Below are 511,300 nucleotides of genomic sequence, written 5' to 3'. Positions count from 1 at the left end.
TGTATCACCTGAGATGCTCACGAGGGAGGAGCAGAAACAGCGAAAGAGAATGCCCCAGTATGTCAAATAAGCAACAAATAAAAATGTGATGATGTTAAACTGGTTCAACTCGAAAAACAAAATATTCTAAACGCATTCCCGAATTCGCTACCTATAATGATCGGTCGCCGTGTATACTGAACTATATATAATTGGATAATATTCCTAATGAACCAAAATGGCGGTATCTTTCTCCCTTATTCCTATACGCAGTTTGCTCGTTGGCTCGCCTACTTTACGAAAACACTGACCGGAAACAAAGGAAGACACTTCTACATTATGAAAACCTGCGTTATGGATTCTCAATCTGACAATTACATTTTTGACATATTTGGCATGAGTGCATTTGAAATCCTCTATAGTTCCATGACTTAAAGGGAGTGAAGACTCGCGCACAATGAATCGTCTGATGCCGGTAATCTGACCTACATTCGAATGAGGTGTAACAGAAGTTTTATACACCACCATCGATCTCTGAAAATACACACACAGCTTGCTAACGTCGGTAATTAGACACTAGTGTACAGTCAATAAATGCAGCTACGGTCAATACCCACAACACAGTGTACATAGCAGCGGTGGACATCTCAGCAGGGAGTTGTTATGGAACTCCCTGATCTCAGGTCCAGATAAAAGATAACAAAGTATCACGTTTCATTACTGTCTGCATTTTGTAGCGACAAGTAGAAAACTTCACTTGCAAGCAACGGAAAGTTAACTTTTACAGAGGGCGGCACGCGGTTTGGGGCGAGTCTTCAATGCCTTTAATACATTATCCTACATGAGCGGGTTATCTGTGTCAATATGTCCATTGTATAAAACACTGCCAATATTGCCATTGGCAATTTACTCAGCTTTTTTATGGCAACAGGTAAATAAGATTATCTTACAAAATCAGTTTACAAAATGGTGCAGACCTAAATGATAAATAAGATATGCCTTAATGTCAAGGTTATAAATCATGTTATGGTTAAAGGTATAGCACTTTACTTATAACCTGCAGCCAAAATATGACCCGATTCTTTGCGTCAGAAGTGATTGATTTTCTTCAACTATTTGCGTCGCAATTGCCATTTTTGATTTAAAAATTTCTTTCAGCTACAATATGTTTTTTGGATGCATATCTTATGAGTTAGATACTGAGTTCCTCTTGAACGGTGCATATGATGCAATTTTAGGGAGGAATAAGGCGACACCTCTCCACATTCCCCTATCCGCGTCCCTTTATTAAAAAATAAATTTACATTTGCATGATGATAATTCCTAGAACTGACGTTAGCAGCTTGCATTTCATTGAACTTTCATCACCATACGAAGGAGTCTTTTGAAACCATGGCAAAGGTGCATATATCTATTCCATCGTTTTATCCATGTTATTTTCAGCCGTGCTACGTTTGGACAAATATAGTTTGTTTGACCTTCTCTGCCTGCGGGATTTGGTTTGATGTATAGGTTACATTGTCTGCCCACGGTGACACGCATTACAAGTCCCAGGTTACCAGTATACCAAGACAACCAAAATATAGAGTTTAAGTAATAGACTTCCAAATAACATGCGCTGTATACAAAACATGGTCGCGAAATGAGTCTTTCATAAATAATATCAAAAATATAAAAAATTGTTGTCTCTTGTTTGTGAATTTGGGATATGTATTTTCCTATCTGTTCTTAAAATGACTTTGTTCATTCAACTGTTCAACAAAATACCAGAAAATGGACAAACTAGAAGTGACTAGACTCCGATATACGTCATAATCGTCCATCAGACATTAGAGTCTGACCTTCAGATAATTAGTACGAGTACAGCAGCTTCAAGTATGAGTGCAAGTTTAATTCCACATTGTACTTATTAAGTACCAGTACAAGGCTCTTAACACGAACTAAGCGAGTACTTCAGTCGTGTACTCGTAGGCTAAGTATGAGTAACAGTAAAGCTACAAGTCGTGAGCGAGTACAGTCGCTACAAGTCTAACTGAGAAGAGAATGATTCTTGCATCAGACTGACTCTAGGTCGGGCGCAACTACTGGGGCAGGGGGTCGTTAATATCTGTCTAAACCCTCCGCCGAAATAATGGCTAGATTTGTTATTGTGGGGTAGTGGATGAGAAACTTTATAGGTTCTGCCTGCTCAATATGTACAACAACAAAAAAACATTACCCCTCCCCCGTTCTCCTGTAAACAAAGAAGTCTAGCTACGCCCCTGCTCTAGGTAAAGGTATTTAGATGGCGGTCCCACCGTCCGACTAGGAATGACAACAACATTAACTAACGAAGATTGCTACAACATGCCAACCAAGACGATAGGGAAGTTTGTAAGCTAAGTCTAGCTTCCTAATCCGCTCGTATACAAATATCGAGTCTTCACTCAATGTGTTCCTTTAACGTTACCTCTATAGTCTGTGGAGAGTGTATGCACGACCCAAATCATTTCAAGGAGATCTCGTATACATGTATAAGGCATGGTATCTGTATATTGTTAAAAGTGTGAGCCCTTCAGTACTAACCAGTTGAATACTTGTATATTGCTTGCAAGGTGTCGTATCATATACTGGATTAGTTTATGTATGCTCGTGTTTGCTCATACTGTAAGAGAACTTGAAAATTAAAACTACGAATTTTGACATTTTAGTCAAAAGATTGATTTTGTTACGTTGTTCTATTAGTTTGGTGGTTTGTTAATATGGGAAATAAACGACAATCAACATACTTCTTGCTAGCCATTGTTGTAATAGCAACAATTGTTTCCTTAGTTATTGGAATTCTCATTGGACGAAGTTTAAACCGAGATTCGGTGTCTCCTCCATCGAATGATGAAATATATCAAAGATGGAGAGAGGCAGTGGAGGAGGATGAAGATGACGGAAGCTTGACCAAGATGATAATTGACGAGATGAACCCAGAGAATATCAAAGAGAGTTTAAGGTTAGTCAAATTATAAATCGTAAATACTTGATTTGATATCAGAAATAGCATAATGTCATACTAACCTTCGAAAAACATGCCAAAAACACTGACGTCACAACAGAAAGTGGAGTTCATAGTATTTCAAAGCTGAGGAGGGTGGGGGGGGGGGCAAATTCAAAATATCCCCGACGGATTAAGGTAGGGGGTGTGGAGGTCCTCCCTCATGTTAAAATTATTGTAACATATGAATACATATTTAGATTACAATTTAGGACTACATAAGTAGCTCTAACCGTAAGACGGTGCTAATACATCATCAGAAATTCCAAAATCCCCCCTCCCCCCGACTGATTAAGGTAGGGGTCTGAACCTTTATGGGTCACACTCTGAAATGGATAACTTAAAGGAATATTAGGAGACCCCATCCCATTCCCTTACCCCTGACGTGTATCTTTGCTAAATAGTATAGGTCTAATATCAAGCAGTAGTATCTTCATACTTTCATGTACCGCTTCAAAAGGATCCGCCATTTTGAATACTGTTTGATGGCTACGTTGTGTCTAGGAATATCTGCTGATCGTTATGTCGCCTAACCCTATCCCCTCCCCCATCCCCCGCACCCCTTTATTATTTTACTGAGATGACAGATCACTTTCTTTTCGTCATCAGGTATCTCACTTCAAGAGCTCATCTGGGCGGAACAGATGAAGAGAAAGAGAACGCTGAATATGTTAAAGGTCAATGGGATGACCAAGGACTGGATTCCAGCCGGATAGTTAAATATAATATCTTATTATCCTACCCTAGGAAAGATCAACCTAACCATGTAAGTATATACAAAGGATTGGATTCCAGTTGGATAGTTAAATAGAATATCTTATTATCCTACCCTAGGAAAGATCAACCTAACCATGTAAGTATATACAAAGGACTGGATTCCAGTTGAATAGTTAAATAGAATATTATCCTACTACCCAAGGAAGGATCAACCTATAACCATGTCAGTCTATGAGTGTGTTAATGATAGGATTTGAGTTACCAGTAACGCCATGAGTTTAGGTCGTGTGCTCTAAACTATAGCTGAGTTGTATATATATATAAATATATGCACATATATATATATATATATATATATATATATATATATATATATATATATATAAATATATATACATAAATATATATATATATATATATATATATATATCCATCTTTGGCATCGAGAGCCGAGTAAGCCCGTACCTCACCCCATCCCTACCCCTCACCCGGTGCGAGTTTGTCATCGGACATTTTTTTATTTATTTTTATTCAGATATAATTATATTTGTATTTTAGTCAACGAATGTTTTTTTTTTAATTTTGGTGTGATTTGTTTTTCAGGCTTATATTTTATCAGAGGATAACAGCGAACTCTTCAAAACGGCTGTTGAGGAGACTGAACTAGTGCCAGGAGATACACTAGATAACGCGGTGCCACCATTTAATGCATACGCAAAAGCTGGTGTCGTGGAGGTAACGCATACATAATGAAAAACAATGTTAAGGCACCTTCTTTTACGGTAGCCGTGAAGAGACAGACGAGTTGTAGACAGAACGTTAAAATAAGAAATTTATATATAGTTGTCAAGTTAAGCGCAAATTGAAAAAGTTGCGTAATTTTCGTAAAGATGTGATAAAGGTTTATGAGTTATATATTGTAGGTGCGTTTCTCAAGGGATATGTTTGTCTGTCCCTCAAGTAAAACTACAGTAAAATTTTGTCTCAAGAGACGTATAAAGGTCAATTTTACTTGATGAGAGGCAATGCAGAGGATTTTGGTGAGAAATATGTCCAGGCTCAAAATAAGATCATCAAAACTGTATAGGGACTTGTTCTCCAGGAACTAACTAATATTTTTAGTTAACTTTTACTTTGTGCTCCTTATCTTGGACATCCAACCAGTCTCCTCTAACTCTATCATCAGATTTATACCATAATACTATGAGTTATGAGTATCCAGTTGTTTGTTTTCATGCCAACCAAATGCAATTGAAATGGTAATGAGTTGAAAAATTCAGAACAGTGAAAAAAACGTCTTATTTTCAAACTTCAGGGTGATTTAGTGTACGCAAACTACGCACGCGCAACCGATTTTGAACAATTACAAACAGAGCTCGGTGTCAATTGCAGTGGGAAAATTGTAATTGCAAGATATGGCAAAGGATTTCGAGGAGAAAAGGTTTGTATAGCTCCATTTTCGTTTATGTATACAGCCAATTGATTATTTAGTAACGATCACTTTAACATTGCAACCACTTTCGTTGAAGGAGTTATGTAAATAGAAACCTATTTGCGATAGTTATTGCACCGTGATGTCATATGTATAGAATAGATGAATGCATGATCATTACTAATAGCTTTTTTTCTTACTATATTAGGAGAAATTGTTTATCATTTCAATATATATAGAGTTAACAACGATGTTTGATTTATGTATGAATAACTTCTTTCCTTCTTCTTTTCGCCGTTAATTTTGCCTCGCATCGTACCACTTTAGGCCAAGCAAGCTCATCTCTATGGTGCGATTGGACTTATTCTGTACTCAGACCCAGCCGATTACGCAATCTACGGTGTAGACCAGGTATACCCAGACACGGTGTTCCTCCCTAGCACTGGGGTACAACGTGGGAACATTATAACAGAGCAGGGTGACCCTCTGACGCAAGGGTACCCAGCAAAAGGCTAGTTGATATTCCTTGCTTTTTTTTCAATACAAGTACATATTTATCAGAAGTACTGGCGTAATTTGAAGAAACATTCAATATTTAATTCGAAATGTTTTATAGTCAACAAGTTTATTCGACTCAGGGGGCTAACTATAGTAACTTTTTCATCCTGGACGAGAAAATTGAGATGCTTCATTCAGATACTCAATGAATAACAACAATGCGCTAGAATGAGTTAAATCAGATTCAGCTTATGATTATTATGGTAAACAATTTTACAAAAATACGAAAAATAACCTAAAATGAGAATACAGTTATAATCAAACTAAAATAACTATCATAACGTGTTCAAGCATTGAAGTGAATGTTACATCAGCGGGTTAATAACAGGACGAAGTTGATTCGATTCCTTGACACATTATCACATGTAAAAACCAAACTGAAAATCTCTAATTTTAGTCTCTTATCTTGCTATTTAAAAATTAATCGAGATTATAATCAAACTAATTAAGTCTATTGTTATATAATTTGGGTAAAAAATAGCATTGAACAATGTATGTATGTATGTATGTATTTCAGATCCTCCTGCAAGCAGAAACTCGCGAAGAAGCCTCATTGGCTTATCAAAGCCGCAAGCTGACCGAAGTCAGTCTCATACATTCATATTTAACGTCCATGATTATGAACTGTTAATTGCCAACAACTCTGTAACTGGACGACATACATTAATCTGGGAGTGACTCGAACCGGGGACCTTATGATTGTTTAACTTCGCTTAACTTCGCTTAACAATCGCTTAACTTAAACTCAATCCGCTGTTTTAAGCTAAACAACAGAAAAAATCATATAATTGCACCAGGGTTGTATAACTTATATAGTAAACGTAAGCAGCTATTTTTAAGAGTAACATGAAAGCACAATAGTTTTATGGCAAGTATAGAGGGCCCTACGAATAACATTTAAAAAGAATTTTCTTTTCAACATCGTTTTGTTTTTAGATTACATGTTTCGAATATCTGAAGAAGACGCGATTCTACCAAAGATTCCTGTTCAACCAATCAGTTATAAGGATGCTGAAGAATTTATCAAGTAATATTTCCATTTCACATTTTACGTTGATTAGAATTTAAGTATAAAACACAACGTATGTCGTCATATCATCTCAGAGTATTGTAATGTATATATATATCATAGTGAAACCCATTAGCCAGTTCAAGGGTATATTGTAGACATACCCGGATTTAGACTATGCGGGACATAGGCCATACATTCATTTGTAATACTATATACTATCATTAAATTCTAAGTTCTCACATTTGAATCCAGAAGGAGAACTTTCATAATTTTACAAACCAAGGATGCCATTAAGGATCTTCCAGGGTTCGCTGGTGTTGTCTTTTTTTGAACGCTCAGTCAAACCATCATAATAAGTTTTTTCTTCGCGTGTTTACTTACAATGGAGAGGACATACTTGTTATGAGTATACTGGTACGTTATCGCTTTGAGAATGTGTACGCTTAAAATGAGAGAACAACTTGCTTTATTGCCGGATGGATTTTAAGACACCTTTATTCACCCAAGGGGATTTAAAATAGTTAACTTTATTCCTACGATTGATTAAATCACAGCAAGGCTGAAATGTAAACTGGAGAGTGCTTTAGAATTTGCTGTAAGCCGAATCGGCATCTGGATTACACGTAACACCTGTCCAACCAATAGTTAAGAGCTCCTGGTTTAGTCGTATAAGATATTATTAACACTTGTATTATGGAAATAGCTATTTCTCTTGGAATATGATTTCTTACATTTTTCTTTAAATATATTAAACATAGGAACATGATCCGAAATATCTGAAATAACAATGCCAGTACAACATTAAGAGGTTTATTTGTATACAATATTGTTGATTAACGTAGATGACGTTTCGCACACTCTTTCAGATTTATTTATAGTTGGGTAAAACGAAAGGAAGATAATGCATCTACAATAAGTTAGATATTAGAGCAAGAAACATCATTGAACAAATCAATATTGAAGTCACCAGAAAACGATCTTTCTTTCCTTTGCATATAGCGTTCAGACAGCTGCACTAGGAATTACTAAACGACGCCATTTTGTTGTCAGGTGGCCTATAAATTACACCATTGATGACATATTGACATTAGCTTGATTTCCATTTTGAACCTCAGTGAAAATAGTCTCAGCGTCATTATAGAGGTCCATACTGAGATAATCTCTGAGTACACACTTAATGCTACTTTTAATGATGAAATATATCTTCCCAATACATGAAGCCTCGTGTTAATTTTCAGGAAATTTACCTACGCGCGGGGCTCCAAAATTTTGCGGGGCCTATTAAATGCCGTGGTCTACTTTGTCTATGCGATATAACCCAACACTGTTCGTAGAGCAATAAATAGTACTGTGCAGCAACGAAGTGTAGTGTATAATAGAGAATTATAGTGTAATAGCAGTTACTAAATGTGATTTGAATATTATGCTATTGGCAGACATTCATATACTGTATCTTCATAGTTGTACAACGTTTTACTGCATTAGTGGTTGAACATGGCATATTGTAGTTCACTTGGATTTTACCGTGCATTACAGAGCAGTGAAGGTATTTTGATGTATGTGTGTGTACTTGTAATACTCATTTGAAGTGATATGTATGTATATTAGATCCTCCTGCAAGCAGGAACTCGCGAAGAAGCCTAATTGGCTTATCAAAGCCGCAAGCTGACCGAAGTCAGTCTCTCACATTCATATTTAACGTCCATGAGTATGAATTGTTAATTGTCAACAACTCTGTAACTGGACGACATACATTAATCTGGGAGTGACTCGAACTGGGAGTGATATTGTCATGATCATTCGGTTAGTCTTGTTGTAAGGGGACTGGGGTTGAGAGTGGATCAAGTTGTTTGGTATTCGCACCCAGGTTTCTATCTTAAGTGAATTTTCTTCAAAAATATGTGTGTACTTGGTTTTATTATCTTGACCGGTTATTTCATACGTCTTAACCAACTCCCCTTCCTCCCTCTCCCCCTTCTCCACTTCCCCTCCTCTCCCCCACCCCATCCTCCCCTCGCCAAGCAATGACGATCATGTGCTATCTCTGATCAAATAACATATCAATATCGCGTTTTTATAAATCATCAAATCTATCATGACTGAACTAAAATGACATACCAGAAAACTGTTTTCCTAAACTTGCGTAAGTTTTATTTGATTTTATATTCCTTTAACAGGCTAATGGACGGAACCGAAGTTCCAGACGATTGGCAAGGTGCAATCCCAGGTGTAACTTACAAGACCGGGCCAGGTTTGTCTGGTAACAGGTCAGTATGGCTATTATCACTGAACTGATATGCGGTTCAGTGATGATGGCGTTTGGCCCATACATGCTGTATGAAGATCAGTTATGCGTGTGTAAGGATTGAGTAGAACATCATGAAAAATTTACTCCAATAAATATGTCAATGATCGATTAGCTGTGCTGTATACTCTGAATTGGAAAAACATACATAACAAACATATATAACATTTTATTGCGTTGCCAAGTTACGCTGACTTGATATCACGACAAACACTGGCATTGTTGCTGTGTTCAGTATAAAGCTTTGGAAATATTGTCAAAGACAACACACTACCTTTTACTTTTGCAGTAATCCAATGTTACTACAATTCGTTTATTCGGTTTTATTTGTGTACGTTTTCTTTGCCTTGAGTATACGATAACCGTTAAACCTCGCAAGTGGCCTCAGGTCAACGTACGGTAGACAGTACTAAACGCAACACCTCACACAGTTCTATGCCATATAGAGAGAGCTACATCTACATGTATAACATTCAACCAAATCCCTCCATATCTTTGATTTTGCGTTTGTTATCTCCTTCAGGCTGCATATATTTCTTTTCACAATCCACAGAAAGGTAAAACTTGAAGTGAATAACTTCAACGAAATCAGACCAGTACACAACGTTGTGGGGATTATAAAGGGTACCCTGGAACCAGGTAAGGTGAACAGCAAGTTATTGTTCTGCTATAAAAAACGGGATGAAAACAAAATATGAAATCCTGCTTGGGGTCAACCTTTAACCGAATATACATAAACATACGGTATATGCTAAATTTAGGCGATTATTTTATAATTGAAATATTCCATGGTCTTCCTATGCAGAGGTATATTTCATGAAACCGTTCGTCGGGTATTGTAACATGTAAGCTCTGTAGCCGAAGAGACGGGACAGCCAGAACGTATGTAGGGTAATAGTGCATGCGATTGGCGTAATGGTAGCCTACACAGATTCGATATCAAACCGCCAGACTGTTCTCCTTTCAGTGCAAAAAGTCAAAAAGCTGCAGAAGCAAATCTTTGATATATTTTAGCAAGTAGTATTTGTCTTGCTTGGCTTGCATGTCGGAGAGTATGAATGGAAGTACATGTGGTGCGAAAGTTGGTTAAATTTCCGACAACTTTAATTTCCTTTTAGACTTTCAAAGAACAGCGTAGGAAATTTGTTTACCGGTGAGAAAAGAAGCTTTTTTTATAAAATGACGAACAAATGCAGCTCTTAAAGCTAAAATTTCATGTCATGATATGGAAAGTTGAAAGTGGCATGAATGGTTAACTTTTCAGCTTTCATGTGAGTGGTATCGTTTACTCGGCAAACATTTAGTTTGACGATTTATCGTTTTAAAGTCAATAGGAAGGTTATATGGAGTAATACTAATACTAACAAATAGTCTTATATAGCGTAGACTCCAACAAAAGTTGTTCAATGCTACCTTTTAGTGATAAACTAAATTCGCGAAACGTCAGCCTTTTTGCTTTTCTTGGCTTTCAGATCGTTACGTCATCATCGGTAACCATAGAGATGCATGGAATTATGGGGCACTGGATCCCTCAAGTGGGACAGCTGCAATGCTTGAAATCAGCAGAACATTTGCAAAGTTGGTGAAAGAAGGTATAGCCGATCACTATACTTGTTATTACAATACTTCTTATTAAGGATTAAAAAAAATGTTATTCGTCAAGAATCAAACTCCATTAATTAAAATCACAGTATTAACTTTGAAAGGACGTTGTGATAACGTGAACTATCTACGCGGATATGTTTACATCTGTGTGGCGAGTAGTAAATCATGTTAATAGTACAATTAGGGAGTACGCTCTTTGTCGAGCTTAATTAGTAGTTGATTTCTTTCCTACTGTACCATATACACACTAAGTCCTTACTATGTAAGTCTACTGTTTTATATATTTAACTTGCATGGCTTGAAATGAATTGGGATGATCTAGCGTAAGGTGATCATTAGTGCCGCGAGGTGACGTTACGGTACGTGTTTGTTATGACGTCAAATGATTGAACGTGAGGTGACGTGTCTTGTGATGGGATGAGATGACATGACGTTACGTGTATTAAGTGATGGTACGTGATGTGACAAGGATGACGAAAGGTGACGTCACGTGTTTAATTAACGTGAAGTGGCGTGAGAGTCGAGAAAGGACGTATACCTCCCCAGGATAAAATCAATGGGGCTCACCTCCACCCACCCTCCTCCCAACAGGCGGACAGAATACTTTGAAATATTATATACAACGAGTATGTGTTTCAAAATTTTCAAATATAGCACCATTTTGCATCTAAGCACCCTCCTCAAAAGGAAGGAGACACACCACCCCATAGACCCCTCCCTTTGACGCCAACTCAGCCCTCCAGTACAAAATCGTTGGTTGCGTACCTGGTGACGTGTGGTGTCCTGTGGTGACGTAACATGAAGTGATATGAAGTGATGTGGGGTGGCATGGTGTGTGTTGGCGTGAACGTTAACGTGTCATATAACTCTTACCTGGTGGTTTCTCCCCCCTCAAAACTGCAGGACACTGGCGCCCTCGCCGGTCTATTCTCTTCATTAGCTGGGGAGCGGAGGAGTACGGTATAATGGGAGCATATGAATGGATAGAAGTGAGTTTTAATGATCATGTCAGAGTAACCTAAATTGTGACAATTCTTAAGATCGAATGTGTAGATCGTTCGTCGAATGAAACAAATCTGTCTTTCAAAACTGTTCATACTTGGTAAGACAATTAAGAATTTAAACATGTATAACTCCTGGGGTCTTGTAGTCTCTTATTCTCGAACGGTTTAATGTAGACTAATTTCAAAGATGTTCAAATAACATTTATAGTGAAATGGATCACTTCTTATACTGCAAAGTGGGATTTCGACCCTCCAATCATTTCTACCTTACTTGTAACGTTTCCCTTTGCAATCATACAGCAGCAATACTATTTAACACATACGGTACGGAATAAATGTTATCCCTTGCATTAAGTCTATTATTTTCTCCGTAAGGAATTTGCCAAGACTGTTTCGCCAAGGACGATAGCATACCTAAACGTCGACATCGCGGTGTCAGGAAACCACGCTTTTCGAGCTCGTTCCAGTCCAAGTCTTTTTGACATGATTTACGAAGCTACCCAAAAGGTAAACCAAACACACAGTTACAACCACATTAGAAAGTCTAACGTAAATGATCAGCTAGTAGTTTCATGGGTGGGGGAGGGGTGGGGAGGGGTGTGGAATGGGTGGGGGAGGGGAGGGTGGGGTATAGAGTAACTAGCCGATGGTGAAAACTGATATGTCAAACATCACGAGAATAGATTGTTTGAAAAGAATATGAATATGTTATACAGAATCATTCGGTGAAAGACAAAATCATAACAAGCGATTCGCCAAGGATGTTTCATTTCAGTACAATAAGTTTTTCTTTTATAAACAACTTACCCCCGTACGCGGATCCAGGGGTGCACAGCCCCCCCCCCCCCCAAACCATTTTGTCAACCTCTCGCACAAAAGTCAAAAGTAGTTATCTAATTTTAGACCTTTGTTATAGTCGAAATGTGCCTCAGGATGCATCATATGACATATAAAATTCTACCTTTTTATTCCTTCGGGGGATTCTCTCTAAACCCCCTACATAGGAGTCGGATTCAACGGACCCAGGGCCACAAACTTTCCCCTATAAAATCCTGGCCACTGGCCCTAGTTTAATGATGTAACGATATGTATATAAAATACACATGACAATATTCTTTTCCTATAAATCAGAATGCAGATTCACTACTCATGACTAGAATATGTGGATAATGAAAAAAAATATGAGATCAGTCATGCTTGAAATGGAATCTTGATAACATTTCTTATTATGTTTCAGATTCCAGACACACCTGACCACGGTGGTACAGTATTTGATACATGGCTTGCGAGAAACCCTCGTGAAGATGCTGACTTACCTGTGTAAGTATACTTGTCGTTGTATATGTTGTAATACGCTAACATGTTATGAATTATGGCGAGAAATTTGACTTACATAAATAGTATTTTATATCTTCATAGGGTTGTAGTTTCATAGGTATGAAAAGGTTGAAGCGAGTTGGTGGGGGTAACGTGATCCATTACGTCACAATGGCGACCATTCACGATACCAGTTGCTTTTCTCCACGGACCGACGGAAGACATATAGTCAAGTAAAGTGTACAGGTGGTAATGGTTTTGAAGTTTGGGCACAATTTTGAATAGTTTGGGCTAAGAATTGCCCAGTGTAATTCAAATAACTAAATAGGTAATACCTCTCACTTTGTGGACGTCTGGAGGGTCTAGTCTGTCCAAATGGAAACAATATGTCAGTGCGACCTAACTTAACACCAAAAACTCATTTTATTGTCTTTTTAGAGTGTCGACAATACGAACCGGAAGTGACTTTCGACCTTTCATTATGGTGACAGGTATCCCGTCAATTGACATCAGATATGAACGAAATATGGTAAACCGTTCCACTCCACTTATGATCGTGCTTATTTCTCACCCCATACTATCCTATTATGTTCTGTCCTATCCTACCGACCTATACCCTATCCTCAAAAGTATCTAGAACCCAGGTAACTCATCTTATCAATGGGTATAATTATTGTTATGTGATATCGTCTAGCAGCATGTTTAATGGGGGAAAAACTGCGATAACTATTGTAAACAAAATAATGAACCTTTCTTTATATGATTTCGTTTTCATCGAAAATTCCAGAGCCTTGGAACGCCGAGTTACCCTCTCTACCACACAATGTACGAAACCTTTCACTTCGTGTCTGCTGTATTAGACCCTACATTTCAGTATCACCTTGCCTTAGCACGAGTATGGGCCGAACTTGCCCGATCATTGTCCGATGCGCACATCGTACCTATAAACTGTTCGGCTTACGCAGAAAGAATCAAATCAGGCGTGGATCAGCTCAAAGATCTATACGAAGACAAAATGGCAGTTCGTCCAGAGCCAATCACTTTTGGTACGTAAAGTGAGATTGTTAGCAATATTATCCGATTATCGATCTGATCTGATCGATCTTATCACACATAGATTGCCTGTTTTTAGTTGAGGGTGGGGCGTGGTGGGTGTGGCTGGGCTATAGCGATGAGTGGAGGCGGTTGATATGCAAGTCACAGAACAGAGTCAGTCTTATTTGTGTCAGTAATTATCAGACTCACTACGTAAGGGAGTAGAAAGCCAGTAGTTAATTGAACCTGGTATTTCGGCTCTGCTTGATTTAAGGAGTTTGTCAATCCCTATTTGGAACACATTTAAAGCAAGAGGATTTAACGAAGACAAATATATCGTAGTTTCTTTGTAGCTTTTCTATATAGTTCATGTCATTTATTTGAAATGAAAACATGAACGATTTAGTGACTGGTCTTATAGGGCTAATTTGAGAAGCTGTGTGAGAGACAAATATTCCACTTGTTTATATTCTTTTCCTTTCAGCTGCGATAGACGAGCAGCTCCAAAAATTCACAATGGCAGCAGCCGACCTACATAAAAGGATTGAGAACATGGACAAAAGCGAGTAAGAACCTTGACCATTTATTTAAATTCTTGAAACTAAGACGAATTGATCAGCATCTTAACCCAGAGAGGCAACTACAGACGGCCATTGAAATCGGTCGACCATTTATAAGCTCATTTGGGGACAATCTTTGTATTTTAGTAAAGTTTCGTGGAAAACGAGGGGCTTATGCCGATATTGCAAAGTGTGGCATACACAGCTTGGCATTTATTAACAGAGTGTATGGAGTATGGCAAGCAGTTTTAACGTTTACCTCTCTTTTTTACTTAAGTAGAAGTAATTTTACTCAATTAAATACAGCTAACATTAGGTGAAATTAGTTCCCCTGAAGTAAAATTGCATTTTACTAAAGATATATTGTATAAAAAGAGCCGTTCCCTGCACTTAACTTCATTTCCGCTACAGTAACTGTGGTTATAGTGAAACAGATTAGCAGCAAACAACCTACAGTTAAACCCCGATGCTTAACCACACGTGGAAATCTTTTGATTTTACTTCATTGTTCTTCATTTTGTCAGTTCATGTTGCCAAGGTAATGGTTGATAGAATAAGACTAAGTCCTTTTAGAGCTCTACAGAGCGAAATTTGCAAGAGAAACGAAAGCCCATTTTTGTTTTGATTTCTTTTAGTCCGTTTGCAGTTCGTGCTGTCAATGACCAGTTAATGCTGTTAGAGCGGGCTTTCATAGAACCGCAAGGCATGCCGGGAAAACCCTATCACAGGTCAGTAACACCCTAATTGCCTTAACTATGAGCTTTCAATGGTTTCAACTTCGTATTCTTCGTCAGTGCAGTATGGGCCACGTGGTGAGGTTTAACTTATACACTATCTATCTACCGAACCTACTACCAGGCGATTCCATCAAGCATATAATTACTTTTCTCTCTTTTTTGCTTCAATACAATTAAGCATGAGGGTCCTATTAGAGTGAGGATTTCACTAGAATGAGATTTGTAATGGACTGACAACTCATCAAGGGCGTAGGAACCGGGGGCTGGGGGGGGGGCGCAAGCCCCCAGTGAAAAATGTGGAGGGGCGGAAGTATCATTCCGCCCCCCCCCCCGCTTCGCAAGTCAGAAAACCCCTTTTTCATTTCCAAATGAGAAAAAAATCTCATTTGGAGCACCAAATTGCATCTAAGGCCAGGTGAAAATGCAAAATTATATACAAAATGGAGTGGGTGGGTTGAAGTGTGCTATATTGCACCAAATTGCATCTGAGGCCACCTGGAAATGCAAAAAAATTCCAAAGGGGGAATCCCCTCTCCTTAGACCCCTCCCCCAGGCCGGCCATCAGTCTTCAGCCCCCCTCCCCCCACTCAAAAGTACCTTCCTACACCACTGCAACTCATGAACACATCTAAGCATCCATCCAGAAAATAAATGAAAGATGAGAGTGCCCTTCAAATTCTGACTTTCAGACAAATATTTGAGTAGTCAGTAGGTCGCAAGTTGTTCGCCCCTAGTTTGAATGCGTATTCCTGTCATAGGATCCGGTACATAAGATTTGGGACTTGCCTGTGCACTTATTTGAAAGTCACGGACACACTTGACGATATCAAGACGGTTTAACTCAATAATATCACTCACCGAAAACGACTGAGAATAGGTAGATCAGAGCCGGCAATCGCCTCAACTGTGGTATGCTGCACGATATGTGTCTCACATGAGAGCATCAAATGACCGTACCCGGATGAAAGTCTACAACGCGCGCCTGCGCATTTGCAACCCGGAGAAGTTAACACTCAAGTTGTTCCTCCTGTTCATTTCAGGCACGCTGTCTTCTCACCCGCCAACATAAACAAGGCTTACAGGGACGCCTTTGCGGTGATTGCTGATAAAATGCTAGAAGTTGAGAGAGCAGATGATCCTGAACTCGCATGGAAAGAGGTTGAACGCTACATGGCCATAGCTGCCTTTGTATTGGACTCTGCTGCCACCACTCTCATGGAAGTCGACATACTTGCCAAGGACGTTTCTAGCGACGAATCAAGATACAACTCTTGAGCGAATACTTATATAACAGTTAACAATATTTTAATTTCATAAAAATATATAGAGTTACCAGCTTCATTTATTATTCATTTGTTATTATTATTGCCGAGAAATTGGGTAACCAAGTGGGAGGTGAGACTACAGGTTTCTTTACAGGTTCAACCTCAACCCCTTACATCACACTTCCCCTTTCTCGTCTTATACTTTAAAAAGGAAATTCAAGACCTCGTTTCGTTTCTAATGTCTTATATAAGTAGTGTTACTATATTGATGTATACCAACATAGACTTTATATCGACTGAAAGTATCCAAATAACCATGGTGACTAAGATAATAAAATGCTATACTAAAGTGGTCCGGTCACCCACTGTCAAATATTGTAACCAACCTCTTATCGCACTTGCTTGATCACCTGCCCCTTACTGAAACATTTCATTATCAAATTTAGCCCATCTGCAAGTTTGTTCCTTTGAATCTAGAGAGTTACAAAGTACAAGAATGCAGTTTTGACACTTTCAGTAAGTTTTGGCAGGTCAAAGGTAATTATGGATGTGGATAGATTCCCGTTTGCCACTTCCGATAAGTTTGACACAATCAGTGTCATTACCAGTGTTCAGTATTTAATGATCTTCCAGCTGGTTTAGTGTTGTATTTGATCCATGTGCAGTGTATCACTGTATGTTTTCATTGTGTAATGTATCCCAGTATAATGTATCCCTGTGTAATGTATCAGTGTATAATACATTCCATGTGTAATGTATCCATATGTAATGTATCACTGTATAATGCTCTATCATTGTGTAATGTATCAATGTTTATTGTATCACTGTATGCTCTCTCATCGTGTAATGTATCCCTGTGTAATGTATCCCTGTGTAATGTATCAGTGTATAAAACAGTCCATGTGTAATGTATCCATATGTAATGTATCAAACTGTACTACATTGTGTAGCACATCAATGTATAATATATCATTGTGCAATGCATCATTATGTAATCACAACTTAGCATATCTGTCCGATCCAAGATACATGTTAAGTTGAAGACAAACACTACATATTTTTGCATTCTTTAATGTTTCCCATCTCTTCTACTGTAACCATCATCATCTCTTCTACTGTAACCATAAACTCTGTCAGTTTGAAGCACAGAGATTACATGAAAGCCTAACTGCTGTTTGTGTGAATCTACAACCAAGGTGGCTCACACAATTTCCCTAAATTCCATCAGATACTTGTAATTTAATATTTCATGTTTACTTTCAAAAAAATAAAATGCAACTCCCAAAAAGATGACAGACAATCTGTGATATTCCAGACAAGAAGCTGTATTTTATTTCATTCCAGGCACGTAGCCAAAGGGGGGGGGGCAAAGGGGGCAGCCGCCCCCCCCCTTGAGCATATTTAAAAAAAAAAATTAAATGTTTTTATGATATCGCTAGTATTTTCAAAAGAGAAAATGCTAAGAATCAACTAACAAGGCCTAGGAAGTGCCATTTCCAGCGATCTGGGAGGCATTTTCAGCCAAATTTTTTTTGTACGCTTCGCGCCAACCATGGTGGCGCTACACTTAGATAGTTTGCAATGCCGAATCTACAGTTTCGCCCCTCCCTTGGCAAATTCCTGGCTACTCGCCTGTTTCATTCAAACTTCCTTTGAATGCATTGCTGCATGTTATATGGCTTATGTTGCCAGCATAATTAGTTAATAACCAATGAACCATATGGAAACCTTCCATGCTTAGTTCTGCCACATGAAGTTTATATATTACAAGGTACCCATGAACCATCTCATGTTTAAAGACTTCAGTGATATTTTTTTCAGAAATAAATTAATGGTTAAAATTCTTTTCACAACTGATGCAAGGCTAAATACACAGTCAAAGGAACGCTTCTAATCAGCGGATTGTTTTGTAGAAACATTAATAACATTAATTAACGAACGATAGTGCAAAATTTTCACAATGATGTAGATAGACAAACGACACTTTATTTTCATGATTTCAAAGAATGAGTTGTGCAGAGCTTAAAACTTGGATGTATGATGCATTGGCTATGCCTCATCTCTATCGACAAAAATACTGCATCGAGTCCGTCTTTTGTCTCTTCCGGGCTTGCATCTCTCCAAAGAAATTGTTGATATCTTCTGTTTTGACGACCTGTGGTGAAATGTAGCGAAAAAAATGTGTTAGCACGGTGGATACCGATCCCTTTATTTCCACAGACAGGAAAGAGATGAAGGAAGGAATAATGAACACATGATTTGGAGAAAACGCTCGAAGAAAAATGTTCATTTGGAACAAGCAGATGGACAAAGGAGATAAAATGAACAGCAAATTATCCCATGACTTGGAATTTACATATCTGTTCACTTGGTACAGACAATTGACCAAGGGATGAATGGATGAATTAGCAAATGAATGTAGGACTGATGGATGATTGACAGAAGGACAAGTCAGAGATGAATGAACGACTAATGAACACATGACTTGGAATTTACATATCTGTTCACTTGGTACAGACAATTGACCAAGGAATGAATGGATGAATTAGCAAATGAATGTAGGACTGATGGATGATTGACAGAAGGACAAGTCAGAGATGAATGAACGACTAATGAACACATGACTTGGAATTTACATATCTGTTCACTTGGTACAGACAATTGACCAAGGAATGAATGGATGAATTAGCAAATGAATGTAGGACTGATGGATGATTGACAGAAGGACAAGTCAGAGATGAATGAACGACTAATGAACACATGACTTGGAATTTACATATCTGTTCACTTGGTACAGACAATTGACCAAGGGATGAATGGATGAATTAGCAAATGAATGTAGGACTGATGGATGATTGACAGAAGGACAAGTCAGAGATGAATGAACGACTAATGAACACATGACTTGGAATTTACATATCTGTTCACTTGGTACAGACAATTGACCAAGGAATGAATGGATGAATTAGCAAATGAATGTAGGACTGATGGATGATTGACAGAAGGACAAGTCAGAGATAAATGAACAACTAATGAACACATGACTTGGAATTTACATATCTGTTCACTTGGTACAGACAATTGACAAGAGGATGGATGGAAGAATTAGCAAATGAATGTAGGACTGATGGATGATTGACACAAGGACAAGTGAGAGATAAATGAACAACTAATGAACACATGACTTGGAATTTACATATCTGTTCACTTGGTACAGACAATTGACCAAGGAATGAATGGATGAATTAGCAAATGAATGTAGGACTGATGAATGAACGACTTATGAACACTGACTTGGAATTTACATATCTATGGTATACAGGGTATGTTCTTTGACATTCTGCCGCATAGCTTGATTCAAAATAAGTATTTCTTTGGGGCAAACGTGCGCTGTTGTTCAACCTTAATCTACACGATATGTAAGACTCATGTAAGGAGATAAATAGTATTCACCTTTCCCTTGTCAGCAAATGACTGCAGAAAGTCTCTGAGCTCGGTTTTCATGTCATTGTATCCTGTCAATGGTAGAAAAGAATGTATTAAAAACAAAATTACATGTAAGATGAAAAATATATATAAAAAACTTACAAAGTACTCAAAGACCCCCGCCTGTAGTTGGTTCTCAATGGTCATTGTAAACTCTAATGCAGGTGACAATTGGAGATATTAATACACAAGTTGATGGGCTTTATGCATTACACTATGAACTTCACTTTATATCTAGTCTTAATGTTCATCCAATTTATATTAGGACCTGACATTTGAAATAACAACACAAAGTGAAGTCCTTTATAGCCATATGACAATGAAGTCTTATATCTCTGCAACTCAAAGAGTGGGGACCATGACCATTTTAGGGGTCCCTCAATGTCTTTTGGAGGGTTTTTGGGGTCACAAAAAAAAAAGCAGAAAAGAAATGGAGACAACCTTGAAAAAAACTGACTTCAAATGTTGCAAACTGTAACACCATTTTGCAACTAAGCACCCTTTATCAGATAAAAGTTGCTCAAAGGAGGAAGGGGATAAATCTTTCTTACAGCCACAAACTCCACAGCCGGGGGGTCGGGGTGCCAAGATGATGATGAAGCTGAAAATTGGATGTGACCAAGCAAACAACTTTGAATAGCAGGGTCTTATATCACAAACAAACATAAAACTTCCAGTAAATAGTGATGATAATATAAGCATGTCAAGAATACCTTGCAGGACTTCCACCTGCTGTGTCCGGTCAAGATGAGACAGAGCCTGAATTCCTTTCTCGTATTGCGACATACCAGATTGATTCAGCTTGCCTCTCTCTTCGTACGCTAGGACTGTGTCGTCCTCTCTGACCAGGAACTCTACGTGTAACCTCTGGTACATTTCCTGAGAATGGAGAATAATAATTTTAATTAATATTGAACTAATGTCACTTTCTGTTGATTGGATAAGTCTTTAAAAAAAAATAGTTGGCTTTGTAACCTCAATGAATTACAATCACAAACAACACATATGATTAAAAATAACATCAATGCTGTTTCTTATGTTTCTATATTATCTAAAGAAAAAGTTTACACAAACAGATCTGTATCATTTGAACCTTGCAAACAAAGCCTTTTCATTTTATCCTGAAGGTAGAAATAGGCTTAGAATTTCTCAGTACATGCTTCCTCAACAAGAAACATTGTTTTAAGATGTCAAAACAGATTGTCTCATGCCAGTGTACTTTCAAATTTTACACATGAGCAAGTTTGAATTAATCTAATTTCGATTCCTCCCGGCCGACAAAGATCGACGATGATCTACTAGCATTAATCCAACCACGAACCAGATCTCTGACAAACGATAACAAGTTTACTTTCACTTAAAGGATGAGCCTTCACATGTCATCATCTACAAAGGAAAGAATAACTTGAATGTTTCTATACTGTAGCTATTCTGGTTTTCAAGATATTCGGTTTCATGATATGGTGGATCTCTGGAATGTTCCTTTAAGGCTACTTGATAACGATGTCCACTCCTCCTCAGTGCAGGGATAAATGTTTATGGAAATCCACTGTTATATTAATTCCAATTAAAATTAACTGAAATGTAGGACTTTTGGATAGCCATTCATTTGTCAGTGGTTCTTGACAAAATTGTAATGCATTGTAACCATATGTTATTTGAGGCCATCCAAAAGTCTTATTTTCCTTGTGAAGTAATACTATAGTTTGCATCTGATGAAACTGACCTAATCGTCTGTATATTGTGTAAATTGGAAAGATTTGTTGCAAAAACTTCCGGATCAACAGTGATAGCTATGCTCTAAAGAATGTACTTTGAGGTCAAATTTTACAAAATGCATCTGGCAACAGAGAGAGTGAAATCATCATGGTGATTGAGCTGAAATGGCTTCGGTTTTCTTCATCATGCAAAGAGAATATATCCACAATGTACCATAAATAATCTTAAAGCAGAAACAGTTATGGCTTCAATGCTGAGCTCATCAACAGCTTCTCATACATGTTCACATTTCACAAGTAACATTTGTGCAAAGCGTCTGCCATGAATGACATCACAGATAGAGCAAATAATGTATCTCTCAGAGTAACAAAGAGCTTTTTTTTGCAAAACAAAACATGAGTTTACCTTCATATTATAAACAAATTTGGAGTTACCGGCGGGTTTATTGCTTTGGTATTTTGAAGTTAGCAGCGAGATACATATTTTGGTTTTTGATACAAATGTTGAATTGTCTGTCACTAAACTATCCCCTTTAACGCTTTGCAGACTATTTTTTTTTTTTTTTTGTCAGTGAATGCTGATAACATCAAGACATGACCTAAAGACAAATTTAAAACTTACCATGCATGAGTGGCAAGCACATAGCTTAGATCTCCAACTATTCTTCCAAAAGACAGCACCATCCGTTTTCTTCACTGTCCGATTCTTCAGCTGCTCCAGTTGACAAGATGAAGATGATGAAGATTTACCATCTTCTGTTTTATCGGTGGTTTCACCTGAGCTTTGTCTGGATTTTTCTTTCTCCTCGTTGTTCGTTTCTGAAGGCTTTCCATTGGAATCAGAATCCACAACGCTAGAGGGTTTCGTCTACGACAGACGAGGGATAAAACAAACACTTTGATATATCATGAAACACATTATCTCGTGAGGACCACCACTCTGTCTATTAAACATGTAAACAACTATTTAAATAATTCACCTTGTAAAGCATATAACAAAATGCTGTACAGTTACAACCAACATGAAAGATCATCTTTTGATTTACAGATAAGTTTGAAGACACTTGTTGGCACCTTTTCAAGTTTTACTATTCTTACAGGCTATGAGAGTAAACACTTTGCAATGTTTTAAAATCCAATGCAAACAAGTTTGGGTTGTCTTTCCGCTAAATACTGCCAGGTAAACACAGCATGGGATCTATGTTTATTCCTAAAATATACAAATGTTGGCCCAAAGCAGTGTCCTTAGTCATTATCAAAAAATTACATTTTGAATATTTTGAAACAGTCTCTAGACTTTGGACAAACTTATTGGAATTCATAGTGATGAAGCACACAACAAAATCTTCTACTATAAAACCATGTTGAGAATCATTTCTCTGGCTTACGCTTCTACTGAAGGTAAAGTGACCAAGTTATCTCAGATTTTACACTGCTATTGGCTGATTCATATATTGGCGGATACAAACCAGCTCCTCACTGCTGCAGTAGACAAGGTAATGCATGGGGAGGGCATTGGACACTGAAATGTATACCACTTCACTAGCCACATGCATTGTATGTCTGATTTAGTAAAGATGCAAACACATCTCCACAATAATGCTACGGCGACATTAACAGCAACATACATTACCACCAATATGGAATTTACATACACAGCTAGATTTAACTTACATGGGATGAGGATGATGTGTCATCCTTGTGATTGGCATTATCTTTGTCCGCCTCTGGCTTCTCCTCCTTGGAATCTGATTTTACCTCGTCTTTAATTGCAGCAGCATCGGCAGATTTAGAAGATTGGAAGACATCTTGGGAAACACCCTGTTCCTGCATAAACATGAGAATTAATGCATATTCAACAAGGAGGATGGATGGGTGGCATCCCATTTGTCAGCACAAGGTCAACAAATGATGGGAAATATTCCAGTTTCAAGGTTTTGAAACCACATTGCATGTCTTGATGAAGATATAATCAAACTTAATTTGAATAACAGCTCTTTATTTTGTCCTTTAACTTTTATACTTAATTTAATCTTGGCTGTGTCAGCCTATGGCAATTGACATTAAACCTGGAGCAAATCTAAGGTATGTAATAATTGTGTAAAAGTAAGAGGGCCTGACGTTTCAATCCTAGCAGGATCTTCTTCACAGGCTGAATGACAAGTAACAGTAACAGAAGGGACAAATACAAGCACAGAATACAGATAGGTTAATGAACAGGGTGAACACAAAAGAGATAGATGTAAGAGGATTAGCTGACAAGGGGATGGAGAGAATATATAATATGTGAATTCTTTCTCCTCCTGGACCATCATCGCCTTTGAACTAACTATCAATATGTTTGAGAAACTGAGCAAATGTTGCAAATAAAGGAAACGATCAATGAGCTGATGTAACCTATTAAACTGTCAGATTTAAAAAGTAAGATTTAGACGGATCTGTTTTGCAATTACATTAAAATTTAAACTAGAGCACCAATGGTGCAGAAGCTCAAACCTTTTCGAGCTTAAAAATGTAGGGCCCACAAAACTTTATTGCCCACCATATTTCAGGCCATTTTTCAGATTCCACCAATTTTGGGCCCATGAGGGATAACCCCCCCCTCCAATAGCAGAACCCTGGCCACACCACTGGCTATAATTCCTATTTTCCCCCTTTAAATCCTATTTTACCCACTCTCTCAAACAATACCACTGACCTACCCTATTAAACTTTCTCCCCTCTACCAGAGCAGACCTGAAGCACTCCTTGCCAAAATTTTGGCTGGCTGCCTACATACCTCAGGCTCAAAGACTTCTAAGAATCGGCAAGTGCTGATTGGCTATAGGGCTCTCATGCTTACAGTTCAACAGTTAATAACAACTCCCAGTCCTGCTTTAATTCAACTAACAACCTCTGCAGAGCTTAACCACAAATGTAAACAAACACTGCAGAGACTGGGAGACAAATTAAAGGAGCTTTGGCAAAAGGTGAAGGCTCAGATTTTTTTAAACAATGGGGATTAATTGTAATTAATTAACTTTTGACCAAAAATTATAAGGCATCACCTTATTCATACACAATCAAACAATCATCAGTTCAACTTTGAATATGATCCATCAAAATCTTGAGGAGATTGAGATATTTGAAAATATTACAAAGAATGACCCCCGATGACCCTCTAAATGACATTTGACCTCAATTTTCCGAACACCCCTCGTAACTATCATCGAGAGGAACATTGTGACCAAGTTTCATTATAACTGGCCATACACTGTACGAACAGGAGCAATTTGAAAATATAGGGCCACGGCCCGGGCCACAAAAGACCCCTAGTTGATCTTTGATCTCAAATTCATGAACACCCTGAAGGTAAAACTTCCATAGTACTGTCGTGACAAACCCTCAACATTGTAACATGGAATCTGTAGGAGAAGAAGCATTTTGCGTATTTCCACAAAATGGCCCATTACGGCCCACAGGTGACCTTTGACCCCAAATTTCGGACCATCTCTGATGGCCCTATACCTTATGGTCCTTGTGTCCAAGTTTCATGAAATTCCATCAAACACTGTGCGAGTGGGAGCGGTTTTACCAATTGTTGACGGATAGAGTGATAGACGCTGCACTGTAACAATAGCTCACACCAGCATGCTGGTATGAGCTAAAAAAAAATGTGGCTTTTAGAGCAACTGGATTGTTTAATTACTAACATTTTAGGTTAAACATTTCATTAAACATGATGCAACTCGCATCTGATTCAGGAAGCTATGAGAGCCATGTTCTGTATGAATGCCAAGAAATGTATCAAAAGTACCTCTTTTTTCAGTAAATACAAAGCATTACTTTTTTTTGTAACAGAAAAGGGCCCTTTACCATTTTTGTAATCAAGAAGGTCCCTTTTCAGCCTGAGGAATAATGAGACAAATGCTTTCTGTGTACACTACCTTTCAACCTCACTCGAAAAAATAAAAAAAATAAATATGATTATATTATTAGCATAGATTAGCATTTTAGAGCTATTAATAGATAATTTATAGAGTAAAGATATCTCAACATGCACCATTTGATGTAAATTGGATTTTTTCTGGATTAATTACACCCCCTCGACCATCCCATACACAAGGGTCACCTTCAATGACCTGAAGGAAGCACCCTCTAGTCTATGAAATCCTTCTATATGCCTCTGGCCCTTCTATAAAAGTTTAAACATTTATACCTAACTCAGTGAGGGAAATTTTGGATTCCCCCCCCCCCCCCCCGACCCCAATTTTGCAATCCTGTACGCCACTGGATTTTCTAACAATCTTAATCATCTGGGGTAAAACTTATGCATGAAGTAACGAAACAAGTTTGTCCTCAAAGTGAATTTGAACTGCAAGGCAAATGTAACCATCGGCTCTAAGAGCATAAGGACTGCAATCTTAACTTGATGACATTTTAACAAATCTGTTTTCTAATTTACCTTCCCAGCGACTTGGATAACATCAGTTGGTACCGAATCGACATCAATCTCATGTTTGACGTTGCTTTCATCCTTGACTTCTGTAATATCTGGAATATATGAATAAATTTACCACATTCTTTCGAGATAAATGTAACAGTTTCTTTCCGTGTTTAGCATTAAGCATAAAACTGGCTTTCTGAAAAGTAGAAGATCTGCATTATGAACACCAGCTTATTCACACCAAATCCTATGCAACATGTACATGGTTAATACACGAAGCAATATCTATAGTTTCAACGGACAAGCAGAAGTCTGAAGAATACTAGTAACAAGTATCTATTTTCTATTTCTTTTGCTTTTTCGAATAAGTAACACTAAGTTCATCTGCGATGAAAAATGTTTTTAATATCAGTTATCAGTCATCCATATAAAGTAACTTTCGGCTTCATTTAATCAGATATCTATCCTTCGTGGACCAGCGATGACTTGACAGATATTGGCAGATTTGTGAACTCTGTCGTTAGTGCTGGAAATGAAAAGGTCTTCACAGATCGCCCGGGCGTGTTAATTCCAAAGTACATTGGCATTAGACAGATGATCTTCCTTGACATTTGAAAACAACATGTATGATGCATTAATGGAGAAAGATTAGGTTTAATCTGCAGTTTGCTGATAAAACTCACCACAGTAGTCTTTCTCAAATTTATAAATGTCATCTCTGTTGCGGCAATGCCCCCAGATATGGAGCTAAATTAGTCTAGCCTTAGGATAATATTAGGAAGCTACAACAGAGTACTTTACCCAATGTGAATAGGCCTTTCGAAAGACATATTCAAGGTTAAAAAATAGGTCATGTCCATGCCAAAGTAAACATGAATTTTGGGGAATTCTAGGCGACCTTCTCAGGTTCAGCTGATATTGGGTATATTGGATACACCAGTCATATGAAAACATTAAACCTATGTTCACAAAATTTTGATCATTTTTTGGGTTATTCCTAACTTTCATGAATTTTTGAATTTATAATTAGGAAATTGGAATCATAGTTTGGTAGCTGCTTTAAGAGTCTCAATATCAGCAGAAATACATTTCTTGGCGGAAAAGTTAAATATAGAACACGCAATAAAAACTGCTGTGGAACAAATTAGATGATTCACTGACATGTACATCTACTTCCATGATGAAATTAGAACCTTCAGGGCCTTCACTGAAATCTATGTCTATTTTCAGGTTTGAACCTTATTTCATAGTTTTTTCTATGTTCTCTTGTATAAAATTGCAATTTTCGTTTTTTTTCCATATAAGTTTGTCCATTTTTGGTTCCTTTTGTTCTTCCATAGGGGTCTACTTGCACAAGTTCTGCTTTCCTTAGACCTTCTCTGCTTTCTGGTTAGAAAATTAGTTTTATTCTTTCTCCATTTCTAAGCTTACTCTTTGTTTGTATCAAATTAATTGTAATCTTCCTGATCCATGAAAGTAGAATTAAATCCTGAAACTTGAAATTATAAATCACACTCACCGACAGAATGTAGTGTATAAGCCCAGAGAAAGTCATTCTTTGTCATACAGTTTGTGCAAACCATCTCTTGGTACTCATAGTTGGAAGGGAGTTCCTGGATACCAAGATGCTGTAAGGAATTAGTATAAAAAAGAAAATTAACAGAAGCTGGATTGGTAACATTTGAAAACAAAATGAAGTTCCATCAATATACACTGTCAGATTTTGCAAAGTTGGGCCAAAAGTCTCTCCAACTTATGATTTTACCCTTTAATTTTTTGGGTATATTGGGATATTTAAAAAAAACCTTTATGTGATGCAATGTTGCTACGGAGATACACAATCAAGTCACGGTACTCATACCTGTGGGCAGGAGTTAATCAGTTGGATGGGACATCAATATTTAAAGGAATATTTGTGTCCTGTAGCTTGCAGTGAAACAAATTCAAGTGGTGTGTCACCATTCTAGAAGCTAAAAATCTGCTATATTAAAGGTTAAGAAATCGTAGCCGATAATATTGCAGATTTCATGGCATAGTACTAGTTTGTACAAAAAATGCCATCATCACTTTACTGTACCTTTTACCATAGTTTGATATAAAATATTGGGAAGTACAACTTAAAGATTTTGGTAGGTTTGGGAAATGCACATTGGTCTTCCTGCTGCAGACTCGCTAGGGGCCTACTATCTTTGCATTAACGGTTGGGGGTGGTGCCACCCGATGGTAGGCAAATACGACACAAAATGCAGATCGACAACAAAAACAACAACAAAGATTAGTGCTTTACTCTGTTTGATTATAAGCTATGTCTTGTAGGCTACCAATCTTGCAATGAAACAGACATGAAGGATTGTAAATATCTCTTTAAATGAATACAGCTCTAGAAAGAAGAAAGTGTAATTAAAGGAATTAGTCTCACTAAGTTTAATCATACCTAGCCTACTTACTTACCCTGCCATGAAACCAGTCCTCACAGATTACGCACTGAATCATTTCATCATCGACCTTTTAAAGATCAGAAGAAAGGACGAACATTACATGACTCACGAAGCAGAGAACATTTAAAGTGTTAAGCTGCACCAAAATAAAGAATTACCTTCCAAAATGTTATCAAGAACATCATAAGCAGTGCATTGAAACGATATAGACCTGTGTTGTTGAGTTAAAACCAGTGACAAGTTAAAATAGGATATACTACTTAAGCAAACATATCCTGAACACTGGCTGTTCTAAATTTTCTGTGACCCCTCTCGTCTTCTGAGGGAGTTGTAAATCTTTGGTCGATTCGAATCTATTGAGAGAGGTATGGTTTGAGAATAAATGAGTAAGGGTTAACCCAATTTCTACAGACAACTGCCAGGAAAAGGGGGGAAGGGGTAGGTATGAAGATGGGATGGGGGAAAGGGGGCGATAATTGAGAGAAAAACTTACATTGTCTTCTGGGTCTGGGTACGGCCTCTTGCAGGAACAGTAGAGTCCATTGAAATTTTGATTGTACTTGTTCTCCTCATTCAGGGGATCTTTATCCTGCAAAAAAAGTTCAATTACACCCGATAAAAATTGATACATTTCTGACACAAAAATATCAGAGACAATATGAAAAGATATTTCTGAATTCCAGATAAAAATAAAGCTACAGGGTTGATTCTGCTGCTAAGTTGATTCTTCAGCATTTAAAGGTTTTAGAATCCTGCCAAAACCATATTGGTACCATCTATTTTCTTATTGATCCAAATAACACATACACGCACAGGTAAATAATTTTAGTGTTTAATTATATGCATTGTAGTTTGAGGGCTTCACATATTGTCTCTTAGTAAAATACTATGTGTTCCTGTGTAAAAAGACTACTATACATCTTTTGAGTTGTATAGCAATGTAATAATCTTGCATAGTATATTGTGATGCGATACCAGATAAGTTATTCCCTAAGGCATCTGATAAACCAACAAAGGCAGGAGTTATTACAACAAATCGCAACCTCTTTGGCTGTCCATTTTTAAGTCTGTGTTTACTGTAAATATATGCTGGAAGCAATCCAAACACTTTCTGTACCCCTCTAACCATTGTTACACTCTACTATACCTACAAAGAGCAAATCTTGTCCTCGTATGTTTTGATCAAGTCAATCAAATTGGCTAAACAATTCTCCATCTTTAATTGGAGTGTGTCTATGCTCAAGCAGGCTCTGGTTTTGAAGTCTTATCTCCAAAGAGTAGAGTAGTGCACAGTAGTGAGTCAGTTGGCAATGGTCGTCTTTACCAATTTCCGATATCATGAGCCGCATATCTACTTTCCCAGTGTGGCTGGAACTTGGTACCCAGCAAATGTTTAAAACACTTTAACAATTAAACCTGCTTGACCAAAAGACCTGCTGTCATCCTGTGTAGATTCAACTTAATATACAGCCTATGCCAGAAGCTGAAAATGAATCCGATTGAACTACATGAAAACATCTTTTGAAAGATATCGTTGAAGAGTTGACACATCCCAGTCTTGAATCCTAGGAAGCCACGGTAATCACTGAATCCAAACGGTTTGGAGTTGCCAAAGCCCCAAATCTAGTAACAAATATGATGTTTCATCATCTTGTATGTTCGTCACAACTGACTTTGACTCAACCTACCGCAGCAGACTTGCCTCTCAAAGTTGTGAAACTGACATTCGTTCACTAAGACCAGAGGTCACTGTGGGGAGGGGGGGATGTGGGGGAAGGGGTGAGTTTCAAAATGGTTCCCAGGTCACACAGTAGAGAGCGCAGTATTTAGAAAGGTAACAGGTAAGTGAGGCAGGGAAGACAATGATACTAATGACAACATGATTGACTATTCACGACATGACTTACGGATACTAGTTTACATGTCAGGTCTGCAAACTTGCTGTTTCCACAGTCACACTTGAAGTTCCTGCAATCCAATAGACAGAGAAGCAGTAGTGCACCTTACGAATGGACAGATTTTCATGAAATTTTCAAACTTAACTTAGAAAAAACTTTATGTATCTCATGAGAGCCATAGACAATGTTGAGAGGAGTATGAAAAGATAAACGAAATAGACTCTCAAAGTTTGTCAAAGATAAAATGAAACATTGTACAATATTTTCTGTACATTAAATGTGTCGGAGTGAAGGACGTTCAACTTAAAACACTGGAGATGACTGAAGATTACAAATGAAAGGTAATAAGTTTCAAATTTAAAAAAAAAACTAAAACACAAGTTATGCACGTTGTGTTCGATGTGTTGGTCGGCTTTACAATTCACTAAAACATGAAACAAGACCCTATTGAACCATTTGACTATTTCACGCTTTGTGCATAGTCTTTATTTGAATTTGATATATTCCACGTACAGTATTGTTTTGCTGTTTTTTCTCTCGGCACAACTTGTAGGCTTCTTTCACGATTTCAGTCCGTGCAAGAAGATCAAATGAACTTTGTTTACTTTTCATTCCCTCTATGTCAGCGGTAGAAACAGGGACGTAGCCAGGGGGGGAGCAGGGGGAGCGACCGCTCCCCCCCTTTCAGTGTCGATTTTTTTTTTTTTAAACTGTCGTTTTTTTAGCATGGTATTTTGTCAGTGCTCTTTTGGTCTTGAATACTCGTCAGCTCCGTTAACTCGATTGTAATCGTAGTAACATTCACGCCTACTGATTCAACTACTTACTTAGTTTGGCAGATGCAATTAGCTAAATTTAGCTTATAGCCAATTACAAGCCTACAGTTGGCCACTGCATAATAAAATACATATTGCCTACCTAACCGCACTCTATGGAATGTCACGAACTGTATGCACAACAACGTCGACAATGTTCGTTCAATGAGTCGTCCTAAGTTGTTGCACGAACAGCATGTTATGAAGCTAAGCTAGCAATCGTACGTGATACGCACTTCCTATAAATAATTATTACACTGCTAATACACTGCGATAACGATATTTGTTTTTAGGCCACTGCATATCTGGCTGTATTACAAAATATGAAAGTTTATTTTGTCCATCAGTTAAGTTCGTCAAATGTATTAAAGTCCAGACATTGGACAATAAACAAGAATCATCCTACTGGAAAACTTGTAAAAGAGCACTATGTTTGTCTTTCTGATATATTATGTAAAAGAACATGTAAAAGAATTTAAACAGGAAACAAAATCTGCTGATACTGATATCATATGATCATGGCGTAGCCAGTATGTAGCACGATAATTTCATTCAACACTCTACCCGCCGAAAAAGACTATAGGATCCGATCTTGTCAGTTTTTTAACATGTAGTTAAGAACCCGTTTACGCAGATAATATTTCAGTTGAGAAAACACTTGAAAAATTTGCATCAGATGGCAATCGTCGGATAGCTCTCGCCTTCTCTTATTAGGCTAACTTAAACATTTACTAGCTACAGTTGTATCAAAGACATTTCTGGACTATCTTTGTATCTACAAGTATCAGAAGTTGAAAAGTAAGACTACTCTGTACATGTACCTTCAAGGGCGGCGGAACCGGGGGGGCACAGGGGGCAAGTGCCCCCCCACTTTTCCTCAGGTTAAAAATGTGCCCTTTTTCTACATAAAACTTGTACTCTTGATCACCTTATTAGGTCAGCGATATTTCAGTAAGAGATCTAATGCTAATTTAGAACTATCAGGGGCGTAGCCAGTGTGTAGCACTGTAGGCCCGGGCGTACACTTTTTTTGGCCAAGTTATCTTTTTTATTAAAACACCCATAATTCAAATCCATAAGCTTGCTGGACGAGTTTAAGAGTCTAGACAGGAAAAACTATTGAAATGAACGTAGCAAGATTATGGCTAAATAAGGTGACCTATTCTTCTGTCATCTAGGCTGTCATTCATATCGCGTGCCGTTTCATTCAATACTCTACCCGCCGAAAAAGACTAGGATACGATCTTGTCAGTTTTTTAACATCTACTTAAGAACCCGTTTACGCAGATAAAATTTCAGTTGAGAACATTCCACAGTCAAATAAACCTATCGTTGATTAACAGACTTTATATGTATAGAGCTGCAGCACTTTGTTGCCTGTTGTTGTCACGATCGGCGTTACAAGTTCCAAAACAGCCTTTTCGATAAACATTTACTAGCTACAGTTGTATCAAAGACAAATACTGGCTATGGTTGTATCAAAGACATTTCTGGCCTATCTTTGTATCTACAAGTATCAGAAGTTGAAAAGTAAGACTACTAAGACGGGGGGGGGGGGGGGAGGGGGCGTTGATGGAGTGATGTGTATACGCAAATAAGATAATACAATAAGATTTATAAAGGGTACTAAATATCAGGCTGCATCAGTCCAATCGAATTTCTGCAAAGTGCCCTTTGACGTCGGTGCCCCCCCCCCAGATTAAAAGTGCTTCCGCCGCCCTTGTGTATGTACCTTGCTAATTTTAATACATTATGTATTATTGAATTACGTACTATTTTAACTCGTTTGTTTTTTGGGTTTGAAAGTGATATTGAATGAGGTGTCTCAAGTTAGCAAGAGGCCAGGGAACCAGAATGAACACTAGGGAAGGGCCGTTTCCAGCCATCTGGGGGGTTTGTAAAACCAAAAATTTTCTTGTACGCTCCGCGCCAACCGATGGTGGCGCTCCGCTTAGATAGTCGTGCCTACAACTTTGAAAATCCATATCCATCGCAAAAGTGCTCCCCCCCTTTCAAATTCCTGGCTACGTCGCTGGGTAGAAACAATATCCACCATTAAGCCGCAGTACCACAGTTCAGAAAACTAATTTTTTTGTTATCGTTACTGAACATTTCACTGCATTTGAGTGCAAAGTGTCTTTGGCTTGGACTAATTTTTTTACCTCAGCTATTTTGTTATTGAAAGTACTGTAGCTAATCTCCATTTTTGGAACGGTAAGGGTCTTATGCTTTCTTTAAAGTACGTACTCGTGATCAAGCAGAGCACAATTAGATCCACACGCTGCAATAAAGATGTAAATGTACACATATCGAATATTCATGATCTCAATTTGCATAAATGTAATCAAGGAAGAGCAGAGTTGAGAGACTAATATCAAAATTAGGGAAACAACACCTGCTGAGTATTAGCATATGAAAGAGAGATAACAAGAAGATGAAAATAAAAATACAGTGAAATTGGGAATCTTAATATGAGAGAAACTAGATGAAATAAGATGATTTAGGCATTGGTTAAAGTTACATCTACTGTACAATACTGTACAGACTACTGCACGTTGGTCTTGGCTATTTTTAAGCTGGAAGAAATGTTTTGCGAACATGTAATGTTGTATGTAAATGAAACATGTGCAACTTCGGTCTGCAAATAGAAACTAGGTTAGTTCATCACCTGCTGGTTGTAAATGAATGTGAGCATAAGTCTAAGGAGGGTTGTAAGTTCCATTTACATTACAAGGTAGTAGTTTACTTGTGTGATTAGATTTTCTCAGAGGTGACTAATACTTGTGGAAATGTGGGAAGCGATTTGAGGGAAGGGAGAAGGATTGAAAGATTGTAATAGTATATCACAATGCTCAGTGACCATCATTATGACTGGAATTACAATGGGGAAGAAGAGAACAGGAGGTCAAGAAAGGAGGGCAGGAAGGGTTTCTGTTATGTCTTTTCTGGGGAAGGGGAGACAAAGGAGGGGGAAGGAAAGATACAGGAGGGGAAGGAAAAGAAACAGGGGGGAAGGGACACAAAGATTGGGGGAAGAGGTCACAAAGGAGGGGAAAACAGGAGGGGAAGGGACAAAGCAGTAAGAGAAGGATAAACAACACAAAAAGGGAAGGAGAGCAACAGGAGGGGAGAGGGTAACTGTGGGGATGGGATGAAACAGTAGGAATAATGGAAACAACACAAACGAGGAAGGGGTGGAAGGAAGGGGTGGAAGGAAGGGGTGGAAGGAATGGGAGGGAAGGGGAGAGTAAGGGAAGGAGGACAAGGCAAACCTGAAGGAGAACATGTCAAAGTTAAAGGAGCAAAGGGCAGAATTAAGGGGAAAACACTCAAAACAGTGCAAACCTAAAAGAGGACAAAGCAACCTTGAAAGCAATGAAGGGAAATATTCAAATAACTTGATGCCAAAAAAATTGCTCTGAATATTTTCATAAATCTTACAATATTGGAGTTCCCCCTCTAAATCACTGTCAGAATTCAATTTACTCTTTGTGCGGCCATTCTATAGGATATGCAATCCACTTTAAATAACAGCACCATGATAAGCTATTCGTGTTTGATATGTATGTCTATGAGTAATGGTTTACCTTTTAGTGTACAGCTCATACATCTCATGTCCGTCGTGGCAAGCATAGCTACAGGCCAGGCAGATGCCTGCCAGGGTCCCCTCTGATGATGATGTGCATGTGTTACAAGCATACAAAGCCTGCCTATCTTGATAGCCCTACAGTAACAAAACAGGCAAAAGAATATATATTAGCCTAAAGGTCAATAATAAATCAGCATTTAAACAGCCACTGATAGCAAATCATCATATCACATCTACAGTGAAAGGATAGGAAAATATCATAGATGCTAATGAAATATGAAAACTACAGAATTATAGTTCTAACACTAAATCAGACAGCCACTGATAGCAGCTCACCATATTATCTGTTCTCTACAGTGAAAAGATAGGAAAATATCATAGATGCTAATGAAATATGAAAACTACAGAATTATAGTTCTAACACTAAATCAGACAGCCACTGATAGCAGCTCACCATATTATCTGTTCTCTACAGTGAAAAGATAGGAAAACATCATAGATGCTAATGAAATATGAAAACTACAGAATTATAGTTCTAACACTGAATCGGACAGCCACTGATACAGTAGCAGATCACCATATTATCTCTACAGTGAAAAGATAGGAAAATAGCATAGATACTCATGAAATATGAAAACTACAGAATTATAGTTCTAACACTGATTCAGGCAGCATAAAACTCTCTCTGGGATCATTCTTAACAATGCCTTTACCTGTTTTATAATGTTTAAAGTGTGAATGTTAAATTTTAAATTAATTAAAATTTCATGTACAGGTACCTAATGAAAGTTAATGAACTAGAAAGCAGCATAGCAATTGCTTATGGGAAACATATACAGACATTCTCGAAATGTAGGGTTGCACAAGAAACAGCAAGGCCTGGAAATACAATCTTGTTAACAATTAGCCAAAGGTGGACCAAAAACAGGATATAATGGGACATGATCATACAAACTTTAATTTTTAATTTACTTGGGATTTTTCTTTAACCTAAAATGTAACTTATGGGAAGATAATTTAAACCGTCCTTCTATTACATTGTGATAGGTAAGACCTCATGTACTGTAACTAGATGAAAATTTGCACCTCAAAACTTTTGAATTTATAACAATATAAAAAGGTATAACCCACAACTTTTGTTAAAAGGATTTTTTGGTTGATTGCTTAGCAAAGTTTGCTTTTAACATTTTTTTGAAACTTTTGGACAAAAACCACATACTTGAGTAGAATTTTTTAGCGCAAGTTATGAAATTTTGTGATATTTGGAAATTATTGATCTGGCAACAGTAGACTGGATGATGTCATCAGGGCACTTCAGCTGAAAATGTCTTTGTTTTTCTTTACTTTGTAACATTTTATCCACAGAAAAAAAAAACGTTTCTACAAACCGGAGGCAAAACTGCAGTGTGGTTTTGATGATGCTACATGAATAATCTTATATGTATGTGACACACTAGACTGTAGGGTATAACCAGGATGAACTATGTACTTTACTCTAAGTAGTACAGCAAGAAGCAATTGAGATATGACAAACAATATTCACATTGGGAGCTGATGACCGAGCTGGAAAATGTTCTTGTATTCAGCATACTGATTGATCTCTACCAAAGACAACAGCCTTCTTCTACACAATGTGGTACACCTACAAGCCGTACATTAAGCAGGCGCCGGACGATTTTTACCCCCTGGTCCCCAAGATTTAGCATCTGGTTTGCCTCTAAAACATCTAACTAGGCGACAATTAATTTCGTAAACACACCTGGTCATTTCCCCAACGTTACTACATCCAAACCTGAAGTTTTTATTTGGCACTGAATCTCTACCATTGCCAAATACGACGGAAAACTTAAATCAAGGGCAGCAATGATAAAATACCGATGATTCACAATGATATCGTCCATTCATTTAGCAATGTTGTATGAATATCAGAACAACATTCATTACACATCTTTGTGCACAGGCATGTATGCAGCGATGTATATAGCAGCTGCAAAAATTATTGACACACTTAAGTCAATGGAGATTTGGTCCAGACTTCTGATTCCTATCTACAGATGCCCTTAAGCTAATTTCCAAATTTTGCAAATAGCCTCTCCGATTCTTACGAGGCAAAACGCATGTTATCTAATAGGCTGGAAGGTGGGAGATACAGTAGATTATAAAACAAGTATTTACAAGGTTTTCACAATTTGACTACTAGTGACCCCAAATGACCTTTGTGACCTCCAGCAAGAAATATAGAGATCTTAAACTCAACATTTCACAGCTACATACTAAATATGAGATTGGTCCAAGATTCCCTTCTTGAGATATCATGTTTACAAGGTGTACACAATTTGACCCCTGCAGACCCCAAATGACCTTTGACCTCCCCAAAACAATATGCTTTTTCTACTCAATTGTGGTACTCCTACACACCAAAAATAGATAGTTCCAAGCTTACCTTCTTGAGATATCCTGTTTACAAGCAAGGCTTCACACACACACACAATCATCCCCCTGCATGACTAAAAAGGTTATGAATATCATCAGAACCAAAAAAGATACATTTTAAAGAAATTTTTAAGTACACACAACTTTGACAGCTTGAAAACAAGCAAAAACTTTAATACATGAGTTATTTTATAAATTTTGTTTGAATTCATACTGTACACTATGGTATCTCAAGTACTGTACGTTTGAGTATTGTGTAGACCAAGCTACTGTACAGAGTGTTTACATTTTTTTATTACAACATATTGTTAACATCATGATTAATAATTTAAACTTGCACAAGCCTTGGCTACATTGCAACAGTACTAAAACTAACATATATTTAGTCACTTTGTGATATAAGTAACGTACCTTGGTTAAGGTGACCTGGATACTTTTTCCAGGAAATCTGGGAATATAGTGTTGTCCAGGCTTGTAGCCAGTATATATGTTTTGTTTTTCTTTTTGTGCATGCTGGAGAAGAGGAGGTCACTAATGTTGCCCGTTCCAGGAGAACATTAGGTTTGGAAAGGAGGATAATTACATGCCAATGGTGCTATAATTTCTATAATTTTTAACTACATTTGTGTTGTACAAGCTTTCATTTTTGTAGCATTTGTTATTAAATGTAAGCAATTCTGAAGAAAGTCTGAGAGATTAGGAAGAGGCCCAGCCCCCTCCCCTCCCCCCCCTGGCAATGGCACTGATGATGACCATATCCATGGTTATTAACAACACTGTGTGCATTAAAAGGGATGGTGGAATATTGAAAGCCTCTTTGTGTTTTGGCAGTTTTACTGTTTCAGGGATGATGAAAAATCACATCTCATCCAGAAACAAGTATTATGTCCAAGACTTTCTTTGGTAGCTGCAAGTCTCATAATTTATCACTACCAACTAAGTGCAAAACGATGTTTTCCATGTGGACTACAGCCTACGAAATTGTGCGAAAATTTGGGTTGCCTGTTACCAGTGTTCGACTTATGGCCAAAAAATTGCATAGCAACAAATTTCGACAATTGCTATACAAAATTTTTGTTGCATAGCAGTTCCCCAATATTGAATAGCAGTTTTGAAATTACCACAAAACGGACCAAATGTTGGCGATCAATGTATTAACTAGAAAATGTTTGTTTATTATTATTATTTATACTAGTGTTGCTACGATATTCGTTTTCAATATCGGTATCGGCCGATATTTGCAATATCGGCAGCATATCGGTATCGGTAAAATTTTGCCTAATTGCCGATAACAGCAAACCGATATTGAACTTTTCTTTTTAACAGCAGAGCTACCTGTACTTATTTATACTTGCAATGATTTGTTAATCTGCCCAAGACGATCCATTTCTTTAGCGTCAGTTAAACTCAGATTCATTTACGATTAATATCCATGGAAACCTGACTCTCCTTAACATCTAAAAACACCTCTACGGCGCGCGAATATAACCAATGACCTTCGTGAACTTTGGCCTACACACAGCATTAGTGCAGCATATATACACTGTACTAACCATTCATTTCCTCAAAGGCCTCCGTGAAAACCTTGAACATGATGCATACAGTAAGTGCACAGTTCAGCAGTGTTGGAAAACCTTGTTCAATTTCCCGCGAACACACTGCCGATTTCCCGCCGGTGTTCGCCTGCCTAGCACGCGTAACGTGCGAGCATAAAGGCGTGGTGTCCAGGGGCCCGTCTTAGGGCTATGGTGGGGTCATGGGGTAGAACCCCTCGTGGGGATCCTGGGGGAGAAAGCCCCCGAAAATTGTTGTCATTTTTTGCGATGTCTGGCGATGAAAAAATTCACAGTTGAGGATGCAAAATACTGATAACTTTTTTTATTTAAATTGTCACGATGAAAATTAAATTGTCACTGATGAAAATTTTAAAATGACAAGTTAAAGTAGCTATATTATGTTATAAAATGAAAAGAGATTTAATCTGTCTTTCAATCTTTAAAAAGTGCAACTTACAAAACTTCTGATATTATGAAACAAACAACGTTCAGCAAAGCCCCGTTTCTAGACTGCCTAACAATGAATAGCGTGCACTATGCGTACATTTTTACAACTGCAGTGTTTAACCCTATACCCAACTACTGTACCAGGGTACATGTGCTGCGAATTTGCCCAGGTACCTTCCCAACAACTGTGAGCTCATCCCCTGTGTAACACCTGTTTGTTAACATTTTTTGGCACGTTGCCAGGGAACCTTTTAGTTACGTGAGATCCGTAACCGCCGAGGTGGTTAGGCTATTCGCTTTACACTGAACTATGGTAGGATATTATTTTTTCAGGTTTTTTTTCGCTATACGGTCAAGTGAATAAGTTGTACATTGCGTATAAACTCAATAAATTATAACTTCTACATTGTGATCGACAGTTCGTAAGTTAAGGTTTGAGTGTTTGCTCCCAAATCTGACTAGGAATTTGTATCGCACAAATCGGCACAATGTGCGATGCTGATTTGGAACGTCTCGCAAGTTTGTCGTTTTGGATCGCATTTTGCGATGCGATACCGGAAAAATCGAACACTGCCTGTTACATTTAAGCTTGCTTCACAGCCTGCAGTCAAGCTCTTCTATGAACGGATGGCCAAACAGGTAAAGTTGTGATTGACAGTTTCACAAATTCTGGGATTCCAGAGACGGTTTTAATTTCAGGTACCTTTTCAGGGACACTAGTCATCTGGGTCCGTTCATGGAATCTGGGGACTGTTCCCAGAAATCTGGTAATGGTGTGTCTGGTCACCGGCATGGTTACACTATTAGGTAATGGCCTAGGCTACTATTTATAAAATTACAGGGCTCGCATGAACTTGAAGTGAGGCGTAGACCAGTCCTAACTACTAGCCAAGTGCTAAACTGGTAGTTACAGTATTACTAGTAGGCCTACAGTAGTCTACTTTGGAATCCATAACGTTGGGCTGGCCTAAGTTCTATACCGTTGTGTATGTGCAACATCTGTCATCGCTGTCACCAAGAACAGCTTTAGCTTCCTCTTCCAGTTCTTCATTTTCTTCTAACACATCCACCATGGACAGCGTACCGCCTCCGTCGCTACTCGATGGCTCCTGCATTATCGTTTATAAAACGCTTACTCTTAGCGAAGACTAATGAGTAACACACTATACTAGTATTATTAAAAAGAATTCATATACTACTAGCCTAACGTTAGGCCCCTAGGTATTTCACAACGATATGTTGTAAGGTTCGTGCGCTTGTGTTTGTTGTGTTGGCGCGATTTGCTTTTCGCAGACGTCAAAACCGCCAGGTAGTATGGAACTGTTATTCCACCAATAATCTTTATTTCTACTCTAATAGCAATGTAAGGAAGCTGTAGGTTTATTTGTCTCATTTGTCTCATTTGTCATCAAACAGACAGGAAAAGATACCAATGATTGAATAAAAGGTACAGTTTGTTTTATACAGTTTCTAATGAGAAGATGACAATCGTCCACTACGTAACCGTGGAGATGTTTTTTTTTCTTCTATTGTCAGTTGCTGTAAATGTCAACCCATGTTTTTTCCAGAGTTCTGACCCTGATGTAATTTATCGGAAACTTAAATATTGCTCCGTGTTCAGTTTGAAGGTCAATAGAGAAATCTTGAACACGATCGCAGTGATAATAGGCCTATATGATACAAGTTAAAGCTACACTTTGCGCTGTGGACTTGCTGTAAACTGAAAGTACCAAGCTGGATTGGTAAAGTAAATATTTTGCTCAATTTTCCAATAAAACACGTATTCTACACGCCATTAGTCTGACTTGTAAAGATTCATTTGAAACCTCGTAACTGAGTTGAGTATCTAGATTTTCCAATTTATTTGAAACACCGGGAATCATTTATCACCTGCCAAAACAAAAGCAAGAATACATGGGGGGGGGGGGGGGGACGACCTTTCCAAGAATTAACAAAATCCTCACTTGTCCCCCGTATGTTTGTTAAAGATATGACAGTGGTCAGTCGAATGTCTTCATTATTACCTTAGTACTAAGCGGTAACGTTAAAAAATACACCGAACCACTTACTTTTGAATTCTTTTGATATCTTACGGTTCTTTTCCATATTTTTATTGGCTTTCTGAACTTTTTTATAATCTGCTTTTCATTATTCTCTACTTCTGTTTGTATATGTTATTTTTCATTTTTTTGTTGTGTTCTTTGTTTGTAAATTTTATGTTTTAGCTCAGAAGTGAAAAACATTCTTTGAGATGCAGTGATTGATTTGGATTCTAAATGAACTTGCAACTTAACCATGAAACTCAAAACCTAAAAGATGGTAACGTTTATGGACGGGTTGATAATTTTGCTCCATGATAGATAGAGCAAACCTCACCAGACAATTCACGGTTATGTTCACGGAGGTTTTTTAGTCTGATCCATGGCTAGTAACATGGTTATACCTTGGACCTTAGAATTGATCAATGCAACTTGTTGTACCTTTAAAGGATTGGTTCAGTTGTCAAACATGTTTATGTTATATGAAAGAGGACAATAAAAGAAACACAATGGTCATGAAATCTCACAAAATATTTTGGGGAAAAAACAAAGACTTTTCAGGAATGTGAGGATGTGACATCACAGCTAGTCAGATTTCAGCAGTTTCTACACAATCTGATAAAACTTTACACTTGAAAATATATTTAACCGAAAAAAGATATTTGAACAGTTTTTTCACCATTGTGTTTCTTTTATTGTCCTCTTTCATATAACATAAACATGTATGACAACTGAACCAATCCTTTAATATCCTTACAAGGACCGAACCTAACATTCACATGCACTAACTCAATTTATGATGTTGAAGGAGTAGTGCTATTCAAACCATTATCAGCCTCTTAATTTGATTTATGCTTCGCTTCACTGCTACCGTTAAAATGACTATTTTTCTTTCCTTTTTTCAAAGGAAGTTAGAAATCGTTCTACTGGCGAGACAGAGTTTTATTTGTTCGTCTAAGACAAGAACAAAAACCGATGTTTATCGTATTTAATTCAGTTGGTACTTGGCTATTGGCACCACTTCAGTAATAGACCTATTGTATATGAATCGAACAGAAATTAATTCAAATGTTTTCAAGGCTAATTCCTTTTTGATGCTTAAATGAATCGATGAAGTATTGCTTATACTCAATATAATAATAAAAACAATCCACTCAAGAACTAAAAACGGATTGAGTTTGGATGGCTCGGCCATAAACGAGAATATATTTGAAGGTTATTATTAAAATTAAAAGCATCAGACATCTCAAGTAATATTTGAAAACTATTCTTAATTAGTTTTTTTGTTTATGTGAAAATTCATCTACCGTACATTATCCAACACGAGTTTCTTCGGAATATATAAATATATGATCGAAATACTTCCGACGCCACTTTCAAGTAAGAACTAAATTTAAGTTATCATAGCTTTGTTCATGATCCGGGAAGAAGGCTTTCACACATGTCACCCACATACATCTACGAGTGTTAGCTCAGTGGTTAACGCCGGTGACTTTCAATCATAAGGTCCCGAGTTCGAGTCAATCCAAGATTAATGTATGTCGTCCAGTTTCATGAGTTGTTGACAATTGACAATTTATAATCATTGACGTTAAATATGAATCTAAGAGACTGACTTCGGTCAGCTTGCGGCTTTGATAAGCCAATGAGGCTTCTTCGCGAGTTCCTGCTTACAGGAGGATCTAAAATACATCAGGCGCGGCGGAACGGGAAAATTATTGGGGGGGCTAAAATGTGGAAACTATCTAAGCGGAGCGCCACCATCAGTTGGCGCGGAGCGTACAAGAAAATTTTGGGTTTTTCAAACCCCCATAGTTGGCCGGAAACGGCACTTCCCGAGTGTTTTATGCTGCGAATACCTAGCCCTAAAATATGGGTCTCAAGCCTGCAATTTCTCAAATTGCACGTAAAAATCTGTAAAAACATGGTAATTTGTATATTCGATGGTGTTTTAAGAGAGTAGCTATTACTCGTAGTGTGCTCGCAAAGACGTTTTTGAGTGTAGTAAATTACTACTTGCAATTAAATGCAATAATTAAATAAATGTTATAAGAAAAAACTGAAAGCATTTCTTAATGTCAACAAATGGGTAATTCCAAACCATGTGCAGTTGCCAACAAATTTCTATGAACCACTGTCACGAATGCATGTACCCTAAACAGTACAGGTGAAATGCTAATATTGTGTTTTTGTTATCACACTTAAGGCACTTTAGAAGGATAAACCCTACGAAAGATACATCTCCAATTAGAAGAAAATGTCCCTGAAGGATATATCCATGGGAAATGTGCTACCATTAGAAGGATATATCCTTCAGGGGATGTTGGAGAACTGGCTGAAATGAGGCAAGTCATTGGCCTAAGACGAAGTTGTGTTGCGCTTACCGGTACTCACACTCACTGCTTCCACTTTTCACGGGGCGTGAAGACGCGGTTGGGGTTACAATGTGGTCTATAGCCAGGGGATGGGCCGAGGGTCCCCCAGCATTTACTAAAATTATTACACCTATAATAGTATATCGGACAGATCGACAAGTATGCATTGAAAAATGGGCAGATGCACGTTTCGGAGCCTTGGTAAATATTGGGGGGGGGGGGGCTTATCATGCATTTGCCCCCTCAACTTTTTCATTGGGGGCTGAGCCCCCCCAAGCCCCCCTGGTTCCGCCGCCACTGAAATACATACATACACAACTTTTCGAATTGTTATATTATTGATAATTATAAGTTTTAATCTTGGTGTGTCTTTTTGATATCAGAGCTTGTATAAAACAGAGAAAAAAAATTCAGTTAATTTAATGACGGGCTTCAGGTGGATGGGATGATGGTGGGGGGGGGGTCGGTTGCGTGACGGTCTTGTGCACATTCGGGTTGCAAATCTTATTTAGAACAGTTGTATATACCCTAGCATGTAGCTGTGCTGAACCTTGGATATGTGTTTTAACGGCATGGACATGTGTGATGACTTCAAACACGGATCCTTGAACAACAAAGTTCTCAAATCCACTTCCCAAAAACAAAAGGTTTTCTGAATGATATATGCATTCTATATAGTTGCCCACCAGAAATCAGCAATTTTTCATATTTGTGTGCAGTTGTTTGGGCAATATGAATAATCCTATCTATTTTGTGTTCACAAAATGACAAATGACCTTCATGACTTATTGCTATTAAATTTTATCATACTAAAGGTTTGCCACAAATCTTCAAAGTTTATTCCCAGGTACAGTGCTATGACCGTGTCAGTGAGAGAAATCATAAATCATTTGAACATTAATGATCATTATTTGACTCTCTGTATAATAGAATTCAATGGCCGGACCTTTGACCTTTAAGACACAGACCTAGCATTATTCCAGTATATACATATGCAAAATATGTATGGTGTTTCACTGCATGTGCATATATTGTACCGTATAAACAATACCGTCAGTAGGTTGGTTGACAATATATGTGCTCGAAATGGCTTGTTTTTCCCCATTTTTCATATTAAGGACCAATCTAGAATCATCTTCGCCATTTATAATTATCTCCCCGCAGTCTACAGCAAACAGTACAAACTTAATTGAGAGCATTTTATGATCTCCTCATCCAATTTACGACATAGGTCTACAACATTAAATAAAACGAAAAAGAAATCTTCTCGAAAACAATAAGATCAATATAAATCCTGCATAAAACCTTCCAACCAGTGAAAACTAAAACTAAAATGAGAAAACTTCAAATTGCCAGCTTTTGTTTTCGGTTTTGGTTTCAACGGTTCTTTCAGATCTTAATGAAATGTTCATTATATCTTCATCACCGACGAGTCCTGAGTTGAAGTTGGTTCGTTGGTTGCGTTTATATATATAACTCATCCCGTTAATAGACTGATCCACGGTATATCTTGTAGAGTTATAAATTTAGACCACTTTAGGCCTTCAGAGAGCAGAGTAAAAGAATTGATCTGAATTAACATCATTAGCCGATTATGCCTATAGCATATCTACAGGAGACGTAGCTAAATTCTAGCCGATTTTGTATGCTTGATTATGGGTATCGGGATGTACACGATCGTTATTGTCATTAACAGGCAAGTCGGGCTAAATGTAGCCTACGGAATTCAATAATTTTTCACGAGCTCTACTTTCGGAGTAATTTTTTTTAGAATTTCACGGAACATTTGGACTATATCTATAGTAGAGTATATCTTTGTGATAATTCAAAATTGTTTTGTTATTTTATGCTAAGTTACAAAACGAATAACTTGCAGTTTTAACCATGGGCGGAGAAACAGGGGGGTTGGGATTTTTAACCCCCCACTTTTTGAAGGGGGGGGGGGTTGGCCCACACAATCAACCCCCCCCCCCCCCAGTTTTTGCCAGTAATGTTCTGTTATAGCCTATGTTATGTGCTCCAAATGGCATAATAAATCAAATTATTAAATTTGAAATTGTTAAAGTCATTTCAACCTTTTACCTGATACATCAACAATTAACAAAACCGAGTTAGAATTGACCCACACATTATTTCTAGCCCCTTTCCCCCACCTTGCGCATTGGAACTTGTAGCTCATAGCGCTAACTTCACCCCACAACAGACATACACAAAATAACGTTTTGTTGCTGTTGAATAGATTTGGAACTGTATACATACACTTGCCAACTTCAACGAGGTGTTTTTAAGTACATGTACGTAGGCAATATGAGTGTCGAAATCTGTCGCTAGGCTAGCGCGCTTTGGCACTATCAATGCGAGGTCGATTTCGCCGCACGTGCCTTACGTCCTACACAGCACCGTTTGGTAAAAATGTACTCTTATTGTTTTTAGGCATGAATTGATAATTACATTGGTTGTGTTGTAGGGGACTACCTTAGGAGTTAGGACTATTTTGGCAAAGTTTGGAGTATGTGATGACTGTAGATTGAAATAACTGCCTGTTGCTAACTTGCTATGGCCACAAGCCCACACAATTTCGCGGAACTGTAACTTGTTGACAGTTTTCGTATAAAGTCAACGTAAATATTTACGATTTGGGCACTTCTGTTTTTAATCGTCAGTGAGTCATACTTACGAAAGGAAACTCTACAAATGCAAGTATGTTGGCCTATAATCATGGTCAAACTTGTTCGTGGGTCATAAAGAGTGAAATTCCAAACAAAAATAAAGAAAAAGAATGATCAAAACATGATCGATTCAAAAGCCTATAGCGTTACGGTTTATGTTTGTTAATTGGTTTAAGTTTAATTTGTTTTAAGTTTGTTTAGACCACACGGCACGATAGTCATGCATAACTGACGTCACACTTCGGTAGGCCTACTCTATAAAAACGCAGCGTGTAGAAAATTAATGACTCATTCGGTTTCTGTACACTGCAAATTCAGTCTTTTGACACCAGAATGTAACACACGCAATCTGGTGCAAGGGCGGCGGAACCGGGGGGGGCACAGGGGGCACGTGCCCCCCCACTTTTCCTCAGGGTTAAAAATGTGCCCTTTTTCTACATAAAAATTGAGGTGTCTCAAGTTAGCAAGAGGCCAGGGAACCAGAATGAACACTCGGGAAGGGCCGCTTCCGGCCATCTGAGGGGTTTGTAAAACCAAAATTTTTCTTGTACGCTCCGCGCCAACTGATGGTGGCGCTCCGCTCAGATAGTCGTACATACAACTTTGCAAATGCTGGCTACGCCCCTGACTTTTAATGAATATATGTGGGTCAAACTCAAAGCTATTTCGAATGGAAACAATTTGTTAAGATATTAACAAGAAATAAACTCTAATTCGGAAGATTCCTACATTAGCAACTAGCATGATTTCACCTCATTTGTCTCAATAGAAAACTTGTTCCCTGTTTCCCAATTTGCACATTGGATATTGCAGTGCTAGTATAGTAGTGCTAGTATTTTCCTTCAGGGGGGGGGGGGGATGGAGTGATGTGTATACGCAAATAAGATAATACAATAAGAGATATAAAGGGTACTAAAGGGTACTAAATATCAGGCTACATCAGTCCAATCGAATTTCTGCAAAGTGCCCTTTGATGTCGGTGCCCCCCCAGATTAAAAGTGCTTCCGCCGCCCTTGATCTGGTGTTCAAATAATTTTGAACTGACTTGTGTTAAGATTCTGAACACTTTTCTCCCTAAAGTTTTGAACGTGCACAAGAAAAAGCTGGATGCAGTGGACATTATTCAACTAGCTCGGGAATTTGCAGGAAGGTCGCAAACAAGAAAGATTGCTTTTTCTTCACCCAGTCACCACTTCTCACGGGCATGGGCGGCGATCATGGATCAGCCAACACAAAGATGTTTCGATTTCTTAAATTTTGAGCGCTTCTGGGAGCAAGGAATTGGTAAACTGAGGAATAAATGGCGATCATAAAAAATTGCCTGAAATTGTTATCAATTTTAGGGGTGTTGCTTACTGCCATAAGGCACGGGAAGTGCCGTTTCCTGCAATCTGAGGGGTGTGCCAGACGAAAAATGTTCTTGTACGCTGCGCGCCAACCTGTGGTGGCGCTCCGCTTAGATAGTCATCACCTGCTCACGGCCCCCCCCCCCCCAAATTTATTTTCGCACGACGCCCCTGCCTGTGATATGGTTAGTGTAGAACTATTATGCTGTAACTGACTGAGAGTATCAAGGACAGCTAATAAAACAACATACGGTGCTCCAGAATATTTTGCACCCACGCGGGAAAACTGCATTGAAATGAATTTTACTGTATCCTATATGTTGCACTGGTAGAGCGCATGCGATTCAGAAAATCCATGGTGACCGTTTATTTACAAGTTGAGAATACAACATGAAGAAACGAAAATTCTTGCTTTTCATTATAGTAACACATCAGTGACAGAACATGAGATTTCAATTTTCAAAGTATGAAATGGTTAAATGCAGCTTTTCCAGGCCTGGGCAGTGCAGTGCCATTTACTGCAATCTGGGAGGCAATATTTGCCAAAAGATTCTTGTGCACTTCGCGCCATCTTATGGTGGCGCTCCACTTAGATAGTGAGCCAGCAGTTATGACTTTTTATTTCATCAATGGCCTGCAACCCCCCCCCCCCCCCACTTCTGACAAGAAATCTCCGCCACTGGTTTTAACTGTATCCTAACAGTTCATTAATTTCTCGAGAATAGATCCCCTGTATATACAGATTTGATACAAATCCAATATCATTATAGGATTGCAATAATGTTAAGGTGATATATACGTTAGTTATCTGCTGTGTTCGAGGGAAGAAACGTGTTTCAGCCATTCAGATAGAACTTCGTTAGAACTGGTTAGTAATTCCTAACAGTTGGACTATAATTTTATGTTGCACGCGTATATTGTTTAACTCCTACTTTTTCACTTTTTTTTATAATAAATGTACATTTGATGCATTTCTTGAACTTTTCGATACTGTTTCAAATTCGAAGCCGTGATAAACGAAGATGTGATTCCTCCTTCGTGTGTAACATGTGAAAAAGAGAATCAAATATACCGTAGCCTACTACAACAGTGGCTGTTTCAACGGATACTCCACATGTAGACACACGAACAGACGAGGGGACAATATTGTCTCGGTATAAAGTTCTACCGCATTCCGGTGACTAGAAGAGGACTAGAAGTGAAATAGACAGGAAATATAGACAGGTAAAATTTAGATTTTCACCTGGCAACTGGTAGCCTACTGTGGTATATACAAATATATACAAATAAACACGGCCATGGTGCACGACGTATATACATTTGAGTTACAGCGAATTGGATGCTTATCACGTGGAACATTTATATCTATATACCGCCATCTTTTTCAATCGTATATAGTAACCCAAGTAAAAAATTAAGGATAGTTTCTAACCGTATGACAAAATGTCACCAAAAATACAAGTCCTTCAGGCATGGCTTCAGGTACACATACAGTATCATGATAACACTGTCCTCTTCTTCTACTTTAATATATATATATAATATATAATATAATATATGTATATTGTTATGATGTCTCTCCTATATTGAAACAAGAGCTACTATAGACATATATGTTAATTAAAATAATATTGAAAATATGACATTATCGAGCCACCTGTGCTAGTGTGCTGTATTTCGTCTTATGTTTCTCTTTATCAAGTTGATTACAATGTTTATTTTCTGTAATGAAATTGTGTGTAGGAATGTTGAATTAAGCATACTGAGGCTCTTAACATGACCTACTCATGGCAGGACATTCGGGTGTCAAACATATCGACATATTACCTTGAAAATATGAAAAAGAAAAACATGAGAAACAAGAGAAAAAAAACAAGAGAAAGTTAGACTTTTTCAGATCCTTGTGGTACGATGACACAGGTTTACAAAATGGCAACTCCCAGATATGGCTTTTAAGCTATGATATCACCCAAACGGAATATGATGTTTCTTAGTTGTTTGACGGAGTTGTTCTTCACAATGATGTAACCTAAAGATACTTGTTGGAATTTTGTCCCCTTTATTTGCAAACTTATTTATCCAAAATCAGAAATGTAAAGGCCCGGTCACACTACAGCGATATTTTATCGGAATACGGTCCGATTTTTCCGATTGTAGGCCGAAGAGTGAGGTTTGTGGTAGTGAATGTAATGAATGCAGTGGAATATTCGAATACCTACTCCAAATCTGAGGGGTTCTGGAACGGACTACATTCTGAAGTGACGTCACATCGAAAAACGATAAAAATCGGAAGAGTAATCGGATAGCTATCCGATAAAAGGAAACGGAGTCAATGTCAAAAGTTAGGAGAGGGCTATTCCACATCGGAATGGCTCAACAGATAGCAAATCAGGTCCTTTATCACTGTGGCTAGAAGATCCGAACGAAAACCTGGCTGTTTCGATTCCTCCGGGAAAATCGGGTAGTATTCCGATAAAAAATCGGTATAGTGTGACCGGGCCTTAAGACCTACTTCTACTGTAGAAAATGTTTACTAACTCTTTTACGTTGCATAACAAACACCTCTTGTGACTTAAAAGGAAAGTACCTTATTAACCGCAACACCCCCCATCCCCCGCCACCCCCCCCCCCCCCCCAAAAAAAAGAGTTATAAAGGCAGTCTCCTCTCTAAATATCTTATTTTATAGTCTATTTAGGTTAAGCGTATAACATTTTATAGTTTACTAGATTATTGTAACAATGTAAACGACCACAGAGGATACATTTACGAGCGTGAACGTGACTTTCCATCCGGATGTAGAGAAAATTAAAGAGACAATTCGTTTGGTTAAACTAAAAACAGAAAGGAAAAGATAAAAACAAACCTTTCTTTGCAGTCCCTCCGTTTTTAAAAAGATCGTATCATACCCCATTTCACTCATTTCATGTCTTAACTGTAATCTATCTTCTTTCTCCACAAATTGAACAAATGTCGAACATTTACAGGATTCAGTTGTTACTCTTTGTAAATTGTCATAGATCGTTAAACACGGATAATTGTCGATAACATAGATCTTTTAAACTGGTTCTAACATATTCTATACTTATACGTTCCTCTCAAAAGTGCAAGATTGCTTTGCCTCGTTATAGCCTACAGACAGACACAGAGATAACATTTCACTGAGGAAGATGAGTACAGTCTTTTTGTAAGATTCGAATGAGGTTTTCTTGGTATGGATCTATTTCTCGCATGTGATGGAAGGTGAAGTGGAAAGGCAGAGGAGGACTAGTGATACAGATGGTATGTGTTCAAGGAGAAGCGTTTACAAACCGAGGTCAGCATTTGTGACCCCCCTCCCTCCCTACCCTTCGTTACATCTAGAAAGAACATACAATCACTTATATGCCGTAAACAGTTTGTGCCTGATAAATTAATTCCGACGTCACAGAAGTTGCAGACCCTCCGCCATTAGGCTAAAGAAATTGGTATTTATCTTATAGAGAGATATTTTAAGTATACAAAGGAACAGAAAAGAATATCAGAAATATAGTTATCCATTATTCACAGAAACTCTATAATATAGAACATATTATCAGTGTCAGTAAGAGTGAGGGGTTAACGTTGAATGAACTGGGAGAGGGAGAGGGAGAGGGAGGGGAGGGGGAGGGGTCCGTGGATAAAGTTTTAAACAGAACAAATAAATACCACAGTAAGGATGAATCGCTCTCGAACCGAACGCGACATCAGTACTATATATAAAAAATATTACAGCGATGTCACGGCTGTTCTAATCTTGTATGATTTACATTGGGCTACAAGCACAGGCGTGTTGTTTGGTATATGTTCTCAAACTTAGCCCGGCCCTCCACAGGATATCTCATTAATGGGAAAAAGTACCAGATAAGCTAAGCAACCCTACATTAAAACATAAGGATCCTATATATTATTATTTTTACGCCGTTATTTATATAGCGCATAATCCACAAGTTCTATGCGCTTTGACAACTATACCTGCATCCACGATTGGTCTCCCCAGTTCCCTCCCCTCTCCTTCCTCTACAACACCCCCCCCCCCCCGCCCTCTCCATCCGACCAATGTTAACTGTATGGTATTTGGTTTAAATCGTGGTTTTGATGTAACTTAAGGGCATACAAAGGTCTTCCAGGCTTATGGAATATGCATGTAAAGCTATTCGTCATATATATCATATCGGATATTATGAACGCTATTATGATTACGATTGATCATAGTTAGACAACCTATAGTAAGTGATTGATGAATAATGATTGATGTAATCAATGTTCCACTATGACAACTGTGCAGCCTCGATATATATGCATTAATAAATGTACATGCTCACATCATGCAATGTCAAATCAAACTAAATATTTCATTATTCCTTTAACATGAAAGGAGGAATAGCCCTTGTGACACGAATTCATGTGCGTTTCAACTAGTTCCGGATTTACACTTGGTGAGACCCAGGGGGTGGGGGGGGGCTTTTAAAATATTATGTGTACTATATATATATATATATATATATATATATATATATATATATATACAGGCGCGTATCCAGGATTTTCAAACCCGGGGGGCGCGAATTACTATCTAAGCGGAGCGCCACCATCGGTTGGCGCGCAGCGTACAAGAAAGTTTCTTATTTTGATACCCCCCAGATCACCGGAGACGGCACCTCTCGGGCTTGAAATAACCAACCAGATGTACAATTTTTGCCTGAGAACCAAGTATTTCCTAATAGTTTTTTTTTCCATCCATAACCTTTTTGAAGATTGTCAACCCGGCACACATCACGTTCGACCTGATCGCATCTCCTGTGGGTCTTTGCTTTTGAAGGTGATTCTACGTCGCGGCCCACAATACCCGTCAGCCCCACTTTTCAAGGTTTTAAGCCCCATATTTGTTCAGAATTTGAAAATTCACATTTCTCGTGAATAAACTCAGTTCAAAACATACCCATAATGTTGTACAAAATTTCATCTATGGACAACCAATATAGAAAAACTTCCATCAACCCTAACAGACCGGTCAAAATTGCACGAGTAGAGGGAAGTGTGATGCAGAATGTTGGTCAGAAATTTTCGAAACTTCAGACACAGTTAATTTATTGGTGTACAAATATTAAAACCTCTTATAACGGCTATTATAAAACTTGGTTGAAGGAAATGAAAAAATAGCAGATATTTCCGAAACCGAACACTACACACATAGGCGTAGGAGGCGCGGCGGCAGTGGCGGAGCTAGGGGTATTGGTCAGGAGGGGCGAGAATGGTCTGTAGGGGCGCTTTCGACACTATCTAAGCGGAGCGCCACCACTGGTTGGCGCGTAGCGTACAGAAAATTTTTGAGTAAAGATACTCCCTAGATCGCCGGAAATGACCCTTTCTGGGCCTGGCTAATTTGCAGATAAACGAAGAATAAGGTGTCATCGCCAAATTACACCAACAAAATGTGACAAATGTCAATAAGTAGATAAGGGCGCAATAAAAAAGTCAATAATCTAGAATAAGTAAAAAGTGGTAAAGAGCTGAAAAAGGCGCCAGCAGTCCATTTGAGTCCGTCAGGGGGGCATCCGCCCCCATAACCGTATGGACGCTCCGCCACTGCGCGGCGGGGGTGCAGCCCCTAATTCGCCATTACTAATGTAAAAGAGAGTTTTGACATAATTGGACCTCCGTGCTTTTTATACATCTACATGAGACATGTCGTTGTTTACATTAGCATCCCGCGGTATACTGCGCAATTTTAACGGAACGTACGGTACATGATGGCATGCGATGTAATAACCGAGGCTTGCTTATATGATATTGACATTAACACGTTGAGCGCGCGCGAAAATTTTTGGTTATTTTTTCAGGCAAGTCGGACAGTTTTGAGGCTTTTCATCCTGGAACGCCATTTTCATGCTCACTGATATGATGTGATATCTGCTGTTTGCGTTACAAATTCAAACAGGCGCGTAGCGAGGAATTTGTAAAGGGAGGGGCGAAGCCTGTAGGCAAATTATCTAAGCGTAGCGCCACCATAAGTTGGCGCGAAGCGTACAAGAAAATTTTGGCCGAAAATGCCTCCCAGATCGCTGGAAATGGCACTACCCAGGACCATTTGTTAGCGCGAAGCGTACACGCAAATTTTGGCCAAAAATTTCTCCCAGATCGCTGGAAATGACACTTCCCAGGCCTTGTAAGTTGCATCTAAGCACTTTCTATTTTGAAATTACTTAGCGATATCATTTAAAAAAATGCTGAATGGGGGGGGGGGGGCGGGCGGTCGCCCCCATCCCAAAAATCGTCATGTTCCCCGACGACGCTGTCGAGTTCGAGACCAGCCACAGTTGGTTTCATAGCACAATTCTACACACGCGTTATGATAGACCATATATAGTATATATATAGATCATTAGTGAGAGAGGAAAATGGAAACGTCAAAAAATGGAGTTGTCGGTGTAAGGAGTAGGGTGAGTCACACATTTACGAAATCATTGATCCGTCACTGGCTACCCTTCAGCGCTGTAATGATGTCACTGTTCCTCTTTCTCTTCCCGATGTCTTCGCGCTTTTCTTTTACTCCCTCCTTTTTTCCTTTTTCTCTCTTTCTTCATTTTCATTTCCCTTCCTTCCTCTCCTCCTCCTCTTTTTCCCCCTTTTTTCTTTTCTCTCCTCTTTTTCCTACCCGGGGGGCGCGCGCCCCCAACGCCCCCCCTGGATACGCACCTGATATATATATATATATATATATATATATATATATATATATATATATATATATATATATATAAATATATATATATATATATATATATATATATATATATATATATATATATAAATATATATATATATATATGAAAATAAATGAAAATCGTAATGAGTTGGAACAGTGAAAAAAACTTTCAGCCTCCACCGGGATTCGAACCACGGGCCTCCCGCTCTGTACGCGGACACCCTAACCACTAGGCTATGGACGCTGATTGTATGTCCAGAGGTTCGAAACCGGTAAGGAAGATCGTAATTCCACTGTAGGCGTTTGTCTCCTATATCGAACAATACTAGTTCTGTTTTTGGTGACATATTTTGCCCTATACTCTAGAGATCAAACATGATGCTATCCAACTCGAAAATCATTTGTGAACAAATACGTTATATATATATATATATATATATATATATATATATATATATATATATATATTATCTGGAACTAACAAATTTCGAGGCCCATGCGGCTTGTGAGGCCCTCAGCTGTAGCATGCCTACATCGGCATTCGTTTCAACATTACTCGAATGTCAAAAAAAAGAGCATAAGGATAAAATCTTGCTCTGCCCTGCCCAGCTTCTCCGTCATCATTCATTTGAAATGAAACGTGACTAGCCAAGCTACTGACCTATATTGTTGTAGGATATATATATATATAGTTGGTATATCATATCTAATCGATATTTTCAAATGCTAGCTGAAAGAGATGCTTTCAGTGCCAATGAACCCACGATATGATGGGATAAGAGGAGTTAAGTATCCTCCTCCGCCGCTGCCTCTCATAATTCCATTCTAGTATACAATAGACATGTAGATACAAAGTATGTTTAATGACCATGTTCGCAATTTTATTATTTTACAGGTTTGATTAACATACATTAAAATAAATAACAGTAATGTATTTGGATTGGCTGTCTGGGTGTTGATAAATTCAAATATGTTATTCCGAGATAACCATCTTATGGAGTCTAAGCAAATCTTGTAAATAAACTGTTATTGAAACTATGACAAATAATTAGAAGGAAAACAGTTACAAGAAAGCTAGCTTTAAAACTCCCACGGCGTAGACAAACGACTATCAATGTACACTAGTGTATATTATATGCACATGCAATTAAGTGAAGGGCAGATATTCTATGGACCGTATCCTCTACCGTACATCCGTACGCTCACCATTTCTATTCGAGTTGAAATGAAAAGGGGCTAACCGCTTGAATCATTTGTCAGTGAAACTGATAACACGCTTAATAACACTCAACGTAAAGATTACTAATTAGTTTAGCTCACGGTGGCTCCAGTATCCACTCGAAGCTACTACCGGCAAGGGGAAAAGTAAATATTCTGGACTCTTTTTATGGACATGATGCAGTTATTCGGTGGTTAGTTGCTTTCAGACAAAACGTCGGATATGGAGCCTTAGATAGGACTCCCCTGGATGAACCTTAAGTTTGCTGATTCGTTCATGATGGTTATATCTTATTTTTTCTAGAAGTTTCATCAGACAGATTATCATCCGCTACCCCAAGAACTGCTATTAAGTCACTTCATTCTTCGTCTTGTTGGAGAAAGGTTAAAAAAGAAGGAAAAGGTGAAAAAGAAAGGAAGAAAAAAAGAAACTGACGATTTCTGATGTTGTCAACCATTACTTGAAATCTGAGTCGGTTATTTCTCCGCTCTTTGAGCTATTTTACTCTTGCCCTCCGTCTCGAGAAAATGAGCAGTTTTACTTCATCAGGATTCCGATCATCCAAGGGCGGAGAGGATATTTCAAATCATCTTTAAAGCTACAGTCAATTACCCCGTTTATACTCCTGAATGCGTACGAAGAACTGAATACAGATTTGGGTATCGCCTGATTTCTGTTATGAAGTCGTGAGCAACATTACTTCTAGTTGAGAAGGAGTTTCGTAACGAGAGTAAGAGGTATCAATTTCTCTCTGCTTTTATTTCTTGCGATGTTTTAGATCGAGAAGAAAAAAAGGTCCTTCCATCGATTTCTGGTTTTACTAACAAGGAGATTCAAAATCAGAGGATTGTATTTTAGACATGTCCTTCCATGTGAACTGAGTTGTGGTTAATTCAAGTAACACAATTACAATATTTGCCGGTAAGAAGAAGGCCGGAAAATTCTTCAAGCGAAACTGGCATTTTTGATTACTTGGTTTTGATTCATTCCTCTACCTGTCTACTCTTCTGTCTAGTTTTTGGATTCCCTCGCTTAAAACTTATTACAAGACAGCTGAGTAAATCGAGTTTTCAAGTATGTTTTCTGGACGTTCGTTGATCGTCTTTTTGCTGGTGTGGCAGACGACGCTAGCGGATTGGTTCGTACATACCGTACCGCCAGAAATCAAGCAAACTACCACGGTTACCATGACAACATCCCGCGATGCAACGATAGAAGGGACCCACAGATTGACAGGTTGCGAAGATAACGGGTGCGTGTGCAAGGAAACCGACAGGATGGTCGAATGTAGAGGATCAATCTTTCCATCTTTGAAAAACATCAATTTACCAACAAACACAGAAATATTGTGAGTATTAAACCTTCATTTATTAAACAGGAGCCATGTGCCCAACCGTCATGTTTAACTTGCATTTAAATCCGGCCGGTTCCTCCCCGCCCCCCCCCCCCACGTTCCACCCCTCTCACAGCATCGCAGAATAAATATAACAACAATGCAATAACTGTAGGAAACTTGCCGTGTCAAAAAGTAAACAGAAGAAAGACCCAAAAAAGGGGGTGGGGGGGGGGGGGAGATAGAACAGTCTGCAGAGTTGTTGTACATTTAAGACTTGTTCAAGTCTTTCATTCGTAAACATAAACGAATATGAGAAAAGTAATATTTATCTTCTAAAATAAAAAAATAAAAATAAAATGCTTATAATTGGCTGATTTGGAGAAGTTTTTCACAACCTTAATTATGAGGAGGGCTTTTGGTTAAGATTTACGTTAAAAGGCCTTTTATATCTTTTAATTCTTAATAAAGGTGCCGGGGGGGGGGGGGGTGATATTGATGGGGTTTTCTTAAATTTATTTTTTATATTTAATGTCAAGCTATAGTTTAACCGATAATTATTCCCCCCCCCCCCCCCCCATTGAAAGTTATCGCATAAACTGATTTTTCAGTCTAGTAAATTATTACGTTAGGACTAAGGAGCGGGTTGTATACGTATGAGTATACGACAACTAAAAAAAACATATACTTTCATGTGACTAAGTTCAGAGAACAGAATGATGTAATTGGGAGATGGAGATGGATGGAGGCAAATTACAGTGAAGGGCCTCACACATATATCGAATAACACTTTACATGTTAATTATCACTTCATACGTCAATGTTTTTATACCATTGCAAAATAATCACGCATGTTAACTTGTCAATATTGAAGCTTTAATAGTTTTTCCTTATTGTAATTACTCAAACGGCTAAAAATTTAGTCTAAACGTCGGGAATTAGCATGCAACCACTTCAGGTATAAAATAAACATGTACCTTCGCAAAGGGAATTTTAAATGTAGAAATATAGTTAAAGAAAAAAAAGGTATTTATTATCTGTAAATTGCTTCCATTTGAAATACAATTTTCGTCTGAGAGACTAATATCTAAAAGTGACCTAACACTAATTGACATCCTAAATTTCAATATCGCTAAGTGAAATTTTTCATTTGTGCAATCAACAAATTAATTATATGTATAGGCTTGATAATTTCCAATTTTCAGTCGACTTCATGTCATGATTGGCCTCGAAAGAAACACTGATCATATTTAATTTCTTAACTTTATATTTTAAAGCACCGAGGATGCATGCGTAAATAAAGTTGACGCACAGCAAAAGATGTGAGAAACAAAGTTATACCTCCCTCTCCCACCCCACCCCGCCCCCTTCAATATGGAAAATACACCACGACGGAATTCCTTTCCGTTATGTTTTTAAATAGATACCTTCAATATATAATCTCATCATGTTAAAATTCATTCCTTCAAAATTGTTTTAGGCGTTAAATTATGCACGAGGACACTGGGATATAGGTGAGATTCGCAACTCGATTAAAAGTGAGCGTTCGTTAAATTTGTTTGAGTTGTATCCCCCCCCCCCCCCTCTCCCTCTCTCACACATACGCCTCTGTCTAACTAAGAAATATCTATAAGGTCCTAAATAAACTGATTTTTTAAAACATATTATACCGGTGGATGAAGCTAATTGCTTCGCAAACTTGCTGGAAATGTTCCACAATTGAGGTCGCAACCAAATCCTCATAGCATTTTTATTTCGCGAATATATTAATTTGTAGTATAAATAATTTGATATTTTGTAAACGCATTTGACAGCAGCAGAGTGCGTGATGTCATCTGGGCAACTGAGCTAAAACAAAAAATAAAAAATCTTTGTTTTTCTCTATCATATTTCAACAATTCATCCACGTGAAAAAATTAAATAAGTTCTACCAAGGAATTGCATTTCGATGAAATTCTAACGACAGAGACCATAATAACAGCTCTGTTAACATTCCAAATGTATCAGGTTCCAAGATTAAATCAACAACAATATTAATAATTATCTAAGTATGAATGTCTACCCAGATAACATCACTGATCACCAAATATGTGATATAACTTCCTGGACCATTGAATGTTTAGCCAGTCAAAATAGGTATCATTAATTCAAATCAACTATACCTTGAGCCAGGGACAAGATATTGGGGCACTGTCCCTGGAACCGATTCTGTAGCCTCTCGGGGTCTTCCCTCAGAAGAAACCAAACATTCTGAGGTATATGTATAGGCTATAAATAAGTTGTATATAGAGATAAACACAAGGTTGTGCTTTTGTGAGGATGAAATGGATGGGGAATGGAGGGTGTAACACAACCCCTCCCCCCTCCCGAATCCACACCTGAACGAGACCGGGCTTTTAATAAAGATATAGTGTGGAATAATCGTTTAATCCAAGATATAAAATGTTATGTCTCAGAAATTTTATATAAGGTTTGTTTCTTCTGTCATTTCAAACAAACTTTGACGTCGATAGTTCGTGATTTCAATTTTATAGATATAAATATTCAGAGATAACTTTCATGAGACTCCATAGACCGCTTTCACAACCTTCATGATATTGTCATTGTTATAACAAAACTGATATTAAAAGCATTTAAAGACATAATCCTCCTGATCCATGCGTCTGGTTTCACTTCAAGGACTATATTTTCATTTGTTCCATTTGTCTCTATGATCCATTTGCGATCAAACTTTTGGATATTTTGTGGTTAACTACGTTTTCTTATAACAGAGCATAAACGGCGTATGAAGTACTAACCACGAAAATTAAACCATACAGCTTATTATGAAAGGCGTACATAAGTTGAACATTGGGCGATCATTGACATATTGAGAATATTGCAATATCTGTAAAATCTTCATTATAAACCATTGATATGCTGTTGCGGTGGGTTTTTTTTAGTTTTTTTTTTAACGATCAAACCTTGACGGAAGCAGACCTAATCCCGCTAACGAAAAAATGTGTAATAAATCATGAATAATAAAATAAAACGTAAGGTATAAAAAATTGGTCAAAAATCATGTTCTAGCATTCCACAGATTAAATTATTTATTTTTGGTCACGTTTTATGTTGTAGCTTAGAGCACATTATATAACATTGAACTAAGTGTATTTCAGTAACACGAAAACAGCATTGATTAATTACTGGGCTCTCCTCTGTGATCATTATTCAATTCCCACTTGTCGTAAACGTAAGCCCAAAGGTATATACATAGAAGGCAAGATCGAGACTACTTTTATGTTTCACAATATTATATATATATATATATATATATATATATATATATATATATATATATATATATATATATATATATATATATATATATATTAATATATAGTTAGTCATCTACTGACATTGCAATTTCTCTTAATTCGTTCATTATATTTATCATTTACATTTTGAAAAGCCATTACGGGACCACTTGATATAGTAAAGGACCTGTGGAACGGGTTAAACGTTGCGTAATAAACTGTTCGTTTGTAAAATGCCTTGTATATTGGTTTCTGAATTTACTTTTGCCCGTAGCATTGATATATATACATATATATATATATATATATATATATATATATATATATATATATATATATATATATATATATATATATATATATATATATATATATATATATATATATATATATATATATATATATATATATATATATATATATATATATATACTTACGATAATGTAGTGGATGAGAGAGGGTAGGGAAGGAGTGATACGAAAATGGCTAAAAAAAAACTGTCAGGTCATGCAAACGTAACCATAAAAGAGCGTCCACGTTTTACTGTTGTCCTGACTAAGTTGTTTGTCTTGTGGATGCGTGATTCAAAGGGAAGGGGTAGGGGAGGGGGTTGCTTGAATTAATATAGGGACAACTGAAACGAGAGAAACAAAACCTTCCTTTGACCGGTTCGACGAACGATGTGTTTCATTACTACAAATATCTTTCGCAAGATTTCGCCATGCGTAACATAAGCTCTATAGTAAACACGCATCAAAGCTGTACGGTCGCATACATAATAATAACTTGGTACTTATAGGGCGCGAAATCAGAGCGGCGCACAAGGGCAAAGGACACACACCAAAGAAATCTAAGAATCGGGAAAAGCTTGACGGAAGAGATTTGTCTTCAAATTGCTTTTAAAATGAGAAAACTTAGGAGTTTTACGAAGGCTATTTGGAAGTGAATACCAAAGTTGGGGAGACATGCATATTGCGGATTATTTGAAGGTAACTTCTGACTTATTTTAGCTTGCAGAAATTATTTCATACTACTCGATATAGGCGAGATCGTTTTCATGCTTAAAACACACAAACAACCCACATGGAGAGGGGGGGGGGGGGTCGGGGTGGATGAGAAACAATGCAATTATATTAAGCTATAAATATCTAAATAGGCCTATCACAGTTAATGAGAGATGAACGGAAATATAGCGTCTAACAGTAGATATGATGATAAAATTCTGAAAAGCCTTTAGGTAATATTTAAAATAGACTTTAATATACCTACGTGCCGTTTAATTCAGACCTTGTGATCATTATTTGATTACAGTTCAAAACAAAATTTGATACAGTTATAGGAAGGTTCTGTTCCTAGACAATTGGTCATATCTATAATATCTCCCTTCTTCTCTTCAATTAACTTGAATTCTAACACTTGATCTTAGATTTCATCTTATACATTCTATTTATGAATATTTCGACACTCTTCTCTTTATGGAGGGGAAGTCGTTACGGTAACTGTTCTAACCGCGATATGAAAGTGATGATATATATATATATATATATATATATATATATATATATATATGTATATATGTATATATATATATATATATATATATATATATATATATATATATATATATATATATATATATATATATATATATATATATATATATATATATATATATGCGTGTGGGTATAGGGCGTTGACACCTGTACGCCTCTGCAACCCATTCCCTGTATATAGAGAGCTTTCACCTTGTGTTTTTGCATGCAATTTGATTTAAATTGCCTCCACAGGGCATTTTTTTCGCTTCAGCTCACATTAGAATCCGTGTCTCGATTAATCAACTCTTTTTACTCTAGGAGGTGTTTTTGCCACAATGAAGAATAATGTAATTTTCATGTAATAATGTCATATAACGTTTTGCTCTTGTTATTGTTGCAATAACACAACTTTCATATTACCATAACTTACGTAGGCTACATTCTTGGGAATGTCCAATGAATTTTGACTTTATATCGTCTACGCTATCGACTGTATATGATTCCAATTGTAGTGAGGATCGGTGTTTTACCCATGCACCTCTTAAATATATAGATTATGGACGGTGAGTTCCTTGTGTCCGTATTTGTCCTGGAGTTTGAAGCATACGACGGTCTTTAGTGTACAATTGTGTCAGAAGGTGTAAATTGCCAGGACTGATCTAACTACTTGATGCATTTAAGAAACAATGTATAAGAAAAATAGAGAGATGAATAAAATGACATAATGAAAGGCAGAGGGAATGAACGAAATTAATAATGAACTTATAAAAACACATTAACGAATAAACGAATGGACGAAAGACTGAATGAATGGATATATAAGCCCAAACTCCAACGCTAAACGATCGAGTTACAAGGGGTAAGCTAATGAACATATTTGCATAAACCTCATCTCAGCCTTAAAGCTCTGCAGCTAACTACTATATAAAATCTCCTTACGATGAAAATAGACCCAAGACCTCCAGACAACAAAAGTATAATTGCTTTCAATCATACTTAACCAGGGTCCTGACAATTTCGGATTCATTAAATAATTTTATTGTCTTATAGCTGCTTATTTTGCAACGGTCCTGAAGATTTCCATTGATTTTTATCTTACGTCATAAGTATCAGAAAAGTCATGTTTCTGTAATTAAAATGAGAAGAAGTTATTTCTCTATATGTTGAACGTGGTTTACACACATACCGACATACCGACATACCGACATACCGGCATACAGGCTCGGTTGAAGTGCCGAATGTACCTTTTTCTTTTTGATGCGAAAGAAAAAGGTACCGTATTTTTTTTTTTTTTTTTTTTTGCCCGATGCGTCAAAAAAGCCGTTGGTGTCACGGGCTCCAGTATAGGACAGACTAGATCACTGAGCCGGTATAGAAATGAATGTCCGAGTCCTTACTTAAAAGGAATGCTTCTGTAAAAGCATATAATTTCTGTTTTACATTAGCGTCACTCACTTGATCTGATTAGTTACGGCTCTTATTTTTATTTTATTTTTTACAAAAAAGGACAACCCATCAATAGGCCTCGAATAATCCGACAGCCCTGCAGATGCATGTATAGGTGTTACCTAACGTGCTGATAAGCGCTGAGTGTGAAAGTTGCTATTGAAAACAAGTAATAAAAACAACTACTAGAAGAAAATTATAAGTAAGAACCGTTCATTTGCGTTCCGGCACGGAGCAGTTTTTAATATAATTATACAGAGAATGAAGCGAGGGAACATGGTTGGACTTGCAAACTGGGTGCTACAATTTTAGAAATAAGACGCTTCAAATCAGTTTGTTCAGCATCACAGTTTTTTTTTTTTTTTTAAGTTTCTCACGATCAACTACCCCCGGAGAGGAAATATTGTTGGTACTGTTGGATTTTCGCTATAATCTATTTGTTTTTTCCACAACAGATATACGTCTATAGACTAGTATACCCGCGTGAAATTTGTTATGGGTACACATAATATCCTGGATTAATTTGCATATACAAATCGGGCTGATACCGTTATTGGCATCAACTGTTAAGGGTTAATAACCAGCTAATGGAATGAGAGAAGAAAAAGTCTCAACGATTCCTGCGTAACATGTACAAACGCCGTAAATTTAATAATAATGTAATACAACACAGCTAAGCTACTACTGTTTCAGCACATAATTACTTGTACAGTATGACTCGAAGCGCCATCTTTTCTGTTCTTCAAGCAGTTCTGATGATAGGGATATTGTAACTCTATACTTCCATAACAGTACTTCAAATGACACTTTATAGACATACAGGATAGATGTGGAAATTATAACACTCATTAAAGCCACCTTAATGGTTTTCCTATTGCTATAAATATCCCCTGTATGACCAATTGTTTCCACCAGCTGGAACAATGGTTCATTCCTTTGAATCCTGTTTATATGTAACACTTAACTATACACTTGTAACCGGGTTCCTAATAATAAAGAATGTGCGTTGATACTAGAAACGACTGCAAGGAAGATCACCGGAAACTGTTTATACTGCAAGGAACGCGATAAGTTTGTCTAAAAGGCGGCAACTGGTTCCATACGATTAGTCGTAATTCCACAAGCGTATTTCGTATCAAAGTATTCCACACTGCAGATCATTAATAATGTTCATAACAGTCTATAGAGTTACAAGTCAAAATTTATTTATTTATTTATCTGTTCTTTTGTAGTTACTGATAGCCATGCTGTTTGGTTGTCGTTAAGGAATAAAACCACTTCATTAAACATGTGACCTTTTAAGAATGGATTTCCAGGTGTATTGTCCACCCTGGAAATACTTGAGATGAGGGTAACAGAGGGAAGAAAAGTAAGGGGCAAAACTAGGACACGTGTCTTTATTGATGTTGGTTTTCCATTTCCCCCCCCCCCCCCCTCCTGAGCTAGTAAAATCACTGCAATGGCGTGAAGTTGTTAAATATTTGAGGAAAAATCAAATATGCTCGATTCTTTGGCCGATTGGATAAAGGTGGTGCATGGTATTTGAAGCAATGAGGCCTAAAAATCGGGAGGTTCGGGTTTCGATCCCGGCCGGGTCATAGTAAGGTGGGTTTTCATCCAAAAGCAATCTAGGGTTTTCCCATCTGAAATGACTTTCTAAATTGGAAAGATTCCAAATGCGAGTTAAAACTTTGAATATGAATGCCACCCTACGTGCAAGTTGTAATCCATAATTCCTTGCGTTCTTCACCCACATACGTGGGAGCATCGTAAAAACTAACTGCCTGATTATAGTCAGCGTAAATTATTGTACGAACGTGCCAGTTTTTGTATGAGACGTAGGCCCTATATGATATAAGTGAATATATTGAACGGTATAAGTCGACACTGGAAGGTGGGTGGGGGCTGGGGAGGGGGGTGAGGTTGATACGCCGCCCGTTAAGCTCTTCCATTTTTAGTGTAATTTTTTGTAGTTTTTCATTCACAATCACCTCATTCAATGTAAGTTGGAAGTAAACTTTCAATTACCGTCATAATGTTAAATATAATTGTGGGAAGTAATACTACCGAACGCCGATTGGGTCATAACCAGATGAATTACGCCCAAGTAAAGTAATTGCGGTAAAAACGAAAAGAATAACGTAAAGAGGATTACGATGCAAGGAATGAACGACTGAACCATCTCACCAGAATATCACTTTGGGGAGGGGGAGGGGTGAAAGAATGCGAATGAACGATTATCAACAGACAGGTCTGTTGAGAGGGGTATGGGGGAAGTCGTGGAGGGACCGCATACCCCGGGGTCAATTAGGCAAGCCGGGTTAATAAGGGGTTAATCAACGGTCTAGCGTGCGTTACTCACAGGATTAATGCACGATCGGGGGATAATGCAAGCGATGCACGAGGGCGGAGCGAAGCGGAGCCCGAGTGCATCCAGCGATAACATTAACACCCGGAGTGCATTAATCCTGTGAGTAACGCACGTTACTCACAGGACCGTTGATTAACCCCGTTCATTCATACACTACCATTTGGGTGGGGGAAAATCATAAAACAAAACATTTTTGGTTACATATAACCAAAGATTTATTAAAGTGATGCCCCGTAATTTTACCGTGCGTTACTCACAGGATTAACCACGGTCAGCTGACCTGAATGGACGAATAGGATTTAGGAATCTTTACTAAGTATGAATGAACATGGGATAAAGAATGTTGTGGGTATTCTTGTTTTCATCATATATGAAGACATGAAGCAAGTAACAGCCGGACCCCACGGTGACATAAATGTCCCCGTTGCAGCCGGTATCTGACTCTCGACGCCTATGTCTGCAGATGCGAGAAATAACAGAATTACACAGTCCTGCTTATATGCTCAGCCTATTTTACTACAATGTATGCGTGTAATATTAAACGCTATACGTCTTGTGCGAGACATTGCATGGTACAATCGTCCATAGTTAAAACATTCATCGTATAACTAGAATTTCACGAACTCAAAATGCTAGAAAGGCTCGAATCGGTAAAATCCTTTCTTTTTTTTCTTTCTTTGTCCCTAGAGAGTTAACGATTGATAAAAAGAATTGTTGCACAGAAAATTGTATACTCTTCGACATTCTTCCTTCTTTTTATATTAGTTCGTAGACTGGAAACTCTATAGTTTGAAGTTAGTAAGTAAAATGAAGATTGCATTCACAGATAGGTGACATACACATTACGAAATCAAGCTGATCGTTCAATTCAGGCAAGGCAACTTGCTATCCAATCATCTCAGCAGATGTTGTAAGCAACAATTTGCGAGAATTTATTGGTAGACTACAAAGAAGGTGTGAAGGGGTACTTAAGGGTCTTCAATGGGTTGCTGGTCCGTTCCGAACCTTTGTTCCGAAAACTTCGTGTGTTAATGTCACGTGATTTTGAAGTTGTCTCAAATCGATCAGAGTCCGCAGTCTGCAAATAAAAGGCGAAGACCGTTAATTGTGTTATTCCTAGAAAGGTCAGTCGAGAGACCACCTCAATTAGTGATACTAATTTGACTCGTAACATCTACCACACGGTCTGAAAGTCTCGATGTAAGGGGACTGGGGGCTGTGCGAGTGGAACAATTTGTTGTTGTTTTTTTCTTACAATATGCAAGTAGTGTCTGCATGTTTGTCATCACTGTACAACAGTATAACTCGTAATCCTTCCCATACATGACGTCAGCGAGCCGTCATATATATATATATATATATATATATATATATAGTTTTATATATTTAAAGTTAAAGTTGAAAACGCACAAATGGTGCTCAGATTATCGACTTTTGATATTACAACAAATTGTCCTGGGAGGTTTAACGAAACGGTTACGTCCTTATGATGTTTTTGTGTGACTGCAGTATCAATGTTGTTGCCAGTTTACTGACAAGTTAATGGTAATGATCGTGTAAACTTATTGTAAACTCCGTGTGCTCAGAGCCATCCCGTACGGCAGTCATGATGTCAACAATATATCCAGCGTTTATGTCGAGTACCAAGAAGCATCTTGTGAGGCCTCGAGATGGGGTAAAATTGGGATGTTTTTGGAAGGAGATAGGAGAAAAGAAACGTGAAATAATAGCTCAGAAGGATGAAATGAAACGTTCTAGTTATTTTAAAAGTAGGAGAAACCAAATATTCAGATGCACTGACAAAGGTATAAATAACATATCTGTCAGTTTTTGCATAACCTAACTTAACCAAATGGAAGAGAAATGAAGAAACCGCAGTAGAAGTAGAATAAGGACAAAAAAAGAGGCTATTTCGAGAACCACTTTGACAACAGTTTATTGATATTTTTTATGTAGTGAATTTGATGTTGAACAAAATGTTAGGCATTCTTTGTACCGTTTTCGACGCAGAATGCATGGGATACAGATATCACATGTAAAAGAGTGTTCTTCAGTGTATAAATGCATGGAGTTATGTGAATATGCATATTACAGCATAATGACTGTAGATATACACAATGTATGGATATAGATTCAAATAATCCAAACTTACTTAAATTTAATAAATTAAGGAAGAAAGAATCTATTGATGTTCACAATATGGTGTTGGATACGTTACTAGATGGGATCATGAATGGATCTTACACAGGTAACAATGGACCACACCATAAATATTCATTAAAAAAATTCATCATAAAATCTATAACCTGTAGACGTGCTTCTATTAACTATACGTTATAGCATGGCTCTAATTGTTAGCAAAAATGGTAGTCAATGAACTAGAAGCTTCCAGAAAGCATTGACCTATAGATACCAAAAATAACATGGATATAACCCATATACTCAGATCATTGATCTATACATGTCCATAAATCATTGAGCAGAATACATCCACATGCATGAATCCAGATAACCAAAAGCATGGATGTAGAATATCGATGGTAGTCAATGAACTAGAAGCCTCCAGAAAGCATTGATCTTGATACCAAAATAACATGGATATAGTCCATACACTAATATCATTGATCTATATGACCAGAAATCATTGAGAAGGATATATCCACATGCATGAATCCAGATAACCAAAAGCATGGATATAGACTATCGAAGGTATTCAATGAACTAGAAGCCTCCAGAAAGCATTGATCTAAGTACCAAAATAACATGGATATAGCCCATATACTAATATCATTGATCTATATATGTCCATGAATATCTTTGAGCAGGATATATCCACATGCATGAATCCAGATAACCAAAAGAATGGATGTAGACTATCGATGGTAGGCAATGAACTAGAAGCCTCCAGAAAGCATTGATCTAGATCCCACATCTAGATATCCACAAAAGCATGGATATACAGATATAACCCACGGATATGGATTAGATACCCACCCACACATCAATACTCTGAAATGAACACAAACAAGGATTTTATGCATACAATAAACTGGCGAATCCCCAATGGTTATTGTCGAGAGGCTACGTGCATAGAGAAAGGCTCTCGAGATTCTTGGCCTATATCAAAATACCTTTCAATATAATGTAACTTTGTGAGTATGTGTTCGTTAGGCACGATTGATATGTCCGATTACAGCATATTGAACTATAAGCCCCCTAGCAGGAATCTATAGATGAGTGTGACAGCATCCTACGACACGTATAACAGTCAAACAAAATTGAACAATCTTCACGTATTGTACCCTATAACCTGACAGGTTACTGATGGATATACGCGCAAGGGACGTGCATTATACATGCGGAAGAAGTGGCTATAGGGTCATCAGCACTTGAAAGAAGTGTCCAAAGTAACCTACTTTATCTGAAGTCTCTGGTCGTCAATATTATTCCCAGTCATTGATGAGTGTTAGAATATACGATTTAATGTCTCAGTGTGTTTCATAGTGTGGGTTGATATAAAACGCTTGTTGAAATCTTAGTATGGGTGACCATTATCTTACTTTCTAGCATATTGGGGGCGATATTGACGACCGTCAAAGATTTAAGCCAGGTAGCATATGCGGACCCTGTTACTAGAATGGCTCGATTCGACAGCCTGTGTCTGAGTATCACAGTTGTTTAGAAATGGAAGCAATACATGGGCTATACTACCTGATATTTGACAAAATTCACTTGAGTTGATCGAAACTAGCAGAAAATTCCTCGAAATTGCTAAGCCAAATCCAAAACTCGTAGGTCTGTAATTATCAGGGAGATATGTTGGCCTACTCTAGGCAACATTGGCTCCAAAATAGTATTCATTTTACTTGTTCCGAGGGGGGGGGGGTGGATATTTGACATATAAGTACGGCAGTTGCGTCAATCCGTAGTCACAGGTAGGGGGGCAGAATTTATACATATACAAACATACACGCATACATACACACTCCCATTCACGCACACCTACACACATGTTTATATACATAAACATAATATATGCGTGACTTTGAGCTCACCTAGAATCTGTTACAGATAGATGCTACTGGTATTAAACTAACTTAAATGCTTTCTACCAGCAATGTTTTTTTCTCGATTCCACCTAATTAATTAATTATCACCCAAGCTTGACAAAAACATTCAAAGTCACTCCAAAACACAACGCGAAAAATGTGTTTACAGATAATGCCATAATAACTAAGTGTTGGGAATAATTACGAAAGAAAGCTATCGATGGAGGCTTTGTAGTGTTTACAGAATCATACCCGTCTCTTTCGAGATCCGTCAAAAGGAATCACAAATTATTTCATATTGGTTAGCATCATATCTGATCTCTATAAAGTAAGGCAAAATATGTCACCAAAACAGAACAAGAATTGACGTTCAATCAGCGTCCATGGCCTGGTGATTGCGGTGTTCGCATGTGGGGCGGGAGGCCCGGGTTCGGGTCCCGGTGGGAGGCTGGAGGATATATATATATATATATATATATATATATATATATATATATATATATATATATATATATATATATATATATATATATATATATATATATATATATATATATATATATAACAATTTTGGCCGGTCTGTTAGGGGTTCAAGGAGGTTTTTCTATATAGGTTGTCCATAGATGAATTTTTTTGCAACATAATGGGTATGTTTTGAAGTGAGTTTATTCACGAGAAATGTGAATTTTCAAATTCTGAACAAATAATGGCCTAAAACCTTCAAAAGTGGGGCTGTCGGGTATTGTGGGCCGCGACGTAGAATCACCTACAAAAGCAATGATCCACAGGACATGCGATGAGGTCGAACATGATGTGTGACTGGTGACAACCTTCAAAAAGGTTATGGATGGAAAAAAAACTATTGGGAAATACTTGGTTCTCAGGCAAAAAGTGTACATCTGGTTGGTCATTTTCAAGCCGAAAAGTGTCATTTCCGGTGATCTGGGGGGTATCAAAACCAGAAATTTTCTTAGGCGCCAGCTTTTAAAAACTAATCTGATAACCATTATCAGTGTTGCAACTCAAACTTAAATGAGTTGAAGAGTAGACAGTAAGGAAATTAAATATTCGTAATATCGTAATCTGATATCGAACATTAACCAATCACAAACCAGTGTTTTACTAGGATTTTAAAACGTGCGTCCCAGGAACGCATCTGCTCGAAAATAATTTGAATCCAGCAGATAAAAACTTGCGTCCGCCCATATACCCTGTGTAAACCATCAAGCCAATGAGCTGTTATATATAACCTTAATGTTCTTTTGAAGCAGGTCGAACATTAGTAGATCCCGTTGCTGTCACTTATAGACTAAAAAATATCCATGATCACGTATCATGCAACCCCAACGATATCCATGCTAACCAGCTTTGATTTGAAAAATGTCGTTAATTGCTAAGAGAAGTCTGCGTTTCATGATTACTCTATTTAACAAATTTTCTGATGATTTGATTGGGTGATAGTCAGCTGCAAACATTCTGAGACCTTTCAGTACTCAGATCACACAAACATCGTCTGACAAACATTTGCTGTGTAAAAGCTGCCATCACTGTGTGTTGTATACAATGCGTACGCGATGCTACGTACGTACTGGGTACACTGGTTCGGACATCTGTACATAGACTGTCAGCTTTCAAACCGGACGGGTACCAGCAAAATCAAACCTGGCGCACCGTTTGGTTGAAACGGGCTGGCGAGAATCCTGTCTGCCTTTTAATTATAATTATTTTTCTATGATAGTCCTATGAACGATTTTATTAAAACAAATTATATATTTACCTTCCAGTTTGTTAACTTAAGTTTTGTGCAGACTAAATCCACCCACTTAACTTACTCGATCATGCATCTATCTCCCCTGCCCCCCCCCACCCTCTAAATTCATGTCGGTAGCCCAGTATTTCGTGACTTTGATGTATCACGTTTCGAAATAACTGGTTGCCCCCGGACGTGACAATGGAGGCTGAATACCAGTGATTCAGGCCTTATTATCAATAGCTATCCAGACGGTCCGGGCCGGGCGATCCCAAGCGCACTTTATTGTGCCTACACCATGGCACCCTGTTCGCAAGCAGGCTCACTGCACATACTACATCTTATTTCTACCACACAAATAAGCATTAAAATAAAAATAAAAAGTTTCAAACTCACCATTTACTGTCACTGCTACAGCTATATATACAACAGAATACATACGAACGTGTTGTAGGCCTATCACTCAGACACGGTGTATGCATATTGTTTTTGTTAGATGGAACACGTACCACGTGCTTGTGGCATAGCCAAATGAGCCATTTTGGACAGCGCATGTGGTACAAATCCATAATTCGTGTACAGAAATCACAAATTTCCTGTCGACTGACTGAAATCGCGATCTATACGAATTTTACATCAGGAAAAATAAAAGAGTTGTAACAAATTATGACCTAGTATACGTAAGTGGTTTATAAAGGGGAACAAGTAGGGGGGACATTTGATATTGTGTGCCCCTATCTCAAACACGTCCCCCTGCCCCCCCCCCCCGATTGACGCCCATGTACGTACCCAGGTGGTGTTGGGTAAAACAATTGCTCAACTAGTTTAGAGTTTACTCGTACATATCTCGCTGTATGTCTGTTGTACTCATCTCACACACTGCGTTGCACTTTATAAGTCTTTATAAGAAATATATTTGCTTTTCTTAAATTAAACAGGGAGCAAGTCTGTACTATAATTTATAACGTTACCATTTATCTATTAAAATATTAACATACACACCGACACACACTCACACGCACACGGAATGGCCAACATACATGTATACACATTTATAAACACCCCATGCACATACGTACTTAGCCTTACATGATTCATGTTTTCTCTATGACCTACATTTGTATGACTTTCTTTGACAAACTTACCACCGACGGTTTGCTTATATTTTGTTGCTCTCCTGATAAACAATCTTAAACACGATGCCATCATATCTCAAGTACCTGTTGACTATGCTGAGACATATCTCGGTGACAGGGCCAGAAAGTCACAACTTGTCTAAAAACGCCAAGCATAATGACAAAAGCATGTCATTGGTTCAATTTACCAACTTCACAACTTGTTCCTTTAACTGAGATGAACTGGAATATTTCTTGCTCTTGTTGATACGGACTTCTAATTTTGTTTGTCGCTTTTAATAAAAGTGTTTTTCGTTTTAATTTTTCTTTTGTTTTTCGTATTAAAAATGTTTGTTTTCGTTGTAAACATTTTTGCTTAATTTTTTTTGTGTTTCGTTTTAAAAAAAAAAAATTTTCGTTTCAAAAATTTTTTTTTTCGTTTTTATTATTTTTGGCTAAGTATTTCCTCGGTTTATGTATAATATTTTGTATTGGCATGGCCGTAATATTCTTCCGTAGACGTCAGACCAAGTACCAATAATTTACACAATAAGGAAGTCTTGAGTGGATCTGACATTCAACCATTCAATCGATTTTAATTCCAAATTTTGTACTTTTGAAGTCAAGTTCTTGAGATTGCTCATTACGTAAGGAGCATAACTGCATAAGTACAGTCAGGATAATTTATTTTGATATCAACAAGAAACAAAGTAGAAGAACAAACGAACAGAAGTGAAAACAATCATGCATGGTTAATTATTAGGAATTCGCTCTTAGAAACTTTTTCTTTCTAAACATTCGGTGACGGTGTTGTCCTGTGTTTTAGTAAATTTAAGTAAATTGCAAAGTTGGAAAACGATAAAGTACTTTGAACTTTTTTGACCTTCACGATTCGGATCAGCGAAAAGGTCTTTGCATAATTGCTTCATTTAGCAGGGTCTTCGTCCATCAAAATAAGGTTAAACAGATATCATCTTGCTCGATAAAATGTCATGAATTATTCATGCATTCGAGAGCAACAGATGGTGGATTTGAATGACGCAGAGATTTTACTTTAACCGGATGAGAACAGATGGAACGATAAGACACCAAAACATAGGGAAATGGCGAAGAACACACACACACACCCACATATATATATATATATATATATATATATATATATATATATATATATATATATATATATTTATATTAAAATCAAGTAACTAGAAACACCAATCAATAGCATCAAGTAACTATAGAAACACCAATATATAGCATCAATTAACTATAGAAACACCAATGTATAGCATCAAGTATCTAGAAACACCAATATAGCATCATTCATTTAATTCATCACCAGTGAAGACTAATGAATATGATTTGTTTTAGTCGCAACCTCCCAAAACGTATATCATCGCAAAAGTCGTTGAAACTTTCCGTGTTTTTTTTTTATAGGCATATATCTCTCTATCTGACCTGTGTGTAGTTATTAATGAGGCTAATAGATTTAACTCTATACAATGCTTAAAATTACGTTACCGTATACCCGGTAGAATCTGACACAAACTCTTACCTTTCTCGTTATTATTATTATTGGTATGCTATTCTCGTACACACTGTAATTTATAGCGAACATTGATGTGTTAAAAGAGGAGAGGCTTATATATTGTTTATCAGAAAGGTTAATGTAAAACACCATATAAACACCTTTAACACTTTTCTCCATTTCATCACGTGTCTCGTTATTCGTTAGTTTCTTCTCCAGCTCTTTCGTACATTTTACGTTGTAATTAAACAGAGCCACGACGAGGGGCAATTAAAATGCAGTTAAGATGCTTTTAGCAACTCTCAAGTACAGGTAGGAATGTGTACTTAACATTGCGCTAATGGTACCTTCTTAGTTTACATTAGGGCTTCAATTTATTACCTAAAAATGCATAGAGACGTAAAGTATTGGACCCACACTACACATATGTAGGTTTTAAAAGGTCTTGAGGGTATCGCTATCTTTCATTATTAAGACAGCAGACTTTATACATTTTCAGCCTGGGTGATTACAGTTTATATATAGGGATCTTGTCGATTGTTTAAAGTTTAAGTTTACAGGTGATGGCAGATATCCCGACTTACATAGGGCGCATGCGTGTGCGCATGCGTTTGTGTCCGTAGCATATGGCAGTTATATGAAAGTGCAGTGCAAGCATGTGTTCAGAAATAGAATAATTTGGAAAGGATTTGTTTTTAGTCCATATAAGTGATATCTGATTCCGCACAAGACAAGTAATACGTTGCCATGGCTACAGTCACACATGCGCAAAGAAATATGGAGGTATAGTTACCAATATGTCCCAATCAATGTCGAGTGCGGACTCACTAAAAATCTGTTAACATAATAAGCTAACTATGTCTAGATCAATGGCGAGTGCGGACTTACTGCAAGTATGTTACCAAATCATAAACTTAATATGTCCCAAGCAATGTCGAGTGTGGACACACTGCTAGTCTGTTAACATCATAAGCTATATATGTCTAGATGAATTGCGAGTGCGGACTCACTGCTAGTCTGTTAACATAATAAGCTAAATATGTCTAGATCAATGGCGAGTGCGGACTTACTGCAAGTATGTTACCATCATAAACTTAATATGTCCCAAGCAATGTCGAGTGTGGACACACTGCTAGTCTGTTAACATCATAAGCTATATATGTCTAGATGAATTGCGAGTGCGGACTCACTGCTAGTCTGTTAACATAATAAGCCAAATATGGCTAGGTCTATTGCGAGTGCGGACTTACTGCAATTCTGTTAACATCATAAACTAAATATGTCCCAATCAATGTCGAGTGTTGACTCACTGCAAGTCTGTTAACATGATAAGCTATATATATCAATGGCGAGTGTGGACTTACTGCAAGTATATGTTAACATCATAAACTAAATATGTCCAATTCATGTCGAGTGTGGACTCACTGCATGTCTGTTAACATCATAAGCTAAATATCTGTCTAGATCAATAGCGAATGCGGACTTACTACATGCAGGTCTCTTAACATCATAAGCTATATGCTTAATTCAGCCTATACATAACATTATGTTTATGATAGCAAATGTACCTATTTTAAATACAAGAATCGGGACGCAGATGTTATTACAATTAACCTCGGTTAGCGTATAGTTAACGACAGTTCATTACACTTTTCCGAATGAGGCGAATTGTTACATCTTTAACACGGAGGTCGTTGAGAAGAATCGGAAAAGGTCGCAACGTGTCAGGCCTTTGTTATTCTAACATCAGTTTCATGAAAGATCTACTTTATAATTGATAATAACTAAACAGAGATTAATATCATTCACATCCCTAGCTATACAACCAATGGAAAGAGCAACAGAAATTGTTTCTGCAATTATTTGATATTATGAGATACAATCTCTCTAACGTTTCGTTTACTCATCCAAATATATGTTAGAAGAAGAATTAATTTACTGGTTGTAAAATCCATTTATTGATCATCCCGATTATCTCATATCAAATTAATTGCTCTCTACGACGGCCCACCCTCTCCGCCTCCAATAATAATCATTGCGGGTAGATTGCAAACGTTGAACTGCATATAGGATATATGCATCTAATGCACTACTTAGTTTCCCCCATTCTATGCCCATTTATAAATAATACATAAACATTAAAAACTGAACCCTGGGCACCTACCCTGATTTTATCAATGCAGGGAGTCGTGCGCCAATAGCATTTATAATCATTGAAATTGAAGAATCCGCTAAAAACGTCACTCACTGGATTAATTAGTAGAACTTTAAAGAAAGCGCAATTAACAGACCTCAAAGTTGATCCAGGGATCTTTGATATTTTGAGTGCTGGCTATATACATAAATTAAGCGATTTGTAATCTGTTTGATTAAATTCTGCGTCCAACTGTCAAAACATTCAACATTGAGTTATGTTTCCGATGTAACTACCAATTACATTGAAAGCTTTGCTTTTGAGTCTTTAAAAAAAGAAAAATCCTAAAAAGAAAATTTTAGCCTTTTTGGAAAAATCATCCTATGATAGTCATTTAGTACACCAGTATGTGAATAATTGGCAAAACAATGATTCTTTCGTTATCCTCTTTCTGGTCTATTTTGAAACATTTATAGCCTATAGGATACATGTGACCGAAATCATTCAACTTAATTCATCCATCATTTAATGCACTGAAATCAGTTGAAGGGTCTTTTTTTGTGTCTTTTTCGACAAAAACAAGGTAACATTTTGAAAGAACACGACAAGGAGAAGTGGCTTTATTCTTCGGAGTCAGCGCAAAACCTTTTCTAAAACTGACAGCGCATAATTTTTTGTTTTAATTGAGAAATTATACTTCACATTTTGTAATTAAACAGTTATTGTGTTTTCCTGCATCTGACTTCTCCCGTCACGCAAATACATGAATTTATAGTAGACACTATAGCGGTCCTATGACCTTTAGACCCATCGTATACTTTAGCTTCTCTATTGTAATCCACCAATCTGCAGACTTCCAAACCCCCCCCCCCACCCCACGCCCCACCCCCGCGAATCTATGCTCAGAATGCAATCAAGCTTGGACTATGTACCTAATGTATAGATACATAACCATAGATACATTTTTCGACGTCTGGAAAAATTCCTCGAACCACGGAAAAATTTTCGCGATAGGCCTACACTTTTGTGTCGCCAAACAGTCTGCTGACCGTCCGAGTAAACAGAGTAAGCTGCTTGGGTAATCTGCTTGGGTATAAGTTGTTTGGTTCTGTTGCATCAGATATGGAAATGTGACAGTAATATCTCCTTGACCGAGGGGAGGGGGGGGGGTTGGAATAGACAAGGTAGTTACAACGCCCTGGTAGCAAACAATATGAACCATTAAATTATAGACCCCAAGTTTATGTTTGTTTTGCAACCAGGGAGTTGTAATATTTAGTTTTCTAATAAAAGTTCTCTAAAGTCGACAATTGATCTGTATCGTTATGGGACTTACACTTTATTATTTATTGAATTTCATATACCGCAACCCCAACGAAGTTTTCGGTTGCGCTTTACAACAATATACAAAGAAAGAATAAACCATTCATAAGAAAATAAGATCTCAAATGGCGTAGAAAAATATACTAGATGAATGTATAAAAATATACAATTGTTATGAAAATCAAAAAGAAAAATAGAAAATGCAAAATTTTATATAAAATCTAAAAGAAAATTCAAAAATATGAAATATAATGAATACAAATATCGAAAATTTGAAAAAATGAGTATATAGGCCCTAAGTGATTAGCCAGGAAATAAATATGTTTTGAGTTTTCTTTTAAAAATTGCAAGATTCTCAGATTGTTTGACATGGTTAGGTAATTTATTCCATTGCTCGGCGCCATATACACTTATTGCTCTTGATGCAAAAGTGACCTTCTGTGTTCGTGGAATGATCAGCTTATAAAGAATACTATTTGAACGTAGAGACCTACTTGATTGTGGTGCTAAAGTGAATCTAGATATAAGATATTGAGGAGCAGATTTATCAACAACGCATTTAAAGACCAGCGTTAATATTTTGTGCAGAATTCTTTGTCTGATGAGAAGCCAATGCAACTCCTTTAAAGCTTCAGAAGCACTATCACCCTTTCCTCTTTTCAGAACAAGTTTGGCAGCCATGTTTTGAATTCTCTGAAGTATCATAATAACAACATTTGGTAGATTAGCATAGAGGGAGTTAGCATAATCTAAGTGACTTATCACTTGTCCTAAAACAATAGTATGGCATGCATCCTTGGTTAGTAAGTGTCTAATGTTTCTTACAAGTCGAAGTCATGCCATGGCAGCTCTACATTTGGCAGCAATGTGAGTCTTCAACGTTAAATGAGAGTCCAGATATGCGCCTAAATATTTTAGACAATTTGAACTATTTACGGTAGTGTTATTGATACAAATACTGTCTAAAGCACACTTAGATAATTATTTCTTCGGTCCAACTTGTATATATTCAGTTTTAGTTTCGTTCAGTTTTAGTCTATTTTGGTCCATCCAAACTTTCACATCCCTCATAGTTGCTGAAATTTCATTTCTGACTGTGTTTGCCTCATCGAAGGTTGGTTTATGCGATTGTTTAATTGCATGATCATCCGCATAGCCATGTAATTGGAATGAATCCGGAATGACGTATCGCAATGTGCTTGCATATGCCGAGTACAAAACAGGTCCTAACAGGCTTCCTTGTGGGACACTGAAATCCAGTCTTTTGGAAGATGATAATGACCCATTGATATTTACACAACATCGTCTGTCAGCGAGATAATTTGCAAACCATTCTAAAGACATTTCACCAAGCCCATATTCATTTCCTAGCACCTCCGATAACACTTTGTGGTTTACAGTATCAAACGCAGCCGAAAGGTCCATCAAGCACATTTGTGTCACTTGCTGTTTCTCCATGGCCCATAACAAGTCGTCCAATAAGCTTACAAGAGCAGTCTCACAGCTGAAATTAGCTCGGTATGCAGACTGATATGATGGAAGAGGAGCCGATGACTGAAAGTGCGAATTCAGCTGTCCAAGTACCACTTTTGCGACTACTTTGGAAAGAAAAGGAAATTACTTACTGGTCTGTAGTTTGACAAATGTAAGTCCACGCCATGCTTTTTGATTAATGGTCGAATGATTGCTTTTTTCCATTCATTAGCAAACATACCATTTTCCAGAGAAAAGTTTACAATCTTTGCAAGAGGGCTAATGACCACTCCCAAGACAGCCTTCAAGAGTGGTGTTGGTAAGATGTCAGACTTACAAGTTTTCGATGACATACTGCTTAAAATACTAGCAAGTTCATCTTCTGTCACAATTGTAAAGGCAGTAAGATTTTGCGATATTTCTCTCATGGGCGGCTTGTAAAGTTCATTGTCATGAAGGTCGTTTCTTATACTTGTGATCTTTTGTAGAAAAAAATCAGCAAAACTATTTGCAAGCGTATCATCATCTCGAAAGTCCGATGGCAATGGGTTATTAGCTTCTTGACCGGTGATTCTTTTAACCAGCGAGTAAAGGCGCTTTGTGTCTTTGCCGATTTCCTGAATTGAGTCGCTAATAACATTTTCTTTTGCCAACTTCAGCATGGAAGAATATTTTGATTTTTCGTTTCTAACTTTAGGTATCAATTACACTTTTTTCATTATCTAAAAATCAGCCTAGGAAGGTTCTCCCTTATGTACCTTTGGGAAACGGATTTGGAGACACTGGAACGCCTGATTTTGTTCTGTTCCTTCCTAAATATCTTTTGGACTACAATATCCACAGAGCGTTGTCTTATACAGTTCCTCGAGCAATGTCGCGTTCAGCCTTGAAGTTATGAGACTTTAATGTCAAATAACAGCAGAAGCTTAATCCAACATCAACTTTAAACGTTGCTTAAAATAGAGCTCAAAATGGAGACGAAATTGAGACTGAAAACTGAGAATTTATGAAATTGACTCAATTATAGAAACCATGCGAGAATGCCAATGAAAAAAAAAACCTTTGACTCGCTTTATGGTTTTCCATAGGATTCGCTCCTACCCCCCCCCCCACCTCCCCCGGGCCTAAGAAAGATTCCAACTTTCTCAGATTTGATGTTCTTATCTATCTACATATTGCAGAGATGTATGAGTAATAGATAAATATAATAAATAAACATTTAAGCCTCCACGGAGGCTACACATTGATTTTCCTGATTTAAAAATTTTCGACAAAATCCAATAAGTTTTCAGCCAATTATGTTTTATCTTTGTAAAGTAAACATGAACTATATAAATAAATGCATTCCAACCCGTTTTCAAATTAAGAACGGTCCACATGCTAACCGATTAAGGGAAACATACTGGTTCATTCCATTTTAGTGAATCACGTATCTACGAAGGAAGAACTCCGTGGTAGGATATAACCTAAACTTCAATATTCACATTTACAGTTCTCTTTATTAAAACTTTCGGCTATAAACACGAACACGTATGCAAGTGAACGAGAGCTTCAGAACGCGCACAAAATGTTGCGACTCGCGTGGATTAGTTTCCACTTAATATCCTTCCGCCTGACCAACCGGACCCCTCCCCCACCCCTCCCCTCCCCCAATATGCCATTCAGGACAAACTTGGGCAGCTAACTGTACCTTCTACCTTCCTCGAACTATTTTCTTAACTGAAACAGTTACTCATCTTATTGAACCATCTGTAGGCCTTCTTTCTGAGTACAATTTTTTCCAGTGGGTAGAACCTTAATGTAATATAGTTATGGACATTTCTATAGCAAAATTTTAGCATGGTAATTTTTGCGAGGGGGGGGGGGAGGCACAACAGAATATGGTCTTGATGAATATGCATTTAGATTGCTTCATTCTTTTCTAGTACGAACGTGCTTAAATACGGGTTGTTTATTAGCAGCCTTGCCCTGATTTGAAAATAAAGCGACTGTAAAATTTACCTGCAGACGGAGATATTGACCAAAAACTCCTTTTCTGCATTGATTAAAGGATTGACAGCTTTATGTTACGGTCACCTGGCCTGGTTACAGGCTACAATGTAGTATCTTAGTCTCCCAGTTCCCTGATATACGTGTTTTGAGGAACAAGAATCTATCAACTTAAAGCAAAAATCAGGCTTTCAATCAATCACTATGTAAAAAGGATACAAAACGATGGCAACATCAATCAAGGAAATGTATGCCAATGAAAAAATATTTGCGAAAAAGTTCAAAATTAAAGAAAATTTATTAATTTATATAGAAATTGGCCATTTTATTCTACCCTCAAAATATTGAATAATGAACTGTATTCCCTATATTTAAAAAAAATTTCGTAAATATCTCACAAAAAAACAAAACCTCTTGTGAAATAAGAAAAGACACTGATGTCATTCTCAATTGTTTCATTAGAATTTCTGAATAAATAAGCTGAAAACCCGCCATGCTACTGCAAACTGGGAATAGAATTCTAAATTCCGCTTTAAAGATAAAGGCCGATCTAAAAGAGGTACCTCCCGAGGACTTGTATTATAAGGGGCTGTGTGCAGGGGAGTAAGCTTGATTGTTAGATCATCTTTCTAAATCGATTTGTTCCATTCAGTCTATTTGGTTTCAAACCAGGACTCGAAAATTCAGTAACACATGATCTGTTTACGGCTAACGTTTGAATGATGTAAACACTGTCGTTGTTAAAAGCAGACAGAATTATAAAAGACCTTAGGCTATCAAATTATCGACGACATTTATTAGGTTTTTCTCTTGAGCTATGCATTTTGTTGACGTTGCAATAATCAACAGGATTTGTATGGTTGGGAGGGGGGGGGGAGGTGGGTTGGGGAGGAGGAGGGTGGGCTAAGATATATCGTTGTAGAGGATGGGTACCCTTCAATATATTTTGTGTTTGGATGCAAAATGTTGCTATCAGAGTTTGTATGTTTTTGAACAATGTTGATGAATTTTCAACTGTGCGGGTTAACTTGATCTATACATTACATGTTTATATACTGTACACTGTCTGTCGGTGGAAGGGGAGGGGAGCGGGGGGGGGGGGGGGGAGGCGGGGGGTTGAGGCTAACCACGATTTTTTTTCTGGGGGGGGGAGTATATATGGTTTCGACCCTGAAAATTATATTAAAAGTTACATTTCACAATAATATGAATGAGTATAGACATGTTCTGGTTAGGTCATTAGACTTAGTTACAATGCAATGCGTCAAAATAAGTATTAAAATCACAGCACTGCGTCATCGTCCATTAAGCCTTAAAGGAGCACTCCGGAGGTTTAACTATAAAGTTTAAAGGTGACTACTTTGAAAACCGGAAGAGCTATATAATCATTTCTTGCACTCAACTTATTACAGTATATATGATACTTTACATAACCATTCGGTCTAGTTTTTCATATAGACAGTTAATATTATATTTGAACGTATGGATATTTATTAGGCATATTTGAATACGATTATAAATTATCAACATGCATGAGAGCGAGATAACGTCACCACCTTCATTCAGTATGCTGATAAAACCTTTCAAGGGTTGCTACTTGTTTTTTTGAAGTTGTGTTGGTACTTGATTTCTACTGCAGCTTTTTATAGCTTTCTAGTTAGTATCACGTACAGAGATTTATTATGCATGCAGTGTACATTACAGAGATTAATTGCTTAACGAAACCATCGCTCGGTGTTTTAAAGATTGCTTTGTGAAGAGAGCTTAACGAAACTGTCTTTTCTTTACCATTTACTTCTTTTTTCTTTCTGTTTGCTTTATTGAGATGTATGCTTGGCTATCAATGTATCACTTCGTGGTACTCATTACTAAATGATAATTCATGATGGCTGATGAAAACACAAAACAAATGTGGTGCATAATTAAACGATTTATTGTAACCTTGTATTAATTACTAGGGTGTATCGTCCATGAACACGTGTAACGTATATTACTATATAAACTCTGAACATGTAATCATGTGAATACAATTGTCCTCACGTCTCATTAAAGATATAATGCGGCTCTTATTAAAAAAAAAATTAAAAACACGGAATGTTACAAGAACATGTAATTCTTATGAAAATGGTTAACGAGTGCCTACGAGTATCGAGTAATATAAAAATACATGCATGGGTAACAATTATACTTTTACACCTCCCGATTGCTAAGCCTCATTGCTTCAAACTACCAACATATATAGGCTAGGGCCTATACTATATGTATATACATATATATATTTACTTAAAGAGATAGGAAAGTATTCATCCCTTACTTATTGTTTATGATACTAACCATAAAATAACAATTTGAAATTTGACAGTTGATCTTTGTTTCAGATGAGGCTCCCGAATACTGTTTCCACATCTGAGTTTGCGCAGTTTCGACCACTCATTCATAGAACTAAACTGAACTGTGATCAACAAATTCTAGTTGATGGTTTTAATTTAAATAAAGCATGGCTTCAGAGTTTGTATACCATTTACCAAAATCGATATTAAGTAATCACCACAACGTCATTTGAATGTCTCTAAGGACTTCACTTACTACTGAGATGGAATTTTAAAGAGAGGGTGTACACTATGGGAATGAACTCCACAGTAGACTAATATTGCATGAGTTAGTGAATTGTACTAAAGTCCTTATAAGGTAAGACCTAGTAACAAACCTAGTATATTCCAACATAACGAAGGATCTTAAAGTACTCGGGCTGCTAACGTATGTTTGAAATAATTTAATAAATTAATACATTTTGCATTAATTCTGTAGTGTTTAAAAATAATTTGGGATATTCATTTTTATCGGTTAAAGGTGATATGTACCCTAGACTTTTCTGCTTGGAGAATACCGTTTTGCAGTACGCTCTTTTCGACAGAAGCAAGACGAATGCTTGAAACATTTCTAGGCAACCTTAGAAATCGATTTAATTTTCACCCATGGCATTCTCGATTTTGTTTGAATTCCGACAGTTCCCGCTTGTCTCGTGACGTAAGCGAGCCACATATCGCATTTCAACACAAACATTTACTATGCGCCGTTCACCATAACTAAGGCAATATGAAGTAAAACATTTTTCCGAAACACTTTCCGGGCTCTGGAAGTGATGAAAAAAGAGAACATGGATGCATTGGACTTGTTTGCTATCAAGCCTGAATACACAGTAGAGGAACTGAGACAACGAGACCTATATTTAGCTTGCTAAACAGATCATATCTGTTGCCGACACTGCATCATTTTTGGAGCGCCCTCGTTACATAATAGTCGCCAACCATAGAAATTGATTCTATGTCACCAACACAGTAGGTGTGAAAAAGTAATTTAAAAAAAACCTGGAATTCGGGGAAAGGTAGTTTTGACTATAGTTATTTCACAAAGGGTTTAAGAATAGTGTCTACTATAAGGTTACTTCAAAACCCCAGGGTTTATTTCTCCTTTAATGTTGTTTTTATACAGAAGGAAAGACAAATTCACCGTTCAGGCCCTAGGAGAGGAAGGGGTTGGGGTAAGGGAAATATAGTCCCCGGGCCCGTACTCAATTAGGGGTGACCGGGAAAGTTGGGATGAAAAACAACTGATTTTCATTTTCATAATGTTCATAAATTAGGAGAAATGAAGACTTTCAGAATTGGGTCGGTTACATCTTTTTCCCCAGCGGCCCCGCCGGGTTCTCTGTGCCACTGACCCCGTTACAGTCCATCGTTGTTGATTTCTGGTTCTCAATATGAGTTGTGCAAATTATTGGGAAATACTGGAAAAGGTTGAAGAAGACGCAATGTACCGCACAAAAACCTTGACTAAGGGTCTCTCTGTGGCATAACAATAATTAGCAATGTTTGTAATGCAATTAATCTCACAGAAACAAGTAAAGAATAATATCAACCTGTGTTCCTTTTTTCCTAACTCAATGTTCTATGACCTACTGAGTCAAAGCAAAGTGAAGTAAACAGTCGGTACTAAATTAACGTAGACGCCATGTATACTGTAATAATTTTAGTGTACCTTTCATTCACTGTAAATTCCTTCCCCATTGTTTTTTGTAGGTTATACTCTACAAAATACGCACTACAAGATTAGCATATTCTCCGTTACATGTTTATTGTAATGTGAGCTTATCCTCTCAACATATTTTGACTTCAATATAATAGCGAGTATGCATCGAACAACCTTGTTTTCGCAAGGTAAAAAATTCGAAGTTTCACCTCCTTGTAAACGAAACCCTTTTTGGCATGTGAGTACATGTAGGTCTGTATAAGTGTAGGCCTACATTACAACCTGCAGTGTATTTATTGCTTCAATCCCCTGAGAAAAAGAGAGAAAAAAAAGGTTAGAGACGAAACGAGTTCTGAATACATACGGTCATCAGTGTGTTCAGGGATATAGGACCATTTTAAGGGCCTTGGTCCAAACGTAAATTTTGGGGCCTCAGCTACTGGCAGTGAGGTAACCAAGACAGGTATTCTGCCCATTTTTTAAATCATGTGCGCAGTACGTTTGCACATAGAGCATGCGCAATGGAGTGTATAATGAATATCCCATGCACAGCTGTGGATTGATGTATGAAATTCTTGCTATACCCTGTTATTAGGACAATGAAATATGAAGGACCCAAACAGAATCATTCATGTAAAATATGTCCAGGCCAAACTGGTCTATTGATCATCCGGACCTGTAGGTAATACAGAATTGCTGCTGTTTTGTTCTAAATCCTTTCTTTTCGTATTATTCTTTCAGGTGTTTTTTTTTCTTCAACAAAGGTTATTTTGTTGTAACGGAAGTTTTTCTTCTTTCATTTTCTGTTTTCCTTTTTCTTTTCGTTTTTGTTTTTAAGATTAATTCGAAGGTGAGAACCCTTCCTCTCTTTTACATCAAATCATTTTACTGATTTATGAGACGGTGATTAAGTATTTTACATAGGCCTATAAACATATAAAGCATACGTCATTCTCGTATTATATACCTTATACGAAGTGTACATTCAACTTTATCGTGTGATATACTCTGTTGCTTATAAGAAAGAACTGACAATTGAAGAGTCTGTCTCTTGTACATATGTGTATACTTACTGAAACGTAAAACTCACGTATAACAAAAGACTGTAAGAAATTGCTTAATTCTGTCTGAAATAAAGTTACAAATGTTAAGTTAGTCTAAAACCATAACGGAGAGAATAAGCTGGAGTGATTATTTAAGACAGCTCCCCCACCCCACCTTCCCTCCCCTTCCCTCTCTAAGTAATAATGTGGACCAATAGTCACCTTTCCAAACAAAGAAGTCATTGTTATCTCCCCTCCCCCCCCCCCCTCCCCACTCCATGTAACTATAGGTTCTCGTAAGTAATTGCAAAAATTCTCTTCAGAATATTCATGCTCTACGAAGCGCGGCAGCAGTGTAGTATTTAATATGTCGCTATACTACTATACTCCAGATACTATAATTTATGGACATAACGATAACTTCATATCACGTATTGCAACCAAAGTACTATTTTTAAGTACCTTACCTGTAATAACTCATAGTATTCAAATATGTTTAAAAGCTTCTTACAATGCTTTTGTAACCAAGCATTGTATGGAATAGCAGAAAATTTATGACTCCCAAACTATCGAAAGAGAATAGAGTCTACTTGGACACGGACCGAAAGGAATTTTACTAATGTTGAAATGTATGTATTATATAGGCTTATACGTATATATATTATATATATATATATATGTGGGTGTGGGTTTGTGTGTGTTCTCAATCCACGTTAATTAAAAAACGAAATCTTATGTGGAGTTGTATTATTTGCTCAAAGCTGCGGAAGTTTACCATTCTCTGAAGTAGCATTCTTGAGATTTTCACCAATATATACGTCTATATACAGCGTATAGACATCTAAACCCATTTCCCTATTTTCTCGACAACACCAGCGGCATTCTTGACTTAAATCCATGCCTTTATACGTAACAAGAAATTCCAGCTACAGACTTGTTGTCATTAAACGTAATTTATGCTTACACGAAAACTTGAACGTTGTGTGCATGCAACGGAGCATGCGTAGTACGTCATTTATTTTTTCTAGCAGGTGCGTGTTATGATATATATATATATATATATATATATATATATATATATATATATATATATATATATATATGTATAGTGTATACACCGTTCAGTTACATATCATATGGTGTTTGCACCTGTCGTTAATTGTCGGTTAATTCCATCAGACACGTAACCTCACACGTCCGTCGAAAGACACGTTAAAGATATATTGCTTCTCCTACGGATGCATGTATTATGTGTTCGTCATCCTCCTAAAATTCAAAATGTAAGTTTATTTGACAAAGACAGGAACGGAAAATTTGCCCAATTTATTTTTATTTTTTATACTTATACTCCACAAAGCAAACGCAAATTAATGTTCAGAAACCATGGAAGATATAGAAACTACTGTTACAAATTGCTAATAGCTTCTATACCTGGAGCTGAGAATCATCGGAAAGTCAATTTCCTATAATAGTCGCTCCATAATTAGCAGACGGAAAAAACATGTCTCATTTTCGATAAAACCAGTTTTTTTCTTGAAAATATTGATATCGTCAGATCGGACGTCAGAAAATGTCATCACCAACTTGCTTGTAATGGACTGCGATGAATAAAATATAGGCTCGAGGATTTGAGAAGTAATAGTTTAATACCCCTCTTATCGAAAAAGTCTTTAATGTGATGTTGTCAAATCCAATATCAATCACATCATGCACCATAACCTATAGGAATGACATTTTGTAAAACGAACGATGAACGCATTAGCGCATGTTAAGATTTGATCTGAGTGTAAATATTACTGTAAGGCATGCCATAGACACTTCAAGTATATAGAGTTTTCGAATTGATTTTGACCAGTGTCGTGAGCAATGGCGGACTGGGTGGGGGCTGGGCATTGCCCCCAGTCAGTCGATCGGGCAGGACGCACTGAAGAACGAATCCAACTGGTATGGGGATATACACGCCCTTTTAATCTTCACACAGAAAAATCGAGAGAATTTCTTAGCACAATCTTGCGCTCAGACCTAATTATAAATATTTTTCATAGTCTGTATATGCCGCAGAATGCTCAATTTGACGTCTTAACTTCTGTGTTATGATTCTAGGTGAGGATACCATGACCCCCCCCCCCTACATATGGGAGGCCGCCTCAATGACCGTCAAGTGCTATCTCTCTCCCTCATAAATAGCTTTTATGGTATACTTATATTATGCTAACTAATAGGATAATGGCAGATAACTTATAATGTATATAGACTATATACTCGGTCTACAAGAGAAAGAACAAATATTTTCATTATGCTCTCTAATTTGTATACGGAATTATAAAGAACATTTAAATTATGTTGTCTCCTTTGTAAAGCAAAAAAAAGGAGCAAAAAATGAAGTGTGCTGCATGGACAAGAAGTAGAATAATTGGAGTGGGGAAAATAACTTAATTAAAAATGATAGTAAAGTATGTCTCAATTTGACTAGTTTCTTATCTCAGTTTTAGTGATATTCAGGTAGATTTGTTGACAAGAAAAATTGACGAAACGCAGCAACCCGATTTAAATGCCACCTATAAGCTACCGTATATTATGTACGTAACGCGTGCTTTGACATTTTTACTGTAAAATGGTTGAAGAAAATACCAAACAAAAACCAAGGAGAATCTAAATGTGTTGAATATCTAAAGGCGGCTGGGGCTGCTACATGATTCTCTTAGGAGATTTTAAACTGCTGGGCGTGTATGTTATTAGATCCGTATATCAAACAGGTTTATCCGAGCAGGCCTAGCTGGAGAAGGGGATCCAAGGGGACACACTCGCGGTCTTCGGGTCAATAAGGGGGCGCGGGACTGAATATGGCAATGCAATAAAGAATTCCCATTAATAACAATATACTTAAGGGAAATGGGAGACGTCCAAAAAGAGTGCATGCTAAGGATAAGGGGGGGAGGGGTTGGTGGGGGGTTAGGTGACATAACGTCTCCGGGTAGGCATGGTTCTCGATGCCTCTGTCAACGAGTTCAACCCGGAGAATCATAATTGTAGTGTGAACGTTCTCCCTGATCAAAGGGTTATCTTAGATAGTGTATGCATGAAACGGCAGTTTTTGGTTGGGATTTTTCAAAATTGTCAAAACATTCCATGGCAATGTAGGTCAATAACTTATCGAGTTAAGTTCCTTTCAAATAATTATGTACACGTTGAAAATTGATATATTAACAGGGGAGCAACCAGGTATACTTGTGGGAGGGGGAGGGGGGTAGGGGCGCTTTAACCCCAGAATAAGATCAGTCCTCGTTTCCGACCGGCAGCGACAGAATATTGCAACAACAACAACAACAACAACAACAACAACAATCAGTGTAAAATTGCATCAAGTGTGTGCTGTACAACATTAACAGTTGGAAACTCTTCAACATTGTTTCAACATTTAACATCCAAGCAACCTCCATTTTAAACCAAAATTTCTTAAAGAGGGGGGACGATAAACTACAGAATATCTTAGCCCCCCCCCCGCCCCCCTTCCTCAGTACGTACCAAAAAATGATGCCCTGCGCCCTTTATATTATATATGATTAATGCTAATATATAAAAGACAGGATACTGGGTGAGGCGCAGGGGACGCACCGGTATCAGAACTGTTTTGTCTAGTGAATGTCCTGTATTAATGATGTATGACGAAGGAACTTTAATGAAAACTCTAATGTAATCATTCCAATTATGTTATTTATAATTGGATAATTTCCAATCCTTTCCGGTTGGATGACATAGAATGTGGCAAGTAATATCAGCTTAGACTTTCGACACACAAAATGAAAATACCCTAATAAATACACCGACCCACAAGTTTTTAACCGGAGACAGTCTGTCGTAGAATCGATAAATATCCTCCCGGCTGTGGCATGTGGTAGAATCTCCTATTAGTTTCTACATATCATCTACTATGTATGTTTCAGAAGGACGTGATGCCGGGGGTTATCAGTTATCATTATCTGGCAAATTCATGTTCCCTGCCCTTGGTCACCGTAAATAATTAAGGTAAAATCATATAGTAACACACTTGATAGACTCATTTAAATACATTCCAGCCCGTTTACGCTAATTTAATTAGACTGGATAGCCTTGAGAAAAGGAAATGATCTTGCCATTTAGATTTTTCATGGGGGCGTGGTTTCCATTTCCAAAAAAAAAAGGGGGGAAAGATTTTTCTTGTGAGAAAACAAATTCATTTTCGTTTATTTATTGATATGTATTTTGTTCATGAGAAAAGTAATTAATTCCAATGGTATATTAGACGAATAGAAGAGGTTATGTGCCCCGTGTCTATATGTTCAGATGTGGTGTGATGAAACCTCAGGTTAGAAGTATACAATTGAGCAACTGTGATTACATTTCGATGAAAAATGTTACAGGAAGAAAACATTAATCACAACTGATGCATGGAAGTGATATACACGTGTTGTGATTTCAAAATCACATCATCCAAGAAATCGATAAAACATACTACACGAGAAGAGAATATATGGTGCCCTTTGAAGAGAATTTATGAATTCAATCAAAATATGACAAAACTTGAAACTTGATTCATATTTCCTTCAGGTATTAGTTTTTATCAGAAATGAGTACAAACCACGTTACTGCAATATCTATGGTTAATTGGTTGAAGCAGCAGGGTCCTTTCTCTGTTATGTGACTTCCAGTTTGATTACGATGTCGCATTTCGCGGGCATTGCGTTGTACGCTTTTGCATGTACTGTCGGACATAACATATACCTCTCTTTTCGTAACTTCGTTATGATCATACGGTTACAGATTCGGTGTAAAGGGTCTGGGCTTGAGAGTACTTCAAGTTGTTTGGGTTTAGTGCCCAGGCTATATATTCGACGACGTTCTTATAAAAGTACTATCAGAAGCTTGTATGGATAGGCATGGTGTGGTGTGTATCATCTCACGTGACATGATCCGAGGTGGATTGCAGCTGTGATAAGACGCACTAATGACAAACAGTATTTCAGTCGTTTACCAAGTCTGTAAACGGAACCAAAACATAAATGAGTAGAATTAAAATGTTCACATCTCCTCCCAATATGATACCGTTCTAGATTCAATTTCGTCAATGTGTCAATCGAATTTGGCATCTTTGCTGAAACTCTGAGCCTCCGTGTTCTCCGACTAATAATAGTACTGTGTCCGCTTAGCAGAAACTTTGTAGTGTCTGCTCGGAGTATAGCTTCGCCGTTCATGGACACTGAATTACACTTATACACCCTCCGAAGGCCGTAAGATGTCTTGGGAGAACTTGGTTGCCGTGCCTATAGGCCTGAAAGTTTGAACCCTTTATATGCATGGTCAGCCTATAACATTCAAAGTGCATCGCTTTTGGAAAAGCAAAAATGAAAAAAAAAAATAAGTAACTTAGTTCAGGCCCCACTTATGTGATTCTGAAGATGACTTGTCTGTTTGTTGTGATGTATTATACGATTGAGTTGCAAAAAGAAGTAAAAAACACCTATAAGATGCGATCTCAGGTGCACTGCCGAGAGGCCTATTGCACCTTCGTTAAGCAAGGCATGTGTATAGACCTGTGCACTAACCTGCACGAAGACGTGACTGTCTAAATGGCGTTTCCAAATGTAACTGGGTGTAAAATGCATGATTGGAAATATCGAAATGTTACTATCGTCGTTAATTCACCCAGTCATATACGGGAAAACACCTTATCTGCAGTTTACAGATTGATTACGGTACTTATCCCAATGGGATAGATTGATCAATAATCCAAGACGGTTAGATTCAGCAATATTGTCAATCTAGTTCTAAACTTCACAAACCCGAAAAAAGTGTTCATGGATCCCAAGTCAGTTACAGTAACATTTAACATGAATCATATTTTTGAATCTCAGATACCCCGTTTCGTCGTCACATATCAGGGCCTGGCTGGAGCATAGTTTAAACCGGCTCAGTGGTACCACCGGCAGTGGCAGTGATGTGCGCAACTCCCCCACCCCACTCTCCCCCTTCCGCCCTTTTTCAACCTCAGACAAAATCAACAGTATTTATTAGCAAAAGTTTGCGTTTATATAGGACTACTTGATCTATTGATCTAATTCCAGTTATAGTCTAATTATGCGTCAGAATGCAACATGTGTCGTCAAATCTTTTTAATTTATTTCTTCGGGAGAAGGATCACCAGATCACCCTACATAGGAGTCGGTTTTAGTAACCCTTGGACGCATACCACTCCTTCATAAATCCTTTCTTCTCTTCTGGCCCTTCCATAAAGGTCCATGTCTCTACCATAATCATTCGGGTGTGTGTGTGGGGGGGGGGTAGAATTTGGCCTAACAACCTCTCATATCCTGTACAAGCCCCTGCTAACAGACAACGATTGGGAGCGACTCATTTGGATCTTCGAACGAACCGTTAAGCACCGTTCGCGACCAAGAGGAAATTGATCTTCATTTCGGGCACCTCAACATAGCCGCGACTTTGGCGTCTCGAACCATGACAGAGGAGCACCGGTCCAAGCTCGTATACCTAGTAATGGTAAAGTAGTAGACTAGGCTCAGCTCATTCTGTAGGTGTGACGTCATGCATGGGTGTGCCTTATGGTGCGATGGCGGTGTAGTTCATTATACTTCAAGCGTGATTCATGTACTTCCTATAACTGCACTTAAACACAGCTCCTTGCGTAATGTGTTAAAAGTACATAATTGTATTGACAGGAGAATCAGACGTACTTTATAAGTCTTTAAAAGATACCTTAGTTAGATCAAGAAGCTGCCATTGTGTATATAAACTGTTGTAACAGCCAACACGATGCTACTAAAATACTGTCCATTGTCCATATCCTATTAACAAACATGGATTTAATCCTTGACAAGTGGTCGACTAATGGTAAAGCAAATTCTACTTTGCATTCATCGCTCGGATTGACAAGTGTATTTACAAGGACCAGTCAAACCATTCAACGTTGTTCTTACAAACATTGTCAATTCTCCTCGAAAAATCTGCTCGACTTCTTGACATTATCAGTAAACAAATGCTTGATTATTACTGACGCCGCACAAAGGCAACCTACTAAATAATCCGTTAGTGACTACTGTATCCTCCCTATCCCCCAGAAACAGAATAAAAACCCAAATCAAGGTAGTTTGGTGCACAGCTAACCAATCAGGCAACCTTATTTGCTGTTGAGTGCAAGTAGGGCGACAACCACCTCCCAACTCATCCCGGTAATGCAGAGTTGACTGACAGGTAGGGTGTGGTTGGATGACGCGATTGGTTTAAACCTTGGATAATGAAGTGTGTGCTCTTACTTATTGAAACTCTATTACGATGTAAAATAATTCATTGGCTCACAATGATCACACATGGCTGGTTTTTGTTTTCTTTCTTTTGTAAATTATCATCGGTTTAGCACAAAATCCGCACCCACCACCTACACCCTAAACACAATTTCAAACTATAAATATTTTCGTAATACACTGTTTATATATTTGTAGCTCAAGAACCTGAATCATAGCCTACGTGAGACTGAAAATTAGCGATGCAAACATGGTGACACACTGCCACACAAACAAAACTTTCTCTTGTCAACAAGATAAATACTTATTCGTGTAGCAATTATCATAAACCAAGCCGTGGTTGTTGACTTCGTCGATTATCAAAACTGACCAGTTTTGTAATGAGTTTACGACTCGATAAACTGTTGCATAATTAATCAAGGACACATTACCAAGCTTTGCATAATTGTAGCTATACTAATAAACACACATGTGAGATGGTTATAGTGACACTGTATAATGCATAAAACATGGCTGGACATTGCTATTACCAACTTGCAGTATACTATATTTGTATCAATTCTCAGCATTATCAGCCTTCGAACTCTTTTCGCTAATTATCATACATGTATAGTAGGCCACCCCCCTGTCTGTTATTTTACGATACACAGTATATATCTTTAATATAACCTTTAACAACGATCACGCATGTGTTACATCTATATATTCCTTGTCCAAGGAATTCGTGATACACATTTGAGACAGCGACGTAGCCAGGAATTTGAAAGGGGGGGAGCACTTTTTGCGATTGATATCGATTTTCAAAAATTTAGGCACGACTATCTGAGCGGAGCGCCACCATCGGTTGGCGCGGAGCGTACAAGAAAATTTTTGGTTTTACAAACCCCCCAGATGGCCGGAAACGGCCCTTCCCGAGTGTTCATGCTGGTTCCATGGCCTCTTGCTAACTTGAGACACCTCATTCAATATCACTTTTCAACCAAAAAAACAAACGAGTAAAGATTACATAATTCAATAATACATAATGTATTTAAAATTAGCAAGGTACATGTACAGAGTAGTCTTACTTTTCAACTGCTGATACTTGTAGTTACATATATAGATAGGCCAGAAATGTCTTAGATACAACTATAGCCAGTAATTGTCTTTGATACAACTGTAAATGTTTAAGTTAGCCTAATAAGAGAAGGCGAGAGCTATCCGACGATTGCCAAACTAAGTAAGTAGTTGAATCAGTAGGCGTGAATGTTACTACGATTATAATTGAGTTAACGGAGCTGACGAGTATTCAAGATCAAAAGAGCACTGACAAAATACCATGTTAAAAAAACAACAGTTTTTAAACATTTTTTTTCGACACTGAAAGGGGGGAGCGGTCGCTCCCCCTGCTCCCCCCCTGGCTACGTCCCTGATTTGAGATAACACCTTCGTGATCGTACACGGGCGGTTTCAGTCTCGGTACGAGGTGACTGCATGGGGGTTGAGAGTCCATCAGTCGTTTTATTTTTCGTGCCCAACTGGTTGTCTCACTTAACGTAACACCGTCCTTGCTTGTCGCGTTTCGGTCTTTTGGCTAAGATCATATATATATATATATATATATATATATATATATATATATATATATATATATATATATATATATATATATATATATATATATATATATATATATATATATATATATATATATATATATATATATATATATATATATATATAGAGTAGGTTGGCGTCTATCTTGGCGCAGAGTGCTCTATGTCCATTGGACAGAGCGTAAAGAGTTGTCTGAAGATCGCTATAACGCGTGAAACTCCGAGTAACAACTACTAGTGTTCCACTAGTCTCATCTAGTATCAATATATATATATATATATATATATATATATATATATATATATATATATATATATATATAAAAATATATATATATATATATTTATATATATAAATATATATATATATATATTTATATATATATACATTATCATACATGTATAGTATACATGTATGATAATGGGGGGGGGGGGGGGCGGGGGGACTGGGGTTGAGAGTGGATCAAGTTGTCTGAAGATCGCTATAACGCGTGAAACTCCGAGTAACAACTACTAGTGTTCCACTAGTCTCATCTAGTATCAATATATATATATATATAAAAATATATATATATATTTATATATATATACATTATCATACATGTATAGTATACATGTATGATAATGGGGGGGGGGGCGGGGGGACTGGGGTTGAGAGTGGATCAAGTTGTTCGGTTTTCGTATACCCAGGCCCTATCTTAGGTGACTTATCTTAAAAAGAGCATCAGAGAAGATGTAGGTATAGAGTGAAAAGTTAAGATACTCTTGCTATGACGTCACAATAAATTCAACCGAATTTGCTTAGCTTAATGAGCGCGTGATTAATTAATCTGTTTTATGTATTTGTACAGAACAGCCACTTATGGTCAACTTGAAGAAGAAAACAAGTTCAAAGGTTGAAACTTGCGTTTAGAGTAAATGTACTCAAAACCTTATAGAGAATGCGATTGGAAGGATTACCTTGGTAAAAGCCCCAAATTGTGCTAGCTATATTAAGTTCCCTAAGATATTTAAAAGAGCACGCTGCCGTTTTTCTTCGACCATAAACCACCCATGAAGAGGACCAAAAAGGCAAACAGGTTCACTTTTAAGTAGCAAATGACTTAATGGACGTGCTGAAATGGCTGTTAAAATGTGGGTTTCTTTTGTAGAAGGTTTATAGGGCGAGTATTAGGTTGGGATTCCTTTTACATCGTAGGGACAGTAGTAAAAAAGACTAAATAACAACTTATACATATACATATATATCACACACACATTATTCAATCGCTTGGACAAATATTGTTAGAAAGAGAATCCTTTGAATTAGCCTCAAAGTTCTAAAGTTTAGTAAAATATACAGAAAAGTCGTTCAATGTGTTTGTGACCTGTCCTTATATAAACAATAGGGAGAATTAAATACAGCGTGCACACAGGGTAAATAAACGACTTGATTATAATAGACTGGACGAAAATGTTTGAAATAGTCAAATCCAAAATCGGTTTGAAAGCAGCTTTCTAATCATGGTTAAGCTTTGGCTAAAGCTTCGTCATATCATTACATTCTTGATTCCAAAGTGTGAAAATTCAATCTTTTAGAGTCTCCAATGGTGATCACATTTTAAAAGAGAGAAATTAAACGTTAACGACAAACCAATTGACAGAAATTAAGAATGAAACACAGCAACATCAGCTCATACAGATAATGCAGTAAATATAGTGTTTATATTTAGCATTGATTGTAAATGTCTTAGCCTATACACGTCACCCTCGTTGTTATTTAACGTTATTTAAAATAAGTCAAAAGATTCGGCGATCAATTGTGTTGACTATACTTTCCTGTCAGTTACCTTTCCCTTGACCCTCTTGACCTCCAGCGAGGTGGGGATGGGGGAGGGGGGGGGATTGATCTTCAGGAAGCGATAAGATGTTTTGACGTAAGTTTTCAAGTACGATCTCGTCTGCTCGAACGAGCAGGCTAATTTTAAACTTATCAGTCATATACAATTGATATGCATCAGACAATTCTTATTTTGTCGTTGATATAATCAAAGGTTGGTCTCGGAACGATTCGTGAGCAGAACATGCTTGGCTTCCTTCTGTAGTGGTTAGACTTGTTCCTGCAGTATTATTTACGGTTGGTTCAATTAGAGTGAATAATAATGTAAAAAACAAAACAAACAAATAAGAAATATCATAAATCAAGTATACATTTCACTAATCAGCATAAAGTACATTGACATTTTTAGATAAGAACATATTATATGTCATTTCAAATGAGCAGAGGTTTACAAATAAAGTTAAGAATAAATAAAGATATAAAGACATAAACAATAAATAAACAAATGAATGAATGAATAAATAAATAAACAAGTAAAAGAACGAACGAACGAACCAACTAATGAATGAATGAATGAATGAATAAATAAATTAATGGAAAAAAAATCAAGTTGTGATATTACGTCTTATTTATTGTTGACGCGTAGTTTATGTTCACACACCTCTATAGATATGCCTTGCTTTTCTTTCTAAAATTTTCTGTTAACATCTGGTCCGTAGCCAGAGTTTGGGTAAGGGGACCTAAATACAAAATGGTGCTATCATTTTAACTCCATATTTGCAGGTATATATATGTAGCATAAGTTACATGCTGACAGTGTATACGACTTTGCGGTAGTGTGTTATTAAATGGAAACCATTTGAAAGAAATTCTTATTTTTGGGGGTGGGGGAGGGGGCAGGTTGCATGTCACCCTTATGCTCTCAGTGGTTGATATATCAACTTTCACTGGGCTGACACCTGTACTTCTTAATGAACTGGGCTGTAACCGTATAAACGTCATACCTTAAGTTCATATCATCCATACATTAGTTGAAATTTATAATAAAAAAATATATAATAATAATTATAACGAAAAAGGTACAGAAAGGTGAGGAGAGACAAGAACAAGAAGTAAGTAAATACGTCCTACGAAGATTGATGTTTCCTGAATTACTTATAAGGATTACGGAGCTAACCTGTCAAATGTTATTTGAACTTTTCATCGCTGATGGGACACGGTGCTTGAGTTTTTAAAAAAAAAAAAGGCCACGTGACCAAAACGAAGACTATACGCTTCGGGTTTTGGCGTCTGACAAATCCCTCGACGGTTCTCATACATTTAATTGCTCACTCACTTGGAAGAGCATTCTCTTGACACGGAATTCAAACTGATCGATGTTAGAAATGTTTGATAAATGAGAAAGAGGACTGGTTGGTGAAAGAGTAGACTTTTCAATACTTCTTTAGGCAAAGTCTGTCTGTCCATATATCTGTCTTTATATCAGCGTTACATCTTGTAATACTTACGTGCAGGGAATATTCCTCCCCACTGGTGTTCCCTTTTCCGCTGTTAAGTTACGGGTATTTACAGAGGGAGGGAGTCTCATCTAAAAACAGCGGAAAATACTCAGCTTAGCAATTAAGTAGTCCTAAAAAAAAGTCGAAATGAACGGTATTCGAAAGAGTCTGGTAAAAGAGTACATGTAAATATAGCTGAAATAAAGGCTTGAATAACTGTAGAAAACGTGGCCATGGAATTATTCATTTTGTAGCACTATTTGTTTTCGGTATTACTTCAGCGCAGGCAACGGGTGTGTCGTTCATATCGGTAGAAATTCTATCTTTGTCCAACTTTAACGGTACGGTACTATCCATTATTGGAAAATGTGACAATATTAGACACTGTTACCATATTACTGAAAATACCGTCTCGATAGATTGTTTTTATAATTCTAGTTATAAGGTTGAAGGTCAGCTATCTTTGCCAGACGAATTATTTACTTCTAAATGAAATGTAAACAGTAGTAAGATGTGGGTCTGTGATACTGTCAGGGCAAATACCTCTCAAGAACTTTCAGTTTCTTTTATAATCTGACTTTATTTTTTTTTTTGAACTGTGATACAAGTTGAAATTATTACGTATCTGTAGATAAACTTGTTTGTTGAAGAATGTTACGTTTCTTTGTGGGTATAAAAATAGCTAATTTAGAAATATAAGACAATGACATTTTACGTTCCATTGTGATGTCACTAAATCTATTATTGCCAGAAACGTTGGTAAAACTTCACCAAATTTAAAACAAGTAAACTTAAAATATCTTTCCTTCTTTGAAAATAGGCCTAAAACCCCCAAGTTAAACTATCAGATATATTATGTAGCTAATAGTACGAAGAGAAGAGGATATCAATAGCAATGTTTTTATTTGATCAAACCTTTGCCGACTGAATAGGCCTATCCCTTTAAAATTCATCACGTTTAAAACTTTCATTACGAAAGTGTGAAAACCTATCACCATTAAGGAGTGTCGAATTAATCTTTCTCTTCCGTCATTTACCGTATCGTTTCTGATCAAATTTGTTTCACAATTAAATTGACGCCAGTTTAAATGACAGTCTTTAGCCAATAAACAAAGCCAGTTAATTCATCACAGTTAGACAACGTCCATTAGGTTACCTTCCTAGTGTAATCAGTGAAGTCTTTCATCATTCTTGAACAAGTCGCACGAATGGTAGGCTTAGTATCAATCTGCTTCAATTAAGATAGATCGTATCAGTTTTGCGACATCCTATAGCTAGACTCTCTCTTCCTTCCTTGTTTCTATTTCAAATTAAACTAGTCAAGGGTTGATGGATGACTACTTTATTGACTCCCAGTTTGGACTTTAAATATCTATAGAAGGTGCATGTTTTCTTGTCCACCCACTTCCTCAAAATGAATGGTAAATTTGACATCTCTCAAAGGCTTTTAATTTACTTCTATCCAAGTTTGCAATCAACTCCTTGAAGAACCTTCTTCCTTATACATTGTAACATTTGTTAAGAGCGACTGCCTTCTGCCCGAGTATTTCGTTCCTTAAATATCCTAACAATTAAACAAACAAAAAACGGCTGAAAGCAGTCTAACTCCTTCATTTTCCAAAGAACTAACTTTTGCCTACACTGACTTTGTCATTACAGGATTCTGCTTAGGCTGATTACTGATTGTCTTTGGGCCAATGTTTTGTTCTAGTATCATTATTTTATCAAGTTTATTATTGTTAGTACAGCGTTCTGTTTTTTATTCCAATGCCTATGAACGTGCCTATAGTGCATCATTATAGCGCATTTTGAATCACCAGATAGGTCATTATAAGCGCTAACATAAATGGCAAAGAAACTTTTTAATGGACTCGTGCGTGTTTTCCAGTGTGACAGAAAAATTAATTAAAATTAATTAATCCGTGATGCAAGTTAGATCAGTGAGGTAACTTTCGTAAGGAATCAACAAAATGAAAAACAAAATAAGAAAGTACGGCGTTGTTTGGTAAAAATCGGTAGAATTCTATATAACTGTAATTTTCAAACCTTTGAAATCCATAATTAATTTTATAATGACTATAGTGTAAATTTGGCGCTGTTTTGACACTATCGGTATTGTACCGTTATCGGTGTCCGTTGTAAGTATAATGTCTTATTACTTGAGGGTTCGGATGGAAGTACAACAAATAATTAAGAGCGGTTCTTGCTGGGGGTATCTCTCTTCATTAACCCGTTTTCCAATACAAGAACATATAGGGTTAAATGGCTTACATGTACAGCTATGGCCGCATGCAGTGCATGGTTAAGAGAACGAGGTTAACATGTTATCTTGCTTATATAGTAGTCAGACTAGGTGTATAATGAATATTCATAAAAGGCCTATAATATAACACCAAAGCAAGTTGGGACAATGCTAGCATCACATATACTGTAACACATATATCTGGTATACTACCATGGCAACCTTTGATATATAAATAGATTACGGTATTTTCCCCTTCGAAGTTCTAGGGGAATCCTGATACACACCTGACGATGGTATCACTGTCGAAGTCTCCATGCAAGGGGAACTGGGATTGAGCAAGGATCAGTCGTTCGGTTGTTTGGATTTTCGTGCTTAGGTTCTTTCTTGGGTCTCTTTCCTTAAATAAGCACCGTTGGTAAAGTGTAATGCAAACTATACCGGTGGCCATACGTGACATAGGCCTACCATGAAACGAAAGCATACAGATAAATTATTTCTTTTTCCAAATAACTTACTTGTTAAATCTGCTAACGTATATACAATACGATTTGAGGAACAACAGAACAGACACCATCCACCGACGATCTTATTTTGGAGTTGTGAAAATTTAGAGTTCTGAACCTCCGCTTTTTAGTTTCATAAGAATCAGCGGATTGTCAAACTCAAAGACTTATGATACAACTGGTATAACCTTGGGACCGCGGGACATGATGTAACTATTAAAATTCACTGAACAAAAGGATGCTTACACCTATAGAGATGTATTTAATTGTCTGTAGTTGAGAATTGTAAAACTAACAATGAATACATAATACGGTAAGATAAGTGAAAAAGTGTCCTCTTTCACAAATTGAAGTACATGCCCCTTATTGCTAATGTATCTTATATTCTAATATTAAAAGTGTTATTCCTTGTAAAGGAAAACTAGGCTACCGATATATTCATTGGTAAACAGCTAATATCCTTTGTGCAAAATCCGAGAGCGGCGGAGCTCAGGGCGTAAGTGCATATAGGACAAAGTAATAGGTGCTTCCACCGGCCGCCCGCCCACCCCCCCCCCCCCACCACCATTCGCTGCAAATCTGTAAATATGCCATGAAGAAGTTTTGGCACACGTCCCACTGCCATCGTGCCCTGCAATAGGCCCTGTTACTTAGTCCAGAAAATGGAAATTTGTGATGATACACTGCAAACTGCAAGAATACTAAGCCTGTGACCAAATCCTACACTAATTAATATTATCACCTCAGCCTGGTCTTGCATTTGACGCTTTTTATTTATTCATGTACCTATGTTTGCCTCGATGGAGATTTGATGTACATACTTGTAATGGAAAGGATATACCGTACATGATACAGGATAGATTGTCAACTGCACTTTTAGCTACACCACCATGCAGTATAATTACGTAAAGAAGATTTTTATGCTATCGCTCGAAACAAGTATTGGTGTTTCAGTTTACTTTTTTGGCACTTTTCGTCACCAAACTGTGTACACATTATTAAGAGTCAATAAGTGATCATTTCTTTCCATAAAAACAAAGTTTTCATCAAATGAATCATTCTTTGTTTTATTTTGATTTCTTTCAGGGATATTCAATTGACTGAAATCAGAGAGATTGGAGCGACGGACCTTCAAGTATTCTCCAATCTACGTTCAATGTAAGTATATATTCACATGGACATGATGACGTCATTCCAAATACTGTGATTTCAAAACCCAGTAAGCCCTATAATTCATTCGACTTGTAACTTGCTATACCATACGTCATCCATGATCCCCTACTACCCCCCCCCCCCGCAACACTATTGCTGTCAAATGAAAAGCTGCGTCCACTATATAAAGAAAATATGCAAATACAAGGCAAATCAAAAGAAAACTCATAAGGGTTATAATGCATTGTCACATACGTCGTTTCATATTATCAGTGTCTATCTCGTGGACGGTTTATGATCCGCCGGTGGTTCCCATGCATGGGTTTAGCAGTGATACAACTGGACGTATAAGAGCGGGGGTATAAAGGGGGGGAGGTAGGATGGCATGATATAACTGCCTTTATCTCGCGATGTTTAAATGTATTTATGTATATATATATATATATATATATATATATATATATATATATATATATATATATATATATATATATATATATATATATGAAACTTGACAAGCTCAAAACAAATTATCTTTAAGCACCTTAACTATAAATCACTTTTACTTTCGTTCGGCCAAAACTGCACAAGTGGAAGCATGAATTATGGTAGTAACTATATGCAAGTTCATCAGGCGTGATGTTGATTTTGAATCAGAGATTTGTAAACAGTGCACAGATTGCGTACAATAGGACCTATATGACATGCTCCTCAATAGAAACACCGAGGAGTTCTTTGAGGTTAACATTAAGTTACTAGTCTATATACACAGAAAATATTGAACTTTCAGCTCACTATTTTTCTCCATTTTATTTCTTTCATGTAGATATAAACGTCACATTTCTTTAAAGGTCTCTCACTTTTACTTCAGATATGTTTTTATGCACCATCACTCTGCCCATTCATTTCAGATTTTGCCTCAAGCATTGCAGTTTTTTCGAAGATGATTTTGTTCTATGCCATTTAATTTCACTGTCAGGCATATATTCCACTGGGATGGTCCACGGCTTATACTTGAAACTTAATTCCCAGTTCTAGCTTCCTAAAATTTATTTGGGGCCATGCAGTGAAAATGATCGTAAACGTCGAATATATAGATGTACAGGAGCTTTCTTCCATATAATGCAAATATAAAGTTACAATATCGTGTAAAACAAAATGTTTGTTAGATAAATATACATTCATATGAGTTTTGAATTACTTTTCGGAAAATTTGAGAGTTTTCAAATTGTTTCAAACATTTGAACCTCCTGCAGGTTTTGAGTTTACGACATTACAGTTTCCGTCTTATTTGGTACATTGCCCTTTGTTTGTTACACATTGCAATATGTTGTTATATGTAGCAATATGTTCAACTATTTTGGGCAAATTTTGATAAATTTGTAATGCTAAGGGATACGTAAATGTGCAATAAGATAATTATAGCCTTAACATTATATAGTCTAATGTGATTTGACGAAAAACAACAACAAAAAATCGAAAATAATTGAGTATTTATTATTTTTTTATGTGTTATCTTTAATATATAAAAGCTTCAGTACCATCATTTTAGACTTGAACTAAAACAATACACATTAATAATCAAAATATTAACGTTTTCTGATTAATATAATGTGTCTTCAGATAGAGATAAATATGAGTCTTTTGTAAGCTTTGTTATATAAATATGAAAAGGGCTCATAAGGCCATCGTATTTTAGGCTTGAACTGAATCATTGAACATCGGTGTCCAATAATTAACATTTTAATAATATACATAATGACGATTTCTTATCAGTCTTATCATATCGTTGGTGCAATCCCTAGTTTATATCTTCTAGGGAGAATCACTGACAGAAGTATGTCTAGTTAACTTCAAGTTCACATATAGCATACATAGCCTTGATACAGATGCATATGTAGTCCACTTCTTATTCTCGTTGCATAGTTTGTCCAGCTTTATTTACTTTCAAGTCTGTTTGAGAATATTGGAATTAGGTCGGTTTAACCCCAGATCGAAACGAGTAATCTATACGCCCTATATACTGATTAGCCTGCGTATCCTAACTTTGCTTTTTATTAATCCCTTGAGGTATTACGAAAAGAAGCAAATCCTCGATCAGAAAAGAAGTCTCAAATAACCTCAACACATACACATTGATTTGTTTGTACACATACAGCCCTCTCATTTAGAAACCTTGGTTCTGTGTTTCTTTATTTTTCTTGGCGAGATGGAGAGCGATAGAGAGGCAAGGGAGTATCAATGATCGATTTGAACCTTGGTGTTTTGTAGGTTATGGCGCGAACTTAACTGATATCTGAATAAGTTGAATTCTGATATACCAAAGAATGATTCAACACCCCAACCCCCCCCCCCCCCTCCATAATCTCCTACTACAGAGGGCTGGTTAAGGAGATGCAATTTAAAGCAAAGAAAACGGACAAGGAATATCATCTATAACTAGTTCGTTTCTGCAGATATTTACAGTGGAATGACAACGTTCCTTATACTGGTTTCGAACCTCTGGACATATACAATCAGTGTCCATGGCCGAGTAGTTTAGGGTGTCCTCGTATGAAGCGGGAGGCCTGGGTTCGAATCCCTGTGCAGGCCTAGGTTAGAAGTAATATATATATATATATATATATATATATATTAGTTAATTAGTGGGTGATTTGATTAATTGGACGTTAAAATATTTGGATTTTGAAGAGTTTTCGAGCAAAACTAGATCTTATCAGCGAAAGTGACGAACCGTCTTAGATTCAGAGTGAACAAGCCTGATCCTGCAGGTTAGCAATGTACCAAAAAAAAAAAACATTACAAATTAAATATTAATGCTATTAACGGTAAGGGTAAAGAAGACAAGCAATATTCACAGATTTAAGCTTTCAATAACTACAACGAGGAATTGAAACTGTTTATGGGAGAAGAAGAAGCCAATACGACTTACTGAGTCCCGATTTTTGTAAAATCGGATTATTTTTAATGTGCGTCGGATTATATTAATACGATTCCGTTGTAACTTCAAACGAGTTTCTTTGACTTTACCTCGGAGGGCAGGTCGGACATGTCTGATGTTAAAGCCGAATGGTATCGTGGTTTTTAGATTCAATTCCCAGAAATTGTGTTTTCCTTTTCTATATATATATAATAAATTTAATGTTCTCGTTAGGTTTTTTCTCTTTATTTATAAAAATGAAAGACCTTCCCAAGTAAGTTAATTCGAGACATTGGAGTATGCTACTCCACTGATAATTATTGTTAGACTACAAAAAGATCAAAATTTAATTCATTAATACAGATTGGCAACAGAAAAGAAGAAAGGGCTAGAAGGTATATAAAGATGCACGCAGCGCGCATGTCTCATTCGAGGGCTTATGAGCTTGAAAGATAAAATCAATTTTCGCTTGCAGACAAGTTTTCGGAAAACTAGTTCTGGGTCGTATGTCACGTGATAAAGTAAACCGCATTGTACCTGGTTTGATTACATACCCACCCCCCTATCCCAAGCATTGGATTGCACTGACCACTTATGTAGACTTAACTTTTACAGAATTAAGAATTATAAATATTTTATTTGATCTCCATTGAGTAAATTAACTCTTACAAAATCTAAATAGGTGAAGAAATATTGCACCTGTTCGAATAGAACGCGCGTAATTTTTTTTTTTCTATTAGTACGTGCCTATACATGATACTTTTGTTTACAGCTTGAATTTGTTACGTAAAAAGTATTAATTTCGTTACTATATTTATAAAATGAAAGGAGATATAACATGGACGCCCTCGTAAACGATATTAGTTAAGTTATTCATGCATTATTTAACATTCAACGACATAGGCTTAGTTCTCCACATAGAACGATTTACTACAACAGTCCCATCGTTAGAGAATATTTATAATAAAATGTATCAAAAGTGGAAAATGTTCCATTGTTTAGAGATTCGGAAAATAACAAGAAAAGACAACAAGGTATCATTCCTAACCGTAGCATTTGTTCCGCACATACCGGATTTTATTTACCGTCATCGGATACACTACCATTTTACCAATATTTATTTTATATATTCACAAGGATATTTGTTATGAGCTTTTAAGGGCGCTCTTTTTAAATATAGTTTGTGTATTTGTATAACAAGCAAACGGTACGGTAATTTTCTGTTATTAACAACAAAAGTAATGATAAATAACTTTAAAAAAGTGATATTATGAAACATTTCTGGTCGATGACCAGTGTATGTGTAATTTAAAGAGATTGTAGGATTGTTGCGGGAGAAGATATAGGCTTTCATACAGATGTATTGATCTATAAGTACCATGGAACCAGATATTCCGATTTCCGCTTTGAAAAGAAAACGTGGTATAGGAGAAATGTATGTATGTATATAGATAGATAGTACGGATATATAGATAGATAGCTTAATTAATTGATTTATATTGGAACGTGCATGCATGAGGATAGATTCCGATTGATATTGAAATTAAACTGAAACGGAAGACATCATTTCATCATTTTTCGTGGAAAATATAGCAACTCAGGTTATTGGTATCAAAGTATATTGGGCTTAATTAGACACTATAAGATACATATCGTGTTATTCAAGCTATCAGTCTTGATTAAGAAAGAATATACGGTGATTCTGTACGGTCTGTTGAGTCCTCTTTCAAACTTTTATGGATTGAAATGACACTAAATGACACCAAATGAGTGCCAGTTAAGTTTGGATCTCAAAACGGAAATATAGCCGTCTTCGTAATCAACATTTGTAGCAACTAATCTTCGACTGTTTTATTGTAAGGTATCATTTCTTATTGTTTACTTTACATACAAGACTTCGCTTTAATATTCCAAAGAAATTTTACAAAACTGATGAACACGTATAGCAAATAGAATTCTTAACATATCTGTGAATCTGCAAGATAAAAACAGTAGTGACAAATTTAGAACAAACGATTCCATTTGTAAGTCTGCTTCAGATGCTATTTATAATTTTATTTTTTATCTTTTACACTTGCAGTAAGATCAAAGAAGCCCATAAGCTGGAGAAAATTGAACCAGGAGCGTTTGACAATTTGAGACATTTGGAGCTGGTGTGAGTTACATCAGTATTTTTTTTTTGTTATATCCGTCCGTCCGTCCATACTATTTAATTATCATGTTGTGACACCATTCAGGACGGAATTTCTTATGTTTTCTGTGTTTTCATCTTTGTAAACGTGTTAGGTTCAAATATTATAATAATAAAGAAAACCTCATGGGTTAATTTGGAAGCGGGGAAGGGGGGGGGGAGGGGGAGTGATTGTATGTCGTTTCAAAGTGAGTTGCGGTGTGGTGAAGTAGAAATAGCATGACACATTAAGTTTTTATTTTATTCAACAGGAGCATAACTAATACGTCCAGTCTCTTCGAAATCGAATACGGTGTGTTTGGATACCTGCCAGGATTGAAGAAACTGTAAGTTAGCCAAAGGGAATAAGACATGCTCATTGGTTGGACGTAATAAAATAAGACATGCTCATTGGTTGGACATAATAAAATAAGACATGCTCATTGACTGGACGTAGCAAAATAAGACATGCTCATTGGTTGGACGTAATAAAATAAGACATGCTCATTGGTTGGAAGTAACAAAATAAGAAATGCTCATTGGTTGGACGTAATAAAATAAGACATGCTCATTGGTTGGACGTAATAAAATGTGACATGTTCATTGGTTGGACGTATAACAAAATAGGGAAGGTTCATTGGTCAGAAGTTTCACTGAAATATGTAATCACTGGTTAGGTGTAGGAACAAAACAGAAAAACGTGATAATTGGTCAGAAGTTATGAAAAAAAAATGTACTGGTGGTTAAATTGTACAAAACACATTTGATTAGTAAATTATGTTAAAGAGGACATTTGATTGGTTGAGCAAACCTCGACATGGCTGGTTAAGCGTGGGTACAAAGCAGAAAAGCATGATTATCGGTTACAATGATTATTTTAACAGGTAATATGGGTGGGTTTTTGCCAACCAACTGCTGCGGACATAACAGGTAAATTACCCCCACCCTCCACCCAGTCATTATCACTTAGCACCTACACATTATTATTTCTTGTTCCCATAAGTGTGTAATATAATATAAACGAATACTATAAGGTTGATCTTTTCTCAATATCGTGACTTATTTGAAGGCTCCCCTCCGGCGAGCATCAGAGCAATATACCCCAATATTCCCATACGGTAGTATACTTCATGTAAGAATAAACATTATGTGTCTTACTTTCTGAACTTATATAATTTATTAAGAATGGATTTCCAAGGTATACAATGATGGGTATGTATATTAGAGGCCATTTACAAGGAGACAGGCTTCTCTTCTGCGTCTAGAGTTACACCTTGATTTGATGGTTTCGGAGAACTGCTCTCCAAAGGACCCTAATTCTATGGCAAACTTTTCTCTTCGGCATAAAGACAAAAAATCGAAGATGTTTCTGTCAGCCGGTACGACAAGATTTGTAAAATAAGCAAACTAATGCCCCCCCCCCTCGACTAAATAATACTTACCAAATGTCCTCGAGATGTTTAAGTATCTCACAGAGCAGGGACACTATAATGAACGCTTTTGAAATCGGTTCTATTTTTATCTTGTGACTATGGAAAGGGGTTCATTGGAGTGCTTCGAGTGTTGGTTTAACTGTTACACAACAATCAACTTTCCAAAGTTTGCGTATTGATTGAGACTTTGCTGGAAGCTAAAATTAAGTCTTGATAACGCCAATTTACAAAGTGGCCGATCGTCTTCACCGATACAGATGTAATATGGACAGCCAGGCAGTTTGATTTAGTAAAGCCTAAGTGCGGCATGTCAAACTCTAAGTGTTAAATACAGAAGCAATATAAGCAGGATTCCCCAACCTCTGGTGACGTCTCAAATGTCAACATATGATTTGGAGGAACGACATCTGCGACTCTATGATTATCTCATAGAACATCATTTTCAGAAAATTTATATAATAAACTCCATTTATTATATATATATATATATATATATATAATATATATATATATAATATATCTATATATATATATATATATAATATCATATCATATCATATAATATGATATGATATATAATTAAAGTGTCACCTTAACTTATACATGGATAAATGATTTTTATACCTTTTTGGAGATGTTTTTTGTGGATATTCTAAAACCAAATAGATCGATAGATATAGTTAAAACGTTTGCACCTTTCTGCCATAGAGTGAATATTAACTACTACCTTACACTCACTGAATGCAAATCCGACTTATCCCGCATCAGGTTTGCCACTCAAACGGACACTTAAAATCCGACAATAATCGTCGATTTTACATTTTTTGTAGTATTTTATTTCTATTTTGTCCTTTCGTTTCACGCAGTGAGTTATCTTACGGGGAGCTGAACAAATGTCCAAACTTAACGTCACTACGAACGGAGTCAATCACCCCACCAGATATGTAAGAGATTTATGTTCTTTATAACATTCATTAAAGCGAAACCTGCATTGATTTAATATGTATTGATCAACATTCATTAATGTATATATAGCTGACTCTCCATTTGTTATCATTATTGATCTTGCATTACTGCTCACGTACACTTAAAAATAGCATTATAGGGCGTACATAACAACAATGAATCCCCATAAGACTTGAACGGTAGAATATGTAAAAGGATTTTGCTAATCCGTGCCCATTTGTCTTATTCTAAATATATAGCAGCGTGTATTGTATAATATTCTAAATGAGTATAAAATGGCATTCGTACACCCACCCATATGGTTATCTATACAAACCGAATATATAGATGTGAACTAACTTATTATATATATATATATATATATATATATATATATATATATATATATATATATATATATATATATTTATATATATATATATATATATTTATATATTTATTTATATATATATATATATATATATATATATATATATATATATATATATATATATATATATATATATATATATAAAGCCAGAAAAGACTCATTTTTACAAATTATTTGACGATTACTGCCGTCTTAATTACATTAGCGTTTTCCAAACGACAAAAAAAAGAGGAAAGGTAGAGAGGAAGGGGGGGGGGGGAATAAAAACCGTGTTGATGATACAATTAGTTAAAGGTCACTGAGAGATTCCTTTAACATGTAAAATGTCAGACATTTCAACTGCGAATCACTTCATTAATTAACCGTTTAATCTTCACTTCATATCTTCATTTTCTGCCTCTTGCTCTCCTCAATCACAGCAATTTGGTTCACAACAAAATTTCTTTGGTGACACCGTACCAGTTTACCGGAATGAAAATGCTTCACTTGTGAGTTGACCGTAAATTTGCTAAGGTTTCACAATCATTTGCGCAGGTGCGTGACGTCACTAGAGCTCATACCGTATATCCTATTTATAACGTTTAATTTCACCCATGATCATTAACCTATATGGTATAGTTGTTGATGGTGACTAACTCTTTTCTCCGTTTAGTTCGTTTTAAATAAAATCTCAGTGTTTCATTTACTTTCCTTTGCAAGTCAAGACGGTCGTAGTATTCCTGTAATAACGCGCACATACAAATGCACATACACACACATAATTTATATATATCTATATATGAGATATATATTAGATATATATATCAGATATATATATATATATATATATATATAAATATATATAAATAAATATATATATCAGATATATATATATATATATATATATATATATATATATATATATATATATATAAATAAATATATATATATATATATATATATAGATATGTATATATATATATTTATATATATATATATTTTGTTGTCAAATGAAATGAACTTTATGACAGACAAATTAACTTTAGCTGTGCTAAGTTCCTATTAATATTAGTTTCTTCTGTGGTAGGCTACATGAAGACGTTGCATATAGTTTTTGAATAAAGAATACACCGAGTTTAACCAATGTCTAATTCACATTAGACGCAATCCAACTTATAAAGCAGAGATCAAGTGTCCTGCTTGTGAGCGTTTAATCTTCTAATAATTATGTAATCTTGAAGTTAGTTCTTATGTTAATTTTCCGATTCGATATAGCCATTAACATTCTTCCGTTGTCGGCCATTGTTTCCGATAGGAGCAATGAACAATCGTTATTAATTGGCATTCACTGGAAAGATCAGACTTTCAAATAATTTGTAACGTATATGTAAGTCATGGGATTCAGAATCTAGCAGCATTACAATTTATCAAGATCAACTCGAAAAAGTGCATTTAAGATTTATTTAGTTGATTGTAATAATTACAACAGCTGTTGATTTGCTGCATGCAGTATCTAATATTCTTAACAAGTTTCCCTTGGGAGTGAAGCGGAGGAGGTTGTTTTAACTATAAATATACCAACGCATGCAATTGCTAGCATAACCCTGTCAAGTCACCTCCTTATCCATGCATGCCTGGTCTGCACGCGATATCGAAATAAGGGTTACGTAACAACCAAGTACTTTTTTCTCTTTCTTTTAAGAACGAGATGATGTTGCAAGGAGTGAACTTATAACTTTAACTGTTATTTTAAATTATGGAAAAAAAAACATGTTATTATCTTGCTGATCTATTTTTAACAGGAATCTTGACAACAATCGCCTTGAAAGAATTCCCGATTACGCTTTCGCGAACTCTCAGATTGTCACACTGTAAGTATATGACATCACGCGTTCGGTGGTCATGGTAATAGTGACGTCATGATTTCGGTGCAATACTTGGCGGGAAGACAATCGTCCCTATGGAAAGCCATTTTAACATTTAATCGGGAATTTCGGATATCTCGAAATAATTTCAGATATCTCAAATTAAATTACAGATATCTCCAATTTATTTAAGATATCTACAAATAATTGCAGATATCTTCAAATCAAATTCAGATATCTCGAAATACCAGAGAATTTCAGATATCTGAAATTGAATTCGACATATCTGAAATTGAATTCGAGATATCTTGAATTCAATTCGAGATATCTGAAATTGAAATCGAGATATCTGCAATTCTATTTCAGATATCTCGAATTCAATTTCAGATATCTAAAATTCAATTTCAGATATCTGAAATAGAATTTCAGATATCTCGAATTCAATTTCAGATATCTGAATTAGAATTTCAGATATCTCGAAATCTATTTTAGATATCTCGAATTCAATTTCAGATATCTCGAATTCAATTTCAGATATCTGAATTAGAATTTCAGATATCTCGAAATCTATTTTAGATATCTCGAATTCAATTTCAGATATCTGAAATAAGAAATAATTTCAGATATCTAAAATTCCCGATTAAATGTTAAAATGGCTTTCCATACGTCCCCTTCTAGAGATTCCGATTATTCTGGCAATACCTTTATCGGTATTTATAGGACTATATTACATGGTTTATCAGTCAGACGTTTTTAGCATGGGTGTAGGTGTGGGTGGGGTTTTTTTTGGGGGGGGAGGGGGTGTGTGAGCGGGTATTGCTAGAAACAATTATGAATAATCTGTGTATACAAATGCTATTCAGGAACCATGAATGTGCATGCCGCTTGAAGATTTATAATTTAGTATTATTATTTTCTTGTAATACAATGTCAAAGGTGGATAGGCTTGCCTAATTGAGTCAGTTCAAGACAATAAATATTTTCCCCGTAATCATTATTCTCAGTTTTGCATCCCTTTTGCTAAATTTACTGAGCTAAAAGATCTTGCCTACAACTTGATATAAGCAACGTATCATATACGTTTACTTAGGAACAAATGTACCATCGTCGTGCAACTGCTTAATTTTAAACGTTGAAAATAATTTATGTAGAAACCCTTTTTTGTTGGTGTGTGTTGGGTTGAGTGCATGGGGGGGGGGGGGGGGAGGGTAATTCTGCTAAGACCCCCGTGTGACCGTTGGACTTTCCAACCCTTAACCGAGTATCTTAGATGACGTGTTGCTCATCAAATCTATACACAAATCCACCCCACGACCACCCCTATGATTTTCTATTCAGTAGGAGCTATATTGTGTATTTCTATAGGTTCCTGTGATGAAGCAGTCTCCTCAAACACACATTTATTAATTCATTCTTTCGAAAGGTACACCAAGACTAGGATTCGGATACTTTTGTTTAGGATTAAGTACACCAATCCTCCCCTCCCCCCCCAGCAACCTTCCACCAAAAACAACCCTCACCCCCCCTTCTTAAAAAAAAAACCACAGAGTATGTCATACTTCTTTTTTTTATAGCCATTTTGGATTCACTACGCATGTCGCAGGTACTAATTTAAAACTGATACGCATTTTTTTTGTCTCTCGTTCACAGATCTCTTTCGAAAAATCCCTTGTCATTTCTGGATGATCTTGCTTTCACAGATATTCTTGATATCAAAGAAGTGTGAGTCTTTACCGTCTTTATTTGGTGGTTTAACAGTTTCCTCTGCTTTTCTTGATATCTTTATTATATTTTCATCCTTAAAATTCTTCATACTTATATGAATATCATACAGCATTAAAAAGTATTCAATTATCCCATTACTGCCTTCACTTTTTTGGGACAATTATATTCAGTTCTCATTTGTATAATTTCAGCACGAATTTTGATAAATTGATATTCACGTTGCTTCTAATATAACTATATATTGAACCATTGATACTTCAAAAGCTTCTAAAGTTGATGCAAGGTTATTTGAAGAAAAAAATATCGGAAGTTGCCTCCAAAATCACAGTATAACACTCGCTGAATCTAACGACTCGGCTACTTGTAACTTAAAGTTTCTGTCAATTCACATCAAATTATAGACTTCATAATTTTTCTTTAATATGTCATTTACTGCGGTTATGTCACGAACCCAACGACTGTACAAAGTTAAAATTGTGTCGTAAAAAAAAACAATTTGGTAAGGATCAGTTGAGTAACTGACCATACCATTTTCCGGTCATAACTCAATTGTTAGCGCTTGTTCCTAAATAGAACTACATCTTCATCGAAATACCGCCTTAGATAAATTACATGAGATTAATGCTGACTTGGTTCCTCTCAATCAACGGTTCCTGTATCGATCCTCTTCCCAAGGGGACCCTAACTTTAACTCACCCACGACCCACCTACAATCCACCCACAACCAACCCGCAACCGAGATATCTACTATGCAATCTGTTAACTCGAGCAACATAAAGCTCACTTTAATTCTCTTGTGTTTAATTCTTGTGATAGCAATCAAAAGATTCAAACACCTAACCTTTAGGAGGATTTTGTCGGTTAATGCAGATAAAATCCCGGGAAAGGAAAGGCTTATGTTGTGGTTATCTTACCTTGCTGTGGATGACATTTGCCACCTCAATTTCAGAGCTTTCACTGAGCATTGACTAATGTACTTTTATTGTAATTAAGAAACAACTGGATCATTTTAAGCCTCGTGACAAACAGTACTGGGTTTGGCTTGAATGTGACTTGATCGTAGCATGGACACCAAATCGTAGCAGGCACCGGAAACAATTAGTCATTTGCTTAATTGAATCAAACTAGAAAACAAGACACTAATCGGATACAATTTAATCATTTACGGACAACTTCTCGCTCAAAAAACAAAACAAAAAAAAAAACACACTGCTGATGCAAATATGACGGAACACTCTTTAAAGTCAAAATGTTGGTTTATCCAATTATACTCTAGTCTACTTTATCGACTGCGGTGACAATATATTCGAGGGCGCTATGTGTAAAAGGAATTACGCCAACACCGTTTCACAATGCAAGGCGTATCGAAAGGTCACCATCATTTTTTTGGTGTGTGTAGGTTTTCTTCAGAAGCAAAGTACATTTTTGGAAAAAATGCTTATCGGATCCCCATTTAGGCCCCTATCGAAGGAAATATTTTTACAATATAATGCAAGTTACGATTAATATTAACAAAGCTAAAATAATATTTAAATAGTGATTTCAATATTAATGTTAAAACTAATCTGGACGAGAAACGATGTACACCACATTACGGAAAAGAATTGATATGAACTTTGTTTCAAGCTATTGAGGTACAATGTCATGGGTTATTAACATCAAACAGTACCCGAATTTTTTTTCAAAATGAACACAATAAGCTTCGTTTTAGTGAGTTTTGAGTTTTAAGGGTTAAGTAATGAGTAGAATCAAGTCATGAGCCAGGCCGAGCCACAGGAAAAATCATATCACAGGTCCCCATTTTATTGCTCTTCATACTTCATAAAGCAGGTACTTTATGAAAATGAGAATCCACTATTCTTCATCCGGTATTTTTCTCTGGTCCCTCAAGATTATCCCTGCCCACCTAATTTACCCCTAGTCCCGGGACTGTAAACCCTCTGCCCCCACCTGATCGTCAGGCCTGGTTTAAAAATGCTCTTCGCCATTCTCCAACTTCTTCACTGAGAAGAACGATCGCTTTAGGACCAACTCGCATTGGTATGGTGATTCCTCTCTTTTTACTTTATTTTCAGTTTATCTGTTTATTACCATTATTTTTGTTATAAATTTTCCCCATAGATTACTGAGCGACACCAACATTGTACACCTACCAACGGAAGGTTTGAAGTATATTATCACCCTGGATATTCAAAATACACCTCGACTCACCAAATTTCCTTCCATTTTTCGATTCGAAAGTATCCAAGTAGCAAGGCTGCATTACTTCAGCCATTGTTGCGCTTTCTCCTACAATACTTCAGAAAACTACAAAATGGCTAAGGATTTGAAAATCGGTGACCCTCTCAACGTTACATGCCCGTCGCCGAGCTCGTTACCACCAACGCCAGAGACGGGAACCGATACTAACGGCATCATATTTGACGATCCACGCTATAACGGATATCCTCCGGAAGTTTTCGATCACGACGGTTTCGGAAAATTTCGAGATGAATATGATAATCCATTTAGCCCCGATCGTGGGCCTTACATTGACGCTCCGGCACCGTTCCACCCTAATGACACCTTTGCTGTCCTTACCAATCCCCCTCATCATAAGCCCCCGATCAATCCTGGAGGCTTTTTCGATCAAACTATTGACCCTGCCGTGGATCATAAATTTGTCGGGGGATCCTGCAACGACTTTGTCCCCAAAGACTATTCTAAGGTGATATGTTCCCCCAAGCCTGACTCTTTCAACCCATGTTCTGACGTGATGGGGTACTCATTCTTGCGTGTGGTTGTGTGGTTCATAGCCCTCACTGCATTAGCGGGTAACGGGATCGTTGTATTGGTACTCATCTCACAGAAGAGGAAGATGACAGTCCCGAAATTCCTTATGTGCAATTTGGCTTTTGCAGATCTCTGTATGGGTATCTATCTTTTATTGACCGCTGCAGTCGATCTTCATACCTTGGGAGAGTACATGAACTACACATTCCGCTGGCAATATGGCGCCGGTTGCAAAGTCGCTGGTTTCATCTCCATGTTTTCTAGTGAATTATCCGTGTTCACTTTGACCGTTATCACCATCGAGCGTTGGTACACAATCATTTACGCAATAGATCTCAATAAACGTATACGTTTACGCTTAGCATCACGTATAATGGTGGGAGGTTGGTTATTCTCCATCTTGGTCGCCATGTTGCCGTTAATCGGTATAGGTAACTACGGGACTACAAGCATGTGCTTGCCATTTTATGTCAAAGACAACACGACGAATCCTGGTAACGTTATCTACGTCACGTCTATACTCATGATCAATGCGCTCGCGTTTCTCATCATTTGCGCATGTTACGTTAAAATGTACGTAACGGTTCGAAATCCAAACATGGTAATGAAACGAAAAGATTCAAAAGTTGCCAAAAGAATGGCTATTCTTGTGTTTACCGATTTCGCATGTTGGGCACCTATCGCCATATTTGGGATAGCTGGCGCATTCGGTAGATACTTCTTGACGACGGATCAATCGAAAATATTGATTGTTCTATTTTATCCAATCAATTCTTGCGCTAACCCATTTCTGTATGCTATTTTCACTAAGTCGTTCCGTCGTGATTTATTCATGCTCTTAGCAAAGCATGGCATGTGCGAGAGGCGAGCAATGAAATACCGGCCGACCGTCACCAGCGGTCCTCGGTCCATGTCGCAGATTAACTCCTCAACAATGGTTCGCGATAACATCAAACTCGGCGGATTCCATCGCGACTCTTCGGCGTCGGTTATCACTGGAGTAACCGACTCTCGTGCATCAGTAGTTTCCATGCCAACCTTGAATGGCAGTCCTCATCATACATATCAAAAATCAACCAATCAGAATCCAATTTCAATGTCGCCCTTGGTGACGAATAACGCGCGAAAAAGTGATAACGGTCGGCAAGAAATCCCGGACTCTGAAACAAGCGCAAACGAAAAGTTACTTCCGGTACAGACAGTGGGACACGAAAGCTTGGAACCAGTACCGGAAGAGATTATCGGCGAATCTAAGGAAAATGCCGAGATTAATGAAATTCATGAATATGATACTGTCGAATGCCGGGAAAACAGTAAACTGGTTGAGAACTCACTGGGTTCGCGTGACGCTTCTCCTCAAGAAAGGGCAGAAAAGAGATGGCGGCGAGCAGACAGTGGTATTCATTCTATTCCGAGCCCTTCCGATGAAGATGACGAAGATGAAAACAATTTTACCTTGGAACGCCAAAATAACACAAATTACGAAACAGTATTTTGATCCCGCCGTAGAACACGTTATAATGGCGTTAATTAAATATAGCTCTCATCTCGAACCTGTCTTTAACCTTAATTGCCATTATTATCAACTGCCTGGTATGTAAATATTTTATCAATAAGAAGCATCATATATAAGTATCGTTCCTACTGTTTTTTAAAAATAAAACATTAATGTATACTTATAATATATGTCAGGAATTGCGGATCTAATTCCAAATCTCGATGGAGGAAGAAGATTGACACTGATATTAGTGTTTCGACTAGTTATCATTCAAATGCATATTCATGATTTTCCTCAGTCATTTTAATTTCCAGTGTATAAATCCATACTTATTAAAGCAATTACATAAAATGCATATATATATATATATATATATATATATATATATATATAAAGAATAACGAAACAGTGTGACTGACTTGTGGATAATATTGAAAAATGATACATTCTAAATCTCTTCTAGAAGAAATAGATTAATAAACCAACTCAAATGTAATAGGAGATTTGTAACCAGACATTTCGTAGAGTTACTACCAGAGGGCCCCTGGGACAGTTATGTCACCGGGCCCCATTTTGCATACTTCATGTTACCTTAAGTATATTATGAAAATGAGAATACACTTTATTTTATTTTCCCCATTTTTCCACAGGCACCGCCAAATTCTCTCATTACATTAGCTTCAGTCAGGGCCGATCCTCTCTGACCCTACCCCTCTCCTCAATACGAACTAATAAAAGCAATCGGAGAGGATGATGCAAGAATAACAATAGTAGTGCTAAAAATGAACAGTAGAAAACCCAATGGCATTATTGATAATCGAACCTCCAAAGAGAGTGGCTTAAAAGTCATCATTATTACCAGCTAAATATGCCAGACAGTCACTTAGTGGTTACAAGCACTTCCAACTTCAACAAACATTTTCTTACTGCTATCCGGTTCAGCACGTTCCATCGTAGCCAGGATTTTATGGGGTAGGAGGGGGCGCCAACAATTTAAGGAGGGGACAGAACATGTGGGTTCTGTAACTTGTGAAGTTGAAGCAGTACTAGCTTGTACGGACATGAGGGGGGGGGGGGGGGAGGATCCTGGCCACGTGCGCCCTGTCGAGACACTCGTTATTATCTAATAAAAACTCCCAAAACGTCTGGAATTATTGGAAGAATCAACAGGTAAAGGACGTATACTATTGAAAACTTTTAGCTTGTACTAAATATTGAAGGACATTTTTGATGAACATTACAATCTCCTTAACTGATGTTAAATTATAAACCAAAACTTCTCAACAGGACTCTACGCATTCACCGACAACAAGGGACGGCGAGAGGACCACCTCTCCTCTCTGATATTTATAATTCGAGCTGAAGATAGGATTTTGCTTGATACAGTTATTCCAAACCAATCCACCAGTAAATATTTCCGTTATGTTTCTGTAAATATCTTGGTCAATGTCTTCTTCATCACTTGTTGGTCGCATGTCGTCTTCTGTATAAGGTCCTGTTACGTGTTTTTGACAAAAGGGATCATAAATGTTTATTCATGAGCAACTCTGCATTGGACGTTCGTTTAAGTTATATTTGTATATCTGTTCTGGGCAGGGAGAGGGGAGAGGGAGGGGGGGGTGAGGAGTGTTGTATTATATTTCTTACAATCTCACCTTGAGCAGACTTCTTACAGATTGTCGATGAACAAATATGTATATAGATATACACATATACTATTTAATGAATTCATATATAATGTAGATGTATATATATATAAAGTCAAACTGGTTTTCTATATTGTATGTATTGTAACGTGTATTAAGAGTTTCAAATTCCTTTCAAAGAGTTCCTTTCTCTGAGGTGTATGTATTGAAGAAACTTGTTCTTAAAGCACTGTGTTTGCACTCCTAAATTTCATTTGTTAAATGTTTTGTCATAATTATGTCCATTGTTTCTGAAATGAAAGAAGCTTAATTAAAAGAAAACCGCGAAAGAGTGAGCGTATATTCAGTGGTGTAGCAAGGAACACAAAAGTTCGGTACATCAATAAAAATGAATACCCAAAGGAGAGTCGACATTCATCTAAGCCTGTGGTGGGCAACATACGGCCCGCGGGCCACATGCGGCCCGCTAGTGAGATGTCTCAAGAAAAAGAAAAAATCATTCTACTTTACATCATCTCAAAAAACGAGCTAGCTGCTTAGGCCCAGTCAAATTTCACTCCTTATATCTGGCCCATTCATTCAAAAAGGTTGCCCACCCCTGATCTAAGCCCACACCATTAGGCAGCTTAGGTGAGCAAAACTTCTTCATATATGGCACACTGAGGCTATTTCTGTTTAAGGCAGGAACCAATTGGATATATAGATCAATAAGAAATAGGCCCTAAAGAGAACATTGGGGCCGTTTCATTTACTGTCAGCACGTCTCAAATTAATAACAGTTACTTCGAGTGGCTATGACCAGCGACCGACTTCACCGGATGCGTGGTCCTTTTTTTCGGTACTTACCATCGGGGCCCCGTGTGGCCGCCACACCGGGCTAGCTATGCCACTGTGTTTAATCTACAACCCCTCATTTCACCGTATATGAGTATATATAGACAAGTGAAACATGAGGGAAAATCTGAAAACCGTCGCGGCAGAAGTATGGAGGATATTTCGGCAAGTTGAAGACATGTAACTGTTAGGGTCCATAAGTAAATACTAGGACAAAGAAATCATACAATAATGTATATGTAAATTGTCACATTGCTTGAGAACTCGAAAGCAGCTCCCAAGGGATGCTATATGTATGTAATAATATCATAGATGAATATATTTATATATAAATATATATATATATATATATATATATATATATATATATATATATATATATATATATATATATATATATATATATATATATTCACTCAGAATTATTGTACAGTTTAATGTACCCTTTCACAATGTAAAGTTCATAGAAACAGTTAACTACAATTCCCCCCAATCCGATACCAATGTATATAGACAATCAGCCTAAAATTGGTCTTTTCATTTCAAATAATGAAGTCAAAGTTTCGAATTTAGGCTACATGTGATGAACAGCAAAACACGAAAGGGACTGTTGACGGCCGAACAAAATCATTATACGAGCTCATGTATACCTTTATTTGATGCTATTCCACGAGGTGTTATACGGTTTAGTCTATTGCAAATTTACTAGTATCTATAGTATCACTAAGTAGGCTTCATAAACTTGTTAACCAAATACAACCAGAGTGACCAACCTCCAAGTGGTTACTTGCCGTAGAAAACAAATTAAAGATCATCATCTTGTATGGCTACGCACTAACGTAGGGCCACTTACATCCCAGTATGTACGTTTTCCTAGCTTCAATTTACAGTTATTGTTCTTACAAGCTCTTCAGACTTTTCTTGCTGTTTAATAATAATTATTATAATTAATATTATAATGCGCACAATGCCAATGCCTCTTTGCGCCAACAAACCACAAACATGATCAACGAGAAAAACGACGAGAAAAAACAAGACCAGTGATCAAAAACATAACCAAACAGGTGAGTCTTGAGCATCGTTTTAAAATTGAGAACAGATGTATGGCGGGCCATCAGTCTCAAATCGTTCAAATCGTTTAATTCGACATATCATCGATTTAAACTGGTATATGTCGATATAAATTGACATATACCGATTTATTTTACTTATCATCGATTTAAATTGGTAGGCCTATATGTTGATCTATATCGATTATGCCGAATTAAACTGGTATATGTCGATTTAAATCGATGATATGTCGAATTAAACTGGTATATGTCGATTTAAATCGGTAGAAGTCAATTTAAGCTTCTGGAAACTGGTATAAGTCGAAGGAAATTGGTATATGTCTATTTAAATCGGTATAAGTCGATTTCCCACGATTTGAGACTGAAGGCCCGCCATACAGATGGAGCTTGGCGGATATTCATGGGAAGTTGATTCCACAAATATGGGGCAGCATACTGAAAACACGTACGTTCACCATAAAAAAAAAAAAAAAAAAAAAAAAAAATAGTGCGTGGATTTACTGTAACAGAAAGTAACAATTTATATATATATATATATATATATATATATATATATGCATGAACAAGTTTACCTCTCAAATGAAAGTTGACCGCTACAGAAATCAACTGTTGGTCACTAAGGTCGATTCACATACGAATTATGCACATAATCCAACTTTTTCATATGGTGTAGACTAATCGCTTTTAGCTTGCATTATTTACCTGCATGGTGTTGACCTTTAACCTCTCCCCGCAAACAACAGGGTTCTTGTACTCAGTAAAGTGGATCCACATACTACGTATGAAGTAACTTAAAGCTATACAATTTGGGAGTTATCGTGTGCAAGGGTTTCCCGAATTTGACCTCTGGTGACCTCAAATTACCTTTGACATACAACGAGACCACTAGGCGGCACCTCTGACAGTTGTCAGGATATTTTCTAAGACAAGTCACCCAAAATAGAGATACTTTTTAGGAAAAAGTCGCCCAGGAAAGAACCTGGGCACGAAAACCCGAACGACTGATCTGCTCTCAACCCCAGATCCCCTTGCATCGGGACTGTGACTGTGTGATCATCGTCGGGTGTGCATCACCATTCCCCTCGAAAGGGAACATATACTACACATGATCTTAGCCAAAAAGCCGAGAAGCGAAATAGAGATTTGGCAAGAAAAACTAAGCAACCTGATTGGTTAGCACTTTCACATGGTTTTACCCAATGTAAATATACCTCGCAACGATGAGAAACAATTACTGGGTGCGGTTCGGTTGCTATATATATCCTTCTTAACAAACAAAAGCAAACATTAATTACAAATTTGTTTGGTAACTATCGTATTACACTAATTGTTTCCTAAAATCAACTAAAAATATCCCCCAACGATGGAAAATGCTACAAATCATGAGACAACCTGAGTACTATACAAGGAATGATGACGTCATTAACCTATTTGATAAAGTGATAACAAAATAACATCTATAGGTTAGCATCTGAACTTTTTTATAACAGCTGCAAAACTCAACCACATATCTTTCCTCTCTAATTTAATGTCATTATATGCATAAAGGCCAACGTTTTCAATCGTTTGAAGCATTCTGACGCCACCATCAATATTACCTCTGCAGTTACCTGTGCCTCCACCACCCTCAATATTACCTCTCAGTTAGAAAATAATTTGGAGGTTCGATGGAAAAAATCGCAAGAAAAAGAAATTGAGATAGTTGTCGGGGAAAATCTTGAACATAATTACTTTAAAAGTTTCATAGTATAACTTTCACCATCTTGCAAATTCGCACCCTTAAACATTCTAACCATCTCTCACAGAAGAAGGGAAACATGTAAGACCTCTTCTCCAGGCCACAGGATCCGCTACTGGAGGGTCGCCAAGATAATGAAGATGACAATAAATTTGGGTCACCAAGCAAGAAAATGTAAACGCTTGGGTGTTAGTCCACAATGACACTATTCACTGTCTATGCACGGGTATGGCAGCATTCCACTTCATTGAAATGTCACTTTCAGTCACCTTGCTAAGCTGGTAAATACATATGTAACACCCCTGATACACATGAAGTAACTTCAAGTGTCGTTAGAAGAAGTGAGGTATGTTGAAAATACTTGATATGAAACAAAGCAATAGGTCATATCCTCTTGAACACAAATGAAAAAACATTTTCCTTTGACACACGCCTAGATTTCCTCCCTTGTTTTATCTGAATCAATGATGTTATATAACACAGAATTCTAGAAAAGTATCGTTATTCTGATCTTTTCAACCCAATTACATAACCACAGCAGCATGCACACTTGTCCCCCCCCCCCCTCCCCTCCAATGAAAAAAGTTCATGATCAAACAAAAGAATGGAACCTTCAATAAAGCTGTCTAGCTACCTAACGATTGTTTCTTACTCTCTTCCCCTTCCAACAACCAAAAAACTCTCCCCTTCCAAAAACAACTCTATAGTTATTCTTTTTTTTTTTAAATATAGGCCTATGAATGTAAGCCCTTTGAAGTTTAAATGAACATGTACCGTTTGAATCATAGTGCACATGTAGAATACCTTCTTGCAATTGCTTTCCTCCGGCTCTTTAACGGAGCAGTTGTCGCGGCATAACATTTAAATTCGTCAGACATTAGTTAGCGAAACCAGCCCTCTTTGTTGGTAAAGTTCAAACGGAACAATTATTTTCTGTTGAAGTTAATGCAAATGACACAGGATCATAACAATTAAACCCTTTTTTTCCCATTATCGGGTTTGACTTTTGACTCTGAATAAATCTTTGCTGCTCATAGATTATCCACCGTTAAAGGCATTGAAGACTCGCCCCAAACCGCGTGCCGCGCTCTGAAAAAGTTAACTTTCCGTTGCTTGCAAATGACGTCTTCTTCTTGTCGCTACAAAATGCAGACAGTAATGAAACGATATACCTTGTTATCTTTATCTAGACCTGCGATGTCCACGCTGCTATGTACACTGTTGTGGGTATTGACCGTAGCTGTATGTATTGACTGTACACTAGTGTATAATTACCGACGGTGGCAAGCTGTGTGTGTATTTTCTGGGATCGATGGTGGTGTCTAACACTTCTGTTACACCTCATTCGAACTAGGTCAGATTACCGGCATGAGACGTTTCTTTGTGCGCGAGTCTTCACACCCTTTTAATTATAACATTTTTACCATCAAATATTCCTTCATTTAACATCTGCGCTGAGCCGGTTTACCATTTAGCATTATTACTTGAAAGCAAGAGTTACATTAAACTTTGGGAAAGAAAAATAGTTGTACCGAAACCAGCATTTTATTCTATTTTTTAGAATTCATTTAGTTCAGTTAGCTTCTCTTCATGCATACTCGTTAAACAATTTCGAATCTGATCGGCCCGTTGTCGTCAGCTGATAATGCACGGTAACCTCACCAACGGATTAATATAGGTTACAAAAGTAGTTTCCCTTTCCCAGCTAGCCACCGAAGCTTATTCAAATTAAACGAAACAGATATGGTAGGGCTACAAGCTCTTGGGTGTAATACCCTATTTGCAAAATGATGACCAAAATTCCCGCGAAAGACAGTTGATTAGCAAATATCAGAAAACCGTCGATATTAACACTTTCGTAAGGTCCAGCTGATAGTGATACACCGATGCTTACCGTTACTGCTCGGGAATACAGCTGCAAATGTATTCAAGAAATACACGTTTCAAGGAACAGTAAACATCATTCTCCAAGAGAAGTAAAGTTTCATGTCCTGGTTCACACCTCTATATGTTAAAGCCATTTTATGTTAAAGCCATTTTGTTAAAGCCATTTTGTTAAAGCCATTTTGTTAAAGCCAAATGTTAAAGCCATTTTACCACAAAAGTTAACTGTTTAAGAACTTTGACGAAGTTCTTCACTTATGTTTACGACTCAACAATAGCTATATACCTGAACACAAAGTGTACTACTGTAATAAGTACGTATCCGTAGTGCACGTCAATGACCGTTATGTCAGTCACTACTGTATCGTTGTACCCATTGACATGAACACGTCAGTTCGCGTTGCTATGCCAACTGGAGCTCCTGGTGTAGTAAATGGAGAATTAAAATTAATCCAAATAAATCTAAGCTTGTAATCTATAAGCAGGCGCGTATCCAGGATTTTCTAACCCGGGGGGCGCGAATTACCACCATCAGTCACCACCACCACCACCATCGGTTGGCGCGCAGCGTACAAGAAAATTTCTGGTTTTGATACCCCCCCCCCCCCCCCCAGATCACAGGAAACGGCACTTCTCGGGCTTGAAATGACCAACCAGATGTACACTTTTGGCCTGAGAACCAAGTATTTCCTAATAGTTTTTTTTCCCCATCCATAACCTTTTTGAACCCGGCACACGTCATGTTCGACCTGATCGCATGTCCTGTGGGTCTTTGCTTTTGTAGGTGATTCTACGTCGCGGCCCACAATACCCGTCAGCCCCACTTTTCAAGGTTTTAAGCCCCAAATTTGTTCAGAATTTGAAAATTCACATTTCTCGTGAATAAACTCACTTCAAAACATACCCATAATGTTGTACAAAATTTCATCTATGGACAACCAATATAGAAAAATTACCTTCAACCCCTAACAGACCGGTCAAAATTGCACGAGTAGAGGGAAGTGTGATGCAGAATGTTGGTCAGAAATTTTCGAAAATTCAGACACAGTTAATTTATTGGTGTACAAATATTAAACCTCTTATAACGGCTATTATAAAACTTGGTTGAAGGAAATGAAAAAATAGCAGATATTTCCGAAACCGAGCACTACACACATAGGCGTAGGAGGCGCAGCGGCAGTGGCGGAGCTAGGGGTATTGGTCAGGAGGGGCGAGAATGGTCTGTAGGGGCGCTTTCGACACTATCTAAGCGGAGCGCCACCACTGGTTGGCGCGTAGCGCACAGACAAATTTTGAGTAAAGATACTCCCTAGATCGCCGGAAATGACCCTTTCAGGGCCTGGCTAATTTGCAGATAAACGAAGAATAGGGTGTCATCGCCAAATTACACCAACAAAATGTGAGAAATGTCAATAAGTAGATGAGAGCGCAATAAAAAAGTCAATAATCGCTAATAAGTAAAAAGTGGTAAAGAGCTGAAAAAGGCGCCAGCAGTCCATTTGAGTCCGTCAGGGGCGCATCCGCCTCCTGACCGTATGGACGCTCCGCCACTGCGCGGCGGGGTGCAGCCCCTAATTCGCCATTACTAATGTAAAAGAAACTTTTGACATAATTGGACCTCCATGCTTTTTATATATCTACATGAGACATGTCGTTGTTTACATTAGCATCCCGCGGTATACTGCGCAATTATAACGGACCGTACGGTACATGATGGCATGCGATGTAATAACCGATGCTTGCTTATATGACATTGACATTGACACGTTGAACGCGCGCTAAGCGCGCGAAAATTTTTGGTTATTTTTTCAGGCAAGTCGGACAGTCTTGAGGATTTTCATCCTGGAACGCCATTTTCATGCTCACTGATATGATGTGATATCTGCAGTGGCGTAGCTAGGATTTTTTGAGTGGGGGACCATGGGGGGCTGTTCTTTCTTGTGGGGGGGGGGGGGGGCCGGAGCGCCACTATCTGAGCGGAGCGCCACCTTGGTTGGCGCGGAGCGTACAGAGAAAATTTGAGATTTCAGCACCCCCCAGATCGCAGGAGATGGCACCTGTGAGGCAAAATAGCAACCAAAAAGATGTGCAACTTTGGTGACAGAAATGAAAAAAAGTTTTTTCTCTTTCATGCTGACTGGCCTTGCCAACTCAGCCAGACTTTTAACTTGAGGGAAGTTGGCATCATAGGCATACGGGACCATTTCAGTTTGGGGGGCAGAACTTTTTGTGCCTGATAGTTCCTGTGACACTATCTAAGCGGAGCGCCACCATCGGTTGGCGCGTAGCGTACAAGAAAATTTTTGGCACACAATGCCTCTCAGGTTGCCGGAAACGGCACTTCTGAGGCCTTGCAAGTTGCATCTAAACATTCTTTATTTTATAATCTCACGTTTTAGAAATTTACACTTCCCCCAAAATTTGGTAAATTAGAAGAAGAAAAAATGGTAACATCACTTTGAAGGGGGAAAATGGGACAGTATATTTTTTAAGCTCCTATATTTAGTTACCTTATTTATTATTTTAACACAGTACTCAGCTACCTCCACAAAAACATACATTGTTCAACGACACGTGGGCGGGATAATGTCGCTGTGTCGGGTGAGACTGCAATTTGTCTCACAAAAAAAGTATAAAATATAACAAAGAATATGATAAACCTGTAATTCTAGGCTTGTAGGCACTCCCGCGCCCCCCCCCCCACCATCCATTGAAAAGAAAATTTTTCTTTTATACACTCATGTCGGGGATATCCAGGTCAAGGGCGGCGGAAGCACTTTTAATCTGGGGGGGGGGGGCACCGACATCAAAGGGCACTTTGCAGAAATTCGATTGGAATGATGCAGCCTTATATTCAGTACCCTTTATAACTCTTATTGTATTATCTTATTTGTGTATACATATCACTCCATCAACGCCCCCCCCCCCCCCCTCAAGGAAAATATGCATACTAGCACTGCAATATCCAATGCACAAATTGGGAAACAAGGAACAAGTTTTCTTTTGAGACAAAATGAGGTGAAATCATGCTAGTTGCTAATATAGGAATCTTCCGAATAAGACTTTTTTTCTTGTTAATATCTTAACAAATGTTTTCCATTCGAAAATGTTTTGGGTTTGACTCACAGAAATTCGTTAAAAGTCACGGGCTTAGCCAGGATTTGCAAAGTTGTATGCACGACTCTCTGAGCGGAGCGCCACCATCGGTTGGCGCGGAGCGTACTAGCAAATTTTTGGTTTTACAAACCCCTCAGATGGCCGGAAACGGCCCTTCCCGAGTGTTCATTCTGGTTCCCTGGCCTCTTGCTAACTTGAGGCACCTTAATTTTTATGTAGAAAGAAAGGCACATTTTTAATATATATATATATATATATATATATATATATATATATATATATATATATATATATATATATATTTCCAGAGGACAAGAAATTCGGGCAAAAGTCCTGAAAAATTCGGGCAGCGTTAGAGGAGAAATTTTTTTTTTTCTCCTCTTAGGCTGCCCGAATTTTTCAGGACTTTTGCCCGAATTTCTTGTCCTCTGGAAATTTGGGGCAGTCTGCCCCCTGCCCCCCCGCCTCGTACGCCTATGGTTGGCATCATTTGTCGTTTCAAGGTGTCAAGGCCTTTCTCCCAACTCAAACCCCTGTGGGCTACCAGTAGGTTTGCAGGATATGCCCACATGTGGACTTAAATAGCATTAGAGGAAGGGGATGGAAGACTAACACGCATCGATGTTTCGGTAATGGTCCACATTGGTGGCTCGGTGCTAATTAGGCCATTTATTGGGTTTCTTGAGGCAGCTGTCATCAGAATCTGGGTTTTTGTGCCAATCGATGACCGATTACATGTATTGGTAGATATCGATATCGCGCAGCACAACAAGGTTTGTGGTGTATGGTCGCAATCGTCGCATCGACCATTGCCATGCCATGCTGTGTGACCATTCTCATGATTACTACAGATATTGTATTATTCTTATTCTGCCAGATGCAGACGAAAAAATTGTGTAACTCTATTTCCCAAATTATTGAACAAAAAATATTAGTGAATGGCACTGATGAGTTGTTTTTTAAAAAATTTTTTTTTACCCCATTCTGAGTGGGGGGGGGGCCAGTGGGGGGCCAGCCGATTTCATGGGGGGGGGCCTCGGCCCCCCCAGGCCCCCCGTAGCTACGCCACTGGATATCAACTGTTTGCGTTACAAGTTCGAACAGGCGCGTAGCGAGGAATTTGCCAAGGGAGGGGCGAAGCCTGTAGGCAAATTATCTAAGCGTAGCGCCACCATAGGTTGGCGCGAAGCGTACAAGAAAATTTGGGCCGAAAATGCCTCCCAGATCGCTGGAAATGGCACTACCCAGGACCATTTGTTAGCGCGAAGCGTACAAGCAAATTTTGGCCGAAAATGTCTCCTAGATCGCTGGAAATGACACTTCCCAGGCCTTGTAAGTTGCATCTAAGCACTTTCTATTTTGAAATTACTTAGCGATATCATTTAAAAAAATGCTGAATGGGGGGGGGGCGATCGCCCCCATCCCAAAATGCGTCATGTTCCCCGACGACACGGTCGAGTTCGAGACCAGCCACAGTTGGTTTCATAGCACAATTCTACATACGCGTTATGATAGACCATATATAGTATATATATATATAGATCATTAGTGAGAGAGGAAAATGGAAACGTCAAAAAATGGAGTTGTCGGTGTAAGGGGTAGGGTGAGGCACACTTTTACGAAATCATTGATCCGTCACTGGCTACCCTTCAGCGCTGTAATGATGTCACTGTTCCTCTTTCTCTTCCCGGTGTCTTTGCGTTTTTCTTTTACTCCCTCCTTTTCGCCTTCTTCTCTCTTTCTTCTTTTTCTTTTCCCTTCCTTCCTCTCCTCCTCCTCTTTTCCCCCTCTTTTTCCTTTTTTCTTCTCCTTTTTTCTCTCCTCTTTTACTTACCCGGGGGGGCGCGCGCCCCCAACGCCCCCCCCTGGATACGCACCTGATAAGTAACCTTTTTCCAATGACTCGACCGAGGACTACAGTAGTAATCTTCTTTACGACTGACATCACACCCAGCAAAAAAGTGGTTTACTTAGAAATTACCCCAGACAATAAACTTAATTTTAAGAAACATGTTAACATCGCTATCGGTAAAGCTTGGAGAATCTTAAACCCACTTAAAAGCCTAAATTACCTATCCCCACATATTTTATTACAAACTCATAATTCAAAAATTAAACCAATCATTTCTTATGGCAGTATCTGCCTCCTTAGCTGTAATAAATCCCAAATTTCCAAATTAAACATTATTAATAATAAAGCCCTTAGAATTTTCCTTAATATCCCTAGCTAGGCTATATCGCCACTAGAGAGCATCATTGCGTCATCGAAGCAGCAAACTATTTTCCACTTTTTGAACAGATAATAATTTCAAACAAAAAATCCTTAAAAAACACCCTCCTTCTTGATCCCCTAATCCACGACCTCTTAATTAAATACCTAGTCCATATAATCTACGCTAAAAATAATTTAAACAGTTCCATAGATACTTAAGATTTTTTAAACTGCGAGGAGGCTTCAGCCCTGGCAGGGGGAGGGGGAACCCGGTGGCTAAAGGACTTGTGATTAAATCCCATTGGAATTGTCCTCCAATAGGGAACAGTCCAGGCACCGGGAACAATTTTTTTTATTTTTACTTTCTTCTTAGCATAAGGGTACATCCCGGCAGGGTGGGTTCGCCAGGTCCGGGGCAACCTCCCATTATTTTTCCTAACTAGCTCCTTTCTCTCTTAATTAAACCTTCCAAAGTTTTGTACTGCTCGTCTTCAACCTCATTTGTTACCTTAAATTGCTCGATTGTCTGTTTTTCATCATCCCCCCCCAAAAAAAAAGTTCCAACCAATTTACCTGCAGGAGCCGTTCCTTGCACTGCTCGAACAGGTCTTTCACTCTGACCATGCCAACTGGACGCAGTATTCCCTTCTTGTACAACGTAGTGTTCAATGTATAGCGTTATTATCATAGTTCTTGCTATTTTATATTGCGCATTAAAATTGCTTTGAGACTATTAAAAGCAAAGAAAAAAGTGACACCTCTTCGAGACAATTGTTGGTAATTTTACTTTCAAAGTCTTTATTAAATTGTAACATTCTTAGATGAAAAGTAATGTTTCTTTAGTGCTTTGTATAGTGCACTCACGGGGGTATAACTCTATCGCTGACCTACAGTACGGCGTCGTGCATCCGGATTGAGTTATATCCCCGCTTGTGCTTTATCCTGCGATAAACGGACGGCAGACCGTTGATTAACCCCTAATTAACACCTTCATTCTTCATAATAACATTGTACAGTACGCACATATTGTCTGGTCGGATAAATGTTTTTACATTGCATCATTTTGCTTTCTGGCAATTTGTTTGACTATTTTATTGGCCAAAGCCACTTTTGAATAAACACAAGTCCTCTTCTGCATTATAATTTCTTTCTTTTTCTTTTTATTTCAGGTGATTATCTTTTGTTTTAAACACTTCTTCTTCAAAGCAAATAATTCATTACTAGGTAACCAAAATTTACTCTTTTACAATATGAAATAAATCGGCAAAAAACAAACAAAAAATAAACTTGGAACAATATAAACATTACAATGTTCTAACATTATTCGCTCCTTTTCTTCATCTTTGGTCATATATCAATATGGCAACAAGCTGTCGACCTCAAATTATATACTGCTTTTTCAAAAGTCGAGGGTAACACTTTCCTGTGTATATTTCCATGTGGTACCATACATACCCAATTAACACCATTTTGGACACAGGTGACCCACAAAAATTAATATTTTCAAAGGGGGCAGTACCATCTTCTGTAACTCCACTCTTCCAAGTCCCTCCCCCAGATAGGCAATCCATGCCTCCATGAAGAGATGCCATAAACTCAAACAGTTGTGGTTGCACCCCATAACCACTTGTAATATCTACCAAACTATTTTTGAACCTTGAAGGACATCTTAGAACTTATGGCATACTTCTTCATGGTGTACCTTTATTGGCCAGTCCTCCTCATTTTATATCAACAGTTTGACAAATCATTTAATTTCACATTTCCACTTCTTCATTGGAGAAAACAGAGGGCATGATTGGTTTCATGTATCTTAAATAAACCACCTTTAGATTCATTCAAATTAACAACCAACTTGGTCTCATGTAGGACTAAAATCAACAGGTTCCATATACATTTCCATTGGTATACCATGCATGGCATTAACCATGTCCCTAGAGTGGGGTCATCCAGAAGGGGTGGGGGGAGGGGGGGAGAGTACCTTTTGTGTTTCTACCACTTAGATTTCCTTTCCTTGTCCCATTACAAATGTTTGGAAGTTCAAAGTCTCAACATAAATCTCTACTTTATGGTGCCAAACAACATCCACCATTATTTGTGTCCCTCAATTTCCAGGCAATGCCACTGAATGACAGACAGGCAGTTCCAGCAAAACGTATCTGAAATTTCATGTCGGCATTATGCTGTAAAGTCACCATAAATAACGCATTGCATTTTTAATGTTATGTTTAACACACATAACAATTGAACACATCTAAAAGCATTGTGAACATGATACATTGAGAGTGCAAGGTGCTGTTAACTTACACCATTCAACTGGTAGAATAATTACATGTGTCGTAATATTATCGTAATCTACAAAATTAATTATTACATGATCCTTGGTTTCTATCACTACATTTCTCTGTTTGGTTTCCGTGAATGGCAATCGTACCTTACACCAATGTTTACTGTTAACAAGGCAGTATCATTTTAAGCAATAACTAAATAGAGACACAAAAATGACTAGATATGCCAAATTGCTAAAATGCCAAATATAGTAAATAAAAACAAAAAATAAAACGGATTTTTAATTTTTTTGGCATTTTTGATATATCTATTTATGTGGTATTCATAATGTAGTGATAATCTTTTTATCAAGTTTTCATGTTGACCTTAACTGAGCAATATGTTCTTCACTGAAATTTAGTGCCATTAAGAGATACTTCTTTTTGCCCTAATTTCACAGATCATTCAAGCAGAGGAATGCATATTTCGTTCTTAACTTACACAACAGTAATTCCACTTTTCATCACACACGCTATGTACAAATATTTCACGGAAGTCTATTTCTGATATCAAGGTAACATTTCTAATTTGCTAAACTTAGCCACCAATTTTGTGTAGAGCGTATGTGTAAGGCTACCAAAGATCAGCTAGCATTTTTGAGAATTAGTTGAGACTAGTGGAACACTCAGAGTTTCACGCGATGAGTGATAACGAGCGTTGAGCGAGCTGTCTGATGATCGTTCAACGCGTGAAACTCTGAGTAACAACTACCAGTGTTCCACTAGTTTCAACCTATATATACATAACATAAGTAAAATATAATTTCATTACCATAAGCTATTCACAGGAGCTTCATCACTTACATTCAACCCAAGATATCAATCGCCAAATTGCATGTTGCTTTCTCTGGGAGTAAGTCTCACTTATTAATATTAATGCCAAGTACAAAACACTCATCCAGTGTTTTACATTTGTTTTTAAATACATCTTGCAGTGATAGAACATAAACATGAATTTAATGTTCCAGTAAATGTGATGGAATTGCTGATTTGAGTATTACATTTATTGGCCTACGATGCATCAAAATAGATCCAATAAGGAGCACTAAATACCCAATTATAAATAAAGGTCTATAGTTTTTACCTATGCAAGGCTAAACACACTTATTGAAGCTTGTCCTATGACATTCTTCAACACAAAATATCAATAGATGTTGTTTTTTTCTGTTGGATTTGCAAGTGATACAGCCAAAGGATTTATTTAACACTCCTTGGAATTTGAAGGTTCTCTGAAATAAGATCTCATTGAATATTATTACCCTGGTAATCACAGAGAACCAACATAAACATAACAACAGAGTGTGAGTGTACAACCACAGTTCACATGTGAAATACACATAACCAAGCAAACACCTGGTGCCATGCAATGCTGCCTAAAATAACATTGTATGAAACTTGTACTGTTGGTGTTACAATCAGTGATCTGGCTAAGACATTAATACCAAAACCGGCCCAGTGTTTACCGTATGATCCAAGATTAAGCAGGATCAGAAGATCAAATCTGTTGCCAAGGTGACACATGTGTAGCATGACAACGAGCAGTAGATCTCTTCCAGAGCAATTTAACTTCGAAGTGCTGGAATAACTTCTTCTAGCACATCAAGCTGCCCAGTAATTGGCCACGTGTCGTTACATGGAATGTTTCTTTGGATGTCTGTGTATGGACAGTATCACCAGTCGGCCTCTCCTATTGCTCTGAAGAAAATATTATCCTTCCCCTTAAGGTTCATGATACCTTGCTTCAGCTGGAACTTCCATTTGTTTCTGGTTCTGCTGATCTGTGTATTATAACAAACAATTTGTATTACCAAAACAATTTACATAAATTAAATACAAGATTTTTTTCTTTCTTTTGAAATAATTTGAAAGTGACAAAAGTAACAAGAATGGAAATACATAAACCAAATAACCTTTTAATATGGTTCCAGGACAACCACCTTAGCAACTACATTGCTAAAAGCATTGTTCAAACCTATTGTTTCCTTGAAATAGGTATCCTTTTGCATTTGCTTACCAATTAGCAACTACTCAAAATACTATGGCAACTACTCAAAGTACTATGAAAACTGGTAAAAGCAATATGGCAACTACTAAAAGTACTATGGCAACTACTAAAAGTACTATGGCAACTAATCAAAGCAATATGATAACTACTACAAAACTACTCAAAGTACCGTGGCAACTACCAAAAGTACTTTGGCAACTGGTCAAAGTACTATGGCAAGTACTTAAAGTACTATGAAAACTGGTAAAAGCAATATGGCAACTACTAAAAGTACTATGGCAACTACTAAAAGTACTATGGCAACTAATCAAAGCAATATGGCAACTACTACAAACTACTCAAAATACTATGGCAACTACCAAAAGTACTTTGGCAACTGGTCAAAATACTACGGAAAGTACTCAGAAAACAATGGCAACTACTAAAATACTATGGCAACTACTCAAAATACTATGGCAACTACTAAAAGTACTATGGCAACTACTTAAAGTACTATGAAAACTGGTCAAAGCAATATGGCAACTACTAAAAGTACTATGGTAACTAATCTGGCAACTACTACAAAACTACTCAAGGTACCGTGGCAACTACCAAAAGTACTTTGGCAACTGGTCAAAATACTATGGAAAGTACTCAGAAAAACAATGGCAACTACTAAAATACTATGGCAACTACTAAAAGTACTATGGCAACTACTCAAAGCAATATGGCAACTACTCAAAATACTATGACAACTACTCAAAATACTGTGACAACTATACACATTAATATGGCAACTACTCACTATGACAACTGGTCTAACCAAGACACCTTCCTTGATTTCATTCATCAGATGAATGTTAAGGATACAGTAAGGTTCTACATGATTCTACTAGATGCCAAGCATTTTTCCCACAGACATTTTACACATTACTCTACATTTAAATTTACATTTTCAATTGTTTTGTAACCTTCTCGTTCCTAATTTAAATTAAATCTTAAACGAAAGTCAAGGTAATGAACTGCATAGGCAATTCATCTCTAACGTATACCAAGATTAACAATACAAACAGAACAAAACACACAAAAGATTATGTCCATCTTAATACAGTACCTTGTCGTACTGGCAGACGACAACATTCTCCGCCTCAAATAGTTCTTGTGGATCTTCATCACTTACATCATCATCTGAGTTTAATGGCTCCTGTGAAATAGAACACGATTGTTTGTTAGAAATTCTCACTGGTTGTAGCTCACAGCAGACCAGGTACTACTGTAAGTAAAATTATAACTGCATCATATCTGAAGAAGCTAGTTGCATTTCACCTCTCACCACCAAAATTTTAGCTGCAAATGTCTTCCAGTTCTCTTTATAATGAAAAAATTGTCTCCAAAACAATGTTTTTTTATTTTTTCATGAATTCAGGGTAAATTGACAGCTAAGCATATGATTCAAATAGATGTCATATTTCTTAAAGAATTTTCAATTAAGAGAGCTTAAATTTTTGCAGAGAAGAGTAATAGTCTTCACAGTTAGTTAATAGTAGGTTCTTTGGGTTACATTTTGTTTTCTTGGTTTTTTTTTCTTTCTTGTACTTATTTTACTGGATTTATTACACAGTGAGTTACAATCAGAGATAGTTATGAAGCCTGTCTGCCAACTAACACTAGAGTCTGCCAGAAGGCAAAAAGTTATAAAGGGTCAGATCATCCACTGTTCAATCATCATGGTAGATAAGTAAACTTTGACTCTTGGTAAAGCCTAAAAGAAACTGCAGGTCATCCATGGAACAGACAGTAATCTTTTCCTGAAATTAACCTGGTCACTGGTAGGGCTCGAATATAACGTTTCCCCAACTGGAGCAAAAAATGTTTTCCGATAACCTGAAATTTTGGCAACTCTTGAGCAATTTGTAAGCTGGTCTGGAACTGTTCCTAACAGCCAAATTACCACCAGTATTGACATCTTTCATCATATTTTCAGAAACCCATATCTATATGCTGATACATCACTACATTATTATCTTCTTATTTAACTCCCTCAGATTCTTACAAGTTTACAATGTATGGGTGTAATTCAGAGAAATGCTTTCAAAACAGTCAAACACCTTGTCTGATTTTAACCTCTCCCAGGACTGCTTAGTGATGTTCTGGTGCAAAAGGACTCGGGCACTGGACTATTTCCAGTCACAGTTCCTAGCATGAATCAGAAAGCTAGTTAGCTTTGTGATTCCTTGCTACACAATTTGCTCAAAATTCAAAATACTCTTAACTATCTGACTAATGTAAAGCAAAATAAAATAAAACTGTTAGCAAACTGCTTTTTCACTAGATAGCCTGTGTAATAGAATGTGTAAAAGTGAGTTGGCCTGACGTTTCGATCCTAGCAGGATCTTCTTCAGAGGCTAAATGACAAGTCTAAATGACAACTTGTCATCCAGCCTCTGAAGAAGATCCTGTTAGGATCAAAACATCAGGCCAACTCACTTTTACACATAATGTAAAGCAAGTGAGTTAAATTTGTCCAAGAATTAGTGAAAACCAAAAAGGATTCGTAGAAATCTTCCATGTCATTCCCTCATAAGGATTTCACAGTATAGAATTTTAAACCAAATGTTGCAATATTCCAGTAAGAACAGTCTTCCTGTGTGAAATATAGACATATTATACCAACTTTGAGCAATCAAATCCCTTTAGATAGTTGTTCAGAGTTACACCACATTGTTTATATACTGTGAAATATTTTTGAGAAAGTGGACAAGTTTTCCACCATTTGAGATAACTTGTTGACCCCTTGAGCCAGTTTGGGTCCATTTGAGATAACCTGCTGACCACTTGAAGTTTAGAGGGAGAAACCCTTATAGGACGTTTAAAGTGCACGCTTTAAGCAAGTGTATGAAATCTGAAGCAGATTGAATTACCTGGAAGCCAGGTTTGTTTTGTTGCAGACCTATAGAGCCCCTTCACAGAACTAAACTATGTTCACCAAAAGAAAATCATAGCATTTGAGAATTCACAGATTAATTGTAGAATTATTCTTGTAGTTATCATGTTTAAAAGGTTTTCAGACTTTGATGCCTGTTGAAATCATGTGATCTTTGACCTCTGCCAATTTCAATAGGATTCTTGCACTCACGAATCTGGATCTACATACTAACTATTAAGTTCAAGAAAGATGTACTTCTTGTTTAAAATATTTTCAGACTTTCATTTAAATGTTGACCGCAAATAACCTTGACCTAAACAAATTTGAAAAGGTTTCTTGTACTCCCAGCTGAATCTGCATACCATGTATGAAGTTCAACAAAGATACACTTTTTGAATAATAATGTTCACAAAGTTTTCAAACTTTGACCTCTGTTGACCCAAATGACCATTGAACTTCACAGAAAACATTAGGCTTCTTGTACTCAATAAGATGGCTCCACATACCAAGTATGAAATTAATCCACTATTAAAGGCATTGAAGACTCGCCTCAAACCACATGCCACCCTCTGAAAAAAGTTAACTTTCCGTTGCTTGCAAGTGAAGTTTTCTTCTTGTCGCTACAAAATGCAGACAGTAATGAAACCTGATACCTTGTTATCTTTTATCTAGATCTGAGATGTCCACGCTGCTATGTACACTGTGTTGTGGGTATTGACCGTAGCTGAAGGTATTGACTGTACACTGGTGTCTTATTACCGACAGTAGCAAGCTGTGTGTGTATTTTCTGGGATCGATGGTGGTGTCTAACACTTCTGTTACACCTCACTCGAAACTAGGTCAGATTACCGGCAGCAGACGTATCTTTGTGCGCGAGTCTTCACTCCCTTAACTTCTTGAGTCACCGTGTTTATAAGCAAGCATCACATACATACACACATCCCATCTCTATCGCATAGATTCCTTTTGCCTCCGGCAAGGAATCAAAGAGATGACAATCTGGTCAGATCTGAAGGTCACACTGCAGAATACTGATAAATGTTTGCTTAATGTTGAACCTCACCTCTTCTACAGCATTACTGTATTCATCCTTCTCATTTTCATCTTGGTCATCGTCATCATCATCCCCATCCTCCTCATTGTTCTCTTCTGCATCATCTGAGTCATCGTCCTCATCAGATGTGTCATTGGTACCATCCAACTGTAAAATCTTCTGCAGATGTTAAAATATGATGCAAAATGGATTGCACTATGAATATTCATAAACAAATCGTGGAGTGTTTTCCCCAAAGTAAGTAAGGGGAAGACTGGACTCATTACTATACCGATCTAAAGGTAACTTGAAACATGCTAACATCTGAACACAATTGAAAATCATCTTGTAAAACCTTAGCCCTTATTTGGGATGGGAAAATTGGAACGTCACAAACATACATGTAAAACCATAGTGAAAGTCATTACACAAAATCGAATCAGCAAGTTAGCTGACATGTGGGAATCTATAGTGCAGTTATACTATATAGTTATCTATACCACGCAGAGCCTTCGGTGGTATTCAGGCTTATTCTGAACCGAAATCTTAATCCTACAGCATTATTGTACAGTTTTCTGTTGGTACTTTTCTTATGGACGGCCACATGGAACATTTGTTTACTTCGTAACAGTAGTGACAGCACTATCACACCATGATCCACTCCACTGCAGAGACAGGTAAGGACTGTGTGAATTTCCCGTTTCTATTAGCTAAGGGTTGTCAACCGTTAATACTGTCACTACAGATACTTTGAAGCATCACATGAAAGACTAGTACTACCACACTGGCATTCGTAAAGTACCCAAACTGCCTGCCTATAGACACTGTGACACTATGCTAAATTCACTGTCAGGACCCAATTGCCTTCACACTGTCTGTTAACACAACAAATATATGAATGAAAAGCAGTTCTTTTCGCTTTCTTTTATTTATACATTTACAACCTCACAAATTAATTGCAACTATGGTTGATGGTACCATAATTTCTACTTACACGGGTTGGATCTTGCATTGCTTGTCGGGTTTCTGCTATACTTATCGGTACTGGTTGTCTGGATCCGCCCTGTTGAGGTATTGATGCCATAATCTGCTGCCCGATCTGTTGATTTCCTTGGTTCAGGTGCTGAATGACAAGTGGAACCTGGTATCTCACAGTACCACCTTGTATCCCCTGGACTTGAAATGACTGCCCTCCTGAGGAGGAGAGGCAAAACAACTAGTATAAAATTATGAAATGTTTACAGAAAGAAATTAATCTAAACATGCTGAACAAATCTCTGCTCACTTGTGCTGTAAATTTAGCATGAATCTCTCACAAGTATGGCTATCACAGGATAGTGTCACAGCAAATGTGAGGGCAGGGATAGGTGATGTAACCTTCTGTTATCTCCCCCCCCCCCCTCCACCCCAATAGAAATAGAAAGATGCATAAATGTCTCGATGCCATTGGTGCTCTCCTATACACCAAAGCAAAATCAACAACCTTTAAGTTCAGTACCTTGTAAACCATGAATAATAACATGAAACTAAAGTGTTGTAAAACATGTGCCTCTCAAACCTTGTGAGTTGGTGTAAGTGACCCTATTGTGAGAACCTGCTTAAAACCTCCAGTGATCTAAGACTCATAATAGTGAGTGACTACTGTCAGCATTAAATTGGTTTTGCAGCAAATTTCTGAATTAACAGCATCTCAAGGATGTTGTGCACTATCTTTCAAATAACAGAACACCAGAAAACTATACCTTTGTACATGTGAATGTTTGACTGTAGGTGTTTTGAATACAATTCTTACTAAATAGTATACAGTTGTGAAAGATTTCATATACTGTTTCACTATTGCTTTATTTAGGGGAGGCCAAAGATGAAAAAGAGAGAGTAGGCAGGGGAGGGGAAGGGATGAGTGAGGGCAGGAAAGGGATTGACTGTGGTAATAGTTGTAAATCTGGTAGAATCATTGCATTTCTTAGTATCTATGAGCTTTTCTGTCTGACAGCCTCCTCGCCCTATATAATCTCCTCACCCAAAGACTCTCAGAACCTCTAGCCTAGATCAAATCTTTGACTAACTGCTGTGACATCTCACCTTGTGGTAGTGTAAGAGTTGTAGCAGCTCCTTGAATCTGTAAGACTTGCTGCTGTACTTGCTGTTGTAATGCTAAAGTTGCTGCAGTGGCAGGAGAACTCTATAAACCAACAATTTAAGATTTACTGATATACTTTCTAAAATGATTGCCTCCATAAGTCCATATCCTCACTCAGCTGGTCTGTTTTTTTTTAATCAATGTGATAAATGCTGATATTTCTAGTTTCCTTTAAAAACACAAGAAATGTCTTCAAAGAAGAGGAAAACATCAAAAACATGACATAAGCTAGACATGAAGTAAGAGAGACATTTGATAATTATTCTTGCTAAATTCACCAAAATATGCAAATAATATAGTTTGTCCTAAACCATTTAAAAGAAGGCTTCAGTTTACAACTAGTTTATGAACAGACATATAATTTTCAAATGATGCTTATAAAGTCCCCTTAAGAAACTTTTGAATAAGCATTTACATGAAAACCCAACATTTTCAAGTGAATATGAACATGAAAGAGCCAATCAACAAACACAGGAATACGTCTTTTTAGAACTCACCAAAGTTCCAGAATACTGCGACGGTTGAGTTGGAACTGACTGGAACTTCTTATCATACAGAGGAACTACACGGGGGAAGGTAATTACAAAATAAAATGAATTAGTGTTGAGTCACGCTCCCGTCTTGGTAAGGCTGTTTGGATGAGCATTTCTTGGTAAACAGCATTTCATGGATTTTTACAATTATGTTTTCACTACACGTCAACGATACATTACACCATAACAGGCTTTCTATTTGAGTATACATATGCTTCTCATATACAATCAGGTAGAGAGAGTAAATTGATTCTAGAGTGAATCTGATTGTCAAATGGTACATGGAAATAAGGGTGTTGAAACCCAGCCGACTAACTCAACTCACGTTTTGGAGCTGGTTCTTGATGGCTGTGATGGTGTGTTGAGTGACTAGCCTTGTTGCTACTACTACTACTACTACTGTGGTCTGACCTACTCTCTGCAGAACTTTTTTGACTGGATTGATGCTGGTGAGATTCAGCTGCATTTGGGTCTACAGCATCTGTCTGGAGTAACTTGTTCTCCCACATCTTAGAATTAAGCACAAAAATAAATCAAATTACCATCACAAAATATATAAAATATATATGTACAGTTATTAACACGATAGCAAACCAAAATGGACCCGAAATGGTCACCTACTGTCAGAGCTTGTTAGACAATTCTTTGTAACAAATATCCTTTGTGTATTTTACTTGCACAAGTCTCAGAAAAATGTAAACCATCATTGCCAACAAATGTTTTACTTTGGGTGAATATTTGCTGTTTTACCTTGTTAAGCTTAAAGAGACCTTTCTGATAAGTGAGCAGACTTTCCTCTTATTGTAATTGGACAGGTTTAACAGTATCCAGATACTAAGTTCTAACCAAGAAGACATTACTGTACCTTTTCAAAGTATTTATAGTTTAAAGCTGCTTACGGTGCATAACAGGGTATTGGTTAAAAGTAATAAACATATATATGGATACAAGAATGCCCTGCATGGTAATGGTTGAGCTTGGTGACTTAAATAGTTTGCATATAATACATATACTGTTGCAAAATTAGAAACTATCAGACAGCATAGCGTGATCGATTGCCACTATTGAGTACTGCTGATTTCAGATTCATCTGTTATTTGTTTTAACTATAGAACAGGCATAAACAACAAGCCACTTTAATCTGTGCCACCCGCTCATGTTAATTCTCTTTGTCCAAACCCAATACCACAGACATACTTCATAAAACAAACTTGAAGTTCTTCTCTCAAATTCCCACACCTCAGAGCATCTAGCCTCCTAATGCCCCCTCCCCCCCCCCCCCCATCAATTCTCACATTGTTGTATAATATTCACTTTTATTTCACGCATTAGTTATCTTGTACTGAGATTACATATTCAATATGCCTGCATAATCACTTTTCTGGAAGCATTGCACAGAGATATAGCCTACTTACAATTTTATCACACCTACCTTTTTTCGATTCTGATTGTCAAAGTAATAATATCCAATCATATTCACCATTTAGCGATTAAAACTGACTATTCATAGTTATGTAAATATATCCGTGATTAGCACCTCAACAAACAGTTTGATTGGCTGTTACGAATCGGAAATTTAAGTCACACCTCATATATAAACCATAAGCTATATATGCAAATTCGCCCCTGCTTAGGGTCTCTTGAAAACATGGCCGCGACTCACACAGCTCTCAGTTCGCGTGCAAACCACAGGCCGGTAGACTACACACTAATCATACGTACATAATTTGGTGCAATGTTAGATCCAAAATTGACCGTCGATTGAGGATCTGCATTGTCGATAGCAGCGAAAATCAGAAGAAAAGTTCAAATTTCATCAACCAAATCAATTAATATGTGGATGTTGTACCAAACTTGTCTAGATTTGGTCGAAGTATTACAAGCATATGGCATCGACTTCGTTAGTCCGTAAGTATAGTACATTAGCGTTGCATTTGTTGCGCATTGTCATATATACCCGTCAGGAACTGTACAGCACCTGTGTGCCTTTGTTGCAAACCAGTCGAAGTTAACTACGCTTGTTGCAAATTTTGTAAATGTTCAAATGAGAGTATGCTATATCAAACCTGTTTCAGATCTTGTAGAACCTGTTCATCAACACCTTCATCGATGAATGCCTCTCTGACATTGTTAACAACATCGTCAATTACAGATTTGTACAATTTATACTGAAAATAAAGGAAATATAATATTCGTATTTTGGCCATCTTGCTTCAAAATTTTGACGTTATGTATAACAAATATTTGCATATCACCCATGCCCCAACAGATAATCCAAGAATATGCTGATCAATGCAATGTTGCCTTGGTCATTTTCCTTGCTAAATACTTGTCAGGTTCTCTCTTCATTTTTAATTGTAAATTGGTAATTACGAACGTTACAAATAGTTCAGTGTGACAGTGAAGTGGACCAAATGGATATGGCCATTTAGAATATAACTAAGATGCGTGCTATGCTGTTTGTGAAGTTGTATCCCGTACAGCAAAGTCTCGGTTTACACAAGATTGCCACAAATTCACCATTTGGCGGCAACGTGAACCAAGAAATATTGAACATATTCACCAAGTATTTACTTACCACTGCTTGAGGAGTTGTCATCTTTGAAACATGAAATGAGTCTGCACTTGGACAACTTTTTGACCACGTTATTGATTACTTCGTTGGCTGTTGTCAGCCACCTTCGAAAGAAACGTCTGTCGGTATATATATAGGGCATACCTAAAACAAACCCCCTTTGTTTGGGTTGTTCCATTTGGGGGAGCCTTGCTCTGTTGTAAATTTTAGGCAAATAAACGTAATTTGACTCATATAAATCACAAGTTTGATTGAAGTTACATTTCCTCATCTTTTTTATTTGGTTCAAAAGGTAAATCAAGCTATACTAATTTGGAATTGTTCCCAAAGATTTGTGTGGTCACTCCATTGTGGAAAATAGTGGGTATAGGTAATAGGTGTTCTGTCGACCTGCATCATGCATGAATTACATAAATCATGAAAATAAGCATGTGAAGCTTTTTGGCTGTGTACATAAAAATCAGCAAGACTTTGTTCCCACAGTTTAACAGCTATAGAGATGTGGTATACCTTAATTGTACTAGATCCTGTATATTAGCTCTGTTAGGTTTCAGCCTACCTGCAACTGAAGCAAAATCATCTGGCAAATACTGGCAACTGTTGCAATAGGCGACTGTGAGAATGGGAGAAATGGGATATGATAGAATTACAGGCCACTAGACCGAAGGTCCGCGAGACCGAAGGTCGACGAGACCGAAATTTAAAAAGGTCGGTGCGACCGAAATTTAAAAACGTCCGCGACACCGAAGATCTTCGAGACCAAGGTCTGAAACTATTACTAGGACCCGCGAGACCGAAACTATTACTAGGCCTATATAATAGTGGTGAGACAAATATTACTACCGGTAATATTACGTTGATTAAGCGTGTAATTAAAAAGAATTTACAGCCATTTCTTTTCATAGTGGATACCAGTGACTTGTGCAAGGGGGCTGTGGCTGCTTGCATTGATACTAGGCCTCCACCAGTGGCGTAACAAGAGGGGGTGCAGGGGGGCGAAAGTCCCCGCTCTCAAAAGTCTCGGCCCCCCTGCTACCCCAAATGAAATTTTAGAATACAATATAACTTAATAATTAGATATAGCGATACCCTATTTTAAACAATATTTCCCCCTTGTCAATTAGATCTTTGACACCCTCTGAAGCCCCTCTAATGAAAAAGTCTAGTTACGCCACTGCTCACCCCTCCCCCACCCCCACGTGGGGTATATCACTCAGCCGGGGAAGTCACTAAGTGGGTTCAAGTGATTCAGACTGGGGGAAATGAATCGACAGACAACACTATATTGATTTTATTTTAAGTCGTATAGATCTCGCGGACCATCGGTTCGTGGAAATTCGGTCTCGCAGACCTTCGGTCTTGTGGAATTCTCATTATGATAGGGGTGCCTAGTGGGAGATGGCAGCAGTTTAGTATTGGATGGCTTTGGTATGTACAGTATGTGTAGGGCCATATGTAGGGATTTGGTTTTTCATGGTGAAGCATCCAGACCTCTTGAAAAACCCTGCCATTTGACCAGACTTTTAACGTTACCATGTTTCTAAGTTGTGTTCCAGGATGCAGTGGGTCAAATTTTGGCAATGGCTGAACACCAGCTCGATTCTTTACATTGATGGAATTTTACTTTACGACTGAATCACCTGCAGGCCATGGTCTTTACTATTGGGTACTTTACATTAAAAGTACTATGGGTGCAACTAGCTGCAGCTGACAATGTGTGTCATTGCAAACACAGTTGGGGCACTGATAGCTTGCATATAATGAAAGGTGATCTGGCTTTAACAGAAAAGCTATGAAGCCAGTGCTCACCTATTTGGTGGTATATACAGTAGTTACAATGGAATCTGAACTTTATGTAAACAACTTCTAATGTCTACCAGATCATCACAACTGACTTTGTTTGTCTGAGCAGCAATTTGATCTTTTCAGATTACCAGAGGTAGAGTGAAGGTCAAGCAACCAAAAAAGGGGATTTTTTTAATTTTATGGTGACCTAGATCCACATTGAGCTTAACCTACTGTACTGTAAATTTTACACTATATTCCTCTTTAAGTCCAAATGTTGTGAGTTTGGTGCACAGTGTAGAATTCCCTTAACATATATTGACCAATGCAATAGATAAGCACTGATTTAATAATTTATAAATTAATGACTTAAACTTGATTTGTTCAGTTTGATCGTTATTCAGAGAGCGTTTACAGTACATCATTAAAGATTTGGCAAAGAGCCCCACACCCTTTAACCTGGTTAAAAATAATGTTGACACTAGATCCTGAACTGAGAGTGGTATATAGTAAGTGTGAAGTGTAAATAAGTAAGTGTAGTAAGTAATTATAAACAGGCAATTTGTACTACAAACAATAATTGGTATACATTAGACCTTATACTGTGAAGAAAGCAAGTTGAAAAAGTTGAATGTAACTAATTCTAAAACAGAGAAAATTGCATCTATTAACTAACTGGCCCATTAAGATAAGCATACTGTTTGGCTACTCTGTGAAGGATTGGTTGTAAAAAGTTAGGGGACTCCAACACTCATATACTGCAAAGCAAATGTCTGGCTAAAATATTGTTATTTTTTACTTTCTGAATAAGTTTTAATTTCGTTGTCATGAGACTACAAAGCACAATTGGTAATGGTTTGTCTTTTCTTTTTTCAGAGTTACCAGGGTGATCTCGATACTGCCCTCGAGTTGGACCTGCAGTGAATGACCTGCAATGAATCTGTTAACGTTGCCCCTTGAATACAGCATTTCCTCATGGTCTCTGTCCTTGCATAATACCCAGAGATCATTGGAAATGGATTATTTATGTGTGGCATCATTCATCTGTATCCATGGATACTGGGCTCTGTAAATTGGAGGAAAACAGCTGTGCATAAAGAAAACTGATTGGTCATCTTTATGATGAAACATTTCTTTTCACGCAGAGTATCTGGACGCTTTATCTCAGTGGTTTGTTGCATTAAAGCAGTGCTTTGTGTTAGGTCAATCATTTGACCAATTATAGTGGTCAATTATTTGACCAAACCTGTAGTTGAGTCCAGCCGATCAGAATCTAAGTCACGAGTCCAAAGCAGCCCGAGTCTGAGACAAAAGTGAATCTGGAACACCTGGATTCCAAGTCTTGAGTCCAGGCAATGAACTATGAAAGTTCTTAATCTCAATTCACATATCTTCAGTCAGGATGTCACATGGCCCATCGATCCTCTTCAAAAGGACTCCAATATATGGAAACATTCAGGTGCTGTAAAGTATATCATAAGGGGGTGAGTTAGTGAGATGTAACTCAAAAGTGAATGATTTGGACCCACTTCATAATATTATCAGAGGTGTAGGAGGGTATTTGTGAGTGGGGAGAGGGGGGTACAATGTTGTTAGCTGAGAGTACCGTGTACCGAAAAGGGGCAGAACCCTTTTGGGCTCTGCAGCAATTCAGATGTTTTGTTCCCTTTTAATGATTTTTAAGCCCAAAAATACTTGTAGAGGAATTGATCTGAATTCTTTATTTTTTTGGAATGTTGTGGTGCAGGTCCTGAGGGATATAATTGGAATGATGGGTTTTATTTAGGAGGGGAAGAAGCTTGGGGTTGCTGAAGCCGACTCACATGTAGAGAGTTGTTCCCCCCTCCCCCCAAAATAAATTAAATAAAAAGTTTAGAAATCAATGGTGCAATCTGAGGCATACTGTTCTTAGTCGGTCTATAATATTTTGGGTGAGGATGAATAGGATGTGTACACCAGTAGCAGTGGTCTAATTCATCCCCTGCTGATGTAAAATATACCTGACCCAACCATGTCCCGACTGACCTTGGGAGGTGGGGGCCGTCACCACACCAGTAGTCTAATTCATCCCCAGCTGAATGTAAAATATACCTGACTGAACTATGTCCCCTGACTGACCTTGGGAGATGGGGTCCATTCCAACACTTTTGCACACACCACAGAGCAATAGCCAGTTTCATTACAAAGGGTTCAAGATGCCTCTGTCCAGCATTGACTGAGGTAACCACACGATATTATCAATTTATCATCCCTCATTCTATATTTGTTTCATTTTCTTAATTCTTTCTTTCAAATTATTATGCAGATCCAGAGTTGATTGCTCGAGCAATCAGTGATCCCTCCACCCTGATGTTGGTTCTTCCACCTGAAGGGGAAGGGGATTAGCACCCCCCAAAAAAGAACCCTGTGATGCCGATTGGATTATTCATCTGTGGTTATTGAACCACTCTACTATTTACCTCTGGTAAGGAATTGGGTTGATTGTAATGTCTCATTCATCATGCATGCAGTGCTACATGGAAGTTTTTAGGGCCAATTCATGCTCACGTGCCAATACTTGCTTAAATAATGCTGCCAGTTTTCTTATCACCACTTTCGAGTAAAACAAACGTTTTTTACTAACTTCCCTTTAAACCATCAGGACATTCCAACCTCTATTCCAACCAGAATTAATGGTATCTTCCCTCCAATGAAATCTTGCTTGTAATAAAAAGGAATCTATCTACCTAAACTCTGACTCCTAAATCATTGCAACAATTTAGGGGACATTATTTGCATGGCAGTTTTGAGACTTGATAATTTGTATCATCATAGAGTAATTAAAGCAGTAGTTAGTTTCTGTCTACACTAACAGCCATACATGTTCTGTGACAATGCACCTTACTATTAGTTAGGCTTACTTGTAAATATAGATCGAGGGAAATTGCATTTCCATGAACAAAGTGATACACTTCCTTTGCAGACTTCCTTCACAAAGAATGCTACCTGTTGATATTTCCTAGCAGGGATGAGGATAATTTGTTGGATTGTGTAGCACCTTGATTTAATATTCATGGCAGTTTCCTGTATTTTACCTCAATCAATGATTTAATCATTCTTTGGTATTGTTAAATTAGCTTATAATCCTCCCCGTTGCCACCCTTATTAAACACACACGCACACACACACGAAGAAATCGGTACTTACCACAACTTGTACCATGTTTTATCTATTGTATATCAAGAACAGAAACAGATGATAAATATAGAAAGACTACTGTAGTTAAGCTTTTATACATATATATGTATTTGTTATATTGTCTCTTATAATGAGTTGAAAAGAATGAAAATGCTTATATTAAAGTCATCAATTCTGTTGAGACAGAATGTCATATAATATGTTAACAGTGTCTGATTATAGTAAACCCGAAGAAAGCAAACATTTCATAAATGCTTTTCTAGCAGCTAATAAAAAGAGTTTCCTCAATATATGTTTTTGGTAGTTGATACAAGATTTAAAGCTATAAATATCATTTAAGTTTATTGAAGCTGTCTTTACTGGAATACAGTTAACTTTTACAAATATACATATGTGCATTTATCCTCACGTAAAAGCTTTCGACAGGCAACACATAACCAATGGAATAGTTAATCTCTTTTTTCGTCTGCCAATTTGCACTCAGACCTGTTGAAATTATGTTTTTACTTGACCTGTCGAGTGGGTTTTGACAGGAATTATTCTGTTAAGGGGATGGATAACGGCTCCAACAAAAACATAACAGATGTGTACTCAACAAGAACAAAATCATGAGGAATATCCATTTTCTCATTAATATATGAGGAAGCTTTACACGGTCTTCTTGGGCCTTGCACATAATACACACAGTAAGGCATTTTTAATTCTTGGTAAACAAGCTCTGAAACAGATTTTTTTTCTTTTAAAAGAGAGAAGGAAATAAATGCTCAAGTCAACAGAAATGAAAAAACCACAGACAAAATGGCATTCCTTCTCCAGAAAGAGCAACATCACCAACCAACTCAACACTTAAGTCTAACTTGACATGTTTACTGCAGGGTTTCATTTTACCAAGTGAGATTATTTACATAATTTGTCACATCTGTGAGCATAAGGATGGGTATGATTGGATTTTTTGTTCAATATATTATTTGGCAAACACAGACAGCTGTTCTCATTGCTTTTACTGAAAGCTGCATGTGATCTTTAATGATATTCCTTACCCTATCAAGGGCTTAACAGTTATATCACTTTATATTTACACAGATACCTCCAAGATGCATAATATATGTTTCTATACGGACTTTTTATATTTCATCAAGGTTTGAGATCTATGTTCGCAATGCATTTCTCATACATCAATGCTAAAGGGACATCAATACGATTGAATACTTTAAAATGTGCTATGAAGCATGTTTTTATAAATATTTCAAGCTGCATATGGAGTTCCATTTCAAAAGAATTTACTTCATGGAAGTTCAGTACACTGATAAACTTTGACTGTACTCCTCTGAAAAGCCTAAATATAAAGTGATACTATTCATGGACATACAAACTACTTGATCTTCAAGATTAATATAAAGATACAAATATAGCATTGAACTCTACTTTACTTCAAACTCAATTGGCAGCTCTTAAATTTTCTTTAAAGTTTTTTTAAGTCAGTATGCAGTCGTCTTTGATTCAACCTGACATTGACTTGGCAGGTAGAGGATAAGTATCTCATGATAAAAACTGCAACCTGCTTTGAGATGAATCTGTAATCACGAATGTAATTAACACTGAATTAATTGCCATGTTGTATTTCCAAAGAAGATTCACGCCTGAATCCTGAATAATGATGATAATTGCGAGACAAACACAGGGCAAAAATGCCCTGGAACTTTACCAAATATTTTAAGGAATATTTAGGGGTGCATCTGTCTTGTTGTTATTGTAAAAAAAAAAAGCATCAATTTCTTGTTCCTGTACTCTGTGATTTGCAATTCATGTTTGCCAGATGACATCCAAACAGCTGCTGGACTGCCATTAAGAGGTTGGGGACTGCACATTATGTTCTTCACATTGTGATCTTTCTACACATTAACTAATGTTGCAAACATGGACTAAGTATTACAGTTACACAGACGATCATCTTAGATGAGAGTCTACTAAAACTCACATATGGAGTTAACTGTTCACCATGGGATAATATGTCAAAATGTTGTGACATTATTGCACAGGAAATTGGCTGTTTGGGCTAAACAAACAAATACATTGTTATTTTAGGCTGTGAAGTTAGGTCAATTCCAAGAAATGCAAAGAAAGTGAAAAAAAAACATAGCATCTCGAGACTAATTATTTCATAATTAAAATCTAGCATTTATGAAAAGCAAAACATAAACTGACTTTAATTCCACTTCTTGTGCTAGTATGCATATGGCTGATGTAACTTTGATTAGAACTTTGAAAGCAAAAACTAAAAACATTTTCAACTGCTCCAAATCAATATGTTCTACAGGAATCATATGAAGGTCTTAACTACTTGACCTGTATCGATAAATGGTATTCTATTAGGGAAACATGAGTGGGTAACAGAAATATTACAGGGGAAGAAATTAAAGGGAGCAAGCATCCACCCCTATTTTCTTTTTCCCATCCTTAAACCAAATGATATAAACACTCATGAAAGAATAGTTAAATCCAGAGATGTAGATGTAGTGTAATGACTTGACAATGTTTGCCTCTTATTGCCAAAGGCAAACCTGTTTCTGGTGAGAAATACATTAATAAAAGGGAGAAGAACACAGGAATTCTAACGATATCTCTCTGATATCAAAATAAAATAAAGTTTCTCATTTTCTTTCAGTTTGTAATACCCTGTTAGGATTTCAGATCACTTTAACTTGTACATCCAGTAATAAAACGTAAATCATGAATTTTAATGTAAACATGGTAGTCTCTAATAATGTTAGACTGGGATAAGAGACCATGGACAGATCCAGGCTCTCACTACATCTATCGAGCCCTTTAAAAGCCTAGTCCAAAGAGCCTGGATTGGAGAAAAACGCCACTGTAGATACAGTAACAACTGCAGATTTTTTAATGCTTTTTCACATATCTTACTTCACTCTTGAGGTTAGAGATGTTTCACTGACATGGCTTATGACACATACACCCTGAAAAATATTTCAAGTGATTGGCCCATTAGCATTGCAGGACCCAATAGCTTTGTTGCAGGATAACCTTCATGTAACATGCTACCCAGACAGTTAATTTTACAATGATTATCTGAAACATTTTTTTTTTCATGACCCATAAATCTTTCCCACAATTGCATCTTGCAGGAAAATATTGTGAAGAACAGATTTCCCTGAACCACAAAAACTGTTTAAAAGGAACTTTTCTTTATCTCCAGATGTCTTCTAAATATTGATATTGTGTCACAGTAGACTGCACTACGCAGTTTCGAGAAACAGTGATTTTTTACGACAAACCAAAGTACGAACAATTTTCCGACTTCAATATTGCTAAATCATCTGTATCCTTCATTGACTGCTTCTATACAATGCAATGGCATGAAAACTGTTTTATAAGTTTTTATGTAAACTTCCAAATTATGAATAATTGTGACCAATTTACTTTTACGTACATAAACACTTCATATATCTTTGTTAACTGTAGAAGCCTTCAATTTTATCATGCCTTATTTGGTAATGTCTTTTTCAAATATTTCAAATGTTACATTTCATTACAGGATGGATAAATAACAGGATGTTTCTCTGATCATAATGTTTGCTAGCATTTCCTATAACTGCAGTTCCATTGAATGCTTTTATAAGCATCGTTTGCTAGCATACCGTAAAATTGCAGTTTCATTTTTTTTTAATGCTTCTATAAGCATAATTTCTGTGAGCATTTCCTAAAATAGCATGCTTCTATCAGCATCAGTTTTGCTAGCATTTCCGAAAATAGCGGTTCCATATTGTTGATAATGCTTCTATAGGCATAATTGCTTCCAATCAGTTTTGAAACCATTTTCATTTCTTGCATAATTGCAGCTGTAGCACAAGTAGTATCATGCTGACAACATCTGACATTGTTCGTCTCAACAAATTAATCCCAGAAGATGAAACGAAAATGTCATCAGTATTCCCCGAGCTGGATGTATATCCAACCTGCTCTCAATTTTCAGATGGCACAGTGAATTTCCCTTTACTTCTCATTAACTGGAGACAGCAAGGCACAGTAGGCATAACTTTACAACCATATTATTAAACAGCAAGATAAATTACAAATTCGTAGCAAAATGCTCAGCTCAGAAAATAAATCCTTTTAATATATCTCGCTAAATCTTTTGATTTTTCTTCTTCTTTTTCTAATGCTATCTACAGCAATCAATTATGATAAAAAATAGTAGGAAACTGGGTTTAAAAAGATTCAATGATGGTAGAAGGATCAAGCATGCATGCATTCTTAGAGGAACAGAAATTTTCCAGTGAAAGGTGAAAAAAACTTAAAAATCAAAGTCCAGTCACAGGTCCTGACACTTTATGCTACTGCATTTTTAATTCTTATTGGTTTGCTAAAATGTCAACCATGATTGAACTTCCTAACTTTTGACACAACCAGATTTTGGTTGTGGTCAGTTGTCACGAATAATGTGGACAATCTGGTCGCATGTCACGTACGTTTTTTTTTTTATATGTAAAGACGTCAGGGCTGATAACTTTACCAGTATACTGTAAATGGCGGTTGAGGGAGTGTGCATAAGTTATGAGGAGAAAAGGGAAGTAAGGAAGCAAATTAAATTTTGTGATTCAAACACGGAATCCAACTTAAAGCCAAGGCACCATAAATAACCAAAACAAACAAACCTAAGGCCAGAACAGAGTGAAATATTAATAATCAACGTCATGCATTTTGAAAGCAGCTCAAATTAATAGACAAAATCTTGTTCTTCCTAACAAACAACCGAGAGGCATTCTTGCAATAAATTTGGTGGATAGCAGGAGATGGATTTACAACTTCCTATTCTAAAGCAATACATGAAAAGGAAATGCACCATCATATTAAATAATTAATGTTTATCCATTTTAAAACTTTGCCCAAGGATTATCATAAGGTATGAATACATTTTTGAGTTGGACAGATTTGGTAATATTATTAATAATAACATTCTATATACATGATATTAATATGTTAAAAGGTGGACTCTTAATATTAAACCATAAATTAAATCAAGTTTTGATAATTCTAAGAGTCCAAACATCACATAAAAAAGACCTGTTTTTCATAGTCCAAGAAGTAAGACCATTTTAAATTGGTAATTTACAATTAACCAAATGGTAATTTTACAATGTATATTGTGTAATGTTATTAGAATATATGTTGATCTAAGTTTAGGTTAACTACCCAAACTCTGAGAATTAACCTTACCCTGCTAGCAAACAGAGCAATAGTTGAAAGATACATGAGATCAAATGGCTTTGGAAAATTCATGAAAACCCCAATATCGCAGAGGTTGACCAACATATCACGTCAGGTAGGAGCACTATCTACTGTACCCACCTACCACAATACTGTTGTTCCATTTCAACAAATTGTGGTGAAATCTTTATACTTTTTATCAATTATTTTTGGCCAATTGCAAAGTTTTTGAGACCAGGAAATCAACTCATTGTGGCAAGCAAAGGGAAAATCCACCTTCAGTTCAAAGCCAACATTACTTAATTGACAAATTTCTGTTACCTTTTTTTTTAAACAATTTGACAGGTTTAGTAAATGGTCACATCTTTACTTTGAAGGCATATTATATCCATCTCTTTCCCAGCTGTTTGTAAATTCTATTTCTATCTAACAAATCCTACTTAACAATGACAAAACACAAAACAAGCAAAGACATGAATAAAATATACAATAAAAAATAAAAATAATTATGCACAAAAAAACGACAGCAATTTTAAAGTAAACATAACATCGATTTCACAGTATGAAAATAATGAGCACCATATTTAAATGTGTATATATATAGTTAGCAGTATAATACAGATTAGCACAAACGGTTTGCTGTAATGATTAAACGATGAAGAAAAATTCAAACTCTTCAATCAAACTGACCAATGAAATGGAAGGTTATAAAGTATTACAGTATCTCAGATTTTTCTTAGAAAATTGGATGCAAGGAGATTTGTTATAAGATAATCTTTTGTTTCTGAAGGGTGCAAATTCAGGTTTTGCAGATAATGAATAAAAAATAGTCCTGGAATATTAAACATTTACTGTGATTTGCAGATGAGGAAGTGTAAACTTGCTTAGAACCTTGCTAAGAGTCCTGGATAGAAGGTACAGACTTTTTATCAAAAGAAAAGGGTTTATCCTTCTCTTTTCCTGTTAAATTGACTTCTTGTCAACCCATTCAATCATAGGGGAAAACCCCCAGCAAAGTTTGAAAGTCTTTGTTTGGAAACTGTTTTCTTCTTTTATCATACATTCATTCACATTGTATTAGGGTATTCAGTTTATTTGGAGTACAAACTGCAGTATGCGATACCTTCAAGCCATAGCAACATGCCATATCTTCTATCCAGGTTATGATAAATTATACTTGGAAATACAAGCCAGTTGGAAATTTATTTCATGTTATGTCAGTAGATTAAACAAGCTTCATTAAGGCTATGGAAGATATATTTAGGCGACTAAAGACTGATTTATGACAAAACAGACTGCATAATTTAGATGTGGTTATTAAGCTACATGTGATTTGAAAATGTTGATGTTACTGTATCTACACTGGATATCAGATATTTCAACTACAACAAACTTACATTGAATTGTGAGATATTATAAGTATAACATTTGAAGGTGGGAGATTGAGTTAAATTTTAAAACATTGCACAAAAAGATTTATGAAAATTAAGTTACTCATTTTCATTTCAGCTTCATTATCTGATATAATAAATGTGCAAAAAACTTTAAACCTAGTTTTGGCAAGTTACAATCTTGACTGTGGTCTCCCCCCACAATGTGTAGTTGTAAAATTGTCATTAGTATAAAAATAAACAATGGCACTTGTTTTGCATATTAGTTTAGTAGTGGGATAGACAGGTCTTTTTCAAAATATACAAATAGGTGGGAAGGGGTGGCGGAGGTGGGGAAGAATATTGTCAAGGGTGACATCAACAGGTAACCTTTCCTTGAAATAAATTTTTTAATCATAGGATATAATTAACACACATATTCACAAAAATTGTGACATACTAGAACACTGCATCCATGGCAACAGCATGCCAGTATAACATATCCATGGCAACAGTAATTGTAACAAAATATCCATGGCAATTCCATATTAGGATGACTTTAATTGGTATGTTAAGAATATGCAATCTATTTCATTTGCTAATGACCATCTGTTTCGGTTTGTAATTTGTAATATTTAATATGTACTTTATTAGCAAGAAGATGAAGAGTATTCAGTGAGACAAGTTGAGCTGTTATTCTTTGAATATTTCTCCTAACAGAGAAACCATATTTATAGCATCAAATTCAACGGTTTACATACATAGTGAGCATAAGTGGTGCATGTATCAATAAGTTTTAAGATAGCTAGGGCAGTAACAGTACTACCACCCTTCAAAAAGTGATTCATGACATTTTCACATCAAATTCTTTCCACTTGTTTAATTCTTGGTCCTTAGTCCCTATACTTGAAACAGCCCTGTGATATAGCCTGTGCCTGAAATAGGGCTGTATTCATACTGAACCAGACCATTTTCTTGTTGGGTTTCATGATTTTTGATATTTTATGCTGAGGTTAATCAATAAGAAAGTACTTTTCTACTATGCTCTGCATGTTTGGTAAAGTTAGTACAAACATGTTACTATTAACACAACTGCTGCTATTGTAAGTAATAACATGGTAATGTATTGCCAGCTGGTTGGAGATGTGCTTGTATACTTTTACAGTACATTTGAACTGCATTATTGTTTTGGAGAAAATTTCACTTTCAGAAATATTACATTTATGATATCCTGATTTCATTGGACTTAATCAGAAGGGTGGTGGATCCAGGGGATTATTATAGACAGTGATCTCCCCCACCCCCATCCCTCTGCCAACACTTACCCCTCTCATTACACCATAAAGGACCTGCTAAACATGGTCAAAATTTGTTCTTATATAAATATAACCACTTATCCAATCCCAAATCTGATGACCCTTATATGCAAACAGCATCCTTTAATATTAAGCTCCCCACCCTACATTACGTATGAGTGTTTGATGAAACTGATCAAGTCATGCTCATTGTTGTATACACTGTGGAGCCTGATCCCCAGAGCCGTCTGCGGTCGGTCCCATGACGTACTTGTTCTCCACCTGCACCGTGTACTCATACTGTGCCGAATATCTGACAATCTTCTCAGGAGGTTTCTCCGAATCCACCGCCAGCGACCTGACCGTAGTGTGGGATGCTGTCGTATGCTGGGTTCGGTAATCCACCTTGACTTCCTGCTGGAAGTGAGACGGAATCGCTACCCTGGCTGCAGAATAGTTCTTGCCAGATTTTAAGTCCAGCGTGCACAGGAAGATCTGCGTTGTTGATACAGCTGTTGGGGTAGAAGAACAAGACTTTAACCAGAATACAAAAGTGCATTGTGGTTTCGATGATGTAACATGAGCAGTTTTCTTCATGAATCAGACGTAATGTATAGTGAGGGTGTACATGTTTACAAGGTTTTCACAATTTGACCCCTGGTGAACCCAAATTACCTTTGCCCTCCACCAACAACAATAGACTTTTTGTACTTAATGTGGTACTTCTACATACGAAATACTGACCTTCCCTTCTTGAGATATCGTGTTTACAAGCTGGGCGTCGCAAACGCACTCACATACACACACGCACACACTGCATCATGAATGCAAAGGTTACGATTATCATCTAAACCAAAAATGATTTCACACTAATTTCTTTCAATTCCGTGGCGTTATCTCTCATGTATTGCATCGTCTGTTGTCTTGAAGTATAAATGTCTGCTTTACATGATACTATTCCTGTATTTATGGTCATTTCCTGAAAGAAATGTTGTCATGCTTAATTTGCTGCAACAGCCTGCTAATGGGTCAGTTAATACAATAATTTCTTAGTTGCATTAGGGATTGAAAGTAAAACTATATACTGTAGTAGAGACTATCAGGAAATACCCCAAATAATGAAACTTTCAGATCCGTCTATTGACTAGATGAATTCCTACACACAAAAGGCGATTGATGCAAGTTTGCTGCTGATAAGCTGATGCGATGTGTTCCATAGAGAAGGATATTCTCTGAAGCATGGCACCCTCATGTTTGCAATATTGTACATTAAACTAATCTAATATCTTTGTATACTGTTTGCACCTAACAACATTGTATTGTATGGGCTGAGAGGAATGTTGTTGCCTTTGTACAAATACTGTTATACACTTTATTCTCAATCATCCAAATATAACAAATTAAGACCAGAATCTTAACCTGTAACTTTCCCAAGGAAACTAAGACCTAAAACACGAGTGTCACAAATTCATCCAAATTTCAACTTGGAAATGATTTTACAGGATGGTTCAAACATATTTTAGAACAACAATCGGTTAAGGGCCAGTTCATACTCCAGGAGGAGTACTCCTATAGATACATGCATAAAACTATTGCAGTCTCGGACTATTCTGCTGTGAAACTGATTTACAATTTATAGCTATATCTTTCCCACAATCCTGCTAACATAAATATAGTAGTGAAACCCATTCCAATGCACACAATATCTATACAGGCCTACACAGTTGCATTATGTAATTAGTTCAATGGGCCCCTCGGTTAACTATACGCCTTACTATCACAATCAGGTTGGGAAATGAAACTATTATCATCACATCCTACTTGAGAAGCTATTACTGCCGACCTAGTCGCCTTCATCCCAATGGCTTTATAGACAGGTCTTTGGTGGTAGCAAAGTATGGGAAGATCCGCACATTTGTAACCATCCCTCCTTAAATTGGTCGGCAATAGTTGCTCTCTACCTCTAGGCTGGGAGTTAAGACAGTTCTTAGAACTTCCAAGCGGCCAATCAGATACGTTTATATAGCGCGCTATGTGCCATAAAAGTTTCACAAAATTCAATTTGCTAAATATAAAACGAAACAAGGTAGGATGAAGACGTTTTAATCGTATATGGATTCTGTTTACCTCCATTGCCCATGATACTTGGACTAAGATGTATACGAGTGTAAGAGTTAGTTTGGTTTAGTTTAGTAGAAAAAAAGGGTCAGGAGGGACACTCAAGTCCCCATCAAGGACCCTATAGGAGAGAAACAAGAGCCCAAGGGCACTGTGGTTCCTTGCTTGGATTTTTGATCAAAAGGCACTTTTGAGATCTAAATATGGCGTCGAAAATGTAAGAAGTATAAGGTCACCTACAAGCGGGTCAACAGATATGATAACATTGGTGACCACAGATGACATGACCTTTAATGTTTGAAAATGTTCCACCACCCCATTCACAACTTGTCCCAAATTATCAACCGTGTCACACCTTGGCATTGGGATTTAATTGCATTAAATGTCTAAAAATTAAATTTGAACTTGTATACATAACTTCACACACAAAGGTCACCCGTAGGTCAACCAATTGACATTTTTGATCGGTGAGACCTAAACGGAGCATCAAAACTGTAAAAATTCAAACATGTTTTCTTTGCCCATTTTCTCCCCCCAAATACTAGTTTTTTAACATTAGCTGACCTTTGGTGACCTTGGATCACATGACCGCTAAGTTTGAAAATATTCCCCTATACCATTTGCAACTTGTCCAAAAAAATCAAACTTGTCACACCTTGGCACTGGGAGTTATTGCATGAAATGTCTGAAAATTAACTTTGACCTCCTATAACTTCACACACAAAGCTCATCCAGGGGTCACCTATTGACATTTATGATCAGAAGGTACCTTTAACATCTGAAAATAGCATCGAAACTGTAAAAATCCCCAAAACACGAAAAGGTCACCAGAGGTCAAATTGAGGTCAAGGGTCACCCAGATGTGGGTGGACAATTGGATTACGTAGAAGCAAATCCCAACCCTAACTGACAATTCGTTCTCAAGTTATCGCAAAATTACTAGTTTTTTATCATTAATTGACCTTTGGTGACCTTGGATCACATGACCGTTAAGTTTGAAAATATTACCCTATACCATTTGCAACTACTCCAAAAATATCAACCGTGTCACACCTTGGAACTGGGAGTTATTGCATTAAATGTCTGAAAATTAACTTTGACCTCGTATAACTTCGCACACAAAGGTCACACGGGGGTCAACCCATTGACATTTATGATCAGAAGGTACCTTTAACATCTGAAAATAGCATCGAAACTGTAGAAATCCACAAAACACAAAAAGGTCACCAGAGGTCAAATTGAGGTCAAGGGTCACCCAGATGCGGGTCGACAATTGGATTACATTGAAGCAACTCCCAACCCTAACGGACAATTTGTTCTCAAGTTATCGCAAAAATACTAGTTTTTTGTCATTAATTGGCCTTTGATGACCTCGGATCACATGACCGTTAAGTTTGAAAATATTCCCCTATACCATTTGCAACTTGTCTCAAAATATCAACTGTGTAACACCTTGGCACTGGGAGTTATTACACTAAATGTCTGAAAATTAACTTTGACCTCATATAACTTAACATACAAAGGTCACCATGGGTCAACCCATTGACATTTTTGATTGATGAGACCTAAATAGAGCATCAAACTATACAAATTCAAACATTTTTTTCTTTGCCCATTTTCTACCCCCAAAATACTAGTTTTTTAACATTAATTGACCTTTGATGACCTCGGATCACATGACCGTTAAGTTTGAAAATATTCCCCTATACCATTTGCAACTTGTCTAAAAATATCAACCATGTCACACCTTGGAACTGGGAGTTGTTGCATTAAATGCCTGAAAATTAACTTTGACCTTGTATAACTTCGCACACGAAGGTCACACGGGTGTCAACCAGTTGACATTTTTGATCGGAAGGTACCTTTGATATCCAAATCTAGCATCAAAACCAAACATTTTCTTTTTTGCTCGTTTCCTCCCAAAATAAGCATATTTTTTCTAATGTGACCTTTGACCTTGGTTTCAGATGTAGTTTAATCTCCTGATTCCAAAAAACAAAACGACAAGTCTGTACAACCATTCTAACTCCGACCGAAAAACTTTGACCCCATATAACTTCGCACATAAAGGTCACACGGGGTCAACCTATTGACATTTATGATCAGAAGGTACCTTTGACATCTGAAAATAGCATCAAAACTGTAAAAATCCCCCAAAACACGTAAAGGTCACCAGAGGTCACATTGAGGTCAAGGGTCACCCAGATGCGGGTCGACAATTGGATAACATTGAACTCCCAACCCTAACGGACATTTCGTTCTCAAGTTATCGCAAAATTACTAGTTTTTTATCATTAATTGACCTTTGTTGACCTTCGATCACATTACCGTTATGTTTGGAAACGATCCCTTACCCCATTCACAACTACTCCCAAAATATCAACCATGTCGGACCCTGTCAATGGGAGTTATTGCTGTTTTTAATATATTGGTTTTTGGCATCTAACTGACCTTTGGTAACCTTTGCGGGCACCAAAAACAATAGGGATCTTCCTCTCACTAAGGGCTATCCACCCAACAAGTTTCATCATGATACATCATTTCCTTGTTGAGATATCGTGTACACAAGCCAAGCGTCACATACACACACACACACACACATACATACACACACACACACGCCAAGTTGAATGCATAGGTTCCTTGCTTTGCAAAAAGCAAGGAACCAAAAATCTGAAGACACAAACACTCAGACCCGATTACAATGCTTAAAGTGCTTGTCCAAAGCATTCTTAAACCAATTCACACTACTTGCAAGTACAACTTTTTCAGGCAAACCGTTCCACTCATTCACAACCCTATTAGAGAAAAGAGTTACTGTATGCCAAATATTAATCCTACTTTGTGACTTTTGGAGATTTAGACAATCACCTCTGGTACAACTACAATTAGCAAACATGAAAAAGTCATGAGTGAAGGATAAATTGTCAAAACCATACACAATTTTCAAAACCTGAATCAAGTCACCATGTAACCTCCTAAGCGCCCAAGAGTTGTAGAGGAACAGCAGATTACTGCAGATTGAAAAGAATCAAGCTGACTTCCTGACCTGACTTCCTAATAAGATTTCTTCAGTAGCTATTCCATTAATGATTATAGGAAACATCAATCTATCAAACCATTCTAGTAATCTTTTAACTATATCCTATATGAAAGGATGTAAAGAAATTGACATTTGAACTTGGTGGAAGACGGAATGTAATCAATGCCTGTTAATTCAATCAAAACTATGAAAGTAGGCCATAGATCACATAATGCAGTGGGGCTGTTCCTGTTCAAATTGTCAAGCAGCGTACAGGTGAATATAGGTGAATCCCCTAAACCATAACATCCAATTATAAGATATATATTAATCGGAAGTCATAGAGATTTTATCAGTATGAGCATGGTGGGATATTATCAAAATAAAACTTCCAGACGGGATGTGTTAATAATGTGACTACAATTACTGGCATCAAGACTGTCAATTTGACTGAATCGGAAGGCTTGATTTTAACACATTTAAAGACGGTTTCAGGAAGTTAACAGCAATAGACAACAATATCTGGATCCCATAACTACCAGTCTGTTTACAAGCAAAGAAGCTACTTGCCTCATGCACAAGTGATCTGTGCACTGTGGTAATATGCCACAAAACATGCAATTAATTTGAAAGAGGAATGAAACATTGGAACTCAAGAAGCATTTTATCTGGTACATTTTATGCTTACAGGTATGATGAGCTTCCCCCCCCCTCAACTAAAAAAAATCAAACTAATAACAGTTTGGTTTCATTTTGGAAGATACAAATGTACAAACATCCATTTCAGGAGGATGTTAATAAATCTACTGTGTGATATCATACTACAGTAGCTCAAAGTAGAGGAATCTTTAAATATTTTGTAAACATTTTGTAAACATTTCCAAAGATTAAATGACCAACATATTCACGAACACAATGTCCATATGAGGGTTATGTTAAAATACTTCAACCTGTTTAAAGAGCAACATTTGCCAAGACCACCTGTGCATCATACAAATTTAAAGGAGGCCTCTAAAATTAAGTATTGTATCTCTGTGATGTATCCTCCTTTAGTCTTCTGCAGTCTACCATGAAGAAGACAATGATACATTACGCAGATCTTGCCTATAAGAAAATTTGTCCTAGATATCCCACTTTTTCCTGGGGTACCCTACCCGACCAATGGCTCATTACTTTTTATGGAAAAAGTGGTGTATCTAGGACGGATTTACAAATAGGCAAGATCGGTGTAATGATATGACATCTAAGAGAATCGTATGGTAACATTTAACAAGGCTTCAAACGTATAGTATGTGACCTTTCCTTCCTTCTAGCATAATTATCTGGGGGTATATAATGACACATTTTTTCAAGTTTCCTATATCTAATTGCAGTCTGTTAACAATCATGTCACCTCACTCTTCTGTAAATGTTTTACCTGTGTTCCTCTCCGGGAGTTTCTCAATTCTCCAAACAATGGCACCAAAGGCATGTTCATACTTGGCACTGCCAACAGACACCTCCAACAGGTGAGGTCTGATGCTCCCTGGTGGTAAAGAAAAATCACAAAACTTGACATTTTGATAAGCAGGAACAAATAGATTTCACAAATGCCTGAAATTAGTCCTGCTTTTCCCAAACCCTCCCTTTCTGCCATCCCTGCCCCTTCCCCAGCCCCTGCTCATTTACCAACAGTTCTGATGTGGTTTACAAGTCACATAACTGTATGGATGTTAAGCAGATAATAGTTGGTCATGCAAGAAGGGGAAAAAAAACGTTCTCTTTCATCCCCTGGTCCCCCAAAAATCACAATTTCTGTTCAGTCCCTAATATAATATATATACATAGATATAACCTACATAGATTTGAGAAATTCTTTCCATTCAAGTACTCTCAGCTGGTGCTTGAAATATGAAAAGTTCCCAAGAATACCAGCAGCTATTTGTTTGCCAAGCTATGTGGCATGAATCATATGATAAGAGTGTTGTCTGGTATCAGTTGCAAAGATATGAAAGGAAGAATAACAAATGCCCAAACAAATGGATATCATCATATCTATCATATATTCATAGCATTTTTTCATGCTGTTTTGATTCTTTTCCACTTTTGTTTTTTCAACAACAAAAATGTTCACAAAGCTGACTGAGATTGTACATTAAATGCAGAATATCAATGGTTTGATTATTGTTAGCACGTGAGAAATTACCTATCCTCACACAATGAACACACTCTGGTTTTAAATTACCTTTTGTACAGAATAATGAAATTAGACCTCTAAACTAGATTAATATAATCCTAAATTCTATCCTTTTCTTTAACTTTTTCCCTGAATTAGGTTATAACATCCAAGTTATACCTTTTGATTGTTGACTGACTCACAGAGACCACAGTCTATAATGGGTACAGAAAATAGATATGGCAATAATATCAATATTTAGTAGATGTTAAAGCTGAAATGAAAAAAATATAAAAAGACTCATTCATTTGTGTTTTCCTTGTTTACCTTTTTATTGATTTATTTTTACCTATTTATGTTTTATTGTGAATAACCCCTTCTTCCTACTATAAGTTGGAACAATTTGAGCTGAAACTTCACCTTGTACTGTATACAAAGTTAATGTATAACAAGCCAATAGTTGATAGGTAATTTCATCACAGGCAGGTAATCAATCATTTTTGAGATTTCAAGAATGATTTACTGTATACCAGAATATGTTCATCTAAAATGCAAACATTTGTACTCAAATTGTTCGGTATAAGAAAGTCTACCTTAATTTTCAAGTCTTAACTTTGCTTAACTTTGCTTTTATGATCTCATCTGTATTTTCAATTTGTCCCAAGTGTACTTATCCTCAATTTTATCATTCAGCTTGTTTTTCCTTAAAACATCTTTAAGTTATTTTGGCAATTTATGTTTTTACAGAACAAACTCTCTACAGTACAATCATTTCTAATCATAATTATATAGATACTGTAAATGTTAGCAAAACAATATGACCTGCAAAGTCTTAAACAATATTGAAAACATTGGAAAGAGACTTTCGACTGTACTGTAGATGTAAATTAACAAAGGAACACAGACTTTCAAAAATCACCAATGAACATGAAATTCTTTTGCTAGAATGAAGTTAATCCAAAATACTGTAGTTTCACTTCTCTTTGGTGATAAATCTAATATGTATTGAACTAAGACAAAAGATAGTGCTCCATTACTGACATTACTTAATTACTACATTCATGGGGCTATAGTACTATCATCATTGTACTCATTATTTGAACCCAATGATAATTTCAATATGATCCCTCAATTAGAATGGCATTTGTTCCTCAAAACCGTGATCTATGAATTGTATCATTGATGGATAATGCACATGACAATTAATCGTGTCGATCCTCACCGGATTTAATTATGTGTAATGTCATACATACATACAACACATTAAACTGCCCCTTGTGTGATTACAAACAGTCAATTATTTAATTACAACATAGCACGCTCCAATATTGTTTTATCATAACCGTTCAATCAGGAAATGCTCTGTGATAATTCGTCTATGCCTTGTTAATATTCTATAAGTGTCACTGCAAGTTGTAGAATATCTCAAACTCTTGTACGTGTTAAACATCTCACATTGACTGACAATAAATGTGTTGGTTGACATGGCAAACTATTGTGTGATAAATTTGGTTGCTGTCTACATTAGCATAGAAGCTTGCCTGAGAGTCTGAGACCTTAGATTGCTGCCTGCCATCTCAGGCTAATGTTGCATGACTAATCATATTTTTGCCTGAGATCTTCGGACATTGTCTATCATCTTAGATTCTCACTTGGCATTCCAGACTGTTTACTGACATCTCAAGCTGTTGCATTGAAAAATCTAGCTGTTGCCTGATATCGCAGACCATTTACGTGATAGGTCGGGCTGTTGCCTGGCATCTCAGCCTATTGATAACTATTGAACCACACCAAAAATATGATACCTCCATATCACATGCATCACTCATGTTTGAAACACTTTTCAATGGTCTTTCCATAAATGTATACCAAATACCTGACAAGTTGACCAGGCTTGCAGTTGTTTCAAAGACCCAGAAGAGTGGTCTCAGCTAAAGTGATCGAGCTGTCTTTATACTGTTCTGTAGAATACTATACTATATATACTCTATACTATGCTGTGCTGTGCTATGCTGTATTGTACTATACTTTACTGTACTATATAAGAACTATACTATACTGTACTATATTGTACCATACTTTACTGTTATATATACTATACTTTCTATACACTGTACTGTACTATACTTTACTGTACTATGAGTGAGTACTATGCGATGCTACACTGTACTATACTATACTAAACTATACAATACGTATACTGTACTATACTACACTATACTATACTTTACTGTAATATATACTATATTAAACACTGTACTGTACTGTACTGTACTGTACTGAACTATACTATACTGTACTATGAGTGAGTACTATGTAATGCTACACTGTACTATAATCTACAATAATATACGTATAATATACTGTACATACTATACTTTACTGTAATATATTCTATACGATACTATACACTGTACTTCTGTCGACTCGAGAGAGAGTACTGTACTATACTTTACTGTCCTAAACTATACTACACTTTACTATACTGCACAGTACCTTTCTTGATCTGGTCAGGAGATTTGATGACTCCTTTCACAGACGTGAAGCCCATCCTCTTTCTCCTTCTGAAGTAGCCAATCAGTGACTCCGGAATGGGTATTCTGATCATAAGGTCAAAGCATGTAAAGTGATGGAAATTCTGCTTCGGTCCACGAGCTGAGGAATAAAGAAGAAATTTTGAAACGAAAATCATGAAGAAATTCAAAATAACAGTGAAAATGGATAAAATGTTGTCCAAGTCATCAAATACAGCCTTATACTCAATCCAGAATTAAGATACCCAGAACATGAACGTTCTTTCAAGCAGAGCTGGGTGTTGTCAAGTCCAGCTGAGCCCTGATTCACAGCCACATCTGGGTTCATGTGAACATAGTCCAAAGCCATATATATCTGTAAAGTCCAAGTTTCTGAATTTCCAGAGTAACACATAGAGTCGAGTACTTCAGCTTTGTTGATAAATTATTGTCGTACTGACTTCCATGGCAGGCTAAATGCCAGGCAAAATGATCCCATAACTGATGCTGGTTAAATCTCCAGAAATATCAAAGAAAAGTATTATTTTAGCATTTGGCTTCTAGTATGAAAATCAGGCAAATTAAGCTATGAGAGAAACTGCATGGGAGAGTCCAACAAACATGAGCTGAATGGATGACATACTACTGTATCAGTTTACTACAAAAGAGTATAGCACTAAATCAGAAAGATAACCATCATACATTCCCCTACCATATTTCAATCATCTTTTATCAATCCTTGTAATTTATTTGTAGCAATTACGTTTCATATACGGTCAATAATGCTTTCTTATAATCCACTTTCCATCTCTTTTCAACATCCTTTCATCATCCGGGTTCGTATCATATTAAGATGATTGAAAAACATCACAACTTTTGTTAAAGCTCAATATGGATTTATAAGATTTACATAAATGCTTTTTCCCATTTTTGAATTTCCAATGAAGGCAAAAAGATTCAAACTCGTTTCTATTTCTCCTTTCTCTCTGAGGTTTTTACTAAATACCAGCTAGCCTCACCCTGCGGAGACAACTTGTCAACATACCAAGATGATTCTTTCGACATCAAAATAATGAAATGAACTGTCATCTCTAGGCTCTGCACTATTGGGTGAAAGGATAGAACAATATTTAGATTGTCAATATTGCATACCATATTAAGCCAATGTACTTTACTATACTTGATGGTGAGAGATCCAGTCATAACTGTTTTTGAGGTACATATAGCTAAAGCTAGAAAACTGAATTCTTTCAAGGCAGGATGGAGGAACTATTTCTTATACGTGTGTATAGGAGACCTATGATGACAGTGCATGGCCCTTTTAATTATGACTGTGTTTACTGATACTTTTTGTTACGTAAAAAAATGTTGGAAACTCTATTGGTTGAGTTGTAAGATTCAGTTACCAGTGGGGTGAGTGAGCTAGTGGGGAAAGGGGGAGATCAAATGTAGGACTTACATGGTTTTGGCACCAGTGGTTTTCTCTCAATTTTTTATTGGCATATCTTTGACCTGCGGCAGCTTATACTTCAAGAATTACTGGGATCAAAAAGCTTAAAGTTAACTGTACTGTATGTTACTCAGTGAATAAAAGTAACAGGCATCACTCCACATAGCCCCCTGTCCCACACCCACCTCTTTGAGTGATTTATATTACACATATACATTTTCACACCCAGGTTAGTTTGCTGCTTTTATCCTTCATATGTAAGCGGTATCAGAGTGTAAACCCATCAAAGTTTAAGCAGTTGATTTTATTGAATAAGTCGTCTAGTAAGACCAGCCTCTCACTGGGCTGGTCTAGTTAGACCAGCCTCTCACTCCCGACCACCTCCCCCCCTGCCGAACCCCCCAAAAGTATACACAACTTGTTGTACAGACCATGTGTATTGTTGGAACAAGGTATGCATAATATGTATACATGTACATTGATCTGCTGATCAGGCTTTCATAGCTGAACATATGCCTGTGAACATGAAGAGACCTGTTCATACAGAATTAAATTCTATTCATGCTGGCATAAAAATAACACTGCTGGTTATATTAATGAATATAAAGCAATTAAAGAACCGATTATTTTCTTTTTTTATATTTAATATTAATTTAGCCTATATTTGCATCAGCTACATGTACTTTCATGATTTCAACATAGAGTTAACTTACCTTACTAACATTGTATTAACTACACTGGTAATTATAAAGTCAATCTACTGTACTCTACCCTCATGTCTAAATTTTTTTTTTTTATGGAGACACATGACTCTGACTTTAACCTTGGCTGCTAGGCAATCAAATTGAAAGCCGCCATCAGTTGACAAAAAAAACACTTGTTTCCAACCATTAAGTCTGACAATACATATATTGCTTATTATGTGATACAGGTACCATATATAGTGTGGCGTGGAAGCTGTACAGCTACAAAAGGAGTTTCACATAGCACGGAAAGGCCTAATTGTCAAGGAAACCTTCCTATACCTGGGTGGATTTGCCAATATTTAGTTGACATAAATGACTGCATGATATAACAAACATTTGTATATTTTCCATTGATGTTTAAGAAGATGCACCACCCAGTCATCATGTTTAGCTTCTATGATAGGATATTTTTAGCGCAGGACAACTTCCCCAATCAGCCATAAAAGGTCATAATCTGTTTGTTTTTTTTATACATATTCTATGTCTGAGAACTGCAAGTTTATTAAACCGTGATGCAGTCTGCTACGAAGATCTGAGACCTTTACATTTCCTTTGTTTTTCATTTCAATTTTTCAAAGGAGAAATGTTAACAGCATTGAAACGGAAATCAAAGTCATCATTATAGGTCATGTTAAGACCATCAATATGTTAGAGTCATCACTCGCAAAGCTCATCCCCATGACAGAAAATAACCATTGTAATAAAGAAAGAAAAACATAAACACTTCAAGCACAAGTGGTTCAAGGATATCATAGGAAGACTTGTTTTTGTCTTCAGCATTGTATGTTCACAAAAGAATATGAAATATTTTATGTCTCCCATATGAGAAAGAAAAAGAAAGAAAAAAGGTAATTGTGTCTCCTTTAACTGATATCTCAACCTTTTTTGTTTATTTGTTTCCACTGACAGATCATAAATGTCAAACACCAGATCTAGTATTTATTTGCAGGAATTTCATCAAAGAAATTTGATCTTTCGGTGTAATGAAGAAATAACCCACAAAATTGTGTGTTATTTTGTGTTTTTAAAGAACTGTAGTAAACTTGAAACAAAGACCTTGGCAGTGAGCCAACCTGAACTGTACTACATGAAAAACCTAGATTACCACTAATTGATGATGTGGAAATTTCATTTTTACGCATCATTGCAGTACAGCAAACCTCACGGCTTCACTTATGAAATAACTATATACCTAATAGATAATTAACCAATGACGAAGGAGCGTATGCACGATGGGTTACAGTTACCATGGTGACATCAAAGTCAAGCCCACTTGACGGTAGATATGATCCAAACATGAATGACGTAATTGCATTGCATTGCTTTTTTTCTTTTTCTGTTTTTTTTTTTATATCAGTACACTAGCTGGAAGAACTTTGGTCATTTCATTAATCCAGCGTGCTTTTTGTCTTTATATGCTGTGAGATAAAATAAAATAATTCACTTTGCTTGTTTACTAATCTTTTTGATAGGTAGAATCTATCACCTTTTGATAAGTGTGATGTACAAATTTCATAGAAAAAAATTAAGATGGTACTGTACACAATGCGTGAAATTCCTTTCTTGATATTCTGCGTCTCTTTGTTAATCGCAGTGTAATGTTTATTTTACTTTTATACAATGCCACTGATATGATCTCTTCTTTTGTTAGAACGAAAAAGCAATTGAAGCTTTACATTAAAACATACGTAACCATACTGTAAATTGCAAGAATATTTTCAAAACTCATACTCCCTTTGATAAATTAAACATCATTTATAATGAAAATTGAACAGAAGGCTGACATCACATGGAAAAAGATTTTTTAGAATATAACAGCCCCTGGATTGCATTGTCAAATTATAACAAAAATCATGACTGGAAGCTGTTTAATGGCATTTAATGTTCAGACATGCCAGTTGTGCATGCCCAAGGAAAGAAACCATATGTAGAGTTCTATAAAATATTCATCTCCCATTAAGGCTCCACTGGGAAATATTCAAAGGCACAATATTCAGTACTGGAAGCAATTCATTGTTTAACAAATTTCTAAATTCTATTCCATAAAATCAACAAAACAACAGAGCCTGTCTGCATTATTAAGAGAAACCATTGTGGTCAGTTTTGATTTTCGTGGTAATAGGGAGGCAAATCTAAGAAAATGGCAAAGTGCCAAAAAAAAAAAAAAAAAAAAAGTGGCAGTAAGTTATATTTTATAGGCTGCACATCAGCTAGCTCACATCACGCAATTTTCAATTTTCTCAAACTACGGAAACATTTGTTGCGGCTTACAAAATAGTGCTGCTATGGTTTACCATGAGCTGCTGATCAAGTACATGTATCTATTACTCTCTGCATGTGTATGGCAAGCCATATGGGAAAAACACTGTATAATATATGCTAGTATTAATACGAATATACACGTATTAATGTACATGATCTAGACAACAGCATGATTTAATACGTGTATATATTGGAATCAATACGTGTATATATTCAAATTACTACCTGTTTATATTCAAAAGTTAATCCTCTTATGTATTTGAATCAATACGTATTTATGTTTAAACTAATACGCGGATATACTTAAAGTCTCAATGTGTGTTTGCCAAATTTGAACTGCGACCTTTCCAGCTTACTGCCCTATAAGCTCAGTGAAAATAACACTGTTTTTTTCTATGCAATTTTCATATTAATAATCATTATTTTTATTGAGTTATCTGTCGTTAAACATTTTGAGCTGAATAAAATTCGCCAGATTTTTTAACGAGTCCGTAGGTTCTACAAACTTCAATCATAATTTGCAAGCCCCGCCCAACAGATCATGCGCCAATCAAATCTCTGTGGTTTGTTTATGTCTGTTAGGCATAGGACTTACAGTACTTTCACTTTCATGGCTAGCCTGTGTTAGGTCCATCCTATTGAATAGTATCTTTCTTTTCGGTCTTACCGGTCTTACAACGGAAAGTTAACTTTTTCAGAGGGCGGCACGTGGTTTGGGGCATGTCATCAATGCCTTTAAGCAAACAATTAAGTCCAGTTTAGTAATTGCGAATTCAATAACATACATGTGCACCAGCTATAAATGCTGCCATATTGTAGACTTCTCTTCAAGAGGCAGCAGCAACAATAGTACTGTGGTTCATGTATTGTTGCAAAATAGCAACCACAACGGTATTAGTACCTACTGTGACAGCATGCACAGGCTGCACAGCATTAGCACTAATGTAGCAACTAGTGACAGTGTCACCTTCACTACAGTAGCAGAATTACTGTAGCTAGGCCTAGTGTTGAAAAGCCCCTATATGTAGAAACAATAACACAGACTGTGTAGAGCAGCATACAGTAGGCCTAACAGAGCAACACAGTGTATTGTCATCTCCTGTGTCCGGTACAATATGGCTGACAGTCCATGAAGGGTCAACATATCCTGTTACACGCTAATTACTCGATTTCCCCTTGGTCTAAATAATTAATATATCCTTTGTTTAAGGATCTACAATCCATCTAATTCAAAGATGAATGCTGAAAAAGCCTGCAACCATCATGACTTGAAAATATTGAAAAGTGATTTTATAGAAAATTTTAGTTTCATTTAAGTCGGTGGGTTTTTTTACATTTTTTTCTTCTTCTCGAGTTCTTTCAAACTCATTATACTTCTTTAAGGGAAACACTTAAAAACAGAATAGTAAATGCAGGTATACTTTTTATCTTTATTGGAAATTTTAAATAAATGATCCTTGCATTATAAGTCTATCACAAGTTCACTGAAGCCTAACCAGTACAAAGACTGGTAGATGTTTTACATCAATGAATCACTGCAAAGTATAATTCTATCCTGAAGCAGTAGGATCTCAAATTCTATACTACATATACAACTCACCAATTATTGAGAAGTGATTTTATAGAAAAATTGTTGTTTAATTTAAGTTGGTGCTTTTTTTTTAAACATTGTTTTGTCTTCATTAGTTCTCTTCAAACTCATAAATACTTCTTTAAGGGAATCACTTAAAAACAGAATAGTAAATGCAGGTATACTTATTCTATTGGAAATTGTTGACACAAATAATTTTAAATAAATGATCCTCGCATTATACGTAAAGTATATCACAAGTTCACTGAAGCCTAACCAGTACAAAGACTGATAGATGTTCACATCAATGAATCACTGCAAATTCTATACCACATATATGGCATAAATATACTTCATATTTTGGAAGCAGTCACAATGTACTGCACCTATAGTAGTGGTGTCATGATCTACACTAGTAGACTTCATAACAAATATGGCACAACAACTTCTAGGCTGTGAATGATTGCCAGGCTAAGTTCTGTAGATTCCGAAAAACTTGAAAACAGATCTTTGCTGTATCTATACAGAAAACTTCATATAAAAGCAAAAACGAATGGGACTGAAGTGGATGGCAAAAACTTGTAGGAAATGAGGAAGCTGGCTGCATGGTACTGGACTTCTACATAATGGCTGTTGGGAAAAGAATGGTCGTACTGGATTGAGATCTGGCAAAGCGAGCCAATGGGGATCTTAATGTTGAAGACATTAATTACAATCTTTTGTATTCACTAAGCTATTTACATTAAATTGAAATGCATATGTTAGGGGGAGACAGGTAAGAGAGAGACCCAAGTCAAAGGGAGAGAACAGTGCTAGGGTGCTGAAGACACTTTAGGAGAGGAAAGTGTTAAGAAGTTTACTGGATGCTCTTTAGACATGGCATTAGCGTCAGTGCAATAAGTGTCGTATAAGGAGACAGAGAAGTGAGGGCGACTGAATTATACCGGCAACCAAACAAAATACAACATCATCTCATAATTTACTAAACTTTGTTATCTTTTATCATCAGTTGAACTCACTAGTGGAAGCCATAACATGGTACTGTACGCAAGAACAGTGTACTGTACCATGTTCCAATTGTTGGACCTCAGTTACAGCATCCATCCCTTCAGGGTAAATTTATATATACACTGATGCAATTGTCTAATGCAACCTTCCTCAATGTCTAAGATTTTTTTGTTTTAAGAATTAAAATCTATGCAAAACTAATTTGCAGCATTTTTTTCTCTAAACACCTGGTAAAAAGGTACCGTCGGTTTTGTTGAATCCCAATAAACACAGTGCACTGAGAGCTGTAAATGTCTAATAGAGAAAAGTACATATTAATTTAACTAATTAATGTCGTACTATTTTAAATTGTAAGTTCCAAACCTAAATGCCATATCAGCAGTAATTTATGCAATCTGTCTCTGAGAAAAAAAAAAAAACTACACAAATCAGATTCAAACTCCTAAAGTGTTTACTAATTCCCAAAAGTGTCTGGCATTTTCTAAAAGCTACAGTATGATAAGGTAAATCAATCAAACTGTGAACTTTGTATTTGTGTGATAAAGGTAAATTGGACTTCTGTTTTGAAACATACTGTACAAACAGATCTACTGTATATCAGATAACGGACCAAGGGCTCTGTAGTGTACTCTACTGTACATTGTGGATACATGTACACAATAGAAATGTATTAATTATGGAAGACAAGAAGCTGACAGCAATAGTTCATAACTATGTACAGTATAGCAAAAATGTCTACATAGGATAATGAGCATACTGTACAATATATGTAAAAAGGTCTACATAGGAAAATTAGCATATTGTACAGTGTGTACATATCAAAATGTCTATGTAGGATAATGAGCATACTTTACAGTGTGTATGGCGAAAATGTCAACATACTGTACTGTAGGATAATGATACTGTGCAGTGTGTATGTGAAACTGTCTACATCTAGGATAATGAGCATACTGTACAGTGTGTATACCTGTATGGCAAAAATGTCCACATAGGATAATGAGCACACTGTCCAATACTGTATGTATGGCAAAAATGTCCACATAGGATGAGCATACTGTACACTGTGTACAGTATATACTGTATGTAAAAAATGTCCATATAGGATTATGAGCATACTGTACACAGTGTACAGTATGTATGGCAAAAATGTCCACATATGATAATGAGCATACTGTACAGTGAGTATGTCAAAATGTCTACATAGGATAATGAGCGTACTGTACACTGTGTATGGTAAATATATGTCTTTGTAGAATAATGAACATACTGTACAATATTTCAGTCAAGTTTACACGTAGTAGCACTGCTAGAAAGATCTGACTAGGATTTTTAAAGAAACATCCACAATGATCCTGATGGGCTCCTAATATTCCTAAAGCCAATAACACCAGATCAGAACTTTGGTTATTCTCCACATATATATATATATATATATATATATATAATAACAAAAAAATTAAAACTGTTAAACAAGTATGCTGCATTTAGAGAAAGGCTGGATCTCGAGTGAGATACAATTATTTAATTAGGTAGGTGATTGGAAGTAAAACAGCCAATGTTTGGTTTTTGCAGAGCTTTCGAGCAAAACTAGCTCTTCTTCAGTGCATGATCACCGAAAGTGACAAGGAGTAGCAGGAATTGAAACTATTTTATAGAGAAGAGTGTCAGCATGGTTGTGAAGTCAATGCGACTTACTGATTTCTGCTGAATTGAGCAGAAGTTTTAGAAAATCGGATTATTTTGATCCGTGTCGGATTATTTTAATCCGATTCCGTCGTAATTGCAAAGGTATATATTGTTTTGGTTTATTTGGGACAGCAAATCGTATATCCAGTTGCTTAATAATTTTCTCTATACAAAAATGCCAAAATCTTCTCCAAATCTCCAAAAGATTATTCAAGTTTGGTTATAAATACAGATTTATGATTTCCCAAAGAAATATTAATTGTACTATATCAACGAAACACTCTTAGTCCTAAGAACATCATTTACATGTTTCTTAGGGATGCAAGTTAACTGTGAAGATAAAAAGCTAGCATTCTTATGTCATTAGATTAAGGTCAGATTTGACAGGAGGATGAGGAAGCAGGTCCACCTACAACTAAGAAGGGAAGGAAAGGGAGGGGAAGCTACTGTATGCCTTTCAAATTACTTTCACGAAGATGGTTTTCACATGGAAATGGTTCCACAGACAGCATTTTTACCATCACTAAACATTAATCTGAGACCTGATACCATACCTCCCCCCCCCTTCTCTCCCCCAAACCCAAACTCTTGGCACTATATCCCTGTGAAGTGAATAGAATCCAAAACAAAAAGATGGGGGGGGGGAGCAAGTCTATATTTCAAAAGCTGTGTAAAGCACAATGTGTGTAAAGACAGGAAGAGCAAAGACATAGCTTTTGAATACCTACATCCCTTAGAAACCAATTTTAAGTAATAATAATAATAACCAGTGACAAAGAATGACACTTTTTATGCACGATGCCTCGATCATCAGACCTCTAGAGGCCGTTTGGATAGTTTACAAGTACAGTAACAATGCATACAATACAAAGCCAGGTACATTTTATCATACCCAAATTGACTAAACACTCCCTCACGCTGAAGTTCTTTTGCTTTTGCTTTACCCGTGCAGATAATTTCCATATGGATTAAGTGAACACACTATGTACAGATGTGCAATAGAATGCTAAGTATGCATCATTATCATCAGGTTATGTGTTAAGGGTCACCAACACCTGCTTTTTGTTTGACTAAATATCAAACCCACTTTACGCACATACTTGACTATCTTACACTCCAAAGATTGCACCCTTGGCAGTTAGAGATATACACTAGCATGTCACTTTCCGATGATACCAGAGTACTACTGTGCTATGTACAGTGCAATAGCTTTCTGTACATGTATGTACTGTATTGTAAAGGAATGCAACTTTCAAATGGCTCCAAATCATATAGCCTTGTAATAAGCTAGAAAAATATACTAAAATCTTCAAAGCAGGATGAAACATTAATTCTTCCGACTCGAAGGTGCTTGATCTGTTTGTTAGGTCACCTTAACAATTAAAATATATCAAAGCCCCATTATTCAAACATTTTTTTGCAAGGTGACCTTGGCAACCACCTCCAATAGCAGATGTTGTGGTTTGGGAGAAGGGGTATAGGTGAAGAAGGAGGAGGTATCCCCTTCTCCTTTGAGAAACTTTTTTGGTGATTAAGGGTGCTTACTTACATAATGGTGTTTTATTTTGTAATATTTGAAGTAAGTTTTCCAGATTATTCCACTTTTGCTTCCCAATACTGTTTTTCCAATACTCTAAACATGTTGACAACAATAATCCAAAGGGAAATGCTGGTTACTTGCCTTTAAAACATTACATATGCAGCATAAGAGTAGTTTGCAAGCTGATAACCCTGGCTGAAGTTAATACTGCAGATGGAGAGCAGTATAAATCTAAACAGAGTCAGTGCTTACAGTACATGGTTTGATGACTGGGAATTGACATATAATACCACAACGATGAAAGAAAGATAGAGGGACGTTGTTTGTTGTTGGTAGAACTTATTTTGCAATCTCACTCTAATAAAAAAGAGCTGAATTTGCATAAAGTTGCAACAGTTAACCTGATGAGATCCATTTGATATTTTGACATTCTGACCTCTGCTGACCCCAAATGACCTTTGACGCCCACCCAAAATAATAGATAGATAGATAGAAACTTTATTGTCCATTTCAGAAAACAAAAAACGGAATTATTTCCCGTCGACAGTAAACATAAAACAGTAGTGAATACAAACAAAACCATACAATAAACAAACTATTAGTGAACAACTACGAGAATAAAACTAAATAAGCAGAACCAGAACAGTAACGGAAGCAGCACAGAGAGCTGCAAGTGACAGATCACACACTGTGGCCAGATCGCTTGGCATGCGAGTTAAACAAGTGTATTGCCTTGAGCAGGTAAGAAAGAATTACGGAACCTGGACGTTTTAGTGTGTATGATAACCCCAAATAACCACTGACCTACACCAAGAACAATAAGGTTCTTGTACTCATTATAGGGAAGCCACATGCAAAATATGAGAGCCAGTCAAGTTTCCTATCTGAAGATATTGTGTTTATGTACAAGGGTGTCAAGTATGGATCCCTCGTGACCTTAAATGAACTCAGACCGACATCAAATTGTGCAAAAACTTTACACTACATAAGGCTATCCAATCTTGCATATGAGCTCCTTTGATGTTCAGGTCCTGGAGATACAGCGGTTTTTAGATTTCCACATTTTCTCCTCTGCTGACCCAAATTATGACAGTTGACCTCCACCAAAAATGATGGTGTCTCTGTACAATGATGGGGAATAATGGGGATGCCAAACATGAGAACTGCAGAGGTTCCCCATCTTGAGGTATCGTGTTTACAAGCTAGGGCGTCACATATACACACACAAACACATACATATGCACGCACACATATACCGAATACACGCATACGCACATACATAAGCTAACTTGCCTGCCTACGGCACGCAACCCTCACATGGAATAATGTATATTCACATGATATGAATCATATGATCATGTGCTCACATGATCAGAGATCCATATGATTGATAGTACAGGAAAATGAAGTTAAAATGGAAGCTATTTGTGTGAAACTATGGTGTGATAAAATCATTTCCTTTCTGTTTGTTTTGTTGCAGCATCCTGCACTCATATCCCACAATTAAGAACATTGATAAATTAGGCATTTACACCATAACTAATGTATTCAACCAATCATGAATGACCTGTAAAACAACCAGGTTATGAATATGAAGCTCTCACTATAAAGCAACAAGCAACAGACGGTGTAGCGATAACAAATATATTGATAAAGTGAACTGATCAGTTAAGACTTTTGGAACTTTTTTAAAATAATGTATGGCTAAATTTCTACAGTATGAAAATAGGGTGAGTGTGATACTAGGAAATACCCCTATCACATGGTTTGCACATACCAGGAACTATATTACAACCTACAGTCTATGCCTACATACTGTAAAGCAAGAAGTTGCTGGTAAACGAAAGGTGGCATATAATATACAGGCCTTAATAGTCAGTATTGCATCCTTTGTCACAGCATACTTCAGTGTAACATATAAAGACACTTTAGAATCTGTGATTCAAATGAAAGAAGATTCCCAATTATTCAACCATCCAATGGTAGAAATATTGCAAAATGTGAAAAATGGAGATCAATTTCAGATGAGACATAGCTGTGTCTAAAATTGTTAATACTTTGTTTATTTTGCAAAGAAAAGGTAAACTTTGTCCTGAGCTTAATTTCTATGAAATAATTTACCAAACCTTTGTGATGAAGTGAAAGGATGACATTTTAATGCTGTTTATTCCAGTTATGTTATATGCCATGGAAAATGTTGGGAAAAAACTGTGACTGAATTAACATTGAAAAAGTAATTGTCCTGAATGCTACATTAAGAAGACTGGCTTATATATCTTGCAAGTTAATGTATTGTCAATGAAGGACCCATTGAAGCAGCACCATCAAAATTTAAAATGGTAAGTACTGTTGATTATGAAACAAGACTAATCAAAACTAGATAATAGCCTAGAAGTAGCCAGCTGAAAGATACTTGTTAAAAAAAGTGACATTAGAACAAGAGGAGACAATGGCGACGACTCACCTGGTGCCAACAGATCAACTCTAAACTGGATGTGGACATCCTCCCCAGAGACAGCGGCCTTGACCAGCAGAGGCAACTCTGGACATTCCTTTGGTTTCGTTTCGAAGGACAAAAGCTTAAACCGACAGGCGTCGACGGGGTCGAACCTGATGAATCGAGACTCGACAAATACGTTCTTGTTACAGCACTTATGAAGATCCACCAACTCCATTTTAATCCACACATCTGTCTTATTGGGGATGATGTCCCTTTTGGACACGACCTCAGCACCTTTGACCTGCATGTCGTTCAAACCGATAGCACACTCTGATTTGCCCGACAGAAATGCCAGGCAGTAAATGTCCACGTGAACGGCTTGCTTCAGTAAATCTCCGTTGGGAGACAGAAGGGTGCGGTAGCTGTCCACGACAGTGATGGTAATGGAATCGTTGTGGTAGTGACTCCCTCCGCTCTTGAAGGAGGACAGTTTCATCAGCACCTCGTTCACAGAAAAGATGAAGTTGCGGAAACTCTCGTAGTTCTGGGAACCCACCTTCAGGAGCTGTTCGACAGCCACCACCCTTGTGTGGAATCCCTTGGCAGAGAGTTTCCTCTTCTCCTTGAAGGATGCATACAAAAGTTTGATGGTGTGGATTTTACCCATCGCGTCGTAAGGTTGGAGTTTGAGAGGACTGAATTCGTAGTTACATTGCAGAGCAATCTCTTTGAAGGGATCCCTCTCCTCGCTGTCATTGAAAAATTGAAGTACGCTACCTTCAATGAGTCTCGCATGAACAGATTTCCACTCTCTTGACCCGGCCAATTTCTTTTTATCGGGAAACCTTAACATAAGAGACCACCCCTGTTCCGGATCCTCCAAAAGCCGCGGGTACTCCTGGACAAATCCTGTGGGTGGTGTTTGGCTGGGCCCGCTTTTCACCTCTATACTTGCGGCGGTATCCTGAATCCTCACGGGAGATACTGTTGCAGTCGGAACGACCTTGAGCTGATTGGACCGGGGATCATCTGACATCGAAGGGAATTGATCCTTTGTTTGAGCAGACGGTTCTGCACCGGGAGCGGCAAAATCTGTCTCATCAAACACTGAGTGACTTTGATTAACCGAAGGAGAATATGGTCCAGGTCCAGGTTGATGAACTGTAACATGCTCAACGACACTAAATGGATTACCTGGACTACTCGGGACTTGCACTTTGTGAGGTTCAAAGTTGTCTGTAAATGTTTCCCACAACGGAGACGTACATGATGGCAAAGATGGTATACCGGTGACAAAAGGATTAGCGCTTTGATTAGGTTCAGCCAGATTTTTCTGTAATTGTTGCTGTCGTAGAACATCTTCCCGAAATGGATTTGAAGGGGATGGGGATACTACAGCAATACCCCTTGTGTCAATCCCACCAGATGAGTACAAATTGTGTACATTTCCCACATCCTGGAGTGGCGTGTCAGATGGCAGGGTGTCCATCTGTGACAAGTGTGGTCCCACCCCAAGAAAAATTGTTAATGGTAAAGTTGCCTGCTCACTGAAGCCTGTTTCCATTAGTTTTACATCTGTCGGTAACCTGTGAACAGGGGAAGAGTTTTCTGAACCTGAAGACGAGGGAACAGCTCCGAGAACCTCTCGCTCAAATTTTACCCATGATGCAGCGGTCGGTGAAGAGACACTTCTGGAGTTAGACGTTGAGCTAGAGATCTTTTCTGAGCTGGAGGTGGGTGTAGATGCTGACCCAGCAGCCATGTGACTAACGTGCTGAGTAGAAACAGCTTCTTCTAATGTTTTTAGTTCTGTGCCCGTCTTCGTATCTGCGATTCTGCCTGTACTGGACGACGGTGATACCTCTAGCGGGAAATATTCCTGCGAGCCTGAATAGCTCCCATGAGAGGATATCGCTGATGATGTCATCACTGACTGGCGGTCTGTTTCAGCCAGGCTTCTCTCATCACCTGACATGACATCACCACTGTAGACAGATGAACTACCTGGAAATTGAGCACAGAATGAAAACTGAAGTGTTAGTAAAATTGAAATGTACAGGAAGCACATTCTGAGCCAAAAATACTTTAGAAAACCACACCTTGTACCTACCAATCCTCCCCCACCCCCACCCACCACAACAAAGGGATCCACAGATCTCACTGAAAAACTTTGCCTTAGAACAAACTGTAGTGTTCTTTTCGGTATGGAATTTGCTACTGCCAAGATTTGTTGTGAGTCTATACAAGTAATTCTCAGTGATACTGTAGTTGCCTGCTGCACTTTTACTCGCCCTCATAAATTTGTTTTATTTATATTTTCGGGGACAGGTATATTCAGCACTGTATATAGCAGATACTAGGGCAGGGTTTTATTTATTCACAATAGAGATCAAACTATACTTGTTTTAGCCCCAATTTTAATTCAGAAAGTGGGAGGTGACCCAGAATGCACCAATGGGGAATAACTACAGTAGTGCTTAATATTACTGTGCAATTTCTGCAGGTTGCGATGGGGGCCGGAAAGGGTTTGTCTCAAGTGGAGACAGGGAAGAGAGGAGTGAAGCCAGAGCACTTTGTTCCACCTTGAAACAATGACAGTATAACATTTCATGCATTTCTTTGCCAAACAACATTTGTAAAGGGCTTTGAAGACTCGCCGCAAACCGCGTGCGGCCATCTGAAAAAGTTAACTTTCTGTTGCTTGCAAGTGACGTTTTGTTTGTGTCACTACAAAATGCAAACAGTAATGAAACGTGATACCTTGTTATCTTTAGCTGGACCTGAGATGTCCATGGCTGTATGAATTATACACTGTGCTGTGGGTATTGACCGCAGCTGTGTGTACTGACTGTACACTAGTGTCTTAATACCAACGGTAGCAAGCTGTGTGTGTATTTTCTAGGATCGATGGTGGTGTCTAACACACTTCTGTTACACCTCATTTGAAACTAGGTCAGATTACCGGCATTAGAGGTTTCTTTTTGCGTGAGTCTTCACACCCTTTAATTGCATGTGTAGTTGGAATGACAGTTCTGTGTAATCTCATTTTGCAGACCTTATTTTCATGTGTAAATTGGAACGATAATAATTTCCATTTTCCAAAGGAAAATACCACAGAGAATATTATCGTAAAATGTTTGTAAAATGACTGAAACATTTTACTGCTAGTTCAATGAACATGTACATAACATGTACAAATGCACATTTGTATGAGATGGAACCTACTGTACTGTACGTGTATACTGCACTATACTACTACACAGCCTCAATACAGAATGCAATCAGAGACAAGGACTCCAACCAGGTCCAGCACCAGCACAATTATATCACAGCATTCATGGGGCCCTGTTCCTGTACTCTTCAATTCCCCCCCCCCCATTTGCTCAACCCCCTCCAAACTGTCTCAGCCCCCCTCCATAATTTCACAGGTGCCCAAATTGGTCCCTGCAAGATGTACAGTAGCTCCTGACCCTTCAGTCCCTCTGCTTCTGCTGCCAGGCCTACATGTCATTTTCATGTACTTCTTCCCCTATATTTAGTGTATTCACTGTTCAGCCATCTTCAGTCTACTTGACATGTATACACTGTGTGTACATTTGTGCAGTACAGTACAGGCCTATATATCGCCTTGAGCAACAAACCAGTACTTTTTTTATCAAACCCTCATCCCCACCCTTTCCTGTTGTCAGGCCTGCTTATCATTTTCATATACTTAAATCCTGTAGTGTAATCTGTGAATTCTCTGTTAATATAAAGACATACATGTATCTGTGCATCGGTCACACACTGTATTGCATACTGTACTCCTGCAGGTGCAGCTGTATATATGGCCTGAACTGAACTGCCAAGAGTACCATTAATCATCAATCCTCAACAAACTTTATCACAGGGTTAATAAAATCAAAACTACTTTATGATTCACATCTTTATAGATCTGCAGGTGTCCCATGTACATTATTACCTCTATTCAGTGAATATACATGTACCAACTCCTACACTGTGTTTAATACAGCACTTACAGTACTATCTGGCTTCACATACTGTACAGTGAAAGAGTTTTAAGCTCCTTTTAAGGACATTTTACTATTCAGAGCTGCCCAAGAAAGCTCTCCCTTCTGCACTTTGGAATTGAAATATTTGCTAGAGGAAGCAGCATGTCTATCATCATCAAATTAAACTTTCATACCAGTTCCACATTATAGCTGTGGGGGTTGAAAAACCTACTGACCCTATGATCCCATACCACCCATGGATCATGGTACTACAGAAGGAACACACACTGAAGTACAATAACACTAGAAAAACCCCTGTAGTATTGCTTGGTTACATAAACAAGAAAATCAGAATGGAGAGCTATGAAGTTTGACAATAGAGACCTATTTCTGACTTGGTCTCTGTTGTATTTTAAGCTTGCTTTATAACAGTTTGCAGAAACCTTAATAGCTCAACAATGATTGTTTACATGTTAACTATGTTATTGACATATGCTGTATATCCCTCAATTCAGGAATATGTATTTAATTACATATAGACCAAGATCATAGCTGGTAGCACTGTACAATGGAATATTTTGTCAAAATCATTAAAATGCATTACACTTATTATACTGTTTAAGAGTTACATTTTAGTCAAAGGGAAAAGAAATGTCTGAACCTTTCATATGGTCCCCCTGCTGGGATCGCAATGACCAAAGATAATAATGCAACTTATATGTTCTCATGTTCAAGAGCTGTATACAGTCCATAGAATAAATTGAAATTTCCTACAATGGCCCCAGCGGTTTCTGCTACAGAAGGTTCTGCTGTGTGTTACATTAAAGCTACATGTATCTATTATCCACCAAGCTCTATATTCCAGATGTTGGCACGAGAAGTTGGTCTTCTGCTTTGTGAAACTAGAATATACATTAATTCAGTTATTTTGAGGTTTTCGATTTCAGAGTGGCCAAAAGATTTTAGAAGGTCGCAAACAAATTTGGAAGAAAACAGATATATTTCTGGGAAGAAAGTGGAAAAATCTTTAAGATATAAAATGGTTCCAATATTGCAACATATATATCACCATCTTGCAAAGTCTAAGCACCCTTCCACATAAAAAATTCTCAAAGGTGAGAGGGAAACCCCCATAAACCCCATCTCCAACTCGCAAAGATCGGCCAATAGGGGGGGGGGGGTGGGCGAACACCACAGAAGGCAGTCCCTCTAATCTCATTGACTTAGTAGTCTAAGTCTGCTGGAGGTGACTGTAAAGTGTACATAGCAGAACACCACAGAAGGCAGTTACTCTACTCTCATCAAACTATTATGACCAGGAAGCTGTTATTTATCATGCTATTTATTATGACCAGGGAGCTGCTATTTACCATGTGCAAACAACAATGTCCTTATAAGTTACACTAGTCTGCTACAGTACTCTTCTAAATCTATTCATATACCCTATCTATTCATATTCTGCCAAGTGCACCAAATTATCAGTGTTTGTATTCATAAGTACTTTAACGTGGGTCCTGATCCTTCAATTTAATCCACACCCTCAGTGGATACTTAACCATCTCAGGGTGTGAGGTATAACATCCCTAAAATACTGTTCTTGTTGAAGTAGAAGATCAGTGACCATTAATTGACTTTCTAGCACATTTAGAGGCTAAACTAAAGTTCTCTAAGCTGTCTCCGGTGGTCTTGTTGCCAATAGGCGTGATGAAAGGAGGATCAAAGAGGAGGGGCAGGGGGAGGGGACTACCAACACTGGTAGCTCTTAGTACTGTGACAATGTTGAAGAAACTATCATTGAATATGTCGTAGAATTAGTTTAGATATTTATAATAATAATAATGTTGAGGATCTATAAAGTACAGACATATCCACCGATAACGGTGCTCAAGGCACATCACAATATAACCCTGGTCAATGCTAACCTGTCAAACATACAGACAATCCCTCCACATGGCAGCAGCTAAACAGCGCCCAGCTGACAGTTTTATCTCACAGGTCCCCATTTACACACCTGGGTGAAGAGAGGCAATGGAGATAAAGTACCTTGCCAAAGGACACAATGCAATGATCTGGCCAACACTCGAACCTGCAATCCTTAGATCACAAGTTCACTGCCTTAAAACCACTTGACCATAACGCTCGTTTAAACTGGTTTGTAATTATCTACTGCACACAATATAATAATACAATAATATAACGTGCAGTAGACAGTTGACACACTGTAGGATTATCATATAAACATAATATTAATATCTTTTTTTTTAACTTACTATTTCCTTCCATGGACTCCTTCCTACAGTATCTTTATACCCCTTATTCTCTCCCATGTCACTGCAATATTCCACAATTAAAGTTTGCCAAGTTGCTATAAATTTGTGTCATTTTTTAATTGATTTGACAATGTTCTTTCTGCCTTGGAATTTAACAAATAATCCACCATTCTCAGAGCAGGCCAGTATCCCACAACAATAGTACTTTGCAATGTTTTCCTAATAACCCGTTATAACTTCCTAGTTTGGGAGTGGCTATAATTTCGTTGTGACTCACTAAGTAAATAAACTGTATCCATAGACGTGGATTTGATGATCATCTGGAAAAATGATAGAAGACAGCATCGATTGTCTGGTCAATAAATTCATGTGGCAAAGTACCGCAGAAAACATTCAATTAACGTAGCAGTAAAGTACAGATGAGAATATGACGATAAAGTTGCCCATAAAATTTACCAAACTTGTAACTCAGTTAAACTGCAACTCGACTACTATGTCACATGCGTCTGATATGCAAACCCTCATTTCTGAAAACAGTCTAATACCAAGACAATTAGACTTATAAACAACTGGAGCTTTACATGGAATTGTAATCCAACTGTGAAAGCATACAAGCCCTGCACTCCTGGATTTAATCAATGATAACTGCCAGTATTTCACACTATGCATACTTCATGTAGTAATTACCTTCAATATTTTTGTCATTCTGCACAGTAACTTAAGAGTATGTGTAGACTGTGCAGTTAAGGTATTTCTACTACCTGACAATGGGTATTGTATTGGTGGTAACAGGGGCCAAAGGTGGGGGTGGGGGTGGGGGATGGCAGAGTAGGGGAGACAGTAACTTTTAACACCATCAAGAGGATCATGCTACTTAAGGCAAAGGGCAAAGATTAAAAGTGGATATGTAGGGTGTATGTTAGGGACAACAAAAATTGGGTTGGGACAAAATCAAGTACCCCATTCTGCCTGGATTCCCAGGCAGGTTCTTATTCCCAAAAGCCTCTTAAACAGTTTATAAACACTCTGCTTTGACTGTGGTATGCCAGATGTTATCTCTGAAAATCGGTACTAATTAAAAAGGGACCAGTTTATTGCATTTAATTTTAAAAGCTTACTAAAAGTTTTTAAATCCATATATTGTCCTCAAAATTCCAATCCTCCAAAAAACAAACAGATAAAGAGGCATCACCTCAAATGAAAAAATTGTAAAATGGCTCTGTAAAGGATAATTGGAAAGGCAGTAAAATGCTTCCTGAAGTTTGAACATGGGTGAGTATTATTTAGCCTTCTACCACAACAGTGGGATATATGCAAATGACCTAATAGAATAGTGACATCTGGGTGCAACAGGTTCGACTACTACCAAATAAATTAATTTTGATCTAAAGTACCATATTGAGATGAAAGACTAGAAAAAGGTATGCTACAATAGCTACTAAGCTTCATGGGATTGCAGCGAACAGACATTTTTGAATCCTTCAAATCTCCTGTTGTTGTCCTGGTGTTGAAGTTCATCAGCTGAAAGGTAATTAATATTGCATTGTCCAGTACGCATCACCATGACAACTGTATGACCACAGAGATACAAACCTACTGGATACCTTACAGGTGACAAACCACCAGCAACAGTACATGACCGATTCTGATAACTTTCTCTTTATATACACCAACTCCATAACATGTACAGTAGCTTTCAGGTCAACAAATAGGATTCTAAGTGACTCTACAAGTAAATCACACTTTTACTTGCTGTATATACTCAGCCTATTGACCTTAACAATATAAAGCTACACTACAGTATATATACAATACAGAACTTTGCAAATTACCGTGCAGGGAAACGTTTATCCAGTATTGCAATGCAAACTGCTATGCACAGTGTACAAATCGTAACATAGACTGTGCAAAGATGTACACTGTACATAGCAATTTTGTTTTTTCATATTAAGGACCAGCCCATAGTATTTCATCAGAGAAAGTTCAGAGCGTTTAAAAACTGCTGGATGAAATTTGAACATTAAATTATTCCCTGCCGTAACTTGTAACAAAAACAATTTGTTTAGGCATACTGTAGCTACTGTATCCTTTCCACTTCGCAGAAGAAACTCTGCACTTCTTATTAATACCCAAAATCAGATGAATCTTACAAGTCCAAATCCTTCACTTTCTAAAGAAAAACAAACAAAATTAAGCCAAGAAGCTCATAAAGTAAAATTGTATGGATGAATGCATACTCTATGCTTAATATCTGTGTTTGCAATATCTCAAGATTACACAGTTTAGCATGCACTCTTCACATAGATCTATACTGTTATGCACAAAAACATCAATTTCAGCTCCAAATCATTTTCTGCTGACCAAACAATTTCCTGATCAATCCAGTTTCAATTGTTTGGGCTTGATTACACATCCAACACACACTCAGTACCAGTTGATAAAAGACTTAAAGGAATCAAATGTCCCTCGGGGAATAGTTTAGTGAACTTGAGCTAGATTTTACATATAGAAAGCAATTGTGGCATAAATTTGTCAATTTTGTAATAATTTGTAAACAGTACAAAGTACTAAAGGTTCCAACGTAAAGAAACTGACAGGCATTGTGTCATTGTGTAGCAATCTGAATATCATGTGTTACAGTGTATGTACTATGTTACACTATACACAAGACAAATTAAATTCCTTGCATGATACAATGTGACATGATTCAGTATGATTATTTGTAGGTCTACTGTGTGTTGGCTTTTATGCCAAGCCTTGGCCTACACAGTTACTACTGGTCTACAACTTGCCTAAGATTTTTGTTCTCAACACTGTACTGTACATCTGTTGTATAGTATTTACAAAGTCTGGTGAAAGTGCTAAGGTTGTGAGAAAACGGGTACACAACAAGGAAAGAACAATGCACGGTAAACCTTGACTGTAACTGAGGCATAGAGCATAAATGGATCTAGGTAGTTGACCCACAAGATGGGAACTGCTGTAGTTTGTTTATAATTTTGTGAACACCAGACTTGGAGGACCTTAGGAGAATTGGGTCGAAACTAAGGAGCACAGAGGGCCAAGAGCTGGATCCAGGGACTAAAAGGCATTGAAGCCTCACCCCAAACCGCGTGCGGCCATCTGAAAAAGTTATCTTTCCGTTGCTTGCAAGTGACGTTTTGTTCGTGTTGCTACAAAATGCAGACAATAATGAAACGTGATACCTGGTAATCTTTAGCTGGACCTGAGATGTCCATCGCTGTATCATTTGTACACTGTCCTGTGGGTATTGAGCACAGCTGTATTTACTGACTGTACACTAGTGTCTACTTACCGACGGTAGCAAGCTGTGTGTGTATTTTCTGGGATCGATGGTGGTGTCTAACACTTTTGTTACACCTCATTCAAAACTAGGTCAAATTACCGGCATTAGACGTTTCTTTTTGCGCAAGTCTTCAATGCCTTTTAACTGAATGTTGGTAGTTTGGTATGTAGTGTGTAGAAAGAACAAATGCAATATAGTATGTAGAGGGGAGACCAGTAGACAGGTATTTCAGTGGAAGTATATTCTACAATTTAGCTAAACCCCTCCCAACTTGGAAAGCCTCAAATGTGGGAAACATCCTAGGTTTAAACAATTGCCCAGGAAGGATGAGAGAGCATTCAAATAGATGACATGGGGGAAGAGGAGAGAACTAAAGGAGCAGGGCAAAGATAACACAGAATGCAAACTAATTTATGTAGAATGTCTGAATGGATGCACTGTGCAGCTGTGAGCAGATTTATTTTACCATTTATACCCCCAATAGTGGAATACTGTCAGGGACTATGAAGGGAAGGGAAGGGGTCCATGCCATGCGTATCAATCATTTGTGACAACACTAATGTGACTCAGAGATTTTTTTCTTTCAAACTTTTTTAGTCACTTGAAATACTTAAGGAGTGTTAACGCCGGTTAACGCCAGTGCCTTTCAATTATCAGGTCCCGAGTTGGAGTCACTCCAAGATTAATGTATGTCGTCCAGTTACAGAGTTGTTGACAATTGACAACTCATAATCATGGATGTTTAATATGAATCTAAGAGACTGACTTCGTCCAGCTTGCGGCTTTGATGAACCAATAAGGCTTTTTCGCAAGTTCCTGCTTGCAGGAGGATCTAAAATACATACATACATACAATATCAGTCAATGTAAGATTTAAATTTCTTTGTAGTCCTGCTCAACTAAATAAAAAACAAATTAGAAAGAAAACAGATTAATTCAATATCTTCAATTTTATCCTCTATAATATTATACCTAAAACCTGCAATCTTAATCCGACACATGAAAGTATTTACAGTAATATTCTTAATACTCAGCCGCAAATGGAACACAAAGTTCAACTTTCTGTCTTCACTTACCTGTAAATTCTTGGCTTATCTGGTGTCTCTTTGGCCTTGGGGAATCATCAAATTTAACCCAGTCTATTTTGGAATGAGTAGAAGATGTGTCACTAGCAGTCATCATAGAAGACCCTGGTCTAGCTTCTATTCCAAGAGAGCTATGACTTCTCTTTGTGGAAGGCTTGTCTTCGAACTGTACCCAGTCTGTACTTACTGACTGTGTCTGTGAGAGCACTGAAGCTGAACTTGAGACGGATGATAGAGTTGCTGAGATTTTTGGGCTCTCCCCGTCATTCTTACCTACAGTTACTATAACATCCGGTTCAAAGTTACCCCACAAATCTGAATTGCGTTTCTCCAGTTTGTTCAAATCAGCCCCTCCATCCCTCCTCTGGTGGTCTGCATTCTTAACAGAGGTAATCATCCCCAAAGTTGATGAGAATTGCCCTGCCTCTTCAACCTTGCCATCTTTATCCTCCTTTTTTGGCTTTTCAACTACTTTCTCTTCTATCCTATTGCCTTCCTTATCTGACCTCTGTTCAGACGATTCACCGTTCTCTTTGTCATCATCTCCCTCCATATACTCGGAAGCGATGTCATCTTTTGCATCAAAGAAATCTCCATCACTATCATCAGAACTAGTTCCTTGTGAAAAGAATGTGGTATTCTCTACCAATTCTGGTTCGGTGAGTACAGCCTGCGCAAGATCCTCTTTGTTCCCATATTCCCTTTCCTCATTTGGCGTTTCTGTGGTTTCATCTTCCCGGAGGACATCATCATTTGCATCAGTGTATAATGATGATGGTTTAGAGGCCATTCTAGAAATTAAAGCTCATTTTAACTAATCTGCAAAAGAGAAACAAAACATTAAAAACAAAAATTGATAAGTCAAAGTAAATTATTTCTCTGCTTCATTTATAGTAAGGCCCTGTCTATTTGTGGTTTATGAAGATCTTACCAATATAGAGCTTGTAAGATATGAATATGCAATGTATGCAAATTGAAACAAAAGTTTGTCTGATCATGCATACAATACAAGATCTTGTTGTGCAGGAGTTGCTACATAATATCCAAATCTCCAAAACTACATAAACCTACTTTAAACAGTATATTTTCTACTCTTAAATGGGGTGCAGTGCATTTCACTGCTGTAGTCTTTCATATGCCATCAAAGAATTGAATCACATGTACAGTAGGCACACCCCAATGTTATGCTAATTTAACTTTCATTCAATCTACCAATATTTCACCTCACTCGTACAGTATTTCATTGGCACTGTTTGGTGGCCCATTGAACGCTATTGTTGACGAATTGGTTAGATAGGTATGTAAGCAATGAATACCAGGCTCATTTTCTTGCCTATTCTTGGCTGACTAAACTGACATCATTTCATTTAGTCATGTAAGCTGCCTGCGTAGTTAAAAACCTTAGCCAATGTTGAATGCTAATTCACAAACTTGGTCACCAAACAATAAATTACACATAATTGGCATATACTGTAACTAAAGGCAGGCGCAAATTGCACTGACCCGACTGCAACCCTACGAAAAATCTGTCGGGTCGCAGCAATTTCCGCGAACGTTTGCTCACAACCCAACCAAGATCTGATAGTCGATCCTCTTCATGCATATCCGCATATCAAACATGTTTGATTTTCGTTGTGGCATCAGGGCAGTCGCATCGCAGTTGAGTCAGGCCATGGCAGTTTACGGTTCACGACGCGACTGCAATTCTAATGGATAGCAAATGAGGAAGTGTCAAGAAATCAGGTGCAGTTGCAGAAAGTCAAACTGGTTGATCCCATATAGACTGATGAGCAGGAGATTAAACTGTTGGGTCGTGTCGGGTCGGGCTAGTGTGTGGCTATAACCTACGATCCGACGCTGACGCAACTAGGTGGCCACGACTGTCTCCAACTCATTCCCGATTGGTAGTCGGGTCAAGTCGCATTCGGGTCGAGTCTGTGCAATTTGCGCTGCCAATTACGTGTGCGCATCATGCAGAATTTTTGAAATATTTGTAGGTCTGAAAATTTCCTAACGATAAATCTCTAGTTTATGAAACCAACATGGGATGACTCTTATGGGCTATGACCTTAAGGATATATGTTTGCTGTGGTAGTCAACAAGTTTATGCCGAAAGTCAAAAGTTGACTTACAGGTTTTGACACTTATAGTGTCCAACATTGTTTTCCTGTATATAGCCTAGACTCGAGGCAATGTATACACAACTTTATATATGACTTTTGGTTCTAATGGATGCAAAGCTTACAACTATGTTAGACCAAGTCAGACTGCTGAAACAATGCAATCGGCAGTACCTAACATTTGGTCTAGACCTATTGTGATTTTAACCTAAACGTAAATAACCGAGAAATACAATTTATGTTGCCTATAAGTATTACAAAAGTAGGCTGCAGGCCTAACGTTAGATAGGCATGAGACTATAATACATTCCTAGGCTACCTTAAATTAATTTAAGGTTATCTGATAATTGTCAGCAGGCCCTACCAACTTCAGACTCTTTTAAAGCATAATGGGTGTATCTCAAAATAGATTTAAGCTTACAGCCGCTAGGCCGCAGCTCCTGTGGAATACGAAACTTAAAATAAATATAAGCCTGACATCTGGATCTGTAACGGGTAATTAGTATGAGTATGACTACGAGTAGGTCAAGAAGGGCTAGGTAAACCTTCCTCACATGAAGGTCTTAGTATAGTACGGCCGAAGCTCACTCGGTGAAGGAGTGTCTCACCGGCCTCAAAGAATTTACCTAACCTGTATGCTGTTTGTCACATTCAATGACATTCAAACCCAACATGAAACCGAGGATTCTCACGTCAAGGTTTTCCCTTAGTCTATGTGGCCAGTTGTTCCGTGCTGAACATCTTGAGAAGTACTTTCAGAAGTACGTGAAATCAGTAGCTGTCTCGAAACTAAGTTTAGCCTAAGTTCGCTCTCTAACTTGGATGTTCAACACATGCCTTCATGCCTTGTGCCTCGTATCAGATGTAAACAAACATTTCCGTCAAACCCATAGAAATTGAAGTAGGAAGAATGACGTCAAGCTACATAAACCGAACCCCTCATCAAACTGGTGGCGTTTTGATCTCTCTATATAAAGAGCCGTATATATCTAAATATACGGCTCTGTCTATATAGTAGAGTTTCTTTATAAAGGAACTCTAATATACGGCTCTGACGGCAAGTATAGACACCCTATAACAAGCTCTCTAACTACAGGAAACTACCGGCGCGCAACTCAAACACTCAACACTGTAAATTTGACAAAAGGGCATAAGCAGTATAGGCCTAGCCAGTTATCTGAGTTTTGAGGTAGGCCAAAGCCTAATTAATCAGCCTTGCCAGGTATGTTCTGGATAGTAACTTAATAGGCTATTTGCCTAAATTTACTCAACTATGATTTTAAGGACTAATGATATACACCAACCATGTTTGGACAAAGCCTTTGATAACATCTCATCCTTTGATGACTGTGACTGACGGTAGACATGCATCAAACTTTTTGCACTCTCACTTCATTTGGGTGGAATCTGCTTTCCTGCATAAACTACTTCCTACTTTGCCACATTAACATTAAACTGAAAACTGCATATACAGACTAATATGGAAGTATTACACAAAAGCAGGTGTGGGTTGGTTAGGAGGAGGGAGCGTTGTTTTTTCACGGCATTTTCTAGGGACAACTATGACACTATGCAGGGGCGTATCCAGGATTTTCCAATAGGGGGGGCGCCAGGCATGAATGATCGCCGTCCTGGGGGATGGGTCTAAGGGGAGGGGTGTACAATTTTTGCTTTCAAAGAAGGGCTGAAATGCAAAATGGTGTCATATGCATTGGCGGCGATCCGTACTTCCGAGTGGGGGGGGGGGGGGGGGATATGACCTTGTTGACTATCTAAGCGTAGCGCCACCATGGGTTGGCGCGAAGCGTACAAGAAAATTTTGGGATTAACAAACCCTCTAGATGGCCGGAAACGGCACTTCCCGAGGTTTCCAAGCGGCATATACCCAACTTTAAAATAGGGATGTCATGTCCGAAATATCTCATAATCAGGATCCAAAATACTTTTTTTTTAAATTTCGGGTGTTATTTTGGGAAAATTGCCCCTGTCAATCTTGTTTCAGGCGCAACGTTAGAATGTTCGAGAGCTCTGTTATATTTTTCGATGAAGAAAATGGCCTCATGCAGGCTATTATAGGCCTATACACATGCAATACACAATTACACATAGTTACATTCCTAGGTACCGATTGCTAGGGCATCCAGGTGAAACGTGTATTAAGCATTACCCTGGTTACATGAGATTCTCAGCTGTTCGAGGGAACATGTACGTGTGTAGGCCTACTATAGGGCCTATATGAATACTATGAGGGTGCATATATGTACTATATCAATACCGTGGGCGCAATAATACATTTTGTTGTTATAGGGCCAATGAAGCCTACAGTCAACTATTTTTGCTTTATAAAGACGCTTTATTTGAAAAGATCGCACTGCGTTTATGGTAGGCGAGAAATGAAGCTAAAAAAGAGCCGTACATTAACGAAGATGCATAAATGTAGGCATGAAAATATTCTTATCCCTGGCATTTGGTGGGGGGGGGGGGGATATGGTGCATTACATCCCCTCCACCCATTTTCATGGGGGGATATCCCCCCTCCACCCAGGATCGCCGCCCATGGCCATATGTGATCCATTTTTCGACCTTAATAATAAGCAACATTTCCAGTAAATATGGACACAAAATGCACAATTTAGTATGGCTGGCATGTCATTTAGTGTTTATAGTGATAATACAAACACAATTACCATCTATGTTTCTAAAACTATTATGCCGCCGAACTTCGCCAGAACCTTTTTTTGGCAAACAAAAAATAAAGCATACGGGAGGGGGGGGGGGTTGAGCGATCACCGACATCTCACATAAAGGTCGTCATCAATTTTTTTTTTTTTTTTTTTTTTTTTGCTAAACTTTTTTTTTTTTTGGTGACGGCCAATAGGGGGGCGCGCGCGCCTGTTGCGCCCCCCCTGGATACGCCCCTGCTATGTGGAGCACTGAAATAATACAAGCAAGAAGAGTTTTGCCATCTGCCTCTCAGATAACCGGAAATGACGCTTTCCAGACATTAAAAGTTGCATAGAACACTCCACTTGCTGGAGTAATTAGAGGCCCCCCGCCCCCCCCCCCCCCCCAAAAAAAACTTTTCAAATTGGGTTCTTGAGTCAGAAGTATAGTAATTACCACTCTGGTCGCCATAAAATGTCTCTGTTCTGAAAAGTACACCTACTCTTTCGAAAAATGGGTAAATCAATTCAATTTCAAAGTCCAATGCACAATGTATGTATGAAGACGTACAAATGATCTGGCTTTTTGCCGTATAACGCAAAGCGTCCTTTTCCTATTCCAAGGCTTCATTGCTGAAACACACGGCGATACACTATTTCAGCGTTCTTCCTAGCTCAATTACTATGGTCAAACCAGATAACAAATGTAAAGACGCCCTCAATTTAGCGTCGGCTATCGTGTAGTCTAAAATGAATGTCACCCCTTCGAGGAAAGAAATTAAGAAAATTAAAATTTTAGCATGAAAAAATCCTAGTCCTATCCTCCTCAGAGGGCATTTGAATGATATCTTCAAGATGTTAAGTTATTCACTTGCTTTACATATAACACGACGTTCGATCTAGTTACTTCATTACAAATCTTCGCCCCGGGGCTGCCGGTTATTGATAAAACTTTATGCGACCAAAGTAGAAGGGGTAAGGAGATATTTAGTGACCCTCCCGTTCATGGTTCCACACAATAAAACGTATATGAGTGTGTGGGGAGGGGGGGGGGGAGGGGGAAAACAAATATGCATGGGAATTCTCCTTACCAACCCCTCTCCCCAAGAAAATCGTAACATGTCACCAGTTTGTAAAGTTTGGTTCCCTTGTGACAGCTGTTTGACCAATGTTTATGATTCTTCAGTTGGTATTTGTTTTGTTTTTTAATTGGATATTAAAGATCTTCAGTGTTGCCTCCAAATATGCTGGCAAGCTTGCTCCTTGTTTGAATCAATTACATTGTAATCATTTTGTTTTTTGTTCGTGAAAGTAGAAATACATCTTAAATAATGCAAGCATTTTACTGCCACTGTAAAAGTATATAGTTACCACATTCGAAATTTCATTGTCTATTCTAACAAATCTCAGTGGCTGTGAGTGGTATGGATAATCAGAACCTCCAGGTAAGTGCTTTTGCAAACTTCTAGGCTTCTAGCTTGTTAAAATTGGCGCCGAATATTGACAATCGTTTAATTTTATGGGTAATACAGACGTAACTGAAAATGTTCAAGTAAACTTCTGGAATGCATCGTTGATTATCATTATTTCATTATTATGTGTTTTGAAATGTTTTGTAATTTCGTGAGAGTTATTACTGATTAGAAAATTCAACAAGCGACATTTGACGAAAATATGCAAATGCAAATGTTTTTTTGTATATATCGCTTTGCAAACGACGCCAAATGTAATAGAGGGCGGTATATTATTTTCTGTGGATAACAATTCGCTTGTCTCGTCTCTTACTCTTCATTGCAGTTAATCTCGATACGAGATCTTGTTCCACCAGGGCTAGGCCAGGTTTTTTGTTTGTTTTTTGTACATTAATCGTCACAATATTATCTAATATATTTGTCCATTTGGGGTCACTAGAGGTCAAATTGTGAAAACCTTGTAAACACGATAACTCAAGAAGGGAAGGTTGGACGAATCTCATATTTAGTATGTAGTTGGTATACGTTCAGTACAAGTTTATTGAAGTCAAAGGTCAGTTGGGGTTACCAGACGCCAAATTGTGGAAACCTTGTTTTATAAGCTACCGTATCTCCCCGACCAGCCTATAAGATAACATGTGCGTTACGCCTCATACGAATAGGAGGCTATTGGCAATTGGAAATGAGTTATGGGCATCCGTAGAATCTAAAACTCAAAACTAAAAACTGGAACATATTTGCATGGCTTCAACGTGCTTGGAAGCCTTACTTTGCATGAAAAAAGGTGTACTATTTGTAGTACAGCGGTTCTATTGGACGTTTTTTGCCGTATTTATTTCAGGTTGGATGTAGTTTCGTTGTGATCAGGCAACGTTTATGAAACTTAACAGTTCGTTTATTTAGATTTTTTACTATGACCAATCTCAATTCGAAATAATTTTGTAAAACGGTCTTAGTTTGGCAGTGAGTTCACAAGCTTTTGTGTGGATCGGCTGTTGATCTCAATATGTATAGCTAAGCCTTAAAAATAACGTTCGACTTTCGTCACGTTTGTGATTATGGGACAACTTGAACAAACCTGGCTAGGCCTGTGAGCAATTTTATGTTGTCTAGGCCAGCAACGGTTGGGTAGAATAGGGTTCGTTAACACAACAACGTGAAGAATACCAGTCAGAATACCAATACACTCAGTGGCATAGCCAGGAATCTTTCAGTGGGTCGCTGGGGGGGGGGGGGAGGGGCTTGACCATTTCCTGGGAGGGCGTCTTGTTACTATCTAAGCGGAGCGCCACCATCCCGAAAATTTCAGATTTCAATACCTGCCATATCGCTGGAGATGGCACTTGCCAGGCTGGATAGCAGCCATCTAGTTGCGTGATTTCGGGAGAAAATTACAAATTCGTCACTCAGGAAATCTGCAATAAAGTTCATGCGGCCTTAATTTTTACGGAATATGCTCCCTATTTCCTCAATATTAGGGAACGGGCACCGTCTTTGAAACACCATCTACAACTAAACAACAAATATGTACAGGCTTTGGCTCTAGCTATGAAGTGCCATGACTTCTTGAACTAGTTGTAGGCTCCGGCCGCACCATTATCCGCACACAGCTTATGGTTTCAATCTCAAATTTCGCTCGTCGCGACACACAGACAAGTTGCCGGTCATACCGATGTGAAAACTCTCGGTCACTTTTCATAGAACTGAACTTCTAATATTCGATGATATGAAGCCTGAGATGTGTAAGCCCTAACCAAATAGAGCCACGACACTTAAATGTGTGTGTGTGGGGGGGGGGGGGGACATTTGATAGTGTGTCCCCCACCCATCGAAATGTGGGAGACGTGTCCCCCGCCCCCCCCCCCCCAGGATTGACGCCCATGCTTGTAAGCTGCTCTAAAGTTTCTTCAACATCCCTCTGAAACATTATTAGGGTGATAGACTGATTCTCAGCGATAGTATTGTCTCCTTTCTTGAAAATTTTGCGGTTTTAAGAGCATCAGGGTACGTCCCAGAAGTGAAAACCCGGCCTATGCACTATGTCACGTCCGGTTTTTCAGCAACTATAGCCTACTGCCGGCCCGCGGTCGAAGGGTCGTTCATGAGTGGTCATCATGGAGATTCGAGACCATTCAGACCAATGATATATTTTTCGCACATGTAATTTTTTATCGACACCCAAAATCCCAGTGGGGGGCGACTGGGGGGGGGGACAAGCTTTTCATGGGGGCTGTCGCTCCCCCCCCACGCCCCCCTTGGCTACGCCACTGAATACACTTAAGATGGCAAAACATCTACTTAATTATTTCTAAAGGCATTTTAATACTGGCTATCAGTCATAATTCGCAAAGTATAGAACAATTTAAAGAGTTTTGAGACTAGTTTGCTGATGTTGCTGCTAGGATTTTTGGAAGATAGATGCTCTTACAACCTCAGATTTTCCTGTCGTAAAAGATCGCTTTGATTTAGGCAGTGTAATGGAGTAATAGCGCATCAATCTGCAGCTAAATTAAAAGATAAATAACGGTCAAATATATGAAGTCGCGCTAATCGAGTCGGCGGTTCAAAGTAGCAGTAAGGTATACTGTATAGGCTTAGGACTCGCGCACACCTAGCTTCTGTATATACTGTAGTATATACCTAGTAATATATGAGCCATAATGTAACAAAAGCCAAGCTATCTTCGTAGTTGTTTTTACAGACGTTTTACTTTAAATTGTTTAAGACATTACAGTAGGCCTAGCTGCTTATTTATGTTTCTGCGACATGTTTAATTTGTTCAACACTTACTTTTGATGGAAAAAGTTTAAATTTCATATTGCAAAGAAACATGGCTTTCTAATGCGCAATTACGTATAGCACCATGTATCTGCCTAACTGCCTAAACTTTGTTCAACTATAGAAAGTATTAATGTTGCAGATCTGTACTTTGGAGACTTGAAGAACAATCATAGGCCTAGTGGCGAGTGGAATTTGGCGAGTAGATTTTTAGTCACGGTCGGCAAATAGCGAGTACTTTTAAAAATATTTGTCGAGGCCTGAAAACCTTCAAACATGATTTCTCATGGCAGAAAGCATGGATACTTTTCATACATGGTATATGGATTTGTCATATTGAGTACAAGAATCCTATTGCTTGTGAGGTCAAATATCCTATAGGTCACCAGAGGTCAAACTCTGAAAAACCTTTTACATGATATCTAACGATGGAAACCGTGGATACCTCTAATACTTGGTATGTGGATTCATAACATTGAGTACAAGACCCCTATTGTTTTTGATGGAGGTGTGTATAGCCACGTACAATAGACTGGCCTGTGTTTATCATAGTGTGATTGTAACAGCTAGTTCTGGTTAAACTAGCAAGCAGAAGTCTAGTGCATTGAAGTCATCGAAACCTCAATGCATTTTTCATTCTGGTTATGATATGGGGGTAAGATTCTGATCGAATACCTGTGATTGAGCCAAACAGCTAACAGATATGTCAATTTCAGATATCACAGGTTTCAATTGTTCCTTCACACGTAATGTAAACTACTTGAATAAGTCATCGAGCCGATTATGCACCCAGTTTCTCATATTTTATTTTTGTTACATCATATTCTATCTTCAAGCTATTAAGGAAATAGAAACAAAGAGAAAATAAACGGTTTTAGATTCTATAGTGGTACTATGCCACCACAGAGTTACAAACTGACAGCCGCGAGACACGACTGGAGCAATATCTTTCTCAGTTGTTTGAGAAAGCGTTTTATCACAAAGATCTCTATCATATCATATTTTGGCTGATAAATGTCATCTTTTGGGATTGCGTCTCCTTGAAGCTGTGTCGTGACTTCCATGACGCAGTATTTGTTGGTTGGGTTAACCGGAATTACGTCCAACTAACGACTTTTAAGCAGTGGAGTGATCGCAATTCCTGTTAAAGGAAATAATCTTCTATTTCAAAATCGGAATTCCTAAAGTCGGTTTAGTGTCTGCTATACAACGAAATATCATTACTATGATTGATTTAATTCCATATAATAGTATAGCGCCCTAATTTGAATGAACACAAGAGTTCATGCTGCTGCAACCCCCGTTTGAGATAGACAGGCCTAATCTTCCGACAACAAACTTATTTCAAAGGCAAGACTTGAGTTTGAGTATATTTCCAAAGAAAGAGGAGTAGTACAAAGCCAAGATAAAACAAGGTGGTGGAGGAGGATTAAAAAAGCGTTATCTTGTACGAGCAGTCCCTCTTCAACAAGTTGAACAGTACAGATATACACATAGGCGTAGGAGGCGGAGGAGGGGGGGGGGTCTGGGGGCTGCAGCCCCCCCAATGAAATATTTTGTGAAAATTCGGGCAATATGCTGAGAATTATTCGGGCACCTACTGAAAGAAAAATAAATTGCAATGTGTTTTTCAATGGTTAAACTTATATTATTATTATCATTATTATTGTAACGACTTCCCCAACAATGGTAAAAACACGGCAAATGATTGTATGTTATTGGCATGCGATGTAATAACCGATGCATGCCTATACAATATGTACATTAACATGTTGAACGGGCGCGGAGCGCGCGAAACATGTTGGCTATATTTTTTCGGGCAAGGATATACACAATATTACAATAGAGCAAAAGAACAAAGAAAAAGAACAAATAACAACAAAGGTAATTAACAACTTACAAGCAATAATGATTTACCAACAAACAGAGATAATGAACAACTTACAAGCAATAATGATTTATAAGGTAATCCTTTAACCTTTTTTAAATTAGAAGATACCATTTATAGCCTTTATATTGTTATCTAGTATATATTCCAAAGTTTAACACCACTGTTTATAAAAACTCGATAGGCATTGTTATTGCAAGAAAGATTTGTGCAAAAATCGTGAGATATTCTTGTGTCATAAGAATGGAATTTGTTGTTATAATTGAAAAAAAAAACTATCAAACGTAAGCGGTAAAAGCCCCTTTATATACTTGAACATGAAAACAGCCACCTGTAAATTGTAAATATCAAAAGTATTAAGAATCCTTTGAGAAAAAATCCTTTGAGTGAAGAAAATGGATTATGATTGGTGCACGATAATCAGAATTAGTCAAAATGCGAACGGCTCTTTCTTGTAAAATACTGAAATGATTCAAGTAAGGAGAGTAAGTGTTTCCCCCAAACAATATTACAATAGAATAGTTGCGAATGAATTAGCGAATCATACAAGGATTTAATGATATTAGATGAGACGAAATATCTGATTATATACAATATATCAATTACTCTTGAAATTTTAGAACAAAGAACACCGACATGGTGTTTCGGCAGGTGAGGTTGGAGTCGATATAAATGCCAATGAATTTGGCTTTATTAACTAGTATTTTGTTATATTACAATCAGAGAATAACTCAACTGTGCCAAGTTTACGCTGCAAAGGATGAAATATCATGAAATTGGTTTTAGAAATATTTAATGATTATATGTTGGGTTTTGAACCATAATGAAACCATTTTTAGCTCAGTATTAACTATACGTATCCCGGATATGAGGTCTTTATGTTTATAAAGGATACTAGGGTCGTCTGCAAATAAGGTGACGAAGAGTACAGATGAGCAGTTACAAAAATCAATTATATAAACAAGAAATAACACAGGTCCAAGAATGGAACTTTGCGGTACACTACAATTGATGTTTCGAAAACTGTTAGAATTGTTATTTATACGTACTGTTTGTTTTCTATCGGACAAATAACTATGAAACCAATTAAACGCAAGTCCCAGAATGCCACAATGGTTCAGTTTACTTAGCAAAATTCTGTGATCCACAGTTTCAAATGCTTTGCATAGATCTAAAAAATTACCAAAATTAATTTCTTTATCAATAAAACAATATGTAATATACTTCACAATGTTGCTCACTGCCATGAAGGTGGGAAAGTTTTTGCGAAAGCCAAACTGGTTAGAGGAGAGTATAGTATTCTTATACAGAAAACTTATCAACCTGGCATACATGATACGTTCATGATAGGATCTTTGAGATAGCTGATAAGATGGATTTAGGACGGTAGTTGGAGAGGACAGAAGTATCTCCGGCCTTAAAGACTGGCATAAATCTAGCTTCTTTCATTCTTATTGGGACTATACCGGAAGAAAAAGAAAGATTGCATATATATGTAAGTGGTGTTACTAATTTGGGCAGGCAGCTTGAAGTATTTTAATAGAGATACCGTCCGTTCCTGATGAGGAACTCTTTTTTAGTTGACTTATTATGCTGGTTACTTCGTAGCAGTTGGTTGGAGAAACATACATTGATCAGGATTGCAGGGAACAGGATTACTCAGGAAACCGGAGAAAGGCATCTACATGGGGAACTTAGTAATACTTTTAGAGAAATAATTATTGAAACACTAAGCAACTTCCATATCATCGGTAATTTCGTCTCCTTCTTTGATAATTTTAAAAGCATCTCTACCAGACTCTTTGCTTCTCCCTTTCAATTGCATTAATTACTTTCCAAGTTCCTTACAGATTATGTCTATTTTTATCAAACAGTTTTGCATAATATGACTTTTTACATTGTCGAATTACATTAGTTAGTTTGTTCTTATAAATTTAAGTTTATTGAGAGGAGTACGATTTAGGAGAAAACGTTGATAAAGTTTTCTTTGTAGAGAGACTTAAGAATCCCAATGGTAATCCAAGGATTGTGGGTACTACACTTCTTGGTCTTAAAGACCTTAAGTGGGCAGTTATTTTTTTTAATCAAATAACCCTATTAATAACATCGATGTAGAAAGTTGCAAGCATCATTCACATCTGAAATGGTAAAGAGCTGATGCCAGCTGTACCTTGTTAACTCCTCAATAAAAGTATTAAAGTTTGCCTTACAAGTATTTCTTTTAAAAGTGTAATCTGAGCCATCATTTTGAGCACGCTTCCAGTGAGTCCTTACTGAGCTAAATATTGGAAAATGATCATTGATATCTGACGCAAGAATCCCTGTCATGGTTAGAAAAGAAATATTATCATAGAAAATTTAATCAATTTAAGTAGCGCTAGAATCTGTAATTCTAATAGGTGTGGTGATTAAAGGTATTAAAGAGTTGGAACACATTAATGTTAGAATGATACTTTATTGAAATCACCAAGAAGTACGATTGTACTTTCTAGTCAACTCGTTATAAATTATGAAATGCTGAGCTTGAAAACAAGTTTAAATATGCTTGGACTTGACTTTCGAATAAATAGATTTTGATGACTAATTTTAGTCCTTTCTCGTCGTCGCTTTTTATCCATGATTGCGAAAAGAGCTTCATAGTGTTCCGTCTTGTGGACCCAACGAATGGCATTTCATCTGGATCCCATGAAAAGTCCTACACGGGCTCAATAACTCACTCCCTCATCACCTCCACCCTCCCGACTCGCGCTTGCTAAGTTGGGAGAAATATAAGTTATCAGTGTTTGGCTTGTTCCAACTCCCAGAACACACTCTTGCCCAATGCCCGCCGGGCGCGCGTGCGCCCGTTATGCCCTAACCCATTGTGTATCCTTGCTTTTATCCTTTTTCTACCAATACAATATGGGATGAGAAAATTCTTACTTAAGACAAGAAAAAATGCATGCGAGGATAAACTAATTGTTTATTGAAACTACATACAAAAAATTGAAAGAACGTATTCAGCATTATTGAATGGATAAAAAGATAAATAAATCTTTTTGTTTTAGATTATTCCAAAGCCCAAGAAAATAAGAAAAAAATTGTCCATAGGACGATGTATGGAGTTCAATATATAAGAAACACAGATATCCTTAAATTGTCCATAGATTGTTTATCCATTTTTGCGTATTAAAGATCTAATGTGATATATATTTTTAGTTATTCTGTTTTTGCAGCATGTACAACAAACATAGGTTGTTGACTATTGCTCCAGACTCTATTTCTTGTAACGAAAGTATGAAAATAACTTAAATTCTGATTTCTTATCAAATGGAGAATATGGTTCAACATTTTAACTCATCGTTTTGGTTTTCTGTAATATGTAGCTTCATTTTTGGGCGATATTTACTGATATTTCAGTACACAATATGTATCGCGTGATACAGTCAATTCCGTGTAGATGACTTCCACTTTAAAGTAGAGCAAAATAATTTAAAAAATATCCTTCAAGTTTAATGCAACAGGTCAGGTTTGAATTTTTATGGAAAATGGACTTTGTCCGTTATAATCATTGTTCTCTTTTATCACAACAAGTGCTTAAAATCTTGAGAAAGAATGTTCCTTTGAAACCAGGCAAAACTGTGTCGTCGGTGGAAATTATTCCTCCTACTAGAATCTCTAATACTAAAGGACTACGATTATGCCTTTGTCGTTCACTCCTTTTAAACTGAGAATCATCCGGTACATGTCAAATCACGTGGTCACAATTCAGAGAGGTCAAAATCCACAGTGTCGTAGATTGCTAACCATCACCACAATCACCACAATCATTTGTCCATTATGTACCGGTTATTGTCTAGATCTATAGATGAGGGGATGTCGCGCCTTAAAAACCGACGAATTATATTCCAGCGTGATATAGGCTATGTGGAAGCCATTCACGTTTGTGATTTTACTTGATTTCATTAGGTGGCTCTGTGTTCACGTTTAGATACGGATACGTTGAAGCAGACGGGCCGTGAACATCGGCTGACGTCTTATTTTCATTGCAGGTACTTTGAAGATATGTGCTGGTGTCAGGGTAGTAGGATAACATCTCCATGCTGTTACTGTCTGCAATGCTGTCGTCCGTGCTCTTAGCAGCACTGTGGCTTGGTGAACTAGTTACGAAAGTGGTGGCTAATGTATTGATAATTGTTGTGCTTCCGCTGGTAATGAAAGTTACAAGCTTCGATTCGGCTTCGATAAGCTTTCTCTCCCTGTAACTCGAAAACGCTTTGAATAACGCAGAAATGACGCATATACCTAAGAAAACATATATCGTATACAACAGCACGAATATCCATACCGTGTACGAATATGAGCACCGTGTGCATTCGTCAAGCACTATATCACCGAAGCCGATAGTGGACACCGTGATAAAGAAGAAGTATATCGCATCAAAGTATGAAAATTGTTCGAAGTAAGACAGCAATGTAGCAGGTATTAGTATCAGTGTTGAAGCAATGAGCAGTATTGTTATAAGAGATTGGACTGCAACCCGTGACCATTTGTGTTTAATCGGTCTCCCGAGAAACTTCAACAATTTTGTATACCGTTTTACAAATCCGTCCAAAGACTTTCCAAACACTGACAAGGTAAACGCCATTATAGGTATCCCAACCAATGCATAGGCGACGCAGAACAGCCTCCCTCTACCGCTGCGAGGGACGATGTTTCCATATCCTGAGGAAAGACCAATTAAGATTATGTATATTGCCAGTATACATTGAAATATTACATTGTCCTAAATACCTTGTCGACTAGGTATTACGGGATGTAAGTTTTATCGGTGGGAAAGGGGGGGGGGGCGGGGGTTGGGGTTATGAATGAAGTGTCGTCATAATAGGCAGTGGTGAACATATACTCTCTGGGAGAGCGTAAGAATTATATCCCGGGGGCCACAGTTAAAACTTACTTTATATATTTTTCTATGGCGAGGGGAGGCAACTATACATGCAAGGTTTGCGGTGGGATTTAACGGTCAGGCTCGTCCCTGTGCCTAACCGGAGCCTAACCCGTCCCTCTCCACCCCCATAAATACAACAGGTAAGTTACTACACATACATCAACATATACTAGCTAAAGTTGATTGTACAGTGTATATATGAGCTATCAGATCCCTATCAGTATCCACAAATCACATAGGAATCTAGTAAGCGTTTTGCAACATCTAGATTAGCTTAATTCTTAACAACAGGGGGTGGGGAAGGAGGAGAGGAAGTCTTTACTGTAAAATTTAGGAGCCAAAGGGTCGGTCCCCTATGTGAGGATGTTGGGGTGTCCCAGTACCAGCTAATTGTATATTTTAAATGGCGAGATTAGCGTGCACTCAATAATGTCTCTTGTATGAAATTACTTTCGTAGAAAAATTCAGTATGTTGCAAAAACCCTTTGCGATTGATTAATATTGAATGCTTTCATACTTTGTTGGTTATTTGCTGCACCCGATGTCAAATTAATCAGTTACCGGGACACAAGGTCATTTTCAGATACACGTTCCGCTTACACAATGGGTCATGTGAGAATATGAAGAAGTAAAATGGAAGAAAGAGCCTAAGTAGGAAAATTAGTTTCAGGTCATTTATGTACATAACGGTGCAATAGTTTGCCCAGCTGACTGAATATAAGGGCACTGTAGATAACCGCGGACCAGTGTGCAACCGTTGCTCACTCTATACTGTCAAACTATCATCATACAGCCAAAGACTCACCTATGGTAGTGATGATTGTCAGAGAAAACACGAAAGCTCTGGTCATTGTCCATCTTGTTTCAGTCTCTTCAGTATCTCTATCTATCCAATAAGCTTTCTTCAGAGTTGCGCCTTTCGAGAGATACGTGGTAATGTTGTTAGCAAAGAGCTCAAGATCATACGGATGTATACATGTGTGCGCAAGCATAAAATCGTAGAGTCCTAGGTACAGTTCGTTTTGCGCCTTAGCAGAACTGCCGTTCTCGGTAGCACGGAAAATAAATGCACCAAATACAAGGTAGACTAACAAAAGCAAAAACAGTAAAATCGACCATTGCCAATTTTTAATGTTTAAGAAACTCGATTTTTCCTCTGGAGTATCCATGGCGAAATTACTTACGTATATTAAACTAACTGAATTAAAATTCACTTAGCTCATCACAGGGTATTGAAAGTGACAATATCCCGACGAACATGCTGTACCGACTCGTTGTTGAATAAACCTTTCAAGTACTTATTCGGTTTGAGCATTTCTAATAGTTCAGTCGATTACGCACAGGTATTGCTTACAGTATTGTGAACAGTACGGTTGGGTCTGCGTTATATTTTTGTCTTCGATTTAAAACGAGTAAGTTAGTTCTTCTTCCATTATAGAAAATAAGATGTGGAGAGAGGGAGAGAGAAAGTGCTAACGGATACAATTTGTTAAAAAAATAATTTTGTTTCATTTATCAATTTCGCCAGTTCCACCGTGAGTTCAATGCTGGTAAAATACTCTCGTAATCTATGAATTTATGATCATCGAAGCCTTCCAGTTAGAGGATAAAAAGACAGACCATCGAAGAGTAACATATGTTAGAAGCCAGACCGCCTTCGAGCTATTGTGTCTTTAAACATTCATTATACCTATAACATGAAAAACCAAAATGTAACGGTAAATGACATCACAGTCAGCCTCTCCATGCAGACGATCCAGATAAGATTTTGCGGGCTCTCTATTAGTATAAACGTACAAGTCTACTTGTAGCAAACGAAGATAATTTACGCTTGTCGTTCTTTCTTCTTATCAGGTGATATTCACTCAATATTCAATCACGAGCATCTGCTGGCTTTACTGTAGCTTGTTTGAAATAAATCGCCACCCTGTTTGACAACACACGGACTTTATCAGTCTGTAGGCCTATATTTTTTTTTAGGCAGTAACAGTTACCTCGCTGTCATCAATATGCTTCCTACAAGGCGACCGAGTAGGGATACAGCTGCTCCATAGAAGGCTAGTTAGCTTACCTCCAATATAGAGAAAGCCTTCAACTAAATCCTTGGTTAAGCTCTCGAGATAAAGCACCCAGGTTATACTTTTAGCGAGATATAAAGATGCTGGTACGATATATAGGCTGGAATTAGTTCGGTTAAATTCAACAATCACTCGCATTCAATCACCATGGAAACAGATACTTAACTAAACGCGTTTAAGTAGTTCGACATTGACATTTACCATTTCTCTCTAAACAATTTACTTTATTCCTACCAGTAACTTAAGGACGTTGAGCGATTCAGCCCGCGGAGAGCCGAAATTAAAGACATATCTGTGTGTGGAGACGACAGGGAGTAGGGGGAAGGGGGCCCTAACTTTTTCAAGAATTTTATCCTCTACCCATGAACATCGAGAGACGGATCGGGCATCGGGGCATTATGTTACCAAGCTCATCATTTTGTACTGTTCATATACATCCCATACTATCCCAGTCCCATTTTCCTGGACCCCCAAAATGACATCTGGCTCTGAGGATATAGCCCCGTCTGACCTCCATTTAGTCGGGCGTGCCTCTACCAAAACAAGCTAATTAAGTTTAGAGTGTAAAGGAATGTAAAGGTGGTTCATGTCATACAGAAAACAGAGGAAATTTGAAATCTGGTTAAGAAATTACGTAAGATGCTCTTTTAAACAAAATAACTTATCGATGACGATGACAAATCTTATCAAGTTAGGTCTTGAATAACAGTAAAGATTTTTGAAGAGGAGAAGATGAAGAGGAGGTGTGAATGAGGTAAAGGATGAGGAGAAGAAGATCGAGGAGGGAAACTTCGAGGAAAAACAAGAAGAAGAGTAAGCACAATGACAGTGGTACTGGGCAGGGTGCTGTGCTCGGCAGTTTTCCAGTTGTGTGAAGAAAGCCCTCTAATATTCCCCATTTAATTCACTGAGAGTGGACTTTTCTTAACCGTTTTTGTCTCAGATTTTGTCCCACTGCCCCAAATGTGGTTCCCGTTGACACTAGGATATCTCCAAACCAGAGTAATATCTTTCTCAGTTGTTGGAAGAAGCTTTTTATCACAAAGATCTCTGTCATATCATATTTTGGCAGATAAATGTCATCTTTTGGGATTGTGTCTCATTGAAGCTGTTTCGTGAGTTCCATGACGCAGTTTTGTTTGATTGGGTTAACTGGAATTACGTCCAACCAACGACTTTGATCAGTGAAATTATCGCAATTCCTATGGAATTAAATAATCTTTCATGTCAAAAGTCGGTGTAGTATCTGCTATACAAAGAAATATCAGTACTATGATTGATTAAAGGCCATATCATAGTATAGCGCCCTCACATTTTGACACGAAAATGTCAAAGTCCTATATTTTTGGGATCCATCAAAGAATATTCTCTAGAACATGTATCAACCATTCTGCCAGTTAAAAACTTGATTTTTCAAAGTCCACCGATCACAAGTGCGATATCAAATCAGAATTTAATGAGAAATGGCGGACCCAGAACTAATTGCAGCAACCGAAGTTCAAGTTTTCTAAGAATATCACGAATGATTTGAATTATTGTTTGAAAACAAAGTTTAGTGAGTTGAATTTTTTTTTTTTTTTTTTTGGTAAGTTGGTACTGAAAAAAAAACTGCATTGGGAGTAGCCAATTAACATGTGCATTCAATAGCACAGTGATTTCTTCGTTGCAGAGTTTTTTCGCGGTCCCTTTGACCACGGGCTTCAGTTATTTTCCCTTTTTTTGTGCCAAGTTTTACATCGTCAAAAGGAGCCATTCGAGCTTGAGTTTCTTTTTTGACATTGTGTAAAAAGTTATGTACATATTGTAATGGGAAAGGGGTCGGATCTGGCCGGGTTGGGCCGACTTGCCTATAGTGGTAGGGGAAAGGAAACTTCGTTTAACTTTAATAAAGTTCTATTGGGTAACTATTCATGGTAACTTACGATTTAGCTTCATGAAAAAGCAAGTACTAGGCCTTTTAAGGACGTTCTTGTACTAATAAGTAACATTTCTACACAATTTAAGGGGCTCAATAAGTCAAACAATGAGTCTTATACTATAGGCTGAGTATGAAATACTGATACAGTATATATAGCCTATACCAACAATACAAACAACTTACTGCGTACACATAGAATTTATCATAAAGTACAACTATATCAAACCCTCTTCATTTCTTAATTGAGTATTGCTATATTTTCAATCACTGCTTCCAAAGTGTTAGCCAAACATGATTGCACTTGTGAACTTTACGAAACTGTACCTGTACAGTAACTTAGGCATATGCTAGTCCTTGCCTTTTGCTATTGCCGTAGTGGTAGGTATGTACAGCTAGCCTTGGCTACCTTTATATACAAAAGAACATTTGCAATAAGAATTTAGGACAAGGGCCTGCACAATTATGAAAACAACATGACAGGTTAAAATTACCTCTCCTTTGTCTTTTTTTTTCGAGGAAACTCTTCGTCTTTTGCGATTCAGTGCCTAACGCTAGTACTAGTAGTGAAAGACCTAGTACCCTAGAGCTCGGTCCCGCTTCCTCCAAAGGATCGCCACTTAATCCACTGGAGGTTACCTGTTCCCTCGATCTGATCTTAGGAGTTTTCAATGTTGCCAGGAAGAACTCGTTTCAGTCGACCCGTTAGGCCCATTTGACCCGTTAGGCCCATTTCTTTTTTTCAGTAGAAAGGAGAGATCGTAGTCTCACTAGTCTGCTTCCGTGAAGTGTTCGCTACATACGGAGCTGAACTGGCTTGGCCCAGTGATACCGGACCTGGTGCTCTGCACAAACTTGGTCCATAATCGCCGTGTTTTGTCGTCCTTCGGTTATCGATGAAGGCTAATTGCATGATTATGACATTACTGTACCCCCAACAACACAACGGACCGGCATTTTCGTAAGTCATTGTACAAGATTGTAAAAAACTTGAAAGTTGTAGCGATGCAGCGTATTCTGTGGGGTTTTCAATGAGTGTAAATGTGTCTGTATGTGACGGCATGATCGTCGCGCATCCTGTTTGTGGTTAGCACTTGTGTTCCTAACATGACGTCATCGTTGTGTTGTTAGGAAATCACGTTTTTCAGTGGTTTGCTTCCGGGTGCGAATTTTAAAACTTTAATTACTCATTAGTGCTTGGGGTTTTAAGGGTGATGAGAGCAGTTTTCAAAATAGATTTTATCATAGATTTTGAGGGAATTAATCTCGATTCGTTCGATTCTTCGTGTCATGGCCTCTTTAATGAAAACGTTCATGCTGCTGCTGACCCCGTTTGAGAAAGACAGGCCTAATCTGAGTCGGAAAAAAAACTTTACACAGTTTGCCATTCATTCTTCTCGTTAATAGCCATGTTCTTTACCAGCCTTACTAATTTGAAAGGAAGGACTTCTTGTCAACTCGTAATAAATTATGAAATACCGAGCTTGAAAAATAAGTTTAAATATGCTTGGCCGTTACTTTCGATGAAATAACTAGATTTTTATTACTATGCAGGCAAACTCAATTTTCTTCCTTTTCACAAGAACAAATGCATGCGAGTATAAACTTTTTGTTCATTGAAACTACATACAAACAATTTGAAAAAACGTATTCAGGATTATTGAATTGGTTGAAATGAAACATAAACTTTTTGATTTAGATTACTTGAAAATACCCAAAAATTAGTTGTATATAAGGCACGATGTATGGAGTTCAATATATATGAAACACAGTTATTCTTATAAATGACATGGACTTGTTTATTCATTTTGTCGTATTAGTTCGAAAATTATATACAATTTGAGTTATTCTGTTTATACCGCTTCATGTACAACAAACACTTTTTCTTGTAACGCAAGTAAGAAAATGACTTAAATTCTGATTTCTTATCAAATGGAGAATATGGTTAAACATTTCAACTCATCGTTTTGGTTTTCTGTAATATGTAGCTGTATTTTTGGGCGATATTTACTGATATTTTAGTACACAATATGTATCGCGTGCTACAGTCAATTCATAGATGACTTCTACTTTAAAGTAGAGCAGAATACCTGAAACAAAAATCCTTCAAGTTTAATGCAGCAGGTCGGGTTTGTATTTTAAATCTTCGTCAAATTCGTTTGAATGGAAAATGGATTTTGTTTGTTATAATCATTGTTCTCTTCAGTATCATAACAAGTGCTTATAATCTTGAGAAAGACTGCAGCTTTTGAAACCAGGCAAAACTAGGCCTATAGTCCGACCACAGTTTTGTATAAGCAAGGCATATGTTTATGCAAGTTTACGTTGCATAAGAATCGGAAATGACGTAACTAGTCTCTTTCGTATTCAAATAGCCACGAGTACAAACTGTCATTTGTTGAATTATGAGGAATGGCATTGAACATATTGTTTATTGCAATACCATTTCCAACTATGATGTATGTCACGTGGTTGCATTCCTGATATACCTCCATTCGAATGGATCCTGATATACCTCGTGGTTGCATTCCATACCTAAGGAGTTCTTAGCTCAGTGGTTAACGCCTGTGTCTTCCACTCATTAGGTCCCCAGTTCGAGTCACTCCAAGTATGTCGTCCAGTTACAGAGTTGTTGACATATTGACAATTCATAATCATGAACATTAAATATGAATCTAAGAGACTGACTTCGGTCAGCTTGCGGTTTTGATAAACCAAGGAGGCTTCTTCGCGAGATCATGATCTCATGCTTGTAGGAGGGTCTAAAATACGTACGTACATACATACAATACAATTGGTGCTGAGAAAAATGATAGCATTTCTAGCTTGATATTTCCCCTCTAAGTGATTCTTAAACTGAATTACCAATCCTGAAATGTTAGAAAAGTACGCACTGATCCGAACGGAGTTAAATGGTTCTTTGTCATCCGTGGGAATTATTCCTCCTATTAGAATCTCTTTAACTGAAAGGACTACGATGATGCCTTTGACGTTCACTCCTTTTGAACTGAGAATTATCCGGTACATGTCAAATCACGTGGTCACAATTCAGAGAGGTCAAAATCCAGAGTGTCGTAGATTGCTCACCATCACCACAATCATCACAAGCACTTGTCCATTATGTATTGGTTATTTTCCAGATCTATAGTCGAGGGGTGTCCCGCTTTAAAAACCGACGAATTATATTCCAGCATGATATATGTGGACGCCATTCACGTATATGATTTTAGTTGGTTTCATTAGGTGGCTCTGTGTTCACGTATAGATACGGATACGTTGAAGGAGACGGGCCGTGAACATCGGCTGACGTCTTATTTTCATTACAGGTACTTTGAAGATATATGCTGGTGTCATGGTAGTAGGATAACATCTCCATGCTGTTACTGTCTGCAACGCTGTCGTCCGTGCTCTTAGCAGCACCGTGGCTTGGTGAACTAGTTACGAAAGTGTTGGCTATTGTATTGATAACTGTTGTGCTTCCGCTGGTAATGAAAGTTACAAGCAACGATTCGGCTTCGATAAGCTTTCTCTTCCTGTAACTCGAAAACGCTTTGAATAACGCAGAAATGACACATATGCCTAAGAAAACATATATCGTAAAGAACAGCACGAATACCCAAACCGTGTACGAATATGAGCACCGTGTGCATTCGTCAAGCACTATATCACCGAAGCCGATAGTGGACACCGTGATGAAGAAGAAGTATATCGCATCAAAGTATGACACTTGTTCGAAGTAAGACACCATTGTAGCAGGTATTAGTATCAATGTTGAAGAGATGAGCAGTGTCGTAATAAGAGATTGCACTACAACCCGCGACCATTTGTGTTTAATCGGTCTCCCGAGAAACTTCAACAATTTTGTATACCGTTTTACAAATCCGTCCAAAGACTTTCCAAACACTGACAAGGTAAACGCCATTATAGGTATCCCAACCAATGCGTAGGCGACGCAGAACAACTTCCCGCTACCGCTGCGAGGGACGATGTTTCCATATCCTGTGGAAAGACCAATTAAGATTATATATATATTGCATACACTAATATACTATATTTTCTTATGAACCTTGTCGATAAGGTATCACGGGTTGTCTTATTTATCGATGGGAAAGGGGTAGTTACGGGGTGCCGAGATGAGGAAGCTATACAAGTTTTAGGGTGGGCTTTCACGGCCAGGCTCGTCCGTATGCTTTCCCAACTCTTCCAAAAAATGCACATATATTACTAGATGCATAAACATGTAGAGGCCTAAGTATATTGTACAGTGTATATATATAAGCTCTCAGATCACTATCAGTATCAACAAATCATAGAGGAATCCAGAAAGCGTTTTGCAGCGAATCTCAAACAACTATATAAGCAAGCATGCATGGTGATAAGCAAGAGCAGTACGCATGACCTGAACCATTGACAAGTAAATTGTGTTGGTCATCCTTCTTAAATACGGGGGATGGTGGGGGGGGGGGGTGAGTGGGTGTTGGGAGACGGGGAATAATTTAGTGTGACAATTTAGAAGCCGAGGAGGTCGGTCCCTTATGTAGGTCTAGGAAATTACTGACGTGGACTTATTTGTGGTATTTTTCATAAGTCTATATTTGGTGATCACGTAAATTCAGTATGTTGCAAAAACCCGTTGCGATTGATTAATATTGAATGTTTTCATACTTTGTTGGCTATTTGCTGCACTCGATGTCAATTTCATCAGTTACCGGGACACAGGCTCAATTTCAGATACACGTTCTGCTCACAAAATAGGTCACGTGAGAATAAAAAATAAATATAAGTGCCTAAGTAGAACAGTTAGTTTAATGGTGTCAGGTCATTTATCTACATAGTGGTGCAATAGTTTGCCCAGCTGACGGTAAAATAATCGAATTAGGGCACTGCAGACATACCCCGGGCCAGTGTGCAACCGTTGCTCACTCTGTACTGTCAAACCATCACCATACAGCCAAAGACTCACCTATGGTAGTGATGATTGTCAGAGAAAACACGAAAGCTCTGGTCATTATCCATCTTGTTTCAGTCTCTTCAGTATCTCTATCTATCCAATAACGTTTCTTCAGACTTGCACCTTTCGAGAGATACGAGGTAATGTTGTAAGCAAACATCTGAAGATCGTTCGGATCTGAACAATTATGCGTATGGATAAATTCGAAGATTCCTCGGTAGAGTTCGTCTTTCGCCTCTGAAGAACTGCCCTGCTCGGTAGCACGGAAAATAAAGGCACCAAATACAAGGTAGACTAACAAGAGTAAAAACAATAAAATTGACCATTGCCAATTTTTAATGTTTAAGAATTTCGATTTTTCCTCTGGAGTATCCATGGCGAAATTACTTACGTATCTTAAACTAACTGAATTAAAATTCACTTAGTTCATCACAGGGTATTGAAAGTGACAATATCCCGACGAACATGCTGTACCGACTCGTTGTTGAATAAACCTTTCAAGTACTTATTCGGTTTGAGCATTCCTAATAGATCAGTCGATTACGCATACGTATTGCGTACAGTATTGTGAACAGTACGGTGGGGCCTGCGTTATATTTTTGTCTTCGATTTAGAACGAGTAAGTTAGTTCTTCATCCATTAGAAGATAAGACGGGGAGAGAGAAAGTGCTAACAGATATAATTTTGTTAAAAAAATATATTTTGATTCACTTATCATTTTCGTCAGTTGAACCGTGAGTTCAATGCTGGTAAAGTGCTCTCGTTATCTATGAATTTATGATCATCGAAGTCTTCCAGTTAGAAGTTAAACTTACAGAACATGGAAGAGTTAAATATGTCAGAAGCCATAACGCCTTCGAGCTATTGTGTCTTTAACCATTTATTACCTAAACATGAAAAACCAAAATGTAACGGTAAAAGACATCACAGTCATCCTCTTCGCGCAGACGATCCAGATAAGATTTTGCGGGCTCTCTATTAGTATAAACGCACAGGCCTACTTGTAGCAAACGAAGATAATTTACGCTTGTCATTCCTTCTTCCTATCAGGTGATATTCACTCAATATTCAATCACGAGCATCTGCTAGCTTTACTGTAGCTTGTTTGAAATAAATCGACATCCTGTTTGACAACACACGGACTTTATCAGTCTGTAGGGCCTATAAATTTAAAAATGTCAGACATGTCAGTTACCTCGCTGTCATCAATATGCTTCCTACACGGCGACCGACCATATGGCCCAGCTGCTTTATAGTAGGCTAGCTCACCTCCATTAGAGAGAAATCCTTCAGCTGAATTCTTGGTTAAGCTCTCGAGATAAAGCACCCAGGTTATACTTTTAGCGAGATATAATGATGCTGGTACGATATACAGGCTGGAATTAGTTCGGTTAATGTCAACAATCACTCGCATTCAATCACCATGGAAACAGATACTGAATTACACGTGCTGAAGTAGTTCGTCAGACATTGACCATGTCTCTCTAAACACTTTACTTTCTTCTTACCAGTAACTTTTTATAATGACGTTGCGTGATTCAGCCCGCGGAGAGCCGAAATTGGGATGGAGTGGGGTAATCGAAAGGGAAATTAAAGATATATCTGTGTGTGGAGACGACAGGGAGTATGGGGAAGTGGGCCCTAACTTATTCAAGAATTCATCCTCTACCCATGGACGTCGAGAGACGGATCGGGCGTCGGGGTCAATTATGTTACCAACCCCATCGTTTTGTACAGTTCATACATCCCATACTATCCCAGTCCCATTTTCCCGGACCCCCAAAATGACAACGGGCTCTGAGGATATAGCCCCGTCTGACCTCCATTTAGTCGGGCCTGCCTCTACCAAAACAAGCTAATTAATTTTAGAGTATAAAGGAATGTTAAGGTGGTTCATGTCTTACAGAAAACTTGAACAATGTTGCCGCTGTGTGTGCTTCTAAATGAGGAGCCAGTAGGCGTTTGTTTACCCCCTTCATTTGCACTCGTGCCATAAAGCACCGTGAAACTGGAAGAAATGAAAATAAATTAAGTCAATAATAAATGATACATTACGAAGCAATTATAACAACAACATAGAAACTGGAAGACATAATATCAGCGAGGTGAAATGATACATTAGAGGACACACACAAACAAACACAATATAAATGAACAAAGCAAGCTTACATTCCTGTACAAACAAACATAGATTTATCATGACGAAACCATAACATTACTATTAAAAACTAGCATATATATATATATATATATATATATATATATATATACATAACCTTACAAATCGTTACGGGATCAAGCTTGTCACACATACAATGAAAGAACACCGGGCGGTTGCTGGGTTGTCTGGGGTTTACAGCGTTATTCTGGGGATATATAAATTAGGGGCAAGGGAAGACAGGGGGATGCAGTCATACATGCACAACAAAAACAGAAACAAAAGTGAATACCTGAACCCGTAATAAGCCCACGCGAACACATGCATGCATTCTCGCCACTCCAGAGGAAACTTTGACATATGGTTAAGAAATTACGTAAGATGCTCTTTGAAACAAAATTACTTATCGGTGATGATGACAAATCTCATCAAGTTAGGTTTTGAATAACAGTCAAGATTGTGAAGAGGAGAGGAGGAAGAGGAGTTTTGAATGGGAAAGAGATGAGGAGAAGAAGGTAGAAGGGGGGGGGGCAAGGACAAACAAGAAGAGTAAGCACAATGGCGGGGCAGGGTGCTGTGCACAGCAGTTTTTCAGTTGTGTAAAGAAATCCCTTTAAAATGCCCCATTTAATTGATCCATAATCGGGATCATTTTTCTTTACCATTTCTGTAATAAAAAAAATACCATTTCTGTAATAACAAATAGTGCTCTTTGTTATGTAAACAGCGCTCTTTTGTTGGCAAATGCAATAAAGGTTCGAAGAGACAATTAAATAAGGTTTGTTGCAACGGAGGATCTTATGTGATTTAAACTTTTCAGGTATCTTTGTGGTTTCTGCACCGAAAATCAAAGTCACATGTCCCACTGCCCCAAATTTGGTTCCTTTTGAACCTTTTGTCCAAACCAGAGCAATATCTTTCTCAGTTGTTTGAGGAAGCTGTTTATCACAAAGATGGCTATCATATCATATTTTTCATATTATCTTTTGGATTTGTGTCTCCTTGAAGCTGTGTCGGTGACTTCCATGACGCAGTATTTGTTATGGTTGTGTTAACTGGAATTACGTCCGACCAACGACTTTTGAGGAGTCGGAAATGATCCGCAATTCATGTGAAATGAAATAATCTTTCAGTTCAAAATAGTAACTTCTAAAGTCGGTGTAGTACCTCCATTCCTCCCGTCTCGCGCTTGCTAAGTTGGGAGAAATATAAGTTTTCAGTGTTTGGCTTGTTCAACTCCCAGAACACACTCCGACGCCCTTGCCCAATGCCCTCCGGGCGGGCGTGCGTCCGTAATACCCTTACCCACCATCTACCCATGCTTTTATTTTATTTTCTACCCATACAATATGGGATGAGAAAATTCTTATAATTAGACACGAAAAATGCATGAAAGTATGAACTTATTGTTTATTGAAAATTAACACGAAAAATAGAAAACACGTATTCAGGATTATTGAAATGGTTAAAATGGTTCATAATTCTTTTTGTTTTAGATTACAATAAAAAAAAAAGTTGTATATGAGGCGGTGTATATGGAGTTCAATATATAAGGAACACATTTATTCTTATAAATGATATGGACTTGTTTATTCTTTTTGTCGTATTAGATCGAACATATACAATTTGAGTTATTCTGTTTTTACAGCTATATGTACAACAAACACAGGTTGTTACCTTTCACTTCAAACTCTATTTCTTGTAACGAAAGTAAGAAAATAACTGAATTTCTGATTTCTTATCAAATGGAGAATATGGTTAAACATCTTAACTCATCGTTTGACTTTCTGTAATATATAGCAATAAAGTATCGCGTGATACAGTCAATTCATAGATGACTTCCATTTTAAAGTAGAGCAGAATACCTTAAACAAAATCCTTCAAGTTTATGCAGCAGGTCGGGTTTGTATTTTAAATCTTCGCCAAATTCGTTTAAATGGAAAATGGATTTTGTTTGTGATAATCATTGTTCTCTTTTATCACAACAAGTGCTTAGAATCTTGAAAAAGACTGTTGCTTTTGAAACCAGGCAAATCTGAGCCCATATTCCGACCACAGTTTCGTATAGCGAATGCATCTAGGCAAGTCTACGTTGCATAAGAATCGGAAATGACGTAACTAGTACAATAAGTACTAGTTTGTTATGGTTTTATCATCTCTTTCGTATTCAAATAGCCACGAGTGCAAACTGTCATTTGTTGAATTATGAGGAATGGCATTGAACATATTGTTTATTGCAATACCATTTCCAACTATGATGTATGTCACGTGGTTGCATTCCTGATATACCTCCATTCATGATATACCTCGTGGTTGCATACCATATACCTAAGGAGTGTTAGCTCAGTGGTTAACGCCGGTGCCTTCCACTCATAAGGTCCCCAGTTCGAGTCAATCCAAGTATGTATGTGTGTATGTATGTATGTATGTTAGATCCTCCTGCAAGCAGAAACTCGCGAAGACGCCATCATTGACTTATCAAATCTGCAAGCCGACCGACTCTTAGATACATATTTAACGTCCATGATTATGAATTGTCAATTGTCAACAACTCTGTAACTGGACGACATACATTAATCTTGGAGTGATTCGAACTCGGGATTTTATAATTGAGGACCCCTGATTGAGGACCCATTGCACTTGATATTAGACACAAACTACAAAGTTTCAGACTGGTTGTAGCAAATACGTTAAATATGAATCTAAGAGACTGACTTCGGTCAGCTTGCGGCTTTGATAAGCCAACAAGTGCGTAGGAACCGGGGGGCTGGGGGGCGCCAGCCCCCCCAGTGAAAAATGTGGAGGGGCGGAAGTATCATTCCGCCCCCCCGCTCTGCAAGTCTGAAAACCCCTTTTTCATTTCCAAATGAGAAAAAAATCTCATTTTGAGCACCAAATTGCATCTAAGGCCAGGTGAAAATACAAAATTAAGTTTACAAAATGGAGTGGGTGTTGAAGTGTGCTATATTGCACCAAATTGCATCTGAGGCCACCTGGAAATGCAAAAAAATCCAAAGGGGGAGGGGGACACCCCCTCCCCTTAGACCCCTCCCCCAGGCCGGCCATCAGTCTTCAGCCCCCCCCCCCACTCAAAAGTACCTTCCTACGCCACTGTAAGCCAACATGGCTTCTTCGCGAGTTCCTGCTTGTAGGAGGATCTAAAGTACATACGTACATACAATAGAATTTGTGCTGAGAATAATGATAACATTTCTTACTTGATATTTCCCCTCTAAGTGACTATTAAACTGAGAAACAAATCCTGAAATGTAAGAGAAGTACGTGCTGATCCAAATGGAGTTAAAGGGTTCTTTGTCGTCTGTGGGAATTATTCCTCCTATTCAGGGGCGTCAACTCGATTTGAAACGTGGGGGGGGGGGACGTAATCGATTCGAGTATTCCGGTCGTAAGTACTATCTAAGCGGAGCGCCACCATCGGTTGGCGCGCAGCGTACAAGAAAATTTTTCTTCTTGCAGACCCCTCAGATTGCAGGAAACGGTACTTCCCGTGCATTATGGCAGTAAGCAACACCCCAAAAATTGATAAAAATTTCCGGCAATTTTTTATTCTGGGAAATATTCTCGAAGGAATCATCGCCATTTATTCCTCAGTTTACCAATTCCTCGTCTCCCAGAAGCGCCCAAAATTTAAGATATCGAAACATTTTTGTGTTGGCTGATCCATGATCGCCGCACATGCCCGTGAGAAGTGGTGACTGGGTGAAGAAAAAGCTATGCCGTTTGAAAACATGGGCAGAAAAAGCGAAAGTAGCGAAACCTAAGGTAAAACGCGCGATAACGAAGTGATTATTTACCAGGTTAATTGAGACTGTATCAAACGCGAGCTTAGGACAAACATATTCAAAGGTAATGGCATTACTAATCCCGATATGTCGTCTTTGAGGTGTGTGGAAAATCCACAACGACCATCAAAGAGCAATTGAATATTTAGTCTACTTTTTTTAAATTATGACAAAATTTTATGACACCTTTGACAAAAATTTTTTTTGGGGGAGGGGGCCTGTGCCACCCGGGCCCCAATGAGCACGACGCCACTGACCCCAGGGCCTCAGATATAGGCCTATTGCAGGGGTGGGCAACATTTTGAATGAATGGGCCAGATTTTAAGAGTGAAAGATTGACAGGGCCGCACCTAACCAACGACCTGCTGTTGATTTCAAACCTTTGATTCAGAGGACGTTCAAGCAATAGGTGTGTGTACTTAATCTGTATTCACAATACCATAATGTCAATACAGTCCAGTTGATAATTAATGGTGATAATAGACCAACCTGACAGCATCATTAGTGCAGATAAATTCTAAGCAGCTAGCTCGTTTTTGGTGATGATGCAAAATAGATTGATTTTTTCTTTTTCTTGAGACATCTCACGGGCCGCAAAAAAAATCACTGGTGGCCCGCAGGTTGCCCACCCCTGGTCTATAGGAACGATGTCCCAAAATTTCCCCGGACATATACAGTATAGGCGCAGGAAGCTATCCGCCGCGACTGCATGTGAGTTTCTCGACTTGCCGTCCTGAGAGTCATACCACAAAATGGTGCATTTCCTCATACGCCATTATTAATAATTTAAATAACTAACTAATAAGGCACAGCCCAGATCCGAGTTCGTATAGCGAGCTTAGCGCAAATTTGGCCAAAAGTCGTCAAACGCCAGCATGTTAAACCAGGTTGCTAGGTCTACGAGAATACATTTACATGAAATTTGAAAACAAGGATAGCAAGAACAACCACTTTTATTATGTTTTTAGGACCTCACACATGCGCATGTATCGTCAGACTTAGAACAGGTCCCATGTGAGTGTTGGCTAAAGTGATGAAGGCATGAAACTAAATCAGTGGTTGTTCGTTGGAGTCCTCAAGCAAGTTACCTTAGGTGGATCTGCATCTGGTTATCAGGTGAATTCTGGTCGGAGCGTACTATGTAACCACCATGTACCCAGGGACGTAGCTAAGGCCTGATGATTGGGGAGGGGGGGGGGTGGGTGTAGTGGCTGAAAATCGGTTTTGAAGCCGGACAATTCCGACTGCTGCTTTGTTCCCCCCCACACCCTCGCTCTACTCGTCAACGATACGGTCAGTGTCAGTCAGAAAACCCAATCTTTCGCGACTGCACTTCTGTTACGAACTTGTTGCGATACATTTGTACCCACTGGCACTCATTTCACAAACGTATTGCCCCCCCCCACCCCAACCAAATATTTTTGTGAAATTCGGGCAATATGCTGATAGCTTTTGGGCACCTACTGAAAGAAAGATAATTTGCAATGTGTTTTTCAGTGATTAAACTGATATTATTATTACCCAACAATTCTCACCTATACGGAAGGGTATTAAGACGGAAAATGATTGTATATGCTATTAGCATGAGATGTAAAAACCGATGCATGCGTGTATGATATTCACATTATCATTTGGAATGCGCGCGTAGATAAAATTTTAGTTATATTTTTCGGGCAAGTCGTTACAACCCCCCCCCCCCCCACAAATCAAATTGGGCTCCTACCCCTATGACGGTAGTTCTATTAGGCATTTTTTTGTAGTATTCAAAATCATACGAAGTTTTGTACGGTGGAGCATAAGAATCGCGAGATACAATTTCTCAAAGTGGCCAGGAAAAAGTGGTAAATATGACAGGTTAAAGGTCAATTTTGACCGAGATATTTAAAAAAAATTCAGGTTATGCACAATCACAGGGATAAATGAATAGGCCTAGATAAACTAGAGTGCGACAGTCGGAAATTCCGACTCTCGCACCCAAATTTTCCAACTAGCGTCAGTTTTACCAAGTTTGGGTGAGACACCCCCACACCCCCTCTAACGACGTCCCTGCGAGGTGAATATGGAACACGATCACATGGTTCAGCCTCTGTAGAGTCATGGTGCTCCGTAGCCTTGTCATCAAACGCCTCAGAGCACTAAAAGATATCTCGGCTTCCGTCGAACTGGCGGAGGAGACGAGGAGCAACCGCAAGAGAGCTTCGACTTCACCAAACATAGGCCGTACCGCTGGATTCATCGACTTGAATATTTGTCTATACCCTTCAACCGACGACGAATGGAACTGGCCTCGAAAGAAAGGCAGACTAAGCTTAAGATTGTTGGAGAGCTCAAGGTACCAACTCACGAGATCTGTGTGGAATTCTCCATTCAGCAACATTGAGTGATATTCGATGATATGAATCCTAAGATGTGTAAGCCGTAACCAAATAGAGCCACGACATTACCCTTTTTCCAAATGTGTGTGTGTGTGTGGGGGGGGGACATTTGATATTGTTTCCCCCATCCATCGAAATGTGGGGGGGGGACGTGTCCCCCGTCCCCCCTGGATTGACGCCCATGTTCCTATTAGAATCTCTTTAACTGAAAGGACTACGATGATGCCTTTGACGTTCACTCCTTTTGAACTGAGAATAATCCGGTACATGTCAAATCACGTGGTCACAATTCAGAGAGGTCAAAATCCACAGTGTCGTAGATTGCTCACCATCATCACAATCATCACAATCATTTGTCTAGATCTATAGATGAGGGGTGTCCCTCTTTAAAAACCGACGAATTATATTCCAGCATGATATATGTGGACGCCATTCACGTATATGATTTTAGTTGGTTTCATTAGGTGGCTCTGTGTTCACGTATAGATACGGATACGTTGAAGCAGAAGGGCCGTGAACATCGGCTGACGTCTTATTTTCATTACAGGTACTTTGAAGATATGTGCTGGTGCCATGGCAGTAGGACAACACCTCCACGCTGTTACTATCTGCAACGCTGTCGACCGTGCTCTTAGCAGCACTGTGGCTTGGTGAACTAGTTACGAAAGTGTTGGCTATTGTATTGATAACTGTTGTGCTTCCGCTGTTAATGAAAGTTACAAGCAACGATTCGGCTTCGATAAGCTTTCTCTCCCTGTAACTCGAAAATGCTTTGAATAACGCAGAAATGACACATATGCCTAAGAAAACATATATCGTATACAACAGCACGAATACCCAAACCGTGTACGAATATGAGCACCGTGTGCATTCGTCAAGCGCTATATCACCGAAGCCGATAGTGGACACCGTGATAAAGAAGAAGTATATCGCATCAAAGTATGACACTTGTTCGAAGTAAGACACCAATGTAGCAGGTATTAGTATCAGTGTTGAGGCAATGAGCAGTATTGTTATAAGAGATTGGACTGCAACCCGTGACCATTTGTGTTTAATCGGTCTACCTAGAAACTTCAACAATTTTGTATACCGCTTTACAAATCCGTCCAAAGATTTTCCAAACACTGACAAGGTAAACGCCATTATAGGTATCCCAACCATTGCGTAGGCGACGCAGAACAACCTCCCTCTACCGCTGCGAGGGACGATGTTTCCATATCCTGTGAAAAGACCATTTAAGAGTATATATATATAGTAAGCATTCATTTATAGACTATATTTACCCATAAACCTTGTCGATTAGGTATCACGGGGTGTGTTTTTATCGATGGGAAAGGGTTAGGTAGGTGGTTGCGAGGTGAGGGAGCTATACATGCAAGTTTTAGGGTGGGCTTTCACGACAGGCTCGTCCCTATGCTTACCCATATCTACCCCCCCCCCCACCCAAGAAAAAGGATAGATAAATTACTAGATGCATAAACATAAACATGCTAAAAGTTGATTTTACAGTGTATATATAAGCTCTCAGATCACTATCAGTATCAACCAATCACAGAGGAATCCAGAAAGCGTGTTGCAGCGAATCTCAAACATCTATATAAGCAAGCATGCATCGTGATAAGCAAGAGCAGTACGCATGACCTGAACCATTGACATGTATAATTGTGCTGATCGTCCTTCTTAAACACGGGGAGGGGGGAGAGGGGTGGGGGAGGGGGTGGGTTGTAGACGGGAAATATTTGTTGTGAAAATTTAGGATCCGAGGGGTCGGTCCCTTATGTAGGCCTATGAAATTACTGACGTGGACTAATTTGGCGGTATTTTCATAGGTCTATATTTGATGATCACGTAAATTAAGCATGATGCAAAAACCCGTTGCGATTGATTAATATTGAATGTTTTCATACTTTGTTGGCTATTTGCTGCCCGTGAGAATATAAAAATCAATATAAGTGCCTAAGTAGAACAGTTAGTTTAATAGTGTCAGGTCATTTATCTACATAGTGGTGCAATAGTTTGCCCAGCTGACGGTAAAATAATCGAATTAGGGCACTGCAGACATACCCCGGGCCAGTGTGCAACCGTTGCTCACTCTGTACTGTCAAACCATCATCATACAGCCAAAGACTCACCTATGGTAGTGATGATTGTCAGAGAAAACACGAAAGCTCTGGTCATTGTCCATCTTGTTTCTGTCTCTTCCGTATCTCGATCTATCCAATAACGTTTCTTCAGACTTGCGCCTTTCGAGAGATACGAGGTAATGTTTTGACCAAACATCTGAAGATCGTACAGATTTGAACAATTATGCGTACGTATAAATTCGAAGACTCCTCGGTAGAGCTCCTCTTTCGCCTCTGAAGAACTGCCGTTCTCCGTAGCACGGAAAATAAAGGCACCAAATACAAGGTAAACTAACAAGAGTAAAAACAATAAAATCGACCATTGCCAATTTTTAATGTTTAAGAATTTCGATTTTTCCTCTGGAGTATCCATTGCGAAATTACTTACGTATATTAAAGTAACTAACTAAAATTCACTTAGCTCATCACAGGGTATAATGAAACTGACAATATCCCGACCAACATATGCTATACATACTCATTGTTGAATAAACCTTTCGAGTACTTATTCGGTTTGAGTAATTTGAATTGGTCAGTTGATTACGCATGCGTACTTCGTACAGGAATGTTTCAACAGAACGGTTTTCTCTGCGGTTATATTTCTTCGTGCAAGTTGTGTTAAAAAAATTCAGAGTGCACCTTTTGATTACCATTTTTGTAATGAAAGAAAGTGCTATTTGTTATGTTAATTGCACTCTTTTGTTGAAAATGATATAAAAGTGTAATTAAAACAAGGTCTCTTGAAAAAATTTCAAATACCATAGTGTTTGATACAGAGTGCACGGAGGATCCATTTTGTTTGAAACTTTTATAGTCACATATCCCACCGGCCAAATTGGTCCACCCCCTAATTACCCCCCCCCCCCCTTATTGAATCCACTTCTGGAAGTAGAACTACAAGCAAGGTGGTATTGAAGGGTGAAACATTGAATAACATGCTCAATGAGCAAATGTGGACAAGAAACATTTAAACATGAAAAACAAAACCTAACTGACACGTACAATTCTATCTTTATTTCCCACATTTTTGAAGAGGAAGAAACCAAAACACCACATTTATTATAACAAGTACAATATCATTGCACATCATATCCAGAGAAAATAGGACAAAGGAGACATTTGTGACACAATTCCCCCCCCCCCCCTTCTATCCCAAATGAATCAACAAGGATGATCAAAATGTGCACTGTAACCTCAAAACTTTAAAGTTCCCTTTATGTACAGCTATGAACAATCTTCACGGAAAATATAGATATCTCTTTCTTAATATAAACTTAAACATATTGTTTTCTTTTAAGAACTCTTAATAATTGACATACAAAATTAATAGACGAAACCATATCTAAACAGAAAACACCCAATTAGCTATACTAAGACTTGTTGTAATAGGCTACTGTTGCAGTGTGTATTTTCCATGTATAGGCCATTTATATATCATTAATGCCTATGTGAATGAAAGCTGGTTTAGTAGCATTACGATTACTTCTTAATCTGCGGGTTATCATTCTCATCCATTCAATTAAAAATAAAAGTAATCGGAAAGTATAATCTGCTTCGTTAGTCCACAAAACTCTAGCTGGAATATTGGAGTTGAGCCAAAACTTAAAAGTTTGAAAAAAAAGTTGGTTAGTGAAACAGTCAAATAGTTTTGGGATACAACTATTCTTGTACTTGTAGTAAATCGTGATCAATTGCAACTGACCACGAGGATTTGTATGGTTGGAATGATCATGCAGTTTCCTTCAATAGCTGTAAAGAATAGCTCTGGCTTACCGAGTCACCCTCAATTAAATCAAGTTGAATAAAATAAAATAAATAAACATTAAGGAGGCATATCCGTACATGTGTAATAATAACGTAGCTTGGGCAGAATGACACAATTATAAAATCCAACACTGGCGAAATAAAATCCCATGTTTGTGAATGTTTACAGATACACAGGGAAGTTATGGAGAGATGGTACAGTAGATCATCCAGAAATATTGATTTTACAAGTATCATTTCATTGTTTTAAGTCGCAAATCATTGCCGCACTTAAAAATTCTGTCGGCGAGTCTTTATTCCAATACCTGTATGTATATTAAATCCTCCTGCAAGCAGGAACTCGAGAAGAAGCCATCATTGGCTTATCAAAGCCGCAACGGCTGACCGAAGTCAGTCTCTTAGATTCATATTTGACGTCCATGATTATGAATTGTCAACAAATCTGTAAATGGACGACATATATTAATCATGAAGTGACTCGAACTCGGGATTATATAATTGAGGACCCCTGATTGAGGACCCCTTGCACTTGATATTAGAAACAAACTACAACGTTTCAGACTGGTTGTAGCAAATACTTATACCAAGCCAATAATCTGTCTGAAAGGGAAAAGTGTTCTCGACATTTTCATTTAGATAATCGAGACTACTCTATTATGACTTGGCTGTTTTCTGATACTATGTGTGTTCAGTCACGTGATTGCTTACTGTAGCTGGTAAATTAGTGTTACTATATATATATATATATATATAAAGATATATATATATATAGTTTCATTTCTGTGCAAGGATTGCTCATATTAATATAAACAAATAGATACGAAATATGTAACATTAGAAAGAATATGGATGCTATTAATAAGCAAGATGAAAGGAAACGAATGTTCAGATTCCATTAGCAATCATACTAGAATTCACAATTCTGAATTGATCATCTTTTAACAAGCATTAAATTGACTCCTTTTGCTCTTTTACAATTAGTTGGCTCCACAATTAATGTGATGGAATAACTGTGACAGCACACACCATTTAGGTTGTGACCATGAGTTTTACAATGTCCCAATGATGGGGACATCAACAGGAATGATAGAAAACTTAAATTTACAAGAATGAATGAGTACAGAGTTTTGAGAGGGCAACATATCTATAGATGGAAGATCGACAGGTGAAACCCTGACGAAAAACTCTTTTCTTTTGAGCCAGAAATGGAATTATGCAACCTGGACAAAAACCATATAATGTACAGGAATGCATATGGAATGGTAGTGTGGGAGAGGAGGGGGGGGGGGCGGACATGTAGGGCCAGAAACTGTTATGGAAAGACCAAAAAAAATATGAATTTCCAACAGTAAGCATGGCTAAGATTTCTTTGGTGTAGCCTTCTGAACAAAATGGCAGAGCTTCTGTGCATTTGTTTCTCCCTTGGGCCACACAGAAACTCTGGACCTGCCAGGGTCCCTGCACTCACCAATGGACCCCACATGGGTGGGCTCTGCTGCTTACTAGTGACAGTAAGATAATTGTTTTTTAGACACAAACTAATTAGCCCAAAGTGATAGTGACCAGGAAACAAAGTACAGAGAGAATTGTTTCAACTATATAAATGGAAAAAAGTACTCATTTATCACAAATTTTGTAAATCACAACAGATTTCTTTGCTGACGGAAATAACATCATACTACACGCAGCTACGACGATGTATAAAACTTAAAACTTGTTAAATTTAGAAATATTTATCCAAAAATTAATCATTTCAATATCTACAGAATATAGAACAAAAAAAGGAAATAAATCCACCAAATATTAACAAATTACCTTGGAATGTCGAGGCTTAAAACGACTAACTCGGTTACTATGAAAAACAGATAAATAGAACAAACTGATAAATAATTAACCTAAAAAAGCAAGAAACAAGATGGAGAATAAGTTTCTGCACTACTATCATGGATGTTAACCCCTTTCATGAATGGAGCTCAATGAAATGTCTGAAACATAACCCGTATATGACAAATATTGTCAAGTTTTATTCTCTTTGTGGGTTACAGAAGAAACAGCTTATTACAGAAGTTAGGGGTGGGCATATATTTTATATAAATGGGAAGAAAGAAAACAGTTCTTGAAATATCTTTCCAAAGAAAAAAACGGGAAAAAAATGCATGCTTTCATAATTTTTCATTGTTTCAAAAGAAACTGAAGATACGATGAGTGAAACTTTACTCAATTCAACTTATATAAAAAACTGGACAGAATTTTTTTTCTCTCAAAGGGCCAGCACAAAATATGTTTGTCCTGGCGTCAAACTAACTTGTCAACATTTCTAAGGTGTTTGTGATGATCCGAAAAAAAATCATTGCTTCATGTTATATAAACTATCAATAGGACACATTTAGTACGCATCCCTATATGAGCATATGTGACCATTTTGCAAGCATGATATAATCATTTTCAATACAAAACACATGATTGATGGCCGCATGTCATGTTAGCCCCACAAGCTTGGCGAAAAACTGTCTTACGTGGGGCTACATAGTTGCAACAGGTGGCCTAATAACTCTTATGTTGGTTATTTGGTAATGTGGAGAGGGGTATCCCCTCCCCATTAGACCACTTCCCCAGGATGCATTGTCCCACTTTTCAACCAAAAAGAAATTTTGGTAACCCTACTTTGTGGAATACAACACAAGGCAATTTATCAACTGCTGATATGGATGGATAAGTGTAGTATGGTTAATATAATAAAATGCCATCTCTGTTAATCGGTTCATAGAAAGGAACCCTAAATTACTTTGCTAATCACCATCGTTTTTTGATAGTTCATGAGTTTTACAATCATACAGTAGCCTGATAATCTACAGTATTCCCAAAATGAAATGTACAGAAATAATGACAGCCACTGCAGGCTGTGTAGGCCTCAAGCTTTCGTTGGGGGCAGCAAGACAGATTTAACCCCCTCAATAACTCTCCTGTCTCCCACACTGACCCTTAGGAGTTCTCATATATTAAACGTTGGGCGGGATGTCACTTCGTGAACGATGCAAAGCCTAAACCATTTGCTCCACACCATCATATTCTATGGGCTGTCCTTTGGAGTCGTACAGGAACTTATTGTCAACAGCTACTCCAGAATCACAGCTATCTGGGCTGGATAAGAGTGACAATATCAGCTCATCCCTGTTGTTAGACTCAGTCGAGATTTGTCTTCCGGTGTTAACGTACTCCACCGAACCATTTAATTCTTTCCTCGGGTGGTTATCCTCTTCTACGTCTCCCTCGATGACAGAATCGCTCTCGTCTTTTTCATCGGGACTATCAAATGTCAACCCGGACCGGCTTAAATTCAGCGTGGAAGGTGTTTGCTGTCTGCTAGTTTCGACGACCTTGTCACTATCGTCCAGCATCGGTTCTGCCTCGCTCGCAGAGTCCACTTCGTCGCTCTCTTCGCGGATGTCGTCCAGACAGTGGAAGATGTGCGCTTGGCTTGGGTAAAGGCTCAGGTAAGGTGTGCTCTCCTCCAGCATGGCTTCAAGTTGAAGCCTCAGTTTGGAAAAGTTTGGTCTTTGTTTAGGTGTCTCATGCCAGCAGTCCAGCATCATGGTGTACCTAGCGATCGGGGAAATATAGAGACGATAACACTGACTGGTAACCCTCAAAGTTCAGGTGGTATGTAAGTTCTACACAGTCCCATTCAAACTTAGTATTGGGGTCAGGGGGAGGGGTTTGGTTTATGTGTCACTTTCTCCCTCTACAGCCGATTGACCAATACAGACACAATTGCACATGTCTGGAATGGTCAAGTACCCCTAAAATTGCCCTGTACCATTAGAATTTTAATACTCAAATATGTTGTTATAGCAGTCAAGATGATTAGCCTACTGTAGATTTCTTTGAAATTCTGAAATATGCAGGTATTGGACTTTTAACCCTGAGCATACTTTAAGAGAGACTTGAGCAGGATGATAATGATGAATCATTATGACAAACAAAATAGCCAAATACTTTTGCCCTCTCAAGTAATAATGACTACGATTCACTTCAGCTTTCTCAAGGACTGAGTGGTTTGGAGAGAATACAGAACAATGGATGAGAGGGAAGAAATCCAAATGGATGAGTCCAACTCAGCTCAGGAATTATTACAGATAAAAAAATTATTCAGGAAGGTCTTCATTCCACCCCTACCCCCCCCCCCCCCCCCAGCTTATTCACTCCTCCAAGAAGAAGAATTGTTTTCAGGAAAAATTTGGGCACGTTGTTGGCCTATGTTTACGTGATTGTGTTGTATGATATGTCATGTGTTATCACTGAACGGCCGAAAAGAAAAACTATACAGAAGGAATATGAGAGTACATGGCACCAAACCATCAATAACGTGAGTCTGAAGTACACATTGTAACACATCGGGCAAAACCTATTGCAGCGTGGTTTAAACTGTGTCACACTTAAAGACTTTGAGCTGGCTCCTATGTATCTAACTTGTACAATGAGCTAATGATGAGCACATCTGTATTTTACATATGAAGCTCTGGGCAACTTCCCTAGATATATCTTTACCAACAATGGCTCCATTTCATTACCTATTATGATACAGTCTAGTTAACAACACAAAGGTAAAAATACTATTCTTTGTTATAATGCAAATGTGTAAAGTGTAATGAGAAAGGTACCAAAACAAAGGACAATTTGGGAATATTTTTTACATTGGGCGCTACCAATGACAGTGTTGAGATGACTTAAATAAGGTAATACCAAAAGAAAAAATGAAAAAATGAATGGGAGAAAAAAAGACTGAAGAATGATCCTAGCTTTGCAGGCTTGCAACAACGTTTTACTCTTCTTTTCATGAAAAATCAAACTGACATATATATAGACCTGCCAGCCTGGCAATACAAACTAAACCTATTGTATGCAAATCTGAAAGCAGTGTGCAAACAATGCATCTGTTCATTCTGATTTATTGTTTTATGGTTTCATTTGTTTTATTCTGTTTTAATAGTTTTTATTCCGTTTCATTATTTTTTCATTCAGATTCATGGTTTCAAACTGTCTCATTTCATTTCATACTGCTCCTATAATTGCTTCACTCTGTTTTATCTTATTTTATTGTTTCATTCATTCCATTCTCTCATTCTGTTTCATTGTTGTATTCTCTCTATTTTGTTTCATTATGTTTCTTTACACTTCATTTGTTTCATTTGTTTATCCTATTTCATGGTTTCATTCCATTCCATTTTTTTCATTCTGTTTCACTATTGTATTCTTTTGTGATTGTTTCATTATGTTCCATTGTTTCTGTACATTCCATATGTTTCATTTGATTTATCTTATTTCATTGTTTCATTCCATTCCATTCTTTCATTCTGTTTCATTGTTGTATTCTTTTGTAATTGTCTCATTATGTTCCATTTGTTTTTTTACATTTCATTCATTTTATCTTATTTCATGGTTTCATTCCATTCCATTCTCTCATTCTGTTTCATTGTTACATTCTTTTGTGAATGTTTCATTATGTTCCATTGTTTCTGTACATTTCATATGTTTCATTTGATTTATCTTATTTCATTGTTTCATTCCATTCCATTCCATTCTTTCATTCTGTTTCAGTTTTGTATTCTTTTGTAATTGTCCATTTGTTTTTTTACATTTCATTTCATTCATTTTATCTTATTTCATGGTTTCATTCCATTCCATTCTCTCATTCTGTTTCATTGTTTCATTCTTTTGTGATTGTTTCATTATATTCCATTTGTTTCTGTACATTTCATATGTTTCATTTGATTTATCAGTATTTCATTGTTTCATTCCATTCCATTCCATTCTCTCATTTTGTTTCACTATTGTATTCTTTTGTGAATGTTTCATTATGTTCCATTTGTTTCTGTACATTTCATATGTTTTATTTGCTTTATCTTTTTTCATTGTTTCATTCCATTCCATTCCATTCTTTCATTCTGTTTCATTGCTGTATTCTTTTGTGATTGTTTCATTATGTTCCATTTGTTTCTGTATATTTCATGTTTCATTTGTTTTATCTTATTTCATTGTTTCATTCCATTCCATTCAATTCTCTCATTCTGTTTCATTATTACATTCTTTTATGATTGTTTCATTATGTTCCATTTGTTTCTGTATATTTCATGTTTCATTTGTTTTATCTTATTTCATTGTTTCATTCCATTCCATTCTTTCATTCTGTATCATTGCTGTATTCTTTTGTGATTGTTTCATTATGTTCCATTTGTTTCTGTATATTTCATTTGTTTTATCCTATTTCATGGTTTCATTCCATTTTTTCATTCTGTTTCACTATTGTATTCTTTTGTGATTGTTTCATTATGTTCCATTTGTTTCTGTATATTTCATGTTTCATTTGTTTTATCTTATTTCATTGTTTCATTCCATTCCATTCAATTCTCTCATTCTGTTTCATTATTACATTCTTTTATGATTGTTTCATTATGTTCCATTTGTTTCTGTATATTTCATGTTTCATTTGTTTTATCTTATTTCATTGTTTCATTCCATTCCATTCTTTCATTCTGTTTCATTGCTGTATTCTTTTGTGATTGTTTCATTATGTTCCATTTGTTTCTGTATATTTCATGTTTCATTTGTTTTATCATATTTCATGGTTTCATTCCATTTTTTCATTCTGTTTCACTATTGTATTCTTTTGTGATTGTTTCATTATGTTTCATTTGTTTCTGTACATTTCATGTTCCATTTATTTTATCTTTTTTCATTGTTTCATTCCATTCCATTCTTCCATTCTATTTCATTGTTGTATTCTTTTGTGATTGTTTCATTATGTTTCATTTGTTTCTGTACATTTCATGTTTCATTTATTTTATCTTTTTTCATTGTTGCATTCCATTCCATTCTTCCATTCTGTTTCATTGTTACATTCTTTTGTGATTGTTTCATTATGTTTCATTTGTTTCTGTATATTTCATATGTTTCATTTATTTTATCTTATTTCAGTGTTTCATTCCATTCCATTTCATTCTTCCATTCTATATCATTGTTGTTTGTTTTCTTGTGTTTGTTCCTTTATGCTCCATTTGAATGACAATCTTGTTAACATCAGATTTGGTTATTAACTCACCAATCATCTGGGCACTGTTCAGGCCTCTCCATTCTGAATCCACTACACAGCATCTTTGGTAAATCTCTGTTGACAATACCAGGGTAAGGTTCACCTCCCAAAGTTATTATTTCATAAAGAATGACTCCGAATGACCATCTGATATACAAGAAAACAAGAAACAATAGAAGGTTGAAATGACTCTGTAATCAGATAAATGGGGAAGAAAAATAAAGCTGGTTCCATTCTTGTTAACGTCTTTTGTTTTGAAATTGATATTGTTAATGCTTCTTCTGTGTCCCATCCGGACTACAAAGTTGTCACAGGACAAGACAAACAAGATTATATAGATAGTACATATACTTAATTTATACTTAATTAAATATTTACGTATATTTATATTTACATACAGTGATTAACATACATATCCACATATATCTTTACATATAGTTTTATATATTTACATTAAATATACTTAATTTTCACTGAGCTTGCCCAGCCCTAGTCTTTCAGGGTAAATCAAGTCTCTGAACTATAAACTTACACATCACTTTCTGTTGTGTAAACTCCATCAATAATGGCCTCTATTGACATCCACTTAACTGGTATTCTTGCCCCTTTTTTACCTACGTACTGTCTTTCTTCATAGATATATCTGGTGAGACCAAAGTCAGCTATTTTCAAACTTTTATTATCGGACACCAGAACATTCCTTGCCGCCAAGTCTCTGTGTACATAACCTTTTTGAGATAAGTATTCCTGCAAAAGTAAAATGAAATTTAATGCAAGGTCAGTGAACTTTTACCAGCAACAAACAAAAGTGCCATTACATCAGAATTCAAATTCATCGAGAATGTGACCCTCACAATTGGTTGATATCTCATTAGGACTACCAGGGGTGTCAAATCCTATTCCAGGATTGGACGGACAAACTTATCGATTCAAGCCCTCCATGAATGCCAAGGCACTTGATCAGAAGCCCCCCCCCCACCCCTCCTGTCCTATTATGTCTCTAGGAAATAAGTTGTGTTATTCCAATAATTCCATGAATCCAGTCATTTATTTGTATGAAATATTGTAACAATACTATAACTCGATATTGCACTTTTCTACTTTTTTTCTGTTCTATTTCATATCTCCAGTTACTGTATTTGCATAATGTCATACTAATATCATAAGTAAATGAAAAAAAAATGTATAAAATATATATTAGCTTCATACGACATAAAAGCATAGTGCAAAACATTTTAGGACAAGAAACAAAACCCCCAAAACAGGGAGAATATAATTAAAAACTCACCATGCCCATTGTAATTTGTCTAGCAAATGATAATAAATCTGCAGAGGTCAAAAGGTCATCAATTTCTAAATTCTCCTCTTTCAGTCTTGCTAATATCTGTTGAAAAAGATATGACATGGGTTGTTGCTGAAAAAGGTTCAGTTTGGGAATTTTTTACATTCAACCGGGGAAGACTTACCCCCCCCCCTCACCCACCAGCCCACCCCTCATCAAGCTAAGTATAAATTAGCACAACCATGTGTAGAGCTGCTTAAAGAATTACATAGACCTAATTTAAAAATAAAAATTAGGGCTTGCATTAATCTCATCTTAAGATAATCTTTGGATTAATTTATTCCAGCTGAACCACCAACCATGATAATCTTGAATTGTGGGCTAATTAAGATTTGGTGATTTAATTAAAGACAATTAAGCAGTTTGTCAAACCCTTTATTCGGCAGTCAATACATACATGCATAACACAGTGAGAGAGTGTCAGTGTGTCAAGTCTGTGAAAAGAATTATACCAACAAAATTTACTCCACCATGAAGAAGTGGTTTCTGTAAGCACCAATCATAGAACCCTGAATTCTTCAAAAGAGTGCTCGATAGCTTCTTGACACTTTAAGTAACCTGTTGATTCAGTCCTACAAGATAATTAAACTGATCTAGTGCTAATGGGGTTTACAAACTAGGACTGGTATGGTTGTGCTGTTTTCTACTGAGCAAACAAGCCTGTCAGAACAAGTTCTTATACAAATTCTTACTGCAGAAAATTGAAGTAAGAATCCCTGACCCCCCTCCACCCCCCCCCCCAAAAAAAAACAATCCATCAAAAGTGTCTCTCCAAGATGGTCTGTTTGGAACAAATGTGGTTGTAATAAATTTATTATTATTAACAACCTGCAGCATATTAACTTGTCACAATTTGATTGTAATTACAAAACGATTTATTGTTTTAATTAACATTTTCTTAATTAATTGACAGTGAGTACATAATTAGTTGGTTGCTGCTGGTAATGGGTTTTGTGACCATACATACCCAGCAGTCTTTTGGATGTGATCAAGGCCACCCCATAATAAAGTTTTAATTAGCGGTGCCACAGTTTGTGTAAATGAACACATTTTGAACAGTTAACAGGAAACGTGTAATTTATTAACCAAGGTTTTCCTGCTGAAAAACAAAACAGGTTTTCAAGTAGAAAAAGATTGTTTTTCTTATTCAATGTGATCATTTGCAAAAGCAGCATGAAACAAGCTCTGTATCATTAACTGAAGAAAAGTCAGGACAAATTGTCCAGATATTTGTCTTTTTGTATGGCAGCTGTCTATTATAGCACATATCAATGGGGACTGTACCATGATTTTATAGGGAGTCGCTTTGTCGGATTTTACAGAAAGATGTGTAAAAGTAAGAGTGCCTGACGTTTCGATCCTAGCAGGATCTTCTTCAGAGGCTGAATGACAAGTAACAGTAACAAAAGGGACAAATACATGCACAGAATACAGACAGGTTAATGAGCACAGGTCATTAACCTGTCTGTGTTCTCTTACACAGGCTCTTTAGTAGTTGCTAACAGTTTTGTTTTATTTTTGTACAGTAAGAGACAGAATGAGTTCAAAATATGCATGCTATAAATGATCATACAAGTCTTGTTACTGTCTATATCTTGATGTCGATGTTGGTCGGCTAAATTGCTCAATTCCTGATGCAAGCTGCACTACTGACAGTGAAATTACACTTAAAGGAATAAAGACTGATGGCTGAAGTTTGATTGCTGAAAATAATTGCTGGAAACTGGCATGCATCTTCAAGTCAAAACTACATCCTAGTAGCAATTATGTTTTCTTTCGTTTTAAAAGCCCATCTCTTCCTCGTAGATATTTACCGAGATATAGAAAGAAAATTTAAATACGATTGGCACCGAAAGATTATCTGGTAAAACATCAAAATTATTTACATTTTCATTGAGATTTGTATCTGAAAATAGCTGCTACATAAAACACGATCACAAAAAAAACAACAAGGAATTACCCTAGATCAATACCCTGAAGAGATTTTTCCAGTCTAACCCCCCAACAAATTTGATTTGATCATTTAATCAGTTGTATGTAAAACAGTTATTGCTTGCAGCAATGGATTAACTACAGTAACACTTCAAACGGAAGTTATACAATATGTTTCCCAAATTCATATCTGGACCGTGGTGTGCATTGCGGCTGTTTTAAACGATAAGGATAAAACAGACACACTGGGGTGAATAACTTGCAGGTGGAAAGAAGACCCTGACATACTTAATACCTTCTCAAGTGATCTCACAAACAATTCAGAATATCAAGCCTTGGATGGACTCTGGGGTATGCGACATCAAACCGGTCACAAGAGTAGTATAGGACTGACAATTTAAATGACAGCTTAGGGATTTGTATCAGCTGAACTGAATCGGAATGAATCGGAGCTTGACTCGATCAACTTGAAGGCAGTCGTCAAGTCTAGAAATTATTATAACTGACATTCGCAAAACTACAAGACCAATGAGTGCACAAAACCACCGTTTTCTATTAACTACCGGTGCTTGATTAGGTCACATGCTGAATTGTTTGCAGTGATTGGTTGCATTTGTTGAAACTGGAGCATGCAGCTTTAGTCACGTTTAGTTATATGTGACGAGGCATTCTCCTTTGAAAACTTTTAATAGTTGTATAAATCATTTCTACAGATCACCGTCAATGTGAAAATATTTGTTGTCATTTCATAAATGTGAGAGAAAATTGGCAGGGTTGTCATAGAAAGAGTACCGGAACTTATAAAAGAGTTCCTTTGCATCAGTAACTAAGGCCATGATGATGTCAGTGGAGTTTTTATCAGGGCCTTTTGGCTGAAACCAGAGTAATCAAGGGGGAAGGAATGGGGTGGGAGGGGGGGGGGAGGAGGATTGATAGGGGAATTTACATTCCTAATGGCTGTCTGCCGTTCACATGTATCGAACATACCTTACTTCTACTGGTAAGGAGATACTTTTTAAGGTCACCTTGAGGGCATGTTTCTACCACCAAACACACAGGGTCCATGACTGTACAGCACCCTATCAGGCAGACTACGTTAGGATGGTAGCCTAAGTGTTTCATCATCTGAATCTCCTGCAGGAATTCCTGCTTTTGGGCATCAGATGCAAAATCTGTCAAAACAAAAGTAAAACAAGAGGAAAACAAAAGCGATTGATGAAGATCATCAGTCTGAAACTACAATTGCACATTGTTTTTAAGTTGTCAAGAAATCGTGGCTCTCATTTAACTGACTGCCTTAACTGACATGCTGATCACATGATTTGCATGTGATGCCTAGAGGAGGAGTTTGTGACTACAGTGGGAGCACTCTACGAACACATACAAAGAAAACATGTACACCAAAATGGGATAATGTGAATACTTTGCTGCTGTTTGAGATGGGAAGTCCACAGGCATAAGAAGGTGTGCTAATTTTTTCTCTCCCACCCCTTCACCCTTGAACCCCTTTGATGAATGCAAAGTATCTCAGCTAAAACAAGCTTTAACCTTCGTGGAACATTTTGTGTTTTAACATCATGTCCATTATTAAACCTGTCTTTATGACCTTCACTGATATAAAGTGGGTGCTTCAAATTGACAACTGGCTCTGCCGTGCTATCTTCACAGATGATTTTAGTATTATTGTTAACTATTTCAGCCAGAATCGGACCCTCCCATCACAGAAATTATAACCCGACTCACGACTGATATGTTTCGCAAAGAATAAGTTTAGGAATGGAGAAGATAATAACCATCGACCAATCGAATTAATTCTACATATATCTTAGGTTTTATCATGTCATTTATTATCTTGTCATTATCTGAGCGGAGAGGTCCATGAAGGCAAAATCACCATAACAACCACTCTGACGATGGTCGGACGGTAATTTGACTTTTAAGATATTAACACGTGCTGCAAGTAATTCCTAGAGTTTGTATGCGATGGTGTAATTGCAGTTCCACTTGGCAAAACAACATCCTATAAACCAAGAATTTATCTGAAACTGGAAGTTTTAGCTTCGAAACTACAGCAACGATAAAAACACAGCATCGTATCCTGTTGAATGTCACTAAGAATGTCAATTCTTAATGCTTTTCAGATCTGGAAAACAAGACACACATTCAAAGAAAAATGTCTTGAAAGATTTATGACTGACACTTGTCAATTGTCTGTTTCTCACTAATAAACAGCTTAACAAGATCAGATCCATATTATAACATGGTGAGAAATGTCAGAAAACAGCAAAGCAAACAAACCAGAAACCTCCAAAAGGAACATGGGAGGGAGACATAGTAAAAGAAGATTATTTGGTTCACACCAATTGAGAAATGGGATATTGTTTAACCTACTGTACATGAAATAAAAGTTCTAATCATAGCAATAATAATTAAGTAGCTTTATATGCATGTGGGATATTAAGCTGAATGGCTTTTACCTTACACTTCACATAAGGTGGCCATCTAATTTACAAAGTTTTCTTAAACCCTTTATCGATTATGCAGAATTTGGAAGACAATTTTCAGATGGGCAAAACCATGGATATCTCCTTGATGAACACCCGACCTTACTTTTGCAGGTCAGGGATCAAGCCCACAGCCTCTCAGAAGCGAGATTCTGATGCTTGTAGTGCTGCCTCGTTCATCCACTCGACCATAGCACTGGTGTTAACTCTAGTGGAATCATTTAATTACTTGCCAACTAACATCCAATTTGATAAATTCAAACAATAGTATGAAATGTTTCCCAAAAAGAGGGCAGTAATGAAGAACTAAGCATGCATACACTCCAGATGTGTGACCTGATTAATTCGCAGATGACATTACAAGGTCCTACCTAGCTGTACAGCGTAAGGATTGTCAGATAGGTTCTACTCATAATGCGTAAGTTTGGCAGGTAATATACATCTCTGAGTAGCCGAATGAGAACCTTATTTCAGAATAGATAGCAAAATATGTGTGTCTCTCATAAATCTTCTGCCATGCAAGCATTTATTTTCGCTATGGATTACATTTCCACTTTGTTTTTCTTTAAAGCAAACTTATATTACCCCTATCAACATAATAGTATTAACAATAGCTTATTGTACAAGGACTATTGTATACAGGGTTACCAATGCATGTCTAAGACAAAACATATTTTAACATTAAAAAACGTGTTAACTACACAATATTATCAACATTCACTTTACATTTAATAGTACCAAGTACTGATTTTAATATTCCTTTGTTTAGTTTATTCTACCTGTTGAATGTCTTTTCTAACATTGACAAACAGTACAGACCCTACGATTTTAGTAATGACAACCATTTTGAGAAATGATGGTCTGCGGTCGCTGGCCGAAGGATTTGTACCAACGAAATCTTCGGCTTTGAGTACAGCGTTTCTGTAAGTTGCTGTTAAAGTTGGACGAATCTAACCATTACAGTAATTACCAACTTTGCGATCTGCATTATAGTCATTGCCAACTTTGCGATCCACAGACCCCCTCACAACTTGGCTCACAATTTGGCAATTTAGCTTTTGGTTTCTCTTTCCGGGAACCATCCAAAAATGGACGCATTACTTGGACTATTTGCTACAGAACTTTGAGCAAAACTTTGCTGTTAAAATTTGTAGAAAATGGACAGAAATAGATTACAAAATGCAAACATCTTCTTTACATTTACGAATGATCCTTGGTAGGCCAATGATTTGTGCATTGTAAAGAAAAAGCAACAACTGTTTTCAGCTCCGATGCTATGATGACATTTATACTAAACTGAATAAACTCTGTTCTTTCCCAATGCTTACTTTTCTATTTTTATTTTGATAGTCTAATTGTTACTAATTTTCGGCTGTAATAGTTTAGTATTTAAGTTTTATTGTAGCTGTCATATTTTATTGCTTTCGTCTTTAATTTCTGAATTTTATTGCTTTAATAATTATTGTTAGGATATTGATTAATATTTTGTAATTTTTAGGATGCAATATTTTTAGGCTGTTTTATTTTTAAGCTGTTTTAATTTTAAGTTGTAATATTTTATGGGTTTTTGTGAAGTGCTTTGAGATCATTCTTTGATGTAAAGCACTATATAAGAATAAATTATTATTATTATTTATGCCCATGAGACAAAATTCTATTAGGATATATGGTCTTGATCATAAGGTGCTACAACCATGTGTGTAAAATAAACACTGAACTTCAAATATCGGAATAACCCTTGAAGACTGCATATAATGCTTCCTTGTGAAGTAGGAAGATAGCAACTACACTTTCTTTCTTCGCGGCAAGTAAAGCTGGCACGAACCTTTCAAGAGTTTAACTGCTACCTTTAGAACATCCTTATTACCGGTGTCTTGAGGCACCCATTCCCAGCCAGACTTGCTGCTCTGCCGAACGCAACTGCGACCTTCCAGAAATCCCTCCACCACCTGACCGAACGCACCTTTCCCTAAGGAGGTACCTAATCGCAGTCTCATCGGGTCAAACTCCCAGTGGTCTGCCAACATCACAGATTTGTGGAAGTCACTCAAGGTTAAGTGGTCTGATGTTGCACTACTGCATAAGGAAGCGAGCAATTTGAGACGTGATTTTAGATTACATCATATTACATGGTTTACAAAATTTTGAACAGTGATAACTTTCAGGCTAATGGGATTCTTTTGGAGAGGGGGGGGGGATATAGAGAAAAGGAGAGTTTTAAAACATTTGGGACATTGTTACCCATATCAGCTATTGAGTCAGTCTATCTCTTCTTAAAAATGTTTAATTCAAATGAAAACAAATTGCTCTCCATATCAATTTGAAGGAGCCATAGCATCACCAATAGCTAAACTAATATAAACTAATCTATGGATTGAATGGGGATCAACAGTGGGATTATATTAGGATCACAAATTTAAATGTTCTTTGCTTATTGTCAAAGTATGTGAGTAGGAAGGTATTAGTGTATTTTGATAGCTTTTTATCACAAAACGTGATTTTTGAAAAGAGTTTTCCTTTTTATTGGGGTGGGGGTGAAGGGGGGAGGGGTGGGGGTGAAGGGGGGAGGGGTGGGGGTGAAGGGGGGAGTGATTGGGAGCATGTCACAAGCTGCCAGTATACTTGGAACCTGTAGGTTTAGAATCAAAGAGCAAATCTTTAGAGGCATTTTAACAGATCCTATGAGGATAACAACGAAGTCATGTAGAAAAGAGGGATTGTGATTGCGGGTGGGATCAGGGTCTTATAACTCATCAACAACATTTTGCAACACAACAATTACAGATTATATTTAAACATAGAGTTATCCTTTTCTCAGTGAAAATGTGTTTGAGAGTGTAGAGGGAAAGGAAGGATTGGGTAGGAGGTTTGGGAGAGGGAAGGGGAGTCGGGCGGGGTACCTTTTCCGAGATGTATTCCTGGATGGATGATCGTCATAAACGTTCTGTATGCTCTGCTCGCTTCTCTGAACTTTATTTTTCGTAGATGTGCTACGGTGATAGATAAACCAGAGCAACCCAAGCAAATATAAAGCGATGAAGATCCCGCCAAATACACCCAGAAACTTGAACCATAACAAGCTCTTCTCTTCTAGGGAATAGAAGATAGCAATAAAACCAAAATGTAAGAAAAATAAAAACAAATAAAGGAGGAGGGATGATATAAAATTATTTCAAAATCAACAGAAGCCGAGGTGCAAGGTATGTGTGCATAGAATCATTAGAGAGAGGGAATTCACTATGTTCGGTATTTATATGTATTTAATGCATATGTATCTAAAGTATTAATTTTAATTCATCTTTACCAGTGTCCAGTATTAATGTAATTCGTCATACCTAAGTATATTCTTTATGTAATTCTTTATGCCTATGTACATTCTTAATAATTAATTACATTTATACCTATGTATATTCTTAGTGTAATTCTTCATACATTTGTACATACTTAATTCATTCATTCAAACCTGTTTACATCTTAATTAATTAATTTATACCTCTGTACAGTATTTACTTAATCCTTCATACCTACATACATTCTTAATTAATTCATCTATACCTCTGCACAGTATTAATTTAATTCTTCATATCTACGTACATTCTTAATTAATTCATCTATTCCTCTGCACAGTACTAATTTAATTCTTCATATCTACTTACATTCTTAATTCATTTATCTATACCTCTGTACAGTATTAATTTAATTCTATATACCTACGTACATTCTTAATTAATTCATCTTTTCCTCTGTACAGTATTTACTTAATCCTTCATACCTACATACATTCTTAATTAATTAATTTATACCTCTGTACAGTATTAATTTAATTCTTCATATCTACGTACATTCTTAATTCATCTATACCTCTGTACATGAGTATTAATTTAATTCTTTATAACTATGTACATTCTTAATTCATGCATCTATACCTCTGTATAGTATTAATTTAATTCTTCATATCTACGTACATTCTTAATTAATTTATCTATTCCTCTGCACAGTACTAATTTAATTCTTCATACCTACGAACATTCCTAATTCATCTATACCTCTGTACAGTATTAACTTATCTCATTATATCTTTGTACAGTATTTGATTTAACAGATCACATGTTATAAGATTACAAATTATGTCATAAAGTTAATTAACACATACCCACTGTGTATCGATAACAGTTCTTCGTGTGATAATTGTCCTTTATTGTTTGTAAAGATGAGTTGTCAAAAACATAGAATATCTGAAAACAAAAATCAAACAAGACAGTATTATTGCTCAACAGTTATTAAACAACATGGCATTGTGAAATGAAACAGCATTAGCAAGATCTCTTGATAGTAACTTGTCACCACTCCATCAAACCTACCAATTCTTATTCAAAACAAGACAATAGTCAAGGGTGGATGCAGGATGGGGAGGGCATAAGGGCATGTGGTCATTGAAGCAGACTGCTATAAAGGTGGCTGTGGGGGTCCTCCGTCAGAAAAAAAGGAACATTGTCTATAACTAGTTTTTAAATGCAAGGTTGTGCCAAGAACTACTTTTGAATATTTGAGTGGAGTGGAAAAGATGGGGGTGTTCAAACCCCCTCTCACCCCCCACCAATTCCCCTACCCCTCTGACAGTTGATCACAGCAAGACACTCTTACAATTTTTTTTCAAACAAATGAACATTAAATATTATGCTATTATTGATTTTATTTGTTTCAAAACATTTTGGTCGCCCGGACACATTTTATGGTTACATGCAAAAATTCACAAAAAAATGATTCATTATTTGCGAGCAAAATGATGTTTTCTAGTCAAGCTAATGAGCTGTATCGCTAACAGACTTTGATGTAACACGGCATCAATAGTAACCAGAGTAAGTCAAAAAACCTGCTTTAAACTTTCGCTCAGGATCAAATTTTGACAAAAAAGGCTATGACTAATCTACCCTGCCCTCATGTACCCTGCTTTTGTGTATTCCAGAGATGTTGTAGTTTAAACAGAATGGTCTTAAGAGCTTCTGCCAAAGTACAGAACAATTGTACAATCTTCTGGTATGGAAAGTTTTTTTTCTTCCCCATACCATAACAATCATCCTTTATACAGAACATAAAGATATTTGATAATTTAGTAGCTGCCTCTATGCACACCATATGACTGAACAGATCACAAGCTGCTGGAGAAAATGGTATCAGAGATCGGTGGAGTTAAATTAAAATAGATTTGAAAAAGTGGACGGATGAAAGACTTCCATGATGGAAATTGTACCGTCACGTTTTCAGGACATGAAACACGGAAAACCTCTTTACACACGCATGCTTGTCCCATGAGATTTAAAGCTGTTTGAGAAAGTGGGATGGACTATTTGTATCTCAGATATTTGTTTTGTTCCTACTGAGGTTTATAGAAGTAAGAGAGAGTGGCTAGCGGGAACAGAAATGAAAAGAATTGCTCACCTGAAAGCCATATTCAATCCCAGGTTTGATACCTTCAAATGTATATGATGTTGCATCCTGCATGTTAGACAAAAACAGTTCAAAGTGGTCACGAGATGTAAAGGTTACCAAATGTCCCCAATTCCCAGTCACGTAACCCTCTAATGTCCCCAAAATGTTAATAATGTACTATCCCAGGAATAGACCTGATGTAATAAGAAACAAAAGGCCCTGAATAATTTCATTTTTTATCCTTTTGGCCTCCCAGCTTGAATTTAAGTTTGTGATTGTTCCCTGCTGACAGCTACAAATGTAACCTTTATTCATGTATCACAGATAATGGCAACACAGATCATGAATACAATTGAGAAGATAATATCCCATGAAAATGCATCATGCTGCACTTTAATGATCATGAAATATTGATATCTAGTTATCTTCAAGTTTTTTTTTGTATTGGACAAAAAACTTTATGCCTGGATGAGGTGTTTCTAAGCTTGGAAACTTTATAAATCATCCATATCATAAAATATAAATAGGGAACTACCAATAACACACAGAGAGATAGAGGGCCTAAAAATGAGGTAAAGGTGTAGCCGTGTAGAGTTTTGAGTGTCCACCTCAAACACCGCAACGAACCTAGTCAGGGAATAATTCATCCAGTATCGTATCCCAAAATGCACTGCAACAAAATGGTGAAATTGCTATACTGGCAAATGACAAAGAAGTTTTAAATAGAGGAACTATAGTACTTTACAACAAATTCCAGAGCCTCAAAACCTGCTACACAAAATTGGAACATTAAATTATTCCCTACTATTGCTTTCAAAACCAACTTCTCTTGTCATATTCAAACTGGCTGCTGCTAATTATCGGTGTCGTCAACTGCTCCCCAAGTGTCTGATGGGAGAATGTTACAGCAGCCATTCCTAGAGTATAGGATATACCTTCTAATGCTCTGAGCACTCATCAAAAGAGAAGACTTGATATAAGCAGGTGTTTGTCCATTCATGATCATCACAAAAATATAAATAAATCCTAGGCTTTAGAAATGCGGGGCTTCTATTCACTCATTTCCTTTCACTAAACTAACCAAACACATGAGCATATTAACCGAGCTGTTACTTTGTTGCAACACCTCGTGCAAAGATGTCTTAATGACATACATCTCAAAGCAAAAACACTGCCTACTTCTAGGGTTACCAGACCGTCCGCGATAAATCGGGATTCTCCCTGTTTGCGGCGAGATGATCTGTTCCTGAAGGCAAACTAAACTGTCTCGATCAGTTTCTGACAGATCTCTTTGAGGTTAAAAAGTATCACTGTTTTTATGATATGTAAAACTGAAAGAAAGCAGGCTATGCATCACAATATGTGACCCTCTTCTGAAGCACGACATACAAACATGACTGATGCATGCGCTCATAAATAACACAAGCTCAACGACGGGAAAAGCTGAATAACATGGGTCACATGGTTGCAATAAGTAGTGTTATAAACACTAACAATGATGTACTGTAGCCATTTCAGGATATTAGTAGTTAGTAACATTAGGTGAAACAGCTTCACAGCCCCCCCTCCGCCCCCCTCTCCCCTCCCAGGACACTGTGTCCCACTTTTCAACCAAGACATATATGGTAATCCTACATATTTCACAGTTTAGCCAAAGTTAAAGTATTAATTTCGAGCTGCAGCTGTTATATAATCATTTAGTTATTAGATAATACTAACTGCACATTTGTGACATTTGGAGATAAAATGCGATGAGTATATAGCAGTCCTGCAGACCACCGAAGGAATGAAATTTAGGTAAGTATCAACTGTTGGCTCTGGAAGGGGGTGGGGGGGAATTAAAACAATTTAAGTTGAACACTTAAACGCTTTGTTTGTATGAATAACGGTTGAACTGTGACAAAATACTTTTAATAATGAATCATGAGCAGCTGCCAGTGAAAGACATCACTTAACTGCCATTTTAAATAATATGGTCACTCATGATGTGCAAAATTTCCAACATTTCTAACTCCCTGGGAATAAATTTGAAGGTCAGAAGCTTTCTGAAAGTATTATTAAAAACTTGAAGTAATTTGTTATACAAGTTGTAGAAATTATTGGAGATTTTTATTTTAAGAAGTACATGTCACAATGTTTGCAGCGTATATCTCCAATCACTGACAATTTCACACAGAGGTGGCCAACCAGATGGGCAAATGAAGAATGTATTCCTTTTGTACTTTAATTAATGTTAATTACTTACGGCACTAAGTACGGCTTCTTTGCGATTTTTGAAAGAGTTAGTGAAGTCTGTATTTTCTTCGAGATGTCCCCAGTTGAGGAATATTAATTCTAGCTTGTCATTCTCTAGACAAGTGTTGTCCCAAGTCATGACGAGTTTATCTTCTACGATGTGGAACGAGACGTTGTTGACAGACACAGTACAATAGTGTTTGGCTGTAGCAACTGAAGAAAATAAAAACATATATAATACATAATAAAACTAACGTTTAACTTGTTCAACTTTAGCAGTGAAAATGACATGAAGTTGTCATACACCTTATTTTAAGAACACTAAAGTAGTTAAAGTCTGTTTTCTATTCTTTTACATTTTGTTGTGATTTTTTAATGTGGTGATATTTCAATTCCTTCTTAGTTTTGATGGTTGCAACTGTGTCTAATCAATAGTGTTGGTTTCTATAGTTTAAGCAGAACGAAACTTGTCATGAGTGGATTAAAAAAAGGTCAAATACAGAGGTGGCATTTTGTCTGAATACAAGAGATGGCTACTTTACTTTTAAGAACTTTTGTGCCACAAAAAATACACTCTACTTAAAACATAAAGATTTTAAAGGTTTTATTTACCAGGCATGATGAAATCTTTACTAGGTTCATGGATTTTTAAGCGTTCAACAAAGTTGCAATGTTGGCTCTGAAACTGAAGAACAATAATTCTTGTTATTATAACACAAAAAGTTAATAATAAACAACAGGTTTCCTGAAGAAGTAACACAAACAAAGGAACAGAAGGAACACTAAAAGAAACAGGAGATACACACATACATATATACATATATATATATATATATATATATATATATATATATATATATATATATATATATATATATATATATATATATATATATATATATATATATATATATATATATATATATATATATATATATATATATATATATATATATATATATATATATATTTATATATATATTTACAATTGTATTTTCTACATCATATTTGAGGCATCAATAGCTTGCTTTATAATGTGAAAATGGTCAATTCTCCACTTTGTTCATTTTGCAAGAATGCCAATGAAACACTAATACATTTGTTTCATAATTGTAGTCACATTGAGCGATTCTGGAAGACAGTGAATTCAAATTGTATTACTATTAATTATATTTTAATTTGACCAAGACTTGTTTTGTTGATTGTGATAATATGTGTAATCCTGTGAACTTTGTAATTTAGCAATGCTAAAAAGTATATTTATACTTGTAGGTTGAATAAAAAAATCTCAGATGTGCACAAATTTTATTTAAAGATTCGCTTTCGACTTGACCTTTACTATTTTATATCTATGCAAAACAACAATTTGTGTAACCTTAACGACTATTATGATATCTTTATGTAAGTTTCTTTATGTCATTATTTTTGCTGATTCTTTTGTATAATGTTTTACAGTATTGTAAATAAACACAGTAAAAAAAAAGGGGAAAAAAACAACCTGATGAAGCCTGTTCAAAAGTTGTCAGCTTTTGAAGGATGCCTTAATTCCCAATACAACCTTTGACCTCCACTAAAGTCAATGGAGATCTATCTACGTATTTAGATTATTCTCAAGTATGCAGAATCATATATAGTCATAATTACCATATGAAATGAAAAGTACACACAACTATACTTACAGTACAGAGTTTGGGACACTCTCAGGGACTTCAAGTAATGTTTAAGTTATGTCATTCCCACTCTAGTATTTTAAATATTCACAAGTGTGTCACGGCATAGAATCAAGACTCAATACACAGTAGAAATACATACTTTATTGAACTAAAAAAAAAAAAAAAATTGGTTTTGAACAATTCAGGGGCATGCTCTGATTCATCTGATTCAGATGAATAATTAATCACTCGACCCCCCCCCCCCCCCCCCAACCTGACTGGATCCTGATATTCTGTCCAGTAAAGTCTAGTACTTTTCACCACTTCAGTAGAATGCTGAGTGTACAGGTTATACTCACTTGTAGGAACATCTCACACCATTCTATAGGCAAGTTATGTAAATCTTCTGACAATTTGTAACCCTAAAAGTGAAAGATAGGGTGAAAAAAGAAATTAATTGTCACCAAACACAAGAAATAATACAACATGCAAGATATAGCTTAGCAACGGCATGGATCCACTTGATGGAAGGAATTGGAGGGGAAGCAACATAATTCAGTGATTTAAAATGTATAAATTGGAAATTTATTTTAAATATCCCAGAGATGGCAACAGCAAAGAAGTTCAAGAAGGAGAAACAATAGATTCTCTAAATGGGGTTCAAAAAGGCAGATTGTGGTTTCAATATTAGTCAGGAAAAAACGAGCATCTAAGTTTACCCCCGATAAAACACTTTATTTGCTTTCAAAAATGAACTCCCCTCCTCCCTCCCACCCCTAACAGATGCACATAGCAGGGCTGGTATAGCCTGGAAGCTCTGTACTTCCCCAATGGTTGAATAAATTGATAAATGGTTCAACAGAAAAACTAAGAGCCTTGTTCTCCCCATCCGGCCCAACACTTCCTCCTTCCCTTCTGTTTGTATTGCTGTATTTAAAGATCTGCTTTATTGGCTCCAATTATAGCACGCTATAGCTAAGAAAGTTTTTGTGATTATGTCATCGACTTGCCAAGGTCGTAAATCGACCTCAGGATTTACAATAGGCCTTCATAGCTTCTTAACACCATTAGGCTCTTTGTGTAAACACTATGTGGAAATATGTTCATGTCGACAGTGAAGTTAATCATATAGCGTTCAAAACAAAGAACCTAATACAAGAACAAATATGTGGTAGGCGTTGCAGAATAATTGGTAAAAAGAGGTCATTTTACGACCAAGCTGGCAGGTCGAGTAATACATAATCTCAAGACACTTTTCCACGATAGCGTGTTATAGTTGGGGTCCATACAGCAGACCTTTAAAGATATAACATTCTGTCAGCAGCATTTGACCTAGAAAAAAAAAGAACTCCTGCTGCTGCTTGCATGATAGAGTGGTTATATGCACTTACTGTGCTGGTGTATCTTGTTCCATCATTAATATGTGATGATGTATTATTCAAGCACACGACATCCACTGTAAAACCATCTATAAGGTTTTTGTAGACTGTAAAGATATCAGATATTGGATTATCCATTAGCACATAGGAAAATAAACAAAACTGTACTGTACATATATCAGGTAGGGATGAAAGGTATATTATATATTGTTATTATTATATACGTCATATATATATCATACAGTTAATTGAGAAATTGTAGCATAACGCTATGCTAGTACTGCACATCTTACAGTTCTTCTTCATCTATGAGGTTATCACACACAAACCTCATTGTTTTGCAGTGTACAAGCTTGGATAGGTATGAGCTAGTATTTTTTATACTGTTTGTCTACGAGGTTGTCAAACACAAACCTTATTGTTTTGTACTCTGACAGGTTGATAAGCATTGAGCAGTTGTAGCATCATACTATGCTACTGAACATGTTACAATTCTCCTTTATCTTTGAGTTTGTCAAACACAAACCTCATTACGTTGATCAAACATGGATACAGTAAATCTGTTGGATGTTACTTGTGCGTTACAACTAATCATGTTATGTGAGATACCTGAGTGTACCCAAACATGGATATATCCGTTAGGTATAATGTTACTAGCAAGTATAGCATGTGCGTTACAACTAATCATGTCATGTGAGATACCTGAGTGTACCCAAACATGGATATATCCGTTGGGTATAATGTTACTTGCTACGTTCTGTCGTAGATCATCTTCAACTATCTCTGAGGGTAAGAAAGAAAACCAAAGTTTAAACTTGAAAGAAAGAAAATAAATAAATAAATATGTGCATTACATAAAATATGTAAGACAATTATTGTGGGTATTGGTTACTGGAAGCAACTTGAGGGAGGGGGAATGGGCAGGGTGGTTGGGTGGACAAGGAAAGATGTATATTCATACTGGAAGAACATGGTCAGTCACTTGCTAAATGCTCCAAAAACTGAACAAGAATTTGTCAGCTGTTAAGAAATTCCGATTATTCAAATAAAAAAAATAAAAAAAATAGATCATTTAATTCCCAACTATAAAAGCAGTTCTACCATCACGATACAAATACACGGACGGTTAACCAATGGTACCATCAGGATAAAAATACACGGGACAGCTAACCAAAGTACCGCCCCATCCCGTCTCATAATATCTCTTCCATAGTCATATAGACTTACTGCAAAGCTCTGCTCCGTTTACCCTCCAAGCCAGTCCACATTCTTCAAAGCTCAGCACTGATAAATCTTGCAGTATTCTTCCATCAGACATATTTAAGATCTGGGAAATTTCTGACAGAAATATCTATTGCCCGAAAAAAAAAGAAGAGAAAAAGGGAAGAAGGGGGGGAAGACATTAAAACAAAATCATTCATAAGAACGAGCAAATATTCCATCATATTAGAGTATGGAGTAGGAGATTGAGTCATTAAAACATAAACTAATGATGAGTATACTCGTGCAGTGACGTGAGCGAAGCGACGCCACGGAATAATAGAATACTTGAAGGTGATATTGCTTGAAAGTAAATACACGAACGGCGAAACTGAACACAGAGCATTCATCAATGTATTCCCAGGGAGAGTTAAGCAAACACAGGAAGGGCTAATGATTTCCAAAAGATTCCAAAAGTCAGACAAATTAAATGAAATGCCATCAAAAGATCAGAAATGGTTTTGACACAGCGTTAATGCCCGCTATTGGGCACATGGGCGAAAAGGGGGATTTAATTAGTGTCATATGTAAACAGACTGGTTAATAAATAGTCTGCACTCAGTCATCATTAAATCAATTTTATTAGGGGGTAAATATGCAAATTTTACAAAGCATTTCGAAGGGAGACGGGAGGAACTTGCAACGGATTATCCTATTGACTCCCTTTCTTTTGGATTTACCCATAGGTACTTGTTACTTTAGCTTAAGTAACCCTCACTATACTACCTGGAAACAGCAGCATAATAAGAGCAGTTAATATTGTTCTATTTTCTAACATGTTTATTAACATGAAACTTGTTTTTAAAAGGTTTTTCTTAAAGCTGTCAAACATATATTTGATGAAAAAAATTAGAGGTATTTAAAGGTATGCTGTATTGGCCCCAAATATGCTAGATATTCAAATATGGTCACCTGTGGTCTAACATTCTTAATCTGTTTTATTACCACTTTGAAGGCAATTTTCCTTCAGGGGCACATTCAGCTATCTTGTATGTTCATATAGAATATTTCTGAGAACAATTTGGAAATACAGACCTCCACGAAAGTACTTTTTGAAAACTTCTAGAATTTATAGCGTGCTATAATTTGGAGCCTATACAGACTACCTTTAAGATGAAATTACTGAAAGTTTGCAAAAGTTAGGGCACCAGTGGAGAAGTTGTTGATTAGTGTTTCCATGAAACAGACTAAGGCTGGGATATCTCTTTTAATACACACACAAAGTACCAAGATCTCTGTCTTCCAATCCAAACAAATTATTAATAATCAATATTTGAATTTGCATTCACTTTTGGATGACTGGTTAGAAATTAGTAGAGCAGAAGATTCATGTTCACAATTAATGAAAAAAGTTCTCTTGCTCATTTCAAAAGTACAGTACAAATACTGGTTATTAATAGCTTCCTGGAAGCTCTTGCTCATTTAGGACATGGACATGCATAATGTGATGAGCTAAGATGCAATGAGAGGGGGAAGAGTGGGCATGGTGGGGGAAGGGCCAGGAGAGTGGGCCAGGAGATTGTCATCTGCTATCTATACCTCATATCATATAATCACAATTAATGTTAATTTACAGTTATTTACTGGCAATATGTATTACATCACATGATTTTCATGGCATAATTAGAGACTATTTGTTATACAGGGTCAGTTATATCTAGTTATAGAATGTTAAAAATCCCTAAATTAGGTAATTAAGGATGAACGTTATGACTTTAAGCTTTTGTTTTTAGTCATCCCTTGTATAACTACTACTCCAATGAGTAAAATGACTTTGATGTGCAGCCTCCCCAATCAGGGCTCTTATTAAAGACTGAGAGGTGAAAGGCAAATTTCTGAAGGTCAAGTTCGAAATTCGCTTGGGTTTACATTGAAATGGCAGAGCACCACAGCAAATTTTTTGTCTTTCAAAAGAAAGGCCAAGGGCAATTTTCTAAAAGTTTGAAAAAAATCCAAGGCAATCTTCTTCCAAAGTGAGAGAAAATATGTACAGAACTGACAGAAATTAGGAACGATGAATATGTTTTCGTGTTGTTAAGCCCCAGGACTAGATCTTCACCTTCCCTGCCGGCTACAAACAAAGCTGTTTCCGATGAAAATATCGCTATAGTTTGGGATCTTTTAGACTTTCAAGTTGGATAATAATGATCGAAATAATCACACTGGCACCTACGACGATGACTGTGATTGAAGGGGAAGGGCCCTTGTTGCCATGGGTTATGACGGCTTAAGTTGAAAGGACAGAACGACAAGCGATAGGAACAACGACGGCATTCTGCCATCGTTGTCCTTGGTAACGACATGAATTCACTCGCTCGGGCTCATTCGAGTCTGGAAATCTGATTGGAGTATAATGACTTGTCTTAACTCTACAAAGAGGTGAGATGATTGGTTACAGATCTCTGATGATATAATATTAGTAAAAAATGAAGTTTTTGAGTTATATAATGCAGACTTTAAGACACGTTTAATCAACTTATGACCAATGTACCTTAAATAGGTGAAGAGATGTTGCAAGCAAATTGACTGAAAAGTTTTGTCATTAAGACTTTATAGATTATTCATTGATCACATGTGACTGGTAAATTAGAAAATTTCTCGTTCAATACTTTTAAGATCTGTCTAATTAGCTTCATGTTAAAATGGAACCTTACTGAGGTAAGGTTGGTGAACTGCAATGTTATAATATTTTGTCTTCCTCCTAATTTTACCCAAATCAACAAAAATTGCTGATATAATAACTCAATCTTCTTTTAAAATTGGTGATATCACTTTTCATGAAAAGTCTACTTTCATCAATTCATTTATATTTATTTTAAATGTAAATTTATTAGCCGTCCTTCAATTTATTTTCCACAGCCTCATTCACTGATTAGTTGTAGAATAAACCTACCATATTTGGATATGACCCATCAAACTGATAAAATGTAACTGATGTGGTGTTACTGGGCCACCAAATGCTCAGGTTTGTACCCTCACTCACAGACAGTTCAAAATGGATATCTGGAACTAAGATAAAAAATGGAAAAAAATAAGACAATTAATAGAAGAAGCCATGGCATGTTAATTATCATTTAATACTGGACATTCAAAGACATTGTAACAAAACGATTAACTTTACAAGATAATATTTGTAATGTTCGTACTAAGAGAAAAACTTGTGCACACAAATGTCTGTTGACATTAATAAAGTCTAGATGCAACTCAGCTTAACAGCTGAGCAGTCAACATTTACAAAGAAACTGTGGTCATCTATTTCCTATTGCTTCAGGGTAGACTGAGAGATTACTTCATCATCTGCACCCTTTACTCTGTTTGCTTAAAAATATTCAAACTGAAAATGATATGTTCCTCTCTGATGACCCCGTTTGGTAACTCCATATTCAAAAGCTGTCCTTACATAGAGAGTAAAGGAGAATGAATCATATATCTTTCATTCATGAATATAAACTACTGTAACTACATTGTTCAATTTATTGACCAATTGAAGTTAAAGTTGAAAGTTTACAGTCTTGTTTGAATTAGCCAAGGCCCCTCACATGACTGTACAACTTAACTCCTAGTCATTGGTAACTTGTCACAGCCTCACACAAGTGTGCAGAATTCAAACTATCCCTCCTGGGGCACTACAGTGCACCACATCTGTGTGTCCCCTGGTGGGACTTATCACAGGGTGCTGTCAGCAGCCACAAACCGGGGCAGGCAACTCTGCTTACAAGTTACCTCACAAGTCCCCATTTATACACCTGGGTGAAGAGAGGCAATAACGTGCCTTACCCCAGGACACAATGTAATGATCTGGTCAGGCTTCAAACCTACAAACCTTAGATTCGAAAGTCCATCACTGGTTTAAGCACTTGACCACAATCCTCTCATGCTTTAAGTAATTCTCATCTACTATTAAATGCAACAATTTGCTCTCTGCTCCTACATCTCATATAATTACCTCCTTCACAGGATTCACTTGGACAGCCAATGGTGCTCTGTAAAACAAAAGGAAAAGAGATGGAGGTATAAAATAATTAAAGACTATAACAAAGAACCGGTTTTGAGTAATACTAAATCACATACTTCTGACTAAGTCTTTATTTTTTTCCTTCATACGTTATATCTTCTGTTTATTATTTCATTCTTTTAACTTTCCTCTCCTTTAAGTGCATGACTATAACAAGACCGATGAGCTCCTCTCGAGATAATTCCTCTGCTGTCACATTGTGTTTGTTTATAGTTAAATATTAATCCATTGGCTTCAGAAACAATGGTTGTTATACAATCTATGAAATTTGACATGTGACTTGGGCAAATGATGAGGAGGTAAGGTCCCTCAGCCTCCAACATCAGTTAAACAAAAGAATCAGAATATACTCCTCTGGGTCCTGGATGCCCTTCCATAAAGACTCATGTCCTTACCTATATTAATTAGGAATTAGATTTTTCGAATCTAGCCCTGATCCCACCCCCACCCTACCCCACCCCTTCTACCTACAGGTACATCACTCGTCTTTAACTTCTCTGAATTCGATTCTTGCAGAATGTGATGGAACTGATCCAAGTACAATGAATAATACCAATGAGAAAACAACAACAAAAAAAACAAGAAAAAAGCTCTTTAATGACAAAGCTTCTAATGAAACTATTTGAGAGTTCTTGTCTCTCATAAGCTGAATCAGTAATAAGAATAAGAAATATGATAGAAATATGAAATATGGGTCATCAGTATAGTTTTTTACTTATAATCCATCAACCTCTTTGATTTGGCTAGCTGTCTCAAGATTGCACTCTCCACAGCTGTGCTAAGGAATTTAACACAGTCAACTTTTCTGACATTCCTGAAAAACGTGAAAGGAAAACATAAATATCATAACTCCACATTCAAGAAATGACTGTTTTTTCTTGAAGAAGTTTTAGCAGCAAAAGTTTAAGAAAATCAGATAGATTATAGGAACAATCGGTACTAGCTCACAGCTGTATTTATAAACTCAGCATTTTGACACATTTGTGCCGTAATTCCCAGCTATACTCTAAGAGTGTACATTCTACTGTGTTTCATGCATATTCATCAGTTATAAATTAACTGGAACAGAATTGAGACATTGTCTCTGACACTTTTACACCGACATTGACAAAATTATGACCACTAGCAGAAATGATTAGTATCTACAATATTGCATTCTACCATGTCCTTATCGATGTGATTCAAAAATAATAATTTTGGCTAAATAATAAAGGAAAGAAACCTCAAGAGAAGTTTTGCTTACATAAACAATAAAACCCTTGGTGATACTTTCATACATTAATATTGAAAAGATCTGCATGATGACCTTTGGAAACTGTTTGCATAACAACAAATTTTGGGCATATTTTGTAACAAATAATGGTGATAAATATCACATGAATCCTCCACTGATCAACAGAGAGACAGACAGACTGATCGACAGACAGACAGACATTTGCTTGTTTGCATTTATTGTTCAGTTAAACCAACCTTCTTCATATGTCACACCAGGTGGTTTTAGTTTAAATCTTTTTCGGTTTTTTTTTGTTGGTTATAACATATTGAAGGAATGATCTTTTCTAGTCATGGACATATAATGTACTGATTCAGCATGCAGATAATGTCATCATCATATTTTTCTCATTATCATAGTTACGATTAATTCAATGTCATCATCATTCTTGGACAGAAACAACAACCATGCCAGTCATGTTCCCCATGATGGCCATCATGCCCTAAAAGTCCCCAGATTGTGGATGGTAGAGAGCCCACCTTGACCCACTTCAACTGTTTCCCACTGCAAAGATTTGAGTACTAGTTTCTATCTTTACTTGCATTTAACCACAATTGTCTTGGAAGCTGGTTGTAAGAACTTGTGGGGTCCTAGAAAATCGTTCAAATGTTGCATTTAAAAATGTAATAGACTATTTTATCTATGGTCATCCAAAATTGAAATGGTATTTCTTTGTCAGGAGATGTGTTATACATAAACAGGCAAAAACATTTACCATGTGCAACCTATGTTTTCTGTTTTTCAAACAGAATAAAAATTCACAGTATCAAATAACTATATCATTTTTTTTTCATTTTAAGTTCTGACAATTAAATTTGCAGGATAAACATTTGACAAACAATATTGATCAACTTGGGAATTAATTCAAATGCACAGAGGATTTAATTCTTAGTGTCTTACAAACTATTATCTGATAAATTAAGTTTGTCAGTGATCGTAAGTTAGTCCAAGAAGTAGGTTTATATATTCAGCCACTAACAAATCTTCCACATCACGCCATACTTGTAGACGTTTTGTCGAATAGAAACTGGCATGAAAACAGTTTTAATGATAAATTGTACTATAAAATGTAGTCAAAGCCCTCTTCTCCAAACTAAAGTTGCTCAAAGTGAAGAGGGCACCCCCTTAGACCATTCCCCAGGACAGACATCAGCCCCCTCTCCACGATTGACAGATTTTTTTTTTAATTCAAACAGATCAAAATATCTATGAGCTGCTGATCAGTGTTGCCCGGAAGATGGAGGGGAAAAAAATATTAGAAGGGAGTCTTAGGTAAAATTAACTTCCTTGGGAAACAAAATTTGTCAAGAAATTAGTGACAAAACCCAACATGTTACTTTGACAAACAAGACTTTGTGACATTTATTTCACTGGGATATCAATCTTATCCAGTTGCTTTGCAAGTACAGGAAATATATCAAGTGCCCGGGGTCCATCTGGTCAACAAACTAAATTACTGCCACCGGAAATAAACTGGATTAATTTAGGGATAAAATTGGAGCAAAAGCACCTTTGTTATTGATATCCACTAGATTTATCTAGCTGCCCTGTTTAGTTTCTCAAAAAACAAGACAATTAAATTCTAATTTACCAGCAGTAGTGTAGTTAAAAAAAGAACGGTTTTATCTGTGATATCCCTGTGTGTGCATTAATGAGATGTTGAACTGTAAATATATTGATTCAACAACTTGCTTGAAATTTTAATTCTGCCAGGTTTACAACTTGTGATATTTCTCAGCTAGCATCGATAGTTAGGTATTTCTTTGTTGTCATATAACAGTTTTTCTTTGGAGTAGGATGGAGGTGGGTTAGATGCATGGGGTAAGGTGGGGGAAGGTGGGAGAAGGTGGGGGAGAAGGTGTAACATCAAAAGTTACAATAACTTCAGTTGTAGAGTGTATATTCTAACAAAGACATTGACCACCAAGATTTGATCACCAACTGTTTTAACCTCTGAGTGAGGTAGAGTACAAAATGGTCTAATAAGAAAAGAAGATATGAAGTCCAGTAAAGCTTAATTACTTTCACCATCGACTATTAGATTTGACCTCAAATGACCTTTGACCTCCACAAAAAGGAATAGGCTTCTTGTAATCCATAAGGTGCATTTCATGTACCAAATATGATGTCCACCCACAATACAGTTTTGAGTTATCTCGTTCACAAGTGAAGGCATCACACATATATGCAAGCTTGCCCTACCCATCACAAAGATTCCTTTTGCCTTTGGCAAGATATGAAAAAGTAGTAAAATATATGGGAACATATTGTATGATATTTTGGTAATTTTATGATACCAAGTTTAATAAAAATTATGTAAGATTTTGCTGGATTCACGAGAAAGGACACAACATGTGGGCAATTCCGTCAGTCTGTTGCAGTCTGATGAGACAGAAATCTTCAAATTAAAATATCAAAGTTCCACAAATCATTCATATCTATGAGATGTGACAGAACTTATACACTTTCATACAGAAGTTTTGTACAGTCTTTTACTTACAATCAAAACTCACAATTTTCATCGCTAATTGTTACCATTCCGCCCCCCCCCCCCCCTCAAAAAAAGAAATGAAAAATGAAGGTTAAGTCTGGCAGAGCAAAAATAGCAAAGAAAAAAGGAAGAAGAAGAAAAAGTAGAGGGAAAAAAAGAGAGGCAAATTATGTCAAATTCCTACAATAATACTGATAAGAACCAGTAGCATTCTCTCTATGTATAACTGGTGCAGTTATCTTCGACTCTCTGAAACTTTACAAAGTCTGAATGAGCAAATAAACGTTGGTTTTAATACGAAAGACCTAAAATTCAATCGAAGGAATCTGGAGCATGATTTGGAAAGGCTTTATTGAGGTGGAGGTGTTTGCTTTCACACTCCTGATTGTCAGTTCTCCTAAACAGAACGCTAGAAGCTTTTAAAAGTGAAATTTTGCGCAATGAATCAACATTCTCCGTCCAGAGTAAATACACATCTAGATCAGATGTGATGAATGCCAGGCAGGCCGGCATAATGTAACAATGGTCCTAAGGTATCTGGATGGGAGAGTCGGGAACTTGTGGAGACAAAGCTGAAATATTTCTCAAAATTGTTGCTATGCAACTATTTCAAGTATATTTAAAGTAAACTATGTGATTGCCAGTAGCCATGGCTACGAAATAGGCTGCAGTGTTGATATTAAGACTGAAGGATTATGGCCAAGTCTCTCATACCATGGATTTGGTATGTATTATTTTCTTACTTTTTGTCCTCTTGCAACACCCCCCACCCCATCCCACCCCCTCCATTCTGAAAGCCCCCCCCAAAAAAAAATCACATTTTGCAACATCGAATTTAAAAAACCTAGAACATGTTTTATTTATCACACATTTTGACTATATTTATTACCAACATCAATTCTTTAAATGCCAGTCTGATGGCAGTGTATATAAACTGAATAAATGAAAGAAATTTGGTTTGGATTCACATATTGCAAATTTTGTGCAACTTAAACAGCTCCTTGCTTGATAATTTAAAAATTAAATATGGTAATGACCTTTATGTGCTGTTGCATGCCAATGGGAATTTTTGGATTTGCATATTTGGGGGAATACCTCTACAAAAAAAGGTTGGACTTTTGTTTTTTAAGCAAAGGCCAGAAATAAGGGATATTCTGTTGCATCATAAGAAGTGAAAAGCCAATCCTACTTGGTTAATTTTGTCACAAATGTTTTCTAAAAGTTTTCAACTGTGATATATAATATAAATCATTGATACCCTCCAAATAGAAAGTAGGGTTATCATGGCAGCTTCATGCAGTTTGTAAGTTTGAATGTTATCCATTTTTACAATCTTTGTAAACTGCTCTACAATTGTCCCAATTTATCATTGTCTCTTCATTTGACAAGTTGCAAAATGCTACATATATAACTTAAGGCAACAACGATTGTCAGTTATAATCATCAATGCCTATAAGCTTAGGCCTCCATCCTCTTGGCGTTGCAAGACCCAGTATGTTGGATTGCTTAGTAGGCTGTATATCAGCTAGGAATTGCACCCTCATAGGCTGTGATAAAAGGCCCAATCTTAAATCATAATGGATTGCCTATGGTATGTAATGATATAATAATTTAGCTAGTTCCTAGTAGGCTATATATCAACTGGGGGTTGCACCCTAATAGGCTCTGATAAAAGATCCAGTATTTAATCATAATGGATTGCTTAGTTGGCTATATATCAGCTAGGACTTGCACTATAGGAGGCCCAGTCTTAAATGTTTAACTGATTGCCTATACTATGTAATAAAATTAGTAGGCTTCATATCAACTTGAGCTTGCACCCCATAGACTCTGATAAAATTTCCAGTATTTGGTCATAATGGATTGCTCTATGTAGTATAATTAGTGTAAGGTTATACATCAGCTAGGGCTTGAACCCTCTTGGCTCTGATAAAGACCCATTATTTAATCATAATGGATTGCTTAGAAGGCTATATATCAACTAGGGCTTGCACCCCATATGCTCTGATAAAATTTCCAGTATTTGGTCATAATGGATTGCTCTATGAAGTATATTTAGTCGAAGGTTATATATCAGCTATAGGGATTGAGCCCTTTTTGGCTCTGATAAAGGCTAATGGTATTTGTATTTGATCATAATTGATTTTTACATATCAGATAGGGTTTGCACCTTGGCTCTGATAAAAGCCAAATATTTAATCATAACTGATCTATTGTAAAATTAGTGTGACAGGCTCTGGTGCTTGCAACTCTCCCCCCCCCCCCCCCTGCCCAGCCCACATCCTTCACAATGGTGGCATTGTTGGTCAAATCTAATAATAGACCACTCTATTGAAGCTAACAAAGTTAGGCTTTCAAAACAGGAGAACAGGCATCTGCATTAAATTAGCTGCGTAAAAGTGAAAGAAGATTAATCGAGAATTAATATTAGTAAACAAAATACGGTGAGACGTTGCACTAATTTAAGTTTGATATTTTGATTGAACTTATATGTCATTATAATGCCAGTACTAAATTCAACCTTTGAAATGTTCCAACTTTGACACACAAAAAATGCAGATTTTGGATGAAACTCTCGATTTTTATTGATAAGGCCTCGACAGGTTTAATTGCTTTGAATAGGAGCGTGTAAAAGCAGTCAATGACTAGTGTCTCTGGAATGAAGTTGGCAACTAGCTTTTTCCGACACATTTCCCTCGAGATTAAGTTTCAAGTGACATATCCGGAAATTAAGATCAACGTTTAAATTAGGGATGCACTTTTTAACTACTTCCGGATTCCATCTCTCTTTCTTCGTGGCACAATTGGGACTCAAGTAGAAAAAAAAAAAAAATAATCATAATCTAATTCCAGAAAATTTGATCTGAATAAGGAAACTTAGGAAATGACACGTTTGTAGTAGGTAAGAGCTGGACAATCGAGATAGTTCAAACTTGATAACAAGATTGGAAGGAATTCATAATGCAGTGTGTAATATCACTGTTGAATTAAATCAGGAATTACATGATGATTCCACTTATTTACTCAACATCTGACTTTTACACCTCTGCTTGCTCTGAGCTCCCCCCCCCCCCAGACTTCCCAAAACAAAAATAAGAAAGATTTAAACAAAGGCAATGAATGCAAGATAAATGCAACCTTTTACTTATTAGAATCAAGTCCGCTTGTGATGGGCAAAAATAGTTCATTGATGAAAAGATGGGAGAGGGGGGGGGGGGGGTGAAGGAATTGGGGTTTATTACATATTTATATATAGTTTTTGTAGCATCTAGCTTACTTTTCAAATTTCTGCTATTGCATAAGGGCTCATAAACATATTGTCCTAACATCACCATGACTGTTACCTAGGCAGACCTATACCTCAAAGCCTAAATTATTCTCAACCAGTGATTTGACAGAGATATATACACCCATAACTTTTCCCTTCATGTTGCTGGAGAATTTGTCAATCCTAATTTGCACATGAAGTGCCAATTGGTTTGAATAAAATCACTTTGACTTTTTAACGGGTATTAGCAACACTTACTGTACAGCTGGTTATCAATATTGTCCGCCAAATTTCTGACTCTCAAAATTATTCGGAGAAATTCATTGAGGTGAGTTCAATTTAGACCATTTAATCCCTCAGTGTGTTCAATTGCTTTGAGGATGACAGTAAAATGCTTAATGAAGTCTGAGCATTAGTGACCATTCTTGGATTTTTCTAGCAAATTTGGAGGAAGTGGGGAGGGGGGGGGACAGGGGCGGGTGGGACAATGCTGATGAAAAAGGTATTTTTGTAATGTATTTATATGGTCTCAATAAAACCTCTATCTGTTCAAGGTAGTAAATGTCAACTCCCTAGCTCCCCTTGCCCTGCCCTTTGCCCTCCCCTTCTCCTCACCCTTTTTGAAACTGCTGCTACTCACAAAAGTACATGAGCTATATTTAAGATTGCTCCCAGGATATAAACCATAATTTCTTAAGTATAGTCTTTCAAAGTAAGCATGCATGAATCTACAATTATATATAGTACTATTATAAATCCTTCAAAATTAATGTAATTCTTGAATCAAAAGTACACAATATCATTGCACTAATGAAAAACCTGAAGATAGCAACGTGTCGATTCAGGTCATTATTATTTAGTATTTACTTCTGTAGGTACTTTTATGAAAGTACAAGGACTTGGCAGCTGTCCTCAAGACTACATAGAAGGGTTGTATTGTAATTCACAGATGACAGCGCCAACATATGGCCCTTGGGCAAGCTCAGTGAAACTTTTGATGGGAATTTTGCAAGAGCACGATCATTGAAGTACCTTCATTTTGAAGAAGTTAAAGATCTATATTGTGTTTCTCTGGAATTTTTTAGCATTCCATTGACACATTCATTTACATATCAGCAACTAGCGATTGATGAATGAGCTAGAGATTACTGTGATGGAATTTTTACTCGGCGAACACTAATTAACCAGTAATTAAATCTTTTCGTAAAGATTGGCAAATTTTGTTGGTCCAAACAATTATGCATGCACACAACACCTTTCTTATTCATATTTTAAATCAACCAATGAAATCTTCTGTATCATGTGGTGTCAGAGAAATACGAAACCACCTGTTTTGCTCATTTTATACATAAATTGATGTACTACTTAATGTGATTGAGCTGTGCGTTTCAGCAATTTTCTTTACAGGTAACAATCACAACCAATCAAAACCTTCAAAGAAGAAAAATAAGCTCTTAGTAGACATAAATATATATTAAGTATGCGTATTGAAGCTTGCGTAAACACGAACGAGCTAGCTAGCCTAACAGGGACAAATCATAGACTGTATGTATAGTATTTGCAGAATGTATGTACTAACGTTAGTGTGTATTAGACATTCGTGAAATGAATAAATTATTTTCAAATGCAAAACGTATGAATACCCTAAATTATAGCCTAGACTTACGCTATGGTCCTAATGCATTAGGCCTTTCATATAATCTATGGTATGCTCTGAGACTTTTGCTTTTCAAAATTTCAATTTAAGGTGTTGTTCACAAATTGATCAATCAGAGTGTGGGTATTTTCTATCATGTCCAATTCGTGATTGACAACATGTTATACCATAGTCAGTCATTGCCGTCTTTGAGCTTGGATTTTCTGTAAACTAATTTTTGTTGTTGAAATTATTGTCTTCTTTAATGAGGGTAGTCCTGCTCAGTGATGCTTTTAGTGATGATTTTCCTTGTTTATATCGTAAATTTGTGCAGTTCAGTTTTGAACTTTGGGGTGACACTTAAACGGCATATGCTCCTTTAATAAAAATGGCAAGCCCACGCAACAGATGACTAGTATGATTGAGCAAAGCATGTTCACTTCCTGTATAGCTTCTATGCATTCTGACAGACCTGTGTTTATCAAAGTACATAGCTCAAGAAACTGAATTAAGATATTAAAGGCATTGAAGACTCGCCCCAAACCGCGTGCAGCCCTCTGAAAAAAGTTAACTTTCCGTTGCTTGCAAGTGAAGTTTTCTTCTTGTCGCTACAAAATGCAGACAGTAATGAAACGTGATACGTTATCTTTTACCTAGACCTGAGATGTCCATTGCTGCTATGTACACTGTGTTGTGCAGGGGCGTATCCAGGGGGGGCGCAACAGGCGCGCGCCCCCCCTATTGGCCGTCACCAAAAAAAAAAAAAAAAAAAAAATGATGACGACCTTTATGTGAGATGTCGGTGATCGCTCAACCCACCCCCCCCCTCCCGTATGCTTTATTTTTTGTTTGCCAAAAAAAGGTTCTGGCGAAGTTCGGCGGCATAATAGTTTTAGAAACATAGATGGTAATTGTGTTTGTATTATCACTATAAACACTAAATGACATGCCAGCCATACTAAATTGTGCATTTTGTGTCCATATTTACTGGAAATGTTGCTTATTATTAAGGTCGAAAAATGGATCACATATGGCCATGGGCGGCGATCCTGGGTGGAGGGGGGATATATCCCCCCATGAAAATGGGTGGAGGGGATGTAATGCACCATATCCCCCCCCACCAAATGCCAGGGATAAGAATATTTTCATGCCTACATTTATGCATCTTCGTTATAATGTACGGCTCTTTTTTAGCTTCATTTCTCGCCTACCATAAACGCAGTGCGATCTTTTCAAATAACGCGTCTTTATAAAGCAAAAATAGTTGACTGTAGGCTTCATTGGCCCTATAACAACAAAATGTATTATTGCGCCCACGGTATTGATATAGTACATATATGCACCCTCATAGTATTCATATAGGCCCTATAGTAGGCCTACACACGTACATGTTCCCTCGAACAGCTGAGAATCTCATGTAACCAGGGTAATGCTTAATACACGTTTCACCTGGATGCCCTAGCAATCGGTACCTAGGAATGTAACTATGTGTAATTGTGTATTGCATGTGTATAGGCCTATAATAGCCTGCATGAGGCCATTTTCTTCATCGAATAATATAACAGAGCTCTCGAACATTCTAACGTTGCGCCTGAAACAAGATTGACAGGAGCAATTTTCCCAAAATAACACCCGAAATTTAAAAAAAAAAGTATTTTGGATCCTGATTATGAGATATTACATGACATCCCTTTTTTAAAGTTGGGTATATGCCGCTTGGAAACCTCGAGAAGTGCCGTTTCCGGCCATCTAGAGGGTTTGTTAATCCCAAAATTTTCTTGTACGCTTCGCGCCAACCCATGGTGGTGCTACGCTTAGATAGTCAACAAGGTCATATCCCCTCCCCCCCCCACTCGGAAGTACGGATCGCCGCCTATGCATATGACACCATTTGCATTTCAGCCCTTCTTTGAAAGCAAAAATTGTACACCCCTCCCCTTAGACCCATCCCCCAGGACGGCGATCATTCATGCCTGGCGCCCCCCCTATTGGAAAATCCTGGATACGCCCCTGGTTGTGGGTATTGATCGTAGCTGTATGTATTGACTGTACACTAGTGTCTAATTACCGAAGGTAGCAAGCTGTGTGTATATTTTCTGGAATCGGTTGTGGTGTCTAGCACTTATGTTACACCTCATTGGAAACTAGGTCAGATTACCGGTATGAGACGTTTCTTTGTGCGTGAGTCTTCATACCCTTTACGGCAGTAACATAGTCAATGAAAAACCAGGGTGGGAAGGAGATATTGGTGGGGGGATGGGGGCAGGGGTGGAAGGGAGATTTGGGGGAGGTGGAAAGGAAGAAGAGGAAGAGTGGGCATGGTGGAGGGGACAGAGATCTGAAAGGAACATTTTAATCGTTTGAAAATGTTCCAGAATCTTAGCTTCACAACATACCTGAATTTTACTGCTTAAATTGACCCTATTGGTGTATTGAAATTATGAATGATATGAACTTAATTACTAACAGATTTCTATAGATACAAAACTAAGTTTGTTTATGAACTGAAAGGCAACTATAAGGAAAATTAAAACATTAATAAACAACTTTCCAATTGTAAAATGTTTCAACTTCCAAATTACCCATGAATGTCCAGCGGCCATGTTTGTTCCAGAAAAAAATGCCTTGCCATCTTTAATTCTACCTTTTCAAAAACTTGGCCAAAGAAAAGAGGCTAACATGGAGAATACCCTGATTGTTGAAACCTCTTAAAAGGCAATGCAGACATGTGTTGGGCTGAAAGGACTTTAATTTCCTGCTTTTTCATTGTCAGACAGGCAGCGGTTTCCATGGCGCCCAAGTATTTGCTAATACCTGCAGTTAACACAGAGAAGTTCTGAATATGTCAGAATACATGTATGCACACATCAAACGTGCACCCTCTTTGCCCGGCCCCCAAATATTTGACTACCTCGTTCTGGCATTTGTCTTTATTTAAAATTAAAAGTGCTCAACAGCTGTTGAGACTAGATTAAAAGTTTTTGTTCTGTTCCTTCAGGATATTGTCAAATTGATCGATGGAGGTCGTGGCATGTATGCAGCAGTGGAAGGCCCTTTTATTTCTGGAGAGAAAAAAATATTGTTTTCAAGAATCCTCCTTTTTTTATGGAATATATTTGAGAGGCTGCTTTTATACCGAAAAGCTGCTCCTCGAGTTGGTTGCAGGGGGGTATACCATTAAATCTGACTTAAAGTACCTACGATGTCAGGTGCATGATGAGGATGCATGAGTTTGGCGAGTGAATTCTGCAAATATAGCTATACACATCGTACCAAACTTACATTTGAATTAGACAAAAAAGACACGGTGAAAAGAAAAAAAACAACAACATACTTACGAAAAAACAAACAAGTTGAATTGTGAAATTAACCAATCAACCGATTACCTGGTTGATTGTATAATATTGTTTATGGGGACTCAGAGACAAACAATTAAGATGATAAATCTTAACAACGCTGAGCCCTGTTTGTGATTGTGGGAGATCAAAGAAGGGGGGCAGGTGGGGTTGGGGGGGGGAGAGGAGTAGGTCTTAAAGGCATTGAAGACTCGCCCCAAACCTTGTGCGGCCATCTGAAAAAGTTAACTTTCTGTTGCTTGCAAGTAACGTTTTGTTCGTGTCGCTACAAAATGCAGACAGTAATGAAACATGATACCTTATTTGTTATCTTTAGCTGGACCTGAGATGTCCATCGCTGTATCGTTTGTACACTGTGCTGTGGGTATTGACCGCAGCTGTATATACTGACTGTACACTAGTGTCTAATTACTGATGGTAACAAGCTGTGTGTGTATTTTCTGGGATCGATGGTGGTGTTTAAAACTTCTGTTACACCTCATTCGAAGCTAGGTCAAATTACCGGCATTAGACGTTTCTTTTTGTGCGAGTCTTCACACCCTTTAAGGGGCCTTCTATACTCATGATATGAGAGTTTGTATAAGGCCAAGTTACTGTCAATATGGTCACCTTTGGTCAAAATTCTTAAACTGTTTTTATTAAAACCTTCCAGGAAATATTCCTTACTGGGACATTCAGTAATCTTGTGTGTTCCTTAAAAATGTCTGAGAACAATTTGGAGAGTAAATTTGACCCTGAGGAAAGTACTTTTTGAAAACTTCTAGCAATTATAGCGTGCTATAATTTGGGGCCTATAACTGACTACCTTTAAACATTTTCATAATTATAGGATTCATCTCTCTATTTGCTTTTATTTGTGTCGTTCTTCCAGTTCCAAACAGCCCCAACATTAGAATAGTATACTGCCTCACACAAACTATAGCTTGTATAGACAATGTGACATACATAGTATTGCCTGTAGTTACAGACCGGGTACAACTAATACCTACTATACATAAAAGTAATGTTACAAAACAATCACAGCCATAATTACTGAAAGACAGATCACCACTTAATCAATTGTGAATTCAATGAAATTGACTACTAATAATTAAGCTACCAATGCCAATAACATAGGATGCTGAGGTGGGCTGCAGTATTCTATGTACAGTCAGAGTGTAGGCCTATATAGGACATCATGCTATTGTGATATATACAGTTTCACACTTTAGACACTGCAGAGATAATCCCAATTGTTAGATTAAATTCTGTCATATCCTAGCTGACCAGGATTTGGCAGGTGCTAGCAGCTTTTCTTTTTGACACAGTGATTAAATCGATTTTGAGTGACCATTTCTTGGATGTTATTTAGCATATTCAGTTTTAGCATTCATGTGGCACCTTGGAGTCAATGCACCTTCCATGATGACACATAACTTGAATTTCATACACTGCAGCCACTCATGTATGCTGTCAATACAAGCTGTTAAATATGTAACTTTCTTAGACAGATCTAATTGGAGTCTATAATAGAAAGCAAACAGCCTAAAAGCCACACTCGGGTATAAATCAGCGATCCTTAATGACCTGCACGAGGTGTTGTGTATTTACCAAACGAGTATCTCAATTAAGCAGGGTAAGGTGAATATAAAACTGTAGCTTAACTCACAAATCATGGCTTTAATAGCACTCAATGGCTCACCTAATAGCTCTATCTCTCTCTCCTTCTCTCTATATAGGATTAAACTTATTTTTAGACACTCTTCATCGGTGAAATAAAACCCTTTCAAATGAAATGCAAATTGAGTTGACATTTTGTATATTAATGTTTTATATATTTAAATATTTGTTTACATTTGATTTATTTTATACATTTGATATATTTGATACATTTGATATATTTTATATCTTTTTACATATTTTATACATTTGATATATTTTATACATATTATATATTTTATATGTTTCCATAGTTTATATATATTTTATATCTTTTTACATATTTTATACATTTGATATATTTTATACATATTATATATTTTATGTTTCCATAGTTTATATATATTTGATATACTTGTATATTTTTTATACATTTGATATATTTTATACATATTATATATTTTATATGTTTCCATAGTTTATATATATTTGATATACTTATATATTTTTTATATATTTGATTTATTTATATTTTTGAGATACTCAATATATTTTATACATATATTTTTATATTGTTGTATTTGATATACTTTACATATTTGATATACTTATATATATATTATATTTTTATATATTTGATATATTAGATTTATTTTATATGTTTGATATACTTTACATATTTGATATACTTATATATATATTATATTTTTATATATTTGATATATTAGATTTATTTTATATGTTTGATATACTTTATATATTTGATATACCTTATTATATGTTATGTTACATATTTTATATACTTAATAATTTGATATATCTAAAAAAAAAATGTTTTTCTGTATTACTTTGTTCTATTTAACACTTCTATAATGTTTGTCTATACTTTCTGTTTAATGATATTGTTTTACATTCCTATTTATAAATATGTATTTTATATATTTATACTGGATTTTAATAAACTTCAAACATGACAGTCTCTGAGTAACCGATTAAAGTGGTTCTTATTTGACACAGTTGTTGCTTTTCAGTTTTTAAGTTTGGGCACAAAATTGATTCTGTGTGCTCAATCCAAATTCTTTATTGTATAAAAACCATCATATAAGGTCAGATGGCTGTAGCAGAATTGTTTGAAATAATATTTGTTTGTATGTGTAAGAAATAGTGCTAGGTTACTAGGTCAGACAGTATAATGGTTTGAAACATCTCATAGATAAGATATGGTTGTTACATAGTTTAGTAGGTAAGACATTGGTTTGAAACATTCAATTTAGCTGAGAGATAATCCTTACATCCTTAGCTATTAGATCACAGAGTACAATTTCTGATTAAAATATTCACTTTTAGGTTTAAAGGTATATTTTTACATGGGATACTGGCCTTACTGGGTCAAATGGCAAAATGGATTAAACCATAATAGAATGATGGTCCATACATGGTTGAGTATGTTAATAAGTAATAATTATTGGCTTCAAATGTTCAGTTATATATGGGATAGTCCTAGCATCTAGTTTACTAGGTCAAATGGCAAAATGGTTTGAACTATAATAGATAGACAGTCCATACATGGTTGAGTATATTAATCAGTAGTAATTAATAGCTTCAAATATTCAGTTAAATGTACGATAGTCCTAACATCTAGATTACTAGGTCAAATGGCAAAATGGTTTGAACCATAATAGATAGATAGTCCATACATGGTTGAGTATATTAATCAGTAGTAATTAATAGCTTCAAATATTCAGTTAAATGTACGATAGTGATCCTTACATCTAGGTTACTAGGTCAGTTGGGAAAACGGTTTGAAACATAATAGTTGAGTTAAGGTCAGACAGTTCATTGGCTTCAACCATTCCTTTTTAGGTAAGATAGTTCTTGCATGCATGTTTTAATGGGTCAGACAGTATAATTAACAGTTCAAACTAATCTATTATTTAGTATCCTTCTCTCTCGATCTCGTTTCCAGTGTGATTCATGTCTACAAAACACTCACGTAAACTTGAATTGCTGTACTAGCATCATCCCCTGACAAAACCAAACTAACACGAGGACGCGCCTCTTTAAACATTTTGGTATGATTCCTTTAACAACAGACGACCATTAAAAAAGCAATTTATCACCATGAAGAAGACTTGTATGGCACTTTTGAAAAGTTCAAGAGGAAGATAAAGAAGAACGAAACCGAGAAAAAGAAAAGAAAAACATAGAAATGCTGTTGAACTTCAGAACTAATACAAATTACTCCGATGAGAGTCTCTTCAGAGGTTGCTGGATAGATATATATGCTGTAACTTGAAGATATTACAAAGATAAACAAAACCTGTCTTTGATCAATGTCTTCTCAAGGTTTTACCCCTGAAAATCATTTACCCAACAAGTTTAGTTTGTCCTACTTTTTTTAATGTGAGAAATATTGATTAAATATTAACATAAACTATATATGTCTACATTTTGAAAATTTTGTAATAATAACATGTCGATATATAACTGCACTTAACACGAGAACTCAATAATGAAGCATGTAGACAAACAGACACATAGACACGCACGCACACACGCGCACCAAAGACAGTATCTATGCCTGGTGCCTAATTTCAACACAAAGTTGTAAAGGTATAAACAATTAAACAATGTACAACTGTTGTCTCTCCTCTGGATTATGTCTTCAATTTTTTAGTTTGAAAATGTTGTAATAATAACATGACATTATAACTACACTTAATACAAGAACTAAATAATTAACATGCAGACATACACACACATACGCACAAGAAGTATAACAATGTAGGCCTACTCTGGATTATGTCTTCAGTTTTTCAGTTTGAAAATGTTGTAATATTAACATGACATTATAACTGCACTTAATACAAGAACTAAATAATTAACATGCAGACACACACATACGCACAAGAAGTATAACAATGTAGGCCTATAGCTGTCTGCTCTCCTCTGGATTATGTCTTCAGTTTTTCACTGACATCGCAGATAATCCTGTTGTTGAACTGTAAAGTTCTTTGTTATATTTGCCAATGTTCGGTATGTCCTCTGACCAACATGATTCTCAAAGACAGGCTGAATTCCTGGATGGTGCATAAATTAGCTTAATATGTAGGTTAGGTTGTTTTCTGTGAATATGTCAACGTTTAGTGTTGTGTTTGCCTCTTTGTATGATTATAGTGAAGCTGTGAGACTTTAAATTTAGCTGTTAGATGTTGTCAATGCTCTTTCTGTATGCCTCCGAGCGTGATTCGATCTTGAATCGACATAAATCCCTCAAGAGTGCTTTAAGTGATAGCTATGTGATGTCGCTGACAAGCCACAGGGCATCGTAGAAACTGGGGGAGGGAAATACAGTATATCCTGAAATACTTACACATATCTGATCATACTCTTCCACTGTAGTTGGACAATCTGCCTGCCAGCAATCATCATCATTGCTTTTGGCTTCCTGCAAAACAAAAAAACACAGCATGTACATTTAAAATAAATAATTAAATAATGTGAAAGAAAAGCATGAAATATTCAAAATAACTGATTAAGCTGATAATTATTCTAGTGGTTTAAGCATTGCCATGGTTCATTTCATTTTGACATTTTTCTATAGTTCCATACCTGTTCGATTTTGATTCTAATTTTTGCTTTTATATTTGCTTTACCAACAGCTCCCTTCTTCGGGGTACCAAGTTGTTTCGAGTAGGGTATATATAGTACGGTTTTGAATGTTCAGCAAAACATATCTGGATATTAATATAGGATCGAGCAAGTCCGCAAGGTAACACAAATCCCCACATAGCTATGTGAAATAATTTCTTCTCTTAACTTTGTTGGAAAATCCCTTATGGCATATCAGATGATGAAAATTGTCTATTTAGAACTTCAGGCAATATATACCCCACTATCTTTGAAGATGAATTACAGTATTTCCAATATTTATTCGGAAGTAATTTATGTTTGTACGGTTCCTTGAGACCTAATTTACTCGCCATAAGACACAAGGTTCTATAATTCCTTTCCCTAAATGGATGAGAACAACAGTTTCACACTGAGTGTATGATGTTGTTGTTTTTTTGTTACCATGGAGACCGTTTTTTATCATATAGTGTCATTACAACTACATTAGCGACTGGCTCCCCAAAGATTGAGCTGACCAAAAAAACATGATTAAAGAGCTCGGAAAACTTCAGTCCCATTTCTTGGTTAATGGCATATTATACTGACAAGGTAGTGATACTAATATGCTCTTATAATGTGAGTGTCTACAAATGGGTGGTACTAACAATTCAAATGCTAATGGAAAGATATTGACGTTATTTGGCACAGAAATATTCTGTGATTTAAGTGGATATATAGTCCACACATGAAAATGATAAAACTTACTGGTTTAAATATTGACGAGTGACGAGCTTACCTGTCTCCTCACAACCTTAGCACCTCATTCTACCGTGTCTAGTATGCCCTGGTAATCTTTTAAAATTGTGCACCCTCAGCGACCGGCTCCTCCGGTCGTTGCCCTTCCTTCTCATGAATGAGGTGCTAAGGTTGTGAGGAGACAGGTAAGCAAGGAACAAAGTAAATATACCTAATCATATTGATGAGACAAAAATATCTAACACAACTGTAGCTGAAGACTACCATTGCAATATCTTGTCCCAAAACTTGAGGTATGGTGGGTTGAATTGTAACCAATTTTGAGTGTTTTAATCATTAACCGCCGTCTACTCCAGGAAGTGGATCGCACTAGAAGGGTAGTGACTATACGTGATATGTCATCTGGGTAAATTGTATTTCCAAAGCTTTACTTTCCTATCATAATCTCTCCTTTCCACTTAGGCCTATATCCTCAAAATATGATCCGTTTGGAATTTAGAATTTCATCAACAATGCAGCAACCTTTTGTAGAAATATGAATTTTTTTGCCCCCTTAGTGGATGATAAATCATTAAAATATTGCACAGAAATACCAACGACCTTTTAAGATTAATAGCCATGATAACGTCATGCATGCTGATGTATTGCCAGATGCATTCACAAAGTTATCACCAATGACAAATATTTCCCGTACAAAATGTTACGAGGTTGCGGTTCTAACTTAAAGCAACATTGATATTTGTCTATTTCGTTTGAATTTGTTATCAACTTGAGCCAATGGAATCGATCCCTGTAGGATAAATATCCTAAGTTACCGACTAGTGTGTCAAGGTTTCATTGGAAAAGATAAATTATTTATTTATTTATTTAACTTAAAAGATATCCACTTGAGAAAACAAAAGCTCAGTAGAGCAAAGCAAAAGCAAAATACACTAACAAACAACATGCGGCTATGTAATACTTTATAAATTACACAATAGAATTTATAATTCAAATGGTTGACATCAAACCACTTTGCTAGATTGACTCGGGTGTCTTAGTTAAACATGAATGTTACATGGCTGAATCCGAGAACCTCAAGAATCATCTTATTTTTGCTACAGGGTGCGAAAACCGTGATTTTGGTCTTTTTCTGAATATTCATATAGAATATATGTAAAACAATTTTGTGAATACGGCATATTTTACCACACTGCCACAGATGCAAGTACTTCATGTTAGAAAAATCGGCTGTATAGTAAAACACGTGTACAAACAAGCGAACAAACAGATAATTTGAAAACTGTCATTAATGTTTTGTTGTCATTAATGTTGTTGTCATTTATGTTTTGTTATGATTACGATTTACTGGAATATGCTTTAATAGCGGCATATAATGGCTAGGTCCCACTTATGTGCATGTAGATGAAAGTGTGCAGGAGGGCTTATAGGAAATCTTTTATGTCTCAAATCAGTTGGTCTTTACGGCTATATATCAGGCAAGTGATATCTATTTCCTGTGGGATCTAACGTTGCGTTGCTGTGTTCACCCATCCTTGGACCAACCAATCTCCTTCCCAGTTACATAAATGCCTGTGGCCTGTTTGCCAGGCCACAAATAGCTAGTCTTTCAGGTTTAGTGGTTTAGTTAGATACTGTCAACTCATTTCCAGCAGATGATCACATTAGCAGAGGCACCATGCAGTTATAAGTTTATCCAAACAATTTATTTTGGTGCACCAAATCTCTTCGAATCCCTCCTCCCAGTGGAACTGAAAGAGGGTTACAACTTTCGCAACAAACTGAATTTTCCTTTCACAGCATCGTAAAAATTACTTTAAAGGGAGTGAAGACTCGCGCACAAAAAACCTCTGATGCCAGTAATCTGACCTAGTTTCAAATGAGGTGTAACAGAAGTGTTAGACACCCCCATTGATCCCAGAAAATACACACACAGCTTGGTAATTAGATATAGTGTACAGTCAACACATGCAGCTACGGTCAATACCCACAACACAGTGTACATAGCATTGATGAACATCTCAAGTCTAGATAAAAAATAACCAAGGTATCACGTTTCATTACTGTCTGCATTTTGTAGCGACAAGAAAAAACTTCACTTGCAAGCAACGGAAAGTTAACTTTTTTCAGAGGGCGGCACGCAGTTTGGGGCTAGTCTTCAATGCCTTTATCTTCCGTTGATTGCAGCAGTCTGCTGCTCTGCTTCAAGGCTCGTCTTTGTGTACAGCTATCAAAGTATAGTAATAAAGCAGCAGGTAAATGTCAGCTGTACTTTTACAAGCCAACTGATTCCAAACTGTAAGGGCGGGGATTAACATACTTTAAAGAAAAATACCCCAAAACATCGGAATTAAAAATGCTTAATCCAAAGGACAGGGACTTTGATGATGTCAAACAAGCCCTACAGAGAATAGATTAAAGATAAGAAAACCAACAGAAAAAGAATAAAAGTAGGCCTCTGAAAGATTCCTCCTTCTGAGGGTATGTTAAGTTTTTTTGCTAGCAATTTGTAATGCCCTTGTGGTTTCCTAATAATCCACTTAGAAATCCAGGTGATTTCTCTAACTCTTAGACTGATCTCTATATATGGAAAATCCATGTGAACTTTTTTTATGACCATAACCTCATGGTACGTTGTAATCCACAGGGGAGGATTGAGGCCGGGACAAAATTAATAGGATGTATGAATAAATATAGATAAAAATCATAGATATCAATATTTAATTGTCTAACTTTGATAAGTATCGTTTTTTCGTGTATTTCTGAACAGTTAAAAACAACTGTCCTATCAAAACTGTCGGTGGTGAATATTTAAAAAGTCTGACGAATTTTCTAAAAACTGCAGTTGCAATTGCTGGCAGATCAAAGGGTATAGTACTTGTTTTGTGACCATTTCAAGGGGGCAGGAATGATCAAAATCAATAAGTAGTCCCATTTTATGCAGATTTAAGAACAGGTGAGTCTAATGAGGACTAAATTATAGGCCTTGTTTTACATACAAGAATGCAAGGAGGATCACTGCAGAGATCTTGCTTTCCATCTGGGAGGTAATAAAGCTGACCGTGGAGGCATCCTCATTTGAGAACGGGTGATATGGATCATTGTCCAAATAAAGAGCATTGTATTGAGCAAGCTTGAAAAAGGTCAATTAGATGAGTGCCTACAAATCAAGTACTTATTTATAGTGCTCCAGTGGGTCCCCACCCCTCCCCCTCCCCCCGGTCTTCAGACTATCGCTGGTCTTTGTTTATGCAGAAGTGACACGGACGAGGAACCGGATATTTCCAGTTGTGTAACCCAAGAACATTCACACCACAATCTTGAATGCCCTTGCGGGGTAAGGCTTCTCCCAGATAAGGAGACTGTGATTGCAGGGTCTGATCCTTAGGTTCAAAGGTCATCACACTGCAAATTTGATTGCCCTCAAATGTGAACAATTACAGGCCTTAGCTGCGGCCAGAGGTATATAGGCTCTCTTTAAATATCTTGCCCTAACATGCACTGCCCTAATTGGGCTTAATTTGTTGCACAGTGAGCATATCTACACCTTTCTATAGGAGCTTGGATCCCTGAAATGTGCCCCCATGCATGCTAAAAAGATTATGATCATGCCATTGGCGAATATAACACATGCATGCATGACTTCATCTTTGCATCCAGAGGGCAGTGATCATACTGACTATTATCAATCAGTTTACATCGAAAGTACTTAATCAGGCTCCTCAGGTAAGAATTATATAACTTGTTATATATGACAGTTTTCTCGATCTGCTATGTTAGTGTCGATAATTATCATTTTAGCCTCCAAAGATAGTAACTTCTAACGTTGTTCATTTCGTAGAAGCAACTCTTGATGCTGGAATAGAGACTAGTTAGGTTGGATTAGACTCAGCCATAGTCCACTGTTTTGTTCTTTATTAAAGGTGATAAGTTTTCCCCCAAAATAATCTAGAAATTCAGATAATAGTCACCGCAATGATCAAATTTCAACATGGCATCTCGCTGCTGCCAATGACTCTAAATGCAGTTTTCTCACTGAGACAATTAATTGTCTATTTTAAATAAATCCTGAAATGTATATGAAAGAGTAGAAGAATCAGAAATTCCAGGAAAATGTATTTGAAACCTTTTAGCAAAATTTAAAGAAAAATATTTTCAGGCTAAAATGAAACTGATAACCTTATAAATCTATACTTAGATCTCTATGTGTTTATACAACTTACAATTTTTTAATATGCGACTGAACTGTTTTAATTATGAAAAGTCTTTATCTAATTGCCCACAAGTTATGTAATGAACAATTACTCAAGTCACTTTATTTACGATGCTCATGTGTCATAATTTTATCATTTGACGGTTCAAATGCTTTATTCATGCATTCTTTGCTAAAATATTAAACTGTTTTTTCCTCCTGTTTAGTACTTCACATATCAGTTGACCATGCACTTAATAGTGTAAAGTTCAACATATATAAGCTAGATTAAAGGATTAAAGAAGAAAACCTGAATAGGAGAATGGTTACATTGGAAAGAGTTGAGACAATTGCTTGGGTCTCTGCCATGCATATATACATGTAATTAAGTAACTATAGCAACCTGTGCCAAGAAAGAAAGAAAAAGAAGCATAAAGTTGGATTTTAGTGCTAACTATAAATAACTTTAATGTTTATGATACTGTCAAAGAATGTTCAAGTTTCACAAAATGTGAAACTTTCCTTTCTCCTTTCTCTCAAACTGAAAGATGATCAATACTATTAAGTTCCAGCTGCCACATTTAATCTTTTTAAGTGAAATGACATAATTCAAACTTTTCAAAGTACTTTTCTGATAGGGTTTAACCAAATTCGAGGTATTATATTCGCCCAAACATCTTCAATGCTATAACTAAATCGCTGATGTTGTTCTCTGATCATGAGTGCACCAATATACATTCAACTTTCTTGCACACTTGGGATGGGGGGGGGGGAAGGGGGATGAACTGTATAATAATTGTAAGTCACGTCTCATTTCCGTACCATGACTTCCAACCTGGTACAAAAGAAGCAAAAGCCCTTTATTGCTCCTTTACAAGTTTGTACATGATCAAAAGATTAAAGTATAATTTAAAGTCCTAGTTGAACATTAAAGACCTTATATTTTTTTCTTTTTCTTCTAAAAATATAGTGGTAACTTAAGGAAAACCAACCATGGTAACACAAAATAGGCTATAAATCAGTTTTAAGGAAGCAACTAAAAGTGCACTTTGTAATGCACATGGAGACTTGTCTTGAGATAGTTTTATCAGAGTATGAGTTATTAGTTGTTCAAACCATTTGGTGTGGCATTTTACTTGACGCTGAAGTAATTACGGAATATCTCATATTGTAAATCCTTCAGGTAGAAATAGAAAAAAATAAAAAATAAAACGAGTACTTTAACAGAACAACGTGGTTCCTTAAATTGTAACTTATTAGCCAATGCTGTGCATGTTTCAAGATCAAGGTTACAGGACGAGGAGGAGGAGGCGGAAAGGAGGAACGCATGGAGCAACGAGGGAATGGGAATTAGTGTTATATAGGAAGGAAGGAAGAGGATAGGGGCCATAAGGGAAATGGGGGGGGGATTGGAAGGAAAAGGAATTTAGGAACGGGAGAGGGATATGTAGAGGAGAGAAGGGAGAGAGGGTGAGAGGGCAGGGAGAGGATGGAGGGAAGAGAGGGGCAAGAGGGGAGAGAGGGGAGAGAGTGGAGAGAATGGAGATGGGGGAGAGAGGGGAGAGAGGGGAGAGAGGGGAGGAGTTAGTGGACAATAAACTCAGACAACTTCTGTGATAGAGATATCCTGCTTTACATACAGGGGTAGAAGACATAGTATATAGCTGTACATGAGTTGTTGCAATTGGCATCCTGAACCAAACTTGATATAGCTAAGAGGATATTTCCAATATTTCTTTAAATTTGTGGATGGTTCAATTACATAACTCAACATTCAATATGAAGTCAGCTGAGTATAAGATATATACGTATATTAATCTAATATTGATGATATGTTAAAGTATAATACATCCATCCTTAAGAGTCTACATGTAGGTTCAACCTACAAACAAAGGTCAAATTAGGAAGTTGTTTTAATTTCTCCATATATTACTCTCATAATTAGATAAGATTATAGGGGTTTTGATGAAATCAAGACATTTACCTCATGAATTATTACAGTGGTCAATGAACATTAGAAAATATTTGACTATATTTGAGACCTGAAATTCTGAGGTAACTCTAAAAAAAAGATTCATTTTGCAAACAAGATATATATATATGATCATGAACATAGAATATATACTTTGGACCACAAAATTTCAATTTTGATATTCCCGGAAGAAATAATTACTATATTGATATTTTTCATTGGATTAAGAAACCTCTTCCTTTCCCTTTTGACCAAAAATTTCCACGGAGAAAAAAAGTGCCGGAGGACATTAAAATATCTGCTAAGATTACAGTATTATCACCACAACAAATAACCCCTGTCCTTTTCACTTTTCTTTTCAACAAAAATTTATTTTGGAAGAGAGAGTTATCAATTTGAGAAAGAGATAGAAAGGAATCTAGAAGAAGTAGAAGAAATATGATGAGGCTGAGGAGTGCAGGTGATTGGATTAATTGGGCAAAAAATTCATTCCAAGCTCTAAACCAGAAAGCTTAAACTTGTGAGTCGTGTAAATTCCAATTCCGACTGATACTGAGCTAGTCATTGAACTTCTTGTTTCTTCAAAGTCAGGTTACTTGATCACATGATCACATGCATGGATGTGCATAAGGTTATAACGGTCCCTAAAGTGACATCTTGAACGAGTTTGAGATGGATTGACCGAGGTATTTGGATCGCTATCTAGCGTATAATCCGCCTGAAAGGCACTTAATTATATTATCACCTTAAGAAGTCACATATATATTATGTATGTCGGGGAGTGATGTCTGAATGGCATTTGACGTAAAACATTTCACATCAGGTCCAGGCTATCTACTTTACACTTTTACCATCGGTCTGCACCTTTGACTGTTTCAAAGAGCTGCATTTCAGCTGGGTGGGAAAAATGTAGATTTCTCCTAGATAGAAACATCCGGTGCTCAAATCCAGCACTAACCAAAATGCTAGGTTTCATAGTACTCAATTAATGGCACACTTAACCACAGCACTAGTAAAATGTGACCCGAGGCCAAAAGAAGAACTTGAGGAGAAAACCCAAAACAGAGGCCTCTTGTGTTTAATATAAAGTTAGTATTCCCTTAAAATCCTGTAAAGATATACCTTAAAAAGCAGAATATATGCAAATTGAAGTATCCTTTGGATATTTTAGCTTTCGGTGAGTAAAATTTATAATAAAGTCTATTCTTAGTCAATCAATATTTCTATTAATGTATTCTTGGATGAATACCAACCTCACATATAGTCTAGGAAAGTCTGATTATATCACTTGGTAATAAAAATTCTGCAAATAGCTTTAAGCCATAGGTATTCCATTGTACCAAAACAAAACTAAATAGTTCAAGTTCTATTTTCACAAATTTATGGCACTGGCATATTATGGCAATGCTAGAAAATAGTCCATTTTCATATATATCCTATTATCCACATTAAATTGAATAAGACCACTTTGAATTACACATTTATAGCTATGACTGAGTTTCATATCACGTTAAGGATAAACTTCAACATAAAATTACATAAACTCAGTATAACAATTTACATGTTTTTTAAGCCAAGGAATATTTTCCCCCAAAAATACGACACTGCATACTAATACAGTACTGTAAATTCTTAGAAACTTAAACTCTGCCAGTCAGCGGGCCCTCTCGGACTGCAGTGTGACTCGAAGGAAGACAGTTTGAAAATTGGCAATCATACCGACTCAGATGAGGAGAGAGAAAAGGACAAGGTCATACTCTCGCTGGGATTGACCACAGTTTGATTTTGAAACTGACTCTCGTGTGGATCATACGACGACGACGATGACATGCTCAGGCTGTCATTTCTGGTTTCGAGTATTCTTTGAAATGTGAGATCGCTCAAAGTATCAAGTAGTTAGTTTTTTTCCCTCAAAAGTCAAAAATTGCTTGCTTCAGTAATAAATGAAGAGAAAATGGAAATGCGTACAGTTAGATGGTTAATATGTTGTCCGCATAAGTTCTATACTCCAAGGACTCAGAGGGATGAATGTATAGCAGTCTGTTGGTTCTACTGAAACTATAGTATCATAATTAAGGACACAAAATACGACCATAATTTATCAAAATATATGCCTCTAAGATCTCCACCATCTGAGTGAACCTTTCATAATGATTCTCCTAGTCACTACAGTCGTGGCTGTACCAGATCGTAGAGTTTATCAGATTTGTAGTATTACCTGAAATAATCACATATATGGGAAAGGATAAAGTACAAATTAGAAATCATGAACTATTTACGATATTATTTGGAATTTGACTGTAGCCAATTTAAATTACTATGACTGATTTCCTTACGCAATTTTAATATAGAAGAGCAAGTGTGGATCCGGTGGGGAGGGGGGGGGGTGGATGGCTGTTGGTGTACACTCCCTCATTTTCAACGTCACATGAAAACTGAAAAATAGGATATTACTGTATTGTATTGCAGGCAGTTCTAATTTAAACCTATTAAATTATGTCTCAGAAGGCACTATTTCTTGTTTAAAATAATATACTGTTTTCGTTACAGGAAAGTTAATATACTTTTTCTGGGGTTGAAGAATCTAATGCCATTATTTGAGCTGTCCAGGCTACAAAACCTAGGGATGCACTACTTCCTAGTAACCTTCTTTATAAAGTAAAGTGGCTGGATTCTAAATCTCAACCAAAAATGAATAAGTCAGAGAAGATCAACTCACTTCATTAAGAGTATTATTTATTGGTCTACTCCGAGTAAAATGTATGCCTACATAAAAATTTGACATTATATTTCAAGCATATGATCAACTCTTTTTCAGGACCTAGTGCAGATTGTTTTTACAACACATTTTTTCACTATGCTGACTTTTTTCCCCGGTATTTTTACAAAGTTGTGATGAACTTCTAAGTTTAACCGTGCGCTAATTGCTTCAACCCATTATATCCTACTTCACTGGAATACCTTCGCTTAAATCATCTCGTGGGAGCTGACGGTCGCTCAACCGGCCTTTTGATTTCACAAGCTGTTACTTCCGGGAAGACTCAATTGACTTAATTAAAAGAACAAACACATATGGACAACCACCACTGATAACACTAACGACAAGCGCATGGGCAAATGGCACAATGACTATCGAATAATATATGCGATAATTAAGTACATAAAATTATCAGCAAATCTAGCTGACTCAGATCAGGTAGCTATATAGCTGATCATGTGAATTAGTTGCTTTATTGTGGAGGCAGGTCAAATCATAACTTGGGGTTAAAACATTTGTCAATCGATCGTTTGGGTGTGTGTTATAATGGACGCTAATTAAATTGTGGAACGATTAGTCTGTCCAGCTTAATTTGAGCTAAGCTTGATGGTGTTTAGCTGCAGGAGATGTTGGATTAATCAATAGTGGCTTCAAAGAAACGGAGACAAATCTCAATGTAATTATTCATTAAATCAAAGTTATTATTAGAAAAAATCAATAAAATCATAGGTGTTCCACAATTAAAATGTGGAGTATGTAGTATCATCAGTGGGACATCCTAGCTATAGCTGGGACTGATAAATTATGGAGACTTTTCCACTAGGTAATGACAGACTAGGCCAATGTAGTCTGAGGAAAAAGAGTGTGTGGCTTGGGAGGATAAGTTAAATGTTCCTAATATTAAACTTTCTGTAAAAATTAGTGACAATTTACCAGTTATATTCTGTCACACATTTCCTCCTGTGAACTAGATATGTGTAAAGGGAGGGGGAGGGGGGGGGAGGTAGTTGGTTGATAATTCTTCATCTTCCAAAATTTACCCCTCCCCTTGACAGCAGTTTCCTATACCAAGGTCACCTTGATAGAAAGCACATTGTGTTTTAGAACCTGGCAAAAGTTTGAGAATTTACTGTTTTGGCATCGCCATGACGATAATATTGTTTAAAACAGTTTGAATTCACAGGCGGCAAGTTACATCTGTCAAACAGAGATCTACAAATTGCACAGTTTGTAATTTACAATCAAAATGAATTTTGGCTGCTATTTTGCAGTCTGCAAAGATAATACACTTTGATGTTTTTTTCCCTGCATGATTAGGCAGATACTTTTAGCTACGTGCATGATTTTTCAAGTGGCAGCTAAGAAATTAAGGAGAACGGCCTTTTTGAATACTATAGTATGAAATGACAGTGTACGGTATTACCAGTAATTTCCAGCCATAACCAAAACCCGATTGGGTCCTTTTAACCATTAATAGCACAAACTGGAATGCCACAAAGTTTGCACACTATCCATAAAAATTCTGTTCATTTTATTATACAGCAGCAAACAACATAGAATAAAACAGCAGAGGAAGGAAAAAGGATGAAACCACCACAAAAAAAAAATCTCACCCATATATATCTGAAAATCTCAATATGTTAAAGAGAAATTCATCACTTGGGAATTGAAGGAGTTTGGGGACTTGTTATTGAATACTTCTTGACAGCCTCAGTAAACCGAGGAAAACAGAAATTTGAGGCACGGATTGAGAAAAGGTATTAATAACTGAGCACATTGCAAATATTGATGATAGAAAAAAGGAAAGACCTAAAGTATAGACATATTCGCTTTATTGATAAAAAAAGGAGAAAGAGAGAGAAAAAACACCCCACGCACAAAAAACTAATAAAAAACAAACAAACAAAACAGGAAAACAACAAATTGGCCATTTCACATGGATATATGTAAAAATCAACAATATGTAAAAATCAACATTTTTAGATAATTTTCAACATTTTTTTTTTCCATTTAATTTTGATCAAACAAGACAGAAAGTCACAACAAAGGGTTACTGAGATGGCGATGATGAAATTTCACAGATATTGCATATCAAACTTTTACTCTCTAAGCCTGAGACAGATCTGCTCGGCAGTCGGACAATAGGTCAATGCCGCATAAATTTATACGCTCTTGCAGATGGGTGGGAGTTGTTTATTTTGGGATGTTTTTCAAAGGTTTAATTTGGGAAACTTTCCTCTTAAGAACTGAAGTACCTCTTGGAAATCTGTTCCTTTGCTTTCCATCGAGATGGGAGATGCAGATGACAGGTTCATCTAAGATAAAGTCAAGTGTAGCGAAATTGGTAAAGGAATTAAACTAACAAACGTTGGCATGTTCACTCATTAAAAGGGAATTTTCTCTCTGTATAGATAGCTCTGTTTTATTTACAGATAATTAAAGAACCCACCAAAAATAGGACAAACATTCCAGACACCTCCTGATAACTACTGACAGCTCATTCTTCGTTGGGTTGAAATATTAACCGATTCATCATTTAAGCTGAGCCACATGTGTTTCTGTTTATAATGTAATAGATCTATTTTTAACATATATTTATATATATATATATATATTTTTAATATATTTAATATATATATATATTTTATATTTTTATATATATATATTTTTAATATATATTTATATATATATATTAATATATATTTACTATTTTTAATATATATTTGATAAGTTGACAATTAGTTGGAGTAGCTATTAATCAGGCAGTTATATTTAAAAAAGTAAGCGTGTTATTAACAGCTTCTACAAAGTTTCAAGATATTAAACATCGAATTCCATACATAGAATATCGTATCCCAGCAATTTTGTAATGGGTATGCCAAGCTTTCAAGATTAATTTATGCCTAATGACGGGTGAAGAATTATGAAAAGTTGGGTAGATCAATGAGGGGGGGGGGGGGAGGGTGGGCACCTATCTTATGAAAACCATTTGGCACCAAAATTAGCTGAAAACATAATTTTGCAGACGCATGCCCTTTCCTTAGTTTAACTGATATCATTTCATGTACTACTCTTGTGGTAGTAATTTCACCAACTACTGATACTTGCCTACATGGCCCCTCTCCCTCCCTCCCTCCCTCCCTCTCCTCTCTCCCCTCTCCCTCCATCAGTATCCCTCCCTCTCCACCTCCATCCCTCCAGGATTGCATGGCCACTCATGTCTCAGACTAAGTTTTTTTTTACATGACTTATTGTTTTCTTTCCTGGTCAAATTTGACAGACTGTATCAAATTCACTAAATACAGCTTTCCAAAGGTGATACCTAGATGCAGTACACCCAAAACAAAATTTCTATATAGTCTATGCTATATCAAATTAAAATGAAAGTTATGTACCAAATTTAACCTTTACAGGAAAAAAGTTCACTTTATCTTGATTGAATACTTCCAAGCAATCGCTCCAATGAATGGCACCTTCCAAGATATCGAAATTTTATTAATAGCCATAATCCTTGAAAGTTTGGGGAAAAAATATTGAGAATGAAAAACAACAACACAAAAACAACATTAAGATAATCCTTTCACAATTAAATGATGCATCTATATATTAAGAACCAATCAGCTTCTCTGATTCAACGGCCAATCATAATAATAATACCGTTATGGGTGCATGTATTAGTGAAAATCATTCTAAATTATTAAACGCTCTCTTAGCCAGAATACATGTTTACCTTTCATTAGCAAACTTTCTGTAACTGCGATTATTGGTCGTGAGTTGATTGGACACATGTTCACAAAATGAATCGACATGATTCCCTTTAGGTAAGTGACCTTAAACATGCCAATAGATTACACAAAAAGTTTGTAAAGTTTTACTATATTACCCCTTTTTTTTTATGAGTTACGGTATGCAAACGCAGACTGCAGGTCTAAAGGAGACCAGCTTCTGCAAGTTTCTTGTAAATTTATTTTGTTGAACTTATAATTGAATTTGCATTTGATGTAGTTTATTGCTTGGACTTTAGTTGAATTCAATTTGGATGTAAATTCAGAGATCACTAACCGCCATGGTTATACAGTACTGAGTACATTGAAACATAATAAAACAGAAGGATTGCTAAAGCAACATTGTGACAGTAGAAAACATAAGGGGGATGGATTGAAAATTTGACTAAGAAATAGGATGAAATGAAATGAAACACTTCAATGTATCCTGATCCAGTGACAGTTTTGAATCCAAAATATATCAAAAGAGCATGAAAAATGGGAAAACAAAAAATACCTTTCCCTGAGCTCCCAAACCAAGAATTAGTAAAAAGGAGGTGTTTTATTCAGCAATCAGTGTTTTCGTGGTATAACCTCAGGCTGAACATTTTCACTTAGGAAAGCAAATTGATATTGATGACGGACGACACGGTCCAGGCATGTATGCATGCATGGATGCTGGCTATTATAATATAGAATAAAACCTGGGAAAACTCACATGACTTCAGGTTGCCCAAATAACTAGTTCAACTAAACTGGAACATACACAATGTTACTATGGTAACACATTCTTGCGTCATTCTGATGTAGTCCGTCCAGACTGGAATACTATGCAAGTGACCCATAAATGACTCCACAGAGTTGAACTGTAGGCCTTACTTAGTTAGTATATGGCAGATCTTATTTTCATCTTAGACTGAATGATGATAGCATTTGTCTTCTCTCTCAGAGGCAGCAGGAAGAGGCAGAAGAGAAGGGAGATAGTCCAAAGTAGCAGAGGATATCACAAGGGGTAAGAGATAGCACAATGGATAAGGAGAATAGGGTATTATATTAGAGGAAGTGGAAGGGATCGAGGAGGCGAGTGAGTTTCCATGGAAACAGATACACGATCATTTATTTGCCCTTAGATAAATTCCAACGGACTACTTAATGTACTTTCTTTCTTTTTTTGAGATCTTTGTCTATAAATTGAAACTAAATGCAAAGTAGATTGATAACGACCAACCAGATTATTCAAGTTCCCGAACATGAAGAGGTTGAATTAAAAGGTGTCTCGAGGAGAGAAAGTGTTATAAAGATTGCCCTCAAAGACAAGTCTACGTGACGTTATCAATGACGTTAACGATACTTCGACTACGCATTCATATGAGCTGGCCTCAAAACTACTGGCTCTTTAATGGCTATTATAAGCGCTAGTGGATTTGCCAGTTGACATATATTACACATGGTGTTAAAGCCGGCTCACAATGGTAGGCTGTCAAAGAAATGGCATGATTTCTAGCATATCAGCTCAATGTTACTGTTTATTATCAGCAAATACCATTGGGCTACTCTCAAAAGCCTGTACAATAAACTGATGTATGTTGTAATGCAGGTAAATGACAGTGAGTATAGTTTTTAAGTACAAGCAGTGGCAGTTTTTGTAGCATCATAGCTGTAGGCTTGAATTGTGATATTCTAGACATGTGTTTGATGTGCTATATGTACCACAACCTGTATTTCAAAGTGGATCACATGTATTCTTGAACTCTTTAACATGTATTTGCAAGTGAAAGAGCTAAATCGCAAATTCAATACAATAGGCACAAAATCATCGAAAAATTAATCAGGGATATCATGATTTGCATAAACCACGTACCTATTGAACTTCTATAGTGACCTCGAGATGATAACTCTAGCAAAGTCATACTAATTGTCAACTGCAATCATACTCATACAGGCAGACGTACTAATTTGGAGCATTTCAACATTTCATTTGAAAAATAATATTTGATTTTTTTTTACATTTATGACAATTCCTACATTTCTGTTTGTAACATGTGCCTATAAATGAGAAACATCTCCACTACATCCTCTTATTTACACAGTGTCCTCCTAGAGATAACCAATCACGTCCATTGCTCGTTCCATGTGAGCACAGAGACAGAAATTGATTCTTCGTGCACGTGGACTTGGGGGTTTTACGTGCGTACGTGACAACGTGAACTACGATGACGTCAAACTATAGTAATCTCCTTGCAGTATTAATATCTAAAATGAAACCCACCTTGGCTATTTAGTCTTCGAGCGAGTGGGACTTCCGCTATTGTACGTAGTACGTTCGTACATGTCAACTCAAAATGATGACGACACCGAGCTCATCTTCTTCAAGTATTTCTAAAATGTCTATAAGCAAAAGAAATCCAACTTGGTGTGTCTAGAGGAGATAGAATCTGTGTTACATGCATTTCTCCAGTCACTTTCTCTCGCAAAATATGACAAACTGCAGATTTTAAGATCCCTTTGCTTTTGCTGTTTATCTTTAAGAAATTTTCACAGATCCTTTATTACAATTATAGAAATATAACAGATGAGACAAATAGCATCTCTATCAGGTCTCTCTGTTTAACCTGTGGCAGTTCATGTAAAAATGAAGCGTTAGAAAAGTGTTGGCTTATCCTATATATTCCTTAGTATTTAACAAAGTTTCAGGCCATATGAGAATGGGGGTGTGGGGGGGGCAGGTGAGGCTATAGCCATGGTGTTTGGAGTCAATAAGGGTGGTCTGAGGCAAATATGGGGTAAAGAATGTATAAATATACCATGGATTTATGAAGACTTCAAAAAGTGGGGCCTGTTGACATAATTATTCCGAAGGGACTGACCTGGCCCTCAAGCCCCCAGAAGTGTTAACGGGGTTAACCAAGCTCAGTTTATAATCTAGGCAAAATATCAAAATTACTACTACTACTACCACTAGTACAGGCAATGAATCATTAGCATAAATGCCGTCCAAAAGTGTGTTGCACAAATTACGAAACAGGCCAGGGAGGATATTTCTTACAATAAATCTGAAAACTAAAATTTATCGACATTGCATAAACCAGCTAGGCCTGCACCTGCCAGCCAGCAAAACAAGAAATGAAGATCATGGATTTGAAAATAAACTAGAATGGGCATCTGGGAATAAAGTACGATCTTCAAGTGTTTTATGACTCATTTTGTGAGGAAAACGAGGACTTTTACTGATTAATGACACGGTTATTAAACATTGGAGCCACAGTCGTAATAAATGGCTAAATGAAGATGCTCTTGGAGTTTATGTAAAGTAGGGTACCTTTAATATGTCTGGGAATTTACAGAGTGAAAACAAAATTGTTCCAGACAGATCAGAGACAAGAGTTGGAAGGACTTGCTGTCACACTGTACTATCAGATAATTTACATTTGAATTAACAAAGCGGCTGAGTGGCCGGACTTGGCCCAAAATAATTAGCGTTATCATAAATAACGAGAAGTATTTTTTATTGTTCGTCAGAATGATTTCAAACTGTTTCAGAATTGCTAAAAAGTTGGCTATGTTTCTACTAGGTATCATAGTTTATACGGCTGGGAATATTACACAGTATATGTAAAATAAAAAATAAAAAATTAAAGAATGTTGATCCTGTGTGGGAAGTGACAAAGAAGAGGAATTCCAACTTTGCGATTAAAAGATTCACCAATGATATATGTATTCAGAGTTTGGATGGATACATGGCTAATATCCATTCTCCACAGTCGTCATATGTGAATTGTGAGTTTTTATAGTGCACTTTTATTCTTCACATAAACAGTTACACCGAGAACAGGGTATACTGTATATACTGTAGTTGGAATTGGTCTAAGGATCTCATCATGAGTATTATATAATTTATGCATTTAGTTTAGAGACTATGTATAGGCTATGCATTTATTATATTCCATGCATTTGGTGTATTGGCTATGCATTAAGTGTATCATCTATGCATGCAGTATATAGATCCTATGCAATTAGGATAAATTACCTGAAAATGTACTAGTAATTTGCAGGGTCAGACACATCACTGAGACTCTTAGTCTAAGTACTTGAAGAATGCTAATTAGTTTGTTTTTTAGAAAGAATGCAGCAATGACTAATATCTGTGGATAGTACTGTGGATATTGTAGTGAACCAATTTTGCCATTATAATTATTTGTTTGATATATTAATTGTTTCAAGTAATTAAGATCTGAATTTACATTTGTTGTTTATTATAGGCTATGATATGATTTATATAACAAAGGCCGGTGAATTCATTTTCCATGACCAGCTATTCCTTAAGTATGGAGGTGTACATGGGGGGTGGGGGTGGGGGCAGGGGATAGGGGGAGGGGGATTATAAACTTTTCGGAAGCAGTATAATTGGGCCTTGAACTTCATAAATGCTGAGACATATAGTGGCGTATACAATGCCTAGCAAACAGTATATAGTTCAACATTGGAGCTAATTAAAGGGAAGAATTGTCAAAATGGCTTAATCGGTCAGATGAGCCACTTTTTAAGTACCAAATAATACTGAGTATAGATCTTTTATTTGCTCCCATATTTTTCTAGCGTGAATTTTGTTGTTGTAACATCAGTTGGTCAATGTATCCCTCCCTATCACCACTTCCAACCCCCACCATTAAGTGAAGTTGGAAAAGCCGCCTGTATTCTGCTAATTTTGGAAGCAATTAGAGACAGCTGTGCATCAATTGTTACTGTTTGCACATAACATATAACATATATGCATGTGCCTCTGTACATTGTCTCTGTCAATATTTATAAACAAATTTAAGTCAATCAATGCAATCCAGATTATTTTTAGAGCTAATCAATATATCGATCATGACCGGATCGTCTAATTTACTTCAGAAGTTTTTCTCAAATTTCAAATTCCTTCTGCAGTGAATTAGCTTACTAATTGCGTCACCTGGTTCCTTTTTGTATATTTGCAAAGTTGAAATAAACGAAATGAAACAAAACGGATCGTTTTCCTGTCATCCAATAAATGAATCTAAAACATAGTTTTATATGATAATAACTCTGACCAGAACATGACAAGAACACTACTGGAGGAATGCAAACACTTTGGCTGTAAACAAACAAGGACATTATTCTTTTTTTATTTTTGTCATCTTTAATGAGGGTAGTCCTGCTCAGTGCAGAATTAAGCACTGCTTTCCAGAGGGGCCCTCAAAAAGAGGAGCCCTTATACAAATAATGTTGATCATTGTACAATTATATTTCATAAAATTGCAGTACATTTTGAAATTTAATGGTTTATATATGTATTCAGAAATATAATGCTCAGAGGACTGAACCGAATGAAAAGTAACAAATCCCATTTGTAAATGAGTCTGTCATGTACTGCAATGTGGTTTATGTATGTATAACGTTAGCAAGTATATATATATGCAACCATGCATGAAGCTAAGGGAATATTTGAGACTTCTTTCAGTATAAGCAAGTCGTGAATAATTTAAACATCTGTGAGCGTGTGACTCCAAGCAATGAAACATAACCTACATGTTTATATAGTTCTGTACAAACAGTGAAGAATTTAAAGGGTTCAAATTTGTTTTAAGATGTGTCGAAGGCTCTGAGATGTATCTCAAGATTAAAAATAGTTGTAATTAAATAATAAATAATTATAAACAAATACTGGGGTTTGTATAACAACTTGACCATTTTGCTTTGTATGTTACAATGTGATATTGGATAATTTATTCCCTATTGCATAATTTTAATCTATTAGTCTAGTTTTAATGAATAATAACATTTGAATAATAACATTTGAATAGTAACTTTTGACCAAATGCTAATATGCATAGTAATTAGACTAGGCCTTGTCATAAACGGTAATATCACAGGACCTATAGACAAACTATTAAAATTAATGTTCATTGTTTTGAAAAGTAACAGACTGAGTAATAATTAAGTAGCCAACAATTTAATATATATGGTGTTAATAAATCAAACACAATTGACGACTTTAAGTTAATGATACAACTGTGCCCGTAGATTATCGTCAAGTCCCATTCTCAATGTCCATTTAGTTTAACTAAACTATTAAAACTATACTAAACTAAACTGTGCCCCTAGATTATAGTCAATGCCATTCTCAATGTCCATTTAGTTTAACTAAACTATACTAAACTAAACTGTGCCCCTAGATTATAGTCAATGCCCATTCTCAATGTCCATTTAGTTTAACTAAACTAAACTATACTAAACTAAACTAAACTGTGCCCCTAGATTATAGTCAATGCCCATTGTTAATGTCCATTTAGTTTAACTAAACTAAACTATACTAAACTAAACTGTGCCCGAAATTATCGTCAAGTCCCATTCTCAATGTCCATTTAGTTAAACTAAACTAAACTATACTAAACTAAACTGTGCCCCTAGATTATAGTCAATGCCATTCTCAATGTCCATTTAGTTTAATTAAACTAAACTATACTACTAAACTGTGCCCCTAGATTATAGTCAATGCCCATTCTCAATGTCCATTTAGTTTAACTAAACTAAACTAAACTGTGCCCCTAGATTATAGTCAATGCCCATTCTTAATGTCCATTTAGTTTAACTAAACTAAACTATACTAAACTAAACTGTGCCCGTAGATTATAGTCAATGCCCATTCTTAATGTCCATTTAGTTTAACTAAACTAAACTATACTAAACTAAACTGTGCCCGTAGATTATCGTCAAGTCCCAATCTCAATGTCCATTTAGTTAAACTAAACTAAACTATACTAAACTAAACTGTGCCCCTAGATTATAGTCAATGCCCATTCTCAATGTCCATTTAGTTAAACTAAACTAAACTAAATTATACTAAACTAAACTCTGCCCCTAGATTATAGTCAATGCCATTATCAATGTCCATTTAGTTAAACTAAACTAAACTATACTAAACTAAACTGTGCCCCTAGATTATAGTCAATGCCCATTCTCATAGAAAAACAAAAGCTACAAAGAAAAAGGGAAGAAAAAGAAGAAAGATTAAGGTTCAATTGTAACAAACTTTGTCTTGAGCTAATTTAGAGTATTAGCAGAAATATAATTTTTGCAGTTGTTTGACAAATTTAAATACTTTCCGTATGCTTTGGATTTCTATTACAAACCTGCTATTAAATTTCACAACAAAAAGAAACGGCCAAAAAAAAGAAGTAAAATTGAGAAAGGAAAGGAAAAGAAAAGAAAAGAAAACAAACTGATTAGGTTAATAGTTTTCATCTAAGCTATACGACGCCTAGCGTCTGGTTTGGATATAACATGAGTGTCCATAAACGAAAAACAATCACTACAGGGCGATTAAACAGCAGTTATGCTACGAATTGCACTTTGCAAGAGATACAAACCCATCCTAATTATGATTACCTCTAATTGAAAACAGATCATTTCATGGAGAGATGAGGGAGAGACAGAGAGATACTTTGGTAATACATATTGGCTCAGATGAATAATATTCTGTGTAGAGGAAGAGACAATATTTATGACCAAAAAGCACTAGCAACAGCTGAATATCAGAGCAAACTCCTGTAGCAGAAAGGAAGGAATTATTTATTTGAGCTTTGTGCATTGGTTTTTACAGAACTGTGATCTGATGATGGATATTCAACTACCCCCGGCTTTAAGGAGCAATTAATCCATATTTTTTGGGCGCAGATTGATCGATAAATGCCAGAAATATGATTATTGATCCGTTTATGTTGTTCTGTAAAAGAAAGTTGTAATGTCACTAATAGCTCAATGATAGTAACATCTGGCGGCAAACATATATGCAACATAGGACCACATTCCGTTGGCTGACGATATATTGTGAAACTTGTGTAGAACTGAAAAATATATTTCATACTATTAGCTAAAAAACCTCAATATTCTGAACTCAATATTCTCAATATTCTGAACTCAAGATAAAGATTGATATCTCAAGATTGTTTCATTGACATCTCAAGATAGGATTGATTGAATGGAACTTATTTTGACTGGCTACACCCTCGATTCTTCTCTGATTTAAAGGATCTCACAAACACAGTAGGATGTTCTGTGACGTCATAAAACAACAAATTCTCATCGAAAAGATGTTACTTTTCTTTCATAAACTTCTTCTATCCTTAAAATTTTGATACATATCTCTAAGCTGCCAAGCTTCTCTGGATTTTTTTGTAGAAAAAAATTGATCTTCCTCAGTCCCTTCATGAGTGAGTTCAATATTATGAAGAAGAAAAAAAAAAAATTCAGCTGAATTTGCTGTGATGACATTCAATCAATGTTACTAGAAACATTTCCAAATACCATCAAATTTTGAAAAAAAGTTCATATTTCGCCAAGCTAAGTGCTATGAAAGATTGATTCTGTTTTAAAGAATTCAAGCGAAGAAAGTGAGGAGGGACTCAACATTTACCATTGAAATCTTGTCTCTCCATTTATTAATTTTCCGAATCGGCTCATTCTGAACATGGTACAGAATTGTACGTTTAATAAAAAGGACCATTCTGAGAAAATGTAAGCCTTTTACATATCCCTTGATACAAAAGTAGAGCTAAATAATGCAAAACTTCACAGCGACCATTCATCTAATCGATCAGGAGGCTCGTTTTTCAGAAGCCTGGTAAAATAAGGTAAAATAATACAGGTTGTGGTGTTTAGCAGGTACTGTTACAGTCAAAGAACTAGTTGTCATCAGGGACAGTTACGACTTGAGCATTAGCTGGCAATAGTTCAATCTGTAAACTCTCAAATTGTTCAAAGCAAAAGTTTTCCAAATATTCTTAATGCCTCATGTTTTCCAAAAAAAAAAAAAAATTGTTTGAGAGTATTTAAAGATATTTTTTTCATAATGGCACTTGAATGTTCAGTAGCAGTGGACTAAGAAGAGCTGATCTTAAACTGAAGGGGAATTATTTAATCGTTCGAGACGGCAGACGTTCAGATCCTTAAGTTTATGAATTTCTCAACGATTAAGACATTTATGTATAATATTAAATTGGCCTCAGAATCTAGAATGCCAAAGTTGTCAAACAAGTTTTTAAGAAAAAAAAGAAGGAAAAAAAAAGAAGCTTTTCAAGAAAAGAAAGAGCAGTGCACTCAGGTTTAATTCCTCTGGCAAAGAATTATTATTCATCGACACAGATATCAGAGAGGGGATAGAATAGTACAGATATGAATCAATCAGTTACAAGAAAAAACCCCCAGAGGGAGAGGAGCCTGATATGGGATAGGTTTGATGTATGAGGGATGTATTTATGTAGGTTTTTAAAGGCTCAACTGTAGGCCTTTAAAACTGCTTCCAAAGTTTAGCCTAAATCTGTTTATCGACCTCAATAGAAACTTTTGTGATTAATTTACAAAGCTCTTGCTCATTTTGAAAAGCAACACAGCAATTGTAATAATAGTCATAATGAATCATATATATGTAGTCAAATAATAAAGTTGTGTAAAAGTAAGTTGGCCTGACGTTTCGATCCTAGCAGGATCTTCTTCAGAGGCTAAATGACAAGTAACAGTAACAGAAGGGACAAAAACACGCACAGAATACACTGAGACAGGTTAATGAGCATGGTGAACACAAAGAGATAGATGTAAGAGAACTAGTAGACAAGGGATGGAGAGAAGAAAGAAAGAAACCAACAGGGGAAGAGGAGAGGTAGGAGATACACAGTAGAGGGCCAAAGAGAGGATTAAGGGAAGGGGGTAGGGAATAAACTGGAGAAGGACAAAGACAGAAAAGTGTGGAGAAAAAAAGGTGGAAGAGAGCTAGGAGAAGAGGAGTGACAGGGGTGGGGGGAACAAGGGGAGATGGATGGGGGGAATAATAAAATTGACAACAATTATGAGGTGCTGAGTCCTGATGGTTCAAACCCTCTTAACTATTATAACCCAATAGATGCTAGTCACTTCTGATGTGAATTAATACATGTTTATATATCTCTGAACCAAAACTAGTAAATCAATAATCAATTAAATTAATGAATGAAAGAATGAATGAATGGATGAATAAATGCACGACTGAATGAATGAATGCACAAATGAATGAACAAATGCATGAATTAATGCATGCATGAATGAATGAATGAATGAATGAATGAATGTATGAAAGAATGAATAAAAATGATTGCCCAGGAAGGGTTGCACTATTTAATATAGAAGAATTAATGCACGAATTTCATTACAGATGGTTAAAATCCAGTATTCAAGATTACATCCCATATAAGGCATTTTTTGTATTGTTCTTAATATTAAGTACAAACAACTTGTTGTAATAATTTCTCCTTGTTTGTTGTTCCAATAATTTGCTCTAAATTTTCCTAGTCCTTCATGTTAATGGCCATGTAACTTGCTCACTAACTATGATTCTTCTTGATGTCAATTTAATTTGTCACTAATATCATACAATCAACTACAGAACGGTGACAGTGAAAATATTTGCCATTCTAGCCCAAGATGACAAATGGCTTGCAGCTTCTTATTGGCCCCCCCCCCTCCCCCTCCCCAAGCAAAGGAATGGTTCTGCATGTATATGGTTTGTTGGAGTTAAAGGCTGGATGGAGTGCTCAGTTGGTAGAGTGCAAGGGGTTGTATTTCTGGTGACACTGGGTTGAATAATCCCGTGCTAGCCAAAATATCTTTGCTCTTTCAAAATTGCCATATTAATACCGTCTGAGATTATTGGATTAGTCAGTGCTATATTATGCTTGATATGGTAGAATAATATATACCATTAGGGATTCTACAAATTAGAAATGCCCGACTTGATGAAAATGATCTCCATATTAAAAATAAAAACTATACCAATTACTAACAGCGAGAATAATTGCCCTGCACCATTTATAGTTAGCCTTGCGGGGTTTCTCCCACAGTTGTGGTAGCTTAAACGTGCTAATTATTATTATTGTTCTTCTTCTTATTATTTTTATGATTATTTATTATTATTATTAATTTTTATTATTATTATTAATTTTATCATTATAATTATTATAATTATAGGTTTGACAGTCAATAAAATGCGAACTGCATCGTTTAAGGTAAATTACACAAATTTATAGCATATTGTGTAACTCTATTTAATAATGTGTTTGCATGTATATGTTTTGCCATATATGCAGAACTCCAGTGTATGTGTGATTCATATAATTAACATTCTTAAAACAATGGATGAAAGCTTTTTCCTTTCTCTTTCTCTTTTTTAAATACCATTATGGGCGTCATCTGAACATATATGGATAGTGAATAAACACTACAATAAGAGGACTTTGTCTACACTCTGCATGAAAAAGCTGATTTACAATGAACTCAGCAAGTGTCGAAAAGGCAAGCAAGTTGGACACCTTTCCCTACCAATTTTACACTTTTGGGTCATTTTTACTACCCTTATCATCCCACCGCCCTCTACTAGACCTACATGGAACTAAAGTATTAAGGCTTGTAAACGTTAAAGCTATACAATTCACTTCCGACCAGATCAAGTTCAAAGTTATGTTTTGTCTAATCTTGTCAAAAACAGTTTTAAAAATAGCTGATACTTAACGAGGCAACAGTAACTGACATCTTCAGTGTCGATAAACCAATATGCAAACAAGGATTATAGGGTTAATAATTAAGGTCCATCTACTATGAAAGTTTGAATATTACTGTAGATCTTAGGCCCCAAAATCCCTCCCTATACAAGAAAAGGATACTTATCAGGCTGGAAAGGACGATGGAATCCGATAGCAGAAAAAAATCCTGAAACTTCCGCTACCGTAAGGACGAAATCCGGAGGAAATATTCCGACCAAAAAAAATGTGTGCAGGCACTTAGAATGGTAGAATAAGAAGGAAGGGCAATGACGGGGGGGGGGCCAGTCATAGAGGGCGCACAGTGTTAAAAGGTTACCAGGACATTCTAGACACGGTAGAAAGGGCGCTGAGGTTGTGAGGAGACAGGTAAGCAAGGAGCAAAGTAAATTATATAACAAATTTTCTCAACAACTTTTCTGGTCATAATTGCTCCCAAATATGCAAGAAAGTATATATAGTCAGGTGGGGTAAAAAAAAACAATTTACCTAAAGTTTGCTCTAAAAATTGATGAGTAAGAGGTATTGTTTGGGTTCTAATGTTCAAGTGTGTGGAGTGGGATTCTCTTAAAGAGAATCTAACAAAAATAACTTTTTTGTAAATGGAAAGTGTCGTTTATTGCGAAAAATGTTGTGTTTTTTTACCCCCAAAATTTGCTTAATTCGGGGTAAAAAAAAACAATGCTGGGGTAAAAAAAAACAATGCTAGAAAACAGCTATTTTCTTCATGAATGTATCTTAAAATCATGTTTGCATATAATTACATCTAAGTATGAGCTAAGTACTACCTTTACATGAAAAAGGAAAAAAATTGTGAAATTGTCTTAATTCGTAATTATGGATGGCTCGTGTCATATGTCATGCTCAGCCATATTCATACTGTACAGTGTGTTTATGATGCTACACAAATATGGTGTAATGTAGTAGGTGAATTCCAGCGTGACTGATGGGACATTTGATAGAAAAGTTCAACAAAGAAAGTTATATTGTTGAGAAGTGGGAGGGGGCAGAAGGCTATAAATTGCAACATTCACTTGGGCAACCCCCAGTTGGTCCATCATTGAAGAACTGTTCACATAAGTGTGTTCCTTTTTGATAGGGAGCACTTAGAGTAGCCCTGTGACTGATGGGACATTTGAGGACCACCATTTTTAGGTACGTTTAGTTAACTTGTAAGCGCTATCTCAGAATGAAAAGAATGAGTTGGGTATATACCCCTCCTGGTAGCTACTTAATGTAGCTATATCAGAGCACCACCATTGAGAGAATATTGGCATTAACTATTTCACACAGTTGCGTTTCCCTTGTGACTGATGGGACAGAAGCTCTGTGACTGATGGGACGCTATCTCCTCCAAAATTATGGCAAATTTTGTTTTGCTCTAACTTCAGTTTGCATCCACATATGGTGCCAACTAGCATTAAACTTGGGTCATCTGGGCTCTAGCCAACCATAGTCATCACAGGTAGGGCCCACTCGAGTTGGCCCATGGGGGTGTGGGGCCCACATTGGTTTGCCATATGAGCATCCCATAGAAGCAACTGGCATATGTAGAACAGACACAGGCCCATGGGAAAACCTGTTCCATTCCACACTTGCTGTCTCATATAGCCCCATATGACTGAGTCATGGGTGTGTGATTTGTTGGGGCCTCACTGGGAAAGCTGTTTGGGCCCATATTTGGTGAGGTATGTTGCCCATGTATGGGACTCATGTCATCCCACTTCTGTGTATCAAGTACTGACAACTGGAAAAATGAAACACAATCCATATGCATTTGAAACTTGCATTTTATTTATTAACAACAACGGAACGAGCTGAGCCTTGAAACATGCAAACATTGATAATGAACAGGATACTAATTATACAACATTGATGAAGTCATTTAAGTCACATGAGCTTTTGACAATATGCTGAGCTTAACCCAGGGCAGCAAAAGTACTGAGATACTTTCAACTGTGGATTAGGGTCCAATCTGCCCATCATATAGTGAAAGTCTAATACAATTTTTTTGAGCTATGTTCTCCATTTTCCCAAAATACTTAAGTGATCAATATCCCATGAGGAAAGAGCCAAAACTAATAGGCAAAGGGGCATACATATACTATAAAAAGGATCCACCTGGCCTTACCAATAATTGGATTGGACCTTACATCATTTAAGTTACAGCCTAGTGGTTCTGTGAAAACTAATTCACTTGTGTGATGGGTACTCCTGTGGTGATACTGCCAACCAGGAGTGTGTTGTACAGTGCTTCAGGTTTTTTTTCCCCCTGATAGACCCACCAGTTCCTTCAACTCGGCCTCATTGTTCTGTGATCCAAGAACATTGCATTCCTCAAATTTTGGACAGAAGGGCCTGTATGCAGTGATCCAGCTCTCTCCACAAACCTCTGTGCATGCCACTGCTGTAGATGATAATAGTTATGTCATTTCTTTTTAGGAAATTAGGTATGAATGGAACGACACTATTCTTGTACTACTACTTTTAGGCATTGCAAACTGTCCAATATAGGCTGTACTATCTGAACCATATACTGTGACTGATGGGACAGTAAAATCCAAAGATCTGACATGTATACCAATCTTGATTCAGGATAACCGTCACAGGTCAATGAACACTTCATCATGTCACCATCATGTCAGTGACACAAGCTGCTTTCAATAACATGGTCTAACAAATTAATTTGAAGAAATATACTGTACCTGTATTCTGATTTGCGTTTTCGTTCACGTTCTCGGCGCTCTTCTTTCTGTTGTGAAGACATCTCCCGCTTCTTCTTGTGGGCCCACTGTTTGCGATACGCTGATTGTGTTTTTTTGTATGCATCATATTTCCCCTCTGCTTTCAAACGTTCCCTCCTGTTTCGCTGTCTTTCAGCACTGGATTTCCCCATTTTGCATTACACCACACATGCAGCCTAATTCTGTGACTGATGGGACAGAAGTTTCAAGTTGTCTAGCACATAACCCTATACACAATTGAAGTATCTCTGCTCATGCCAGATTAGGCCCTGAGTAGTACTAGATAGATATACCCCCAACAACAGCTGAAATCATTCTGTTGGCTTGTGACAAAAACAAATGTTAAAAAACTGTGACTGATGGGACATGTCCACACTCATTATTTCAAGAAATCACACAAAGACTTATATTCATATAGACACCTGTAACTTTGCAGAAGGTGAAAGGTCTCAAGGTGACTTCATACTCAGTACAAAGTTGGTCATTTCTGGAATCATGCCAACTATTAAAAGGGATATCTGAATTTTAGGACATTTTGCTAATTTTTCGTTCCCTGCAGCACTTGACGGTTAAATGCATGCTGCAGTGAGGAGAAACACGTTATAAGCCAGGTGAAACCTGTTTTGGGTAGTTTAACTGTCATGAATATCAAATATCTCCCTCAAGTGACTGCAACCTAAAGTTGATTTTTAGTGAAAAATGCATCAATTCCATGGAATTCACCAGTAGAAACATTAGAGTTGAGCCAATTTCAGTTACTTCTGCCCAATTATTTAACATTTTTGACACATGACAGACATGAAAACTATTTGCCTAACCTCTAAAATCAACATTATGGAAAATTTATCCATTCGGACAAAATAGGGAGTACATTGGAGCCGGAAAATACTTGTTTTTTTTTACCCCATTCGCATCATTTTTTGGGGGTAAAAAAAAACAAGGCCCCCCCCATGAAGCGTGAATGAAGTTGAAGTAATTCTACCATGGGGGAGTGTAATATCACTAACTGCTATGCTGAAACTGCTGGAATAATCTCCGCATCATATAAGCTGGGTGTGCAGGAGAAAGTTTGGGATATGTGGTACAAACTTCAAATTTCGCTATTTTAGCATTCGCTTGATTCGATGAAGCGGTGATTGGCAGCGAAGTGACATAGAGTTCCAGAAATTATATAATAATAAACTAGACATATAGGACTATCACCCAAAATAAATTGGAACTTTGGCTAAATATTCCCCTTCTATAAAAAGGGGTTGTTTTTTTTTACCCCAACTACCCCCTTGTTTTTTTTACCCCAACTGACTATATGGAAAAAAACACATTTGGCCATTCATGCAGAGATTCCAATATAAAGTACTGTTTAATTGACAGAAATGTAACTTTGGTTGAATATAAGGAAGTTTTTGGTGTACAAAATTCTGACTCGGTAACCCTTTTTAATAAACATCTATTGTGATATATGTAATAAATAAACAATTACACAGTTTCCATGTTTTCAAAATTGAGAGATTTTTGCTGCATGGCAACTTAAGCTATTGTGTACCTCTGTCTTTGCAAACCACTTTTGAAAAATGAGATCGTATTAATACCCATTTTAGCCTCCCTCAACTGCTTCCTGCCTCAACAGTTATGTAGAGAGGATCGTCTCCAATCGTATGGTCAAGAATTTAGAAAGAGTGTATGATATGATTAGCATGAATGGATCACCCAATTCCTATGACCAAATGTGTAATTGTTTATAACAAGTATAACATATACACAGAGAATATAAAACAAAGAATGTCTCACTTTAGCTTTCATATACTAGTTCAACATATATCGCAAACTAGACCACTTCATGGCGCCATTTTTATCAGAAAATGTATGAAACTCCCCTCCCCCACTGGAATAAATCTTTGAAGGAGTAGATGCGGGACATTGTGCCTGGGCAGCATCCTTGAAACTTATCTATCCTCAAAATTTCCCCACGGAGTTGAAACTCATCCTCCAAACCCTGCTAATCATACCTCCTCCCTCACCCACCAAATTAGAGAAGAAGTAGAGGAAGCAAATTCCACCGATGGTTGGGACGACGTGATTTATGCTACGTCAACTCTAATCCCTAAAAAGTGAAATTGATCTACCATAGTATCTAGATAGTGTTTAAGATGAAAGAAAAAATATCAAAGAAATAGTAGCAAAGCTAGGGAAAAAAATAAGAAAGGAAAAAATATCTCTAGACTTGTGTTAATTTGTTTTAGCTGGCCAACAAACGATTCTTAAACAGCGCTCTGTTCAAAGAGTTAGCCTACAAATTGCCAGATTTAAACTTATGTACTATACATGCATGTACCACTTGTACACATAAGGTATAGTCTGAACGTACATGGCACAAGGGGATGGGGGAGGGGAAGGGGAGGGGTGGCAGAGTTTGAATTCACACCAAATCAGATGAAGCAAATAAAACTCCAAATGAAGAATTTTACACATTTAACTGAATGTCCCAGTGAGGAAAATTTCATCCAAGGTTGTAATGAAAACAATTTAAAATTTAAACCAAAGATGACCATATTTGAATATCTAGCATATTTGGGGCCAATACAGCATACCTTTAAGCTAATATGGACATGCAGTGGACATTCATTCTTTCATGAGTATACCCTCTGGGACAAATAATCGCACAAACTTCTCGAGGAAAGACTTAGGCAAAAACACAAAAGCTATATCTTAATGCTTACAATAGGTTGACTAATTTTAATATAACCCTATATCCACATCGGAGGCCTTTACAACGCAACACCTTCCATTGGGTTTACGAGTGATCAGCATAATAGGCTAACTATAGAACAATTAAATGTTGACAAATTGAACACGTTCGTTTAGTTTGCCAATTCATTAGCTTTCTAAACACAGCTGTCACCTCGATTATTGATATTCCAAACACAGAACTAATTAAATCAGCCAGAAATACTAATATATGGATTACCACTTAAAGAACGCATGAGAAATATGACACTATATATCAGCATATAGAGATCAGACATATCACAGCTATATGTATCAATCAGTGCAGTTGAGATCAAGATCTGATCCTAATCTGTTAATATCGTAGCACTGGAAGATTAAGACCAGGATAAAGTGCAACTCAGAAGAACATTGAGATCAGGTCCTTCAACGTTGATTCTGACAGTGACCAGAATCTGAGCTCAACATCTGGATCAGAACCCAATGAGGTAGCGATCATTATACAGCCGGAGTGTATTTGCTCACACTTCATATCGAGATCAGGTCCTCCAGATTGTTCTGACAGAGATTAGGATCTGATCTCAACATCTGGATCAGAACCTGATGAGGTAGTGATCGTGACTGCACGACTGTATCAAACTTCATATCGAGATCAGGTCCTTCCACATTGATTCTGACAGAGATTAGGATCTGATCTCAACATCTGGATCAGAACCTAATGAGGTAGCGATCATTACAGCCAGACTGTATTTACTCACACTTCATATTGAGATCAGGTCCTCCACATTGATTCTGACAGAGATTAGGATCTGATCTCAACATCTGGATCAGAACCTGATGAGGTAGTGATCATGACTGCACAACTGTATTTGCTCACTCCTAAATTCAGAAGGAGATCAGGTCCTTCCACACTGATTATGACAGAGACCAGGATCTGATCTAAACATCTGGATCAGAACCTAAAGGTTGACATGTAGATTAGTACTACATTAGTGTTACACACTCCAGATCTTGATCAATTTTCTCCTAAGATCATTCTTGGACCAAACATGGAGTGTGTGTTTGCTCAAGACTAATCTTGATTATATCCCTATTGCAAGTAATTAAGGATTTCTTCTCAGGTTCTCCCCTCTGATAACAAAGTCTTGCTTTTTGGCTGTCTCAACAGCTAATTTGGTGGTCAAAAAAAACAAAAAACAAAGATAGGAGAATGACCAATACATTCACTGTAGTAATAGAGATGTGTAGGTTTAGTGAATAGAACACCAGCTTTAATAATTGAGCCCAGTAAAACTCTCCTTTGGGGTGGATCATAGGCATACCTTTATTTCTGCTTTATTTCCAAAGGAATGGGGAAGAGGAAGTGGGGGGGGGGGGGAGTTCATAACAATTTATCATTTTAGCTATTTGGGGGTATTTATAGTTACAATGCAATTTCATTAACAAACGAAGTCCAATCAGTTCAAAATGGCTTCCAAAATTGACTTTGATTGTCCAAACAGAAAACTTGGTCTACTTTGGCCTGAGTCATAGATGCATGGGCTCTGTTGATCTGCAACCTGTTAAAAAGTTAAGGGAGGAAGACTATAGTCTTCATACACATACCAGTAAACCACGTCATGTTTCATTTTTTCATTCTTATCTTGATCAACCTAGCTAAGAACTTGAAATCTCCAGCATATGGCTTACAAGTGCAAATAAACTACAATTAAGCCTACATTACCAAGGAAACACACATTCTTCACCATAGTTCAATATTTTGCTATTTAATAATTCTTCACCCATGCAACAAAACACCCTCCAGAGTTCCAGAAAGTACTGCTTTCTTTCTATAAAAAAATACCCAAACTTTTTCTTACTAAAACATCGACTTTCATCAATGATAATGTCCTGCCACCTAAAATATTTCCTAGCTGCCATTTCTATGTAAAATAATCCAATCAAACACGGTAAAGGCGGAATAACTGACCCTATACCGCGATTGGCCCGGTATCGATCTACAAAAACCAATCCCCAAAATTAATAACTGTTTTTCACCCTGATGCACGCTTGTCACTGTAAAGTGGAACATAATCTGATGTCAGTCATATCATTAAAGCAGTCTATGGAGATTATAGTTTCATCTTTACAACATTTTGGAGTTTGTCCACAAGTTAACTCATTTCTATAAATTCCAGTATTATGTCAAGTTTTTCATCTGACTTTTTCACTGCCAAGCAATAATGTTTTGCACTAAAGATCTACTACTAATTAACAGGATTAATAAGTACTCTGAGAAGGAAAAGTATTAATCTATCAATAGTTATGATATGTGTAAAAGTAAGTTGACCTGATGTTTCGATCCTAGCAGGCTCTTCTTCAGAGGCTAAAAGAAGATCCTGCTAAGGATTGAAACGTCAGGCAGCCTCTGAAGAAGATCCTGCTAGAATTGAAACGTCAGGCCAACTTGCTTTTACACATTCTCTTACACAGGCTCTCTAGTGGATAAGCAGTTTGCTAACAGTTTTATTTTATTTTAATAGTTATGATATATAGAATGCCAGATTAATTTAAAACCACAATGTATGATCAATCAATCAATCTTGATAGCCATTTTCATAGCCTCAAATAGTCGTCGATGCATATGTTTAAGGATTGTGCAGTAGTATTCAGTGAAATACTAACAGAAGTTTTTACGTTATAAACACTTAAATAGAGATAAACTTGCATAGTCTGCTTTAAGTAAACCATCACACGAGCCAGTGAAGAAATAGTCAGATCGAAAATAAAATGGATCTCGATATATAGCTTGAGTTATAGCGTAATGGTGACTTATTCCCCTGGAGAATGTATGACTAAACTGGCATCTTCCACTGATCAAAAGAAAAAAATGTTTGTCCTAATATTGCAAACTTACAACTTCAAACGAATCATAAAATTAGGATAGTTTCTTTTTCTTCTTTTAATTTTATATTCATCAAATTATTTTATTAAACCTTTAATTTCTTCCAACTGATTCTGCTGTAGATACTGATACTCTATTACTGGTTTCAAAGTTTTGTATCTAGGACAAAATAAAGGCGACACGTAACACTCTTTAATGTCCTCATGTGATATCTTGTTTATTTTTTACGACAGTAAGGCCTAAATTGGCGGGAAAATTGTACTAACTGAGGTAGAGCTGTTCCATGCTGATACAGTCTGCACAGAGATAGTAACTGTTAATACCTCCCTATATCTTCAGTCAGAGAGGGAAATTTCTCACAATGATACTGGCAGGAGAAACTGGAAGTGGGAGGGTGTAGATGTTTAAAGGGTGTGAAGACTCGCGCACAAATAAAAGTCTAATGCTGGTAATCTGACCTAGTTTCGAATGAGGTGTAACAGAAGTGTTAGACACCACCATCGATCCCAGAAAATACACACACAGCTTGCTACCGTCGGTAATCAGACACTAGTGTACAGTCAGTACATACAGCAGCCGTCAATACCCACAGCACTGTACATACGATGCAGCAATGGACATCTCAGGTCCAGCTAAAGATAACAAGGTATCACGTTTCATTACTGTCTGCATTTTGTAGCGACACAAACAAAACGTCACTTGCAAGCAACAGAAAGTTAACTTTTTCAGATGGCCGCACACGGTTTGGGGCGAGCCTTCAATGCCTTTAATATGGAGTACTTTTGTGATCCACATTGAGAGGTTTTGAGTATCAACTTGGATACATATATCACAGAACAAATTAAAAACAGGAAGTGTAAGAATGGGGTAATATCACCTTGTAAATTACCATAACCCTCATCCCAAAAACAAAATGAGATGGAAAAAAAAATATCACCTCCCCCTCCCTCCCTCCCCAAAATTGCATAAATAGAATTCTTTTTATGAAAATTCCTACCTATAAAACTGCAAATTCAACATGTTTTCATGTCATAATTAATATACTGTTTAAAATGACTCAATCTGTCATGTGAAAAACATCTATAGCTTTTATTTCTAATCTCACACATTTTTACAAGATTACAGTCACTCATATATAAGATTATCCTAATACACAGGGGAAAAAAATCAAACCAAAATAAATCAACGTAATTTGTTTTCATTGCCTGTTCGGATATACATTTCGGAATAGCTAAATCTCTGATACTACCATAAAAAGTATTTATGTTTCTTTCTTTACAGCTCTAAATGGTACAGCTGCTGCAACTGCATAATGAAAATTTCTGGCTCTAGAAATATTTAACAACATATTCATGTTAAACTATAAAAGCAAAAAGGTTTGTCTGTCAAATTTCTTAGAGGTCATACAGAATGTAGGTTACTATAAGATCCAGGTCAGCTAGGAATTCAAAACATCAAAAATGATCAGCATGCATCAATGCCCTTAAACACTTCCTCTTTTTTTTGGGGGGGGGGGTAGGGGGAATGAATTAAAGCATCTTGTGCAAAGCTAGGCTAACAGTATAGTGAGTGTTTTACACAAAACTTTGACTAAAATGTCATGTATTTCACATTCTTTCCAAAAAACAGTAAGTTTTAACTGATGTGGTATCATTTACATTCAAATTTAGAATTTTGCTATGACTTTATTAATTTCGAATCACAATGTAGGTCATTTAAATTGACTGGCCAATTCATTCAAATAAATGTAATTAAATTTGAGAATGTTTGAACTATTTCAGTATGTTTTTTCGCATGTTGAAATATATAGGCATCTGTGTAAAATATTGGAATCACAGTAATTGGTTACTATATATACTAACTATGGTAAAAGTTTGTATGCTAACATTAAAAGACTGTCTTAAAGCAGCATTTTGAGTCCTTTTCTATGATTTTTCTCAACCTCACTGACTCCACTATGCCATAACGACATACATAACTAGCTTATCTATTTAAATCTTACTTCAAATGGTGGCATAAAAGTCAAAAAAATTTGCAACTTTCAACTTTGTTTTTCTCCAAGATATTTTCCGTTGGGATCCCAATTCACCTCGCCCATAATATGAATATTTAAACACTACGAACGTCATTGACCAATACGTAATACATCACCATGCTTGATTTGTGTACAGTCTATATGGCAGTTGTACCAGGGAGTTCCATACCACTCACTCGTTGTACCAACGCAAAGTCTTGAATCTATTTTTAGCAACGGCTCATAACTAAACCTGCATCTCTGATTGGTTGAATTCAAACTAGTGGTTTTGGGGGAACTGTATGCGATTAATTTTAAATGTGGAATTTGTTGAGGAGTGGCACTTTTCTCATTATCTGCAAATATCCTTAATTACTCGCCAATTAACGTTGTTGGCAGGGAAAAACTTGGCTAATATCGTAGTTTGCTGTTTGTGATTGATATATGTAAAAAAAACTTGATGGACATGTCATAAAAGTAGAAAACGGCGACAAAATGCAAAATGCTGCTTCATAAGCCAGCACGATCATGCCTGTTTACAGATCTCCAAAGATCTTGTAAAGTGCTGCAACATATCACATTCTATGTTGCTAAAGTTTTTTTTCAAATGATCTCATTTTTAATAATTACCAGAACTTAAGGGTAAGCCTAGTATATTTCATTTCAAATTAGCCAGTAAAATGGTTTTAGAGCTCATATCTGCACCAAGTGCATTTTGATCTGGCAATTCAAACAAACATTATCCATGGCTATCAATAACTATACAACCCTTATAGTGAACAGGGCCTCTCATGATTTGAATGAATTTTTTATTATGAAACACATTACATAGGAGTTTTGTGGTCATGGGATTGACACAAGGCCAACCTTAGTTGCCCCGAGTCACAATTCGACAAGTCCGTCCCAATAACCCCAGGGGATTAACTTTTCCTTTTTTTCTTCCTTCAAGAAACTGGGAAATGTAAGAATTTTATGTCAGAATTCATGAGAGTCGTCGGTGTACGCCGTGAGCCTATATGTTCACAGACCTCGATGAAATTTGGAATTACACTAGGGAGAGAGCTGATGGAGGAATCTCCAGGATCGGAAAAAAAAGAGATAAATAAGAGATAAAACCGGCATGACGACACACGATCAAATAGACCAGAAACATTTGTCAGAGGTAGTACCTTGGATACAGAGCGACATATATCATGCCAAGCTTGCATCATATCAAACTGTAACCTATAATGCAAAATACATATAGCTTGTTGGGGTGAGAATGGTGATATCTACATTGTTATTCTAATGAGGCACTAATAAACTGACATTACTTGTTCATTTAAGATCGAATCAAACCAACAAGGACTGAACACGAAAAAGAAAGAAAACCTTATTGTCACCAAATTATCTTTGTTAACTAAATGGAAGAAGTTTTGGCCTTGAGCATATAATATATATGTATAGTGTGGACAGGGGGGGGGGGGAAGAAATGGCCCATCCATGGACCACGTGGTAATGTGTCACAAAGTAATTTGACATAAACAAGAGAAACTTAAATGAATAATCTAAAACAGCATTGTGGGGAGGAGATCTTTTGAAGGGGGTGTAGCAGTGGTTAATCATAATACAGGTATATGAGCAGTCTTACTAAAGTACTGAATATTAAGGGTGAAATTTATGCTCCAATTCAACTAATTGTGACAGTGTCTTGGAATAGTTCAGCTCTAGGGTCAGAAAACTTCCAGGAAAATAATCTTGAAATGTAGACAAGTTAAACTTAAAACTTAGGATCATATCTGGCGAACTTGAATTTTAAAAGGTTAATCCAACTGATTCTTGGTTGGACAAGGCAGCTGGCTGAACCTGCAAGCATCGATCTGTCTACAACTCTGGATTTTTTCCTACATGATAAAACTTTCCAGTGAACGGACAAATCGATCGTGAAAACTGTGATCTACGCGGCGGTTTCTCTGAAAATAACCCCGACTGCATATCAGCTCATCTGCCGAGCTGATGAAGCATATTTCCTTGAAAGGTCTAGCTCCCTTAATTGTCAGCGATGCAATTTACCTAGAAAATAAGAGAATGCCATCAGACAAACAAAAATCATGACACCTGTGAAGCAGGTGACCTGTCAAATTGTTTATAAGACTCAGGGATTCGGGTTCTAGTTACGGTCTTGAGCAATGCAGTTCATTCAGGACTGTAGGAGAGTACAAGAAGCTTTCTTAGGGTGTCGTGAATAAGAAAGCAAGCCTATCAAACAGCTTATTTACTTTAAGCGACATGGTGGACCCGACAATAGAAATAGCACTTTCTACGTCAAATCAAGGTATTGGCCTTATAACAATTTTACATCAGTACATACTGACTTTGATTAGGAGTAAAAAGACATTCTATGGTTACATTCTAATGGTTCTGTGATATTCGATCATACAGGTTCACAGATTTGAAAATTATAATAGCTGGTTCTGGGCACTCCAAACTGGAATTATATCGCCCAGGTACGTCACATTCGATATATAATTGATTCACTGTACACATAATAGGAAACTACATATCATTGCCATGCAGATAAACTCAAGTCTGCAGGTGTTTGAACTTTAAAGATCATCTGTGCTCAACCTCAATTTGCTAAAAAATTTAGATAATGGTCACTCATACTGCATTCACTTCAACAAGCATTCTACTTCTGTGCACCCTCAGAGTACTTATGTACTCACTGAGACGTATTGAATTATCTGATCTAACACTCCTGGGCATGTCCGGGAGAAATTTGAAGATTCAGAAACGAAAGAAAAGTAATTTTCAAACCTTTTACCAATTGGTTTCTAATTGGCATGCTAAAATTTGGGGCCAATGCTAATGACATTTTAAGAGGTGGACGCGTACCAACAGCTATGGTCAATTAATCACTAGCTGTTTCTACAGAGCAGTGTATCAATGCAGTCTAAGAATTAAACAAAAGATAAAAAAGAAGGGACTTTAGTTAATTGTTATCATATAGAGATGCACAGAATGGCTAGGTAGCTTAACCTCTCTATAGTTAATCACAGGGAAAAATTGCTGTTTTATTTCATGACCCAACACATATGGGTATAAATCTAACACAGATAATGTAAGTACGAAGCCAGTACTGTAATGCCAAGCTGTATGCCTATAAATGCTATGAGGGGTACGTTAATTACCTCCCTCTTTCCTAAACTGTGCAATCATGCATATGGTATGATGGAGCCCTCCAGCATTTCTACAGATGGTGGGTGATGTTCTAATTGTATGTATGATCTGTACTGCTTACAGATCTCCGAATCAAAGTTAAACAATCCTGTGAAAGCGCTCACAAGCATTCACAAAATTCTCAAGATGAACATCCCCGTACTTAAATTACCCAATCCCTCCTCCGATTCAATACATTTCCTTGCCAACATGGACTCAAACACACTTTGATTGATTTCATGAATTTTTTCCTAAAAGAAACACTTCCACCTCTTTTTCTCACTTAACAGTTCTCCAAAACAACAAAATACCTCGAAGAGGAATGAGTCGGACGAAATCAAAGTGCAACGACTCACTAAATTGGGAGGCCAGAATCTAAAAGGATTTCCTTTTTGACTATCAAATTAATGTAACTAATAACTTTTGATCTCGCCAAATACAATAAAGTTAATCTTATAAGTAGCGACTATAAATTAATTCATGCAAATTTATGAAACTGTTTCTTCCCTTACCCCCTTGCCCCCTATGTCTTACTTCTAATCATGGTTTTAACCAAATCTCATCTAAAGACACTTCACATTTACCTTTCCCTGAAATGTTTACCAGTTTGAACGTGCATGCTTGTCGTTCACAAGAAAAAGAAACAAAAACAGACAGATTTTTATTACTAAATTTCATGCTTTCGAAACGTGTTTCTTTATGTCACAGTAGAAGACATTCATTATGGCCTCACCAGGACATTTATCAGAAGCGTGGAACAGAACATTAAATCCATCTTATATTGATATCCTCCTACTTTTGCTGCCCCTAAAATTTACTCAGTTTTAAGACGAAAATTAACGAGAAGAAAAATTGTTAAGGCATTAAAACTCCTTTTCAAGTACTGCTCGCTGTTGGACTGGCAGACAAGCTTGTTAAAGCAGAAAACTGTTCTTGCGAGGTTAAAGTCTCAGATATCACTCAACAGTAAATGAATTCAAAATGATACTGTTTGCATTAGCTTTTACACAGAGACATATTGAACCCATCCCAGGGACGGTCTCTTTACCTCAAAGGCTACATAGATATCAATAAGTAGCACACAGGCCTACAAAATTACCAAATCTTCAATACCGGCCTAATGTGATTATGTTTTGAATCACCACAATTGTTTGGAGGGTCACCAAGAACATTCAGTGGACAAAAGAAACTGCAAATATGCAGGGATGCCAACCTCTGAACTCAGAAAACTGTACTCACAGACCCAAAAAACTGTATTTTGCCATACAAAACTGTATTTTTTAATACGATGACTAATTTGACTTGTAACTCTAAACCGAGGGTTTAAACTGACTTGTTTTTAAGTTTATGAGTTAAAAAATCTGTTATGCAGAATTGATACATCATGATTATAACATCTTATAAAGTGTACAATTGATGAAACTTACAAACATAGTGTTGTAATATACTTAATACTTCTCTTATTATATTCCATTGTGGCCTTTTTGCACTTCCGCAGGAGTGCCCGATTTAGTTCCCGTTTGTAACAGGGAACCCCTGGGTCTTAGGCTCTTAGGTATCCTTTTATAGGCCTATGTACCAAATTACCTCTGGAGTTTCTCGGAAAGAAAACTTTTTTTTTTTTGTTACAAATTTCCAAAATACGAAAATATGACATCCTACCTAGTCAGCACTGTGCTAAGCGAATGGCCTAGCCACCTCGACGTGTATGTCACCTGTTCATGGCTTGAAATTGGCTATGAATAGTTACTCAAAATATCCATCTCAAAAAGCATCTCAGACAAACCATCCATTTTCAATCTTTACCAAAGTGTAAACTTTAATTACATATTGCCTACATTCCGACATTATTATACCGTTTATGAACAAATAGAAATGTTACGAACTTGAAGTTAAACATACCTATTCGTTACCTATTTAACTCCATTCAAGTTCAATTAGAAAATGTAAGCTGAGGCCAATCAAACTGAAAAGCAAATTGTACCATCGTAACTTCTTTAAAATTACTCTAGAATGTTACCAAATTGATGTAAAGAATTAATAACAACTAGAAACTACTCCAATATAAAATACAACATTCCCTCTTTCAGACATAGCACATACCTTCCAAACAAATGCCGATATCCAGCAAATTGAAAGTTGTAAACTAAGCTACGCCTTTTCTTTTCTTTTTTGGCAAACCGATGGTTAGGCTACATTTCCCATTGACTTAGTGTGGTTGTTAGGCTAACATGTGGTCGAAGGTTGCAGTTTCCATGGATATTTTTATTTTTTATTTGCGACACAACTAGAGCGAATAAACAGATGGCTAGGTTAGATTTCCATGTTGACTTAGTGTGAAGTAAGGCTACCATGTGGTGGGAGATTTGTGGGGATTTTAGGTTATTGTCCCGGTGATTGTGCGCGACCCTCTCGCACTGCTTCAAACTTGTTGCGGGATTGTGAGAACTGTTTGCGCGATTCGCGCTGGAACTGCAAACCTAGGTAGCTAAAGCAAACGCATGTCACAATTAATTTTACACAGACACCTGATATAACGAGGGCGATTTTCTTATATTTCTCTTCTCTTTTTCGCACTCGTAATTGTGCTTTAGGAGGGCTTTTTTAGCACTTGCGAGGGCGAATCGCCCGTCGCCACCCGCTTATTTCCAACCCTGTCCAGCACATTCGTTAATTCGCGAAATTGGTATTGTTACCATGCTTACTGTGCCGAGAAATATGAAGTCACTAACCACGAGGGAAGCAAAATTGGCGACCCTGGCAGCCTAATTTGATGAAATTACATCGTGAAAGACGTATAGAGGGTGTCATTATTTTAATATTTCGTACTAAAAGAACAAACCTTATACATCAGTTGATATTTTCAACTTCCATATGTTTTTGAATGATATTTTCACCCTTCCATATGTTTTTGAAGAATCGGTATGACATAACTGGTATTCCACGTAATTGTTCCGATTATGCTATAATCGTACCGATTCCGATTCTGATTCAGTTAATCGTTTGAACACTAATTATAACCCTAAGATTGGCCTTAGTCTCATTTAGCAGCCGCCAGTCGTTTATTTTTTGTACTTATTTTTGATAATGGAAAATCGCATTTTTGATAATGGAAAATCGTATTGTTTGAGAACAAAACGTAAAATCGTAATTTTGACAATTTTCCGTACAAAATACGGCAAAATCGTACTAGTTGGCATCCCTGAATATGTATACAAAAGAATAAAGACGAAAAATCTTGGACATATTAGTGACTTCAAACATTATGAAATATCAATTTACAACTAAGCAATAGCTCCCAATTTGAATTATAATTATCAAACTATGAGATGTCTCCTCCCATAGGACCCCTTCCCCTGGCCACAAAAGCTTTGACTGGGGGTCACCCTGAAGATGATGAAATTGATGAAACTTCAAGAAGTCACCATGGATCAGTATTGTTTGAATAAATAGGAGTGTTAGCTCAGTGGTTAACGTCGGTGCCTTCCAATCATAAGGTCCCTGGTTTGAGTCACTCCAAGATTAATGTATGTCGTTCAGTTACAGAGTTGTTGTCAATTCACAATTCATAATCATTGACGTTAAATATGAACCTAAGAGACTGACTTCGGTCAGCTTGCAGCTTTGATAAGCCAATGAGGCTTCTTCGCGAGTTCCTGCTTGCAGGAGCCTAAAATACATACATACAAACATACAAATGAGGGCCAAACTTGACCTTAAAAGGAACCGTAAGATGGATTTATACATAAAAGAATAAATCCGATACTTTAGTTCATCCACCGAAACACAAAAGATGAAACCATGCATTAAGCTCAGATACGTACGTCACAAATGATGAAATTGGATGGGACGCAAAATTTTCTGGATTGGATTAAATTGTTAAAAGCTCACTAGTTAAAGAACGATGGTATGATTGGTAATCTGGATAGATCCAGCTAGTTTAGAACTCAATCATGAGCAAAGAGTTACATTGAATTCATGGTTAGAATGATGTGAAATTAAGTTTACCAATACTGTACATCTCACACTACACAGCTTTAAAAAAACAACCATTCATGGAGCGAGAATGTCTGCCTGGTGGTGATAAATCGTGATCAAGTAATCTTACCTTGCACTTAGGTTTTAAAACAGTTACATATCTGTTCCATCGATGATAAAATCAGATATTTGGGATGTTTATTATCCATCTCAAGCTCAAATTTGTTGTCACATATATGACATTCTACAAAACAGTCGGTACGTCAAGCACTTGAAGCAATATCATTATGACGAATACAGCTAGGGGAAAAACTTTACTTACTGAATAAAAATTGAAATCACAGGATAGAGGGGAGTGCTACTAATGGCAAATTTTAGCTATGTTGTGTTAGTAATATATTTCCTTTTTATATCCCATTTTTGTTATATAACATTTGAAACCTTATATTCCTCTTTCTTATTTTTTTAATAATCGTCCCATTTTCATGCCAATCCATCCATTTTGTAGACAGTTTAATATCGAGGCAAACTTAAATGTTACAGCAGATTGTTAGCTACAGTACAGAAATTTATACATTTTGGAGAAAAAAAATGAAAAATTATACATTTTCTACACATTCAGTTCCAAACCAGGATATCTGTGAGTTTTTATGAGATGGCAACCACACATAGGTACTTATCTAATTAACTCACTGTACATTTCTGGCAGTGTTTCATGTTGCTAAGTTGCATAAATCAAACTTCATGTTTATAAAAACTAGCTATTCTAGTTATATACGATTAAGCCGGTATCATTCTGTTAGAGGGTAATTGTACTGAGATTGTAAAATCATGACAATTGCATTCGTGTTATTGAGTTATTAATATATTCTAATAGCACTTAATAAGAGAGCAGTCTGTTTAATCAATGTGAACCATAGTGAAAGAATCTGCATAGCAATGGCTAGAGTAACGGTAAAAAACAAAACATGCACCTTCCGCAATAGCTGTAAAAGTAATATTAACCATGAAGCTGCACATGTGATCCCCAGTATGGTTCATATCTGCTGCTGGGATATCCTTCCTTCTCCTAAACTTACTCATCAAAGTGATATCAACAACAAGTTAAATATCCATGTCTAATTTTATCATGCTTATAGCCATCGTACATCTAACCTTTAACGAAAAAGGTTCCATTTATTATGTGATATGTGATGTATATTCACATTCACAAGACCTGTTAAGAACCAAAGTTCAGTCAATCACAATTATGCATACATTATGATATTTCCATAAAATACTAAAAACTATTAATCTCCCTGACTCCTTCCCTCCCCCTCACCCGATCCCACACACTTTGGAACTCATTATCTGTGTGAACAGGATAAATCATAAAACTGTTTTGAAGAACTTTATAGCAATGCTCACATGTCAAAACACTTGACTTGAAGGACCAAGTCTTTGTAAGAACTGATAAGTAAATTACAAACTTTTATGTTAATTCATCTTCAAATTTCAAGATGACTTATTGTGATTCACATAGTTTAACAAAAATAGTGGTGGTGCTAACTGTAATCATTCTGAAATTTAAACACTGTAGGAAGAATATACTTGGTCAGTTTTGATAATAACTAGCAGCTACTTATTAACAAAACAAAAGCTTCCATTCAACTTCTTCCATAGTGACCAATGATATCTTAACTACTGGCATCTCTACTTTTCTGTTTGTCTACTCTTTCCCTCTCCCCTCCATCTCCCCCCCCCCCATCCTTCACCCTCACAAATTGGCAGCTTGCCTAAACAGTTTCTTGAAAATTGGTTGACAGTTTGATAACTCTTTGTCAAAGGCCAAGATTGTCTCACTTTGCACTTTTGTCTTATTATTTTGAGAGCAAATTAACATTTACCTTTTCATTTATAAACTGAAGCCCCTGGGAAAGAAGCTGTATTGAAGGGCTTAAAATGTTTTCTTTAAAAGTGTTTGAACTTTTCAACAGTCCATCAAAGAAGCAGTTTGGACTGCACCATCCTCTCATCCCAATATCTCAACTAAGAGCAAAAATTTTCAATAAAAAGAGGGAGATTATGAAAGCTTCACTTTTAATAAAGATTACATCCCCCCCTCTCCCTTTTTGAATGCCACAGGCAAAACATCGTTTACGATTCATTTATGATGGCGTTACAGGCCAACGTTTGAAAAGGTCACGGAATGCTCCAGGCACCTGATCTTGTGCGCTGAAAGTGAATCAATCTGGTTAGATTAGATTACAGGGTTACGTCTTTTAAACAAAGTTGGTTAAGCAAATAATGTCTGGTGGTTTAATGTAACAAACTTTTCAAGTTTTCTGTCATGAGCTAGGTCAAGGGAACCGATCCCCTTTCACTTTTTCGAGTGGCTCATCTTTAAGGAGAACTGATGCCAAGGCAGTGAAGATGGAGCATTTAACTTTTAAGTGACATGATTTCGGGCCTTTCTACTTGTTACTGTATATAAACCAAGCATGTCTAATACATGACTTGGATCTGGTATTGCACAGCAGAATTGCTATGCAAAAAGGGCAAATTGCTGTGTATACACAAATGTGATACACCCACAGTAGTCACTGTAGTAAACAGAATCTTGGGTAATGTTATGATAATCAAGAAGCCCATAGGTGATTGATAAAAGTAATACACAGTTCACTAAAACCATCTCATATAATTTTGCATATATTTGGATATGCACCAAGTTAACCACTATGTTAGTCCACACCTCAACTATAGGAGACCATGGGCAGTCACAACTGTTCCCAGAGCTGTTTCTAATAAGCGGGGAACTTTACAAACCTTTACATATAGTTTATTAGCATTATACATGCATATGTCCCAAAGATTAAATTTCTGTGTTGGGGTTACTATTTCAATTAAACACAAAAGACCCTTGAGAAATGACCTTCATTGCATTATTTCATTCTCTTAAAGCAGCATTTTGCGTCCTTTTCTATGGTTTTTCTCAACCTCAGTGATTCCACGATGCCATAACCACATACATAACTAGCTAATCTATTCAAATCGTACTTCAAATGGTGGCATAAAAGTCAAAAAATTTACAACTTTCAACTTTGTTTTTCTCGAAGATATTGTCCTTTGGGATCCAAGTAAACCTCGCCCATCATATGAATATTTTAAAGCTACGAACGTCATTGGCCAATACGTCATACAACACCATGCTTGATTTGTGTAGATTGTCAATGGCAGTTGTACCAGGGAGGTAAAAACAGACCTCCATGGTTTACCAAGTTACCAACTCGACATTTTGAATCTAGATTAAAAAAAGCTATTTTTGGCAACGGCTCATAACTAAACCTGCATCTCTGATTGGTTGAAATCAAACTGGTGGTAATATTAAATGTGTAAATTGTCGGACAACACTTTTCTCATTATCTACAAATGTCCTTAATTACTCACCAATTGACGCTTTTGGTAGGGAAAAAAACTTGGCTAATATCTTAGTTTGCTGTTTTGTGATTGATATGTAAAAAGCTTGATGGACTTGTCAAAAAAGTGGAAAACGGCGACAAAACGCAAAATGCTGGTTTAAAATCTACTGTTGGTTTTTACTACAGCTTACACTTTCAGTTACTGTATCCATGAGTATAATAATTGTGGCACGCCACATGCAAATGGCTACTAAAGGTCTTTCACTTGATCTTAATTTACTGTTATATTACACAACAGACCAATTAATGAAAACCTGTTCCTAAAAGAAACCCTTCTGGCAAATCAAAAACCTAAAAGTGATTACTTTGCATTTAAAGAAAAAAAAACTCAACCTACTGTAACCAAGGAGAAAAAAGGAGAAGACTTTCAGTCTCTACCAATAGTAAATCTGATGAGACCTAACCTAATGCAATACATATGCATATTAATGTTTCCAATTGTCAATCAAAACTGAATGACAAAAACAAGTTTTTGACTCTTGCTGTGTGACAACTACTGACTGTAGAAGTAATGTCCTTAATCAGTAGGAAAAGAATAAACTTTCAATTTGGGATTTATTTACATGATCATTTCTGCATGATAATGACAACTTCATTTTTTCGATGAATTCATCAAAATACAACGAGAGAATAAGTTGTAGAGTACTAAGTATTATACTTAAGTATTATACTAAGTATTAAAATGTTACTTAACATTGTGTCCTAGAGAAGGACTAGATTTGAATACCCCTTGCAAGTAACAAGTGAAGTAGGCAATGTTGCAGACCAATACAATGCCAATTAAAATCACGAAAAACATTTTTCACTTTGATACTTTTGAGATATACTCAATATTACAACTATATATGAATTAATGATATAGTTATAATTGTTATATTGTGGTTGAAACAAAACAAAAGGGGTTGAATTTGGATTTAATGCTCTTTCAGCTGTCAATGTACCTTCTCAAACGTATATATTGCATTGGGTTATATTTAACTTTATGAGAAACAAACCCATGCTTATTATAGGTAAGCAGGCTAAAGTAGGCTTAGACTCCTCATTCTGAGACTAATACATCTACATCCCTGCAACTTCTTCACCGTTCCTCAAAAAGTGCATCACTAATTACCAATGAAATGTATTATTTCAGGGATAATTTTTGCTGGCAAGTACAATATTGTATCAATTTTGAGGCAAGATCTTTAAGTCATCATCATATGATAGGAACGATTGCTATAATTAATACCTCACCAAAAATCTGCTAAATCTCATATTAATCTTTAGGACTGGTTATCATATGTGATTTTGGTTTTCATCCAAAGTAAGACAAGGTGACATGAGCCAGTCCAAAACATGACATCACAAACATTAATGATCTTGATGAATATATCATACATGGTTTGATGTTCCTCCAACTTAAGACCAAAGTGACTTTGAGCAAGTCCAAAACAGGACATCACAAAGCTATTAATTAACTTGATGATGATACCACATTTCAATGTTTTTCCATAAAGACTAGAGACTTGAACAAGTCTAAAACATGATATCACAGAGCCATTCTGATGTTAGAATGTCTGTTTCATCTTTGAATAATCTTGAGGAATGCCATATTGCCTGCATGATCGCACACAATATTAACTTTTCTTAACCGATGTTATTGTCAAAGGCATAATAAAGTTTGTTTTTAACAAACTGTCTTAAATTGGTTGGAAAATGTTCTACATGGCCTCTTAAAATTTTAAATGCAGTACTTGTACTTCAATGTACACAGCTCCACTCTGTTTAATACAATAGCTGATTTTGTTGAACAGCACCTTTAAAACTGATGAAATCTTGAGATGTCGGATAATGTGAAAGTGATAAATTCCCCCCCCCCCCCCCCCCTTGGCAACTTACATCCCATAAGAATAGTCAGAGCTCGACTTCAAACAAACCCTGGTCAAATATCAATGTCAAATCACATCTAGTATGGAAGGAATGTAAATAAAATGTCTTTGTATATTGTATAAGACTGTATAAATCTGTAAAGAGCTCACTCAGCAAATAGAAGTGTGAGCATATATGTATAACATCACTGTCAATTTCATAGTCTTGAAGTCATATACCAAATTTTTCTAATGTATACAAGAAACTATCCAAAACTCTTCTAAAAATGTCCCCTTCTTTTATGAACTTAAGATCTTGATCATAGCTCTATTTATTTATTTGTCTTTCCTTTTTAGAGGGAGAGGGAGAGCAAGAGCTTATCTTAGGATGTTGCTAGGTTTGATGTCTGGTAATCAGAGTCGGTTCTTGTCTATTTGCGGTGAAATCTGATTCCAAATCTTCATAAATTTTCCCAAAAGAGAATATCCGCTTTTGCGTCGAAGGTTGAATATCGGTTGTATGACTTTCCTCTGCTGTCTGTCTGTCTGACTAACATTTTACCAAACTTCTTTCAAATGCATTGATAAACTCAGATTTTGCTACAAGGTATACGCCATCCATAAACAAGTACCTACAACAATGCCATAATTTTGAGGCAAAAAGAACGAAAAAAAGAAGAAAAAATGGAGAACTTACCGTGACACATTTTGCGATGCAACTTCCTCTGAATTTTCCAAAGGAGGATGAAATATTGTAAGAAATGTCACTTTCTACCCCATTTTTGTCTCCAGAAGCCTGAATCACTGAAAAAGAATACATCACACAGATGTTGAAAATATGCCATAGCAAGTAGGCCATGTCTTATAAGGTGCACACGTTGCACTGTTTCCACAAAAGTTGTTATATTCTCTCAACTGTGTTGACTTGACGTAACAACTTCGGTCATGATACAAGAAAAAAAACCCCCCAAAAATCCCTTTCAAAGTTTCTCCATAACTACAATACTGATATCCTCAATAATTACATCTGGCCAGAATGGCTCTATTAAAGTAAACTAAACCACCAAAGGGAGGTATCTGTTTCCTCAAGTGTCACAATTCACAAATTTCTGTCCCCACATAACAGACAGTTCATGCCTAGGAGCCAAAAGACTTTAAGAATTGATTTTCTCGTACTTTTGACTGCCACACATCTGACAGAATGATATTAAACCGGTCTTTTATCTACTCAGGCAAACAACAGTGGTAGCACGTGAGAACCAGCTCTGTGATTGCTCGATCCACACAACCACGACCACGACGGTCACTCGCATCAATTTACAGCCGCTGGTTAATTTCTTTCGTGATCATTGTGGGTGGAGTCAATGGCGTGCCGTTCACGAGTGACAGCCTATCCGGGGAGTTGAAAGTTGTCTACACACAGATTGACATTTTCCATTGGTCTAATTAGTTCAAAGCCAGATAGATGTAGGATATGAGAGACCTTAAATAATAGCAACGTAAAACTGCTCGAGAGCACTCAGATATTCGCAGGGATTGCATTACGTGGTAAATGAGAGGTCTTATATATAATCCCAACCGAGAATGAATTACAGTTTTAAAAGTATGTCTCATTCACGTATATATCGTAAATAAGAGAGGTTCTGCCTTTTACGATCTCGCTGATGGAACACAATTTCTGTTTAAATCTGATGAGATTGTGCAGCTAGCAAGTAAAACAGGGAAGAAAAAAGATATAGTGAAAAATCCTGTGTCATGTTGTGTTTTGAAATGTGAAGAGCAAGGTGAATCTAATACAAGCTAATTATCAGTACAATATCCACATTACATAATTGTGAATAATTCAATCCATTCAGATTGTAGTTGTGATATTTGAAAGATGGGAATTTTAAAAATATATATAGACTTAAAACTAGGTTGAAGGTAACAATATTAGACCTTATAGGAGGACACAAAGCCTATTAACTTATTATTAAAACTTATTATAACAGAAATGTACGACGGTCATAACCCCCCCTCCCTTCCCCCAAGGAGAAACATCTAGAGCTCTTCATTTGGGAGATACCCTGTCTGGTTAAAGTGTCATGTCTCTCTACCATGCTATGATGCCATATAGTGTTGCTATGAAAAAACCCATCTCCATTACAGAAATTGTAAACAAAATTGTCCAAAAAATACTGGAATAAAAGGAAACTATATAGTGTAGCTTGATTATGTCATATTTAGACTTACTAAAGTCTTCAACCTTACGTGTAAGGAATCATAAAATCTGTGATAATTTCTCCCAAGTGGAATAAGATTAATTTTCCTAGCTGTTTGGGAGAGTGTCCTCCACCATTAATCCCTATCATATAACACTGTTGATGATCGGTTGGATTTGTGTCTCATTTAAGCCTATAACAATAATGTCCACAATAACACAAAGGTCATGTCAATTCTTTTTATGTATCAGGTTTATGTAAACATTAGACCTAGAAGAATAATGTCACCATCAGCACAAAGTAAATTTGAATTGTTTTTAATCATAGAGTGTAATGAAGTCTACATTAGATCTCAAACCTAAGAACTACTTTATGTCCACGTTAGACCTTCAAGCTGATAACAAATAATGTCCACGTAATAAAGAGACTACACTGCTGATATAAGCCCTCTGATGTAAAAGTATACTTAGAATTACAAGGAACAGAAAATTTAGCAATTATGTTTGCAACGATCTCAATTTTATTTTTGCAATCGATTGCTGGATGGTAAGAACCAGCTGCCAGTTAATGATGATTCTATTCATGAGGTCATAATACAGAACAATGGCTAATCAAAACATCTATGACACAGATACTTTGACGAGTTTTTAATACATAAATAGACTTCAGACAGTCTCAATAAGTTTTACCTTTGTTATTGCTGATATATTAAGAAAGAAACGGAGAGATTTATTTTGATCAAGAACTGTAGCTTTACCAAACATGGCAGGAGGAATTCAGGTGATAAAACCAGGGGGAGAGTGATAGCTTTAAAAAGAAAGGGCTTAACTGAGAAGCTAAAACAGTGGAATATATATATATATGTATATATATATATATGTTAGAATGTCCGCATATCAAGATGAAGGCCCGTGTTCGAATCCTGGTGGAAGCTGGAAGGTTTTCACTGTTCTGGATTTTCCAACTCACTACGATTTCAATTATATATATATATATATAAATATACATAAATATATATATATATATATATAAATACATCAAGTTACGTATTGAATAATACCTCTTGATCACACCACATAATTTTCAGCTAAAGTTATGATTGTTACAGCTCCAACATTATAGTTCAACACATATTTGTCGAGTGTCAGGCAGTATCAACGGGCCACCTCTTGTTGATCTATACCAACACAAATTAAACTACTTTTGAACTATTCGTAACAGTTTCATGAATTATTGGATCAAAGTATTTATCACTAGGCTATTGTGATTTGTGACATTATCCATTAAAAATAATAATCACAGAACTTAAAAGCTTTAGCCGTTCAACAGGTGTTCCTGTACTGCATGGCAGATAGTTTCTCGTTTAAACTGTTAGAAGCAGAAAATTGTTTGCTCAACAAAATGCCCATGAATACACCAGACAATGTCAGTCAATCTGAGATAAATTTGTAATTAAGAAATTGTATTGGAAATAAGGAGGAAAAAAAAGGCGCAATCACGAAGACCTTGGTGTGGTCTTCGTGACAAACTCCATCAATTGACTGATCTTAGAAATCTTAGCGAGAAATCAAAGTGGAAGCCTTTGGCAAACAAAGTGTCGATATTCAATGTTCTATCAGAATCACTACCTGGAATACAGAACGCATTTCTCATATAAGAGTAAATACACCTCCGTCTTTTGCTAATTCTCACCTGGCTACAAGTGGGCAAATTCTCAGGAGATTTAGAGCAGAAGATAAATTCTGATGAGGAGGCTATTGAACTATTACTGGCTAAAAGGTACTATTGCTAGTTATGGTTTAGTTAAATATCAATATTGATAACACGAGAATTTTACAAAGTTTTGACAATTTTGAAAATTCATACAGAATTCATAAAATTCATAGCTTTGAAGCAGGTCATTCAGAAGTTCAAGGTTCCAAATTTCAGTGGCGATTGTCTTATAACAAAGCAACAAGTCTATTTTTACTTTACAGTTTAATACTTCAGCATTGGTGAGATTTTGATGGGCAACATTGATAAACTTTATAAACAATATGTAACAAACAGCTGGCAGTTAGTTACCCTTGTATTAAACTGACTGTAAAATAATGACTTAAATTGGTAACTATTAATTAACTGTTTCTTTGTGTCCCTCTAGCACAGTGTGAGGTAACAATGCTTCCAAGTGCATGTACTGAAGCACCAGTTAATCAAGGGGGATTGACGTGGCTGGTCCTCGGCATCATGCATGAAAATATATTATTCCAAGGATATGAATATCAACAGTTTGCAATATGACATCACATAGTAACAGATAAAGCTGGAATATGGTAAAAAAAATAAAATAAAGACAAAACCTAAAGGAAAGAAGGGAAGTCCTAATATTTGAAAAAGTTCTGGATAAAAATGAATGAATGATTTATTTTGCCAAATGACTATGATATATGCTTGGTGCATGCGACAGTCGGAACGAACTACAAACAATTTTAGCTCTGAGTAAATTAATACCAACATCATTGTTTACTAATAGAAACATAAGATGTAATTACTAGGAAATCCCGGACGAGTTCCTACGTCTACCCTAACCTAAATGTCTGAAAATACTACCTATTGTTTCATGCTTCTTGAAGCCCCAATTTTCTCCTCACTTCAACTAGTTCCATCTCGGCTAGTCTAAACATACCCGAGAAACTTCCAGTGATATAATTTTAATATGCACCATTGATGGATATCTCATTGGGATGTATCTATCGTGAGCTCTGTGTTTATTGCCCAGCCATGCGTGTACATGACTTTATCGATAAACAGCTCAAGCAAATACCTACTTAAGGCCTTCTGACTGTTGCCTGATTGTTTGCTTAGACAATTCTTTGCTGACGACAAAGGTGCAGGCAAAGATAATTGTCGCCCTGAGGGTGTGATATGCCGAAACAAAACACGCCATGAATCGATGGATAATGCTAGATTTAGCTAGGAATCAAATTAAGACTGTCAATTGGCGATGCGTTTAACTTAAAGTTTACAGCCATGGATCGAGAGAACATCCCAAGCCTTCTGGACAAGCTGCCGTAGAAAAATCTTTGCTGTAAACTGTAGTGATTAAACCATCTTTACAGCTGAACTATGTATGAGTTGGAACCAGTGGCGGAGCTAGGGGTATTGGTCAAGGGGGGCGAGAATGGTTTGTAGGGGCGCTTTCGACACTATCTAAGCGGAGCGCCACCACAGGTTGACGCAGAGCGTACAGACATTTTTTGAGTAAAGATAATTCCTAGATCGCCGGAAAAATAAATAGGTGTCATCGCCAACAAAATGTGACAAATGTCAATAAGTAGATGAGAGCGCAATAAAAAAGTAAATAATCGCGAATAAGTAAAAAGTGGTAAAACGCTGAAAAGGGCGCCAGCAGTCTATTTGAGTCTGTCAGGGGGGGCATCCGCCCCCCTGACTGTATGGACGCTCTGCCACTGGTTGGAACACATTCAAGGTTTGAGTGTCACATGTGACCTAAAATTTTAAAAAGTGGTTTGTGTGTGGAACAATATATAGCATCAGCTGTCACAAAATTGCATAAATTGAGCAAATATATAGATATAAACAAAAAAAGACCATTATACCTAAAGAAACAAAGACAGTACTTAATCGATGAGTAATGATAAGTTAAATCAAGTCAACCTACTATGTACTTGTTGCTTTACTTGGTCTGTTGTTGTTGAATTTGTTGGCTTTGAATAATTGTCATTAAGGGCATATTACCCAAGTGTTATGATTGTACAGAGTGCACCCCTGACGCTTTGAATCTGACAATTTTTACACAGAATAACGACTCTTTATAGGCAAGCCAAGCCGTAAATAAGAATTGAATGTGTAGCAAGTGGTATGTAACACACCAGAAAAATTCCACTTCACATCCGGTTTCGTCCTTTTGGGACTCATCAGGCGAAGGTAGGAATTGAACCCCGGATCTTTGTGTCACGAACCGAAGTCCGTACCACTCGACCACAGTGATTCTACTGGTGTGTTCAATGTAAAGCTTATAAATTGGCTTTGAATAACTGTCATTAAGGGCGTATTACCCAAGTGTTATGATTGTACAGAGTGCACCCCTCATGGCGCTTTGAATCTGACAATTTTTACACAGAATAACCACTCTTTATATATACATACATACATACACCCACATACACCCATATATATATGACATATATTGGTTCATTATTTTCTGTGAAGGATAAAGTCTGAGGAAGGTTTATATACTGTGTTTTGCACCTGAACAAGAGTACATTCAAAGTGTGACAAACGAAATACAGCCCTCCTCCTCTCCTTCACCCTGACCTTGATAAGGATGACAAGCCGGAATTTTTGATCATAGAAACACTCTTCCAAACATCATAGGGATTTGGAGTTGATATTCTGGTCACAACTCTTTATCACCATTAATTTATTCAACAGGATGGACGCAAACAGGATTGACTGAAACTTGTTTCTCAACCAGGGAGGGTTCTCGGCAAACCGGTTTGCTCTTGTGCCGAGAGCAAAGCCATTAAGAGTCCATTCCTTCTGATCAATTAACCAGATGACTTTCAAGGAATGCAGTTACTGGCTGTCTACTCTGAAGCTGAAGGAGAACAATAGCTACAGGCAGCTAATCTACAAAGTAAATTTAACTACTGTGAGGACTTCAATATATTAAAGGTCTAAACAGTCCCAAATTTACAAAGTAAACTTAGCTACTGGTTAGAACTGTTAGAATATGTTAAAGTGATTATGTCATCCTTAGTATTTCCAAAAGAAAAGAAAGCTTAACAAATATGAAAAGGAAAAGAACTTCAGCACATTTTCAAAATGTTGTTATGATAGCATGGAAGTGTTTACTCTCACTGAGACTTGTATGATATTACCATTGAACAAACATATATCATATAACTGCATTTATGGGGTAAATACTTATGATTAATACATAATGAATATAATTACAACATCACTTCATTTGAAGAAAACCACTTAATGACAAGCATTTGGTATTGGATACACATATTACACAGGTTTTCAAATTTGATCAATCATAAAGTCGTCATATTGCTAATTTTGAGATATTATTTCTCAAGAACCAATGACATACCCCAAAAATGCTCTTCGCATTTTTGACGACTCTGAATCAATTTTTGTGATTCAGATTTGCACTGCTTTTGTACATGAATTGGTACTTGTTATGTTTCCCTTGCACAGTGAGTATAGACAAGGACTGGACTGTGATCACAAACTGTAGGGTAAATGTATCTATAACAGAATATCACATATAATACATGGAATATTAAGCTTCACAACAAGAAGTCTTGTCATATTGATTGAAGAATGCAAATCGTTTGTCTCAAACTCCAAGTAGATTTCTATTGTACTTTTTATCATTTTACAGTTCCTCGTTTGTCTTTTAGTCTCTGGAACGATTTTTATGTCATTTAAGTCACGTACCGTTATATTTCAGCTTTCATGGAACAAGGCGATGACTGTGCATACATCTTGCAAGAATAGGGAGAGGGGTCAGGGGAGAGGTGGGTAAGGGGAGGGGTTATTCGATAGTAGAGAGTGGATGGAGATGATGATGGTGGTGGACTATGCCTCTGATCAGACAACTTTTTGAAAAGTCAGAATTGCCAAAGGGTTATATGTATCCTTCCAACAAAGCCATTCATAGAAATTTGAAATACCTCTAGTAGTGACATAAACTCGGAATAAACTGAAATTCTTTTCCTTTTTCCAACTTCCTCTCCCCATCTTTGCTCTGAACCACTTTAAGGCGTTGGTTGACAACATCGAGTACTGCGGATGGATTTATAGGCGAGAAAAGACCTGTCACAGGAAAGCATGCCTGTAAGCTTGAATATTGGGAGAGAAGCTCTCACCAAAGTCCTCAGTTGGTTCCCATGTGAATTTTTACAGCACTGAAGCATGCTAGAGAGTAGAGCATCTGGTATTAACTGCCGAGAAGAGTCTTGGGGAGAACCTCTTCATGAAGAGGATACAGTACAAGCAAAATAACAGAGGAAACTGTGGGAGGGAACTGAGACCGATTGAGAAGGCTGACACTCACTGAACACTTCAGCACATTCTCTGGAGTAAACATGTGATCGACCGGTTGCTACGGAGATGCTGATAACATAGGGGTTCTCTAAACAGCCAACTGGTGGTGCCGGCAAAGTTGCGGTTCATTTTACAAAGTTTGCATGACCTTAACATACTTCCCACACCTTTTCTGTTTAGGTGTTTCTCCATGCCGATAAGAGGTGAATTAATTGTTCTATTTTAAAACAAAGTACATATTCCAAGAGCAGAGACTTCAGCAGACAAACCAAGCTCCATTAATTGCTGAGGTCAATAACAACTCCCAGCCCAGAGACTTATATGCAAATTAGACTGGGATTTTTGATTAAATTTGAAATTTGTTGACCCATTGCTGGACGAATAAACAGAAAAAAACTGGGGAAAGGGGAGGGACAGGGTGGGAGGGGGGTTGCATTGGGTAAGGAATACAACCTTCAACAGACTATGAATAATTAGAAGATATATCCACTGGCTTATTTGCACTGCACATATACACTAGAGGGTATTAACACTGGCTACTTTGCACTGCACATATACTAGAGGCTATATCCACTGGCTAATTTGCACTGCACATACATTATAGGGTATAACCATTTCAATGGTGTACCAGGTGTGCTTTCTACCAATGATAGGCTCCTTCCACAGCATTATGCGATGACACATAAGAATACAGGGAAGAATGGAAATTCCTTAAGTTGTGTAGTCCATGTGGATATTATCCTTGCAGTACATTTTGTCTGAGCTAGGGACCTAGATGGTATATCCTGTTGTTTGCTGCAGTCCAGGTGCACACAATCCATGGAGTATATTTTGTCTGAGCTGAGACCAATGGTAAATTCAGTTGTTCTGTAAGTCCAGGTGACTCAGTAATCTTGTAGGCTATGATCACAAGTGGCCAATGATCACAAGCAGATTTACAGTCATCAAAAGGAGGTAGACCTCGATCACAAAGCAGATTTCCATTAAAGGAGGTAGACCTTAGATCGCCAGCAGGTAGACTTCGAAGGAGGTGGACCTCAGTCACAAGCATATTATTCTAGATTGCTAGCAGATTAACCTCAATCGGAAGAAGGTAGAACTTGATCTTTCAAGTAGGTAGTTGTGGATAGCAAGTATATAGGCCTTGATTGCAAGTAGATAGGCCTTGATTGCAAGTAGAGGCCTTGATTGCAAGTAGAGGCCATGATTGCAAGTAGATAGGCCTTGATTGCAACTATGTAAACTTTGATGATAAGTAGGTAGTTTTCGATAGCAAGTAGATAGGCCTTGATTGCAAGTAGATAGGCCTTGATTGCAAGTAGATAGACCTTGATTGCAAGTAGAGGCCTTGATTGCAAGTAGATAGGCCTTGATTGCAAGTAGATAGGCCTTGATTGCAAGTAGATAGGCCTTGATTGCAAGTAGATAGGCCTTGATTGCAAGTAGAGGCCATGATTGCAAGTAGATAGGCCTTGATTGCAAGTAGAGGCCATGATTTCAAGTAGAGGCCATGATTGCAAGTAGATAGGCCTTGATTGCAAGTAGAGGCCATGATTGCAAGTAGATAGGCCTTGATTGCAAGTAGATAGACCTTGATTGCAAGTAGAGGCCTTGATTGCAAGTAGATAGGCCTTGATTGCAAGTAGATAGGCATTGATTGCAACTATGTAAACTTTGATAATAAGTAGGTAGTTGGAGAGATTCAGTTCTTGAATGGTTAACATAAACATTCATCTTGTTTCATAGAACATGCAAACAAGAAGTACAAAATAACCGATCAGTAAAAAGATGGTAAGAGTAAATTAATAGCAATGAGAGAAATACCTTAAGTTAGTCCCCCCCCCCCCAGCTAGCTGATTAGCTTAATTAATTACTGACTATTGGAAATTCTGGTGCTCTGATTTACGTCATGCATCTGTCGATACCCCATTAATGGGCAGAATTTTAAACTCACTTTATTTTCAGTTAGAAAGGCTGTAAACATCTATAAAAACAAGCTTGTAACAAAGTCTTAAAAATCCTAACCTACCCAATATTTTATGGTCAACTGGTTGTTATAAAGAAGGTGCAATTCAAAAAAAAAAAAAGGAAAATGGAAAACAGGGGGATTCTTTTCTGCGGTTTTTGATACAGTTTTGAGACTTTTGCTTGACCTCTTTAGCTGACTGGCTTGTGCTTTGGGTAGTAAATATCACAATTACTATTTTCTGGAAAAATATATTAGGCTAAAATCTTTGGTTTGGAAAGTCTTAAAGTATCGTTAATATTTACTCATCTCTTATATATATATATAGCTTTCACTGTACGATGGACATTTGAACTTAACAGGAAAAAGGACGTATCACCGAAATTTCAGTCATCCAAACTCTTTAAAGGGTTTGAAAATGCTACAGGGCGTTTTCAACACCTGACACTTAACAGAGTGACCAAACTGATTCTTTTTTCCTTAAATGTTTTTTTAAAAAAACTAGAAGAAAATCGTAAAACGCTTTGTTTGTCTTTCACTGCCAAGGCTTCTGGAAGGAACATAGGAGTTGAAGATTGTTCGATTGCAAACAATTTAAATAGGAATTCTCTCTGCTTTATAAAAACAAGACTACACGCTCGGTGACCTAAATATCAACGAAATGATAACAATCGACTCAGAAGACAGCAATGGAAGGAAATGGATCGTTAATATTTAGAGACAATTAAAAATGTCGAAATGGGGAATTAGGTTTGATAAATGTTAAGTCAATGAATAATATATTCATAATAGTCATTAATGAAACTGCAGGTTAGCCAGAGGCGCAGCCTGAACTAATGATATGCACCGTATTGTAGATTACCACTGGAGCCTTATACGTCATCTATATGTCATTGTAACTCCACATTCACTAGCCGGTTTGCTGATTTGCGGATTATCTCTGAAGAAGTACGTGATGGCCTAAGGCATAATTTGGATGATTAGGCAATCATCAAATTAATGGGTTTCAAGGAAAATAACGTGCGATTTGTCATGATAGCTTGTTTTTGAGCCTCAAAAGAAAAGGAGAAAAACGTTTTCCCGAACAGCCATCACAAATGTTTGAGCTTATTATTACTAAGGAATAATCACTCTAGATAGGATAAATATCAACACTACAGGGGGAAAAAATGAATCATAAATATGATGAAATATTTCAGAGGCATGAGAACAATGGAATGAGATTGAGTCAAAATGTAAGCATCTAATTAACAACAAAATGAATGGGGTATTAAAAATTAAACTTTTCAGTCTTTAAGAAGTTATTAGCTGGAAGCAGGATGTGAACCGGAGTCTTTTCAGTTTCCTGTGGTCACTAAAGTTCAAATTCTGTTCTAGCTACTTGATTGCTCTGTGACAATCTGAATAGATACAATAAAAGATGAAACGATTACAATACATTACAATTTAAGTATAGTCTGGTGTTACAAATATTTCTTTTCTACATTCAATGCAGGATTATGCGATTACAATACATTACAAGTTTACATTCAATTGTGCAGGAGTGATCTTACACAAGGCATAATAATTAAGTGCAGTCTAGATTTACACAAAAATCTGTGTTCTTTTCAATCACTTAAATTTTGTGCAAAATGATATGCATTTTTTCTGGACACAGGCTGCTACTTAAAAATATATATATTCATATTCTGTTGTTCATCCAATGTAGATGAGTAACCAGTCCAATACATGACTTTAGTGTTTAAATAGTGCTGTTCATCCAACGTAAATAAACAAACAATATGTTTAACACAGTACTATTGCCAGTGTTTAACTATACTAACCATCTGTTGAATATTATAAAGCACTAACAATTGGCAGTTTAAGTCTTGTTGTTCATCCAGATGAACCATCTGTTGAACATAACACTATTATTTGGCAGTGTTTAATATAGTGAGTAATATGAAGAATTGGTCGATACAACACTAATAATTGTCAGTGTTTAAGTATGTTCAACCAGATGAAACATCTGTTGATCATAGCACTATTATTTGGCAGTGTTTATATATAGTGAGTTGTATGAAGAATTGGTTGAATAAATCATTAATGATTGTCAGTGTTTATGTATTATTGTTCAACCAGATCAACCATTCATTGAACTTAGCACTGCTATTTGGTAGCGCTTAAATATAGTGAGTTGTATGAAGAATTGGTGAAATACAGCACTAATACTTGGCAGTGTTAATGTATTGATGTTCAACCAGTTGAACCATCTGTTGAACATAGCACTACTATTTGGCAGTGTTTATATATAGTGAATTATATGAAGAATTGGTCGAATACACTGATAATACGCAGTGTTAACGTATTGTTGTTCAACCAGTTGAACCATCTGTTGAACATAGCACTACTATTTGACAGTGTTAAAATATAGTGAGTTGTATGAACAATTGGTCGAATACAGCACTAATAATTGTCAGTGTATTGTATTGTTTGTTGTATTGTTTGTTTGTTTGTTGTATTGTTTGTTGTATTGTATTGTTTATTGTATTATATTGTTGTATTGTTTGTTTGTTGTATTGTTTGTTGTATTGTTTGTTTGTTGTATTGTTTGTTGTATTGTTTGTTTGTTGTATTGTTTGTTTGTTGTATTGTATTGTATTGTTTGTTGTATTGTATTGTTTGTTGTATTGTTTGTTTGTTGTATTGTTTGTTGTATTGTTTGTTTGTTGTATTGTTTGTTGTATTGTTTGTTTGTTGTATTGTTTGTTTGTGTTATTGTATTGTTTGTTGTATTGTTTGTTTGTTGTATTGTATTGTATTGTTTGTTGTATTGTATTGTTTGTTTGTTGTATTGTTTGTTTGTTGTATTGTTTGTTTGTGTTATTGTATTGTATTGTTGTATTGTTATTGTATTATTCTTCAACCAGATAAACCATCTGTTGAACATAGCACTACTATTTGGCAGTGTTTAATGTGAAGAATTGGTAGAAGACAGCACTAATGATTGGCAGTGTTTAAGTAAAGTTGTTCATGAATTAAAGTTGAAAATACACAAAAAGATAAGTCAGCAATCTTGAGATGAATAAAAAAGGAAATGATTTATACTTTCTTGGAATTATTAAGTAATATCATGATTAATTCTTTGATAGTCAGCAAAACTCTGTAATCTTTAAAAATAAGACTGTACAGGAATCTAAAATCTAAAAGTAAATTTACAATTCATTCAAAGACCTTGAAATAATGTGTTTTAATGAATTTGAACGAATTCAATTACTTTACACTCAATGTTTTCAATCAATTCTCAGAATTTTCCAATTCTTTAATTGTTTTCCACCCGTTTGTACTGAATACACCCATGATATTAATCTCCTTTTTCATTTCTATTTTTCTCTCTTTGTGATCTCTCATCTCTCTTATTAACCTAAGCCGGATGCAGACTTTAATGGATCATCAAACAACAAGTCACTCAAAAACGACTAAAAAATCCTTTCAAGGACGACCCGAATGCCAGGGGAGACAAGGTTGTTAAACTTGGACGGAATGCCACCAAAAAATACTCATACAGTGCTGCCACTTTAGCAAGGACAGAATTAAAAGAGTTCTGAAGTAAAACAAAATCCATTTGTCCCTGAAGTCATAAAATTAAAGAGGTACGCTCATTGCAAAAGGCCTGACAGAGAAAATGCTAGATGAATGAAAAAAAAAGCATGGATGGGATTTAAACTGTTGAAAGTTTTTGGGTTGAAATTCTACTCCAGTAAAATTCCGTCACTTAACAAAGTATTTATCAGCAAATATCTCGGGCAAGCTACGTATGATATTACAAGGATCAAGAAAATTAAATTCAACTTACAGTAACATGTAAACTTTCACTTTAATATTCTGTTTCTCATTAAACTATTCCAAGTTAATGTCTACTGTTTTTACATAACTTGTTAACGCCAGATATTAGATATTATTAACTTCCAAGAATGGGCAGGGTGTTGTTTACGATAGTATTAATTATGTACATTCAACAGCTTACAATATTCCTGTCACAAATTTGTTGTTGATATTTTACTTGGAATATGCAACATAAAACTAGTGCGGTTTACCTATTAATGTACTCTGATGTAGCAATTGACTAAAAAAATTCCAAGCGCTGAAGACAAACCCATTAAAACTTTTCTCCTCTTGCACTTTATATTTGATTAAAAGAAATATATGAAATCTATCTGAGCCCTGAAATTAAGCTAATGGATTGCGATCATTAATAATCCAAACGTTAATGTTCACTTCACGACCATTTAAGTCTAGAGAGATTTTAACTGCAATTTCATAAGATATACTTCAGTGATTGGGTTTGGTAGTAACTGCCACAGAATGGAAACCAATGGCAAACAGCTCCTTTAAATGTCCAACAACTTCCTATAACTCCATATTATTCCATCCAAATTGCCAAAAAAACTAACAGCCACATCTCTAGGCATATTGCAGAAAAGTAAATTAACAGTTTAAAATGAGATGGTCAGAAATGGGTGGGTGGGGGGGAAGAGAGGGTGGGTTTGATTCTTTTGTCCTCTATTGAGTTAAAGTAACCATTTCTTGACTTCCTAGCATATTAAAAGGCCATGCTGATGACCACTTAGTGTTAAACTGGGAAACTTTCTACTAACTCAAAAAAGAAAAGCCTCAACTCGACCTTTGGACATACATGTTACACTTTTGGGGGGACATGGGGGTGAAGGGGTGGGGGGATGGCAATTCTTCCACCTATCATAGTTCCAATAGGACATTTTTAACATACTTTAATGCCATGAAATTTTGTTTAATGTGTACAAAATTCTAAGCTTAAGCTGCTTAAATTGACAACTGTATCACTTGATTCCGATAACACTTAATTGTATGTCTCTTAATTTCTTTATGTCGTGAATATGACTAGTGAAAGATATGAATTCAAACAATAGACTTGTCTTTTTGCATCAATATTCATAACAAGACAGAATGCTATACCGAAAGTTTAACATTCTTTTGACTAAATTTCTAAACTATATAAGCCCTGCCAAGCAATTTTTGTTAACAAGATTAAAGTAATATGAGAGATATGCATAGAAACAACATGGTGAAGTTCTTTTTAGTCCGACAGAGTAAGTACGTCCTGCCAACTAGGACAAGCTTTCGGATAGCCTACCGAGCAACCTCATGTACGTTTGTTTTACATTCTACTGATCTCTTAGGAAATCTTTCCCTCCTTATAGATTTCTTTAGTAGGGGGTCAACACAAGACTTTATCAACAAATAATCTGTAAAATGACGATGAAAGGTTTCAGTAGAGAAATCATGCAATCCAGGCACAGGATTTACTTCCCAGACCAGTAAGTCCTTGGAGGTAAAAGAAACAAATCTAACAAGAAACTAGCTTCAAGGTATACGTACCTTCAAAATCTGATAATCGGGCCTAAAGTTAAGGCATCACAATTAAAGCGTTTTTATTTACCTGGTAAGTATTTAACTCGATGAAACTATAAGAGATGAGAAGAAAAAAATCTTACTTTCAAATTGACAACTAATGTCAAGGATGTTCAATCTTCTACTCACTTTTCCTGAAGAGTTTAATTAGAACAGCCACATTACTGTGCAGATGCGAATGATTAACGGCATCAGGTATTGTAGACAATTGTAATGCAATTGATATGCAAATTAGTGTCAAATACTGTAACATGTAAAATAATCCACAAAGTAATGAATTTACATACATAACAACACCCTGTATTTAATTCTGGAACTTAGCCCTTAAACATTATGTACACTATGTGAATACAGCTTTGACATATATATAGACCATACAGTACATAGCATCCATATTAACTGGGTCTATATTTGCCTAAGAACAGTTATACAGGACCATGAACCCATTCAGTTTGCAGCTTTAAAGATTGACAAAACTTTAAATACTTTATTTACTATATTAAATTAAAGAAATTTTATTTTAATAATATAAGCCATAGATGGATGGATGGATGGATGGATGGATGGATGGATGGATGGATGGATGGATGGATGGATGGATGGATGGATGGATGGATGGATGGATAGATAGATAGATAGACAGATAGATTGATAATTAGAAATCATAATACAGGGTCTTATTATCAATACAAATTGGTGGTTATTCAATACAATCTAGTTTCCAACATTATCAGTAGCAATATGATGAAAGGGTTCGACCCACCCACTGAAAACTTCCATCTCAAAAAGATTTTTGGGATCCAGAGATGTCATCCTCTCAACAATTACAATTAACAACAAGATCCTTCCCGGAAGTCGAATTAAGCTCTTCAGATCAAAGAAGAATTTTCAAAAACCCCTTCATTTCTCTTAATTTATTTACTTTCAATCCACCGTCTTCAACAGTATTAAAGCAACTCATTTGCTTAATTTGATGAGGGTTACCTGACCAAGTACAATTGGCTACAATACTTTCAATTTCTTTGATGAAGCATTGAGGGATATTTGGCAGTACTAGAAAGAGATTAACTAACTGTTATAGAGCAATAGACTTAACAATAACACTATGACCTATACTGGACTGAGATCCCAAAAGGACCACACCCAAAGGCTGAGTGGAAACAGATTACATTTCTCTAGATTATCATCATTATTATTTTTTTCCTCTGTTTATTTCAACTATATTTTAATATTCAAATAACGTATTCAATCAAAAATGGCAAAAATTAAATAAAAATGAAGCTGAGCATTACCATGCAGTATAATAACGACCAACATGGCGGATAGAGAACAATAAATATGATAGGAAAAATTAGAAGAAGTACTACAATTTATAGAAAAACTACAAGAATTTAGACTCACTACAGAAATATTACAACGAATAGTAGCAAACTATAAGAATTGAGTATTGGGAAATTGTGAATATTTCAAATATTTATTAATGAGGAGAAAGCTTCCTTGAGTTCCTCCAAATTAATTAATTTTATTAATTTTATTCTTATTATTCTTTTTGTTATGTCGAAAAATATAGTTCTCCACCTTCAATGCAAACGTGAACTTATGAATAAATTCTCTAGATTTCTCTAGATTAACTGCAAGACCAGAATTAAGTTTCAAAACATCTAAAATTCTAAGTACTTCATCTAATGAATTCTTACTAGTACCATCGACAAATCGAATGGGTCTGGTTTCTTTATCCCTGATTACAATACCTTTAAAATTCTTACCATCATTAGTGCACAGAGTTTCCATGAATTTCTTAAGAAAGTGAATTTCTTAAAGTATATTGATTTTTTTTTAATGGTCCAAAAACAATAATAAATGGTTAAATTTGAGGACATCAGTTTGCAATAACTGAGATTATAACAACATTATGGCTGCTATTCTATATATACTTCCTTTAGTTACAAAGATTAAATGGTCTCCTTGTGAAAAACTTGCCTTTTTTTCTGTTCGCCTTGAATTTAGAATGTTTCTCATATATATATTCAGAATGTTTCTCATATATATATAAATATTATATATATATATATATATATATATATATATATATATATATATATATATATATATATAGGCTGTATATATATTGGCTGTATATATATATTGGCTGTATATATATATATATATATATATATATACAGCCAATATATATATACAGCCAATATATATATACAGCCTATATATATATATATATACAGCCTATATATATATATATATATATATATAGGCTGTATATATATATATATATATATATATATATATATATACAGCCTATATATATATATATATATATATAGGCTGTATATATATATATATATATATATATATATATATATATATAAAACATATATTAAACATTTCAGGGGATCCCCCTCTGTTTGTGATCAAACCCTACCCTCCTTTTTCAAGTGACTTGTGGATTAAACTGAACTTGTTCCATGCAAATCCACTATTATATATTATGTTCCTAAGGTGTGTGATTGTAGGAGCAGAGCCTCGATCAATTTGTCAATTTTGTCGGAGAAGAACACTCAGAGACATGATTAGTGTGAAACAGATTTAATGCACATTATCAACTTAATGTGTTCCCCAGGATATCTTGTCAAGGAAATTATTATAAATGTTTTGTTTTTTTGACTTTTATAATTTACTAGGATGCTGTTCTTCCTTAAGGGTGACAGAATCCCATCAAGCTTCTTCAACAACTCTCACGAATACAAACCATATGCCTGATAAAATGTGTTGTAAAGCTGCGCATGCCAAACCTCTAGCCGGTGAAATCAAAGTCCTAAACTTCAAACATGACCTGAAGGAATCTTTCTGTTCCTTAAAAGGTATTGGAAACTTAATTAAATCTCTGCTACCTTATGTAAACTGAGCTTTGTCTGCCTTTCCTACAGGTCGTCTCTTTATGCTGCTTCACAGTCTCTAACACCAAGAGCAAACATTCCCCCGGAGTGACCTACTTTATTTTTTTGTCAAATGAGATTTTAAAAGAAATTTTAAAGCAACTTTTGATTTCGTGAATTAATTATAAACATTTTCAATCTTTGCCAAAGAACCTAACTAGCACAGTTATTTGTCCGATTGGAATAACACACAGACTGAGATCCTGAGTTAACTGTACAGTCTAGCCTAACATAAGTACAGTACTAGTCAGAGTCCAAACTTTTCAAGTACCAAGGAACCAGTTTTTGTATTTAATTTAAATAGAAAAAAGAAAAATAGGAGTGTTAGCTCAGTGGTTAATGCCGGTGCCTTTCAATCATAAGGTTCGAGTCAATCCAAGATTAATGTATGTCGTCCAGTTACAGAGTTGTTGACAATTGACAATTCATAATCATGGACGTTAAATATGAATGTAAGAGACTGACTTCGGTCAGCTTGCGGCTTTGATAAGCCAATGAGGCTTCTTCGCGAGTTCCTGCTTGCAGGAGGATCTAATATACATACATACATACAAACCAAAAACACTTCCAGGGTTCAAAACATTGCCAAGTTATTACAATACTAACCAGAAAGTAATCCAAAAGTCTTGGTGATTCCTTGTGACACTTTTTGCAAACTTTATTTAGTTATTTATGTTATTATGTTGACCTCTATTGAACTATTGTAACAATTGACCGCCACAAAATACAATGCGTTTCTCGCACACTTACTAAGGTGGATCTACATAATACAAGGTTGATGCAACATTGTTGATGCAACATTTTCATGTGGTGTAACTGTGTTTACAAGGCTTTCAGACATTAAACATATGTTGATCAGAAGTGACCTTTGACCTACTTATGAAGAAAAAGCCTTCTTGTGCTCATTTGATGAGGGATCTACACACAGTATTATCAATTCACTCAATCTTTACTTTTGAAATAAAACTACATCTATTAAGTGTTTGATGGTTGCTAACCTCAAATGACCTTTGACCTCTACAATATGCTGCAAGGTTATTGCACTTACTAAGATGGATCTACATACAAGGTAACAAGTTTTAGCAGGCTTTGCTTTCTTGCTTTTTTGGGATTTTGTGTTGTAAGGTTTCCAGACTTTTGACCTAAAACAATCTTTGACCTCCATAATGAAAACAGAAGGATCCTTATACTCACTAAAATGGATAAGTACCCAACATTTTCAGACTCTGACCTCTGCTTCATTTTAGGGTTCAATTTTGGAGTTACTGTGTGTAGAAGGTTTGCATACTTCAACCTCTGACCTCAAACCACTTTTGTTATCCATAGAAAACAACAAGGTTCTTGAACACATAAAGATGCATAAAGTATTAAAATAATTTGAGCTTTAATATGTAGGTATTATTTTGAACAAGGATTTCATACTTTAACCTTTGTTGACTTCAAATGACTTTTGACTTCCGTAAAAAAATAACCAGATTCTTGAACTCACTAAGATTCATTTACATATAAATACGGAGAGCCAAACGTTCCATAAATGTCGAAAAAGAAAGTGAAGTGTCCAAGTTAATATATATATGTCCAAATCGATATCAACATGTTACAATTCGATATCAGCATGTCACAATTCCATATGAACATGTCCAAACAAAATACAATATGCCATTGCGTCTATCAACATGTCAAATTCAACATCAGCATGTCGAAAACTTGTAACAGCATGCCATTACTACATTGGTCATGTCAACATGCTATATTTACGTCGTGCTATAATTTTGGCACTTCGGCGCGCGCCAACGTTTCGTATATGTCGAGATTTATTTCAGTATGTCCAAAACTTGTGTCAGCATGGTGAGCGAAGAGTAGTGAAGTATTGCCATGACAACGTTGCACATGGTTCGTGTCGTTCACACGGTACTATGGTTGAATATACTGTAGCGGAAAGCTACGACTTTTCCTTAGTGAGATACGTTTCGTTCCCTCAGGGGTTACATCTGTTGCGCTCCGCGGAGGTAACGAGAGCTGTTTATCCGAAACAGGAACAGGAACTGATTACGTAATTTTGCTATATCGATGTATTCCCGTGACTGGCATAGGCAGGCACGGCGGTGGGTGTGTGAGTCGATCCCATTGGTCGCAACTCATCGTAGTTATATACAGGTAGTCCAAGATTGGTCTAAGCCTTTTTTTACAGTTTATGTACGGACGTGTGTATACGGGGGTTATTTCCGGGGTATTTTAATGAAGGGTTCTTTCGTAAATGAGTGAGTCAGAGAGTCGGAGAGTCGGTCGAGTGCAAGACGAGGAACTTTCCTTCCGGCGGCTCGTGGTAAAGCCTTTGATATTTGCCTAAGTCCAAACAAATGTGTTTAGGCATTTTAGAGTGCCCGACACCTGCGCTGCCCGAGTCCAGCGGATTGCCCGACACCTGCCCTGCCCGAGTCCAGCGGATTGCCCGACACCTGCCCTGCCCGAGTCAAGCGGAATGCCCGAAGCCTGTGCTGCCCGACACCGGTGGATTGCCGACGTTTAGACTGCCCGACCCTTGCGCAGCCCCAGTGTTATGCCTGCGTATCCTTGGGTTGTGCCCGACCCCAGTGCGTTATATTGGGCAAATGTAAATATTGTGTATTATACGCTGTAGATGTAGAATGAGATGAGAAATTATACTTTTATTAAACATACAACTCTGGTGTCTGCCTCCTGATTTAGAGTTAATCTGTACCCGTCCCCCATCTACCTCCCCTACCCTCCTCCAGTTGGTTTCGAGACAGGTTTTACACTACCAGACGTTGCAAGGTCTTCATGTTTAAAATTTGCTTTGTCTGAAATTCCAGTCTTGAAAAGCATGAAAATATTGTCATTAACTAAGATTAATCCACCTTTATTTTGTTTTTCCACCCAGGCTTTACTGTAATCTAAAAAACTGTGACCTTCACCTGCAACAGACATACAGTTTAAGTACTGTAAAAATATTAAAGCATTCTGAGTACTCTTAACTTTCATGTAACGTTTTTAAAGGGCAAATGGCACATAACCTGCTAATTATCTTAGAATTTGTTCCTCATGTTTTTCAACAATTAATGTATCTTCCAAATTTATGTCGTCTGGAACATCCAGCCTCTCAAACTCTTCAATCATCAGCTTCACCATAAATTCAACTATATCCTGTAGCATGAACATTTCTAATGTCCTCGGCGGATGCAAAGTTTTTTGGCAGCCATGTTTCGTGTTAAATTAATTTTGTTAATTTTATAACACTAGGTGCCCAATGCAATAACAAACAGCACTAACGTTATTTGCCTAACGAACGAAGAAAAGTTTTATCGGAAAATACTTGACTAAAAGTACCTATTTCGCCATTACTTGTTCATATATTGCGATGAAATATATGCTGAGATAAACAATTAATTATTAAATACGAATCTTCGCATGATTCGGTGAGAAATGAAAGATATATTCCGATCGAAATTCTTACAGGTATGCGTAACGTAACATATATGAGTACTGTGTATACTATTTCAATTACATATACGTTAGGATCGGAGTGTCTGTTGTTATGTTGTGAGGGACGCTATATACGAAATGACCTTTGTACCAGGATTACGTAATAGCTGATGATGGCTTTACCCGTGTTTGTGCCCTGAGGCATGTTTACTTATGGCGATCAAATTTTGTCGATTACAATGATACTTCAAAGTGGGTTTTCTCCTTCTGTTTATAGCTACAGTATATTCAACCATAGTACCGTGTGAACGACACGAACCATGTGCAACATTGTCATGGCAATACTTCACTACTCTTCGCTCACCATGCTGACACAAGTTTTGGACATACTGAAATAAATCTCGACATATACGAAACGTTGGCGCGCGCCGAAGTGCCAAAATTATAGCACGACGTAAATATAGCATGTTGACATGACCAATGTAGTAATGGCATGCTGTTACAAGTTTTCGACATGCTGATGTTGAATTTGACATGTTGATAGACGCAATGGCATATTGTATTTTGTTTGGACATGTTCATATGGAATTGTAACATGCTGATATCGAATTGTAACATGTTGATATCGATTTGGACATATATATATTAACTTGGACACTTCACTTTCTTTTTCGACATTTATGGAACGTTTGGCTCTCCGTATATAAAGTATGAACAACATTCAAGCTTGAATTCTTGATTGACTGTGTGTAAAAGGTTTTAAACTTTGACCTCTTTGGACGTGTGACCTCCACTTAAAGCAATAAAATTCTTGTACACTCAGCAAGGTGGATCCACATACCAAGTATGAAGTCCATCTGGAATGGGCTGTTGGAGTCATAGATTTTTATGTTAGGCTGACCTAAAGTGCCTTTTTACCTGCACCAACTTCTATAGGGTTCTTGTTTTCACCAAGTGATATCAAACTTGAAGTACAATGAAATTGTCCTTCTTGAGTTGTTGTGTTCACAAGGTTTTCAGACTTCGACCTCTTGGCCTTTACCAAATTTAATATGCCTCTTGTCCTTCTTGAGTTTAACAAGGGGTGTCACATACACCACAAACAGCATCATGACTGCAAAGATTTGTTTGCCTTTCAGAAAAAAATACGAAATGGTACCATGTTGCCTTCTTGATTGACACTGGCTTGGACTAAAGGGTTTCTGTTAAGAGCAAAGACATGACTCAGAAATATTGCTCTTTAGTTTGGAAGAGACTGACAAACTACAATAAGGAGGTGGGGAAGTCAACCAAATAAGTATAGGAAGATGGAGCAGGTTCCTCTTTTGAAAGTGGGTGGGGGTGGGCGTGGGGGGGGGGGATTGCGACAAGTGTATGTTTCTGCCATGAATGATCACTGCATTATTTCACCAGGAACCTTTGAATTGATAAAAATGACAGCCAGGCAACCAAATTATCGATATTAAGTTTCAAATAACTTAAATTTAGGCCCTCTAAGTATAGAGAGAGAGAGAAAAAAAATTGTTAGCAAACTGCTTATCTACTGCAAAAGCCTGTGTATAGGTAAACATGTCAAATGATGACAAACATCCTTCTAGAAGCGGGGAATCATGACAGGCCCTCGAACCTTAAATACATTAACTTATGTAAATATTTACAAAGTACTTCTCATATATTTTAATAGGATTTAGTCTTAAGATGTTTACAATAATAATATCCAACACATTTTATCAAGAGGCAATGCATTTTTTTTTACACAGAAAATATGGACTTCAAATATTTGTCTACTTTTTCATTCCTTCCATTCGCAAATTTAAACTGCATGCCCAGGAAGGCTCCAGGGTAACCGTCTGAGTTCACGAAGGACATCACCTCGTTTAGGCTATAATTGACATCTGCCAGTCTACAAACACCATCAGCTAATTTACTAAAAACAATTTGGCCCATTTAATTTAATAGAATATTCTGCCAACTTTACATTGGGTTTCCTTTTTTGAATATTAAAGAACAAAATCTTGCAAAGGGAGAATAATATACATTGCAATTTAAATAAAATATTGCCAAAGGATTGAATTGCGCACATTTCTTAAAGCGCATCGGTTAGAAAATTGCCATCATTGGAATCAGTAATTTCTAAATGATGCACAAATACGATCAAACTAGGGCAGGTCTCTCGGTTTGATGTGGAAGTGATCAGAGACCCAAAAAAATTAAAAATAAATAAAATTGCATATTATCAGATATCTCTTTCCTACATGGAAGATAGTGGGAATGAGATATTGTAACTTGAAACTTTGTGCAAAAGTGGCAATTAAAAGTTGTTACCCATCTCACACCCCTTGAGGCACTGAACTGAAAATGTGTGGGTTAGTGTGCATTAGTAGTGGCTACCAGCATATAGGGTAGGATTAATAACATGGTGTGGTGAGCTTAGCATTTTAGTGGGTTCAAAAGGTAATGGTAATGTCTGACTGTCTGTGTGCAACATGTCAGTATTACTAACATTAACATTTTGGGGATGACATTGTACACCTGAAAGTTCTTGACTGAACCATGTTATAAATATACATTGAATGATCTACATAAATGCTTTAAAATCTCCAACTATATGTGCAGCTATAACACTGGCCATCATTAATAACTATGATCCATTTTCAAGAAACTATAGAATATTGAAAACTTTCTTAATTATTGGATGATAAAAATCATACGTTGATACTATAATATTACAAACAATAAATCCACCACTAAAACTTTGGAAAAAGAGGATGTTTAAGCATTTCATTGAACTGTTCAAAATATTAAAAAAATGATAAAACCTTGTTATTTGATATCAATACCCCTAGACATGATTAGCTTATTATTAAAAGTGCTTGAATTGCCAATTGTTTCATTTCCAAAGTTGACGATTTTGAGGTGTTCCAGTCTGCTCTTTGCATATAATATTAATACCTGCACCTAATTGTCTGGGCAATCAAATTGAAAATTGAATCAAATTCATGTATTACTTCCTCAGTAACCTAATTCACTCGGTGGAAAACAGAAGCTTTTACGGGATGGTTTAGTTTCAACAATTGTCATCTTTTTCGGCGGAATAATTCACCATAGGTTTGGTAATTTCAAAATTATTGATGAGCAAAAATGCAAAAACTGAAGATAACATTTTGTGGAACATTTGTCATACAATGTCTGTGCACATTACCTTTTTATTCTTCATCTCAGTTTGAGTATGCCGTAGCTCGTGGCTTTTATCTGGAAACAGATATTAATCTTATCAAACATAAATATCTTTATTTTAGAAATGAGGGATATTAATGTGAGGCTTTTACAAGGTTTTTCACATAATATGTAAATATTTCTGTGTGTGACGTGATCGGACAATTTTGGATACGCTATTCCACAGGGCCGTTGCCACCCAATAGCTTGTTTAGTTTATAAATTAAAGCGCTGAAGATATATTCCCAAGGATGTAAGAAGAAATCAACGCAAATTTAAAGAAGACATTTAAATGAAACGTGAGAGACTCCAATGTATTACTCTGGCATCAAATATTCACAATGTCGACTCAAGAGTCCCAGGAGAGCCACTCAGTACGATTTGAACCATGAACATTTCTCTGTCATACCATTTTTATTTTAGCCCACTAGATAAACAATTCTAAGGAACTGGATAAATAGGCAAGATGTGTCTCACCAAAGAGTTATTTGATGTTTTAGAAGCATATAGAAGCAAGTTTAAATAAAATTCAATACAGGTGTCTGGTACATATACAAATTAAGATCAGTACATTTGGTGGCCACTAGAACAAAGGTTTGATGTGATACAAACTGAATAGAATTGTTGAATTAACAGAATACTCTGAAGGTAATTTGGTGAATGGATTTAAAACACACAAGATAAAGAACAACCAAGAAGATTATTGCGATATTAAACTGAACACAGTGATAGTTTACCCCATGAACTCTTTATATGTCCATAATTTGAAACATTTCCCTGTCACAAGAAAACTTTAGTAACGCAGAATTCGAAAGGCTCAGACAATGCAAAGGGGTCTGCCTTCTCTTAAATGTCACTTCCACAATATGTCAATCTTGTAAGTTCTATAAGCCAATCCAAGTGTGTCATTTACTAGGCACACCTTCACACTATAAGGTTTGCATCCCTTGGAAATTTCTCTTCTTGGAAAAGACGGAAGAGTTAGTCTAGATAATTTGTACTAATTGGTCAGCAAAGTTACATCTAAGTTGACATTTCCAGTGCCATTTTTATCTGAAAGTAATCCACTAGTAGTTTAGACACAGAGAACATTCTTCCCCTCCCCCTCCTCCCCTTCCCCTCCTCTTCCTCCCATCAAAGTGAGGCAGTTTTACACCCTCAGGTTTTTACAAACTCAACCAAAAATCTTTCAACACATCCATTTTTGTGACTCTTTAATGAAACACTCCCAGTGTAGGGTTGGTTAAATGGAATCCATACATGGCAATAATCCGTGTAAATGTATTCACATTTTCATTTATTCAATCTATAAACAATATACAAGTCAGCACATGCCTGGTAAAGTTTCATAACTATATCATAACTTTACCAGAACCTTGCTGTTATCTTTGTGTATGAATGCATCAACACAGCTTTAAGGGCAAATAAAGTTGACAACATTTTATCTTGTATGTTCCTTAAATATATGCAGTTTTTCACCGAATTTTTGAAAATAACAAATGACTTTAGGGAGAATTTTAGTCGTAAAAATCGTTACAGTTCAAACAGAAAAAGAAAACTTGGAGCGCTGCCAGAAATATTTCTATAGTGATTCCATTTTTCGAGATATTCATCTCCTCATTGTGTAGGCCTAAAATGTTAATACTAATGTTTTGTTTTATAAAGTCTAGCCGCTCAATAAAAACCTGGTTCTTTTACCTTAAATATAAATAACACAGCATCCTCAGATGACATATCAGATGGTATATATACAATGCATTTCATTAACATGTTATTGAAGGCCATTAAACCTACTCATCCTTTTCCTATTGAGTTTTGGCATTGTATCTGAACCAATCGCTTACATTGATGAATTCTCAGATAATTAAAGGGTCATCTCTCAAAATTAAATCAACACTACACTTATGGCAGTCTTTCTATAATCATATTATCACAATCCCTTTTTTGTGCCTAGACTCATCATTTAAGTGTACAGATCATTTAAAGCTGAATTGACTCTGCACCTCCCACTGCAAGAACATTTTGTAAATCGTATCAAATTAGCGCCATGGAATCAAGTCGCAACAGTGCGGGGGGTGGGGGGGGTACAGCATCTGAAATATTTTAAGGACATCACTGGTTCATGATAACCATCTGAAGGGTCAATAACTACCCAACAATAAACATTAAAGTGTATGAAAAATTTACTTTAATAGCTGAATATAATCAAACAAAATGCCCAAAGGTAAATTTTGTTGTTGCATTTTCATGATTCGAAACACTATGAGGCGATGTAAGGATGTATCTGAAAGCTACTTAAAATTCAAGACATGAATGGCAGGTGCAAGGGTTCCTTGGGTTGTATCTTTTACACATAGATATCAGTCTGGCATATATATATATATGAAAACAACAGACCAAGTGCAACTGTCAGCCACTGCGACATTGAAAAAGACAAAAGTAGGAAAGAAAGAAAGAGATATTGTACGGCTTTGATTGCCGTAAATGTACGGCAAAAGATAAGATCTCTTTCGATTTGAAGTATATATAAATAGCAATATTACCTAGATATATGACATGCACCTGCACCAACAGGATCACTTATCTTGATATCTTTGGGTAGAATCAGTCAATTATTAAACAGAAGCACTTGGGCAATTGATCTTGAAGTATCTGAAGGATTGACATAATGAACAGTGTGAAGAACAGCCAGTCAGGTCTATTGAGAATTTTGTGGGAAGCTTGGGCAGGTGGGGGAGGGGGAGGGGGGTGGGTAAGGTTGGAATGAGGGTGGGTTGGAATGAGTTCTGTATGAATCTACAATTACTACACAGTATATTTACTTCACCATAGATACCATATTGCCTCTCAATGAATTATAATATTCTACATTTTTTCATTTTGTTTTGTGTGTCAAATGATCTGCATGTAAACAATAAACATATTGTTTATTCCCCTAAAATCAGCTGGATGCATTTCATTGGACGATTTCCCATTTTTGCAAACAAATTTGCTTAAATATTTAAGCAGTGGCGGAGCGTCCATACAGTCAGGGGGGGGCGGATGCCCCCCCTGACGGACTCAAATGGACTGCTGGCACCCTTTTCAGCTCTTTACCACTTTTTACTTATTCGAGATTATTGACTTTTTTATTGCGCTCTCATCTACTTATTGACATTTGTCACATTTTGTTGGTGTAATTTGGCGATGACACCTATTTATTCTTCGTTTTTCTGCAAATAAGCCAGGCCCGGAAAGAGTCATTTCCGGCGATCTAGGGAGTATCTTTACTCAAAAAATTTCTGTACGCTACGCGTCAACCAGTGGTGGCGCTCCGCTTAGATATTGTCGAAAGCGCCCCTACAGACCATTCTCGCCCCTCCTGACCAATACCCCTAGCTCCGCCACTGTATTTAAGGTACTTAGTCCGTATATATACATTTGCACAAGGTCATAGGTTTAAGAATGGGAGGGGGAGGGGGAACATGTTTCTGTCCCCGGACTTTTTCAGTTAGGGATGTCCTCCCTAAATTGTTCATGTGGATTATTTTGTATTGGCAAATCGGGAAGTGCCAGGCAATCAAATGACGAATTTTCGTTTCGTACCCTACATTTAAAATACCATTTTTTTTTTTTTTGGCCATTCAGACATAAAAAGTTAACATTTCAATGCAACACTGAAATTTGTACAGTATAGAAATATAGAAATTTAGACTTAATGAATTCAATTTTTTTCTCATTGTTGTCCTGTTCAACACATCAGCTGGTTATGTTTAACAAGGCACCATATTGTTTGGTTTTAGTAAATTAAAAAAAAAACCTTTTTTTTCTAATTTTCCTAGAAATTAAAACATATCAACTTTACTGAGAAAAACATTCATATAAACCCACAGAATTATTCCAATATATGCACCCAGTCGCTCCTGTATTTGTTTAGTTTATTATGACCCAATTCAAACAACGAACTTAAAAACCTAACCTGGTATAGGAAAAAAAAAAGAATGCCTAAAGAAATCAAACACACAAGAAACTCAAACATTACAGATTTCCGTTCTTCCGTCGTGCAATAACGGTGTTTTGGATCTGCAGATCGTCGATAAATGCATTAATGCAAAAATCATCCACCTCATAATATCCAAGATATACATGATGATACATCCTTAGCTAGTTAAAAATTGTTGCTTTCCAAAAATGCGACAAAATTGTAAGAATCTTCTCACGACATCCCACCCAATAAAGCTGGTCGACTCTTCTGGGCTGGTTTATCAGTTCATAAATGGGTTTGCCCGGATGGAACGGCCAGAAAACGAGACCATTTCGAAGGTGAACCAATTAGCAGGGCGATTGGGGATAGATCGTATTTCATGGCGAGTGAGTATTATCTCTCCTGCTTAGATGAAAATCCGAATGAAACTGTCATGCTGTGTCAAGGAAGCCCATGCATGCACGATTCAAAGTATGATTCTATTTGCAAAATGGCCACAAGAAAAGAGAAGCAATGATTTTAAGAAACCAAAACAAAGAAGACGTTTAGTTTTTATCTCATCTTTGCAAAAATAAGTGAGGGGGCCACAGGGTAGACAGGATCTTACAGCAGGTTGTCACAAGAGAGGAGGAAGCTAGGAGGGGTAGAGGAGGGGGTAGAGGTGGGGTAGGGAGGGTTCTAACTTCCACCAGACAACTATCTCACCAAACACAGCTGCGTTGTCAGATGACAATAGCAGGTTAAGTCACAAGGGAGGAGGAGGAGGAGGAGGGGGTGGAGGAGAGGGGGGTAGAGGTGAGGGAGGGATGGGTCTAACTTCCACCAGGCTACTTTCTCAACACATAGCTATGGTGTCATATCAAACCACCAGCAAAATTTACACATTTTTTTTTATTAAAAAGTCATATTTCAAATTCTTTTTTTTTTTCCTCCCATTTCTCATATTTCTAATTTGTATTTAGTTCTTTTCAATTTCTAGTGTGTTAATTTCTCATATCTGTTATTCCTTAACAGATACAAAAATAGTCTGGTATATTGTTGATTTTTCATATACTTGGGCAGTAACATTGAAGGGCATCTATATAGTTGTGTCAAACATTGGCAATGCCTCCTCCTATTACTAGCACTGCGTGCAACACATTTTCAGCAATTTTATTCTGAATTTGGGTTGTTCTTTACTGACACATTTGTTATTTTAAATTTGTCATACTTCTGGTACATACATAGTAGTTTCTTTTTGTTTCTAGTTATTCCCATCATTACTTATTAATCTATCTTAAATAATATACAATCTATTCAAATTGTTGATACTCTTCTTTATTCCCATGGTAACAGCTCAATTCACATATCTAGGCTAAGAATTATTCATTTTTTCTTTCCATTAATTTCTCTGGCCACTTCTTTAAAGGTATGCTGTATTGGCGCCAAATATGCTAAATATTCAAATATGGTCACCTTTGGTCAAAATTCTTATTACTGTTTTTCTTAAAACCTTTGAGGAAATTTTCCTCACTGGCACATTCAGTCATCTTGTGTGTTCCTTAAAATATGTCTGAGAACAGGTTGGGGAGTAAAGACCTCCAGGAAAGTATAGCGGCATCATCTTCTTCAAAATGTTACATTTTCTGAAGAGGCTGTAGTTTATAATCTGCTTGTTGATTTACCTCTGAAACCTGACACATTTGGAAATATTTGCTAAGCTGTCAATGTTCTCTGTCAGTAAAGGCTTTCACCAGGAAAATGGAACTTTTTCTAGAAAAAAATGATTTTCCTCTGTGAATAAATGATTGAAATGTTATCAAGAGAAACAAAGACATTTTTAGCTCAATTGCCCTGGTGACATCATTTCATTCTGCTGTTGCTAAGTGCATTTACAATATTTCACCAAATTAATCAAATTCATATCTTCCATCTTAACGATACAAAGTGCTATGAGGATGTGAGGATCTAAATTTTCAGCAATTTTGCTGGGCATCCCACTTCAGCCTCAAGAAAATCCTTTGCAGATTTAAATTTTTTTGAATGTCTATTGTTCCTTCAAATTTCTGTGCTGTACAAAGTCAGTCGCAATTTTTCATTCCTTTTTTACTTTCACATAGCTGGTCTTTCATTCACATATCGGGTATTCATTCACATATCTGGCATTCACTCACATCTGGTATTCATTCACATACCTGGCATTCATTCACATACCTGGCATTCATTCACATGTATCTGGTATTCATTCACATATATCTAGCATTCACTCACATCTGGTATTCACTCACATATCTGGTATTCATTCACGTATCTGGTGTTCATTCACATATCTGTTGTTCACTGACATATCTGGTATTCATTCACATACCTGGCATTCATTCACATATCTGGCGTTCATTCACATACCTGGCATTCCTTCACATATCTGGTATTCAATTCACATATTTAGCATTCACTCACATCTGGTATCATTCACATATCTGGCATTCATTCACGTATCTGACGTTCATTCACATATCTGTTGTTCACTGACATATCTGGTATTCATCCACATACCTGGCATTCATTCACATATCTGGTATTCATTCACATACCTGGCATTCCTTCACATATCTGGTATTCAATTCACATATTTAGCATTCACTCACATCTGGTATCATTCACATATCTGGCATTCATTCACGTATCTGAAGTTCATTCACATACCTGGCATTCATTCACATATCTGGCATTCATTCACATATCTGGTATTTATTCACATATCTGGTGTTCCTTCACGTATCTGTTGTTCACTGACATATCTGGTATTCATTCACATATCTGGTATTCATTCACATATATATACATTCTTCACATTGCTAGAATAACTACCAAAATTCCATTGAATCTTCGACTCCTTCACAAGAGATAAATGTTGAAACTATCAATTATCTCCTCATATAATATATTTATCGCAGGGATAAATGAATAGATTCATATATCACTGCTTCCAATAAAGAGCAGAGCACTTCGGAATTGATGCTTCTTCCAAACCTGAAATGGTTCAAGGGCCATTTTATTGAAACAGGCATGTGATTGACACCATTTCTCGTTTGCATATCTTGAGTTATTTTTTTCCACAGTGGGATAAAGAAAATAAAGGGCCTGTGATGTCAGAACGCTGCTTAATCAACTCCCGAAAGAAAGGGTTTTCTACATTTTCTGCGTAATTTAGACAAAATGATGCATTGCCCGAGGGGCCCTCAGAGGCTGTACGTAGAAATTCCCGTAAAAGAATTGTGAAAAGTACTGCAAAATGGGATCTAATTTCCAACCGGTGACAAGGGAAACTTCATTGACCAACACTCCAAAATGCAAAAATTCCGTCTTAGAAGCAACTAGTGTCATGGACACATATATGTTGTAACACGACTTAAATTATTTAGTTTTTCCTGCGTTACATTCGGCAGGATGAGATGTAATAAAGTAATGAATGAAAGGTAACAGGAGAGTCAAGTCACAATTTAAAGGTCAGTTTTGATACATATAAATCAAATACAAACAATATGTACAAAAGAAAAAGGTCCAACTATGCTTATTTGATTTTAGAGATGGTAAATAAATTTTTCCAACTGTTTCAAAGTGTATTTCATTTTAAAGATGGACCTAATTAATATGAAATATATTTATCATGCATATTTTATTTAAGAGATGGTAAATAAATTGGTCCACCTGTGTTTCAAAGTGTATTTCATTTTAGAGGCGAAACTACATAATATGGAATATATATATATATATTGTAAGTGTGATGTCATATATGGTTCAATGTTCGTTAGTGATTATAATAATGAACCCGTTGATTTTCTTTAGTGAAGTATCTATATCACAGAACATGGAATCAACTTGGTACCAAATATTAAAGCAGTATATATATGTCTAAAATAAAATTGATTTATCCGTCAATTTAATGCAACATTTGACAGTACTAATCAGTGATACCAATTTAACTTGAAAATGATATGTCATTAATTTACATCAACTTTTGGGCCATTCTCGGTCATGTGTGTGACGGAAAAATGGGGAGATTTGCACTTTACCACTAAGTAACTACTTTTAGGTAAAGAAAGTTGGGTTAATTGTAGTACTTAAGTATGCACTAGGGGATTCTTTTACAAAACCATATAGCTTAGCCAAAATCAGAACATTCATGTGCTGGCAGAGGTCATATAAAGGTCGGTCACGTGTGTGACTTGAAATGAAACTGGCTTTTTTGCACAAAAAAACATTGGCAAATTCCTCAGTTTCTAACAGGGCTGGATAACCCTAATTTCTCATGTTTCTACCTTAATGTGTTTGACATTGTTGGGTCACGTGTGTGACATTCTGAATTTTCAGTCCATAGTATGCAATTTTTGCAGCGCTAATGTTGACTCTAGTAATGACCAAAGAACAGCACTGATGTTGATATTCCATAGGAATTACTTTAACATAGTTTTACTGCCATGATTTGGAGGGTCACGTGTGTGACATTGTGTGGTCACGTGTGTGACATTCTGCATTTCCATGGATAAATGTCACACACGTGACCATCGGTCATGTGTGTGACAACTAATTAGAGGCTATTAATTAATCGTAGGAATAATTATTTGACTGGATATTTTGCAGAACTAACAGTCTGTACCAAGAACGGTTGCATATCAAGTGTGGACATCATAAGGCACATCAGTTACCCTTTTACGAAAACTTTTGCGTTATTTTTGGTCACGTGTGTGACATCAAAATTATGCTAATTAGCACCCATTATTAACGAAGAATTGAAGATCAGGAAACTCTCCTTTAGGAATGAAATAAATGAACCCATGTATAACTGCCTCCATGTGATAATTGATAACTGAAATATTATTTCTAGATACTCATGTAGAAAAAACAAATATACAGTTAAAAACTACAAGTTTTGGCTAAAACTTACAATAATGCAAATTTATGCAAATTAGTATGTTATGGTTGTAATTTTAATGAAAAAAATATGAAACAGAAAACTTGAGGAATCCCTCTAAAACAAAAAGTATAGCATTTGGTCCTGATGAACACTTTAGTTTTTACATGCCAGTTTCATTTTCCAGAGAATGGCCCTTTTAATGTTTATAATTGAATCATACCGATTTAAATAAACATGTACCAATATGAATTAATATATCCATTCATATCTTTACCTGAGCACTGTCACAAACCAGAAGATCATGATCTCAATGCTTCCTAAAAGCACTGACATGCCAATAAATAGGGCTTAATTTATCCAAATGTCAAACTTAAAAGAAATTGTTCCTTCTCCTTACTTCAAAAGAAAGAATATGTCAACTTTAATTCCATCCAGTGATTTGCGATGGTGTAAAATCTTATACCAAGTCAAATTGACACATATATGTACTAGTTTAAAATATTACATATCATCAATTTACATCTTTAACTGCAAAATGTCCACAACCAGAAGATGATATGGAAAATATTAGTTTCTTTCATCGGTGATTATAATGTGACATTCTCTGTACATAGCTCTCTGTATGTCGTTGCCAATGTCCGACAACTTTACTATATAACATTCTGGGTACATTCATGAATCAATGATATGACTCCACTGGCATTTAATATCAATTTACACATTAATTCTTGAATAATTAAGAAATAGATCAACCACATATATATACAGTTTTTGCATATAGTCGTTTCACGATGGTCTGTATATTCATGAATGCATGTACACATTTTGCTCCTGTCCTATGATCTAATAGTGCAGAGGAACAAATATCCAGAGACAGGCAATGTAACTCTTCAGTGACTTCCTTAGCATCCATAAAACACTTGGGAAATTTCAGATTTACAATATTTTACAGCTGTCATGATCAGCTTTCCACAGCAATTTGATTGATAAACCTTAGCCACTGTCTCTCTTTAAAAACAAACAGACTTGGCAACATTTACATTAAATCCAAACTAAATTATTTTGTGCACAGTTTTGACAAGACTGGATCACTGCCAAACCAACTTAATTTTTTATACCCGGATATACAGTCAGATGTATCGAACCATTGCAAAACACTTCCGATACATTTATCGATGACTGGAAGGCCTGACAACCATGACAAGAATATTAATAATGTAGAACGAGAGATATAGAAATGATGCATTCCTTAAAGGCATTGAAGACTCGCCCCAAACCGTGTGTCGCCCTCTGAAAATGTTAACTTTCCGTTGCTTGCAAGTGAAGTTTTCTTCTTGTCGCTACAAAATGCAGACAGTAATGAAACGTGATACCTTGTTATCTTTTATGTGGACCTGAGATGTCCATCGCTGCTATGTACACTGTGCTATGGGTATTGACCGTAGCTGTATGTATTGACTGTACACTAGTGTCTAATTACCGACAGTAGCAGGCTGTGTGTATTTTCTGGGATCGATGGTGGTGTCTAACACTTCTGTTACACCTTATTCGAAACTAGGTCAGATCACTGACATCAGACGTTTCTCTGTGCGCGAGTCTTCACTCCCTTTAAAGATAAGATGTAAAGAGCAAAATCTGACAGAAACTTTGACAAATTTTTGGAATCTGAGAAGACAAACAGCGGCGAGAAAGAAAGCTTGAATGTCTGTTTGAGCTATCTTTGTATCGGGAGAAATAATGGGGACACAAATTCAACCATCATCTACGGTGGCTGTATATGATACTGATCTTTGCAAAAGTACAACTCCTCACAAACAGCCCCCAAAAGCCTTGTTCTCTTTGGGAGATATCCCAGTCTTAAAAGTAATTTCTGCAAAAGCTGTCATTTTGAAAATCTGTGCCCCTATATCTGTTGTCTTTGTTCTGCTTTTCGAGGTACTGTTAACTGTGCAGGTTAACATACACATGCAACAACCGATGACAACATTTCCTTCATGTTAAGCGATTCAATCAGTTAGATTCAGTATTTGCTAACATCGGCCAATCTCCGTTATGCATACACGGACCCAACGGAACATTTTGCGCGACTCCCTTTAGTTTGTCGACCATCGTTTTTATGTACAGGATATGTAGTCTATACATGGTAATGAGTTGACTAGTTTTAGGAAGTACCAAACAGCTCTGTTTTCTGTCAGGCGCGTAGCGAGGAATTGGCCAAGGGAAGGGCGAACCTGTAGGGAAATTATCAGAGCCGTAGATTCGACATTGCAAACTATCTAAGCGTAGGGTCACCATGGTTGGCCCGAAGCGCACAAGAAAATTTTGTCCGAAAATGCCTCCCAGATTGCTGGAAATGGCACTTAATTCCCAGGCCCTTGCAAGTTCCATCTAAGCATTTTCTACTTGAAATTACTAGCGATATCATAAAAACGTACACAAAAAATATACTCAAGGGGGGGCGGTTGCCCCCTTTGCCCCACTCCCCCCTTGGCTACGTGCCTGTCTTCTGTACATATTGGTCCCTGGAAATACACATTGCAATAAATAAAGAAAACATTCACATGGCTCCATGATGTTACATTTAGACTTGACCAAGTCTTTTAGACTTGACCAAGTCTATTAGCCTTGTGTGTGTTATGGAACATTAATTGTGATAATTCTTCCAAATGGACTAAGACTTTCCTTCGCTGTAAGGGGATGGAAGTTGTTCATGCAAGCTATCTCTAACACACATAGTCCAATGATGGCTAGGTTTGTGACTCTTTCAAACAGCAAATTATGCGAAAAATAGTTGAAATATACATGTAATGCATTCATGCACAGAAAAAGGCCTAAAGAATTTTTTTCACAGATAAATTTGTGTAATGTACCTTCTACTAAATGAAGAGCCTAATCCAGCTGCATTATCCTATTCAGTTTCAACTAAGTACCTGTATACACATCATTATTTTGTAGGACTTAAATATTGCTGATGTCACCTGATTTTCATTAATCAAACAAAACAAATCCAGTTTAAAACACAAAGGCAAAATTTAAAGTCTTTTTTTGTTTTGTTACTAGAGTGAAGGCATTGACATCCAAAGCTATTGAGGATTATATGTAAAGGGCAGACATATGCAACGTTTAATGGAGCTCAAGGCTCATAACAGTATTACCCTGGTCCACGATAATCCTGTCAAACATTGAGACAATCCCAACACATGGCAGCAGCTAAAGAGAGCCCAATTGACCAAATTAAAAGCTTTTAGTTTAATTGGTTCAATTGGTTTTTGGTCTAGAATGTGGAACAACAACAAGAAAACACATACTGAAAACTAATGCAACATTCTTTTGAACTTACATCTGCCTTAAAGCTTGCAAAATCATGCAAAAATCTCAATTCTTTGGGGGCAAAAATGTCAATTTCCAAGAGCAAACTGAACTACTTTTGGTAAGAAAAAAAGATATCAAAATGAAGTGAAGGAATGGATGAATGGAATGATATCATGATTAGAATACTGAGAAAAATATGCCATGAATAATTACAAAATGAGGAAAATTATTTTCAGATTGGCAAGTTGTATAATCCATAGTTCTCTCGACTTTATGATGGATTACATGAATGTCAGTTTTCTAAGAAACATAGAACATGAAACTATATATATGAATATCCATCCGGAAACCGAGCCTCCGTAATACTAGACGTATGTATAGCCCACACATTCTCTACTTTTGTATTACAAAGATTCTAATGCTTTCAAAAGTGAACGTTATGCATGAATAATGGCTTTAAAGTGGTCATTAGTGCTCAGGATATATGTGACTCCAGCAGGAAACAAGCCTAGCAAGATTATGTCAGTGTAAAGTTAACATTATATGCTCTTTGGGGGGTAGAGTATAGAGTTTATAGACGCCCTTTCTAGTATTTGGGTAAATTTAGCAGCCGTTGAATGCATGTTTTGTTTGTTAAGATATGATCAACATAATGAAAGACACTTTAGCTAAAATCATAAATTTACAATAATAGCTACGCAAGACTAAAAGGAAGTCAGTTTAGGTCCCAAATTAGAACAAGCTATAACTGCTAGAAGTTTTCAAAAAGTACTTTCCTGGAGGTCTTTACTCTCCAAATTGTTTTCAGACATTTTTAAGGAACACACAAGATGACTGAATGCACCAGTGAGGAACATTTCCTCAAAGGTTGTAATAAAAACAGTTTAATAATTTTGACCAAAGGTGACCATATTTGAATATCTAGCATTTTGGGGCTAATACAGCATACAGTACCTTTAAAAAGAATAAATATTAAAGCAGGAAATAGACCAATTTGTGTCATGGGTGTCAAATTCTTAGCCAGGGAAGGGGCAAAGGATTTTCCGATTGAGAATACTATAACTTGAAAGCTGGTCATTCAGTTTTAATTTGCAAGCTGATAAAACCAGTGGACCAGGCATGTATGATCAAGATACATCAAATAGTCCAAACATAATTACTCTCTTATGCCTTTTAACAGTTAAAGTTAACTCAGCATGCTGATCATACAAAGCAATGTGAAGACTACTAAATAAAATGTATTTTGCAACCACTGTACTTTATAAGCTCTAGACATTATTATCAGAGCCCTAACCAAACTGATACACAAAATTTGAACACTCTATTATTCCCTGTGATAGTTGAAAGGTATTTTGACTAATGAGTAGCCTACATTTGAGCTATTTGTCAGCTTTTCACCCCCCCCCCCCAAAAAAAAAATCATACATTGGAAGTTTTAGGAACACGATCTTGAGATGAGGTATTTTTGTAACTCTGTGAAGAATTTTTGTTCTGAAAATATGTCAATGGTGATTTGTTTCATTACAAAAACCGAGCGACACTCCCAAATAGCATTTGCTATGAAGTACATGACATTTTCATCTGTCCTGGCAAAATTGTTCAAATAGACCATTTCAAAATGAAATGTGACATTCAATAATTGGATGGAATGGGCATTTTTTTAACACCAATTGACTAAAAGGTTGCAGATATGAAATGATTTAAAGGACCTGTTGTTTTATGTCAAAAGGAGACTGTAATTATCATATCTAGTGTTGTCAATTTTAATTTCTCCATTCTCTCAAGAATGTGCAGCTTTTGGCTGTGTGTTTAGATCTAAGACTGAGATGTATCGTCACTGCCGATCGATCACATTTAACCAAGACTGAGATACATGTATGAAAAGTTTGTACTTTTGCAGTTTGTACTCCACAGGTCGATGCTCAGAAGTCAGTAGTGCAATGCTTCAAACCAATCCTATGTGGTACTCTGTTCTAGCCTAGTAGGCCAAAAAAGGTACATTTACAGTAGCTGGTATTTAAATACCTCATATAATTAGAGCCTCATTATATACCTCATCTCCTCATTCATAATTCATATTATTATTATGGCCTAGTTTCATTCATACCTCATATAATTATAGCCTTAATATTCATACTTTCATTCATACCTCATTAAACCAAAGCCTCATTAGATAGCCTTGAGCATTGTTTACCTAATAGCATTAGTCAAACCTCGTAATTATAGCCACATTATATATCCAATAGCCTCATTCATACCTCATGTAATTATAGCCTTAATATTCATACTTTCATTCATACCTCATAAAACCAAAGCCTCATTAGATAGCCTCATTTTTTACCTAATAGCATCAGTCAAACCTCGTAATTATAGCCACATTATATATCCAATAGCCTCATTCATACCTCATGTAATTATAGCCTTAATATTCATACTTTCATTCATACCTCATAAAACCAAAGCCTCATTAGATAGCCTCATTTTTTACCTAATAGCATCAGTCAAACCTCGTAATTATAGCCACATTATATATCCAATAGCCTCATTCATACCTCATGTAATTATAGCCTTAATATTCATACATAAAACCAAGCCTCATTAGATAGCCTCATTGTTTACCTAATAGCATCAGTCAAACCTCATGTAATTATAGCCACATTATATATCCAATAGCCTCATGCATACCTCATATAAATATAGACTGATTATATACATCATAGCTTCATTCATACCTCATATTATTATAGCTTAATTAGTTAGCCTCATATATCTCATAGGCCCAGTCACACCCTAACAAAACTACCACACTTTTTAACTTCAGGTCTATCACAAGGTTAAGAAAAAAAGGGGAAAGAAGGGAGGAATTCATTACATAAAAGACTATTCTTTACATCATTTACAGTTCTATTATAGTTTCCTCATGCACCATTGTGGCCTTCTCCATAGCAGTTTACATGGGGAGGGGGAGGAGAAAGGGGAGGGGAAGGGGATGGGAAAGGGGGAGACACTAAGGTTATGTCATAATTGTACCTGTAGTAGTATGTACTGTAGCTTTTGATCAATCACAAGTTCTGTGAGTCTTGAGGTTTACAAAGGAGGCTGCATGTTACTACATACAGTTAATGGCGGGTTTGTATTGTTCCTTATTGCAAAAGATGGGACTGGATGGGTCATCAGACTGCACATTTTCCTCCCCACCCTCCCCTTCATCTCCCACATTACAAGGCACACAAAGATCTGAGTGACTTTTCATGTGTCTGTAAATTTTATATCCAAGGTGAGAAAATTAACCACTCAGCACACACTCAGCAAGTTTTACATATGACATTGCATATAAAAGCAGATTCAAATTATTTTATTTTATTAAAATCATCATGTTAACAGAGAGAATGATATGAAGAAAGGAAAGCTCATCCATTATCTAAATAAGTAATCATAGTTTTTATGATTAATATTGTTGGTGATGCGGCACTGATGCCAATAATAATTTTCTTCATTGTAGCCTTCGTCCCCTGAAAACCTCCACCCTTATCCCCACCCACCCCTCCCCCACACAAAAAAACCCACTCAATTTGGTTAGGAGTGCAACAATATAATTGTGGTTTAGTCCAACATGTGTCCTTTAAATGGCAATTGATACACTTGCCACCGGAAAACTTCAAAATATCTTTCATACCCCAAATCACATACTTACTCTCATGAATGCTTCACATCCTACACATTTAAAGAGGAAAAAAAATATTAAGCAAAGAGGAACAAAAACAAATGATAATCAAAGAAAACAGCAGGAGGATGGACATTTCTGAGAAGTTCACTCATGATACAAGTACTGTCTAATTACTGTACTAATGGAGATACTGAGCTACCATAAAATATGTTTGTGGTAAATCTGACGTTTTATAGTTACCTGTGGTTTTGAAGCATACCAATAAAAAGATAAAAATAACAGAGTTTCTTTGAATTCTAAACATAAAAAGAGACAAACCTGAAAATGAAAATGAGAAAAAAAAAAATGTGCAATTACTATAAAATTTCAACAATTGAACAAGGCACAAGATCTAGCTTGCGTGTTACTTTGATGTGAGGGAGACATTCAGTTAAGCTAAATGTGAGGGCGGCATTTCAGTTATGCTAATAGTACTGCATGGGAATACATTATTATTTACAAGGTATGAGAAACAGTTAATGCATGAGATACAGAACCTCAAGCAGGAGAGTTGTAGAGGATGGATGGGAGCAGTGGTATGCACAGGATTTCAGAGGTTAGGAGTAGGGGCAGGGGATTGGGCCACATTATTTCCTACAACTGATTTAGGGAGGGGCATGAACCTATATGGGAGGGCCAGTGGTGAATGAAGAATTTTTATCATGGATGGGATGTGGCCCTGAGGTCCCTGAAGCTGGGGTTCCTCTCCCCCCCCCCCCCCAATAAAGAAAGTCTATAATTGGCTCTAAACACAAATGTGTTAATACATACTATTGATCTTTTGTGTGAGGTTGAATAGGGTTATATACACCTGTAGGAGTGGTTTAATTTCACCTAGACTGAACCATTCCTATGGTAGATGGGGGGGGAGGGGGGGTGAATGCCACTGGATTGGAGATGGGGGAAGGATAGGTACAAAAGGCTGGAGTGTTGTAGACGTACACCATCAGGACATGTAAAATTAAAAGTAAACATTTTATTATCTATTAATTACTGTATGGTTAGTATGAATAAATCTAGTCTTAGGTCAGATTGGATTCCCAAACACATTGTTCAATCAATTGTTCATCTATTGAATGGTATCTTTGACGAAACAAATTCCGATTCAAGTTTGAGGATGCTAACAATTATTACAAGTCTTTATTTGAATCATGCATGGGTATACTTTACTGGAGGATAAAACTTCCCAACTTGACAGAAAATATTGAAAGAAAAAAAAAGTGAAAATTTGATATATTCAAAACTAGAAGATATAACACGTTTCACAGTAGTGTTACAACATTGAGATGGTTAAAAGCCCCATGTAGAACATACTCATGTACTTGGCTAGTGGATAGAACAGGTTGGTTTACAAATACAGAGAGTTGCTTATCATCATGATCATGATCACCACCATCACCACCGCCGCCGCCGCCGCCGCCGCCGCCGCCGCCGCCGCCGCCGTCGTCACCGTCACCGTCACCATCACCATCACCATCATCATCATCATCATCATCATCATCATCATCATCATCATTACCACCACCACCACCATCACCATTATCATCATCATTTTCTTTCATCTTCACTTCACTTCATTTTGTAATCCCTAGCCAAGTCTCAGATTAGCTCAATTCAATATGTTAATAATATATTGACTTATCACCAGTCCTCTTTCTTCTCTTTGCAGAGGAGAAAGTACATTATACTCTAAGAGTCACGTTCTCCTGTGAGGGTACATGTTGTTTTAACGATCCAATATCCCATCAAAATCTTGTTTCTCATATTTATCATCACCGAACGTCAGTGAATGATGTGCACTTTTCAATGCCAGTACTGTACACACACAACCAACTCTGTATTTAACAGAAAGATCCAATGTGTAAATCTTTGACATATAATACAGCTATCCACTGAGATTTTTAAAACTGAATTTTGATTGTTACCAGAAAGATAATAGCTGCCCAGCTGATCAACCAGAATAAGGAGATTCACTAAAACGTACATTCTGTTTCTGAGAGACCATCAAAAGTCACTTCACTTCTATCTATAGATCCTCACAATTAAACTACAAATCCGAAGATAGAAATGTTGTAACAGTTGCAAACGCAAGTGTACGGGAACAGAGAAATTGGTGCCGGACCATCGACATCAACATGTCAGTTCTGATGTAAATTGCATTGTAGATATCACTATGCCATACAGTTCAAATGGAACACTTTTGATGAGAGTTCAAGCCCAGATCGTTACATATTCATGCGTTACTTATGGAAGCGGATTTCATTTCCTAAATAAAGTTGCATAAACAACTTGAGCACATTACCTGAGCAGACGTAAAAGATGTATATTTGGCTGGTCAGGCTCTGCTTGAGGCTCGGTATAAACAGAGTTAAACAGGGTGGTAATAACAGCTCAGTCTAATACCAAGCTGCTTGCAATTAATTTATTCTGATTTTTCAAGATATAAATCATTCCTTGGTTTATGATATTAATCCTAAATCAAAAATATTTAACAGAGCTGCATGAGGCTAAATGGACATTTATAAATGTCAGTCTCAAAGATAAACCATATACCATCGATAAATATCTGCATTCTTTCCCAACATATAAATGACAACATATCGTTTAAATTTAACTTAAAAATTGAAAACTTAAAACTGCAAATTGATTGCCCAAGCTTCACATGAAACATAAATAAAATGAAAGAAATAAGGCAAAATTTAAATTATAGCATTAACCTTGCAATGAAGCTGCAACCTTATCTCAAGGTAAAAAAGTGTCCTGTAACTAGTACTAATTGTTGGCTCTAAATTAGCTGGCCATACTCCAAAGGAAGTTTATAAAACATTGTATCATATAACACTGTATAATTTCAGCTGCAGTACATAAATACACAAGGGTCTGTAAGTATATTATAGCATTCAATATACATTAATAGAGGGAGCTGTTGACATTTCTATTTGCTTTGCATGAGATATTTCATGCTCATGATATCAGACTCTATGTATCTACAGCTTATCTATCCAATCTCTAATCTATTTCCTTCTGTTTGAAGCAACAACTCATAATTTACCCAAACACTGCCTGAGCTCCTATGCTGAAGGTACAACTCACAAGCACTTAAATTTGTATCTCCACTTGACTAGGAGTGAGATAAACGGACCTTTGTTGGAATAACTTGGAAGTTTCCTGCATTTATATGCACATAGATGATTTCTAAGTGGATGTTTATCTCCAGCAGCCTCTTACACCACAAGAGATGATGATAGGTGATATGCTAATACAAAAAATACTTTAAGAGACAGTATAATCTATTATATAGGTTCATTACTTCAGATTGGCTAAAAGTAACTGGCAGAAGAGGGGGAGGGGGGCAAGTTTGCAGACGACTGGAAAAGATTTTATTTGGAGTGATAGACATAATATTATTGCAACTAAAAGCAACACTTAGTCAATGTTACTGTAATATGTACTGTACTCCATAATTCTTTCCATGTAATAGGCCTATACATTAATTTTGAGATTGAAATGGTTCAGCTGACATCATATGATAGAGTTAAAAGACAAAATCAAACATTTAAAGATATAAAACAAACAAGAAAATCAGAAGGGGGAAAAACAAATTAGAGCACTATATCAGAAATTAGTTTGATGAGAATACGCATGGTGACTGTTTATCCTTTGAATTACCTGTTAACGTCCATACTCTCCATGAAAATCCTGAATAAGCATTTAATGTTAATGCACAAACAGAGGAAGGAAGCAGTAAAACAATTAAGTAGATGGTCGTTTTTCAAAATTATGCACTTGACTATATAGTGAACATTTAAAGAAGTTCTCAACAGGAATGTTGAAATAAGTAATTTTATACACCTATATTCAAATTAAACAGAAATAAGTCTGCATGGGCTGATGTAAAAATATTATTACTGTAAATATTGCCTTGTTCATGAATGCAGGATTTTTTTTTTCGTTTTTAATAAATATCGTCCAAATATGTTATTCAGGTGTAATTGCTACAAAAAATACAAAAACACGACAACATATTATTGAAATTCATAGTCCATGCAATGTATTTTTAATTTTAGTTTTAATCTTAAGTTAAAATGTTTTTCAAGGATAGCACAGGTGAAAACATGTTTTTAAATGATGATAGATATTATACAAATAATGAATGGTTTCCATTCGTGCAATAGTGCAAATATTTCATGAGTTGAAAGATGTAATTTGTTCCAAACGAGGCGCAGCCGAGTTGAATGGAACAAATTACATCTTTCAACTCATGAAATATTTGCACTATTGCACGAATGGAAACCATTCATTAATTGTTTTATACAACATATTATATTAAGATGGGTAAAATGCACTCATGCAACAGATTGTTTTGAACAGACAGGTTTCTCTGCTCCCTTACCATTGAAAAAAGTGCTACCAAAAAAGTATAACCCATGTTTCTATTTCATAGAGTGGAATAGAGCGGATTTTGCATGCAATCAACGAGCAATTGACCAATCAAATGACCAGAATACAATTAGGTGTTGTATAATACATTCTAACCAATCTGGTGAAATTTTCATCCGATTCAAATGTATCCGTCGTTCTTTTAGACACAACATTTCAACATGTCAACATGTTTTATTCCGATAGTTCACTTGAATCAGATTTTTCTTCTTCATTGGCCACATATTAATTTCACCCTGGACTATATATACCCGGTATCCGTTTCAAGTAAAATTACGCTAAATAATGCTTCAGTTTCTTTACTCTACAATATCTGAAGCTTTGATCTGATTTTAACAAACTTACTTATACAACATCTGTGTGATTATGAATGAATTCATAAGATAAGATCTAAAAAAAAACTAAAAAAGCTAAAAAATATTGCATGCTAATTTTTGCTACATTAGCAGGTGTTGTTCATCTGCAATGAGAAAATTTGATGCCATTCTCATTGACAAAATGTTTGTGAGGCTATTTAACCCCTAAACAATGCCTTAGAGTTTCCTCGTAGAATTATTCTTTCCCAGAAGATGTGAATTTGAACACTGCCACCACTTTTTAATATTTGAGTTACACAGAAAGATTTTGGTATAAATACAATATGCTGCCATCACAAATCTTTCGTCAAATCTTGTCTAAAAGACAAATACGGTGTTTGGGATTTCACAATGGTTCTTTATTGATCGATTAAGACAAAAGTTGCTCTTGGTATTAATTAATAAGCATCGTGAGCATGATTGCCATCTATTAAAAGCATAATTTTGGGTGATTTTGTTCTCTATTGCCAATAAAAAATCCAAATAGTTCTTTCGCTCATATTATTTTAAATGATAAACTGGCAAAACTGAAATCATTTTTGAAAATGAAGCATTTTGCTTTTTCAAGAATAGGCTAATTTCTCCATATTTTGTTTTCCATTAGTATCATAAATGAGATGAATTTTATTGGTAGCAGCAGTCTGACCTAAGTTGGACTAATTGATGCAGACAACAAGAGCCCAAGGGCACTGTGGTTCCTTGCTTGGGGTATATGACAATACACATAATATTATCAAGCAAGATTGGGCTGAAATAGTCCAAGTAATTGTGGTCCTACATGTTCCCATAAAGTAACCAACACTATAGCCAACACTTTTGTGATCACAAAATGTGATCGGATTTTTTATTAAAAGCCACTTTTGAGATCTAAATATGGCGTCGAAAATGTAAGAAATATAAGAGACCTACAAGCGTGTAAACAGATATGATAACAATGGTGACCTCAGATGACATGACCTTTAAGTTTCAAAATGTTCCACCACCCCATTCACAACTTGTCCCAATATATCAACCATGTCACACCTTGGCATTGAGATTTAATTGCATTAAATGTCAAAAAATTAACTTTGAACTTGTATGTAACTTCACACACAAAGGTCACCCGGAGGTCAACCAATTGACATTTTTGATCGGTGAGACCTAAATAGAGCATGACTGTAAAAATTCAAACATTTTTTCTTTGCCCATTTTCTCCCCCCATAATACTACTTTTTTAACATTAGCTGACCTTTTGTGACCTTGTATCACATGACCGTTAAGTTTAAAAATATTCCCCTATACCATTTGCAACTACTCCAAATATATCAACCTTGTCATACCTTGGAACTGTGAGTTATTGCATTAAATGTCTGAAAATTAACTTTGACCTCATATAACTTCCCACACGAAGGTCACACAGGGGTCAACCTATTGACATTTATGATCAGAAGGTACCTTTAACATCTGAAAATAGCATCGAAACTGTAAAAAATCCACAAAACACGAAAAGGTCACCAGAGGTCAAATTGAGGTCAAGGGTCACCCAGATGCGGGTCGACAATTGGATTACATTGAAGCAACTCCCAACTCTAACGGACAATTTGTTCTCAAGTTATCGCAAAAATACTAGTTTTTTATCATTAATTGACCTTTGGTGACCTCGGATCACATGACCGTTAAGTTTGATAATATTCCCCTATACCATTTGCAACTACTCCAAAAATATCAACCTTGTCACACCTTGGAACTGGGAGTTATTGCATTAAATGTCTGAAAATTAACTTAGACCTCATATAACTTCGCACACGAAGGTCACACGGGGGTCAACCTATTGACATTTATGATCAGAAGCTACCTTTAACATCTGAAAATAGCATCGAAACTGTAAAAATCCACAAAACACTAAAAAGGTCACCAGAGGTCAAATTGAGGTCAAGGGTCACCCAGATGCGGGTCGACAATTGGATTTCATTGAAGCAACTCCCAACTCTAACGGACAATTTGTTCTCAAGTTATCGCAAAAATACTAGTTTTTTATCATTAATTGACCTTTGGTGACCTCGGATCACATGACCGTTAAGTTTGAAAATATTCCCCTATACCATTTGCAACTACTCCAAAAATATCAACCTTGTCACACCTTGGAACTGGGAGTTATTGCATTAAATGTCTGAAAATTAACTTTGACCTCATATAACTTCGCACACGAAGGTCACATGGGGGTCAACCTATAGACATTTATGATCAGAAGCTACCTTTAACATCTGAAAATAGCATCGAAACTGTAAAAATCCACAAAACACTAAAAAGGTCACCAGAGGTCAAATTGAGGTCAAGGGTCACCCAGATGCGGGTCGACAATTGGATTACATTGAAGCAACTCCCAACCCTAACGGACATATTGTTCTCAAGTTATCGCAAAAATACTAGGTTTTTATCATTAATTGACCTTTGGTGACCTCGGATCACATGACCGTTAAGTTTGAAAATATTCCCCTATACCATTTGCAACTTGTCTCAAAATATCAACTGTGTAACACCTTGGCACTGGGAGTTATTACACTAAATGTCTGAAAATTAACTTTGACCTCATATAACTTAACATACAAAGGTCACCTTGGGTCAACTTATTGACATTTTTGATTGATGAGACCTAAATTAGAGCATCAAACTATAAAAATTCAAACATTTTTTTCTTTGCCCATTTTCTACCGCCAAAATACTAGTTTTTTGACATTAATTGACCTTTGGTGACCTCGGATCACATGACCGTTAAGTTTGAAAATATTTCCCTATACCATTTGCAACTTGTCCAAAAATATCAACCATTTCACACCTTGGAACTGGGAGTTGTTGCATTAAATGTCTGAAAATTAACTTTGACCTCGTATAACTTCGCACACGAAGGTCACACGGGTGTCAACCAATTGACATTTTTGATCGGAAGGTACCTTTGATATCCAAATCTAGCATCAAAACCAAACATTTTCTTTTTTGCTCGTTTCCTCCCAAAATAAGCACATTTTTTCTAATGTGACCTTTGACCTTTTGACCTTGGTTTCAGATGTAGTTTAATCTCCTGATTCCAAAAAACAAAACGAAAAGTCTGTACAACCATCCTAACTTCGACCGAAAAACTTTGACCCCATATAACTTCGCACATAAAGGTCACACGGGGTCAACCCATTGACATTTATGATCAGAAGGTACCTTTGACATCTGAAAATAGCATCAAAACTGTAAAAATCCCCAAAAACACGTAAAGGTCACCAGAGGTCAAATTGAGGTCAAGGGTCACCCAGATGCGGGTCGACAATTGCATAACATAGGAGCAACTCCCAACCCTAACGGACATTTCGTTCTCAAGTTATCGCAAAAATACTAGTTTTTTTATCATTCATTGACCTTTGGTGACCTCGGATCACATGACCGTTAAGTTTGAAAATGTTCCCCTAACCAGTTCACAACTTTTCCCAAAATATTAACCTTGTCGCACATTGGCACTGGGAGTTATTGCAGTTTTAATATGTTCGGTTTTTTTACCATAACTGACCTTTGGTGACCTTTGTGGGCACCAAAAACAATAGGGCACACCTTCTCCATATGGCGGATCTATAGTCCAAGTTTGGCCTCAATCCAACTTTCCCTTATTGAGATAGAGCGTACCCAAGAAAGTGTCACAGATGCACACACAGACACACACATACACACGCTCACGCACACACACACACACACGCCAACCTGACTGCATAGGTTCCTTTTGCTAAAGCAAGGAACCAAAAATACATAAATACAAACAAATCATGAGGTGCCAAGTTAACTCTCGAAGAAACGTCAAACTTCCTGATTGCAAGAAACTGCCCTGCTATAAGTAGTGCATTTACACTAGGAACATGTTATCACATCAAGGAATAATCTGAAAAGGGAATTGAAGACTTCAGGGTACAATTAACTGCAAGAAGACTGTCCTAGATTTCAATTTTTCTTTCGCACGTACTAAATGACCACTGAGGACATAATTTGGTTCTTAATGCATACATTTGAGAGTAATCTGAAGTAAAGAAAACTTGTCCAAATTTGTTAAGCTGATGGTTGTGAGGCGTGAGTAACGTTGACTGTCAATTTTCCATCCACTTGTAACAAATTATAAAATAAGTTGCAGCAAATATAATAGCATTGTAAGATATGGCATAAATGATGTTGCTTCCAAAGCTATGTCACATAAAGGTCAAACACATAAGGTATGAATCACATCTCGTAGACCTCTCAACCAATTTCTTCACCGAGGATGTGTGATCTGGGCAGGGAGTAAGTAACCTTCGTAGTAGCAGGTGTGGATATGTACCATATTCTGTGGTATTATGTATGCAGCTAACCCGTGCAGGAGTAATACATGTCGGCTGTGCGGGCAAGACATGCAGTGGCGGAGTGTCCATACAGTCAGAGGGGGCGGATGCCCCCCTGACGGACTCAAATGGGCTGCTGACGCCCGCTTCAGTTTTTTACCACTTTTTACTTATTCGCGATTATTGACTTTTTTATTGCGCTCTCAAATACCTATTGACATTTGTCACATTTTGTTGGTGTAATTTTCTGACAAAATGGCGATGACACCATATTCTTCGTTTATCTGCAAATTAGCAAGGCCCGGAAAGGGTCATTTTCGGCGATCTAGGGAGTATCTTTACTAAAAAAGATTCTGTACGCTCCGCGCCAACCTGTGGTGGCTCTCTGCTAGATAGTGTCGAAAGAGCCCCTACAGACCATTCTCGCCCCCCCTGACCAATACCCCTAGCTCCGCCATTGAAGACATGGACCTGCTCTGGGCAATGTCAGTAATTTAAAGTGGTTCAGCTGGTTCAGAATTGAAACTCTCAGATGTAATTGAAGGACATTATCTTGGGAAATGACAACATGGACTTAATTTTTAATGTTACTTTTGACATTAGTTTCCTGAGCTAGGCAAAGCTTATCTCCTTTTGAATTTTCAGTTAAGGTTTTGGTAAAATTGGGACAAATCCCCAAACTGTAAAAAAATAAGATCTATTTAATTTGGGAGGTGTCACTAAAGGATCTTAAAACTTTTACCTCTGTTTCTTTTCTTTTTTCATATTTTTAAGATTTGGATGTTAAAAGTGCTGACTATGAAACCAATTGATGTAATCATTAGATCGTGTTGAGAGGTTCAATATTTCAGAATGAACATTGGCAAAACCCCAATCTCCAGTACTGAAATTAGATAACATAGTAATAAATACACCAATTTTTTGCTTTTTTATTAAAACAATAAAGCTCAATATGCTTGGTGATGTCGAAGTTAGACTAATAATTATAACAAGTACTCATTAAAAGTCTATTAAAAGTAAATATTAAATGACGATATCTTGCAAATTAATAAGATTTCTTCTTAAGCTGTTTCATTGGGGAAGTTTTTCACGACAGTTATCTCTGTCACATTGACCGAGGACGATGGTCAACTTTTGTGTTTCCTTGAAAATGAACTATTAGCTACACTTGACCCTTAACTATTAAACATCATGATATTTAGATTACAGCATTGTGTAATAATTAATTGCATATTCATTTGGTAATGAGGTACACATGTGTCAACTCAGAGAAAACAAACAGTTTTTAGTTTTACTTTTTAGAGCGATTAAGTGCATGAGGCATCATTCCTAATTCTGAACCAACAAAACATATTAAGAATATTTCATAGGTAAATTTATTTTTTTAACACATTTCAAAGGAGCAGTCTAATTTTAAATATCATCTTGGTGAATCATCATTCAAATCCTGGACATTGTTTTGAGATCTGTTTATTTACAGTTTATACATTCATGAATACAAGTAAGTGTGATGTCACAGATGAACAACTTAACAAATGAACAAAAGTTTCGCTAAATTTGTCCAGAATAACTCAATTATCTGTGTTAAAATATGGAAGTATAAGAATTGAATGTTCACTCATTTTCAGCTGTTGTATAGTTACACTCTACTGTCCCTGAAATGGAAGTAAAGAACCGTACCCAGTTAGAAAGTCATTAACCCAGTGAAATATAAAGGTTACACTATAAGTTTGAAGCATTTTATAGTATTGAACAGTACTATGTAGAATGTCAGACGACCAACGATATCATGATAGTGCAGCTTTAAAGATGAAATATAACTCGTAGACTTCTGGGAAATACTCCTAATTTTCTACCAGCACATACAGTGCAGTTCTTGTAATAGCACATAAGGATCTCTCTCACAGCATGCAGGCTAACCAAGTCTGTAACAATTACATGAAGAGATTAACGACACAAGTCTATCTATGCTCTGGACGATCCATCGCTGCTGCGAGTGATTCCACTGATGTAAAGGTCGAACCAATACTTTACACCACACTTTATAAACCCACCCACTCAACATTTCTTTTGTGTTTTTCTTTTTCTCCTCTCGTACCTCGTAGTCAGGCAGCGATCATTGAGGACAACCTTGGAAGTCAGACTTCCCCAGTGGATAGTTGCAATAGCTGACATTCTTCTGGAGCCTCCCCTTAAGCTGGTTATGTTATATGATATGTGTCTTACCCTGGCAGTACTGAATGCCATCTTCTTCCCTCGGTGTATTCATCTAACACTGATAGCAGTGTATTGTTAGTCATCAGATGTGTTATGATATGGGTGAAATACCAGTCACTTCCAACGAAGGAACAAAATAATAACGGGGCAAATGTCACAGATGAACCTTGTGAACAAGTTCTTAGTTCCTACCAGGATAATCTACTCAACTATATAGGCCTACAGCTGTGCATAGCAGTGCAGGTATTCTCTTACAAAGAAACTAAGCTTGCTAACTGAGGACAGTTATTTTTGGGACTAGAGAAGAAGCTTCACTTGTGGTGAGTAAACAAGGCATCCGTTGCTGTTAATTACTTTAATTTGTTGGGTGTGACAAGGTAAGGGGTGGGTGGGGTGCAGAAGGAGGATGTTCTCCCATTGTTTGTAGCAATCAATGTCTGACATAACATTTCATAAATACTATGCACTGTGTATCACAGTCTACTTCTGTGATAAAAGACAGTGATGAGAGTGGAATCTGTAGCTAATTATGCTTTTTCAGGAAGGCATGAGGGTGATGGGTACAAATGTGTGAATTAAATGGCATATTGTATATTGAACCATGTATGCATAAGTTTTTGTCTTTGTTTGGTGGGATGGCAAGGAGTGAATGGGTGGGGAAGGGTGGGGGCGGAGAATTCAGCTGATAAATATGTGTTGGGGAAGGTCTGCATGTCCCAACTATATAGATGACACTGCTACATTTTTTGTCCCCTGTTCAAATTCTTTCTGCTGTAAATCACAATTTAAGCATTTAGAATAATTTATGTATTCAGATCAGCTGTGTCACATGACTACAGTGTTGTCAAATAATTATTTTTCGCCTAAGTCATCATTCAGTATACTTACGACTCCTTCATGGTGGGAAAAGCCTCTGGCAAAATAATCAACAGTAGCGGAGCTCATTCAATTTATTTCTTTTGGCTGTACGTGGAAATCAATTGCAAATTTAAGTAAAACTTTGTCCGTAAAAGAAAGGCCTCCGGAACTTGCTACTAAATCACTGTTAGAAAAATTACATATATGGCATGTATACATACCTCAAGGATATTTATGGGGTAGTCCTGGTAAGTGTATAGCCTCTAAATCCCTGGTATTCAAACTTATTTGCTTTGTGACTACAATTTTCACCCTGATCATCTTGGCGACCCTCCAAGTACCGAATGTATTACCTGGGAAAGGGACTTACAGGGTGGAGGGATCCCCTCACAATGGAGTAATTTATACAATTTAAATGGTGCTTAGCTCCAAAAATAGTGTTAGAATATTCAACTTTTGTGTATATAGGTTGAAGAATTTTTTCCACAAATATCCGCAATGTTTTTTTTCCTTCTGGATTTTTGCCGTTCTTGAAAATACTTTGGTGACCCTTAAATTGGTTGTCACCCCCATTTTGAATAACCAGGCTTAAAATGGCTTACGTGGCACTGAGTTAAGACTAATGCTACGAGACCTGCATGAGTGCATGACAATTGTTTAAAGCATTTCATTACTTTCATTAATAAAGATCTAATTTTGTAAGTAAATTCGAATATTTGTAAGATGTCACCATTGTTTATGTCTTGGTTTAGTTATTACACAAGTGTACACGCATTATGACATCATGTTACCATGTAAAACTCCTGGCTAATGGAGTTCCAGAAGTTGCAAAGTTTAAATATCCCTCCCAACAACATCAATTCTTTCCCTGCTGAAATAAACACACCACCGGGGTGCTACAGTGCTGAAATAGATACTAAGTTAATTAAGCTGCATATACAATGTTCAACTAAATGGAAAGGGAACATTTTTAACCTAGAGAAAAAGTTATGAGAACAAATCAGACAAAATATAATATTGGACATCTTCTACGGCCTGGTGGATGATGATAGGTCAACTAAAAATATCGATGACAATTACATCAAACAAACATGAGAAAATGGGTCAGACTCTTAAGTGATACTGGCATAAGATATCCCAATACCCTGGAATATCCTTCATTCTCATGTAGATTATTGATTTTATAGATTTTCAATCTCTGACAAAACTTGAAAGTTACTCTAATTATAGGTTAGATTCAAACTGAAATCTGCGTTTTTCCATTGAATTAGTCAGAAACTGGTAATTACATCTGTAACATTTATAGAAATACAAGAAATATCACTTTAGAAGTGTCATGATCGAAAAATGCCACTGTTAGTCCAACACAATTAAATGTAACAGGAATTAGGGGCAAATTTTAGTTGAAGTGTTTTTGAGCATGAAAAGTTTAGTAAATTAAATTTGTGGGATACAAATTTGTGGGACATAAAATTACTGTATTGGATTAAACCGTTAGTAAATTGATGACTGGGAGCAGCCAAAGGAGTGTAACCACGGAGATCTCTTAATATTGAGGGGAATCATCAAATTATGTGGGAAAATAAGATCCAGGCTAAATTGGTGTTACAGCCTTATAAAGAGAGTTTTATGAATAAATGCAGTCCAGTTTACTTAACAATGGTTAAACAAATTAGGTATGACTGCTATCAGATGGTATGTATGTCTTTTTTTGTTTCTCATGTATTGATCTTGTTGTGTTGTTGCCATGGTAGATTTTCTTGATGTGGGTAATAGTCTGATCCTGAGAATTATTGAGAGAGCATTGGGGAGAACGATTTAATAAGTGTTGCAGTTCTGTTTTCTCCTTTTCTATGCAACAAAGGTACAATCAGATAACAATAGGATGTAAACATGTAAATATCCCTTGTATATGTACAAACTGAGTCTCTGTTCCATTATAATTCTGTAAAAGTTTTTACATTTTACTTGCAGGAAATAGATGAGTGAATGAATAGATGAATAGATGAATTAATGAATAAATGTACCAGACTAAGAGATTATAAGTCTCATGTAAATAAGTACTGTTTTTTCCCCAGTTGAATCCTCTGGTGACAGAGTTTGAATAATTATGATAGACAGGTAGTTTCCCTTTTTTTTTTCTTATTGAAAAAAATGTAGAAAGTTAATCAAGTGACATTTATTCCCCAAAGTAGAAACGTTAATGCAACAAAAAAATGGGGAGAAAAATGAATTGGAGAGCTAGAGAAAAAAAAAAGAGAAAAAAATTATCAGTTAACTGCATCAAAGTTTGTTCCAAATAAACTGAGAGGGTGGATTGGATATTGCTTATCATACAGAAGATATGAAAAGTTCCTGGTTAATGTGTTGAATACCTGGCAACGTTGACAGTATCTCATAGGTACTAATCTATATAACCTAGTACCAGGACTCTAGAATAAACATACTAGGCCTCAGGTATTTCTTGCTGTGTATACAAACTTAATACACATGGGAGCGTCTAGGTGCCTCCTAAGAAGGAGCTATTAGGGACGGCATAATTATATACTACCAGCTACATGATCATCCCGTCCAGAAAATCAGTACAATGTATTCAAGTTAAATGGTCCGTGATGACGAGACACCTCTATCACATCTGATGAAGATGGTTTTGGAGAACTGTGAGGAAAAAAATTCCTCTCACCTCTGGGATTTCTTATCTTATGTTTTCTTTGAAAGATACAAGAGTTCATGATCAAATCAACTACCTGTCCAGACCAATAATCGCGTCTTCGCTGCTTTAAAAAGCTAACCAAAATAAAATTAGTTCTGCTTGGAGGCAGGTTCCTTGGAAACCAGGCCTGGATGAGCTTTTCAGACCATCTAAGATGCAATTGTAACATTCTGGTAATTAGATTTTTAATCAGATCAGTATTTAGTATAGGTTATAGTTCATCCGTACATAATGTTAAACTTGCATGGAAGTTTATGTACCTTGGATTCAATTTGATTACAGCTAGGGCACTTAAGAAAGTTAAGACTTTGAAGATGACAATTTGAGTTGATGTCTCAAATTCTCAAATGACTATAGCTTTTTCCAATGTGTTAACAGTGCAACATAATGCTCATATTGTTTAGGTGTTTTAAGAATAAAACACAAAGTAAATGTTATGGATACTATGGAAAATATCTGTGGATGTATGTCCTTGCTAAAAAATGCCAACGTTTTTTTATTCTGTACCTATTATGCTACAATTATAATCAACTTAAAATGAGTAGCATGAAATTTGGAAGTTGCTTGAATAACCTGAACTAAGTAACAAATACAAATATGATCCTAATTCAATATAATTAGTTGGTGATATTTCTTCATTCCTTGTATATTGGACGCAAAGAAGGTAATGGTTGAACTGATATATGTTAAAGCAAAACACAAAATAGTTACTGAAGGGTGATAATATGCATCTAACTTTGGGCATTTAGATCATCATCACTTGACTTCACTTTTGTAGAAAATGACAAAAATACGTTGAGAGGCTCTCTCTCTACGACTCTTCAAGGTGAGTTTATACACTCCATCACTATAATGGCAAATTAATGACATTTTCAACTCAAAGTGCCTCTTAATTCATATTGCATCACTTATCTGACTATATCAGACCTAACATCATTCTAGAGATTCTTCAAATACTAATTTCAGGGAGGGAGCATTAATTCAATTTAGATTATTTGATATTTCTCTAAGAGAGAAATAAATTGGTTATAAGGCTGTGGGTGAGAATAAAAGAATTAAGAGATTAAACATACACCATGGGGGGGGGGGGGGGCGGTGGCGGCCAGTTCATGTGCTTGAAGGATTCAACTGAATTCCCCTTTGCTCAAAACTGTCAACAAACTTCTGTTTCGAAATTACCTTACTTCTCTTTTTCCTGTCTCATCTTAAGAGTGTCTTTACTACATTAACTAACTGATCTTCTGGCCTGTAGGGAACGCCCAGTGTTTAACTGCCACCCCACTGTAAAATCTGAACTGGTCAGTCAGACCAAGCTGACATAATTTCATACGTATTACCCTGTAGACCTATATCAGCTCTAGGTGCCAATTCAATGCTTAATTCATCTATATACCTGTCATACCATAAAAGAAATATGTTAAAGATGTGAAAACTGGAAAAAAAAAATTATTCCATACATGTCAATGGCATGCAGTGTGGACAGTAGGTCAACATATAAACTGGGTGATTTTTTCTCTTCAGGGAAGTGTGAGGTAGGGGTGGGGGTGGTTGGGGAGGGGGTGTGTGAGAAAGTGATAGAATCTTCCACTGCATTATTAAAGTGCATGAGATGGAAGCATTGTCAGCTACTTCCAATATTGCGATTTGAATACATGTATATTTGAATACAGCCATTTGCTGTAGTAGGAATCAATCACAATTAAAATATTCGCATGTATGCAGCAGTCAACATTGCAGGCTATAGATTTCACCTAAAAACATCTCTAGCTGTTTGTTATCACCAGCTGTGAACAAAGACACTGTATAAACTAAACAGGTCTGCTAGATATCAAGGGTAACAATTCTTGATGTACCCGTAATTTGAAGTCAATGAATATATCATGGTGTATGTATGTGAACTTCAAACATATATAGTTACATAATAACGCACAATTTCTTATGTTTACTTTAAATAGCCCCAAATCATAGATTCATAATGTAGGTTAAGATCTGTTCTGTTAACGTTTTACATCCATACAATTGACAAAGAAGCAAATGGGCAAAATAATTTGACCCTTCAATCACATATATCTGTAGAGAGGCTGCTTGCTACACAGATGATACAAATACATATAAACTGCTGTACTTAGGTCAAGTACGATATTTGCTCCCAGCTTATTGCCATCTGTTGCAGTAGCATGATAAGATAATGATATCTTCAATGGTCAAGGTAATGTAATTGAATCTGCACAATCACAATTCACACACATCCTAGAAATTTGTTCTGTAAACTTCTTTTATAAAACATGTTAAAATTGTGAAAGCAATTTAAAGTCCAAACAAACGCTATGGATAAACACACAATTGATATCAAAGATTACTAATTTAAGTGTATGGTAGGATTGTTAACTAGGATTTCTCACATCTTTAGCATGTACATGTACATTACATATGGTGTCACTATGGAAACCCTTTAAATTGAAACTAATCATCTCTAAATTGCTATAGGTTATCAAATGCCAGTGACAGCAAATCTTAATTGGTTTAGTTTGTGTTGCTATGAAACCATGAATTGGTCCTTATAATGAAAGCTGCAAATCCCATGGCAATAATTTACTCAAAATTAAGTTATTGAAAGTTGCATATTAAGAGTTTTATTCTATATAAGGTGATATTTTAGGGTATCAAGTAATTTGGGAGTATAAGGGTATTCTGCTGCTCCATGCAGATTAACTTTGACTCACCTCACAAAGCTTTGCTCTTAAATTGACCGCCGATGAACAAATTTTGTAGCGTGTGAGCTATGTTAAGCAGAAGCCTAAAATTTACAAAAGTATTTAAATTGTTGATTTATGATGGAATGAAGGCATTAATACATCTAGGTAAGACTGTAGTAAGTGCTTAGACATCAATAATGGAAGGTCATGATCCTTCATGGCAAAGAGGTACATGCATAGTGTGACAGACCATTGAGGAAATTGGAATGGAAACTTAATTTCAAACTTGTGTTAGTATACTGTAAGTGCCTTGAGACCCCTAGGCCAAGGGGCCCACAAGTACTATAGGCATAGAATACTTCCAGGAAAGACATAGCTATATGGGCCTACATTAAGTACCAATTGTCTACTGATCTGCGAAACTTAACAAGGGGAGTGGAGGAGCTAGTAATTAGTATATGGTGCCTTTTAAGGCATCAGAGGGGGTTAATCGAGCATCCCTAGATTAATTGTTCATCCATGGAGTTTAACTATTTTTGTACTTAATTAGCAATTCTCTGTATGTAGACCGTATACTGTATGTTTTGCAAGTGTATGTGATGTACATAGCCATTCCACAATTAAGGGTATATATATATATCTGTCTAAACCAATTCTTTAGTTTTCTGAATCAGTTATACAGTAGTTCATTAATTAGTTCAGTTATTATTAATTACCATACAATAAACACGTTCTAAATGAATTCCACCATTGATGATCATTCAGTAGATGGAAGTTTATAGTTGTAAGCAAATTTAATTAAGGATCACATGTGCTGGGATACTAATAATAATACTCTCGGCAATATGAGCTTATCAGCTGCATGTTTGAATAGTCAATTCACAGAGTAGGTCAGCAATTAACATAGAGTGTAACTAATAATATGCATGTAATGACAAGCATTACATGTAAACCACCTGGTAGCTACAGAATGCTCCTCATCTGAAACAGACTAAATATCATTGAGATTGAATATATAGCTAGATCGGATTATATTTACACACAGGTTTAGCTTGTGATCTTGATGTGACCTAGGTCAATCACACTATTTTGCAAATTATGTTACATATATTTGAAGGAAATATTAGCTGACATTTATAACTGCATGTAGACACAAATTATATTTGTAAGACCAGCGAGAAACTGCAGGGCATGCAAACTTACCTTTTGCAATGATGACTCACAAAAATATTGCTACATGTTTGTAACACTGGATGCCCTTCTGTCTCTTTATTTCCCACCCCCCCTCCCTCTTCTCACATCCAAAGTGTTTTTGCCCAGGATGCCAACAAAAGTCTGCTGTAATCCATAAATTTTAAAGCTTACTTACAAAACCATGATTTTAAAATTTCATCCCTCTAGGCTTAGAGGTCTACTGCAAGAAAACTCCTTAATACCCTGCTTGATATCAACTTGGCCTTGAATTGTATCCAGAATTCATCCACATAAGATGTACCTGATGGAATGCTTAGAGCAAGATATGTCTCCAGCTTAAGAGTGCATACAGTAAAATTAGCCACAAGAACAACCGGATAATGGTTTCTCTAATGTACTGTACAGATAATACATGAGATTATGGGCAATCAGCAAGGATGTTTGAATTAGCGTCTTTAATGCATAATTGAACGGAGCTCTATAAGCGTGTCCCTCACTTACCTATAACTTTTATCAATATTTATTTCTCTTTTTTTAATTTGAAAAATAGATAATCCAGATTGATATATCTATGTCCCTGTTCAAGGATACGAATATATTAACATGCAACAAGACAAATTGCTCGAAGAAAAAACTCTGAGCTGACGCGTGGCTAAATTTATGCATGACGCATGTGAATGTACAACCCTGTTTCAGATATGATATAAAGGTAACTTTAGAAGGAACCTGCCCAAAATAATCTTCTACAGTAAGGGCTTCTGGTGAAAATACTGCAATTCAAAAAACAAAAGAAAATTCAACATCTCTTAGGTATTTGCTCAATGTATTTTATACTCAGCTGGCTTTATAACAAACTCACAAAAACTTGTACTCATCAGAAAGAAACTTTGTTCACACTAGGTACTCAAAATTACAGGGTACTCAAAATGGGAAGGTACTAAAAATAACATGCACTGAACTCGCCATAAACATTTCAAATGTTGTACTTAAATTAATCCTGAACTGATCCAAGTCCTATTAATTAATTTAATATAATACTTGAATTATAACAGGGACCTCTTCCTCTACAATCCCTTTTGATGGCAAAATCCTCCCAAGTTTGAAGTCTGAAGTTAGCTAGCACACACTGAGGTTCATAGCATTGCACAGCAAATATAGTGCCACACAACTGAATTTATGGGAGCAGTATTAATTTACAAACCTTGACAACGATCTAGGCAAAAACCAATTATTGAACTACCAGTAGGAAAAATTACAAATTATAAGTCACATTTTAAACTGTTAACTTAACCCATCAAATCTATTAAAAAAAATATATTGCAGTTCGCTAAGCAGGACATGTGTGAAAAGTTCCTTTAAATAAAACGGTATCAGAAAATAACACCCTCAAGCTACTGCAGGAGCTTTCAAGGGGAAAAGCAGATAAAGTTTAATAATTTATTAAGATTAGAAAGATACAGCGGAGGCTGTACAACATCAGTGTACATGTCCACAGTTCATACTAGTATTGAGTAGCAAGTATACAGTCAATCTTAATAATTGAGAAGAAGAATCTAAGCAGGGGTTCTCTACAAAAAGACAGAGTGGTTACAAGATCCATCTAAGTCATAAATATTCTATAGTGTGTTATGCAAAGACATTTATGTATGCATTAATAAACTCAGATTAGAAGCTTCAAGTTCCTATATTGATTGTTTTGAACATGTTTCCACTTTGTTAGACGAAAATAGGATACACACGTTAGGGTAAATGAAACAAAATATGTCAGAGAGAATCGTATTTGACAGGAGCTATAAACAGTATACATCATACATCATAAATTAACAAATCTTGTGTTTGGCACTTAACTGTACATACATTATGGCTGCATAACTAATGTACACAGTAACATATAAGCAACATTAACAGTTCCAAGTTCCAATGATCAGTGTTCACAATATTTCTTGAACAATTAAACAGGATTAAAAGAAATTGGGATAATTTGAGAAAATGTAAAAAAGGAGGTACAGATACAAGGTCAATTCCATGATAAGGTCAACATCATACCAAAAAAATTAAAATCATTGTACATTAAAATTGTATAAGTTTCCAATAAATAGAATACTTGTAGTTACTAAAAATAATTTTTTCACCCCCGAAACATCATTTGTTTGATTATGGGGTCAGTTATAACAAAGGGTTCCCGTTGTAACTAAATTATGAAAAATACAGTGAAATTTCATTTTGTGCAGATTTGTACATAGTAATCATAGGTATCATCAGTTTTTTGGACTAATTATATTTGCTATAGCATAGTGCTCACTTAATAGCTTCAATTTTTTTTTGACATCAAGGCATTAGACAATAGTGGTGAATTGAAAACACCCTCCATTTACTGTCACGCGAGTCACAAAATTGACTGTTTTTGTTTTTTTTCTCCTTGCCTGCACAATAGTTTTACCCCAAATAATGAATATCAAGTCTTCACATAGATACCAAAAGGATTACTGAATTTTCCTTTCCAGAAGATATTCAAATTTTGCAGAAAATCACCCTTTATGAATGTCACGCGAGTCACGTCACGCGAGTCACGTCAAATCAAGATAGTGTTTCTACCTATTTACTGTGTGTTGGACTAATTATATTTGCTATAGCATAGTGCTCACTTAATAGCTTCAATTTTATTTTGATATCAAGGCATTAGACAACAGTGGTAAATAGAAAACAGTAAACACCCTCGATTTACTGTCACGGAGTCACAAAATTGACTGTTTTTGCTTTTTTTCTCCTTGCCTGCACAATAGTTTTACTCCAAAATAATGAATATCAAGTCTTCACATAGATACCAAAAGGATTACTGAAGTTTCTTTTTCAGAAGATATTCAAATTTTGCAGAAAATCACCCTTTATGAATGTCACGCGAGTCACGTCACGCGAGTCACGTCAAATCAAGATAGTGTTTCTACCTATTTACTGTGTGAAAATTACAGGGATGTTATCTAGTTTGATGAATGAATCACTGATTAAAGATATCATATGCATTCCCCTTTAATTAGGCAACTTGAATAACATGGGCACACATAATGCAACTAATTATCATAATTTCATTTGAAATATCAGAATTTAAAATCATGAATATTTATTCGCAATATAATGCCTATTTTATCACCACATTTGGAAAGTTAGCACATGTCATTGATTTTTAGTATTATACTAAAACATAATCTACATTTGTATCTGGCAATGCCATGTGCTATGACTTGACAACCTTAAGGTCTTAACTGCTCAATCATTCCCAAAATCCTATGAGCAAATGTATCTTCTCAAATATTACACTTTTGGTTTATTCAAATACGACAAATGAGAATGGTAATTTGAATCACATTTTGATAGATCTGTTTCTTCTATAACTTTCAAATGAGTGACTTCAACAGACTAAATATTGTTATAAATATTAATTGACAAAATATACTGCCTGAACAACTGTACTACCCATACAGTATATTACCTACTGTCTGCAGTCATGAAGGTAACTCGGGGACATTAATATCATCTGGACATTCCCAAGGGAAGTACCTTTTGGACACTTTCTAGACCAATGAATGTTATATTTCACTATGCAAGATCTGTACCCTCAATTCACTACTGCATTTGGTCTAGAACTATCCGAAAAGTGAACTTGTCACGCGAGTCACGTTTTCTTGTCACGCAAGTCACAATACATCTTCATCGTTATTTTCATGCGTTACAACTTTTTTTCAAAGTTGCATAGCAATTGAGGTAGAGGTATTTTTCAACTTCGGTATGATTATAAAAAGTGATTGGAAAAATTTTAATAAGACATAAGAAATCAAACATTTGTGTGTGCATTCTGATTTTTGCTAATAGTAACTGTCACGCGAGTCACGTTTAGTTTTTCGCCAATTTCACCCCCAATACTTAAAGGTATAAATATTTTTTCTCTACTGTTGTAAGCATTAAGGCGTACATTCACTGCTACATTAATGCTTTTCTCCCAGGTAATTTCTTTATTTGTTAAATGATATCAAATAGAGAGGAATTTGAGTAAAAATGTCACACGAGTCACCATGGAATTGACCACAAGGTTATCAGATATGATACAGAATATCTTCAGAACTTGTGAGTTGACAACAATGGGCACTATGGTTTCTTGCTTTTAAAAGGAAAATAAATGTGTTGTGTATGTCATCACGCAATGTTATCATCATATTCACTTCAGTTGATACAATATGACACTGTCTCTTAATATGAATATGCATATCAACTTTACACATGGTCAGGTACCATATCAGTCATTCCAATTGTAAAGTAACTGCTACACAAGAGCCCAAAATTATAGCACTATCCAAAATAAGGTCCAGAAAAACGTTGGCTCAAAAAGATTTGCGCCCAAGAAAGTCCAAACAAAAATTTGGTTCCCAAAATGGGCAAGACAAAATGTTGGGCAAAATGGGCCTAAAATATTTAGACCCTCGTGTACCAGCTATTAACCAACAACTGTATTCCAAGTTTGGATACAATTCGAATTAATGTTGTGAAGTTATTGCAATTTGACACTTTTGGTCCTCCCAAAAAAATAAGACCTGATAAAAGTTTGCACCTAAATGGTCCCAAACATATTTGGCGCACACAAAAATATATTTGCCCCCAAAAATTGAATCCGAAGAAATATGGGCCAAAATGGTCCCAAATATATTGTGCCCCACAAATTTGGGCCCAAAGAAATGTACCCCATATGCATTTGAGGTGGAAATAAATTTGGGCCCATCCGGTCCAATAACGCACCCGGATTTGTTGGGAGCTCAGATGGTCCCAAACTATTAGGCCTGCATGTACCAGCTATTAACCACCAACTGTATACCAAGTTTGGCTACAATCCGACTTAAGGTTGCGGAGACTTATTGCAAAGTAAAGATTCTAATGTTTGACCCCATAACCTCATTAATATTCATAAGGTCCATGCCAAAAATGATAGGGCACACCTTCTTATATAAGACATCTACACATCAAGTATGACAAATATCCATCACTCCGTTGTGGAGTTATCTCATCACAGACATTCACAGATTCATACACATACACACACACATGGTTGTAGGTAAACCTGACTGAATAGGGTCCTGTGCTTCCAGCAAGGAAACAAACATTTATAAACATTAAGGGAGGAAACTAGATCAAAAAGCAATGACAACTCCACAGCTAATTCATTTACTGTTCTGAGGCAAGAAATAAACTTGGATTGTAATTAGCTCTTGGCTATATACTGTATTTGTTTTTAAAACTATTCATTAGTTTCCCTCTTGAAATAAATGCAATTCAATGTAAACATGTACAGCAGGTTGAAAAGCAAAACTCTCCATGCTAATGAGAATCTCAAATGCATGGTTCTAAAGAGATTTTCTGAGCTTTCCAATTAGTTTACAAATTTAACTCAAGCACATATTTGGTTGATACATTCTTTTTCCTTCACTCATTTGTATTTTATCAATCTAAATGCAAAGTCTTTTGGTCATCCAATATTCATAAGGACCTGCTGCCTAAACGTGAGTTGAAAAGACAAATACGGCTAAGAATTATATTGACTTGAAGATGTAGTCATGTAGGCTCTCCCCCACTATGGTAATGCAGTTTGTACCAATTGAATGTTAAAATAGTTTGTAGTTACCGTACCTTAGAAACCATTCCTTTCTATCATGCAGAGACATATGGGTTCCTTTTTGAGAGGGATGAGGAGAGGTACCTAGAGGGAGAAGGGTGCGAGTTGGGAACAAAGGTGACCAGAAATTGGACCACTGTTTATCATATGAGATTCCACCAATGTTTGCTTCTTGAGATATCTTGTTACTTTGAACTCTGATGACCTCTGATAACCTTTGTCTCCAATAGAAAACAATTGGGCTTGAGTCCACTCAATCTGTGACATTCACAAAATATATATGATGCTTCATCTAAGATTCCTTTCTTGAGATATTGGTGTCTACAAAGGTTTACATACTTTGATGTCTGCTGACCTCAAATGACCTTTTCAGCTGTTATGAAAACAATTGGGTTCTCATCTCCACAATATGGTGTATCTGCATACCATACATGATTCTATGGAAGGCGAAAAGGGCAACATTATTTTGTTGCTTAAACTAAGTTTGTTGCTGTCTAAACCAAAGTTGTTGTTGCTATTTTATCATGTTGCTGTTGTTTGTTGATGTCTAAACTTATGTTGATGTCTAAAGTCACGTTGATGACTAAACGTGCGTTAACGCGCAGTCCAGCTTTGACCACGTGCTTCAAGTCATGATTCTGGGGCAACAATCGTGTGTATATAAACTACTGTATCTGTACATCGGCAAAAGTAGCCATTGAAGTTTGAGATACTTAATCGACATTGCATAAAAATGTTATTTAAATACTATAATTCTCGTGGAGCTGGTTGTTTCCAAATACTGCAAAGCATGCAGTGTAAATGTTTGATCAGTTGCTCTAGATGCATGGATGATAGGCACACTACATGTACGGGGATATTTGAAGGGTTGGGGTTGCTGGTGAAATCGCTGCAAGGTCAAAGCATGGAGGTACAGTACTATACACGGAGTTGGCGAGGAGGAAAGAGTGGCAGTGTAGCCGAAATGAAGGTCGCGCCCCTTTAAAACAGCGAAGCTAGGGTACTGGATGGCATCTGCCATATATATTGTGTAGAGCATACACAAAGTACAGGCAGTTATACGATCGCATCTTTACAACTACACTAGTAAAAGTATAGGTCATATAATAAACACAATTGGTGTTCGATCGGGATGAAAACTTTTATCTCTAGTAATATTGCTGTCACTCGTTTTACTTGATTGCCGACATTCACAACATAACCCGACATCATTTAATGGTTCATACAAATTAATTTTAAGTATAGTATTTTATGCTGGCATCTTGTCTCGACACTCGTTTTACTTGATTTCCGACATTCATAAAATTGCACATACACTTTCAAAAGTACTGTATGTCCCAACAGTTCTGACATATTGCAAGTTATATCTAGAAATTGAGGGGGCGTGCAATTAGATCAATAAATTTGAGCTGCAATCTCTGCATAATCAGTAAAAAAAAAAAACATTTCAAATATCCCACTCTAGAAAGAATCAACTTCAATGTGACATTAATATAACTACAGTATAAAGAAGAACAATTAATTTAATACAGATATAAGCTCTAAGAGCCATTGTCTTAGCATCAGAAAACAACAATACTGCTAATTAGATGATTATGGATTGCTAAGTAAGTTCTGAACCCACTTGAGGTAACTTTGTAATATTACCAAAATATTTGCACCCTACATTATTTCTACAGTATTAAACAAATAATAAAGTTTAAAAAAATTCTCATAACTGACCAAATAAAATCCTCACCCACCAATGTTAATATTCAATTATTGTTCGATAATTTCATTCCCCCCCCCCGCCCTCATTTATAACAATTATTCCTGTATGTGTTCTACTGTTATACCATGATAAAAGCATTCCAAACACAATTAAAATTTCATTTGTAGGCCCCCAATGTACATGAATACCATGCAGCATATTGCCTGTCACCAAAATTAATCAATCTGAGGCTTATAAATTATTACATTTAATTAAACCATATATCATGCACTAGTTAATAGATAATACCTTGTTGCAGAAATATCTACATTTCGACGCCAACAGGCCTGCATGTCTGTTTATTTAATTGAAGGGTAACAAAAAAAGTCACGAAATGTCACAGAAATTATATTAATTAAGTGACATTAACTGGAATTATATGACCATCAACGGTAATTTTTGATTAACATATTAGCCTATGTTACAAGTTGGGTACAAGACAATTCACTTTACACTAATTAGTCTATACCGACAACATAGCCCTATAGATATAGTCATTCATTAAGTCCATGCAAACATGCAGCTACTGTACTTGGAAATTGCTCATCTGACAGAAACAATGGGGACATCTACAGCTGGATATGCAATAATTTGCTTCCATTTTGATCTAGGACTGGTATTTCTACATATATATTGGGACAGCAGACTTTGACATTCAAAAGGAAGTGAACTTTTTGTTAATCAGTGTTCTTATATCTCAAGGCGATAGAGGTCTGCCTGCATATAGATGCCAGCGATGCGAGAGCGTGCGGCTGAAAGTCAATAATCATTGGAATGAAAGTTGAATCCTGGGAGGAGGATGAGCGCTAAATCTATGTTGACATTTCAAACGGATCTAGACGGTCTGTCATAGATCTAGCAACTCATACACAATCAGAGCTAAGAATAACAAACCAAGTTGACGCTAGCTGCACAAGACAGATGTGGCAGCTGTTATTTTCTAATAGTTATGATCATAAAGTTGAGCATTACAAATCACTTATTGTTCTATCATCAGAGTATACTTTTAAGTACCTAAGCTGTGACCTGATTGGACATTTAAAAGTTGAGTGATTAATGCATGGGAAAGATTATTGAAATTAATGGTGGATCCTTAATATTTTTGATCCTGATTTTATTTATGATCCCAAAGAATGCAGATGATATTTTTGTTGAGCTTACTTTGTTAATTCTGTTGACATTTTAAACTGATCAGAACAATCTATCATCATGCCAGTAAGTGATATAGTCAGCTTACATGAAAACATTTTGAACCAAGTAGCTAGCTGCACCAGATTTATCATGGCTTATTATTTTCTAGTATACACTTAATCAATTTATAAATTAGAACATTGTAAAATTACATGTTTTATTGCATGTTCTGGCATTACGGAATTTAAAACAACTGAGAAAGAAATGTAAGTTTTGTAACAGCTGCCTTTTTGTTATTTCTAACAATTACAAGCATCAGAGTTAAGGGATAGACTTTGAAATTTATGGGTTCAATTAGAATGAGTACCCCTCCACCTTCCTCCCTCCCCTATATCTTCCTCCCTGCCCCTCCCCCTTCCTCCCTTCCCTTCCTCCGTCCCCTCCACATTCCTCCCTCCCTCCCCTATACCTTCCTCCCTGCCCCTCCCCCTTCCTCCCTTCCCTTCCTCCGTCCCCTCCACCTTCCTCCCTGCCCACCACCTACCTCCCTCCCATAAACCTTCCTCCCTGCCCCTCCACCTCCCTCCTCTCCATCTCCCACCCTGCCCCTCCCTTTCGTCCCTGCTCCTCCCCTTACTCCCTCCCCTCCACCTTCCTCCCTCCCTTCCACCTTCCTCCCATTTAGCTCCCTTGGGTTATTTGCAGTTGTGTTTTTTTTTGTTTTTTTCAGTGAATTCAAATATTGCTTACTGATTCCACTATGATAGTGAACTAGTCAATTGGAGAGAGAATTACAGCAAAATTGTTTTTCTTGTGATTTTCTTGAATAATTGTACCATAGGATTGCAAAGAATGAAGAACTATCTGCCATCTTCTGATTTGCACTTTGCATGTCATCAATACTAATATGAATTTGAAAGTTTGTGGAATAGGCTGGAATCATTCACTAGACTATACCCATTTTTACTTTGCAACAAATAATTACCTTGTTTGATTGTGGCCAGATCCAACTCTGCCAAATTTAGTTGATTTTTTTTATGGAAAAGAGGAGGTGGGAGAGGGAGGGAGGGGGGGAGTTGCATGTAAACTTATCCCTACATTCGGGAAAAAAAGCAACTGAGGCCACCTTTGATCTATAAAAAGAAATTCACCAAAGCTGAACCCCAAGATTTCAAATTCAATCTGTCTGTGTCAGACTTTAACATGTTGTACATTATAGCCCCCCTGATACAGCATCTGAGATAATATTCATACTGCTATACATCAAGTTACTTTTATCTGAGTACCAAGTACTTCTGGGTACTTGAGGTAACTTCTGTTTAATATGACTAGTATTTTTGTAAGTAACTGGTAAAGTACTCATCCTGAACGAGTACCAAGTACTACAAATCAAGTACAATTAATGAGTACTTTAGCAACTGAGTCTTGAATGATGAGTAGAGTACTTTAGCATCCAAGTACTTTTCATCGAGTGTGAGTACCAAGTACTAATTAGTAATTGTTAGTATAACAAGCAATTGTTAATTAATTATAATTATTAGTACTTGTAAAAAAGTACTCTAGTACCATGTACTTTTCGAGTACTATCACTCTGCGTTTAAGCTAGGTAAATGTTAATGTATACATGAAACAATGTAAATATCATTTTAGTGCACAAACTCTATTTGGAAATAATTATTCTTTACAATTTTAAATATAAGAGTAAAACTCAGTAGGCCTATCTAACAGCTCTGGAGGGTACAGTATATATAAGCAAACACAGACAAAAATATGCTCAAAATACATGTAATGACAAAATCTGGAATTCAGAGACTAATGTGGGAACGTTACATAGATCTATTTAATTTATGAAAATAATCTAGATGAACGTGTAGCTTGGCACGTATTAATTGGCACATGTTTCATTGTTTATTTGATGCATTGCACATCCTATGTCTGCACACTATTATTCTCACTGACTGCTGTACTCCACTGTAATCATTCACAGTAACATTCTCTGCTTTAAATTACAACCAGGAAATACAACGCCTTAAATTGCATTTATTTACATGATGCACTTTGGCCCGCATTTTAAGAGACAGTTTCAATCAATCAACAAAATCAAAGTAAATGTCAAAGGTCAAAGAAGCAACCCTGGGATCCATCTGTAGTCTGATCACAGCACACACACATACATACAGAGAAACAAAAACAACAACATTGTGTGGGCTTGCAAACTAGATGAGATATCAGCTGACTGGCTGACTGTGTACAGCATGTGGAGTATTGCAGTCCAGTAACAGCAGACTTCACATCGCTCAGGTCTACCAGAGAGAGAGAGTGGTGAATGGCTGTTATGTACAGACAATTTTCTTTAATGGAGGGAGCCTAGGTGCATCAAAGTCCACTTGTTGCAGGTCGACTGTCTACATTTTCAAACAGTGAAAGCATTCAAACTATTTCATTGGAATGTTGTTGATTTGTCTAAGTGGAATATTTGTCTGCCATTGATTCAGCAGAAAACATGAATCCGGAGTAAAACAACTAATCAACTGACAGTTAATTAATTAAGTGGAAAGTTAGTTACGTGAACGATTTTCAGAGCTAAATAAGGTAAGTCATATGTGACAAATTAATTGATTGCTTGTAAATTGAAGAACAATCTAGCAAGCAAAGAAAGCTAACATATAGGTATTGTACTGGCCGAAAGAGAGTGTTCACAAAGCCAGCACCAGGCTGGCTACTTTCACTGCATGTATAGGCACTCATGGTGCTTCCATTGTCTTTATATCTATCCTTGGCCTGTTTTATTTCCTTAATTAGCATTGATGTCATACAGTAAAATAATATTACATAAGTCCATCTCTTTCCCAAGGAAAACATAACGTTAAAATAAATTTGTTAACAACGACAATACAAATGTTAATTAAAAGGGCACAATTAAAGTCTCAATACGTGTTTGCAAATGAATTTCGGAAAACAAACTTCCGCAGCAGATTCAATGTTTCTTATTCTAAATGCACTCTGACCAGGTGGGTTTAATGGAGAAAAGCTGTCGCAATCGCAAGAAAGAAATTTAATTTCTGTTGCCCTTATGGCGCGAACGATTTACCGTAAAATCACTGCGACGGCCCATACCAGCATGTTCATTACACAAATGTTACCTATAAATACTCCTATCAAATCATATACACTTTTTGTACCCAATTCCACCTCGGATGCATCTGAAAATACCTGGGGGTTTGCAAATTTTGAAGTTTGTAGAATCTACGGACTCGTTACAAAATCTGGCGAAATTTATGCAGCTCAAAATGTTTAACGACAGATAACTCAATAAAAATAACGAGTACTTTGCACTTTATATAGAAAGGTGTCATTTTCACGGAGCTTTTAGGGCGGAAAGCTGGAAGGGTCCAAGTTTAAATTTGGCAAACACACATTGAGACTTTGAGGTGGGTAGAAAAAGGAATATGTTTTCTTTACATCTCTCTTAATTGAAAAAAAAAATCTATGTAAGGGTAATCACATGAACAACTATATATACAAACTTCCTACCACAACCTTGCAGACCTTGCCTTTAAGAAAATCCGTCCTAGATACCCTACTTTCGCTGTACTAGTAATGAGCCATTGGTCCTGTAGGGGACCCCAGTTTTTACAGAAAAAGTGTGGTACCTGGGGCAGATTTTCTTATAGGCAAGATCTGCATAATACCTTTGTGACCCCATGTAGAATTCAGGTCACTTACAAACAGTTCACGATTTCCTTCTTATTTAAGAGAAGGTTATACTGTAGATATAGACATCACCGTAGCAACAACAGTGAAGTTGCACTGATTTTGACAGCAGCCCGAGGAGCATATATTCACAGAGTGACACTGTGCACGTTCATAGATACAAACGAAGAGGTTTCAGTTTTCTTTTCCAATTAAAATAGTACTTTTCATTCAGACGGATAATTCAATGATATCGTACAGAGAAATGAAAAAAAGAGATCCATGCTTCCCGGGGGAAACCTAGAAGTTTATGGCAAGGTAAAATGGTCAAACTTTCTAGCGCAAGTATAAGTTGAAAAAGATGAGACAGTTATACTTGTATCTTTCTGTTAATTGAAGCACCACCATATTTGTCAAGTAATACTGTATGTCAAAGTTAGAGGACCTAGCGTTTCGATCCTTAGAAGATTTTGTCTGAATTCAGGTCTTTCAAAATGTCAAGATTCCCTGCGTAATTTTAAGGGATGGTTATAGCTGATAGACATCGCCATGGAAACAACCGTATTAATGTCGCACTATTTCTAAATTATATAGGCCTGATAAATCTCTTGACATTCAACAAGTGCTTTGGCATATCTACAGTAATGCACCTCAAATTTAACAAAGTGTTCAAATTAATTGTGCCAATTCACTACAGTATACATGTGTGTTACACAAAGTCTATTCGTTTAAAATTTCACAATGTTTCAGAATAATTTGGTATTAAAACACAGTCATGAACATACAGTAACTTTGGTGACTAATCAAATTATATTAGAAGGCTGAAATTTAGATCCTGGACATCATAGTAACTCTAGGCCCTAATATTGACCTTTGACATAGGAGTCATATAGATTTACGGGACATAGTACAAGGTTTTCATGTGAAGTTTACAAGCAGAATTTTCCAGAATATATCAATTCCAAAGTTTCCTTGATCATCAATCTTGATCATAAATTTTAATTTTTTTAATTTAGTGTTCACATTTTGTAGATTTACAGTTTTGATTCTAATATACATGTGCTTTTTTTCTCATGTGATACGGAAAATGGCATCTTTGATTTCCTCTTCACAAACATACAAAAGGTCTTTACTTTTCTGTAACAATTTGTCCATTAAGCATTATTAGCATTTTGCTACATTTGCAGTCCTGGATAAATTATTCCCAGAAACCGAATCCATAGATCAACAGAACTGTGTTCTAAATGCACCTGTATAGAATTTGATGCTGGATAACACAAGTTCTTGCTTGTCAGACTTTCGGAGTTAGTAATATACTGACTGACAATTCTACATCCCTATAGGCCTTTAAAGCTTAACCAAGTAATCACAGGCAATAGGTATGTATGTATGCATGCCAAAGTTGGGTTGAAAAAATATGAAATCCATAACTATAAGAGATGTTAACTTTTAAGCATTTTAGGCCAAAACTGACATGATGAGTGTTCTTAAATGCCAATGCGGTGTGTTGGGTTAAATGTACAGCTACTTGCGCTGGATAAATGAAAGCCGAAGTTGGAAGTTGCTGGTCCCTCTTAACAACAAACTTTGTAGATTAATTTGACCCTATAGCATGGAAGATGGGCTTGGCATGCACTTAGTAGGACAAATTTAGCATTATCCAAAATTTTAATTTCCAGAATGGTTTTCCAAAATTAAGGAAAACAATTTATAATCCAAAGTTAACTGCAAAATAAATGGCTGTAAAATGGATGATTCTCCAATCTGAAGGGTATACAGGAGGCGCAGTGCTAAAATGTTACTGTTGTATAGGCTACGTAGATTACAGTAGGTGCATACTGTAGGTTGAATGGAGATAGGTAAGTGAGGAGTGAAGTAAAACTTACAATTTTGAGCTGTTCATGATACATGCAGCTAATTCTTATAGTCGTACAGTATAATACGTATATACCTAGGAGCCAGAGTATAACTAACATTATACTATTATCTATGTACAGTGTTCTTAAAACTGTGCACAAGATCATATTTGAGTAATATTATCCACACCCCCACATTCCTATACTTTTATGATCTTTCATGTGCACCCATATATACTGTACAAGTGCCCTGCAACTATTAGACTGTAGTAGTACATCAATATTGCTACTTTCTCTGACTACATATTGCACCACCCTGTCAACTTTGAACTCTATTTTTTCAATTAACGCAGAGACTAGAATGTGAAAAATTATGTATGAAAAAAAATTTAACTGTATGCATATTTAATATTTGACTAGAGACAGAGGCGATGGTTAACAATTGCACCGTTTCACAGTAAATCTTTCTTAGAAAGCCAATTTTATTCAACCTTCCAACTGGCTATATTGTAACAACATATATACACAATTGTAAATAGAATAAATGTCTGGGTATATCATGTATGTTTTTATTGCCAGCTGCTACCTGTACATTTAATAACTAGGTCTACCCATTGAGCTACACTTCAAACCATGCATATATAATTTGGCAGGATCAAGTCAACCAATTCTTTACCGATAAGATTATCTGATGGGAGGAGAAGGAGGCATGTGTCTATCACCATGCAAGGAGTTTAAACAGAGCGTGGGTGGCTATCTAGGAATCAATTGCACCATCAATATTCATTACAACAACCAGGACAGTATGTAATCCAGATTATCAAAAGTCTAAACCATTTTAAGGCTCTGACTCTGTTTCCCTGTCAGCCTTTATACTTTCACTGTTATGACATTCAAGATGAACAGACCATGAAATTGTTTAATGTTGTTTGTACGTTTATGACCTTTCAAAGATGAGGGTAACAGATAACATTGCAATATATAGTCCAGGGGCGGGGGTGCGGGGGAGGGAGGGAGGGAGGGGGTGTACTTCAGGGAATAACTGAGCATACTCAGTTCTGTCATATCAGTTCTACAGAGTTACAAAACAAATATAGTGTTTCTCATCAATTACTAAATATAATATCATTATGTGAACTGCTAGACATATCTTTGCACTCTTTGTGTCAGAATTTGTCAAATTGCAAAGCAGTTTATTAATGTGATGCCAGGTAAAATAATCCTTCACCCTCATTGCACTGAGTGTAAACATAACTGCTAGGAACTAAGAATTTGTCAATTCTAAAGCAGTCTACTCATGTGATGCCAGATAATAACATATTCCTTGAACTCAGTTGCATTGAGTTACAACATAGAGTGCTAGGTAAGACAAATTTGTCAATTTTTAAAGCAGTTTACAAATATAATGCCAGATAAAATATTCCTTGAACTAAATTGCATTGATTAATAAAACATAGCAGCTATGTAATATAAATTTGTCAATTTTAGCAGCAGTTTTGTACTAATGTGATGCCAGATAAGATATTCCTATGAGTTTATACACATGTATATAATATGCTGTAGCTGACTAATGCAGTTAAACTCAAGATTATCCCCTGTACTGTGCATGGTTAGTCTCACACCATCTTTATGCAGACCAAAAATATTTTGAAACACATTCCAATTCAATCACACCATTTATCTAATAAACTTTTCCCCCAGTTATCAGCTCAGGCTGTCCCCAGATGGAGAGAATGCGAGAGCAAATTAATTGGAGTCAAACTGCCACTCAAAAGAAGAAAAGAAAAAAGACAGAAAACAAAACAGAGAAAGTACTGTATGTTCTTTACTAAAGACAACCCAGAGCTAGTGATTAAATATCTCGAAGAGAAAGTTTACGATGTCTGGCAGGGAATCTCAATACAACTGCTTCAAATTAAAGCAACTTGTAACTAGAGGAAACAGAGTTTGAAATATTTAAATGTTAATTGGATATTATCATGACAATGCCCTGGAGATTATTTCACATATCACTACTTTTTTTCCGTCTTTTTTTTTCGACACGTTTAATTTGTTTGCTAAGATCATGTGTAATAGTAACATATCAAAATAAACACATGTATGTAATATGTAAACTAAGTCAATAGAACTGGAATATAATTTTAGTTTGATACAAACGGCATGCCATAGGGCAATATTATACCGCATAGCAACAGAGGGCTTTGCTGCTGTAACTGGATAGTCACATGTACTGCGCATCAACTACTCTATTAATTTACGTTTAAAGATGGAAAGAATATTGCCAAACAGCATATTTCAAAAGGGAAATCAATCAACATTCTTGTATATTTTATAATTTTTCATTATATACACTGCAGGGTGAAACATGTCTCTGATAAATAATAGCAAGATGGAATAGTCCCATGCCAAGGAAATACAACGTTGTGTACTTAATTACATAGATATTGCTAACTGTATCACAAATTCACTCAACAGCTGAGTCTAACATTACATGAACAAACTAATAATTATGATCAAATAAAGAAATGAATGAGACAAAAAATGTCAGTCACTTTTGGTATTGATCAAATACCCTTAAAGAACAGTTGAAAAAAAGATATCACCATACAAAGTTTAAAGGTAATCAGTTTAGACTTCAAATTATAGCACTCTATAATTGCTAGAAGTTTTGAAAAAGTACTTTCCTTTAGGCCTTTACTTTTTAAGGAACACACAAGATGATTGAATGCCCCAGTTAGGAAGATTTCCTCCAAGGTTGTAATACAAACAGTTGAAGAATTTTCACCAAAGGTGACCATACTTGAATATCTAGCATATTTAGGGCCAATACAGCATATCTTTAAGTAGTTCATTACCATAAAAATAAGCTGACAGAAAGATATTACTTGCTGTGATATAATTTTGTGTAAATTTATATATACATTGTTTTCTTTTCAATTTTGTCAATGTGCCATGCACTGAAGAAGATCTTGCAAGTAACAAAATGTGAAGCCCTTTTACCATTGCATGTATATCAAGTATGACACTGATTCACATTAACATTTGCCACAAATATAATTATCCCAAGGCCCAGCTGCTGCCTCACTGATCTGCATTAGAAATCCCTCACAGATCACACTTGGGTCTAACCCACATGGGTACACAGACTTTTTCACTGGTAGTAACACTGTCTCAATGGTGGCAAAGAACTCTGTGCAGGACTATATTACAGTTTTTATTTTTCTCTTTCTTACTTCATATGCAGAATAAAGCACAGTCAATCTGTGTCATAAAAGCCATCTTTACGCTTAACCTCTGAAGCTTTCTTAAACTATGGACAGGGTTCCACCTTTTTTCATCAACACAAGTCCTGCACACATTCAATATATGGATAGAGATAATGTAGAGATATAAAAGCTCACACTTGTGATTGATGGATAAATCATCCTAGAGGTTTTAGGAGATCATCCTTCTAGGATCAAGAAGAGATATAATCCTCCAGCTTGAAAGGATAACTCTATTAAGCCAACTCCTCAATTTTTGCATGGTTTTCCTTTCCATGTGTTATTTCATGATGTATATATATATATATATATATATATATATACAATCCAATATTCCAACACTTCCTTCAGAATCTTGTCTCTAGTTATAACTGAATCTTTAATCAACAAGTTGAAGTTACATTTCATGCATCAACCAGCCTTTTCCTTTTCTCCTTCTGATTTTGCTCTCTGTACTCAACCCTAACCACTGTTTCTCACCTTTCAGAATCCATCATTCATAAATTATTTAAAATTTATTGATTTCAAGGTGTGAATGACATGCCTTTCATCTGTTTTTATGACTGTGACAATTTAAGCTTTGTATACTTGTATCAAATAAACAACGAAGACCATTATATATCTCATTTCTTTAACATGTCACGAATGCTTTCAGCTGTTAGAGTACAAATTTTGTTTCAGCTAAGTTTGACACATAAACGTCTTGACACTCAAAATCACTAACGGGCAGGACAGTTATTGTCATCTTGAGATGGCGGCTAGTTTGTCACCTTTACCAGGAAAATTATTGCCATCTTGAGATGGCGGCTAGTGCATCACCTTTACTGAGCATGTATAAAGTACTGCAGCCAGCAATCTTTTTTTATGGATGAACCTGTACTAGCCATTCTAGATCTTACAGTGTAATGGAAATTGTTGCGGTGAGTTGCCGACAGTCCCGTGGGGATAAAAAGTTTACACGCTAAAATGTCACCCGCCACACATATTTGATAAACGGCTGGCTGACTGGAAACATGGACGAAAATAATTATTAGAAAGGGGGACCTGATAGGTAGAAGTTTTCACAGATCTCAGTGCAGTATGTCATAGTCTTCAGGTGATTTAACGGTATAGCCAGTCCAAAGAACGTTTATTATGTATATGAGTCAGTAATCATAATTCTTGAGTTAAATACTGTAAAGCCAGAAAGAGAATGAAGATCAGAACAAGAAAACATAACTGCAGGAAAACAAACACTCAAAAAAGTATATGATTTTAAACTTCCTTCAACAACCTAAAAAGTCAATCTTTTTCAATCTTTCGTGAATTATAGTTCACTGTTATTCAATTTCACTCAAAATTTGGAGGCAATACAGATGACTTTATAACCATGAAATTAAAATTTATTATGAAGTTGTATAAAAACATTACCACATGCATAATAATCATGCTTTCTGCAATTTTGCTTCATGTTTTTAATTTGCCTCAAAGATCTTTTACCATAAAGTATTTTCTTTTTAGTATATATGTCCATATATCAAATTAAAAATCAAACCGTACACAAATAGAATTTTAATTATCATCAGATATGAGAAATCTAGCATATTAAGTACTAGATTATAGCCTCATGAAAAACCATTTTCTATCTAAATCAGGAAACTTCAATGTTTAACATATTAATCTCTGGCTGAATGAGATTAGTGAGATTTTGCTCACAAGATTTACTTTCAATTTGAATACAAGCAAAAAAAGTGGAAAAAAATGGCAAAAGTATATAACTTGAAATTTGTGCTTTACAATGCCAGTGGCAAAGAGCTCATCCCTGGAGCATAGGTTATTGACATTCACAAAGTGACGATGGAGAACATCTCATGCAGGTGCTTCTACCACAAGATCTGAGAGCAGGGCAAATAGATTAAATGGAACGTTTTTGTCTGAAAAGATTTTCAATTACAAGATGCAAGATAGGATTCCGTTGTATGTGTTTCTGTAGCTAGTTAGTGATACTGAGAACTGTAAGGTACAAAAAAAAAAAAAATGAATGATGTTTGATTCAATTTATGGAGGACGACTGAGAGATAATTTCAGCCAGACAAAACATAAATCAATATGAAGTGGTATGCAGAGAAAGGAAGGAACACAGTGACCATTGAATCTGTTAGATAATGACGGCTGACTGACACTGTGTTATCGGCAGAGGACAAATAACGTTTTAACTTTGGAGAGCCGCAAATTAAGGGAAGCTGCATGTAACTGGACCATTAAAGAGACTGTTTGAAAAGACTCAAGTAAATCACAAAACATCTTACTGATTCTTTAATATAGTTTGATCAAAACCACCAAATTTTCTGCACAAATAAATGATGTTGACATAAAAGTGAAGGTGACCTTACCACCACCCCCATCACCCCTACCCCTTCATGTTATGAACAAGATGTTGAGATCAGTGGGGTTTCAAACTAACAGAATGGAATATTTTTTCTGTTAAATATGCATCTTGCATTATCTGCCAAGGGAATATCCCTTTCAGTCAAGACACATGAAGTTTCTAATGTTCAGTTTCGTTCGTCAATTTCACGTTCCATTAGTCTCGCATTTTGGTTCGTTTCATCATCTCTCCCCCCAGGCCAATTAATACCGCAGTAGTTTCCATTGTTTTAGCCTCGTTATCAGCTTAGCTGCTTCTTTGCTACAATTTCACATTCATTCGTGAATAAAATCTTGACCCATTTTCTCCAGGATTATTTAGTAACACTTTTTTCTTCTACACGCCTAGTTCCTTTTCCCTCCTGCCATGTTTCTCCTTTTTTTTCTAGACTGACTCTACCAAGCCATTCGTGTTGGCCAATCTCCCTAATAAACATAAAAATACAAGGAATTTCAGTCCTTCTAGGATGCCATTACGTAACTACATACATATAGATGTTAATATCTAATGCTTGTTATAAAAAGCTCTGTCAAAGAATTGGTGAAAGAAACTACACCAATCAGCTTCATCTTGACAATTTAAGGGAAGGTTGATAAACCTTCAAACTAGCCACGAGTGACATTAGAACCACTGCTGACAAACTTATCGCCATTATTACCCTGTAATTAAATCTTCAAATTTGACAGCAAAAATAATCATTTGATCAAGAGGACACCGCCAATTAAGTTGAAAAGGAAGGAATGTTTGGAATGTCTTCATGTATGCAGATGACTAATTTTAAAGTTTTTACTTCACTACTGGTTCGTCTTATTGGGTCTTGTACTAACTTTGCTTTTCAATTTTTATCACAGCAGTTTTTTTGAATCCGTACACTTACTTTACCTCACACAAAATATTATTTCGTAGGGTATGCATTTGCACCCCTGACTATATGGACGCTCCGCCACTGTATTCATTAATAATTACAATGACAATTATAATTACAATTCAAGTTGATCAGATATATATCATCATAATATATATTATACGTAGAATACCTTTGAAGGAGTTTGAAAAAATTATGTTAGTCTTTATTCGGAATTGTAACAATATTGTCTGATGTAAGTACCATTTTTTTCATTTAAATTTGTAAGTTCACTAACACAGAAGGTCTTTTACAGACAGTTGTGAATTACTACCTGATAGCATGAGACATAGTCTCACCTAGAGGTCTAAATTTACTCAAAAGCAGTTTCGTTTTTTCCCCGCCATGAAATGAAATTGACATGTAGGCCTACTATATAAGTCAATGTTTCTCTTTACACTCTCTTGTTACCTGCAGGAGCCGTGCCTTGCACAGCTCGAACAGGTCTGTCACTCTGACCATGCACACTCTCCCCTGTAACTAAATCACTCCAAGTCAACCAAACATTTATTTTCTTATGCTTGATTTTGAATGTAACTCTTTCCATCCTGCCATGTCAGTGCTAAACCATTCCACTTGAAGAAAAAGAAGAGAAAACAAAGGGGGAGGGGGAATCTTCCTGAATATAATTTCTCCTTTTTCACTTTTTAAAATCAACCTGCAACTTCAGGAGCTTTTAATTTTAACAGCTTTCCAGATTTTCATCTTTCTTATATGACATCTCGATAAATCAGTAATTACTTTGTTTCTCCTCCTTGGATTATGGAACAGATCCTGTTACGATTGACAGACCAAGGCTAGGACAGGAGATACTGAGTGGTTATAACTAGTAAAGATAGACTTTGCCATTTGATCGAGCAGGAGAAACAATTTTTTCACCATGGTTCTCAAAGCAGTCCTTGGTGTGGCTATGATTGCTATCACAATTGTTGCTGTGGTAAGTGAATATTACTTCTCTTTGGTCTTGAAGCTGCATTTTGCGTTAGGTTGTCAGAGTCGGGGTGGGGGAGGAGAGATCAGAATTACAAAAGGAGGTTGCATGTGGCCCTAGGGTTGTTGAAGAGAATATACACATATGAAATGCCCATTTTGCATACTAATTACTGATTTAAATCTCTCTAGAGCGATTCTTTTTTTTCATCACTCCGCAGGCAACACCAGAGGTTTCTTTCATGATGTTGGTGACCATAGCGAGCATCGTGGTGGTAGCTATGATGGTCGTCATTGCCTTTGACCGAGCCATCTTACATCACCTAGCTTTGAAACCAATTGACCAACCTCAAGCTAACGAAGACATCTCCAAAGTGAAATAAAATGTAAAGTAATAGGAGTATTCAAACAGTGAACTAGTGATGAAGAACTGAAACACTTAACGATCTTTCTCAAAGGAGGCTTTATAACTGATCAAGTGGAGACACCATCGAAATATTAACCATGCAAGAGGCACAGTGCAGAGCTTAACTCTCCAACTAGAATAAACAAATGGATAAAGAACTTGTGACTCATTTCTTGAACCCAGTTTGGGAACACTTTTCCTATACTGTACTTTCATTTCTTGCTTCCAGGCACTCGTACTGACAATATGAGCAGTATGAATATCATGTTTTTATCAGATACTAAAGTGCAGGGACTGCTGGTACTGTCAGTAGTAGTGCTTTGAAGCATGACATGGGATGGCAGTATAGAGTAGTTTAGTATTAGGAAATTGTACCAAACTGGGCTGCATTATAATAAGCCCCTGTACTTACTGATAGTTTGAGTTTTTCATTCTGTTTCTTTACTTAAATTATTTGCTGAAATAGAGAATATATCCTTTGACTGAAATCGCCTTTGAATGTATTATTCAACCTGAGAACTGAAATTCATGATTAAATTAGTAATTGACATATTTTAAGTGATATCAAATTTAATAATCCTCAACAGCTGGAAATAACTTGGATGGATAGAACCATCGCAAAAATACATTTGAAAATGTCTCCATTTTGCTGTCAACGAAAATTTAATGGCTGCAGATAAATCTTTTACAATCTATTGCCCATCATATCTTAACTGCATGACAAACACACCCATAACTACTTATGTTTGTGATAAAACATTTTATGGGAGTTAGTTATACTGTAAATATGGTGAAGAGTTTAAAATATGTTATTGTTAGTGGCCCATGGTAGCCATCATGTGTAAAAGAATATGGATCTCATGTTATAGTGTGGGATCACAATCTAGGTTTGGGATCACAATTAACCTAGGTCAGGGACTTCAGTCTGTTAATACAGTTTCTATGATGTATATTAATATGCCATATTGGTAATTGTACACTACCATGTTTACAGCTGGTGGTCCATAAATGACCTTTCAGTTAAACACTGCCAATGTGATGTTAGTTAATACTCTTACCTGGATTCTGTTACAAGGCCTTGCAGCATGAGGCAAGAACCTTCAAAACAAGTCACCTCCTGAATGTCAAAGTCAATATGAACCAGGGAGGCGAATATTTCATACCCATGTTTAGTTGAGTGCATTACCGTTGATCATTACATACAAAATATGTTTGAATGTCATTAGACTAAATAGAAGATAAAAACCAAAGTGATGTTTCGCAGAGATACTTCAAAGGAACTTCTGTATACCGAGAGAGAGAGAATGATAAACTCAGTGGATAAAAAAGTCATCATCTGTGTGACTGGTATACGGCATACTCTGGTGTATTATCCAGCATCAATATGATGATATGGTACTGCTCTTATGGACATATTCTCTGTTTACATCTCAATTCATATTGAAGTGGCCACATCACTATTACACTTTATTATAAAAGGTTTGTTAAATATGCCAAAGATTTGATTTTAATGCAACTTGTATTGAATGAGCATGAATTAAGGATATTTAAATGTGCCATGGCATTTATCATATAATAATATGAATTCAAACTATGAATGAGCCATTTTTCATAATTCACAAGCCTATTTTATGTTACATTATAAAGCTAAATCTGTGAATTAATGTTATTTTAGACTTTGAATAAGAATTTAGGAAGGGGTTTAGAGGAAGGTGGGGGGGGTTGGGGGTGGGGGATGGAGAAGTATTTAGTAAAGTGGAGGGGTATAAGGTTGAATGCAGAGTAACAAAAGGCTTCACTATGTTGATAGACTATACAGAGTTCAATTGTTGAGGGGAGACAGGTAAATGAGGTGATCTAACATAATTGGCATTCCTGATAAAGCTGGGGAGGTTGTCTCTAAGAATTGTCAGACTTTGAAGTATATTAAACTGAAGGGTATTACATACATTACATCATTAAGACATCTATTCTAGGGGTCATTAGGTCAGCCTTACAATTGAGAAATAATTAATACCTCATCATCAGTTTCTCCATCAGAAACTTTACAAATTGGTGATAAATGCTCCAACTTCAAAGAAAACAAAAATATTTGCATACATTGCAAACAACATCACATGAACAATACTGGTTCATATTATTTGATATGATACCCAAAAAAATTCCCCCCAAAAAATTAAAGAATTTTTCTACTCACAGTTCTCTACATTTGAGGTAGCCAATATCTTCCAAATAGAAATGAGGACATATCTGTTACTTCTTGAAACTAGAAGAAAAAAGAGGGAAAATATCAATTTGATAAATATAAAAAATAGAAAGAAAAACACATTGTTATATCTACTTTTCATTGGATATTTCAGTATTTTGCTAAAATTACAAAAGCAAAATGACAGTTTTATACATTTCAAATTGTCAAACATAACACACATGGTTCTAGTTTTTTCCCCCACATAAAATGATTCAGTGCTTGAATTCGGAGATTCTTTATGGAAGTGCGGAGAGAACAAAACTTCCATTATGTATAAGTAAAAAAACTACTCAACTCAAGAAATAATTTTGCTACTAAGTCCTGAAATACAGCCCTATGTTTGTTTTTTGTGATTTCCATATATGTTTTCATACTTTGATAATTTCTAAATTCGTCAGAAATCGGGCAACCATAACTTTGTGTTTTAACGACAAATATTTTGTCAAGGTTAGGCTAGCATTTTCACAGTGTACATATCATATTCCATAGTTACCCCTATTCCAGTAGCATATGTACATAGCAAATTCCTATGTAACAAAAATAGCCTAAAAATGTTTTGTTTCTCAATGACCAAAATTTCTACAATTTCATCATCTTTTTGAAGGTAAACCAAATGTAAAATAGTAAAAACTAATTATCCCCATCGCCAAAAAAAAAGAGAGATTCCACATCAATGCTAGTCCTCCTCTTTCCAAGCCTAGCAATATTTTTTGTTTCTTTAAGGAATTTCTATGAAAGCTAACCCTTTGATTTCATCAGGATATGTGACACAGAAGGATCAGTTGTCCTTTTATCTAGGCAAATCATCAAGAACAGCTTTAAAAAAAAAAATCTTAAATTTGTTAATTTCTACTTGCAATGACTACCATATTTATAATACCTGATGAACAATTAATGCAGTCTCTCTACATTAGCCTTCATGCAAACAGTTTAAGATTATTATATACAGATTCGTAATTTGTTTCATCATAAAGGAAAAAGTGAGACATTGTCATCTCAGTTCCTGTGATTTCCTACAATTGCCTGATAAATAAACCACACAAATTTTCCCCAAATTTGATATGTTTCGTAACAAACTTGTTTGAATGATGCGGCTGTTTTCACCTGGTGATACGCAATCTTAACTTGATTTATGTTTACATGATCTTCCACTTTCTGTATACTTCCTTAAGTATTTTGGGGTATATCTAAGTTCCTGTGTTTTGGTAGACTATATATATAGCATTAACTATTAATTGAACTTCCGCTGAGAGTAAATCTGTATATAATTTTCATTGAATTCAGGTTTCAGTGAGATCTCTATTCCAGAAACTTATTTAGCTGTACGACAGCCTCTATATCAGATCTCCAGCATGTGGGCCAAAGACATCTAATCAAACTTGATTTGTTGAGGAATTAATGATAATGTATTCTATGAGGATGATTGCTTCATCATAATCAGTGCATGTAAGGTAAATGGACTCACAATTAAACCTTAAAGAATAAAGGACAATTTTATCATCCCGAAAGAGGCCAACTTCTAGTATTGGCTAGGTTTGAATATTCGCCAGTATACCAAATGATTTTTGAGTTTCTGAAGTCATTATACACTAGAAAAGGCACTGCAATCTCACTGGGTTTACCATTGTACGAGATGAAGTCATAAAAATTAAATTTGCATAAATTAACCGATATATAGTTCAGTGTTGCATAAATTAAAAGCACTCATCAAGTCAACTGTGACTACCTAAGTAACTTATTTCATGATAAAGTCAGCTGTGGAATCTATGATGTATTGATCTGTTTGGATAATTAGTAAATCCCCCCCCCCACCCAAAAAAAATGCATTTGGAACAGAACATATTTGGCAAATGCAAAATATTTACATTTCTATATATTAGCATATTAGATATGTTACTTTCTGTTTATGAACAGCACCATCTATTACCTTCACTTTTAACCATCTTGTTTGCAGATCAGGCTCGTTTCTTCAGAGGACCTCAATCAGAGTTTGACCTCTAGCACTTACGTAGTTAGTTCTGGAACTAATTTTAAGTTCTTGCTTTGATTAGTTAATTTTGTAACTTACTAATACCACTAATACAATAGATGGGAGCAATCCTATATCAAAATTGTTTAAAAGAGTCATGTGCCGTAACATAGAAGTGAATATAACTTTATCGTTATAAATTGTCAAGCTTTGCTAGTGTTTCTCTTTCAGATAAGCTGAGTAAACTATACTTTATCCAAAATGTCTGTTGCAACACTTATTACTAACCTAATACATTGAAATTGTGGGGGGCAGGGGAGGGGGTGTATCACATCTATGACAAGTTTCAGAATATCCTTTTATATCATGAACTGAGGGAGCCTGTCAATGGGATAAAGTAAGGCTCCACTTTCAACAGCCTTGATGCCTATAAACAAAGCGTGCATAGTAAACATCACCTTTAAGATAAATTAGCATTATTTCCAAATATCATATAATGGTCAGTTTGTGATCCAACCTTCAAGCTTAAAAGTCATTTTTTTTATCCAACAGATGATTCTGAAATCTCTGGGAAGGCAGTGGAATGGTTAGAATTATTAGAAAAGTAGCCTACTTGTAAAAGAATTTTAGATTATTTTTAGCAATTTTCACAGCAATGCTAAATTTTGTGGTGAGTATTGACAACATTTGCAGTTAGTATCTCATCACTGATGAGTAACTCCGTCACACTACTTGTATCTGTAAAGTTTAAATCCCAACAAGTCTGCATTGACTGCTTAAAGGTCAAATTTTCAGCCTACCATATACCCTCAACTCTACAGTGCTTTAGTACCTTGCCGTCATTAACATTCACTTCCTGTACATTTACACAATAGTCAGTCTCACAAATGAAATGCAAGAGCATTAAAGAAAGTCAATACTAAAAAGGTCTAAATGGGAATTCGAAACTAGTGTACACGGTTTCCTGATAATATTACAGACAATTGAAAGGAAGTATTGTTTATAGGTCATATATATCAAATTAATAATCAGGTACAAGACTGATCTACACACTTGCAGCCTCCCATGAAAGCAGCCTCCAGTGTATAAAGACTTGTAAAATATTGTAAATAGAAAATTTTTGAGGTTCCAATTTTGTATTGTTCTACAAAGTGCTAAATTTGCTGTTGTTGTTGTTGTGTGGGGTGCCTGATATGAGACTACAAAAAAAGGAAAAGAAAAAAAAAAGGGAATGGAAATGTGTTTAATTAATTGTTCTAATTATTTCTTTGTGGTGTGAAATATTTTCAGATGAAAATATTTGTGTAATTTTAAATAAATAGCTATTTGATGCTATTCTTCCCCAAAATATTAAAGTGAGGTACAGATTATCAAGCAAATTCACTTGAAAATTTGTTAATTAGAAAATCGTCCGTTCTAGCAAAAAAAGGTTTAAAGAAAAACTAACGCAGCTCTCCTTAGAAAGGTTGTGAATCGAATCAACTTGATTAACTCATGTATATCCATACTTTGCATTCTCTCATGATAAAACCGGTATATCCCCCCCCCCCCTCATGTGACAAAAATTTCCTTGGAACTTTGGGGAAAGTTGTTTATAACAAGCTATCTATCATATGAGATTAAGATGAATAAGTTGGGTTTGTTTCTTATTCTCCTTCAGTTGAGAGCCTTACAGGGAATACAAACCCATCCATCATCTTTTGGCTTTATAATATTTGACAGAAATCTTTGTGAAAAGCAAATCTCTCCCAAACTGTTAAGAAAAGTTTGTTTGGGAGATATCCTTCATTAAATCATGTAAACTGTATGCGATAATTCTGTAAAAGATGTAAAATTTTAAGAAACGAGAGAAACATGCATGATTGCTATTAAAAATCGTATTATATTTTGGCATATGTCCAATGGTATGACTCAAAGACGTGGTAGTAAAAACATAAAAAATAAAAAAAAGCCATTTGAAGTAGACTTGTACAAATGGGTGGTATATACCATGTGTCAGGTCAAGGTGTAGAACATTAAAAATAATAAACACAATCAAAAATGCAAAACTCAAAATGCAAAACAAAAACAAACAAATCAAAAGTGAAAGCAGTGATGATACAGGTTCCTTTTAGTATCAATTTAAAGCCTAAAGATGGGTGTCATACGATCACGTTACTCTGTCGTACTGCCTCCATTCATGTGCCATCCTACAGCACCAATACCTGTAACAATCTCAACCTTCTTCAACATCTGAGAATAAGTTGATTCTCCGAGGAGAAAACCATTTCAGAATCACAGCTTTTGAAATTTGGGGGCAGTACTGGTGAAGTTTTAAACTCTGCTTATGTGCGGTTTTCTGCAATTCTTCAGTGCCGTTCGAAACTAGATTCCCATAACAATGCAAATTGCCGACTTTCATTTTCATTTGACATAATGAAGAACCAGTGGATGCTAATTGCAGAAGAAGTGTTATTAGTAACAGGAATTTTTATGGATTTTGAAAAGAGAAAAAAATTGTTCTTAGTAAATTATATCGTTAAACATTAACCATCACCCATGTAAAGCTAGACTACCAAAGCACAGGGCTTTTAATCCCGAGGTCACAAGGCTCCAACTAAAGGCTGGACAGCAAAGTAAAGCACAGGACTTTTAATCCCGAGGTCACAAGGCTCCAACTAAAGGCTGGACAGCAAAGTAAAGCACAGGACTTTTAATCCTGAGGTCACAAGGCTCCCAAATCAGCCTAGCTAGAAATGTCTTTTGCTCTGTCAAAATTTGTAGTTTCACAGTTCTTTCTCTATTTTATAATTCACGTAAACAGTTTTTTATGAGTTGCCTATGAACTTAATTAAATTAATTACTGAAGAATGTGTGCAATGTGTTTCTGGCTCTCTTGGCATATTTTGCTCTTTTTTTTTTTTTGCAGTGAAGTAAATATGAACCACCTTCTACCTTAAAAAGAGTCTTTTGTTTGTTCTTTCCTGTTTTTCATTCCCCTGCAGCAAACCCTGCCATGATCCAACATATATACATGATTCAGTTTGGTAGGTCTGGACAAGTTTGTACAGAAACAAAAAACAGGATTCATGTATTTAATTACAGTGGTACATGCTAACGTCACATGATCTCCCACTTTGCATATTTTTTGTGATAATAAACACATAATTTGAAGGAATCAAGATTCAAGAAATATAGAGAAAAAAAAATAAAGCTTTTGAAAAACATAAATTTGCAACAAAAACATCACAGACCACCACTGAGTACTATTTCGTGTAAGTGACTGAGGGTTTGTCCGGCAAAAACTTACAAATGAAAACATGCTCTACAGTTGAGGTTAGCGATATTGAGGAAAACTTCTTAACTAAGAGTGTGGCATATGTCTATGATATAAGTGTCATGTTACTTTCCACTCAAATATTTCTTAACACACTAAATTTGAAAGGTATCAGAAAACTTTGTGGTTTTAACATGTTAGTGCTCTCGTATTGGGGCTCTGCCAACCACGCCCAAGATCAACAGAGGATGCTGTCATTTTGCTCCTATCTAGTGGAATTTGACAAGCTGCAATCTCTGAATGCAGGTCATGTGAGAATCGTGTGTTGATCGCTAATGATATAATACAATTCCGTTAGTACTTTATTGAAGAAAACTTTTGAAACATCTATTTGGGAAGTTTGAAGTTATTTTAAGCATGTTAACTTGTACTTTCTACAGTTTTTTCATTTTCCATTTCTCCAAACTACACAAGTGGAACCATTAACTAGTCAATCACCTTGAGTGTCTGACATAGGCAATTACACTCAATATATTCACATACACGTGAGTGTTTTCATGTGGTCATCTTACTTTGATTCAGAGATCTCTATACAGTATAGATTACTATAGGACCAATAGAACAAGACTGGAGAGCCCCATTGCTTTTGGTAGGAGAAAATTTATTGCAAGCACGGTTGACCACTTTAAATCACAATTTTTTTCTTCACTGATCTTTAAATATTCGGTTAAAGGCATTGAAGACTCGCCCCAAACCGCGTGCCGCCCTCTGAAAAAACTTAACTTTCCGTTGCTTGCAAGTTAAGTTTTTGTCTTGTTGCTACAAAATGCAGACAGTAATGAAATGTGATACCTTGTTATCTTTTATCTGGACCTGAGATGTCCATCGCTGCTATGTACACTGTGTTATGGGTATTGACCATAGCTGCATGTATTGACTGTACACTAGTGTCTAATTACCGACGGTAGCAAGCTGTGTGTGTATTTTCTGGGATCGATGGTGGCATCTCACACTTCTGTTACACCTCATTCGAAACTAGGTCAGATTGCCGGCATCAGACATTTCTTTGTGCGCGAGTCTTCACTCCCTTTAATTCCCTTCTGGTTCCTTCATCCACACATCCCGTGTATCATCACAGCACCCAAGACTTAAACTCAAGCCTCAAAATAGTCAGGCCCTACAATGGACGTTTACAATGACCTTGTCTGAGAATTTATCAGGTAAGTAAAGGCTCTGCGATAATCCTTTCGCTGTGGACTTTGGAAATTTCCAGATGTAGGCAAACTTGAAGAAAAAAAAATGACTGGTGGTGACAGCCAATTTGAGCCTTGGTCACTTCATCATGTAAAAAGTGATCAATCTGATAATGCCATTCCCAAATTTGAAAGACGATATGCCATCAGCAATTAACAGTCTTATCTTGAGCCTCACCTCCCAGTAATTGATAGTCATTCCGATACATCCATTATGAGAAGCAAAGTGTCTAAATCCTACTACATTGAATCGAGAGAGTCCAAGAGCAGAACTGCTGATCCCTTTATCTGGCACCATTGTTACCTTCATAGTATTACGTGGGTGTCTGTAAGAAGAAAGAAGATGCGTTCTGTAATAAGACCAAAGAACACAAAACATGATTATCTTCACCTTAATAAATGTGAACAATTTTTTATCTGTAATACAAGTCTCCTTCGAACAAAACTACTTAACCAAGCTAGCAACATAGCGAACTTTTATCTGATGGTTACATTCAGTTGTGTCCTATCAGATTGTCACTGTGTTTCAGTGTGGAAGGTAATATCTGACCACACCCTAAGAATAATGTGTCCTGTCAGATTGTCACTGTGTTTCAGTGTGGAAGGTAACATCTGACCACACCCTAAGAATAATGTGTCCTGTCAGATTGTCACTGTGTTTCAGTGTGGAAGGTAATATCTGACCACACCCTAAGAATAATGTGTCCTGTCAGATTGTCACTGTGTTTCAGTGTGGAAGGTAACATCTGACCACACCCTAAGAATAATGTGTCCTGTCAGATTGTCACTGTGTTTCAGTGTGGAAGGTAACATCTGACCACACCCTAAGAATAATGTGTCCTGTCAGATTGTCACTGTGTTTCTGTGTGGAAGGTAACATCTGACCACGCGTGAAGAATAATGTGCACGATAAGATTTTACTTCTTGTCTTGCTTACGTGTGATCCTGTTTGAGAAGTGGCGCTGGGAGCAGATAGTGGCCTACAAATTTGGACATTACTGTAACATTTCATGTATTCATGGGAATATTAAAGCTAATACATCAGAACAAACATAAGTGATTAAATACCTTTTAGAAGTGTCAATGCTGTTGTCAAAGCATTACTATCAACATTTTCTTCAACTTGTGAACATTTCTTACATGTCAGGGAGGGGAGGGGGGGGAGGAAGTGACATTCTTCTCTATAAGCTTGGTGCCATGTTTATACAGTAGCTTGTGTCCTGTGTGTGTCCATTCTATAATATTAATTAATTTACTTGACTCAACACTCATAACCAGAAGAATTATCTGTATGAATTGGACACAAAGTAGTTTCCCTTGTTAACAGACATGTTTTGAAACAAGAGATGGAGATACATTGTTTACACATTTTTAATAGTGAGCAGGTATCCCTTTAAACCTCGACACAAGTACACTCATTTCAAATAAACAGTTAGAAAGAAATTTGCAAATTTCTGTGCCCGGGACACAGAATATTTTCTTGTTTGAGACTGTTATACCTGTGTATGCTTCTTAGACGATTCTTCAAGCTGAAATCAAATTATGGTTCCTAGTTCTTCAATGCTCGAACGTTGCCAGATACCTAAATACCCAACAGAACCATTGTGTGACATTAGGTATTTCCAGAATGACTATTTCAGTATTTCCCTACCCTGGTAATCCTATCCAGGGTCAAAATCAGAAAACCAAGAAGATAAAAAGCAACTCCCTGGTTTTGAATTTCTGCATGGCATATTCTAAAAGCATGAAAATCATTGCAAACTACTTTCTCTTTGCTCACCTCAATTTTCAATATTCTATCACTACTTTGTTTATCAAGTTGGAGACATTTGAGACACCACAAGCTTTGAACAAACACATCTGTTAAAAAAAGTTACTTACCTTTTTAATCGTATACATCATAAATTGTCTGAAGATTTACTCAGGTCTCAGGAACATACGGTTTTCAAATCGTCAATTATTTCAGTAGGAAATGTTACATCTGGATGAGAAATAATGTAGCACGGTTACCATAAAATAAGTTGATAGTTCTGTGCTACTTGAATTGGGTGCACTGTTATTCATGAAGACCTTTAGGCATATGTACTTTATTGCAACAGCAAAATAAAAATATTGAAACTACAGAAAAAGGATTAAGATTGTACTTAAAGTTCATCAAGAAACTTCTTATTGCAATATGAAAGTAAATTGAGCGGAATTTTGGAAAGGCTATAAATTATTGATGTACTTTTATATACCTTTCATGGAATATCTTCATAAGTATAAACAGCATGACTGTTCAACATGATCTGTTAAAATACATGTGAATGAATGCACTTAACCAGGGGTCGAAATTCAGAATATTATCCACTATTCCAGCGGAATAGTGGGTTTGAAAATACACTATTCCGTCTCATTTTCCACTATTCCTTAATTTCCTTTGAAACTATAAAAAAAAAAAAAAAATAACATAACAAAATTATATGTTGAGTCTTATGTTGGGTTATTGATAATCATTAGTTTTTTTGTGTACTGAGGCAAGAAAGCAGGTAACCCAGGACGCAGGTTGTAACACCCACTCACAAGGGCAATGTCACTGGCTACTGTAGTTTCGCACACTTCAGGGTATATGGGTCACACGGACAGTACACCCACGGCCCAGCGCGGGAAGGTTGCTGTAATAAATCAGCCTCGCGGGAAATGTTTTGAACAATATTGCCATTCCACATTTTTTTTTAAATTTATATTGTATGTTAGTTAGTAAACATTTTCTTTCGTATGAATTTGACTTCAATATGAATAAACGGAAGACCACATCTAATTAATTCTAGAATGGAGCCAAAACAGTTTAACTCCATGTAACGTTTCTTGGAAACGTGCCAAAAAATCTTAACAAACAGGTGTTAGACATGGGATGAGCTCACAGTTGTTTGGCAAGGTACCTGGGAAAATTCGCAACACATCGTATAGCCTAACGAAGTATTTAAGTAGGGTTAAACACTGCAGTTGTAAACTTATGTACGTATATTCATTGTTAGGCAGTCTAGAAACGGGGCTTTGCCGAACGTTATTTGTTTCATAATATCGGAAGTTTTGTAAGTTAAACTTCTTAAAGATTGTAAGACATTTTAAATCTCTTTTCATAACATAATATTGCAACGTACAGTCTCCAACTTGTCATTTTAAAATTTTCATCAGTTTCGTGACAATTTAAATTCCAAAATTTGTTATTATTTTGCATCTTCAACTGCCAATTTTTTATCACCAGACACGCACAATTACCAATATTTTCCGGGGGCCTTCGCCCCTGGACACCCACAAGCATACATACCCTACATACGCGATGGTATACGGAACGTGTAAAGTGCAACAAATCGGAGGAAAATGTAAGGCTTGCTATACTGTGCAAGTGTAGTTGGCTACGGAACATGTATGTACTGTACGTAACTGCAACTCACGTGTTTCTTTTGTATTTTTGGGCAAGTTTTTACGCCCGGGAAACAAATAAAATTAGAATCGTTGCCTGACTAGTGACAGGCAAGTAAATTTAGATAGATTTGTCAAAGTTTGTTGTTAGCTATCACTTTTAGGACTATCCATACGGAATAGTGAACCCAAGCAACTTGGTATTCCGTTCATGATTTCACTATCTCGGGATAGCGGAATAGCGTAAATTTCGACCCCTGACTTAACATTACTCCACATTGTTTTGAAATCAGCATAAATTAGCTTACACTATCCATGGAAACAGAGGAGGAAAAATTGATCAAAAAACAAACTTTCAACTGTCTGTGACTCTGAGACAATAAACAAAACCACATTAAATGACTGTTAATTGTGTATATCACTTTCCTGTTTCTTTTTATACTCTTCAAATCGAAAGGACATTTTCGGTTGAAATTTTCTCCTTGTTTATTTGTTTAAATTCTGCTTCAGCATGCTGAGACATAAATCAATTCTATTTATTGACTACATAGATTTTGTTTACATTTACAAAAAAGAAAAGAAAAAAGAGAATACAACAGAAAAGCATGGCAAATATTTGTGCTTGTTTTGTTAATTTTGCCATTTTGCAACAATATAATACTTACAATCATGTAAAACAGAATAATAATCAATGGATGTCTCGATATCATAACAGAAACTCATAAGTCATCATCTTCATCATACTTCATCATAAATTCAAAATCTCTGAAGCTAATGCGGCCATCCTTGTCACCATCCATTTCCCTGGGAAGTCAAGTAAGAGAAAAAGAATGATGTGAAAGACTGTTAACTAACTTCTTATCTACTGCAAAGGCCCTGTTGTGTAAATGTGACAGGAATTATTGTTTTTAAACCTTGTAGAGCTCTTCTCCAGAGGCAGACTAAAACAACCAGAGATCAAACACTGGCAAATGGGACCAACAAGTTTATTGGAATTTTGAACAATGAATGGAGTAGAATTAGAACAAAAGGCAGTTATGAGATAAGCAGTGATGGGAATTCTCTTTGTTATATCCCTCATGCAGCTCTCTCATCAACAGTCTTCTTCCATTCTCCTGTCCTCTGCTCTGACTAAAGAAAGCAAACTTGAATATGAGAATGAAAAATTCTGTAGAAAACATTTGTTCACTGAAGTTCAATCGACCCTGGTTTGCTGAAAACATAAAAATACAATTCCTTGGCTGTATTTTACCAAGTAATTTTCCAGACAGTTTTTGACGCTGATTATTCTTTCAAAGAAAATTGATTTTTTTGTTATATCCCTCCTGCAGCTCTTTCATCAACAGATTTCTTCCCTTTCCCTGTCCTCTCATCTGACTAAAGAACAAGCTTTAAGCAAAATGAAATATGAGAATGAAGAAGTCTTAAGAGAACTTTGTTCACCGAAGTTCATTGACCTTGGTTTGCTGAAAATTTGAAAGTACAATTCTTTGACTAAATTTCACCAAGTAATTTGAAAGACAGTTTTTGATGCTGATTATTCTTTCAAAGGTTGTCTTCCAACTTTACAACTTGAGCTAATATGTAGATGAGCTATTTTGCCAGTAAGTTTCTTCAGGACAAATTCAGATTAGTAAATGCAAATGTGACACATTCTGCTCAGAATACTGGTATATATTTTGAACTACCTATTAATCTTCACCTTGTCAGGGACGTCAATTACGAATCACATACAGTACTTCCCTTTTATGATAATTAAAATAACTGAAATCGATGCCAAAGTTTTCATTCCAAATGATGCAAATAAAAGAAACTTTTTAAGGGATGGAGAAAACAACAACAGACAAAAGTTGTCAATGGCACACTCCATCAAGCAACATCAATAGCTGACTTGCTATGGTACCAGAACTAAAATCACTTGGTAGATTGAATTTTTTTCCACAAGTGTTAACTTTTCATGATACTTAAAATAACTGAAATCAATGTTAACAGTGAAAACTTACTGGAAAGCCAGGAGAAGTCTTTGTTTTGGAAAACCAGTTGAAACTTTAGATGCAGCTTGCTCTAAATCATCCAAAGTCAGGAAGCCTTTACCTTGTGGAAAAAAGAGAAAATTCCACTAAAATTAGTTAAAATAATGTCTACTGAATATAGGCTCACTTGAGGCTCACATGCTTATTTGGTTAAGATGTCTAATAATGAAAGAACTATCAATAACTCTCTGTTTGGAAGTTACGTCTATCTTTTACTAACAGCCGAAAAAAGTAAAAGTGCAGCAGATTATGACATTTTACAATTCAGTGGATGATTTGCTTTCATCTCTTAATGAAACCATTAAGTACTCAATAGAGCACACTCTCCCCAAAACCAACACTATCTCTGTGCTCCTGACCCACTGCAGACTACAAAGAAATGTTCAAAAATCTTGAAATACTTACAAATTTTACTACCGCTCAAACATCTGCTGAAAGATTTGCAGACAAAATTGGAGATTTTACCAGACATTTGAAAATTTATCTACAGTTTTGTAGCTTGCCATGGAAGATAGATAAAGGTTAATTTTTGATATAGTCAATAGTCCAAGCTAGCTTTCATGCATTCTGACTTGTGAACCACTGCACAGACAGCATATTTAATAATTAAAACAGAACAATGTCGCAAAAGGAAACAAATTATCTGGAAATTTGTATCCAACCTCTGAGTGGTACTTGAAAGAAATCACTGACAAGTTTCATAACTGACAGACACAGTTCGTTGTCATATCATATGAGATACAAAATTTATCCATCCACATTCCCTAATTACCAGAATAAGTTTCAACTAATGCTTGGGTCTCTTTAAATACTCATTACTCTTCTTGAATCTATTAGACAAGCGAACATTATAGCTGAAAAGATAACCCATGAGTCTCAACAGGCCACTTGAGTGAAAAATCATATCCATTATTGGACTCACTTTCACTCTTGAATCTTTTCAAATAAAATTGAGAATCAAAGAATTCCCCCTTTTTTTCAAAGAATTCTTAAAGCACTGAAAAGATGTTTTACTTTCACTAATAAAGTTGCTGTTAATACGATGGTTCAGCAATCTGTCGTGGTGTGTTCCTTGAAATGAATGACTAAGCACTTTCCTTGTTAATGGGTCACAGTACTTGTACGATGCTTGTACAAGGCACAGTCCTTCCACCTACAGGACATCATTACTAACCGAGAAGTCAAACACAAGACACTATTTAGAGGCAATGAAACTTACATAAATCTAGTTAAATGTCTTCGCTGTTAATCTACTGATTGCTGAAACCGTTTTTTAATTTTTTTTTCTGTTTCAAAGAATAAACTTAAATGTGTCTTAAATGACAGTCAGCAATATATGGCATATGATACAAAAGTGGGTCATGGAATAAAATACCTAGACGCCAGGAATTTTCTGAGATTGCCGACAGAGATCAATTAACATATTCTTCTATCATCAAGTCCAAAGTCAAAGCTACTGAGTCATGCATTCTGAGCATTGATTCTGAGGGGCAGGGGTCTGGTGGGTCATGGCTCAGTCCTCATGGAAGATGCTGGTTTGTGGGCCTACACGTTTGCAGACCACTACATGGGTCAAAGGTCTGCTACATTCAGGCAATACTCCCCAGTACCACTAGCCTGGATGTAATGTAGAGCAGTATTGCTACAGCATGGTCCAAGCTAGCTTTCGTGCATTCTGAGCATCGATTCTGAGAGGTGGGGTCAGCCATATAGACTCTGAGGGGTGGGGTTCCACCGCATCGATTCTGGGGGATGGGGTCCACCGCATCGATTCTGAGGGGTAGGTCCGCCACATTGATTCCGAGGGGTGAGGTCCACTGCATCGATGCTGAGGGGTGGGGTCCACTGCATCGATTCTGAGGGGTGGGGTCCACTGCATCGATTCTGAGGGGTGGGGGTCCACTGCATCGATTCTGGGGGATGGGGTCCACTGCATCGATTCTTGGGGATGGGGTCCACTGCATTGATTCTGAGGGGTGGGGTCCACTGCATCGATTCTGAGAGGTGAGGTCCATTGCATCGATTCTGGGGGATGGGGTCCACTGCATCAATTCTGAGGGGTGAGGTCCACCGCATCGATTCTGAGGGATGAGGTCCACTGCATCAATTCTGAGGGGTGGGGTCCACTGCATCGATTCTGAGGGGTGGGGTCCACTGCATCGATGCTGAGGGGTGGGGTCCACTGCATCGATTCTGAGGGGTGGGGTCCACTGCATCGATGCTGAGGGGTGGGGTCCACTGCATCGATTCTGAGGGGTGGGGTCCACTGCATCGATTCTGAGGGGTGGGGGTCCACTGCATCGATTCTGGGGGATGGGGTCCACTGCATCGATTCCGAGGGGTGAGGTCCATTGCATCGATTCTGAGGGGTGGGGTCCACTGCATCGATTCTGAGGGGTGGGGTCCACTGCATCGATTCTGAGTGGTGGTGCCCCAGCATCGATTCTGAGGGGTGAGGTCCACTGCATCGATTCTTGGGGATGGGGTCCACTGCATTGATTCTGAGGGGTGGGGTCCACTGCATCGATTCTGAGGGGTGGGGTCCGCCACCAGTTCTGTCTCAGTCTCCATGGAAGATCCTGGGTAGTGGGCCTAAGAGTTATGGGACCACTGTCTTAAAACATACTTACTTTGGCAAAACAAACTTAAGCGTTTAGCTTATATTTTTGCCAAATTCTCATGAGGATGATCGATTTGTGACTTACTGTGCCTGTCAAAAGCTCTGAAAGTTTCACGTATCTCCTCGTCTTTATCTAGTGCAGCCAACTTCTGTGCCATAGCAGCGATGAAGACGTTCTTTGATAAACCTGGAATGGTAAATAAGAACAAAACAATACAGAATTACAATATGAAAACAAACAAAAAACAAATCTGAAGTTGTTCATGAGTTGAAACTACAAAGACTCAAGGACCTTGTCATGAAGTATTTATCATAAAACCTCTCTTATCTCAAAAAGAAATTATTTCCATCTATTCACAGACCTTCCACCTTACATTATAGTTTGTTCTTTACTCTGAAAACTGCCAGATGTATTTAAACTCACCTAGTTTTGCACTTCCCATCAAGTCATCGACTTCATACTACAAAAGAAAGGAAAGCAAAAATTATTCCATTTTACGAGAGAGACACATCATGTACAGCGGACTGTAAAGTTGTATTAAACCACAAGTCTGCCCTTTGTTAGCTGATACAAGAAAGAATACGTTACAAACATTAAAACAATGTACAAAGATGAGAACTGCGAGTGCTTAGACACTACAGATGTAGTCATTTAATGAAGATCTGTGGATTTAATTATTCTCAAAGAACGACTGAATGTTTAAAACCCAGAACATGATACCGTAACTACTTATGAGACCCCTTGTTCATGGTATGATTGATACGTTCCTAACAGTTTTATGATTTGACATTTTAGGAAAGGGAGAGCTGCCATTTTGCCCATATACAATGTCATAGTGTCACAAGGACATGAAACCACACCTTTCTGTTTGTTCTTTTCTGATATATATATTTTTATCATATTTTCAAGGTAATGTAAACGTGTAAACAGTGAACACAAATTATGATTTCTACTACCGGAGGGTAACATTGTAGGAAATATGATAACCATTGAAATTTTGGGTATATATGTGTCTTTCTTTCGAACCTTCAGCCAATTTTTTACTTTGAGAATCTTGCATTACAACATGAATGAATCACATAATCATTGGTATATTGTTGCCTTTCCCATCATCTCATTCAGGTAATGTTTGAACCTTTCCCAATGTAGGATAAAAAAAAGTGTGGCGGAAACAAAAACATACAGCCCAGCAAACAAAACAGCTTTGTTGGCAGTGGGCAACTACAATATGAAATCACACCTACTTGTTCCAATTTCACTTATATGGTAAAAAGTTGTGATTATTTCAACTATCAAATTCTCCCAAACAGTAATGAAAGTTCTGGATGCAAATTCAATCAGGATCATGCTTGGATTTCTTTCCTCTTTCGTTTATAGTAAAAGATAACTTGATTGTGGACTGTCCTTTAATAACACAATGACAATACAAACAACCAGACCTATCTCAGGTATGATTTTTTAAGGGATAATCATCCGTCAGATAATGGCTGGCTTCAAATGACTGCAGTGGTTGTGGAGGGAGACAGGTCAGTCAGGAGTGAAAGTAAATAGATGGGTGATTGATGCAGTGGCCACAAACACCATGGTAATGATTCTCTGAAAGGACTATTGTACCATGCACAGGACAGTAAAACAAGGGCAACCTTTCTCTTTAGAAATCTTGCAATTGTCTCAGACGATCTTGCCAACCAGCTTTCAGAAGAAATAGGGATATTTACAATTTCCCAACCACAAAATAATGTGAGAAAAACACAAGATAGTCACATACTGTAGATATGTACTTTGTCAAGCTAGCATTAGCACTGCTGAATATAGTGACAGTATTTCCTGAAAAAGGATATATGAACTTTCTCCAAGTTCCTAAAGCAAGTGAAAAAAATACGCAAAGCCAAATTTCTTAATGTAATTTAGAAGAAGAAAATGCTAAAGAAATCAACTTTTAGTACATGAAATTGGGAGAGGGTGGGATTGTCTTACAAACCAGGGAACTCATGGTAAAACTGGGAGAATTAGCAGGTCTTCTGTCTAACTTCCAACTCCAAACCTGATGAGGTGACTACTCACCTCTGTACTATCATTTTAAAATATCTATCCCTGGGGTTTGCCATTTTGAAAAGAATAGGACAAAAAGCACCTAAGGCAAATTGTACCTTAAGGTAGGCAGTTTGATACATCTGATTGGTGGGATATACTTCAATGGAATGTTTTGATGAGCAGTAATGTAAATTTTTAGCAAGGAGTTGCATTAAATATATATAAACAAATTACCTTGCATGGCTTGTAGCCAAAGAGAGATACCATTGCCACCTTCAGGTCCATTCTTGACAGATAGCCTTTCTTCCCTTTGTCACTATCCTTGAAAACCTATGAGGTAAACGTCATCAAAAAATATCATTATCTGTCAGTGAATATTCAAGTCATAGAAAAATGAAGCTCATGCTGATATTGGAAAAGTTTTGATATGAAATGAGATGCAAGATACATTGAGTGTCACCATGTTAAAGGATGACATAAATTATGTAACATTTCAAACCATCAGTGAGGATGTAGAAAGAAGAATGGCTTGCAAAGTGTAGGTGTGTCTTCAAAGAACAAGACTAAAGGCAATCTTGGGTTTGTCTCTCCAAAGTGACACTGTGATGAGTAAAGCCTAACAATTGCATAAGCCACCGGTACAGTTTGCAAACCTGTTAAATACTGCAGCAGGAAATGCTAACTTTGGGGCTAACACTGGAGATCATGTTACTTGAAACTTTGAATTGCATAACCCATCTTGAAAACAAAATTCCCACTTTACACTAGTTCACAGAGTCTACCAGAAACCTTCAATTTTAGTACTAGGGCAGATAAACCCTGCTCAAAAAGTTATTAAAGAAGTAAAGAAATGGAAGAAAAAAGCAATGAGTAGATTTAAGGTTAGCAAATGTTTTTGCAACTTGCTTTGTGCGTCGATGTTGAACAGTCTCTTCAGAATGGAAGTGTCAGTCAAAAAGGAGCTGTCCCCCCCCCCTCCCCTGCAACCCCCACTTGAACAGTGGCAGATGGCAAGCCAACACCTCCCCCAAAGTATACTGCTACTGTAAATATTGTCTGACAGAAAAAGGACCAGCCAACTGATAACAAAGACAACTTTTACTTAGAATATTTCAAGATCTTTTAGTAGTGCAGTTTTGAAGAACTTTCTGAATCAGTTTGAATCTATGCCAAAGATCGTTACTTATCACCATATAAACCATGTGCTTCTGCCACTGCAGAAATAATCAAGTTCACCAGCATTTGCTAATATTCATTTGGTACCATGGTAGAACATCTAAAGCAGTATTTAGAGTTCCTGCATAGCCTAGGTCTTCTATTTTGATGTTGGATCTGCTTCCGCTTCACTAAATTCCCACATGAAATATTTATGCAGATTTAAAGGATTGGTGACATGCTATTAGCAGAACATGTGGAAGTTAGAATGCACTCCAGTTATTGCGGAGCACCACCTCACCACATGTTACTTTACACTTAAAGCACAAAATTACAGCACCGTTTTTTTTTCGCATTTTCTGTACCTAGAAGTTAATGCAAACAGAACAGAGAAAATTGTTCATTTTATTTGTATATGATTAAAAGACCTAGTTCAGAGAGGTGGTTATTGGAATGGTGCTCCTTACATTACAGGAGTCAATTCTCATCATCGTAATGCTTTGGATGTGGTTGAACTTATATTCTCCCAGAGTCCTACAAGTTCCCAGGTGTTGTGTTGTATAGAACATTGTGGAAGTTCATTGAAGGACTACCTGTCATTCCCCTATGATTTCAAAGAATGTAATGTGAATGATGATCACATTGAACCCTAGCAGTTTGGCACTTCATCAACAAGTGTGGAAATTGCACTGTTCTAAACTTCTAAACTCTGATTGGTTAGCTGCCCAATGAATAGGCCTAGTGGGGCATAAAGTGTTATTGACCGGGTTGCTAGGAGAATTGCCACATTGTTACTAAAAAGGTCTTTAGTGGTCTTAGCTAGAACCCTGTTTTTGCGACTTTAGGTTTAAGTTAGGCTTAACATTACTTGTCACATTAAATTAATACAGCAGGATTGGTGCAACAATAACATAATTTAACTTGCAAGAGTAATATTTGGCCTACCCTTGAACACAGAGCTTCTGCACTAGCCAACTCAGTCATCACTGCAACCTCAAAGTCAAGACTTCTTCTTCGTCAAAATTTTAAGGTATTTGTATCTGCGAGCCTTAAGGTAAGTTTACTTCGTCCACTACGACTTTGACGATGTAGGCTAACTGTAAAGTAGCCTAACGGTAACACTAGGCCTTCTACTGTACTTCTAGTAGCTTACTACTATATTATTAAAATAAATATTAATAACAATAATTATATTAATGGAGATCATAAATGTGCATCCTGTTTTCGGCCAATATGCTAGACGTCTGCGAGCCCAACGATGTCATATTAATTCGAAGGTCGGCTTTTCCCTAAACAAGCATCGCGTAGGCCTAGTTGTTTATTTAGTCCTAACCTCCGATGTTACTTATTTATCCTACAAACAAAGTACGTTTCCGTTGTGCAAGGCGAAGCAAAAATTCTACAACTGTTTTAGAGTTTGATGCTCCCGGTGAGAAAATTACGTAGCCAGATGACAAATAGTTTTTAGCAATTTATACAATTTGATATACATAAATTGCCCAAAATTCAATTTTGTTTTCAAATTACTTAATGTATAGCTTTAAATAATTATTTAACCTATACCTAAGGGATAGGTGGTTTTATTTACAAAGTTGTGCTGCAATGATTTTTGCATGCTTCTTAATATGATAGATATTTTCCTATGCATTCTCACAGTGGTCGCAGTTTTGGGAACCTTTGACCTAATGAAGCTTGAAGGTTTAGCTGTCTCAGATGCTCAGATCAGATCTCAGCACTTTGGAAGTTATTGTATGTATACAGCCTGTGTGTGATGCGTATACTGTGTGTACATTCCGTACTGACGAACTAACTACGCCTCACTCGTAGCACTCCACTTAGCCGACGTCGACCACCAAAACCTACCAAAATTTGTTTAAGCAACCAACATTTTGGTACGGAATGATGTCGTCCAATAGTAGATCTTCCACCGGACCAATGTTAAGAAGGTCGCGACGATTAAGTGAAAGAAAACCTGGTGCCTCTTTGTCTTTAAATGGTAAGTTCCTTTGTTCGTGTAGTAAATAGTAATGGTTAGGCCAATGTTGTGTACTGTGCTAGAGATACTGCATATAGACTGAGGTCAATGTCTAAGCTCTATATAGTATGATATACAGTAGGCCTGGGCCACAATACTATTACCAATACCACTAATGTACCAACGTAGTAGAACTGCCTAGTAGTAGTTTAGCCAATTCAAGTAAGGCTTTGTATTTACCACCACTATCTTTCTGGGTTTTAGGAATGGACTTGCTTATCTTGCCCTTAAATTGTTCTCTAAAGTTAGGCCTATATTCAGTCACAAGTTTTTTGAATAATGATTGAGTATAGACAACCATTCATACAAAGCAATCGTGCATAGGCAAAGCCCTGAACATATTGAGGGTTCACTTTGTCCCTGTGGGAAACGATCAGATTAACACATTATTACTGATGCTGATATGTAGTGTTGCACCGATATTGTGACTATCGGCCTTTTAACACTATAAATAACAACAAAACACAATGTAGCCTAACGTAACACTATCTGTGTAGTCCAAATCACTGAGTAAAGTTTCAATCATTATATCCCTATTTATTCAATGTTGTTTCTTACTGCTGTAGTCATAACATGACTGATTTTTAATAAAAATATGAACGATGTGTGTTATCCTTTTATTCTCTCACTAATTGCTTATGAATTTTCGTTTGTAATATGACTGCTCAATTTTGAAGCAGGCCTGCACAATTACAAGTTATTCTATAGCCTACATGTTGCTCATGTTATAGTGCTGATAGCCGACTCTTAATTTTTTGTCGGTTAATCGCATAGCTCTTCACGCGAATATTGCGATTACTCGGTTACAGTTGTGACGTCATCTCTGTCATTTTTACATTGCAGAAATACAGTCAAAACAAATCTTTCTCCATGGTCTTCATATGTTCTTTTGTGTCTTAACATGTGGTGTCTAAACCATGTTAAAACATCTACTAAACAAACACTGTTTCAATCTACAACGTTTCGTAAAATACTTCATAGCATAAAGAACTTTCGAGTGAATCTACTACAACTACTAGCACAAATGAAAGCAAACTTGCAAACAACGAATAGATGTAACACCTTGTAGCAGTGTGGTGATTAGTATGTAAGAGTTTTCTGTAGAATGATTTTCAACGGTCTAGGCTAGGCTCTAGCCTAGCGTGAAAGCAGACACATATTTTCCACATTGAAATTAAACTACACCGCAATGGACACACTCGATCAGACATCCGATAAATGTGAATCAGGCCAGTTGTAAAGTAACTGTAAACATGTTTGAAGAAATGACAAATACTTTGGAATTCGTAAAAGATTAATAACTTGCTATTATGTGCAAAGACCAAACATTGCTAGCACTGAATGTTGCACTGCACAACCAGCGTATTACTGACCAGCAAAGGCATGAATCTAACTGGAGCAGGTGCTTGCAGATTTTTAACACCGCACAGTTCTAGCATAGCATTGTGAGAACCTGTACTTTTGCAATAATTGCTGACAAACTGCTTTAGCATTGTTTTTATAGTTAAGGCTATTTTGCAAGAGCATATGTGTAGTGCTAGCCTGTAGTTGGGTAATCCGAATTTAAGTGTTGGTCTCGATTAATCCAACTTCCAAAGTGTAATCGCGACTACTGGTGATTAACCGATTACAACTATCAGCACTAACATGTTATACATTGAATCATTAACTGTCACATATTGGTTTTGTGCTATGGTGATGCATAATATGGCAGGTTTATATGATGTTTATCTTTGAACGTTATTATCCATTTGGCATGTATACTTCAAATAAATAAAATATTTCATGATAATTCACAGTCACATGTCACTACCATTAAAGGGTGTGAAGACTCGCGCACAAAGAAACGTCTCATGCCGGTAATCTGACCTAGTTTCGAATGAGGTGTAGCAGAAGTGTTAGACACCACCATCAATCCCAGAAAATACACACACAACTTACAACCATCGGTAATTAGACACTAGTTTACAGTTATTACATACAGCTACGGTCAATACCCATAAGACAGTGTACATAGCAGCAATGGACATCTCAGGTCTAGATCAAAGATACTGTAACAATGTATCACGTTTCATTACTGTCTGCATTTTGTAGCGACAAGAAGAAAACTTCACTTGCAAGCAACAGAAAGTTAACTTTTTCAGAGCGTGGCATGCGGTTTTGGGGCGAGTCTTCAAATGCCTTTGAGTACATTTTTTATGCATCTCAACACTGAAACATCCTAAACTGTAGCATGGTTATATGGAAAACAGCACTCTTTAACAAACATGCCTACAGTGGTTAGACTAGTGTGTTGCTAAGGATGTGAAACAATTTGTGCAAGTTCACTAAATTAGGGGTATAGATGATACAGGTACTGCATGCAATTAAAAATACAGGCCCACAAAACGTATGTATTTATGCAAAGCATGATGGTCCCGCGCAAACTATTTAGCAATTTTAATTAACATGCCAGTATAAGTGTATAGCAGGCAAAGTTATTGATTTTTGTACGCTATAGCCATCCTTTGTAATTGTGGGTTTTTTTTTGTATACTGTGTATATATATATATATGTATACATTTTTGGAGGGGTGTGGGAGGGTATGTGATGGGTTGGTGTGCGGGTGCATCTAAGTATTACTGTTTGGGGAGCGTTCCACTAGATAAATCCCTTTGGATTTTTGAATGCTTTCTTTCACAATTTTCCTTGTTGTTTGTATATATTGCCACTTATTTAGCGTCTCTGTATTTAAATTGTGAAGAAACAAATAAATGAAATGAAAAGTGAGTGCTGTTGCTGCTTTCAGCAGAAATCATAGCGATTCAAAGGCCAAGCAAAGGTTAATCCCATATTACTTACTGTATGTAGTTAGCAACCGTTGATGAGCATTTCGTTTTCAAAATGACTTGGTGTGGCTTCTTCTACCTGTATTTATTCGCTCAGTATAGTTGTGCAGTATGCATTATCATCGTCTGCTGTGCAATGCAGTCCATTCCTCACAGTACTATGGCTTGCACGAAATGACGCATGCTGTGCCGTAGTCACGGGTGATGGAGTAGCTTCTGTTACCTAGGCCTACGTTAATGTTTGCAGTTCAAATGTTTGTACCACAGGCTTTACTACAGTAGGTTAGTAGAGAGCACTGAATAGTGATTAGATCTCTTTAAACTGTCACAGAATGGGGATTTGTATCTTGACCAAAATATCTTCAACTTACTCTGACAAAAGCATAGATTGTTTTGAAGAATCAAGTATTGGGTACAAACTATCAGTAAATGACAAAAATGTTACCAATGCCAATGTAATTGATAACTGCTGATACCGATAATGCATGCAGATAATCAGTGCAGCACTACTGATAGTGTTAGGTTAAAAAAGCTATGTAAAATATTTGACATATTAGTCCCAGGCTTTAAGTGTTTTAAAGTGAGACAAGGTGGCCTTACAGGAGTCATAAAGTTAGCTCCGTTGTTGCAGTCCTGGTTTACCAGCCAGATGTATCAATGTGTCTGTGGCCAAATCCAACAGTTGAGCATCATGTCCTGAATAAGCTCCAGAATAAACCAAGGTGTAATCTCTGGTAATGCTGATTGTCTATTCATGAAGAGATTATAGGGATTTCTGGCCTCAAAAGTGGTGTAAATTTTCAGTGTTTTATAGGCCATAAGATGAAAATAAGTGCTGTGAACAATCTGAACAAGACTGTAATTGTTGTGTATACAAGTATGTCTTCCCTGAATTATACAATATTTATACAGCAGTAGACATCCGTAACATAAAAAGCAGTCTGTAAATGTTCTGACAAGGAAGATGGTATTAATTAGTATCATAGTGGCTGACACTGTATATCAGCCTATTATAATGTTCCCAAACACAGAGATACTTGCTAATTAATAAGTATTGTTTTGATGGAGCTTTTGAAAACGTTAGTTTACAAGTTAACTTGAAGCAACTTGAAGAAATGAATTTAGAGATATATTCTGGTGGCTAAGTCAACAAACTTGCCAGAATTTACTGCATCTTTAGGTCAAAACCACTTCTTCAATTCCTCGTAAAATATTTGGGAAGATACATTTCTTTCTTTCAAATATAGAGAGTTTGGGAAGCAATTGAACAACTGGTTTTGTTTATCATCATTTCAAAAACCGCTGCAGTACAGTGGTGATGTGCGGAGTCTTCCGTGGATTTGGTATTTCTGGTTTGTGAACTTGGGAAAAGGGGTTTGTTTCCGCGCTTCACTTGGTTTCGAAACAACTTTGTTTGTCATGGCTGCACTGCAGTGATGTCGAATGGGGTGTCTTTGCCTACTGTACCTCAATAATTGAGAAAGTGGTCAGATGCTGGGGTATACACTCTCGTCCCTCGGATGAGGATGTGAAATGGCGGTCCCAGGAGCAGGAAGGGGAGCGAATTCGCACCCCTGCTTCTTTATCCTCTGAACACTTATCGAAAAGAGAAGGCTTGAAATAAGCTGGTGTTCATCCACGATCTAGCACAGATAGGGTCTCAAATAAGTTACTGTAAGACTTCTGATCCTTGGGTCTCTAAACTAAACTAATATATTTCTTCCTTCTGCAACCCCTTTGGAAACTTGGGTTATTATATGACTTTATTATTTAACTATTTACTGTAGGTGTCACTGATGTAGAAGTTTCTGTCAATTTACAGATGAGACTCAACATTACACTCATAGCCTCTCTTGATCCTTTGGAATGCTGTTGCTAAATCACAGGGCTGCATTTACAGACTGGATAGCAAACATGTAGGCATAGTGAAAGAACTTTGTAAGACAGGTTGCATTTAAGTGCTATCAATTAACAATTAGAAAGCTTTTGTTTGATCAGTATTCTCTAAACGTATCATTGCAGAGTTTGTGGGATACTAAAACTTACCCGGTCCTGTATGAGACTTATATAGCTCCAGATCAGTAGACAAAAGTCACTGCTCAAGGCGCTTTACATAGAAAGCAAATAGGCTTGTTTCCCCTTTAGAGATGGTTAGCTATAGGTTTCAAAGCTTCTCCATAAATGACTAAAAGTAGTACAGCGCGGATAATCGATATCCGTATCTACCGATATTTGCAATATCGCCATCAAATCGGTAAAATTAAGACTCAATGCCGATAACGGCAAATCGATACTGACCATTTTTGTTCACATCAAAAACAATGTTTTACTTGCGATGATTTATTAATCTGCTCTAAAACACCCATTTCTTTAGCCTCAGTTTCGATTTCCATTAAAAGCCAGTGGTCAATATGTCGATCAGCTGGTCAAAGAATGGACGCTAGTTCTGCAAAATATTTACCGATGACGATCTATAAACAGACCAGTCAGGTGACATAACATTACTATACGTACATAGCAGTCTTTGACACAAGTTCACCTAAATTTCACCAGTCAGACGACTTAATGTTACTGTACGTACAGAGCAGTATTTGTCACACGTTAACGTAAATTTCACCAGTCAGGCGACTTAACAATATTGTACGTACAGAGCAGTCTTTGTCACACGTTAATGAAATTTCACCAGTCAGGGGACTTAACATTACTGTATGTACATAGCAGTCTTTGTCAAGTGTTAACGTAAATTTCACCAGTCTGGCCGCTGTACAAGTTAACACAATATAATTAAAACAGAACATACCCACTGACACCAGTTTTGCCTTTGCAAATATTCTTGGTAAGAATCCGAGAAACATTTTGCACAAACAAAGTTTCAAACATGGCATATTCAGACTTACGAACAATGCACTGCGTTCAAACACAATGTAAGATGTAACTTATGTGATGTTGAAAAAGATTTGATAAAATTATGTATATAACTACAGCATCAACCTATCATAGTAACTTGCACAATGCTTCTGAGGCTCTGCTGAGAAGAATATAAGTTATAACTTGTGGAAACCCCCCCTACTAATTCATACCAAAAATGTAATAAGCTGCAAAGAATATCACGTGTGCAAATGTTAAAAACATCAATGACTGATGAGAACATTTTGTAATTTTGAGAAGCCCATTTGTGCATTGTTATTTGGTGCCAGATTGTTTACGAAATATTTCAAACAGGAAGCACTTGCAAAGTTTGGCTAAGCTTAGATGTTAATATCGCCGGCTAATGGTAGGATATAATTTTTACAGAAATTAAACAAAATTGAAGATAATGTTTTTGTGTTGCTTCTGTAAACAAAAATGGTAGTAAAAGTTCTTAGCCAGGATACGCTAATGTGTTTTATTCATCGTACAATGTCATCTTTTAACATGTTAAAAGAAATTAGTGGCTCCATTTGACAACAGTTTGGATGAGACATGCAGCCAAAGTGTTGAAAGTAGTTGGTCAAACAGAGTAGTGAATCACACAACAGAAGTAACAGGAAGGACAGGCTTGTGTTTTCAACAACAACAACAAAAATGCTAGTACAGTTTCATGCATATCAACTTATCAATCATTTAAAAAGCGGTTAGGACTAGTGTTATAGTATCCGCACATAATATTTTGTTCAAATTTACTAACAGGTTTCTGTAGGACTAGTGTTATAGTATCCACACATAATATTTTGTTCAAATTTACTAACAGGCTTCTGTAAATGAGAGTTAGACAAGTGGTTACTGTTTGTGAGTTGTGCAAACTATAATAACTTATGATAGTCGATTATAACTTTGATGCTGTATGTATTAACGCATGACTTAACTTAAAGTGTGCTTTGACCTCCATCATGACTGTTTCAAAATATCGGTATTGGGGCGATATCGGGATTGGAATATCAGATATCGGCCGAAATGGATATTGGCACAACACTAACTAAAGCAATAATGGAGTAAGAACATTGCAAAATGCAATACGTATGTTTTTGACTTGAGGGCATTCAGACTAATAATCATCTTGATGTGCAATTTGCAGTTTAGAACACCAACAAAATGTTATTGTACTCGTAATGTACTACTACAGTAACAGACTACAGATCCTAACAAATGGCCTGTGTAGTGTGTACACAAGAACAGTTGGGTTGCAAGATTAATGCAATAAATGAGCAAGGAGCCTTCTATAGGATATCCTAACCAAAAAACAGGTACCCAGAAACTTATGGGATTAAAACTGCTGATGCAATAGTCACCATGTCCAAGTGCAAAATGAAAAAAAAAAATATCCCTTACATGGTGCATGCATTGAAGTCTACTGAGTAGCTCCTGCGAATGTGAGAAATAATTCATGAAAATGTAAAATAGTTGACATATCCTTATTTCACTTTGACAGTTTTGGCAGAGTTAAGGTAGCTGTACATGTACATACTACAGTACTTAAAGTTTGGGGACATATGACTTTACCCACACACCACCATACAGTAGGAACTATTTGAGGGAAGAAGTATTTGATGTAGATCATGGTTTTTTGAGTTTGTTTACAGGAACGGTATAGTGTATAAGTGTTTGTACCTTTCCTAGAACAAGGGGATTTAACACTACCAGCATATTCTTGTGTGACGGAAGCATTCCTTTCTCCCTTTGTTGTCAAACCTGCCAATCAAGGCAACAAAGAAGATGCTTAGATGGGGTTTTTGTGCCTGTGGAAGGCACAATAAGATCAAGAAAGGCACTTGTATTGTTCTGAGTAGAACAGACTAATGAAGTATGCTGTAGAATTTAGACCATCTACTTACAGATATAAATACTGTATTCTGTGGTTCCATTTCATAGTTCCTCTCCCTCCATACTTTGTGTTTGAAGTAAAGTTCTCTTAGGATAGAATTAATTTAAGACTAACCTAATAACAGGTCTTAGTAAAAACAGATTACAACATCTGGCAATTCATATGTTATTTGGATAAACAAAGACTAATGAAAATGAGAGAATCATTACACTAGTATACTTTGCCCCAGATGTAATTATATTTCTTCAACAGTCTCAAGTACAACTAGTACTGTCGCCAAATAGAGTTATTTTAAAGAGGCAGTTTATCAAGCCAATATAGATGAATGGAAGACCTTCATGTGAGGAAGGTAACATCTACATTATAACATTCACACAGTATCCTGTACGGAATGTCATGTATATGTACATGCAGCCTTAGTACAGTAACACAACAATGCAGTGTATTCTTTGGTCCAACATGTGGCCTTATGATGTTATCATACAAGCCAGAGCTGCCATATAGTGTGGTTGGTCTTGGTGGGTGACTTTCAGAGCACTGTTTCCTTTGCCTCCTGCTGTGTACATGTTTGACATTGAGCAACCAGAATGTACCTGTTACATTGATCTAGATTCTATGATAGATTTGGTTTGCCCAGGCAGGACCCACCAATGATATATATTATATCTTGGCTCAGCAGGTTAAATTAAATAAACAGTTATGAGAAGGGATTCAATGAAGTATATTATGGCTTGTAATTTCTGAGCCGAGGAACAGAAAGTTCATTTCATGGAAATACCTCATTTCATGGAAGATTTTTGTAAATGGGGGGAAAATCCTTTGCAAATAAATGTTTGGATACTGCATGTTAAAGAGGTGGTTTTAGTCGAAGCTAAAAATACACAGGTAGTCCGGTTTGTAAAAGTTAGTTTGTAAAAGGTATCAAAATCCTGGCTGTGTTTCTTCAGCCTAAAAAAAACATACAATTACTATCAACATAGCTGAAACTCTTTAGTTTACATGGATATATATTGCATGGTGTGAACTTGTCAAATTATTTCAGCTAGATAGGAAAGGGAAATCCTTTGTTTAGATTACCTGTAAATGTTGAAATTTATGTTATTTCTTTACCCATTTGCTCCAGTGGATACATGTTAAGACTTTTCAGTTCTGTGGCTCTTACAGTTTTAATGACAGCAGGCTACAATACAGAATGTTCATTGAAAATGCAGAATATGTTTTCCACTGTAGCCTTGTGAAAGCCTATACCACCATCATTGCAGCTTTGGTAGCCTTGAGGGAAATTCAATATTATTGTTAAGATTTACTTCAATTACCATACTTGTATAAAGAAGAGAGGTCAACCGCCACAAGAGACCAGCTTTGTGAACTTGTATGCCTCTATTTGTATACTATAACCCTCTCTCACACTTTTACACAGAAAACCTGGTATGCTTTCTTGTAAGTGACTGATCAATTTAACTATGAAAAAATTTCATATCCTGTGGAACCCCAAGTTGTTGACCAGGGTGTTGATTTTTTGTAAGGAAGAAAAAAGGCCTATGAAACTTGCAAAAATAGGAATGGAATGTGCCACCACAGTCTGACCCCTGTGAAGGTGTCTGCAAATAAAATGAGAAACCTTGCACATATATATGTACAGTACAATATGTAATATAGAGTTGAGTGATGGATGTTAGTGGATTGATTGAAATTCAAAATATTTGTGGTGGATATGCAGATATGAAGAGAAAACATGTATTGTCAGGGCAAGCTATTTCTTTGTAATGAAAGCCTTGAAATTCTATTTGGTTTTCCCTATTTGGTTTTGATGATTTAATCGTAACCATTTGCATGTATGATGGCGTATGTGTTTGTGTGTGTGTGTGAGTGCGTTTGTGATGCCCAGCTTGTAAACATGATATCTAGATCTAGAAGGGAAGGTCAGACCAATTACATATTTTGTGTGTAGAAGTACCACATTGAGTACAAGAAGCCTCTTGTTTTTGGTGAGGGTCAAAGGTCATTTGGGTCACCCTGGGGTCAAATTGTGGAAACCTTGTAAACACGATATCTCAAGAAGAGAAGGTCAAACCAATTTCATATATTTTGTTGTGTAGAAGTAAGTACAAGAAGTCTGTTGTTTTGGAGAGAAGGTCAATTCAATTTCATATTTGTTGTGTAGAAGTACCACATTAAGTATAAAAAGTCTGTTTTGGTAGATGTCAAAGGTCATTTGGGGTCACCAGGGGTGAAATTGTGAAAACCTTGTAAACATGATATCTCAAGAAGGGAATCATATTTGGTGTGTAGGAAGACCACATTGTGTAAAGAAGCCAACTGTTTTTGGTGGAGGGCAAAGGTCATTAGGGGTCATCAGAGGTCAGATCTTGAAACCCTTGTAAACATGTACACCCTCACTATACATTTCCTCAGATTCATTAAGAAAACTGCTCATGTTACATCATGGAAACCACAATGCATTTTTGAGTTCTTAAGACTTGATTCAAGCTATACTATCTTAAGGTTCAGGAGAGTGGCCATAATTCATCTGAACCATGCTTACAAATCTCAAAAGAGAACTAAAGTGGAATACTGTTTGAAAATATCCGTCATCCTGCAAAATATTGGATAACGTGGGCTGTCGAGTCGCAGACACACTGTTACCATATAGCATTTGTCACATACAGTACTGTATATATTGTAAAGTGTGTTACAGTGTGGTAGTCTTCTGGTTAAATAGAAAGATTTGCACCATGTCTTTGACTACCACCAGCATCACAAAGTTTTAGGAAGCATGGTTCCAATGTAGAATATATAAACAACAACTGTACATAAATATGCAAGTTTGTGTAGAATGTGTCCTGGACTCTTGCCAAGTTTCCTTCCCTGCAGGTGAACAGGTGCCTATAGGCACATTAGGTGGTCGCTGTGCACAACTTGAAGTACAGGCAAGTTTACATAGATTTGGTTGTACAACTATTAACTTGGTCTAGTTCACAGTTAAAATCTTATACTGTGTGACATGACAAGCTGTCTCAAAAACTGAGATGAATGGAAATGGGTTACTATTAATTAAAAAAAGCTGTTTGCAACATTTTTCTGAACTACCAACCATGCATGTTCCAACATGTTGCCAAGCCAACTGGAGCTGCCTCAGAAGGGAGGGGGGAGAGACAATGGAGTTGAAGTTTTATAAGCTTCCATTTTAGATTTCTATGTTTAAAGTCCTTTATTCTTGTATTTAAAGAATTGGCAAATAGTTTGTTGTTCAAGCTTGTTGCACCATTATAACCAAGCTATGGTAGAAATATTGGCCTGTACTATTTAAGCTCTTACAATTGTTTCACTGCTCATTATTAATGACACAAATTTTAACTACAGTAAGTAATCCAGTACAAACATTTTGGTGCCCCACAGTAAAATTTGATACATGTTTTTATGGTTTCATGTGCGAACCTAAAGATATTGCCTTCCTGTTCATTAATTATGGTGCTCTTTTTGAAAGCGCTTTTTAAAAGCGATGGTGTTTGTTTTCTCTCTGAATCGATGGTGGGGTTTTGTCTAAGCCCCACAGATTTAAACTTGTTTGATATGAGGGTAGAACATATACCATTTTATCCATTACCTTTTGTCCTACATCTTGGCTCAGTCTCAGCAGGTAGTGCCAGCGTATTTAACAGCCTTCTTTTGAAAACAAGTCTCCCAACTCTCCCTCCACTACAGTAGTAATTCCCCTTTAATTGTTCTGTGGGGTAGGCTGTAGGATCGAATTGTAAAGACCACTGTACTACTACTACAAAGAAAGAAAGAAACAGGTTTGTGTGTGAGATTGTGTGTGTGTTTGTGTACACTAAAGCTCTTTATAAAATCTTGTCAGTTTACTCAGGACAGGCTAACCACAGCCAAATGACAGGGCCTCATTCTCTTCCAGTAGGCTGTCATCACCACCCAATGGGAATGGTCTTTATCAATGTAAGATGGAAACAGGTACTTTATTCCTTGTTTCCCTTCTGTTTGAAGTGAGTCATGATTTACTGTGTACAGTCCCTCAGATAAAGAGCTTTTGGATTTAAAGCAGGAGACCTATAATGGCATGGAACAATTGGTTTGGCAATGATTCTCCCATTAGACTAAAACCCTATTCTACAGTCCACTTCCCGTTGTATAAATAAAAGAGAACATGCAGCTTGGATTAGAGTGATGGAGAACTTCACAAAAACAACTTATCAACTTGGTTTGGGGGAAAGGTTTACTTTTGGCCTGAACCGGAATCCATGCTCAAAAAGAAAGTTGTGATCGGAAAAGACAAAGGAAAAAACATTTCTTAGCATGTAGGAATTGTTACAAGAAGTGTGGAAGAAAACGAATGTTTCATGTATGAAAATGGTTTAAAATTAAGAGAGAAGGTATAAATGTTATGAGGGAAAAATATGGTTAATCAGGTGACATTCTCACTAATGTTCCAATTTTATACTGAGTTTGCATAAATTAGATTATATTGCCAATTGCATTTTTATATTATAAGAAGGTCTAGTTGGAGAGTTTCTCTAGTACAAAGTTCACTTTAAAAGTAATGAAAATTTGACCATCATCGTCAATTTACCCGAGTTTAACTCACGTGACAGCAAAATGACAACATACGTTACCATTGCAATTAAAAATAAGGTTACTCAAGTGACAAGTTGTGGTTGCTCACATGAGGTAGGGAGAATTGATGCACCACTCAATTATGAATATGACGTAAATTAACACAATTACATACTTATAAAGTATCAGTTAGAGGTAAATCAAGTTAGCACTTGAAAATACATTTTAGTATCATACTATAGTAGCATCTATTCCAATTTTATGATGTTTTTATTTCTTTGTTCTTAATGATGTGACATAGAAATTTGTGAAATTTTGATTTTTGGGAATATGCATAATTTATTTGCACTGTGACAAAACATATGAATTGACATTAAATCAACTTAGAGTAATATTTCATTGTTTAATCAGGCTGGGTATTTTATTCAACTGTAATTTATCATGCTGCAGTGTACCAAATAAGAGGGCACCCTTCTGAACATTTTGAACAGTTCTTGAATATTCTTAACCGTACAATCTGACCGATTGATTACTATAACAAAGGGCAAATCTTGATGTGATTAGCTATAATAAACTAATTATTACTGTGAATTCAATGTTAGTTAATAACAAAATGTTCCATCAAACATTAACTTGAACATGAGGCAAACAATGAACACATCCTTAGCATTAAACTACTCTAGCAAATTTCTTAATATCCACATTTTCTTTCGTATTCAAAACTTTGAGATTAACCCTTTTCATCTCCTATGTAACTGTACATACACTTAAGCGTAAATGAATGACACACTACATCATACCTACAGCATACTTAAGATTTGCTTCAACCATGTATACTTTGAACTTGCGTTTTATCAAGAAACGACTGTTTTATTTCTAAATAGCCTTTTCCATGATTTGTGCGATTTTGTATGTTGAAAAACTTATTGCAAAGCCGAGAATATTTCTGCGAATTTGGTACAATTTTTTGAAAACACAAAATTGCAGTATTTTCAATAAAAATAATAATAATTGTAATATTTTTGATTATGATAGTTACGCGGTCACAGTTATGTATCTAGGGAACCTGTGCATGTCAATAATACAGTGTACAGCTGCATCAGAGTCTGTTATTAAAGTTCATAGTGATAGGTCAAGTTATCGGTTTGAGCATGGAGCTATTACCGGTAATAGCTCCATGGTTTGAGTACAAGCTGTTTCATTCTGACAGTTTTAGATTACACTGATGTGTAACATTGAATGTAAAAGAAACCACAGTAGTATCCAACAAGTCTTGAATTGTACTATTGGCAGTTTCACGTTAATACAGATCAAGTAGAGGACACTGAACTTTCGTGAACTGTTAATGAACCTTTGAGTAAGCCTTGTCATCAGTTTTTACTTTCTGCACATGTAACACAGATCATAAAAACTATTGTAATAAGGAGATTTAGAATTGTGTGCAATCTTTAACTACACTATTAGTACCCAATTTGTGGTTATTCATGTGACGGTTACGTGACCAAATACAAAGGTAGCTTAAACCATGAAGTTGTAAGTTACCAATGAAATGTTGTATTGTTGTGATTGCCAAGACTGTGGTACTTCTCACCTATTACAAAATTCAGGGAAAAATTTGAGTTTCCACTGCGTAACATGAAAAGAAGTGGAATTTTGGTTACTCGCGTCTTAATTACAAGCCCATATATAACATTGGAGTAATTTGATGTTCCTCTTTTCAAAGAAGACAAATATTTCAAAAAATCCCTTTAGGCAACAAACCTGTGTTCAGTGTCCTTGAAACGAAGGTCGTAGAAACAAAGGGATAATATTAACAGAAAATTAGGCAGTCACTCACTTTGCATCATCAGTGTGCATTATTAGCTCTGGTTTATTTATAATTAAAACTAGAATTAAGAAAAGACTTTTAAAATGGTCAATCTTTGATGGATTTTGATGGGACTGAGAATTATTTTCAAGATTTGTAATGCCTATTAGAGTGGTAAGGATGATGTCGTTGATACTGTAGGTGTTTAATAGTAGACCTTTAAAGCGTTAGTTTTTTTTTTAATGGAGTATCCTATTTTATGGTCATTATAGGGCTGAAGGGACTGAGCTCATCTTTGCATCAATTCAAGTTTTATCCAAACTAAAACAAATTTACAAAGTAAATAATGACTTTGGCTCTGCAGCGGCAGAATCTACCCGCTTATTAAATCTCTTTGTTAATCATTTTTGCGGTGCCAGGAAATGAGAGTTCAAACAGAATGTCATCGTGACCAACTTGCGTTCATAGGGATATCTGTACTATTTGAAAGGGAGCTCTCATGCAGACGTTTATGAAAGGAAGAAATGTTGACGGTATATATTTCCCAGCTGAATTCTCTAAGATCAGATCACACCATCTGCCCTGTGTCAGTTGAGAATGCTTGAGAGAGTGGTGTCAAAAAATGAAAAAAATAATTGTAAATTAGCCCTGAATGTAATCTTAATGTTCACACACAGTTTGATATACCAGGTATATATACATCTCTATAATGATATGTCATCAATATTGGGAAGGTTTACATACAGCTATCCTTGCAAACTGTCTAAAACCAACAGGAAAATGGTCCCACACAGTTTGATATAGGAATAACATATCTATAATGATAACTCTATGATATTGGGATGGTATGCATATACAGCTATCCTCGCAAACTGTCTAAAACTACTGTAAGAGTAAAATGGTCCCACACAGTTTGATATGAGTAACATCTCTATTATGATATGTCTACGATATTGGGAAGGTTTGCATACAGATATCCTCACAAACTGTAAAATGGTCCCACACAGTTTGATATGAGTAACATCTCTATTATGATATGTCTACGATATTGGGAAGGTTTGCATACAGATATCCTCACAAACTGTAAAATGGTCCCACACAGTTTGATATGAATAACATCTCTATTATGATATGTCTACGATATTGGGAAGGTTTGCATACAGATATCCTCACAAACTGTAAAATGGTCCCACACAGTTTGATATGAGTAACATCTCTATTATGATATGTCTACGATATTGTGAAGGTTTGCATACAGATATCCTCACAAACTGTAAAATGGTCCCACACAGTTTGATATGAATAACATCTCTATTATGATATGTCTACGATATTGGGAAGGTTTGCATACAGATATCCTCACAAACTGTAAAATGGTCCCACACAGTTTGATATGAGTAACATCTCTATTATGATATGTCTACGATATTGGGAAGGTTTGCATACAGATATCCTCACAAACTGTAGAATGGTCCCACACAGTTTGATATGAGTAACATCTCTATTATGATATGTCTACGATATTGGGAAGGTTTGCATACAGATATCCTCACAAACTGTAAAATGGTCCCACACAGTTTGATATGAATAACATCTCTATTATGATATGTTTACGATATTGGGAAGGTTTGCATACAGATATCCTCACAAACTGTAAAATGGTCCCACACAGTTTGATATGAGTAACATCTCTATTATGATATGTTTACGATATTGGGAAGGTTTGCATACAGATATCCTCACAAACTGTAAAATGGTCCCACACAGTTTGATATGAATAACATCTCTATTATGATATGTCTACGATATTGGGAAGGTTTGCATACAGATATCCTCACAAACTGTAAAATGGTTGCACACAGTTTGATATGAGTAACATCTCTATTGTGATATGTCTACGATATTGGGAAGGTTTGCATACAGTTATCCTCACAAACTGTAAAATGGTCCCACACAGTTTGATATGAGTAACATCTCTATTATGATATGTCTACGATATTGGGAAGGTTTGCATACAGCTATCCTCACAAACTGTCTAAACCCAACAGTAAAATGGTCCCACACAGTTTGATATATGAATAACATCTCTATAATGTTATGTCTACGATATTCGGACAGTTTGCATACAGCTATCCTCGCAAACTTTTCTAAAACTAACAGCCAGCAGGATTTGTGGCATTTGGGAAGATTGTCCATTTACTGTACATAATTCTATGCACCCGTATGTCACAAAGAGCTACTAATAAAAGTTTACACTGTTTTGTACGGCTATATTTTAGCAGATCGAAAAGTAGAACTCTCTTCGCTCATATGATTGTGCGTTACGATGGAATTTCAGCTCTGTCATCATCTTGAGGATATAAATGGAAAGTAAAAGATTCAATAGTTGCCACCATATATCATTAACTTATGAGGTTTTATTTCAAGTCTACTTCTGGTTATTAGGTTATTTGTGTGTTTTCTACAAGTACTGTTGAAACTATATTATTTAATGATTCATAAAAACTGTGGAGTAAAGAAACTATATAATTTTGTCCAATAACTTTCATAAAATATTTAACTCTTAAGTATATAACTATTGCAGAATAGATCAATTTTTAATTAAGTACAGATGATGTTGTGCATGTAGCCCTTTATACTTTCAAGTGGTTGAGTATTACAGATAATAAAGTTAGTGTTTAATTTTTTTTTTTTTTTTTTTTTTTTGGTTGGTTGGTAGCAGTTCTGAAGGCACTGAATTTTGTCTCTTATAGATTGTTAAGATTCTTATGTATATAAACTGCTATACAACATTGCTTTTACATAGCAATTTGACCATTTTGCATGGCTTTCTTGTGATTCCGGATAAATCATTCCCTGCATTATACAGTATGAAGTACACAGTTCAGTGAAGTATAGTAAGTACTACACAGTACAGTAGAATTCACAGCCATACTGTACAGTAGTAGGATGGGCTCATAATTGACACACTTAAGAATTTGATTATTGATGTCTTTCAAAGAAATATCCAAATCACTCAAGTGTATTCGTTTTTCATATGTGTAGTTCCTCAGAAATGTAGTGATCTCAAAATGTTCATTGTTCTGTGCCTACGCAACCAAAGTACAATTGAGCAGAATTTGAACACAAAATGTTTGCCTCGTCAAGTTCTTTCATACCCCTAAATTGACACATTCATTAAGCTAACTGTAGTGTAGGCCTAAGTATACATCAATTGCCTTTGGATGCTGTGCTCTGAGCCTCTAAGCTCTGACAGTTCAGGTCCCTGAGCATAGTGGTATTATATTGAGGTAATTTTGGCGATTTTTAGGGAGTAAGATTTCCAAATGCCAAAAAACTGGGGGGAGGGTGTGTAAAGTTATAAAAAAAACACAATTTGATCAACATAAACCTGAAATGGTTGAAACTCACCAAATATGTAACTCTGCTTGACTGCTAAAAGTTAAGGTTGCCTGCTGCTGTATCGTTGCTAGTAATGTTTGAAGGTGCGTCAATTACGAAGGTGCGTCAATTATGAAGCCTTTACTATATTAGTAATGTATCACACTACTGCACTGTAATAGTACAGTGTATTAGTGACATTTCCCAGAATGCATTGAGTGCTTATCCATTTTTTCCTCCCAGTTTCAACTGAGAAGTCTGAGTATTGCAAATCATTATAATTTTACATTTAACTTCTTTTCCATTTCTTTTTTGTTCAGGTCCAAACAACACATCTCATTCCAAAGGAGTTTACCATGACAAAGACAGACCGTACACACTAAGAAGAAAAGCATCATCCCTAAGTCAAGGAAACGAAAATGTGAGTTATACTTGATATGTTCCGTCCTAAACTCCTTCGTATCAGTAAAAATATAGATTTACTTCGCTCCTCTCTTACCTGTCTCCCACTCCACAACTGCACTTTCTTATCTACCTAACTACACATTTAGAAAGGATTTAGCAGTGCGCCCTCGCTCCCTGGGCCACGCCCACTAATTCCTCCTTCCTTATCTACCACCCGGAAGTGACTACACATGTTTTTCCGCAAAATTATCACTTGTGATTTTTACAACTACTTTTGCGTTTTTGGAATTCATCTTTTGTATAATTCGACTACTGAGACCTTCTTTCGTCACTGTTCCAAGAAGCACTCATAAGTATCCTTTTATTTACGTACAAGTTATGATTGCATGTTTCTCTCCATCCGTGTGTTTTGTCCGCTTCCGCGTTGTATTGGTCTAATCCTAGTTCTCTTTATATAGTTTGTCTCTCATCTAATTATTTTATTATTTCTTTACTATTTCTTTATTATTTTTATTTTTTGGTGTAAATTTCTAACATTTCTCAAATGCAGTAAAGTTAGTAAGCAAAGGGACTATTTTTCTGTATTTTGTTTTTTGAAAATGAAACTTGATCTGTCATAGCCGATGATTCATTGAACTGCATTGTTGTGGTATTTTAGTATCGATTAGTATCACAAACTGAACAGAATCAATGTAGAAACTGCTTTGAGTGGATTTGCGAGGGGGGGGGGGGCTCTCCCAGGCCTCACATATTTTGTCTGGCTATATCAGCATATCAAAGGTAACACAAAGCCATACAGTAGATTTTTTTGTTACTCCTTGGAAATACTGTCAAAACAGACTGGTTACAAATGAGCCTAAATTTCTGCTGAGTTTTTATTTTCTATTCACCGGTTCTAAATGTATATACTGTATGTCTACCACAGACACTTGTATGCCAGAGAAGCGACTCTAAAGATATGATCATGGTTTATGTGTTTGACCTTCAGATGTTTTAAAGCAATGTAAGATTACATTTCCCATCTTGCATTGCTATCTCTTTGTCACAAGATGATCAATGGTTGTGATTGGTTGAGGAAGATGAAAAAATGTCAGCGGATGCAAATTTGTCAACATTTAGCCAAATAGATTTGGGTGTTTGTTACTTTAACTTGTATAATGAGTTTATGCACATTCAGTACCAAATCCGTTTTAATTGGATTAACTTGAGACTACGAAGAGAGTTGCCCAAAAAAAAGACAATTTCAAGACAGTTGTTTTGCCATTTGCCATCAAACCAGCACCTCCCTGTTAAGGCAATAACCAGACATACAGCAGTGTTGAATTAATGAAGGCGATGCAAACCTGTAAAGCAGATTATGCACACATAATGATGTCAGTAGCGTATTACTCTCTTTTTCTTTTTTGCATTCAGTATGTGTCTGTAAGGTAACTCCTCACAGAGGAAGCACACGTATCATGCTGCTCGGTTCATGCCCTTCAGAACTAAACCGGCTGCCTTTTGCCAGAATTGAATGCTTTCATGCCGTTTGAGAGCTCAGTTCTCTCAAGCAGTGAGCATCAATTTCCAAGTGTGGTACATGTCTTCCTCGAGTTAATTGTACAAGGCATGATACTGTATGTAACAGTGAACATATATGCAAGGATTTCAAATCGTTCTCTCAAGTAAAAGGAGCTGAAAATATGCATGTTACAGATCCTTTAACCAGAATAAACTTGACATACAGTAGCTTGAATTAATATATTCAGCAAAGAAATGTTAAGCATGGGAATCCCTGGCACAATTTGCAAATTATGAGAATTTTGAATTCAATTTGCCTTGGGGAGAATTGTGTGCAGGAGTGCAAATACTTCTTATTATTACTACTGCTGTCCACAGTATACATGTACATGTACAGTTTGTAAAATGGCTGCCCAAAATATCAGTGGCAGTTTCTGAGAAGCTTATAAAATATGAAACTCTGATTTCAATAGATTATTTGAAGTTGTGAGGGAGACCTGGAGAATTCATTTATTCATTCCTTTATTATTTAATTGTTCATGGATTACAGTATGTGGACACAGATCTACAGTGCATACATGCAGTACATAAACAATGCTGTTGTGGATGAAATTGAGTCTAACTACTGTAGTCACTTTAAGCACTTGAACATTTACTTGTCTGATTTTTGGCCTTCCCAATAGCTGGGAATTATTAATAGATTTTTAGAACCTCAAGTAATAGCAATCCATTTTATCTTAGCAGTTATGAGCAATGTTTAGGCTGCATGCTTTTAGTGTTTTAAGGTAGTACAGATAATTTACTACCATATTTTTTTTTAAGAAGAATTATCAACATTTGGAGAAAGGGGTATGACTAGTACTGTACTGTATGACTAATGGTTTGGCTGGTAGAGTAGTTGATCTGGTTACACGGTTTGAAAACATACATAAATACATATAATGTATTGATTATTCCACGAATAGTGGCCTTCTGTAATTAAAAGAGTGACACATTAAGAATCCATAAATCTTACTTCACTCCTCTCTTACTTACAGTAGGACTGCTATGTAGTACTGTAGTAGCATTACTAAAGCATGGAATTTGATCTTCTATCCCGACTAGAATAGTTTACTTTCATCACTGTATGGTAATTATAGCTTTCTCTATAATTAGAAAGTGTTCTTGATTACAGTTTGACAGTAAACTGTTTTCATTTCACATTTTCCCCTGATTCAATTCTTTGGAAGAATGGGCCTGCTAGATCATTTCTTAGACAAATGTATACAACTTACAGACTTAACCATGTTATAGGAAAATGGTTTTGGTCTTTACTATCACAATTGATCTACAGTTTACTGTATGTTATTGACTGCAGTACAGTACTCTGGTAATTAACCAATTGATTTTTTTCCATCCATACAGATAATTACAACCTCATCAAAAGTAAAAAGATCTCGCTGGGCAAGTTCAGATGTACAGAATGTTCATGGTGAGTTTCTTGTTTTTTATATGTTTCACCCTTTAAATGGAGAAAACAAATTACTGAAGGTGAGACCTAAGATTTGCATTTGCAGGGGCAAAAATATGCTACATTATTTTCATTCCTCAGTGCTCTTAAGTGTATCTACATTTGGCAAACTTGACCTTTTGGGTCCACTCCCCATATCCACCCACCCGCCCACTTGTCATATCCCATTTGACCTCCCCTCTGTTTTTGTTACAAACTGCTGTCTTCAAACTACTGTTTCCACTCACCAGTGTGTTAACAACCGGATAAAGTTTTTTTGCAGGTGGAAATGGGAAAGACAGTAGGTGGTGTTACGTTTCTGCATGGTCGATTTCAGGAAGAAACATGGTTCAAGTGGGCATTGACCTTTGACCTGCCTGGATGATGCCGGGCAGTAATAAAAGCAGCAGGGTTTAAACACTCCACTTTGCAGAGATATCTAACAATGAACAGGCGAGAAAGAGAGTTTGATAAGGAGAAAGAACCCTTTGATTTTTATGTCATGTTCCTTCCCCACACTCCTACAGTAGCATATAAAATAAGGGTAAGAAGATGAGTCACAAGAGCAAGTCCCTATACATCAGCCATTGATCCATAGGAGGAAAATACTTCCTTCATTGACTTGATGGAAAAAAATTTGAAAGGAAAAACAATGGCTAAGATGCAAAATAATATAATAAAGGACTTGTGGTGAAATCAGTTAAATTGGTCCAACCCCCAACCTCAACACTTGTCCCTCTGTGGTGATGGAAAATGATGTCCAATTTACTTACTTTATTTTGGCTGGCGTCATTGAGTAATTAGTCTGAAAATGTCATACATGGATTCCAACCCAAATCTTGCCGCTTGTGTTTCTGCAAACTTTAAATGACTTGGCAAATAATTTTCGACTATGTGTACCACATCTTGTTTTTATTATGGTAAGGTATGACTTCAGATTCAGATTCTCTTTATTTTATCCCAAGCTGGGCAATTGATTGCTCACAATATAAAACATATATTTTGAGCAATCAATTGCCCCTCCATTGATATGACTTAAGTCATATCAATGGAGGGGTTCTACTCTAAATGCATCATCACTCAGTGAATGGGAGTGATTTCACCGGGGGGGGGGAGGGGAAGTTTAGACACAAAGTGGTGGTGGATGGCCCACGGGTGAAAGATCAGTACTTCCAGATACGTCTGGACACAGTGTAGAACAATACTTAGTAATGTGAGACATAAGTTTCAGTACCAGGAAGAAATTGCTTCTCTTCGTTGGTTCTTTTGACCTCCTAAATAATGTTTGTTTCTTTCAGGGTGCATTTTAGGAGAATTGGATGACAATCTAATTTTCATTTTGCTTTCCGTCTGATGTCATGATCCATTGCTAAGACTCTCCAGTGCAGTTGTTATTCTATATTTATGCTGATGATGGTCATAAATGTCAGTTATTCACATGTCGTATTTCACAGAATGTTGCTCCGAGCTCCACATCAAGCTTTGGCGCTTTATTGCCGGCTTGTTGATCACCATTTAAAGATCAATCAAGGTCAGGTTTTCTTTGTAATCTCCTTTTTTTTTAACCCATTTCTTCCTCGCAAGAAACACAATTTCATTTCCAGGGCATCTCATTTTAAGTGTTTTCATGTCGGCCTTGACATAATATTTGGCTTTCCTCTCTTGCTTTCTCAGGTATCAGTTCCGAAAATAACTTCCTTCAACACCAGGTGCCCGACGAGATCCTAATCAAGGTGTTTTCCTACCTATTGGAAAGGGACTTGTGCAATGTTGCTTGCGTCTGCAAGCGATTCAATACTCTAGCGAACGATCTGTCACTATGGTGAGACATATTTGACATATATCTATCTCTCTGGGGCTTGTTAATCGCTTCACTCTGTGTATGTGTTGGTCTACACTTGAGGAAGGTGCACTGTGAATGGGTCTTTTACCTTCTGGTGCTTCTTCATCCAGTAATATTATCTATCTATCTATGAAGTCAGTATTATTATTATTATTATGATTATGATTATATAGTAAAAGATAAAGGCTCTCTCATTGTGTGCATAGAACAAATCTATGTTAAGATATACGGTTGGTTCTACTACAGTAGCAAGCTAAAGTCTGTGTGATTCTTGCCAACGGTAAGATATTTGATGTTACCATATATCAGTATTTCTACGTGTATTATTTCTCTTTTAATTTTCTTCTAACCTTGCAAGTTCTGCTGTTGCTGTTGCTTTTGCTTTTGCTGTTGCTTTAATCTGATTTGCAAACAATTCAATATAATTCAAATTCAATTCAATTAGTGTACCTGATTTTCAAAAATTATTACCTTATTTGTAATAATTTATTCTTTCCAGAGTGCTAATTGGGTAATCGCTTTGATGGGGATCTACCCAAATAATGGTTGAGACTTGTACACTAACACAGGTCTGGTCATTGAAATGCTAGATAATGGTTCAGGTATCAGAAAGAAAAATTCCCATGCTATAATGACCAACAGTCAATGCACACAATATGCAAAGACTGAGTAAAACAAAAGTAGGAAGAAAAGACAATAGTACTCATTATAGCAAGAACAATACTTCACTTTCAAAACATAACTCCCCAAATATGAATATTTATCAGCCTTTCATTAGTCATCTCTGCTTTGTAAAGTTTTATATTTAATAGGTCCCAGCTATTTATGGATTAGTTGGAAAGTCTTAGAAACTACATCAATCAACCCTTATTGTTAGATGGTGATGTCCAATGTGTAATTATTGACCAACCACATGTTGCTTGATTCTTTCAACTTTTGTTGGACCGTTCCACTAAATTTGACGGGGGGTGGTCAGCTATGAGTTGCTCCAGCAATACAAGGGTCAAGTACGGGATGCGTAGAGATTGCTTAGGCTATACAGTACAGCTTGCACATTGAAAAATAAAAGAATATAGTTGATCAACACTTTCTCGGGCAGGAATAGTAACAAATTTCACCAAATTTTACACTTGAACACATCAAGATACTGTAGAAGGGAATATCACCAACTGATAAAATTCGGAACAATACACATGAATTTTTTTTCTCACTTTCATTAATGCAAATAAAATGTTACTGAAAATGGTAACAGCTTGGACCGGGTAGTAGACCAAGTAGTACCCATTCCCGTCACTAGAAAAATGTATTGCTTATCTTCCATGGCATGACTCTTTTCCTTTAAGGATTATAATAATTGATAGATTGCAAATTACTGAAGAGACTAAGGTTCTAATCACCAATTGCTTATTTGGATTAATTTGGTTTATTTTAAATTGAGAACAGATTGCGATACCAGGTAAACGATTGGTTACCTAATCATTTTGTGCCACATCAGACAGATGTTTCTTGTCAAGCTTGTTGATCATATACCCATTATCTTCTCTGATCCTCATGGTGTCTTGATCATCTTTACTGATAATCTTTTTTGATCCTCTTCTGATCATCTCACAGGAAAAGATTATACCAGTCAGTCTATGAAATGACACTTCCACTTTTAAGGCCAGCTCCAACAAAATTCAAATTTGTTCAGCCGGACAAAGTAGAATCACCAAACATATGGAAGGAGAGCTTTAAAACCTTGGTAAGTTTTATCACTTGATTACATTAAAATGAAGTTGTTTGCATGACACTGCATACATATGTAAGTGTGTGATTGTGTATAGGTAGGGTGCTGTTTTCTGATGAAATGGGGTTTTTTTTTTGTTCAATGGCAGACGATTTGATATTTATATGAAAGGGCGTAAATGTTCTTTCTGCGGAAAGTCAATGTTTATCTAAATGTCATAGTCTACAGGAAGCTTGAATTCTAACTTTTGATAAGGAAGTAAATCCTAAAAAAATCACTGGTTGAGGGTGATCTGTGATGTCATCATTGATGTCATCGATATATTTATGTTTGGTAGCAATTTTTGTTCCAGTATAAAAATGTAGTTAATTAAACCAAAATTTGACTTGTGAATTTTTGCACAGAGGCGTAATTTTGCTCGTGTTGACATTTTTGTGAAACAATTCCTGTCAGTGCAAGGACAATTCCTTTCATTAGGTTAGTGTAATGAAGATGGATGATTCTAGGCTATATCGTTTGAAGCCATGTCTCACTTGTCTGTATCTATATTAAGAAGTGTACAGGGTCAACAAGAGCAGGAATTGTACAGGGTCATTAAAGGAGCAAAACAAATAGAAATGTGAATGACGGAATTCTAATTGATGGGCTAGAGTAATTTTAACTTTGCATCTCTGTTTAAAAGGTCAACTGTGTTTCAACATGTGTGTATATATCGGTGTATACACTGTACATTGTTGTTTTTATGGTATGGATATGTTGCTCAAAATAGATTTTTTTTTTTCTCTCTCTCTTTGTTTTTCTCTTTTATCTGGAACTTTGTAATTTTGTTATTTGATAAATTCGCCAAGTGTATGTCCTTCCAAAGAACTACTAAGTATATGGGTATTACAACTATTACTCATGATCCTGGAGATGATAAAATTTTTATGTATTCCCCACAGCTGCTCTCTTCAAGTGACTTTTATCTGTTCTTAACTCTAACTCTCTCATTCTGTTTTTTCAATTCCCTTGTAATTTACAGTATAATGCCATCCACGTCAAGCCAGGATACGCAGCCTATGTATACGCCAATCATAAGTTGTTTGAAGGACGAGAGATTCAGTATTACGACACAATCGAAGAGGCTTTATCATCGGTGGAGAGCTGCGTCTATCCACTTATACTGCTCCACGAAGGCGTGTACAGCGGGGAGTGGTTGTATATAGATTCCCCTGTGTGTATCCTCGGTGCAGGTAATCATTTACCTATCATATATTAATAGCTCTCCAGCAGAGCAATATATCTCATGGCAAACAGTATCATACGGATAGTCTAGCCTATACATTAGTATGGCTCTATCCAAAGGACTAGTCCGTCATCTCGCAAGGTAGTTACATAGTCAAGCTGTGAAGGCCACAAGCCCCCTTATTGTGCCCATCTCTTTAAGCGAAAAGGAAAATGGAATCCGTTGTCTGTCTTCTGTTTCAAATGCAGACCTTTGGCTTAAAATAACATTCTGGGTTGAATTGTGATGCAGCTCTGGACAAATACGGTTCCATTGCAAGGCAGAAGATGAATACAATTGCTGACTGTGTCTGTATCAGAAACAAGCACGAAAAGTCACAAAGTCAGTAGTATATGTCGTTCGTTACACTAGTATTGATGGACAATTTATACCCCTAAATTACAAATGCACAAAGACTGGTGGTATATAGATATGGTGGTCACCCCCCCCGCCCCCCCCCCCCTCCAACACACCAGACAGGCTTTCAATCTCCTTCACATCACTTTCATCTTAGGTTCATTTTGACTGGCCTAGGATATCATTTTCTACTTCTTTCTTTATGCATTGAACATTGTATCTTCCTTTGCAGCACCTGGTGACATCACAGATAGTGTTATCGTTGAAAATAGCAAAGAGTCAACGTTTCTCTTCATGGAAGGATGTGAAGATGCTTACCTTGGTTATATCAGTATTAGGGTAAGAATTGTTGCGATGACCCGCCCATTTAACTGTCAAAATCTTGTTTTATGAAATTAGCCAATAAGTTGTTTTGTTATCTCATCTCCCTACAATGTAATGTTCAGGGAGAAGTGCATGAGTGAGTGCGTGAGTGAGTGAGCGAGTGAGTGAGTGGGTGGGTGGGTGCGTGAGTGAGTGAGTGAGCAAAAGAGTGTGTCGGGAACTCCTCCTGGACCATACGTCGAATCGAGTTTCCAACTTGGTGGGTAGGTGCCTGACCATGTAAACTCGTGCTCGCGTGATTGATGACATCAAAGTCCAAGAACCTAAAAATTGGTTTTTAGCCATTTTCTGTTTTATCGACCTGTAGGAAAAAGGCATTAAACCACATGATATGCAGAGAATAATGAGACCAATTTAAAATAGGACAGATTTAGGTCTATAGTGTCGGGGTTGAAGGTCAATTGAAGTCAAATTGGCCTAAATTGTGTGCAAAAGTGTGTCGCAAACTCCTCCTACACTGTAAGTCCAATCACATTCAAACTTGCTGGGTAGGTTCCTGATTGTGAAAACTCGTGCCTGTGTGATTGGTGATGTCAAAGGTCAAATATCCCCAAAACTGTTTTAGCCATTACCTGCTAGTCAGTATGTTGGAAAAAGTCAGTAAATGACAAGATATGTAAAGAATAATGGGATCAATTTTAAAATAGTACTTGCATCCAAAACCTTTCAAAAGCAATCACTTCCCATCTTGGAGGAGATGAGATCTGTAACTCCGTGGATTGTCCTCTTGTTTTGGAGGGGTTAGCAGACTACACACACAATTCCATGACATTCATGTTGTAAGTTTATCTCAAAGATAAACATAAATAACCAGAAAAATAAAAAAAAACTACCTCGGAAGAAACATGATAAAAAATACCAGCTGATAGTGTCTGGAGCAGGACAAAGAACAGCCTCTAGGATAGATCACCACTAGAACTCAAATGTTGTGCTGCCCTCACTTCGTTAAAAAAACTCATCTTATGCGTCAAGCATTCATCAATGTTAAACAATGATTCTTTTGGTCATTCGTTTTTGCTATCCTTTCTCTTTTCCTCTCCCGCGTTGCACCCTTCCAGGTGCATGTTGTAAAATAACTATTATTATTATTATTAATATGTTTCTCTCAAACAGAAATGCCCATGATCAGAAAACATAGTGACATACATGATCTAAATATAACAATATATAAATAATATTCCCACATCTCCCCTCCCTACAGTACCTGGCTTTGCTAGACACTGAACCAAGTCATTATTTTATCCCACCTAACTATGCATAGTCAAACACTGATGATTTTTTTCTGCTGTGCTTATAGACAAGATTTAACTTATGCTCCCAAGTAAGAGGATATTAACCCAAACTGTTACAATTCAGACGACTAGATCTTAAAATATAGAAATGTTGACTTTGAAACCAACTCCATTATTAAGTTATGTTAAGATCTTCAAATGTTAAGATTCATGCTTTGCATAACCCATTTCCATTACAGAAAAATTAATAAATATGAATCTAAGAGACTGACTTCGGTCAGCTTGCGGCTTTGATAAGCCAATTCACAAGTTCCTGCGTTGCAGGAGGATCTAAAAACAAAATATTTAAAAAAAACAAAAAAGGATAGATGTATGGGGAAGTTGTTTACAACAGTTATCTCCATCACATACATAGACCAATAATGATTACTTTGGTTGTGGTGTCTCCTGTAATGTTTAGGTATGAATTGTGTCATTAACATTAACGTGACATTCTTTATTTTTGTTCCTTTAGTTCAATCCAGAAAATAATCAGAACCAACAACATCACAAACATTCATGCATAGAGATAGGGTCCAACTGTCTGCCAACAATCGATAGTTGTAATATCAGAAGTAAATCTCAAGGTAAGAGAGAGTCAATGGGGCAGGGGGGAAGGGGAGGGAGGGTAGTGCGGAAGGGATGTTCAAGGTGTATAGTTACTGTGGTAGAGTTACATCACATCACAACTTATTAAGATATTTTTCTTCAGTTGTTGACTTTCTGTAATGTAAACATCTCTACACTTTAAGTCATGTTTCGAGATGCTGTCATAAATTGACAAAATATCAAAGAACATTGTGTATTGTTAAATTGTCACATTTCAACAAATGTGATCTTTACAAAATTGTGAAAGTACATAACAACCAAGTATCAGCCCCCACCCCCCCTCCCATCTTCCCTTTTCATTTGGTATTATCCAGAAAGGAATGAGAAGGAATTGTAAGAGAGAAACAGCTGTTTTTGTGGATAAGAGAATTCGTGTGAAGAGAAGTATTGAAGCCTTGGTGATGTCTTTCTAATTGCCATTTTTTTTCTTTTTAGTCGGAGCTGCTGTCAGTGTGAGTGGAAGGAAATCTGCCCCTACGATCAAGAACTGTGTGATCAGCGACTGTGAAAATGTAGGCCTGTATATAAATGACCATGCAGAGGTACGTGCTACCTATCCTCGTCTACGTTTCACCTGAAACATTTTGTTAGCTTAAGATTGTCTCGATATTTTTGCATGATATTGCCATCGTCATGACAACAAGGATTTGCGAGGGGATCTGAGAGGTTTGGAGTATGAGGGTCGGGGAATGGGAGGGGAAGCAGAAAGAGGGTAATATGTGCTAAATTCTTGTCAAAGGACCAGTAAGTGTACTTTTGGGGGGGATTGTGTAAGGATGAATTGTAAAAGTAATGGATTAAAAATAATAGTACCGAAGGAATAGAAAGTAGTGAGAAATACTTTGATCTCATCTCATTTTTCTTTCATTTTTTAGGGTAACTATTTGGATAATGAAATCAGTAGTAATGCCTTAGCAGGAATCTGGGTGAAGAACTATGCCAAACCCATCATCAGACGTTGTCACATACACCACGGTCGCGACGTTGGAATCTTCACGTTCGATAACGGAATGGTAAGTTCTGACATTTATGGAAATGTAGCCATCACTACGGTCCCAACTGCATGCTGGGATAATCAGTGGTACAGTCTGATGAATATTATATAGACCATATACGATGTAAATGCTTTATGTGAGGTTTGAATGGAGTGGCCTTGCCTCCATGCCTACAATGGTAGTCATATTGCATAGTTTTGAATAATTTTAGAACTGTTCACATGCCTACCTAGTATCTTCCCATGCACAAAATGTTCTGTTCCATAAATTTGATGTATTTCTATTAAAAAAAAATGGAAATTCTGAGACTTATAAGGAGGAATTTTTAGTACTTTCAGTGACTTTTAGTACAATTTGTGTCATTGTAGTGTAGGACTGATTTTTATCTTCTCTGTTATCAACCAAAGTTGTCTGATATTTAAAGACTGTATTGTTTCTGGTAGTAATCATACAATTACACAAATTTTTGAGAAAGTTACAGCTAATATTAGCTGTTGATAAAGTTGTTGATTTATGGGATTTTTTTAAAATTCTTATTACAGGGATATTTTGACAGATGTGACATCCATCATAACAGGATAGCAGGGTTTGAGGTGAAGGCAGGTGCCAACCCCTCAGTGGTCAACTGTGAAATTCATCACGGCCAAACGGGGGGAATCTACGTCCATGAAAACGGAAGGGGAGAATTCATCGAAAATCAGATTCATTCAAACACATTTGCAGGGGTATGGGTCACATCCAACAGTGATCCGACGATAAGGTACGTATTGCTGGTCTCATAATTCCGTGGTGAACAATGGTCTTCTGGAAGAAAGAGAAGAATTATCCACTGTATTTTGTGCTAAGTCTGTCTGTACCTCAAATATGAAGGTCAGGTGAAAGTTATATTAGGTTTGCCCATGCTTAATGTAAGGTTTGACGGTCTAGCCTGTATTTTGTGCTATGCCTGTCTGTTGTCCTGTTGTAAGTAACATGAGGTTTGCCTGTGCTGTTATTCATGCCTGTAACATAACATAACTTCCACCTGTACCTGTACTTGGGCATTTTGACAGCTTTTCAACACTATAGATCTGCCTCAGCCTTGCAGACAATGGTTGTGAGTTGTCCAATACCAGCAGACTAGGGCTGCTGGCTTGGTTCACCGGTATCGGTGTTTGTCAAACTAACGTGATTGTTGCCGTCTTCCCTGCAGAGCCAATGAAATCTATAACGGGCATCAAGGAGGCGTGTACATATTCGGTGAGGGGCGTGGCCTTGTTGAGAACAACGACATTCATAGTAATGCCTTGGCTGGTATTCAAATCCGTACCAATAGTAATCCTATCATAAGGGGGAATCGTATCCACGATGGACAACATGGAGGTATATATGTGGTAAGTCATACCAATTGTACTACCGTTAGTAAGCTAACACAAGAGTAATACCAAAATTTGCAATTTTCATATGATTTCCCTTCAATTAACATCCCCCTCACCCCCACCCCCATTTTTTTGTTTTCATAGACTGTTTTGTCTCTTTGTCAATGAAATCCTGTGTTAGTTCGTTATCTGGCAGCGGATAATGCTTCATATCGGTAGAAATTGTGAAAATGGTTTTATGAAGTACAGGTATGAGTTTTTGAAGTGCAGTGTATAGTTGGAAGATGAGGAGCTATGCAGATGGTAAGTGTATCATACTTGAAATGTGTGTAGCATGTGTTAGTATGTTTTGTATTTCATTCATTCTTCCCTGTTTAAACAGTGATTCTTTGCTTTGTTTATGAGTCTTCTCAAAGTGCTTTCACTTTGTCCAGTGTAAGTGGGGGTGCATTAATGTGCTTTCACTGATTTCATGTAACTTACTCATGATATTTTATTACAAATAAAATGAAATATTGTAATGTTTTGTGTATACTATTGTCAGTTGATTCAGTGTTACTCTGTCTGTTAAGCTGAACATTTGTATTATCGTACAAACAGTGCCAAACTTACATCACAATCTCTCCTTACAATATGGAAGACACCAGCTGTTCTTTTTACCAAATGACTAGATCAAACACACTAATATGGGTAAATTTTAACCAACCTCTTTTCATGCCTAAACGCTATATCTTAAGTATTGTTGTACGTTGCAATTTGAAAGGGATCACAACGGGGACGATAATTATAACCTTAATTTTGTGAAAAAAGTGCAAGAGAACTTAAAAAGTTTTTGCAATGGATGTTCAAAGAATCATATGTGCTGGATTTGAGGCTGTTATGTACAACCGTATCTAACGGTATCAATACTATATATTAGCTTTAGGAATATGCACAAAACAAAAAGCATAATACTGCTCTTGAGATAATGGTATGTTCGAAGAGTCATATGTACTGGATTTGAGGCTTTGCTGTACAACGGATCTAACTGTATCAGTAGGATATTTTAGCTTTAGGAGTGTGCACAAGAAAAAGAGCATAATACTGCTCTCTAGATATTGGACAAGATGGATATCGTTGCAGGTTCGCCATACTTTGTTTCCACATGGAGCAGTTTGTACCACGCGCAAGTGTATGAGTATAGCTGTATAATGTTTCACATATTGTAGGGGAGTTTTTTTTTGTAATTGCACTTGACCTACCACTCTTAAAGATTGCTGTATTGATATGATGGTGTATTGATATGATGCATATTGCTGTATTGATATCATGCATATTGATGTATTGATATCATTATATGTGTCAAACAGCTCAAAATGTTGTGCATGTGACAATCAATAATCAACTACCTTCTTCTGTATATTTGTCTTAGTTTTTCAAACTTTGCTTCTCTCTTTCCATCTCTTCAGCATGAAAAGGGTAAAGGTCTAATCATTGAGAATGAGGTGTATAGCAACACACTTGCTGGAGTCTGGGTCACAACAGGAAGCTGTCCAGAGCTAAGGAGAAACAGGATCCACAGTGGCAAGCAGGTTAGTATGTGGAGCATGGTGGCAGCGGTGGGTTTTATCTTGGCACCTCACTTACCTGTTTCATCTTCACAAAGTTGGATACTGCTACCTGCTCAATTATAGAATTGTTAAAGTGATAGCATCCCAGGGGTAACATTTCTTTTGGAAAGTCAACAGAAGAGCACATGTGTTGTAGGCGTCTTTTTTGTTTTAAGTTGCTTTCATTTCCTACATACCGTTTTTGAGAAACTGATAGCTGAGAATGTCACAATTTATACCAAAAGTGAACTTAATGTAGTTGTGTAATTGATGTTCAAATTTTCAATTATTGGAGTGAGTAATCAACATTTAAAAATCACACTAGCCAGCCACAGGAATGCAAGAACACCTATTAATTATGAGGTATTTTGGCAACATTTTGAGATGCTATTCTTACTGTCAAATCATTTGAAGGCCTTGAAGATACAGCTAAGTACTGGTCAAATGCACTCAGTTGATGATATAATTTCCTCTTCCCCCGTCACTCCAGGTTGGTGTTTATTTCTATGACAACGGTCACGGCACCTTGGAAGAAAATGACATATTCAATCATATGTACTCTGGCGTCCAAATCAGAACGGGGAGCAACCCTATTATCAGGCGGAACAAGATTTGGGGCGGGCAGAATGGCGGAATTCTGGTGTACAACGGAGGTGAGCTCTCTAATAAGAGATGTTGAATACCACAGTTAAGTCTGTAGCTAATAAAGGACAAGCTATACGTAGGCCTTGCATATTGAGTTGCTTATATGAACACCTGCATATATGAACACCGGCATAAATGAGCACCTGCATATATGAGCACCTGCATATATGAGCACCTGCATATATGAACACCTGTTTAATCCTCCACCAACTGATCATTGTAAATAACAGCTGATCGCACCCTTGTGGGCGTAAAGTTAGAAAAAGGAAGTAACTTCTTTTATTCCTCTCATAACTGTTTTTTTATTTTTTATGTTTAGTTCAATACGACAGATATTTGAATTATAAGAACTAAATGTATGAATGTGTGTTGAAGTACTCACGTGCCAAGCCTCATGTGTATCCTTATCCTAAACTGTCTACCTACTCTGCGCTTCTGTTACAGGCCTTGGTGTTCTAGAGTATAATGAGATATTTGATAACGCCATGGCTGGTGTGTGGATCAAGACGGACAGCAACCCCTACCTCAAGCACAACAAGATCCACGACGGCAGGGACGGGGGAATCTGTATATTCAACGGTGGAAGAGGTGAGATCATCATTTATACTCCTTATACTTGCAATCCACTTGGTAGGAAAGAAGTGTGTTCCTTGTTGGGGGTTTTTTTTGGGCATTTTTTTTGTTCTCTCATTTTAAAACATACTATTTTCCAACTGCACCACATCAGTGGTTAGTAACGTGACCTTTGAGATGCTTCTTTCTTTCCTGCGTACCTTACTGAGTACCTTAGTACCTTACTGAGTACCGTGAGTACCTTACTTTGTGAGTACCATTACTGCACAGAGTTTGAACACGGAACAGTTCAAGTCTTTGTGCACCGGACAGTAAGTTTTTTCCTTTCGACGAGTTTGGTTTTCATCAAGAGTTTTCTTTTTTCTTCTCTAGGTGTCTTGGAGGAGAATGAGATCTTCAGGAATACACAAGCTGGAGTTCTCATCAGCTCTCAAAGCCATCCAAAGCTGAAGAGGAACAAAATATTTGACGGTTTAGCAGCTGGCATCGAAATCACCAACAATGCTACAGCTACACTAGAAGGAAATCAAGTCTTTAACAACAAATTTGCTGGCATTTGTTTAGCAACAGGTGTTAGTCCAGATATGAAAGGTAGTTGTACTTTGATTGTCTTTACTTTTCAAACAAAATTTGAAAACATGATTAATATATTTAATTTGCTGAAAAGTGTGTGCTTCTAGTAAGAACTGGTGTTTTTTTTAACTCTTGTTGTGTGTTTTTAAGAAGCCACTCTGTCAGTAGTATCAGTGCTCTTTCAAAGGCACTCATTTGAGAGAAGAATCAATGTATCAGGGCAGATAAGTTTTGATACAGTCCCCCATCCTCTTGATTTATGATTTGATTTGGGTTGCCATCCCGTGTTCACTCGATAACTATGCCAGTTCCAAGAAAGTAAAATTGCACAAAAATGGCATCAGTCAAAGCATGTAAAATAGCTTGGTTTGTTTGGATGTTTATCTCAGTTGGCATTCCAATAGAACAGAGAATTTGACATGACACTGCGTCTGTCTATCTGACTGTGCGTTAATCTGTTAGTCAAACACAGATTTGGTCATGTCATTCAGCTGATCATCTTTCAATGAAGATTTACTGAGGGGGGTGGGGATTGGGGGGAGGAAGGGTGTTTGTTTTTTTGTATCATCAGGACGACTTTGTGCGGTCAGTGTGAATAGTAGTTTTGTAGATGTCCCAAGCAACCTGAACCGGGCCAGATGGCTTGTAGCTAATATTTCACATCAGATTATCATGACCTCCTCCCACTCACCCAACTCCCATTTGCCCTCAGATGATAACCAACTTTGCAACTTTCAAGATAAAATACTTTTTATGACCAATTCCTTACGATTTTCTATTTCATTCATCCATCAGATAACAAAGTGTATGGAAACAAGAATGCCATTGAGAAGGCCGTCAAGTATGGCAGATGTCTATATAAAATATCCAGTTATACCAGTTACCCCATGCATGACTTCTACAGGTAAGAGCACCATAGACAAAGTAGTGTGACAGTGTGTAGTCAGAAAGAAGTCAGTATAAAATATCAAGTTATGATAGCTATCCCATGCATGACTTCTACAGGTAAGAACACCATTGACAAAGTAGTGTGACAGTGTGTAGTCAGAAAGAAGTCAGTATAAAATATCAAGTTATGATAACTATCCCATGTGTGACATATACAGGAATGAATGCCATTGACAAATTAGTCTGGTGTGTAGTCAGGAAGAAGTCGGTATAAAATATCCAGTTATGATAACTATCCCATGCATGACTTCTACAGGTAAGAACACCATTGACAAAGTAGTGTGACAGTGTGTAGTCAGAAAGAAGTCAGTATAAAATATCCAGTTATGATAACTATCCCATGCATGACTTCTACAGGTAAGAACACCATTGACAAAGTAGTGTGACAGTGTGTAGTCAGGAAGAAGTCAGTATAAAATATCAAGTTATGATAACTATCCCATGCATGACTTCTACAGGTAAGAACACCATTAACAAAGTAGTGTGACAGTGTGTAGTCAGAAAGAAGTCAGTATAAAATATCCAGTTATGATAACTATCTCATGCATGACTTCTACAGGTAAGAACACCATTGACAAAGTAGTGTGACAGTGTGTAGTCAGAAAGAAGTCAGTATAAAATATCAAGTTATGATAACTATCCCATGCATGACTTCTACAGGTAAGAACACCATTGACAAATTAGTCTGGTGTGTAGTCAGAAAGAAGTCAGTATAAAATATCAAGTTATGATAAATATCCCATGCATGACTTCTACAGGTAAGAACACCATTGACAAAGTAGTGTGACAGTGTGTAGTCAGAAAGAAGTCAGTATAAAATATCAAGTTATGATAACTATCCCATGTGTGACATATACAGGAATGAATGCCATTGACAAATTAGTCTGGTGTGTAGTCAGGAAGAAGTCGGTATAAAATATCCAGTTATGATAACTATCCCATGCATGACTTCTACAGGTAAGAACACCATTGACAAAGTAGTGTGACAGTGTGTAGTCAGAAAGAAGTCAGTATAAAATATCAAGTTATGATAACTATCCCATGCATGACTTCTACAGGTAAGAACACCATTGACAAAGTAGTGTGACAGTGTGTAGTCAGGAAGAAGTCAGTATAAAATATCAAGTTATGATAACTATCCCATGCATGACTTCTACAGGTAAGAACACCATTAACAAAGTAGTGTGACAGTGTGTAGTCAGAAAGAAGTCAGTATAAAATATCCAGTTATGATAACTATCTCATGCATGACTTCTACAGGTAAGAACACCATTGACAAAGTAGTGTGACAGTGTGTAGTCAGAAAGAAGTCAGTATAAAATATCAAGTTATGATAACTATCCCATGCATGACTTCTACAGGTAAGAACACCATTGACAAATTAGTCTGGTGTGTAGTCAGAAAGAAGTCAGTATAAAATATCAAGTTATGATAAATATCCCATGCATGACTTCTACAGGTAAGAACACCATTGACAAAGTAGTGTGACAGTGTGTAGTCAGAAAGAAGTCAGTATAAAATATCAAGTTATGATAACTATCCCATGCATGACTTCTACAGGTAAGAACACCATTGACAAATTAGTCTGGTGTGTAGTCAGAAAGAAGTCAGTATAAAATATCAAGTTATGATAACTATCCCATGCATGACTTCTACAGGTAAGAACACCATTGACAAAGTAGTGTGACAGTGTGTAGTCAGGAAGAAGTCAGTATAAAATATCCAGTTATGATAACTATCCCATGCATGACTTCTACAGGTAAGAACACCATTGACAAAGTAGTTGGGTGTGTAGTCAAAAAGAAGTCAACATAAAATATCAAGTTATGATAACTATCCCATGTGTGACATATACAGGAATGAATAAGGTGTGACTTCTACATGTAAGAACACCATTGACAAAGTAGTCTGGTGTGAAGTTAGAAGGAAGTCAGTATAATATGTCAAGTTATGATAAGTATCCCATGTGTGACATATACAGGAATGAATAAGGTGTGACTTCTACATGTAAGAACACCATTGACAAAGTAGTCTGGTGTGAAGTTAGAAGGAAGTCAGTATAATATGTCAAGTTATGATAAGTATCCCATGTGTGACATATACACGGAATGAATTAGGTGTGACTTCTACTGGTAAGAACACCATTGACAAAGTAGTCTGTTGGGAAGTCAGAAGGAAGTCAGCATAAAATATCAAGTTATGATAGCTATCCCATGTGTGACATATACAGGAATGAATCTTTGTTTACAATTGAGTAATTGCAGCATGTATTCATTCTCTATCAATATGAAGAGTCAATGGAGACAGCCCGTTTTAAAACTGAAAATGGCCGTTTGACACCTTTGCACCACTACCGTTCTGAGTAGAGCCAATGGATGCCTTTCTCTGACACTCACATGATTTCATACTAGTCTGTCTCCCTCTCTCATTCAGGTGTAAAACTTGTAACACAACAGACCGAAACGCCATATGTGTGAACTGCATCAGGAGATGTCACGCAGGCCACGTGGTGGAGTTTGTAACACATGACAGGTAGGTCAGCATGCTTTTATGTGGGATGCAGTAGGTTTTGAGTAATTTTTAATATTTAAGTACACTGTCTCCTTTAATGCCAAAGATTTAGCAGTAAAATGTCTGGTTAAACTATAAATTGATTATCATTTGGTTTGAGTGGCTTCATGTTATTAATCCAGCCAAAGGTAACATGTCAGAAACTGTCTTACAAGTGTCTTTTCTTTCTTTCTTAAGATTTTTCTGCGATTGTGGAGCAGGGACGTTATCTCACCAGTGCCAACTAGCAGGGGAACCTACCAAAGACACAGACACGCTGTACGACTCAGCTGCTCCCATAGAATCGCACACTCTAATGGTAAACTGAGCACAAAAAAACAACCAAAGACATACACACTGTCGGACTTTATTGCTTTGACAGAAGCATATATAACTTGAATGTGAATCGAGAGCAAGTACAAGGCTGATTCTTACAGAATATTATAGAAAATGAAATATGCTGCATTAGGGGACACGAGTGGTCCAAAGTGCGAAGCAACTAAACTATTTTAATGGGACCATGATGCTATCAGAAAGTACAGGTATTCTAGACCAAGGCAAGACTTCACTGGAAGGACACTTGACTGCAATGAGAAATGCTGTAGATCAGAGAAAACAGTTATTAGGAGGAAAGATAGACTAGCCAGGAATTATTTAAACAATCGAGAACCAGATGGGAACTAGACTATAGCCAGGAAAGATTGATACAATAGAGAACCAGATGGGAACTAGACTAAAAGCCAGGAATGATTGATACAATAGAGAACAAGAACCAGATGGGAACTAGACTAAAAGCCAAGAATTATTGATACAATAGAGAACCAGATAGGAACTAGACTATATCCAGGAAAGTTTGATACAATAGAGAACCAGATGGGAACTCAACTTTAGCCAGGAGTAATTGATACAATAGAGAGCCAGAACCAGATGGGAACTAGAACTACAGCCAGAATATTCCCATGTCAAAGCAATAGACAACCAGAAGAGAACTAAACTGCAGCCAGAAATATACTAGACAGATACAATGGAGAACCAGAAGGGAACTTGACTGCAGCCAGAAATATTCTAGAGCGATGAAACAGGTTTAATCAGAAGAGGACAATATTGCCGACAGATATCATCGCCAACTTTAAAAGAGATGACACAATGCTGCTTGAAGAAGTCTGCAGAGAGAGAGGCAGATGTTGTAGACTAAGCAATTAGAGAGGTAGAATATATCACAGTTAAGTCAGAAATCCTTAATGCTCCCAGATGCAATGAAAATGCAGAAAATGGTCATTCCTGACCGCAAACTCTTGACCCCTAAATTGACCACTCGTTTCTTGTAAGAGAGGCAATGCGTAAAATTTCGCAAAAACAGTTTTCCTTCACCGAAGAGAAAGACAGACCCCAAATTGCCCTTCAAACTGATAGCAAATAATAGACATTTGTAGTGGAAAAAGGATTGAAAAGATAAAACTTTGCACTATATTTTTGAAGGGGCTTGAAAGCCTTTCCTTCAATGGCTGTAATACTTACCGGCTCCTACTTGCTACATGGATGATCCTGAAATGTACACTGGTCACTCTCTTCCATGTAAAAACATGTTGAATAAGAGAAGGTGACACAACTGGTCAGTCAATGGGGGGAGAGTTAACCATTGGGGACTTGTGAGGTTACTATATTCAAAAATTCAAAATATTAACAGGCCAACTCCAATGATATGGAAGTTTCCTTCATCAATGATTATTGCTCCCCCCCCCCCTCTGTCCTTCCTTCAATCTGTGATAGCTAAAGCAAAGCTAGCCATAAACAATCTATAGTGTTGACTGGTTTATAAACTCAAAAGTATGAATGTTTCTAAATATGTTTTGCTTTTCTTTTCTCTTTTACTGGTTGGCATTCCAGCTTTCGTTCTATATTTGGTTTTGGTTAGATCCTCTCATTGTCTAAATGGTCCTCTTGAAATGGTGATTTTACTCGGTTGGGTACTTGATAAAACATCCACATTGTGACTTTGTTACTATTGATACTTCAGTAGTATAAGGATTTAAACCTACATTTTGTGATCAGTAGAACACAAGGTTTATGGAAGTTTTTTTTCCCTAAGTAAAACACCTCTCTAATGGTGCCGGCAAAAGAATTGTGTTCATAGAAGGTTCTTTTCGTAGCAAGAAAAGGATCTTCTAATCCCTAAGAATTCTTAGCTACTAACATATCTAGTAGTTGCTATCAAAAGGAAGCGATACAATGGTTCTACGTCTTACCACGATTATCGCTGGAAACATACCTCAGTTTATCAGCTGTAAAATATCTCTCCTCATTTTCCTTTTCTTAGTCTTGTTGTCAAAAGTTGGACTCAAATGGGCATTCTATAAAAAATTGACACAATTTGTAAATTATGTACAAATTTTTTCTGTAAATAGACTATTTCATAAAAAATCGAAAGTTGGATGACGTGGGTTTGTTCAAAATGTCGGAAGTAACTTAATAAAAGCTGTATATCTTTGTTGTCCAATATAGTAACTTATTGAAAGTACATCCCAGAGAGAGCTACAAAGTCATTTACAAGAGGGAATTGAAACATATTGTTAAAATAAATTATGAAGTTCAACCTGACATTGGTTCATTGGTCAGTATTAGCAACACGAATACGTGCCGCATAATCTTCTTTTTTTTTCTCTCTTTTTTTTATAATCGTTCTTTGGCATTAAGAATTTGAGTAATAACTCTTGTCAACGTGAAGTTTTTATTTTGATATGGTAACAATGGCTTATGATAACAGACATCAAAGAGCCGTTGCTCTTTTCCTTATATGTAAAACCAGTTTCAATATTCCTACGTTTCAATTTTTCTCATAGTTGTGTCAAAAGTTAAAAGAAATTAGTTTTTGGAAACTTTTGAAAGTTGGTGCTGATTATGCACATATGGTCACATTTGTTCTTTGTTCTCACAGTTAGTTTTTTAATTTTCAAACTTATTTAAACTGTCAGCCTACTTATGAATTGTGTGGGGTATAGGCTCTGAGGGGACAGGTTGTCAGGCTGCTTCATCACACTAGGGCGTAAAAGTCTTAAAAAAGTTTTGACTCCTGCAGTAAAAAATTACATGTAGACAATTTTTTAGGAAGTCTGTCGAACTTTGCTGCAGGGTTTTATGTAAGCGAATAAAGAGCGTTATGCACCTCAGAGATGTCGAGGTAATCGGTCCCCTCACAAGGAGTTATTTGATCAGTATTCACGGTTAGCTGTGACATATTTTGTGAGATATTTTTCCAATGTAGAGCATGAAACAACTCTTCACTGTTTGAGATAATGATTGGTGTGATAGTATTCAACCCCTCCCCCCCTGCCCGCCCTCTTTGTTTTTTTTGCCATCAAAACGTGAACTCATTGCTGCATTTTATGATCGTGAAGTAGAGTGAGAGTTTCCTTGATGAGGAATTTATTTTACAGTGAGTGTAATGATCAAAATAATAGAAACATTTAGAGGGATTCATGCATCCTTTCATCTTAGTTTGGGTTACTGAATTTGAAGAGAGGCTCTTATAATTCCTCTTATAATTCCCTACTCAGTGTAAATAGATACAGTTTGAAAAGTCTATATATTTTTGTGGAGTGTCGAACAATCAGGTTACAAAAGAGAAATCCATTTATTATTCCTCAGTTATCTAGAAAACAAAAATATAATCAAGTAAATTTGTCAGTTTTTTTTGGAGAGTTTTGCGTACATCTATATCTCTCTCTGTCAAATAATGCTGGGAGGTGGTACTTCCGTCGTGAATGACGTGATTAAAACCTGGATTTACTTGGTTATAAGGAAATCTCCAGTGTGGATTCATATTTGAAATACTTCAAGTCATTTATCTATTTCACAGTTATTATAAACTGTTTCCTTTTCTACCTTAAAAGAAGGACGATTTTTTTTTTTAGGTTAGACTAAAAAAAAAATGATCAATGTGACTTGAGAGTTTAATGGGTCAGTCCGATTTCCAGGTAATTGACGTTCTCGTCAATGAATTCATTATCATGGCTGCCAAGTACTGTGTTAAATGCTTTTACAATGCGAAGGTCGAAATCTCAAAGAAAACGTGCAGTGCTGCATAGTTGAACAGTGCAGACTAGTTGTCATGTTGAATTTTAAGGAGTATATATGAAAACTTTGGCATAGAATTGAAATAAATGGACTGGACTTGGATCAATCCCAGCTCAGAAGTGTTTGAATCAATGTCTTCATAATAAACTCTCTGGGCATTTCCCTTCAAGCTGTTGTTTTCATGGATTGCAGAAATAACTTCAGGGAAATATAATAGTGGTTTTAGGTACAATGCAAGAAGGTGTTAACAGTAACAAAGACAACTTCCTTGTTGAACACAATAAGGTTACAAACAATCACATTTAGTTCACTTGTTGCTTCTCCAAAAAGCATGATACCACACACCACCTTTCCATATCTGGCACCAGGCCAGATCATGTCAACTTGAATATCACTTTGTTCGATTAAAGAAGTACGAAGGTTCAGATATGGTTATCGCTATGAGCTAGCATCATCTATCAAGTGAGAACTTCAAGGCCAGAAACACAAATTTTCTGATGTTTTCATATCAAAGTATCTTAATATATATTATTCCTGTACTACCTTATCTCTTCCAATCCAAAAAGAGCCCAAAAACTTCAAGAGGTGACAAACAACCTTTTATGTCACACACAAGATGCACATTGCTAAATTTAAAAGTGATAAATGTGTAAGATCTGTTTCCAAAGTGTCCCTTTTTTTTTCTTTTTTTTTTTCTTCTTTTTTTTTTTCATTTCTATCTGTACCCAATTTTTTAAAATGACCAAAGCAGTGTTCTTTCGCAGTCCACTCTTAAAGGTTTGACAAATATGTGTGTGTGTTTTTCCCCCTCTATTTTTGGTTCTGGTTTTGTTCCTTCTATTTTTTATTATTGCTATGATTTTTTTCCCCTTTTTGACTCTCTCTTTTTTTTTTAATTTTGCTATCAGTATTGGCTACTCTAGCTTGTGTTTGATGCTGATGCACGCTAGGAGTGTTAGCTCAGTGGTTAACACCGGTGCCTTTCAATCATAAGGTCCCGAGTTCCAGTCACTCCAAGATTAATGTATGTCGTCCTGTTACAGAGTTGTTGACAATTGACAATTCATAACCATGGACGTTAAAATATGAATCTAAGAGACTGACCTCGGTCAGCTTGCGGCTTTGATAAGCCAATGATGGCTTCTTCGCGAGTTCCTGCTTGCAGGAGGATCTAATATACATACATGCATCTGTGAAGTGTGGAAAGACCCTCAGCTTATTTATTGGTTTTTTTTTAGAAAATGAATGGTGGGGGTGGGGGGAAAGCTGTTTAATACTTTTTTAACATTCCACTGTTCTAGGAGGAGCGTAAATATAATATGGATTTATCCAATTTCAGTGCTGTTTCGTAACCAATTGACATAACTCGGAAGGCCCATGGGTGTCCTCGTGTTTTCTCAATTCTTGTTTTGTTTTGGTATTCCTCAAATCCTTTCATTTTTTGATTTAATTTGAATTTTAAAAATATATATTTATGTATGTCATTAGTGATGTAGGTTAGATTGTTATTTTGTTGTAAGTAGTAAAATGCCTTTTCTCAGTGAAAGGTTGTTTTTTTTATTAAAAGAGTATGTTGTCAAAATGTCAAAGATCACTCAGGGTTAAAAAAGAAAAAAAGCTAAAATGAAGAAATGATGGGAATTTTTCTTTTTCTTCACCTCATTCATTTCTTCCTTTGATGTATAAAGTATGACTTTTGTGAATGATGTAAAACCAAGTGAATCACCTTTTACTTACTGTTTTGCAATAACAGAATGGTGGGAGGGGTGGAGGAGGGGGTGGGGTTAGATTATGGACACAGGATGAAGGGAACACTTTCAATGAATGCTGAATGTTTAATAGCCTTAGCCATATTCTCCACACACCCAACTGGAAACATTATGTAAATGTGTAAAGGCTGTCAGTCTCTCCACACACAACCTTCCCTCACCCCCCCCCCCCTCCATCTCCTCCCTGTCCGTACCCCTACTGTTTTTCTTTTAGATGAAAAATGAAGCAAATCAATTATTGGCTGGTGCTATTTTGAAACATTGTTATAAGAAAGTCAGAAGATTAAAAGAAAACGTATTGTTTTTTAATGTTAATATGTTTTGAATGTTTGCAACTCCAGCGGTTGGGTAGTTTGAGGAGAGGGGGTCATGTTGTTTAGGATTTACTTTTACCAATGTATCATGTGGCTGCAAGGTACAGTTTGGACAACAATATGCAGGGCAGAAGTTGTTTCCAATTCTTCTTGGAGGGGGGGGGGGCATGGGTGGATTTGGCCAAAAATGGTGAAAGTAGTATTGATAGTTACAAATGTTAGTGTGTTTATGTTTGTAAGTAAATCCCACATGTGAATTGACTATATAGCACAAACTATATTATTGTCATTTCATTGCATTAATATCAGATCATCCAGCTAAAACATTGAGAGAAGTACTTTTTCTGCTATTAGAACCAGGCCAGGTACACGACAGCTTCAAAGCAGGTGTAACTGGAAGTAATACAATTTGCATATAAGAACTGGGGTGGAAGTAGTCAATTTCATTCCAATGACAAGGGTGGGTGACTGCTATTTAATTACAACATACTCGTCAGAGATTAAAGATGTTCACATAATTTTTCATTGGTGACCCTGGTGTGAGGGTGTGATTATGTAATAGGTAGCAATGAAACAAACTAACTCCTTTTCAGAATATTCCTGTAAGAACAAGTGGAAGGATTTGTGGCAATTTCAAAGATTTATATAGTTAACTGAAACCTCATAGTATCCTTAACCTCCTTCGCACCAGCCCTCCTCCGTCCGTCCCTCCTTTCCTCTCCCCCCCCCCTCCTTCTTTATCTGTGTGTTTTACTTTTCTCTGAATGGAAGATTTTGCAGATTTCAGGCCAAAAAGTAAACGGAAATGGGAAAACAATATTTTTTTTTTTCTTAAATTAAAATGCTCTACCCTCCTTATCCACATAAGTTGGTGAGGAAATGTCTATTTTGATTTTTATGCAGTGGCTGTTAGGCTGATATGTACGCATTGGTATTTGTATGTTAGGATAAAGGGTACACATTCTGACTATGCCATGCACTATGGTACTGTCTGTTAGTCATCTTGAAGTATTCTATATATAACCAACAAAAAAAGAAGAGAAAAAAAGAGTATTTGGGACAATGAATGACTATTTTTTTTTAAATGTTTTCAATTTGTGTTGATAAGTTCTTACATAATGTCAGTAGGGAACATTAGTGTTACATTTCATGTAGATAAATGAATTAATTTAAAAACAAAAATCCATCACAAAATGGGGAGATTTTCGTTGATTTATAAAATGATTATTTCAGTTGATCAAGTATCTTCTTGCTTTCTTTCTCATGTATTTATTTCTTAATTCATGTTGTTGATTTTTTTCTCTTTTTTTCAATATTGTCCCGATTTTTAGGATTTGTAATATTTTGTTTGGTTTCGAATGTAATTCCCTCCCGTGCACATTATCGCACAACCTGCTTCTCTCCTGTCAAGAAGGTCTTGTAGGTGATATATATATAAAAGTCTCTGTTTACATATGTCGATAGAAACAACCAATTTCATAGATATAGTCAATTTTAATAATCCTTATTAATTTTCATAGAAATCCCAAAAATGTACTCCTGTTTCCATTGAATCTTCTTTTTTTCTTTTTTTAGCGTGGTTTACTTTTGTAAGAATTATGAGATGCTGAGGGAAGGACGAGAACACTGTTTCGTCCGTTTAATGAATAAAACTGCCATGGAATTTGTAATTGTTTGCCAATTCGTGTTTTTCTTTCGTTTTCTGTATATATGAGAAGTTGTCTGACGGAAAAGATAAATTGGTAGAGTTCCCTAGTCCTCGCCTGCCCCCTCTTTTGCCTTCTCCAATTCCGTCCCATGCCCTATTAACACCCATTCCACTCCGCCCCCTCCACACCCCCCCCCCCCCTCCACAAAAACACCACTTCACATGTAATAGTAATATTTATAGATAATATTCTCATCATTGGAGATATAGTTGAAAAAGACATAATTTCTACTGGTTGCAAAAACTCTCTATCCCAATTAAAAATGGCTAGAGGATTTGGTAATGATCAGGCTTCATTCTGTTTGTAGAACAACTCAATAGCTGCTTAGAATTCGGTAGCGATGAACAACTACTACTACTGGTTAAGATTGTCTAGCAATCTGTTAGCAAAACAATCATTGATCAAATAACTAACATGTAGATATGTATAATACCAAGGGTGTAGGAATGGGGGGGGCTGGGGGCGCCAGCCCCCCAGTGAAAAATGTGGAGGGACGGAAGTATCATTCCGCCCCCCCCCTGCTTCGCAAGTCAGAAAACCCCTTTTTCATTTCCAAATGAGAAAAAAAATCTCATTTGAAGCACCAAATTGTATCTAAGGCCAGGTGAAAATACAAAATTAAGTTTACAAAATGGAGTGGGTGTTGAAGTGTGCTATATTGCACCAGACTGCATCTGAGGCCACCTGGAAATGCAAAAAATTCCCCTCCCCAGGCCGGCCATCAGTCTTCAGCCCCCCCCACTCAAAAGTACCTTCCTACGCCACTGTATAATACCCTCACCCCACTCCCCCCCCCCCCCTATTCACACACACTATAATTACAGTAATTCTCATTTACAGCTAATTTCTACTGGTTGCAAACAAGAACAAAACGAGAGAAACATTAGAGTGGAATTCACTGTACACACATTACGTTTCAGGCTAGAAGGTTATTTGGAGATGATGGCAAATTCATCCTCATTGTTTGTGTACACTGACGAAGAGAAAACTGGCTTTTACTTTCGTAATTCGTATCAATGAACAATAATTTGGTTTGGATTTCGTAGCAACCTCTTAGTAAAAACCATCAGATTATCAGATATAAATTACAGCTAGATATAATTTTATGGAATCCTAGGCTCTGGTTTCAAAAATGGGTACTACTACTACTTCATTCACTTAACTGCGAGATGATAAAATTAAACTACGTCATTTATCATAAGTAACACTGAGGAAATCATAAACTTAGCAGTTTCGAGACTTAATGAAATGGTCAACTTGTAGGCTACAGATAAACCACAGCAATTTCACAATTTTTGATGAATTTTTCCTTTTGGTTTCCTGTTTGGTCTATTAACTTTCACATATCGAAACGATAAACAGTTGTTGAAATATGAATTTAAAGGAATTTTTTCCCCTGACAATTGTCAAACTAGTAAATTTTGGCTGAAAATAATAGTAAAATGTGGAAAAAAAACAATAATTGTTAAACTAAACGTTTTTCAATGTCCCAGCGAAGTATATAACATATGCATGAAGTGTTTGCATTTTTCAAAGGCATTTTATATCGACAACTCAACTTTTTTTCTTTCTTTCTTCGCGGAAACGATTTTCCTTTTCGGTGAACATTTTCACATTGATATCTTTGCTCATTTAAACCAAACAGACAATGTGCATAATCTCCTGCGAGAGTACATTTTCCATACCGTTTTATCTGCTTTTAATATTGTCGTTCGATGTTTTTTAAAAGACACCGTAGAAAACCTTTGCCCGTGTGTTTCCCATGATGTAGCCGACTTTCCTCATACAGAGATATTTTTTGAACCTAATGTTACAATTTACTGTTGCATGGAAGATCAAGCCTAACAAACAAAGCATGCGGAAAGTTGATATCAAAGTTTTTCCATCAATTTGAATTAACTAATCCCCCAAAACTCAGAGAAGCCGTTAAAGAGTCCAAACAAAAATTATAATTGCTGTTTATGGGTTAAACAATAAACATTAATCATATATGAAGAATTGAAAAGAGCGTGGAAAACGATCACAGTACGGATGCCGATAATACACTTATAATTTTCGTGTAGTCAGTTTTTGTCTATTTTCTACATGGTTTTGCGTAGTCCGACAAAATTCGTTCAGTCAGCGGTCATTGGAAATTTATAAACAAAGGCTTTTCACATGAGAGTGACTCAACTCAAAGCATTGATAATCGATCCGACAGAATGTATGACGCTATCGTTTTCTTATATCCGAAAAAGCCGACAAACGTAGGTCAAATCCTCACTCAGTCCTACGGAATGCAAAGCGGTTTTTTATATATAATTTTTATGTGTACTTAGTTTCTGCTTCATAATATAAAAGCTGACCAATTCACGAATTTTTCAGGCGCGGATCCAGCTAAAAAGTTAGATCTCAGCACAACTTTGCATGTAGACACTTTCTAGAAAGAACCTGTCAAAAAGCTGAGGTTCATCGATTCAACTGAATGTTTTATATTGTCTCATCATGTACAGAGACCAGTTTCCTTAGATGCAGTGCAAACCCCGATAGGAAAACCCCGATAGAAAACAATAGGAAATGACATGTTTACAATGTGTTACAACTGAGGAGCAATGGAGTTTCCGGATATCTTCTAAGGACGCTCTGAGTATTGATATATGAAGTTAAAACAACGGGTCTCCATCAGGCGCGGTTCTACGGGGGGAGGGGGCTATAGCCCTCCCAATATTAATTCTAGCCCCCCCCCCCAAAAAAAATATATATATATATATATTCCGCACAATATATATAATTTAGTAACTATAAAAAAACCTCCATGGCACTATATCGGGTTCAACGGGTTGTTTCACCGCATTACAAACTATAATACTAGAGTGAGAGTCATGTATTTACCGGAATACACCCGTCGCTTTCGCAAGTTGTAAGTTTTTCTTGCTCTGATGTGTCAATCAAACATCTCAGTTAACAGATGTGAAGCAGCTGAAGCGCGTGGTCTGTTCATCCAGCCTAGATCGTTCCAAGCTATTTTCACTTTGAGTCTCCTATACTGTACGACTTGCTGGGGAAATCTAATTCTCTATCATTGACACTCCAATTAAGATAAGACTTTGACCATGGCAAATGCCTCCCAAGTTGGCAGAAGCTACAATTTCAGCCATAGAGATGATGAGATCAGATGAGGCCTTTGAAGAAATCATGGGACTTTCTAAAGTTATGGCTGAGATCCGAGATGAGCCCATTAGAGGAAGAGTTAAGACTCGCCCTCGCCCTTTAGAGGACTTCCTCATCACTGAATCGGTAGGGGTGACACAAGCAGCTAGAGATGAACGAAGTTTCACGATGGACCGCAAAAATGCAACTTGAAACGCCCGGGAAATGTCTTTTCCGACAATCTAGGAGTATTTGTTGTAAAAAATATCTGTGGTAGACTCCACGCCAACCACTGATGGCGCTCCGCTTAGATAGTATCAAGTAGTGTGTTACACCTACATGACACTGACCCCCCCCCCCTTGTGAACATTTCTACGGACGTCCTTGCTTGGACCTGCTGGGGGCCCCTTTGGGCCAGGAGCCGGGGCCCCAGGCTCATCGTTACGCCACTGGCTTATTGCACGATGATGATCTTTTAACATCTTCAACGGCGTATTAGCCCCCCCCCAAAAAAAAAAAAACAATGTCACTAGAACCGCGTCTGATCTCCATCAAGATATAGGAAGGCTGGGGAGGTAGGGGGAATACAGTGCAGCAGTCATACTTGACACATTATATGTAATACATAACCTTTATTTTTAATTCAAATACTGCATATTCAAGTAACATTTTACAATGTGTTTCAACTTTTTTAAAGAGACGTCCAATAAACTCTAAGTCTGTGTTATACTGCATGGAGTTCAAAATCCCAAGCCGGATTCTAATTTTATGGATGAAAGAAATCGTTTTGGGAGGATAACAAGGAGCCTAATATGGAATGGCAATAAACCCCTCCTTGTTAAAGTATTTGGGGTATTTAAATCAGTAAAGAGTTCTCGCAGCCGGAGGGCTTGGGGGGTCACAGGGGTGTACAGTTCGGCAGTCATATTGGACATATGTAATACATAATCTTTATCTTAATTCAAATACTGAATATTAAATTACACAATGAAACCTGAAAAGCTCAGAAGTCATTCTGACAGCCTCCTCCCACCACCCCTTTAGGTTATAAAGAAGCTTGTTAAATTTGTGCAAATGCAGCCTCAGAGGCCACACGTGGGAATTTATGTGACAAGACGGGTTACTTTATCTATCATTCTGGATAGAAGCTGCAGCACTTTGCATCAAGTGTTCTGCATAAGGAGGAATCACATGTCAATTTCATTCCGTATCACCAGAGATCAAAAAGGGAGGGAATAGCTTGAGAAATATAACATTTTATACAAATTTGTTTAATTTAATAAAAAATAAGCCTATACTTCTGTTATTCAAGTTGTGTGTGTTTACTTCAGTTTATTGCAAAAATGCCACATCGTTATGGACATCATAGTCAACCCACTGTATGCAAATAATTAACCTTGTGACCTACTTAATGCAACTGTAACATCATAAGGTCAGATATTGACCAAGAAATGACCTTGGTAATAATAAAAATGTTTCTGAGGATGATAGCCTGTTTACTCTGTTAGAGTGTACTACAAGAAGGTGAAACTCTGAGATACAAACACTTGTGTAAAAAAAGCAACATGCAACAGCTTTTACCTGACAGGTTGAATGTCTTCTAGGACTTAAAATATGTACATTGAAAATAAATAATCTATTTAATTATACCATATCACCCATATTCTATCTGACATTAGGGAATTTTGAACTCCGTAAATACAGCATACGAATCATACTGTCAATTTCTATCATTCACAATGTTAAATACATCTTGATTTCAACACATGAAGTGGAAGCATATAGTTGTAAAAACAATTAATTTCATTTTAGTCTGTTTAGAGTCATTGCAAGTATTTCTCCTGACCAGTCTTGTCATTGACCCTATCCTTTGTATGTTTAATTTTCTTTTCCTATCAAGAACTAGAGCACCAATGGTGCAGAAGCTCATACCTTTTCGAGCTTAAAAATGTATGGCCCACAAAACCAATTTTGGGCCCATGAGGGATACCCCCCCCCCCTCCGTTAGCAGAACCCTGGCCACACCACTGGCTATAATTCCTATTTTCCCCTTTAAATCCTATTTTACCCACTCTCTCAGACAATACCACTGACCTACCCTATTAAACTTTCTCCCCTCTACCTTAGCAGAAATAACTTCACAAGCACTCCCTACAAGACATAACTTCACAAGCTGCCTACATACCTCAGGCTCAAAGACTTCTAAGAATCGGCAAGTGCTGATTGGCTATAGGGCTCTCATGCTTACAGTTCAACAGTTAATAACAACTCCCAGTACTGCTTTAATTCCACTAACAGCCTCTGCAGGGCTTAACCACAAATGTAAACAAACACTGCAGGGACTGGGAGACAAATTAAAGGAACTTTGGCAAAAAGTGAAGGCTCAGATTTTTTTAAACAATGGGGATTAATTGTAATTAATTAACTTTTGACCAAAAATTTTTAGGCATCACCTTATTCATACACAATCCAACAATCATCAGTTCAACTTTGAATATGATCCATCAAAATCTTGAGGAGATTGAGATATTTGAAAATATTACAAAGAATGACCCCCGATGACCCCCTAAATGACATTTGACCTCAATTTTCCGAACACCCCTTGTAACTCTCATCCCGAGGAACATTGTGACCAAGTTTCATTATAATTGGCCATACACTGTACGAACAGGAGCAATTTGAAAATATAGGGCCGCGGCCCGGGCCACAAAAGACCCCTAGTTGATCTTTGATCTCAAATTCATGAACACCCTGAAGGTAAAAGTACCATAGTACTATCGTGACAAACCCTCAACATTGTACCATGGAATCTGTAGGAGAAGAAGCATTTTGCGTATTTCCACAAAATGGCCCATTACGGCCCACAGGTGACCTTTGACCCCAAATTTTGGACCATCTCTGATGGCCCTATACCCAATGGTCCTTGTGTCCAAGTTTCATGAAATTCCATCACACACTGTGCGAGTGGCAGCGGTTTTACCAATTGTTGACGGATAGAGTGATAGACGCTGCACTGTAACAATAGCTCACACCAGCATGCTGGTATGAGCTAAAAACTACCCACAAACTTGTTCCAGTTACTTTTGAAATGTAAAAGCTTTGCAAATGCTACACAGTGTGACACAAGCCATTTCAATTGGTCCAAATCAAATCTATTACTAGTACACACATGTATGCAGCATTTAACATCTTCTATGATTGGAATTTAACAGCATGGCTGGGTGGATTCCACCTAGTTTTACTCTACAATTAGATTACATTGATGAAAGTTTTCAGTCTGATAAACATTTCCTTACACATTACAGACAAACATGAGACATTTATAATATTGGCTACACACTGATGTAATCGCTTTACGATTTCTAACCATATTTAGTAGAAAATGTCTTTCTCTAATAGAGCTGAAGAGAGCACTTTGAGATCCTCATTGGGCATGTGCTACACTCAGGAAGATAAGGAGCCATTTTGCATCCAGTAGCTACATGAAGTCAGTAAGCTTCAGGTGTGTATGCTATAGATCCTCCTTGGCCATGTGCTACACTCAGGAGGAGCAACCATTTTGCATCCAGTAGCTACATGTAGTCAGTAAGCTTCAGGTGTGTATGCTATAGATCCTCATTGGCCATGTGCAACACTCAGGAGGAGGAGCCATTTTGCATCCACTAATTACATGTAGTCAGTAGCTTCAGGTGTGTATGCCATAGATACTCATTGGTCATGTGCTACATTCAGGAGGAGCAGCCATTTTGCACCCAGTAGCTAAATGTAGTCAATTAGCTTCAAATGTGAATGCTATAAATCCCCATTGGTCATTGTTCAAGACTACATACAGAATTCCTTCAAAAGTGGAGGCCTGTTCAGTCAGTGTTCACATCACTGCTACTCTTGACTTTGTACTCGTCAAGAACTAACAAACAAAAGTGTTGAAAACAGTGTCTGGTGTTTCTGATAAATGACCTCACCCCCCCCTCCCCCTGCTCACTTCCTACCCTCCTAGTTGAGCATCATTCACCACAGTACATTCTTCATCAAATCATACAGGATTCCTACAGGAGGAAAGGACTTCTCTGTCAGTGTACACATCACTGCTTCTCTCCTCTCTAACCCGTCTACAACTAACAAACAAAGTGTTGCTAAGTGGCACACAAATGACAACGAGGCTTGTAGTTCATTTCATTCCCTTGCTTGGGTTGAAGGTCCTCTTAGAACCGCTTCCCTACGAGCAAACCGATCTATTTTTCTGTCAGTTTCTCAAAGAGGTCTGGACTCGTTCAAGCCTTGGCCTCTGAATTATCTTTCCCTTCCAATTCATCCCATTCTGTCTGCAGCTCCGAAGAGATTTCTGTAAATAGATGCTCCCAGATCCACGGCTTGTCTTCCTCTTTCACCTCCGATTCCGCCGAAAGACACTTGGTAAGGAGTTTAAGATCTATCTCATTATCCTGCAAGCGACACATGTTGAGAGAAAAAACATAGCATAATCATCTTCAATTTGCGAGTAATTTTGCACGTTCATGCCCACTTGAGGACACATCATGACAGTGTGAACAGTAATTAAGGGTACATGAATGACAGCTAAAACATGACTCTTAGTAAGTACTCCTTGGGGTTTATATACAGTATATTCTATTATCGTTTAACACTGCGTCAATCAGACAGATTTTAACAACAATTACATAGATCATTAAGTGTCATTAGTTTATTTTAAGTAAGGTCTCAGTTGTAACAATTAAATATAGGACTGCTTAAAAACAGTCTTTTTTTATAGACACAACAAAGTTCAAATTTGGTGAAAATAATTTGAAGATATTTCCTTACAAAAATGTAAAGAAATCTAATATATCGCCCTCAAAGCCACCCATTTATGCTTTTTACATCACAATTTTAAGCTCAATTGATGACTGTGAGGATTGGTACCATTGGCTCTCTGATTCTAAATGTCATTCCTACCCTTCCAAGGCTTGAAAGGAACTGACATGCATCAACCTTCATTTAATTGTTATGGCCTTAATTATATACCACCGAGTAGCTACTGTTCATTTATGTTGTGGACAAAGTTTAATATCCAGGCATTTCATATCGATTGAAACAGACTTATTAATGGAGAAGACAAATATATTGGTTGATTCTAATAATTTAAGGCGGCATGTGCTGTATACTGTTCTCATTATTCGGTACTTTTAAAAATCCATAACAATGCAGTACACCGTAATTAAAAACAACAGTACTCTGCCTTACTTAAAGAGGATGAGAATAAACCTAGATTAATATGAGATCAAACATTACATGGGCTTTTCCATTTTTTTTGGGGGGGGGAGAAGATTCCATCATTTATTAGCTCACTAATTCTCTAATATTGAATTGAATATACCTGACCCCTTAAACCTTTTCACTTTAGCCTGGTTATGATGACAACATTGAACTGTTGAAACTTAGACCAACTGATGTTTTGATACAACAGGGCCTTCTTCAGAGAGAGACTAAAGTGTGTTAATTGTTTGATCTACTTTATTCTTAAATAAATAATTTGTCAAAGCTCAGATGGCACATAAATCCTCCCATTTTCACTTTAGCCTGGTTATGATGACAACATTAAACTGTTTAAAAACTTAGATGAACTGATGTTTTGATACAGCAGGGCCTTCTTCAGAGAGAGACTAAAGTGTGTTAATTGTTTGATCTACTTTATTCTTAAATAAATAATTTGTCAAAGCTCAGATGGCACATAAATCCTCCCATTTTCACTTTAGCCTGGTTATGATGACAACATTAAACTGTTTAAAAACTTAGATGAACTGATGTTTTGATACAGCAGGGCCTTCTTCAGAGACAGACTAAAGTGTGTTAATTGTTTGATCTTCTTTAATCTGAAATAAATAATTTGCCAAAGGCATCTCTGAGCAGGAGAGGAAACCGAGAAATTCACGTTTGTCAACTTCTCATGCACAATTCTCACCTGTCACATATGCAGAAATAAGGTCAGCTCCTAGAAATATGCTTTGAAATTTTCCACAAAATATATTACAGAAAACATTCAATTTTTAATATGTTTGGTTAAATCTTCTTTGTGTTTCTGTAAGACCTTTCTTGCATTCTTTCCCTCTAAAGTCTGTTTTTGTTATCTGTATTATGAGCTGATACAGTCAAAGTGTACAGGTCCAAAATAAATTTGAATACTAATGATATACTGTTCACGAGTATGATCAAAATCATTTTAAATTGTATTTCCAGCTCTCTGTTCCTTTCTGGTTTATTTATTTTATTTTGCAAACATTTACAGCCTCATTAATATGCAATTTTATAGTGAGTGGGGCACTTTGTCAAGACTGCAAGGGTCTATTGTTCTACTTTCTTCACACCAATTCTCTGTTATCATTCTCTTCTCACCCTCAGAAGATTGAGAATATTAAATGCATGATTTGAGAAACCAATAAATGAAAATGATCGATAAGAATGCAAAGTCCATGCTAATTACGTTTCATATTGATTTCAATTTGCCATAAAACGGTACTATAAAAAATTCTTTACAAATTTTAATGTTTTATTAACAGGTTCTTTAAACATCTAAACAGAAATTTTAAAAAAAGGAGAAGAGAGGGAGGAAATAATGCAAGCTTTGACCGTAACATAAAGCAGCCAGTTGATTTTAACTTTTTACATTTATAACATGGAATTGCTTCTGTTATAAATTTTCCCTCCCAGATCATGACATCGTCGCGCAGCATGAGATGTAACCAATCGTGTTTTAATAAAGGAATGAATATCGTCATAAAATTGTTAACCTTACCAACGTGAGCAACTGTGAATGCTTCAAAAGGTCATTATCCAGCTCCCTGAAGGTTGCGACTCTGTTCACCTGCACGACTGGAGGAGCGGCTACCTGCATCGCCATGTCCTCCTCCTGCACTTCATCAAGGTCAGGGATGACAGGAATGTCTAGCAGAGAAAATTGGTCTTCATTTTGTCAAAATATGTCATCTGTTTTGATTTAGCCCCCCCAAAAATACTTTTTTGGGGAATTGATAAATCAATTCCCCCAATACGGCAGCCCACCCTCTACTTCAAACTTGACAACAAAATGGCTATTTCACTGTCTGCACAACATCACCAACTTGTGCGTATGAACTGCGGAAAGCGTATCCATTTACACATTTTTCACATTCCTGAAGGCAGATCAAATTAACAACTAAGAATGTCCTTTCCTTTTTTTTCACAGGTCTGTGGGGGAGGGTGGGGGGTAGGCGCCACAGCCTCTTTTGCTTTCCTACAACCACCTGTTTGCATTGAGACATAAATTCTTAATCCTATGCAACTGACTCTGAGCCGACAAAAATCCTTGATAGGCTGACAGGCAACCTCCTTCTAGTCCAAGGGATAAGCAAATTAAATCAGTGTGAACGCTGCCAAGTCACAAATGCCATTGAAAACAAGTTCAAATTGTCACCCCACATATATACACAAACAAGACTCAAAACAAGAAAAGAGAGCCTTCAGAGGTGAGGACCTTGGAAATCAGCTCATACATGACATAATGAAAATGATGTTCATTCTTTTTCAAATGTAAATCGGACTCATTACACATCCAGAATTATCGACATCAGAAGGCTTGCAAACAAGATAGAATCATGAAAGCCTTCATCCTGATTGAAACTTAAAGGGATATTCCTGTGTTTGGCAACGTAATAACACTTACCATAAAGGAGATCAATATTCCACATTGTTCTAAAGTTGAAAACCCCTTCACAACATTTTGTCCCTAACTCAAGAAATGGTTGATTGAATGTAACCAATTTTTCTGGCTAATCCCGCCCTTACTCCAGACAGACGATAAATGTACTTGGTCTGTGATGAAGTCACCAGGGTAGATATGTTCTTCAAAATTTTAACTCTCCTATTATAATCTTCTAGTTGATTTATCCTTGAAATGTCATAAACTGGTCATGTTTCCTTTACCCGTAAACTTTCTCTCTCTATGTTTAAGATTTCATCAAGTTGAAACATGTTTCTGGATAGAATTTTCGTCTTTGGATAAATGACCTTAAATATGATCGTTGATTGCCTCCTTGTTCACACGAAAAGCTAACAGAGCAAATATATTGACAAAGTTATTACCTGAAGAAAACACAAACTTACAAATTATAAAAAAACTTCACCTTGAGAATGGAGTGTACATAATCATCTGATTTCCATCAAACTGATCAAGGTGATTCAAACAATGCAAATATTGTAAAGTTGAATAAATAATAGACATCGAAAGACGACTTGTATGCAAACTTTTCTATTTCGTAGGAATAATAAACCATAATAAACCTAAAATACAGATCTATGCTTTATAGACAAACAGACAGCTAGACAGACAGACAATCAAACAGACAGACAGATGCTTTTTAAATGCATACCTTCATTGTATACTACACTAGAGGTTTCTAAAATACAGATGCTTTATAGACAAACAGACAGATAGACAGACAATCAAACAGACAGACAGATGCTTTTTAAATGCATACCTTCATTGTATACTACACTAGAGGTTTCTAAAATACAGATGCTTTATAGACAAACAGACAGATAGACAGACAAACAAACCGACAAACAGATGCTTTATAAATGCATACCTTCATTGTATACTACACTAGAGGTTTCTAAAATACAGATGCTTTATAGACAAACAGACAGATAGACAGACAAACAAACCGACAAACAGATGCTTTATAAATGCATACCTTCATTGTATACTACACAAGAGGTTTCTAAAATACAGATGCTTTATAGACAGACAGATAGACAGACAATCAAATAGACAGACAGATGCTTTTTAAATGCATACCTTCATTGTATACTACACTAGAGGTTTCTAAAATACAGATGCTTTATAGACAAACAGACAGATAGACAGACAATCAAACAGACAGACAGATGCTTTTTAAATGCATACCTTCATTGTATACTACACTAGAGGTTTCTAAAATATCTATGCTTTATAGAAACAGACAGATAGACAGACAATCAAACAGACAGACAGATGCTTTTTAAATGCATACCTTCATCGTCAGACTCGGCTGATTTCTTTCCACTGTCAGGTCGAAGTCTTTCGCTGAAAAGTAGACGAGAATGTTGCTTGCATTACCCAAGGCTCTATCACACAAGTTAGGAGTGAAAACTTGTCGAAATTCTTTAGAGGCAGGCCTAGAATTGCACAAGTTTAACCCACTTGTTCACATATGTCGGTGGCATAAAAAAAATCCTGGCTAAAAATCAAACTCGCCCTTGCATTTTTCAGGAATTAATACAAAAGAAACGTTAACTTTTCACTGGTAGAAAAATTTGGGATGCTTTTTTTTTCTACTTACAAACTTGGAAATCTACTGGTATTCCGTCAGTAAAAGCCTGAATTTCGAAGCCTGTAAAGGTATTATTATTATTGGATATAAAGCGTAAGCTTACGGAGATAAATAACAAGAAACACTTGGTCCATATTTCACATTCCTTGCTGCAGTTGTTCACTTGGTGAGACAAAAGAAACCAACAAACAATTGGTACTTTAATTTGTCTCATCAGGAGTTTATCTGGCATTTGGGGAAGAAATCATTTTTTGATGTATTGCAGATGGACAACACATCAATCAGTCTTTGTCTTTCATGTTGTTTATAGGTGCAAGTCATTTCTATTAATTGTGATGAAGTTATTCACGAAAGACACAGGAATATACCAGACAAATGCAAGAAAAAACAAGGAGAGGCTTCATACAATTACATAACATTTTACATATCAGTAGCATATATCATTCCTTCAAGTTTCACTTCAATTTTAAAAACCGAAACAATTTGTAAGCAGAATCCATATTACGATATCACACATTTCTGCCAAATCAGGAATTTTTGGGTAAAAAAATTAAATTGGACATTTTGTCTCAGCTACAGAGCTCTGAAGGAGCAGAGCAATAAGACAAGAAGCTAGGAAATTTGGAGATGATCAAACGCGTTTATTTTTACAAATGAAGCTCATTTCAACATCGTACAGTACTTTGTTGTGTGTTCTCTTTAAGTCTCACCCACACTCACTATGTACACTCTAATTATGCTGAGAAAGCATATTAACCCCAAGCCTAACAATTTAACCTGAAAGAGACAAAACTTTTCTCTGAACTTTGGCAAACATGGAAAATAAATCAATTTGTAGGAGAAGTTCTTTGCCTCCTTTTTGGTAACATCATCTTGTCTAAAACCACTGACAAGTTCAATTTTTCTTTGTTGAGGCATGAATTTAACATTCTTTTGGACCACTGAATACTATAGCCTTGGCATTTTCAGCAGAGGAGCAAATTTGTATTGAACCTATTGAACCAATTCCATGAAATTTAATTAAATTTGAAAAACAAAAATTGAGTTGTGAAAAGACAAGACAAAAATGCAATGATGAAGTGATGCATTGACAAGGGAGGTCATTAGTCAGTGGTCAAGGTAATAACAAGAAATTACTGTGTGATTGACACGTACAATGGCAAGTTCACTGGAGCAGATGTTTGCACAAACACAATGACCACATATTTAAGCTCAACCTGACACTTCTGACGGTCACCTTAAAAATGACAGTACTCACAATTTAAAATTTTCAGATAAATACATTGAATGACAAGAAATAACTCTGTCGTAGACACATGTACAAGGTTTTGTTAAATCGATCAAATATTTGGCATAAAAACAGAAAAAAAAAACTATACCTGATGTTGATATACAGTCACCTTTAATACAAAATGTCCAAATTTGAATGTTCTTTGGAGCACAAAACTAGACACTTCGGGTGGTTAAATGATTATAAGGAGGTTAAGCTGATGGAAGGTGACTGGTCACCATGGGAGGTAACAGGTGTCAAGAGGTTACAAGGGACACTCCAGACATGACAGAGTGAGAATGCAGATGTTATGAGGGGACACGTAAGTGGTATATTTTCACATTGAAACAATGGCAACATATGAAAAAGTGACAAGTGTAATTCACTGTGCAACATTGAAAGTATTATGCAAATCAAATACAGCATGTGGGTGGTTAGTGAGGTGACCATGTAAACAAAACAAACAAGTAAACTAAAAGGAGAAAGTTTCAAACTAGTTCTTCTTTTCATTCTGGCAAAGTGCAGGAATTTATATATTGGTGTTCACACAAGAATCATATGGTATTGTCAGGTATTAAATTGTGAATTACTTTCAGACCGTCTAGCTGCCAAATAATGTCTGATTAATAACTAGACATTTGAATTGTTACAGTACACTAAGCAGATTGGTTTCCATGACAACCAAATCTTGTTACATTATAAAGTAAAACAGAGCTGTAAAATTTCACAACGTGAAGCATCGTGGGTGCCATGATCTATATCACAAAACGATCATTTATCAGAGATTCATATATACTCTTCTCACAACTCAAGTCGGATATTAAAATACCAGCACTGCAGCACTGAGATGATAACAGTCAGAGATTGAAATACCTATGGGGACACAATGGTGTGTTGTTAACACATGATAAGAGTGAGTGATTGAACTACCTATGGGGACACAATGGTGTGTTGTAAAAACACTGTCTCCTTCATGTCACTGTCTGTTTACAAAGTCACGTACAAAGTATGGTAAAACATGCAGGCTTGGTATGCATAGAACGTAGGAAGGCTTGCCAGTTATCAAAAGTCTTGACACACAGCTGCTGTAGCAAGTGCTAGGACCTGAGCTTTGCATGGACTGGTTCTCGCTTCTATGACGCGTTGACTTAATCACACGGTCTAGATACGTGTCTGACCAAGGTTTGAGAGAAGACCGAACTGAGCATAGAAATGAGAAACACTGAGGTCAACTTACTCTTCAAAGCGGTCCACTCCACTGACTGTTGTATCCCTTTTGGAAATGACAAACGTTTGATAAGTACAGTATGTTAGTGTAGCATACATACGTGCATAACATAGAGAACATGCGATTAATTGCCCAGGGGAATACGATTGGTACTAGAAATTTCAGGTTAGGCACTGTGCATGTCTATTAGACATTGCATTGTTTTAAATAATCTAATATCAATTGTACATTTGTTGTAAAGTAACATAAATTGCATATGCAGTTACGACGATGGAATGAGGACTCACAGTTTCTAGAGTTTTGGGCGGAAAATTTGTATGGGGAATGGGGGTACATGGAGAAGAATAACCATTACATACTGTACCACTCAGCAGAGTGCCTTTGAAGTACCAGTCCTGCAAAAATATCTCTAATTTGAGCACATTTTACCAGCAGGGTAAACTCGCAAGGTTATAGGATATTTGTTGTATAATCTACCATATCATATCATTATTACCACAAATTTAGAGAGTGCATTGCTGCGGTCCTGAAATGATAAAACTTCATGAATGGGTACATTCCTGTACAGATAATTCAACGATCTTGATCCACATTTTCTCGATGTTTTCTCTGGGTAAAATAACTGTGGTTTCCACTTTTAAGCACAGCTGCCATTATTGATAAATACTGGATTAATAGGGTACAGTTATGGCTGCAATATTAATAGTATGAATTCATGCAAGATATCCTTCATGGATGATAGTCATATCACATGCATTGGGGAAGGTGGGCTGAGGTGGGAGTAGGAATGAAGGTTGGGGTGGGTTGGGGTGGGTTTGACTGCTTGACTGTTCACTTTGACTGTTTGTTCTGTGAACATTCTGTAACAAAACATTCACATAAATGGAACCTACCCTTTTTTGTTACTCTGTGGAGCGTCGTTGGCCCACCCCATCTGTCTCCTGGGTGGTCTTGGGGGTGCTTCACCTTGTTCCTGTGACAACATACAACATGAAATCACAATATAAAATCATGTTATTCTGTACACATTCAATAACAATTAACATGAACCATTGCATTGCATTCATGATGAAAACATGTGATAAAAATCTACAAACCCGCCTAAGACATATAACGAAAAGTGAGTTGCATTAAATGCAAAGACTAATATAAATCGACATCAACCAGGTTTCTTTTTCAACAAATGAATGAAGAGCAAAAAGAAAAAAGATAAAACACTTTGGTTTGAATGTCAGCACATGGTATTTAGACGTGTCAAAGTAAACATATTTCTCCACAAAAGTCACAGATTGTGCCAAAATACTGCGTCATTTAAAACGGCATTCTGTAAGTGGATTGCAGTCACAGACTGTCAGAAGCCAGAAGTTATGTGCGTGACTCTGTAATGATCATGTTTGGCCTCGAATATCCGCAGGCTGAGTTCTCTTGGCATCAAAGTATATCAGTTGAGGCAAGAAACCTGCTCTAACATGATAACACTTAATATCTGTTGCAACACATTTACACCAATGCTCATATGTGTGGTGGCTGCAAAACAAAGTAGCACGACCTGACATACGATTTAGAAGTTTACAATGAAAATGTACCTAAATATCCAATATATAAGCAGGGCCCCACCCCCTCCCCTCCCCCATAGAAAAAGATGCACAGTTAAACACACACATGATACAAGATTTAGAAGTTTATGTGAAAATGTACCTAAATATCTAATATATAAGAAAGACCCCCCCACCTCCCCCATAGTAAAAGATGCACAGTTACACACACACAATTACAGTTTCAATTATTCACAAGAAAGAGTGATTGAGAGGGATTTCAAATTATTTGGAATGTGGATCATATGCATAACCAGATTACAGTTAATTCCTAGATGGCTTGATAATGTACAGTATATAAATGGTTACAATATCTGACCCCATTGAGGGTTTGACAGAACCCCCTATCCCAGTCTGCAAACCCCTATCCTTACCTTGACAGACATGAATGCAACAAACCTTGCTATATATGACAGAAAGTTTAGGTGACCTGATTAGAAAGAGCCAACTTGCAAATAACAACTTGCAATGAGCATAAGTACATGTCCAAGTTGTAGCACACTGCTTTAACAACAAGCTAATTGCAAAACTCTCCCCTGACATTTGCAACATCACCCTGTAGTTGAAGGATGTGGTCAAGGCCTTTTTCCATTTTATGGAAGCATCTTACCTTGGAAGGCTTCCAAAGGAAATCAAAAAGGTACATCCAATTATTATTAAATTATACACTATCGACCATTGCCAATTCAGGTGTGAGTGACAGTTTCATCGAACAACATTGCCATCCACATTGAGTTTATCCAAACTTTACAGGCGTTCATGTTTGCAGTACTGTATGAGACTAACAATCACTAAATTAAGTAAAACCTCCATAAAGCATTCTTGAATAAGACTTAACCAAAAATATGGCTCTTTCTTCCTGCTGGACAACCAACATAAAACACCAACATGCCTTCCATAAGACAAACTAGGTTGGGTGATTAAAATTTCGAGAGCAAACATTCAACTTGAGAGTACTGTAGCTGTGTTGTTACATGTATCTTCAGTACCACAGAAAAACATGCCAAGAAATGCTCTATAAACACAGGTATCAATGACATTTCAATTACTTGGGTGTAGTCTGGGAATAATTTACTGTCAACATTTAGCATAGCAGTTTTGAAGGCTATGAACTGTCCCTTATAAAGTACTATGGTTCTCTGTACAATAACAGCGAAGCATCTTGGCACTTGAATAGCAAAGTGCCCATTTTGCATAGCATTATGCGATGCAATACAGGATAAATTATCACTCATGTCCAGTCATTTTACAGTGCTCCCCATACGTATGTGCACAGTAAATGATGGGATCTGGTTCATGCAAGACTACAAAATATTACTGACCAGTATTAATGAATAGTTTTCATCTAGGCAATGCAGTTGCATGCAACAAATTCACTGAATAGATCACTGCACTAACCAGACATTATCATCAATGCTGATTGATTTGTCTCCCAGATGCATTGTAATTGTATGGAAGCCAATCACATTTGTTGTGCTTCAATAGCAATTTGTCATTGCCAAATTAACTCAGTTTTCCTTTCTAAATATATTTCCCTGCTTCTAATGGAAGGCACAGGATTGGGAATAGGAAGATTGGGGGAGGGGGTTTGAGGAGGGGGCGAAGAGAGGAATTTAGAGCAAATTTGATGACCTTACTGAACTGCCTGTGTCACTTTACTGTAGCTCTTGTGCCTCTGTGTACAATTGGCTAACATCATGTACAAAACTGTACCTGAGGGATCTGTTCAGCAGGATTGCTTGCACTTCCATCGTTCTCCTTCGGCAGTTCTCCATTCGGCTGGCTATCAGAATGTTCTGGGATAGCCCTGGCCCGTCTTCCCTTCTTGGCATCCTTTTAGAGTCAAAAGAAAACTGAATGAGTCAGTCGAACAGACATAAATGCTACCCCTAACCTGGTTCACATCTGTTACCAGTATGCTACAAGCAGCAAGAATAGACCTAATATGAAATCTAATCTTAATTTATGCAATCTTAATTGAATCCACCCCCTTCCCCCTCCCATGGCATCTGCCATCAACCTCCTTAATACCGCAGAGAGTACATTGGGAACAGAACGGCAAAGCTGAAAAACTGAAGAAAATCTATGCATTCGTAGAAAAAGGTCGTCAGTTGTTACCTCCAAAATTAGTGGCCCAAAAGTTTTCAAAAGTACTATTCTACCGACTCTCCAAACTAGTATAGTACTGTATATATATTGTTTAGTGATTTTTTTAAGTAATTAGTAAACTGTACCGATTAAGTACACCACATGGAAACGAAGCAGTATTGCATAAAAGAAGTACAGATAGGGGGCTAAGCAAATGCTACGTTCATTGTCAGTAACAAATATCTAGTGACGTAAAGATGTTACATATCAGATTTGTCGACAGGTGCTGACAACTTCCAGAGGACAAAAAAAGAGATAAAAAGACCATGTTCTGCATGGTCTCTGAGATTCACCAAGGTATCTGTGCAGTATTTCTCTCCTTATAAATTATATAAGCAGGCTTGCTTCACAAAGTTTCGTAAACTACTGGCAGGCTATGTGGCTTTGTACTTTTATTTGGCCTACTTTCGGAAATTTGATAATTCGACAAATATATTGTAGCATGTGTTTCACTGCAAGGTTAATGTATTCCTTTCTGGAATAGTTGAGATTTTGACAGAGAAAGTGATCGCAAGTAGAGAGGAACCCATGCCACTACTGTAGCTTCAATTGCAGTTTGACAATGTGCTTCATAAGCTCCATTTGTGTAAAGCGAAATGAATCAGGAGAAAAAAATGCAGGTCATAATTTCTTGCCAACAAATATTACATTGATCTACCACATTCCACCACAACCTAACTTAACACAACGTTACAAGTGTCTGTGCTGTCAAACCAAGTGCCAGTTTGTCACATTAAAATCAACTAGGAAAGAACAATTAGTAGCAGTAAGTAACATTGAGAGGTCATTCTGGTGTTAGACTTGCACTACTGCAATATGGATTCCAGTTAGCAGTAGTTATCTTAACATGTCATTGCTTATTTTATAATATCTTACTCTGAGCAAATCTGATTAAAATGTACCGATTCAAGATATGAAATATACTAATATAATAAATGAATATAAAATAATACACAGCATGCTTCCTGAAATTAAAATCAAAATCTGACTAGAGGGCAAAAAATAAATATTAAATGTTTTGACTATGCAAAGTGCAAATACCTGCCAGTTCAAGCATTTTTTAAAATTATTTTTAATATCTATTGTTTTGTGATTCAAGTGACAGCCACAATGTCAAAACCACGCAAGCTGCACCCACTGCGTAATCAATGAACACTTCAAAGAATAGCATTATCAAGAAAAGTACAGTATACACCATTAATGAAGAGGCAGATTCAAATGTTCCCAGGAAGACCAGTTATGAATGAAAAGATCCAAACAAATTTCTCATGGTTATCCAGTTGTCTGAGACAACCAAACTTCTGTTTGGACAACCAAAATCAGTAGGTTGCTGGAGGACAAGTAGTTTTCTACATCAAATTCAGATAACAATGTGACTAAATACCCCCAAAAGTTAAAATGATAAATGATTAATATCACTATCACCTTCTATCACTTTGGAAATTAACTGAAAAACTGGGGAGCTTTAATGGCCCAAAGCTGGTGTCCTATTCACCAAACCTACACATCTCCTACAGAGGACTTATCAATCATTCATTGTTTCTTTGGAACAATTGTTTCAGACAACCAGGAAAAATCCTTACAAATTTGTTCTGATATTAACACCCAACTCTTAGATGATATTTTAGACATTTTGAAATAACTTCAAGCATGAAGCTGAAATGAACAACAGTTTCCCACACTCAACACTAAGATTCAATTCTATGTGAAAGCTGAAATTACCATGAGATCAAATGATTGCAAACTTTTGGCTTAGGTCCTAACCTGTTATTATTAATAGCTGTCAATGTAAAGGTTGTAGCCCAGAAAATGTAACACATTATCAGATTTTTGTGATGTACTTCTTTTTACTGTTACATTTAAGGATATATGTAGCTTAGAGGCTAAACTGTAATTTTAACAATACGTCATCAGTATTTATAAAGTGGGGCGAATAGCCTGAATATTTATTGGTGAGTGATCGCCACGAAGTCGTACAATATGTGGTGTTAAGATTCCTGTCATGTATTTCCAATGTATCAAATTTCTGAAACTGGGAATTTACTTTACAGAAAAAGAGACCGTGACTGCACATGCAGTATCCTTTCTTTCTGAAAAGCTTTTAAGCCCTTGGCCTAGTGTCACAACTTCCGTGGGATGATACAAAATGGCACCCTCTAGCGCCCCCTCTGTTGCAACCCCGGGTTTTCCTTGGCCTTCAAAGCCGATAAAATACAATTTTAGATAGATTTCAGGGAAGTAAACTCAAAGGACCAACAGACAGTACAGACTACTGAGAGGTTTCTGAAAGTTAACAAAAAAACGATATATTTACAATGATACGATCTCTACTGATTTGTACAAGGATTATTGGTACTAGAAATTTGGAATATTACAGACAGATTTTACAATATTATACGACCGTTAAATTTTTAAAAGATAACATAACTTATCTTACGCGGCGCGTGCCGGCTTTCGGTTCCTTTCGTAGCTGTGCTGACCTCCTTGCGTCACCAACAACGATGTTGGGAGTATCCCTCATAGGCTGGTATCCCGTGACTTGGTCAGGAGCAAAACCGTTCCCCGCTGGTCCAATTCGACTCAACTTTTGTATCCCAAGGATGGCTTCCTCCTGGGTGAACTCCGAAAAACTCTGCCGAAGTCACGCCTGTCCCGGTTAAACGACGCACCAATCTTATAAACAAACAGCCCACCGGTTCCTCCGTCCGTCCCCTCGATAATTAATCTTTTATCTCAGATGAATTTCTTCTCACAATTCTCCTCCGTAGGTTTATTGAGAAAACATGTTAATTCTAACTCGACTGGATAATTAGATCGATAAAAAACCCAAAATCACCGAAAATATCTCTTCTTATATAACTGGGGTTTAATCTCCGGAAAGTTCTTTTCCAGGAATCCTGACGGAATAACATCGAGAATCATCCATGTCTCGAAGATACGACTGATAGTTCAACGTTCATTGGTCGACGATATCCGGTCACCTGCTAAAAATTACTTCCCGTATGTTCTGGAAATTTGTAATCGCTAATACCGAATAGCGCCATTATTTCTCGTCGCTTCCAGAAAAATTAAACACGGTTATCAGTCACGACGAGTGACCTACTTATCACCCAGACCAGCGTATACTGAATACACGTACAATGAATAAAGTCGTTCGTGACACCTACAGTAGTGTATAATGTGTGTAGTGTATAGTGTATACAGTAAATAGCATGCAAATTAATGTTGAGTTAGGCCCATTCATTTTCTTGGAGAAATTAGTAATCAGGAACTGGGTTTGATGTGTCATACATAATTTAGTTTTAACCACAAGTGTTGAACAGTTTCTTGGATAACACTTGTATATTCAGCAAATTTTGCAGTTTGTGTTTCAAAATATCCCAACTGTAGGGTATCAAGTTCTGTTTTTGTTTTCCTTTGGAGTTTGATCAATGTTTGAGCAATGTGACTTCATCCATGGTTTTGAGCAGAAACAAAAATGCTAGGCCAATACTTGTAGCGTCAAACTGCTCAAAGTAACTTCGCACATGCTTAAAAGCAGGGTTTCCCTAACTTTATTCCCCCACGAACCCGCTGTGGATGTCAGAGTTGTCCACGAACCCCCAACTTTTCAAGATACGATCTGAGTCATTATTATACTATATACTGTAATACGCATAACAGTGAAGATCAAGTTCAGGTCTTTATCTTCACGACATACTGTCATGCGTACACCAACTTCACCAAAGTCATGCGGACTGTGTCGTTTTATAATATAGTTATTTATCACATGCAAGGTATGGTACTACTATGGCAACATATGCGTATGGAACGCGAAAAGAGACTGTCGTTAGGTACGACTTTTGTACATTACTTAGTTATACGATATATCAGAATTTAGTTTAACAAAAAGTAATCTAGTTTTGACTTTCAGAAATGTCTCACGAACCCCCTGGGATGGACTCACGCACCCCCTGGGGGTTCATGCACCCCAGTTAGGGAACCCCTGCTTCAAAGTTTACTGTATAATTCTGCTAATAGGGAAGAATATTCTATGATTATTTAAAGTGTCTCAAAGTACAAAGCTAGGTGTAATAGTACTGTACAGGATTTTGAGGGGCACGCAGAACTTTACCAAATATTACTGTTTACCACTTTACAACAAAAATTAGGCCTAGCCTAGCCATTAACTGCTCAAGTCTAAAGAAATATGTGGCCTAGGCAACTGCAGGACTAACATTATCGGTACTAATTTAGAATCTGTACCATTCGACCCTACTTCCTTACCCCTAACCCTACTTCCTAACCCTACTCCCTACCCTACTTCCTAACCCTAATTACTAACCCCTAACCCTGGCCTAGCCTAACCCTACTTCCTAACCCCTAACCTTATTCTGCCGATTCGAAGTAAGCTTTCCCATTCATATGGTACGGATTCTAAAGTTAGGCCACATTATCATATAACAGCTAAGGCCTTTAGCTCATGTAGGCCTAAAGTTAGTCTTACTTACTGTATTCCGAATGTATATTGTTACTAGTAGTAGTAGGCTACTGGAGCCTACTAGTACTAAGTAGCATACTATGGTGTAACTTACTATAGCCTAAGCCCATGATAATACAATAACTATAGTTGAGACATATAGCTAGCTTTAGTTACGGGTAACGGCCTGTCAAAAGAAACTGTGAATACTGAGTGTTGTATATACATCACAGTAAGTGTTGTGCTACACTCTTACCCTTTTCTTTGAGGTGAATTCCATTTCTTCGTCTCCCATGTTGGGGATAATCGTAGTAAGCTTAGCCCAGTCTAAGAGTAAAACTGCCTAAGCAGAAGAATTTGTTGATAGCAACAACGTGTTTCTTATCGGCCTCTGCTATTGGTAATGAGGAGAAACTAAAGTCAAAGCTGTCCAATCAAAATTAGTGTTTCATCCTTGCAACAGAAGTGCATGTGACGTACTGCACTACTAATGTTACCATACTATTTCTAACTGATAGTATGGGCGCCTTCAGTTGACTTGAACTTTGAAGGATCGAGATCGAGCCTTACCATACTGTTTGAAGATCAACCGAGTTTGAGACTGCCTTTTATTTGATTTTTTTTAATGCACAATAATCAGTGTGGCCATATATTTTCTTAATACCAAATTGTAGTTGCTTTCCCTGAACAACAAGCTAATTGTGCCTTGCTTCATATTACAACACTTTTGAAAAACAACGGCAAACATATTATTTGTATTTTTGCATAGAGGACTATGTGGACTGACAAATTATGACGCAAAAATGCATTCCTCTGCAAATATGCATTTTTTAATAATGTTCTGCAAAGGGGGAAACATTATGAACAGTAACATGATGGCTACTCGGACTAGTTTTGGGGCTTTTAATTCTGTCGGTAGAGTATAGCATAAGGCCCACTTCAAGGTATAGCGTACATATGCAGATATTCTCATCAAATCAGTGTTGGAGGCTTGCACAATTCATAAACGATTTCCCACTTAATAATTGTATATTTACTCTTGTACCTAAGTTTCTTACTTCGGTCTTTAATAAGGAGAAAGAGGCCGGGTGCACTGCGAATGGTACGGTCTCTTTCCCGCATACGTGAGCATTCCTGGTTGTTGGGCGGCTCCCGAAGAGAGCCGTCCATGCATGCCCCTTTTTGGGTCAATCGAAAGCTCACTTCAGCCACTTTTCCTTCCATTGTTTGGTATGATGGTTCGATTCGATTCTCAAACTATCATCGCAATAAAACCTTTAAAATCATGCTTATATATTACCACATGCAAGGGCGGCGGAAGCACTTTTAATCTGGGGGGGGGGGGGGGGCACCGACATCAAAGGGCACTTTGCAGAAATTCGATTGGACTGATGCAGCCTGATATTTAGTACCCTTTATAACTCTTATTGTATTATCTTATTTGCGTATACACATCACTCCATCAACGCCCCCCCCCCCCCCCAAGGAAAATATGCATACTAGCACTGCAATATCCAATGTGCAAATTGGGAAACAAGGAACAAGTTTTCTTTTGAGACAAAATGAGGTGAAATCATGCTAGTTGCTAATGTAGGAATCTTCCGAATTAGAGTTTATTCCTTGTTAATATCTTAACAAATTTTTTCCATTCGAAATAGCTTTGAGTTTGACTCACAGAAATTCATTAAAAGTCAAGGGCGTAGCCAGGATTTGCAAAGTTATATGCACGACTATCTGAGCGGAGCGCCACCATCGGTTGGCGCGGAGCGTACAAGAAAATTTTTGGTTTTACAAACCCCTCAGATGGCCGGAAGCGGCCCTTCCCGAGTGTTCATTCTGGTTCCCTGGCCTCTTGCTATCTTGAGACACCTCAATTTTTATGTAGAAAAAGGGCACATTTTTAACCTGAGGAAAAGTGGGGGGGGGCACGTGCCCCCTGTGCCCCCCGGTTCCGCCGCCCTTGACCACATGTACCGTGAACAAACAAATCTAAAATAATTCATTATTTTTACTTTTAGCCTAGGCCCTATATCGTTATTTGAAATGAAATCAAACTCTGTTAATGATTTACAATGGTACGTCAAATGGTTTATCAAATCCAACCGTAAAATAACAATGATTATCGCTACACGGTTTTGCTGTATTCGTTCTCAGTTTTTTCATTGCACCCAATATGTGTTACCTTGTGTATTTTTTTATTTCTGCGTATGCGTATATTGGCATATAACCGTAGCCTATTTATATGTTATGTTTTCGTACAAGTTCAAATACATTACACTCTCATATAAGGCATATTTTACGTTAAATATTTGGCTGTTCATATCATTGAGGCTATAATCTGTCACAATTTCTGCATTATGTGATATTTTATTTTACAATGACGTAGTTTATTCTCTAAATAATTCAGCCAAACTTGTCATTTAAACTTAAGTAAGCGTTTCCAGGATATGACACCTTGGTATCTACTTTGGGGGAACGGTACCCCAATTCAATTAGCTGAACTCGATAGAAAAAAATGACAAGTATGATAAGAAATAACAGAAGTTAATATTATTTCGAGTTCGATTTTATAGCCTATAGTATGTTATGATTTTGTAAGCTGGATAGTGCTGCCGTCAAATGTTGTATAATTAATGGGCCAAGATGGAATATTTTACATACATACATACATTATACATACATATTATACATACATACATACATTATACATACATACATACTTACATACATACATACATATTACAGACAAGAGATGAGAAGATATATGCCTTGAACGTGTGGCAAGTTTCACTTCTTCATGATTGGCTGAAAGTTTGTCGTATCATCTGAAATTCCCAATCACACTTCAACTTTTCATGCTACATCACACGAGGAATCAGAAGGCCGTTTATATATGCGCATGTGACGTATTACTTTGTGAGAATCTTCGTCATCGTTAAGGCACTTTGAGCACTTATGATTGTAACGACTACAAACGCTGAAAGTACGTTGTGCTTAATTGGTCTATAGGCTGATTAAAGTTTGAATACAATGTTTAATATGGTTGTGGCCAGTCGAATGCTCAATATATATTTAGTTAGATAAACCATAGGTTTATCGGTGATAAACCTGGATAATCGGACGATAAGCATATCGGACGCTATACGCATATCGGACGATTATCTGGAAAGCAGTGCTTCTGCACTGAGCAGGACTACCCTTATTAAAGATGAAAATAATAATTTAAAGTTTGCTTAGACTTTTTTTCCTTTTTTATAAACAAGGACTATCAACTGATACTCCGGATTTCTTATATAATGGATACTATAATAGTTCCAGTGCTGTCATGGCGGATATGACTTCACATGATATTAGTCTTGGAGTATGGTATGCTCTGGCTTTCGACTGCAAGGAAGCAGAAAATGATGCCATACTAATTATGGCCATTAGAAACATAATTAAAGAGAGAGAAACCGTTCACAAAACTATTTATCTACTTCAAAACAGTATGGTTTAAGCACAGTCGTTTACTTTAGTAGCTTCCCCCCCCCCAATCTTTGGGCTAGGAAAAGCGGAGGGGAGGGTTGTTCCTTCAGGTATCATTACATTTAAATCTCATTGCTGAATATTAATTTTTATAACTTTCTGTAGCAACAATTTAAGTAACTAATTCCACTAGTTCTTAAAACAACTGATATTTGATGTTTAATGACATTGGAGACACGAATCTAGCCAATAATTCATTCAAAGGGTTTTTTCTTTGTTGTAATCACCTTTTGGATAACCGTTGTCGGCTGTCTGTATTCGCGTACAGTATCAGCTAACTCACTTGATTCAGAAGTTTTTTGAAAGAAGAAAGCGCCGAATTCGGATGGGCTGAAGTGAGGAAGGGGTGGGCGAGGGTATGGTATAGGGTAGGATATAATAACCTCTTATATTTCTCTTTGTGATACTGTATTTATACCACTCCATGCATGGTGAGTACCAAGAGTCAACTCGAAAGAGTTGGTAATGTATACTTCTTTTGTTTACTTCTGATTGTTTATTGATAAACATTTAAAACTACACGGTTAACTTTCTTCGCGTGAATATGTTTCATAATAGAGCATAAAACAAGTAATGATTTTCGTAGACGAATTGGTTGTACTTGTGTGTAAATGTTTATTGTTATTATTTTCATGGAATAATATAAGATAAATCGTAGAACTCGGTTTATCAGGAGAACTTTTTTAAGTGATCTGAAATTTCAATTGTTTCGGCAGTCGATTGTAACTTTGGAATTTTCTTTTGGATCATGCATCTAGCTGATTCCTGCTTAGTATTAAGACAATCATTTCAGATTTAAATTAAAACGCTTTCAGAATAATATTATGTTATGCAATGCATTTTGCATCATCTTTTCTGTGCAGCCAAAATAGCTTTGTTGCAGGGAGAGCGATATGATTGAAGATCTAAATGTCAAAATAATTCAAAGGTCAAAATAGTTGCATATATTTTAATTGGCATCTATCATTGCCTATAGCTGCCGAAATAGCTCAGTTGGGAGAGCGTTAGACTGAAGATCTAAAGGTCCCTGGTTCAAATCACTTCCGGAGCCTTAAACGAGTTCTGAACTTTCCCGGGTTTCGGCAAGTACATTTTCTTTCTTCTTCTTTTTGACTTAAATTGAGCTGTACTTGATTGTTTTGAATTTATTAGTAAAGAGGACGCACTTTTAATCCCTTCTTGGTATGAAGAGAAGTCACTTCAGACTTAAATTTATACATCATCAAAATAATTGCTTATTATTTAATGGCATCTATCTTTTCCTATCTGCCGAAATAGCTCAGTTGGGAGAGCGTTAGACTGAAGATCTAAAGGTCCCTGGTTCAAATCATATCCGGAGAACTGAAACGAGTTCTGAACTTTCCCGGGTTTCGGCAAGTACATTTTCTTTCTTTTAATTTTAATTGAGCCTACTTTGATGGTTTTGAATTCATTAAGAAGACGACGCATTTTTAATCACTACTAAGTATTAAGAGAAGTCACTTCAGACTTAAATTTATACATTATCAAAATAGTTGCTTATTATTTAATTGCATCTATCTTTTCCGAACTGCCGAAATAGCTCAGTTGGGAGAGCGTTAGACTGAAGATCTAAAGGTCCCTGGTTCAAATCACTTCCGGAGAACTCAAACGAGTTCTGAACTTTCCCGGGTTTCGGCAAGTACATTTTCTTTCTCCTTCTTTTTGACTTAAATTGAGCTGTACTTGATTGTTTTGAATTTATTAGTAAAGAGGACGCACTTTTAATCCCTTCTTGGTATGAAGAGAAGTCACTTCAGACTTAAATTTATATATCATCAAAATAATTGTTTATTATTTAATGGCATCTATCTTTTCCTATCTGCCGAAATAGCTCAGTTGGGAGAGCGTTAGACTGAAGATCTAAAGGTCCCTGGTTCAAATCATATCCGGAGAACTCAAACGAGTTCTGAACTTTCCCGGGTTTCGGCAAGTACATTTTCTTTCTTCTTCTTTTTGACTTAAATTGAGCTGTACTTGATTGTTTTGAATTTATTTGAAAAAAAGAGGACGCACTTTTAATCCCTTCTTGGTATGAAGAGAAGTCACTTCAGACTTAAATTTATACACCATTAAAATAATTGCTTATTATTTAATGGCATCTATCTTTTCCTATCTGCCGAAATAGCTCAGTTGGGAGAGCGTTATACTGAATTCTAAAGGTCCCTGGTTCAAATCATATCCGGAGAACTCAAACGAGTTCTGAACTTTCCCGGGTTTCGGCAAGTACATTTTCTTTCTTCTTCTTTTTGACTTAAATTGAGCTGTACTTGATTGTTTTGAATTTATTAGTAAAGAGGACGCACTTTAATCAATTCTTGGTGTGAAGAGAAGTCACTTCAGACTTAAATTTATACATCATCAAAATAATTGCTTATTATTTAATGGCATCTATCTTTTCCTATCTGCCGAAATAGCTCAGTTGGGAGAGCGTTAGACTGAAGATCTAAAGGTCCCTGGTTCAAATCATATCCGGAGAACTGAAACGAGTTCTGAACTTTCCCGGGTTTCGGCAAGTACATTTTCTTTATTTTAATTGAGCCTACTTTGATTGTTTTGAATTTATTAAGAAGACGACGCACTTTTAATCACTACTAAGTATTAAGAGAAGTCACTTCAGACTTAAATTTATACTTTATCAAAATAATTGCTTATTATTTAATTGCATCTATCCTTTCCTAGCTGCCGAAATAGCTCAGTTGGGAGAGCGTTAGACTGAAGATCTAAAGGTCCCTGCTTCAAATCACTTCCGGAGAACTCAAACGAGTTCTGAACTTTCCCGGGTTTCGGCAAGTACATTTTCTTTCTTCTTCTTTTTGACTTAAATTGAGCTGTACTTGATTGTTTTGAATTTATTAGTAAAGAGGACGCACTTTTAATCCTTTCTTGGTATGAAGAGAAGTCACTTCAGACTTAAATTTATACATCATTTAACTAATTGCTTATTATTTAATGGCATCTATCTTTTCCTAACTGCCGAAATAGCTCAGTTGGGAGAGCGTTAGACTGAAGATCTAAAGGTCCCTGGTTCAAATCATATCCGGAGAACTCAAACGAGTTCTGAACTTTCCCGGGTTTCGGCAAGTACATTTTCTTTCTTTTAATTTAAACTGAGCCTACTTTGATTGTTTTGAATTTATTACGAAGACGACGCACTTTTAATTACTACTTTTAAGAGAGGTCACTTCAGACTTAAATTTATACATTATAAAGATGATTGCTTATTATTTAATTGCATCTATCCTTTCCTAGCTGCCGAAATAGCTCAGTTGGGAGAGCGTTAGACTGAAGATCTAAAGGTCCCTGGTTCAAATCACTTCCGGAGAACTCAAACGAGTTCTGAACTTTCCCGGGTTTCGGCAAGTACATTTTCTTTCTCCTTCTTTTTGACTTAAATTGAGCTGTACTTGATTGTTTTGAATTTATTAGTAAAGATGACGCACTTTTAATCCCTTCTTGGTATGAAGAGAAGTCACTTCAGACTTAAATTTATACATCATCAAAATAATTGCTTATTATTTAATGGCATCTATCTTTTCCTATCTGCCGAAATAGCTCAGTTGGGAGAGCGTTAGACTGAAGATCTAAAGGTCCCTGGCTCAAATCATATCCGGAGAACTCAAACGAGTTCTGAACTTTCCCGGGTTTCGGCAAGTACATTTTCTTTCTTCTTCTTTTTGACTTAAATTGAGATGTACTTGATTGTTTTGAATTTATTAGTAAAGAGGACGCACTTTTAATCCCTTCTTGGTATGAAGAGAAGTCACTTCAGACTTAAATTTATACATCATCAAAATAATTGCTTATTATTTAATTGCATCTTTCTTTTCCTAACTGCCGAAATAGCTCAGTTGGGAGAGCGTTAGACTGAAGATCTAAAGGTCCCTGGTTCAAATCACTTCCGGAGAACTCAAACGAGTTCTGAACATTCCCGGGTTTCGGCAAGTACATTTTCTTTCTTTTAATTTTAATTGAGCCTACTTTGATTGTTTTGAATTTATTAAGAAGACGAGGCACTTTTAATCACTACTAAGTATTAAGAGAATTCACTTCAGACTTAAATTTATATATTATCAAAATAATTGTTTATTATTTAATTGCATCTATCTTTTCCTAACTGCCGAAATAGCTCAGTTGGGAGAGCGTTAGACTGAAGAACTAAAGGTCCCTGCTTCAAATCACTTCCGGAGAACTCAAACGAGTTCTGAACTTTCCCGGGTTTCGGCAAGTACATTTTCTTTCTTCTTCTTTTTGACTTAAATTGAGCTGTACTTGATTGTTTTGAATTTATTAGTAAAGAGGACGCACTTTTAATCCCTTCTTGGTATGAAGAGAAGTCACTTCAGACTTAAATTTATACATCATCAAAATAATTGTTTATTATTTAATTGCATCTATCTTTTCCGAACTGCCGAAATAGCTCAGTTGGGAGAGCGTTAGACTGAAGATCTAAAGGTCCCTGGTTCAAATCATATCCGGAGAACTCAAACGAGTTCTGAACTTTCCCGGGTTTCGGCAAGTACATTTTCTTTCTTCTTCTTTTTGACTTAAATTGAGCTGTACTTGATTGTTTTGAATTTATTAGAAAAAAAGGCCGCACTTTAATCAATTCTTGGTGTGAAGAGAAGTCACTTCAGACTTAAATTTATACATCATCAAAATAATTGCTTATTATTTAATGGCATCTATCTTTTCCTATCTGCCGAAATAGCTCAGTTGGGAGAGCGTTAGACTGAAGATCTAAAGGTCCCTGGTTCAAATCATATCCGGAGAACTCAAACGAGTTCTGAACTTTCCCGGGTTTCGGCAAGTACATTTTCTTTATTTTAATTGAGCCTACTTTGATTGTTTTGAATTTATTAAGAAGACGACGCACTTTTAATCACTACTAAGTATTAAGAGAAGTCACTTCAGACTTAAATTTATACTTTATCAAAATAATTGCTTATTATTTAATTGCATCTATCCTTTCCTAGCTGCCGAAATAGCTCAGTTGGGAGAGCGTTAGACTGAAGATCTAAAGGTCCCTGCTTCAAATCACTTCCGGAGAACTCAAACGAGTTCTGAACTTTCCCGGGTTTCGGCAAGTACATTTTCTTTCTTCTTCTTTTTGACTTAAATTGAGCTGTACTTGATTGTTTTGAATTTATTAGTAAAGAGGACGCACTTTTAATCCTTTCTTGGTATGAAGAGAAGTCACTTCAGACTTAAATTTATACATCATTTAACTAATTGCTTATTATTTAATGGCATCTATCTTTTCCTAACTGCCGAAATAGCTCAGTTGGGAGAGCGTTAGACTGAAGATCTAAAGGTCCCTGGTTCAAATCATATCCGGAGAACTCAAACGAGTTCTGAACTTTCCCGGGTTTCGGCAAGTACATTTTCTTTCTTTTAATTTAAACTGAGCCTACTTTGATTGTTTTGAATTTATTACGAAGACGACGCACTTTTAATTACTACTTTTAAGAGAGGTCACTTCAGACTTAAATTTATACATTATAAAGATGATTGCTTATTATTTAATTGCATCTATCCTTTCCTAGCTGCCGAAATAGCTCAGTTGGGAGAGCGTTAGACTGAAGATCTAAAGGTCCCTGGTTCAAATCACTTCCGGAGAACTCAAACGAGTTCTGAACTTTCCCGGGTTTCGGCAAGTACATTTTCTTTCTCCTTCTTTTTGACTTAAATTGAGCTGTACTTGATTGTTTTGAATTTATTAGTAAAGATGACGCACTTTTAATCCCTTCTTGGTATGAAGAGAAGTCACTTCAGACTTAAATTTATACATCATCAAAATAATTGCTTATTATTTAATGGCATCTATCTTTTCCTATCTGCCGAAATAGCTCAGTTGGGAGAGCGTTAGACTGAAGATCTAAAGGTCCCTGGCTCAAATCATATCCGGAGAACTCAAACGAGTTCTGAACTTTCCCGGGTTTCGGCAAGTACATTTTCTTTCTTCTTCTTTTTGACTTAAATTGAGATGTACTTGATTGTTTTGAATTTATTAGTAAAGAGGACGCACTTTTAATCCCTTCTTGGTATGAAGAGAAGTCACTTCAGACTTAAATTTATACATCATCAAAATAATTGCTTATTATTTAATTGCATCTTTCTTTTCCTAACTGCCGAAATAGCTCAGTTGGGAGAGCGTTAGACTGAAGATCTAAAGGTCCCTGGTTCAAATCACTTCCGGAGAACTCAAACGAGTTCTGAACATTCCCGGGTTTCGGCAAGTACATTTTCTTTCTTTTAATTTTAATTGAGCCTACTTTGATTGTTTTGAATTTATTAAGAAGACGAGGCACTTTTAATCACTACTAAGTATTAAGAGAATTCACTTCAGACTTAAATTTATATATTATCAAAATAATTGTTTATTATTTAATTGCATCTATCTTTTCCTAACTGCCGAAATAGCTCAGTTGGGAGAGCGTTAGACTGAAGAACTAAAGGTCCCTGCTTCAAATCACTTCCGGAGAACTCAAACGAGTTCTGAACTTTCCCGGGTTTCGGCAAGTACATTTTCTTTCTTCTTCTTTTTGACTTAAATTGAGCTGTACTTGATTGTTTTGAATTTATTAGTAAAGAGGACGCACTTTTAATCCCTTCTTGGTATGAAGAGAAGTCACTTCAGACTTAAATTTATACATCATCAAAATAATTGTTTATTATTTAATTGCATCTATCTTTTCCGAACTGCCGAAATAGCTCAGTTGGGAGAGCGTTAGACTGAAGATCTAAAGGTCCCTGGTTCAAATCATATCCGGAGAACTCAAACGAGTTCTGAACTTTCCCGGGTTTCGGCAAGTACATTTTCTTTCTTCTTCTTTTTGACTTAAATTGAGCTGTACTTGATTGTTTTGAATTTATTAGAAAAAAAGGCCGCACTTTAATCAATTCTTGGTGTGAAGAGAAGTCACTTCAGACTTAAATTTATACATCATCAAAATAATTGCTTATTATTTAATGGCATCTATCTTTTCCTATCTGCCGAAATAGCTCAGTTGGGAGAGCGTTAGACTGAAGATCTAAAGGTCCCTGGTTCAAATCATATCCGGAGAACTCAAACGAGTTCTGAACTTTCCCGGGTTTCGGCAAGTACATTTTCTTTCTTTTAATTTTAATTGAGCCTACTTTGATGGTTTTGAATTTATTAAGAAGACGACGCACTTAATCACTACTAAGTATTAAGAGAAGTCACTTCAGACTTAAATTTATACTTTATCAAAATAATTGCTTATTATTTAATTGCATCTATCCTTTCCTAGCTGCCGAAATAGCTCAGTTGGGAGAGCGTTAGACTGAAGATCTAAAGGTCCCTGGTTCAAATCACTTCCGGAGAACTCAAACGAGTTCTGAACTTTCCCGGGTTTCGGCAAGTACATTTTCTTTCTTCTTCTTTTTGACTTAAATTGAGCTGTACTTGATTGTTTTGAATTTATTAGTAAAGAGGACGCACTTTTAATCCTTTCTTGGTATGAAGAGAAGTCACTTCAGACTTAAATTTATACATCATTTAACTAATTGCTTATTATTTAATGGCATCTATCTTTTCCTAACTGCCGAAATAGCTCAGTTGGGAGAGCGTTAGACTGAAGATCTCAAGGTCCCTGGTTCAAATCACTTCCGGAGAACTCAAACGAGTTCTGAACTTTCCCGGGTTTCGGCAAGTACATTTTCTTTCTTTTAATTTAAACTGAGCCTACTTTGATTGTTTTGAATTTATTACGAAGACGACGCACTTTTAATTACTACTTTTAAGAGAGGTCACTTCAGACTTAAATTTATACATTATAAAGATGATTGCTTATTAGTTAATTGCATCTATCCTTTCCTAGCTGCCGAAATAGCTCAGTTGGGAGAGCGTTAGACTGAAGATCTAAAGGTCCCTGGTTCAAATCCCTTCCGGAGAACTCAAACGAGTTCTGAACTTTCCCGGGTTTCGGCAAGTACATTTTCTTTCTCCTTCTTTTTGACTTAAATTGAGCTGTACTTGATTGTTTTGAATTTATTAGTAAAGATGACGCACTTTTAATCCCTTCTTGGTATGAAGAGAAGTCACTTCAGACTTAAATTTATACATCATCAAAATAATTGCTTATTATTTAATGGCATCTATCTTTTCCTATCTGCCGAAATAGCTCAGTTGGGAGAGCGTTAGACTGAAGATCTAAAGGTCCCTGGCTCAAATCATATCCGGAGAACTCAAACGAGTTCTGAACTTTCCCGGGTTTCGGCAAGTACATTTTCTTTCTTCTTCTTTTTGACTTAAATTGAGCTGTACTTGATTGTTTTGAATTTATTAGTAAAGAGGACGCACTTTTAATCCTTTCTTGGTATGAAGAGAAGTCACTTCAGACTTAAATTTATACATCATCAAAATAATTGCTTATTATTTAATTGCATCTATCTTTTCCTAACTGCCGAAATAGCTCAGTTGGGAGAGCGTTAGACTGAAGATCTAAAGGTCCCTGGTTCAAATCATATCCGGAGAACTCAAACGAGTTCTGAACTTTCCCGGGTTTCGGCAAGTACATTTTCTTTCTTTTAATTTTAATTGAGCCTACTTTGATGGTTTTGAATTCATTAAGAAGACGCATTTTTAATCACTACTAAGTATTAAGAGAAGTCACTTCAGACTTAAATTTATACATTATCAAAATAATTGCTTATTATTTAATTGCATCTATCTTTTCCGAACTGCCGAAATAGCTCAGTTGGGAGAGCGTTAGACTGAAGATCTAAAGGTCCCTGGTTCAAATCACTTCCGGAGAACTCAAACGAGTTCTGAACTTTCCCGGGTTTCGGCAAGTACATTTTCTTTCTTCTTCTTTTTGACTTAAATTGAGCTTTACTTGATTGTTTTGAATTTATTAGTAAAGAGGACGACGCACTTTTAATCCCTTCTTGGTATGAAGAGAAGTCACTTCAGACTTAAATTTATATATCATCAAAATAATTGTTTATTATTTAATGGCATCTATCTTTTCCTATCTGCCGAAATAGCTCAGTTGGGAGAGCGTTAGACTGAAGATCTAAAGGTCCCTGGTTCAAATCATATCCGGAGAACTCAAACGAGTTCTGAACTTTCCCGGGTTTCGGCAAGTACATTTTCTTTCTTTTAATTTTAATTGAGCTGTACTTGATTGTTTTGAATTTATTAAGAAGACGACGCACTTTTAATCCCTTCTTGGTATGAAGAGAAGTCACTTCAGACTTAAATTTATACACCATTAAAATAATTGCTTATTATTTAATGGCATCTATCTTTTCCTATCTGCCGAAATAGCTCAGTTGGGAGAGCGTTAGACTGAATTCTAAAGGTCCCTGGTTCAAATCATATCCGGAGAACTCAAACGAGTTCTGAACTTTCCCGGGTTTCGGCAAGTACATTTTCTTTCTTCTTCTTTTTGACTTAAATTGAGCTGTACTTGATTGTTTTGAATTTATTAGTAAAGAGGACGCACTTTAATCAATTCTTGGTGTGAAGAGAAGTCACTTCAGACTTAAATTTATACATCATCAAAATAATTGCTTATTATTTAATGGCATCTATCTTTTCCTATCTGCCGAAATAGCTCAGTTGGGAGAGCGTTAGACTGAAGATCTAAAGGTCCCTGGTTCAAATCATATCCGGAGAACTCAAACGAGTTCTGAACTTTCCCGGGTTTCGGCAAGTACATTTTCTTTCTTTTAATTTTAATTGAGCTGTACTTGATTGTTTTGAATTTATTAAGAAGACGACGCACTTTTAATCCCTTCTTGGTATGAAGAGAAGTCACTTCAGACTTAAATTTATACATCATCAAAACAATTGCTTATTATTTAATTGCATCTTTCTTTTCCTAACTGCCGAAATAGCTCAGTTGGGAGAGCGTTAGACTGAAGATCTAAAGGTCCCTGCTTCAAATCACTTCCGGAGAACTCAAACGAGTTCTGAACTTTCCCGGGTTTCGGCAAGTACATTTTCTTTCTTCTTCTTTTTGACTTAAATTGAGCTGTACTTGATTGTTTTGAATTTATTAGTAAAGAGGACGCACTTTTAATCCTTTCTTGGTATGAAGAGAAGTCACTTCAGACTTAAATTTATACATCATTTAACTAATTGCTTATTATTTAATGGCATCTATCTTTTCCTAACTGCCGAAATAGCTCAGTTGGGAGAGCGTTAGACTGAAGATCTAAAGGTCCCTGGTTCAAATCACTTCCGGAGAACTCAAACGAGTTCTGAACTTTCCCGGGTTTCGGCAAGTACATTTTCTTTCTTTTAATTTAAACTGAGCCTACTTTGATTGTTTTGAATTTATTACGAAGACGACGCACTTTTAATTACTACTTTTAAGAGAGGTCACTTCAGACTTAAATTTATACATTATAAAGATGATTGCTTATTATTTAATTGCATCTATCCTTTCCTAGCTGCCGAAATAGCTCAGTTGGGAGAGCGTTAGACTGAAGATCTAAAGGTCCCTGCTTCAAATCACTTCCGGAGAACTCAAACGAGTTCTGAACTTTCCCGGGTTTCGGCAAGTACATTTTCTTTCTCCTTCTTTTTGACTTAAATTGAGCTGTACTTGATTGTTTTTAATTTATTAGTAAAGATGACGCACTTTTAATCCCTTCTTGGTATGAAGAGAAGTCACTTCAGACTTAAATTTATATATCATCAAAATAATTGCTTATTATTTAATGGCATCTATCTTTTCCTATCTGCCGAAATAGCTCAGTTGGGAGAGCGTTAGACTGAAGATCTAAAGGTCCCTGGCTCAAATCATATCCGGAGAACTCAAACGAGTTCTGAACTTTCCCGGGTTTCGGCAAGTACATTTTCTTTCTTCTTCTTTTTGACTTAAATTGAGCTGTACTTGATTGTTTTGAATTTATTAGTAAAGAGGACGGACTTTTAATCCCTTTTTGGTATGAAGAGAAGTCACTTCAGACTTAAATTTATACATCATCAAAATAATTGTTTATTATTTAATCGCATCTATCTTTTCCTATCTGCCGAAATAGCTCAGTTGGGAGAGCGTTAGACTGAAGATCTAAAGGTCCCTGCTTCAAATCATATCCGGAGAACTCAAACGAGTTCTGAACTTTCCCGGGTTTCGGCAAGTACATTTTCTTTCTTTTAATTTTAATTGAGCCTACTTTGATTGTTTTGAATTTATTACGAAGACGACGCACTTGTAATCACTACTAAGTATTCAGAGAAGTCACTTCAGACTTAAATTTATATATTATCAAAATAATTGTTTATTATTTAATTGCATCTATCTTTTCCTATCTGCCGAAATAGCTCAGTTGGGAGAGCGTTAGACTGAAGATCTAAAGGTCCCTGGTTCAAATCATATCCGGAGAACTCAAACGAGTTCTGAACTTTCCCGGGTTTCGGCAAGTACATTTTCTTTCTACTTCTTTTTGACTTAACTTGAGCTGTACTTGAGTCTTTTGAATTTATTAGTAAAGAGGACGCACTTTTAATCCCTTTTTGGTATGAAGAGAAGTCACTTCAGACTTAAATTTATACATCATCAAAATAATTGTTTATTATTTAATCGCATCTGTCTTTTCCTATCTGCCGAAATAGCTCAGTTGGGAGAGCGTTAGACTGAAGATCTAAAGGTCCCTGCTTCAAATCATATCCGGAGAACTCAAACGAGTTCTGAACATTCCCGGGTTTCGGCAAGTACATTTTCTTTCTTTTAATTTTAATTGAGCCTACTTTGATTGTTTTGAATTTATTAAGAAGACGAGGCACTTTTAATCACTACTAAGTATTAAGAGAATTCACTTCAGACTTAAATTTATATATTATCAAAATAATAGTTTATTATTTAATTGCATCTATCTTTTCCTAACTGCCGAAATAGCTCAGTTGGGAGAGCGTTAGACTGAAGAACTAAAGGTCCCTGCTTCAAATCATATCCGGAGAACTCAAACGAGTTCTGAACTTTCCCAGGTTTCGGCAAGTACATTTTCTTTCTTCTTCTTTTTGACTTAAATTGAGCTGTACTTGATTGTTTTGAATTTATTAGTAAAGAGGACGCACTTTTAATCCCTTCTTGGTATGAAGAGAAGTCACTTCAGACTTAAATTTATACATCATCAAAATAATTGTTTATTATTTAATTGCATCTATCTTTTCCTATCTGCCGAAATAGCTCAGTTGGGAGAGCGTTAGACTGAAGATCTAAAGGTCCCTGGTTCAAATCACTTCCGGAGAACTGAAACGAGTTCTGAACTTTCCCGGGTTTCGGCAAGTACATTTTCTTTCTTTTAATTTTAATTGAGCCTACTTTGATGGTTTTGAATTTATTAAGAAGACGACGCACTTTTAATCACTACTAAGTATTAAGAGAAGTCACTTCAGACTTAAATTTATACATCATCAAAATAATTGCTTATTATTTAATTGCATCTATCCTTTCCTAGCTGCCGAAATAGCTCAGTTGGGAGAGCGTTAGACTGAAGATCTAAAGGTCCCTGGTTCAAATCACTTCCGGAGAACTCAAACGAGTTCTGAACTTTCCCGGGTTTCGGCAAGTACATTTTCTTTCTTCTTCTTTTTGACTTAAATTGAGCTGTACTTGATTGTTTTGAATTTATTAGTAAAGAGGACGCACTTTTAATCCCTTCTTGGTATGAAGAGAAGTCACTTCAGACTTAAATTTATACATGATTTAACTAATTGCTTATTATTTAATGGCATCTATCTTTTCCTAACTGCCGAAATAGCTCAGTTGGGAGAGCGTTAGACTGAAGATCTAAAGGTCCCTGGTTCAAATCACTTCCGGAGAACTCAAACGAGTTCTGAACTTTCCCGGGTTTCGGCAAGTACATTTTCTTTCTTTTAATTTTAATTGAGCCTACTTTGATTGTTTTGAATTTATTAAGAAGACGACGCACTTTTAATCACTACTAAGTATTAAGAGAAGTCACTTCAGACTTAAATTTATACTTTATCAAAATAATTGCTTATTATTTAATTGCATCTATCCTTTCCTAGCTGCCGAAATAGCTCAGTTGGGAGAGCGTTAGACTGAAGATCTAAAGGTCCCTGCTTCAAATCACTTCCGGAGAACTCAAACGAGTTCTGAACTTTCCCGGGTTTCGGCAAGTACATTTTCTTTCTACTTCTTTTTGACTTAAATTGAGCTGTACTTGATTGTTTTGAATTTATTAGTAAAGATGACGCACTTTTAATCCCTTCTTGGTATGAAGAGAAGTCACTTCAGACTTAAATTTATACATCATCAAAATAATTGCTTATTATTTAATGGCATCTATCTTTTCCTATCTGCCGAAATAGCTCAGTTGGGAGAGCGTTAGACTGAAGATCTAAAGGTCCCTGGCTCAAATCATATCCGGAGAACTCAAACGAGTTCTGAACTTTCCCGGGTTTCGGCAAGTACATTTTCTTTCTTCTTCTTTTTGACTTAAATTGAGCTGTACTTGATTGTTTTGAATTTATTAGTAAAGAGGACGCACTTTTAATCCCTTTTTGGTATGAAGAGAAGTCACTTCAGACTTAAATTTATACATCATCAAAATAATTGCTTATTATTTAATTGCATCTTTCTTTTCCTAACTGCCGAAATAGCTCAGTTGGGAGAGCGTTAGACTGAAGATCTCAAGGTCCCTGCTTCAAATCACTTCCGGAGAACTCAAACGAGTTCTGAACTTTCCCGGGTTTCGGCAAGTACATTTTCTTTCTTTTAAGTTAAATTGAGCCTACTTTGATTGTTTTGAATTTATTACGAAGACGACGCACTTGTAAACACTACTAAGTATTCAGAGAAGTCACTTCAGACTTAAATTTATATATTATCAAAATAATTGCTTATTATTTAATTGCATCTATCTTTTCCTATCTGCCGAAATAGCTCAGTTGGGAGAGCGTTAGACTGAAGATCTAAAGGTCCCTGGTTCAAATCATATCCGGAGAACTCAAACGAGTTCTGAACTTTCCCGGGTTTCGGCAAGTACATTTTCTTTCTTTTAATTTAAATTGAGCCTACTTTGATTGTTTTGAATTTATTAAGAAGACGACGCACTTTTAATCACTACTAAGTATTCAGAGAATTCACTTCAGACTTAAATTTATATATTATCAAAATAATTGTTTATTATTTAATTGCATCTATCTTTTCCTAACTGCCGAAATAGCTCAGTTGTGAGAGCGTTAGACTGAAGATCTAAAGGTCCCTGCTTCAAATCATTTAAGGAGAACTCAAACGAGTTCTGAACTTTCCCGGGTTTCGGAAAGTACATTTTCTTTCTCCTTCTTTGACTTAACTTGAGC

At 36.7% G+C, this 511,300-nt stretch overlaps 11 protein-coding genes and 2 long non-coding RNA genes across 35 annotated transcripts; 5 read left to right on the top strand and 8 right to left on the bottom strand.

Annotated features, from left to right (window-relative positions):
• The first annotated feature begins 2,482 nt into the window (after window positions 1–2,482).
• LOC139970808 (N-acetylated-alpha-linked acidic dipeptidase 2-like) lies at window positions 2,483–18,486 on the top strand. The gene is made up of 17 exons (XM_071976819.1): window positions 2,483–2,962; window positions 3,614–3,770; window positions 4,325–4,456; window positions 5,037–5,162; window positions 5,481–5,664; window positions 6,648–6,738; window positions 8,901–8,990; window positions 9,582–9,667; window positions 10,501–10,620; window positions 11,537–11,622; window positions 12,013–12,144; window positions 12,875–12,957; window positions 13,393–13,483; window positions 13,742–14,000; window positions 14,474–14,555; window positions 15,185–15,277; window positions 16,327–18,486. The coding sequence occupies exons 1-17, from the start codon at window positions 2,721–2,723 to the stop codon at window positions 16,559–16,561; spliced, it is 2,289 nt and encodes a 762-aa protein (XP_071832920.1). The 5' UTR covers window positions 2,483–2,720; the 3' UTR covers window positions 16,562–18,486.
• Window positions 18,487–18,499: 13 nt separating this feature from the next.
• On the bottom strand, window positions 18,500–40,631 carry LOC139970809 (putative E3 ubiquitin-protein ligase UBR7). The gene is made up of 12 exons (XM_071976820.1): window positions 40,338–40,631; window positions 34,920–35,056; window positions 30,527–30,587; window positions 29,113–29,208; window positions 28,633–28,686; window positions 27,701–27,809; window positions 26,200–26,288; window positions 23,430–23,582; window positions 22,378–22,623; window positions 20,751–20,916; window positions 20,005–20,066; window positions 18,500–18,706 (listed from the first exon to the last, which is right to left on the bottom strand). Exons 1-12 carry the CDS (start codon window positions 40,470–40,472, stop codon window positions 18,614–18,616), a joined length of 1,401 nt encoding a protein of 466 aa, XP_071832921.1. The 5' UTR covers window positions 40,473–40,631; the 3' UTR covers window positions 18,500–18,613.
• Window positions 40,632–55,768: 15,137 nt separating this feature from the next.
• LOC139971893 (thyrotropin receptor-like) lies at window positions 55,769–118,750 on the top strand. The gene is made up of 9 exons (XM_071978715.1): window positions 55,769–57,078; window positions 102,190–102,261; window positions 107,256–107,330; window positions 107,618–107,692; window positions 109,645–109,722; window positions 110,534–110,602; window positions 111,896–111,964; window positions 113,609–113,680; window positions 115,805–118,750. Exons 1-9 carry the CDS (start codon window positions 56,807–56,809, stop codon window positions 117,951–117,953), a joined length of 2,931 nt encoding a protein of 976 aa, XP_071834816.1. The 5' UTR covers window positions 55,769–56,806; the 3' UTR covers window positions 117,954–118,750.
• A 12,851-nt stretch (window positions 118,751–131,601) lies between these two features.
• LOC139971891 (transcription initiation factor IIA subunit 1-like) lies at window positions 131,602–144,131 on the bottom strand. The gene is made up of 9 exons (XM_071978713.1): window positions 143,976–144,131; window positions 143,464–143,565; window positions 141,723–141,906; window positions 141,362–141,426; window positions 140,807–140,906; window positions 139,719–139,918; window positions 138,755–138,904; window positions 135,880–135,969; window positions 131,602–134,559 (listed from the first exon to the last, which is right to left on the bottom strand). Exons 1-9 carry the CDS (start codon window positions 143,994–143,996, stop codon window positions 134,452–134,454), a joined length of 1,020 nt encoding a protein of 339 aa, XP_071834814.1. The 5' UTR covers window positions 143,997–144,131; the 3' UTR covers window positions 131,602–134,451.
• On the top strand, window positions 143,121–171,304 carry LOC139971892 (uncharacterized). 3 transcript variants are annotated; one of them, XR_011794517.1, is made up of 3 exons: window positions 143,121–143,305; window positions 146,634–148,221; window positions 167,625–171,304. It is a non-coding gene; the product is annotated as an uncharacterized lncRNA (long non-coding RNA). The 3 variants fall into 3 exon arrangements; XR_011794518.1 differs by lacking the exon at window positions 167,625–171,304 and having other exon boundaries at window positions 146,634–147,216; window positions 148,063–151,077; XR_011794516.1 differs by lacking the exon at window positions 167,625–171,304 and having other exon boundaries at window positions 146,634–151,077.
• On the bottom strand, window positions 149,019–192,967 carry LOC139971889 (uncharacterized). 5 transcript variants are annotated; one of them, XM_071978710.1, is made up of 6 exons: window positions 192,664–192,967; window positions 189,981–190,808; window positions 179,360–181,339; window positions 166,617–166,775; window positions 163,383–163,490; window positions 149,019–157,337 (listed from the first exon to the last, which is right to left on the bottom strand). In XM_071978710.1, exons 2-6 carry the CDS (start codon window positions 190,777–190,779, stop codon window positions 157,033–157,035), a joined length of 3,351 nt encoding a protein of 1,116 aa, XP_071834811.1. In that variant the 5' UTR covers window positions 190,780–190,808; window positions 192,664–192,967; the 3' UTR covers window positions 149,019–157,032. The 5 variants fall into 5 exon arrangements, with proteins under 5 accessions (XP_071834811.1, XP_071834809.1, XP_071834810.1 ...); XM_071978708.1 differs by having other exon boundaries at window positions 192,736–192,966; XM_071978709.1 differs by having other exon boundaries at window positions 192,741–192,966.
• A 7,629-nt stretch (window positions 192,968–200,596) lies between these two features.
• LOC139971409 (potassium channel, subfamily K, member 16-like) lies at window positions 200,597–208,219 on the bottom strand. The gene is made up of 2 exons (XM_071977785.1): window positions 206,643–208,219; window positions 200,597–205,614 (listed from the first exon to the last, which is right to left on the bottom strand). Exons 1-2 carry the CDS (start codon window positions 207,004–207,006, stop codon window positions 204,842–204,844), a joined length of 1,137 nt encoding a protein of 378 aa, XP_071833886.1. The 5' UTR covers window positions 207,007–208,219; the 3' UTR covers window positions 200,597–204,841.
• Window positions 208,220–210,514: 2,295 nt separating this feature from the next.
• LOC139971408 (potassium channel, subfamily K, member 16-like) lies at window positions 210,515–216,887 on the bottom strand. 2 transcript variants are annotated; one of them, XM_071977784.1, is made up of 3 exons: window positions 216,686–216,887; window positions 214,794–215,031; window positions 210,515–213,829 (listed from the first exon to the last, which is right to left on the bottom strand). In XM_071977784.1, the coding sequence occupies exons 1-3, from the start codon at window positions 216,773–216,775 to the stop codon at window positions 213,057–213,059; spliced, it is 1,101 nt and encodes a 366-aa protein (XP_071833885.1). In that variant the 5' UTR covers window positions 216,776–216,887; the 3' UTR covers window positions 210,515–213,056. The 2 variants fall into 2 exon arrangements, with proteins under 2 accessions (XP_071833885.1, XP_071833884.1); XM_071977783.1 differs by lacking the exon at window positions 216,686–216,887 and adding an exon at window positions 215,977–216,521.
• Window positions 216,888–218,331: 1,444 nt separating this feature from the next.
• On the bottom strand, window positions 218,332–225,813 carry LOC139972042 (potassium channel, subfamily K, member 16-like). The gene is made up of 2 exons (XM_071978920.1): window positions 225,250–225,813; window positions 218,332–224,337 (listed from the first exon to the last, which is right to left on the bottom strand). The coding sequence occupies exons 1-2, from the start codon at window positions 225,611–225,613 to the stop codon at window positions 223,565–223,567; spliced, it is 1,137 nt and encodes a 378-aa protein (XP_071835021.1). The 5' UTR covers window positions 225,614–225,813; the 3' UTR covers window positions 218,332–223,564.
• Window positions 225,814–226,232: 419 nt separating this feature from the next.
• On the bottom strand, window positions 226,233–415,783 carry LOC139971570 (fibroblast growth factor receptor-like). Of its 15 annotated transcripts, none has more exons than XM_071978161.1 (24): window positions 415,736–415,783; window positions 413,547–413,646; window positions 411,844–411,991; window positions 405,137–405,205; window positions 346,252–346,301; window positions 321,692–321,790; window positions 272,879–272,953; window positions 255,775–255,811; window positions 254,722–254,837; window positions 251,796–251,919; window positions 251,271–251,351; window positions 250,581–250,675; window positions 249,549–249,611; window positions 248,150–248,222; window positions 247,548–247,750; window positions 245,312–245,368; window positions 244,026–244,107; window positions 242,773–242,962; window positions 241,698–241,948; window positions 238,356–238,540; window positions 235,383–235,478; window positions 234,627–234,841; window positions 234,104–234,241; window positions 226,233–230,604 (listed from the first exon to the last, which is right to left on the bottom strand). In XM_071978161.1, exons 3-24 carry the CDS (start codon window positions 411,872–411,874, stop codon window positions 230,046–230,048), a joined length of 2,889 nt encoding a protein of 962 aa, XP_071834262.1. In that variant the 5' UTR covers window positions 411,875–411,991; window positions 413,547–413,646; window positions 415,736–415,783; the 3' UTR covers window positions 226,233–230,045. The 15 variants fall into 15 exon arrangements, with proteins under 15 accessions (XP_071834262.1, XP_071834263.1, XP_071834267.1 ...); XM_071978162.1 differs by having other exon boundaries at window positions 411,844–412,015; window positions 415,736–415,751; XM_071978166.1 differs by lacking the exon at window positions 346,252–346,301 and having other exon boundaries at window positions 321,692–321,798.
• On the top strand, window positions 391,666–409,211 carry LOC139971573 (uncharacterized). Its single transcript, XR_011794424.1, has 3 exons — window positions 391,666–392,072; window positions 402,375–402,540; window positions 402,755–409,211. It is a non-coding gene; the product is annotated as an uncharacterized lncRNA (long non-coding RNA).
• Window positions 415,784–424,583: 8,800 nt separating the features above from the next.
• On the top strand, window positions 424,584–470,240 carry LOC139971572 (F-box only protein 11-like). The gene is made up of 19 exons (XM_071978175.1): window positions 424,584–424,909; window positions 442,655–442,755; window positions 445,644–445,710; window positions 447,403–447,550; window positions 449,183–449,312; window positions 450,319–450,529; window positions 451,151–451,257; window positions 453,049–453,160; window positions 453,618–453,724; window positions 454,058–454,195; window positions 454,720–454,937; window positions 455,370–455,550; window positions 456,984–457,106; window positions 457,615–457,777; window positions 458,214–458,357; window positions 458,715–458,933; window positions 459,711–459,819; window positions 462,297–462,395; window positions 462,612–470,240. The coding sequence occupies exons 1-19, from the start codon at window positions 424,813–424,815 to the stop codon at window positions 462,739–462,741; spliced, it is 2,604 nt and encodes an 867-aa protein (XP_071834276.1). The 5' UTR covers window positions 424,584–424,812; the 3' UTR covers window positions 462,742–470,240.
• A 4,480-nt stretch (window positions 470,241–474,720) lies between these two features.
• LOC139970891 (intraflagellar transport protein 43 homolog A-like) lies at window positions 474,721–493,862 on the bottom strand. 2 transcript variants are annotated; one of them, XM_071976952.1, is made up of 7 exons: window positions 493,706–493,862; window positions 488,556–488,675; window positions 486,141–486,220; window positions 485,257–485,292; window positions 482,450–482,502; window positions 480,196–480,344; window positions 474,721–477,850 (listed from the first exon to the last, which is right to left on the bottom strand). In XM_071976952.1, the coding sequence occupies exons 1-7, from the start codon at window positions 493,742–493,744 to the stop codon at window positions 477,680–477,682; spliced, it is 648 nt and encodes a 215-aa protein (XP_071833053.1). In that variant the 5' UTR covers window positions 493,745–493,862; the 3' UTR covers window positions 474,721–477,679. The 2 variants fall into 2 exon arrangements, with proteins under 2 accessions (XP_071833053.1, XP_071833054.1); XM_071976953.1 differs by lacking the exon at window positions 485,257–485,292.
• Between the last annotated feature and the right edge of the window lie 17,438 nt (window positions 493,863–511,300).

This window comes from Apostichopus japonicus, chromosome 8, assembly GCF_037975245.1.
Source record: "Apostichopus japonicus isolate 1M-3 chromosome 8, ASM3797524v1, whole genome shotgun sequence".
Lineage (NCBI taxonomy): Eukaryota > Metazoa > Echinodermata > Holothuroidea > Aspidochirotida > Stichopodidae > Apostichopus > Apostichopus japonicus.
The sequence above is the reverse complement of the archived record's forward strand: the minus strand, read 5'-3'. Positions and strand labels throughout refer to the sequence as shown.

Excerpts from the sequence above, each read along its gene's own strand:
- LOC139970808 (XM_071976819.1), top strand. The coding sequence starts at position 2,721 with ATGGGAAATAAACGACAATCAACATACTTCTTGCTAGCCATTGTTGTA. Across the intron at positions 2,963-3,613 it reads AATATCAAAGAGAGTTTAAG|GTATCTCACTTCAAGAGCTC; the intron begins GTTAGTCAAATT and ends TTTCGTCATCAG. Across the intron at positions 8,991-9,581 it reads CCAGGTTTGTCTGGTAACAG|AAAGGTAAAACTTGAAGTGA; the intron begins GTCAGTATGGCT and ends CACAATCCACAG.
- LOC139970809 (XM_071976820.1), bottom strand. The coding sequence starts at position 40,472 with ATGCAGGAGCCATCGAGTAGCGACGGAGGCGGTACGCTGTCCATGGTG. Across the intron at positions 28,687-29,112 it reads ACCCAGACCCAGAAGACAAT|GTCGATGATGAAATGATTCA; the intron begins GTAAGTTTTTCT and ends GATCTTTAAAAG. Across the intron at positions 18,707-20,004 it reads CATTTGCTGACAAGGGAAAG|GTCGTCAAAACAGAAGATAT; the intron begins GTGAATACTATT and ends ATTTCACCACAG.
- LOC139971893 (XM_071978715.1), top strand. The coding sequence starts at position 56,807 with ATGTTTTCTGGACGTTCGTTGATCGTCTTTTTGCTGGTGTGGCAGACG. Across the intron at positions 109,723-110,533 it reads TCAATCACCCCACCAGATAT|CAATTTGGTTCACAACAAAA; the intron begins GTAAGAGATTTA and ends CCTCAATCACAG. Across the intron at positions 110,603-111,895 it reads GGAATGAAAATGCTTCACTT|GAATCTTGACAACAATCGCC; the intron begins GTGAGTTGACCG and ends TATTTTTAACAG.
- LOC139971891 (XM_071978713.1), bottom strand. The coding sequence starts at position 143,996 with ATGACAACTCCTCAAGCAGTG. Across the intron at positions 139,919-140,806 it reads AACTCTTACACTACCACAAG|GAGGGCAGTCATTTCAAGTC; the intron begins GTGAGATGTCAC and ends TCTCCTCCTCAG. Across the intron at positions 135,970-138,754 it reads ACAGTAATGCTGTAGAAGAG|GAGCCATTAAACTCAGATGA; the intron begins GTGAGGTTCAAC and ends TCTATTTCACAG.
- LOC139971889 (XM_071978710.1), bottom strand. The coding sequence starts at position 190,779 with ATGGCCTCTAAACCATCATCATTATACACTGATGCAAATGATGATGTC. Across the intron at positions 166,776-179,359 it reads AGTTGATCTGTTGGCACCAG|CTCGTGGACCGAAGCAGAAT; the intron begins GTGAGTCGTCGC and ends TTTATTCCTCAG. Across the intron at positions 163,491-166,616 it reads TCCTGACCAGATCAAGAAAG|GGAGCATCAGACCTCACCTG; the intron begins GTACTGTGCAGT and ends CTTTACCACCAG.
- LOC139971409 (XM_071977785.1), bottom strand. The coding sequence starts at position 207,006 with ATGGATACTCCAGAGGAAAAATCGAGTTTCTTAAACATTAAAAATTGG. Across the intron at positions 205,615-206,642 it reads GACAATCATCACTACCATAG|GATATGGAAACATCGTCCCT; the intron begins GTGAGTCTTTGG and ends GTCTTTCCTCAG.
- LOC139971408 (XM_071977783.1), bottom strand. The coding sequence starts at position 216,195 with ATGCGAGTGATTGTTGACATTAACCGAACTAATTCCAGCCTGTATATC. Across the intron at positions 215,032-215,976 it reads AGCATATTGATGACAGCGAG|GGCAGTTCTTCAGAGGCGAA; the intron begins GTAACTGACATG and ends GCTACCGAGCAG. Across the intron at positions 213,830-214,793 it reads GACAATCATCACTACCATAG|GATATGGAAACATCGTCCCT; the intron begins GTGAGTCTTTGG and ends GTCTTTCCACAG.
- LOC139972042 (XM_071978920.1), bottom strand. The coding sequence starts at position 225,613 with ATGGATACTCCAGAGGAAAAATCGAAATTCTTAAACATTAAAAATTGG. Across the intron at positions 224,338-225,249 it reads GACAATCATCACTACCATAG|GATATGGAAACATCGTCCCT; the intron begins GTGAGTCTTTGG and ends GTCTTTTCACAG.
- LOC139971570 (XM_071978158.1), bottom strand. The coding sequence starts at position 405,455 with ATGGAAGTTTTGTTCTCTCCGCACTTCCATAAAGAATCTCCGAATTCA. Across the intron at positions 255,812-272,878 it reads AAGAGTATGATCAGATATGT|AGCACCATTGGCTGTCCAAG; the intron begins GTAAGTATTTCA and ends TTTGTTTTACAG. Across the intron at positions 234,242-234,626 it reads TACACAACAGAAAGTGATGT|ATGGTCATTCGGAGTCATTC; the intron begins GTAAGTTTATAG and ends CTTGTATATCAG.
- LOC139971572 (XM_071978175.1), top strand. The coding sequence starts at position 424,813 with ATGATGTCGTCCAATAGTAGATCTTCCACCGGACCAATGTTAAGAAGG. Across the intron at positions 457,107-457,614 it reads GGATCCACAGTGGCAAGCAG|GTTGGTGTTTATTTCTATGA; the intron begins GTTAGTATGTGG and ends CCGTCACTCCAG. Across the intron at positions 457,778-458,213 it reads AATTCTGGTGTACAACGGAG|GCCTTGGTGTTCTAGAGTAT; the intron begins GTGAGCTCTCTA and ends CTTCTGTTACAG.
- LOC139970891 (XM_071976952.1), bottom strand. The coding sequence starts at position 493,744 with ATGGGAGACGAAGAAATGGAATTCACCTCAAAGAAAAGG. Across the intron at positions 488,676-493,705 it reads AATTCACCTCAAAGAAAAGG|GATGCCAAGAAGGGAAGACG; the intron begins GTAAGAGTGTAG and ends TGACTCTAAAAG. Across the intron at positions 486,221-488,555 it reads CTGCTGAACAGATCCCTCAG|GAACAAGGTGAAGCACCCCC; the intron begins GTACAGTTTTGT and ends ATGTTGTCACAG.